Here is a 558,380-nt window from a genome sequence, read left to right as displayed (position 1 = left end):
TTCCACTCTATATATATATATATATATATATATATATTATATGTATATATAGATATATAAAATAAAATAAAATAAAAAATACAGATTGGCGGCATTTATGTTGGTGCAACAAGTTTTGGTATTAAGATTATATCTTTTGGTGAAATTAAAGACAATGTAACTTCTTACGTGAGGGACTGAAATGAAAAAACATGGACAACTAGCATATTGCGAATTTTAATTTTATTTTTTCTTTATTTGGGGGATTAATAAATAATAAATTTGGTAGCAGGAAAGTAAGTAGGTAGATTAATCTGAGAGTGAATGGATGGTAGAGGGGGAAAGCAATAAGTAGTTAATGAAGGATGCATATATTTTCAAAGCGGCCCCAAAATTAAATAGGTGATGTATTTATTGCAATTGTTATCTAAGCCACATGACTCCCATCCCTCTTCAGGTTGGCAACCTCCTCTCTCTCATCACCCGATCTTGAGGCTCTTATAAATGCATATATATATATATATATATATATATATATATATATATATATATATATATATATATATATATATATATATATATATATATATATATATATTGATCGTTTTATCTAAAAGCTTAAACTGTTAGTGAGGTAAGACAGAGGGGTTGAGGAACATTTCTGAAATCTCGAGACTTAAAATCATGGCTCCGGCCACTAGTAGTAATACACGTGTTACATTTTGAAGTCTTGCACGTGGAACTTTGTATATGGATGGTGGTTAGATTCGAGTACGCGTACCATGTTGACTGGCCACTTCATCTAAGGGTTTAGGGGCATACGATTAGATAAAAGTCCATATGTATGTATATAAGTTTTAATAGCTACGACCTGTCTTTTTAATCGACCTAAAGTTCTTCGTACATCATTTTGATGAAAATCCAACGCCGTAGCGACAACACACGTTCAATTATATTGTTACGAGGTTAGCTATATCGAGGTTAATTAAATGTATACATTGAATTTAACCACTAGTTTATGGCTAAATACACTAGCTTGTGACTTTGCTTACTTGAATTTAACTAGATTGATTTATCTACACATGTTGAGTGTAGATATTACACTCAATACGTTTACTTTACGTGGATCTTTTGTTTAGATTTAATTATATTTGTACTTTAATTGATTGATTTTGTGTTTTATAGGTGAAAAACGAGAAGTAGGTGTCCATGAAGGAAAAAAGATCAAAGAGAAAGGAAAAAAGTGCAAATAAGGAAACAAATCAAATTGGAAGAAGGAATCCCGCCACAGCTTTGACAGTGTCCACCATTTCGAGCATATCTCTCTCATACGAACTCCGAATTAGGTGATTTTGACGGCATTGGAAAGCTAATTTCAAGGGCTACAATTCTTATTTACACAATATTCCAATATTCAGACTCCAACATGGCACAAATCGACGAACAAATCCTGATGGGGGAAAGTGGCGGAAATTGATTCCTATTAGGTTTCCACTACTTCCTTATCAAGAAAAGCCTATAAAAGCAACAAGTCTCTACACCATAAGGACGAAATTTTACACCAAAAACGCGAAGAACGAAGATCAACGAAGACTCAAGCATAGTTTTTCTTATTTATTTTATTTATTCTATTTTGTTTATTAGAAGAATTACGAGTAGCTAAGCTTTTAATCTAGGATTTTGTTGGAACCCTATGTGGGGATGGTGAACCCGTTTTCTTGAGATTACGCAATTATGATTTTATGATTATTTCTTATACTTGTTATGATTGTTAGTGCATGAAATTGATCAATTTATGTGCTTTATCTGTGATTATTGGGATTGACTCAACAGAGCTATTTTGATAATTAGACGGTAAGTATAAGAACCTTCGAGTAGTTTTCACCGGATGAGTGTGTCAATTGCATGTGGTGTCGTAGGCATACAGATATCACCTTAGGTAGCCATTTACGAGACTTGTTAGTTAATGCTTTATTCATAATTTGTTTGCATAGACATATAGTGAACCGTTTATGAATAATAGACTCATAATACACGCGACAGCGGGTTATGAGTAAATTAGTGTCTTGGGTTAATAATCATGAATCATATATTTCATAATTGAGGGGTTTTGGGTGAGCAATTCTTGCATAGGGGGAAGATAAAATCCTAGGTCCGTTTTTATTGATATTTTCTCGTGTTTATTTGCTTTCATAATTAGTTTAAATATTTAGTTGATTAAATTTGACAACTTTGCGTAGGCTGGATAAAAATCATAATTGTTAGAATTTGGTACTTAGGATTAGATAATTTGAGTATTCCATGTGGGATCGACATCCGACTCTCACGAGTCCACTTTTACTACTTGTTTGCGATACGTGCACTTGCGTGTTAGGTATTTAGCCCCAACAGAAACATTTCTGAAATCTCGAGACTTAAAATCATGGCTCCGGCCACTAGTAGTAATACACGTGTTACATTTTGAAGTCTTGCACGTGGAACTTTGTATATGGATGGTGGTTAGATTCGAGTACGTACCATGTTGACTGACCACTTCATCTAAGGGTTTAGGGGCATACGATTAGATAAAAGTCCATATGTATATAAGTTTTAATAGCTACGACCTCTCTTTTTAATCGACTAAAGTTCTTCGTACATCATTTTGACGAAAATCCGACGCCATAGCGACAACACACGTTCAATTATACTGTTACGGGGTTAGCTATATCGAGGTTAATTAAATGTATACATTGAATTTAACCACTGGTTTATGGCTAAATACACTAGCTTGTGACTTTGCTTACTTGAATTTAACTAGATTGATTTATCGTTGATTCAGTTGATTTGAAGTTGTTGGCATGAGATTCTTGAGATTAATTTGAAGAATCGGGTTGCTTGGTGTAGAAAATAGTCATTGATTTTATTCCATGTTTTAAGTTAGAATGTTTTTATTCCATAAAGATGATCGGCATTTTGGAACAAGTGATAAAAGATCTCGGAAGAGGTTAATCCGTCCAAGGGGCGGATGTAAGAACTGTTGTGAAGATCAACAAGTTCGAGACGCGTGCAAGAACGGCGTAAAACATGAAGAGGGAGTCTTTGGTATTTTTATTAAATCTTATTATGAACAGTTAAATCCGAATTAGTGAAATCTTGTTTGCAGGTCCTCGTTAACGTAGGATGCATTTATATCCGAACTTCATCAATATCAACTCCATTAATATCGCGTGTGTTTTTATTTCTGATTTTACAAGTTAAATATTATAACACATAAAAGTCACTTGTAGATTTATATACACATAAATCAACAAAAGTAATAGATAGCCACTTGTCTTCTGCTTAAAAAAAAGGCAAATTATAGGCACTCCCTGAGTTATGGTTAAATTACGAAAACCCCTTCCTATTTGAGTAATTAATTACAGCTACCTCTCAATTATGTATTATCTTACGAAAAATCCCTCTAGAGATAAATTTATGGATGTTAAATCGGTAAAACCGAACTGAAATTTCGGTTTTGGTACGCCAACATTTCATACCGTTTACCGAACTGGATATACGATTTGGTTCGATAAATATACGAATTACATAAATTTTATGTAAAACTATTTAAAAGGAGGGGAGTGATTATAATTAACAAAACAAGAAAGTTTTTTTCATAATTTGACCATACATCATGAATAACCGTAATTTGCTCCTAAAAAATAGTCTTCATTTTTTTTTAATTTCTTCTTTACTTCTAATTCAATATATATACTATTCCATAACAAGGTGATGGTTTTCATTAATTCTACACTAGAACCTCGATAAATTAATACTCGATAATTTAATAATTTTACTTAAATAATAATTTTTCTGGTTCTGACGAGGTTTAAAAATACTTAATTATTAGTTCGTTAATTTAATATTTTACTAAATTAATAGAATTTTAATAGTCCGAATTGTATTAATTTATAGATGTTAATTGTATATCTTTTATATTTTTCATAGAATTATCAAAGTAGAAATTAAAGTATATATGTGCTATTAACTTCTTCTTTCCCAACTGGGATGCTACTTTGGTGGTAATTGTTCTCTTGGTTCAAATCAGCTGATGGCACTTCAATATTTCCCCACCACAAACAAAATTTATTTTAGGGATAATTAGTGAAAATCCCCAAATTCATTTACTTATATTAAGGTGGATATAACCTCATTTTCATTATTAGTGAAAACCCCCCACCTTATATTAATTTTTTTTTTAATTAATATTGTTTTTGACATTACTAATATACCTAATTTGCCCTATTATATCTAAAATAACCAAACCTATTTCACGTTCTCTCTATTTTCTTATTCTTCTCTCTCTTTTCTCTCTAGATATCGGCGCCTCCAACTCTCTTCCATCTGTGTTCTGCCACCGCCTCCAACCCTCTTCCATCTTTGCGCCACCATCGTTACTCTCTTCTCCCAACGGCGTTTCTCCCTCCACCAACGCGAAAAGAAGACGATCTTCACCCCTGGGATTCTCTCGTCAAGGACGGCGTTAGAGTTTTCGCTAGGGAGAAAGACGAGATTATGCAGCGGCGCTAGGGTTGATATTGCGTCTGAGATTTCAATACAGACCACCACCACATTGTTTCATTGTTGTTCTTGTTCTTCTTCGTCTCTGATTTTTTGGAACCCAATTCTCGAATCTTAATTTTCTTAATTGGAGTTTTTGGTTGAATTCTTATATAGAAGGCTAATTTGTGTTCAATCAATAGTATAATGGATGTTTGTTTTTGTTGAAATTGTGTGGTGTTATTTACAGATTTATAGATATTTTCGTACATCAATATAGTTGTTTTCGTACAGCAATATAGTTGTTTTCGTACAACAATATAGTTGTTTTCGTGCATCAATATAGTTGTTTTCGTGCAGCAATATAGTTGTTTTCGTACAACAATATAGTTGTTTTCATGCAGCAATATAGTTGTTTTTATTACTTTTTAGTTGAATGTAATAGTTGATTTGACAAATAGTTGATTTTGATAAATGAGAGTTGCTGGAGATATATAGTTGTTTTAATTATATTGTTTTAATAACAGTTGTTTTAATAATAGTTGTTTTATTGAAATATAGTTGTTTTAACTGAAGACAAAAAAATATAGTAAAAAATATAATAAAAAAGTTAAAAAAATAATTTTTTTTAATTTTTTTTTTTAAATAAGAAATAAATAAAAAAAACCGAAAATTAAAATTAAAATACAAAAAAATAAAAAAATAAAAGTGTATCAAAGTAGTGTATAATAGGTAGTAAATAGATGAAGGGTAAATTTGAGAATAAAAAAAGGATGGGTCTCTCACTAATAAAGGAAAATGAGCTAGATCTATCCTTATTAAAATAAAGCTAGAGGGGGTTCTCACTAATAGTCCCTTTATTTTAATTTGGAACTTGGAAGCCACACATTCTATGGTATCCATGTCAATTATGAATTTTCTTACACGTTAAATTTAGTGGAATCTTTTAAATTATATGGTATATTCTTCAGTTTGTACTTCTTGTTTTATTTCATTCGTGCTCTCCATTCTGAAATAAGATGACCACAAAATGTGTCCCTTGACTTGTAAATATCAGATTGTGCATCATAAAGTGCATTTTTGTACAAAACGAGTAGAAACTAGAGAACATTCCATAGAATCTAGAAGATTATGTTGAATTTGACACCGTAAGGGTGAATGTGTAAGAAGATTCTTGGTTGAGTGGTGGTTGTAATTACCCAAATATAAGAGTTTTTTTTTCTTCGTAATTTGAACTTACCTCGGGGGTTGACGGTAATTTACCCAAATTCTAAATATCAGTTAAATTACAGGAAAATATATATTTTTTCTTTTCCGTTTCTCAAAATGTTGGCCAATATAGAAAAAGAAAAATGATTTTGCTAGGTTAATTGTTCTGAAAATCTATTAAGAACTAAGAAATTAATAATTGATGGGTTATAACAATTTTTATTTTATTTGTTTACCTTTTATGATCAGATTTAATTTATCAATAAAAAGTTGTTGAGGGATGATATTGAAGCCAACTGAAACGACAGTGACTGTTTTGAAATTGTAGAATAAGTTAAGGGATTAAAAATGAATTTTTTTAATTTACAGTAATATACCGTGTCAAAATCCTCATTAATTATTGTGGTTCCTCAACCAATATTGCAGGTGTTGATCAATTAATGAAAATCTAAGTGTTGACTTTGTCTTTGTGGATATGTGTTTTCCAGAACACTACTCAAAATTTTACTGCATCCTAAATTTAAAGGCAAATTTCAAGTGATTAATTATTGCCTGAAAGGAATTTTCACATAAAATATTTTTTTGTTTAGACATTGATTAACATGTATAGCATAATTAACTTTAAGTATAGGGGCTCATGGATAAAACCCCAACTACTTCATTAATAAGGAGAGGTCCATCGTCACTTTTCTTATTAGACAAACGTCCCACTCACTCCTCTTCACCTTAGATCCAAATTACCTCCTCCTCACCAATGACTGCAGACGAGGCACCGCTGTCTGGACTCAAATACCTTCACCGGGAGTGAGGCACCACCGTCTGCACATAAAAAATATCCACCGCCGTCGAGTATTATGGACATCAAACACCTCCACCGCCGCGGAGACAGCATCGTCTGGACATCAAACACCTCCACCGACGTAATTGAAACAACCCTCCTCTCATATACTGGCGACCTCCTCCTCCAGTTGCGAATCCAGGATTTTTACCAAGGGTGTTCGAAATTGCGTAAAATAAAAAAATTAAATCACTATAAAAAAATAGTGGACCAAAAATTTACGAATTGCAAATTTTAGGAAAATTTTAGAAATATTTAAAGAGAAAAGAGGTGAAAATATTAACTATTTCAATGGTTTGAACCATTTTGAGAGAAAAAAGGTATTTGTGAATTGCAGAAAATCGAAACCGGGACCTCTTAAACTTTGAAAAAGCTCTTTACCACCTCAACCATTAGTTGTTTTAGTTAAATTATGTACAGCTTAGGTAGATCCGCCATTGTCCTTCTCTAAGGTCCCGACCAACATATTGCGTGGCAGAACTTCTCCCATCCGTTCTATACACTCCAGTTTTTCTGCCATCGATTTTTAGTATTGTTATGTACAGTTTACGTAATCGACTATAGTTGATTAATAAATCAACTATATTTTTTTATATGTATAGCTTAGGTGGATCCGCCATTGTCCTCTAAGGCCCCGTCCAACATATCGCGTGGCAGAACTTCTCCCATCCGTTCTATACACTCCAGTTTTTCTGCCATCGATTTTTAGTATTGTTATGTGACCGTTCGACTATAGTTGATTAATAAATCAACTATATTTTTTTATAGACGATTTATTGTTTTGAGATCTAATATACGCTTTAATATTTTAATCAACTAAACAACGTAGTCGATTTACGTTCAGTTTAATCCAAAATTTCGCGAAAAACACAAGGTAAACTAGAATTTCACGAAAAAACACAAGAGTGGATTTTTTACTAATTATTTCCAAATGATAGACCTATCTCAATCCAATTTCAAAATGAGAGATTTTTCTTACTAATTTTCCCTTAATATAATATATCTAATAGAGGATTATTAAACTTTTCGAAAGTATATAAGAATTCTTAAAAAAAAAAACCCGGCCCACTTGAGATCTATTCTACTTCACAAGCAAATCCTCGTTAGGAACAATTTTCAAAAATTAGAAACTAATTAGACCCTGTAATTTTAATTTATACTTCATACATTTCAAGGAAAAGAAAAAAAAGTTGTCTATATTATATATTACATTAAAATATAAATATTGCATTATATTAAATTCGAGGAGTACATAATATGAAAAATTTCATATGTTACGACACTATTACACATTAGATTAAAAAAAATCGACTTTACAGAAAAGATGAGGTATTTGATTGGTCAATCTGTCCCTCTCCAAGAAAGAGATGATACGGTTGGTGTGTGTTGTGGGTTTGTTGCTCCACTTTATAGGTGCATAAATAAATCACAAAATAATATAATGATAATTAAATAAAAATATATATAGGCTTAATTTCACTTTGCACCCTTGAAATATAGTTTTTTGACACTTTGTATCCTCGAAAAAAATTAATAGCACTTTGCACCTCCTAAACACAATAAATCATGCATATTGCATCCTAAATGAATTTTTAAAGCTAATGAATGTAATTTAATATTTTTAGAGGTATTTTTTTAAATGCTAAATGTCGGATTATTTTTTATATTTATTAATCCTTTTGAAACTACAATGTGAAAAGAATAAAAATATTTCTAATCTACATATTTAAAAAAAATAACAAAAATATTCTATAAAAATAAAAAGAACAAAAATAATCCTTCAACTATTTTGTTATTGTTGTAAAATGGCCTATTTATCTAGCTATTTGGTTTGTGTTTGTGGAAATACATAAGAACATAATAACGATAATGGAGAGCGAATGAGAGAATGCAAAGAACAAGAATCCGTAGAGAGAAAATTGTGGGTATCCATGGGGAGGGAGTTTTTCTCATTAATATAGGTGTAAGCCACCGGAAGTTACAAGGAGGAGTTACAAATGGAAGTTCCATGGAAGTTATTTCCTGCACACATCATGGGACTAAGGTGTGGGAAGTTTACACTAGTGGGAGGTTGAAAACCATCAAGTGGTTATGTTAGGAAACCACACATTCCATACTATTTACAACACTCCCCCTTGGGTTCCTATCAAACCACTATTGTGCTTTTTGTGTTGCCTCGTTAAAACCTTCCGAGTCATAAAACCCATTGGGAAAAAAACAATCTCGGTTAGGGAAAAGAGTACAACGCACAATCTTTTCAATCAACAAATGTTGCCTCATTAAAACCTTGTCGAGTAACTAAAACCCTGTGGGAAAAATAAACCTCGCACGAAGGAAAAAGAGTACAACAGGGCACTCGGGTATCTTCTGGATACTGAGTACCTACAGGGTACTCCCCCTCAAGTTAACTCCCCCTGATGTCTACAAGGGAGCGAGCTTGTATAATCTACGCAAGTCAAAAGCCTTAACATGAATTTTCATAGTGACTTTAGGCGAAGACTTAGTAAATAAGTTTGCGTAGTTAACTTAAATCATGATATGCTGGATCATTTCAGCTCTTATTGTTGTTGATTGAAGAAAACTTCAAAGCTATGTACATGGAGTTATCACTTTAATGAAGCCCGTCTTCATTTGATCAATACATACTGTATTACAGTAAAATACAATATCGTAGGATCTTTTGTGTTAGTCGATTCACAGGAATCTCGAACATGCATAATCATGGCTTCAGGCCAAGTGCATTCACTCACTATCTTGTGAAACAAACATCATGCATGATTTGATCTAGTGACAACCGATGTACATTTCATAGAATCCCAAGACATAGCTATTTTCCCAATACTTAACCATGGATTGGGAACGAGCCTTTTGTGGATATGACTTCTAGTCAATGCCAATATAAACCACAAGTTTCGCCTCATTCATTGATGCATAGAGTAAGGTGAGATAAGTCTATCATATAAATTTACCGAAAAATCTTAATCATATCGAGTACATGGAGTTAAGCATAATAATGCATATATTGCATTTACATATGGCACTTCTGGTGCTAACACTTCCTCGTCCTTCTCCATGGGACGAAATGAATCATTGGACCTATTCCACTTTCCAACTCCTATAGGTGTTACTCGATAATTTATCTTTATCCATAACATCTTCTGGATGTAATTCGATTGATGGACAAAAATTCAATTGACATGATAAATTTGAAGTCGGTAGGGACAAGAAATTAGTCTTCTTTAGATCTTTGATCTTGAACTCAAATTTTCAACAATTGAGTTTTTCTTACTTGACTTCTAGTCTAAATCAAGTTTATGTCCTTTATATAAATTGTAGTAATAGGAACAATCAAAACCAATTATTGTTCACATATTCTCTTCCGAGCAATTGTTCACTTAGGCAATTGTCTTATATTCTTCTAGAATATTTCTAGTCATAATTAAAGTGAACATCTCAGCCCAACTGAGTTTATGTTCCGTGATCTGGAACTAATTGCTTCGGGAAATCGAAGTCCTTCTGGAACTTTCATATAAATACTTGTATCTAGATTCTCATTAGATACTTTGTGACCACGTATTTAATAACATTCACCATGAAAGAGTATACCTCTTTAAAATCAATCTCAGTATTCTGAGGAATCTTTGAATTATGAGATGAGTCTTCGAGCTCCCAATCTCATTTGCCCATAAATCATTGTACTGTGAGATGAGTCTTCTGGCTCCAAATCTCGTTCGAGCTATGAGATGAGTCTTCTGGCTCCCAATCTCGTTTAAGCTATGAGATGAATCTTCAGGTTCCCAATCTCATTTGAGCTATGAGATGAATCTTCTGGTTCCCAATCTCATTTCATTGATTGAGCTATGAGATGAGTCTCCCGGCTCCCAATCTCGTTTAAGCTATGAGATGAATCTTCTAGTTCCCAATCTCATTTGAGCTATGAGATGAATCTTCTGGTTCACAATCTCATTTCATTCCTTGAGCTATGAGATGAGCTTAATGGCTCCCAATCTCCTTTGAGGTATGAGATGAGCTTTTTGGCTCCCAATCTCGTTTCTTTTCTTTGTGAGTACTCACTAATATCTCATGGGTGAAATTCAAGGAGTTGTAGGAACTACTGGTCTCTACACTCTCCATTTTATCAAGGAATAAAATTCAGCTTGGATTGATTTCGGCCATCATCCATTTGTTTACACTTATCAATTGATCGAGGTTTTTATCAATCACTCGTTAAAACATTCAGTAGCTACTGTGTAGGGAAGTTTATCATCGATGATCATTTCATCCCAATACCACATCTCGTTCATGCATGAATAACTAACCGAGCTTTTACTATTCACGGAATGGATATTAATGTCGAGGCGTCCCCCGACTTCGTCTGCAGGACGAATCCATAGTCCGGAATTATTTTATGAGATGGATCAAGTGGGATCCCATTTATACTAGTGCTAACCGGATTCAATTGTTGGACATTCATCCACTTCCGGGGGTGAGAAATCATTTGGTCCCATTGCGCTCCCCCTATCCTAGGAAGGGAGGCAAGACTAGTTAGCATGGATTGATGGCCTACCCGTAATTGTCCTTCTAGGACATCTGCCATTGCTGGCTTACTTGAGATCTCGTCACTTTTTCAAATCAGAGAATGAGTCTGGCATTATTCGTTCTACACGACTTCATATTGTTCTTTAGAAACATTAGTATGGACGTTCTTTTCATATTTCTAAGTCGTCCCATACGACTTGACGCCGTTCTTCGGGAACGTTACGATGCACATTACTTGCAAATCTATATTTTCATCCCGCACGACTTCACGTCGTTCTTCAGGAACATTAGTATGGATGATCTATTAATCTATGTATCAATTCTCTGATGTAGGGGATCTTGATGAGACACTGTGGGGTCGTCTCACACGACTTCACGCCGTTCTTCAGGAACGGTAGTGTGAACGTTCTTTCCTCCCCCTAACGGCGGGAAGACAGTCTCATCAAAGTGACAGTCCGCAATTTGAGCGGGTAAGAGATCGCCCATATTAGGTTTTACATTTTAGTTAAAGATGGTGATACATAGTCCACATATATCTCCTTGGATTACCTCCAAGAAATGAATTGAATCATTATATGTATGTGCGTATGCTGACATATAATCAAATTACTTGATTTCGAGCAATCGACAACTTATGCTTTTGGCATACAAATTGTGGTTTCACATAACCGTGTCGAAAAATTCCTCTAATTTTCCCAATGTACGCTTCTGGTCGTACATGTTAGAGATGATGCACATATATTCGATTTCTTGGCTTCAATGATTTCAACATAATAACCATTAACTCAAATATCTTTAAAGTTTAACAACGTTCTACTGGAACGTGGAGAAAAAAATTGAGCTACTTCAATGGGCAAAACTGTGCCATAAAATAACATAATGTAGACATTACCATAACCATCTATCAAAACTACATGTGCCTCATTTAGTTATCAAAGAGGTCTTCCTACAAATAGACATGAAATTAATAAAAATACGACTTATCTCTAAGGATAGTATGTGTAGTCGCACTATCTGCCAGACATTTATCCCCACATGTCATGTCTACAGAGTTATATAAATTTAATCATATATATTCAGTACTTCAGGTACTAAATAAATTCAACAAGCAAACACCACTGAATAACATAATAATTAACTTAGAACACATAGTGACATAAACATATGGTCCAGAGCATAAACTAAACATGATCCACATACGAATACAGTTCATAACATGAGCATATGAAATGCGATGATTGAAATTCTATACACTAATAGCTAGAGCATAAATGACCATAATGCATATTTCATGAAATCAACACTTCAATCATATCCCAACCTGGATCATTTGGTCAGATGTGCCCAAGTATGGGAGTTGAGTAACGGCCTCCACGAGATATTAACATCTACCAAATCAGTCGATGTTGGTGCATTATTATTTGCATACCCAACCCCAATGTTCCTCGCACTTCAGGTGCGCGACCAATTCTTAGATCCACTATATATAAAACATATATTTATGTTCTGATTTTGAGCTCTATTCGGATTTTAAAGGTCATATACAAATCGTTTATGAACATTTGCTCCTTGCTTCAGGCAAGCGTATTGTCTTTTGGTAATCAAAACGACTAGTCAGGGTATCCCATTCTTTATGAGGACCCTCGTTCGATGAATATTCCAAACGAAGGATTTCATCTAATTATCTCGTAATCAGAAACATAGTCTCAGCCTTCTGGGCTTTATTTACCTAATAAATTATACTCGAAAACAACCATTCTCAATTGCTCACTAAGCTTATGGATCTTAACATCCATTCTCCAACCAAAAAAAAACTTTCACCAAGTACATTAAGTTGGGTAAACTCGAGTTTGCTCATGTGTTTCATCTCAAATCAAATAGAATAATGAGTATTATTGTTTTATGGGAATGTAACCTCCATAAACAATTTCATGAATATTTTGCACATATTAGAACTTCCGGTCTAATAATTCATACACCACATGTTCATACACATTCATGGATTTCATACGATAAGCCATAACGACAAACAAAATATTGTTTGCCATTTTCATATCACAAAATTACATATGGCAAATATGGATCAATTGAATAAAATTCTCCATTAGAGATGGACCAAAATCTTCATGCAATTAAGACTTTGTAAATTGTCAAATATACAAAATATAACATGCTAAATAATATAAACAATATATAGCATGTAAAATCTCATATAAATTCAAGGAACTAATTCTGAAATTATTCCGGTAGATAATCATGAATTAACTAAACAGATCCATAATGTTATCAAGTATCAGCAGTGCATTAGATCATCTTAAAATCAAATGACCAAGTAATTGTAGCAAAATTTTCTAACAATTCATGCAATACAAATTCAACCAAGAAAACAAAATATTAATATGCCTACAATCACGTTCAGTAAGAAACATAAACAATTTCACATTCATCATCAAATATATTCTCCCCTCATTCTACAGTGCATATTTATTCATAAGCTTCTTAGTGCACTGTATTCTAAAATATTATGATAAAACATTCATAATACAATTTCATATCAAATCCTCGAAACATGAAATAAACCAGCAAGGTACTATAATCATTTGACAATATACAATCACACATTTATCGTTGCTATTCATTGAATCCGGAATGAATGCAAATGATAAAATAATTTGCTACACCACATACCAAAAACAATCATTGTGATATTTATACCATACTGTAACATAATTAAGCATGCTTCCAATAATTACGAATCACATCATATTTTGAAATTATCCACAGTATAGATGAAGTAATGACTTGAAGATAAATATGTACTTCATGCATTTAATGCCATTAAATAGATCTAGTGCATCTCTTCTGAAATCGAAATTGCAAGGGATTACGGCTTACTTGAAACGCTTAAACCCAAATGTTGAAGAATATATTGTATTCATCGAACAAGATTACCATTTCACGAACGAACTCGAATCACAAGTTCTTCAAGCATCCACGTGCCAAAAATGGTTCATTTTTCACGAGCACCTGAATCACAAATTCTTCAAGTATCCTAGTCCCACGAACGATTGTCTTTCCACAATCACAACGAGCATTTCGTGCTGATAACGTGTTGTAAAATGGCCTATTTATCTAGCTCTTTGGTTTGTGTTTGTGGAAATACATAAGAACATAATAACGATAATGGAGAGCGAATGAGAGAATGCAAAGAACAAGAATCCGTAGAGAGAAAATTGTGGGTATCCATGGGGAGGGAGTTTTTCTCATTAATATAGGTGTAAGCCACCGGAAGTTACAAGGAGGAGTTACAAATGGAAGTTCCATGGAAGTTATTTCCTGCACACATCATGGGACTAAGGTGTGGGAAGTTTACACTAGTGGGAGGTTGAAAACCATCAAGTGGTTATGTTAGGAAACCACACATTCCATACTATTTACAACAGTTATCAAGTTATTTGGGTTTTTTTAAAGATATATACAAATTATTTTCACTAATTACAATAAAAGATTCACCGATCTAGAATAATTAGTTTGAAAAGTTTATTTGTTTAGTAAGAAAATGTATTTTTCTCCCGCATGTTGGAAGTAGAAAAAATAACAATTTAATTTGTTATTTTACACCATAGAAATAAAAAACCGAAAAGAAATAAAATTACCCTCATTAAGTTTGAAATATTCAATTCATGGTGTATTGTGAATGATTTATTGTGTTTCGAGGGTACAAAGTGCCATTAGTTCTTTTCAAAGATGTAAAGTGTCAAAATGCTAATTTTAAGAGTACAAAGTAGAATTAAACTAATATATACTGAGAACAACTCATTACATGTAGAAGAAAAAAAATAATAACAAGAGCGTTATTAGTTGTCGGCATATTAGCCATTAATGCTTCCCTAGCTGCCAATCTCTAAGGAGAAGCATAACTTTAGGGTAAATAACACTTATCTCCCCAATGATTTGAATTTTCTGAATATGACCCTTATATTTTCAATATAGCACATGTTCTCCGTATTTTAACATAATTACATAATCCTCTCGTACTTTCAAAAAATTCTTTTTCTTAATAAACATAATTTATTTTCCAAGTAAACTACTTTTTAGAGGATCATGTGCACATAGCTCAAAATTATACATGTATATTAATTAAACATTGTGAAAATAAAATATTAAGGAGTTTGATAACAAGAGGTGGATAAATCCTCAATCCATTAAGTTGGAATCGAACAAACTTTCTTCGATTTCATTCAATTGGAAAAATTATATTTCACTCCAAATTATGTAAGTTCTGATTTTTTTTTCCGATTGTTTTATTTGTAATTGAGATGAATATGATTTTTTTTTTCGATCCAATTTTTATTTTAGAAAATATTGATCACATATAGACAGACATAGCACATTGTATAGCATTGCACAAGCGGTTGACTTTTTTATTACCCTTAATCTCGAGGGCCAAAATAATAAAGAATGTTGCAGAGGGAGGAGGTAGCTGGTAGTTCGATAATGATAATGAGTACTTCAAAAGTCAAACGGCCAACATAGAAATATTGGTCACATAAAGTCAACTGCCCCTCACTTATTCTTCTTGGGATTCTTGCATAAATGCATACCGCGTTATGATAATAGGAAAAAAAAAAAAAATTTAAAAAATACATCCTCTGTCAACCATCGTAAGTGGTGTAAATATGTCTGGTGCCCTTCGATAAATTCTCGAACTCGAGTTCACGAGCTCAATCACGAGCCGGTTATCAGTTTCCATGAGTTCGCTAGCCGGTTCATGAACTTATTAACTTTTATTTTTATTATAAATATAAATAATATACAATAATAAGTCCGCATACAAATTTAATAAAAAAAAATCATTTATTTTGTAAGTTTTTGTTTTGTAACCTAAGTAATATATAAAAAGAAATTAATAATATAAAAATAATTAAAAACAACTAAAGGAAAGAAAAAAACAAACAAAGATGAGCTTAGCTAGAGCTCGAATTCGACAAACTCGCTTGAGCTTGAAAAATCTACCGGGCTAAGGTCGAGTTCGACTCGTTGATACCCTTTATTAAACACTTGTAGACACTTGGATTCAAAAAAAAAATTACAAATGTTGTAGAAGTTTAATTCTGTAAACAAAATAGGTTATTCGGTAAATATGAAATACTTTTGATGTTTTTTTAATAAAATAGATATGTCAGCCAAAATTAGGAGTCGAGCCGTAAGATGCTGCGATGGGCTCCGCTCGTGGTGAGTATTGACAGCTTTTCATACTCCGAAAATAAAAACAAATGGTCTCTAGGGCCTTAAGATACTATAGAAAAATATCAAGTAGTGAAATGCATTACCATATCCCAAATGGATAGATCCATTAGAGTCATTAGACTAATTTAATTAATTAAAAATATTTAAAATTTGTAATTTAATAATTTAAATATTATTTACAAAATTGAAATTAAAGCCCGTAAACTGAATACAGGCCCACTGAAGAACTGACGGGCCTCACTGAGGCCCAAACGTCTCACTTCTTCCTTTGCAAATCGAAACTTTTCTTTCTTCCCCAAAAGAAACAAATCGAGAAGGAAGGGCGAAAATTGATCAAATCGACTGATTTAGGGTTTTGTGTTTTTTTCTGAAATCGAAGGGTGGAAGAGCTATGGGTTACGTGCTGCGAGTAAGATTGGCGTCGTTCTTCACCGGCGCCGCCGTAGCATCCGCCGGCGGTCTCTATTTTCTCCAGAAGGATTACAAGACTGCCCACCACGCTATCTCTCAACAGGTATTTTTTTCTGAAAGGAATTTCGATTTTGTTTTTTTTTAACTGGATTAATGCTTAGAAATGAAAATTGTTGGTGAGTTTGAAGTTGTGTGTAAATTACCCAGTCTGAAATTTATCGTAAATTGGTTTTGAATCTGTAGTCGATAGTCGATCGACATCATCAAATGGATGAAAATTAAGAAAAAAATGTTCAAGATATTGATACAGAGTACAGAATTTAAGATAAAGATATTAACATATTCAGCTAAATCAATGGAAGATGGATTATGAACAGTGTTTTACATACAATACACTGAATTAGATTTGGTTAGTATGATTTTTGCGTCACATTCGGGCGATAGATAATTAACCGTACATCGAAATTCTGTATTAATCGACCAAAGTTGCATCTCTCTGAAGAGCTGCAATAGGTTAATAGATCAAGAGCGGTTTTGCCTGCAAATTTGTTTTCACCGAATGTCGTATCAATTTTTTTTTTCAGTTTTCTCTCGGTGTATTGAATTAGTTTTCTTCCTATCTTTGTGTTTTATTACGTCTCGTATTTCTTATTTGCTCGTTAGGTAAAATCACTAGTAACAATTTCCGATGTATCATAAGGTATTTAGAGTCCTTCACTTTAGTTTGCACCTATTAGGTACCGAGTATACGATCTGAAAATTTGTTATATCATCTTTTCCTTACTCACACTCGACAGCTGGATTACGAATTGTCCCGTATAGAAATACAAACAAACATTACTGAATTCATTCTCTCAAAACACATTCATTTCTCTAAACGAATAAAAACTAACCAAACGTAGTTGGTTCCATAAATCTGTCTATAGACTGAAGGCATGTTTTATGACATTCTTATGCTGTCAAGTTCCATTTAAGTCCTTATATTTATTGAATTTCGTGAAACTGTAGAACAAGTACGATTCGTCACAGCCGATTTGAGGTCTTAAAAATGCGATAGCTATTTAATAGTTGGAATAATGATTTGAGATGATCCCATTATTAACACGGTTTCCCTTTTTTTTTTTTTTTTTTTTTAATTTATGAATAATATAGGTTAATAGCCTCTACGAGTCTCTGGAAGGACGTGTGTCGGCATTGGAGAAGTTGAAGAACGAAGCTGAGGCACCGAAGCAAGTGGAAGCTGCTGAATAGAAATGCTGGGCTTTACGTTTTTTTGTCTTTGTGAGATGTTGTAATTCTTTTCTTTTTGTCTGTTTTTAGGCTTTAGTTTCGTCAAACGGCTTTAATCAGTACTGACTACTGCGTTCGAACAGCCACGGTAAGATATGGGAAGCATGTGTGGTTATTAACCTAAGTTCGTTTGTGATGCTGGGAAATATGAAATAAATCGTGAATATGCAGTAACTCGGAATGCTTTTAGTTTGAGTTTGTTCTGCATAGCTTTTTGGTTAATACTTTTGATTTATTTTCACTGTACTCTGTTTCGCCTTTTTCGGTCCTAAAATTCTGGATTCCTCCGTCGGAAAATTTCAAACTTCGGATTTTTTTTTCCTTCCACTATATATCTGGATTAAATTTGATTTTTTTTAAAATAATTTTAAATCCATTTCTTCTAGAAGTATATATTTATAATAATTAATATTATTGTCTAGAATCGGTAGATAACAAAATGGAATGTTTGAATCGTATCGAGTCCTTTTAGAATGCTTTTCATTTTGTTCGAGTTTTTTGTCATTACGATTTTTGAAATCTTTTATCGAAGATTTTTTCATTCTCGATTTCCTACCGGACTCGAAGTATGTTTTCTTTTTAGGTATTTTTTTTTTAAAATCAATTGAAAACAGATTGTCATTGTAACTACAGGTGTTGTGCATGAGTGATGCATTTTAAAGGAGACGTGGCCTATGCATAGCTTACAATTTTCTAGATCAGTTTTCGGATTATTGGAGAAATATTACGGGAGGTATATAATTATGGATATGTGGTGTTATTAATTCATGGTAGATTATAAATATATCATTTTTAAAGCTAGATAAAAATTTAAAAAAGTTTGAACATTTGTTTCACTTATACACATGCTTTTATTAATAGTGTAAATATATCCAGTAATTCCTTTTGTCAAATGATTAATCACAAGTTTAGGGTGATAACTATCCACTAACACACATGCACATGAGTGTGCGTCATTATGTACAGAACCGGTTTAAGGATATTCATAAGAAAAAATAGTATTAATAGAAAAATACAGTTTTCAGCTCAAGTTTTGTTCAATTTCACATTTGGTCCCCATGTTCATAAAAAAATACATTTTGTCGCTCACGTTTCAAAAATTCAATACGTTTAGTCATTTCCGTCAATATTCTGTTAAAACTAACGGAACCAAGCGTGTTTCCATCACTACCGTAGCTTAGAAAATTACGATTAAATTGATGGAAATGACAAAAAATGTCAAATTATTGAAACATGATGGATCAAATGTATTTTTTTCTTGAATATGGGGGACTAAATGTGAAATTGAAAAAAACTGAAGGGGTGAAAACTGTAAATTTCCCAAAAAAAAATGAGACTGTAATTAGAGGCTAATAAGCTTCCTTAGTGACGATGGGGCACGCGCGTGGTCACCATTCTTTCGTTCCGATAAGAAAAACCAAAAAGGAAACACAAACACCCACCACACGCACGCCTATTTCAAAATGCACCCCAAAAAACAATCTACCATACAAAAAGGGCCGACAAAAGCTTCATCAAATCCCCTATTATTTCATAATAATTCATACTAATTAATAATGGTGGTTCTAAGCTTCCAAGCAATCAACTTCCACTCAGCAGCCAGCATCCAGAGAAATTACTATCAGAACAGCAGCATTGGCATCGGCGGCGGAGTCAGATGTGGGATAGCGGAGGAGTCGGGAGTGCCGGCGCCGATGGGGCAGAAGACGAAGTACAAGGACGGGATATTCGAGAAGGCGTTCATGACACTTTTCGCCAGGAAGATGGAGAAATTCGCGAGAGGCGGAGGAGAAGATGTTGGGAAGAAGAAGGGATGGTTGGATTATGATTACGAGGCGTTTGTTGAAGTGTCTAAGAGAGTCATGCAAGGAAGGACTCGTTTGCAGCAGCAGCAAGTTGTGCGTGAAGTTCTTATCTCCATGCTTCCTCCTGGTGCCCCTGCTCAGGTAATAAATTAAATCATGCAACTCTTAATAAGTCGCGCGCTGATTATAATTAGAGTTAGGGGTTATGGGTTCCTATTAAAAATTAAATAATGCAACTCTTAATAAGTCTCGTTGATTATAATTAAGGAAGTAAATATTAATTATTTTATATGGTCAAAACTACGAAAAATAATTTCCATCATATTTGGATAATTCAACTATGTATTGTCGAAGACGTTGACCCTTACGTTTAAATTTACCTACTGAATGAAGGGGGTTTTTGTAAGACAATACATAGTTGAAGGAAGTGATTGTAATTATCTAGATATAATGGGGTTTTTCGTAATTTGGAACTGCTTCAGGGGTGATAGTAATTTGTTATTTAAATTTTATAACGAAAATGAAGGGAAAAATAAAGAAAAAGAAAATTATAATAAATAATTTTATTCTTAATGCTGGCTATGGGGTTCGAACCCATGCGCACTTATGTGCAGAAGATCTTAAGTCTTCCCCCTTAACCTCTCGGGCAAACCAGCTTATTGGTTAATTAGGTAAAGTTACTATTGTTGTACAAATATTATCTTTGTAATCTAGTTTTTTTTTTTTTTTTGAATGCTTTGCAATCTAGTCCCAAAAAAAATAAAAATATAGACATATATTCAGAAGTGGAAGAGTATCTGATATAAGATGTGTTTTGTTGTGCAGTTCAGAAAATTGTTTCCACCGACAAGGTGGGCAGCAGAGTTCAATGCGGCACTAACAGTACCTTTCTTCCACTGGTTAGTTGGCCCTTCTGAGGTACATTTATTTACATACTCTCTACTTATAATTTCACTATCTTTTACTTGTAACTAAACATTTTGGTATTTATTAACATGATCTTCAATTATTTGTTCTTTTGGTCCCAAATCGGTAAAAACGTACTAAATTTTTAGTTTGATAACTTAATAATTCGCTAAATAATTAATAGAATTTTGCTAGTCCCAACTGTATTAATTTATAGAGGTTTAACAGATAATATGCAACAACAAAAATTCTTAAAAGTGACAGATATTATATATGGAACAGAGGGACTACAATTTCGCCACGTTTAGTTACTTTAATTTTCTTAATATTTTGTGCAAATACACGTCACTTATTTTGAAACAAAGAAAGATAATTAATAACCATGTCTTCATTGTAATTTTGCCAAACTCTTCGAAGCTTAGAAATCCTACCTTAAACTTAACTCTCGTTACACTCAATATACGAACCTTAATGTTTTGTCACTAAACGGATTATTTATTGTAGTGTAGTAATTCCGAAGTTCTATATGAAACTTTTTTTACTTGTGGTGTGTTGTGTCTATACCTGAAATATGAGCATTCAGTAGGTTGTGGAGATTGAAGTAAACGGAGTGAAGCAACGAAGTGGTGTTCTTATAAAGAAATGCAGGTATATATATATACATATTTCGTCACAAGATTTTTCTATGTACATGTATATGAAATTCACACAAATGTACTTATTTTCGTTTCTTCTTAGCTTCTAATTTACTATTTCTAAATGCTAATTGTTTTTTTTTCCGCGTTCGATGATCATATAGGTATCTGGAAAACAGTGGCTGTGTAGGAATGTGTGTCAACATGTGCAAAATACCAACACAAGATTTTTTCACCAATGAGTTTGGCCTTCCATTAACCATGACCCCAAGTATGTTAATTAAATTAAGTAAACTCGATTAACGCATGCATTTAGTCTTTTCTCGGTCATTAAGGTTTTTTTTTTTTTTTTTTTTTTTTTTTTTTTATTATTTCCAGATTTTGAAGATATGAGTTGTGAAATGGCGTACGGACAAGTTCCAGTGCGGTTTGAGGATGACCCTGCATCCAAACAACCTTGTCTCCCTGTTTTTTGTATGTCTCTTCATTTTCATTTTCATATGTATATATGCATGTTTACAATTATTTGCTGATTTTTTTTTTATTTTTTTTTCTAAATCTTGTGATATTTTGCAGGCCCGGTAGCGAATCCTAATTCCAGTTTATGTCCTAAATTGCAACCATGAGCTGATGAAATTAATGGAAAACTGAACCTGTGCACTGTAATTGAATTCTTTTGGTCGTTGCATATATATATAGATACATATAAATGTACAAATTTAAGGCGGTCCGATAATTACTCGATATTCTTTCAAGAGTATATCGTTCTTGAAACACTGGATAATTTCGCTTTGAGCCTTTTTTTTTAATGCTACATTTTACTTGTAAAAGCTGAATGAGGATTTGAAGCTGCGTTTTTGAAAATATAATTCTTGGCTATAAAGATTTAGTTTGTAATTAAAACTTTTCTGTTTGATCATTATAAATGGGACTATGTATGTTGGCTTCCATTTGCATTTTATAAAGTGTTGCTTATCATATAAATATGAGCACAAATTACGGTCGCCCCTTGAGATTTGCTCAAATTACGAAAACGCCATCATATTTGGTTGATTACAACCTCTCTCCTCAACTATGTATTATCTCACACATCTACCCTTGTCAAATTTACCTACTGAAAGAGGGGTTTTTTCATAAGACAATACATAGTTGAAGGGTAGTTATAATTATCAAAAAAAGAGAGGTTTTTTCGTAATTTAGGCTTATCTCAGGGTTTTGCCTTAAATATAATGTGTTTGAACTTTTTGAAGGGTTAAATATAAATTGCACCCCTGTACTATCATCAGCGTCGCATATACCTACAAAATGCGACAAAATGGCAAATCTTTAACACAATTAATTTATGTTGTGCAGTTACCTTTTTACCCTCACATTTATATGATACTATGAAATTTTGTTTGTTACAGTTTTTATGCTGAAATTAATGCAAAAGGGCTGTTGAATGGATTCATATTTACTTATTCTTTCTTAAAAAGTGGATATGAATCCATATTACCTCTTTACTCAATTTATATGGATCCAACGAGTTTACTTTGGGTTTGAACCATAAATCTATCCGAGTTAACCCATGTCACATTAGTATGTTATTGCCCAATTTGGGCAAAGCCCAATTATTTTTTGCTCAAAGATATTCCCAAATAGTATCATACCAATAGAGTTATTATCCACACTCGATAAACCACTGGCATTTTCCATATTAAATTGATTTCGAACTTGGTTTGTACCTTAACAGTACTCCTCTCGAACAGATGACCATATAGGTCGGACCACAAAGGACCACCGAGCCTCCCCTAATGGCTAACTCACTATCTTTATTCCAAACTGCGCGCCCAAACTTTTCTTTTAATAGTATAGATGCAAAATATGTAGAAATTTAAAGAGAAAATTGGTGAAAATATTAAAGAATTGGTAAATGTGTTAAAATTAAAGAACTTAAAAAGGAGTTACATATTTGAAGAATATCAATTATATCTTATTGGTAGTTAGAAATGTAGAAAACACTAAATCACACGTGTCAAAGGGGAAGATGGCGGCGACAGGGGAAAGGTGGAATGGAGGAGTGGAAGTTGGGTAGCCACTTGAAAATTCTAGTGCCGCCTTGGGGGCAAAGACCGTCTAACTTCTACCATGGTGGAGGTAGAAACGTCGATGGGGAAAGAGAGTAGACATAGAGAAGTAGAGATTAAGAGAACGGGTAGTTTGGCGGCTGCATCGGCGGTGGCAGTGGAGTGCGGCAGCGGGTGGAGGTGGAATCGCGGCAGCAATGGAAAAAATGGAGAAATAAAGAATGTCGAGTGGTGGAAATACAAGAAAGACGGAGAAGAGAAATATGTTTCACGTAATCACGAATCTTAAAAATATGGCATGTTAGGGCAAATAAGGTATATTGGTTATTAGTTTGTTAAATAAAAATATTAAATAAATAATTAAGAGGGTTTCACTAATAGAGCAAATGAAGTAGACTAATGTCCCGTTTGGTTGCCAAGATAAGATTAGCCAAGATAAGACTAAATAATCTAATAAAACCAATTATTTTGTTGGACCTTGGAAGGTCCAACAAAAAACATGCTTAAAATGCAAGATAAGCCATGATAACATAATATGCGGATCGATCCGGTAAGTTATTGAGGATAGTAAACATCTAACAAAATTCAATTATTTAGTTAATTATGGCTAATCTCCCCAACCAAATACGACCTAAACAGTGGCGGATGCAGATGTGGTCAAGGTGTGCGAGTCCACACCCTTGATTTAAAAAAAAAAACTATTTTTATATCTATCAAAATATGATATAAGGTTATATATATACTAATTCAATGTATATGGTCTGTGGTTTAAATGCTAAAGAGCTTCTTTAGCAGTTGCTAGGTGGTGCGGTGTTCCGACTTCCAATTAATTGTACTATTGTTCCTAATTGTTAACAACATACACATTTTGTACTAGCATTTTTAATTTATTAACCATTATTACCAAATTTATCTTTAAATCTTCTTAAAATCCTCTTAAAACTTTAAATGATAATTTTTAATTTCGAAGCTTTTATATATCTGTATTTTTATGTGTATACTATTTTGGAGGGAATAAAATTCAGGGCACTGTCCCCGACTCCATAATTCCGACTAATAACCCCTATTTTATTTAGTAAATAGTAGACACTATCACACTAATAGGAAAATGATCATGTTTTTTTCCCGATTGGGTGTTGTAGTTTAGAATCTTAATTTAAACCGTTTTTTTGAATGTAAATTTACAATAATTTTGTTCCATAGCAAAAGGTGTAACAAGAGTTTTACTACGAAATAAAAAGATAAAATATCTGTTTTTTTTTTAAGTGAGAGTAAGTTCGTAGATGCTAGAGTTGCAAATGCGTATTTGGTCTGTGAAGGAACCGAAACCGAAACCGAAACCGAATCTTCTGAGATTGGTAAGTTCATTTATTAATTAAACATATATGCAAAGAGAGAGAAAAAAATTAAGTATTCAACTTTAAGAGTGGTCCTATAAATTAGAGATGCACGAGGGATAATGACCAAGATTGTGATTTGCACTTTGGCATCAGAAATCTTTGTATGATTCTCAAAATTATTCTTAAAACATGCTAACTTAAATAAATTAATCTTAATCACATGCTCTAAAAATCCCAATGTTGAAGTAAAGGATTTCTTGAGTGAAGCTAACTAATGAAAGGGTCCCCAAAAGGGACAGAGAGGAAACCATCCATGTGGGAAAATTGCAGCAATCATTAGATACATTGGATAGACCACTTTCAGCTGGATAAGTGAGGATGGAGCCTTTTAGTAGCACCTACAAAAATAAATAATAAATAAATAAAAAGAATTAAACTAAAGGAGAGAAAATACAAGTGATGAAAGAAATATGCATTCAAATTCTAGAAAATATTTTCAATCTTTTTTCTTTGGCAACGAAGGAACTCGCGATCAACGTTATAGGTGCACTGGTTAATCCTACACTCTCGTATAATAATTTGCAAATTATACAAGAGACGTAAACCGTACTAAACTAAGCATGTATGAGAAGCTCGATCTAGCGACCAACGAGACATGTGCTCTAATTTCGGTATTATAATAGGATCATGTTTGACAAAAAGAATGTGATTATATGGTTGTATTGGATAAATAATCACATAGTACAAGTGAGTACTAATTATATTATATATTTATATTTATGTTTGACAGTAAATATTTTGACATTTTGATTTTTTTTATTTTTTATTTTTTAATTTGTCTCTTAAATTCTTAATAAGAATCTACCGCTAAGTGGGACCACGTGATGAGACGCATTTAACCAATATGTTTGACTGCACCTCTACAAATCCGGAAACAATAAAAGCAAGCATGTGAAACTTTATAACATGAAGTAATTAAATTCATCTCTCTTTCACTAAAATTGCACAGCCATGTGAAAGTTAAAAAACACCCCTAAAATAGGTAGTAGTAACCCCACTTGTTCCAATTCAAGTACCATTCCATGTAAATTCATAAATCTTTATCTGAAATGATTTGTGCAGGCCAAAATTAAACATTCAGGCACATTTTTTACCATTCTTCATAAAACAAAAAGTAAAAAAACTCAAAAACTCTCTCAACCTTTCGATTTTCTTTCGCAAAGCCCGTGCAAATCGTCAACAGATCGGAGGAAATTTTTCGGTTTTTACGATCCTCTTGTTATGTAGATTACGAATCCGAAAAAAAAACACGAAAAAAATCACACGTTGGCCTGCTCGTGTGAATTTACACGAGCGCATCCACTGTGCTCGTGTAAATCCACACGAGTAGGCCTTTTTATTATTAATTTTTTTTTAATTGCTCGTGTAAAAACACACGAGTGGTTGCAAAGTGCTCGTGTGAAATCACACGAGCAGTTTGCAACCACTCGTGTGTTTTTACACGAGCAAAGTGCTCGTGTTTTTTTTTTTTAATTGCTCGTGTTTTTTTTTTAATTGCTCGTGTAAAAACACACGAGTGGTTGCAAAGTGCTCGTGTGAAATCACACGAGCACTTTGCAACCACTCGTGTGTTTTTACACGAGCAGATTAATTTTGTTTTTTTTTTTTTTATATAATTTTTTTTTTTGAATTATAAGATGCTCGTGCAAAAACATGCGAGCATTTCAACAGTGCTCGTGTGAAATCAGATGAGCACTGTTGAAATGCTCGCATGTTTTTGCACGAGCACAACAATTTAATTTTTTTTTTTTTTTTTTAATTGGGTAGGAATAGTACAAAAGGTAAATAGTTATGGTAAAAAGGTAAAAAATCATGGTAAAAAAGTGCATGAATGTTTAATTTGGCCTGCGTATATCATTATCCTATTTAAATTAAAAAAAATAAAAAAAAAATAAAAGGGTCCAGAACATCTTCTTTGACGAATATGGTCACATTTTATAGGTTATCTTTCTTTTCAGCCAGCAAATTATTTTGCATATATGCATTGCAAAAACAAGATGCCAACTAATACCAGCCAAGCTTACACCATCCGCAATACATACACACACATATATATATATATATACAAGCACAAACTAACTAGAATAAATAACACACTTGTTGCATTTGGCCGCAAGTATGACCTAGTTGATACAGTAAAGACAACCGGTTCGGGACCAGGATTTTTCGATTGGGGGTCGGGCTGGATCTTTTTTAAGGGGGTTAGGGGGAATGCTCCCGATTTTTTTATTTGGATATTTGCATAAGATATTACACAATTAATATATGTTTTTACAAATTTTAATTAACACAATTAATAAAATAAATGCTATATCTATATATAATCATTAGAGCTTAAAATTACAAATTATAAAATGTATGTTTATTAAGTAAACATGTAAGATTGGTGAACATTATATACAATTTGTTTGGAATATTTATAAATTTAATTCCACGAAGACAACACAATATTTAACGATCTGAGATTTCGATCTTTCTTGCAACAACTTTCTAGGTCGAGTTCAGCTACCCGTAAGGAAAAATGACTGTTTTACACTTTACATTAGTCGTACTGAACTATTGCACGAGAGCAAAATTTATTTACTCTATTCACATATATGACTTTATATTTATTTGTACAAGAAAAAAAAATGGATTGGGAGAGGAAATTAGATGTTGACCAATCAAAGAAGTGAATTGACCATTACCCACCTTCCATTAAATTCCAAAGCAGAGGTGGAATCATGCATGTGATTTATCTAACTTTAATTTTCCCCCATTTCTTATCACCAAAATCTTTTTTTTTTTTTTCATCAAATGGACTTTCAATTAGGGGCCTACCCCCCTTTACAAAACACAAAGGCAAAAGCAAAAGAAAAACAATCATAATATTTAGTACCTAAAAAATAAATAAAGACCGTATCACAATATAATCAAGAAAGCAAGCTTGAATGGAAGAGATGATGATGGTGATGATGAAGATCAGAAGCCAAGAAACTTCCCCTAATAACAACACTCTCAACATTCCCAATGTTACCACCTTAACTTCTCCCACATGGAAATTGTATGAGAATCCATTCTTCACTACTACTCATCATAAACCAATTCTAAATAATATTAATATTAATACTAATACTAATCATCAGCTACTTCAAGATTATTCTACTACCGATCATAAAATCATTCACAGGCTACACCTCCCTATACCCGCCCGTAAAATCGCCGCCTCGTTCTTCGACCTAACCTTCGTCAAGCCCGCCGCTGTGTTGGAGTCCGACATGGATCCGACCCGCGGATCGCGTGTCAACCAACTGAAAGCCGAGCTCGAATGCGAACGCAAAGCACGTAAGAAAATGGAGTTGTTGAACAAAAAGCTGGCGAGAGAGATCTCTGAGGAGAGAAAAGGGAGAGAAGCGATCGAAAGAGTCTGCGAAGAGCTCGCTAAGGAAATCTCGGCTCATAAAGCAGAGTTTTTTAGGATGAAGAAGGAAATGGAGGAAGAGAGGAAAATGCTACGTACGGCTGAGGTCATCAGGGAAGAGCGCGTGCAGATGAAACTCGCGGAGGCGAAGTTCTTGTTGGAAGAGAAGTTTCGAGAATTGGAAACTAACGCGACGAATAGTTCCAAGAGAGAAGAAGAAAAGTTTAGTAGTAATAATGATCGGATGATTCATCAGACGTCGTCTTTTGGACAGAGGTTGAGGTTTGTTCTCGGCGAGAAACTGCCGCCGGTTTCGAATGTAGACTCGACAGTGGCGGCGGTGATGCGGCGGAGAAAGGGCGATGCGGAAGCTGAGAATCCTCATATCAGAAGGGGGATCAAAGGGTTTGTTGAGTTTCCGAAAGTGGTAAGAGCAATTGGATGCAGAAGTAGTAAGCATTTGGGGAGTAAATTGGAGTGTCAAAAGGCTCAGTTGAAGATATTGCTGAAGCAGAAAGGGCCTATGGTCAGATTTAATGGCATTATTGCAAGTTAAGATCATTTTTTCTTTTTCGAATTAATGCTGATTATGTTGTAATTAGTTAGTGTCTGTGATTCTATCTTGATTGGATTTGGTTAAATTTTTAGTGCATGGTGTTTCCAATTTTTCGTATCTTGAGGGAGTTTTGGGATTTTTTTTTGATGCAAATGGATCATAAGTATATATAGTGTTGTTAAATTGTTTCTGGTATTTGTGTTGGTTTGGAATTTGATATATGTAGACAGATTCTTGTTTTGGTTTATTAATAAAATAGACACGCTTATGTTTAGTTATGATAAAAGTTTATCGTTTGTTTATTTTACAAAAATATCATTCGCATTTGTTTATTTTACAACATAGATGTTTGTTACCAAATTTCAAAAAATTCAATCCTATTTTTTTTAGCCAATACGAAGATTATGATCAGTGACGAGTCCAGGAATGTGATACAGGGTGGGCTTAAATTTTTGAGGTACGGGAGCAGCGCCCCGGGAAAAAAATTAGGACATTTTTGTGACAAAATAAAAAAAAAAATAGGAAAAAAAAGAAGAAGAAAAAAGGGGCTTTTTTTGCATAATATTGAATTTTGGGTGGATTAATTAATAATAATTAGAGCTCTTTTGCATTAATTTGATTTTTTAGTGAAATAATTAATAAATATTGAGTGGATTTAATAAATATATAGGTATAATATGAGGAACATTTTGTAATTTAAGGGTCAGCTCGAGTCACCTTTGGGCTCGCCCCTAATTATGATTGTCAATATTAATGTACAATAACCATAAATATGCCCGGTTCATTCAACCCGGCAATATGAATGAACAACGATGTTCCTTTGTTCGAGTGTTTTGATTATGTTAATCCAACTCATATCACCATAGTCGTCCTTTTCGAAATCTCTCGCATACACATAACAATGATTTGATGTTTGAATACTCAAATGAATAGTATGATAATCAAGTAAACTTAGTATTATTTTATAAACATTATATTCTCATATTGTGTAATCAAGTAACTTTTGAATAATTAATTTATTTTGATGATAGATGAAAAGAGTGACCGAATAAAGAAAAAACAAAAAACAATACAGAGAAGCAAAATTAAAACTAGTGACCGTAGTTTTTTTTTCTTCATGAAGTGGGGCTCCTGCCTAAACCGTTAAGTCGGTAAATAACCAGAGATAGTATCTAAGAAATTATGTTCCTATCTTCTACATAAAAAACATGAGATTCATATGGAATTAGGCTTAGTACATTTGTTATGGCGCGTATAATTGTTATACAGTCAAAAGCTCCACAGCGCAAGATTGTAGTGACTCAATCAACTATATATGTTATATTATGGTTAGAAATGAAAAATGACCCAAGGTTGAGAACCGTTTATATCCGCGTATATATTCTCAACTAAAAATGATATTGAAATGTTAACTAATCTATTCTTGTTATGTAGTAGAACATACAATAATTATAGTTAGAATAGCCATATTTACAATAAAATCACAAAAGATATTTTAATCGACCTTAGAAATGTACAAATGAATATGGTCTCTACTTATAAGAAGCCCGGTTTCTTAGAGTACGGTCCAACTGTAATCAATCTAACCGTGTACAATTGCGAATTGGAAAATCCGTAGAGTAGAAAGTATAAACATATTTTTAAAAGTGTTCTTTCTAGAAACAACCTAGAAATTTTATAATTATTCAAGACTGATGATGCTAATATGTAGCTCATCTAGGGTGGTGTAGAAAACGAACTGGGAGAGCAAAGCAGATCAGTAGCTTGACAACTTGATGATCCTGAGGTACCTGCGATCATAGAACACATGAACTAAGCCGGGGGTTGATCCGGCGGAAACCCCTCCGACGCTCAAGTCAGACGTGCTGATCATAGAAATAGTCCAGAGAATACATGTTATAGTATTGCTCAGTTAATAGGACGTACCTTAATAAAATGAGTAAAACCTCTATTTATATGTCGTTTATTGGGTTGGGTTTGTTTTGTTGGGCCCAAGCCTTACTTGAAGGTGTTTGGGCCTCGGTGATATTAGTCTTCGATATTGGGCTCGTAGCCCAGTAGGTAAAGAAATTGTAGGCCCATTGGGTTGGCCCAATTAGGCATATCATTAAGCCCCCCACTCTCGAGTCGATGTGGGGGCCATGTTGTGATGGGTCTCAGATCGTGTCGAGAGTAAAAATTGTAGAAGTCGATTGTTGGTGTATGGCCTAATGGTATGTGAAAACGCGTTGGAGCGTGTGTCGGAGGGGCGTGAATGCGCGTTGGCGCATAGCGCGACAAGGTTGTCGCGATGTAAGTTAATTAAGGCGTCGGTTTTGTCCCGCGACGATGTAGTAGCGAATTATCTCCTCGTGGGAGTTGTCTTGTCGCGGGGTAATATTGTTGATCAAGTTATCTCCTCATGGGAGTTGTCTCGTGATAATGTAGTAGCACGGAGCTAGTATTCTCCTCGTGGGAGTTGTTATTTATCGACATTGTCAATGTTTTGACGCGTTGCTTGTATGTGTTTACATATAGCCTTGTGCGTGATGTACTTGAGGAGGGGATCAGGCTCTCAAGAGTTTTTTTTATGGGGATCGTGCCCCTTGTTAGACCTCGTGGGTCGTAAGTATGTTTGGACCGTGGCCACGTTTTAATGAAGGACCCATCGAAAACAAGTAGATAAATTTTGAGTAATCAAGCTGGCCAGGCTATATAGATTCTCATAATATCTCTAAGTGTTTCTAGGGTTGTAATCGTGCTAACTTGAGCTTGCGATTATGTAGTGCATTGCGAGCGAGTTGTCTCTTCAAGAGAGTTGTCTTGCAGCGAAGTTGTAGGAGCATTGGATGACGCGCGATTGAGGAGCGTGCGGATTGAGGTTGCCCTGAGCGAGTTGTCTCCTCGTGGGAGTTGTCTCGCAGCGAGTCTTATTATCGAGCGAGGTGGTTGTATGTGGGAGTTGCCTTGCAATGGATTTGTAGTATCGAGCGAGTTGGCTCCTCATGGGAGTTGTCTCGCTGCGGGTTGTGGTACCGAGCGAGTTGGCTCCTCGTGGGAGTTGTCTCGCTACGGGTTCGTAGTACCGAGCGAGTTGGCTCCTCGTGGGAGTTGCTTCGCTGCGGGTCGTAGTACCGAGCGAGTTGGCTCCTCGTGGGAGTTGCCTCGCTGCGGGTCGTAGGATGGAGCGAGTGGTCTCCTTGTAGGAGTTATCTCGCTGTGGGTTCGTAGACCCGAGGGAGCTGACTCCTCGTGGGAGTTACCTCGCAACATGTTATAGGATGGAGCGAGTGGTCTCCTCGTGGGAGTTGTCTCGCTGTGGTATTGAGATCCGAGGGAGTTGGCTCCTCGTGGGAGTTGTCTCGCAACGGGTGTGTAGGGCCGAGCGAGTTTGCTCCTCGTGGGAGTTGTCTCGCGGCGGGTTTGTCTCGCAAGCCCCCCACTCTCGATTCGATGTGGGAGCCTAGTCAAAAAAGGTATCGGATCGTGTCGAGAGTAGATTGGTGCTATAGTGTACCGTTATTCGCTGGCGTGGTGTGGAGAAATGATAATTTTTATTTGTCCGTAAGAGAGCGTACGCGAGTAAGTGAGGCGCGCTGGAGAGTTCGCGCAATTTGGTGGAGAATAGCAGGAGTTGTGCGCGCTCCAAAGTAGGAGGTAGCGCGCTGTGAGAACACGCGCGCATGGGGTCGCGCGTCTAGCGCTGTGTACGCGCTCCGCCCCTTTTTTTTTTTTTTTTTTTTTGATTTTTTTTGCCTCGGGAAGCGTGCCCGTGACTGCCTCGGGAATCGTGCTCGTGACTACCTCGGGAATTGTGCCCGCGTGCTGCCTCGGGAATCGTGCCCGTGGCTGCATCGGGAAGCGCGCCCGCGCACTGCCTCGGGAATCGTGCCCGTGGCTGCATCGGGAAGCGTGCCCGATTTTTTTTTGTGCATCGGGAAGCGTGCCCGCGCGCTGCCTCGGGAATTGTGCCCGATGACCCTTTTTTTGCATCGGGAAGCGTGCCCCGCGCGCGCCTCGGGAAGCGTGCTCGCGCGCGCCTCGGGAATCGTGCCCGCGCACTGCCTCGGGAATCGTGCCCGTGGTTGCCTCGGGAATCGTGACCGCGCGCTGCCTCGGGAATCGTGCCGCGCGCGCCTCGGGAAGCGTGCTTGCGCGCGCCTCGGGAATCGTGACCGATTTTTTTTTTTTGCATCGGGAAGCGTACCCGCGCGCTGTCTCGGGAATAGTGCACGTGGCTGCCTCGGGAATCGTGTCGTGCGCGCCTCGGGATTCGTGCCCGCCGCGTGCCTCGGGAATCGTGCCTATGACTGCCTCGGGAATCGTGCCCTTTTTTTTGCATCGGGAAGCGTGCTCGCGCACTGTCTCGGGAATCGTGCATGTGGCTGCCTCGAGAATCGTGCCGTGCGCGCCTCCCGAAGCGTGCCCGCGCGCGCCTCGGGAATCGTGCCTGTGGCTGCCTCGGGAATCGTGCCCGATTTTTTTTTTTTTTTTTTTTCTTCTTCTTATTATTCTTTTACTCTTTTTTTTTCCTTCTTCTTGTTCTTGTATTTTTTCATCTTCTTTCTTCATCTTCTCTTTTCTTCTATTTTTCTTTCTTCTCATCTTCTTCTTTTTTCTTCTTCTTTGATTTTTTTTTTTTTTCTTTTTTCTGCATCTTCTTCTTTTTTCTTCTTCTTTCTTTTCTTCTTCTGGGGTCTCGCGTGCGCGATTTTACCCCCTTTTTTTTTTTTTGTTTGATATTCACCCCTCGGGGATGTTATATTTTTTGAGTAGGGAGATTATCCTCGTTCCTTGAGATGGGATGTGCACCCCCTTGGGGATGTTCTATTTTTTGAGTAGGGAGATTATCCTCGTTCCTTGAGATGGGATGTGTACCCCCTTGGGGATGTTCTATTTTTTGAGTAGGGAGATTATCCTCGTTCCTTGAGATGAGATGTGTACCCCCTTGGGGATATTCTATTTTTTGAGTAGGGAGATTATACTCGTCTCTTGAGATGTGATGTGAACCCACTTAGGGTTGAAAGGTAAGGGTGATGCCCAACCTTAGGATGGGGATAACTGCCCACTGTAGGATGAGGCGCTCGAGACCTATGGTCTGAGGTGGATGCGCATGGTTGTGCCATTGGTTCGCGCGTGCGCGTCAGACCATTTTTTCTGTTTTTGAAGTAGGGACGTGAAACACTTGATGGGATGTGAAACCCCTTGGGGTTGAAAGGTAAGTGGATGTACCACCCTTGAGATGAGATGCCCAACTTTAGGATGGGATAGCCCCCCATTTAGGATGAGGCGATCACGAACCACTGGGGTGAGATGCCCAACCTTGGCGATATATGGTGCCACTGATTCAGTGGCAGCACGAGTTGAATCTTCCGTGATCATACGCTGAAGGTCTTCTTCGGTTATCTGAACCGTTCGAGAAGTAAGTAGAAATTGATCATGTTGAGGACCCAGTGGGGCCTCACGAGGAGGAGCGTTGGCTCCTGCTATGACGATGTATGGTGCCACTGCTTCAGTGGTAGCACAAGTTGAAGCTTCCGCGATTATACGCTGAAGGTCCTTATCGGTTATCTGAACCGTTAGAGGAGCAAGTAGAAGTTGATCTTGTTGAAGGTTCGGCGATCATATGCTGAAGGTCCTCTTCGGTTATCTGAACCGTTCGAGGGAGCGGAAGTAGACCTCCAGAGAGTCGATGACCCATGGCGAATGAAATATTTTGGGGGCACTGTGAACCCCCAGGGAGTCGATAACCCTTGGCGAACGAAATATTTTGGGGGCGATGTAAGCCCCTAGGGAGTCGATAACCCTTGGCGAGCGAAATATTTTGGGGGCAGGTGTAAGCCCCCAGGGAGTCGATGGCGGTGGTGCCATAGGTGGCTCCACATGTGGAGCACGTGCTGGTATCGCGTTGGGAGCATTTGCTCCCATCGTGGCGATATATTGGGTCACGGCCTCTGTGGCAGCGCAAGTTGAAGCTTCTGCTATCATGCGTTGAAGCGCATCCTCGGTTATTTGAATCATTCGAGGAGCAGGGAGTGGTGGATCGACGAGTGGTGGGTCCCGAGGGGGGATCACCTGAACCTCGCGAGGTGGATCCATGGAATGTGGAGGAGGTGGCAAGCCAGAGCCTCCACGAGGTGGGAGGTCGTTAGCTGTGTCATTTTCTCTCTGAGCAGACGCCTCAGGAGGATCTTGTTGGCTACGTGATCTGGTTTGCATCGTTCCCACAGACGGCGCCAAAATGATGATGCTAATATGTAGCTCACCTAGGGTGGTGTAGAAAACGAACTGGGAGAGCAAAGCAGATCAGTAGCTTGACAACTTGATGATCCTGAGGTACCTGCGATCATAGAACACATGAACTAAGCCGGGGGTTGATCCGGCGGAAACCCCTCCGACGCTCAAGTCAGACGTGCTGATCATAGAAATAGTCCAGAGAATACATGTTATAGTATTGCTCAGTTAATAGGACGTACCTTAATAAAATGAGTAAAACCTCTATTTATATGTCGTTTATTGGGTTGGGTTTGTTTTGTTGGGCCCAAGCCTTACTTGAAGGTGTTTGGGCCTCGGTGATATTAGTCTTCGATATTGGGCTCGTAGCCCAGTAGGTAAAGAAATTGTAGGCCCATTGGGTTGGCCCAATTAGGCATATCATAAAAACATTACTACATTTTTCTTGGCCAAAAAAATTATTTCACAGATAACAGGGGCCTCGTTAAAACCTTGTTCGAAAACTAATTCACTAATTAACACTAATATATTTACTATAAGCATATTTATAAGTTGGTAATTACATGAAATTAGTTAATATAATAATTTTATATGCTAATTATAAAATGGTGTTAATTACACCAAATCCTATTTTCACTTCTATATTTGATAGAAAAAATAGGATTTGGTGGAAAAAATGGTAAAATGGTGGATGGGTGGGAGATGAATATTTCTTCACCAAAACATTTGGTGAAAATATAGGATTTAGGGATATAGAGTTTGACCAGGATGGGAGGCTAAACTAAATCACTATTATTTTAGGTGTAATGGAGATTTAGAGATTTAGGTTGGGAGACTAAAAACACATAAATTAGATGATAAATATGGGATTTGGTGATGGGTGGGAGATGCTCTAAGGACCTCTCCGAAGTAAAACGAGTCTTCAAATATCATTTTAGGGGTCAAGTTAGAGACTTCAAATCTATAAAAAAAAGTCATCTCCAGCAAGGGGTTCCATAAAATTAATTTCATTTATTAATTTATAAATTATTTCATACTATAATTACATTTATGGTTTAGTTTTGTACATTAAAATTTCTACAGGTATTTTTCATTTGTATTATCTTAATTTTGTAATTTATGTCTCACCTATATTTTTTTCTCTTATTTTCAATAACACAAATAAATATTTCAGCTACAAAAATTTAAAATTTGATATTCTTAAAATTTTTTTAATTAATTTACCCTTAGGCAACTTCAAGTTAGAGTATGTATATTAAATCTCAAATATAAGAAAATATTTAAAAACTTTATTAATATTCTCTATTTTAAAGACTCTCTAGAATCTCTCCATTGGTGTTGATATTTTTACCAAAGTCTTTAAAATATTGAGACTTATTGAGTTTAAGGACTCTATTGAAGATGTCCTAAAACATACGATGCAAGATTTAAACTTATCCTTTTTTTTTATATATATATATATAATATATATGCAAAATTAATATTGGAATTATCAAATATTACTAAATGAAGTAAACCATCATATAAATCAAATGTAAATATTTGTTGTGGCACGTTCCAAGTAACTCAAATCGACTACACTCTCAAATGTTCAGAAGTGTTCGAGGAGGACGTTGTATGTGAAAAATAGGAAATATAGCAATTTTAAATGCACGATTCAAATTCTGGAATCTTTTTTAAAAGTTGAATTGTACACTAACACCAAATGGAAGTAAGATTAGATGATACAATCAAATTCAATACTAATGAATAAAAATATAGAAATAGGATATAACCACATGATCGGAATATTTTTTTACTAAAAAAAATAAATAATAAAGCACACTGAAATTCGAGAATAAGTAACTTCCTCAAATATTTCATTGTTCATCTTCGAAATAATTATCGGGATGAAAATCCCAATAATCAACATATGTTCCATTGACGAGTAAATGCATCATTACCACATGAGGTGGTTGTAGCATTTGATTTAAGCAATTTTCGCAAAGGACAAAGCATGTCATTTCTTTTTCCAAAGCGTTGGGAAGCGTTTTAGAACTTATTTTAATTTTAGGGCACGGACATCCCATAATGTATGGTTAAATTATAAAAAAAAAAAAAAAAAAAAAACCCTTTTATTTTGGTAATTACAACTGTCCTTTCCTTTTAAATATTTTTACATAAAATTTATGTAATTCGTTTATGAAACACGTGGAATGTGGAATTCCACAATTTGTTTTTTAACTCTCTTATTTTTAAACTAAATTTTAGTTATAGGCTAAGTAGTGCTTAGTGGATTAAGTATATGGCTTAGTGGGCTAAGTATATTATTTAGTGGGCTAAGTAGTACTTAGTGGGTTTAACTACTAAACTAACCCACTAACCCATGTTCTTGAGTGCTCTTGTAGTTGGTTTTCTTGCAGATCATGGGCTGAGGAGTGGAAGCTTGGAATGTCTATAAATACCGACTTCAAGACTCAAGGAAAGTTGAGGATTCTAAGAAATAAAAACCGAGAGCTGAAAAGAATACATGAGATTTTTAGTGTGTTTTTAGAATCTGTTTTACGTACTCCTCATGAGTACATTCTTTACGTACTCCTCACGAGTACATTCTTTGTAGTCTAGATTGTTTAGTATATAGTTTTTATATTTCTAGACTTGGTTGTAAGAATGATCAAGATAGATTCATTCATAAGAAAGAAGTTCTTTACGTACTCCTCACGACTACATTCTTTGAAATCTAGAGTTTTTAGTATTTATCTTTTTGTTTCTAAATTTGGTTGTAAGAATGATCAAGCTAGTGATTCATTCATAAGGAAGAAGTTTTTGTACTTCTTCTCTTTGTATTCTTGTAATACTGTTTTTAATATAAGTTTTTACGTCCTTTAAAGGGCAAGTTCACAAGTTTTTACTTGTGAACATTTTTAATCTGAGTATTGTTTTTATATTTCCGCTGCATGTTTATACAAGTGTCATAACACTTAATATAACACCTCTGTTTTAAACGAATTCGGGACCATAAATTCTTTCAATTGGTATCAGAGCCAACACTTGACGTATACTTAGTGTTTGTTCCTATTTCTTTTTCAGAAACGAATTCGTGATGGATACTCAGATGACTGCTTCTATGCGACCTCCTGTACTTGATGGCACAAACTACACCTACTAGAAAGTCAAGATGAGGGCGTACATCAAAGCCATTGATGAGAGAGCCTGGAGATCTATTATTACTGGATGGAAGCCACCAACTATAACAGATGCGGATGGGGATGTATTTCCAACACCAGATTACGGTGGACAGCAGACGATCTATCAAATGCCAATCAAAACTCAAAAGCGTTAAATGCAATTTTTAATTCAGTAGATTTAACAATGTTTAAATTGATCTCAGTGTGCACTTCTGCGAAGGATGCATGGGAGGTTCTTCAGTTACATTGTGAAGGTTTAGACAGTGTCAGAAGAACTAAGCTCAGATTACTCTCTTCCAAATTTGAGAGACTGAGGATTGAAGAAACTGCAACAATTTCTCAATACAATGAGAAATTGATTGATTTAGTTAATGAATTTCAATCCTTATGTGGTCCTTTGAGCAATAAGACACTGGTGAATAAGGTACTGAGAACTCTTCCAGAAAGATTCAGCATGACAGTTACTGCAATTGAGGAGGCCAAAGACACATCGTCTCTGCGTCTGGATGAATTAATTGGTAGCTTAAAGTCTAGAGAGATGAACTTTGAAGATCAGAGAAAGGAGAAAGGTAAGGCCATCTCAAATGCACTCCAGGCAGAACTAGAACATAAAGAAGTTGCTACGGAATATAATGATGATGCAGAGGAATGTCTCAACAATGTGGCATTTCAGATTCAGAAATTCAATAGGGCATACAGACGAAGTGGAATCAAGCCCAGACAGTTATTTCCAGATGGCTCTACACAAAATCGACAAACTTAGCCCCGGAACAGATCTATTCCACAGAGAACATTTTCTCAAACATCCTCTCAAAACACTTTAATAAATTCTCCATTTATTCGTTCAAATTCTGAACCACCTAACTTGGATCATATTGAATGCAGGGCTTGTTCAGGATTTGAACATTATGCTAATGAATGTGCAAATCCCTTGAGAAGAAGATGAATGAGCTTGATTTGTGCTGTCAGTGATGAGGAGGAAGAGCAACCTGAACAGACAGAGGAGCAGCAACCCACTAAACAGGCTCTTTCTGTCAGATATATCACTGAAAATTGTCCTGAAACAGAATCACATGGAGTTTCTCTAGATGCTGCAACACTTTCTGAAACACTTTCAGTAACTGAAATTTCTGAGTTAGATAATAATCATTATATATGCTTGAACTCTATTTCTTTGAATGCTGCAGAATACAGTAAAGAAGCAGTGGGAGATGAGGAAGAAATGTATAAGAAATTGTTCAGCGACTTGGAGAAGAAGACTCATGCTCTAGATGCAGCCAACAAGTAAAATTCTTCTCTTAAAGAAACAATCACTCATTTGGAGGTTAGAATCACCAAGAAGGATCTTGAACTGGCAAAAGTGAAAGATGAACTCAAAGAAATAACTCTAGCAATCAAGAGGATGAATACCGGCACAACTAAACTTGAAGAGATTGTGTCACTGGAGAAGTACAACAAAAATGAAGGTCTAGGGTTCAAAAAACAAGTGAAGAAACACAAGCCAGTAAAGAAGAAGAAAATTGTCTTTGTAAAAGAGAAGGGTTCAAATGGAAAGGAATGCAGAAATTCCACAATCACCACTCCAGAGTCCATAATAAGGAGATACATAGATACATTTGTCATTACTGTTTCTCACCAGGACATATCCATCCATTTTGTGAGAAACTAAGTAGTGACAAAGTGTTGTACATAATGAGTCACATCACTCCAGGGAACACCTCCAAGAAAAATGTAGAGTTTACCAAAAAAAAATGTAGAATATGGACTCCCAAAGGTAAACTTAAGTGCAAAGCAGTATACACTTCTTTAAATGCTAACATTTCAGGTTCATGGTACTTTGATAGTGGATGCTCTAGGCACATGACTGGAACTGAAGAATTTCTATCAAACTACCATACACTCAATGGTGGACGTGTAACCTATGGAGGAGGAGCTAAAGGCAAAGTGGTTGGACGTGGAACACTCAATATTGAAGGACTTCCAAAACTTTCAAATGTCTTACATGTTGAAGGATTGGGGTCAAATCTCATCAGTATTAGTCAATTGTGTGATGATGATCTACGTGTTCAATTTGATAAGTACTGTTGTTCTGTGTTTGATAATCAAAATCATTGTGTACTAACAGGTTCCAGGTTAATGGATAATTGTTATCAAACAGGTGACACCATCTCATGCAAAAGCTCAAGAGTAAGTAAAGTAGAGCTGTGGCACACAAATTTCAAAAATCTGAAGCTGCTCAACAAGTACAATGCCATAAGAGGAATTTCAGATCTCAAGATCAAGGACATCCCTATATGCGGAATGTGCCAGAAGGGAAAGCAAACTAGAGTGCCACACAAAGTGTTACAACACGTTGGTACCACCATTTGTTTTGAACTTGTACATATGGACCTTATGGGTCCTATAGAGGTAGAAAGTCTAGGTGGTAAAAAATATGTATTTGTGTGTGTTGATGATTTTTCGAGATATACTTGGGTGTATTTTTTAAGAGAAAAATCTGATCTAGAATACATGCATGTGTTTGGATGTGTTTGCTATGTCCTAAATGACAGAGATCATCTAGCTAAATTTGATTCAAAAAGTGATTTGAGTTTACTTGTGGGATACTCTAATAACAGTCATGCATACAGAGTATATAACTCAAGAACTCGAACCATTATTGAATCTGTAAATGTGGTATTTGATGATTTTGCTGATCTCCGCAGTAAAACAGCTGAAGATGAAGTAGATGACCTGATTGCTGAAGGAGAAACAACCGGTGGAGACACTACTGCCACAGGTGCTCCAGATATAAACAGTCCAGTGTTAAGAGAAGAGGGTGTTGAGCCAAGTGTTACCACATCTGACTCAATACTTCATACGGAGAACACAGAAGCTGAAACACAACCAACTCATGATGTCTGCAGAAAGGAACCATCCAGTAGAATCCAGAAAAATCACCCATCTACTCAAGTTATGGAAGATATCTTTGATGGGATAAGGACCAGAAGAAAAGAGAGGGTGAATTACAGAGATATGGTAAGATTTGCAAATTTATCTTCTGAATGTGCACTAACTGGAACTACTTGTTTTGTATCTTCAGTTGAACGAAAGAATATTGCAGAAGCACTGAAGGATGAGTTTTGGATCAATGCAATGCATGAAGAACTGAATCAGTTCATCGGGAATGATGTTTGGTACTTAGTTCCTAGACCAAGTCATGTTAATGTGATAGGAACTAAGTGGATCTTCAAGAACAAAACTGATGAAAAAGGTCCAGTTGTTAGAAATAAGGCTAGGTTAGTAGCACAAGGTTACACTCAGATATAAGGTATAGATTTTGATGAGACCTTTGCTCCAGTAGCTAGAATTGAATCTATTAGGTTACTTCTTGTTATAGCCTGTTTTCTTAAAATCAAACTGTATCAAATGGATATCAAAAGTGCATTTCTAAATGGTATTTTAAATGAAGAAGCATATGTAGAGCAGCCCAAGGGTTTTGAAGATTCTGCCAAGCCTAATCATGTGTTCAAACTTAAGAAGGCGTTGTATGGTCTTAAACAAGCTCCTAGAGCTTGGTATCAAAGACTCACTGACTTCTTACTTGAGATACAGTTTACTAGAGGAGAGGCAGACATAACTCTATTTGTTAAAGAACAAATAACCATATCATTACTGTTAAAAACTTGATACGCGTAAAACCTACGTATAAATTACCGCAAGTGTACAGTATCGCGTTTTGTAGAATAGTGAATTCCAGATATCGATCCACAGGGAATTAAGTTCCTAAATTTACCAAGTACCGTAATTATACTATCCTAAACTCTATCTAGACGATCAAGAATGGATGGGAGAAATAAAGCTAAACAGAAACAATAAATAAAAACAACGGTCCGCCAGTAAAAGCGAGGAATTCCGACGTGTGATGGCTTATAGGGTAAAATCCACCAGTGTACTATCGATAAAGATCTACAAATCCGAATCTAATGTCAGTTCAATATTCGCTAACCCAGACACTAAAATACCCTAACCCCCGTCTCCAGTGTAGTTAGAGTCTACCCACAGGTCCGACGTCTCCGTTCAGAACCTGATATTAAGAGAGCATTTAGGTCAAGTCCTTAAGGGCTACCCGAGGTGCATCACGTCTCCGTTTCCACACCCCGAGCTATGTTTTCCTAAAATCAAACAAGAAATCCTCTCTCGAGTTCATTCCCATTTACAATCAATTCAACTGTTGGCCAAACAATCGAAAGCATTTAATACAGGAAAACATAAACATAATCAAAGAACGACAAATAGATCACAAATCTGGAAATCAAAATCAATATATACAAGGTTTCATTTCCCTAAAAGAAAATGCTCAGTTCATTACAAACATAGCATCAAAATGAAGAACACGGGAAATTATAAACTAAACGTAAAGAAAAGCTTATGAAAAACCCGAGTCGAAACCCTCGTCGAAGCTTCCCGCGAAGAACTGGCGAGAACCGAAGAGAAAACCGAAGAAAAAGTTGAGAGATAATCGAGATATATTGTAAAATGAAAAAGAGACCTTCTATTTATAGTGAAAAATCAAAGAAAAATATCTAGACTCGATTTCTGTGCCCAGATCGCGATCTGGGCTTCTTGGATCGCGATCTGGCAACCTCGAAAACTGTCCACCGCCTTCCCAGATCGCGATCCAGGAAGTATGGATCGCGATCTGCCCCAACTTTTCGCTGCTACTGGAATTTGCCACCAGATCGCGATCCGGTGATTCTGGATCGCGATCTGGCCTCTGCATAAACTTCAAACACTTTTTTCACCCTTTTTCAGCCCGAATTCGACAATTGTGCATTTCACAAAAGTTGTAGCCCTTGAAGTTATCTTTCTAAATCCACTTGAATCAGCCCAATCGGAGGTCGTATACAAAAGTTATGCTTTAAATACCAAACACTGCCACAATCCGCGAGAATGCACTTTTGCACGTGTTTGGTTTGGTTCTCGGCTTCGCTTCCAAAATCGTCTCGAATCGGCAAAAATAGCTTATCTTTGCCTAAAATATAAATAAAACAAAAACAACATAATATATACAAATAAAGCCGAAAACTCGGACGAACGAAGACCAAAACTCGAAGAATTGATAAGTGAAAATCATGCAAAATGAACACTTATCAACAGATATATGTTGATGATATTGTTTTTGGTTCTACTTGTGCTAACCTCTTACAGTCTTTTGTAGATTCTATGTCTTGCACTTTTGAAATGAGCATGGTAGAAGAGTTGAATTACTTCATAGGACTCCAAATTAAACAGACAGGTGAAGGAATTTTTGTAAATCAAAAGAAGTATGCTCTCAATCTGGTCAAGAGGTTTGAGTTGGAGTCAGCCAAGCACATGAAAACTCCAATGGGATCAAGTCAAAAACTGTCCAAGGACGATGTTGCTGAGGATGTTGACAGCACCCTATACAGAAGCATGATTGGAAGCCTTCTGTATCTAACTGCAAGCAGACCTGACATTATGTTTAGTGTTTGTGTGTGTGCCAGGTACCAAACTAATCCCAAAGTCACTCATCTAAAAGTTGTGAAGAGGATTATTATGTATGTTTCAAGTACAGTAGACTTAGGTATTCAGTTTTTCAAAGACACTAATACTAATTTGATAGGTTTTAGTGATTCTGATTGGGCTGGGGATATTAGTGACAGAAAAAGCACATCAGGTGCATGTTTCTTTTTGGGGAATAATCTGGTTTCATGGTTTAGTAGAAAACAAAATTGTGTATCACTTTCAACAGTTGAATCAGAATATGTAGCTGCTGGAGGATATTGTGGTCAACTAATTTGGATGAAACAAATGTTGGGGGATTATGGGTTAACCAGTGACACCCTGACCATATATTGTGATAACTCAAGTGCTATTGATATTTCAAAAAATCCTGTTCAACACTCACGAACTAAACACATAGATATTAAACATCATTTTATTCGTGATATAGTTGAGAAAAATATAGTGTGCTTAAAGTACATTCCTACAGAAGATCAGTTAGCTGACATCTTTACAAAGGCATTAGATTATGAGAGGTTCTCTAAACTTAGAAAATCTCTCGGGATGTGTACTCAATAAACATGTCCTGAAACATGTTGCAGCACCTCATCAAATATCTTAAGCTGCAACATACTTTACTGAAGCTTAGCTTCCTTAAATAATGGCTTCACTGTGATATATTATTCTCTAAATAAGTAACTGGTAGTCTTTCAACTTGAAACGTGATCATGCTTCATGTAAACATTCAGAGAACAATCATAATCACATAAGTCAAACTCCTCTATCTGAATAGTCATATCTTAGTAACTCAGGAACTCTCAAACTGAACACTTGATCATGTTCCATGTGAATTGTTTGACTTGAAAATAAGAGTTTAAAATATATATATATATATATATATATATATATATGCCTGTTAGCCAATTTTTGTTCTCACACTATTAATAATTAAAAGATGTGTTTATTATTTATGTGTAAATTTTCGTGAGTGTTATTATTTTTATTTACTTCTATTATTATTATTATTGAATTATCACTATTTATATGGGTCATGGGGTACATGGGTTAGTCTTTTCTCTTCCACTAAGTCCACTCCTTATTGTGCCATGTGTCACGTTTTGTTTTAAACTGCCACATAAACTTTTATTCTCCTTAATCACACTTTCTCCAAGAAAAACGCACGCCACTTCTTCACCTTCTTCACTTCAAATTTTTTTCTGCAAAAATTTGGGCTTATAAATTTCTTGATTCTTTTTCGAAAATTAACCCTAAAAAAATCAAAAGCACAAGAAGCAATTTAATTTTTATTTCTCTCTACTGTACCATGGCATCTCCTCCTAGAAATCCTCTTCCGGTCGTTGATGATGTGCACAATGATGCTACAGCACCTGAACCAGCAGACCCTAATCCAGCCATCATCGTTCATCCTGTCAACCTTGAAGCCATGCCGATCAGCTTCATTGAGCCCGGCGACGAGCTGAATCCGATTGACCCAGATGTTTTCCAGAACCTGGGTCCCTCGTCCACTGCAGGAAAGTTTCCTACTCGCCGGTCTAAGCGCATGAATCCCTTCCCATATCTGATTGCTACTGGGTCACAACGCCGGAGGGGAGCAAACTCTCCCAGCAGAGGCGGTAGAGGTGGAAGAAGAGGCAGCAGAGGCGGTCGTACTCCAGTTAGATCAAACCCATCAAGAGGTCTCCATTTGGTTGATTAAGAAACAGATGATGAAGAAGGAGATCCTACATTTGCAGAACCAGAAGCCCAAGCTCTCTCCTCAAGCTCCACTGAGTCATCTTCCAAAGACTCGACTCCACCAGCATCAACTCAGGGGGAGACACTTCAGCCTAACATGGCAGCAACCTCTTCTCAACATCCTGTTTCCGAAGATGTTGCTGCACATGTTCCTGAAAATGCTGCTGCACCTACTGTCTCAGACAATGCCCCTCAGAGTGCTGCTGAGGATGCTGTTCCGTACCAAGATGAGGAAATGCTAGACTTTTCTGGGATGTCCTCTGCTGAGCATGTAGATATCCCCACTGTTGATGCCCAGGATTTTGCCACCACAGAAGAAACCTCACTGCCTAAACCCTCAGCTCCACGTGAAGATCCTCTGGAAACTCTGGCAGAGGCAGCTGTTCAAGTGGATGCACCACCTTCCCAGATTGAAGAGGAAGAGAAAAGTGATGACAGCTGGGAAGTGCCCCTTGCCTCTTTCCGCAAGAATTTGCCATTTTCAGAGTCAGACAGTGACTCTTCTGAGGATTCATCCCAGATGGAAGAAGATGCTGCTCCACTTGTTGCATCACCTGAGCCAGCATACATCCCAGATGAACTTGAAGACTCAGAAGAAGAGGAACCCTCAGAGGATGAAGAGCTAGACTTGGATGGGAATGATCTGTCAACTCCTTTTGAGGTAAACAATGCTTTCAGTCCTATTTTTTTTATTTTGAATCTGATTCAAACATGGGTCCTCAAATCATGAATTGCCAATTCATTGAGGAAAAGAAAATTTCCAAGGATGATTTTGATAGGCATAGGATCACTGCTTTTCTTGATCAAAGAAAAATCCTTAGTCTAGTTGAGATTGCCTGTCCTTATGATCCCTCTGTTGTGAAGAAATTTTATGCCAATTTACAAATCTTCTTTTTTAAAGAAAAAATCTCCAAACTTTGGAAAAGTTTTTGTGCGAAATTCTATTTTCTCCTTTTCTCCCAAAATTATCAACTCTCACTTACAAACTCCTACTGTGATTGATGAGGATAATTATGGTGATTTTACTGAGGTTTGTAAGACTCTTTCTGGCAATCGTCTAAAATCTTGGCCTGCTCACCCCAAAAAATTCAAAGTTTCTCAACTTACTGCATTTTACTCTGTCTTGTTCAGACTCACAGTGATGAATTGGATTCAATCAAAAAATGTCTCTGTGATTACTAAACCTCATGCAGTACTCATGTACAAATTGGGGATGGGGTTACCTGTTGATTTTGGCCAACTTTTCTTCAATAACATAGGTCATCTTGCCCAGAAAATTTCTTCCTCCACTCATCTTCCCTATCATTCTCTCATCTACTCCATTCTGCTTTCTCAAAATTTGGGCCAAGATGAATCAGAATATCTTCACACTCCACTTGGCATGGTAACTGTTTCTCAAAATTTTCTCAAAGCTCCTCATGTCCAAGATCTTCCCTGGAATGGAGATAATTTTCTCCCAACTGAATCAGGTAAAAATAATCTTGGTACTGAAGGTGTTGCTCCTCATGTTGACAACACTCCGGACATGCTTGTTTCTATTCCTCGAGATCTTTTGTTAAACAACTTACTCACTCCCTAGCTCAGATCACCTATCATCAGTCCATGGTGGAAATGCTTCAGAGAGCTCTTTCTGATCAAAAAGGGGGAGAACAAGCTAGTCATGAAGTTGAACCAGGAACTTCTCATCCTTTGGATGCCAGAGGCAGAGAGCATGGAGTTAATAAAGGAGAAGAAAAGAATGAGGGTGAAGCTGAAGGAGCAGAGGAAAGCAGTGGGTCCAGTGCTAGTGATAGAGGAACAGCAGCTGATACTGAGGAGACCTTGGATATTCTACTTTAAAGTTATTTTTATGAACAATATTTGTTTTTGTTCAGTTTGTTATTTTCCCTCTAAACTTTTATGCTAGGATTGCACTATTTTGTTATTTGCTATATTGGTTATCATATTCAGGGGGAGTTCAAGCAATGACTCAGGGGGAGTTAAGCTAAAATTTAGTTTTGATCAGAAAGTTAAAAAAGGGGGAGTTTGAAACACGTGGAATGTGGAATTCCACAATTTGTTTTTTAACTCTCTTATTTTTAAACTAAATTTTAGTTATATGCTAAGTAGTGCTTAGTGGATTAAGTATATGGCTTAGTGGGCTAAGTATATTACTTAGTGGGCTAAGCAGTGCTTAGTGGGTTTAACTACTAAACTAACCCACTAACCCATGTTCTTGAGTGCTCTTGTAGTTGGTTTTCTTGCAGATCATGGGCTGAGGAGTGGAAGCTTGGAATGTCTATAAATTCCGACTTCAAGACTCAAGGAAAGTTGAGGATTCTAAGAAATAAAAACCGATAGCTGAAAAGAATACATGAGATTTTTAGTGTGTTTTTAGAATCTGTTTTACGTACTCCTCATGAGTACATTCTTTACGTACTCCTCATGAGTACATTCTTTGTAGTCTAGATTGTTTAGTATATAGTTTTTATGTTTCTAGACTTGGTTGTAAGAATGATCAAGATAGTGATTCATTCATAAGAAAAAAGTTCTTTACGTACTCCTCACGAGTACATTCTTTGAAATCTAGTGTTTTTAGTATTTATCTTTTTGTTTCTAGATTTGGTTGTAAGAATGATCAAGCTAGTGATTCATTCATAAGGAAGAAGTTTTTGTACTTCTTCTCTTTGTATTCTTGTAATACTGTTTTTAATATAAGTTTTTACGTCCTTTAAAGGGCAAGTTCACAAGTTTTTACTTGTGAACATTTTTAATCTAAGTATTGTTTTTATATTTCTGCTGCATGTTTATACAAATGTCATAACACTTAATCTAACACATCTGTATTAAACAAATTCGGGACCATAAATTATTTCAAATATATATATATATATATATATATATATATATATATATATATATATATATATATATATATATATATATATATATTGCCTTAGCAATATATATATTGCCTTAGCACCTAAACTCAAAAAAACGAATGATCAATTTTGCACAATAAATAGCAAATATGTATTTATTTTATTTTTAGAAATAGCTCTTGTAACTTTATTTCTTTGGCTAAACTTTTTTCATTTGTAATTTAACATATATGTAACATGCACCACATGAAATATCAGATATGATCTAAAATGGTTGGAATTTGGATACCCTAAAATATAATAGGTCACAAAATCAATTAATCCCAAAGTGCCTTCCCAATTTAGGGCAGCCCTACAATTTTACATTTAAAAGAAAGAGAATGAGACGATCATAAATGAAAGGTCCCAAGAAAGAAAACAAAAAGCATGGAAGGGAATTAAAAGCCAAACCCCATGGAAATTTTGACAGCTGACGGTCCCCCCACAGTGGGCCTCCGTCTCATTACGACTCCCGATGCGTAGAGTAGCTAACGGCGTGCAGGATCGAAAGCGACGTCTTTTGACGGAGACCGTCAATCAAAAAAATATTATTAATTCATTGTTTTATTTAATCGGTAAATTACAAACACCCCTGAGGTATGGTCAAATTACAAAAACACCCCTATTGTTTGGATAATTACAAGAACCCCCTCAACTCCTCAAATTTAGTGGAATCTTCGAGATTATATGGAATATTATCACTTTGGTACCCGTTTTATCCCATTCAAACTCTACATTATGAAGCAAGATGATCATAATATGTGATGTTTAGCTTGTATATATCAGTTTGTGGTGCATCGGAAACTGTATTTTTACACAAAACGAGTACAAATTAGAGCACATTCCACAGAATCTAGATGATTATGTTGAATTTGGCACCATAAGGGTGGAGGTGTAAGAAAAAATCATAGTTGAGGGGGTAGATGTAATTATCCAAACAAGAGGGGGGTTTTTGTAATTTGACCATACCTCAGGGGTGTTTGTAATTTACCGTTATTTAATTTATTAAATATAAAAAAACAAATACAGTGAGAAATTACAGCTAAGAGGTGTTTTTTCTTATCTAGAGTGAGTTTTTACTACGAATGTGGTGTTCACGTTCACTGTGTGCGTGTGTAGAAAAGTAGTAAAAGTCAAAGTAAAGACTTCCACTGTACTTTGCTTTTCCGTAATGATAACACCTACTAGGCTACTACTCTAGCTATATCTTTGTAGGTAGATAACTTCACCCCCGTTGACTAATAATATTATGCATTTACTTTATTCACGCCAATTATATAATTAAGTTTGTATTTATTTATTTATTCATTTTTTTCAATTTTGGTGAAATTACAAGGAAGTATGTCTAAATTACGAAATCCCCTCTTTGGTTGCAAAATTACAATGTAGTCCTTGACTACTATATCAACGTCTAACAATTTTCATCTACTGCATCGACTCTACAAAAATGAAATCGATTGTAAACGTATTCGTTTAAATAACTCAGTTTTTACCCTTATAATTTTTGTGGTTGTAAATTAATATCCCATCTAGTACGTTTCAGGATTTCCGACTTCAACAAACATCCTTATATGAAATGCATGTGTCATGTTGCCTGGCTCGGAGATCGATCCGTCGCACTAGAGTATGTGTTGGCTAGTTCGACTAGTGGGATAGGCTTCGTTATTGGGCTTGCCTTAGTGGACCTTTATTAAGTCCGGATCAACCTTTTATGACTTCTTCAAAAATAACAAAGATATATATATATATATATATATATATATATATATATATATATATATATATATATATATATATATATATATATATATATATATATATATATAAAGATCACAATTAAACCCTCTTAAATGATGAAAATTATATTACAATGAATCTCCTCAAACACAACAATTAATATAAAATGATCATATTTTATTCAAAAAAATGTATTACAACCCCTTAGGGTAAACTTTAAAGTTTAAACACTAGGACGATACAAACAATAAATAAATTAAAAATATATAACAAAAATACTAAATTATATTGGTATTGGGAAGGTGATATAATACAACCACCACGGTATTGAATACTATCGATCCAATATCCGTATGAAATGGTAACCACTATATTTGATTCTCCAGTAAATATCAATGTGCGACCACTCGTCCAACAAACCCAATTGTATTTCATATATTACTCAAGACGGTGGGCAAATTGATTCTTAATAAAGTGAAAGATCCAAATTATGTATCGAACGTTTATTCTAATTGTCAAAAAACTCCTCTGATTATATATATTAGCAAAAATCGTCCCTGTAATTGCGATTTTATTAGTAAACTACGTCCTTTACAATGCAACATTTAGAGATTCTTTGCTAAAAAAAAATGCATCATAAGAGACTTTTTGTTAATATTAATATCATTAGAAAAATGGTAAATTACAACCACCTCTGAGGTACGGTCAAATTAAAAAAAAAAAAAAACCTCATATTTGAATAATTACAACTACCCCTCAACTATAAATCTTCTTACATGTGCACCCTTATGGTGTTAAATTCAACATAATCTTCTAGATTTCGTGGAATGTTCTCTAGTTTGTACACTTTTGGTGCAAAAATGCAGTTTCCGATGCACCACAATCTGATATATGCAAACCAAGAAACACATATTGTGATCATCTTGCTTCAAAATGTGGAGCTCGAATGGAATTAAACGCGTACAACATTGAGAATTTTCAATATAATCTAAAAGATTCTACTAAATTTGACACCGCAAATGTGGACATGTAAGAAAATTTATAATTGGGGTGGTTGTAACCAAACATGAGAGTTTTTTTTCTTCGTAATTTGACGATTATGTAATTTATCATTAGAAAAATAAAAAAAAAAGAATTGATTCCATGTCCAATTAAAATAATTTGAAGGACACTTAATCACACAGCATAGGGCATACGTGCGTGTATAGTATGTGTGGACCACGGTGCATAAAATGAAATGGTAACGTAACGGGGGGCGAATGTTGGAAGAATAGGAAACAAAATACCCAAAAACCACATTACACACATACATACATACATACATACATACTTCCAAATGGCGGCACCGTAATCCACCCCCACTATATATCACAGTAGTAAGAAGAAAAAAAGAAATAATAATTAGAGAAAAAAGACAGAAAATAATGAGGGATGGAACTGAAAGAAAATCATCGTCGTCGTCTTCTCCGGCACCGGATTGTGATGTCGGGTTGGGTTTGCGGCTGCAACCCCAACCCACTGAATCCTATGGCGGCGGCGGCGGAGCCTCTTTTTTCAGTAGCGCAAGCAACCAGTTTGCCTTTATGGGTGAAATCTACGAAGCTGCTGATAGAATGTTTTTACCGAGGGGTTATCACACCACTTCCTTGACATCTTCTGGTTTACACTTTCTCTCTCTACTTTCTCTCTCATCGATCTACCTATTTTTTTTTTTTTTTTTTGTTTAATATTTTAATTAATTAATTATTAATTAGGAGGGATGGGTGTGTGTGGAAAAGCTCTATTCACAAACACACAATGGCAAGAATTGGAGAGGCAGAAAATGGTGCACAAATACATAATGGCCTCAATTCCCGTACCTCCTCAGCTCCTCTTACCTACAAGTACTGCTGCCACGTCACCAACAACAGCAACAACAACAGCGGCCGCTACCTTGACGGGTCAGGATCTGGGTCGGTATCCGGGAAACGGGTCGGATCCGGAGCCGTGGAGGTGCAAGAGAACAGACGGAAAGAAGTGGAGGTGCTCGAGAGACGTGGCACCTAATCAGAAGTACTGTGAGCGCCACGCGCACAAGAGCAGACCCCGTTCAAGAAAGCATGTGGAAACCCCTTCCCACAACAACAACTACTCAGTGCACCACCACCACCACCAACAAAGGTCAACTCCTCTCTTCCCACCAACAATGGCTTCTTCCACTCCGTCGTCGTCGTCGTCGTTTGACCAAACCAGGTCTGTAAATATTATAATAATATTATTATTATAGAGATATTCATTTTTCTTGTTCTTATCCAAATTTGTTTTATGGTACTTGTATCAATTTTTGAGGGTGTGGGGGGTTTGTGGGGTCCACTCTTTATTTTTTTTTTTTTTGTTAGTATGCACGTAAATGAGATATTGATGATGATAATTATAATTATTATTATTTTTTTAATTTTTCTTTTTGTATTATTATTTTGATTTTTTTGATTTATATGTGAAGGTGCATTGAGTGGTTCATGAGAGGCGGCACCACTACACACCAAGAAAAGAATGTGTCCGTATTATACGAACACGGAAAACAACAACCTGCCGCTGCTAATACTGCTAGTTTTATGAGTTTAAATAATAATATTAATACTAATACTAATATTAATAAAAATAATGACAATAATAATAATAATCCGTACTACCCGAAATTGAGCAGTAACAAGACTCGGCATTTCATAGATGCTTGGGAGAAAGAAGGGATATTCGAGTCACCATCTTCGTCATCTTCTTCATGCAAGAAATTCTCCCCGTCGTCGCTCTCGCTATCAATGTCGGGTGATAATAATAATAATAATAATAATAATAGTAGTAATTATAACGATAATATTAATGATCATGAGAAACCACAGTGGATGATGAGTAGTAATATTAATCATGTTTCTTGGATGATGAACGAGTCTTGTTCTTCTTCGCCGCCGCCATTGCCACCGGGTGGGCCGTTGGGTGAGGCGCTGTGTTTGGGAGGAGGGAGTATTAATGCGCACCACCAAGGGTATTATGGGAACAAGAGCAATGCTAATAGCAGCAGCTGCAGTAAGAGCTCTTGTGAGGATGGCGACCTGGCACTCAATTTCATCGGCTGATCGATATTCTAATTTTCGATTAATTTATGTTTTTTTTTTTTTTTGGTTTGAAGTTTGAGGCAAGTGATGTGCAGCAAATGTGGCCTCATATTTCCCTTTTTCTTTTGTTTCTTTGTCTTTATTTTGGTTCATCATTTACTCCTCATAACAACTGCTTTCATTTGCGCTCTCTAGAGATGCTCTCTCTCTTTAACGTTTAAGAACAAAGATGGAATCTGTTTTTGGACATTGGTTTGTTCTATACTACACAACTTTATATGTTTTATATCCTTATGAGCCTATTTGAACTTAAAGATGGGTAGGAGAGAATACATAATACCTAATTATTACAAAGATATATATATTATTTATGGGTATAAATATAAATATATATAGGATTAGGGACTTACAGATCATTCACTAAGAACAAGAAAAGAACAATATGAATGGAAGGAACACACAAAAAGAAGTTATGATTGACACCCCTCAACAAATGAAGGGGCTTAGCTTTCTATTAACGGCTCAGTTTCTTTTATTGTCACGTTTTTTTTTTTCATCCAGAACCTACCCACTCAATTTCGTTAACGCTCACCCAGAATCTCCAGCTTCACTAGATTTGAATTCTCTCACTCTAGTTTCCCGCACTTGTAGGTTTATCTCACCTGTTCACTATGTAGATGAAAAAGAGAAGTCGTCTATAAGACGGAGAAGAAAAGCGGTACAACCATCGTCATAGATAAACGGGTGTTTCGTCGAGAAATGCCAATGTACGTGTATTCATTGCGGTGTGACGGTGTAGGATCTACACCTTCAAAACCTCACTCCAAACCCCACTCCTTTTAGACCGTTGGACAGTGCACCGGACGTCGGATCAATCTAGGACCGGCGATGGTGAAGTAACAAGCGGAAAATAATAAACGTGAGAGAGTTTTTTAGAAGAGAGTATAAGAGTATTTTTTATTGTTGTTGTTTTAAAACGTGTCTTTCCATATGAGTTTATGAGCTTTATATACAAGGGAGAGAATCTCCAATTAGTATCAATCGAAGATCTTAATTGATCTTCTGTATATGACTATTTTATTTATGTCAAGAAGCTCTCATTAGGCTTGTAGCGAGTAGCCGTCATGCCGCTTCTGCTAGGTGATACGAATCTCGTAAAACTTGTTATGAGACTCAAATACCTTACGTGGAAGCAAGATCGAAAAACATCCAAAAACAAAGATTCAAAATGGTGGAACCGCGACCCGTTGCTTATAAAGAAGCAAGAACCTTAATATGTGAAAACGCCAGAATCAATTGTGAATGATCGATTGATAAGTCGGGGTGAACACACAGAATCCTCCGGTATGTTCAAAAAGTTCTTGAAGAACCAAATGAGAATAATCTAAAAATTTCATCAACATTCGTCTCTTAAAATAAGCCAAATTGACAACCTATTTATAAGTGCTAAAAAAACTCATTTTTCACAAGAAAAATTACTCCTACCTAAACTATAATAAGCAAATTAATAAATTAGAAAATTCTAACCATTAAGAACTCTGACATAATAAATCCTAAATTAAAAATGTAACTCAATAAAATATATACTCCAAACATCAAGTCGACGACACGAATACTCTTCATAACTCGAGTAGGCACTTGCCTGTGCACGTGTGTTGACTTCAAGCTCGATTAAGACATTATTCTGCTTTGAAAATCTCTCCGCTCAAAACATGAAAGCTATAAAACTTTCAATTAGGTTTCCTCAGCAATTTAAATCACCTTATTTGGACGTCATATGAGAGAGTTATAAGCTGAATGGTGAACTCTGCTAGAATCATACGGGACTTTCGGGATGCATGAAATTTGACTTGTCCAGCGAATTTCCCTCTTCATTTTCTTCCAATTCCAAACCACGGACTCTTCAATCAACTCCCTTGTGTTGATTCTTATCATTCTGAACACGACCAACTTCATTAAACTCACACGATTTCTCTTCTTCCGATTCTTCGTATTGGAGCTAGTTAGGATCACATCACTAGGTCTTATGTAAAGTGGACCTGTAATACTTCTCAAGAAATCGCATTGGGCTTTATTCACCTATATGGGCTTGTTGATTTGTCATGTGCGAGCTCCTCAGTATGGGCCAGCTCGCTTGATGGGCTTCTCGCTTGCGGGCTCATCTTACGGACCGCATGTAGTGCGGCCTCCTATCTTAGGCCCAGCCAAATCAAGCTACATTGCGGTGGTATAAAATCACCGAATACTTTAAAAATTACACAATCTTAAAATTTATTTAAATCTAATATTTTTTTCACTATGCAAAATTGTTTTCTAATGTATAAATAGGTGTTGTTTTATGCATTATAAAAAATGCCATATTGTATGTAGTTAAATAGGTTGATCGTTAAACTGACTACGCAGGTAACAATTTTGAAGGACAAGGAAAATTTGTTACATAAGTCATAGTAGATTATACATGAATAAAAGAGTGAAGTTCCGGAGTTCGTGATTTTGAAAGAACCTATTTTATTTCAATTTTCAAAATTCCGATGTTTCTGAATTATTTTGAAACAAAAATAGAATTATTTTTTATTTCTAAATGTAATTTTTTTAAGTGCCAAGTCTCATTCAATATGTACCGAAATTGTATTTAACAATTTTAATTGTTTTTTTATGGATAAACTATTACTAGTAATTCACCCGTGCGATGCACGGAGGTTAATTCTAAGTACAATTTTTTAATGACTAAAACACGCCCGTGAGATAAATCAAACACCTTTTAAAATAAAAAAAAAGACGATAATGCGATGCATAAGGGTAATATAAAAAATGAAAAATATGTTTTAGATAAAATAATCGAACGAAAACTTTGAATAGTTGATCTACAATATGATATGATCCAATTTTTTTAAAAACAGTAGCAATTCCATTTGATTTAAGTAACGATGTAAAAATAATAATAAAAGAAAATATAAAATGCAAAAATTGTGATATAAAAAATAGGATATATTATCTGACCCAAATGGTACTACTACCTCATCCAATACACTTGGATCCTTAACAGAAACTTAATTATTAAAGTAGTGTTTCACAGTATATACTAATACTAATACTAATGCTAATGCTAATAATCATGCTAATACTACTAATACTAATACTAATAATAAAATTAATACTGATACTAATATTAACACTAATACTAACAATAATATTAACGCATTACTAACATTAATACTATTACCAATAATAATACTAACACATTACTAACACTACTACTAATACTAATACACATACTTATACACATACTAATAATGATACTAATATTTATACTAATACTAATACCAATACCAATATCAAACCTAATACTAATATTAATACTAATGTTAACAATAATACTAACACTAATACTAACACTAATACTAACACTAATACTAATACTAATACTAATACTAATACTAATACTAATACTAATACTAATAATAATAATAATAATAATACTAATAATACTAATAATAATAATAATACTAATAATAATAATAATAATAATAATAATAATAATAATAATAATAATAATAATAATGATAATAATAATAATAATAATAATAATAATAATAATAATAATAATAATAATAATAATAATAATAATAATAATAATAATAATAATAATAATAACAATAATAATAATAACAATAATAATAATAATAATAATAATAATAATAATAATAATAATAATAATAATAATAATAATAATAACAATAATAATAATAACAATAATAATAATAACAATAATAATAATAACAATAATAATAATAATAATAATAATAATAATAATAATAATAATAATAATAATAATAATAATAATAATAATAATAATAATAATAATAATAATAATAATAATAATAATAATAATAATAATAATAATAATAATAATTATTATTATTATAATAATAATAATAATTATTATTATTATTATTATTATTATTATTATTATTATTATTATTATTATTATTATTATTATTATTATTATTATTATTATTATTATTATTATTATTATTATTATTATTATTATTATTATACTAATGCAAATATTGATACATATACTCATATTAACACATATACTAATGATATAAATACTAATTGTAATGATACTCATACCGCCACTCATGCAATGCACATGCATTAAAACTAACCTCACCATACATGCAATGCACATGCATTAAATCGTAAAAATGATAGAATAATCTCAAATCGTGATTAAGGGATAAGAGTTTTATACTTGAAGTGTACATGATAATTAAGTAAATTACATGTTGATAAGAAAATAATCATTTAATATACATCGATCGTTAAACTTTTAGCCAAACCAAAAATGATAACCAAATCCGACGTTTCGAATGAATAAAGAAATTTGATAAGTGTCGATATTAGATTATTAGTTAATCATTAACAAATACAGATATGGAACAAATAAACACAATAATATTTTAAATAATAATTGACGAAAAATATAATATTTTTTGAAATCATGTCCAAAACTTTACGATAATTGATTATTCATAACCGAAAATTTTATATAATAATAGAGTTGGAAACTTATGCAAAATTGAATGTTTACGATGCATCTTGCATCGCCAAAAGAGAAATTTGCATACGACATAAAAGGTTTAAATTACAATGCTTGATATAAGTATAAACATTTGAAATTACCAAAATCCGACCTATGTGAAAAACACACTACAAAGCTCAATATAATGCATAAATATTTTGAATCACAGTTTGTCTACCACACTTTTCAATTGAATAATCTTCTTGTCAGGATATAGCATTGTCGATGTAAACCAACTCAATGTCGAGTTATTAATGATTAGCTTTGTTGTATATTACACACCTTGTCGAGATTCTGAAAAACAAAAGAATAAATGGAAAAAGAATAACAAAGATTAACACTAAAAAATGAACATCAAGAATAATAAAAATAATATAACAATGAAGAAAAAATATCAATAATAACATAAGAATAAAAATAATAACTAATGACTATTAATAACAATAAAGATAATAACGGAATATTATGATATTTACAAACCACAATAGTAGGGATGGCAATGGGGCGGGTTTTGCGATCTCCATCCCCGTCCCGCTTTGGAAATTCCCATCCCCGTCAAAAATCATCACGGGTATTAAAAGAATCTCCATACCCGCCCCATAAAATCCCCACGGATATCGGGGCGGGTAAAAATTCCCATCCATTTTTTTTTCCTTTTTTTCTCAATAAATAAATATGCAATCTACTTATAATTTAAAGGCTTGTTTCAATAAATAAACTAATATTTAATTATAATATTAATATTTAATTATATAATCGAAACCTAAAAATCCTCATTTATAGTTAATATTTAATATATTACTATTATTTAATTGTTTATATTTAATATAATAATTAATAAATATATATTATATATATAAATAATGTTGGGCGGGTAAGGGGACGGGTACGGGGCGGGTATAGGTAAACCCATCCCCGTATACCCAGTAAAAGAAAAATTCAATCCCCATACTCGCCCCATTTCTTTTCGGGGCGGGGCAGGGTGGGGATCCATCGGGGCGGGTCAAATTGCCATCCCTACACAATACGTATTTTACGAAAAATAAGAAAGACATAATGAAATGAAAATAAATTTAGAAGAATGAAAAAAAATAACAACAAATAATGAAAATTAATATCAAGAAAAAAGAAATAACATCGAACTCCAATTAATGTTCTTAGGATGAACAATAAAAATTCGATTGAGAAAAAAATAGGGGAATAAATCATGAAAACAAAGCAAACAAAAAAAAACCGATGGGTTATGAGCCGGCGATATAAAAATATGAGTGAAAATAATGGAGTATTTATAGTGTTTTTTAGATGTGGTGTAAAAAGATCTTTTCAGGTTTATACATGTTAGGCAATTAAATTATAAATTGACATTAACAATTTAACATAATTAGGGAATTAATAGCTCAAATTTATGGACTGATTGATGATTGATTGTAGTAAAAAATTAATCGAAAATCGTGATTGATATATTATATTGGAAATGTTGGTTATTAACATAATAATTCAAATTCTTAATTTAAAAAACCGGATATAAATTATTGGCTATAGAAAGTGATTTTTTGGTTATTGGTTATAGGAATCAATTATGTGTATAGATAAAAGATTTTGAAAACTTTCTTTTTTGAGTCATAAATTAAACTGTTAAAATGAAATAGAAAATAATTTATTTATTGATTTAGGTATAGCGTATACGTGGATATGCATATATTTAAAGAAACTGCATATATAAAATCAACACTTGGACAAAAAGGTATATACATAGTAATTAAAAGAAATTATGATGCTAAGTGAAAATTAAATGAAAATTGTGGGGTAAAAATTAGAAATGACAATCCTTAATTGTGGCTTTTGTCTTCATATATTATATAGATTCCCCTTAAAAAAACACATGTTTGTATCAATGTTGTTAGAACCGGACCGAACCGGCCGGTCGACCGGTTCGACCGTGACCCGACAATAAAACGGCCCGGTCTAACATGTAAAACCGGAAAAAATCAAAAACCGGGGTCAAATGACCAAAATCCGGTTCGACCGGGTAAAACCCGAGAACCACCGAGTCAATCAAGGAACCCGGTTTTCGGCCAAAACGTCTCGAATCACCGTTGAGTTGGTTATTTGTGGCTAGATTTGAGCGAACCTTCATATACTTAGTAGTAGGTGGCCGGATCTAATCATGAGTGGTCGAAGGATTGTCGGATATGATCATGGGTGATCGAATAGGGGTGACCGATTGCCGGATTTGAAGAATAAAAAATAAAAAAAATTGAATATAAGCAATAAAATATAGTAAAAAGTGAGTTGAAGTAAATAAAAGTGAAAATAATAACTCGAAGATTAAAAATATAAAGAAAATAATATTTTAAAAATATTAAAATTAATAAAATAATAGCATAATAAAAAAAATCAAAAACCCGGTTGAACCGGTTCGACCCTATAAACCCATGACCCAAATGGTCGTTCGGTTCTATAGCCGGTCCGGTTCTGAAAATATTGGTTTGTATTACTATTTACAACATAACAAAAGACGGAATTTGTGGATTGAAAATATTTTGTAATTCTGTAAAATTATACTATCCAAATCAAACATTAATCATTCACTTTCATTCTTCCATTATTATAATTTTCAATAACTATTAATGAGATTTAGTTAATTGAATCATCAATTATAATATTACCATTAATATAACCAATTAAAAACTAAAAATCTGAATCAATCATTTATTTTAGTTGGTAAAACAAATCCGGTCATTATGCAAATTATATCTTCCAAATTAATATAAAGAATAATTTTATACTTATAAAACATAATAATGTAATAAAAAAAAATATATAAAATTTATAAATTATTCATATATAATTTATTCACATAGATTAAAATATGTGCACAGTACCCATTTGTGTGTCAAAACATTATCTATATTTGCAAAACGAAACAAATAACTAAAAATAAGATAGATCAAACAAATTAAAGATTTTACACGAAACAAAGATTATGAATTAATAATACACCAAACATGACAAAAATAAAAGAAAAAGAAAGTAGACGATGATTGAATGTCGAGAGAATGTAAGAAAATCGTAATTCTCATTGAAACAGTATCAAGTGAATAAGGATACAAAATAAATTTTATAATATGGCATTTAATGGAATAGATTCTTTTAAATTGAATTAGTAGACAAACAACATAATGTATATGCGAAAGACTTTTATTAATTGCTTGCAATAATATATCATCTTAAAACTATTTACTATCAATAATTAGTGCGACAAATAGTTTCACATATTTTTGTAACCTATTAAAAAGAAGGGAAGATAAGCCTAGTAGTAAAACTACCACAATTTCACTATAATAATTTTGCAGTAAAACTTCCCTTGGATCCCATTTCTCTCACTTCTGCATAACCAAAAAAATAAAATAATATATCAAATTGTGTTAATAATGCAAATATGTAAATGAAAAAAAAAATCAAAACAAACTACAGAAAACTACATTATAAAATATTCATATCATAAGAAAATATTGAGTAATAAAATAAATAATTGTAAAGAAAAAATGTAAGCTAACCGTGTTGATGAATTATGTATGGTCGAAGTTGGATTCGTAAAAATAATCTGCAAGAAATACATAAAGTATATGACATGTTATTATTTAACTAAATACAAATATAAAATGGAATTGAAACATATAAAACAATTATGAATACATAAATATATAATACCAACACAAAATAAAAGAAGAGAAATGCACATATTTAAAATAATTCTGACAACATATTTTTAGTATCAGTATTGACTTCAACATATTTATGTATATATAAAATTAATTATGAATATAAAACTATGCATATATACTTATAATAATTTATAAGAAATGATAAAAAAAATATAATATGAAACTGTATAATACGAACATTCTGCACTTTGTAATCGAATGGTGGTAGAAAAAAATGAAATGAACATTGAGGGGTTTATATAGTATTGAAAATGAACTTAATTCTATGGAAAAATTAAAAATTCAAAATATTTATATATTAGTAAATGAAATCAAATCAAACAAATAAAGGAAACAACCCAAAAAAAATAATAATTTGTGGAAAAAAATATTGCAATATAAAAACATTAAATATGAAGATACGATTTTTATTTTTTACCATTCAATTTTGAATTAAAGTATAAATTAAATCAATCAAAGATGATATGATGGAATCTTGGAATATTAAAGATTCCTTTGTATTGGTGATTTGATATTTTATTTGAAATAATAATTAATAAATATAATGCATAATCCGTTTTATAGTTCGGACCATATTATATATTAAAGAGAGCAAATTTGGAACGGATCCCCCATTTATATTAGAAAAAAGGATTCCATTCATTGAGTGACACGTGGATATTTAATTAAGAAATGTGATTGTTTATGTTTCAGTATTTATAGGTATTTTAAATTAAAAAGTCTTTAATTAAGAATTGCAATCAACTACTGTAGGCGCATTAACTTTTTTCCATTATCTTTTCTTTTCTTTTTCTTTCTTTTCTAAATAAATTTTTTTTTTGTTATAACACATAATTAGTGGCATTTAAGTTTTAATTAATTTTTGAATTCTATTTTTTTTTCTAAAAACCCTAAGTTAAATTATTAAACCCTAGGGTTAAATTACTAAACCCACACATGTTAATCGGAGAGGCACCTAATGTTCTTCACCAGGAGTATGTTCCTAGAAACCTATTCGGAACATGTTTATTTTGGGTCTTTTTATTTAATAAACCCGAATAAAATATCATGTACGAGAATAATAAATTATAATAAAGAATTCATACACCCAAAATAATTTGCTCTCTAAAGAATAAACATACAATTTAAATAAATGTTAAATTCTTGAATTCAGATTTTAATAATATTATTTTTCTAATGTAAAGATTCAACACTATGTCGTTACAAATTCCAAGGAGTCTTAACCTAAATTAACCACGTAACTTGATAAATTAATTAAATTTTAAAATAAATTAATATTCCACGTGGCAAACTTTGAATGGTGTCTGCTTTTCTCAAATTAATAGGGCGTCCGTTTTGAATGTTATTCCTATATTAAATAGTGTTTTCCAAATATACAACCAACTACTGCATTTAGAATTAATCCACCGTGCATTGCATATTTATTAAATAATATAATTATTTTTAATTTTAAATATGGTATAATAAAAATTATATTAAAAAATAGTGTATATTTATTAAATACTTCAATTAAAAACTAAAACATTTTTTTATTATTATTTTTAATGGAATGGATATTCGAATATTCTAAAATATTGAAAATTAAAAAAAAAAAAAAAAAAAAAAAAAAACAACAACAACAACAACATATTCCTTTATTTTAATATTTTAGTATTTAAAAAAATATTTTTTTTATGAAAATTATTTGAATATTCGTAAAACAATTGAGTGTCATGAATTTATTTGAATAAATATATTTTGAAATACTGAAAATATAAATAAGATTTTTTTTATTTCGAATTTATAAAATATTAACTTTGAAAATAATATATATACATGTGGTAATTATTAAATGATTGTGTAAATGTAAAATAGGAAAAAACTTAAAAACATCCATAAATAAAAATGCCACCTAATCAATTGCAGAATCTACCTAATCAATTGAACTCCAACTAAGCAATTTTGACAAATGACATCATCATTTGCCACATGTCAATCATTGAGGGCATAGATCCTCTTTTTATATTATATATAGATTATCAAGCATAATAATTGTATTTTCGATTTTATGTTTAATAATTTAAAATAAAGTTTAATGACTTTCTATATATTAAAACAATGTTTTGTGGTGATATTTAATAATTAAGGAAAGAAGACAAAAAGTGAAAGAAATGAAAATAATGTGGGCAAAATTGAAGATGTAAAAATATTGACCGTGGTTGGCAAAAAATAAAAAAACATGAAATTCCTAAAGTGGATAAATTGTTTCATAATTTAAAATAAAGTTTAATGACATTCTATATATTAAAACAATGTTTTATAGTCCACAAATAAATAAAAGAAAAAATATTGGATCAAAATTTAAGATGCAAAAACTTTGATTGTGTAGTCTCCCTTTATATATTATATAGAGATATAGATACCTTATTTATAATATGAAATATACCGTATTTATAATTTGAAATACGATATAATAGAAATTGTTAAAATTTAAAATTTCAAGATATTGTATATTTATTAAATAGTATAATTATTTTTAATTTGAAATATGGTATAATAGAATAATTTGAAATACGGTATAAAAGAAGTTATATACAAAAAATATTGTATATTTATTAAATAGTACAATTAAAAAATAAAAAAAATTATAATTAGTTTTAATGGAATGGATATTTGAATATTCCAAAATATTTGAATATTGTATTCCTTTATTTTAATATTTTAATATTAAAAAATGTTTTTTTCTGAAAATTATTTGAATATTCGTAAAAAAATTGAGTATCATGAATTTTTTCAATAAATATATTTTGAAATACTGAAAATATAAATAAGATTTTTTATTTCGAATTTATAAAATATTAACTTTGGAAATAATATATATACATGTGGTAATTGTTTAAATGAGTGTATAAATGTTAAATAGGAAATAATTTAAATACATACCAAAATAAAATTGACAACTCACCAATTGAAGAATCCACCTCATCAATTGAACTCCAACTACGCAATTTTGATAAATGACATCATCATTTGCCACATGTCAATCATTGAGGGCATAGATCCTCTTTTTATATTATATATAGATGATTAATATTTTTTTGGTTACTCGTCATTAGCTAACTTTTTGTTATCGTGGGCTTTTGGATACATTCAATGGTTTGAATCCAATGTTTTTTAATAGTCCTCCTCATTGATGATTGGGCTAGCCCATACCAGCGACTGGCCCGAACAAAATTAGAAATTCAGTCAAATTGATTAAGAAATAATCCAACGGTTTCAAGAATATCTGGAGTATATATATATATATATATATATATATATATATATATATATATATATATATATATATATATATATATATATATATATATATATATATTTGAATTCTTTTTACTTTTTTTTTAATCTTTAGAGCAACTCCATGAGATTAGTAAATGGCACATTAAAACCCTTACCCACCATTTTGATACTACAAACTAAAAAAATTCCACTTGAATCAATTTATTTAATAAGAGTTGTATTTTGATGTTTCGTTAGCTACCTAAAATTATGGTTATATTATAGTACACCGGGTAGATCGATTTTTACCATTCATATACACACAAACACACAAACTAACATTGGTGTGTGTAGATAATGGTAAACAAAATATATCCGACCGGCGTAACATTCACCGGATGTAGCATAAAAAATAAGCGTTTAAAAGGTTGTATTATGACGTTTGCTGTGTGCTGATATGTTAACTTATAGCCGTTGTAATGTTTTGTTAGGGTGGATTTGCTTTATGTAGTGCACATGTTTTCCCCATTAGGAATTGTCAGATTTGCCTATAAGTTAATTAGAATTATCATTAGGTTAGTAGTAGTGGCCTAAAGGAATAATTCTTCGTCTACCATCATTAACCAATTTTTAGCCTACATTATCTTTCTTGATCTACATAAAACCTTTTTTTAATTCTTTTGTTTTGACAATATAATTTATTATTGGTGTGGTGTCATATTTATTTTAACTCACATGCATGTTAACGTTTCTAATGTCTCTAACTTTGTTTTACCAACTACGTGCACCCATTATTCAAAAAAAAAAAAGAAAAAGAAATCTACTCCCACTATTCCAAATTTAATTATTTAAAAAAGGGTAAATTACAAATACCCCCTGAGGTATGGTCAAATTACAAAAACACCCCTCTTGTTTGGATAATTACAACCACCCCTCAACTCCTCAAATTTAGTGGAATATTTGAGATTATATGGAATATTATCACTTTTGTACCCGTTTTATCCTATTCAAACTCTATAATATGAAGCAAGATGATCATAATATGTGATTTTTAGCTTGTATATATCAGTTTGTGGTGCATCAGAAACTGTATTTTTACACAAAACGAGTACAAACTAGAGCACATTTCACGGAATCTAGATGATTATGTTGAATTTGGCACCATAAGGGTGGAGGTGTAAGAAAAAATCATAGTTGAGGGGGGTAAATGTAATTATTCAAACAAGAGGGGTGTTTTTGTAATTTGATCATACCTCAGGGGGGTTTTTGTAATTTACCCTTTAAAAAAATATATATTTTCTGGGCCGTGAAAAAAAGGCATTTTCGCACAAATTTATTCAATTATCAATTATACCCTTTTAGATAGTCAAATTAAAGATCATTACTTCCTTAGATGAAAAGTTGTCCAAATCTACGTCTTAGATTATTACGTTTACACCGTTAACCCCTCAGTCATATTTTTTGATAAAAAATATTGATGAGATCATGAAAAAATTGTTACCCTTTTTTTTTGGACGAAAAAACCTTTATAATTTGGAAAATTCGGAATTAAAATTGATTTTTTTTCACAACTTTTATAAATTCGAAAAAATTGGAAATCGGAATAAAAAAAATCTCTTTCAAATTTGGGGTTTTTTTAAAATCCAAATTAGCGAAAATTAGAAATTTCGATCAAATTTCCATCTTTAGGTCAATCCCGTGGGTAAATTACCACATATTTCCGCCTAAGGTCAATGTTGTGAGAACATTGAGATTGATTACGGGGGCGTGCAAATCATAGAAGCCGCGAATAATAGTGAAAATTAAGAGTAAAAACTATTTAAAATAGGGTTTTGTAGATGCTATGGTCGATTAAATAAATTGAGTGATTCTACACTATTAATCTATACATAATTACAAAAACTCATATATATATATATATATATATATATATATATATATATATATGTGTACTTAGTGAATAATTATTTGTATAGATTTATGGTGTTAAATCATCAGGTTCAACATCTCATAAATATTTGAGTAATTTTTCATGTAATAATGTAAATGACATGCAATTTGAAGCAAACTTGATATATATATTTATAAATGTAGCGAGTGGATTATTAAGTACATAAAAATATTCTCCTTTAATGAATAAAATCCACCAAATACGAAATAGAAGAAGAATTTGTCTTGAGGTGGCATATCGGAACACACCAAACCACACCACATTCAAGCAATTAATGTAACGTAACAGAATTCGATTTCGTCCAATTGCAGCAGCCAAAAAGAAAAAAAAAAAACCATAACAAAATCTAAGCAATATCACACTTCTATTTTTAGCTCCAAATTAAATTACAAAATACACTTCTCAAATAAACAGTTATTCTTTTCTTCTTCTGCCTCCTACTGCCACGTCATCCCTAGTCCCATTGGCGACATTTTCCGGCGGCGGCAGCGGCGGCGGCGGGGGGAGGACTCACCTCAACCACCTTCTCAAATCGGTGGTGGAACACGGAGAAATCTCTCCGCCGATACTTTCTGTGTAGCACGAGTAATTCGACTGTTCCTCCATCCCTACGTACCCCGCTTGAACACTCTTAAAGCTAGGGCTTCTTAGATTCTGACTCAACCCGCTGTTGCACCCGAACCCGTAATTCACGCAATACGGTTCGGGTATCGGGTACGACAGTCGTTTCCGGGCCGACCCGCCCCGCTCCCTCTCCGGCGTCGACGGCCTCTGTCTCGGCGCGCTCTGCGACCGAATCCTAGCTTTCGCCGACTCAGTCGCCGCCATGTAATTAGGGATTGCGCCGCCGGAGGCGGCGACGGCGGATCCGTCGTTTCCGGCTGTGCTGTACCGCGAAACGCCGCCGCTGTTCAAGCGCTGTGCGGATGCACGCAGAGAAGGTGTGTTTGCAGTTGAATAGCTCTTTTCTTCCTTGAGGCACCGTGGGCTCGCCGGACGAGCCTGCGGCGTCGGCGGTCGTATTTTCGGCACGAGGCATGGAGTTGCTGGGGATTGAACTCCGGCGACGTTGTGGAATGATGATCTGTGGTGGTGAGGGGAGGCCGCCGTCGACTGTCTGTGGTGGATCGGGCTTTGGCAGCGAGATCTCCGGCCGTTCGCCGCCGAGTACGAAGATGTTTTCAGCGAGTCGACGTCGACGGTTTTAATGGAATCTCTTTTATGCTCTGTAGAAGCCCTACTGCTGCTCTCCCACTGCTTCGCCGCCATCCATTTATCCAGCCAATTCGCTCTGTTGTCCGATTCATATTCTTCTCCATCGTAAACGGTTCTCTCAGAATCCAATATCTTATTCTTCAAACAAATTTTTTTTTTTGCCAAGCACGTTAGGTGTTTGATAAAATGCCCAGCCGAAAAAAACAAAAATGAAGATAATTCAGTAGCTACTATACCTGCTGAGAGAAAGCAAAAGCCAGAGATTTTTCATGTGTCAATGCTGCTTCATTTCTTGCTTTCAAGATTGCTTCCAGCTCTTCGAGTGTACGAGGACAGTTCCTCCAATCATCGGTCATTGAGCTTCCATCTCTCGACTGTGTTACAACACAAACACACCATCATTAATTAAACATAGTTTCTTCTTTACTCAAAAAAAACAAGAAAGGAAAAAAAAAAAACTAACCCTTGATTTTCTGTCTCTGATGTCTTTAAGGTACTTGGATTCCCATAAGTTGGTGGTTTCTGCAAACATGGACTTTCTTCCTCGGCCGGAATCTTCGTGCGACAGCCTGGCACGTTGCTCGCGCATCTTCGCCTGCACTCGGAGCAAAGTCTGCATACATTTCATGGTCATAGTTGCTTGCTTTCTAACATTCTGCCCTCTTATTAGTGCCTGGAGTTTCACTATACCCTTGAGCGCAATCAGAGCTCTTCTTGCCTGCAATTACCTCCAAATTAAATAATCTATTAGAGATATTAATATTTAATGATACATTCCACTAACAGCTTAAACTTTTGGTTGAGATAGTCATTCGACATGGTATACACCCCGATAAGGTGCTACGGTTTTTGGTTTCAGGTGTATATTGAAAATTTTACTTACCAGATAGCCTCTGAAAGCTGTCTGAATGACTCTGGCGGCACAGTGCTGCCTGAATGAGGAGGGCTGCTGCGTCAGCCGGAATATCTCCACCGCCGCCTTCGCAGTCGCCACGGCGGCTTCCGCCGCCGCAGCAGTGGCGGCCGCCACCGCGATGGCGTGCATGTGCTCGGCCGGTGGGGGAGGAGTCCTCGGCGCAATGCCGTCGCTTTGCTCTTTTGCTGCTTCACCACTCAGCTGAGCATTGTTGTTGTTGTTGGTTGAGTGCTTCTTGAACAGCCATCTCCTCTTCTCAGTCTTCTGCACCAACCCAAAAAAAAAATATTAAAACACACACTCACACACATAACATATATACATACACATACATACGTACATGTATATATAATTAATTACCTTTTCATCATCATCTTCTTGGGGATGGTCAACTTTTCGTCTGGAGATCTTCTTATCAGAGTCTTTAGTGGGAGACCTGAAAGCTCTCTTGACTGCAGTTAACCAAGAAGTGCCACCCTTCTTTCCCATATTGAGGTTTTGATGAAAACTGAGAAAAAGCTTTGCTGCATATGTGTATGTATAGTATATATATATAATTGGCAAGATGCATATATAGAAGAATAGGGTGGTGGTGGGGGGGGGGGGGGGGGGGGGGGGGGGGGTGAAAGAAACAGTGGGAAAAGAGTGATCTTATTTTTCTATTGGTTGCTTATCTGTGCAGCAGCATCTAAGAGTATACAATTGCTTCGATTATATATCTGGTACAAGATGTAGGTATTTTGTAGTGGCATGGGAAATTTTTTTTTTTTTTAAAAAAAAGGGAAAAAAACTAATAGTGGGTGTTGTCAGAAATTGCCATCAAACTTTGCACATAAATATATGCATAGGAGATAAAGTTTATCTTAGAGAGAGAAAGAAGAGAGAGAGAGAGAGAGAGAGAGAGAGAGAGAGAGAGGTGTTGATGTGTTATTGAGCATAAGATTCCAAGTAACGGGTTAAAAATAGTTTTATGGGGTGTGTGAAATTGTGATTGATTGAATGTGGCAATTATGTTTTTCATAAATAATTGCTGAGTCAGTAGTACTGAGTGCGATCACGTGATATGTCATACAAATGTTGATGCTCGCCCTGGAAATGGAGGGAAACTGTTTATCAGATATTTAAGTTTCAATAAATTTCATGATTGGCCCTCATGAATAATGAATATGTTCCTATCCTAGTTGTAAATTCATTATTTAATTAATTAATTGGAATTTTTTGGAATATAACTTTTTTTTAGGAGGTGAATATTCTTGTATATATTGTTTATTCATCTTAACTTATCCATGATGAAAAGGGTTGTTAGTGCAAGTCATCCTACTCACCTTCAGATCTATGACACTAGGTAATACGTCACTACCGGTTAAGGTTCTCTATATTATGGATCTTTGAACCGGTGCTTAACCAGCGGGCAACGGTCGGGTTTCGTTTATATTTGTTTTTAGGGTAAATTACAAACACTCCTCTGAGCTATAGTCAATTTACAAAAAAAAATCCATCTTGTTTGAATAATTACATCTACCCCTTCAACTATGATTTTTTTCTTACACATCCACCCTTATGATGTCAAATTAAACATAATCATCTATATTTCGTGGAATATGCTCTAGTTTGTACTCGTTTTGTGTAAAAATACATTTTCTGATGCACCACAATCTGATATATACAAGCCAAAAAATACATATTATGATCATCTTGCTTCAAAATGTAGAGTTCGAATGTGATAAAACGGGTGTAAAAGTGATAATATTGCATAAAATCTCGAAGATTCCACTAAATTTGAGAAGTTGAGGGGTGGTTGTAATTATCAAAACAATAGGGGGGTTTTCGTAATTTGACCATACCTCAGGGGTGGTTGTAATTTACCCTTGTTTTTATGGTGGGTCTGTGAACCATCAAGATGGAACCTGTGTTTCAAGGGCCGGTTAAGGGTGGAGATCATTCGACCTGAAACTGGTGATTTTGACCCGAAACTAGACAGTGATCATGTCTATGTGTAAATATAGAAGGAAATTAGGGGTTATAAAGGTTTTTAAGAATACCATTGTATTTGAGTCGAAGTCGAAATTTCGATCTCAAGCAAAATTGTCCAAGAAAAGTCCGTGTTTAGACTCTCAAAAAATTCGCGTTTTTCATTTTATGAAAGTTTTATAAAATTAATATTGATTCATAAAATTGATTCCTTGCACCAAAATGCGAAATCGCTCGCTTCCAGAGCCCCATCCTTGGTCTGACAAGTATTTGACGGAATAATGTAAATTATAGTGACTCAACGGCCTAAAAACTGATTCCTAACTAAATGGGTGAAGGCAAGTGATGAAGTGTAATTGGTCTTTTGGTCTTTTGACAATGATTTATACCGGTGTGCAAGGACATAAAAGCAAAACAAAGAAAAATGGAAAAAATAAGGAAGCCTCGGATGAAGGACGAGAAAGCGAGACCAATTTGAAGCAAAATGACGAAACGATCAATAAACATGCACTAGCCTCGCTCCGCTCGAATTTCAGCGATTATTGTTTTTGCGATATCCTTAATGGCAAGTGCACTACACACTTACACCCAAGATTGCTTTTCCTTTTCTATTTTTTTTTTATTTTTGTATTTTACAAATATTATGTGATATTTTATATGACGTAAGACGATAATTTTTTTATATTTTTTTACTTCAAATATGTTATTGTACGAGCAGTTACGACAAATATGATATTTATTGAAAAGGGTTTGAGTTATTTCAGTACCTTCAAAACATACGAGTTTGATTCTCTTTTCGACATGTTTTTTTGTTGAACTCGGCATACTTAACATGCTCGGTGCGATTTTACCTTGTTTGTGTATGTTGCAGGTTATTGCACACAAAAAAAAACATAATCTACCAAGTATACAATTGTGGGTACAAGTTCCAACAAAAACTATATGATTTCATGCTAATGAGATAAGCAAATGAAGGCTTTAGTAAAACTTCGTTGGGACTGGGGTGGTAAACGAGCTGAGCCGCTAGTGACCTTGATGAGCTGGCTTGAGAAAAACTCAAACTTGAACTTGAGTTTTTCGAGCTCGAACTCGAGCTTGTTTTTAGTTGTTCGTGAATTTACGAGCCGGTTCGCGAGCCTTATTTTTATTTTTATTTTTGTTTTGTTTCTATATATTATGTTATTTAAACAATGTATAATGATATAAAATATCATAGATAGAAATAATATAAAAAGAGCATAAGTATTAAAAATATATATAACTACAGTTTATTATTTTATTTTGAATTTGTTTTATTATAATGTAAATATTTTTTAATAATAAAATTTAATAATTAAAAAAAAAATCAAAATGAGCTTGGGCTCGAGTTCGAGCCAAAAAAAACATAAATTGACAAGCTCGACAAAATAAACTCGAGCTCGAGCTTGCCAAAATTGGGGAGTTCGGCTTGTTCACACCCCTAGTTGGGACTTCCATATTTATTCCAATTCGATCTTAAATCTACACTCTCGTATAATAACTTGCAAACCATACAAATGACGCAAACCACACTAGGCTAATTATGTGTCACAAGCTCGACATATCTATTGTTGACAAAAAAAATTAATCTTAAATCAATTGATACAAACTCATTTGCTATAACCGCTAGGTCATACCTTACCCTACCTTGAGGGAGTATCCATCTATTTTGACATGGGGGTTGATGTTTATATTTCCACGTGATAACGGTACAGATTCCACAAGTGATTACCCCTAGAAAAATAAATGAAAAAATTGGAGATGATTATTCTCCTATAATTTAAAAATAATAAATAATAAGTAATTAAAAATAGTGGTCAGTTTCGAAGACCGTCAAAATTTATAATAATAATTAGTGAGTGCAGCAGAGAGCAGAGGAATCCCATTGTTGTTTTCTGGGTGACTGTAACAAGGACGTGTGAGAGAGTGGTGCTACTTTTTAAAAATGGACTGGTCAAACTTGTTTGCTTCTATATTTTTAGTTTCCCAACTTTATTTAAATTAACTTATTTAGATATATAGGCCAACGTCTTCTTGGAATTTAAACTTCTTTTAAATAAAATTAAAATAAAATTAAAATCAGACTGTATCTCCAATCGATATCTACTTATCTTTCTCTTATATAGATTGGTGAAAATAATATAGACATTGGACCAAGTGTTAACTGGATGAGTACATATACATTCATTCATGTATTATAATTTATCCATGTGTGAAGCTGTACAAGCATTGGATTTTTTAAATTAAATTTCTCTTTAAAACAATGGTAGTACTTTCTATCGCAATAGTAACTACACGAAATTATTGTGGTCGACAGTAAAATAAACTATATTAACAGAATAATATTGCTATATTGTTACAGTAATAATAACACAACAAAATAACTATATTACATGATTGAGTAATACGATAATATTATTATATTGACTGGTCAATAAAGGCAAACAAAATAAATGGCTAAATTTTTTTTTGATATTATTGTGATTGAGAGCACTATTACTAAAATTAGCAACGAGATTTGAAAATATAAAAGCAGCTCATCTTCTTTTACTTCTTTCATTTTGGACTCTGATGCATATTTTGATAGTGAAGGATTACACATTTGAAACATTAAACTTCATTTGTTTCAAGAAAAAAACTATGATTTTCGTCTTATTTTGCAACTATGGGTTTTTTTTGCTCTGCATGAATATTCTAGATTTTGGCTGCAAAGTTTTTTTTTTTTTTTCGAACACATTCAGCTGCAAAGTTCTGACATATGGGATTCATATATTGTTTGATAGCCTGAATCAACCCGAATCCCGAAAAAATACATGAGTCGAGCTTGAGCCAACCCGAACTCGGCTCACATGGCTCGAAGACCAACCCTCCTTAGAATTAGATCTAAAAATTATTCAAATTAGCATAAGCTTTTCATCTAACTTTCCAACGTGACATCTTGTAAAAAGACTCCAACTTACAAGATCTAAAAGACAAAGGCATCTTTTGGCTTTCCTGAGAATATAATTTAGGAAAAAGCTTTAAAAGATTGTATACTTTATACAACATGGCAAAATATTGCAAACAAGAGAAACGAACATTATATAAATAAAAGGGAAAACTTACCAACTTCCTTAACAGCATATAAATTTGGCGCGAACCCAGGATTTTGTCCTACTGTACTAAGGATATTGTATCTATCATTTTCTTCTTACCAGCCATAATTTACAAACTCTAATATAAGAAAAAAGAAATGTTGTTTGGGTATTCTTGCAAAAAAAAAATTAAAATTCTCACAGCAAATCGACAAGCATATTACAAATATATTAATTTGCTCAAAGAAAAAAAAAAAGTTCTTCAAGAATTCATATAATCCTAATCTTTAACCAGCCATATCTGCATCGGTAGAGTTCTCTTGTACATTCATTGAATTAATAGATGCAAAAAGATGCTCGATTCTGAGAGGAGAATGCCGAGCTGTGTACTGGAACATGATCTGAAACACAAAACCAACACAATATACCGATTTAATATGAGTGTAGAAACTATGTTTTAATATGAGTGTAGAAACCAACCACTAATTTTCAATCCTAATTCAGCTCAATAAGTATAACAAAAGAACGAAAAAAAAAACTTTGACACCACTACGGAGTCCAAATCTGTTCTCACTTACCTTTGAATAGCTGTCGGCAAAAGTTCGAGCTCGATTAGTTTTTCCAAGGTAGTGTAAATCAGCTCTCTCTAATTTCCCATCTGCAAAACACAGTCCCCCTTCGTTGATGGCAAACCGTAGGAGATTACTGGCCACAAGTCCCGTCTGAAAACCATTAATCTAAATATTATAATCAAAATTTGGTGTCTGGTTTTGTTTGTCGACGAAATGAGCATTGGCAGTGGTATACAAGATTTTAAATGTTGTCCGAGAGTCTTAAACAACTTACTTTTAGATCTAATAAGTTCTTTTAAGAAAATTAAGTACTCGTTGAATTAAACTCCAAAAAGATGTAATAAATGTAGCTGCTTGAACGATCTTTCGAATACGTTTAGCCAAAATGGCAAATACCCTCTCAGTCGAATATAGTTATCAAATTTGTAGAACTACAACTTTAGATTAGTTCACATCGAAATTTACGAAGCGAACAATACAATTTCATTTTCAGACAAACTCCAATTCTAAATGCTGGTTTAAGATTTCAAGGCGGGCCCCACAAGCCGCGTTCGGACAGTAAAAGAGAAATATGCAAAACCCAATTTCCGAACCATTGGATAAAAAAAAATTAAACAAATTAATTAGTGACCAAATCCTTATCCCACCTCCCCAACCAAAAGAGAAAAGACAAATTCTAAAAGATGGTATTTAAACCACTGAATAATCGGCATTTTAATTTTGTATTTTAAATTAAACAAATAAACGATCGAACCTTTTGTATGAAGTCCCTATCCAAGCAACCAAATATAACAATAGGATCATCTGAGGTAGCCAGTCTCCCATCATCAAGTAGCTCCAGCACTACCTGATAATTTAGCAAAGTGAATAAAAAAAAATCGAATTCACGGTGAGTTTACTTCTTTCGAATTACGGTCCGACTAATTTATATCACAATCTTCAAGAACTCGAAGCGAGTGAAATCATATGTACCTGTTGTTGATCTGGAACCTGTCCCTTACTATCGGTATCAAGAACATATTGACTACAATTTTCATCCTTCCAGACTAAAACGAGCGGGGTATTTCCCGATTGATAATGCGCATGCCTGAATGTATCAAAGAAAGTACAAATTTTAGAATAAATAAAATTGGAAGGGCTATATAGATTAATGCCCATGGACAAAACAAGTCGAAAGTAATCCCGTACTCGAGATCCTAGTCAGCACCATAGCAACTTTACACAGATTCTTGGAATGACTTTACGATAACACAGTATACAGTTCGGTTATAAGCACCAAAAACAACTATCGGGCATTTACGACTTGCTCGATAGTACAAAAAAACTCACTTATTGGAGAACAAGAGGCCATCCTTCACATACGGCACGGGTCCCGTATAGGCTGCATTTAAACCCGCCTGGTCGCAGTTGTATACGACGACAGTCTTGAAACTATATCTATGGTAAGGCGAGGGATCGTTACAAGCCCCCGTCTCGGCAAGCTTGCTGTTCAACCAGAAAAATCGAAACTCTGCGGTGCATTCGTACAGTGACATTCCCGCCCAGCACACCATGTCGATTACGTAGTAGGTTTGATCAGGCTGCGAGTTATTGCACAACGTGCAACACATTTCACCGTTACATCGTCGTCGTACATATTTCGATTAACAAAGACACAACGAGATTCGAAAAGAACTAGTACTACCTCATGAAATATGCAATCAAGAATACAGTAAGATTGGCCGGAGCGAGAACTGTTATTGGTCTTGGCACCGTTGGGTAAAGCAGAAGGAAACCGGTGCAATTGACTGCCGTTTCGTAATCTACTGACTGTTGTCCCGTTTGACGACACTACGAAACAACGTTTGCCAGCTGGCCTAGCACATACATACCTGTACAGATGATAACAAAAGGGGGCTGAATATTAGAAGCAAAGTTCTCATCTTTTTCAGTTAAATCTTTCAGCTAACTAATTTTTAGAGATGGTATGACATAATTTTGCCGAATTCACAAATAATTACAGAGTTAATTTGAATTCAACGAATCCAATTTAAGGAAATAATTAAGGAAAATGGAGGGTACCAATCGACGCTTAATCTGTCAGGGACATCAATCATCCACTCCGGTAGCATGAGCTGCTTGGCGAACCATAGTCGGGCTTCGGGCCCTCTTAGTCGGGCCGCTTGTCGGACATCGAAATCACGAGCGTGTTCTTCTTCGGGTTGGGGCTCAATTTCGAATTCTGGCTCGATGTCGGCGACGGCGTCGTTTTGAAGGGAGAGAATACTGTTGGCCAAACATCGGGCCTGGTGCTGGGCGTCGCGGCGGTGCTGGGACTGCCGTTGCAAGGTAAGCTCTCTCCGCCGCTGTTGGTCGGAGATTGCTGCCCGTTTGAATGGGCGGCGGAGGTCGTGGGGCGCCATCAAATTATATTATTATTATTTTTTTTTTTTTTTTTTTTGAACTCTGCGAGAATTTAGAGAAACAAAATTATACAGAAGTTATGGGGTCCGAGTTTGATATTTGTTAAAGTACAAGTCCTTTCCTGCAATTTGTTAGTCACCTACTCTACAATTAAATTTCTATGAATTAATACAGTCGGAACTGACAAAATTCTATTAATTTTTTAGAAATATTAAATTATCGAGATAACAATTTACTACGTTTTCACCGAGTCGGGACCGTAAGAAATTATTATTTAAACGAAGTTATTAATTTATCGAAGTTCTATTGTATTTCCATTTTTTTATTTATGAAAAAGAATTTGCTTCTCAAAGCAAGAAGATAATTGCAATGTTTGAATTCATTTTCGGAAATATTTTTATTTTATTTTGGAGAAATATGTTTTGACGGAATAATTGAAAAAAAAATGAATTTGTCGAGTTCGATCAAATGAATTTGGATTGCTAGGTGTTCGCGAAAAACCCACACGCACTGTACGTATAGTAACAAATAGTAATAGTGAACTCCTAAGAATCGGATGCAGAACACACAGAAAATAATTAAGCTCCCTAATCCGAAGTACCAAGTTCGTGAAATTTACGATTATTTATATATCCAGCCAAATCATTTGGTATTGATTATTAACACTAAAATTACAGAATTAGCTAACAAAATAGATTATACACAAAGGGTATCAACTAAAAACAAACTTAATTAGGAGTTTGTCTAACCTATGTGTTTATTGATCACCCAAAACCCCTCACATTACATCCAAATAATTTTGATTATTAACCTGAAATTCTTCATTACCTATAAATCGCTTATGCGCAAATTACAATACTAATATTCTAAATCAAATTATTGTATTACTTCGCAATTCAACTAATAATAAAACATTAAGCACAAATCTTAATTTTGATTACCAAAAATTCGCAAAAGCTAATTATAAAATGTCTAAATTAAGGGATTTGTTACAAATAAAAACCTAAATCTAAAACTTTAATTGAGAAATAAAATTAGTATTCTTAATTATCTCTAGTTATGCAACCTAACCTAGTGAGATTATTCAGAGTGAAAATACTTCATATAAATAAATATTGTTTTATGAATACAAACCAATTATTGACAATTAATTAAAAGATGTGTTTCCTTCACCTTATCGCTCTCTTTCATTTTTACGTAATCAATCGAAGAGCAAAAATGGTTCGACCTAGCTAAAATAGACAATATCATATCAATGTGAAATGTGAAGATCGTGTTATGTCTCTATGGGCCCCGGCCAAACATTTGTATGAAAATAATTTTAAAGAGCTTTAATAATTATATTTTCAAAATAATCTCTTAATTTGTGTTATTTTGATTTTAAGTAAAAAAAAAGAAAGAATATTTAATTTACCTATAATAATTAATATCTATGTTATTTCCTAAAAATGTAGTCTAGTTTATATTCAAGTACTGGCTCCACTAATAGTCTAATATATAAAGTATATATAAACACATGACACAAACATGTATAAATACATATTATATATATATATGTATATTTTGCATATATTGTTGGTGGTTTTCAATTTTCATGTATGCATGCCATGCACGTATCTTTAATTTTGTACACAAATGATGATGTAATAGACTTATAATATATAGAAACAACATCCTTAAATTAATCAACACAAAAGAAATATATATATCTCAATACACATGTATACGCGCGTATCTATGTTTTCTTGCTTTTTTTCTTCCTCAAACACATGATTTAATGATTATGACAACTAAAAAAAAAACCCCAAAAAGTTGTATATATATAAAATAATAAAATATTATACAGACAAGTGGCACATCGGGTCAGAAGACGATGATGACAACGATGATGATGACGGTCCAGCAAAGTTCCAAAGCCCCGTCTCGCAAGTCCTCGAACCATCATGACGGTCATCATTCGCTCTATCATCCGAACCACCATGCATCATATCGTGATTCATGATCAACGGTTCTCCATCATCGTCGTGGAATGAGAATTCCCCGTTGATGATGTCATCTTCGCCGTACCCGAAAAGTTGGTTAGGTGGCGGTGGTTGGCCGTTTAGCTGGGACGCCACTAGCCGGTCCATCGAGACCCAGTCACTATTTTGGTGGCGGTCGGAAAAAATAGGCATCATCATATGATGATGATCATCACCGATGTAGCTCGCGAGTGATGATGATGATGGCGGTTGATTAATATTATTGTTATTGTTGTTGTTATTGTTGCTGATGGTGGTGGTGGTGGGGTTAATATCCATTAATCCGGGGAGGTGGTGGTGGTGGTGGATAAAATTACCTGCGGGTGACGATTGATTTGGGGATCGGAAATGGGCGGTGTTTATTAATGATTCGTTCTCTTGCTTGCAAGAAGATGGCGACGGTGATCTCGCCATGTACATGAGTAGGTGATCGAGTACGCCGCCTTCGTTTCTTGGGAGGTTATTATTATTATTTGAGAGGGATGATGTCATCATGAGAGGGCTTTCTAGTGCCTTGTGGTAGTTTTTCTTCTTGAAAACTCGGCATACGACCCATCCTTCTTCCGCGCCGAGCGAGGACGAATCTCCGAGAATCGTTGAAGAAACCTATTTCAAACAAAATTCAAATTAATTAGTGATATGTTTTGTTAGCTAGTGACATATAATGTACTATAGCACATGGGATTTGTGTTTGATTTGATGAAAAGATTTCTAAATGCAATTATGATGAAAATTCATGTTATTCTTATTTATTATCATAAATTCATCCATACTCGAAACACGACGAAAAAAAGATTGCGACTCGTATTATTTATTTGTGTTTATGTTTTTTTTTAGTTGAAATGTCACAAAAAGTACATAATGAGTACTATGGGTATAATCAGCTAAGATACCCCGGGTTGCGTGTCAATTTTTAGTTGGTCAAGGGGCATATTTGGTGAAGGGACATTTGAACATAAACCACACAAAAATAAAAAATAAAAATTTAATTTAGATTAGATAAAATTACTAGAGTAATTATCTTAGTAATTCTAAAAAAAATTAAAATGTGAAGAAAAAAAAAAAGAATAATGAGAGAATATTACATTATTATTAGTGGATGAGTCGTCGTCGAGCCGGTATTCGTGCATGATCCAGTCCGATTTCTGTCCATGCGGTGCTCGCCCTCGGTAGAAAACGAGCGTCTTCCTCATTCCAATCCTCCTCAGGTTGCTATGTATCACTTTATCCCGGCCGGTCGCCTTCCAGAACCCGGCCGCCGTGGCCCGGTTCGTCCGAGTGCCCGTCGGATATTTCTTGTCCTTGTGGCTGAAAAAGTACCAGTCGTTCTGCGGCGCCGACCCTATCTTGCACGTCTCTGCACGTGCAACGCATTATTTAAATTAGACTCTATATATTCAATTCACACACAATAATAAAAAAAAAAATGTATTATTTTTTTGTTACCTTGAATGTCCCAAGGCTCGAGTTTGTTGAGGTCGACGTCGCGGATGACGTCGAGGTCGATTTTCTGGGACGCGACTTTCTTGGTGAGGTAGTAGTGGAGGAGCTCCTCCTCCGTGGGGTGGAAGCGGAATCCCGGCGGGACTTTAGAATGTCCGTTAACGGACAAGTTCATATCTTCCGGCATTGATTAATTAATCGTGTTTATTAGTGTTTTTTTTTTTTTTGTTTCTTCACCTTTGAGTGTGTGTGTGTGAAAAATGAGAAATGAGTGTTGGAGGAGATGATGAATTTATATGAAGGAAATGAATAAATGTGTGCATGGAAAAGTGAGATGGTAAAAGGAGGATTTGTTGTTTATTTAACAATAATACCAACCACCTAAAAATGAATAAGAGGGAGTGTGGGCCTAATATAATAGGTTATTATAGGTAGGCATATATTGCAGCCCCACTTCTTTTGGACTTGTGACACCCGACCTTAAAATCTCCAACAAAAGCTCCCTCTAAACCACTTCCCCATGCTCTCTCTCTCTCTCTCTCTCTCTCTCTCTCTCTCTCCTCTCTCTCTCTCTCACACACACACACTTACACATTTTGAAACAAATTAGATAATTTGAAACCACAATATACACGTGTCTGAGTGTAAAATTGAGTAGTTGATGGAGCCAATAATTTCAATCAAGGTGGGCTAGAAATATACTTTCAAGAGCAAGGTCTACGATATTTTATTTTATTTTTTCTATTTTTGTAATTCCTTTTAATTGAAAATAGTGTAAAATAAATATGTGTTTATAATATTTAATTAAACTAGCATAAAGTAAACTCTTTAAAGTTATTATATTCACTAATATGATCATGTGAATTACTTACGATTTGACTATGTATACGACTTACAAATAGCAGTTCGTTGTGAAAATACTCTATTAATAAGATTCGATAAATTAGTTCGTACTCGAGCTCGCGAGCTCAAACTTTTTAACTGGCCAAAATCGAGCTTATTCATCCTTGTTTTTAAGCTCGTGAGTCTGTTTGCGAGTTTTTTTTAAATATAATTTAATTTATTTTTATTATAAGTATAATTAATGCATATAAATAACATAAAATTTAATAGTAAAATTCATATAAATAATCAAAAAAAAAAATCACATTTCATCTTTTTATTTGGTATTTTTTTATCATAATTTTATAATAATAGTAATAAAAACTAAAAGAAATACACAAAATGAGCTTATGCTATAGCTCAAGCTCGACCAACTCAACTGTGCTCGAGCACAAAATATAAAACTCAATGAAATTGAGTTGGTCCAATTGGACTCCAGCTCGATCTCGAGCTCGCCAAAACAAACCGATTCGGCTTGTTTACATCCTAGGTAGCTCAACCCATGTACGCATGTATGATTAAATTCATAAGGTATATACTTTCAATTGCTGCATTTTGCACGTGCAGCCAATCATAATTCGTAACGACAATAGGGCCGACAAGGAAAATAAAGATAATTGGGTCCAGGGGCTATGGCTTTTAATTTTTATGGGAAAAAAGAATAATACCAAATTACACACAAAATTGCTCGTATTGTATTTGTACTTTGATTTGCCCTTGCCTCCGATCCTTAGTGATAATGTTTTTATTTTCAAACTAATTATTTTGGCCTTTGAAACTTTTTCTCCTTTTGCTGTCGTACGTCGTCGTCATATGTTGTCTCGCCCAAAGAGTCGGGCCCTTTTGAAGTTGTCGTGAATCGGTATATTTTAAACGAATTTTTTTATCGGGCTTGATATTTTATCGATATGGACCATTAATTAATCTTTTGATTGAGATGATCATTTAACAGATATATTGGCGAAGAGCGTGTTTTTTTATATCAATAAGATGCTAAAAGTTGAAATAATGAATGTTGTAGATCAACGATCACGATTAAGTAATTGTTTCTCGTGCAGAGATCATCTAAGGGCGTAAACTGCCAATTGACCAAAGTAGTTTTCAGAATTCAATTTCTTTTGTGATCAATCGGAGGAAATCGATTAATTCCCATTAATATACTGCGAGGAATTGCTGCATCCGTATCACCAGAACATGTATAGTAAAGTAGAGACTATACGTATAAATAAATTGCGCACGTTGAAAACAAAATTTTATGATATATATGAAGGAACCCAAATTAGTGTTACCAAATTGGATGTCATAACTAGAAATAACTGCAGGCCCGTTCCTAGGAATTCGGGGGCCCAAGGCGAGCTATGCAGATCATGAAAACGGGGGCTCCTAGCAAGGGTAACATTGTCTTTTTTTTTTTTTTGTTCGAAGTAATATAACATACTAGGTTAAAAATGTTGGGGGTACGGGGGCATTGCCCCGGTTTTTTTTTAGAGGTGTTGAATGTAAGTTTTACACTAAATTTATATTTTCTTATGAGGATTTTTATGGAATTTTATTGATTGAATAATGCTTCATGACTTGGTTATTGTATTTTACGTACAAATTGAAGAATTGGGAGTCTAGAGGATGGAACGGTAGAGAACAGGCAAGAAGGGACGACAACCAACCACATACCAAAATAGAACTGAGACGACCGTCTGGAGATTTCGGCTGATTCTCCGACGGCCGTCCCGAAAGGAAAAAAATCTAATAGAAGGTTGAGACTGCTGTCTGAGAATATGAACTAAATTTCGGACGACCGTTCGAAGTTCTTCGACTGTGCATTATAGGAATTTTAATTGCACAAGGAAGCTCCTATATAACCAAGTCTTAATTACACCTATATAAGATAACCTCAATTACAAAAATCTAGACGCAATCTTAGAACAAGAAAGAACGAGATAACGGAGAATCGAAGACAAAGACTTGACGAACCTTCATTATAGTTCTTCTTTTATTTTTTAATATATGTACTTATATATATATATATATATATATATATATATATATATATATATATATATATATATATATATATATATATATATATATATATATATATATATATATATATATATATTATCAATAAATACTAATGTATAAGGACTATTTTTCTAAAATCGGGGGCCCCTAAAATTCATAAAAAATCGGGGGCCCGAGGCGACCGCCTTTCTCGTCTTCCCTCAGAACCGGGCCTGAATAACTGTATATACATAGAAATAAATACATTAATGTGTTGATAATTGATCGGTACAATAAGAAGTAAATAATTATATCTTATATCTTCTTCATTTTTTCTTCTTTTTTTTTTAAATTTTTTTTAAGGAAATTAAAGTTGTATATATCTTAATCTAAGAGGCCTATTTATTCAAAAGTAATGATGGGTAATGGTATAATTACCAGATTGTTCATAATAACAAGATGATGACCTTCGGACAACTAATTAAAAATGGTTAGAGATACACAGAGATAAACAAAACCCAACTTTAAGATTGAGGGTATAGAAGAAATAGATTGGGATAGGCTAACTAGATGATGGGATTAATTAGTTGGTAAGATTGTTAATTTTGTCTTGACATTTTTTTCTTTTTTCATTACCACAACAAGTCTTTCTAGGTCTTCATCAATATCATTGTGTCATTTATTTATTTAATTTACCCTTTTTTTTTCCTTATGTTAGCTCATGCGTCTAATTAATGGTTAAAGATCAATTAAAAGTTTATAAATTCGCCATTTTTTTTATGTACCATGGTGAAACTATAAATGTGTTGTTTTTAAATGGTTATTACAACACGCGTTCGATGAACACAGCCCCACCTGTGTAGTACGGACACGGAAATAGTGATATGAGGAAACGGCATGTTCCGAAAATGGGGATACAGAAGCTTAAAGGAAACGTGTAAATATTAAAAATATAGGGGTATATTTATAAATATGTTATATAAACACATAAGTTTTTATTTTTATATAAACTATTTTTATATATTTTCACACAAACATATTCAGAATATATTTCACTACGAACTATCAATTTGCGATTGATCGGTAAATCATGTAAATAATTAGGAAACTGAAGAAAAAAAATTGAAATTTTTTGCTATTCAAACATGTCATTAACTTTTGACAAATTGCAAAATGGCCCATAAAGTGTTCGGCAGGTGTCATCGAGTATCGGACACAAAACGTGTCTGAAACGTTTAAAAATTTGATTCGCAGCATTTAAGTGGCATCGGCTGTTGTGCTGAGTTGACGGCCTTCCTGATTATTATTATTTAAAAAAAAAACTTGACTTAATACAATTAATAATAAATTTATGGGGGGTAAGTGTAGGTGAATGCACATTAGAGACATATAATGATGATGGTTATTCAATAACGAAAATAACATCACTAATGCATAAAAGAAAGGTAAAATGCCGTTATGAGGTCATTGGCCCTTTTCTTAATATAATGATTATTTTTCTTATCTTTAAAATTTCATAAATTCAATTATGAATTTAGCCAACAATTGACGAACCAACCACTCCCATCTTCACTAACCAGCACCACCACTCGGTGCCCCTTTCTTTCTTCTTTCTTCTTTCTTCCCTTCATTTTTTAATTGCATTCTATTTACTATTTACTATTTACTATTTACTATTTACTTTTATTATTATTTTAATTCATCACCTAGTGACTACATTAATTTCTCCCATATGTTTCATTTGATTTTTGCCCCACCCTCATCATTTTTCATTCCACCAAAAAATAAAAGAAAAAACAATTGTCTTTTAGTTTTTTTTTTTTTTTTTTTTTTTTTGATGAAATTTTCGGGTGATACGACTTTTTACAATTATTTTCTAAAAGGTATTTTAATTTCTCACAAACATCATAATCATTATTATGAATACACATAGAAATAAAAGCAAGCATACGTTCTTCGATATATTTTCTCGAAATATATTCTCTAGACGTTTCACATCGAACATCCTGGAAAAAAGTTCTAAGTCATCGATCCAATAATGTTTTTGAGTTTACTAATCAAGAAATTGACATAAAATTGTCATAAGATTTTTAAATTTGTCATCGAATTTTCTAACTCTTGCTATCCACAATTTTAAGTTTTCTTCATTTTAATTTCAATGTTTTTATTTATCATTAATTTCTAAAAAAAAATAGATTGGAATTCAAATTGTATATGAGATCTCAGTATCTTATCCAATTTAACTTTTTTCGATCTTTTTTTCTCAAAAGTCACGTTTATATAAAACACCAATGTACTTATATACATAACTTTATATTATAAATGGAGCATCAATATTTCGTTAGTGTCAGCAAAATTTTAGATGGTTGGGGTCTTTACGTCGTCTCGATAGCTACACAATCACATATTTTACAGTCGTTATACTGATACATGTTCAACCTTTTTTGTTTTATCAATGTTATACATGCTTTATTTTCAACTAATCTGTATGGCTTTTAATTCTTTTTTTAATTATTCAGGAAAGGAAAAAAAAAAATTTAAATCCCATCATTTTGACACCTAATAACAATTTATTCGACAAAAAAAAACCCTAAAATCCCGTTATTTTGACACGTAATAACAATTTATTCGAACACCAATTATGAATAGAGTAATCAATCCATCCTACTAGAAGAAGAGTTAATCCAAAAAAAAGAAGTGAATTCTCACTCAAGGCATTATATATTGTAGCGTCTGACGTCACTATAATTGCCTAATTGAGCATTTAAGGAGATGCTGACGTGGGGTGACGGCATACCATACATAAATAGTAAAATCAAACTAATTAAATATGAATTTGGTGTTCAAAAAATGAAATAAATTTTAATTAATGGATTTAATGTAGTAATTTGCATGAGAAGCAACCTCCAAAAATTCAACGCCTAATATCACTATTTCATCATCCCCCATTTCTACCTCTTATAGTTGTCGTGGACACATCAACTCTCTGGTTTTTTATGTGAATTTACTATTTTGCCCTCCAAAAAGAAAACAAACAAATAAAACTTTATTTTGTATTCTCAACTTCATATCATCATAATGCATATTAAATCATAGAGAATTTCATTTTCAAGGCCTATTTTTGTTAGTAATTTCTAGTTCAAAACATTCTATTTTCATATTCTTGGTTGCGGGGGATCGCACACACTACAAAATATAAAGGTGAATGAGAAAAAGACAACCCATTGATGTATGAAGAAATACTAGTTTAGATTTTTGTATCATACTAAGCACAATTTGCAATATTGAAAAACCCGCCCCCTTTTTGAAATTGCATTGAGATAGGTCAATTTCTTGAAAATAATTAGTGAAAACTCTCTCCTTATATTTTTTTTCGTGAAATTCTAGATTATCTTATGTTTTTTCGCGAAATTCTGGATTAAAGAGGACGTAAATCGACTACGATGTCTGTGTAGTTGATTTATTAATCGACTATAGTTGATTAAAATATTATGTCACATATTTAGACCTAAAAACAATAAATCGACTATAAAAAACATAGTTGATTTATTAATCCACTATAGTCGATTATGTAGCTATCACATAACAGTACTAAAACCGATGGCAGAAAAACTGGAGTGTATCGAACGGAGGGGAGAAGCTCTGCCACGTGATGTGTTGGTTGGAGCCGTATAAGAGGAAGTTGCCCGTATATGAAAGAAGGGTTGGAGCATATATGCATGCACCCCAAGATACCAACAAAATTCAATTCCGATAGTGGAGGTGTTTGATGTCCATACGGTGGTGCTTCGGTGGGGGTAGAGGTGTTTAGATGTACAGACTCCTCGACGACGGTAGATATTTTTGATGTGCAGGCGGTGGTGGTGCCTTGACACCAGTGGAGGTATTTGGTTTCCAGAAGATGGTGCATCGGCAGCGGTCGCCGGTGAGGAGGAGATGATTGGAATTTAGGGTGAAGAGAAGTGAGTATGACTTTTGTTTTAATAGAAAAAATGAATCGTATTTGAGATAATAATATTTAATAATACATTTCACTAAGAGCTTAAGCTGTTAGTTGAGGTGGTCATTCGACAGAATTTTCCCTATTATTGTAATGTTTACGGGGCCTATATCTAAGATCCCCTGAATCAAATCTTTAAAAAAAGATAATTAACCTAAAATTAGGATTAATCTTGTGTTTTTAAAATGAGGCGGCTGGATATAGTAATGCTAAAATCTTGACAATCAAAGGTCAAGATTATCGAGCCATTAAAGTTGTAAACTTTACGACAAAGTCAACGACAAAATATGTAGCTTTAATCTGATTAGGGTATACTAAATGATGCATATATGTGAAGTTAAGTACTGCAGCACAAGAATCTGCACAAAAGCAGCTTTGATAAAAAAAAAAAAGTGATTTACCCCTTAATTGCCTAATAAGTAGTGAATGTTTTATCAACGATTAGGGCTAATCAAGTGAAAAGATAAATTAACCTGTCTAGTTAGTAATTAGTAATTATCAATATAAGGATAAACCGACATGTTTGACTGTTCAAAAAAGAAATAAATTATCGTTATAATGTTTTTTTTATTATTATTAATATTTTAAAAAGGTGATGTTGAGAAATTGAGACGTTAAAATGTAGTGAAAAGGCCTCGTCAGACTTCTAATTGGGCTTTCAGTAATTACTAATTAGTTTATGGTGAGAAAATAAGCCCATTAACTATATGCGTAAGACCACCCAATAAAGCTCAAAATAGTGAAATACAACTAACATATCAAACAAATAATTAAATTATTAGAGCAAGCTCATTAGTTTACTTGCTAACAAATTCATTAAAACTCTTAACCCAAATGTGAGTTTTTATCTCATATACAAACTCATTAAGCCTTTAATTAATCCAACATTGAGATATTATATTTCATAATCAAATTAACAATAAATAACTCTTTACAGGCTCATTATTTTAGGATATATATACACGTAATATTCAGCATCGAAGAGTTTTTGCTGAAAACACTAATTTAGTTCATGTTTATTTAGCAAACATAGAAATTTGACTTACACCAACTAATTGATATCACATCGATATTGTTGGAGTTAACTTTTACACCGTAGTCAACTTGTTTATTTATTTATTGAAAGATGAGACCCAACTTGTTTATTTATTTATATATATTATATATTTTGTACCTAGAAACCCCGCTTGACTTTCTAGATATTGATCTCAAAGTCATTTTCTCAATTAATTTATACATATTTCAAAGAAAATTGATTATGCATGCATTATTATTATTTATTGATCACGAGTAAGAGGGCGTTTGACTAAACTTATTTTAAGAAGCTTATAAGCTCTTACGCCTGATAAAATGTCGAGAGTTGATAAGCTATATTTTATTTTAGAATTAATTTTTAGAATGTTTGGATAATGAGCTTATTTCTTATTTTTATTCATTATAAAATCTTAGATAAAAAGGTGGGGTAGAGGTATTTTCTTAAAAAGATTTTATTTGCTATCCAACAGCTTATTTTAAAAAAAAAAATTAAGATTTTTTTTTTAAATTACCAAACACTTTGGAAGAGCTTATAAGCTCTAAAACATCTTATAAGTTACTTTTAACATCTTATAAGCTTAGCCAACACCCTCTAACTAAGGCTATGTTTGACAGAATTAAGCATTGAACACTGAATGCTGAATATATGACTGAACGGTTAAGACCAGTGTCTGAATGTTGAATGCTGGATGTTTAAGTTTGTTTGATAATTAACTAAAAATTCATTGTATCTAAATAATATTATTTTACTATATTAGCCTTCATAATTATCGAACACAATTTTATTTACCAACAAAATTATTGATAGTATCTAAATAAAAAAAATGTAACTATGACTCTTGTAATTGTTATATTATTATATTTCTTTCAACAAAAACAAATACGTAAATATAAACTATATATTTCTGAAAAATATATAAGTAAAATTTCCGTTTCAATTTCATTAAAATACCTAAAGATAAAAGAAAAAATGGTGAGAAATTAAATTCCATGATACCATAGTAGAAGGAGAAATATGTGTGAACTTGTATATTTTCATTCTATAGCCCTCAATTTTTTTTAATATATAAATTTATTTACTAATTTAATTCTAAAAAATGTCTAAGTAAAAATAAATTATGTCATGTCATCAATTTACTTTGATAAAATAAATGGCTTGAGGTAAATCAATTCTAATTCTTGAAACACATATAAAAGTAAAATTATTGAACTTTATCCTACTCCAACATTAAAAATATATGACATTAAAATTGAGAAGAAGAAAAAAATGAATTCTTAATGAAATGATAAATTTGAGGGATATCATATTTTTTCTCAATGTAAATATTATAATCCAAATCAAAACTTACAAAAATATGGAAACTCCTTGAAATTTTTCTGCCACAAGCTATCTAAAAGAACTCTATTATTTTTTTTTTGTCTTTTTCATCAAACACTTATCTAGGTGGTTGAAAATATGGGTATTTGTGAAAATATCTTCATCAAATCTATTTAGATTTGTCACTGAATGAATAAGCTCTAAAAATTAACATGAATCGGCACAAGTTGGCTCCATTCAGATGATTGAATCAAACATGTTGAATTATAAATTACTGACCGAATAAGAGATTTAGGTCCATTAAGAGCTCATTCAGAGCAATCAAACAAGGAGATCATTGTCTATCACACTATGATATATGTTTAAGGCAAATAATTAATATGTTTATTTGACTAATCCACCAATCACTACCTTACAGATAGGATAATTAATTAATTAATCGAGTCGATAGGTCTTGTGACAGTTACGCCAATGAAAATTGGAAATATAAGGGCGGTCCATACATTTTTGTCACACCTTCTATGTTTATTAATAAGAAATTATTATATTTTATATGTACCTAAAAATTGACATTTAATGTTGACATTTTCATAGCAACCTCGATAACTATTCAAGAAATTCAAAATCGCAATCTTCTATATAGTGGGCCAAACGGAATCTACTAAGTCCTCGTTTGGTTGTATAATTTAGTTATAATTAACTAAATTATTGAATTTTATTTGATGTTCGGTAAATTTAATAACTTCTCGGGTCGATTCAAAAATATTATGCAATTATATTTTAATATGCGTTTTAAACTTGTAGGGGATTTTTTTGTTCGACCTTCCGGAGTCCGATGAAACAAGATTCCATCACTCAAATTTGGTAACAATAATCCACTATTTCGCACCCCACGCCACTTCTCATGCGCCCCAGTACAGTTGGGCGTATCCTACCCTAGTGCGCCTACATTAGACGCATCCCCACAACCCCTTTTGTGCACACTGCACACAGTGGACAATTCCCCCATTATTCTTAATTTCTTTTATTTTATTTTTCAGAGAGAATTAATTTCCTTTATTTAATTTTTTAAAATAACCCATTTTTCCTTGTCAATTTATAATTTTATGATATATTTTGTAGTTCCATAATATTATTTATGTTATATTGTATATGAAAAATAGAAAATAAACTAAAACCTTAGAATAAGATTAATTGGTTATAGAAGCTATTTGTTGTATATTTTTCAGTTTATAATTTTATGATATATTTTGTAGTTCCATAATATTATTTATGTCATATTTTATATGAAAAATATAAATAAACTAAAACCTTAGAATAAGATTAATTGGTATTAGAAGTTATTTGTTGTATATTTTTTCTTATCAGAAAATCTATGTTTCATGTTGTTTGTTCGTGCATGCGGTTTTATTTATTGCAATTTTGTTGAACTTTCATTTTGATTTTCTTGCACTTTGTTGCAAAAATTCAAAAGATATGGGAAAGTATTGCGAAAACTCCCATTATAAATTTATATAATTTCCGAAATTCCGACGAATTCGAAGCATTCCGAAATTTGAATGAATTTTGCATTCCGAACTTTATGTAACGACAATCTGCAGAAGGGAAAAAGAAAAGCTACAAAAGATGAAAGTATAAAACTTATTCTTTTACTTGTGAAAAAATTTAACAATTTTACAAAAATACAATTTTCGATCCATGTCGTACGATTTCCGCCCTTGTGAACGAGACAAATTCGACGTCCAAAAATCCACAAAGATAAATAAATTATTTAACGCGGAGCATCCAACCTGCAAATTAACAATAAATAAATAGTAAAAACAAAATTAAAATAAACATATTAAAGTTCCACTTGCATCAAATAGTTATAGAATACATTGACCAACTGGTCAACATTCAACGTATCCAGCAAATGTTCGTAGACTTATGCCACCAAATCATGGTGATTGAAGCTCTTATTCTTATAATTGGTCAATGATTATATAATTAATTAGATTAAAATCTTGCCATTTCATGTAAAATTTCAAATATTATTAGTCTCAATATATCAATTAACTAACAATTTATGACCCTAATCAATAGAAAAAACTTTAGGACTACCAATTATTTTTAATTCTACTTTCGACCCAAAATTTATTTTATTGTTAATACATTATTACTCGAGATAGATAGTTGTTATAAGTCTAGCTGGAAATAGATATGCCCATGGGCCGATCCGGTTCCAGTTTCGTTCTGGCCTCGAGCCAGAACCATCGGTTCCGGATACAACCTTCCGCTCGTATAACTGCCCGTTCGGATCACCGGTTTAATTTTTTTTTTTTTTTTTTTATTATATATATTTCTTGTAAGTAATTAAACAGTCACTCATTTCGGGTGACGGATCCACCGTAATTTTAGGTTGGAATCCAACCACTCTAATAAATATTTTGATTATTTTATGTATTAGCCTACTTAATTCATCTTAGCAAGGTACTCTTGTAGTGTTAGTACTTGATTACAAATTCAAAATTCAACAATTTTTTCATTTATAAGAAAATCTAATTAGTTTGAAACGGACTATATTTTAATTTATTTTATTTAATTAAAGTCATAAATATGTTCTTTATCTCGTGCTATTTAGTATTTATTTAAAGGGTAGCTTCTTCCCATGTACTTTGGTTGTGTATTACTTTACCCCTTCTACTCTCGATTGAATCGATTTGCTCCATTCACTTGAAAATTTGTCTAAATGTGGCATTCGCTGTTAGTTGTCAGACATCTGATCTTAACACCGTTTATTAAGTCACAAAAACTTCACCTCTCCCAATTTAAATAATTATTAAAAAAAAAGCAAAAAAATCAAATAATAAAAAATTCCGCAACCATAATTTATTTTTATTTTTATTCTTTTTTTAATAATTATGTAAACTATGAGGGGTGATTTTTTTGTAATTCTTAGAATTAGATCAAACGGTGTTAATGTCATATGTTTGAAACATAACGGCAAGGGAAAAAAATTCAAGTACAGTGGGACAAATTGATGCAAATGAGAGTAGAAGGGGGTTAATGATATCGAGCCAAAGTACAAGGAGAAAATTATAATTTACCATTATTTAAAATATATCTTTAAATTGAGTAAACCACGTAATCTTTGACTTTATATACTGCTGCATGTGATCGTGTCTTAATTTTTTTTCGTAATATTCGGGCTGGAGTCTTTTAACCTATCTGTACATAATTTCATAATAATCATACAATAATTATGATCGACAATATTTGGACTTATGTTCCTATTCACGACAATTCTCAATATATATATATATATATATATATATATATATATATATATATATATATATATATATATATATATATATATATATATATATATATATATATATATATATATATATATATATATATAAAATACTCCCTCCTTCCCTTAATATTTGTCACTTTTGCCATTTTTTCATATTTCAAATTATTTGTCATTTTACTATTCCAATAAATAATTAATTGCATTTTTTTCAATTTTGCCCTTTCTCACTCATAATTAATTGAAATATTATTATTTAAAAATCAATTAATGGCATGGGCATTTTAGTGATTTACTATACTTTTTGCTACTATCTATACATATTTATTGAGTTTCTTAATATGTGTGCAACTAACAAAAGTGACAAATAATGAGGGAATGAGGGACTAGTATCGTATATAGTTGGCTTCTTAAAAATTATACATAATTCTCATATATAGTTCGATTCTAATATAACAATGGCCTCGTTTGGTTGGGAAGATTAGCCATAATTAACTAAATAATTGAACTGTTCAATGTTAGAGATATTCCGTGAGTACGTAAAATATGTTTTTCGTTTTTGGACTTGTCTTTTCTATAATTGTGATGACAGTAGAATACCAAAAATTTTAGTGAATTCCGACAAACTATTGTTAGAAATTAAATAAATCAACAGTTGGGGCCTAACACATTGTACTGGACTTAAAATTAGACCACAAAATGGAATCAATAGTTTGGCGAGATGACATGCCTAATAACTAACATCATTGTTCTTCCACATAAATTAAAATTCAAAAAAAAAAAAAAACATGTTAAGTATTGAATTGCGTCGTGCTCAGCCTTCAAATCTGCCCCGTCGAATAACGTGTCGTAACCGAAAGGAGTCTCGAAGGGATTAATGCTTATAAATATGGCGTGAAATTTCTTGTCTATACTCGTTTTAAGGAGCCTCTTCCACTACTCTCTTTACTTTATAAGTTAGCTGCCGAATTATAATATTTAAAGATGTTGGAAGAAAATGTATTTTGAAATAATGATTTGAAAAACAAAGTGATTATTATCTGTTTTATGGTGAAGACAATTTTTTTACTATAGCAATCAATTTATAGTTATAAGAGAGAGAGAGAGAGAGAGAGAGAGAGAATTTTGCTTATTTTCTTTCTTTTTTTAGAGAAGTTTTTTCTAAATCTAAAAAATATAATGTTATTTCGGGGGAGAGTAAAAAAAATTGTAACTGAAAAGCCTATAACCCCTCCAACATTGTTTTTAAATTTCTATTAATTTATATATATATATATATATATATATATATATATATATATATATATATATATATATATGTATATATATATATATATATGTATATATATATAGGTAACAAAATATTGTGTACAATAACATTAACGGTTTTAATATATCTCACTCTTTTAAAAATTGTTTTTATTTCATATTATCATTTTACAATTCCGATATGCATTAATTACATATTTTTCAATTATACGCGTATCACTTCTCCAACACTCTTTCTGCATTAATTAATAAACATGGATATTTCGATCTATCTATATTTTTTCTTCTAAAATCAAGATATATTTATTGAGATTCTTGAGACTAAAACGGCACATATTCAGGAACGGAGCGAGTAATATTATACACTTCCAAACAAAATTGAGAAAATTATATATATAATAAAAGTCAAACTTAATGGTCACATCGAATAGATCGAAGGCCATCCACTGCTGACTCATATCTTAACACTTAATGCTTATAAATATGATCTGAAAATTGCTTCTCTAGACTCATTCAATACTTCACACACTACTACACACACTTTACACACACACTACACACACTTTACACACACTTTACACACACACTGCACACACTTTACACACACACACAAAATACACAAAAACAAGAAATGGGCAGTTTGGAAAGCTACAGTTACACCGGTGACTCCATTTCACATGACACCATCGGTAAAGTTATAACATGCAAAGGTAATATACATACATACAATAATTATTTTACTTTATTTTACCTATTTATTTATATTCTTTTTTTTTTTAATTGAAAATATTAGTGATTAATTATGCAAAGTAATATTATACGTTCACAGCGGCGGTGGCGTATGGTCCAGGGCAGCCTCTGGTGGTGGAAGAGATCCACGTGGATCCTCCGCAGAAAATGGAGGTTCGGATCCGGGTCCTTTTCACCTCCATTTGCCATACGGATCTTAGTGCTTGGCAAGGCGAGGTACTAACTTATCTACAAACATATATATATATATATATATATATATATATATATATATATATATATATATATATATATATATATATATATATATATATATTTTACAGATTATTACAAGTATCCTTTTTTTGTTTTTTATTTATTGTAATAAGATTTTTTGTTGTTAATTTGTTGAAGACTGAGGCTCATAGGGTGTACCCTCGAATATTTGGCCATGAAGCTTCTGGGTAAGAACTTTAATATATATATATATATATATATATATATATATATATATATATATATATATATATATATATATATATATATATATATATATATATATATATTTGTTGAATTGTAAGTAGTTTACAACTTTACATGATGTTACTTCAAAGAGTTTAATTATTCTATTTTGATTTAATGTTACAAATATTTGTATATTTTGTGATATTTTTTCATTAAAAACTCACATAATATATATATATATATATATATATATATATATATATATATATATATATATATATATATATATATATATAGCTCACTTAGACACTAAGGTGGTGTCTGCAAAAGCTTATAAAGCTTATTTATAAGCAAAATTTAGTGGTGGTGAGTTAAATGACTATTACCAGTTTATTTTCATAAGTTCGGGTGTTTGCAAATATACTCGAAAATTAGCTTAAATAGCAAAATACAGGTCTAGGGGTCCTTTTAGAAAAAGAAAAATTTTAAAGCAGCGTATTTTAAAATAAACGAAAACAAAAGTTAATTTTGAAAAGGATTAAAAATATATTATAAGCAAAGAAAATGTTTCTACAAACTTTTACAAACACCAACTAAATAAAATTGACTTGACTTGAGAAACAGTTGCATAATTTGCAACCGGTAGGTAGCTCATGCAATTTTTGTACCATATTGGGTTAAATTGCCGACAATTTTTTTTTTTTTTTGTAATTAAGGGAGAGGGACTTTTTTGTTAGTTATTTTTGTGAGAGAGGGCTAATAAGGCATTCAAGAAAAATACATAAATTAATAATGAACATAAAAAAACGATACCGTAGAAATTGGTGATGCCGGCTACTAATTAATTTAATTTTTTATTGAAATAGTTTGTTACGAACATAATTTGATTGTTTCAGTGTGGTGGAAAGCGTGGGAGAAGGGGTGAAGGACATGGAAACCGGGGACCACGTGGTCCCCATTTTCAACGGCGAGTGCCAAAATTGCGGCTACTGCAAATCGGAGAAAAGGACGACAAATTTGTGCGAGAATTTTCGAGTAAATCCGATGAAGAGCACTATGTATAACGACGGCAAGTGCAGGTTTCGGACCAAGGATGGGAAACCTATTTACCATTTTCTCAACACTTCGACTTTTAGCGAGTACACGGTCGTTGACTCGGCGTGCCTCGTAAAGATTGACCGAAATGCCCCCCTCCAGCAAATGACTCTTCTCAGCTGTGGGGTTTCTACGGGTAATTTAATTACCGTTTTGAATTTTGATCACCTTACTCTCTAGCTTAACATAAGTCGTGATCAATTAAATAAGGGGTTAATTGCAATTTAGCACTTAGCAGTACACACCCTAATGTTTACTCTAGTTGTCATATTTGCCCTCATTATAACTCCTCAGTTATATATATCAAACATTAAATCTCATAGAGTAATTAATAGAGATACAATAGTTAGAAGGGCAATTTCGTCTTATTATCTATATTTTCTTAAATTCAATATGTGTGTATATATTTATTTATTAGCTTTCTTAATATTTTATGTGTGAAGACTGAAGAACAAATTATTAGCTTTCTTAATTTAATAAATTAAATAAAAATAAAAATAAAAATTGAGATGATTAAGAAAAAGATGGTGTTGGTGTTGATCAGGTCTTGGAGCGGTGTGGAATACGGCTGACGTGGAGGCTGGGGCAACTGTAGCTGTTTTTGGCCTCGGAGCTGTGGGACTTGCCGTAAGTTTTTTATTCATTCTGCATAATTTTATATTTTTATATATTTTATTATCAATGATTCAAGAATTATTATTAGAAAACAAAAGAACAATTATTTATTTAAAAAAAAAAAAAAAAGCGAAATAATGTTGACAGCTGCAATTTGATTGAATTAATGTGAAGGTGGTTGAAGGGGCAAGAACCAGAGGAGCATCAAGAATTATTGGAGTTGACATTAATCCCGATAAAATTATTAAAGGTGTCAAATTAAATTAATTAATAAATAAACTCGATATTTAATTTAATTTAATTTATTATATTATTCATCAACTCGGAGTAATTAATTATCAATAAACTATGAAATTTTGTTTTAATAGGTAAAGCAATTGGGATCACGGACTTCATAAATCCCAAAGATTTGGACAAGCCACTGCACGAGGTCTGTAATTTTTTCTTAATATTAAGTGAAACTAATCTCTTTTATAAAAATAAAAAACAAAAAAAAAATAAATTGGACTGGGTTAAAGATATATTATATATTTTTTAATTATTAAGAAAATAATAAAAATGTGCAGAAAATAAGGGAAATGACAGAAGGAGGTGTGGATTATAGCTTCGAATGTGCTGGAAACTTGGAAGTTCTCCGTGAGTCCTTTTTATCCACCCATGATGTAAGTTCTCATTATTACCCCTATTATTTTATATAAATTTTACTTTAAATATATATTATATAATTTTTTTTAACGCATTCGACCCCGAGATTCAAATTTTTGTGGTATTATTGAAAAAAAATCCTTAACTATTAAAAGAGTTATAAGAATGTGCTTCAATAATTTGGTCAGGAGTATTACGAGGGACTTGATAGATACAGAAGAACACGACATTTTAATTAATAAATTAAAATTTAACGCTAACATTATCTTTTTCTTTAAAATATTTATTTTGCTAGAATATCGCATTATTAATCACCAGAATACGTGTTTATCAAATTCTGAGCATAATTGAGACTAATGTCTTCTACATACGCTCGTTTTTTCTGGATTTGGGAAGTTTTTCTACAAAAATCACCTAAAAACTCTTCAATCCAGGTAGAAACCTACAATTTCAATTTCAAGATGATCAATATATGGACACATTCTGAGTTTAGATAATTTTCCCAATTTAATTCTTAAAGTTAAAAAACCTAATTTATATTTAGAAATTCAGCAACACTAAATATAGTTAAATATAAATACAATAAGAGTGAAATGTAGAAATTTTATTTAGAGCAATAAAATTAAAGAGATGATAAATTAGTGGAATGTGAATAAAAGTTAAAATTAAGAAAAGTGGCATGTATTTACTAAAAGTCGTCATGTATTTATCATTTCAGATATTATTGTCGTGTGTGTATATATATATATATATATAAAATAATTAATTTACTATAAAATATATTGGAAACAGGGTTGGGGTTTGACAGTACTACTAGGGGTTCATCCAACACCAAGAATGCTACCTCTACACCCAATGGAACTTTTTGATGGCAGAAAAATTGTTGGTTCTGTTTTTGGTGATTTCAAAGGCAAATCTCAATTGCCTCTTTTTGCCGATCAATGCGTCAAAGGGGTAATAATTATAAATAAAAAAAAAAAAAAAAAATTCACACCAAAATGAATTATATACTAAATATTAATACAATTTAATTTTTTTTTTCAGATGGTAAAATTGGATGAATTTATCACACACGAGATGCCGTTTTCGAAGATCAACGAAGCTATGCAGTTACTTATTGATGGGAAATCTTTGAGATGCCTTCTTCACCTTTGAACATTTTATATAGTAATTTTATTTTTATTTAATAAATGCTAAGATTTGTTTGTTTGCTTTGTGTGATTAAAGAGATGGTTAGTTTGTACAAATATCACGAGTGTGAGGAAACTATAACAAGTTTATGCAATTTAATTCTTGAATATTCTAGTGATTAACAATAATCTTTGAACTATTATTTTTATATCAATCAAGAAAATTAAAAACATAAGCGATGTGAATCGAAATAGGCAATATAATCAAGTATCTGAAGAAACAAATAAGGCTTTTTTTTTTTTATATAAAAAAATAGAAATTCGACGGCGGTTAATGGTGATGGTGGTAAAATCGGGATCATTAGTCAAATTAGTTAATTAGTCAAATTGAGGGTTGGATGAAATTTTTGGGATTTTTAAAATGTTTTAAAATAATGGAGCTCCTATTGCAATTTTCTCTAAGAAAAATCTCAAATTCAGCTGTAATTCAACTGTTGACCGTCAAACAAACGGAGGGACTCGTTGTGTTCAAATATGGTAACATTTGAGTGTATTTTGTTGATGACGATTAATGAGGGGGACTAAAAGTGAAAAATGTGCCAACTTAAGGGACAAAAACTGCAATTATCCCTGTAATAAACTGTAAACCCATCGATAACTTTTTAAACATCATAGTTCTATCCAGATGCACACTAGGCATTGATAGTTTGATACATTAACAAAATAGGATCCAAATATACTTCTTACATAGATGAAGGTCAACTCTACAGGAAACACAAGTACTAGGTTAAAACATCTTTACAGAGAATATACCAGATTAACAAAATAAAGTTCTCCGAAAAGAAAGCATCTTTACATGGAATATACCACATCAACAAAGCAGCGACACATTAGATATACGAATCTCGATCAGTAAATACTACGTCAATGAGTTGAAGTACGAGGAGCTCTTGGTCGAACAGGCGTCTTTGATGGGCTTACCCTGAATATGCATATTAAATTAAAAGAAAACAAGGTTTCAATATAATCATTCTCTTCTATGATTTTCAGATATTACGAAAAAAAATTAAAGTAACACTTGATAGTTACCTCAAAAAGAAAATTAATAAATATATAAATAAACGAAAAAAGGTAATGAATTGGCAGACCTTATGGGAAGTGAACCCAAAACCACACCGCTACAATTGAGGGCAGCAATTGCACTATCAGCCTGCACAATTCGAATGGTAAGAGTTCAGCAAAATTGAATTCGAGCAATTAATGCGACATTGCTAAGTCTCGAAACTAATTTGAAGGATATTTCTTTTAGGACATGAGCAGATGCAAAAACCGAAGGACTATGACGAAGGAAGAATACGAAACACGCTAGTAAAGAGTGGCCTTAACATGGAAGTTACAAAGAATATAGCGAACGAGAAATAGCTAATACCATTGCAAATTCCACGAAAGCAATACGAGTAGAATGGTAATAATCTCCAAGCAGCCTCAAACGGTAAACCTTAATCAATACAATCAGTTGTAATAAATTAAAGTTGTTGGTTGGATAGATAAGAACGAACGAAAAAAATATAGTTGTACAAACATGTACCTCTCCACAAATAGTTTGAAAAAAGAGTCTGACATCTGCTTGAGAAACCTATGCAAAAGAAAAAAACGAGACGAATAATAACTCATTCAGTTAACTTTCGTGTTCATTACAAGGGATTGATTTCAAGAGAATATTGTAATACCTTCTTGTCAATATTTGTGACGTAAACTGTTCTAGCGCACATCTCACGTTCATCTTCAGTCTGATGTTGACACGTAAAACCAGAACCGAAAAATTTGTAGGAAAAAAATCAGACAAGTTTCTAGTATGTGTAATAAAACCATTACAGAGTAGAATTGGCAAGTTATAACACACCTGAGGCAAAAGGGTGGGGTTAACAGGTGCGATTGCAGTCTTGGATGGAAGCACCTTCACAGGGTAATATCCGAGCATTGTTCCTGACAGATTCAGTGATGCTCGTGCAGCTTCTGTGAAACCATGAAGATTTATTTAATACCCAGAAATAAAAAAATTAAATAAAAAATGCACATAAGACCAGAAAGATAGATCATTTGTTAAAATTACCTTCGTCGGTGAACTCCACGAAAGCAAAACGAAGAACAGAATTTGGGTCTCCACATACACGGCAATCAACAACCTTTCCATAAAATAAAACAAATGGGAACACAGTAAGATACCGTAAACCAGCAGAACACAAGATCATGCCCTTTTATACAAAGAGCAAACAATCACCTGTCCACAGCCGAGGAATAAAGCGGCCAGCTGCTCCTCTGTGATCTACTCCATTACAAGTAAAAGTAAATAAAGAACATATTATATCAAACACGAGTAATTTGAAGCTGAATAACAAACCCATTCGGGAATTCAAATCCTCAGGCAATTTTAGGTAGTGTTTGTATAGTTTTCCTGATCTTTCTCCAAAACCCCAAAATGAATTTACGGTGGTTAAGTTTTTCAAAAACTTTCAAAACAATTCCAACAAAATTATTTCCTTCTAAACACAATTTGACTGCTACATTTGTAAATGTATATCTTCACTGAAAAAAAAAACATTATTTTATTTTTCAAGTTCTTCATCTAAAATATTTTTTTCTCCAACACTTTTAGACACGATTTAACTTACTACGGGGTTTTCTATCTCCTCCCAAAATATAAACAACATTACTTTCATTCTCCCACACAAAACAAAAATGAAAATAAGCCCCAAAAATCTTCCCAATATTTGCTTAACTCTCATTCAAACTATTTCTCTGAGTAGCTACCGCTTAAAATTCATATCTTTATCCCAACTTCATAGCATAGTTAACGAAAGGAACTATGTCGAGCAACATACAATCAAAGCAACATAAACAAACAAAAAAAAAAACCATAGCTACCTGTTGATCAATGTCAGATACATAAACAGTTCTCCTAATAACATCTTCACGCTGGGCCACACCAGTTCTGCTGTTCACCCTTCTATAATCACTCTTCTTCTACACCCCAAAATTCCCAAATAAAAACAAAAATAAAAATAAATAAAATAAACCATCAACAAAACAATGAAATAAATCAAAGAACAAGGAAAAGAAACAGTTACCCCTCTACGGCCCTTGCTTCCATTGTTATTAGCAAATCCATTTAAATACATAAAATTAGCTTCGGCGAAATTCTCAGCAAAATATCCACCGTTGATCATGTTCGAAGCAACGGCATGCGAAGGAGGCACAAATTCCTGAGCCATAGGGTTTAGCTTCGAGAACAACTCCTCCAACTCCATCATCTCCCTCTTAAACCCTTCCTCCCCATCGTTCGATCGGCGATGATCGCTCTGCCCTCCGATAATCTGCTGCGGCTGAGATTGAAACTGGTGCATCATCATCATCATCATCGGCCGATCGCTCGCCTCCTGCGATGAACCATTCTCCACCACCGCCATCTTCAAAATTAAAAAAAAAAAAAAAAAATTTAGAGCAAAACCTCAAAATCAGCACTTTTAACAAACAGTAGAAATTCCAAAAATAAAATAAAATGAAAAGAGGTGATCAAACCGCAACCTTGAATTTTAAATTAATCCGAGCTGATTTTTACACAGATTGGAGATGAACAAAAAAAACACATACAGTGTGCGAATTTCTTCTGTGTGTGTGTGTGTGTGTGTGTGTGTGTGTGTGAATTTGGGGTTTTTTTTGGGGGTTTGGAAAAATTGAAGGGATTGGGATTTGGGATAGAGACAGAAGCAAATGCTGGGATAAAATCAACGCTTACGTTGTTTTTCTATGCTGTTTTTGGTCACTGTGAAAATCCACACTCGCAATTTCACGCCTTCCTTTTTCTAAGTAAAATTCTTAAATACTCTAATTTGTCTCGACTGATGGGCTACATTTTTTTTTGTTTTTACTTTTTTAGCCTTGAGCTTTTTGAATTGTAATGCTCAAAGTAGGAAAAGAGACAAGGGCATAATGGTAATAGATGTCAGTGTTACATGTATTGAGGTTGATTTGGACATTTTTGGTTGCCAAGTATAAAATTGAGATTATGCTATTTTTATGATAAAGATAATCCAATTGTGTAATCGGATTAGGGGAGGTTTTTAGTACACAATCTCAATTATAAGTCTTTTAGGTTTATGTATTATTTATTTTTTTAGTTTCTAATTAAAATCTTGAATGTTAATTCAATATATAAAATCTTAAACACATTACACACTTCCCAAGTTAGTGGCTCTCGAGAATTAAGATTTATATTTCAAGATATTATAAATCTAGCCATAAAGTGTATGCGTGCAATAAAAAGAAAAGGCAAATTACGATCACCAGAGGCTGACGTAAGATGAAATTACGAAAAAAAAAGTATGCGTGTTTAGGTAATTATAACTATCTTTCATAAATATGTATTGTTTTATATGTCCACTTTTGCAGTGTTAAATTTACATGTTGAATGAGGAAGTTTTTCGCAAGACAATACATAATTGATGGATTAATTGTAATAACTCCTAATAAAAAAGATTTTTTGTAACTTAATCTTTTCTATTACCTTAGAAGGATAATCGTAATTTACCCTAAAAAAAAAGGGCGTCTATGAATTATAATGACTCACTTCACATTTCTTTATGAAGTCAAACATAATATTATAGAAGAAAAATGTTAACTTTTAGGGATGATCTCACTTTATCGTCTATATTTTTTTATATTATTTAGGTCTTATGTAATAAATTAAAATTATTTTTAGGGTAAATTACATCCACACCCCTGTGGTATGTTTAAATAATTTTAAGGTCTCTATGGTATCGATAATTACACTCACCCACTTGAAACGTAGTTAGAAACTCTAATGGGATAATGCATTGGATACATTACTTCGATAGGGTTCTAATGGACTATTACTTTTAGCTAGTGGTGGAGATAACATAGAGTTATGATGAGTTGTGGGGTGACATGGCTCTCTCAATATTTCTTAAATCACCCATAACTATTTGTTGTCTCTACCACTTGCTGAAACCAATAATCCGTTAGAACTCTATCGTAATAACTTATCCAATGCATTATCTCATTAGAGTTTATAACTACGTTTCAAGGGGTGAGTGTAATTATCGATACCACAGGGACCTTAAAATTATTTAAGCATACCTCAGGGGTGTGGGTGTAATTTACCCTTATTTTTAATATATATTACAAAGCTACACTAATTTTTGTTTCATACCATAATTGGCCCATTTGTTTTATAATCAAGCAATTTGTTTAATAATTCATCAAATTTAAAAAGATTGATTATAATATTTATTATAATAATGCACCTTTCATCTGGTAACCTTAATTATTATATGTTGACAAATTTTAAAAATATAAAAACAATCACAACTTCTAGTACATTGTATGAAACATGAATACAAAATTAATACATATACAAGTCAACTATATCCTATCTAATCTCATCATCCCTATCAAAGAGGCACTTATTTTCCTTTTTTTTTTTCTTTTTTAAAAGCCCTTATATTATAATATTTTCTCTCTCTCTCTCTTTTTTTTATTAATCCAAATCAAAATTGAATCGTAGTCAGCGAACGTATTGCTCGAGTCATGAGTTTTGGCCCCAGAACCGTGTCTGACCCATGTATATAATATATACCTACGGGCAAGTTAAGCATTAGGTTTACGCGAATCATAGAAGCGATAATTATGATCTGGCAATTTGAATCACCATGTGAATTTTGAATTTTCGAAAGGTAAAACACAAATGTCGAACTAGCTCAAACCGACTATTCGAAGATAAATGATGTAGATTCCAAGTTCCAACCATTGGCCTATTGACTCTGATATGTGCACCGACGAATCTCCATTTGTGGTAAGGATACACGAAGGTTTAGCCTAAATAGTAATTGAGTTTTTTTTTCCACGACGAGGTTGATGGTTCAAATACTTTTGAGTGCGTTTATTGCAATAACTATTTATAAAAAGTCAATTATTCATCCCTCAAATTTGCATTGATTTCTTCACATTTGGTCCCCTATGTTCATAAAAAACACATTTAGTCCCTCATGTTTTAGAAAATCAACAATTTTAGCAATTTACATCAATTTTCCGTTAGTACTAACGGAATCACGATTGTGCCCTTCACGGCATTAACTGACGGACTAACAGTATATTAACTAAAATGGCTAAAAATGTTGATTTACAGAAATATGAGGGACTAAATATTTATAAACATAAGGACTAAATGTAAAATCGGTGCCAACTTAAGGGATGAACACTGAATTTTTTCATTATTTATTATATTTTTCAAGTTTAGGAAAGGATTGAGACTATTTGGGAGCCGTTTGGTTAACCCGGGAAGTATCGGGTCGGGACGCTCCGGAGGTTCCGAATCGGGTCAGGATATTTTGGTGCCACACTAAAGCTACCCGGGTCGGCACGTCACGGACGTGACTTCAATTCCTCAAACCCAATTTTACTACGCTCTGGGTTCCGCTCTCGTTCGCTCAAAGCGAAAACACTGAATCAGCAAATTCAACCACTTTTCTGCTTCAATCATCGCTTCCAGAGGTACGTTTTCTCTCTCGGCATAACGATTCTGGGTTTAATTTGTGCTATTAACGGAAGCCCATGGAAGAAACTCACCGGATTATTAAAAAAAAAGGTTATATACGTGAGAATTAGGGTTTGATTGGGAATTCGTAATTAGGTGTGGGGGTTTTAGGCAGCAATGAAAAGCCGGTCGCATCGGCTTCCGGTGTCGGAACCCCGCCACGACGACTGGGTTGACGGGTCATGGACGGTGGACTGCGTCTGCGGTGTTAATTTCGATGACGGCGAGGAGATGGTGGATTGCGACGAGTGCGGTGTGTGGGTGCACACGCGCTGCTCGCGTTACGTCAAGAGTGAGAAGTCCTTTTCTTGCGATAAATGCAAGAACAAAACCAGCGGCGGCGGTGGTGGTGGAGGGGGCGGCAGCGCCAGGAATGACAGCGAGGAGACAGAGGTGGCTGAGTTTCTAGTTGAGCTTCCCACCAAAACCCTCAGAATGGATACTCCTAATCCGGCGAGTGTTTCGTCGCGCAGGCCGTTTAGGCTGTGGACTGATATTCCAAAGGAGGAGAGGGTTCACGTGCAAGGGGTGCCTGGTGGCGACTCTGGTTTGTTCTCCGGTAGCGGAACGTCGTCGGTTTTCGGTTCCGGTTTGTGGAAAGGCAGCAGTTATGTTCCTAAAAAGTTCAAATTGAAGTATAGTGATTTTCCGTGTCTGAGTCGTGTAGGTGATGATGAAAACCAAGATAAGGAGATGGAAGAAAATGCCAATCAAGCTGATAATTGTGCTGGGGCGTTATTCTCTTTGTTGAAGGACAACGGGAATACCCTGCGTACTCCTCTAGTGGATTCTGTTGGTGTTAAAAGTGCTGTTGAAGATGGTGTGTGCAATGATTTAGTGTCTACGAGACGGAAGAATAAATTATGTGGTGAAAATACGGGTTTTGTGGGCCCTGTGGATGGCGTAAAGAAGGAAATTGGTTCGGTTACAATTGTGCTACACTCTGGAAAGCGGAGGAAAGATGATCTTGGAATATCCAAGGATCAAAAGAAAAAGAAAAAAATGAAGACTATTGAGGAAGAGGGTGGCCGTAAAAAGGTGACTGCTCATTCTTCTAAAGCAGGTGAATGGTTGCTTTGTTTATGATTATTATTATTATTGCATTACTTTCAACTTGATTGCATTCGTCAATATATGCTGGCCAATAAATATTGTTTATGTTCCGTTGAAACAACCAGCTTCGACATTCTCTAGTGATGCGAAACATTTGGAATATGCCGAGTCCGGCAAAGATGTTATGCGCGATCAACCATCGTATGGACTCGGTGAATGTGCTACCAACTCAGCTTCCACTGAACGTGGCAGAAATGATGTATTAAGTAGTGAAGTGTCAAGGGTAGGGAATGGAGGAGATCAAGGTCATATGGGATCTGAGAATTTTGCTAAAACCAGTAATGGCATGGAAGCATTAACCGAACTCAATGGTATCGGGAGGAATCTTGTAAAAGAAGAGGTACGTGTAGATATGTCAGTGACTTAATTTATTTTGAATAATGTCATTTGCATGATATGAAATTCATTTTAATGTCACTTCATACAAAACAGAGATGCCTCTGGCAAATTTTGTTTGTGATTTCATTATGTCTGCATTTGCGAATTGAAGCTGTGGTGTTGGCTGTTCGAGGACTTTATTTTGCTAATCACTATAGATTTTCTGGACTTGCTTGTAGTGGTGTCTCAGCCTACTTTTGTTATTGTGACTTTGAAGTCACCACAATCGTAGATGAGGATAGCCTAGGAAATTGTTTGTGATGTAGGTTATTGGAGTTCATTGCCAATTCATATCTTTTCACTTATTGTATTATTCTCTAGTATCTTTATCAGACAGCTGATTAAGCAATAGTTGATGTTGCTTACTCTTGTTACAGTTTGTATCTAGGATTCCTAATATGACACTTCTGAAAAGGTAAGCAATTGACAGTGGGGGGCATAAGGGTAAAGATATTTTTATCCAACCGAGTGCCATATCTTCTTTTCATCAATCTATTAGAGCATCTCCAACCATCCCACTTTTGAGAACATGATTATACCATTTGTGGACAAAAAATCCAACTCCAACAGAAAGGCTAAATTTAAGGTGGTCTGCTAAAGTCAAAGGTCGAGCTGCTATATATATACTAGCTACTGTTCACACCAGCTAAATGAAACTTCCGACTTTAAAAAATAATTTTGGGTTGTAAAAGAAATGAACTTCCAACTTCCACATATTTGTTTGTTCTCAAGATATGCTTATTATATTTGATTTCTGTTATTTAATTTATAAATTAATGATTTGCATATTGTTTATTGATATTGGCAATTTGGCAGTATAAGTTTCTGATTTCTATTTCTAATTAATTCTTCGGCAGATTGTATAATCTACAAGTACCTATAGTAATAGAAAAAATGAGAAGTAATTAAATATAATGAATGGAATAATATAGATGGTATGATTGGAGTAGAAAGTTAAAAAAACACTTGCTAAAACACCGTTCTCCACCTATAATATATATAGCATTTCTGTTTTTACCTTATAAATTGAAAATTTTATTTGTTTATATAGGTTCTTGGGGATACTCTTCAGACCTGTCAGGATGTTGGACGAGATACTAGAAGTGCAGAAATTGGCTCACATAATAAGGAACACACAGTTGTGGATTTGAGAATTGCTAGTCCAGATGCTAAAGAAAGTCGACCGGGCCAAAGTTCGGACATTGACGAGGACAACTCAAGGCCTAATAAGAAATTCAAAAGCGAGACTAATGCTCATGATAATGGACATCACCATATTGAGTCTTTATCTCTGAATGATGGGAAACCAGACACCATGAAAGCCAATACACAGTATCCCGAATTGTCTGTTAATATTTACGCTGAAGAAGGTAAAGTAATCGAGACATCAGTTCCGAGTTCAGAAGCAAGTGATCAAAAGGGGGTTGATGCTAGCAGGAGGCTAACTGTTGCTAGTTCTAGAACAGATAAATTTGATGAACCACCTGATAATCCCTCTCAATCGAAGCGAGAACCTTCTGGTTCAGAAGGTTCCATGGGAGCAAGGAGAAGGTCTTCAGGACTTAAACATAGTTCACAAGTGGCTGATGAATCGCCTAAATCTAATGGCACACCAAGAAGTCATTCAACAGCTTCTTATCAGCGTAAAGCAGTGGTTTCTGTGGTAAAAACTGCTTCAACTTCAGGCAGCATTATGTCCAAATCGTCCGACAAACGGGTGGATGCAACTGCCCCGAATCCTTCTATTAACAGTAGACAGAAGGAATTGTCTGAAAGCAGTGTGGGAACTATGGAAGAAAATGCTTCAGTTGACATGGTTGAGCGTGAAGAAAAATGTGGGAGGCCGAAGAAATTTGTCAAAGAACATCCAAAGCAGAACATTCTGTCAAAAATATCAGAGTCAACTAAACTGTCACATACATCAGATTCTAAAAGACCATCATCCGATTCAAAGGATTCCAAAATACAATTGGTGTCAAATGTGGAGTCTAATTGTGTTTCTGGTGAATGTGCTAGTCCACCACGAATAGAAAGTGCTTCAAGTGTCCAGAACAAAGCTGCACCTGGAAAAGGTGAAAAGTCAGGAAATGTGGCATCGATGAATGCTCCAACATCTTCAAATGCCCCTGCAATCTTGAGTGATGAAGAGGTAAAAATCAATAACGCGAAACTTTTCGTTCCATGTTTTAGTTATAATAAATTTATCTCTATACGCTATTCCACTTGCAGCTTGCTTTACTTTTACATCAAGAACTCAATAGTTCTCCAAGAGTTCCTAGGGTGCCACGCATGCGCCATGCTGGCAGTTTACCTCAGTTAAATGGTCCAAGTGCAACAAGCACGTTAATGAAGCGAACATCTAGTTGTGGAGGAAAAGACCATAACGTGGTATGCCTATTTTAGTTTTACCTGCTCAATTAGCTTTTTCTTACCATTTATTACTTAATTGAGGCGGTGAGTCTGATTATAACAAATTGATTAGGCTTCTAAGAGGAGAAGCAAGGATTTATTAGGAGAAGCTTCTCATGGTTCTCTGGATGTTGTCAATGAAGCTACAATAATGGAGAGAAAGCCTTCTTCACCAGATAACAGGAGGCGAGATTCTAGTCACAGGGTAGATTTGCTTTCAAGAAAGGAGGCAGATGGTGTGGTTAAAAGTGTGCGTTCTGTGAAGAAAACAAATGTCAGCTCCTCATCATCACCCAGTGAAGCCAATGGACATAGTTTGTTATCTAGCCGCCCCTCCTCAAGGAATATTTCTGATGATGATCCAAGGATGGCTGGTCGTCTAACAAAACGCACTCTACCTGGTTTGTACTCTTTCAGACAGAAAAGATTCTCTTAATTGCGCATGTAATACAGATTACTTGCACATGGTTCTGCCCTCACTGTTGGAGATGTTATGTTTTGTAGGTTTGATTGCTGAGATTATGAGTGAAGGAAAACGTATGACTTATGAAGAACTCTGTAATGCAGTTGTGCCGGTATGCTACTGTACAAGTTGTTTTGTTAATGTTGCATGATTTTTTTCAGTGATTTTTATTTATTTGATTGCCCTTTCCTTCTTAAATGACTTAAAAGTATTTTTTTCCCCTAGCATTGGCCTCATCTAAGGAAGCATAATGGAGAGCGTTATGCATATTCAAGCCACTCCCAGGCTGTACTCGATTGCCTGAGGAACCGAAGTGAATGGGCTCGTTTAGTTGATCGTGGTCCCAAGGTATTTTCGTGCAACCTTTCTGTATTCAATATTCCCCTCTCGTGAGTATTTTAAAATCAATCGGGTCTGAACTCGGAGTTTGTGTGAACTGTTATTATATTTATTTTTTTAGCATTTTCAGATTCTGATTACGAGCTTTTTAAAATTGATGTGGTAATGTGCCCCACATGAACTGAATGTTTATGTCTGAATAATAATTATGTTCCAGACAAGTGCAAGTAGAAAGCGGCGCAAACTTGATGGTGATTCCGTAAGTATAGATTCAGAGGATAACGACAACGAAGATAACAACAGAGTGAAAAATGCAAAGGATTCTGGGGGCAAGAGTTTCGAGTCACACCCGGAAAACGACTTCCCTAAAGGAAAACGAAAAGCCAGAAAGGGCAGGCGACTTGCTTTACAAGGCAAAGGTATTATCAGAAAACGGAGACGTAGGGCTGATGTTGTTAGTGATGATGAAAGTGACTCCTTTTCTACTTCCAGCGAAGAAGATAGTATGTCCAGTGAAGAAGAGATACAGAATGGCGGGACTTCTATAATTGGGAGCGAAGCCTCTGCCAGCTCGGACGAGGCTCGATAAATCTCTTCATATTTAATACCCCTTTTCTTTTTCTTTTTTCTCCTTTTCTTTTTTATTGCTAAATTTGCTGCAAAATGCGTCGTGATATGTCTTTTCTGTGCTCGATGCACATATGTAACATTAGTGTAAATACAGGTTTATAGTGTATTAGTGTGAGTTGGCGATTGCGATTAGTATCACTAGGGGTAGTTTTGTAATTAGATTCTTCAGTATAGAATTTACCTGTATTGCTTTCAGTTAGCGATTGCGATTTTTTGTTTGCTTTCGGAATCTGTATTGCCGATTTGTATGGAACTCTAACGAAAAAAGTAGCATCTGTTGAAAAGAGTATTCATTACTTGTAGTTTACTTTTGAATCTTATTTATTCTTGGTATGTTTGCTGATGGAACTTAACTTGTTGGCCTTGGAAAAGGTATCCAGTTGCTTTGAACAACTTCCCTTACTTTGTGGTGAGCATGACTTGTATATAGAGTTTCATATATTTAAGGGACAATTACACCTACATAATTACATATAAATCCCTTGTAATTCTTAAATATTGTTTAGTGTTCTTTTAACTATAAATTCATTAAAAAATATTATAAGAAACATTGCTAAAAATCGAACTTATTAGTATATAATTAGTTCGTTAGTTTAATTATACGTTTTCGGAATATTATAGATCGTTCGGTGTTTGTGACGCAGATTTCGACTTTACAAATTCTTTGAAACATTGTATGAAGTTTCTATAATTAAAAGGGTTAAATACACTTAACTTCTTCATACATGGAATATGTAACATTTACTTTAAATTTTCTAACATTTTTAACATCTAATACCAAAAGACATTCATATCTTAATAAACAATTGTGAGAAATACTACTACTACATACATATTTTTATATTATAATAATAGTAATTACAATTCATCAAAAATGTTTTGATTATATTTAATATTAATTACTAATTATTGCTATCTTTTTAACGGTTAATATGGTGTTTTACAAAATATGAAAAGTTGGTGGCTCCAACAATTTATAGATGACAATGAGTCGTTTTTGGGACGAGTTTGCATGTATGCAAACCCAAGCCAGACCCGTCAGATCGTTAAACTTTTAGACACAGAATAAATTTAATATTTATTTACTTTGATAATATTTTATTAACAAAACATTTCAAGTTTCAAATAGAATATATATTCTACAAATGTATGCATTTCATGTAAGTGAATAATATAAATGTGATTAATTATATTTAATTTCTACAATAAATAAAGTTTTGAAGGCATGAGCATTTAAACGTAGTTTATGAGTAATGAAATTCATGAAATGAAATGGGCAAGGGTGAAAGTTGCAACAGATATTCCGAATTCCAAAAAAATTCAGTTTTGAACAATATTTTTCATTCAAAATTCCGAAAGTTGCGATTTACGATTTTTTTTTCCAATATTTTTTTGGAACATAATTGGAATAAATATTAATTATCAATTTTTGACCCGATTTAATGTTTGAAAATTTCAATTATTTTCCCAAAATTACACTTGTGATACCAATATTACTATATTAGCATGCATTTCATACATGTTGCTGAAAAAAAAATGAAATTTTAGAATTCCAACAATTTCGAAACAAAATTTGTCAATTTTTAATAAGTATTTTCGTTCTAGTATGGATTTTTTTAACAGAATTGAAATTAAATTTTCACTTCAGAAAAACAAAAATGTATTCCGGGTCTTTATTCCGACCCGTTTCCGACCAAGATGATTTCCGGGTCTCACCAAACCCGTACCGATTGCCTTCCCAACTCAAGAGACGCTAATAGCCAACTGTAAACAAATGGTTGAAAAATTAAAAATCGTGGAAAAACAAACAATACATTTCTCTGTGCTTTCTCGAATTTTCTCTCACTAGATTTTCTCCCTCTACCACCGAAACATCAAATTCAACATTCTTCCTGCAATCTAGGGTTCCCCATCTCACTCCTCACGTACACATACATAGATTGTGTTGATGCACTTTTTCTGATTCATCACATTCACTGATCGTTGGTGAGTTTAATTAATGTCTTCAATTTTCCCCTTCAATTTTTTTTTTTGTTTTCTTCTTCTTTTTGATCTTATTCTGAAATTCAAACGGATGTTTGGATTCGCTGTACTGAGGATTGTATTTGTTGCCTAGGATTGAGTTTTCAGGGATAAACCATGACGATTCCAGATTCGTCGGGGTATTGTTATATGATGGAGAACGGATCGATAGAATTGCCATGCAAGCCGGAGGAAGAGAAGAGGATTGTTCAGGAGTTGACCGCCAAAGCTGAGGCTAATTTGCGCGAGGGAAATTTGTATTACGTCATCTCGAGCAGGTTTTTTTTTTTTTTTTTTTTTTTTCAAAATTGCTTCTGATAGTTGATTAAGTAGTCGATTCGACCTCTATTTTGTATCTTATCTTGATAGATCTTATTTAGATTGTTAAAAGATGGAGGAATAGTGTAATCTGTGTGCTCATTTGGTGGGGTATTTCTATGTTTCAACCATAGTTCTATTGAGAAGGGTATTCCATCTGCTTCCTGAGTTATGCTTGAGTTTTGAAATAGATTATTAACTCCGAGTTTTATGCATCTTTTGAATATATGAGCGCCTGGGTAGAATTTTCCGGTTAATTTTTCTTTAAGGATTGCATCTTAAATGTGCAATATAAGTCCATTTCATGTAACAGATCTATTGGATTTATGATTACACCTTTTTTCTTCCAATGCTAGCATATGGTTTAAATTTAGTCGGCGATTGGGATTTGGAAGTAACATGGTTACGATTGGAAATAGCGTTGATTCTTATTTCTTGCAATGTTAACTGCAAGCTACAAATTATATTTATATTTGTGACAAGAAACAGGTCAGTTCACTGAGTATTGTCGAGTCTAACATTTTGTTTGTTTTCGTGAGGGTACAGAAAGGCCTTACACTTCCTCTGGATTAGAAAAAAACAGTATTATATCCCTATTGCGGAATTCAAGGGTCAGGAGGGTAGGGAGGGGATGTAAATTTTAGTAAGGGAAGAGAGTCTATACTGGGAAAGTGCTGTATTTTACTTTCCTTGATCTTTCCCAGCTACATAACGAGTAGTCTTTTAGATTGAATTGCCACATAGTTCTCATGATATCCGTATCAATCATCAGTTGAAGGTTAAATCGGGATGTAAGATCTAATGAGAATCTCAGACATGCTAATTTTAAATTCTTGAATGATTTCTTGGTGTGAAATTTGAAGAGTGACCAAGGATTTTTGGACATAAAAACTTATCATGTTTTCTTAAAACTGTATAAATGGTTACTTTAGTTCATTATCATGTCGAGTAAGGCTTCTGTGACCCTAATTTTCTAATTTAGTAACTATTTTCAGATTGAAGGTGTTGCATTGCTGCCCAACTTCCAGTACTTTTTTATAGCATACTTGCAGCTGCATATTTATGTTACTATGCTACTTTTTTCAGGTGGTTCATAACCTGGCAAAGATATACTGGGAAGATAGAGGGTGATTATCCATTTGATGGCCATTCTATTGAATCTCAATTTACGATGCCATCTGTTATAGAAGATAGACCTGGACCTATTGATAACAATGATATAGTTGCAAACGGAATGGATAATGAAGATGATCTGCAGGTTCTAAGAACTTTGGAAGAAGAGAAAGATTATGCATTAGTTCCACAAGAAGTTTGGGATAAGCTCTTGAAGTGGTATTTGTTCTGACTGCAATCTCCTCTCACTTCCATTCTTCAACAGAGTACCACTGACATATCTAGAGAGGCGTTTCAATGGTTAAGAGGCCCATAGTCATCAGTTGTTTTGAAATCTAGTACACTTCTCATTTATCCTTATCATTGAAGAAAATAACGCAGAAAAAACATTTGCAGATGCCAACCTATTGCATGTCATTCTTTTGAGGGAAAATAAACATGTTTCTATTGGATGCTGCTTTCACTGAAAAAGGCTTAAATTCTATTTACGAGTCTGTGATGTATAGAATTGTATGTCTGTACTGCCTTGACATGCTCTAATTGTTGAATGATGTATGTCTTTTGTCCTCAGGTATAAAGGAGGGCCGGCATTGCCTCGAAAGATGATTTCTGTTGGGGATCAACAGAAGCAATTCATTGTGGAGGTCTTCCCTCTGTCTCTCAGGTTAATTGACTCTGGAGACCAGAGTGAAGTAATTATAAGACTAAGTAAAAAGGTCTCTCCCCCCATCATTTTGATACTTCTGATAATTTGTATTGCGAATGTATTCTCTGATGACATCCCATTAGTCCTGACACCATTATATTTTTTGATCATATATGCAGAAATATGGTTGATTTATTGTGCAAAGAGAAATAATCCATATTTCTTCATATCTAGTTTCGAAATATTTTCCTAACACATTCACCCTGATTTTGTGTTCAGGCTTCTTTACATGACCTCTACGAAAAGATTTGTCAACTCAAAGGTCTAGATCCGGAAAAGGTTTGCTCATAGAGTAATTATTTCATTATTGCCTCTGCCGATATGTTCAAATATAACGACTTCGTTTGTCTTTCCAAATTTATACAGACACGCATATGGGACTACTTCAATAAGCAGAAGCATACAATATTAAATTCTTCGAGTCAAACCCTAGAGGAGTCTAATTTGCAGATGGATCAAGATGTAAGCTTATGATACTTGCTAATACTATGAGAGAGATAACGATTTCTGCTCTTTGCAATAGTTCTATACGGCTGTCTACTACCTGCTAAAAGTGTGGGCTATTCGAAATGTATTAGTCTAATTGTGCATTGCACATCTTGAAAGATTTTTTTCTTTATATATTAGATGAAAAAATATGATAATTGCTTGAATGAGTGTGACAAGCAAAACATAGTAGAAGCCCAGTGCAGTTGATATGCTGAGAATTGTCTTATTATTTCTTCTACATTGTTAGCATCAATCTTAGTAGATAAGTCTAAGAGAAAAAACCCAATCAGAGGTTTAGATTTTACTTCAAAATTTCCTTCTTGAATCTATCGTTGTTCAGAAATACAAGTGCGAGAAGGCTTAGGCATGTATCCTATAAATTGCATTTCAGTGGATTTACTTCGATTTGTTGGAGAACAGTTTTTCAGGCTTGCTGTCTAAATTCATTCAATTGACTTTTCCTCTTTATAAGTTCTGTTAATTAGTTTAGCTTACAATCGAAACACCAAAGATCAATACTTCGTGGATTTATCGAGCTGTGTGATCACTGCTCAAAATTGCATTGCTGCATGACAAGATTTTTATGTGGGAATCTTTACATTTATTTGTTCTGTCGTAGTTTCGTTACATGTTTTCTGATTTCTGGAGGCCCTCTTTCTCTTTCTGTAGATTCTCGTTGAGGTGTCAACTGATGGATTTGGCAAGGATTATACTGGAAATGGCTTACAATTGGTTCCAATTGAGCCTTCAAGATCGACCTTTTCAATTGCTGGTGGCCCAAATATGTCCAATGGTTATTCAACTAGTAATAGCTCCAACCTATACCAGGAAAGTTCTTTAACTTCCACATATGCGGATATGGAGGACGGGTATGATGGTATGAAGCCTGTAACAGGAGGAGATAGGAGAGGTCTGGCAGGATTACAAAATCTGGGTAACACTTGCTTCATGAACAGTGCTCTTCAGTGTTTAGTTCATACGCCTCACCTTGCGCACTACTTCTTGCAAGACTACAGTGATGAAATCAACACACAGAATTCTTTAGGAATGCATGTAACTGCTCTGCCGTATCTTCGTTGCAAGATTTCTTTACTTGGTATATTGCAACGAGCGGATCGTAATGACTAATTTCACCTTGCAGGGTGAGCTTGCGCTTTCATTTGGTGAGTTACTGAGGAAACTTTGGTCATCTGGTCGAACTTCAGTGGCACCTCGTGCATTTAAGGGGAAACTTGCTCGTTTTGCTCCCCAGTTCAGTGGGTATAACCAGCACGATTCACAGGTTAGTTTTGGTTCGAATTTGGAAGGAAGATATTTATGTGATGTCTGTAGTGGGATAATACTTTTTCTCGCTCATGTTTTTTTAATAATTTATCGACATTTCATTTTTATATTGCACAATTAGCTACCAGAAACATACAATTTTTTATTCGGTTATAGGATACTTGAGAAAATTTGATATTGTGATAAAGACAGTAACTTAAATCCATGACGCAAACATGAGTAATAAGTTTTGGGTGCCTCTTGATATACTGTGGCTCTTCATGGTTGTTCTGATTTGTAGTTCTAAGAATGTAACATTGAATCCTTTTGGAAATTCTTAAAAAAATTATTTTTATACAGCTTTTCACCATGATATACTGGTTTTAACAAATGACCTTCTTTGTTGACCTGCTGGGTCTCTCAAAATTATCAATCTTTCTAAAAGAATGATATATAATTTTTCATTAGGAGCTCCTTGCCTTTTTACTTGATGGGCTGCATGAAGATTTGAATCGCGTTAAGCAGAAACCATATATGGAGATAAATGATTCTGATGGTCAGCCTGATGAGGAAGTTGCAGATGGGTTTTGGAGATATCACAAGGCGCGAAATGATTCCATAATTATAGATATTTGCCAGGTGAGTAACTAGGTCCTAGATAGATTTCGTTTTTGAATCATGTGGCTGCATTTTCCATTTATCCCTCTTATGATGGACTATTTTCACACTGACTGTTGCTTGATATTTTTTGTTCTGATAATAACTTTTTTTAAAATGCAACAAATATAATAGCATTCATACATGAGAAAATGTGAATTGTTTAATATGGAAAGACGTCATATTGAAAAAATGTATATGATCTCTTAGAATTAAAAATGCCAAACGAAGACATGTTAGACAGTAAAACACTCCTTCCGTTTTTGTGGCCAAAGGAGATTGATTTCCTCCCAGCCTTTGACTAGAAATGATAGTGGAAAGTTTAAGCAAATGTATGGATTTGATATTCGATAAATACCAGATAGTTTCATGACATCTTCAGGACCATATGGACTCAAAGGGGAATGGTGATTTCAGAAACTTGGTATGGTTTGATAATTGGTCGCGAGAACATGTATTTATTATGCTGGAACTCTGGAACTAAAAAGAGAAAAAAATAGTTAATTCCTATCTTAATATTAAATTTCCACTAACTACTATGAATGGTTTTCACACCAAGACAATGTATATTCTGAATATATTGCCATTGAATTTTTTTTTTTTTTTTTTTTTTTTTTTTTTTTTTTTTTATGCCCGTATATATTGCCCTTGATGGATTAAACAAAATCAGAACCGAAGAAATATTGTAAAAGTATATGGAGGTATTTATGACTTCTTGAATAGGGGGAATGCATTTTAATCTGGAAACCACTTCTAAGTTCTAATTAATTTTTAGAACACCAAGGATTCAGAGATAATGACAAAAATATTAAATTAGATAATCATGTTTGCCACAGAACAAGAAATTTTGAGAAAAAACATATCTTAAATTATCGGGGTATAAGAGTTTCTAATCAATACTCTATATTTCTTTCTTTGAAGCTATATTTTAACTCTTGACTTCTGCAACAGTAATTGCTACTATATTACAAAGTCTTCTTTTATTTAGCACCTATATGCACATTTTATTGATCTTAATTAATTGTTTTCAGGTAATAGTTTTTTCCGGAAAAAAAAGGGTCGTTTCATATACTTCTGAGCAGTACTAATTTTCTCTTAGTATATATTTCTGTGTCGTTTATCTAATGATTAATATTTGACAGGGTCAATACAAATCGACTCTGGTTTGCCCAGTTTGCGACAAGATATCTATAACATTTGATCCGTTCATGTACCTGTCGTTGCCTCTTCCTTCAACAGCTACTCGATCAATGACAGTAACAGTGTTTTATGGTGATGGAAGTAGCCTTCCTATGCCATTCACAGTTACTGTTCTAAAGCAAGGATGCTGCAAAGATCTTAACCAGGCTTTGGCTAATGCGTGCTGCTTAAGTAATGATGAATACTTGCTCCTTGCCGAGGTAGATATAGTTCGCTAATTTAATATGCCCTATTGATGGTAGAATGCTAGGAGTTTTGCATTTATCTTTTGGTACCACAGTTCATATGAAGCTGCCTTTAAATTTATAGGTCTACGAGCATCGGATATATCAGTACCTGGAAAATCCATCAGAGCCTCTGGCTACAATTAAAGATGATGAATGCATAGTTGCCTACAGACTCCCCAAGAGGGACACAGTATTAACGAGAATAGAGATATGCCATCGGTACCTGGACACGTGAGTTTTCCCTTTTTTTCAATGGCAGCTTACAGAATTTATTTGTCAAAATTGGAAAAAAACTTCAGCTATCTTGCAATCATATGGACCTGTTTGTTTCTTTTATACTAAACTTCCGATTGTCAATTGCTTTAGAGGACATAAGCTGTTAATGTAAGAATTAAAAAAAAAAAAAATCATCGAATTTTACTAAAATCAAGTGCTTCGGAGGGCAAAGCCATTATTCTTGATTATTTGGAAGGAAAAGCCACGGCAATACTATGTCAGTGGCTCTAGCCATTAATTTACAATACTCTTAACAAGAATAGAACAAATTGCTGATGACTTGTTAGAATTATTGAATGTATTCCCACGGAGTTTTACTTGATCATAACCTACTCATGTGTGTGTATATCTATATATATTTACACATAATGCACATTTATTTTCTTCAGTGAGAGGAAGCTTTTCTTGACGCCTTTAGTGACTGTCATGGAAGATCCACAATCTGGAGCTGATATCGATCTTGCTGTCAGCAAAGTGCTTGCTCCTCTAAGAAGGAAAGTGTTTTCCACTTCGAAAACAATTGACAGCAGCACAGAAACCGACTCACCTATGACTTCAACAGAAGATCAAATGAACATCGACAGCACCCAATTGGGAACTACAGTCCAATCAGAAGAGGAAACAGAAGCAGCAGGAATGTCGAGCAGGGACTTGTCTTTTCGGCTCTGTATCACTGATGACAAGGGTTATGCCTGCAGGCCTATAGACAAGGACTCGCCCATAAGACCTGGTCGATTATTAAAATTCATGATGGAATGGACTGAACAAGAGCATGAATTATACGATTCTAGCTATTTAAAGGATCTCCCCGAGGTTAAAAGATCTGGATTTCTTTCGAAAAAGACCAAACAAGAGTCAATCTCTCTGTTTTCGTGCTTGGATGCATTTCTCAAAGAGGAGCCTCTAGGACCCGATGACATGTGGTATGTATGGTTGACTAACTATATATATTGGCATGTTGAATTTTCTTAACTTCTATTATTACATTCTTAAACGTTTAATTACAGGTATTGCCCTCGGTGCAAGGAACATAGGCAGGCGAGTAAAAAATTGGATCTGTGGAGGCTGCCAGATGTACTCGTCTTCCACTTGAAAAGATTCTCCTACAGCAGATGGCTGAAAAACAAACTGGACACATATGTAGATTTTCCCGTCGAAAATCTCGATATAAGCAAATATGTGAAGAGTAAGGACGCATCCGAAGGGTCACATGTGTACGAGCTTTATGCCATCAGTAATCACTATGGTGGCCTTGGTGGTGGCCACTATTCGGCTTACTGCAAGGTACTCGATTTACTATTTTTTCCCGTTTGTGATTATAAATTGAGAAACTATGGTTTAACTGAAATTTGTTAAACATTTTTCTTGCAGTTAATTGATGACAATAAATGGTATCATTTTGACGATTCTCATGTTTCGCCTGTGAGTGAGTCGGAAATCAAGACATCTGCAGCTTATGTGCTGTTCTATAGACGGGTTAAACGTAATATAAATGGAACAGCAGGCGAGCAATCAGAACAATTAGTACATCATTAGTTCTTGAAATGGAGTTTTGTTTTGGTGAAAAAGCAACATAGATCGGGAGCTACGCTAAAAATTACTTGTGCCAAGGAAGAAGATCTGTGATATAATTTTTTGAAGGCTATAACTTCTTTTAGGTAAGTGTTCCTTTTTATATGTAATTGTTGGCTTACTTTTTGGTACAAGGATATAAGATGTGTAATATGTTGACCTTTTGTTTTTGAGGAATAAAACGTCTATGAGTGATACGAGGGTTTTTTTTTGGGGGGGGGAAGGGGCGGGGGGAAATAATGTTTTTTTTCCCTTGAACTATACATCGATTTGAACGATGAACAGATGATTTTTTCCTCACGTTTATCCTGAATTTGAATTTGATGCCATTTTTTGCTACTTTATGGCTGGAAAGCTTTGCACATTCATGCATATGTTTTCTAAAGGGGTAAAAATGTCTTTTTTATGTGAAATTTCGAAAATGCAATCTATGCTGTTATTTAGTCCTACAATATGCTCGTACAATGGTGATTGACTTTAATGTATGCAGAATATTCGACAGTACAACCTGAGCTTTCACTAAAGTCACGAAAACATGCATTTTAAGGGGAATTTTATAGCTTCCATTTGTGTGTTATGTGTGCAAGTTAACTAGGCATGATTTTCATGAACCATTTGTTGGCATGGTAAATAGCGTGAATTCATAGTAATATTAGATGCGTTGAGTTGAGTTGAGTTGAGTAAATTCTTCACCCTTTGTCATCCCGCGCAAAATAATTACAATTTTGCAAATAATATTAAAAAGTGGGTTGCTTCCACAATAATCAAATCAAAGAGCAGCGCCAATGCGGATTTGCAACATATACAATTGAATTTGTTACAACACACTAAATGTATTAATGCACTATAAAACTAGATTGTGTGCTTTTTGTAACATCAGCTGAATTTAGTACGAGTAATTGTCGAGAGGTAGATTGTATCCATATCAAATGGCCTACGAAACGAGATAGATTAGAATTTAGATAAATGAATAATTAAAACACCCCAACGTACATAATTACATATAATCCTAGGATCCAAGATTCCTCAAAAAACATATTATAAGTAAAAGCAGGAAAGAAGAAAACATAAATTATACTCTAGATACCTCTCCTAGTAGAATACATATTACTAAAGCAGTAACCAGACTGAAACATGTGCTTTCTTTCTTTATATCCGTAGACAAAAATACTACAGACAGAAAAGAAAGCATGACTCAGTGCCAGCCTAAAAGAGAAAAAGAAAAAAAGAACAATGGATCTTTCTCATATCTCTCAGCACTCAATAAAATAATTGAGCCAACCCTCTTACAATGAATGATTCCAAAGAAGAATTTGCATGAAATAAAAGATATCGAATCCAACCTTTTTCCTCGGGCTCTTGTATTCTTTCGTGATTCTTTGTAGATGAAAAATCCGTTTTCGAGTTCACAAACACAATTCAAAGTTGGGATACTAGTATTATTGCAGAAACCATCACGGATAAAATAGACAACGCCCCTTGCAAAGGAAGTCTCTCCTGTAATTTAAACCAAAAAAAAAACCCGACATTACAAAACGTTTATAATGAATGATTAAGCGTAATGAAGTTGCTATCGGTTAAAAGATACGCAATTTAGCAAGAGAAGTTAAGTATAAGGTATCTCTAAAGCAATTCTGCAAAGATTTGGGTGGTCCAATGCCTTTTGCCATATTTGGAGATCTGTTATAATTTTAACCATCAAACCATGTATGTGGGTCATGGAGTTCTTTATTGATTGATTTTATGCAAAAAAGAATACCAACAATTAGTAAGAAAATAATGACATGACATGAATATTACTTGTTAATCCACACTTTCTGTAATCCTTACATTAGTGGAGTCATAATTTTAAGTTCGGAAATGATTCTGAAGGGGGCCGTTAGTTCTATTGTACACAACATATTTCTATATAAATAAATAGAGATTTGAGAAATGATGGGGGTTCATGGCCCCCGACCCTATAATGGCTCCGCCACTACTCACATAATCATCCATCTAAAATATATCATGGAAGTGCAATTTGAATTGGAGTGCCTCTCGAAGTTTCTATTCCACACTTTCAAATTTGTGGCAAAATGGTAAATAGGGTCAATTAATTTTTATCTACTTCTTAATTAATGCAAAACAAGATTTTATATCTTTCTTTTTGGCCCTTTTAATTAATTAATAAATGAAATTCTCTTTTTCTTTTTCCCCTGTCCAAGAAAATTAGGCATTGGAAACTTGAAACTGTCAGTTAAAGCAATTTGTCCACAACAGTAACTAAAGGGTATATGTTTACTTTTTACCTAAACCCTAAAACCTGTGCTATCATGCGCCACTCCCAATCCTAATCCTACGCCTCTCCGATCTATCTCTGCCGCCGGTACACATTATTCACAAACAAATTGACCAAACTAACACAGAAATAGAGAAGGAAAGAAATACTGACCGCGTCATCGGCAGTAATGGATAAGTAGGCATCGGAAGATGTTCCGGTAACCGCCGGCGGCGGACCGGACGACGTCGCACCACTTCCCGAGCCACCGCCACCCGACCCCGTCGTGTTCGTGCTCAGCAAGCCTTTCGCATTAAACCCTAGATTATACACCGGAGTTCCGTCGGGCTTGAACAGGCCGAAATTCCTCTCGGACGTCGGGCCGGGCTTCTGATTCTCGTTGAACAGAGCGAAAACGTGAACATCCAAATCCAAATTCGGCCTCATCGGCGTCCCCTTCTTCTGAGAAATCAGCTTAATCAGGTTCCCGTTGTACTTTCTCGCATTCTCCGGCGTCGCCCCGGCCTCATCGGCGTCGCCTTTCGACGGCCACCCCGTTTCCGAGACCTGCAAACACACGTTTTTGTAGCCGAGCCTCTCGATTGCGGAGTAGGTGGCGTCGATTTGGGCGTGGAACATGTTGTCGTAGTGCAGCGCCGAGACCTGGTCCACCGACGCCGATCGCGACTCGAACAGGACGAAATCGAGCGGCACCTGCTTCGGATTCGCCTTGTACGCGAAGTAAGGGTACGCGTTGATCGAGAACGGAGAACCGACTTTGCAGTGGAAATCGAGTATGCACGCCAATTTCTGCTTCAGATCTGACCGGAAAGCCCCGGCGGAGGGCGGGTAGGAAACTTCTAGAATCGCCAAATTGTGTGAGGTGGTGACCGTGACTTGCTTATCTAGGTTGAGCGAAACTAGGGCGGAGTGGATTCCTTCCATGGCGGGGAGGAGGTCGGCGGAGAGGGCGGAGTCGTTTAGGGTTAGAACTTCGTTCCCGAGGGTAATGCAGGTAATTTTGGTCGCCGGTAAGTAGGGCTGGACGTTCGTTTTGACCCAGGCCTGAGCTTGCTTGGGGTCTCGGACTTTGGATAGGTATTCGTTTCCGACGCCGACGATGAACTCGACGCCGGAGTTGGCGAAGGCTTTGAGTACGCGGGGATCGGCGTCGTAGAGCTTGACGCGGGTGACGCCGATGGATTTGACGAGCGGCACGACTGCCTCCGGGTGGGGGAGGTTGTTCGCGATCTGGCCGTAGTTTATGCCGAAGGCGGACGCCGCCGTGAAGAATAACGACGCTACTGCAGCAACAATAATATTTGATAAAATTAACGTGACGTCATCAATTATCAACTTATTTTTTTTTTTTTTTAATTTAATTACCTGAAGAATTAAAGTAAGCAATATACCTGAAAAGAGGAGCAGTGGTGATAATGTGGAGGAGTGGCGGAGGAGGTGGCTGCAGCAGTTCATTGTGTATAAAAATGGCGGTGAGCTTTTAGAGAGAGAAAGAGGAGAGAGAGAGAGAGTGAGTGATATTTTACTTGTGTGTTCCAAGTGTTGAACCCTGTTTCTTTCTTTAAACCTCCTCTTTCTGTGTTTTTATTTTTTATTTATTGTTTTTATATGCCTAACTTGATATCAACTTTAAATTAACAACACATATAAGGTTAACAACTGAACATATATTTAAATTTACAAGATCGCATCGCACCATAGTTTATTAATACAGAGTAGTATTATTTAGCGATTCGTACTGTCAATCATTGCTGCATTACTTTTTCTACCATAACTTCATTCCAATTACAAACAAATGTTTCTTATCAACTATTATTACAATACTCCACCCCTTTCCGGACTATTAAATACTCCCTCCATCCCATATTAAATTTCGCTCTGGATTGTTGCGTATAATTAGCTAATTAAGAGAGATAAGGGCTAAAATTGATAAAAAAATAAAATATGGTTATGGATTGTTGCGTATAATTAACTAATTAAGAGGGATAAGGACTAAAATTGATAAAATTACAGTTAATGTTTTATTGAAACTCTAAAATGAACAATTATTATGGGACAAAAAAACCCCAAAACATATATAATATAGGACCGATGGAGTAACTGTTTTATGCTCTATTAATAACATGGGATTGGTTCTCAATGGAGTTGGGTAGAGTGAATATTTAGGGAATATGTGTGTTTATACTTTATATATATAAAGGGCTTATTTTACATACATTTATGTACCAAATAAACTAGGGATAAACTCAAGCTGGATTCTTCATTTGACATACCCCTTGAGAGGCGAAAGTACAATACTACCCTTATATGCAATTTTCGGCCAAATTGCATTCAACATTTCTGATTCTGCATTTAGCATTTTGAAGTTTTTCAGTTCAAAAAACGACACCGTTTTGAAAATTTTCAGTTCAAAAAATAAAAACCGAATTAATCGCTCATTTTTGGGTTTGTTTTGCTCACACCTAGTAACCCTAAACCCAACTTGAATTTAAAATCTCCGGATATATTGTTTGGGGGCTCTCTTTATATTCTTGAGAGTGGGGTCACTGGCTTGAGAATTGCGAGACTTTTACGAATCACTTCACATGGTTTCAATTTCCAATCGGCCAAACCCACCACCCAATAACCAGTAACCAATATATATATATATATATATTATATACTATATATGTACAGATATTTTTATATATTCTCAATACATTTATCTTTTTTCATCTGTATCTCTATATCCAATTGGTTGTGTAACAGTGAAAAAAGACGCTAGTGGTGGAAGATGATTATTGAGGATAACAATAAACAATTCTGCAGATTGGAAAATAAATTGAACCAATGTAAAAAGAGCCTCCAATTTCTTTGGACATCTTTTTTGTGATAATTTTCTTGTTGTATTTCATACTCCACTAGTAGTTTGTTGGTTGCTTGACATTCCAAAATCCTCTTGGATCCCTTCTCATTAAGGGTGGAGATTGGACGGAATGAGTCGAATTCTATTTTTAAAGTTTTTTCGGAAGTTACAACGGGTACCGATTAACTCCAAACAAATCGAAATGCAAAAGTCCATTCTAATTTCAGAATGGTGCAGAATTGGCGGAATTTCCGAAGGTTCCACATCACTTTATTCTTCTAAAATATCTTTTTTCTAACACCTTTAAACTGCTACAACATATTTTATTTCGTCTCAAAACATAAACAAATATTCCTTTCATTATCAAATTATTCCTTCAAAATATATTCCCCAAACTAAAATGGAAATAACTCCCGAAACAAATCCAAACATAACCATTATCTATTTTGGAAAACAATGGGAATATTCGAAACTAAAATTGGATCGTAAGAATTTCCAATAATTTTATATACAATTTTGTTTCCGCTCAAAAAAAAAAAAAAAGGAAATCGGAATGAAAAATACGGTTCCAAATTCTGACATTTTTAGATCATAATCGGCGAAACTCGGAAATTCCTTTCCAACTCCACCCCCACTTCTCATATTATATCATTAATATAAATAAATAAATATATATATATATATATATATATATATATATATATATATATTTTACACAATTGACATAGATTGCAAATATACAACTGTCCAAGGATGATACCTTGTCAACTCATCCATCTCCATGAATCTGAGTCGGACAAAATGGATGATCGAACAAAAAATACGTGTTCGAATCTGGTTCATTGTGTCGACGAAAACAAATCTCACACATCTTTTCTAATGATCGTTCTTGAATCCGAGTAGCTATGTTTGATTTTAAACCCTACTCACACATGACATAATGAATTCATTTATTTTTACTAGTAGCTGTGATGTGAAAAGAGACAAGTTGTGATATGTAGAGGGGAACTTGAGATAATTCTCTTTCCACAACATAACCACCATTTATAAACCTTCTGCCTGTATTTTAGCAGTAGCAGATGTTACTGTTACACTTACCTAGTATTAGACGAGGTCTGAATTGCACGAAAACACAAATCAGGGGGGAGTATAAAGTCAGTCCCAATCACCAATCCTTTTCGTTTCTCTTTTCACATCATAGAACCGAAAGAAAAAAAACACTAAGACGAGATGCTGATCAAAGAAACTACTGAAAAAATTCTCCCTATGTGGATAGATCAATTATAAAGTTCCTACATTTACTTCGTATAACCATGAACAATTATCATTTGACTATCAAATAAATTAAAATCACGTCAAGGGAATGATTTTTGCAAGATCAACGAACCAAAATAAACCGCGCGAAGAATACAACAAAGCATCTCAGAATTAAGCTCGGTACTGCTTTAAATCAACTAAAAGAACAATTTCGTATATAAGAGTTAACAATTAAGAAGCCAAGATACATAGATCTAAAGAAAAGGAGACAACACGAGTATTAACCTAAACAAAACTCAAGGGGTACCATGGAAAACTACCATCCTTGAGTTAAATAATCGTAAAAAGCCTACACTTTTACATAAGTTCATTATTCTCCTCAACATACACAACAAGAAGGCAAGATATCCATCACTTTGACTCAAAGTCAAGAGCCACAAAATAATCGATCCGAGCCATTCACATTCTCACCCAAAAAATAAACATGTATTACTTTCTTGAAGAAAAAAAATAGCCGAACATTTTGATTATTCACCTGTGGGCGGTGATCAGTGTCTCTATGAACTTCAACCCATCATACTTCGGAACGAATTTTCCCTTCTCCGAGGAGATTGGAGGTGAATTTACCGATTTTCCCTTCAAACAAGAAGATAAAGAGAATACATTATTAGGTCAAGCTTAAGAAGAAATCGAACTAACGGACAAAGCACAGAAACGATTGGAGGTACACAACGATTTAATTGCTATCGGAACATAAAATTTAGACCTAATTTCGAATAAAATAACAAAAAATTGGAATCAGAGAGTGCTCTTGAATAACAATTAAGACCAAATTACAGAACATTCATTCTTATTTAGCACAATTGAAAATTCTCCATTAACACAACAATCACAGAGCTTAGAGGTTAAAAGGAATTTCGATTACACATCACCAAATCATCGAAAAAAAAAATGCTATCTTTTCTGTATGCAATTTATGACACAATTGGCAAAATCACCAACTACATGGGGGCAAAAAGGTAATTACCTGATAAGTACAGGAATTGATTGAGATGTCACGGTCACCGGAAATGGAGGAAAAGGAAGTAACGGCGGCGGTGGAAGCGGCGACCACCGACGCGACGAGAGTCAAAGAGGCCTTCATCTCTCCGCCGTCCGATCGGGAAAATCTCGCAGAGTAACGGCAGATCTATACAAACGGAGCACCAAACGGAATGGGCGAAATCCGACGAACCTCCGTCGCCGGATCTCGACCTAGATTAATATTTACCCTTTCGCTTCGGCTGTTGCTTTGTTTTTGCCGCTTTTGGGGTTCTAATTACTAATTTATATGCGATTCTGCTTCGTGAAGTAACTCACACGCTTTCCTCGATTAAATTATATTTGCTGCCTCAAATTATGGCTCAATTACATTAAACCCCCTGAACTATATATTTCTTCACATTTTAACCCCAAAACAATATCTTTAGGGTAAATTACAACCACCCCTGAGGTATGGTTATATTACAAAACACCCATCTTGTTTGGGTAGTTACAACCACCCCTTAACTATAAATCTTCTTACACGTCCATCCTTGCGGTTTCAAATTTATTGGAATGTTCGAGATTATATGGAATATTATCGCTTTTGTACCTGTTTTATCCCATTCGAACTCCGCATTTTGAAGCAAGATGATCATAATATGTGTTTTTTGGCTTGTATATATCAGATTGTGGTGCATCAGAAACTGTATTTTTACACAAAACGAGTACAAACTAGAGCACATTCTATGAAATCTATTGAATTTGTCCCCATAGGAGTGGAGATGTAAAAAAAACATAGTTGATGGGTAGATGTAATTATCCAAACAAGAGGAGTTTTGTCGTAAATTGATCATACCTCGGGGTGTGTTTGCAATCTACCCTATTTTTTTTTTTCTTAAACAAGGAATAGCGTATTGGATATATTTTTATTCAATATTTCTATCGGATAGTAGAAAAAAGATAAATACGAAGACCATGTAAAATTGATCACGTCAACATAAATAAGATAATAAAATATATGTATAGTGGGTTGATCAAATTAATTCAATATAATAAAATTATGTAAAAGCATCAACTAGACACCACATATGAGATGTCATAGTTTCTTACGACACCAGCAAATTCCAAAGCATATAGTGTGCCAGATTATCCTTATTGGGAACGTATATTATTGTATTTTTTATAATATTTTTTAGTAAAGAAAATTCACAATTGAATTAACTATATAGGTGCATTGGATAAATCTATATTCTCGTATAATAGCTTGTAAATTAGGTAAAAAACATAAATTGCACTAAACTAAACACATGTGATAAGTTTTGTCTAGCGACTATCGTTAAGGAAATTCGAACTTGGGTCACTTAATACAAATTCTCTTGCTCCAACCATTAGGCCGTTTCTTGCGGAACGTGTATATTGTATTTACCTTCGATTGAGTGATGACAGTCTACACTAGGATTAAAATATTCTATAAAAATGAATTAGTTAATTAAAAATTCGAGTTTCAAATCCTTTTACGAAACAGTTTTTAGGTCGAGTTCGCCGTACATGGTTAGCTTAGTATTCTTTATATTCTTGTATAGTAAACATATATTCTCGTATAATAGCTTACAAATCATACGAGAAACGTACACCACATACACTAGTTTAATCATGTGTGACAAACTCGGTCTAGCAACCGTTTCGAAAGGGATTCAAACTTGAGTGAATTGATATAAATTCGTTTGCTCCAATCGCTGGGTCATTCGTGCGGGACTGCAGTAATCTAGTTTAATCTTGTTGATTATGGATGATGACTCAGTGGATCATTTGAACAATCGTTGTGATCTTCATAATAATTTAATGACAAATTAAGTATGTTAGGCTACCACCATTGAGCAGTTAATATTTTGATTAATTAATAGTTGATCGTCATCTTATCACCACATATTTATATTATTTATCTTCTTCAAATGAAAAATATAATTTTGAATTTTTCTCCTGACATTAGAAACAATAATGTATATAAACTACACGGTACTAGAAAATTTCATACCATTATTGACCAAACTACGGTACGCAACTATTCGATATATTCTTATTTTTCGTAATATTCAATTACTGTTCCCCTAAACATTTCGTTCGCTAAGGGTTATCGACTCCCTGGGGTTTATAGTGCCCCCAAAATATTTAGTTCGCCAAGGGTTATCCATTCCCTGGGGCTTACATCTGCCCCCAAAATATTTCGTTCGCCAAGGGTTATCGACTCCCTGGGGGTTTACAATGCCCCCAAAACATTTCGTTCGCCATGGGTTATCGACTCCATGGGGGCCTACCTCCGCCCCCCCTCGAACGGTTCAGATAACCGAAGAGGACCTTCAACGTATGATCGCCGAACCTTCAACAAGATCAACTTCTACTTGCTCCTCTAACGGTTCAGATAACCGATAAGGACCTTCAGCGTACGACCGCGAAAGTTTCAACTCGTGTTGCCACTGAAGCAATGGAACAACCGTGCACATCCACCTCAGACCATAGGTCTCGAGCGTCTCATTCTAAGTACGGGGCTATCCCATCCCAAGGTTGGCATCACCCTTACCTTTCAACCCCAAGTGGGTGGACATCCCATCTCAAGAGACAAGTATAATCTCCCTACTCAAAAAAAATAGAACATCCCCAAAGGGGTGAACATCAACCACCTAAAAATAAAAAAAAAATAAAAAAGGAGAAGAAAGAAAAAGAAGAAAGAAGAAGAAGATGAAGAAAAAAGAAAAAAGAAAAAGAAGAAGAAGAAGAAGAAGAAAAAAAAAGAAGATGAGAAGAAAGAAGAAGAAAAAAAGAAGAAGATGAAAAAAAAAAAAAAAGGGCAGCCAAGCCGACCGCGCGCCCCCTCTAAGCCGCGCGCGCGCCTCTGTTCAAAAAAAAAAAAAAAAAAAAAAAAAAAGAGAAGACACGTGCCAAAAGCGCGCGCGTGTCATCAGGAAAAAAAAAAGAAAAAGGAGAAGACACGCGCGTGCTGTGCACGCGCGCGTGACGCACACGAGCCTGACGCGCGCGCGTGTCATCAGAAGAAAAAAAAATGTTATAGAGAAGCGCGTGCTGACACGCGCCTGGGGGGCAGCAGCTGCGCGCGCCTTCCCAAGGCCACCTTGGAGCGCGCGCTCCCATCAGATTGCGCGCAACTTTTACTACTCTCCACCAAATTGCGCGTAGATTTTGACGCGCTTCACCAAATCGCACGAGAATTTCAACGCGCTCCACCAAATTGCGCGAGCTCTCCAACGCGCCTCACCAAATCGCGCACGCTCTCAAACGGATAAATAAAAATTATTATTTCTCCACACCACTCCAACAATTAACGGTACACCCACAACACCAATCTACTCTCGACACGATCCGGTATCCTTTTCGACTTGGCTCCCATGTCGAATCGAGAGTGGGGGGCTTGCGAGACAACTCCCACGAGGAGCAAACTCGATCGGTCCGACAACCCGCAACGAGACAACTCCCACGAGGAGACAACTCGCTCGGTTCTACAAAACCCACAGCGAGATAACTCCCACGAGGAGACGACTCGCTCCGTCCTACAACTCGTTGCGAGGCAACTCCCACGAGGAGCTAACTCCCTCTGTTATACGAACCCACATCGAGATAACTCCCACGAGGAGCAAACTCGCTCGGTCCTGCAAACTCGCTCGGTCCTACAAACCCGTTGCGAGGAAACTCCCACGAGGAGCCAACTTCATCGGTACTACTACTCGCAACGGAACAACTCCCACGAGGAGATAACTCGTTCGATCCTACAACCCGTTGCGAGGCAACTCCCACGAGGAGCCAACTCCCTCGGTTCTACAAACCCACAACGAGACAACTCGCTCGGTACTACGAACCCGCGGAGAGAAAACTTCCACGAGTAGACAACCCGCTCGGCATTACAAATCAGTTGCAAGGCAACTCCCACGAGGAGCCAACTCGCTCGGTACTTCGAATCCGTAGCGAGACAACTCCCACGAGGAGCCAACTCGCTCGGTACTACGAACCCGCAGCGAGACAACTCCCATGAGGAGCCAACTAGCTCGGTACCACAACCCGCAGCAAGACAACTCCCACGAGGAGCCACCTCGCTCGGTAATAAGACTCGATGCGAGACAACTCCAACGAGGAGACAACTCGCACAGAGCGACCTGAATCCGCATGCTCCCCAGTCGCGCGTCCAATGCTCCTATAACTTCGCTGCGAGACAACTCCCATGAGAAAACAACTCGCCCGAAATTCACTATATAATCGCAAGCTCAAGTTAGCACGATTACAACCCTAGAAACACTTAGAAATATTGTGGGAATCTATATAGCCTGGCCAGCTTGATTACTCAAATTTATCTACTTGTTTTCGATGGGTCCTTCATTAAAACGTGGCCACGGTCCAAACATACGTACGACCCACGAGGTCTAACAAGGGGCACGATCCCCATAAAAAAAATATTGAGAGCTTGATCCCCTCCTCAAATACATCATGCTCAAGGCTATATGTAAACACATACAAGCAACGCGTCAAAACATTGACAATGTCGATAAATAACAACTCCCACGAGGAGAATACTCGCTCCGTGCTACTACATTATCGCGAGACAACTCCCACGAGGAGCAAACTCGATCAACTCTACTACCCCACGACGAGACAACTCCCACGAGGAGATAACTTGATCCGAGCTACTACATCGTCGCGGGACAACACCGACGACTCAAGTGACTTACATCGCGACAACTTGGTCGCTACGCGCCAACGCACCTTCACGCCCCTCCGACACACGCTCCAACGCGTTTTCGCACACCATCGACTACTACAATTTTTACTCTCGACACGATCGAGAACCCATTCCGACATGGCCCGCACATCGACTCGAGAGTGGGGGGCTTAATGATATGCCTAATTGGGCCAACCCAATGGGCCTACAAATTATTTACCTACTGGGCCACAAGCCCAATATTGAAGACCACTATCACCGATGCCCAATCACCTTCAAGTAAGGTTTGGGCCCGAAAATCTCAACTAAGCTATAAATAAAGGTTTGAACTCATTCCTTAAGGTAAGTCCGATTAACTGAACAATACTACAATATGTATTATCTGGACTATTTCCACTATCCGCACGTCTGACTTGAGCATCGGAGGGGTTTCCGCCGGATCAACCCCCGGCCTAGTTCACGTGTTCTGTGATCGCAGGTATCTCAAGGTCATCAAGCTTGTGAGCCAGTGATCCACTCTGCTCTTTCAGCTCATCCTACTTCAACTATCTAAGGTGATCTATTTCTAGCATCATCAACTTTGTTTTTTATTGATGCCACATAGCATCAAATTGAAATATATACATGAAATAACTGAAGAACTCAATCAAGGAGAATACTAAAATGTAACAATTATAGACAATGTGATTCAAAACTCCTATAAATAATAAAACAAAAGTATTGAAAATAAACAAAATAATTAGATTACATTATGAATACTAAGGTAAAAGGAAGAAACAAAAATGACTAAAATAAATAAAAATAAAATTACACTATGGTATTATGATAGGTATAATATTATGATGCTATTGAAAATATAATTCTGGTCCCGTAAGTTATGATCACGCATCAATTGACTAGGTTCGAGTTGTGTTATCAACGGTCGCTAGATAGAGTTTGTCAGACATATTAACCTAGTATATATCACATATTATATATTTTGCAAACTATTATACGAGAGCGTATGAACATTATAATTTGTATAGTGATAACTATTAAATTGTTGTTTTTTTTGGGATATTTTTTTATTGGTAAAGTATAATTCAATATTTGGTAAAAAATAAAATCATACTAAAATAATTTCAATAATAATAAAATAACTTAAAAGGACAAAAATACAATTTAGTATATCCTTGTATATGCGGCCAGAGGCGCTGAAAGAAGATTTGTGGCTGAAAATAGAGGTGAGGTGTCCAATTTCCGACGACATTTTCGACCAATCAAATTGCGAGCTTTTGGTTTTATCTTAACGTTACGCTTTCGGTGCAGCATCTCTTTTCTTTGGTAGTATGATATATACATTTTTCAAATTAATAATTATAAATTAATCTATAAAATAATAATTATAAATTAATCCATAAAATAATAAAGTACTATGAACGGCCTCAATTAGGAGTCGGTATAAAGTAGTCCATCTGTTCCATAATAACTATCTCTTTTTAAAAATATTTTTGTTCCATATTATCTGTCACTTTCGATTTCCAATACTGCATTAAATGCATTTTTCCTGTTTTAACCTTATTAATGAAACTCTAATTATTATTTTTCTCTAATAAATCATTAAATAATAAAGGTCGTTTTAGTCATTTCTATATGATTTTTCTAAAATCAAGATATATTTATTGAGTTTCTTAATCTTTGTGAAAAGTGAAAAGAGACACTTATTTAGGAACGGATGGAGTATAAACTATGAATGCTTTTTAAATAAAAGTTTAAATTACAACCACCTCTTGAAGTATGATCAAATTGCAAATATTCCCTCCTTTTTTGAAAAATTACAACCAACCCCCTTAGGTATTTTGTTGTCCAACAAATTCCCCCCTATTAAAACGGTTCACTGAAATATTCGTACTTCTGAATACATAGTGAGCTAAACTATTACCAACGAATAAATCAATCTTAAGGGTGATTTAGTTAGTGAAGATAGAGAGCGCGTAGTCAACTAACTTGTATCCGGATTTTCTTGGAAATATTTTTTGATTGAATTTGTCACACATAACAGATATTAAGTGTGGTTTGTGAAATATTCCACCAGAGCAAGTGTTTAGCCAATAAGTTGTATAGTCATAGCTATACCCTGTTTAGTTTGAAATTTTAGGATACGTTTTTTGATTTAAGTTTGATATTAAGCAAACACTTAGTCGATTGGGCCGTTGACTTAGTTAAAAATTATATTTTTACAGTTCACCAAATATTAAGTAAATTAAATTATCATCGTTTGAGGTTCTGACCAATTACTCTTCATATTTCAAAACATTACAAATATTAAAGCTTGATGGGCCCAAGCCCAAAAGTCCATATCGACAAGTCCATTGAAGCACACAAACACATGTCAAGTTGGTTCAGGTTAATAATACAAAATCAAGTTGACGAAGGCCCAAGTTGGCTATAATCTAAATAGACAGGCCCAGGTTGGGCCAAGTTAAGAGACTCAGGCCAAGAGAATATGTTTATCCATATACCCGAAAACCTCCATAATTAAATGTACGGAATTCATAATTTCCAAGCAGCCTTTTGAACTTTCTGAATTCTTTCACTATCTTAAAATGACTTGAGCGACGGAGGGTTTTCTCTGGAACCAAGCCCCGACACTCTTAACGGTTTTTTGTGATCCAGGGAGTGCTCACGCGAGAAATCAAGATATATGGTTACGTGTGGTATCTTTTTTTCAAGTTGAAGTTTCACAAATTTGGAATGATAATTTGCAATTGGAGGACTCGTCAATGTGATCAAGGACTCTTCACAAATTTGAATTGACGCTCCTCCGAGATGGACTATTGACATTTTTCTGGACCGAGCATGATTGTCTACATCTTCTTTGAGGTTGAGCCTACATTCTCTATACCTACTTTTCAATGTCCAACTTCCTTTGAGGCTCTTTCCTTCAGTGTGGTGGGGGCAATATACTAATCAGGTGATCACTTAGTGATTCGGGCACTAAAAGGATACATGAGAGGTGGCCTCTAATATTTTCCTCACGAGATGCATTTTGAAGTGATACTTGTTTTTATTAATATGTTGTATACTATTGAATTGTGATATCAATATTAACTAACATGGAAAAATCTAACTTTGATATAGAAGAATTTGTCTAAATTGGCGCGAAAGGTTTGATAAAATAAAGTCATACTTGATAGACAAGTCTTAGGTTAGTTACATGAATTGTCAAATTATCCGACAAGCCCTTGAACAAGATACCTTTGCCTTAAGTTAATGTATCGATAATAAGAAGGGCCAACGTAACTCAGAAACTTGAGAATTAAGTCAAACATTATATACTATAATTTTATATTTGACTACGAAATTACTTCAAAGTCGTAAAAGGCCACTTCTATACGATCAGTATCAAACTGTGGTTGGTGGGGCCCACACGACGAGAACTGGTCATAGATTATCTGTTTCCAGGCAATACAAATTCAATTAATTTATTAATTAATAATTTTAATAGGCATCACCCCTAACATGTACTGTCTGAAGGAGAAATAATAATTAATTAATTAATTAATTAATAATATATAAAAAAAATAAAAAAAATACCACTATATAAATCATCTTAATGCCTTGGAATTTTTTCATCACACTTTTCTTCACCACACATTTATTAATTACTGCAAACAATCAAGAACATATATACATATACATACAAAGTGATATATATATCGATCATCATGAATTATTCACTATTCAGTTCGTTCGACGCCGTGTTGCCGGAGTTGCTGGGGTGCTCAGTCAGGGTACCTCCAGTACAGTCGGCCGCCGCCGATGACAAGAAGATAGACAGCCGCCGGAGCGAAAAGACGCCGCCGCAGTTAAAGAACCAAATTAAACCGTCGAAGGTCGCCGGAGCAGTGTCGTCGGGACCTCGGTTTGCGCCGGAGCTTGACGGACTGAACTGCTTTGAGACTTTGATATTCTGAATTTCTTTTGTGTTCACTGAATTTTGTCATTAATTATTCTTTTATTGCTTTTGTGTTCACTGAATTTTTTTTTTTAGTGATGATGTGGTTCTTGTGAACAAGATTTTGGTAATCTATGTGCAGTTAATTATAATATTTGTTTCCTTTTTTTTTCATCTCTGAAATTTGATCCATTTTTTGAATATTAGCTAAAACTATAAAATCCTCGTTTGGTCCGGGAGACTAGTCATTATTATCTGAATAATTGAATTTTTAATTTCACATTTGATATTCTCAATAATTCGTTGGATCGACTGGTAAATATTATATTATTATAATTTTTTTTTCGCCAAAAAGATTTTATTATTCCATTAAATATAGGCGAAAGGGAGTCTTGTTAAAACCTATGCTAATAAAAAAATCCGTGTCTAATCTAGCTAGACTATTACAATACAACCCCAGAATGGGTTAAAAAGTGAAATAAAAGAAACTATAAGTCCTAATTCTAGAAACCCAATAAAAGTTTGTATTATTATTGTTAGCCCCCGAGATGTGGGTTAATCTATAATTAATCTAGCATAGGAGGCCTGACCAAAGCACCCAACGCAACACTTTTGAAAATTACAAAATTGTCCCCAAAAAGGACTTAGCATAGGAGGCCTGACCAAAGCACCCAACGCAATACTTTTGAAAATTACGAAATTGTCCCCAAAAAGGACCAGAATGTAAATAAGTGCATTATTATATTATTATAACTTATTTTGCTTTTTAAGAAGCTTGTTTTTTTTGGATGCTCCACAACAAAATAATTGAATTTTCATGAAATTATTTAATTTTATTTTAACTAATTTTATCTTGTTTGGTCCCTGAAAAAATAATTTTTACTTATGTTCCTCTTCCCCTCGACTCTACTAATACATATTTTGGACATTCATTATTTGCTTCTATCCAATTATTTTAACATATCATTCCTTCCAATTTTATTTTATTTTTATTTCTTGTTAAAAAAATGAAAAAATGTTTTCATTTGAACCAATATTTTCTTCTAAGGTAAAGAATATATTAAATATTTATAAAATAATGGAAGTATTCTCTATTTTAACGTTTACATGTATGTAAATAAATTTTAAAATACATTGGAAACCAAACTTTCATCTTCTTCCATTTAGGATAATTTTTAATAGAACTGTAACTCTTATACACAAATTATATACATAATCTATATATATATATATATAAAGACAATCCATGGAATAATATGCTGCCACGTGGCATTTAGGGTTTCAAACCCTAGGGGCATTTTCTGTAATTATTATAGTCCTATGGAGTGATTTTGTAATTTTTTTTTACGGTTTTCCATATGCCCAATCTAAAAAACACCGTTTCATAAAAAAAAAAAAAAACTTATCTACACAACACATATCTCCTCAACTGCATCAACGCATCGTTCATAGAAATCTTTACAGAAAAATGAAGATTACAGAATTTTTTACAAAAAATTGAAGATTTCAAAATTCCGCCTGCAGATAAATCAACAAAATTGGTCCGGAAGTGGGAGTGGAGCAGCCGCTCATAGTTTGCGGTGGCAGCCTCTGTCGACGGTGCTCCAAATTTCAAGTAAGAGTTAAATTTCCGGAAATAACATAGGAAACACAAACTTTGGGAACGAAACAAAATTGTGGAATTTCCATCGGACATGATTTTTTCCATAAATTTGGGTTTTCTTTCTTCAAATCGGATGTCAAGATCCAAGGACCTAGCTATATTTGTGTATTATAATTTTGTAATAATAATTGTAATAATAACTGTAATTTTGTTGTAACTGAGTGAATTGGGATGAGAATAGAAAACTTGGGGAAGAAGAGAATAGAAAAGGAAAGATTTAGGGAAATTCTTCGATAATCCATTCCATGGTCCAAATAAGGTATAAATACCCCTCTAAGTCAGGGAATATTGTACCCTAGCCCAACAACAGTATTTTCAGGAAAAACTTAAAACAAAATGACATAACACAACGGGCTAAAAACAAACGGCCCAATTAAAAATAAAAGCAACATAAATGGGCTGCTAAATCCAATTCTTCAGCTGCGGCCCGTTCCATGTGATTCACCCGAAACGTCGTCGTTTCCACCTTCAATCCATTCCTTTGTCCCCGATTGCATCAAGACTTCACCTTTACCATTTCTAGGGTTCTTCACCTCTTCCAGCCCCCAATTCTCCTGAATACCATTCAACTGCTTCTTCTTCTCCTTACTCCTTAACCCACGTTGTTTCGTTGCTCCCCAGGATATAACATTACCCCCCCCTTGAGATGATTCTTGTCCCCAAGAATCCAAAACCTGGTCAGAAACGGAAGGCTCCAGTGGCTCAGCCATAGCTGCAGATGGAAGGTCGTTGATTGTGGCAGTGGACTTCACTGTGCGCTTCAGCAAGGATACATGGAAGACGTTATGGATCTTCGCACCTTCAGGTAACAGTAATTTGTAAGCTGCTTTGCCAATTTTGGCAATTACTGGATAGGGTCCGTAGTATTTGTTGGCCAGCTTTTGATTTGCCCGTGTGATGACTGAATTCTGCCGATAGGGTTGTAGTTTAAGATAAACTAAGTCTCCAACTTCAAAAGACCTTTCAACCCTATGTTTATCTGCATACCACTTCATCCGAGCTTGAGCTTGGGTGAGGTTTTTCCTTATTAACTCCCAGGCATCAATACGTTGTTGCACCAAATTTGAGACTTCAGGGTTGATAGTGTCTAAGTAGGGGCTTAAGGATAGGGAATTAGGGGAATACCCATACAGTGCTTGGAAAGGTGACATCTTGAGACTGGTATGATAATTAGTATTATACCAGTACTCAGCCAGAGAGAGCCACTTCATCCATCGATGAGGGTGCTGGCTAGTACAGCATCTGAGATAGTTCTCCAAGCACTGGTTCAATCTTTCTGTCTGGCCATCACTCTAAGGGTGGTATGCTGAGCTCATAGCTAGCTTAGTCCCTAGCAGCTTAAATAACTCCACCCAGAAATTGCTGGTGAAAACCTTATCTCTGTCTGTGACTAAACTAACTGGCTGCCCATGTAATTTAAAAATATTATCCAGAAATAGTTTAGCCACAGTAGCTGCACAAAAAGGGTGAGCTAATGGCAAAAAATGTGCATACTTGGTAAATCTATCAATAACCACCAAAATAACATTTTTACCCTCAGACTTAGGTAGACCTTCAATAAAATCCATAGAAACATGAGTCCAAGCTCCTGTAGGGATTTCCAGAGGTTCCAACAACCCTGGATAAGGAGTGTTCTCATGTTTGGCTTTGTGACAAACATCACACCTCTGCACCCGCTCTATAACCTTGGCCTTCATTCCAGGCCAATAAAAATTATTCTTCAGCCTCTGGTAAGTTCCCAGCATCCCAGAGTGGCCACCAACTGCAGAGTTATGGAAGAATTCTAATAATTTAACTCTAAGATCAGTATGTATGCCCACATAGATCTTTCCCTTAAACCTCAAAACTCCTTGTACTACCTTGTAGTCTTCATAAGCTGCCTCATCAATGGCCTTAGCTGCAGTGATCTTCATAACTTCAGCATCCCCCTTATAACTCTCCAGAATCTCCAGTAACCATTTGGGTTGTACTGTAGACATGGCATTAACAGTAGCTTGGTTATGTTCCTGTCTAGACAGGGCATCAGCCACTTTGTTTTCCACCCCCTTTTTGTACTGTATTTCATAGTCTAAGCCAATCAATTTAGCAATCCACCTCTGTTGAAGGGCAGTGGTGAATTTCTGCTCCACAATATATTTAATACTTTGCTGATCAGTTCTAATAATAAAATGGTGACCTTGTAAATAGTGCTTCCACTTCTGAACAGCAAGTAAGACTGCCATAAATTCCCTTTCATAAATAGATAATGCCTGATGAGTGGGACTCAAAGCCTTACTCAAAATGCAATGGGCCTAGAATCTTGCATCAATACTGCACCCAAACCAGTGGAGCTGGCATCAGTTTCCACCAAGAATGGTTTGGTGAAGTCAGGCAAGGCCAGAACTGGGGAGGTTGCCATCACTTCCTTGAGCTGAGCAAATGCTAGTTCAGATTCTTGAGTCCATTTAAAATTTCCCTTCTTCAACATATCAGTGAGGGGTCTGCTCAGGATCCCATACCCCTTTATAAACTTCCTGTAGTACCCTGTCAACCCTAGGAAACCTCTCAACCCTTTAACAGTAGTTGGTTTAGGCCAGTTCAACATGCTTTGAACCTTACTGGGATCAGTGGATACCCCTTGTGCACTGATAATATGGCCTAAGTACTCTATGCTAGTTTGCCCAAACTGGCACTTGGACTGCTTAGCATAAAGATGGTGGTCTCTTAGGATTTCCAAAGTGATGCCTAAGTGTTCTTTATGCTCTTCCAAGCTAGAACTGTACACCAATATATCATCAAAAAACACCAACAGAAACTTTCTCAAATATCTTGAAAACACTTGATTCATGAGTGATTGAAAAGTAGCTGGAGCATTACAGAGCCCAAATGGCATAACCAAAAACTCAAAGTGCCCATGGTGAGTTTTGAAGGCTGTTTTGTAAACATCTTCATCCTTCATTCTAATTTGAAAGTAACCAGACCTCAGGTCTATCTTTGAAAACCACTTAGCACCATAGAGCTCATCCAGAAGCTCATCAATAATGGGGATAGGGTAATCATGCTTAACTGTCATGGTGTTCAAGTACATGTAGTCCACACACATCCTCCAAGAATTGTCCTTCTTCTTAACCAATAACACAGGAGATGCAAAAGGACTTTGACTCTGCCTAATAATCCCACTCCCCAATAATTCTTCAACAATTTTCTCTATCTCATCCTTGGCAGAATGTGAATATCTGTAAGGGTATAGTTGTTTAGGCATAGCCTCAGGCTTAAGAATGATTTGATGCTCAACCCCCCTTATTGGTGGTAACCCTTGTGGCTCAACAAACAACTCAGCATATTCCTCGAATAACCCTTGAATGTTCTCAGGCACTTCCATGAGATCACTGTTGGTCTGAATGGTGCAGAACTGACCACTAGGGGCAGAGGAACCAACAGTTTCTCTGTTCATTTCAGAACATACAGTCAAAGGACTGCCATCACCATATTCTTCTTTGGCAGTAATTACTACTTTATGATCCCCTCTCCTGAGTTTCACAAACCTCCTCTTGTAGTCAAACTTCACAGGGCTGTTTTCCCACAACCAATCACACCCCAAAACAATGTGAAACCCCTTGAGAGTTAATAACCTCAAAGGAAAAGTGAATGGTTCCCCTTGCATCATCCATACCAATCCATTAACAATTTCCCTGCTAGTTGTCTTGGTTCCATTGGCCATAGCCACTGCCATAGGATTAGTGTTGTCAATATGGCAGTGGAGTTGACTAGCTAAAACCTCACTGATAAAGCTATGGGTGTTTCCTGTGTCAATAAGAATGTTAAGGGGGCCCCCTTCTGTCTCACCAACAACTTTAATGGTCTTCACACCACTGTTCCCTTCAATAGCATTCAGTGAAACCTCTCCATTACAATCAATCTCCTCTAAACTCTCTGCTCCAGCTATACTGAGCAGATGAGTTTCCTCTTCTTCATCAGTCATGATCATGTAAATTTGGCTAAACTTGCACTTGTGATTCTGACTATACTGTTCATCACAGTTAAAGCATAGGCCCTTCATTCTTCTGGCCTTCATTTCCTCTCTAGTAAGTAGTTTCCTTGGTGGTAATAGAGCAGGAGGAGTATAGTGAGGCTTAGTTAACTGGTTCTGATTTGGGTCAGGATTTGGCTGCAGTTTCCTTGGTAGACCCTGGTATGACATCATCTGTTTCATTCCTCCTTTAGCCCTCCTTGAAACAGCCTCCAGAGTAGCTTCCTGTTTTCTAGTCATTTCAATGGCATGTTGAAAAGATTTAGGTTCAAACAGATCAAAGAACTTCTGATTCTCTTCAGGCAGTCCACTGACAAAGAAGGTCAGAAAGAATTCATCATCATATGACCTAGTGTTGAACATCAACAAATAGGCCCTAAGTTCTTCAAACTTATCAATATAAGCCTCCAAAGAATTTGTAACTTTCAACTTGCCCATTTCAGCCAACACTTTAGCTTCTCTCAGATCTTCAAATCTAGCAGAAACTAACCCTACAAACTGATCCCAAGAATAAACCCTATTATTCTGTGAGATGTGTCCATACCAAATAGCTGCTCTACCCTCAAAATGCAAGGCAGCTAGAACTACCTTTTGAGTGTCAGGTATGTTAGAGACCAACTGAAAATACCCTTGACACTTAAACAACCAAGTTCTAGGGCTACTACCATCAAATCTGGGGAAATCAATCTTGGGGTTAGGGGTGTAATTACCAGAGAAAGGGTTTGAGTTTACCATTACTTCCTGCCCTCTATTATTTCTGTGTTCTGTTTGAGGTCTGGTGAAATGCTCTGGTTGTGCAGTGTATGGGGTTGGGATTGTGCCTGAGGTAGATCCTTCCCCCATAATTGATTTATCTCTGTTATACATTTCTATCCTTTCAGCTATTTTCCCCAGCTGAATCTGCATGATTTCGAAGGATTTCTTGGTTTCCTCATGGTTTAAACTGATTTGCTCTTGCAGGTTTGTTTCAACAGCCACCCGTTTGTCCATTTCCTCTTGCAGCTTCTGTTCCAGTAGCTTCCGGTGTGCCTCCAGTCTGGTGCCGTCCGCCATTAGATCAGCCCTTGCTCTGAGTACCAATTGTCAAGATCCAAGGACCTAGCTATATTTGTGTATTATAATTTTGTAATAATAATTGTAATAATAACTGTAATTTTGTTGTAACTGAGTGAATTGGGATGAGAATAGAAAGACTTGGGGAAGAAGAGAATAGAAAAGGAAAGATTTAGGGAAATTCTTCGATAATCCATTCCATGGTCCAAATAAGGTATAAATACCCCTCTAAGTCAGGGAATATTGTACCCTAGCCCAACAACAGTATTTTCAGCAAAAACTTAAAACAAAATGACATAACACAACGGGCTAAAAACAAACGGCCCAATTAAAAATAAAAGCAACATAAATGGGCTGCTAAATCCAATTCTTCAGCTGCGGCCCGTTCCATGTGATTCACGCGAAACGTCGTCGTTTCCACCTTCAATCCATTCCTTTGTCCCCGATTGCATCAAGACTTCACCTTTACCATTTCTAGGGTTCTTCACCTCTTCCAGCCCCCAATTCTCCTGAATACCATTCAACTGCTTCTTCTTCTCCTTACTCCTTAACCCACGTTGTTTCGTTGCTCCTCAGGATATAACATCGGAAATCTACATATTTCTGCAAAACCTTATTTATAATTGCATAATTTACCGATTCAATCCCCTTTTAAGATAGAATCTCCAGGTTATGGGGTAATGGGGTAAGACTTTATTGCCGTTTGAAGCTTATTTACCAGTGTTCAAAACCCTTAGGGCAGTTTTCAATTCAGGTTAGTTTTATCTCAGTCATAAAAATTAAAATTTAAGCATAAGAATTTTCTCTATAAACTTAATGTATACGTGTGTGTGTATATCTACAATACTCTGTTCTTGAAAGTGTCTCTTCATTTACTACGTAACAAACGTTCTGAGGCTTCATGTGAATGATATTGAGAAAGGAGGGCCGAGAGCTCCTCCGAGAAACAAGATGGCGCTTTACGAACAGCTCAGCATTCCGTCTCAGAGATACAGTCGTTCGATGCTTCCGTATACATCTAATAGTAATAGCCCTGCCAATTTGGTGTCTCCTTCGAGCCAGGTGAACATATCACTTTGCAAAAAAATTGTACTATCAATGCTGAAAAAACTCCACTGAGTTAATTATTTTCCGGATTTTTTTAGCAAAAAAAAAAAAAAATAGTTAATAATAAATAAACAAGAACAATTTCTACATCCACATACAGTATCGTGGAATTATAAATTTTATTTCTTTAAATAATAAATAATGAAAGTGGGATTTTTTTATGTTGACACTTTCAAAAGACAATCTATGTCAGAATATATTAACACGTGGCACTTTAGGGTTTCACAACCCTAGGGCAGTTTTTATAATTTTTTGATAATCTAAGGGCTATTTAAGAAAAAAATAAAACACGTTTGTATCCCCATCTCCTCCCAAACTGTTTTAATTTGTTTAGTAATGAGTTATGATTTTATTTGCTATAGTTTAGGTTTAAAAAGAAGGAGTATTCTGTTGAAGTGAGAAATTAAATTAGTATTTTGACATGTAATTTCAGTTAAATGCTATGTTTGAAATTTAATTAAGCTATGTGGAATCTGGACATAGTATGTTGAATTTACATTTCCATGAAAAGTTTGAGTGACCATTCACTATAGTGACGTCCAATACTTTTTCGATGTTTTTTATTGCTTTCTTTCAAGGTCCTTTTAATTTATCAATGTCTTTTATCTTTCTCACAGCTTAGCTTTATTATTTGGTATAACTGCAGGTTGTATAATTCATTTCAATTTTCTGACAATTGAACATACAAAAGCAGCAGGGAAAATCAAGTGTTTTCGGGTATGAATTTTTTAACTTCCGCATGTTTTTTAAAAGCAGTAGAGAAAAGCAATAGGGTTCTTATTTTCAATTATTTCTTCATATAAGATATGAAAGTGTGTGCACTAATGTGTTCCGTGCAATGCAATGTATATGTGTGTGATGTACTGTGTTTATGTTTGTGTTTCTATTTCGTAAGGGCAGATTTTAGAAATGCATCTCATTGGATTTTTTTTCTCATTTCTTTAAGCAGTCAGTCTGGATTTTAGCTTCATAATTTTTTTTACCGTATTTTAGAATTTTTTTACCGCATTTTAGAGTTAGTGGTAGTCTTTTTAAGTGTTTTGCTGCAGTTAGGTGATTCTTTTCCGCTCGCCACATTCATATCCGTAGTAGGATTGTTAAGTTGGCTTCAGTATGCTCTCTTATAGGTTCTTTAATTGATAGCCAAGAGTTTTGGTTATGCCATCTTATGTTTTGTTACTACCCTCCCCCTTTTCAACATACACAAACACACACTATTTTCCTTCAAATACTATTAGTTATATTTTGTGTTGCTTTTCTTGCAGATGATAACTATTAGTCGCTTTATCAAAATTCTCCCCCATATAAGGTTAGTGGATCGACCATGCACTAGATTTACGACTTTATGTTCTTCCGAAAATCTGGGTCTTATTATGATTATCGATCAATCCCGCTTTATGGTTTTTTCGGTCTCCAAAGGTTTTTAGATTTCAAATTTTTGTGGTTATTATGATTTCACTGTTTGCACCTGGGTGGGAACTATCGAATACAAAAAACAAGTTCTTATTTTGTTATAGAAATTTTAATTAAGGGAATGGAGAAATTCTTTTGTATTCTTAGTGAGGTTTATGCTCATTATACTAGATTATATTGACATTCATCTGGATATGAGTAAACTGCACCATTAGAAATTATTGATTACGATGAAGCCTATCAAATATAAATGTGCTTATATAGGAAATTTTGGGTACCAACGTTCCCTTACTTATGAATTTCGAATTATGTGGAAATTTACGTATTACAGTGCTTATGTATGAAATTTGGGTAACAAAAACCTCTTACTCACATATTTCAAATTATGTGGCTATTAGGTGTTATATTTATGCTTTATTTAATGATTTAACTATATTTACCATGCTTATGTATGTATGTGGATTTTTGTCATTATTTCAGTATCATAGTATTTTATATAGAATTTGAAGCAACAACTAGCAGAAGTCATTCAGGCTTACGAGGTTCGGACTAAAGTTATTAGGCAACAAAAAAGACGTGCAAATGAAGAGGAAATATCCCATCTTCTGATTCTGCCTTATTGTAAACATATGCTCAGCTATTTTAAGAGTTGGTCTATAGTTATGTCTTATTTTTAAACTTAATTTTTTAAATATTTGGATAATGAGCTTAAAAGCTATTGGTACGCATCATGAGATCCCATTATGTTTTATTTTTCTTAAACAATATTCTAAATGATTATGAATGGAATAAGGAGGTTGTAACATTTTGAGAAAAAAAGGGTACTAAGTGAAGAGAGAACCTCAAATGGATGGTTGTAATTGTCCAAACAAGGATCATTTTTTCTTAATCCAGCATTATCTTTAGGTTGTTTGTAATTATCTCAAATAAGAAGAATCTAATTTTGTTTACAGGTTATTTACATGTAATGGTTGATTTGAATTAAGCATTTGTTTTTATTTTGTTGTTATTGTGTTATTATTTGCACTGATGATGAAAGTACATTGAAGAAAAGTAGTTGTATTATTTGGTTATGACAATATTTTGTATTTTCAGTTGGAGATAATATAATTTGTTTTACTTCATATAACTATTATTTTAATGATCATTAACAAAATTCACTCGATAGATTATCCTTTTTTTTCCGGATAAAACTCCATGGGTTTTTCTAAAATTCTTAAAATTATTTTTTCCCACTCTATTCGATTATGTGCCATAATATAACATATCATTCTTCACTATATTCACCGTGCAACGCACGGGTGTATTACTAGTTAATTAAATAGTAAAAAAATATTTAAAAAAGTATTAAAAAAAAAAAAAAATTGGGTATAAGATCCCACCGAAGTGGGGTAGCCTTAACCGGATGTGTTGGTAACAGGTAAAGCCCGAAAGCTGTTCCCGTCCCTGTCGGGGGAGATGCCAACCGTCTCTCCTTTCTACGAACACACTCTCCGTTACCTACTTCTAAGCTATAAAAACAACCTCACATTACCTTACTTAACCGATGTGGGACAATTTCTCTCTCTTAACATAATCAATTCTTAAAAGCTCTCTCTCTCTCTGCATTCAACACAATTTACATACACCAAAACCACAGAAATTGATTCCAAAAGAGGCAGTTTTCATCATGTATATCATAGTCAAGAAACATCAACACATTTTCACGAACCATCGGGCAACAAAAACAATAACGAAAAAAGAAAATAGACACAGATTTGGATCTGTGTATATAATGTTATTTTCCATCAAGGAATTTCGCTACCGGAACTTACATACATCTATAATAAAATAAAAGTTGCCTCCGCGCCATCTTCGATCTCTTCCTTACATCATCCCCTAAACAAACGAATAAGGACAAACATGTATATATCCTTGGTAATCACAGCCTTTTACCCGTTTTGGCAAATCTTCTCGCGACTCCGAATATAACCGCCTTTGTAAGAAGCCCTCGATCGAGGGAGCAAGCGAGGGCAATTGCGCCGCCGACAACTAGAATCTTCTGGAAGCTCCTCCCCGACGGCTGCTTGTCGGGTGAAATTACGTTTTCGCCCTTGGATGGGCCAATTGCGGTGCTGCTCGTCTCTTGGGATTCTTTTTTTTCTTCTTCTTGTAGGGAGACGAGATTGGCTTTGGTGTTTATTTGGGCCATTGAAGCACTGGGCGAGAGCGGAATTTCCGATAATGCCCTTTGGTTTTGGTAGGCGCGCAAACCGGGGTCGATTTTCTTGACGGCGCCCCACATGCCTTGACGGATACCGAGTTTAGCTATTTCCCAAGGAATGCCCATGTCTTCGTGGTGGAAGAGTACAACCTCACACGCAGTCATTCGCCCGTCTCTCTTTGATTCCGCTGAAGTTTATTTTTAAAAAATATTATATAAAAATAAATAAATAAATAAGCAAGTTTATTGTCTATTGTGTATAACGGGAGTCGTGCTTTTATTTGACAACTCTGTGATAAACACTATAGAATGATGAAAAGTTTTGATATATATACCTGCGCGAATGAACCAACTAGAATAGTACAAATCGACTCTTCTTGGTTTGTTGCGACGAGGTACGGAGGAGGATGGAACACCCTACACCATAAACAAATATTAAATAACACTGAAACGATCATCTGAAGATATGCATACATGATTTACAGACATATAAGTAAATCAAGAATCGTATTCTAGCACAAAAGATGCATCTACTTGGTCAGTAAAACCTATTACTCGTGACCGACTACAGTTCAGCACAAATAAGAACATAAATATATTTACTACGGAACGAACCCCTTTAATTCTTGAATGACGACGCATAGAACATATATATGGAATGCACTCTGGTTTATTGCAACAAATTATATGGTCGAGAGTCGGATTTTTAGGGTTTTGACCGAAACTGCAACATCTAAGCAATACCAAACTCGCCTAATGCAGAGTAAGACGAGCATAACTATTATTTACGAAGAATCGAATGTTAGTAAGTCCAGCAATTGCATTAACATCTCCATGTAAAAAAATTATATTCATGCATGCTCAAACATTCCCACAATATTTCTAGGCACGAAGCAAACAAATTTAGCGAACATGCACGAAATTTTCCAAGATTAATATCTGTTTCAGTTCGCTAACCTTTGTAATACAGTAATAAGTTCGTTCGGATTCCCAAATTCGACGTCCGATGATGTATTCTCTGTCACTACAAAAAAAGGGAAACTACAACCGAAAAAAAAAGTAAGGGTCAATATCCCATCACACAAAAGGAAATTTTCTTTTTTTAATTTAGAAAAACAAAAAACGAAAAAAAAAAAGTTCATACCTTTCGTACCCACTGAACAACCATTTGGCCGGTAGCAGGACATTCCTCCAAAGTTTGGGCATGTAAAAGCATATCATCCCATTTCGATCTAAACTCATCGTCCCAAAAGAAATCCCTCAACATTTCCGGAGTGGCATCTTCGTAAATAGTTCTACTACGATATTGTGGGGGTCCAACCTGTATCAATATCGAACAAATCATTACGATTACGATGAATTTCTCAGCATTGCATACAATTACAAATTTACAATCCCCCCAAAAACCATGTAAAAAAATAAATAAAAATCAAGTCTTTCTAGCAAAGATTCAATTTTTATACAAAACTTAATTACCGGAGGATCTCTTCTCCAAGCTTGGTAGCTCATATTCGACGTTGACCGATCCATCATCTGAATCCAAGCGGGCCCGCCGTCTTTCTCTTCCACTAGCTTATGCAAATGCTTAAGATCATCCTCATTCACAAGATTCGATTTCTCATTCTCCGAATTCGACGAACTAATCACAATTCACAGATACAAATGCAGCTCATTATTACCAAAAAAACAGTCAACTATATCAACAAGTAAACCAGTTTCGAAAAAATTCAAGAAAGTTGAAATCTTTGCAGACGAAACTAACCTGCAATCGGAACCCGAATTAGTCGAAGACAAGGATGAATTGTTTGCATCTCCTTTACTAATTTTTGCAGCAGAATCAAGAAAATCCAATTTGAGATTAGCCCAATTAGGTTTCCACGCCCAACCCAACAAAACACCAACAAAAACAGCTACCCAAATGGGCGTAGTGAACACAATCAGCTCAAAAATCACATCTCCGAAATTGGGTCTTTGTAAAATCTCAAAAAAAGCAGAAACCAAAGCCATATGAACCGAAATAAAAATCAAGAAAACAAATAAATCAAAAAATCAAGAAAACCCTCGATTCAATCGGATAAAAAGATGCAGAATTTGAAAGCACAATCGAGGGTTTCAAGAAACAAGATTGAATCAGAGTATCAAAACCCCCCTCCCAAAGTAGAAAGAGGGGCGAAAATAAAAGAGAATGGATAAGAAAGGATTATTATAATTATATATGAAGCAAAGAGATTAAAGAATGGTTATTTATATTGAATTCTAAGTGGTGGGTTTTTTGCAGGATATAAAGTAAATAACAAAAATCCAAATACAGGATAAGGATGCGGCTGAGAGAAAGCGGTAGAAAAAATTGGAGTGTGGGCCCGGTTTAATTTCACTCCCATAGAAATTAACTGCTGCTGCTGCTGTATACATACATACACGAGCTTAAAAATTCAGATTAGTGGTGAAGAAGACAACCAAAAAAACCGACTTTGAAGAAACTAGAGAAAGTGATGGTTGCATGGAAAAAAGATTCAATCTTGCGGAGTGAATCGATCTGAAACTTTGGTTGGTGTTTATAGCAAAGGGATTTATTTTTGGTCGGCGTTTTCGTTTTTCACGTTTGGCACGCTTTGGATTTTGACTTTTTTTGGTTTGACTGTGTGTGTGTGTGTAGAAGAGCATTCACACATGGAGGAAATGGGGAATATTATATTTAGGGGTGATTAATTAAAATTTGTGTCAATTACGAATAATGGCTATTGTTTTATGGGCAAATGGCAAATAGGCCCATCACATGGGACTTAATTGCATTTTAGTACACAAAAAAAACAGTCTCTCAATTAAGCCCATCCCCATGTCTTTAGTGTAAAATACCCTCAATAATATAATTCTTAACAATTCCACCCATTATGCTCTAACTTCCTTAATATTACACATTGACCCCGGATTTAAACAAATATATCACATTAACCCCCAAAACTTTTTTTTTTCAGAAAATAATTTTTTTTCTGAACTGTTTTTTTTTCCGGCCAGATTCCGGCGTTGACCGGAACTCTATTATTTAATTTTTTAGTCAATTCAATTATATTTTTTAAACCCACTTATTTTTAGTTCGCTTACTCAAAACTCCATGTATATTCTATTTATTTTTTTAGTCTATTCAATTAATCATATATATATATCCTATTTTTTTTTTAATTTTTTAATCTATTTAATTATATTATTTAAGCCCACTTATTTCTAGTCCACTTACTCAAAGCCCCCCATGTATGACTTGCTCTCATCTTATATTTCTCAACTTCATTACGTTTCTTGAAAAAAAAAAAAAAACTTTGTTCTCTCCCACAGTCACACTAATAGCGGTTAAATTGCCACCCACCGACGATCGTTTTAGCATTTGACAACTTCTCAGTGTCAATTTGATAATCGACTTATATTCATTTTTCTTAAATTTTCATAGCAATTTAGCTTTCGCAATTCGTTTTGATATTATCTTGTGAAAGTGAAGGAAAAAAAATTCATATCAAATTTTCATCTAAAATTTCTTTTGTAGCAAATTTTTTTTCGGGGGCACTGCCCCCGAACCCTCGTGTGTTTAAGCCCCCCTCACCAAACTTTATGGCTTCGCCACTGGTTAGAACTCAATATTATCGAAATAGAAGTATTGTCCTCCTGAGTATAATGAATCATTAACTAAACTCATTATCATTTTAATAGTTTACTAGACTACTTTTTTTTACTTTACTAATTTGACCCATTTTGTGAATACTGTAATTCAATCAAAATCAGAAGCAAAAAAATAATCAAACACATAGAAGTTGTAGATTTTTTTGCGGCTTTCAAATTCATTTTGAGTCAATACATTTGAATTTCAAATGAGATACATATGGGCAACACGGCATACACTTTGACTCATAAGACTTTCTACAATTTATTACGTAATTACGGTTTACCACTAGTTTTAGGTCACCGTCCAGCAGTTTATTTTAGAATTTGTAAGATTTTTTATAAGAAAATTATCGAACACTTTGTAAGAGTTTATAAGCTCTTATAAATCTTATAAACTTTTTTTAATAGCTTATAAGCTTAGTCAAACAATCTTGCTGTTGTAGTTGAGCATGATCCACTAGTAGGCAATATATAGAGGCATCCATTCTAGTAACATGTACTACTTGAGGGAAAACAAATCATTTAACTAATTTGAATCAGTACCATTGGAGCATCTCCAAGAGATGCACCGTATACTAAATTTTAGCAAGTTTTACAACTATTGATAAAAAATAGAGTTTCAGCACTTGTTTTATATAACACAATACTTGGCATATTTTAAATTCCATTCAATCTTCAAATTTGAAAGACCAAAATGGTGAAATGGCAAAAATACAATAATTATGTATAGAAAAATATATAATGAGTAGTGTGTCAAAAGTGATGTGTAAAATATAAACGACTACTGTTGGAGTAAGTTAGAAAAAAATAGTGTGCTCAAACACTGTTCACTGTATATAATATGATACAAAGTGACAAATTTTAGAATAGGCTGTTGGAGTTGGTCTTTTTAATCTTCCTTCTATTTTACTCTCATCTTTTTACAAAGGATTAATTTTATTTCTCTCTCATGTACTAATACTAATAAATATTCTCATGTATTATGTAAATACTCAATTACCGGTGATGTATTATCAGAAAATGGCAATTTAGTTAACAACTGAACTCTCTCCCCACATAGCTTAGTTATTCAGTCAATCTATGCCTCATTTGGCTGGAGAGATTAGTTATGATTAACTAAATAAGTGAACTTTGTTTGATATTCAGTAAACCTAATAACTTCTCGGATCAACCCGAAAATATTATATTACCATACCTTATCATACATTTTAAGGAGTTTTTTTATCGAACCTTCCGGGGTCACAATTGGATTTTAGTTAGATTATTTACTCTTATATTGACTAATTCTATCTGGACAACCAAACGAGCCTTAATAAATAACGAAGCTCAGTTGGAAACACACATATATCATGTACTACATACACACTCTCGTTTGCTGAACTCTCTAACTAAGATATCCAGACCCAAAATTTTCCAGACCTTAGCAGCAATTTGTTACACAATAGTCTTTCTACAAATAACATCAAAACACTTTACTACATCAATAAATGCAAAGAGCACACTGTATATAATAAAGTTATAAAATTCGTAATCCAAGATACTACATGTTACACACGATATAAAATTGTAAATAGCCAACATATGATCCTACAGCTTATCGATAACTCTACATCCAGTACCAGCCCCCAAATTGAATAAGCTCGTGTTTTTTTTTTCTTTTTTTTTTTTTTTTTTGCAGAATAATTAGGAACAATTTTATACCTCGAGTATGTAATAATACGCAACAAATTGGAAGTCGATAAGCAGGTTAGTGCTCCATGAAAACCAGACATAACAACACCATCGCTACAAAAACAAATTACAAACGCATTTCTCTAAGAAAGAAAAAAAAAAAGAACGTTTCCCAGTTCAGTAAAGTACGTACATTCTTAGTCTTAGTCGCCAAATAGCCCCACCAGAAAGCAAGATCAAGAACCCGTGATCAGATAGCTGATTTCGAATACCTGTAATGCATAATCAAGAACATGCACTATATTTCCAATTAGAGGGAAAAAGAAAAAAGAAAAAACCCACATCTTATTTAGATGGCCCTGTGTTGTTATTAACACTGTTTCCTAAACCCATTTTCTGCCCAAGCAGTGCAAGCTGCTCCACGAACTCGTCTCCCGATAGAATCTCTGTGGTCCCATAAATGACGTGTTTGGCAGGTTGCTGTCGGTGAACGAGTTCTTGCAAGCTCCCGTACTCAACGTAATTCCCACCACCAACCATGAACACGATCGCTTCTTTAAACGGCCCTTTCATGTGGCTTTGACCGGCGGTTGACTTTGGCGCACGCGGATCGAATATGAGATAAGAGTCGATTTCCGGATTCGGTTTCCCCTCCATTAGTGCGTCAACTGTTCTAGTCAAAGCCAATTGGTGGTCGTTAGACAGCAAGTTCTTCATGCCAGCAGTTACAGCACCAATCGACTGTCCATACAGCTTTTCAGCCCAATCGACAATATTGCTCCTGCTTGCAGAACTGGCAGACGCTAAAGAAACGTTCAACGCTTTAATCTTCTTCACGTACTGAAACGCACTTGTGTCGACCTCGGATTCCCTTAGTGCAGTTTCCACCACCTCGATTTCAGAAGGAGGGATTGTTTCTGTCGAAATCAGATACATTATTGCGAAACGCAATTTGTCGATCTTAGTCCCTTTGCCTTTGAGCACACCGACAAGTTCAGCACGGTCAATCCCACCTCTGACCATCATGTCACTCTCCTTCTTGGCGAAAGAATCAAGCGACCTCTCTTTAATCTCACCCAACAAAGCGGTGGCAATATTAGTGTGCTTATCAATCACTTGCTTACGCTCGGTCAATTCAGGGAGAGAGTTCACAGCGTTCATCAGATGCTTTGTGTTGCCGATCAAATCGGTCCCGCTGAACTCAGCCTCGTCGCCACCTGTCCGCCTGTTCACCTCCTCCACGTCTTTCTTGTACTTATTCAACTGCGTCTCGATCTCCACAGCAACTTCCGGAAACTCCAGCGACCCGTTCGCGGTCCAAAACGGGTCTGAGCGGTCCAGTTCAAACGACTTCATCCCTCCCTTCTCTCCTTTCACGTTTAGTCTATTCAATCTCAAACCGAGCACATCATGAACGAGTGGCTTATACCTGAAGTCGTGCTGTATTGCCACAGACAGCTCGAAATTCCTATCAAACAAACACAAGATCGGCCTCTGAAAAGAGCTGGTAAAGTTGCCACCCTCTGTGAACAAATTATTCTTTGCCAATAAATGGTCACGCAATCTCTGATCCAGCAAAGAAGCCACCATCTCAGCGGGCCCACCACGGGGGCACCTAATAATGGGCACAACTGCAAGGGTTGCCAAAACACAGAACAACCCCCCGACAATCTTTTCGATAATTTCCTCAATCTCTTTGTCTCCCGCAGAGGGATCGTTTAACTGAACATAACAATTCTTATTGGCAAGTGAGAATAAGTTATCTTCTAGGGTCACAAATTCCAGATACTGATCGTGCACCTTCGATATCCTCTGAATTGAATCGGAGCTAATTGTTCCTTAACCACAAAAAAAGAGACGAATCTCAATATATTACCAAGGTTCGAATTCTAGGAATTTCATTTCTATGTCCTAATAAGATCCCTTAATTAGGTTTAGCAATTGAAATTCAGTGCTAAAATTAAAATCTTTCAAAGTCTAATTTAAAATTAAAAAAATTAGCCCTTGACTTCACCATAACAAATCAAGATCCAACTAAAAGGAGATCACAATTCGCACTTCTACCGCAATAGATCGAATCGAAAAACGGATAGAGAATTTTTTATGAATGTTACCGGAGGCAAGGTCCTCGAGGAGAGGCCTGGGTATGGAGGAGGAGAAATTGAGGTGGAAGGAGTCGTAGAGCGCTCTGGAGGCGTCTGAGATCACGCGCTGCACATTGGACGGCGTCGGCCGGAGGAAGTAAACGGCGGGGACGTCGTGTACGGGATTCCGATCCTTGTCGAGGAGGAAGTACAGTGTGATGCCATGCTTACGCAGGTCCTTGACGTGGATCAACGGCGAGAGTATGTCCTGGCAGAATCTGTCGTAGATCAGGATCTTGTACACCTCCTCGTTCGCCGTTCCGGTGGCGCTCCCCACCGCTTGGTTCAGATTCAGCATCCGGATTATGCACTCTGCAACAAATTTCAGAAACTCAGAAAAACAAAAAAAAAATTGATGCCATTGAGTAAAAGGAAAGCACAATTAGACGAAGGATTACCGGTATGCTTCTGACGGAGATTTAGCGCCGCCATTTCTGGAAGATTAAGATTACTGTATTTTCGCAGGCAGCTGTGAATCAATCGGGGATTAATTTTGGTGGTGTTGGGGAAGAAAGAGAGATCTGGATGATTTTGTGCTTTGTGTGAGAATGAGTTGTACTTCCTGCAGCTTGACTTGTACGAAGGTTTTCATAGGCCCGTCGACGTCATCATGGCCCAAATGGAGAGAGGGCCGAATCCACCGTGTCAATCATCTTCTTGATTTTCTTTTTGATTTATTTATTTATTTATTATTTTTTTTTTTAATATTGTTAATTCAAGATTGTCGATTTTATGCTACATGTCCATAGTGATGAGGGGGAATACGATGCTACACCCGGTGATTTTCACCGGGTAACTCTTTTATTAACATGTGTCCTTTTTAATTTATTTTATAATTATTTTTCTAAAAATCAATGGGTCATAACTGAAAATCACCGGGTGTAGCATCGATATTGCCTAGTGATAAGGGTGGGTCTTTTTATAATATATTAGAGCCTTCATAAATTAATAATCTCATTTAAATAATATGTTTTCTCGATTCTGACTCGAAGATAACGTGCTAAAAGATATTTTGTTAAATTAATATTTTGCTAAATTAATAGAATTTGGTTAATCATGACTATATTAATTTATAGAAGTTTAACTGTATATTGCCCTATCGAGTCATACTAGTTTTCTATTTTAATATTTCTATCGAATGGGTAGCGTACCAAAATATTTTGATAGTGCACTGATACTAAATATTATTATAAGGCCCGGTTGGTTAGCAAAAATAAGATTGACCAAGATAAAATTAAATAATCTAATGAAACCCAATTATTTTATTGGAGATCGCGACGTCGAATAAAAAAATTCACTAGAAGGTAAGATAAGCCATGATTATATAATTTTATGGCGGGATCGATCTGATAATTTATTGGGAATACCAAACATTAAATTAAGTCGAACTATTTAATTAATCATAGTTTATCTTAGCAACAAAACGGGACCTAAGCTTACTATCCTATTGTAGGGAAATATTAATAAATATAAGTGAAAAATTGTAGTTTAATAAGGATAAATTCCACTTTTTTCCTTGTACTTTGGCTCGATATCACTTTACCCCCTTCTACTTTCGATTGCATTTATTTGCCCCCATGCACTTGAAAACTTATCTCAATGTGGCTCTCGCTGTTAATTGTCAAACATTTGACCTAAACACCGTTTGGTGAAAACTCTGAAATTACAAAAACGTCATCCCTTCCAGTTTAAATAACTATTAAAAAACCCAAAAAAAAAAATAAATAATAAAAATTCAAGACAACGAGAAAGCATAGTCCACGATGGTAGCCGCAATTTATTGTTTATTATTTTTTTTTTATTTTTTTAATAATTGTTTAAACTGGGAGGGGTGACTTTTTTGTAATTTCAGAATTAGATCAAACGGTGTTAAGGTCAAAGGTCTGAAAACTAACGGCGAGGTTCACATTGAGATAAATTTTCAAGTACATAGGGATAAATCGATGCAATCGAGAATATAAGGGTATAAAGTAATATCAAACCAAAGTATAGGGGGCAAAGTGGAAGTTTTACGCTTTTAATAATGAATGCATATAAACCGTTTAGCGGTTGGGGTGATATTTTTCTCTCTTTGCTATACATATATACTGATATAAGTTCATTTATCCTTCTTCTTCTGTCTTCTATACTTCGTACATTCTCTCTCTACCTTCTCTCTATAAAAGGGAAAAGAAAAAGTGATAACTCTCTCTCTACATAGGCATAAGTTTTTGTTGTCATCATCTCTTCTATACTTCCCGTACATCTCTCTCAAAAGAAAAAAAAAAAGGTTCACGTAAGTTGAGGTTTTTGTAAGCGTAGGGTTTTTAATTTCTTGATGAATTATAATAATGATGAATATTGGTATTTTCTTTTGTAGTTTGTTTTTATAATTCGTGTATATATATATATATATATATATATATATATATATATATATATATATATATATATATATATATATATATATGTGTGTGTGTGTGTATTTGTTTATGGCAGTCGTCGTCGATATTCAAGAATGAAGAAGGGAAAGGAGGGTGGTGGTGACATGGAAAAGTTGAAGGAGCTAGTAAAAGAAGTATTCAAAGAACTCGGAGAAATAATTGCATCCAAGTTACTCTCTTTGATATTCGACCAAGATTCCGAAGGAACCACCACCACCGCCGCCGCCACCACGGATGTACAAGATAGTATGACTAGTAGTATAATCTCGGCAGCGGCCGCGACGGAGGAGGTGTCAACATCGAATTGTGGGAAGTGTTATATCCTTTTCGCAGCGGGTTTCGGAGTAGGTCAACTTGTGTACCACGTATACGGAGATGCAATCATGGGATATCTACAACCGAGTAGTACTACTGCAGCAGCACTGGACGTTAACCCGCGGCCGCATGATCGTCTCGTTATTAACAATCCTATAATTCCTGACCACCCGATACTTTTAACGGTATGTATAAATATTATTATTATTAATTAATGCATATATATTATTAGTTATTTAAATATATTATTTTATTTTCTCTGAATTAGGTTATATATATAGTACGTACTGTCACTGACTTGTTCCCTTAACAATGAACCGTGCGGCCTTAGCTCTTTTTCGCCCCTCGCAACAGCTAAGTCAGCCTCTCCCGAATGTGATGCGAATGCTAAGTGATGGAAACGAAGGAAGAACTTAAGAAGATAAAAGAGTTTGTAGGAAAGTACTTTTATTACTTAAGTGCTTGGATACATGTTGGATTTGTTGGATCTTTTGTTGGATTTGTTGGATGATTACAAATGAGGATCCTACCCCTATTTATACTAGGCCACCTCCTTAGTGGACGGTGGAGATCTATTTGATCTTACGGCTAGGAGTTGTTCACTAGAACACTCCAAAGAATTCTACAAAATATCTACAAGGGATGGTTCTAGAATATTTTCTAGAACGCTCCAAGAATCTCTACTTCTCTACACATTTGAGTCAACTTGGGCCTAACCCTATTTGGGTTAAGTTTTGGGCTTCCTTAACCTCCCAACCAAGGGAAACTGGCAAAGGGTTGGGCCAAAACTAGCGGGCCGTGACATCCTCCCCGCCTAATTCGACGACGTTCTCGTTGCCTCAAACAAGTGGAGATGATCTTGAAATTGCCACAATCCTTAGTCTCCCACGTTGCCTCGGACTCGGGTAATCTCTTCCATTTGATGAGGTATTGGATACTCGGTGGAACACCCCTACGTCGCTTCAGTTGTCGGTCGAGCACTTCCTCGATCTCCTTATCATATGACTTAGTCATGGTTGGTGGTGCTCGGTGTGACTCTCCTCGGCTCGGGTCTTCCTTGTCTTTGTGATACGGCTTCAACATACTCACATGGAAAACCGGGTGAATTTTCAAAGAACTTGGAAGTTCTAGTGCGGGAATGGTCCTTCGTACCTCCGCACAAGTTCCTTGTGCATGCTCCTCAACGCCTTGAACTGTTGGGGCAATAATTTCACCATCACTTGGGCCCCAACGTCGAATTCACGCGGTCGTCTTTTGTCGTCCGCCCATTTCTTCATTCGTCGCCTAGCCTTCTCAAGGCACGCCCGGGCTAAGTCGGCTTGTTCCTCCCACGACTTAGCCATCTTCAATGCTTCGGGACTCCTTTCATCGGTTGTCGTAGCCAAAGTGTGTAGCGTAAGCGACTGTTGTCCCGTTGCAAGCTCGAATGGACTCCTGCCCGTGGCTTCACTCCGCTGCAAGTTGTAATAAAATTGAGCCACGTCGAGGAGCTTCGCCCAATCTTTTTGATTGGCTCCCACGAGGTGCCGTAAGTAGCACTCGAGTAGGGCGTTCACCCTCTCCATTTGCCCGTTGGTTTGGGGGTGAAAACTCGTCGAGAAGCAAAGCTCGGACCCCAAAAGTTTGAAAAGCTCCGTCCACAACCGTCCCGTGAAGCGTGGGTCTCGATCACTTATGATGCTCCTCGGTAATCCCCAGTACTTGACGACGTTTTTGAAAAAGAACCAGGCTGCCTCCCCCGCGGTGCAATCCCTCGAGCAAGCTATGAACGTCCCATATTTTGAAAAACGATCTATCACCACCATGATAGACCCGGACCCCTCGGACGTCGGCAAGGCACTTATGAAGTCCATTGAGATTGACTCCCACGGTCGCTCGGGGATTGGGAGCGGCTCAAGTAACCTTGCCGGCTGCTTGTTCTCGAACTTGTCTTGTTGGCACACATGACAAGTCTTCACATATACATTGACATTGTCCCGCATGTGAGGCTAAAAGTAGGCCGTCTCGAGCAACGCCATTGTCCGCCTTTGGCCCGGATGCCCCGCACACTTGGTGTCGTGGCATTCCTTTATGAGGTATTTCCTCAAGCTGCCCCACTTAATTCGGAACGAAAAGTCGTTGTCCATTTGTGTAGAGAAGGCCGTCCTCTACCCAAAATTGCCTCGTCTTGCCCTCCTTGACGAGTCTCATTAGCTCCTTGGCCATTGGATCATGTTCAAGCCCTTCTCGGATCATGTCGGCCAAGTTCCCCCTGGTTAGGGGTGGGAATCGGACGGATCAGATCGAAAATGGGGATTTCGAAAAATTTCCGATTTTCTTTGGAACCGTAATATCGATTCCGATTCCGATTCCGATTTTTTCGGAATTCAAGAACAGAATCCGATTCCGATTTTTTCGGAGATTTCAAAAAAATGGATTTTTTCGAAAATTTTCATTTTCGGTATTTTTTTTTTCAAACTTTTCACAGATTTATTAAACAAACAACAAAAAATACACAGACAAACCCACATAAAATACATAAAACCCTAATTCTTTTCGATTTTTTCACAGATCTCAACATGTTGACAATTACCGATGAATACATCTCAAATATGTTAAAAAATGACTTCAAATTTGCTGAGATCTTGTGGTCGATCGAAATAAAAGATAAATATCCTAAAGGTTCTCAAGGAAAAAGAATGATCGATTGAGGAAACAACTGCACCAAGAGAGGATGGCGGCTTCACAGGGAGAGGCGGAGCTGCTGAGCGACGGCGACTTGACAAGGAGAAGCTGAGCGGCGGCCACTTGACAAAGAGAAGCTGAGCGGCGGTGTTAGAAATAACGAGAAGAAGAGAAGCAGCGTTGCAGGAAATGAAAAATTAGGTTAAGATTAGAAGATTTGGGTTACTTATAGTAATTGGCCAAAATCAAATGGGTCAAAATATTAATATATTGAAATAAAATTATGGCCCAGTCCTTATAGTGGCCTTAGACTATATGTAATATATAAAAACTAATTTTTAAATACATAAAAAAATCGGAAAATTTCGGAAATAATCGGAAAATTTAGGAATTATTTTTGAATCGGAATTCGGAAATTCCAAAAAAATTATATTAATTTTCGATTCCGATCCGATTTTTTTCGTAATTTTCGGAAATCGAAATTTCGGAAATCGGATTACAAAAAATCGTTCCAAAATCGGAAATATTCGGATCGGAATCGGCGGAAATCGGAAATTTCGTTCCGATTTCCACCCCTACCCCTGGTTGAGCTAATGGCTGCGAGTTCGGCCTTTTCTACTCAGTGTGTCGGCCACAACGTTTGACTTCCCCGGTTTGTACTCCAAGACGTAGTCGAACTCTGCTAGAAAGTCTTGCCACCGTGCTTGCTTTGGCGAGAGTTTCTTTTGCGTTTGGAAGTAGCTTGTGGCAACGTTGTCGATCTTGACCACGAACGGTGCTCCTAATAAGTAATGCCGCCACACTCGAAGGCAATGGATGATGGCGGTCATCTCTTTCTCTTGAACCGTATAACGCCGTTCCGTCTCGTTAAGCTTTCGGCTCTCGAAGGCGATCGGATGCCCCTCTTGCATCAAGACCCCTCCAATTGCAAAGTCGGAAGCGTCCGTGTAAAGTTCGAACGACTTCCCAAAATCCGGTAAGGCGAGGACCGGCTCTTGGCTCACCGCTGCCTTCAAGTCCTCGAACGCCCGTTGGCATGAGTCGGACCACTCCCGCGTCTTGTTCTTCTTGAGCAAGTCGGTTAGTGGTGCCGCTCGTGCCGAGTACCCTTTTATGAACCGCCGGTAGTAATTGATTAAACCAAGGAAAGAACGTAACTCGGTTACCTTCGTCGGCGGTTCCCACTCGGTGATAGCCTTGATTTTCGCTCCAGCCATTTGGAGTCGCCCGTGTCCGATGATATGCCCCAAGAGTTGGACCTCCTCCTTGGCAAACTCGCACTTCTCCTTCTTCACGAAGAGCTTGTTCTCCCGAAGTACTTGGAAGACGGTGCGAAGGTGGTTGGCATGTTCCTCCATGGTATCGCTATAAATGACGATATCGTCCAAGTAGACCACTACGAACCAATCCAAGTATGGATGGAAGATCTTGTTCTTGAGAGTGCGAAATATTGCCGGTGCGTTGGTTAACCTGAACGGCATGACAAGCCACTCGTAAGAACCGTATCGAGTGATACACATTGTCTTTGGCTTGTCCCATTCGGCAATGCGGACTTGGTAATAGCCCTTTTGTAAGTCCATATTTGTGTATATTTTGGCCTTACCAAGCCTATCGAATAGATCGGCTATCAAGAGAATGGGGTACTTATTCTTAACGGTTACCTTGTTTAGCGCCCATAAACCGAAAAAACCGAGCCAATATGCACCATCCCGACTTAAAACTGCATATACGGTAATTTTGTTTTGAAAAACCAAAAATATCGGTTTATGTATGGAGAATAAAAAAATTATCGAACCGATTTTTCGAACCGAACCGATTTATACAAAATGATGTCGTTTTGATATATAGTATAAATACTTACCCTAGCGTGCCTCTATCTTTCGAGCGCCTCCATGTGACATATTTTTCTCTTAGGGTGCATTTGGATGGAGGGATTTGGGGAGGGATTTGATTTCGGGAATGGCTTTGAAATGACTCCAATTTTGGAGTCATTTGAAATCCACCACTATTGCTCCAAAAACAACTAAAAATGAGGGGTGGGGATTTGAAATCCATCTCCAAATCCCTCAATCCAAACAAGTCCAAGGGATTTGTTATTATGGATTTGAAATCCCTCCCCCAAATTCCTCCATCCAAACGCACCCTTAATTAATTTTTGGTTGTGACTTGTGACATGTTTTTTATTAGTTAATTTTCGTTGTTATTTCTTAATTTTCTCAACTAAATATAATTAGAGTCCAATTATATCGGTTTTATGCCGAACCGATTCAAACAAATAGACGAACTCGAAACCGAAAATGAACTGAATTGAATTGTTAACGAAACCATTAACCGAAAACCGAAAAATCAATTAATACCAAACCGAAAAAAACGACACATTCGATTTTTAAAATATGAAAAACCGATATTATCGGTACATGTTTGGTTTATTGGAAAAAACGAGCTGCACCGACCCGTGCACACCCCTACGTCAAAGTAATTTTTTTGTAGATGACCCCATAAACCAAAAGAAGGTTATGTGCTGATATACGAGCACAACAACATCATTTGCAAAAGCTTGTAGCCGCAGAGCGATTAAGTGCTATTTACCCTAAATTTAATGGTACGAATTCATTCATGGAGAAAAATATAAAAATATAAAATAAATAATTGATAATTTTAATGGGCTTTCAGCCCATTTCACTATTAGTCCACAAGTGAAGTCTCATATTTTGGGCCTTTTTTCAAATCCCTGCCTAAAAAAACGCAATACGACGTCGTTTCGTTGTTGTCTGGATTACGTTTTAGTGTTATCCTCTTTGATAAGCCTTTTGAGCTCACTCCTGCAGAGATTCCACTGCTCCTCCAAAGAAAGAAAGAGAACACAATGGCTTCTTCATCTCTTTGCGCCTCTCCAATTTCAATTTCTTCTCGAAATTACAGTAATTTAAGGAAGAACAAAAATAGCGCGAACGAGGCAAAGCTTCCGTCCTCCTCTCTATTCTGCAGCTCTTCATCCCTAAGTTTGTCCTCGAAGCAAACAACCACCCTACAATTCTTCAACAACAACCGCGCGCCGCCGATTTCCTCCACGCCGCGCACACTCACCGTCATTTCCATGGCTCCCCCAAAACCCGGTGGAAAACCTAAAAAAGGTACATCCTTTTTTCATTTGTTAATTATTAATTAATTTTTAGTTATTCGTTGTTGGCATTCTATTTTGATGCGTGTGGATTTTTTTTCCGAAAAATTGGGGGCAGTTGTTGGGGTGGTGAAGTTGGCTCTGGAGGCCGGGAAGGCAACACCTGCGCCGCCGGTGGGGCCGGCGTTGGGTGCTAAGGGTGTGAATATAGCTGCATTTTGTAAGGACTACAATGCTCGGACTGCCGATAAGCCCGGTTACGTTATTCCCGTCGAAATTACTGTTTACGATGTGAGTTTACTTTTATTGCTCTTAATTAATTTTCGAATTCTTCGTCTGGATTTTGATTTAGATGAAGTTAGGGTTTATTTGTTTATTTATTTTTTTGTTGGGATTTATTTTCAGGATAGAAGCTTTACCTTTATATTGAAGACTCCACCTGCTTCGGTTTTGTTGCTGAAAGCTGCCGGTACTTTTCTCGTGCCTTTATATTTTGTACCTTCTCTTTCGTTATCGATGCAATGTGTACAAATGATACGAACAGGAGTACATAAAATTGATTTCGTAATACTTGCATAAAATATGCTACTTTTGGTATGTCGGGGTAAAGGTAAGTCAAGTTATAACGGTAAGTGCAATCATCGTTGAAATTGATAATGAGAACATTACGAATCAATTCACATGTTAAACTTGAATGTGTAATGTGTATAGAAGAGAAAACACTAGTGAGGAATGAACTGAAATAAACGTAGCATTAGCAAATGGGAAAAGTACACTTTTCGTCCCTTTAGTTTACCTCGATTTCGTTATTGGTCCTCATTGTTCACAAAAAATAGATTTAGTCCATCATGTTTCAAAAATTCAAAATTTTTAGTCATTTTCATCAATTTTCCGTTACTAATAACGGAATCAATTGTGTCCATCACTGCGTTAACTGAAGGACTGAGGGTAAATTGGCGGAAATTATCAGAAGTGTTAAATTATTGAAGCATGATGGACTAAATAGATTTTTTTGTGAACATGGGGACCAAATGTGAAATTGTGACAAACTTGAGGGATGAAAACTGTAAATTTCCCATTAGCAAATTTATCCAATTGCTGTGTTCATATATAACTATATAAGTATTAGATGAATATTCCCTTCCAAAACAGTATCACAGCATATTTTCCTCCTCTTCATCCATTCCAAGTTTCAGCAAAGGGTGCTTTAGTAAATTTGACACAGAGCTTTTCAGATGTTACCGTTACCACTGTATTACTAAGTTTACGAAAATATTACTACGTACATGGTTTTAGATTGTCATTTTTTTACGAGGTCAAGGTATCAATGTCTGTTATTTCTCTCTTCATATTGTCTCATTATGTGCCGATAATGTTATATTAGTTAAAAATCATGAACTACACGTCGTTATACTTCTTTTATAGTCAAGGATTCCTACAAAATTTCCCTATGATTTTTAATATTACAAGATTTTCGTTTGATATTAGAATTGTTCCTATTTCCTACTATTCTGCTCTTTTTTTTTTGATCAGCCTACTATTCTGCTCTACTATTTGCATTAACTCGAGTCTATAGTGAAGAAGGTATTGTCAATTTCAACAAAGTTTGAGCTTTTCAAGAAGTACTCCATTTTTTTCTTCGAACATGTTTATAGAATATAGGGCAAATTACGGCCACCTGAGGTAAGCTCAAATTACAAAAAATCGCCTCATGTTTGAATAATTACAACCACCCCCTCAACTATATGTATAGTCTTACGAAAAAAACCCTTTAGTGGGTAACTTTGACATCGTAAGGGTGGCTGTGTAAGACAATACATAGTTGAGGGTGGTTGTAATTACCCTAACATGAGGGGTTTTTCGTAACTTGAGCATACTTTAGAGGGTGGCCGTAATTTGCCTTAGAATATATAATAAATCATAATTTATATTATCCCTTTTCCCCTACATTTAGAAACTCAAGATATTGACACACTTTAAATTCAAGTTTATAATCAAATGCTTAAAAATGGCTAATTACTTTTCATCTATTACTTATTTAGGAGTGGAGAAAGGTTCTAAAGACCCTCAGTTGACCAAAGTTGGGAAGATCACGGTTGACCAGCTGCGAGTAATTGCGCAGGAAAAATTGCCGGATCTGAATTGTTCGAGTTTGGAGTCTGCAATGAGAATTATAGCAGGCACTGCAGCAAATATGGGAATCGACATTGACCCTCCGATACTCGAACGAAAAGTTAAAGTACTTATCTAGGTCTCTAAATTTTTTCCCCTCTTTTTTTTGTCTATTTAATTTATTGCATTTTGCCTTAAAAAAATTGAATGTAAGTAGTATCTGGAGTTGCTCCATTTCATGAAGAAGTTTATCCTGGCTCGGAATTTTTATTGCTGTAGAAAACCAAACATAAATCATTGAAGATGATTGGAGTGTAATCTATAAATTTAATCAAGTGCAGTTGGGGCCCATAAAAGTTTGAAAAGCTACAAATAGACCCCGAGGACTATTTGCAAACAAGCCCATGAGGACTTTTGATGAAAAAATGTATTTTTAGATGCTACAGTGAAATACATTGGGTGACCTTGAACCATAGATTTTCTCATAATAATACACACTCATGTGTATGTGTTTTTAGGACGTGGTTATTTATATAGATTTACGTTTCAAAACCTCACAGTGTGTTACAATAGCATAGGTTTCACGGTCTACAAATCGGTTTTCAATAATTTTATGTTATCAATTGTTTATCTTTAATGTTAACTTTTTTGAATGGATTGGCCCCTCCATTTAAAATTATTTACACATTTTAAAAATGATTTGTGAATTGAAATTAATCATATCAACTTTTTGTTTATTTCATTTTTACAATTTCTATTAACAATCCTTATTAAAACCCATAACTTGAATTTTTTTTGGGTAAATAGCACTTAACTCCCCTGTGGTTGCAAGCTTATGCAAATGATTCTCTTGTGCTCATAATATCAGCACATAACCCCTTGTGGTTTAAGGGTATATTCAGTTAGTTTTTCCATCAAACTTAAGCGCTTGTGTCAAACTTTAAGGGGGGTCATCTGCAAAAATGAAAGATGAAAATGTAAGGACAAGGGGTTCGCTTGCAAAAAAATATTTTAAAGTTTGACACAAGCGGTTAAGTTTGACGGAAAACTAACGGAAACTACTCCTAAACCACAAGGGGTTATGTACTGATATTACGAGCACAAAAACATCATCTGCAAATGCTTGTAAACACAGGGGGATTAAGTGGTATTTCATTTCTTAATTTTCTGGGTCCCAAATCGAGAAATCCTAATTCTGCCCCCGTTGCTGATAGTAACATTTATCCATATATATACCGTGCAAGAACCAACCCAAAAAAGAGAGATTTGCACCACTCTTGTCCGTTCATGCAACCGGCGCCCGGCTTGGGCGTTTGGTCAATATGTCCGAAAATTTTCAAAGCCCTACAAATCGATTTGTAGGGCTTTTAAACATGAAATTGGTTGCAAAATCGAGTTACCCATTGCATATAACACATGTAGGTGTTGAAATTACCTGAAAAAATCGAAGCCCAAGCCCTGAAATTGGTTGAATTCGATGTTTTTCGAAAAAAAAAAAATTTCTGAAAATTTTGGAATGGGGTGGTTTTGGAGAGAATTTCGAATTTTAGGGGTTTTAGAGAGATAAACTGTTTTTTGCTTTGAACGGTAAATAGCAATAGTTAAACCGTAAAGAGCATTTTCTTTAAAATATCAACTTTACATTTCGTCCGTCAATATTTTGCACCCCAGTTTGAATTTTCTGTTTCTTTCGCGGGTTAGTTAATGAGTGTGAATGTTGTTCTATTTTAATTTTTAATTTTCGGACAAATGACGTTTGTTTGTTGGTCTGTTTGATTTGTCGTTATCAATTATTGTAGCTTGGGATATGAGAAATCTACTCAGTGAAATAAATTATCACTCAACGGTTTCATATGTCATGTGTGGATGTGTGGATAGAGATGTATGTTATTGCTATAGCATGTACATAGTCATATATTTGTAAATGTTCATTCCTTAGTTACCTATACATATTGATTTAAGGGGCAATTTGTTAAATATTCTTGGGTACTAATATTTTTTTTTTTCTTTTATGATATGGAGGTTTTTGTAATTTGTTAAAAATTCTCTATTCTTCAGCCTCGCCTCCGTTGAATTAGTTGTACTCAGTTAGATCCATCCAACTCTGTTAAATATTCTTGGGTACTAATATTTTTTTTTTCTTTTATGATATGGAGGTTTTTGCAATTTGTTAAAAATTCTCTATTCTTCAGCCTCGCCTCCGTCGAATTAGTTGTACTCAGTTAGATCCATCCAACTCTACTGCACTATGTGAAATATGTTCATATGTCCTTGCTTTCCGTTGTTGTCATTGTCGAAACTTTGCCACACATGCATGCATACACACATAATCTCAATTCTCACACTTACATATACACATACTCAACCACACACCCCAAAATGTACAATTTTGGTTACACTTTTTTTCCTTCGCTGTAACCTAATGATCATGGGAACTAAAAATAAAGAATATGAAGAATTGTTTGGTGATGACATATGTTAATGTTGGTGGTGATGCAGGCACCAGAGATTTAAGTTTTTTTCTTCCGTTTATTAACTAAGTTATGTAACTAAGATATGCAAATAAACTTTCTAAGTTGTCTAATTAGCTCAAACTTCATGGTAAAATTAAATGAAATGCATGTTTTTTTTTGCTAAATTTTTGCTCATTTATGTAACTTTTAGATAAATTGTGTAGCTGCTGTGGGATGCATCTTCTTGTTTTAATTTTTTCTTCAGTGCTGTGCAAATCACCGTCACCATTACTGTTAGTTCTCCATAAACAATTTCGTTAGAGAGACTCGAAATCTAGCGTCTAGATCCAGATCGAGTTAGTAGACTACAAAGAAGCAAAATCCATTTATTCTTAAAGTTATAAAAAATATTTTTTAGGAGCTTTCATATAATTTCTCCTGAGATTTAATGTGTATGTTTTCACCACAATTTTTAATAATTCTATAGATCCTAACTATTTTAATAAGTGGAAGATGTAGTAAAATAGTTCTCAATTTGCATCATATTTGCATAAAAACACTGATTTTTGGGCTGAATGGTCCATATTGATGATTTATTACATTTGTTCTTCAATAAATTCACTCAAATAAGTAATAATTATGCTACAGTTTATTTTTTCTTTCCAGGAAAAAAACATGATCTTCACATTTTTTTGTTAGCTAGGGACAAGACATTGTTTTTTGTCAGAAAAACAATGGCCTGCTTGCCATATATTTATTATAATATACTTAATGGGATTAGGTAGTTACAGGAATAGCTAGTGGAAAATAAATATCATACATATTTATAAGCTATATATTTTATATAATTCTGTGTCTGAATTATTATTATTATTATTATTATTATTATTATTATTATTATTATTATTATTATTATTATTATTATTATTATTATTATTATTATTATTATTATTATTATTATTATTATTAATATTATTATTATTATTATTATTATTATTATTATAATAATAATAATAATAATAATTATTATTATTATTATTTCTTTTTTTTTTCTTTTTTTTTTGGGGGGTTCTTTCATAGGGGACAAAATGGAAGAAAGATATGTGGCATTGAATATTTGAATTGGTTCAGCTACCGCTTGAGAAAGGGCAGATGATCTCAATTATGTTTCTCAGGGCAAGTTGAACGTATAGAAATGAATCATATAAAGCCTAGTTTAATAAATTTAACTAATTTAGGTATATGTCCCGCAAATGATTGTCTAGTTTGCGAAATTCGACATCTTAATGTCGAGTTTTTAGGGGCCAAAAATTCGACATGTAAAGGTCAAATCGCGTCTGTGCCGAATTTATTTCAAAAATGATAACCTCACTAATAAAACGCATACATGCATATCTCTGTGGATTTTTCCACCGTTTTGATGTCTTTTGATACCATACTTGCCATTTTTGTAAGGTTTGTTGAGTTTTGAGGGTTTTGTATATTGAGGTTTTTTAGTTTTATGGAAGAGGAAGGAGAATTTTTTTTTGGTTAGTTTTGGAAGATGGAGAAGATGACATTTTGGTCTTGTAGTTTTGTGATTAATTTTTTTTTTTAGTTAATGGTATTGCATCAATTTTTTTTTTCTAGTAAATTACAAAAAACCCCTGAACTTAGGCTAAATAACGAAAACCACCCCCATTTATCCATAATAACCAAAATTTGCATCTGATTGACTGTTGATCGAGTTTTTTAACAGAAAATGTATACATTCTATTATACCTTCTGTTAAATAAGTGAGAAATAAAAGAAAATATCTAAAATTGTGTAAAGTCTATTCCCTGGAATAAAAAAAAATCCGTAAAAAACCACATTGTAAGGGGTTAGTGTAAGACGGAAACAAACTTCAGAGTGTTTTTTGGTAATAACGAATAGGTGGGGGTGTATTTCGTTATTTAACTTAAGTTCAGAGATTTTCGTAATTTACTATTTTTTACAAGTAGGAGTATTATAGTATTTGTACATTAAATTTTTTTTTTTTTTTTTGGTCTTGCACTAACTTAAACGCCAATTTATCACGTCTAAGCAATTGCTAGTAGTAGCCATAGACAAAATAAATGCTAATATAAAGCCACTCGTGGACCGAACATATTATTAATTATATAAGTTGTCGATTTTTGAGAGAATCGTGACGATATATTGGTCATCATTTTTTTCAAATTAATGCATGTTGAGTTGATAAGATATAAGAGAAATTCCTTAATATATCCATTTGTGCATATAATATATCAAAAAAAAAAAAGTATTTAAAAGCACAAAGTGGTTAAGAATATCAATATAATGTTTTATTCAATTAGTCTATGTTACACTTGACATGTATATTATATATTATCCACACTATCCACACACTCACATAACATAATTGTATTTAAATCAAAAGTGTAACACCACCTTTTGTATTCCAATTGTTGTGGCAACTATTATATATACATGATTATGTGTAAATTTACGATTTTACGTTTGCCACAATGTGTTTCACTGGTGATTGGACATCTCTAAAATATTGGATTTCGTGAATTCCGTTGAATATCTATAGTACTTACACTTACGTAATTGGAGAGAAAGCTATCAGAGAAAAACGTCAAAAGTATCTAAATTTAATTAGTTTACTACTTACATTCTTTATTTTTTAATAAAAAGAGTGTGTTTTTTGTAGATGTTACACCCAACGAAATCAGAAATACATCATGTGATTCTGCATCATTAATCCACATAGTAACACACATACCATGTGTATACACGTGTTCAGTGAGTGCTTATTTGTATATATATATATATATATATATATATATATATATATATATATATATATATATATATATATATATATATATATGATGCAAAATCACGCGGTTTTTCTCACTAGATGTAACATCTCATAGACTAGAATATATTATATTTTAAAGGGTAAATAGCACTTGACCCCATGTGGTTTCACTATTTTGCACTTAACCCCATGTAGTATCAATATAGGCGGATAACCCCTTTTGGTTTATGATGAGTAGCTTTTGGTAATTTCAGTAACCAAAAGAGGTAAATGTCTATTTTGCCCTTTTATTTATCTCATACTTGTATTGACTTAGGGATGGCAACGGGTCGGTTCTGGGCCGGGTTTGTCTAAACCCAAGACCCGCCCCAACCCGTTTTAGTTTAAACCCAGACCCGTCCCAACCCAGATCACCCTAACTAAACGAGTCTGACCCGCCAGACCCGTTAACATACAAAAAAATTAATATTTTTTTAATTTTCATAGCATTTTGCTTGTATATTTTTACGAAATAAGCTCAATACTAGAACACAATATTTTAAAAAATCTCTACAAGTGATATAACATGATCAATAAAATTAGAATTAATTATATTTAACTTCGATAATAAGCAAAATTCAAAATGCAAGACAATTAGCGGTGGTCGACAAGTGATAAATATTACTCACGAGAAATGAGATTCGAAAAATAAAACATTGAAAATAGGAGAAATGAGATTCGGAAAATAAAACGTGAAAATAGGTAAATGAGAAAAGACAAGATGGAAATTGATAGTCTAATGAATGAAATCCGAATATATATATATATATATATATATATATATATATATATATATATATATATATATATATATATATATATATATATATATATATATATATATACGGGTCGGTTCTGGGTCAGTTCCAATAAGACCCGTAACCCGACCCAGAACCATCCGGTTCTAGAAACTTAAATCCATTACCCGACCCAGACCCGCCCTAAATGGGTCGGTTCTGGGTCCAAGACCCGCCAAACCCGTACTCAATGTCATCCCTATGTATTGTTTAGGTTCACTTCACTTGATAAACATTTAGGGCTCACATTATTTTATTATATGAAAATAACATAATGAACAAAATTTCATGTGTGATTGCGGAGGATTATATCCGAGCAAAACCTGGTGATGACAACTCCAACATAAGTTTTTAATTTTAATATACGTTTGTTGAATCTTTTTGTTATACATATTTTACTTTATTTATTTATTTATTGTCATTGTTCATCTGAATGTCCAAAAGATTTATTGTATAAATGCGAAATTTTCATTTTTACTTTTATCATTATATTTTGGCGGTAAAATAAAAAGACTTTGTTTCGAACTAATTTTAAAAATGAAAGAAAACAATAATTTCTAATTACTGAAAGCAAGCCCAACACTTGTGCGTGCGTTAACATATCTTAGTAATTTATGTATTTTTCTTATTTTACTAAATCACATATTTTTTAAATTGGCTTACTAAAATTTGTTTAACTAGTAGTTTAAAGAAATGAGAAATGAGCATGGGGTTCATACAAGAAGGGCAACATGGGTATTTTTAGAAATTTATATTAGGAAAAACTCCACCACTTGCGAATTGGGCGAGTGAAATACACTCAACTATTGAATTTCTTACAAAAGCTACTTATCATAAACCACAAGGGGGTTATCAGTCTATATTGATACCATATGGGGGTTAAGTGCAAAATAGAGATACCACGTGAGGGTCAAGTGCTATTTACCCTATTTTAAAATCAGTCAAAAAAAAAAAAAAAAAAACATATGTTATATATTTTTAATTCGTCATGATAAATTAATAGTGGAAATCCAGGCTGTTCCAATTTATTACCACCTGTCCACCTGTCCTAATCCGGTTAAATTTCGCCCATTCCAATTTTCACCAAATTTATTTGCTTTTGGGGAAAAAAAATGGGTGGTGATATACGCAGGCCAAATTAAACATTCAGGCACTTTTTTACCATGATTTTTTACCTTTTTACCATAACTATTTACCTTTTGTACTATTCCTACCCAATTAAAAATAAAAAAAAAAAAAAAAAAAATTAAATTTTTGTGCTCGTGCAAAAACACACGAGCATTTCAACAGTGCTCATCTGATTTCACACGAGCACTGTTGAAATGCTCGCATGTTTTTGCACGAGCATCTTATAAATAAAAAAAAAAAAAAAAAAAAACTAATAATAATCTGCTCGTGTAAAAACACACGAGCGGTTGCAAACTGCTCGTGTGATTTCACACGAGCACTTTGCAACCACTCGTGTGTTTTTACACGAGCAATTAAAAAAAATAAAAAAAATAATAAAAATGCCTGCTCGTGTGGATTTACACGAGCACAGTGGATGCGCTCGTGTAAATTCACACGAGCAGGCCAACGTGTGATTTTTTTCGTTTTTTTTTTCCGGATTCGTAATCTACATAACAAGAGGATCGTAAAAACGTAAAAATTACCTCCGATCTGTTGACGATTTGCACGGGCTTTGCGAAAGAAAATCGAAAGGTTGAGAGAGTTTTGAGTTTTTTTACTTTTTGTTTTTTGAAAAATGGTAAAAAATGTGCCTGAATGTTTAATTTTGGCCTGCACAAATCATTTCAGAAAAAAAATAATAATTAAAAAAAAAAAAAAATTCCTTGTTCTCCTTCTTCCAGTAAGGAACCCTATTCACCAAATTGCCATCCTCTCGTCCCCTAATTCCATAAAAGCTCTACACACACACATATATATATATATATATATATATATATATATATATATATATATATATATATAGAGAGAGAGAGACCTATGCAGTGTGAATCATATATCTCATAAAGGTAGCCTTTTCTCGGATCTTCCTCTGGATTCTGCAAAGGTCCCCTTTTTCTTCTTTTCTTTCTTTTTTTAATTAATTAATTAATTTATTTATTATGTAGTACTTTTTGTCATCTACTTCTGTTCGTATGCGTGAATTTTGATTTTCGATTTTTGCTTTTGTCTAAGATTTAATTTTATGAGGTCGAATTTTCCAGCAATTAATGGGTTATTGAATTGATCTAGTTCGGGTTTCGGGTTCAGTTTTTACTTTTCCGCGGTTTTTTTGTTTTGTTTTGATTTGAATTGGTTTGAACTGCTTCGGTTCTACTCTTTTAATGTGTTCTTCACATATAAAAATTATTTGTTGCTGCAAAGTAATATAGTGTTATGTGTGTTGTGTTCCGTTTGGTGGTTTTGGTTATGTTTCTGTAGAACATTCACAGTAATTTAGTGGTGCAATTTCTGATTAATTTATCGAGGTTTAATTTGGTTTGAGTGTTTTGAGTATGAGTTGGATTATGATTTGTAACTGGCTATTGAATTTGTTTTACTCTCTGATTTCATTATCTCGGGTTATTTACCTGTTTTTATTGATGATGCGATGTAGTCGAATTCCCAAAAAGCATGATTCTTGTTCTTAGATCAATCGACTTATCTGGATTCCGACGCCAATTTCCAGATACTGATTGAAATCTGTTTTCATAGTATTAACAGATGGAGCCACATAGCTTGGACCATGGCCACGTCATCGAAGTCCACGCTGACATAACTGCTACAGAGAGGGGTTCAATCGTGAGCAAGGCATGCGAGGGCGCGACTTGCGGTTTCTCCGACGCCAAATCCACTTCCAAAGACGCCCAGGAAAGATCCGCCTCGATGAGGAAGCTCTTCATCGCGGTCGCGCTCTGCATAGTCTTCATGAGCGTCGAAGTCGTCGGCGGAATCAAAGCCAACAGCCTCGCGATACTCACCGACGCTGCCCACTTGCTGTCTGACGTGGCGTCCTTCGCCATCTCGCTCTTCTCCTTGTGGGCCGCAGGCTGGGAGGCCACCCCGCGCCAGTCTTACGGGTTTTTCAGGGTCGAGATATTAGGGGCACTAGTATCGATCCAACTCATATGGCTCCTCACGGGCATCCTCGTCTACGAAGCCATAGTCCGAATCGTAACTGAAACGGGCGAAGTACAAGGTTTCTTGATGTTCTTAGTGTCGGCTTTCGGTTTGTTGGTTAATATCGTCATGGCTGTCATGCTCGGACATGACCATGGCCATGCGCATGGGCATGGGCATGACCATGGGCATGGGCATGGGCATGGGCATGACCATGGGCATGGGCATGACCATGGACATGGGCATGACCATGACCATGGGCATGGGCATGGACATGACCATGGATCCGAGGACGACCACTTGCACACGCACGAAGTGACAGTTACTCGGCATGGGCAAGACCATAGCGAGCCTTTGTTAAGCGAGTCGAGAGCTGCAGAACAAAAGAAGAAGAAGCAAAGGAACATAAACGTGCAGGGGGCTTATCTACACGTGCTCGGAGATTCGATACAGAGCGTGGGGGTTATGATCGGCGGTGCAGTAATCTGGTACAAACCCGAGTGGAAAATTATCGATCTCATCTGCACGCTGATTTTCTCTGTGATTGTATTGCTCACCACAATCAGGATGATCCGGAACATTTTAGAAGTTTTGATGGAGAGCACGCCGAGAGAGATCGACGCCACCAGGCTCGAAAAGGGATTGTGCGAAATGGAGGAGGTTGTCGCGATTCACGAGCTGCATATTTGGGCTATTACCGTCGGGAAAGTGTTGCTTGCTTGCCATGTTAAAGTCAAGCCCGAAGCAGATGCTGACATGGTGCTCGATAAAGTCGTCGACTATATCAGGAGGGAGTACAACATCAGCCACGTCACCATCCAGATTGAACGAGAATAAGTCCCGTTTTGCGTCTTCGAAAAAAAATTGTTGGGCTTATTTTCTGACTTGAGTAGTTATTGTTTGTTATTATTGGATGCTTGTTTTTTTTTTTAATTCTTGATTTAGCTTTCTCTGAATGGATTTAAAATACATGATTTTGCTCGATTCTCGAATTACATATTACATATTACATATGTCTATTTGTGGAATTCGAGTAGCGAAAAGTCGAAGATGGAGGCCTGTTGTAGTTTTGTCGTGGAGAATCCGGATGCTTGTGCAAGAACATCGAACTCTGTGATTGTTCGTTCTTTGCCGTTAGGGTTCATGTTCATCATGATTAAATCGAACTGCAGTTTGCTTTGAACTTCCGCCCGGTTTTCTGGGATTTCCGGGACGACCAACTCTACTATTATTACCTTGCCGTTTTCTGGTAGTGCATTGTAGCAGTTTTTCAGTATTCTTACACAGTTGTCATCATCCCATGAATGAAGCATCCACTGTTTTATAAGATTTGTGTTAGAATAATTATTTACAGGCAAAAACAAAAAAAGAAAAAGAAAAAAAAGAACTGACCTTGAGATAGATTGCATCTCCCTTGGGAATACTTATGAACATGTCTCCTGAGATATACTCTATTCCTGCAAGAACATGTTACGATGTCAAATTTAACGGACCGAACCGAACCGAACTAAACAAAGATTTGGTACGTGCCGATTACCTAACCGGGAATTTGGTTCGGTATTCGATTTTTTTTTTATTATTATATATATATATATATATATATATATATATATATATATATATATATATATATATATATATATATATATATATATATATATATATATATATATTTGCATATGAACTATTAGAATTTAAACTAAAATCTATCAAACTTTTCAATATTTTAAATAAAATTTTGGGAATTCGGTTATTTACCGAACCGAACCACATATTTCGATTCGGTAGACGGCATGAAATTTCGGTGTACCGAGATTTTTGTACGGTTTTACCGAATGAATGCCCCTAAATTTACTTACAGGAAAAGTTTTTTCCGTAAGACAATACATAGTTGAGGCGAGTGGTTGTAATTACCCAAACATTAGTTTTTTTTTTTTTTTTTTGCAATTTGACCTTACCTCAGGGGTAACCGTAATTTGCGATTTATATTATTATGATTTGCATAAGAATTTGCCGGAGTTGATTTATAAAACAGTTATAGTTACCTGGATAAATAGATTTGTTGTTGTCAATGACAGAAGCTAAATCAAAGTTAATACCCTTGATATTCGGATATTTTCCGACTATCGTATTCAGAACACTACCATCGCCACCGCCGACATCGACAATAGACTCGAGCCCTTCAAATCCTCCGTAAGTATCCATCAATTTCTCCATAAACATAGAGTTGTAGTTACTCATCGAATTCTTGAAAAGCTGGAAATAACTCGGATTCTTCTTCACTACGTACTCGCTAGCATCCATTCCGTAAGCCCTGTTGAAGGGGGCCAACCCCCCCTCTATAACGGCATCCTTCATGTGGTGCCACGTGTCCATCATGACCTTGTCCTGGTTGAGTAGAAAAAGTGGGGCTAAGGAAACTCCGTTTGCATTGGCTACGAAGTATTTCGAGACGGGCCCTAACGAGTAGAGTTTTTGGGAGCCGTTTGAGACGGAGCATGTTAGAATGGAGTAGCTGGCGAGAAGGGCGAGCATTCGGTCCAGTAGGTTTGAAGCGGCGTGGGGGTTGTGGCAGTTGGGAATTTGAGATGCTATTTGGAAAGAGGAGAGCGGGCCGTGGGGCCCGGCCCGGTGGATGATTTCGAGTACGTCGAGCTCTATGCAGGCTTTGAGGGCCATCGGTAGTACCGAGGCGTTCACGAGGTGGATTGCGTACGAGGATTGGCCGTCGTCGTTTTGTGTTGGAGGATTCATGATTTTTCCTGTTTTTTTTTCGGCTCTCTTTGGTTGTTATTTGTTAGTTAATATATAGAAATGTTCATGGTTGAAACTCTGTCTCTCATTGGTTGAAAAAAAACAATAGAAAAATTAAGAAAAGAAAAAAGATTGGTTTGATTTTTCTAAACAAATGTAGAGAAGGAAAATTAGGATTTGGCCTTTGACTGGGATTTTGCTACGCAAATGATCACGTGTCCTACAATTGCAAGTAAAGTAGTGTAGGTTGAGAATAATTTTGAATTTTGTTATTATCGACTGTATTAATTAATAAATGTTTAACTGTAGTAAGTGCTCCTTATAAGTTGAATTTTGGATTGGAGACTTTAAAGTTTTTTTGTATAAAAGAACCCCTACACGCAGGGCCGTTCCTGAGAATTCGGGGGCCCTAGGCGAGACTTAAAGAACAACTTAAAACGGGGGCCTTATTTGACAAATCTCAAAAAACGATGGAATAAAAGATTAGGGGGTTCAGGGGCAGTGCCCCCGAAATATTTTTTGAAATGTATGAATATAAAATAACTTAAAATATGAAAAAAAAATAATCAAAATTAACAGAATGATTTGCTATTTTTTGAAATGTATGAATATAAAATAACTTAAAATATGAAAAAAAAAAAATAATCAAAATTAACAGAATGATTTGCTGGTTCACTTCCTCCGGTGACTTCATAAATATTTATAAAACTTAAATACTGTAATGGTGCAACTCCTTCAAGTAAGTCGTTGAAGAAGAAGAAAACAATTGAAGATGGTGTTGATACGTTTGAGATGTCAGATGATGGAGCAACACAAATGTCAAGCACCAAGGTGTCAATAATTTAAGTTCTCTATATACATCTTCATTTAAGATGAGATTCCAATAATAAAGCTTCCCAGAACAACATGAGAAGCACCCAAGTTGAAAAGGAAAAAATGAAAATAATTTGCTTAATGCTTCAATTGGTGGATTCACAAATAATAAATGAAGCAGGGTAAGAAGTTTCGTAAAATTAATAATTTTAAGATGCATGCGGTCGGATGTGATGATAGATAAAAAATTGTGGGTGTTTCTGCAATTTACGAAAGTTCTAACAGCAGGGAAGAGTTTTTTCAATAATTACAGTTTGACCCCGTTGTGGCTATAATGCAATTTCCGGAAGTTTCTCAGTCGGTATGAGTTTTTTCAATAATTACAGATTGACCCCGTTGTGGCTATGATGCAATTTCCGGAAGTTTCTCAGTCAGGGGAGTTTTTTCAAAAATTATAGATTGACCCCCGTTTAGAGTGTTTTTCTACTAAGTGAGAGAAAGATGGGGGTTGAAACCCATAGACTATTTAGATATTTTCATATTAGAACTTTAGCAGGGAAGATTTTTTTCAATAACTACAGTGTGATCCCCGTTATGGCTATGATGCAATTTCCGGAAGTTTCGTAAACTGGCAGGAGTTTCTTCAATAATTACAGTTTGACCCCGTTGTGGCTGTGATGCAATTTCCGGAAGTTTCTCAGTCAGGTGAGAGTTTTTTCAATAATTACAAATTGACCCCCGTTTTGAGAGTTTTCTGCTAAGCGAGAGAAAAATGGGGGATATATATAAAATATTAAGGAAGAAACGTAAAAACTTTACGGGATAGATAACATAAGTAGACGAAAAGTCTAAGACTCTTGAGTTACTTGAGTTAAAAACTTAAAAGGTAATCAAAATTATAGAATCCTTTTTAATATCAATCTCCTCTATAAAAGTCACGTTATTAATTGATTCACATCAGAATTCGGTTGTCAGGAAACAAAAAAATTCTCGATTGAAAAAAAACTTCTCCACCATCGAGTTTTTCACAAGTTAGTCGAGATCAAGTTTCAATTGAAAAAAAAAACTTCTCCATCATCGAGTTCTTCACAAATTAGGGGATATTGTGATTAACAGCTCCTAACGCGTTGAGCAGGCTTTGTTTGTTTGTTTGTTTTTTTTTTTTTTTTTTTTTTCCTTTTTTGAGCAGGCTTTTTATTTGTCAGACAATGGATCAAGCGTCATGTTCAATCGGAAAGGGCAAAAAAAGATTGTATCAATCTATATGCAGTATAGACGATATTGATGAATGCACAACTAATCGTCAATATGATATTTTCAGTGTTCTAAAAATCGGCTGAGGCGGCCGATTAATCGGTCTCCGAGGCGGAGGCGGTCCAAAACCTTTACGATTTTAGTGTAAAGGTTTGAAAAATCGATTTTTTGCCTGTGAGGCGGTCTTAGCGATCTGAGGCGGTTCGAGGCGGTCTGAGGCGGTCAAACTCGATGGAAAAAATCGGTCAAAAATTGGTTTTTTTTTTTTTTTTTATAATTCAAAATAAAAGTTGGATTTTAATAAAAGAAAAAGAGTTTATGCCTTATTTTGTTTATGTTAATTGTTATTGTTAAAAAACTAATGATGTATGCCAGGAATGTTCAAGAACAAATGTAAATTCAAAAAAATTGTTTTTTTATTTATATTTTATAAGAATATTTATTTATTATGATCTTATGATTATTAAACTTTTATTATATTATTAGGATATATATATGATGGAGATAGAACTATGTTTAAATATATTTTTTATATATGTTTGGAGTATTTATAAATAATATTTAGAAATATATTATATTAAATTTTAAAAACCGATTTATTTCCGATTAATCACCGCCGCACCGATTAATCGTGAGTCGGTGCCTGGCCGACTCGGACCCAATTACCGCTTTTTACAACCTTGGATATTTTAGGTAAAATTACTTACAGAGTTTCACTATTTTTAATTATTTTTCTTTTGTTAATACAATACAATATTTATTTTTTTAATTACAAAATTATTTTCTAAATTTATATGTTTGTATTTCAAGATTTTGAAGTTGATGGGATGGTGAAAATATGATTACACCAATTACAAATAATGAGACTTCACAAAACAATATACCAGATAAATTGTTTCTTATATTTAGTAGAATCATTTTTTTGCATATTCAATTGTTTAACAGACTTAAATTCAGTATTAATGCATCTGTTTTATTAAAAAGACGCAGTTGATATCGACCAAGAAGCTGAAGATCAGGATTTTGATGAACTCATGCCACTTTCAAATGACGGTATGATATAAAAATGTCTGTACTACATCGTCTATCATTAATTGTTATATTTGTTAATAATATATGTTATTAGAACAGCGGAATATTTGGACATTGGTGATCCAACTTGGGAATGCATTTATTGTGGTGCAATGATGTGGTACGATGAAAGACTACATAAGCACAGAAGTAAAACACAAAACCCAAAATTCTCATTATGTTGTAATCAAGGAATGATTGAACTCCCACTCCCACTGATCACAAATTGTCCCGAAATTCTTAATAATCTTTTCTTTGAGCGTGATGCCAAAAGTAAATATTTCATCGAAAATATTCGAGCATTCAACATGATGTTTTCATTTACATCACTGGGAGGAAAAATTGATTATACAGTAAAATGATGGAAATGCGGCACCAACATTCATTAAGTGCGGTGAAAACTATCACAGAATTGGAAGTTTAGTTCCAACAGAAGGTTCCACGCCAAAATTTGGCTAGTTATATATATTTGACACTCAGAACGAAGTGTTAAATAGGACCCATGTCGTAAGGTACACCATGAAGTCTTTAATCATAAAAGAATAAATTTACTAAATTATTACATTGTATTATATTTTAATGTGTACTATCTTATGTTATTAATAGAATGGAATCAGGCAGCAGCGCATTGCGAGATTCTATTGTTAATGATATCAAAGACATGCTAGATCAATGCAATCCTTACGCACAATCTTATCGGATGGTTAGAGATAGATTTGAAGATGCAAACTTCCATGATTTGAAACTACGACTTATTGGAAAAAGAGGTTTTGATGGAAGAACATATAATCTTCCTACTGCATATGAAGTAGCTGCACTCATAGTTGGTGATTTCGATTCAGCTGATGCCGATCGAGACATTATAGTGGAAACACAGTCTGGTTTATTACAACGTATATCTGCGTTAAGCCTTGCTTATCTTCCATTGCAATATCCTCTATTGTTTCCACGCGGAGAAGATGGCTATAGAGATGATATTTCCCTAAAAGATAACATCACTTCATCGTCCAAGGGAAGACACAAAGTTACAATGAGAGAATTATTTGCATATAGGATTCAACAAAGAAAGAGCGAGCATGGTATTATGTTAAGTTCGAGAAAATTATTCCAACAATTGTTGGTTGATGGTTTTAGCATTATTGAGGCATTCCGTTCGCTATATATCCAAACACATCAGAAACAATTGAGGGTTGAAATGTATAAAAGGCTGTCAGAAGCAATCAGACGAGGAGATTCGGATCCATCAACGACTGGAAAACGTATCATATTGCCTGCATCATTTACTAATGGAGCACGGTATATGATCCAAAATTATCAAGATGCAATGGCGATATGTGGATGGGCTGGGTATCCCGATTTGTTTGTTATATTCACGTGCAACCAAAAATGGATAGAAATAACAAGGATCCCACGAGATCAAAGTTTGAAATCTGAAGATAGACCCGATCTTATTTACCGAGTTTTTAAAATCAAACTCAATCATTTGATCAAGGAGATAAAAGGGGGACAAGTGTTCGGAAAAGTCAAATCAGGCATGTACCAAGTTTTATATGCATCAAATTAAAATCATTAATTCTTTTTTTCAAATTTATTCTATTAAAAAATATTTAAAACTAAAAAGAATTTCCAAAAGGAGTCAAATATTTATGGTGAAATCTTGAGATATATATTTATTATAAATTTGAGATGAACGATCAGTTATGATACTATTTGATGTTTAATTTTTCTTTGGCTCCTTTAGGTAGGGGAAAGGAAAATAGAATAGGGTTAACCTGATTATGGAATTGGATATTCAATAATTTGAATTTTCGTGATGTATGTGAAGGGTTCGTGGATTATTCCTGTTCCGTTTATTTTTTCGATTTCTTTTTTAATTTCCAGTATTTGTTCATGTGCACGCGTTGCAGTAGGGAGTTTCGTCGAAAGGAACTTGCTGATTTATTTATGATTTTTTTTTCTCTGCGGTTTTTGCATTTCAATAAAATTGTATTTGTTTTTTTTTAGTTAGGTAAATCTATTTAATTTTTATTGTCATCTTTTGTAAAACCGTCTGCACATCTCACATTATTTGTTGCCATTTTTTCACTCTACACATGTTCATACTTTCCAAAATTTCTCGACAGTTTTTTGTTCTTTTTATTTCCCTACAGTTTGACAAACATTTAGAGGTCTAAAAAACTCATGTTGTTATTAGATAAAGATACCCTATATTTTCTGAAATTTAAATTTTGATACTGATTTCTGTAATTTAAATAATACAGTCACATGTTCTATATAAGCATTCCCTTATACAAATATACTAATATGATTTATTCTTCTCACTATTATTATTTGGTTTTTGATGCAGTCATCTACACGGTCGAATTTAAAAAACGAGGGTTACCACATGCTCATATTTTAATTTTCTTGCATCCCGATAACAAATGTCAAAATTCAGAAGATATTGACAGAATTATATCTGCTGAAATTCCGGATGAAGATGAAGACCCTATACTTCATAGTTGTGTAAGTTCTCTCATGATTCATGGATCATGTGGTGTAATGAATCCAAATGCTCCCTGCATGCAAATGGAAGGTGTACGAAGCACTTCCCAAAACAATTTAGTGATGTAACAACGCATGATGATGATGGTTATCCATTGTACAGAAGGAAAGACAATGGAAGAGTTATTAAAAAGGGTAAAGATTTTCTTGATAATAGATATGTGGTTCCTCATAATCCATATTTGATGAAAATATATAAGGCACATATCAATGTTGAGTGGTGCAATCAATCGAGATCAATTAAGCACCTCTTCAAATATGTGAACAAAGGTAATGATCGTGTCACTGCGAGTTTTTATCAGGATTCGGCGAACAACAACCCGCAACACCAAGATGAAATAAAGGTATACTACGATTGTAGGTACCTATCACCATGTGAGGCAGTATGGAGGACTTTTTCATTTGATGTTCATTACAGAGAACCGGCTGTTGAACGTTTGCCAATTCACTTGCCTGATGAACAAGTTGTTGTTTTTGCTGATGATGAGCCTATAGAATGAATTATTGACAGGCGCTATATACACCAATCAAAGTTTTTGGCATGGATGATAGCAAACAAAAAATATTCTGAAGCAAAAACACTTATATATGCACAATTTCTTACGAAATTTGTTTGGAAACAACCTCGACATGAGTGGTCTCCACGAAAGAAAGGGTTTGCAGTTGGCAGAATTCATTTTTTACCTCCAGGAAGTGGCGAAATATATTATTTGAGAATCTTACTCAACATAGCTAAAGGTCCGTCTTCTTATGAGGAGTTAAGAACAATCAATAATGTTCCTTATCCTACGTTTAAAGATGTTTGCTATGCTATCGGTTTATTAGATGATGATAAAGAGTATATTGACGGAATTGGAGAAGCAAGTGAATGGGGGACCGGTAACTTTCTAAGAAGAATGTTCACAATTTTACTGTTGTCGAATCAAATTTCTAGACCATAAGTGGTTTGGAATGCAACATGGCATCACTTAAGTGATGATATCTTACACAGACAAAGATCAATACTTCAATTTCAAGGTAACTTTTTTTTTTTCCTTTGTAATAAAAATTACAAAACTTTGCTGTAGCATTGTTTAAAATATTATTTTCAATTTTTGTCAAATTTTGATATCCTATATATTTTTTAAAATATTATTTTCGGTTTTTAATCAGAATGTTTATCTCCTACATATTAGTTTCAACTTCTTATCCAATTTCCTAAATATTATTTTCCATGTTCATCAGATTTTAATATCCTTAATATTATTTTCGATTTTTATCAAATTTTTATCTCATAAATATTATTTTTAATGTTTATCAAATTTTTATCTCCTAAATATTATTTTCATTTTTTATCAAATTTTTAATTATCTCCTAAATATTATTTTAAATATTATTTTCAAATTTTATCAAATTTTATCTCCTAACCATTATTTTAAATATTATTTTCGATTATTATCAATTTTTTAATTTGTTTTTAATTAAAATTACACTTTGTCATTCTAATATATATTTTTTTGTATTACAGAGTTGCATCTTACCGAAGATGAGTTGAAAATTTTGCTCTAGCGGAGATAGAGAATATTTTGAGGAGCAATAGTAGGAGTTTTGGCTGAATTTCCAACAATGCCTTCCCCAGATATGTCTCTGCTGACACAGGTACAAAATAGAATTATCTTTGATGAGCTTAATTATGACAGAGTTGCATTAGCTGCTGAACATTCTAGAGTATTAACATGTCTTGCTGAAGAACAAAGGGCTATCTATGAGTAGGATCCATAACAAACAAGAGGGTCTCTTTTTCTTGTATGGATATGGTGGTACTGGTAAGACATTTGTTTGGAGAACACTCTCAGCAGCTCTAAGATCAAAAGGTGAAATTGTGTTGACGATTGCTTCGAGCGGGATAGCAGCCTTACTCATTTCTGGTGGAAGAACAGACACTCGAGGTTTGCGATCCCATTTAACCTTAATGAAGATTCTACTTGCAACATTGCAGTCGGGACCCCGTTATCTGAGTTAATAATCAAATCTAAACTCATTATTTGGGATGAAGCTCCAATGATGCACAAACATTGTTTTGAGGCTGTAGACAGATCTTTAAAGGATATATTAAGGGACATCGATCCACAGAGAGAATACACACCTTCCGGGGGAAAGTAGTTGTTTTGGACGGTGATTTTAGACAAATACTACCAGTTATACCAAAAGGATCAAGACAACAAGTTGTATCAGCCGCTCTTAATTCCTCATATTTATGGAGTGATTGTGAGGTTTTAACCTTAACTAGAAATATGAGGCTTCGTTCAGGAAATTCGAATTATGAAGAAATAAAGAGCTTCTCTGATTGGGTATTGAGCATAGGCAACGGTACTAATGGTGATCCTAATGATGGTGTCGTGGATATTGAAATTCCTGATGATCTACTAATAAAGTAGTCAAGTAACCCGTTGGCTTCTATTGTAGAAGAAATTTATCCATCATTTCTTACCAAATTGAATGATCATAATTATTTTGAAGAAAGAACGATACTGGCACCGACAAATGAGATCGTTGAAGTTGTAAACGATTACATGTTATCTTTGGTTCCCGATGAAGAGAAAACCTATTTGAATTTTGATAGCCCGTGCACAGCCAATAGCAGTTTTCATACTATTCAAAATGACATTCATACACCGGAATTTTTGAATTCTCTTACATCGTCAGGTATACCAAACCATAAATTGAAACTGAAGAAAGGTGTTCCAATAATGTTGTTGAGAAATATAGATCAGTCATCAGGATTGTGCAATGGCACAAGACTCTCAATTACTCGATTAGGAAATCGTGTTTTGGAAGCCCAAATTATCTCAGGTATTAACATTGGACATAAGGTTTTAATTCCAAGATTGACGTTAACACCATCAGATTAGAGAATTCCTTTCCACTTTCAACGCCGACAGTTTCCTATTTGCCTTTCCTTCGATATGACTATAAACAAAAGTCAGGGACAATCTCTCCAACATGTTGGTGTTTATCTTCCGAAACCCGTTTTTTTCACATGGCCAGCTATACGTTGTTGTTTCAAGGGTTACCAAGTGTAGTGGTTTGAAAATACTTATAACCGACAAAGAAGGCCATACTTCAAATATTACAATTAATATTTTTTACAAAGAAGTATTTCAAAATTTACGGTGAGTATTTACTAATTGCTCAATATTTTGAGGTATAGAGATCGATAGTTAAGTTTATCTATAGTTAAGTTAAGTTGCATCTTAGAGTTTTATTTTTCTCGCTTATTTATTAATTCAAAATTAATAATCACTAACTATGTTGGTGAAATTTGAATTTTTGACGATAGATTAGCATGTTAAACTGAGAGTCGTGATCAGTAGTAGCTTTTTTTTCAAAACATATAAAACTTATATTTTTTGTAATTAAAATATTTATTAATGGTGTTTGAATAAAAAGTTGGACTATATGAATAGTTTGTTTTGCCTTTAAAATAAGTAGCATGTTTGTTATTTTCCCAATATGTATGATCTCCTTCGTTTGTTGTTAATCTTTAGAAGAGTAGCAGGATTGAATAAATAATGTATTGTTTTCTATTTACAGTGGCAAATAGGAAATCAGTTGTTGACGACCCTATCATGAAAATCCACTGCTATCATCAAGCAAGGTATAATAGTTTTTAACTTTATTGTTGTTAATCTTTAGTTTCCTTGCAATTAGATATAAAACTTGCTATCTTGGCTTTATCTGAGGTCAACATAATGTATGTGCTTTAGTATTTCAAATTATTTGTGTTGTGATATTAATCATAAGTTTGGTAAGAACTATTATGTCTCTTGATTGTGGTTATTAAGTATCTAAGTGTATTACTATGTATATCATATATGCAGTTGTATGAACACTCAATGCAATACATTGTGATGGTAGTCAATTGGTGTAAGGGATGCAGTAAATAGTTTCTATGGTTGGACTTGCAATCATGGCATTTTTGTTCCTGCACGAGCTGACATATTATATTTCGATACACTGTACATCAGGTTCGTTTTGTTCGTTTACATAGTTTTTTTTTATTCTTACAGTAGCTTGTCATTATGGTTCTTAATATGGGATATAAAAACTTGGCAGATGTCAGTTGATTTAAAACGTGGAGAAACGCTTCCAATCCATATAAATATTACCTTCCCCTCTTTGCCTTGTGATGGTTAGTCTTTTTAACCTCTGTTTTTCATTATCTTTTCCTATACCACTCCTTCAGTCAAATCATTGGTTTGATGTGCTTCAGTGAAACTCTTATCTTCCTAGTGTAGTCACATTTTCCACGTCTTATTTTACTATGTGTGAATCTTTTCAGTTCTAAGCGTCGATGCAATATAATTGCTATGTCGGGGAAGCATGAAGTTGATCTTGACAAAAATATATGGAAGGTTAGGAGAAGGGCTTAGTTACGATGCAAGATGCAGAGATAGCCTTTTCCGATGATATGTTGTCGAAAAAATTTGCTTATTTTTTATTTTTTGTTTTGTGTAGTAAGTATACTTAGTTTACTATGTTCCGCTAATGAATTATTAATGAATGATTGTGATAAAATTTTCATCATACAAATACATCAAATGTTTGTGTATATATTTACAACATCAAAACATGCAATTTGTTGTCCCGTGCATCGCACGGGTACAATTACTAGTATTTATAAAACTTAAATACTCTAATGGATATTGATTCATATTTTAGGTATAAAAATAAATAATTAAGACATTATAAATTTATTATTTAGGGGCCCCAAAGTTAAGAAAATTGTAAAAATATTTATTGATATTTATTTTAAATCTATACTGATGTTCCAAAATATTATATATAATAAATTTTACAACATAAGTATTAATATATAAAGTGTATATAAAATAATTTGGGGGCCCCAAATTTTCGTAAAAATCCGGGGGCCCTAGGCGACCGCCTACTTCGCCTCCCCTCAGAACCGGCCCTGTCTACACGGATGATGTATGTGCATCGGTGAACTCCATTATTGTACAATTTTTTTATACAATATTTTGTATACAATTTCTTTTATATTTCTCCATGATAAATTTATATAGATTTAAGATTGTTAGCCTGGGTTTGGCAGCAATTGTCCATGTGGTGGAGGCCCGGGTATGGGCGGCCCACAATCGAATGCCGTATGCGCTTGTGTGTGTTGAATGCACTATAAGGCTAGGGTTTGCGCCTTTCCTAAGACCAATTGGTTGTAGTACAACTGGTAGCGCCTGAGGTCCTACAGAGAAGTATTATGGGCCAAGCCCTCCAACCCATCTAGAAGTATTATGGGCCAAGCCCCCCAACCCCATCTATGCTGACGAAATTCCTCATCCTCGATCGACAAGGGGTAGGGGTGAGAAAAAAAATTGAGAAACCGAAAACCGAAAAAATCGAGTCGATATGCACCGTCCCGACTTAAAACTGCATATACGGTAATTTTTTTTTTGAAAAAACCAAATATATTGGTTTGTGTATGGAGAATAAAAAAAATTACCGAAGCGAACCGATTCATACAAAACGGCATTTTTTTGATATATAGTGTAAATATTCACCTTTTTTCCCTAACGCGCCTCTGTCCTTCGAACGCCTCCATGTGACAAGTTTTTTATTAGTTTATTTTGGCATGTGACATGTTCTTTATTAGTTAATTTTGGGTTGTTATTTGTTAAATTTTCAAATAAATTTAATGCAAGTCCAAATTCACTGTTAATCAAATATCGGTTTTATGTCGAACCGATACATGAAACCAACCGGACCAGATTATTATTGAAAACCAAGACCCGAAATTTATTCTTAATGGTTACACGTGGCGTTGACCAATCAAATTACTGGTCTATATATATAAATCCCTCAAAACTATTTCATCTTACCACCTTCATACATCTTCTTGTTTTTTCTTTTCTTTTTTTCTACAGGTACCACTATTTTCTCAATAACTCAATCACTTTTTATAATTACTAATTTATCATTTGATTTATAATAAGCATGCATTTTGTTATTTATTATTATAATTGAGGAGGTTTTTGTTTGTTAATTAATTACTTTTATTTATTTGATCCAGGAGCAAAATGAGTGAGGAGAACAAAGCAGATTCGATGATGTCGTCGCCAACGAAGAGCGGTAGCGCTCCGCGGTTGAACGAGAGAATCCTCTCGTCTTTATCGAGGAGAGCTGTTGCTGCCCATTCTTGGCATGATCTTGAGATTGGTAATTACTTAATTAATCACAATTATCATCACTAATCCAATTATTATAAATCATGCATGTGTGTTTCTTGCAGGACCTGGAGCTCCGCAAATTATTAACGTTGTACGTTGTACTCTTTTTTTTCGTCATACGAATCAATCATAAATTAATAATATACAATAATTCAAAAAAAAATGCAATTATTATAATTCATTCTTTCAGGTGATTGAGATACCGAAAGGGAGCAAAGTGAAATACGAACTTGACAAGAAAACCGGTCTCATCAAGGTATGATATATATATATATATATTGTATAGATAATTGTATACTGTGATCTGATCTTTAAGGTTAAAATATATAAAAATAAATAATAATTATATGATCTGCCAGGTGGATCGTATATTGTATTCATCGGTCGTATATCCTCACAACTACGGCTTCATTCCTCGATCCCTTTGTGAAGACAACGACCCTATGGACGTTTTAGTCATCATGCAGGTATATGAAATTAATCAATTTTATAAATAAAAAAAGTTGTTATAATTAATTATGATGTAACAAAATTTGCCTTTCAAACAGGAACCTGTAGTTCCGGGCTGTTTTCTTCGAGCCAGGGCGATAGGTCTCATGCCAATGATCGATCAGGTAATTAATCATTAATTTATTACTGAGTTACTAAATCAAAATGAAATTAATCATCATTGCATAATCTTGAATATATGTTCAGGGAGAAAAAGATGACAAGATAATTGCGGTATGTGCAGACGACCCAGAGTACCGCCACTACACTGATATCAGCCAGCTCCCGCCTCATCGTCTCACTGAAATCCGACGCTTCTTTGAAGATTGTATCCTTTTAACTAAACCACTTTATTTATTCTTTGACTTTTTTTTTCCCTATATCAGTCAATATACTTTTTTTTTTCGATTTTTTGATTTTCTGAACGAGTATTTTAGATAAGAAGAACGAGAACAAAGAGGTGGCGGTGGACGACTTTTTACCTTCGTCGACAGCCTTGGAAGCAATCCAATACTCCATGTAACTTTCTTGAATTTCCCCTTTGCATTGTAAATAATTATCTGTGATAAATAGAACCCTAATTCTGTAAATTGTTGTACAGGGACCTCTATGCTGAGTACATCTTGCACAGTTTGAGAAAGTAAATACAGGCTGCCCCATTTTGGTCATTTTATCATACAACATCTGTGTTGTGAAATTCTTTTTATTTTTTATTTTAATCTTTTATTAGCTATTTATTTTGAAAGCTTATACCTAAAACAGAAATTGGCATTTTTCTTTTATTCATTTGATTGAATTAATTGACTTTTTTCACCTGTTTCAAACGCTACAATATCGAAAACAAAATCACAAAATGGAACTTTTAATCCATCATCAGAAGAGAAGTGTACAACTATTTGAGAGAACGGAATTCGAGTTTCAAGGGATATGTTGCCATCGGAGCACAAAATAAATAACATTAAAGTAAAATTATTCGGCATAGTGTCAATACAGCGAATGCTGCAATTTCCAATAATTTCTGAATATGGCTCTTAATTCGGAGTTTAATAAATAGAAAGCATACGGAACGAAAATGTGAAGAATAATACTCATACTTCAATTATGCACTGGCGATGAAACTAAACAAAAAGGGGAGGTAATAAGTCTTCAGCGCTGGTTAAAGAGGGCTCTGCCAATAATACCAGTGGCCTCGATGTAGCGCTCGATGCACCTCGATATGCAACTGCTTTCGCTCCCACTCAGACTGCTCCCAGGTTTTGTGATGCACTTCTCAAAGCACTTTCCTCGTACAGTCTGCAATTACATTTATTATTACAGGGCGCATGTAATAAGTACATTATATCAAGAATATAATATTAAAATGCACATAGAAGATATTTAGTTTATAATTGTCACCCTACAATTTTATTCCAAACAGAGCCCCGAAAAGAAATTAATGATCAAGTCTAGAATCGAGACATAGTGATAAAATAAAATAATAGAACTATGTTATGGATCAAACGAATTTGACAAAATGACGTTAACATCATGTTAGTTTGACAATGATCGTGTATAGCTCGAACATAATTTCTTAATATAGTTTTAGAAGTTGCCGAAGACAGATTTAAGTAATCATGAAACCTAAATTGGTTTGTGACCAAAGTATACTCTGAATTCGTCTGCAAATGATTATATTACAAAATTTGGATCTCAAGGCACTTAATATTTCACCATCCATTGCCCCCCCGTCAAATCTCATAGAAAAGCTAGCTACCTCTTCACGCATTGTTTTCGACCAAAACAAGCAATAATATTGAAAGCATTTCTGCTCCGTACCTTTATACGCTCTCTTAACATCATTACCAAAATAAAAAATAATAATCTAAGTAGATGGCCGAAAAACTCAAGGCTCATTGAATTTATTCACATCCCTTTGACTTTCCGCAGTCGGCTCTAATAAAACAAAGACGACAACTAGATATTGAATCCATTCAGCTACATTATTCGTATTACAATACGATGAACAATGACCTAAAATCTCGTATGATATTTAATGTTACTTGTTTTTATGAAGATTGATTGAACTCACACTCTATTTCTATTCCTACATGTTTAAACTGTGATATCTAAACAAACCAATCACAGTTATAGCTTAGTCAGTCGAAAAATCTCCTTAAAGCAGAGTATATTTCAATAACTTGCTTTAAATCGAAGAGCTACTTTTTGCAGAGTTACCAACCAAGAGAGAATTGATGGTTTTACAAACATTAAAGCACCTTTCAGTAGACCCGTAACTTTCTTTAAATCGGGGACTTGCCTTGTCCAAACTCATTTGGAACTAATTCATGGTTAGGTGCAAACAAAATTTTAGGTATTCGCCCAAGGGGGAAAAATAGGAATTAACTTCAATAGAGATTAGATTTACGAAAAAAGTCGCTTCCCATTTGCACATGAAAACCACAAAACCAAAATCAAACATGAAATACAGCCCTGTTTCCATATTCGAAAAAAACAAATATCACAAAGGCAGAGAGGCGGTGGTTAGTTCATCAGTGCAACGCCGATTTCATAATTTCTAATCTGAATCTGCCTTCGAGATAAACTAAATTCCATAAACCGGTCAAAATCCCCAAACAAATTAGGGTAAAATCTGACAAATACCAACCGATTTAAAGAACATATTCCATTTTGCTCAAAGTATATGACCATTTACCGACGAATATTACAACACAATATTCAGATACAAGAGGCGAGAATAATTTATAAAGAACAGAAATTGATTGATACCTCGAGAAATTCTTCGGCATAAGCTTGAGCGAGCTGAAGCTTGAGCTGATCCATCAAATCGTCCTGGGAGAATTTCGGTGAAGATCCGCTTGATGGTGACGAGAATGAATCCATCTTAATTTTCCCCTCTTTTTTTTCTCTTCCCCAAAACTATAAACCCTAATTCAATGTGTGCCGCTGCCCCTCTGCTAATTCGTCTCTAAAACCCTTGCCTTGTTAGTTACTCTCTTCTCGACCACCGCCTTCATTTATTTTCACTCAAGTTATTATTATTTTATTAATGTTTTTTTCTTTTTCGCCCTATTTTTTTAATTATAATTTTTCCCTATAGGTATATGATTATAAAAAATAAAATAAATCAATTAATTAAAGGCCACATTTGCTAATGAGGATCAATTTTTTTTCAAATAGTTCGAACATAGTTCTTATTTACCCAAAGTTCAAACAACCCGTCAATAACAAGAGTAAATATCTTGTTGCTTAAATTTCATCACTCAAACCCTAATTTTACTTCAATTTCATTTTTCTTCTGCAATGTTGTTGCTAATATTATTGTGTTAAACGGTCAACGTATCAGCATCGAAGATTTGAAGGTAATTTGTATCCCCAAGTACTTATATTTTGATTATTTCATGTTTGTTTCTTCAATTACATATTAAAAAATCCTAAAAATAGTATTGTAGGTCTTTCTTTTCGAACATACGTTGCGCTGCTTCCACACCCAAAATAGGAGTCCAACACTAATCTTCACTCGCATCTTTAGCGTGACAACCATTTGTCGACACTCGTTCTGGGCGTGAAATTGAGAAATGGACCACTGATTGAGGCGTGAAACAAGGGTATCCACAACCAGTTTGGGCGTCGCCACCTCGGCTTCACACCTAAACTAGGCCCGCTTTAAAAAAAAAATTTTATTATGTGTTTAGTTGTCATAGACTCATAATCTAGTCTATTTTAATTTGAAAAAAATCGATAAATATTAAAGATCAAGTTAATAGTAGATATTATTGTAAACATATAAAGAGCATATACTTGTCATTTCTTTTTTTGGACCCTTCTCGATTTTGATTGGCTTATAAAGCCCAACAAAACCAATCAATTAAAATGAGGCCCAGTCCAATTTCCAGTTATTTTACATCAAAGATTCATTCACAGTGTTCAATTAATATTTTTCCCTTTTCATTTTTTCTTCTTTTCATTTTTTTTTTTCAAGCCCTAGAAATGTTTTGCTCTAATTAAAATGTGTTTGAACATGCATTTCAAAAATAATAATGTAGGCCAAATGATGTATTTTACCAAGTGCAGGTTCTACAAAACGACCGAACTTCGGAATTCAGAGCTCCAAATTAACACGACTATGGTCTTTAATAAAACATTAATCCCGGGTCGGGTTTTCTCCATGCATATGTGATGCAGATGAGTCTTTAAGTGCATCAAGACGGAGGCATGGACCAAATCATATACATTAAGACAATAGTGATATATATTCTTAATTACATGAAAAGACACAACATCGCCACTACACGTGTGTGATCAAAGTGAGAAATAAAGACCTATCACACCAAATTAAAATTAAACTTATAATCGTGCAAAATTAGCATTTGCTTTTGTTTCTTTTAAAGTTAGTTATTTTAAACTATAGTTTTAAATGCACCTATGTAACTGTTCTAGTTAATTTTCCAGCAACAAAACATCCCACTTATCAACTTAATTCATAATTAGAAACTTCTGCTTTTAAATAAACTTTTGTAAATCTGATAGCATATTTTTGTCGATAATAATAAAATTAAAAAAAAAAAGAATTGGTACAAGTAGTGACCAAATATTATAGTATGTGGGTGTAGGTGGGCGGTGTGATAATATATATAAGGGAATTTGGCGGTAGCGGGTGAGCGTGGTCCAACGCCTACAAAGCCTACACCCAATTTCAATCAACTTGCAATTTCTAACATTGCCCATATTTAGAGTATCTATGCTATTTCACTTTGCTTTTTGTTTTTGTTTTCCTTCAAAAACTAATTTATCCAATTTTTCTTTTTTATTTAAATTCCATCTATTCAAATATAATATTTTCTTTACCCCAAGTATTCGAAGTTTGTATGATTAAATATTGAGATTGAACGATTAATTATCAGGCCGTGTATATTTTTCGTAGTTCTTCATATTAGGCAGGTTCTTGGTTATTTTATGTTGGCCAATGATGGGATGGTCATAGTTTGTTTGGGTCTGTTCGGAGTTGTCCGTTTGGCGCATGGTGCCACATTTTTTGCAGTCGTTATACTTGTTTCGCTCATCTTTAGTGCAACTATAAGTGACATCGGCTGTTGTGGTGAAGACAACCGACTCTCTCGATTTACCCAAGCATTATGTGATCCTTCCCATTCCTCTCTCTTCTCATTAGTTTCGGCTGCATGTTTTGTCCGTATTATTCTATTTTTGACAGGCTTTCATTTTTGGTAGCTGCTATTTTTAGCAATTTTTTGGATCGTAGCATATTATTTGAAACTCTTTATGTATGTATTCATTAATTTTTTATCTATAGACATGTTAGGGTTCCAGTCCAACCTCCACCCTCGTCGGATGATCGTTCTTCTAAAGAGAAAGAACAAAAATTATTATGTGTACACCTTAAATTCCAACATTGAAAGATATATTATATATTTGCTTCATTTTGGTATTTATATTCCTACTATTAACACTTTTATTTGAGTTTCATGCTGATCGATTCTTGTCATAGATAAATTATAATTTTCTAAATCTTCATAAACTAAACAAGCTATATGATTCAAAAATCTTAATTGTATAACCAAAAATTTTTGAAATTTGAAATGAAAAATATTATTTCAAAATTATAACTATCTGCGAAATCAGAAATTTCGTTCCAATTTACACCATATATTGTGACGATGGTTTAACACACCCCAATCGCATTTGGTGGTATAACATGGTAAGATGCAAATGACTTGAATCCCATCCCTAAGTCCTTGATTAATTAACAACATGTAGTAATTAATTATTAATTAATTAACAAAAAAATTAATTATATTTAGTTGTGATAAGACTAACGACCATGGGCTGGATCTTAGCTTGATGGCTCAAGGCAAGTTGGAGATTGGCCCTTATGGATGCAAGAGCTTCACTTGTCTTAATCACATGTTATCAGAATTTAATTGGTGAGGATAATCTTGTTTTATTCACTAAACATTATACTAATCACCCCGCTACCCAATCAAGAATAAATGGATTTTAATTTCATTTTGCCATTAATTAATTACATGCTGATCACTTTGTTAATTAATGCACGTGCTTACGTCACTTCACTCAGATTTGATGACGTCTCAGGGCATCTTTACCATTGACTAATTCATTTTCTTAATACATTTAATTATATATAGTGAAGACAACTATAATAAAATTTAGGGTTTTGAGATTGATTTATGTTATTATATTTATATATACCCTCCTGAAGCATGCTATTCTATTGTGTACTAGCTCCTTGCACTATAAAATATTAGATATAAATTCAAATTTATATTATTTATAAAAAAAAATTAATATAGAGACCTCTGATTTTTGTTTGATAGTCACTTGAAGATGAGTTGATGAATTTTTTTGAAACATAAATATAAAATAATTACTAGTCCAAATTCAACAAGGACATGCTTTTAGTTTAAATTTAATTTAAAGGGTAAATTACGGATACCCTTGAGGTAAGATTAAACGATTTACACATCCTTGTGGTACTGGTAATTACTAATATCCTTCTAAAACTAACAATCTGTTACAAATACCGAATGAATGAATTGTCTAAATTATCATTTTTTTATCAAACAACAACTAATTGTGGATAAATTACGGGTAACCCTCCGAGGTAAGACACAATATTAAATTTACCCATTGGGGGCAGATTTGGAAATTTAGAACGAATATTCTATAAAATATTTAAGATTCCATCATAACTCTGTAAGGTTGTAGTTGGGAAACCGAAAAATAACTTAAGGGGTTATTTATAATTATCGATACTACAAGGGCTTGTAAGTTGTTTAGTCTTACCTCAAAGGGGTGCTCGTAATTTACCATAACAGTGTGCCTCACTAGAGGGTGATCAATCGGGCCTAAACTAGACGAAACCGGCATTTCGTTTGAATTTTATGTTGTAAAATAGTATTAATAGATATCATATTAAATGTCATCTATACAGATTATATATGTGCATTAATTACTAATATTGTAGTTAATTTAATGAAATGGCAATAATTTTATTTTACAACCAAATTATTTGAAACCATCTATGCAGTAATGTTTCAATAAGTAATTATAGACAAACTAGGCATGTGTTAGACTTTATTTCATTTTTCCTCAATCTTTATGAATTTCGACTCAAGCTGGCCTATGAACTAGCTAGAAGCTATTTTTTTCATAAGTGTTGTTTTATATAATATATATTCACATTAACTAATTTACCCTTTATTTAATTTCTTTTCGCATTCTCTGATTTAATTAAATATCAAATAATTTCATTTAATTCACTTAATTAATAAGCGCATCTAATGAACATTATGACCCGAGAGATAACAAGATATGAAGCTAGCTAGCTAGACCATTAGTTAGTGAAATACAGTAAAAACTCGATAAATTAATAACCTCGTTTAATTAATAAAATTTGGTCGATCCGAACTGTATTAATTATCATATTTTCAAATTGCCCTAAATATCTAAACCAGTTGTTATAAGCCGCATGATTTCAGCAGAGAATACTAATAGGGAATCACATGGCAATTGGCATTAACTTTTCTCCTCTAACCAATTTCTTCACATTTTTTCCATTTGTGTTTGTTCTTTTCTATGAAAACTTTGATTTACTTATCATGATACAGATTCATTCATTTAATTATATTTATTAAAAAAATATATTAGATTGATGCACAATCTATGAAATTATACTTATAAATAGCCTCGTAAGCCTCCAAAGCCGGCTCGACAAAAGTTCGAGTTCAAGTTCAAAAAATATAAACTCGAGCTCATGAGTTTGAACTTTCTGACGATCCTCCTCTTGCACCTTTATTTATATGTATTTTTTTATATATGTGATGTTGTTAATAGTACTTACAACTAAAAAAATAAACTTGTTTAAATATTTTTAAAATTAGTTTAATTTGACTAGATAATAATACTTGGAATTCATTATACCTAATATGATTTATTATAAATATATAATAAAATATTATAATATTACTTCAAATTTAAAAATCAAAATTGTTTAGATGTTGAAAAGCTCGTAAGACGTCTCGTGGGCCTTAGTAGTGAGCATGGGTCTTAAAAAATTAGGGTCAAGCGAGCTAGATTCTAGTGAACTCGGCTCGAGCTCATAGATATTCACTTCAGCTCGAACGGGATCGACTCGAATTCGGTTCAAATTCGATTTACAAACACCTCTAAGAAAAAGTGTTGGCACATTTGCATCTTTTATAATTTGGCTTTAGTTTCGTCATATTCCTATTTTGTAAAATTAAAAATAAGATTTATTCATTAAAAAAAAAACAAAGAAAAAAAAAAAAAAAGAACATTTGCATATTTTTGAATTTGGCTTTATTCAGATATTGTACTTACTATATTATTCATTTGTACTCGCACCAAAGGCGAAATCTCTTGCCCCCAGGATCTCCATCATCTGACTCAACAAGTATTTGAAGGAGAAATGTAAATTATGGTGACTCAACGTCATGTTAGGATAGAAGACCTGGACCTGGTGCCCAGAAAAAAGAACCAATCCACATTGAAGTTGAAATTCATACGTTGCAGATGCCAGTACTCAATCCTAGAATCCTGCATTTATTCTCGCTTCTCTTAGGATGTGTTTGTATTGAAGAATTTGAAAGAAATTTAAACTCTAAACGTGCAAGATTTTTAAATGATGCCAAATAGAAAGAAACTTAAAATATCACTATAATTGCTAAAAACGAGGATTACATATTTGAAATTTCTTGTCAAATGACTAATCCAAACAAGATTAATGATTTGATATTATGAATTTAAATTTCACACTCAAATCCTTTGATCAAAATGCACCTAATTAAATTAATCTATATTACTATGTCCTCCTTCGTGGATTGTGGTCAACGAGGTTTATTTGATGGTCTAAGGCTGCGAATTCGGAAATCGGACGGAATTGATCGAAAATAATTTTTTTCAAAATTTTTTTAAATTTTTTCGGAAGTGAAAAATGGGTTCCAATTTCCGTTCCAAAAAAATTGAAATGCAAAAAGTTCATTCTGATTTCGGAATGTCTCGGAATTCGATTCCAAATTCGAATACTTACAGTTACGGATCGGAATTGCCGGGGAAGTGTCAGGATTCGAAAATTTCATTCCGATTTTCACCCCTAGGATCAATCAATGAGGAATAAAATATTGTATTTCATAAAAATAAAACACATATTTGTTGTAATATTTCAATTATCAAAACTAACTAAAAATCTTTCGTTTATGCCAAAATTCTAAAAATAGTTGGGCAGAAACAAGTTGAATACTTAATCCTGCACAAATCAATCACATTCAATGAACCTTAATAAAGCCACGTTTGCTATGCTTGATTTAGTATGATAGATATATACTCAAATCAAATCCAATAATTAATATTAATATACTTCATTATCGAAAATCTCTCTAAATAATGTTTGATAGAAATCTCTCTAAATAATGTTTGATAGTGAATCAAACATATAATTGACTTGATGTGGATAACTTAAACTTAATTTTCCCAATATTAACATCGATTCTTGCTACCAACGATTGATAGGTCGAGCTTGTCACACATGGTTAGCTTAGTGTGGTTTACGTTTCACGTATGGTTTGTAAGTTATTATACGAGAGTGTAAGTTTATGCAATACACATATATGGTTGGTTGCACATTCCTTCAATACCCAGAAAAAACAACACATTGAAATTAATTAATTATTGAATTACAATAATGTTATGATTTTATATTATAAATAAGGTCAAAATTAATAAAGAGGACATTCAATAGTTGAATACCATACTAGACTGATCTATGAGATGGTATACATATTTGGTGAAAAGCATCGGGTGGTTTTGCACCGTATATCTAATAATAATCGCACACGAAATACACATATACATGAGTATTTGTGTTATTATGTGCTGGTGCAAGATCATCCGATATTCACTGAGTATAGCATCTACAAAACCTACTAGTCCGGGGCAACCTATTGAACTAAAGTTTCTTTATTAATTTTCTTTTTTATTTTATTTTTTGTTTTGGACCACTTGAGGCATGTGATTGGATTTAGCTGAATTTGGAGGGGGTCCAAATTTTGTCTATTAAATTATTTTACTTTTTTAAATTAGGAATGTAATGATTGGAGGGTAAGGTGGCTGAATCTATTGCCTGATTTCTAAAATCATAGCATACACTATGGCAATGAGTTTAATGTGAATAATAGGAGTATTTGGTTGGATATTATTAAAAAATAATAATAATTTATGAGATATGTTAGATTCTATATTTGAAATAATTATAGATTGTTTAGTGAAAATGATAAAGATAGGTTAATTAATATAAGATCCAAAATGAAACATTAGGACAAAATCTTGGCGCAATCTCACCGACTTTCCTACGCTAAAACGAAACTTAAGAAATAGAAGCAATTGACCGAGGGCATGAATTACTCGAATATAACTTATATGAGATTTTATGTGGTTTAGTTTAAGTGTTTATATATTGCCTAACCATATCAAAAAAATATCACATACATATTTCATTAGTAGTATTATATATATAACTATCGTTTCTCTCCGTGCAATGCACGTGATGATAGCATTTCAAAATTGAAAAAAAAAAACAATTAGTTAAATAGGGTTAATTAGGTTAACGAGTGTACACCGAGAAGATAGAAAACGGAGCCGTTCTCTCGGATAACAAAGAAACTAGAATTTTAGTAGAGAGAAATAAGAATTAATTTTTTTTTACAAAAATGCCATCAGGATTGTTGCGCGTTTCTAAGACACGCACTACACACACATACACATATATATATATATATATATATATATATATATAAAATATATATATATTGAATGGAAGAAAAAAATGCTAACAAATGTTTTTTTTATATATTTTTTTATTATAATTTAGTGTTATAAAAAGTCAAGTACACTGAGTTATCATGACTAGAAAAGTATACACATCCATATATTTTATATGTATAGAAGAGATATTTGACCTAATGTCAACTTCACCTGTAGTATAAATTTGACCCGAAAATAAAGTGACAATGGAAGATCAAACATGTATTATGTGAAGTAGATGAAATCTAATTGTCACTAATAAACTATAGGGGAGTTAGGAGTGCTATTTAATTTAAATTTGTAATAATTAAAAAAAAAATGAATTGACAAAAATAAAAAATAAAATGTAATAAATGTAAAAGATAGATTGGAATGTAGGTGGTGAATTAGGGGCAGGCATGCTTTCTGGCCAACTTATAAGAGAGTTGTCAAAAACTTAAAATTGGCCTTTAACTAATGAATAATGATTCTACCAATGGTCCATTACCCCCCCTACTAGTCCACATCAACACACCCACACACATATTTTATACATTTAAAAATATTAAAAAAATAAATAAATTATAAACCTATATACTTATTATACTTAGTATATATGAGCTAGATTACCATTAACGGAGCCAGGATTTTAAGTTCGGATTGGCCGAATGCATTAAAAAAATTCTGAAGGGAGGTGAAGTGTGAAGGGGGCCGAAATATCAAAATCCGTATCTTCGAATTCCTTAGATCATATGTAGCTTCGACGATTATATATATAAATACACATTATATTTATAGGGTAAATTAAAACCGCCTGTCGGATGTGAAGATTAATTACAAAAAAACCTCTTTGTATGTTTTGAGAAATTAAATTCAGTCCCTACAGTTTGTAAATTATTTACATTCAGTCCCCTATAAAAGGGTGTTAATGTAACAAGACTATAAATTGCATATAGGTTGATACATAATTATGAAAAAATAAGGGTTTTTTTTTATCAAGAGATCATACCTCAGGGGCGATTGTAAAATATACCCAATATTTTATGCATGTATTTAACGGAGACCATGGTTGTGTATTATATATATATATATATATATATATATATATATATTGTCCACCTAAAAGAATATGCCAACTCTGGAGAGGGCAAAGTGGGAAAAAATAGTAATTTTAATGACTATATGATTATTAAAAATTGAAATTGCATGTCGAATTATAATAATTAAAATAAATAAATAAAAAACTTTGTTCTCTCTATTTTCGTATATATTTTAAATTGGGGATTTGGGGAAGGCTTTTTGGTCCCATGTGAAAAGATATTTCAGGCATTGTTCGCTTTTATTTCTCTTAATTAGATTTATGAATTATTTATTTTTTATTGGTCTAATTAATAAATGATTTTTATTATTTATTTTAATGCGCATTAAATAGTTTAGTTGGTTCGTAGAAATATATTTTGAATAATTTTGACAAGTCATATATATAGTACACATGCGGATATAAATCAACGATTTTTTTTTATTTTAATTCACACAATTATCATAATAAAAACAATCAAAATATTAAAGTATTTAGTTTTTTGGCTGTAGGCAAAAAGCACATTCAGAACCTGATCAGGTTGTGTAGTACTCTTCATGTTAATCTCATATGTATACACACACACAATATGTAGCACGAACACTGGAACGCGGACACGACGAAATGGGAAAACTCCATTTTTCAAATAGTTAGATACAAGAACATTGGAAAAATATGTAAATATTAAAAATATAAGGGTCTATCCGTAATTTCTAAAAAGTATTATAATATTTAACTTATATACTTATCGTCTGTTACATATTTGTATAAACAAGTTATATATGATTTACAAATTCCAACCCGAACTATCCACAGGATACATAAGATTTAAAAAAAAATTGAAGCGTTGGCAATTACGAGTCTTTATTTAAAACGAGTTTTGAATTTTTTTATCTTTTTTTGTGGAAACGCGTTTCTATGTTTTCATTATACCAGAAACGTCCCCAAATCTTTTAAATATTCATGGAAACAGCCCGAAAACATTTCCGACATGTATCATAGTTTTTCAGTTACCGAAACGTGAAAACACGTGCGTACATAAGTTTTCGTGCATCGTAGTATATTTACACACAAGGGTATGAGTAATATAACTCAGATGATCAAGTAATTAATTACTGGTAAGCATTTTGAGAGAATTAAAAATAAATATGATTAATAATCGAATAAAACTATATATGGTGGTATTATCTCTTTTAATATATTAATCGATTTGTACAGAATAAATCCACTTAAAAAAATTATGGTATATTACTGTTGAACGTGCATAAATAAGATGGTTTGAAGAACAATCACCTAATCTGCACCAAATAATAATAAATAAATATATAAATTAAATAAATAAATAAAAATCAAAAGGGCTTGTACGGACTAATTTTATATAACATGGGGCCCTCTACTTGTTGCTAAATTATTAATTAGAAGTCTCTTTTGTATTAACTAACTGGACACTAGCTAGTTTTTATGTATTATTGTTTATTATTATTATTATTAAAATTAAATGAAATTAAAGCCTAGCTCAATATGTAGCAGAAATAATACCGACCATAATATATGTATATATATATTTATTAATTAATACTAATGTATAAATTCAGCTTCCGACAAGTACCTAAATACCAAGTACTTAGTTAATTAATCTTACAATAATAATGCAGCAGCCCCCTGTCCCAATTGCTGCAGCATAATTACCATTAATACTACATCAAGCTCATGCTGTACAAAACAGCTGGCTTAAAAGATAAAAAAAAAAAAATTATAAATAAAATATTATGATAATTAATAACAATTATTAAATCAAGTGTATATATCTCTATATATGTAGTAGTAGTAGTACTAATTATCACAAAAAAATATTATAAAAAAAAATATAGGAGTACTACGTACTAGCTAGTTTGTGTACGTAGAAACTTGTGTCTAGTGGCTCTAGTATAAAATATATATTTTTTATTAAATAATCTATTAACTAAAAGCTCGTTTGACTAAGCTTCTTTTAAACAGTTGATAAGTTGTTATGTCTTATTTTAGAATTGATTTTTTAAAGTATTTGGATAATAATCTTATAAGCTATTTTTACTCGACATCTTAAAAAAAATCTTTAAAGCTATCGAACAAATAATTTTAGAATTTTTAAGATTTTTTTAAAAGAATTACTAAACACTTTGGAAGAACTTATAAGTTTTTTTAACATCGTATAAGCTTAGCCAAACACCATCTGATTTTTTTTTTTTTTAAACAAAACATTGTATTGACTGAATTTGTTATTTTTTTAGAATTAAAAAAGAATTTGTAATTGTAGTTCGAAACAAAATAAATATAGATTTATATAATAATGTAATATGAGATGATCCCAAAGTAAGAGTTCATGAATTGCAGTTTAATTAATTTGTTTGATATAAAATAAAAACAAACAATTATTTATTACATTTCAAAATATATATGTATGTATGTATGTATGTATATATATATAATAAATATATATATATATATAGTTAGAGAGAGACAAATGCATATGGGAATGGCGAAAAAGTGAGAGTATATAAAAAAATGTGTATGTATAGTAGTACCACAACCCAGGGCAGATGACAAGGACGAGCTCACATGAAACCATCCAGATAATTGGTGGGGCCCACACTCCCTCTCTCCTCCTATACGTATAAAAATACACTACACTGTGTGTGTGTGTGTGTGTGTATTTAAACAATTAATTCATTAATGGAAAAACAAATTATATTGGCTAACTTCAGAAGCTTCGTGGGATGCACCCCCACCAAGAAAAATAACCCCCCTCCCCACACACACACACACACACACATCTATACACACACAGATACATACCTACATGCACATATATATATTATATTACATACATATACACTCACTTTCTCTCTCTAGAATTCTCTCTTTCTCTCACCTCCTTTATCCTCTTTCTTCTTAATTCTTTGTACAATTGAGAAAGGTCGTCACTCATATCATCAAACGGGAGATTGAAGCTAGCGTATACACATCTGTCTTCTTCAATGAGGGGAATCTCTTCTGAAATTTCATCTCTTGATTTCGATTTTGATTTCTCATTTTTTTATAATCTTCTTCTCCAATTTCACTGTTAGAGAGATGATTGTAGTATCCTGTTAACCCTAGCTAGCTCAATTTAATATATCTTTTTTTTTTCATTTTCGTTATAGTAAGTAAATCGTGTAAGCACTGAGTTTGATTTGGGGATTGAAATCTGCAAATTAAATCTTCGGGTTTTTTTTTTTAATTTTGGTTGCTATCGAGTGTGAGTAGATCTGTCAGATTTTTTTCTGTTGATTTTGACTAGATTGCAGTAGTTTGTTGGGAACAAAGTATGAATTTCATGTCGGGTAGGGCAGGGTTTTACGAAGAGATTACCGGTTCCAGAGGAGGAGGTAATAATAATAATAATAATAATAGCAGACCCTCCGCCGCCGCCTTTCCTCTTTACAGCCACGAATCTCACGGCGGCGCTCCGCCGCCGGACTCCTCCTCCCCAACCACCAACACCGGCGAGGCCGGCGACGATTCCGATGACCACATGTTCTTCAGAAGAGGAGGGGGAGGGGACGGCGGAGGGAGCAGCGGCGGCGGCGCCGCCGCCGTGATTCAGAGGGAGCACATGTTCGACAAGGTGGTGACGCCGAGCGACGTGGGGAAGCTGAACCGGCTGGTGATACCGAAGCAGCACGCGGAGAAGTACTTCCCGCTGGACTCGTCGACGAACGAGAAGGGGCTGCTGCTGAACTTCGAGGACCGGAACGGTAAACCGTGGCGGTTCCGGTACTCGTACTGGAACAGCAGCCAGAGCTACGTCATGACCAAAGGCTGGAGCCGCTTCGTCAAGGAGAAGAAGCTCGACGCCGGCGACATCGTCTCCTTCCAGCGCGGCGCCGGCGATCTCGCCAAGGACCGCCTCTTCATCGACTGGCGGCGCCGCCCCGACGCCCCCGACCTCCTACTCCCCCCCGGCGGCCCCCACCACTACTCCTTCCACCGCTCCTCCCTCAACCCCTGGAACAACCACAACAACACCACCACAACAACCCCACTCTATCTCCATCCGCCGCCGCCGCCGTCAAGAGACTACTCACACTTCCTACAACCCAACTCCGCCGCCGCAGTTACGGTACACCACCAGTACCACCACCACCACCATCCACCGACAGGCTACGGCCCGTACGCATACAACAACGTCGTGAACGGAAACCCTTGCCCCCCCGGATCGGTAATGTATCTAAGATCAGCTCCGGGTGGCTCCTCAGCCGCCGGAGGCGGCGGCGGTGGAGGAGGGTTTTACACCCACCACCACCACCACCAACAACAACAACAACAACACCACGGCGGTGGAGGAGTAATGGTGGGGCCAGGAGGAGCAGCATCTTCGCAGAGGGGGCCCGATCAAGAAATGGTGTTCGATTCAGTGCCGGTGGTCCAAGGAAAAGCTGCAGCCAAACGGCTTAGGTTGTTCGGCGTGAACATGGACTGTCCCATCTCTGACTCCGATCACGACTCGTACGATATACTCTCCTCGACCACATTGCCACTCCACCACCACTACTTGCCGCCGCCGACGCCCACCATGGCGGCGTTCGACTCCTCATCCTCATCCTCAATCCCATCTCTCCAGTTTCTAAGGCCTAATAACTACACCGAAGACAACAAAGGCAAAGGATCCCTCGACCTCGATATCTAATCAATTCAACAAATCAAATCAAGAAAATTTCAAACTCGCGAGAGAGAGGTAAAATTAAAAAATTCCCCATAGTCGCCAACAACAACTCTCGCCCCCGACGCCTCTGAAGCTTGATCGATTATCGAGACCATCGAAATTTTTTTTTTTTCTTTTTTTTTTTTTAATTTTTGCCTCCGAGTTTTTGACTGTACAATCAATGATGACAGAATATTACATAAATAGATTATAGAGGATAGACACATTTGGTTATATCTATCATCACCGTTATTTTATGCTTTGATTTGCTTATATTTATATATAGTATATACTACAACTTTTTCTGCTGCAGGTTATATATGTATATATATAATCTTCCTATCTTATTATTATTTTTTAATTTATATAGTAAGCTGCAAATTAAGTGAGAGGACAGTAACAAATCATCCCTTTTTCGTTATCACTTTTGTTTTGATGAAATTAGTCAGGTTCGAAGCTAAGGGCACGCCGATCGGTACAATTAACCGGAGTTCGTTCGGATCTTTAGAAGGTATATTTCACTTATATCTATATCTTTTATTTATTTTATTTGATTGTAATAATATTTATCATCAATAAATAGTTTCCTGCCCTTAGCTTCCTTTTTTTTTTTTTGCTTTTCGGCCTTCTTTTTCTAAACTCTCGATCTCTCTTCGAAACCGGAAAACGCGTTAGTTCATTGCATATTCTTATTATCGAAGATACATACATATATAATTACTAAACTAGCCCTTTAATTAGGGTAGAAACTCTACGATTGATGATGTCGTTTCGTTTGGTTACGACTCCCTATTATATGTAAGTAAAGTAATCTTTTCGTTTCTTTGATACCGAAAATTTATTCATTTTCGGTACTGTCGAAAAAACCCTTGCAAATTTTTGTGCATACTAAATATATTAATTATTTGTATGCATGTATATATGTTATCCCTTGGCATATATAACCTACATTTTACCCTATATACACTTTTCCAGATTGAAAAGTAATATTATGTTTTGATCTTTCAGCTGATCCACCAATAAGCTTCCGACAAATGGCGCAGTAAGAAAAAATGACAAATGGTGCAGTAAGATAAAAAAAAGGTACACATCATAACTTTCCTTGAGATTTAATGACAACAATTCTTCATTGCATCAAAAAAAATTAATAATAATAATATTAGTAATAATTATGAGAAACCTAATACTGTGAATAAAATCTTGAGTTTGGTCCCTTCTGCTGAAAATGGTTCATCTCCACACATGCATGATTCTTAAATGGTCTATTATGCAGAAAATATGTCTGATATTATATATATATATATATATATATATATATATATATATATATATATACATTCATATATAAGTTTCATGTGCATGCTGTCAAGTCATTAGTGGTCCGATTATGTACAAAAATCGTATAAAGAATATAATAAATTTAGATATAAAAACAAATGAAATGTAGAAAGCGATGATACAGTTGAAAGAAAATGCATGCATTAGTGTATCAACACGAAGATCCCATTTCCGAAATTTTATTCTTTGATTCGGTAAAATAAAATCTATATTAAATCGAAATAATAATAATATGTTCCTTTGTAAGAGCTCGGATTTAAGAAACAAAACTAAAAAATATATAAAAACACTGTTAACAAAGTTTAGTAATTAATTGGTTGTGAAACAATAGAATTCCCCTAGTACATGTAAATAATTATCAAAAAAATAATTAAGCATCTATATATAATATGTATAGGCCTATGATCAATTCTAAAATTATTTTCCATTCTAAGTATATATATAGTCATAGTCATAATTAACACAACATAGTTACAAAGGTTATATATTAATGCATCAATATATTTTGTCACTGTGTTGCTATTTTTTTTTTTAATAATGAGTTAATGACAACTTATATATATTTTTCACTTAAGAGAGTATACTTATATATATATATATATTTTATATTAGCAACAAATAATTATATACTGTAACTTGATATCTTGTCAAGAGCATTCTTTACTTGATATTGGTTTTTTATTGTTTTTTTTTATTTTTTTTTTTAATTTGACAACTTTTAAAAACTATTTTAACATTATTTTTCTTATCGTGAAAGATTTTCCATTCGAAAGTCGAAACTCGTAGATTTTTTGTGTGTTTTATATAAAACAGTAGGTCATTATATATATATATATATATATATATATATATATATATATATATATATATATATATATATATATATATATATATATATATATATATATATATATATATATATATATATATATATATATATATATATATAGGTCAGGAGCAAAAACAGCCTGTAAAGTATGAGTTACATGCAAGAACAGTGAAAAAATCCTGCAAATTAAACTATATTATATACATATATTTTTATTTTATTTTATTAAGAAATAATATAATTAGTGATACAAGTTAATCCTGAATTTTTGGTACAGCAAATGATAGTTGTAACATGATCAGGCAGTTATTAGCTAGGGTATTTGTCAGTTGACCCTATATATTTACCATGCATGACTTCATCAGACAAATTGGATTAATTAATTGATGAAAGATAACATCAAAACATTCTCCTATCTGTTAGAAATTTAATCATCCATTTTTTAGCTAATTAATGCGAATATATTATATATATATATCGATTAACATGATCGAGTATTCGTTAAGTTCATGATCATCAATATATAACATTCCATATATTTTAATATTTTTTTTTTTGGTAAATTATCATTAGGACTCATGGTTTTGTTTGTTACGTAATCTTTCTTAATTTATCTATTGTTCGAGTATTTAATTTAACACGTTCAGTCGTCCTTCTGCAGCAGCAAGAATTTCGCAGGCAATTATATATAACGTACAAGAAAGGTTAGCAAGCACGAGTTTAATTAATTCAACATTGTCGACGTGGATGCAATTTAAGAATACATATATATATGAGCTTATATATCTCGATGCCCTCTCTTGCAATTTTTTTGGAAGCGATCAAAAATTTCAACTCGCTTAAGTGAATCTCCAAAACACGTCATTCGGAATTAATGTACAATTATATTTAAAAAATTGTAAAATTTTGAAATCGAGTAAGATGAAAATTGTATTAGCAAATCTTGCTTATATTTTATATATTTTATCACTCCACATATAGAAATAATTTAATTGACTGATCAATTAAAATTTCTCAATTATATAAATAATTTCTCAACATTCAATTAAAATTTCTCAACTATATAAATAAATAAATACTATGGGAAACAATTGTGACATCAGGTCCTTGGTGAATTTGTAAATTTTCGCAATTTTTTTATTCGATATATATATGTAACTAATTTATTTATTGGCTACTATAATTCGTTAGTTAATTCGACATTTCAGCCACAACGCATGAAGAAACATCATCCTCTCGGATACTAATTAATTACCATCATCGATCAACAAATTATCTAAAAATATAAATGAAAAATTGATTAATTGTGGAAGGCTGTTAATTATTCTGGTGTCATAATTTAAAACATGCTTGCAGCAATTCCCAGTATTATTACCTACTCTCTTTATTAATTACTGATCATCTCATATATTTATTAACAAAAAAGATGAATTTTATAGAAAGGTCCCCATCTAAAATTAAATTAAAGGAAACCCCTTTATTCATAATATATATATATATATATATATATATATAGTATATACATAAAAATATAGATACAACAAAGCAGCTAGCTAGGTAGCTAGGTTCCTCCTATAAAAATTGACAGCAGATTGAGTAGGCATAGGTAGTAGCTATAGTCGTAGGTTATGGTTTATTTTTGGGTAAATAATAATAAATAAAGAATGGAGAGGGAGCAGTAAGTAATTATGAATTAATTTGGGAGGTAGAGAGAAAAGAAAAAGTATATGTAGTGTAGGTGTAATAAGTTAATGATGGAGATGATTTAAATATAATGGCTGCTTCTGAGCAGACAATTTTAACGGAAAAGCCAATTTTAAATTCCCACAGCTTTTCAACTAGTTTACCAAACTGCCCACCTGACTCAATTACCCCCCCCCCCCCCCCCACCCCCCACCCCCCCACCACCCCCCCACCACCCCCTGTCTGAAAACTACTTATCCTCTTCCACTGTTCACTGTTCATCTTCAATATCATATTCATTTATATTAACTAATATTTATTTATATATATGTGTGTGTGTTTGTGTGTGTACTTACGTACCTTCTGGAGAAAAGAAAATCCATTTTTGTTATGTGCCCTAATTACCAATTGAGCGATTAATTGCTGGTTATATATAATGGATTTATAGTTTACGAGATTAGATTTTGCAAATTATGGAGATTTATAATATAATTTATCATTTATAGTTAGTGAAAAAAATACAAAATCTCAAGGACTTATTTGAAATATTTAAAAATATATAAGCCTTATAATTATTAATAGATTTAGGGTTTTCCTCAACTGCAGAGGAATTAGATTTGAATTGCACTTGAAAATATTTTCAACGGGTGACGGCGGGATTCGAACGTAGGGTAGGACCTTTTATTTGGTGTGACTCTGAAACGTCAATCGAAAGTTTAAGTTCTTAGTGAAATGTATTATTTAATATTAATATCTTACTAGTATAATAAGTCCATGCATGAAGGGGAAAAAAAAGTAGCAACCTTCAAAAACACGTTTTTTTTATTTTATTTATAATAATATTTGAAATGGTAATAACATTTGTAGGAAATGGAATTTCAATTCCACAAATTGATTTATTCTTGGAATATAATTTTAATTTCTATTATATGATTAGGCTTTTAAACATTTTTTTTGTAATTTATGGTAATTTTTCAATTTTATTTCGCTTTAATAAGATTTTACTTTTTTTTTTGGATTAGGTTATTTTTATTAAATTTATTTATAAATTGATTTATTAAACTTGTGAAGATAAGTAGAAATTGACAATGAACTTCTAAAATTAGCCGAAATTTTGCAAGAAACTTGTGGAATTTGTTGAAAACTCGCAGTGACATTCCGAAAAAATTGTTAGTGAACTAATAAAAAGAATCGGTACTGAACTTTCGAGAGTAAATTAAACTTTAATTCGGGTATACATACATAGCACGACCCACACTAGAACGGTCCCCGCACATTTCACATACGCACAATGCACTGTACACAAACGCACCCGCATTGTTCTCAAGGACTTTTAGCTAAACAAATGCGAGGTTATTAATTTTTATAAAAATTAGGACTTTTAGCTAATTTCAAAAGTTACGTACCCTTATCACAAACAAAATTATATACGGGTAATTTTTAAGTTTTAACTAATTATGAATTATTCGTATAAATATGCTAGAACATCTCAAATCGAGTTTGGTTGATCTCATTTAACATATATAACAAAATAAAATTGAATAAATAAAAAAAACCCTAAATTAAAGTAAATAAAGAAAATGGAATCTAGGGCAAACTTTACTATGTAATAGAATTTAGAAACGTGGCCAAAAGAAAACCCTACAACTGAGTTATGCTTTCTCTTCATATATAGGCCTAAAATAAAAATATGCTACTCTAAGATAGGCACACATATACATACATATATATAGCTTCTTGAGGATGTCATTATTATTGTACAACTACGTGATTATTAGACACAGGTCCACCTGTATCTATATATATATAAATATATATAACTACTTAATTCCCCAATATTTTTTTTTTAAATTTATTTATTTATAGCTGGACATATCAAGATTGGAATCTAACTTTTAAAGGAAAACACATTTTTTTCCCGAAAAAGATTTTTAACTATCATAAATTGTTATCCACTATAATTACCAACAATTTATATATATTTCGATTTTACATAAGTACGTGTATGTAGGGTATTTTTATATAATTTTGTACATATTGTATTTGCAAGCTAAAATTAAATTATGAAGAAATCTCTCTTGTTTGGATAAACAATCACCCCCGGCCCTCAACTAGGAATCTTTTTACATGTCCGCTCTTATGGTGCCAAATTCAACAAAATCTTCTAGATTCCGTGGAATGTTCTCTAGTTGGTGCTCGCTTTGTGCAGAAATGCAGTTCTGATGCACCACAATCTGATATCTATAATCCAATAGTCACATCTTATATCGTATGGGGTAATTAAACGTGTACAAATTGGAGAATATTACACGTAATCTAGAAGATTCCACTAAGTTTGACGCCGCAAGGATGGACGTGTAAAAAAGTTTATAATTTAAGGTGATGATTGTAATTACTTAAATAGGAAGGGGTTCTCGTAATTTGACATTAACTCAAGGGTGGCCATATGTACGTGATTGAATCTTGTAGGGACTCAGGTTTTATTTGAATCTAGCTGGTGGTGGCCATATATATATTATAATGATTTTTTTTTACAGGATATATATTTTTTATAAATTAATATATATGGGATCCATATATATCTGAGGTCACAGAATACTTTTTTTTTTCTTTTTTTTCTGAGTGTGTGTGTGTGTGTGTGTGTGTATTTGATGATGATGTAGTTGTTTATATAAAAGAAGACAAGTTTATATGGTGTGTTGAGTGGCATTACACTGAGGATTAAATTCCAAGGCACAAAAACCTTAATTTCGAATTGTCCCCACACTATACATACAAACAACTTACACAGCATTTGCTTTTAGGTTACAGGCCTAATATAAGTGTATGTAATCAATGACGACAACAATAAAATAAAGATATAATATTAATTATATATAATTATATATATAACCTCTTTTTTCTTTAAATTACAAAATTATACATGGACTGTTTCACTATATATTGTATTTCTTTTCACTAAAATTATAAATAAAAAAAAATAAAAAAATACATATATAGAGAGATAAGATTAGGGTTTTTGAACTTCAAATGAAATATGTATGTATATATATTAGATAAAAAAAAATATAAATATTGGTAATAATTTTGTTTGATTAGAAGATTTTGACAACCATGAAACGCGTGCAATAGAGATAGATTGAAAAAAAAACTTCAGAATCCCATTCCCATGGACCACGTACGTAATTGATAGATATATAGATAGATATATATATTGCGTGTGTGTGTGTGTGTGTGTGTGTGTGTGTGTGTGTGCTTTTTTTTCTTGATTTTTATGCTTGATTTTTATGCATCAAACTCTGGACCCCTCGATTCATCCCTTTCTTTAATTTCCTCCATATTTTTTATTTTCTATTTTTCTTAATTTATTTGGCGTTATCCACTGGAGACTTTTTCTACACACACACTCACACACAGTAGCAGTATATTATATATATATATCTCATTTATCAACTTGTCTATCTATATATTTTAACTTGCACTTTATGTAAGGATGAAATAGTGTGTAAAAAACATTTATCAGAGTGGGAAAGCATCAAATTATCGACTTGGTTGCATAGATATGGAGATTTTAGGGAAATGGGAAACTCAAGAAAAAAAAGGGTAAATAAATAAATAAATAAAATAAAAGGTTATTATAGTAAATAATAGAAGAAGAAGGATAATAAGAAGGTAAAAAGAAAAGGCTAGTATATAGGTACACGCTTTTAGTGTACCTTTTCTCGAGTGAATCAATTGATGTATGTATATATATTGTATGATTAGGGATGGTGCTACTCTTCTTGACTTTCTCAACCAAACTATGACTAGGGGCTTGTTTGACTTTTTTTTTTTTTTTTTTTTTTTTTTTTTAAATTATGTTTGAATTTGATTTCATAAAAATATCATGATAATTTTAATTTGTGTGTCTTTCTCTTGAGGTTTCAATTATAAGAAGGAATATATGATTGATTCTACTATTTTGGTAATCTAAATATAACTCTATAGTAATGGGACTACTAATTAAGTATTAACAGCCCTCTCAAACTCAAGGTAGGCGATCGGGCAACTTGAGATTGTTAATCAAATTATAATGCGGATGAGGCGTGTAGCGTCTACGAGTCGTGGCGCTTGAACGCGTGACAACTCAAATGATCGTTTGGTTTGCATCTATTGCATCAGTCGGCTAACGACGATTTTGATGTTACTTTGACCAGAATGTTGATATATTGGAATGTCGTGCAGACCCGCGAATGTAGGACAACAGTAATCTATGGTGTGTTTTTTTAGCAATCTAAGCGCATTGAAGAAAAAGATCACACTAACCATATATCATGATTAGTTGCGTATCATTTTCTTATGGAGGTATCAATTTATAAGAAGGAACAAACGAGTACGCATCGACTAAATGTATGTTTCATGTTTGGTACGTACGTTATGTTAAAGAATTGAGCTCAAACGAGCTACTATTAATGACCGATCTCAAAATGAGTATCGAATAATTTGATTCTTGGCTCCAAATACAAGTATTTTTAGTCCACAATTACACACATTCAAGAAACTTTCACCAAATGTATATTGTCTAAACTTTGAAGATTAGTTTGAATTAATGATGAATTTGAGCATTCAAAATGATTTTTATTTATACAATTTAAATGGTAAATAGGTTATTTCGGTACGAAATATATTAAATGATAATATTTTTGGTTTTGTGGATATCTGCTCCACAGAGTTGTCCTTAAATATCAAATTTCAGTATACGATGAGTTTAGAATTGATAATTGAATTACAAAAATAAATAATAATAATGGGAATAATCAATATTACATATAGAGATATATATATATATATATATGTATATGTGTATGTATAGATTAGTCATGTATATATAAATATATGCATTGCATTTAACAAGTACTGCAGAGCAAAGTAGTAAGTGGCAGCAGATCCCATAAATCAAACAAAGCAGCTGCAATAATAACGAATTTGTGTAGGGGTACTTATAGGGGGTGGGGTGAGGGGGCGGGGGCGGGGGGCGGGGGGCGGGGGGTGGGGGGGCGGTTGGGGGTGAAAGCAATGGGTCATGGGTGGTTTTGCACAACCTCCCAATACAGCCGTAAAGAGGACTTGTGCATTTCTCAAGCAACCAAATAAGTGGGACATACATTAGTGTGAATAGAATGAGTTGGTGGGATTATTTTTTTTTTATTTTTTTTTAGTTTTTTTATTAAGGGTCTTAAACTTTTAATTGGCATAGATAGCTTTATTTCTTATCTATAAAATCTATTAACTTCATTATTTTATTTTAAGGTACACAATTAATTACCACTTAAATAATCTAAATTAAATCATCTGCGATGCTGAGCTAAGTGTCGCAAGAGTTTCATTGGATCAACCACTGACCTAGTTCTTTGCGTGTGGGTTTGTGGAGGGAGCCACAGGTCTCCAATAGGGCGTCCCTAATTGTTCTTTACATCATAATCGTTTTATTTTATACACGCATAGGCCTCGTTCGTTTATATGAATAGAATTGATTTAGATCAAATTGGGTTGCATTAATTCTCAGGAGTGTAATCGGCATTTTTTTTTCGCAGTGGGTTTTTTACACGAAATCTTTACTTCTTCATAAATAATACATTCACAACTTTTAGTACACCATTACTCATCTAAGGGTAATTTTGTCATTAAAGATTAATATAAAGAAATGACACGTAAGTGACATTTTTCAGGAAATATTAACAAGAATAAAAAAGATTCCGTGAAACAAACGCCGGGGGATTTTGGTAATTATGGATAAGCGGGGGTATTTTTGTAATTTAACCTAAGTTCATGGGCTTTTTCATAATTTACCCTCAAATTAATGTACGTAAAAAGCTAATTAGTAATTAGATCTGAACCAAAACACAAAGCCCTAAATGCTTTCTGTGGACACCAATTAATAAATAAATTAATGACCCATCCCTCTTTATTTCCTTTTTGGGCTCTTCTTTCTCCTGCTTTTGTTTCTATTACCACTCTTTCTAACATTCTCTACTTGTATAATTCTTGGTAGGGGTGCACTGAAATACACCTAATTAATTATTTTATTATTTTATTATTATTATTATTATTATTATTATTATTATTATTATTATTATTATTATTATTATTATTATTTTAATTTATTGTTTAACCTTTTATTGAAAATGTATTTTTTTTAATAAATAATTTAAGCCCACCAAGATTATTCAGAAAATAATTTACAGTGAGAGCCAAGCGTTTGGAATAATTCATTGTCAAAAAAGAATAAATTCAAACAAACTATATGAATTTATTATTATTATTATTATTATGAATTTCAAAATTATCTTAATTTAATTTTTTAGATATATAAAAGTGTAAAACAAATTATATACATTCCTAAAATAGATTTTAATTTCAAAAAGAAAATGTAATGATGAGAGAGCAGAGCAAGTTTAGAGGTCCCCCAGTAGGAAGAGGGGGGCTGGGCTGGGGGCCAATTTGTTGTCTAGTTTTTGTCTTTGTTTATAAATGCCCCCCACCCCAAAAAAAATTAATCTTTACATAAAAATAAAAAAATAAATAAATAAATTATACAATCACATTCCACAAGATGACTACCATATTAAAGAGCAAATAATACATAAATATATTCAAGGGCTAAATACAGTTTCCACCCTTAAAGTATAGGGGTGGTAACACTTACCCCCTTAAAGTTACAAATGTAACACTTACCCCCTTCATTAATGAATTTTAAGGTAAAACTTTGACTTTGAATAATGTGGCATTTTTTCTTCCCAAATTGTCCTTATAGCCATTATATAAATAATGAATATGTAATAATAAAAAAATCGGCAACTTTGCAAAACTTAATTTTATTATTTTAATATTGTAAATTTACGAATGAAAAAAATTGAATTTTAGTTTCATTTTTGTTTTACCTTATGTTCATTTGTAGCTAACAAATTTTAATTATGATTTTATAGTTTATATAGTTATTTTATTTTAATGCGTATATGACTCTAATATAATCATCTCACTTTTTACTCTGAGAATCACAAAATGTATTCAAAAGTTAATAAGAAATTATAATTTAAACGTCTAAATATTTTAAAAAAGAATTATTGAAATTTAAGTAATTGAAATAAATTTTCAATCAATAATCAGTATAAAAAAAATTGGACGTTTAAGTCTTGAAAATATTTTTTTTTCTTGCAAATGTTTAACATATTTTATATATTTTTTAAAATATTGAGATTTTTATTTATATTAGGGTGTATAGTAATTAAAATGTGAAGTTAACATAAATCAAAATATTTTTTTAATAATAATTATATTTTATAAGATTTAGTTTTTGAAATATTATTGAAAATATATTATTATATATGCATCAATATAATAGCTAGAAGGATAATTTGGGAAGAAAAAATGCCACATCATTCAAAGTCAAAGTTTTATCATTAAATTCATTAATGAGGGGGTAAGTGTTACATTTGTAACTTTAAGGGGGTAAGTGTTACCAACCCTATACTTTAAGGGTGCAAACTGTATTTAGCCCTATATTCAATTTAGCGAAATATTAAATTATTAAATTAATGATTCAGCACATTGGTGCGGATTCATGAACTGATGAAAGTATAATTTAATCAAGATTATTAATCTATCGAGGTACGAAAGATTATCGATAAAAACCCAGGTCATATATTTCATATGTTAGCCCAATGCAGCGAGTGTAGATAAACCTAATGGATAATATAACTTTAGACCATAATTAATGAGAATATAATTTCACACCAAGTAGTCATAGGCCCAAATAAGAACCATGAATGGGCTATTTTCCTTTATTATGGCCCGAACTTATTTTTATTTATTATTTGACAAAATTAACTTAAGATGAATATTTTAGTTTTACATTTTTGCGAATGATTCAAGCAACAACATATTTAATTAAAATTGTAATGTTATTAATTTTATAAAATTTAACAAAAAATAAGTTATAATGAAAAACATATCTCACTCTGAGCGCCAAGCACCAGAACTTTGTGCATGAAATTGAGTCTTTAATATTTGAATCTGATTTAGCATATATGGCTCAATCACAAATTGATTGTATGGATTAAGCTTGAAGTGAGAAAAAACCAAGTAAGAATAAATTCATAAGCTCCGAGAGATCTGTAAAAATGAGTGCTAAAGAAGGATTTCTTCGATGGTCAGGTCAATTGGAATCGTAGGAAATAATATAAGTGTATTTAGAGAAATATTATAAGAATGTGTGTATTAAGAATACGTAATAGAGAGAGATAGTTGTCATTCCACTTGTGCTCCAAAACTGTATTTATCCTTGTCGAGAAGATGTTGTGGTGGACTCCCGGTTCTATCTTTGGTCAGATCACACGTGGGAGTAGTGTGGCCAGTGTTCTAAAAATCGGCCCCGATTAATCGGTCTCCGAGACGAGGCGGTCCAAAACCTTTACGATTTTAGTATAAAGGTTTAAAAAAATATGTTTTTACCTGTGAGGCGGTTTTAGGCGGTCCGAGGTGGTCCAACCTTTAAGGCGGGTCAAGCTTCGGCGGCAAAAATCGGTTTTTTTTTTTCAAAATAAAAGTTGGAATTTTAATTTAAAAAAATGAGTTTATGCTTTATTTTATTTATGTTAACTGTTATTGTTAAAGAACCTAATGATCTATGCCAATAATGTTGAAGAATAAATTTAAATTCAAAAAATTTGCCTTTTTATTTTTATTTTATAAGTATATTTATGTATTATGATCTTATTATTATTAAATTTTTATTACATGATGGAGATATAACTATGTTTAAATATCTCTTTATATATGTTTTGAGTATTTATAAATAATATCTAGAAATATATTATATTATATTTAAAAAATCGATTTTATTACCGATTAATCACCGCCGCACCGATTAATCGTGAGTCGGTGCCTGACCGCCTCCGACCCGATTACACTTTTTACAACCTTGAGTGCGACTACTACAAGTTGCGCTTGTTTGAGGGCGAGCTACCTTGCTCCCTGCGATCTAGATCAGTTCAAAATGGAGAGAGTTTGCTAGTGTGGTTGCTCATGGTTATGCCATAAGTGGACCCCTCCCCGATCCAGGTCGTGGTGCAGACTTTCCGTCATTGTTTATGACATTGGGCCGAATGTAGTCATATTCGTCGTCTATATCTACCCCATGTGGAGCCAGTGACACGCGTTATGGAGTGTTAGTGGGCAAGGTAAGATTGAGTTTAAATTGCCTGTAAAATTTGTATGGAATTCTTGATATTTATACACTAATTTATTATTTTAATTAAAATTAAGATTCAAATATTTAATTATTTTATGCTATTTTCTATAGATCGATACCCTAATTAGAAAATATTCGAGTGCGCTGCCCCCGAACCGTACAACTTTGTAGAATTCTCACCCCCAACCGAAGAGTCCTGTATAGACAATCACATACATATATGTACATATATACATATAGCTGGAAACTAAATAGGTTAAATTACAAAGTAGTGGTGTTATGGCTTGATTAATTAATTAGTTATATGTAATTAATTACTACTAGATTAGTTAACAATATATCATAATTAATTGATATAGACTTATAATAGCACATATATAATTAAAATGTTGTTACATAAGGCAGCAGGCGTTAACGTTGTCATCATTGAAGAGGTTGCTAACTTTGTCATCCCCACGGTGGGTGGGCGGAAGAGAGCCGTGGCGTTGGGCGGCGTTGTAGCCGTGCCGCCAGTAGTTGTAGCTCTCTTTGTAGTCGGTGGTGGTGTCTTTGAAGTAATTGTTGGCCGAAGTGAAGTAGAGCGGCGGCGTTGGATAAGGCCAGAACTCCGCCCTCTTCCCCGCCCTTCTCACCGCCTTCAACACCTTATTCCGGTCGACGTATCCCATCACCGTCACCTTCTCCATCTCCAACTCTACCTCCACCGAATCCACTCCTATATATATACATATTTCAATTGATTAATACAGTTATCTGTAAAACTAAAATGTTAAATGTCGTTTTGATTTTGAACGTGATTTTGATCATTTTCTAGTGTATTTTTTTTTTTTGCAAAATACAAATTAAATAGAGAAGCTGTAGTCATTTGAGTTACCTTTCTAATACAACTTGAATCAGGCTAGATTGAATGTCGGATGATAAAGTTATATATGAATTAGTTACGTTTTGAATGTTAGAAAACTCAAAACATTAATTAATTATTGGTGATAATATTTAATATCAATTTTCAAATTCGTAATCCATGCTTAGTTATAATAAATCATTTTTGTGTGTACACAACAAATATTATTAGTGAATTATTTGTAAATTTTTGAAGTGCGTAACTTAGGATCCATAATGAAAAAATTACTGAAATGTTAAATGTAGTTTCAATTTTACTGATACTGTTTTGATTTTTTGAACTTGATTTTTGATCATTTTCTAGTCTAATTTATGCAAACACGGTAGTTGTAGTCCTCTGAGTTATCTTTCTGATACAACTTGAATCGTGCTAGATTGAAGGTCAGATATTACATTTTGAATTTTAGAAAACTCAAAACATTATAAAGTTGTGGTCACAGTTCATTGATTCATTCATATCTTTCTAATCAAATATCGAATCTTCGTGATTCGAGTTGGATTAGAAAACTAGCTCAAAGAACTACAAATTCTATGTTTCGAATTTTGCCATATCGAGCCGAAAAAATGGTCAAAATCACGTCTGAAGTCGTAGCAAAGTAAAACATACCTCTAAGTTTGAGAATGGCATCTTTGACAAGTTTTTCACAGCCGGTGCAGCACATCCTCACTTTGAGCTCCACAGTCTGTAAATTAAATTAAAATTAATGTTTTAAAATTCAATAATTAATTAATCTTAATATTTGTAATCTTTCAAGTTGATGCTAATTTATTGTCCCTTCTGATATTAGTACCCTTTTGCACTATGTATTAAGAGTGGACCACCTTTTTAGTAAGCTAATTAATCGGGTTAACGTACAACGTAAAACTTTCCTATATTATCGAAAACTTGCACCAAATTCATTCTTGCTCGTTTATTCGGTAAAACTCGTCGTCTCTATTTTATTTTTTGTTTGTATAAAATCCACTCCCGTCCAATCGTATAATTAACAGATTTAATTATTAACGAAAGTAAGAGTCCGTGCAAAGAAAAATAAAACCGACGGCGATTTTACACAATTATAAAATAAACAAAAGTATAGGATTTGATGTAGGGGTTAATTAATTGTATGTTGTTTGCCTCCAATTTTAGAGATTAGGAAACTAATTAAGCATGACAAGATAGGGGGGCCATGCCATATTCTTTCACATCCACATCTATTATTCAATATATTATATTATACAAATAGAAGTCCTAAGCTTAAGAATGGGGATAAAAGAATCAAAGAAGTTGTTGAAGTTCATACCTAAAATCATATATATATATATATATATATATATATGCATGCAAGTTATAAGTTTTATTGGGAAAAATATAGACATAGGTGTGTGTGTGTGTAATTAGAGTATATGGTAGTATAATACCCAAAGAAAAAAAAAACACGGAGAGAGGTTGAGAAACCGTATGCGTTTAGCTCTTAAGAAAAACATGAAGTTGGAAATCAATAAATAGACGATGATGTTAGATCAACTACCAATTATCTGTACGTGTGTGCGTGTGTGTAAAAGTATTAGTAAACTGGCCTGGAGGGAAAGCGGTCGACTCTTAGGCATGTTAGTAGTAGTTTATGTTTGCGTTTTGGTGCCGTTATATGTGATCGATGTTGTAACCGAAAGAAACCTAGCGAAATAGTCTTTCGAGATGTTAAATTTATAAACTTTGCTGGATATATACATACACATATACATATATAAATGTGAAGAGAGAGAAATGGAGAGAGGATGAAGAAAACTAAAAACCTATCCAAGTTGAAGAAAATATTCCTCAAAAAGGCATCTCTCAACTTAATTCTTATGTTTCAATCTTAGCTTAATTGTCATCATATATTCCACACAAAGTAATTAATTAGCTTTGTTTAATGAAACTATTCCGATCCCTTCCCGATCGTTTTCTTTTTTCGTTTTCCTTTTATATAAATATGATTATTTAGGGTGGTGTGGGGATGTTTGTGTTTCTTGGCATATGGTAATATTCTTTTCCATCATCATCTTATTGCTTATAGCACAAGAACAAAACAAAAAAAAAAAAAAAAAAAAAGAATTACCCTTTTGGAAGGGAATATCTATTTATTAAAAATTAATGGTTGTGGTGTTTGATGAATATATAACAAAATGGCTGCTGACACTGAAATTCTTTTAAGATTCTTGAAAATAGATGAGATTAAGGAATTAAATATGAGTTTATAATGCAACGAAACTAATTCATATTCTCAAAAATATTCTTTTTTCTTTTTCCAATCTGACCATCTTTCACTATCATCATATTGTACCATTTAATCTGCAGTTTAATTTTGTCCATTCAGATATATTCTCACATCTCTGGTTATCAATGTATAACATCATATATATGATATAGATACGTCTTCCGATTTTCCTTAACCGTCGATTTTTTTGATTTTCTGATTTTTTTTTTTTAAATGAAATTCATGGCAAGGAACCTTTCACATGCAAAACCAGGCAAACAGGTCACGTGCTGTGCAGCATGCAGCAAATGCATATATATATATATATATGTACATATGTACATAAATATTCTTTTGTAGCATATTCTTGAAATTAGAGTGCCCCACAGGCTGCTACAGCAGAAAATATATATATATATTTAGCTGAGATGAAATTAAATGGACTAAAAGGCAGCAAAAATTTAGATACCATATTCCCAGCATAATTATTATTTTATTTTATATCAATACTTGCACACTAAGGCAACGCAAATGCAAATCATATATTATAAATTAAAATTTTGGAAAAAAAATTAAAATTTGGGAAAAAAAATGAAATTATCGTAAATGAAAATCGGGCCGTAAAGCAAAATATCCAATAATTGACTATGTATGCTTCCAAAAAATTCGGAAAATCGAAAATTAAAAGAGTGTGTATAGTACTCAAATATTGCAATGCTCAATACTACTAATTTACCGGTTATTACTTATTAATCAAACGACTTTCGATAAATCACTAGACAAATAAAAAATTATAAAAGAGTGTATAGTATACCACCTAATAATAACATTAACACCATAATTTACACATGTCAATTACCATGCAGAGCATCGAAAATTGGGACAGCGCCACATTCCGATAAAAACTAATGACAGGATTATTACCATGAATGCGCCGACAGCGTAATAACTCGAACCTTGACGAACAAACAATGATGTAAATGATGCCGCTTTTGCACTGCCACGTTTCGCAGCATCTGGTACTGGATCACATGTTTTAACAGTCTCCTTATTCTCATTGGGAAAGCTGCCTTCTAACTCCTGAGAATCGGACAAAAGATATCAGGACCAAAGATTTAAGAAAAATAAGACATCTTCCTCATTCAAGATTTCATGAATTATATGTTAGAATCCCAATTAAAGTCCCGAAATCCTAGGATTTTACGATTTTTTTTACCACCCGTTACCTTGTTAAATCCTAGTAGAATCCCGATCCAAGCAAAATCTTCAATATCAGGAGTAAAATGTAAAATCCTTAGATCCTTGAAATCAACGATTTAATTGCGATCTTAATGATTTTACATTTATTTTTTTCATCAAAGCAAGTGAAGCCCAAGTAAAGCCAAGCTATTTTCAGCCCTCCGCTGAACGTTTTATTCCATTTAAGTAACACAATAAATTCTAAAATTTGCGGAGGCGGGACCCTAGCACAAACAAGGAACAACAACGTAACGACCTAATCGAGTAATGAAGAACAACCAATAACTCGTGTTTTTATTTATGTTGAGAATATGTTTATATGTGTTGGAACATACTTCATTTATGTTGGGAGATGTTTTATCCATATCGAGACATATAACATTTGGCATGCAATACAGTTTTTACAAGATATGTTACCGTACTACAATTTTACAATAATCCCGATTTTGACTACTATATCTCACTGACGTTTAATTAAATGGAAATTAAACTGACCTGTGTAATAAGTGGTTCTGATTCTTGTTCTTCGCCCTTGAAATTTGCATAACAGACAGCGATTGGTCGACAATCATACAAAAGACGAAATCTCCTCGGAGCAGTCCCCTGTGCTATCCTGTTCACAATAACTGGTCGAACCCGCGGCCGATGAGTTCGGATCTTGATTCCAGTTTCACTAACAGGGGTAGTATCGTCTTTCACATGATACAAGTGACACAACGTCTGAACTGGTCTGTAGCATGTTCCCCCAACTATATCGATCGATGAATCAACTTCTTTAACCCCATACTGTAAATGGGTTTGACAACTAGATTGCTCAGCGTGTAAGAGATTCCCACATATTTGACCCTGTAGAGAATCAACGAGAATATTACGAACAACAGACAAGAAATGATTCAGACAGAACTACCATAACTGGATCGCCTCAAGGTAAAAGAAAAACACGCTAAATATCTTAAAACAGAAATTTAGCATCTAATCGTTGGAAAGCAGGTGAAGCCAGATCCTCTACAATAACGCATTTAAAAAAGACACGAGATACATACACAACGGATACAAGATATAATTTATCTATGAAGCTACCTCATAGATTGCAGACGTTGTCTGTTCTAAACCACCGGTGGGCCCGGGGACAGAGCTCTTATTTGTGACAGCAGACGTGTCACTGTTACTTGAATCTTCATAAGAGTAATTGCTATCATGGTTTTGAAGGCCTTCCAATAACTCTGACAGCGATGCATCCTGTTCAGATGTTCCATCTTGAAAATTCAATCCGTTTTGTCCATCGCCAAAGTCATCAGCAAATAAATCAGTATAACCGTTTGACTGCATGGCTCCTTCAGACATTAAAGCATCTCTCAACGGCTCGTAAACCTGATTAAATATGCAGAAAACAAACATCTTTGGATTTGAATTCCTTCACTATTTCAAATGGCAGAAGGAAAAAAAAAAAAAAGAGATTTTGTTAAACGAGAGTTGAAATATTCATCTCTAACCTCCATAGCTGTTTCTTCTCCTGATTGATCGACTCCCTCAGATGCACAGGTGTCAGTCAAATCAACCCACCACTTGTTTAAGTCCTCCGGCTCCTCGAGCATTTGCATGCGAACATCCAGCATCGCAGATTCTTGAAACAGATGTGATGATGAAGCATGTTCAACTTCATCGGTTTTCAAATAGTCTAGCTTCTCATCAGCCTTGTCGAATAAGCGACATAGGACATAGTCTCCCTGGAACACGGAGAGAATAATTGGCTTTAAAATAAGTGAAAGCAACTTGAAATGGAGGTTTTAAAACACAAGAGTGCAGAAACTGTGGCACAAAAGTGCAGAAGCTGTGGCACGAAAGTGCAGAAACTGTGGCACAAAAGTGCAGAAACTGTGGCATCATTACAACAACAGTTAGCAAATATTCCTTTTTTACAATCATTTATATTAATTTTAGTCTGGGAATGTGCGCAGTCAACACATATTGCAGTGACAGATGTGTGTGTGTGAGCGCGTGTGTGAGAGAGAGTAACTATTAACCTGTCCAGGGCCAGTGCCATCAAGATCTGGTCCAGTGGCACGATACTCGTGCATAATCCAATTCGTACGTTCACCCTTAGGAGCACGACCCCTGTGAAAAACAAGAGTCTTCTTCATGCCAATTAATTGGGAAGTGGAGCGACCTAAAGATGATGATTTATGAGATTTTATAGTACGATCTTTGCCCGTGGCTTTCCAGTAACCAGCCTCGGTGGCTCGATTAGAGCGATTCCCATTTGGATATTTTCTATCACGAGGACAGAAGAAGAACCATTCCTGGTCACCGGATTTTATCACAGAGAGCGCTACATAAGAACAAAACAAAGATTCATCAAGATTTAGTTTTTGCTTCTCATGCAAAACAACAAAACAAAAAGATGTCCATAATGAAGTTAGAGTTCAGTTTCGGGATTTAAAAATTCATTCCAATTACAAAAGCCCCGGAAATTTCAGAATTTCCGAAAAAAATCGGAAATCGCATAAGTTTTAAAATTTCAAAACTTATGACGAAATTTTCTGAAAATTTCATAATTTTTCAAAATAAACAACATCCACGTCGATAAATGTAAAACTAATAACTACTAAACTTCAGTTCAAAAAATATAAATATAAATAAACCACATCATAACATCCAATAAAACTTCTAAGTTCTAACAACAATTCAATATGTCAAAATCCTAAAACAACACTTAAATCAAATTACTGTTTCAAAAAAAAAAAACTTAAAATAAAGTATTATATAATATATATTATTTATAGGTGCATTTTTTGGGAAAAAATCAGATTTTTTCGGAAATTTGGTGCAAGGGGAATAGAATATCTCTTTTATACATAAATATCTTGTTAGAAAAAGGAAGTTATGTACTAAATGGTAACTTGTCACAAAATTTACTAATCAATAAAATTTGGTCATGGGTCTTTAGAGAACATTTCACCAATCATTTCATATGTTAATTGCAATATATGTTAGTCTTATACTAGAGGAAAGGTGCAAACTTAAGTCTTGGTACTTGCACTACTTAGTCTGTGTTTCAGAACATGTCTACATAACAATTTTGTTCTCCATGCAAACAAATATTGTTCATCAATAAAAAATTATTGTTCTGTTAAATAAAAGGTATATTCTGTATGTATGATTAACTTTAGGTGCGTAGAGGGGTCCAACAACGACGACTGCATGTGCCATTTAATGATCTCTCGAACTCATTTAAAAAGCCCGACGGTCTTAATTCGTATTCTTTTCTATCACAAACACTACCTCCGGTATCAATCCGTTAAAAATTAACATAAATATAATAATTGCAAGTATTTTAAGATGTAATTGAAAGATTAACAAAAAACAACTTTGAAAATGAAATAATAAATACAAGTAACAAAAGTTATTTTGTTAACAAAAAAGTCAGAAACTAGAAACGACCAAGGGCCGGTTCACCTCGAACCCAATCACTGGTTTGTGTTTAACGGTTGTTGAACCATAAACGTAACAGTAACCGTAACCGTTCATAACCCCTAGGGATTTTGAAACTCGTGAACATCGAGTAACAAGTAAATGGTCATGATTAAGTGGATATACCAGAACAATGGCACAAAAGTTACTGTTCCGGTCCCATTCCGCCCGATATATTGGGGGTCCCAGCGAACAATCTTTGTACTAGATCTTCTTTTTATGAATTAAAAAGGACAGCATGGAAATTCATATTTTTTTTCAAAACAATTACTATAACGTCAATTCTACTGGCGCTTACGGAATTTAACTTGTATGAATTAGAACGGCGTCTTCTGAATTTGAATCCATATCACTGTATGCTTTACGATATGCTGTTGAAAGCGCAAGCATATCATGCATGTATCGTTCCAATTCGTTTTAACAACGATTAACTACTCATCGAGATCCATTTTTTTTCCTACAACAGTCTTCAGATCTAGTAAAACTACGATGACAATGCAACATTTGATAAATAAAAAAATTAAAAGAAAAATCGAGGCTTCGAAATTGGGCAAAAATTGCAAGTAATTATTTGATGATTAAAAGGTGATGAGGTTTTCCAAATGAAATCTTCTTTCTATCAACTTCTGAGAAATGGAGTTTTGTGGAATATATTAATTTACATATATATATATATACACATGCATACATATATACGCAGAGAAAAACACAGAGATAGATGAATTGATGATGAAGAAGGGCGGGCATACATACCAGGAAGATCCCATGGCTCCCATTTACAGACATCAACCTCGGGGATGACGACGTCGACGTCGGAGTGACGGCCGTTAATCTTCAGCCTCAAATAATGGTTCACAAGCTCCTCGTCGGTCGGCCGGAATCTGAAACCCTTGGGCAAACTCTCCAATTTCATCGTGTTCCGCCGGCATGTACCCATCCACCACCGTCAACCAACAAAAAATTCCCCCAATTCGTTCGCCGTACGGAAATCAGCCAAATTCGAATTGCAAAACTTAAAGGAGAGAAAAAAGTGAGGGTAGAGAAACTTCTCGAAATCCACTCCGCCGCTCACCGCTTTCCACTTTTTCTCCAGTCGGTTGCTTTTTTTTTCTTTTTTTTCTTTTTCTGCACGTGGTTGTGGATTTTAATTTATAGCTCGGAAATGCCAAACGCCGCCACGCGCGGCGAGTGCAGATTAGGATCATCCCAAACTGGAGATTAGTGATGTAATTACTGTAATCTTCCATTAATATTGAGGTTGGCCAGAGAGAACAATTTCGAATGGAATTTCTCTCTTTTATCTGAGAGTTTAATTATCGAAATTGGCAGAATCTATAAAAACATAGAAAAGAAAATTTGTTTAGTAAAAAGCTTAACATTTATGGTATGGTTCGCCGGAACGTCGCGGTCCGTTGTCGTCGATACTGCTGTTCCGTCGGGTGGTTCGCGATCCGAACGAATAAATTTTAATTAAAATGCTAAATTAATTAATATTTATTTCGAATATGTTTTTAATACCACATTACAATACAATAATTGCAAAGTACTATTACAATTTATTTGGATTAATATTATGAAATTACATGCAATATTAATGCACGTATAATGTTGAGTTGGTTTAAAGTTCTCAAGATTTTATCTTTGAAAATTATTGGGCGATTGAGAATCAAATTGTCCGTATTGAGGCTCATTTGATGCATGAGATGATGATAGTACCCCCAAATCCTCAAAATTCGAAATCCACTATTGCCGGAAAATGCATAGTTGGGATCTTTATATATCGCGCTCTGCTTCTTGTAGATAAAGGCTCACATTATATGTTATGATCGGATCGTAGTAATCATCAAAATCACAACGTATGCCACTAGTATTGCCAGAACATCCATATTCGTGATCATGTTGTCCAACATCACTTGCACCATCAGGCAATGGATATCGGTATCTACCTTGGGAAGCAAATGAACTTTTTTGGTAATTATATCCTTTATCTTAATAGCTTGAATTATCATCAGTCAATCCATAACCGTATTGAGGCTACCTTCATCCTAAGCTCATACCTTGCATATGGTCATCCACATTCGGATATAGACATTTCATGAAGGTTCGAGTGAAGAGCATCGGCACTAGAATAATCTTGTAAGCCCGCTAAATACCACGTTGTTCTTCAATTCCTTGACGATATCCATGATTTGCGTCTTGAGTGCCATAAAAATTATCCATTCAGTGGGCCCAAGACGCCATATTGCATGCAATCATTGAAGATAAACATAGGGGTGCATGCTATTATTCCTTGTTTTTTTACTAAACTGATCCTCTTTCAGATTTTTTTGCCTTCTGCTCCGACCGTTTCAGCTATGACATGATCGTTTTATGGTCCCGTCTCACTCGTCCTGCCGTATCTCGATGTTCTGGCGTGTCGCAGTGTAAAAATTATTGTAATTGGGATTCAGAAAAGGAGGGCACTGTTACCATTCTATTCCGCAGACGTTCTAGCGAACCCTGTGTATAATAATATAATTCTAAAAAAAAAAGTATAACAACATTAATACATAAATATATATCCTTTTACAGTTGATACATAAAAGATGGAGCCTACGTAGCACGTAAACTTTAATTCATTAACGTATGCGCGTCTTGGATACGAAAACTTGAGGACACTTGTTGGAAACTTTATGGGCTATTTTGTAATTTCTGAAAGTTAGAAACAAGTTTGAATAGGAAAATTTTAAATATTTTTGTTATTCCCTAATTATTTACATGATTTGATGGTCAATTGCAAATTGATAGTTGATAAAATAATATTTATTTTGAATATGTTTGTATCGAAATATAGAAAAATAAATTATATATAAATAAAAACTTAGCTCCATCACAAAAACAAAGATAATGTGAAGTTTTCAAAAGGAACAATACCTCATTCAATTTACAGAAAATGCCCATCTAGCAAGATCACAGGTCGTAAAATTACTATTTCTAGAAACAAATTTAAACTTCTATTTTGGCGAAAGCGACACATAACGAATGTTAACTTTGGCCGTCCAATGAGCTTTCGAAGAATGGCCGTTAATGAACATGACCGCATTAAGGCAATCGACTTCAAAGATGACATGGCGAACTTTACCTTAATAGCAAAAAAATCAGCAACCGAAGGGCTTGATACAGTATCGTTTCATTGTGTACGCAAAGATAATTGACCTGCTTTAAGAGCTTCTGTTGATGAGCATTGGTTATTGATACTCTCTTTTTTTTTTACCCTAATGGTAGATTTTCTTTATCAACATGTATTAAAGACTAAAATACCCCTCGGAATTTAAGATATTCCAATTTCATCGATTTAACCGTAATTTCACTAATTGTTCAATTTTGACCCATAAATCCAATTCTAAAGTCAAACTAAATCAGAATGAGTCTTATGTTATAAAGGGAAGAAAAACAGTATGCTCACTATGTTCTTAGTGACAACCTTAAAAAAGTAAACAATATCACATTTCACAAACTGCAAATTTACAGATTTAGTACATCCTTTTAGGGAGAAGGCTTGAATTCTAGGATTTAAATGACATATATATTTCCTAGTAACATTCATTTTGAATCCAGAAATTTAAAAAAAATAATAATAACAAAAAAAATATAATTAGGACCAATTTACACAAGAAATGTCTCACTCGTTACGCATCGATAAAAAAATATTCACAGGTTTCAACTTACAAAGCAGGATGGTATCCGATATTGGCATTCGTTCCTACCCTTTGTACAGCTCTTCTTACATTCCATTCTTGACAAAACTCTAGGCCAAGCCTAAGAGCTGTTCCAAGTCCTAGCACAACAATTACTCCTGCCAAAAAAATAGCTTCGGTTTTATTACGACGAGGCACATTGAACTTCCGAGTCTATTAAAATTCAAACCTATTGTGTAAACAATAAATAAATAAAAAAATTACCAATAATAATGTTCACGGGGAGGGCCGAAACACCAAGGGTTACTGAAATCAGCACGTCCAACAAAAGACCCCCGATGAGAATTGAAAATGCCACCCAAAGAGGACTAAAACAACGCTGTTACAAATTAATGAATCAGTATTTAATTTGGTAATGGTTTTCTAACCAAGTTTTGTTAGAAGGAATTACGGCTTCTTTACCCTTTCACGTTCTTGAGCTCTAAAGGCTGGATCAACCCTCCAAACCCAGTAACTTGCCTGTCACACATAAAAAGTCGAATCGAATGCTCATTTAGCACAAACTTAGAACTTTTATCCTAATAAGGTTTTAAGCAATAGAGGCGAAATATTCATGTTCTTGAGTTTTCCATATCATAAGCTAAAGTATCCGATTAAATAGTGCCAAAACTTGCCTGGGGATCGGGGACTGCTACATTTGTAGCTATTTGCCTACATAAGAAATGTGAAGAGGCTCGTTATTATCCTGCGTGGATTAAGCTGAAATTATTCAGTAAAAAAGAAATCGGGCACTTAACTGGCATATCTCACATTTATTTGAGCCTCGACTATTAAACCATTTCATTATGCACGAATGATGTGCTTTTGCAAGACCACCTCGACATTGACATCCAAGATTGATCAAGACTTCTTCATTTTCTTCTTGGCATACCCTGCACAAGAGAAGTAGCATGGTAATCCCTTAAGAAGGTGTTCAACTTTACTCATCGGTATTTTCGAATGCCTATTGACGGCGGAAATAAAAATACACTGTTTCAGATAAAATACATCAAGTTACAATAAATTAAAAAATGAAGTTAAAATGAACTTGGTGAAAAAACACAAATAAATTATCTCAACTTTGCCCATGTGGGGAGATATACAAGGAAAGGGGAGACTGAATTTGAAGGCCAATACAAGTGTTTTGATAGACTCTGACCAAATTTGACCAGGAGAAAAAATCTTGAGTATGTTTTATGATATTTATTACATAGAAAATCCCAATGTGTTCCATCCGGTCATCAAAATTCTAATGCTCGACCTAGTTTATCAATTGGATTTCCAAAATCGAAGTAAGTGACTTTCCAAAATACATGCGTGAAGTCGTGATTGACAACTAATAAGATCTTAAAAGGTGCGTGGGTTACCTTGATGAAAAAAACTTTTTGAAATCTTGTTTTTGAAGCTTACTGGCTCTTTTCCAACAGCTCTTTGAACAGCTTATAGGATGTACTAACAAAAAAATAGGGTTTGGCAGATACCCTCTTAAGACTACTGCACCATCTACCAATACAAGAAAGAAATAAGTCTCGTGTAAAAAGCAAATGCGACGGATAAAGCTTCATGTCTGATATTTGGGACCTAAAACGCTCTCCTCTTTTTCCTATTCTTGTCTTCTACTTATAGCTCTACAGACCAAGGTCCTTCCTTAAAGCTGAATGAATTTGAGTTCACTGAATTTCACACAAATCCTATTGTTACGACAAACCAAAGCCACATCACAAAGTTCGGGCTGCCAACCATCCCCTGTATCCATCAGGTCAGGTCAGTTCATCAATCTGGTAAAAGTGAAATACTGAAATAGACATTCAATAATGCGGTTCCCCAAGTCCTCTCTCAGAGGTGTTTTGTACATATATTATATTCCCCAGTGGTAGGTCGGTAAAGTTCAAAACATGTACTGATTTAAGAATCATACAATCACGACGTGTGTCTTCTGCGTATCTCCTTTTACAGAATTTTAATTCCAGTGGCAATCAAAGAGTACACAAACAAAAGTATCTTCGACGTTTCTCAAAAGTATTAAATACACGCACTTGATCATCGTTTACTTTATCATTTGTGTTTGCACAATATGTCATTTTGAATCCCTTGTAAAGTACTCTGGAGAGGACACTTAAAGAATCGATGCTATATATACTAGGTGTTGCATGGAGAGTGGAATGCAGGATTATTACAAAACTCGGAATAAATATCGACATAAAAACATAGAATTAACTTGTCCTCGTGGATGCACGAACATTGCTAAAATGTTGATTAAGTCTTAGCATGACAGTATTGAAACATAAAGACACAATTCTTGAAAGTAAACACTGCACTCTTCAGACGAAAAGTTGTAAACAAAGAATTCTCGAAATTTACTCTTCGTCAACAAATACCCTTTCGTTCTCCTCACACCATTGCGAAAACTGAACCTAGTTACAAACCTATGTACTCCTCTCAACAATTTAATCACAAATTGTCATGCCTTGCAAATCGGTAACTGCAGAAAAATATGAACCATAGCATTTACAGAAAACCAAGCCCTCAAAATAAATCTCTTATTTGTGCATATCTTTTTCTAATTTTATCAACCTAATATCATACCAAATCCGCAGAAGCTATTTCCAGACATCCGGTCAGAAATTTTCAGCAACAAAGACGAATCACAGAAAAAAAAATACAACATAAAAAAAATTAAAAAAAATAAAAAATAAATCCTATTAGCGCAAGTCGGGGAAAAGGGGATATACCTGCATTCATCCTGAGAAGTCGCGAGTTGCGGCTCACTCTTGGAGCAGTCCACAACCACTTCAACAATTCTGTCAACGGATTGACCTACGGCCGCATTCTCCGCCAACACGCCGCCGCCGCCGTCGTCCGCCGCTCTCTCGCCTACCTGATTTTCGATATCAACATCGGAGAATTCACCAACCGTAGCAGCAGCACCGCCATTCCGCATCTACTTGAGCTTTGAAATTGACCGAGAATCAGCGCAGAAACTAGTTGAACGTTGATTGAATTCGCCCTAGGTAATGGAGAACTGAGAGCTTTATAGATTGAATTTTTGGAAGGAAATTGAAAAAGGGAGGAGGAGAGAGAAAGTAGGTAAAATCGAAGTAGATGAGAGTTTGTTGTAGGAATTTACATGCCACAGTCACTCACACAGTCGGGAAGAAAAGCATCTCTGGAGATTCCTTTTTGTTCTCTATCAATTTTAAGATTAACTTAGTATTATATATTCATTTAATTTATTTATTATAACAATTAATAATAAAATATATTACATAATTCATAATTGTGATAAAATTTAATAGTGATATTTACATCATAGTAACAACATTATTTATATATCTGATAATACAAACCCTATGGTAAAAATATATATATATATATAAAATATGAAATTGATTGTTAAATAAATGAAGTAATAATAAAATAAAATTTATATATTTTTGTTCAAAAAAAAGATGTTACTAACAAATAAAATGGATTAATAAAGAAAGTGCAAAACTATTGAGATAAGAAAGAATTAGAAAAATAGTGGAGGAAAAAAAAAGAAATTTACTAGATATGCTGATTGGTGCTTCAGAAGATCCATTCAGAGACCTACTGAACTTCGTATATCCCGATTTGTTGAGTAACATGTATGATCCAGATTATTTTCAAAGGAAGGAAATTCTTGCACCAACTAATGAATGCGTCGAGTCTGTGAACGATCACTTATATCTCTCATTCCAGGTGAGGAGAAGTTGTACATGAGCTCAAATAGTATGTATAGGGACGAGCAAACAACGGAAGATAATGCAGAAATCTATTCGACTGAATTCCTCAACACAATAAGATGCTCGGGAGTTTCTTCACATGTCTTGAAGTTCAAGGTCGGTGCACCAGTTATGCTAATAAGAAACATCGATCAAGCTAGAGAATTGTACAACGGGACCAAACTTCAAATTATTAGAACCGACATTCACGTTCTGAATTGCAAAATTCTATCCGGTAAAAATATCGGTCACATGGTGTTCATTCATTGGATGACTTTAATACTATCTAACTCCAGACTGCCAATTAAATTTCAGAGAAGATAATTTCTGTTGATTGTTTCTTTTGCAATGACGATCAATAAAAGCCAAGGCCAAACTCTTTCGCATGTTGATTTGTATCTTCCTAGGCCTGTCTTCACACATGGTCGACTATATGTTGCACTTTCCAGAGTTAAGAGCAGAGGTGGCATTAAGATATTCATCAAGTGGAATTCGGGTGAACTCACCAATGTTACTAGAAATATCGTATACAAGGAAGTAGTCATCGAATTTGAAGGTAGAAAATATTTTCATATTTATCACTTTTTCGTGTAACATGCCCTGATTTTTATTTTTTTAACACCTTATCTTTAGCAGGTCTATCTTCCCTATATTTTCCCCCGTGCGATGTTGTTTTCAGTTATGTCCCTAGGATACACAATTCAAATCTTATTATCTTTAAGATTTATGTTTGTCGATATACTAATATTTAATATTATTCTTATATTGTAACTATGAACAACATGATACTCATAACATATTTTTAATATTGTTGGTCGATGAAGTTTTGTATTTAAATTCAATGAGCGTAATAATTGATATATGCATAAATTTGTTTTACAGACATGAATTTTCAGTTGAAAATATGCCGCCCCGTGCATCGCACGGGTGAATACTAGTTATTTATATATCTGATAATACAAACCCTATGGTAAAAATATATATATATATATAAAATATGAAATTGATTGTTAAATAAATGAAGTAATAATAAAATAAAATTTATATATTTTTGTTCAAAAAAAAGATGTTACTAACAAATAAAATGGATTAATAAAGAAAGTGCAAAACTATTGAGATAAGAAAGAATTAGAAAAATAGTGGAGGAAAAAAAAAGAAATTTACTAGAGATAAAATTAAAATTAAAATAACTACAAAAATAACATTAGGATTACTCTAGGGTTGCAAGCGTTTATTCATTATATATATAAGTATTATCTAATAAAAATATTAAATGTAAACAACATTTAATAACAAAAGATATTACAAATAATTTTGAAAATATATTATGGTTTTTTGTTTCTCTTCTCATAATCCATCTTTTAGTGCTTGCGAGTATAATTTTTGTTTCTTTCGTTTTCTCGTAAGTTGTTTTGCAACGGATTTTCCGAGATCGAGCTTATCTTAATTGTTTATAAGCTCACCAGCTTTTTTTATGTTTTATCCTTATTATCAATATAATTAATATATATTTAATAACAAAAAATATATAAATAATTAATAAACTACAATTTAATTATATTTTTTTTTGGTAAAATTTAATTATAAATTTATAATAATAATATCCTAATAATAGTGATAAAAATAAAAACTTAAAAAACAATGGGGTGGAACAGCGAGATGAGAAAGAGAGAGAAAAAGATCCAATTTTAGGGTTGGGAATGAGCCGAGTCGAAATATCTCGAATGAGGTCCAAATGAAAGTGTTTATTAGAGTCTACGTTTAAGATCAAATGATAAAAAAAGCCTCACAAGTCACCGAGTGGGCTGTGTTGTTTAATTTGGGTTGAATGTATTGGGCCACTTCTTAAATTCTTGATTAATTCAGTTTGGACTCAAAATCCAACAAATCTCCACCTTGAACCAAAAATGGATAATCGAGATATTATTTTTTTTCCCTTTTATATATGGGTTTGTAATTGTGAAGAAAACAAAAGTCTATTACTCAGAATCATGCATTTCACACATAAAACAACATGTACGGTGCAGTCACAAAGACAACATAGCACTACATAGTTGCTAAGTGCCGCATTTCTACAAGATTTTTAAACAATTGAATTCCAGATCGACTATAATAAAAGACTACTATATATTTACTCAGAAATCCAATTTCAGAAATTTAATCTTTCAATCAAATTGCTTCTTTCAAAGCTTCAGTAACAGCAATATACACATAGTCAGTTATAGATAAGTAATAATATTCTGCAATGGAAATTTCCAACTTGTGCAAGAACCATATAGACTAAACACATAAGAGTGCACATATCATCAAAATCATAATTACAAAACTCAGTATCATTGTCAGTTCCAAGAGCCTTTATTTTCTTACATCTTTAATTCACAATTTTTGTTTTCCATACTTTAAACTTTTCAAAAACGTAATACTTTTATCGTTGAGTAGTCATCAATCACAAAAAGAAAATATCTTTAGTTTTTTTTTTTGTTCTTTTAATGGGTGGAGAGGGGTGATAGATACAATATAAAATGTTGTAAAGAAAATTTTGTACTCATATTAATATGTATGTACATTTGTGTCGGTTGAATTATAGATATGAATATTAATTCCAAGATGAAGAACCGACACTTGAACAAATAATAAATGGTTGTTGGAAAATCACAAATCATAATATATATATCAAGAGTCCATGCAATATTTTAGTCAAATACATCACCTACACGAGTGAGCCATTTTGGAATAAGCCGTCAATTTCTCTATAATGAGAACATAATTATATTCCATGCATGGGACCTCGATTTTCATGGCGGTGGTTTCTTCACGTTTTTTCTATTTTTCTTTTTTCAAATTGGAATGAAAATTATTCAAATATGTCATGTTATGTTAGTATATGTAATCTTATTTTAACAAAATTTATATGCAATTTGAAGGATAAAATAGTAATTTCACATTTGGTCGCCTCTTATAAAATTAATCTCCGACTGTGAAGGAGGCTATTAATTTAATTTTTTTTTCCAAATAATGATGTTTTTAATGAACGAATTTTAACATTATTTGTAGTGTGTTTTAGTAAGTACGGATCTCGTCAACTGAACATTTTATTAGCTACTACTCTTTAGAGGGTGTTTGGCTAAGCTTATAAGATGTTAAAAGGAGCTTATAAGATGTTTTAGAGCTTATAAGCTCTTCCAAAGTGTTTGGTATTTAAAAAAAAATATCTTAATGTTTTTTTAAATAAGCTGTTGGAGATCAAATAAGATCTTTTTAAAAAAGTACATCTACCCCACCTTTTTATTTAAGATCTTATAATGAGTAAAAAAAAAAGAAATAAACTCATTATCCAAACATTCTAAAAATTAATCATAAAAATAAGATGTAACAGCTTATCAACTCTTAAAACATCTTATTAGACGTAAGAACTTATCAGCTGTGTAAAATAAGCTTAGCCAAAGACCCTCTTACTCTTTAGTCAATACTCATTTTTGGCTATTGCGCATGTATTAAGAAAAATAATAAATGTGTATAGACTCGAAAAAAATATTAATAAAACATTACAGAAATTCCTCTCATTAATTATTTCACCGTTAATTTTGCTAAAATTGAGAAAAACACGATAAACATTTCAATCGAATTCTAAAGTGACAGACGACTATTTTAAAACAAAACAAAACAATCTCCAAAACGACAAATAAAACGAGAAGAAAAGAGTAATAGTAGTAACCGAACGGGGCCTACTAAATATTTTTTCCATTTAATTCTTTTTCTTTTTTTCTTTTTAGTAGTGTGATTGGAATGGGACCGTACATCTTTCTTGTTATAGCTAAATTGCGTTTTTAAATAACATTCCTCTTGGAGTACCTCTTTTAAAACCCATTTTTTCCAATCTGTTTTTCATTTCAAAGTGATTTACAGCTAAGCAGTAAGCAATTGCGATGGGTCTGGTGAAATTTCTCAGAGTCAAATTCCGGCGAAAACGACATTCCGCCGCCGACGATAAGATCTCCGCCGCCGCCGCCGTCGATACCACCACCACGAATTGCAAGCACGATGATCGGACTCAACGAATAGTAAATAGGCTGTCTTGGGATCAGATTCAGAGATTAATTACCATTGATTCGTCTCCGATTATCGGATATGGAGGATTCAGCACTGTTTATCTCGCCGGTCGATTCCAGGATTTTTCCACCACCGCCGCCGCCGCCGTTAAGATACAGAACTGCACCAGCCACCGGTTCCGCCAGGCGTACAAGATGGAACTGGAAATCCTGCTTCGCCTCCACCATCGATATATCGTCAAACTCATCGCTTATTGCGATCATCCAGGTACAGTAGAACAATTAATTTCAATCGAATCATTCAATTTTGTTTTTGATTTTTTTTTAATTATTTTTAATAATGTTGGATTTGAATAATTTGCAGAGGAAGGGGCATTGGTATTGGAATACGCACCCAACGGAAATCTGCAGCAGAGGCTCCATTCATCAAACACCTTACTCGCGTGGAGGCGGCGCGTGGCCATAGCATTCCAATTAGCTCAGGCGATCTGCTACCTCCACGACGGCTGCTCCCCGCACATCGTCCACGGCGACGTGAAATCGTCGAACGTGCTGCTCGACGAGAATCTCGACTGCAAGCTCTGCGATTTCGGATCGGCGAAGGTAGGGTTTTCGTCGGCGATCGATCCGCCGCCGCCGGCGGCGGATTCGAACGCGCGGCGGCCGTGGAGGTCGAATCGGACGGCGGTGGTGGGGTCGCCGGGGTACACGGATCCGGCGTACCTGAGGACGGGGCTCGCTTCGAAGAAGAACGACGTGTACGGATTCGGGGTGGTGGTTCTGGAACTGATAACTGGGGTTGAGGCTTTCAGCGCGGCGAGAGGGGAGAGGTTGACGGCGAGGGCGGAGCCGATGCTGAGAGACGCGGGGAAGGTGGCGGAGATGGTGGATCCGCGGCTCGCCGGCGGAGAGATCGACTTGGGAGAAGCTAGAGCGATGGCGGCGCTGTCGGCGAGATGCCTCTCCGATGCCCCCGGCGTTAGGCCCTCTGCATCTGAAATCTTGACCGTTATGAGAAACACGATTTACCATTTATGATTGTTGCTAATTTAGATTTTAGAACATCAAATTTTGAATTTTGGGGAAAATAGAGAGGCAATTGAAAATATTTTTTTTCAAAAAAGAAAAAAAGATTTATTTATTTTATATTGTATACAACTACCGTCGGATTTTTTTTTATTTACCGAATTACCCCGTAAATCGATTGTTTAACGAACTCCAACGGAATTTTTATATGGAGAATAGCAATGATAGATTATCGTATCGTACCGAATTTTTTCAGTACAAAATAATAGTAATTTCCCTATCGTAACAAAATATTATTAAAAAATAAAATGAATAGAATTATATTTATTTAATTAATCTTTACATAAAGAGTTTATGTAATAATTGCTTATTATATAAACTAATATTATTTATAATTTATTGGTGTGATGTGTTCATTAATTTTGATTTAATTGAATTTTTATATTATTATTTATTTTAGAAATAAGGTGTGTTAATAACCTACATTGAGAGTATTTATATTAACTACTAGTTTTTTTTCTATATTTAAAACATTTTTATGGCTAGAATTTGAAGAAATATTCTTGAAATTTTTCCAAATACTTGACTAACATAAATTGATAATAACTACCGAATTTTTTGTCTACTGGTAGGGCAATAATAATGGCTTTTGCCATAGTCTTTTTATTTTATTTTTATTTATTTATTTAGTCAAAGCCAATTCATATTACTTAAGTCTTCCATCCAAATTTTAATATGAAATGAAATAGTCTAAAATTTGTTACATTTTTTTTTCTTCCTACTATCTACAAATTCCAAATTGATATTTAATTTCTCATTGCAATATTAGTTTATTTTACATCTAGGTAGATCTTTATTATTTATTCACACACAAACACACATACATGTTGGTATGTGTCGAATGAACGATAACAATCTGAGTCGTGTATACAAAAGGAAAAAGAAAAATACATGAATCCAAAATCGTGCTTTAGAAGCACACACCATTTCACAAGCAACCTTTTGCTTCTTCTCCTAAAGTGTAAACCAAACTACACACACATTCTTGCATTGTTAAGTAAGAAAGGAACACTTTCTCTAATAGTAACCCTTTCCTCCCCCTACTTTAAAATCCAACTCAATTTCTTACTACCTCGTACCTAATTAAAATAAAATAAAATAAATACTTCCCTCCACCAAACATGGCATCTCTCAATGATGGCGAGCACCACAAGCAAAAGAGTCTCGACCAAGAGGTGAGAGAAATGATCTCGACTCTCACCAACCGCCTCGGCAGCATCCAACGCTCCCACCCCAAATCCTCGTCAGCATCGGGGGGCTCGGGCCCCCACGATGACGAGGACGACGACGGCGACAGAGGGGTCCGCATCATCACCCTGGCGGGGACCAACCTAGGGGCCACCATGCGCGGGGGCGAAACGGACGAGAACGGTACCGGGCCGGGCCAGCAAGGCCCGGCCCGGCCCGAGCAAGAGGAGGAGGACCTTGCCACATATGTGAACAGCAACTTCCAAGCCATCAACAATTCTATCATGTTCGGCGGGACCTACACCACGAACGACCCCGGCGTCCATTTGGACATCTCGGATTACTACCACCACCGGCAAAAGGATGATGATGATGTCATCAACAAAACTAATGGAAAGAAGGTGAGGAAGAACAACTACAACAAGCGGGGAGGGTCGATTAGCAACAAAAGCGACGACCGTTTGACCGAACGTTCGGACAAGAGTACGAGTGATGACGAAAAGAAGCCCTAAATCATGAATCCATATATCAACCTATATGAATAAGTGCTTATTAAGCTGGTTTTTTTTTTTTTTTTTTAATTTCTTATATATCTATATATATGTGTGTGCATGTTGTACCTTAATTTGGTGTGAATTTGATACTAGTTGCAATAATCTATGGTAATTGAGTTTTCTTGCTTGTATTGAAATATAATCAAAAATACTCATAACATATATTAATGTGAAGATAAGATTCCTTTTTAGCCTCGTTTGATTATCAATATAAGATTAATCAAATCTTATTAGCATTCGATTGTGTGATTGGATTATCGGAGATCCAATCCACAAGATAACTAGACATCATTTTTGTTTCCAAAAAATTGCGGGCCAATCGACCTGAAAAATTATTGAACTATCTGAATATTAAATAAGGTCTAATTATTTAATTAATCATAACTAATCGTACGACCCAAACGAAACGTTGGTTAAAGCCGGTTCCGGTTCAACCGATATTTTAAAATTGGCCGTAATTTATACGGATCTCGTAGAACAAGTATTGGCTAAAGCCGGTTCCGGTTCAACCGATATTTTTACGAGTTGAAACTCTTCTTCTAATTGGTCCTTCTTCTCTTGAGGAATTTCCTGGAGTTGTTCTTTGTCTTGCTTTTGTTGCATTTCTATATCTTTCCCCCATAGCAGAATGTACAATCCAAAGATAACAATAACTGATCCTAATAAACTGCAACACATGCCAAAAAAAAAAAAGAATAAATAAATACGTTCGATAGTATATAAAAAAAAAAAAAAAGCAAAAAATTCAATAGTGACCTTCCGAGATGAAGTTGCTCATGTAAAACCGGAACATCGAACATTGCCGCAAGTATCTGGACAAGAGGGCTGAATGCTGCAGTGAAGACCGGTCCTCGTTTCTTCACACACCACGACATTCCCACAAAGCACAATCCCGATCCCACAATCCCCTGCATCACGTACGTAAATGACGTCTCATTTTCTATTTGCATGTACTAATAATTAAACCAAAAAAAATCGGAAATCAGAATGAAATTTTTTATTTCCAAATCGTAATTTTTTTTTTTTATCATAATCGGCGAAATTCGGAAATTTCATTTTTTTGCTCACATATACAATGCAAAATGCATAATAAATATTGATATTATAAGTGCAATTTTTGGAACTTTCAGAATTCGGAATGAAAAACATTGTTCCAAAAAATATACTTACTGCATAGAGAACGACAAAAATGTCGGATTTCCTCTTCAAAATCCAGATCGAAAGCTCCCGATCAATGGAGGAGCTCAAAATGGCGGACTGTATAGCACTAAAGATGGCCATGATAGCGGTGCTAGAGTATTGGCACGGATATTTTTTCCCGATATTCGATTGAATCAGAAACCACGAAGACCAGCACAACGTTCCCGCAAATAGAGCCACCGAACCAATAACCCATCTTTGATCTCCTTCAACATGCTCAACGCGTGGGCCCGCGGATCGAGCAACGCTGCTCTCTGGGCCCGGAAAGTGAAACATAGGCACCCCTTTGTAAAAGGTTAGCAAGATTGCACCTCCAAGGCACACTAGTGCACCTACCACTTTGGCTCTCCCGCTACCGTATTTCACGTTTACCGTCTCTAAACTTCACAATCGAGGAATAACGATAATTAATTAGTCGGACAATTAAAAATTCTAAGTTTTGAAGAAAAGTAATGTTGCAGTGGCGGAGCCAGAATTTTATCTTTGCTGGGCAAAAATAGGCCCCAAAAAATAATAAAATCCCTATATTAAAAAGATTTTTGAGCAGTGATGGGGGCCACGGCCCCCAATGACTGTATGCCGGCTCCGCCACTAAAATGCAGCATAATAAGGTGAAATTTAAAACATGGGGATATATAGATACCGAAATGGTAGAGCCATTAGAAATGTGAAGACGGGGACCATGTTGAGGAAGGCGCATGAGAAAGTTGCGGAAGTGTACTCTATGCCGAGAAGGAAGAGATATTGTGTTACGGATGCCCTACAAAAAAATGAAAAAAATAAAATAAATAGCGTCCCACGAGTTCAAAAACTTCAATAGTTATAAAGAAATTAAATGTGCATCCGAAACTATATTTCGTTGGTCGCTCAAACCATACCCGAGAATCGCACTCACGAAGAGGTGACACAATAGGCTCAATGTGAGCTTCGGCCTATTTCCCCTGCAAGTACACGAACTTCATCAATTTATCAAGAAAAGTACATATACATATATATTTAGAGAGAGAGAGAGAGAGAGAGAGAGAGAGAGAGAGAGAGAGAGAGAGAGAGAGAGAGAGAGAGGAGAACGACCTTTCTAAAAAGAACGCTAACGGGGATAAAAAGAGTGCGGAAATCGACTGGCGATAAGTAATGAAGACCAAACGGTCGACCCCATCGTTGACGATCTTCTTGAGAAGTATATTGCTAATGGCAAATGCCATATCAATAGCTATCATAGCTATAACAGGGTACCACTTAGCAAAGCTCTTCATCTTAGATATATCATATATTTGTTATATACAAGACATCCTATATATATACATACAACACTACCTTCTATATATATATATATATATACATACATAGTCTTGTGTAACTAGTTCAATGCATATTCTCTTCTTTTTTCAACAAATAAAATCAAGAATGTTTTTTTTTTTTTTTAAATAATTTCATTGACCACTAATACTTTTCTCCTAAGCATCTCCTTTGTTCCTTGATCCCTTTTCTTTTTTCTTTTCAAAAAAAATATTTATCACGTGGGTTTAATATCATAATAATAAAAACATAATAAATAATTACAGAAATAATAATAACAATAATCTTAGGGCTAGTGTTAGCATCTACGAGTGGGGATGAAGGATAAATGGTTCACACGTACAGTCGAAGCATCCAATTCTCGTTTGAAATGATCGATAAAATATATAATCGGCATCTCATTTGTTTTTACAGTGCAGGTTGAGAACAACATGTCAAATCTTTATCTTCAACCTCACATTATATTCATTAATCCTCATGCCACTAGGTTTTTCTTTATAGCTAGGATATGATTATTAATTAATATTGTTTACGCCACTTTTTTAATTACTAGTTAATTAAGTATAAAGTGTTTTTATTATGTTAATTAATGAAAGCATCTGATATATATATATATATCATAAGTCAGCTGCAATGGAGATTGGAGCATATGTTATTATATATAGTTCATCAAGTTGGCAAATAAAGGTCTGTAAAAGCAGCTTAAACGAATCGAAAATTCGTTTTTTTGTTTTTAAGTATCTATGTTTATATTATATATCATGTGCTAAATAAATAAAGAAAAAGAAAACAGAGGAAGTGGCATTCAAAAAGACTACGCGAGAAAATATGAAGTTATGTTTGTTTCGATTTTTGACTATTTTTCGTTTCGTAGTTTTGGCAGCAGAATCGAGCCCGCTCGAGACCAGAGTGGACTGAGTTCCATCCTCAAATTTTGATTAAAAAAAGGAAAAAAAAAAGAAGAACATATTGTTATAACTTTAGTTCTTTCAAGCCTAATATTGATATCCTAAGCAAGTATTTATGAGTGGAAATCGAAACGGAATTTCTTAATTCTGGAGATGTTTTTCACTCAAATTTCATAATTTCCAATTTTTGTTTCTTTGTTTTTTTGAATGGAAAGAATAATATATGTTATTGGAAATTTTAATTTCCGATCCAATTTAATTTCAGGAAACAATCTCGAGTATTCCAAAATATAAATAAAATATCATATAATATTAAGATAATATTATAAATATATATATTCATCGTGTATATATCTCACTACGGCTATCTTTGACAGAATTAAGAATTAAGCGTTGAACACTGAATGTTGAATACAACAGTGATTATTGAATGTTTAAGTTTGTTTGATAACGTTAAAAAAATATAGTATCTAAATAATGCAATTTGATTATTTTAACCCTCATAATTGTTGAACATATATTTATTTACTAATTGAATTATCAATAATACCTAAATAAAACAGTTAACTACATACCTTTCAATTTAGGGGCTCTTTGATATAACCCCTCAATACTTCTTTTACTAGGGAAATGCCCAAACTATTTTACACCATTTGGTAAAAACTCACTCTAAATTTTAGCCACCCATTTTCCCATTTATGTCCCTCCACCTTACACACTACCACCCATGACCCATCACCCGTGTCTTTATCTTTTTTTTTTTTAATAATAATAATAATAATAATAATAATAATAATAATAATAATAATAATAATAATAATAATAATAATAATAATAATAATAATAATAATAATTATTATTATTATTATTATTATTATTATTATTATTATTATTATTATTATTATTATTATTATTATTATTTAATTTTTTTTTAATTTTTTTCGTTTTTTTAACTTTTTTTCTCTATCATGTATGTTAATCGACTATGAAGCATATTAAATCGACTATGATGAACTATAGTCGATTAAGGAACCGACAACTAAAAATAACAAATCACAACTACAAAAATGCAAACTCAACTATATTTTACAAAAACAAACAATATACAAACATTATAATTGATTTATACAATTGGAATAAATAAATAAAAAACAAAAATAAAAATAAAAAATTGGAGTCAATAAAGCATATTAATCGACTATGTTGTGAAACATAGTCGATTAAGAATCTGCTACTAAAAATAACAAATCACAACTGCAAAAAAATGCAAAATAAACTATATATTACAAATACAAAAAATATTACAAACATTACAAATTGTTTATACAATTGGAATCAATAAACAAAAAAAAAAAAAAAAAAGAGTCGATCAACTTTAATCGACTGCCAGAGCGCAGTCGATTAGCTTAATCGACTATGAACATGTACATAGTCGATTAACGTTTCAACCTGCGCGAAATTCTCTATATGCGCCGTCCTCCGCCCGATCCACTAACCCTAAATCTGTCTCCCCATCGTCACCACACCGCCGCTACAACACACCATCACCACCTTACTTTGATATTATGACGATTTTTTTTATTACAAATAAATAAATAAAATCACAACTCGCACCACCAACCAAAGCAGAACCATCACCCATTAAAATCCGATTCCGGCGATAAATTGGCAATTTTACCTCTTTTCGCCGCCGATGTAGCAATCGTGGCATTTGAATTCAGAATCACTATCAAAATCAATTATAATGTTTGATGGGTGCTTCCTCTTCTTTCTTTCTCCATCTTCCGGCGACGGCGGCGGCAGCGACGGAGAAGATTGCCGGAGAAAACAAAGAGAAAAAAAAAAAGGAAAACAAAGAAGAGAAAACAGAGACAAGAGAAAAAAGCTAGAAACGGAAAAACGGCCGAATGAAAAGTTAAATATAAGATTAGGGTTTTGAAAAAGTATAATAGACAACTAAGGGTACTTTTGGAAATTATGAAAATATTACATGGGTGGAATATTAGCTAAGGGGGTTTTCTTTAATTATTTTTTGAAGGGAGTGTTTCCTTAACTCATTTTCCTAGATGAGAAGGTTCTTGCTAATTATCCCTTCAATTTATTAGATTATATTTATTTAGACAAAAATAAAAGCTATAAATCTAAATTCTATAATTCTAACAAATATATTAAAACAAAATCAACATAATCTAAAAATTTCACTAAAAAACCCTAATCGATAAAAGAAGTGAATTTTTTTTTTAATATCAAACGTAGCCTAAATCTTGTGAATAAATAATACTCCCTCCGTTCCAATTTAAATGACGTTTTGGGTTGTTTCACACATATTAAGAAAATCAATAAATGTGTATCGATTATAGTAAAAAGCATAGGAAAATACTAATATATCCTTGATATTAATTGTTTTACAACTAACTAATTAGGAGTTATAAAGGGTAAAATTGAAAATAATGCAATTAATGATGCATTGAAAATCTAAAATGACAAATAATTTGGGACAAGAAAAACTCTCTAAAAAGACATATAATATGGGACAGAGGGAGTATACAAATGTTCGATTACAAAATGATTTTTTTTCTAATAAATTTTGAAGATTGGAATATTTCCAAAAAAATTATGAAAATCCCTCAATGTAATATAGTTACCGTCCATAAATATTTGTTTTAAATTGAAGAATATATAACCTTATTGCAAGTCCTTTTCCTTGAACTTTTGGCAAAAACTTTAGACAAATTTTCCCAATTATGTCTCCATTTGTCCAGTAATTATTCCCATTTAAGATAAAAAGGATGATTAATTGAGATGCCATAAGTGGTAGAACATTTATTATCAACAACTTTTTGTGTCTTATATGAGTAAGAGCATCTACCATCGGTCTTTATATCGTCATTTTTTAAAATCAAACTTAGGTGTTTTTAACAACTTTACAACCGTAATTATATATCTAAAATAATGGCGATTTAGTTTCAGCCACTCATGGTGGTCAACCTCCATATCACTATATACATAAATCTTATTTTTACCATCTATTTTTCATCTCCAATCCTTCCACCATTTTTCTATTTTTGATCAAATTCTATTTGGCTATATGCAAGACTAATTCCACTTGTGCAAGATCAAATTAAAAATTTTAATGTATAAATACTATACTACCCTTACTTGATAAAAAAGTAGAAAATTCCAAATGTGCAATACCAAAAACTCAAAAAAAAAAAAAAAAAAAAACCCTATCACAAAACCACAAGACCAACTCTCATCTTCTCCATCAAAACCTTTCTCCTTCCTCATCTACAAACCCACAAAACCTAAACATTCAAAATCATCAAAACTCAACAAATCTTACAAAGATGGTAAGTATGGGGTCAGAAAACATCAGAATAGAAGAATCTACGGTGGAAAAACCCAAGAAAATATGCATTTATGTGTTTTTTTAGCTAGAATATCGTTTTTCCAAAAAAAATTCCCGCGCAGACGCAGTCGACATGTACATGTCGAATTTTATAGGCAAAAATCGACATTGAGATGTCGATTTTTTTAGTACAAAATCGACACCTTAGTGTCGAAATTTAATTGTTAGCAAAGTAGTCCAAATATACTAAATTTCAACATTAAGGTGTCGAATTTATGGACATATATTCGACACCTTAATATCGAAATTTAGTTGTTTCATATTTAAAAAAAAAAAAAAAATCCCGCGCACACACAGTGGACATGTACATGTCGAATTTTATAGGTAAAATTCGACATTGAGATGTCGACTTTGGAGTAAAATATCGACATCTTAGTGTCAAAATTTAACTATTAGCAAATTAGTCCAAATATACTAAATTTCGACACTAAGGTGTCGAATTTATGGACATATATTCGACACCTTAATGTCGAAATTTAGTTGTTTCATATTTTTTTATTATTTGGTATTTGGTCTTGCATGAGCAAACAAAAGCCATTTAATTTATGGGCCGGTATATTTGTCATTTCATCTTAATAAAATTGAATCTTTTGGAATCTTTCTTTAATTTAGTCTTGCACAAGTGGAATTAGTATTGCATATAGCCGCAACCATTCTATTTTTGTTTTCAAATATAGAGGTAAAAATAGAATTTTATGTAATTAACATCATTTTACTAATTAACATATATATGAGGATTTTAACTAATTGCACGTAATTACCGACTTATTAGAATATATATTCCAAATAAATTAGTGTTAAATGTTAAATTAATAAATTAATTTTTGAAATATAAATATATTTTCTATTATTTCAGTGATATTAAAATTTCTCATTTCCACAATCCGTTGCCCAACCTCCGTCTTTTATCACCAGCCATTCCACCGCAGCGCCGCAATAATTTCCATTCACTATTATAGTTCCCATCACCGGCATGGCTCACCAAACTTAACAATGGTGAAAAGACAAGCTAATCATCTCACAATAAGTGTGCAGTAAAATCGTTGGTATATGCCAAGTGTGTCGTAAAACAAACTGTATGTACAGAGGTGAATCCAATAAACTTCTCAAGAGTATGCAAACATTTTCGGGTAATGGGAGATCGAGATTCTGCCGGAAAAACTAATTTGAACTAATGAGATTTCAGGAAAATTTTGCAGGAATCTGAAAGGATTCGGAAAATATTGGTGAAAATATTTGAGGATGGTAAATATTTATAACGTATGTTAAACTAGTTTATTGATTGATCGAGTTTATTATTAACAAGGGTCTACTTTACATACATGTATTTTGATCTATATTTAACGTTCATATAACTTTATCGAGGTAAGTGTTCTATATCTAGAAAATATTAATATCGGTAACTCCGCTATCTTATCCTAAGAGACACGTGTCTTCATTAATACACTAAACTATTAATTAAATATCACACAATTACTATTTTATTTATTACTAATCAATACACTTAATTTGTATTTACAACATATATACATTGTAAAATTAAAATATATTTTTTGATAATTACGATTGAGAGGGGTAAATACAATTTGCCCTTCAAACAATCAAAGGGTAAAAAAAGTGGTGTCAAAATGTAATTTCTGAAAAGTTAAGGACCTGCTTGTTACATAAATACGAGCCCAAACAATTGTTTAACTTTTGAAGGCCCAATAAGACAAAAAAGCCCACATGCATTCCCCGTTCATATATATATATATATAAAATATAATCAATAAATCAATATATATCTCATTATTTTATGCCCCACAAAGTAATTATCGATTTACAACTTCTCTTGCCCCTTTTCTTCGTCGAGCTCTCAGCTTTTTAATTACGCGACCCCGTATTCATCGTACGCAGTCGTCGTGCTGCCGCTGCTTGGTGGTGGATCCGCCGTCTTCCGTTAGCAGGTACGGCTGTGCCCGCATATGTGTAACCCTAGTTCTCTCTATTCGGTTTTATTTTGTCGTTTTAGTATCAGTTTTTTGCTATCGAATTGTTGCTTTCTATCAACGCAATTCAATCCCCAATGTCGGTACCTGTGTTTTATGTAATTCAATTTGCCGATTGACCTGTTGGAATGCGTGTTAGATATACTATAAACGACTGAAATTTTGTTTAGTTTGCGTTGTATTTTGGTTGCACTTTTTGTGATTGCGCTAATGAGTTTGTATTGTTATTTATTGATGTTCAGATTTGGATCGACAGAAACTCGCTACTGTTTTTGCGTTGCTGAGGAATCATGTTTGGAAGCAACCGTAAGTTCCGGCTAACCAACTTTTAGATTTTGACATTCGTTTAGTTATTCTGTATTGCCATTATTCGTTGCACTTGCATTTAATTTTCCTCTTAATTGCTCTGCTAATTATTCTGTATTCAATCTCACCTCCATTGATTTAATGTTTTGGTAACAGTGAAATTGAGTGCAGCGATTGTTATGGTGTATAATTTGTATATATGAAGGACATAGTACGCAAGTGTCTTCTTTACTAACGTTTTTCTTGTCATCTTACAGCTTTTGGGCAGTCGTCCAGCAGCCCATTCGGGTCTCAACAACCAGTTTTTGGTCAGACTAATAATGCTAATAGCAATCCATTTGCTCCGAAACCCTTTGGTAGCACGAGCCCTTTTGGTTCACAGACTGGGGGTTCCATTTTTGGCGGCATGTCTACTGGTGTATTTGGCGCTCAGTCTTCTTCTCCTTTAGGTTCCAGTTCTGTTTTCGGTGCTTCATCATCACCTGCTTTTGGAAGTTCAACACCGGCATTTGGAGCTTCACCTGGTTCTGCTTTTGGGAACTCATCTTCAGCATTTGGTGGTAAGTGCATCTGTAAATATGAATTAAATACGTTTTCACCACTAGTGTTTCTGCTTGTAGCCTCTAACTCCTGATGTAATATTTTAACCGTTCATATCTATTTGAGTACTAAATTTCTCTACGGTATCTTGTTATGTGATGGCCATATAGTCATGTTTTTTGTCAGAAAAAGGTGAGAAGTGGAGGGGGAGGTGGGTGGGTGGGGAGTGAAATTTCATAACCTTGTTTTGTGAAGAAGAGAACAGTTTTATGATTTAAAGTGGAGGGGTGCCCAACAGTTCATGACCTATGTTTCTCTTTCAATTAGAGGGGTCAAGAGGGATAGGAGAAGGTATAATTAAGTAACTAACATAAACTCCAATTGAGAATTTTAGCATACTAATTCTCACACACTTCTGGAGAATGGGATCTGTTTGCTATACCGATATCTCTACAATCAACAGAACCAGTGATGGAATATAGTGGTTTCACTGGAATAAGATCACATATGTATTCTATGAAATACTTATGGAATTTTGTTTATGAGTCTTTGGTATGTTCCACACACAAATAAATGCGAAAACGACGAAATGTGGAAACAGACACAATAACATTGCATATCCCAAAGTTAGGAAAAATGGGTCGTGTGTCAAAAAAAATATAAAAAATTAGGGATGTATTTATGAATATAATTTTTTGTTATTTTGTAAAATATAAATTTTAGAATATTTCCATATACACTTTGAAGAAATATTACTTATCAACTATGAATTTGCTTGGTTGTTCAATCATGTAAGGTATTAAGGAACCGACAACCAGCGATCTAAAAAAGCGTTTTTAGTGTAAAAAAATTGCCGTAATGGTCTGTGAAGTGGGTAGTGGAGCTTTTTCGCCGTTATTTGTTGATTTATTTTCGAAACATCTTTTTTGTCATTATTGCTCGACTATTCTCTTATTTCTCCCCGCTTGACCTCATAACTGTTTTGCTGAATTAATTATTTTGATCATACAGTTTTCATGGTTTTCTTGACTTCATTAATTTTGTTGGATATAGGTTCATCTGTGTTTGGGCAGAAGCCTAATTTTGGTGGTTTTGGATCTACTAATACTCAATCAAGTCCTTTTGGAAGTTCGACGCAACAATCACAACCAGCCTTTGGGAGCAATCTTTTTGGTTCAACGACCCCTTTTGGTGCTCCAAGTCAATCTGCATTTGGTTCATCAAGCACTACTGCATTTGGGGCACCAAGTACATCAGCTTTTGGTGGGACTAGTAGCGCTCCCTTTGGTTCTACAGCAAGCCCTACTTTTGGTAGCACGAGTGGTGGCTTCGGTGCGTCTACTTCTCCTTTTGGGTCTTCAACTCCAGCATTTGGCGCTTCTACGACACCTGCATTTGGTACCACAAGCGGCACACCCGCATTCGGTGTTACCCAAAGCGCTACTCCATTCGGTGCCACAACTGCTTCTCCATTTGGTGCCACAGCTGCTACTCCATTTGGTGCTTCAACCACTCCTGCTTTAAACTTTGGATCCAGTCCAGCATTTGGTCAATCAAGTTCTGCGTTTGGAAGCAGCCAGTTTGGTGCAACATCACCCTTTGGAGGTCAAAGTGCTTCTTTTGGTAAGGTTTTCTTGTCTTTGATGAGGTTCTGGAGTAAGTCTGTTCTAGCTGTGTTTGAACCTTGCATTTCAGCTAGGACACTGAAACAATCAGGACCGAGTACTTGATGTTCATTAAATATATTTTGAGCCTAGTTTCTATGCTCTCTTTCACAGAGATGTACCAATCATTTTGATAAGAAAGTTTTCTGGAAAGCCTCTAAGTACAGTTTCAGAAATTGTATATCCTCTATAACTGCTTTCTGTGCCCAGTATTGACATAATTCATTTGCAGGAGGGCAGACTACGACCCCAGCTTTTGGTAATCAGGGTTTGGGCCAGTCTACATTTGGAGCGCAACGAGGGGGAAGCAGAGTATCTCCGTACTCAGCAACACCTGAGACTGATGGTGCCAATGGGACACAGCCAGCTGGAAAATTAGAATCTATTTCAGCCATGTCGGTCTACAAAGATAAAAGCCACGAAGAACTTAGATGGGAGGACTACCAGCTAGGGGATAAAGGTGATCTGCTGGTTGAAATTTATAGACATCTTGAACTCGTAAAGAATATTCTACATAATATGCTGCTAACTCCTTTTCTGTACCAAACACAGGTGGGCCAGCTCCTGCCGGTCAGGCAACTGCTGCTGCTGGCTTTAATACTTCAGGCTTCGCATCGTCATCTACTCCTGCATTTGGACAGTCATCTGCAAATCTTTTGTCATCTTCAACATCTTCCAATCCATTTGCTCCCAAAACCCCAGTGTTTAATAGCACAGGGTTTGGACCTACACCCACTTCGACATTTGGGTCTTCACCTTTTGGGACATCAACTACATCTAACCTATTTGGTTCGACATCGTCAGCACCATCCTCAATATTTGGATCCACAACTCAAACATTTGGAGCGAATACTTCCCCGTCTCTTTTTAGCTCTTCCAGCACAGCTCCTTTTGGGTCACCTTCTGTTTTTGGCACCACATCAGGTCAGGGGACTGCATCTGCATTTAGTGGTGGCTTGGGTTTTGGCAACACTCAGTCCTCCCCATTATTCCAATCAACTACACCTACACTTGGGCAGACTACTTCTACTTTTGGACAGACTCCCTCTGGTTTCGGACAAACTGCACCAGCGTTTGGTCAGGCGAATTTATTTACTACACCATCAACTGGCTTCAGTGGAAATATGTTCTCCAGCACTCCATCAATGCCAAATAACAATAACACTTTGGGGTTTGGTCAAACAACTGTGAGTTACTCGTGAACTGAATTTCTCTTCTTATCCGTGCTTGTCATTTCCATAATGCACTTAAACAAACCTAGACAAGGCTTCACAACTTAGGTTAGGTTCACTTATTCAATAAATACTTCAGGATATTGAGTCTAATTGGGATACTAAAGATAACTGTACTGAACTTGAGCCATGGGATTGTGCATAGGTTAGGGAAGGATTTGAAGCTGGCATCTTTTTGTGCATGCCTGATTATTCATAAAAACATATAGACATACCCTGTCGGTTGGTAAGGAAATGTGATTGCTCCATAGTTCTGTTAAATGGATATGTGATGAGGACCTGAATGTTTATTTGCGAAAGCTATTGCAATATTTATAATTAAGCAAGCTGTGAGGATCTGGGAATCAATAATTGAGCTGGAGTTTCTATCATATGCTGTTGGCTTTCATGCATTCAGATACTGCAAGTGTGGAAGCATGATTTAAAGTGGCTAAGTAGACAAGTACATATAAACTAATTTAACCAGTTATCATTGGTTCTTGATGCATTTTTCTGTAAAATGATAGTTGGCCTGATTTTGGCAATTTGTTCTCTCTTGTTTCCGTTGCTTTTACCTCATAATTAATTACTATCTACTTTTTTTTGAAGCCCTCTACCACACCATTTCAATCTGCACAACCGGCTCAAGGTTCTGGTGGCTTCTTCAGCAATTTTGGTCAGACGCAAGCAGGTTAAGCAGCATTAAGCCTTTTTTTTATTACCCCTAACAATGCCAATTTGTTATTCCCTTATCTGTGGAAATCAGTCGGTTATTGTTTTGATTAACATGTGTATGTTTGCAGCTGCTACAAGTGGCTTTGGCGGCACCCCTGGCGGCACCCCTGGCATGTTTAGCAATAATACATTTGGACAACCGTATGTCAAGTTCTGGTTACTTTATTTTTCCAGTCTTACTTATTTTGTTATTTTGTTGTTTCGTGTCAATTGAACTCTTTCATATACATATTATGCTCCCCTAAATTATGATGTGCTCCTATTTTCGTCCTTCACTTCAATATTGATAACTGAGGTGGTTTGGCTCAAGGGTGTTTTGCTTTGAGCAGCTGCCGTTGACTTCTGAGCTATGTTCTGTTTCTCATCCAACATTTATCTACATGTATAACTGGAAATGTAGAGTCGAGCCTAACCACTCAATGTTCATGCATGCATTTATTTCTCATTTCCTTTTTCTTGAGCTTGAAATTGTTGCTTGATTGGACAGGCCAAGTACTCAGAACGCTGTGATTCCACAGCAAGCCCCAATAACAAACCCTTTTGGAACTTTGCCAGCAATGCCCCAGATGTCAATTGGTCGCACAGGCAATTCTCCTTCAATTCAGTATGGAATTTCGAGCTTGCCAGTAAGTATTCTTATATTTTGACTAAACAAGGAAATCTTGCATGATTTCTTTGACCTATGGTTCTTTCACAAAGACATTGTCTATCAGTCAAAGTAGTTCATTCATAAAGAATGTGTTTGATGACTGACATTTTCAAGCAGGTAGTTGAAAAACTAGCTCCTGTGAGGATATCATCTCTTTTGACGTCAAGACACCTCTCTCAAAGGCGTATTAGGCTACCTGTTAGACAATACCACCCTAAAACTGATGGTCCAAAGGTAATGATTAATCCTTATATTATAATCTATATACTGTCAAAGATGTTCTCATTGGAATAGCGTGTAAGGATGTTAATCCTTTTCTTCACTTAATTTTTTTACAATCAGGTGCCATTTTTTAATGATGATGAAGAAACACCTAGCACGCCAAAAGCGGATGCTCTTTTTGTTCCCAGAGAGAATCCAAGAGCTCTAGTAATTCGCCCATTGGAACAGTGGCATTCTAGATCCAGTGCAGAGAAAACGAAGGCCACCGATGCTCCTAAGCATGAAAATGGTAACTAATATATTTCTTCATCTTATTGCTGGATACAATGCTTCCTGGTTGTAATGGATTAGAAATAGTTTTTTTTGTGCTGATAGCACTGGCAGTTTCTTACGAAAATTTGCATTGCAAGTATCTATAATCTATACAGCAGAACTCTGTACCACTTGCCACCTGTTAGCTAATTATTTTATATTTTCTTCTAAAAGCGAGCGCAGATGTGATTATGATTTATGTGTTTATTTGAAGCAACATTGAATAAGTGTGAAGAGCTTTTCTTGTATTGTCCAACTAAGTGGAGGGATGATGCACGAATATCTTTGCCCATCTTGAGAATAGTGTTGAAGTAATGGAGTTCTAGTCACATACAATAGATTGTTTTTTGAACACAGACCCACAATAGATTAAACACGTAATGACTATATTGGATTTTCTTGGGATGATTGTTCCCTAGCTATTTCAATTTCCTCCATGTGTACACATTTTCTCCGAGTGTATTTTGGTGCTGGTTCTGCATGTTTGTAGATCAACTGAAATGCTGGCTCTAGGTTTTGTGTGGCGGTCCTTCACTTACTACATTCTACATATCCTTATGATTATTTCATTTCTGATCACAGGTAAAGTGCGTCGAGATGATTTTAACTCTACAAATGGGCACATGACCAAGGACAAAGATGGTGAGTGGTTCATTTATATGAAGTGCCGTTAGCATCCTGCAATGATTTCTTACATAAAATTTTGATAAATGGTTTAATAGTTCGTATGTTTTACGATTGTTTTGATAAATGGCGAGTCAAATGATCTTTTGTCTAGGGGGCTGAGGGGTCAAAAAAATCAAATTATTAACTTAAATTTGTTATGTATTATTTTATTCTCCATAAAATATAAAAAATATATATATATATATTAATATTAGAAAACATTTTGTAGTGGTGTTGGTTGGTATCTGAATGAGTAGTGGTGCTGATAACGGGACATTGTAGGACCGGTTCAATCATATCATCAGTTGAAAAATGGTCATCCTTTTCCATAGTAATCCAAAAAGGAAAAAAGAAACTGATATTTTATGCTGTTGTTTGTAACCGTTTCTCCTTCATGCAAAGTGTAATATTGAACATATGTTGTCTGTTTTGTGACTCAGCTGTCCCCACTGAAGATCACCCAGTGGCAAACGGCCACACTAAGGAACAAGATACATCTCATACAAAAGGGAACCAAAAAACAAACGGTTTCTCCACACCGGAAAAGGGAGACTCGTACATCACACTCACAGGCCATCGAGCAGGCGAAGCAGCAATCGTCTACGAGCACGGAGCAGACATTGAGGCACAGATGCCAAAGCTCCGCCACTCCGATTACTTCACAGAGCCACGAATTCAGGAGCTGGCGGCAAAGGAGAGAGGCGAGTCTGGCTTCTGCCGCCACGTGAAGGACTTTGTGGTCGGCAGACAAGGCTATGGCAGCATCAAGTTCTTTGGTGAAACAGATGTACGAAGGCTGGATCTCGAATCACTCGTACAGTTCAATAATCGAGAGGTGATAGTTTATATGGACGAGAGCAAGAAACCACCCGTTGGGCAAGGTCTTAATAAACCCGCTGAGGTGACGCTTCTTAATATAAAATGTTTCGATAAGAAGACTGGTCAACAGTACACTGAAGGGGCGAGAATTGAAAAGTACAAAGAGATGCTTAAGAGGAAAGCTGAAGATCAAGGGGCGGAGTTTGTTTCTTATGATCCAGTCAAAGGAGAATGGAAGTTCAGAGTCAACCATTTCAGCGTGTATAAGTTTGGAGACGAAGAAGATGATCTGAGTTAGGGGAATGTGTTGGTGATGTGGGTTTGAGTTTGCAACGTGTAAAAATTTTCAGCTGTTGGTGGGTTTACTTTGTTGATGTTTTTTTTTTTTTTTTTTTTTCTTTTATGGTTTCTTGGTTTGGATTGTTTTTGCTATTGTTATATAGTTGGACAATGTTTATACCTTTTTCGTAGTGCAAAATGTTGAAATATTGTCTTTGAATGGTTTTTTTTCTCGGCGTTTTTTGGTTACGTGAGAACTTTTCAATTGAATCGTTTTTCTTGCGTCTCTTGAACGTGAAGAAATGAATATTATAGTTAAAATGATTGTCTTAGTTGAGATGCCTGCACACGTATTATCTGCTACTAATTGGTTTCTCGGTTCTCGTTTAAAATTTAGCGGTGTTTCAAATCTACAGTCCAAAGCATGTGTATTGATTTTGAATTTGTGTGGCTCAAATATCCCACCTCAGATATGTGGTGTTTGGAATTTTGAATTCGTATGGTGCAAATGCACACGTCACTTACTAATAGGACCGGCAATTAAGACGGATCTAACCGAAGCCCGATGGCTCGGCACGATTATATTTTCACCGACCCTATTTTTTGTGAGCCGAGTCGAGTTTTAGTAAATGAGGCCTGGTATCCGAAATCCGAAAAAGTGCATGAGCCAAGCAAGCTTATACTAATGAGGTCCGATATTATGTGAGCTTAGTTACGAGGTCCAACAATATGTGAGCTTGAGCCAACACATAGCCTGATTGCCAACCCTACTTACTAATAACTCTTTTTTAGATAGTACGTGAACTTGAGCCAACACATAGCCTGATTGTCAGCCCTACTTAGAAATGGCAAAATAATTGCATAAAAGGTGTTAGTACTAAATACACAATATTTCATAGCCAAAAAATCCAACAATTTCAAAATGCTGCCAACTTTGTTAATGATGTCCTAACTACTACTTCCAGCTCGGATTTTTATTTGTTTAAAGTAATATTAACGTTACAAATGCCTCCACTGTTATCAGCAGGCACTTGTTCAAGAAAACCGAACTGTAAGAATCTACGTGTGGTTGCTTATATACATGTAATTTCCCCTCCAAAAAAATTAACCGATTTCTCTACAAAAATAACAACTCATCCAGCCAAAATAATAAAACACAAAAAAACACTTATTTCAGGAGCTCACGTGTATTGAGAAATGAATTCATCGGGCACCATCCAATCTCCGCTAGCCTGTAACACAACAAAAAGTGCAAGATGATTAATATTTTGAGTAAATTCCACTCAGGATCATTTTATTTCTTTGAAGGGTGAATTACGGATACCTCCTGAGGTAACACTAAATAACTTATAAACCTCTGTGGTATTGGTAATTACAAAATGAATGATTTGTCTAAATTACCCTTTTATTAAACAAATAAACTATGGGTAAACTACGGGTACCCTTGAGATAAGACAAAATATTACATTTACCTTCTTGTGGGTATATTACATTTACTCCCATGGGGGTAGATTTGGAAATTCATTCCCAATATTCCATGGAATCTTCAAGATTCCGTTACTCATGACTCCGTAAAGGTATAACTCCGTCAATGCGTAATTGTAAGACGGAGAAATAGCTCAGGAGGGTATTTGTTTAACAATACCACCTTTGTAAGTTATTTAGTCGGGGTGTCCGTAGTTCACCCTTTATTTAAAGTTTTGCAGGAAAAAAAACCAAAAAAAAAAAAGAAGAAAGAGGTAAATGAAAATTATGACAACTTACCTTACATAGTTACAATGAGAAGATGTCGGAGTTTAGCTTACGTTATAGCCTCCTAAAAAACAAGAGAAGCACTCAAGATGTTTCAAGGATTGAATAAACTCGAGCCACCCGTATTTAGAGCTATTAGAACAGATATACTCGTAAACAAGGCAAGCCAAAGCAACACCGATCCTGCAAAATTAGAGCCCTCATTAATAAATTGGATAAAACACGAAAATACTTTAAAACTAAACAACATTCAACAAAAAAATATAATAAAATAAAAAAAAAAATACCTCCAGTACGATCAGAATCAACCTCGGGAGGAGTTTTTTGCCCAGTCAATTCCGACGAATCAATACCAGGATCAACAGACTTCTTGTTCGATGTTTCGGATGCCACTATCTCTTTAAATTCCTCACTCACTAATAGAGCCGCTAGAAGATCCACAAAAGATTCCTTATTCGCATCGATCAAGTTATCTTGTGCACGCTCCTCGGATATTGCAGCACGTGATTCTTCAGAATCGGACGATTTATTTTCGGATTTTTTAATATCATCAGACACTTTTTTCGCCATCCTTTTTTCATCTTCTTCATCCTCAACGTATGCTTTGTAAGTCAATCGTAGTAATATTTCTCCGACAGATCCTTTGCCAAACGGGCTCCACCCCCCTTGGAGCACAACCGCCCTTTCTTCCGGGACGGTATCTTTTAAAGATCCAAGATCAACCTATAAATATAGTATTTTTTTTAAATTAGAAAATAAATAAAGAAACGAAAAATAGAAAGTGTAATTTTTCGGACAACGTTAAAGATACCTTACCTCTGCAGTACCTACTGTCAAGTCCGTGAACCCGAGTGAGTCCTTTACTTCAATTCGTAACTTTTCTTTCATCGGATTAGAAACTAACATGAAAAAATCCTGCGGGATATAAAAGAATAAATAAATATCAGGTATATTAATTACACATAAGATAACTGCAAAGCGGTTGAAGAACTAACTTGATTCCATATTGGTTGACCAGGTGGACCGATGACAGTAGTTTGACTGTTCCGCTTACTACGTATTACTTGATTTCCCAATTTTAAAACAACGTATGGATCTGTTTTGCCTGAAATTTGAAGAGCAGAAATTACGACGTAATATTAATTTGAGGAGATATTTACGTGGACCAAAAGAAGCAAACATTTGATACCGTAAAATATATAGGTGAGTTTTTGCGCGTCTAAAAGTGTGACCGATAATTCTCCAGCAAATTCATAATTTCCCTCTTGAATATCTCCGGATTTGGGATCGTTTGTAACGGGTCCACCAGCTTTTCCCTTCTGCTGAAAGTCTAGAACAATCTTTTTCGGACGCACAAAGAGCCTAGGTAAATCCTCGGTCAGAAGCTTCTGTAAGAACCTGGAAAGCAAAGTAAAATATTGCTTAGACTTCATTCTCGTCTATCACTAACTTTTTTTTTTCAAAATCAAAATTTAAATATAGGGTAAATTACAAATACCCCCCTGAGGTATGGTCAAATTACAAAAACACCCCTCTTGTTTGGATAATTACATCTACCCCCCTCAACTATGATTTTTTCTTAGACCTCCACCTTTATGGTGCCAAATTCAACATAGTCATCTTGATTCCGTGAAATGTGCTCTAGTTTGTACTCTTTTTGTGTAAAAAATACAGTTTCCGATGCACCACAAACTGATATATACAAGCTAAAAATCACATATTATGATCATCTTGCTTCATAATGTAGAGTTTGAATGGGGTAAAACGGGTACAAAAGTGATAATATTCCATATAATCTCGAAGATTCCACTAAATTTGATGAGTTGAGGGGGTGGTTGTAATTATCCAAACAAGAGGGGTGTTTTTGTAATTTGACCATACCTCAGGGGGGTGTTTGTAATTTACCCTTAAATATAATATTCAACTATCGGTTTAGAAATACCACTTACATTGAGAGAACAGGTATTGCTGAGCATATTTGCAGACGACCACAAGAAAGGGACAACATAAAACGGAAAAATTAGTACGGTTCTCCAAATATATCAATTCAAATAATTGCATGGTTACATAAATTATATTCGAACATTCTAAAACAAGAATCAAAGCCCACCACATTCTTTTCCTCGACACACCCGTCGCATTTCATAACTCGAGAAGTTAATTTAACAAGTTTCATGCTTTCGTGGCAACCAAGGACCAATACAGCATCTTCTCTCATTTAAAAATAAAAATTAAATTAAATTATATCTTCGATTTTAAAAAAAGTTTTTTAGGTAAGAAATTGAATCTATTACGGTATAACGTGACTTTTGTAACAAATTTCTCAGAAAAAAAATTTAAGATAAATTGAATGCAAAAAAAAAGTGAAAACGTAACATACCCATTAGATTGAACAAGCGAAATGGCGACAACTGGAACTTAATCTTTGGAAGAGAAACAAAAGCCCATGAAACAGAACCTATCCATGGATCTGTCGGTATCAGTCTCAATTTGACCCAAAGTTCACCATCAATATCAAAATCTCGTACACCCACTGGCAGAGAAATCGGAAATATGCCGAACTTAAGTGTCAAAAGTAGAAGCATACGTGCACCACCGGTGTATCGAATGCCTATTTGGTATCTAAGAAATGCAGAAAAAAATATTATTATTTACATAAAATACAACTCGACAAACATATACGCATAATGTACATAAACTGAGAACCTAATGCAACGGATTATTATTCTGTATCATTTATCGAGCTAAGTGTTTAGCAAGATTTTATGCTAATTAAATACCAAGTAAATCACACGATGCCACATAATCTTTATTCGAAAGAGTGAAAAGAAATGCTCACTGCAAGTCATTATTGCGACGAGAAGTTCTCCGCTCGATGCTTCTAATGGACAAAGGGTCATCACCCAAAGAGAACTGTTTGATTTCAACTCTCTCGACGTAATCGGGCTTCTTCAGATTATCAATAACCGGTTGCATCAAACCAATGATCCAATTCTCGATCCCGCCTCTGTAAACCTTCCAAAGCTTCCCCAAAACCATGTTCACCCACTCGACCGATTCCTTCCTCTGCAAATCCTTCTCAAGAAGCATGGACATGGTATTCGGAACCTGCATCCAACTCCTTGCCTTCGTCCTGCTGATAGTGATTGCATCCTTCTTTTTCGGGGTCCAGATTTTATCCCAAATTACACCTACGAAAAAGAAAACGACGAAAAGGCCCAATATTTTAGGGTTTATAGGTGGGGTTGGTATTAGATGGATGACTCCAAGCTGAGTTCGCAGCTTTTCGACAATGGGGTCTTGCCCGAAATTCGGGCTGTAGTAATTGCTGTCACTGTCGGCATTGATGCCGGATGAGGATGCGTGATTGCTATTGGTTTCCTCTTGGTTGGCGAATCGCTTCAAGATGATGTCTTTCGCGCCGCCTTGGGAGGCGGCGGCGGCGGCGGCGGTGGCGTCACGGCGGAGGTGGTGATTTACGTTGTCGATGCTTGATTGGGGTTGGAGGAGAGCCCATCTGACATTTTTGACGGTGGTTCTGTCTCTCCCCCGGCGGCGGAAACGGCGGCGGGGGAGAGGGGCGTCGCTGCAAGGGCAGAAGCAGAAAGGGGGCGACGGCGAAAGGGGCGGCGAGAAAATGTATTTCCTGTGTGGGAATTCGCGGATTAGGGCTGAAGTATATTGCGCCGATTGCAAAACCATTAAATCGTGGGGTGGGGGGGAATCCAGCACACAAGAAGCGGAATTACGGGGGAAACATTAATGGATAAATTGAGAGCAAATTGAGCTGCGATTTTTTGATTCAAAATTGCCGAAGAAGGAATTGAGTATGTATAAGAAGTAATTGAAGAAGAATGAGGGTGGCCGGTGGTGGGTGGGTGGCCGGTGAAAATGGGGGTGGCCGGTGGGGGTTGGGGAATGAAAATGGTGGTGTTGACGAATTTTGATTTTGGGAGGAAAAAAGATAGGCCAGTTAATAAAAGAATATTCTTTTTATTATTTTGTCATTTTATACTGCGGTTTGAGCGTTTGAAAATAAAAATATAAAATGTAATTTTTTTTTTTGTAAAATATTTTAGTAAATAAAATAAAATACATAATCATATAATACAGATTTCAACTAATTAATTGTAAAAATATTTTAAATTAAAAAACTGGTAACAATATTTTAAAAGGTTAACTTTTAAAAGGTAATTTTATTTATGTGGTGTTTGTTTGTAAGAACTTATTTAAAAGTAGATGTTATAGATTGTGAGTTAGGTGGTATTTGCAAAAGATTATTTAAAAGCATAGGCTAGTAATTCTGAGTTCAATTGACATTAAGTGATTAATTCTAAAAGTTAGGGGTGTTTGCAAAAAATCTAGAAAATCAATTTAAATAGAAAAAACAGGTTCATTAGTGTTTTAAAATTATAGCTTAAAGCTATTTATTTTAAGAGAAGCAAATGCAAAAGTTGTTTTTGCAAAGACCTAAAAATAAATTATGTGAGAAAAAAGTTCATAATCTATTTCACAAACAACATTTAAAGTTGGTTTCAAGTGTTTATTTCTAAAATTTGGAAGTGCTTGCAAATTTATTGGAAAAAGCAGGACAATGGGTGCTTAATAAATTATAACTTAAAGTTACTTATTTTAAAAAAAGCAAAAACAAAAGTTCATTTTGCAAACTTTTAAAAATAGATTATGAACAAAAAAAAACTCATAATTTATTTGTAAAAGTTTTTGCAAACACCACCTTAATCAGCGGTAGTTAAAAAATCTCGAAGATACCTTCAGAACAAAGAGAATTGAACTTTGTGGCAAGAGAGAGGGCTAAAAGCATTGCCATTGCATCTAACAAGAAAAGCAACAACTCAATTCTTGAATCGGAATTCATTTTTAGATTCCAATACCCAAAAAAATTAAACAACCAACTTTTTTTTAAAATTATTTTTGTACTTACCAAAAATAAAATTGATTTTTTTTGGAAGAGATCAATTTTGATCCGTTTCATCCAACATTTACTCATAGCCTGCTGGAACCAATCCTCTTGGGCTTGATGGGCCTAGCTATTATTTGTTTAATTTGGAAGTCGGCCCATCACACATATGGAGGGAGGGAGGGAGAGAGAGACTTCAATTTACAAATACCAAAATGACATTAAATTTTGAGCTGCCGATATTTAATATAAATCGGATTTCACTAATTTTTTAACATGTGACACTCTTAAGTCTAAACTCTTAATAAACCACGTTGATTATAATTAGGGTTAGAGGGGTCACGGATTATGCTGGGTTTTTTTTTTATTCTTTTTTTTTTTCAACTATTAGAATCCTAATTATATTTTTATTTAAACTATCCACGTGTCAATCATTCTATGGCATCCGATTTTCATATTGAAAACATGCCATCCGGTCTAAATTTGCACCATATCAAAATCACTAAAAGAGTTATCAAAGAGTTGACATATCCTTGCAAAATGTTCCTTCCCTAGGCCGGTGTGGGCGTTAAGTAGTTTCATCGAATATTCATCTTGACGAGGGGGTAATTTGGTAGATTAGTTCTTAAGTATGAAGTCCTTGGCGGAAAAAAAAAAAAAAAAACATGTATTCTAATTTATTGGGTATTATGTTCGTCTCCGAATAATTATATTTTTGAAGGTGAACAAGGGATACCGTGACAGTTATCGATTCCGTGCAGGGTTTCGGAGAAATGTTGCACATCCCATGTTCACAATGTCCTTCATGCAAGTGCAAATATAGGAGCTTACACATGTGCTACCCATTGGATGCCGCTGGAGATTGGTTTGAAATTGATTTTCATGCGACAAACTCTCGAGCCTACATCAACGAAAGCAAAAGTGGTGGAGATGGTCCTGAACAATGACTGGTGGAATAACATAGTTGTAGAATGAATAAAAATGTGACGAGAATAAAAATTTAGCATGTGATCGGAACTAGAATCAATGAAAACACAAAATAAATCCAATAAAACAAATTAAGATCTCATAATTACGAACCGGTGATATCCTATGTAGCACAGACACGACGAACAGCGGAAACGGACATGGGGAAACTCGATTTTCCAAAAAGTTGGATACAGAAACATGAGAAACGTGTAAATATTAAAATAAAGGGGTGCACTCGTAATTTCTAAAAAAAATTATAAAGTTATCGTCAATTATATATTTGTATCTACAAAGTAATAAATTATACATAATTTTCAAGTTCCAATCTGAATATTCATTCCATAAATTACATTCAGGGCTTATAAATTTATTTTAGTACGAAAGTAGTATCTGCGAAAAATATTAAAACACCACTAGAAGTGAAACAAAGACATAAGATTGAAGATTCTTTTATTTGAAATGCGTTTTTGGATTCTTTTTTCTTTTCTTTTTTTTTGTGGAAAAGCGTATTCGTTTTTTCATTATTATCATAAACATCCCCAAAAATTTTAAATATTTATAGAAACGGCCCTGAAATATTTCCAACGGGTGTAATGAAGTTTCAATTTCCGAAACATGTACGTCAAAGGTGATATCACAATCCTTGAGATTTGAATTAGACTTTGTTGGCAATCAAATTTTTGATAAAACAAAAAAAAAAAAAAAAAAAACAATTTGGAAGAACCGATTCACAAGTGAAATAGGAGATGATGAGTTAGCAAATCAAAAGTAAATTGGAAATAGAAATAGACAACCCCCAAAGAAGGTGTCTTTGTGGGGCCCTATCTTCACATGTTTCTAAAGTGTCTTCCAAATACAACCAAAATATATGAAAAGGAATCAAACCAAAACGAACAATATTAGGCTTCTTGACTTTCAGACGACCCGACCCAACCCGACCCGACCCGTCTCGTATATGAGACAAAACCCTTACCATTTCCAAAAAACAAAATCATTTTTTTCTTCAATCTCTCTTTTATTCATGTTTAAAAAAAAAACATATTCTACTTACAATAATTAGATTCCATTATGTTTGTTATAGTGCTTACTTAACTATTTAGTCGATTTAAGTGTGTTGCGTTACTCGCAGAAACTTGTTAAAAAGTAGAATTGTCAATTGAGTTGGGACTACCTAAAATCATAAGGCTGGACTTGATTTTAAGTGACTTGAACATAGTTAATTGTAGTGGAGCCAAGTTGTAGCCATTTTAATAAACTAAAAAGTTTTACGAGTCGAACTTGAGCTTATGTAATTTGTTATAAGTTCGACTTGAGCTTGATACCAAAATCCGAAAGAATATATGAGTTGAGTTTGAGTTTAGGACTATAAAATCCGATGGTACATTAAACTTGAACTTTTAATTGAACGGTTCAACTGTCACCCTTATTAATTTAATTTTTAGGTAAATTACAAAAAAGAAAACCCTCATGTTTGGAGAATTACAACCACCCCTCAATTATGAATCTTCTTACACGTTCACCCTTATCGTATCAAATTCAACAAAATCTTCTAGATTCCGTGGAATGTTCTCTAATTTTGTACTCGTTTTGTACAAAAACTCATTTTCTGATGCACCACAATCTGATATTTACAAGTCAAGCAACACATATCTTGTTTCCAAATGTGGAGCTTGAATGGGTAAAACTCGTACAAATTGAAGAATATTTCACATAATGTAGAAGAACCTACTAATTTAATACTACAAAAGTAGACATGTAAGAAAATTCAGATGAGAGTATAGTTTTCTCTATCCAAATAAGAAGGGTATTTTCGTAGTTTCTTCATATCTTAATTTTTAGAAAGAACACATTAAATTCGGTAGGGATATATTTCCCAATATTTACATATATTCGAATAAGTGGGCCCGGCTCTGAATAAAAAGTAGAATTGTCAATTGAGTTGGGACTACCTAAAATCATAAGGCTGGACTTGATTTTAAGTGACTTGAACATAGTTAATTGTAGTGGAGCCAAGTTGTAGCCATTTTAATAAACTAAAAAGTTTTACGAGTCGAACTTGAGCTTCTGTAATTTGTTATAAGTTCGACTTGAGCTTGATATGAATCCAAAATCCGAAAGAATATATGAGTTGAGTTTGAGTTTAGGAATATAAAATTCGATGGTACATTAAACTTGAACTTTTAGTTAAACGGTTCAATTGTCACCCTTATTAATTTATCTTTTTGGTAAATTATGGTTGGTAAGGTCAAATTACAAAAAAAAAAAATCATGTTTGAGGAATTACAACCACCAATCAAATTCAACAAAATCTTCTAAATTATATGGAATGTTCTCTAATTTTGTACTCGTTTTGTGCAAAAACTCAGTTTATGATGCCACCACAATCTGATATTTACAAGTCAAGAGACACATATTTTGTTTCAAAATGTGAAGTTGGAATGGGTAAAACTCATACACACTAAAAAATATTTCATATAATATAGAAATATTTCACTAAATTTGACACTACAAAAATAAACACATAAGAAGATTCATAATTGAGATGATCGTCGTAATTACGAAAACAAAAAGGATATTATTGTAATTTGATCTTCCTTGCCGTAATTTACCTTAATTTTTTGAAGGAACACATTAAATTCGGTAGGGATATATTTCCCAATATTTACATATATTCGAATAAGTGGGCCCAGCTCTGAATACAAGGCAAAAAAAAAAAAAAGAATAATAAATAATAATGAAAGAGACAGAGTGGGGCCCAGGTACAAGACAACTCTATCATCATTTTATCATCGTCCAAAATCAAAATCACTTTCCCCCATTTCTCTCTACATTCACTGCATACTCTTCCCTCCACCTTCACACATATATATATATATACATACAGTCATATATATATATATATATGCAATCAATATCAAATTCCTCGAATTCTCTCAACTGTTAGTTTCATTCAATGCGAAACACCTCGCCATGTCAGAACCCTGCAATCTTCAAGTTCACGTCAATGGCCGCCAAACTTTCTTCCTCTCTCAGGTCACAATACATACATACATACATATTTTCTGTATCTATAATGCTACTTTTCCATTTCTGTAACTGATTTTTTTTTGTGTACAGAGAATCATGTGCAAGTACTCAACCAAGTTGAGGAAGATAATCAAGCAGGAAAGACGGAGGACCCAGATCAAGGATCCGGGTATTCGGGTCGACGATTTCCCGGGCGGGCCGGACGGGTTCGAGCTCGTCTCCAGATTCTGCTACAACAACGGCGACACTCCGATCACCGTCTCCAACGTCTCCCTCCTCCACTGCTGCGCCGTGTTCCTCGGCATGACGGAGAAGGCAACCCCCGTTAACCTCCTCCACCAAACGGAAGTTTTCCTCGACGGAATATTCCACTGGCCGTGGAAGGATATTCTCACCTGCCTCAAGAACTGCGAGCCCTTCTTCCCCTGCGCCGAATCGTGCGGCCTTGTAGAGAAGCTCCTCTGCTCTCTCCTCACCAAAATCGCGCAGAATTCCGATGCGAATTCGCTCTCCGTTTCTTCGTCTTCGTCCTGCTCCTCTCCCGAAACAGCCCGAACTTTAAGCACACAAGGTGTTTGTTATAATGGCTCAATGTCATCGAGAAAAGCCGCCTCATCCGCCGCTTGGTGGTTTCAAGATTTGACGATTTTAAGCCCGAAAATAATCGAGCATTTCCTCCGTTCGCTAGGCGCCTACGGCGCCGAAAACAACAACCTAGTCCTCACAAGATTCCTGCTCCACTACCTCAAAACCGCAATCCAAAACAACAAGAATCTTTACACTCCGACCGAATACACCGGCCTAGCCGACACAGCCGTACACGGCGTCGTTCAAATGGGGAGCACCGCATTCTCTTGCAGAGGGCTATTTTGGGTGCTGAGGATCGTGTCGGGTTTCGGACTCAGCAGAGAGAAACGAGGTGCATTGGAGAGGCTGATAGGGGAAATGCTCGATCAAGCGACGCTGGACGATTTGTTAGTGTCCGGTGGAAGCAGTAACGGAGGGGCGTACGATGTGAATCTCGTCGTGAGATTGATCAGATTGTTCGCTCATTGCTACGGCGACGATGATGTGTCCTTGCATAGGATGAAGAGAGTCGGGGAATTGGTCGACATGTACTTGGGAGAAATCGGGCCCGACCCGAATCTTAAAATATCGAAGTTTCTCGGAGTTGCCGAGAGCCTGCCCGATTTCGCAAGGGATTCTTTCGATCATGTTTATAGAGCAATCGACATCTATCTTGAGGTAATAAAGATTTCATTATTATTTTTATTTTTTAGCAATATTATAATTAATTTATAACACACTTAAATTTGTGTATATATTCATCTGCATATAATCTTATCCATGTTGTTATCTTCTAACTATCTGCTATGGAGATAATGTATTGATGGTATGTGTTTGGGGGTGGGGGGTGGGGGTAGGGGGTAGGGGGGGGGGGGTGAGGGGGGTGGAAATAAATAGAAAGAAATAAGACATAAGACAAAGTATCTGTTTCTCCACTTGGGAATTTGCTAGCAAATTTGAGCTTTCTCATTTTCCAAGTGTATGTATGAAGTTAAAACTTGATACGACGGAAATTTACAGTTTTCACCCCTTAAGTTTGCAATAATTGTACATTTGGTCCTCCATGTTTACAGAAAAACACATTTGGTCCCTCATGTTTCAATAATTCGACACTTTTGGTCATTTCCGTCAATTTACCCTTAGTCCGTCAGTTACGGATAGTGATGGGCACACGTTTGATTCCGTTAGTTTGCACAGAAAATTGACGTAAATGATTAACAGTGTTTGAATTTTTGAAACGTGAGGGACCAAATATGTTTTTTCGTGAACATGGGGGACCAAATGTGAAATCGATTCAAACTTCAGGCATGAAAATTGTAATTTTCCCCTTGATGGAGTGTATTAATTTCTTGATTAACAATAATTAAACCATGTGGCAATAATTTATGTGAAAGAGAGTGTTTAGTACAAATGCATGTGTATTTTATTTGTCTGTTTCTTGTGTCTTTGTGTGCTGTGAATTAGTCACCTGTGAATGCTACAACTCTTGGACAGATACTAATTGTCATTTATCTAAAGTTTGGGATGCACATAATATTCGATTAGCCATGTTGTTTTACTTATTATTTTTATTAAAATACGGTTACCCTTGAGCTAAGGTCAAATTATGAAAAGGTCCCTCATGTTTGAGTAATTATACATAAACCCTTGTTATGTCAAACCCTTGTTGTCCAATTTGTACCTGTTTTACCCCATTCGAGCTCCACATTTTGTAACAAGATGATCATAAGATGTGTCTCTTGGCTTGTAAAGATCAGATTGTGGTGCATCATAAACTTCATTTTTGCACGAAACGAGTACAAACTAGAGACCATTTCATGGAATTTAGAAGATTATGTTGAAATTTGACACGTGTGGACGTGTAAGAGGATTCATAGTTAAGAGGGGTGGTTGTAACTACCCAAATAAGAGGGAGTTTTTTGTAATTTAACCTTACCTCAGACGGCGACTGTAATTTATCCAAAACAATAAAATAACATTCTTGCTACTTGTTACAGTTTTTGTCTGCATTATTTGCAACTCAAACATAATAATAAAATTTAAAAAAAAAATAGTCACGGGATTTTGTTTAGCATACTTCCCGCCAAAAATTAACACATTTTCTACATGTGTATGTATAGTTTCTTGATTTTTGATGAAAAAAAAAGAAGAGATTTATCTACTTTAATTTCTGATTGAACTTGAAACTTATAAACCCTTCTTCAAATTGCAGTCGCATCCATCTGTTTCGTTGGAGGGGCGATCGAAGCTATGTCGATGCTTGAACTACAAAAAGCTAAGCCTAGAAGCATGCAAAGACCTAGCGATGAACCCTCGGATACCTCCGAGAATCGCGGTTCAAGCACTGGCTTCTCAGCACCCCTCTGCAGCCACCTTAAAAACGGAGGAATTCGCGAGTGACAACGACGGTTCAATAGCCGGCAGCACTAGTTGTCACAAAATCGACGATTATCAGTTGGTTCTGTACAAGAACAACGAGAGCGACGACGGTAGAAGTAAATCGGAGGAGGGCGGAGAAGAGGAAGAAGAAATGAAAACGAACCTCGAGAGAATGCAGTGGAGGGTTGTCGAATTGGAGAAAGTGTGCAGAGAGATGAAGGGTCAGATGGCAAAAATGGTGAAGCTTTCGCCTCAGCAGAATAGACATCTGCCTAGAATGTGCTGACCAGAAAAAACGGTGCTGAATTACGACATCATACTTCGTTTCCTTGGCTTTGATCATTTTGCTATTTTTTTATTTTTTTTGAATAAGTTATCGGGGTTATCGGAGTGAACTTTTACTGGGAATTTGTAATTTTTGTTTGTAAAAAATGATAATAGATAGATATTAAAGATTGAGAATGTGGCCGGAGTCTATTGTAGCCGGTGCATAAGATTTAATAGCAATATTGTTCCAAGATACGACGACCTAATCTCGAGGCTCGAGCTATGAAGACTAGTGAATTTCGAGAACAAGAAACTCGTAAAATGTGTTTGAACTATCTTTACGACTGACTGTGCTACATATGGACTCCACTAGTTCGAGTTATAGTCCAACATAATAACACAAATAGCGACATGGAGTTGGCCAAGTGACGCAAATTCAGTGTACTCGGACTCGAGATAGAACCATGCGTTAAGATCGTTTTATCACCTTTTTGGTTGTGAACAACATCATAAGATTCACTATCAGATATTACTAATGGAGCTTAAAATATTACACGGGCGACGGCAATATGACGATTTCCTAGCTACTAAAAAGGTTTAAGGGGCTTAAATTCTCTGTCCAATAAAATAATGCAATGGGACCTTAGTGAAACATGCATTGACAATATTCTTAGTTTCTTACTACTAAAGACTCTATTTTCATGGGAAAAATTCAAAACAAAAAGTTTCTGAACAGAATCAAGAATCAAGAATCAAGAATCAAGAAAAAAGAGGTGTTGCAGATATACTTGCAGAAAGTTAAGATGTTTCCGATTAGGTAAGTAGATGGATATTAATGCTTTTTTTTTTTTTCTTTCAGCGAGGCGGAACCGTAAGTTACATTGACATACCAGAGTAGTTATAGACTGAAAACGCTGAAACACAACAGCATCAAAATGTGCTTAAACTCTCCTCCGGGAATCTTGTAAGTGAAAGAAAACTCGGGGTATAAAGCATTGCAGACATACCTACCGTCTTCCCACTCCCAAAATTCTAAGTCATCCCGTTCAACTTCAAACAAATCAAATTCCGTAAGTAGTACGTGCGCAAGTCATGCCACGCCATCAAAATGTCACCATCGTTGAAAACTTTTATAGGATTTTAAATAGTCCAATATTCATCATGGTCAACGAAAAAGTCGGAGATTTTCGTTAGAACAAATTCCTTTATCCAGGATTTCTCGTCTCCATAGTCCTTCATCGACCAGATAACGATTTCATCCACAGGCGTACTGTCGCATACACACAGGCAATCCTTCAAAACCACTAGGCTCACGAGAACTATAGAAAATCTTAACCACCTTATACTGGGCAGTCATTTTGCTCACCCCAAATCCATAAGCTACACTTGCAGAAAAGTAACAGTAGAAAATGCCATCTTGTGGAAGATCAATGTACTCACGGGTTATTGGATTGCATACGTAAAGAGAGTCAAAATGAAGTTCAGTGTTATGGTTTTTTTTAGGAATAAAAACAAACCATTGGATGAACCCTTCAGCTCGGATTGCTCGAATCCCGTGGAATCGAATTTGATGATTTGATTGTAGTGAAGATCGTGGCTTTCGAGATCGAGTTCATCTCGAATTCAAAAAAATTGTGATTTTTGAAGTCCGAATCGTAGCCGATAAATGAACAGTCCGGGACGGATTTGTATATTTCCGGTCTCGTTCTCACTCAATTAAGGGTGTATACGTCATTTTACTTTCAGAGTTACTTAGTGTTCTCAAATTAACAAAATTATCTTCCCAAATTAATGAAATTCGCATCCAAATTAGACAAAATTTGTTCTTTTCTCTCCATAATCATTGTAAATTTGTAATGTAGGGTGAAAAAATGTTAAATGACATTTAAATCCTTAAAAGATGAAATTACTCTTCCAGTTTACTCAAATCCGAAAGAGGTAAACCGGAAATACACATTTGGGGCATAATGCACCGAGTTGTATATTTCGAAGGAGGACAGTCTCGTTTTTGTATTTTGAGGGTGGAAAGTGCAAAAAATGCATTCTTTTAGGGGGTGAAGTGCAATTTGCCCTAAATTTAATATAAAAAGTATTAATATTCAAATTTTATACCGTTAGCCTATCATCTGGTTCTTTCATGTCTAAGTGCCCAAACCCCTCAATTCCAGAAAACTTGAACCTCGCAATACGTTTCTTGTCGCAGCAATTCCGCCACCACCGCAACAATTTCAGGGGCAAGAATTCTCCGCCGCCGGATCTGTTCAAACTGCGGCAAATTCACTCTCTCCTCGTCGTCTCTGGATTTTCCGGCCACTCTCCATTCCTCACAAGACTACTCCTTCACTGTGTGTCGCTTCCTTCCTTTCCTTCCGCCTACGCTTCCACCATTTTCAGCCGAATCCACCGCCCCAATGTCTTCACCTACAACGCCCTCATCGGGGGTTTCAGTTTCGACCCGGAAAAAGCCGCTTTCTTCTACGTCAAGATGCGCCAAGATGGCGTCTTTCCCAACATGCACACATTTCCTTTACTGCTCAAGTCCAAAACCCAGATACCCTTTCAGATATTTGCGCAGTCGATCAAGTTCGGGTTCGGTTCCGATCGATTCGTGCTAAACTCTTTGTTATCGGTTTGTGCCAATTGTGGGCTGATCGAGTATGCTCGCCAAGTGTTCGATGAAATGACGCACAGAGACGTCGTTGCCTATACTGCGTTAATGGACGGGTATGTGAGAAATGCTCGTGCTTCGCAAGCTCTGGACCTCTTTCTAGAGATGAAAGTAAATGGGGTGGGGGCGGATGGGGGTGCTGTTGTCACCGCTCTTTGTGCTGCCGGAACCTTGGGCTGCGTTTGGCTTGGAAAGTGGATACACGGGTTCTTTATCGAAACGGGTAGGGTCGTCCGAGATGTTTATGTAGGCAGTGCTCTCATTGACATGTATTCCAAATGCAATTGTAATGAAGATGCACTCAAAGTTTTTCGAAATATGCCTTACAGAAATGTCGTTTCTTGGAGTGCTTTACTATCTGGTTACGTGCAGCGCGATAGGTTTAAGGAAGCACTGCTTCTTTTCCAAGAAATGCTAGTTGAAAAAATCGAGCCAAGTGAAGCTACACTAGTAAGTGTCCTCACATCATGCGCTCACCTCGGCTCGTTGGATCAAGGCATGTGGGTCGATAAGTACATATACACACATAAAATAGAATTAAATTCACCACTCGGGACAGCTTTAATCGACATGTACGCCAAGTGTGGTTGCATTAAAGAAGCATTCTGCGTCTTCGAAAGTATGAATTCTGTGGATGTCTACCCATGGACAGCCTTAATCTTCGGACTAGCAATAAACGGACATGCTATAACCTGTCTAAATCTTTTCTCTCAGATGTTAAGCAGTGGAGTCAAACCGAATGGAGTCACTTTTATAGCCGTTTTAAGCGCTTGTTCACACGGGGGTCTTGTAAACGAGGGGAAGGAAATATTCAAACTAATGGGAAGTGTTTACGGTGTGATACCGACCGTTGATCACTACGGTTGTATGGTGGATATTCTTGGTAGGGCGGGGAGGTTGAGAGAGGCGGCGGAGTTGATCGGGGAGATGCCGATGGAAGCTAGTGGCGGCGTGTGGGGTGCTTTGTTCGGTGGTTGTGTGAATTATGGGGATTTGGAGATGGGGGAGATTGTGGGGAAGAGGTTGATCGAGATGGAGCCGAGGAGGAGTGGGGGGTATGTGGTTTTGGCGAACTTGTACTCGAGATTTGGGGATTGGGAAAAGGCGGCTAATGTGAGGAAGAAGATGAGTGGAGTTGGAGTGGAGAAGGTGAAGGGGTGTAGCTGGATTGAATCGAACGGTGTGATACGTGAGTTTGTTGCGTTCGAGAAATCGGATGCGGCTTCGGAAAGTGTGTATGGAGTCTTGGATAGTCTTACTGCTCAGATGCAGCAGAAGCTTCTTTTTGTTGTGGAAGAAGACAATTTCTTGGAAGTTTAGAGCTATTGATATATGAGTACTTTGGATGGGTATTTTGGTCAAGCATAAAAGATACTTCTTTGAAAGTTTGCTTACATAAAAGAAGGTGATGATGGGCGTTTGACTTTGACCACATGATTGTAAATTGTTTAGGCCCTTCTTTGATTAGTAAGATAACTCATGATTAATTAAATGATTAGGTTTTGGTTGATGTTTGGTTAATGCTATAACTTTGTGGATTTTCTTTAACATAATTCAAATCTAATTTTATTCTTTGAATAAAAATCTAGTAAAAATAAATGCAGCTATGAAAAGGTTTGAAGCATAAACAGATCTGTACTATCATCAGTGTCTCTTCTACATTCTTACTATAAAATAAGACAAAGTAGCCCTTTAACTTACTGGTCAATCCTAGGGGTGTAAACGAGCCGAGCTCGAGCCGAGCTCGCCTCTTTTGGCTGGCTCGAGCTCGAGCTCGAGTATATTTTGTCGAGCTCGAGCTCGAGCTCGAGCTCGCGAGCTCCTCTTTTTTTGGCTCGAGCTCGAGCTCGTGTCAGTTGTGTCGAGCTCGAGCCCATTGTCTTTTTTTTTTTTTTTTTTTTAAATATTTTTTTAATTATTATTTTATTATTAAAAATTATTTAAAAAAATAAAAAATAAAAACTAAATTGTAATTATATATATTTTTAATATTTGTATTTATTTCTATAATATTTTACATTATTATACATTATTTAAATAAAAATAACATATAAAAAATAAAAAAAATAATAATAAATCCGGCTCGCGAGCCGGCTCGCGAGCTCATGAACAACTGAAAACCGGCTCGAGCTCGGCTCATCAGAAAGCTCGAGCTCGCGAGCTCGAGCTCGAGCTCGAAAATCTCGAGTTCGAGTTCGAGCTTTTTACGAGCCGGCTCTTCGAGCTCACGAGTCGGCTCGGCGAGCCGGATTTAAATAAGAGCCGGCTCGGCGAGTTCGAGTCCTCAAATCTTTAACATCATTAGTTTATGTAGCATAGTTATCTTTTTACCGCTACATTTATATGATATAAATATGCATTTTTTCGATTTTATTACTTGACCAATTTTTTTAACTTAACTACTTAGTACTCTAGTGGATCGACAAGTGGTTCTAGAAAAAATGTGTTATGTAGTGTTTGGGCATAAGAGACGAAGTGCGTGAATTTTGTGAATTGAAGCATTTTTAATCGAGAATTTTTGGGATCAAATAAAATTTATAAAATTTCAAAAAGTTCAAAAGAATTTAAAAATATTATCTAGAATAAAACAAATTCATCATTCTTTTGGGCGAAATTTTTAGTCTAAGAACAAAATTGCCAAATTTTATAAATTTAAAAGGAAATTATAAATAATTTTCAGAATATAATTCTTTTTCAGAAAATTTAGGTAAATTGTTAGGTTTGTGGAAACAAAACTAGAGAAGAAATATGAAGAAGAAGAAGAAAATGGGAATAAATTAAGTACAAGAGAAAAAGAAAGAGACACCCATTTTATATACAACTAGAGGGATATTTTCATTCGAAATAGTCCATCATCTAGTGCAATAATCGATCAACTTTGAAAATGTACGAATTCTCTAACGTGACTTGACGCGAGAGGTGGATACGCGACACTAGTGATACTAGAAAGTTAAAAACTAGAACTGTTGAAGGGCAAAACTGGTATTTTGACACACAGCAAAAAATAACAATGGGCCAGGCCCATCTGCTCCAACAACGAATCACTCGAAGGAAATTTTCTGTTATCTGAATTTCTTATCTTCATTTCAAGTCAATACACAACCGAAACAAAAACAGCTCAGAACATCCTCCGCCACCAAACGCCGCCGCCGTCGCCGTCGATACAAAGTTGTTTCCTGAATGGCGGCTGCTGCAATTACTGGTGTAGGATTGTCGTGTCCGTCAAAATTGAGTCAAACTGCCGCCGGTCGCCGCCAAAAGCGGTGCGCTTCAGTCGTCCGGATGACTTTGCTCGATGAGAAGAAGAAAACGTACACACTCACGAAATCGGAAGAGGCTTTTGCCGCCGCCAAGGTATTGTGGTGATTATTTCATTAACAGATCGACAAAAAATATATTTCGTGTTCTCCAACCTTACGCAGTAAACCCTTGGAAGTGCATTTCGTTGCTCTTTTGCTTGTTTTCGATTCAGTAGATTTTTTTATTGAAATTGCCTCTGGCAGTTAAGTTGTGTAAGTATAATTGTTGAAATTTGAAGATGTTTCATTCCGATTACTGCGAGGGTGGGAATTGCAGCTCACATGGTGCAATATTGGGATAGGGGTTTTGATCAGTGGATGTGTTGTATTTTCTTATTGTAGTTTGTTATTGGATGATATAGGTGGTGAGATCATAGTTGAAAATGCAGGAAATGCAGATGTTTTGTAGGTGAACAACAGGCTAATTTGTGATTTCAGTGCATTTAATTATAAATAATTGCGATTTGGCTAATTCGTCTCACTCAATTTAGGTGCGATTTGTAGCATCGTCTTGTTGATTAGCTTTTTGTTATTTCTTCTGAAAGATGTCTTCTACTTGTCTATTGAGTTATTTGTTATATCTCTCTTATTGCCTTTGAAATTAATGTGATAGAAAAGTTGTACATATACTGAAATCAAAATGTGTTCTGCTTTTGTTTATAGGAACTGATGCCCGGAGGTGTAAATTCTCCGGTACGTGCTTTCAAGTCAGTTGGTGGTCAGCCTATTTTGGTTGATTCTGTGAAGGGCTCTCACATGTGGGATATTGATGGTAACGAGTACATTGACTATGTCGGATCATGGGGGCCAGCCATTATTGGCCATGCAGATGATGAGGTGTCCTTTACTTGCCTTTCGTATTCCTTTTCAAGAACCTTTTGAAAGCATCCGTTATAAAAAAAACATTTCTAAACAAAAATCAGTCTTGTCAAATCTGCAGGTACTTGCTGCCTTGTCAGAAACAATGAAGAAAGGAACCAGCTTCGGTGCACCTTGCCTCCTCGAAAACGTCTTGGCAGAAATGGTGATCTCCGCTGTTCCAAGTATCGAAATGGTTCGTTTCGTAAACTCAGGCACAGAAGCATGCATGGGTGTACTTCGATTAGCTCGTGCATACACAGGGCGCGAAAAAATCATCAAATTCGAAGGATGCTACCATGGCCATGCAGATGCATTCTTAGTCAAGGCGGGAAGTGGTGTTGCCACCCTCGGCCTCCCAGATTCCCCCGGAGTTCCCAAATCAGCCACCTCCAACACGCTGACATCACCTTACAACGATATCGCAACAGTCGAAAGCCTCTTCGAAGCGAACAAGGGAGAAATTTGTGCAGTCATACTCGAAGCAGTTGTAGGAAACGCTGGCTTCATCACACCAAAACCCGAATTTCTCAACGCACTGCGAAAAATCACCAAAGAACACGGGGCTCTTTTAATTTTCGATGAAGTTATGACAGGGTTCCGTCTCTCTTATGGTGGTGCTCAAGAGTACTTTAACATAACCCCCGATCTGACGACACTAGGAAAAATCATCGGCGGCGGTCTGCCGGTTGGTGCGTATGGAGGGAGGAGAGAGATTATGGAGATGGTTGCTCCGTCAGGGCCCATGTACCAGGCGGGGACACTGAGCGGAAACCCGTTGGCAATGACAGCTGGCATCCACACGCTGAAGAGGCTGCAACAGCCTGGCACTTACGAGTACTTGAACAAGATCACAGGTGAGCTTATCGAAGGACTTGTGGGGGCTGCAAAGAAAGCCGGACATGAATTCTCCGGTGGGTATATAAATGGTATGTTTGGTTTCTTTTTCACCGATGGACCGGTTTACAACTTCGAGGATGCGAAGAAGAGCGATACTGCGAAATTTGCGAGGTTTTACAGAGGTATGCTTGAGGAAGGTGTCTATTTGGCGCCTTCTCAGTTCGAGGCTGGTTTTACGAGCTTGGCGCATACTGATGAGGACATTCGAAAGACTATAGCTGCAGCTGAGAGGGTTTTCAAGACGCTTTAAATTATCCTTTTCCCGACGTTGTTCTTTTCACGGAATTTGTTGGTAACTTCCTTTTTAATTTTGTAGCCTACGTATTTTTAGAGGATTTTGTTGTATTGAGAGTAGTTCAGTTGTAACATGTTGGAATAATTATTTCACTATTTATGGTCTTGGTGTGGAGTTTTCAGTTTGTTTGGCTTATGTAATAATAGAGTCTGATTCAAGGCTGCGCTCTGATTGAAGAATGTTCGAAATACAACTAAAAATGAGCTATGGATTTGAAATTCTTCGTCATATGACTCGGTCGAAACGAAGTCGATTCATTTGTTATTATGGATTTGAAATATCTTCTTCAAATTCTCCCATCATAATGCATGTTTTGCTGAAAATCCAAACAGCCGAAAGGAGAAGGAAAATTTTTTTTTTTTCGCGCCCGAATGATTTTTTTAACAGTTACATGTCGTTCTCGTTCATAATCATATTATATGTATGAATCGATCTATTAACTTCACATTGATTTTACATTTTTTTCCACTGTAATGAAAAAGGGTTTAATTTAAATGCATGAAAGATAAGAGAGCACGAATTATATTATCTTGGACCTCGTTTGGTCGTCAAGATAAGATTATAAAAGATACAATTACGTAATCTTGTGAGAGCTCAAGATTAGAGCTAATTTTTTTCCTAATTGCACGTCGACCAGAAAAGTTTTTGGACCGACCAAACATTAAACAAGGTTAAATTATTTAATTAATCATGACTAATTTTACCATCCAAACCAAACCTTGATAGATATATCAAAGGATAATATGTTTTGTTTTCCCCTCTCTAATTAACTATATACCAGAAATATGTAATGTCAAAAAGTTCCTTGTACATCACACTACCAAAACTGCATCAGCTGACAATCCTTTGACATCACGAAATTCAGACAGTTTCCACTCCGCGAACAGTGAACAACGGCCCATCATTTGCATTAAGCAGGCTCCAATACGAACCTCCACTATCCACAAAACCACTATGCCATTTGATTCTGTAAGAGCCAATTGGAAAAGAAGAAACATCGAGCAAGCACGAAGTGAAACCTTGACCACGGTCATTATGTTCGAAACACACATATTCATTTACCACCGAACAAGAATCATTGGCCCGAGCTCTACAATGCAATCCATGGGCCTCCGTAGGGCCGACGACATATCTCAACAGCTTTTCGTTCAACTCCATCATATCATCGATTTTAGTCGATTGTGCTTCTTGCCCTTTACACTGTCTAATTACAGTTGATGACTGAGAATGTTGTACCGTACAATCAAGAATGCAGTACACTTTTTTCAGAGGACCTGGCATGCCAGCTGGCATGTTTTTTAATTGAAGACACAAATTGAGAGAGAGATGGGACCCTGGTGAAATGGACAGTCCGTGTACGAGTTGACCATCTTCGTTCGTCACAAATAGCTCAGAGGAGAGAGAAGGCCTGAAGGTGTATTTGACTGTCAGTATTCAAAATAATCATAGTACACACAGTATATGAGAACGGAGACTAAATTGAATGTTTAAAGCATGAACGACAACCTCGAAAAGTTGAAGGCATGGTTTTTCTAGTCTCCATAATCAATTAAAAAAAATATTTGTTATTCATTTTACCTTACTCGAAAGAAGTGATGAGGAGTGCGGAAAGGAATCAACATCACTTTTGAGATAACGTTCAACAGCAGTAGCGGACCACGATTTAGAATTTGAGATCCTGCATCGCCATCTTGATGTAACCTGGTTGCCTCATTTTGCAAGCTAAAAATCTCTCCAACAGAATACGTACAAAGCTTGTGCAAGACTATTGCCTCATGAGAAGCATAGGAACCTTCATTTCGAAATCTCGGCGAAAAACAGCCCTTGTAGTTGGGGATGGACTTCAGAAGAAGTAGGAGATTTTTCCTAGTTTCGCAGTCTATAGGCCTCACTCGCCCGACTAAATCTTCTATAAGCAAGGCATGTAAAGGCCCGTCTGAATTTCCAAATTTTCTATAATTTTCTAAGGAATGCAAGTTTGGAACTGGAAAACCAAAACCAGCAGTAAAAGCCATAAGTGAGCAACTCAATGCAAGTGCTGAAACATTCATCCCACTTTGTCGGTCCATTCCCATAGAAGATGCTGAGAGTAGATCCATTTCTCGAGCTAATTTCATCATCCGGCATGAGACTTCCATAGAAGAGAAAATTAAGGGATCGAGTGTCTGCAAAGAAGTGTGTCGAAGCAGAATACCTCCCTCTGGTTGTCCGCCAGACCCAGTGCCATCTTGAATAAATAAAATTTTATCCAGTAACTTCAACATGTCAACAACAGTACTCAAAACCTTAGCCCTGAAGGTCAAAAACCATCTTTGGAAGCTGAACGTATGGCCCATATCAAAGGCTGCAAGAATCTCGTCCTGAAGTGTATTGGAAGCTCTGAGAAGATTCTTGATGTAATTGCAATAGTTGGTCCTGAAGGCTGAAGTGCATCCCCTTTCACCTATATTACTTTCAGAAGGGACAATAGACATGCCTTCATCGGATAAAAGAAACAACTGAATCTGCTCCTCGGAGTTTGAGAACATAGCCAAAGATTTTACCCAGAAAGAGCAGGAATTAGATTGAACCACTGTAATAAGTTGTTTAAATATGAAAGCTGCTGTAGACCATGCCCCTTGACAGGCGGCAGTTTTTCCAGCCTTATAGGAGTACCAGTAACTGTTTCCTTCTAACATCTTCTTGGTGTAATCCAAAGTAAATTTATCAAGCTGGAGTATGGAATTAACAAAAGACAGACTCGTGTTTCTACTTGGTATTATCAATTCCTCTGCCGTATGCCGCATGCAGCTAAAGGTGGAAAGCAAGTGCAAGAAAAGAAAGTATCTAATGCCGGTGTAGCTACCAAAATAATTGCAGTTGCATACATTTTCTACTTGAAGTTTCAGTGCATCCAAAATTTGGCTGGTTTCAGCATCAACTTCTTCAAGGTTTAGCAAACAAGCAACCATAATTTTTGACACATAGAGCATGAGATTTGATAACAGCGGTTTACCATGGCTACCAAACTCTGCAGTCTCATGATTTGAGGAATCAGTTTTCTCTGTCTCCATTACTTTGTTCAGCATCTTCATCAGTCTATCTATAAATAAGCATATATTATTCAACATTAGGCATTGAAGGTACAAATGATTGTCAACCAGGTTAAATAAAATGTCGAGCAATCTTTTGACCTCAAGCTCTACAGCACTATCCGCCTGATAAATATCTACTTTTGGTGTAACCAGCGAAAGGATTTGATCTAAAACAAAAGAGATGACCTGTAACGCCAGGGTCCGACCCGTTCCACCTGATGCCATATCTAATCTTCCCAAAATCTTTGCAGAAATATCTGCTAGAACACTAACAGCTAAAAGTCTGGTTGACGGTGTAGATGATTGCAGAATATTTTTTACAACTGCCGATAGCTTGATAAAAAGCTCAGGAATCTCCATGCAAGGAATGATTGATAACTTGAATAGAAGGATCTGCAAAATGCCATAATGTGAGAAAATCTATGAAAAACAACGAGGTCGTAATTCAGTAATGCAAGCATGGAAGCACCTCATTCAAGATTCGCAAAGCTTCAAGATGCAGTGTTGGCTGAAGTTGAGATCTGTACAGTATGCCAAATAACTTGTCCATTGTGCCTGTAGTTGAAGGAAAATTACAATCTCCTCTTGATAATATGAAGCGGTGGCATCTTAATGATGTGGCTTGCACGTGCACAGATCTCTCATCACTTTGAAAAAATGTAAGCATTTCTATCTACACCCAAAAGTAAGAAAGTAAATGCGAAAATCAAGCAAAAATATATTGCAATGAAACAAGCAAAAAAGAAGAAGTTATATCTGTACCATAAGTCAGTATAGTCTACAGCAAATTTATCTCAAGGGGTAGCTAGATTTCAACTTTCTACATCTGACAAATTCTAGTTTTTCGCATTTCCAAGACTCCAACCATGACAATCATAATTGTGATCTGTTAGTAGTTTATTAAACAATGACATTAATTGAAGGAAGGATAATACAATCAAGTTTACAAAATCCTGCCAAGATATGAATCTCCACTATTTTCAGTATCCAAAAAAAACTTATTACTCCAGCATATATCTTCAAACATAATTATATTTCTTTACTTTTACTTAATCTGGGATGTCAATGTGTTGTCCTTTCCTTACTTAAACTTGAGGTTTCATCTCTCAGGTGTGAGGGAGTAACTTGCCTAATTTTGCCATCTAGGTATCATAAGTTATAAAAGCAAACAATGGTTTTAAATCAGCAAGATCAATAAGGTAAATAGGCACCTGACTAGGGATTAGAAGCATCCACCTAGAAGCAATTCTGGAAAGTGATATCAGCATCACAGCTGAGAAGTCATCTTCTGAAGAATCCATTAGAAGCTTTAAACCTGTCTATAACAAGTATAATCAAAGAATTGCAACATAGCATATAGAACAATGTGAACATAATTCAATCATCATATTGTTGCATCTTGCGCAAGGCACTTTATTTACAATAATTGTTAAGAAAATGAAATTTAATGGCTCCATGTTAGATTCCATATTTCTCTCGTATAATAACTTTTCTATTTTAAAAGACTAGCTTAATGGCCTCATTATGCTGTAATTCCTTGTGAGAAAGTTTCATGTCATGGCATATGGAGAAGGACTGCCTACTCTAGCCTTTTGTATTTATAGAGATGTGGAAAGATGTTGAACCTTATGTGCCTTATCTGCAAGCGAAAATGGACGCCACATTTTGGCAAATGCTCTCCCTCCAGCTAACTTTACGGCCTTTGTAATATCCCGTGATAAAACCATTGTCTTAAGCATCTCTAAGAAAACATTGGCAAAATCTTCTGACAGTTCAGACAAGCATCCTGCAGCAAACAAAGCAGCCTTTACCTGCGAACAGTTACAGAAGATTAGACAAAAAAAAAGTGAGAGCTAAATGGGATCAAATTTTGGTCAAGTTACTAATCAGTACGTGCAGAGCACAAACAGTTTTGTTCCATTTATTTCTTTTCATGTTACTTTTCTTATATTTTTTTCTTTTTCCTTACTTTTCAGGTTATCTTCTTCATGTTTATCTGATAACGCGCAAAAGCTCATGCACTCCTGTTCATATTTTTTATTTATTTATCTGCAAATACCAAAAAAAAATCAGATACTGGTTTTCACATGTCCTTTTTTTCAGTTTTTATTATATTTATTTCTTTTCATGTTACTTTTCTTATATTTTTTTCTTTTTTCCTTCCATTTTCAGGTTATCGTCTTCCTGTTTATCTGATCACCAGCAAAAGCTCATGCACTCCTGCTTAGACACACAATCACACGGTAAAGTATTCACAAAGCAAACACAGACATATTTGGACAACATGTATGAAATTAACTGACATATGTCTTCACATATTGCAGGACGAACCCTCAAACATGATCAGATTAAAGCAACATAGTTCAAGCATTATATTTCTAATAGTAATCATTTCTATTGTTCTTGACTTCTTGTATCGAAACATATCTGGACAATATGTATGAAATTACTTCTTATTTACTATCTACTTAAACTTTTCAGACACTAGCTATCATAATTTGGATCTGATTTGTCGATATATGTCATGCATGTAATGATTATATATCTAATACTTTGCCCATACATCTCTATATATGCATGGGATGAGCGAAAAAGTTTTTCTTTCTCTCAAACTATTTCCTTTTCTAAAATATGTCCTTGTTTATATATTCCAGAAAGTAAACTTAAGCAAAACTATCTAAAAATAACAAATAAATAACAGTTTTTCTTTTAATACATGAAATGGACAAAACAGGAAGTATACGCTGCATCCAGAGTTCACTGATTATATATTTAAATTCTTTAAGAAAGAACTGGTGTTTCATAACCTTACCTCAAGAACATCACTAGACACCAAACTTGACAGCACGATGTAACGTATATCTGCACAATCATTCGCGAAAGAAGCCCAGCAACCAAACAGCAACAAAGCCAGTGCTCTTTCTTCAACATCCCCTTTATCAAACACTTCCTTCACTCTGCTCAACAATTCCAAGTAATTCTCCAATTTAACCTTTTTAAAAATACCTCCCCCATCTCTTCTCATCCTCCTCTTCATTCTCAAGAAAAGCTTAACAACGCCACTCTTAATCTGCTTATCCCCTACCCTAAATGCATCCGCCAGACGCAAAAAAATCGCATTAAGGAACAGCTTATCCTCACCCTTGATTAAGCCGAACATTCTGTACTCCACAAACGTTAGCTCTGAGCCGGTGTTCCACCACTCGAGCTGCCTGCCGATTTCTTCAAGGGCTGCAATAGATTTACCTGACCAACAATCACAGCAACTAATATATCAAATATACATATACAGCATACAGAAAAATGATCAAAAAAAATAAAATAAAAATCAAGTGAAGTGTTATTTGTGTAGAATCACCTGGTTTTCGGGATCGGAGGTTTTTCTCAAGCTGAATACTCCAATCCATGGAGCAAGCTGCCGGAATTTTCTCCATTACTGCCACACAGCCCTAATTCTGAGAAACAGATTACTAGCAGTAAACAGCCAATCGTTACAATTGCTAACCGACAGCAAAAACGCCCAAACCCTTGTTATACAGGTCCAAAGAGCGAACAATCAAAAACCTCGTCTTGTCCCAAATTGACCGGCGACCTCGAAATTGGCGGCTCAGTCGCCGGATTATGGGCAATTGGCGACTTCAATTGGGAATTGGTTCTTCTTGGCATCGATTGTTGCGGCGTGCTGCGTAGAACGTGACGGCGTCGTTTCGTTAATGCTCGAGAATTGACGGCGTTACTTGGAACGTAGTAGTAGTAGCAGTAGAAACTTGTGTGTGACGGCGGAGTTCGGAAATAAACACCGTTTCCCTCCTGCAACTTCCTATGTACATTGATTGCTCTTTCAAATTTTATTCCCATCCTTTTATATATAATTAACTAATTATTTATTTACCAAATAAATAAATTATTTAATAATATTAACTTTATAAAATGTTATTATCTAGTAAAATTAATAGATACCTCAGCATGGTTAGAAATCGAACAAATTGAATTTGAATAAACAACCATTTTGAAATTTAAAAATGTTTTTTTTTTGGGAAGTAAAAAAATCAATTCCGATTCGAAAAAAATCAAAAATTAAAAGGTCACACTGTTTTTTGAATTCGTAGAATTTTGAAAATTGTTTTACTTAATATTTTCGAAACAATTTCCAAAATTTACAGTGTATTTCACCCGGTGTAGCATAGTATTTATACGTATAATTACGAAATCTTTTACATAAATAAATTTAAATTATATTATAAATATGTAATAATTAATACTATAAATATAATTTTTTGAAAAAGAAATGAGATCTAAAGAATAGTTTGGAAACTAAAATCAAATCTAAAAACAAGAATAGTAATTTTACATCAATATTTTTTTCATCCCAACAATCCAAAAGAATTAGAAATCCAAATGTAGAAAATCAAAATAAAAAATTAATTACACTTATAAACATAAATTATTCAAATTCAAACTTTACAAAGTTGTTCTTCTCTTGCAATGCTATTGCAGAAGATAGAGCAGCAGGCACGTCTTCAATGTTCATTTCAATGCTACGATCCGAATGCAGTACACAACGCCTCTGTTCCCAGCTTTGCTATTGTATCCAAGAATTGGTGGCATACATTTCCGCCCTATAAAATTCTGCAAAAAAAAAAAATATGAGATGCGTGATTTAAATATGTAACAAGAGACGTGTATACATTTACTGCACGTTTTACACACATCCATCCACATGTATATGTGTGTGATTGAGTGCAAATTATTTATGGTGAAATGCTATATTATTAAGGACATGCGTACCAAAATGTTTCGTGGTAATGGCCTACTTGTATATCCACTCGTTTGCACGACCCCCGGACTCGTCCATATCTATAAAGATGCTCACTGCCTGCAACAGCAAGCATGCAAAATGTATACTTTAACCCAAGAATGGAGCAATCTGAAAAATTCGGCTTGAATCGCAGTGCCTCAAAACATTTATTTTAGCAATCTTGGAAAGGATTTAAATATTAGCAACATATAATACTATGTATGTATTCCTAGTGTGCTAAAAGTCAATTAGGGCGCCTTGGGCTGGTTTACCTTTCCAATCCGAGGCCGTTCTTTCGACTTCTCAAGAGTGCTTCGGACATGCGAGACAGCTCCCCAACATCTTAAATTAGTTGCCACGTCATCGAGCCTCAAAATGTACTCTTCTTCGGTCAGTGGAAATGATCTCTAAGACAGCGCAAGCAAAACTTAGCTGAGATTGAGACGGCATGGAAATCAAAGTAGAATTATTTGATCCACCCAGTCACACCTTATACAGTAGTGATCGTCAGATTTTTGTTAATATCGAGGTGAATTATGCAGTAAGAATATATATTTGGTCAAAAACAGTGATGAATCGTTGAACTTCAGAATGCATAAACATCTCACAGAGTGTGACCTTGTGCGATTTTTTTTACTACGATCAATAATCATAACGTAATGTAATATTGACCAATGTAGAAAAGGAGTCACCTGCTCCATGTACTTCCACATGACATTCATAGCAAGGAGATTTCTGCCCATGAACTCCTGCATTACCAATTAGAAACTTGACTTATTATTTCGCAATAGCTAATAGAGTTTAGACTCTTAAATATTATATAAAACACACTTAAAAAAACGAAAAAACTGTTAACATAACTTGTAGTGCTGCAGCTTCTCATTTATATAGAACTGTTAAAATCGTCAATCAATACTAGTAAGATTTAACTTTTACACGATCTCTCAACTGTCAACACATATTTCAAATGTTTTAAAACTACAAAAGAGGGTAATTTGTATCCAAATTCGGTCAACACGTTAACAATATACTGTGTAAGGTCGTAAACTTTGTTCTGAAGTTCATTTGTTTCAATAGTTGATATTTGCATCAACTGAACATGCAAGCTTGGCAGTTGGCAGCATGGAGTAATGCTGTGCTAGAGGAAATTTAGCTTCCAATCGATACAATAATCATCAGGAAGGATTTGTTGTGTGAGTGTTCGAATCATAGCGTTACCAACTACGGACATAATATCTTACGGAAAGGGAAAAGAGAAACAGTGCACCTTCTTGATCAATTGAACATCATACGACCTCCCATATTTATTCCGTATAAGAGTTGCGAGATCTATCCCACTGAATCTGGAGTCATCCACCCCAACAATTTTTTCAAGATTTTCTCTTAGTTTGTCACTGTTAACCTGAAAATCCCGGAAATTAGCATGCAAAATAAAAGTGCCAAAGAAAATAAATCACGGTCAAGCACGAGGTGTAATAAACGTTAGACGACAATGAGGTAAAATTCCGAACTCCGAATACAAAAAAAATAAAAATCAAAATCACAATTCGTAGAGAAATACAGAAGACAAATGTATGCATTTCTCCAGCCATGAGTGTATGTACAATTTAGAGCAAACCGTTACTGTTCAACAATTTCACTCATAACCAGCCAGAATCAAACTCTTAATTCGACATTGAACAACATTTCTTACTAAAATATAAGCAATTAAATATGATTCAACAAACCAATTCAAACAACACTAAATCAGGCGAAATACACTGAGAAGAGAAACGGAGAAACTCAACTCACACGTTTAATTCTATTCTCTTCAGAATCTTCCCGGTTCGAACCGTCCTCGTCAGATTCATCATCTCCTTCAACGCCATCGTCCAATTTACCAGATAGAACGGGCCACGAAACCCTAAATCGCCTCTGTCTGCGAGCGCTGCTGAAGCGGGCACGGATTTGGGGGTCCGAATTTGAGCACCCGAAACAGAGGATTCTGCAATCGGATCCCTTGAGAGTAGAAGTAATATTAAAACCGTCGCCAACCGCCGGCGGCAGAGACGGAGGGTGTCTCGCCAGAATACTCGTCATCGGCGGAAGAGTTGAATTGTTCGGAGGTGTTTGATGGATGCTTCAGTCAGTACATCAGCGGAGAATGTACAGAAGAGGAAGCAAAATCAGAATCTAACGGCGGAGACGGAATAAATGAGGACCTCAGAAATGGTAATGAAGCCATAATGTAGTCATCGTAATTTCAAAGTTATTTTCCATATAATAAAGTGTAAATTACACTTACACCTCTAATGTATACTAAAATAATTTTAAGGTCCCTGTATTATTGTTAATTACAACCACACTCTTAAAACAATAATCGGAGCCAAGATTTCATGTCATCGGGACTGATATACACTATATTTGTTTACCGCGGGGCCGTTAATGCTACCATATACGAAAATTTTATAAAATAATAAGGATTTAAGAAATGCTAGGAGAATCATGTCAGCCCCTAACTCTATGTTGTCTCCACCAATGTCTGAAACTAGTAGTCTGTTAGAACCATAACGGAATAACTTATCCAAAATATTATTTCATTATAGTTTCTAACAATGTTTTAGGGGTTATTGTAATTACCGATACTATAAGGACTTCAAATATATTTTAGCATACCTCGAGGGTGTAGGTGTAATTTTCCCTGAATAAAAGGTAAATTACGTTTAGCCCCTGAGGTCGGGTCAAATTACGAAAAAAATCTTTCATGTTTGGATAATTACAATCATCCATTGATTATGAATCTTCTTACACGTTCATCCTTGTGGTGTCAAATTTAGTGGAATCTTTAAGATTATGTGGAATATTCTCCAGCTTGTACCCGTTTTATCTCATTCGAGCTCCACATTTTGAAACAGGGTGTTCGTAAGATGTGTCTCTTGCCTTGTAAATGTTAGATTGTGGTGCATTAGAAACTGCATTTTTGCATAAACGAGTATTAACTATAAAATATTCCATGGAATTAAAAAGATTCTGTTGAATTTGGCATCATAAGGGTGGACGTGTAATACGATTCATAACTGATGGAATGATTGTAATTACCGAAACAATAGGAGATTTTTCTTAATTTGACCATACATCAGGAGTGGCCGTTAATTTACCCTATATATATTACGACTATCACCTTGAAATTAAATATACTTAGAAAAAAGAAAATATTTAAGAAATTATAATTAAACTACTAATAATTGAAATTTGGGGATATCCAAAATTATTTCTAAAAACAAAAAGAAATATAAATAACCCACAAAATATGTTGAATTATGGAATCAGCAAAATGAGTTTTTGGTCCTGTAAGTTTACTAATTTGGAATTCTAGTCCTGTAACTTATAAAATTTGAGAATTTTGGTCCAATGACCTGTTAAAAGTTATAATAGGTAATTCAATGAAAATGAACCAAAAATAAAATTCAAACAAATAAGAAAATCAAAATTTCTAAACTATTGAAATTGGAAATGTATTGTAAATATAAATGACATCCACAATCACAATTAGTATAAAAACTGAACACATATTTACGAATTAACCAAATAAATAATAAAATACATTCAAAGTTATATTAAATTAAAATATGTGATTCTTTGATTTACATCTTAGTATTAAAGTTATTAACAATGTGTTACTAAAAATAAAAACTTTCAGAAATCAGAAATCGAAACTTTCAGAATTCTAAATTAGATATATCATATATTATTCCATAATAAAAAATAGGGAAAATGAGGGATAACCCCCTCATTACACAAAATAATAGAGTCCAGGCCCATTTTAATATTTACTATTTGTAAAGAAATCTAAAATTAACATTATGAATTGTGAGACCCCCCTCACGTGTTTAATATTCCAATTTTGTCCTTTCTTCCCCCATTCCTCCTCTCTCTCTCCCCCCTCTCTTCTCAACCGTCACATTTTGACGTGTTGTTCTTTTATTATTTTTCTTCTCTCTCCTCTCTCCTCTCTTCTTTTTATTCTCTCTCTTCCACATTTTTCTCTCTTCTCTCTCCTCTCTCCTCTATTCTCTTTCTTCTCTCTCTTCCACATTTTCCTCTCTTCTCTCTCCTCTCTCCTCTCTCTTCTACAATTTCCTCTCTTCTCTCTCCTCTATCTTCGACAATTTAATATCTTCTCTCTCCTCTCTCCTCTCTCTCTCTTCTCTCTCTCTCCTTTCTCTTCCATCATTTTCTCTGTTCTTCGTCTGTTTCATTTTCTTTAATTTCTCTATTTCTTCTCATTACTTTATCTTTTCTTCTACATTTCATTTTTTTGCCGTTGAAATCAATCTATTTTCTACTTCTATGAAATTCATGTTTTCACCGGAGATGAGATTTTTATCATGAGTATTCAATTTTATAACACCATAGTATCTTAAATTGAAAATAATATAGTGAATTAATGGAAAAATTATAGATGACTACCAATTTTTTTATAGTTGACATCGGAACAATTATAGTTGACTATCTAATTTTTGTAGTTACCTCTAGCAACAATATAGTTAACTACCATTTTTTTATAGTTGACATCGTAAAATTTATAGTTGACTTTGGAAAAAATATAGTAAACTATCCGATTTTATAGTTGACTCTGAGTGTAGATTACTACAATATTTCATGTTTTTCGACAACAATGATCTCCTCTTTGTTGTGGACTCTTGATAAAACAAATTTCATAGGAAACAAATATTTATGACTCAACAAATAGTGCGACCATAGATCTGTAGATCTAAAAAACAAGCTTGTTTACAAACTTCATTTTTGAGTAATCAACCATGGAAGAATTCTGAACCGTCGCATATGGTCGTCGTGTACTGTTGCATACCATTGATGTAGGAGACTTTGATTTGTCTTTTGGAGTCGCTGAGAAGATGTCAAAAATAGAAATTATGTGGTAAATGTACATAGATTAGGTTAATATATGTCGAGGGGAGCAATGGGTGTTGAAGAAATTATCTGTCTTCTTCTTGCTACCTTTTTTCACCATTGTTGCTGACCTGTATTTTTGCAGATTTGTTTTGCTATTTTCTTGGTACAAATATAGCTAACTAGCGAAAATTGGGGAGATAATATATTGACGTATTTTTGCAGATTTGTTTTGCTATTTTCTTGGCACAAATATAGCTAACTAGCGAAAATTGGGGAGATAATATATTGACGTTAACATATGCAGTTTTAGGGAAAATAGTAGGGGGGGTCATTGCTATTAGAAATTATGGGGTAGTTCAGTAATTGTTAATTGTGAGGGGGTTTGACCCATTAAAAATAATGTAAGGTGGTTAGTCCTAATATTTTTCCTAACAAGGGGTTATATCTTATTAACCCTAAAAAATATTTGTAACAAAATCAGAGAAATTCAAACATTCCGTTCCAATTTTCATTATTATAGACTTTTCTACCGTTTTAAATAATAATAAATAAATAAAGTAAAGAGAAAAAAAAAATCAGAATTTGGTTGTTCAGTTGAGTGCCACCAAGGTTGCTCTAAGATAAGGTTATAAATTGACCCTTCTTCATCTCCTTCTCTCTCTCACACTCTGTGTGTGTGTAGTGTTTGTAGAGAGAGAGAGAGATGGCTGGAGCTAGGCAATGGAATATTCCATATTCAACATCAGGAAAGATCAACAAATTCATTTCCATACCCATTGTATCTTCTTCCAAGAGAAATGATCTCCCAATGGTAATTCATTACTGCTAATTACACACACATACAATTAATCTTCTTAATTAATCACTTTCTGCATTTGCATATTAATCATTCATATTTGATGGAATACAATCAATTATATTTATAATATATAGTTTATTTATTTTTATAATCGTGGTCGTACGTACGAAAGGTACCGAAAAAGAAGAGTAAACCGCGTCTGATCACTATATCGCCATCGGCCGACGGTAAATGGCACGGAAAATGGGACTGCGACTATATGTTCTCGTTGCAAGAATTGCATTTGCATGATTTGTGTGACGATATTCAACAAGACACCTACGTTTCCCTCAACCTCTCCGTCCAGAAGGTGAAATTCGATTATATTTTCGTTCGTTTGTTCGTCGTCGCTCGTAATATTCCTTTTTTAGAGAATTGCGTTACAAAAAAACTCGTTGATTTTTTCTTTTCTTTCTTCGAATTGTTGAAAATATATAATGGCGTAGCATGCTGGACTTGGGCTGTCAGTTGAAGGAAGGATTAAAACATGCTTCACCACAAAATGCTGCAATTGCTTCTCCCCCTATTTAAGAGAGGTACATTTTTAAATTACACTTATACCCCCTAAGATATGCTAAAATAACTTTAAGGTCCCTCTAGTATCGGTACAATCACCCGCCTGAAACATTGTTAGAAACCCTAACGGAATAATGCATTGGATAAGTTATTCTGTTAGGGTTCTAACGGGCTCTCGTAACATTTCCTAAGTTCTCATTATTTTAATTTATATAAGATTTATAAATGTTCGACTATGGTAGCATTAACAGTCCCGCGGGAATCAAATATAGTGCATATTGGTACCCAGGACATGAAATTTTGGCTCCGGTAATTGTTTCAGGGGTGTGATTGTAATTACTAATATCACAATGACATTAAAGTTATTTTAGTATACCTCAGGGGTGTAGGTGTAAATTACCCCAAATATTATAGTTGCTTGCACTTTATAATTTAATAATTATTTTGTAATATATTATTGCTATTAACTAATACTAGAGATTAATTAAGATTTTGGATATCCATTCATATATATATTATCAGATCAATACAACATTTAAAGTTTGGATTCTGCCATCAATAAGATCAACTAGAAGTCCACCGGACCAACTGCCGGATATCGGCGGTGATGACCCTTCGGTAAGTACCCAATCGGTTTTTTTTTTTTTTTTTTGTTTCGAAAATAAAAACCTCATCCCAAAAACATCCGTGTGGTAACGCATACTGAGATTGCGTGCATAGTGTTGTTAAAACTGGATCGAACGCCAGTCCGATCTAGTTTAGTGCAAAAACCCGGAAAAAGCACAAAATCGGGACAAATCCGGTTGAATCAATAAAAATCGGAACCGGTCATATTATAACGAACAAATAGATGAAAATTGTTACTCTTCTCCATTGTTTTAAGCATCATTGATAATATTCAATAAAAAAATTATGTTAAATTATTAATTACATGTGTTTTCATTTGTGTATGTTTATATAACAATTTAATTAAATATTTATCAATGATATTTTAATTAATTTGCAGGTTATATATGTAAAACCAGGATCCGATGCTGATCTGGATTCACTAATACAAGATACCATTCGATTGGCCACTTCAGTGATAGTAATTAATTAAGGACAACCTATTTTTTTTATATTTAATATCACATTCTAACATTATATTTTTTTTTACACAATAAATAAAATCCTTAAAATTGCGTCTCCTATTTGCAGGAGACCTGCTCGGAATCTTGCGAGAAGTCTGAACCTAAATTGCACCGTAAGTATTATCTTATATATAAAAGTAATAAACTTTATGACAACTTAAGAAATCTAATGGCACTTTTGTAAATTGGAGAAAAATACTAGTTACGGGTCACCCTAATAAGAAAAATATTTTGTGTAAATTAGTCGAACAATTATGATTTTATTTTTATTTATATAACTAATGGTCGACTAAAAGTGAATGTGTTGCCAGATTTAGGTGCAAGGAATACAGCCTCCGTCGAGAAAAGGTGGTCGAAACTTTTGGAGCTAAAGAAGAAACACGACTTTACGGAAACGTGAAACTCGAGACCAAAAAAAGTGGCATCGAGTCTTCTGCGAAATTGATTAAAAGAACAAATGTTGGAAACAGAAAAAAAGAAAATAGTTATTGTGAACTAGTCTAGATAACATGTATGGGAAAAATACAGTTTTGTCCTTCAAGATTGCACAAATTTCACATTTGGTCACCCACGTTTACAAAAAACACATTTAGTCCTTTTATGTTTTAAAAATTCAACATTTTTAGTTTATTTGGTCAGTTTCCCGTTAAAACAAACGGAATAAGCGTGTTACCATCATTGTCTTGACTAAAGGAGTAATGGTAAATTGACGGAAATGACCAAAAATGTTAAATTATTGGAACACGAGGGACCAAATACATTTTTTGTAAACATGGGGGACCAAATGTGAAATTGGTGCAAACTTGAGGGGTGAAAACTGTAATTTCCCCTATCATATATCAACAATAATCAACATGTGTTAGAAATAGGAAAAAATACAATTTTCATCCCTCAATGTTGCACTAATTTGACATTTGGTCCCTCTTGTCCACAAAAAAACACATTACGTCCCTCATGTTTAAAAAATGCAACATTTTAGTTATTTTCGTCAATTTTCCACTAAACCTAACGGAATCAAGCATGTGCCCATCACTGTCTTAACTGACGGACGAACATTAAATTAACGGATATGACAAAAAGTGTTAAATTATTAAAACATAAATGATCAAATGTGTTTTTTATGAACATGAAGGACCAAATATGAAATCAATGCAAACTTGAGGGATGAAAACTAAAATTTCCCGTTAGAAATATATAAATATGACAACATCATACTCTTATTTCTCTCTTCTCTCTTCTCAATTCTCATACATATCTTACTAATTATTCACAAATCTTTCATCTTTTTAAAAAATATCTAGGTGCAATGGCAAATTGCTCCTTGTATTTACTACATTCGGAGTTAAAATTGGATTTTGAATGAATTTACTTGAAAATTTGGAAAATGATTTTATTATTGAAATTTCATACAAATAAGCAAAATTAAATTATTAATGATAAATTACAACCACCCCTGAGGTGTGGTTAAATTACGAAAAACCCCTCTTGTTTGGATAATTAAAAAAAAATCAACTATGAATCTACCCCTCAACTATGAATCTTCTTACACCTCCACCCTTATGGTGTCAAATTCAACATAATCATCTAAATTCCGTAGAATGTGCTCTAGTTTGCACTCATTCTGTGTAAAAATACAGTTTATGATGCACCATAATCTGATATATACAAGCCAAAAAACAGATCTTATGAACATCTTGCTTCAAAATGTGGGGCTCGAATGGAATAAAACGGGTACAAAAGTGATAATATTCCATATAATCAAGAAGATCCACTAAATTTGAAACTGCAAGGGTGGACGTGTAAGAAAATTCATAGTTGAGGGTTGTTGTAATTACCCAAACATGAGGGTTTTTTTTGTAATTTTACCATACCCAAGGGGTTGGTTGTAATTTACTCAATTATTAATAAACATAAAAGGGTAGCAAACCAAAGTGTGCGCCAGGCTGGCCATAGCAAATATTTTGCATGGACAAAACTACCCTTTCTTTTACTTTTTTATTATTAGAAAAAGGTGTAACTTTACGAAATGAATAAAATAAATAAAAAATTAATATCCCGATCCTCTCCTCCGTCTTCCTCCGAGCGTGACGAAGCTCCTCCGCGGGGAAACTCTGAACCACCGGTCACTTCCTGAAAATTTCCCTCCCGCCGCCGATTTCTGGTCACGTATCTGCCGATTAACCCTCCGGAATCCCATTTGTGTACATATGAACGACAATGTACAAATATAACGGTGAGGTAGAATTATCCGACAATTAGGGTTTCGTGGTCGTAGGAACACGCGGAGATGGCTCGCCAAATGACGACTTCCGCCTTCCACAAATCAAAAACCCTCGACAACAAATACGTACGCATTTCTAAAATTATCTCCCTGAGTTCAGTTTTATTGCCCCCTTTTATTTTTACTTTAATTGATTTTATTTTATTTTTGATGAAAAATAATAATATTGATTGCAGATGCTTGGAGATGAAATTGGGAAGGGGGCTTATGGAAGAGTGTACAAGGGCTTGGATTTGGAGAATGGAGATTTTGTTGCAATCAAGCAAGTCTCTCTAGAGAACATTGCCCAGGAGGATCTTAACACTATTATGGTCTGATTTTCATTAGTTAATGTGACTGAAACTTAGTCTTCTTTCTATTGTTTGCTTGTGATTTCCCGAATTCCGACTCACCACTTGTTTTTTTTCCTTGCATGACATCGATCATTTTCTGCTTATGGGAATATGACAGCAAGAGATCGATTTGCTAAAGGTAATTTTGGCGTGTTATATTTACCGGTACTGTGAAGTAAATATATCCGAAGAAATTAGTATAAAGTGTTAGCTGCGATAATGGTGGGTCTGTTTGATGTGTATATTAGGTAAACTTTGTAATTAGTGCTAATTAAAAAGTTTGATTTCAAAATAACATCATTCTTGTGGCTCAAACCCTTGATCACAAATAACAGAGTTTATGTGGGTCAAAAGTGTGTTCTTTTTAGGATTTATGAATGTCAATCTCGTGATTGTTCAAGACTTAATGCATGAAAAAAATAATGACCACATCTTTTCCATATTGTTGTTATGTTGGTATCACATTATGCTGTATGCTTTCAACTTTCTACTTTGGTCTTCATGCTGCAACATTTTAAAATGAGACTGCACTACTGTTAAATTGATTTCTGCTTTTATTCTTATTGATATGTGGCTTATCTCTTGCAGAATTTGAATCATAAGAACATTGTGAAATATCTTGGATCTTTGAAGACAAAAACTCATCTTCACATTATTCTTGAGTAAGTAAAGATTTTAACTACTTCCCTATTTTTTCAACTTACCTGGAAATTATTCTCATAATCCATTTTTTTCCCTTTTTTGAAGGTATGTTGAGAATGGTTCACTTGCAAATATTATTAAACCAAATAAGTTTGGACCTTTCCCAGAGTCTTTGGTAGCTGTCTATATAGCCCAGGTTTTTATAAGTTCTGACATTTTATCAGTTAGTTTCTGTTCATTTTGGTTATAAATATCTAGTACTATGCTGTAATCAGGTATTGGAAGGTTTAGTATATTTACATGAACAAGGTGTAATTCATCGAGATATCAAGGGGGCAAATATTTTGACAACAAAAGAGGTATACCAAATATTGTCAGGCTGCTTTCTGATCATTTTGCCAATGTCATTGTATTCTAGTTGTCTGGTTCCCTTTTATTGCTGTAATTTGTTTTAGAGAAGGTAGGGTTTTTTTTTTTTTTTTTTTTTTTTCTAATGCGAATAGAATGGCAATATAATGTGATTGCGGATTGCATGGACTCATATTTTATGGAGTTTTTTACTTGAACAAGTTCTCATGCTCTTTGTATGCGAATGCATCAATATGTGTTTTCTAGATCGTTTATGGCTTAACCAGTATTTCCTTCATCGAACTTAAACTTTCAGGGTCTCGTCAAACTTGCAGATTTCGGGGTTGCCACAAAACTTACTGAAGCAGATGTTAACACACATTCTGTTGTTGGAACACCTTACTGGATGGCGCCTGAGGTATTGCTCTTAATATTAGTATTTAGGGTCGATTTTCTTTTTCCATTTCGTGCGAAGTTCAAATTTCTTAGTCTTACATGTATTTGTTGGTATCACATGACTGAAAACAACAACTTGGTTGGGGAGTGTGTCTTAATAGTAAAGTTGCCAGACATTATGGGATAACAATTGTTGTTGGCATTAGGATTATGTCAGTTTGAGTGCTAAGTCTCATAGGAGGCTAAGTATCTGCAGTCCTAAAAAACATACATTGTATTTTTTATCAGGCTTAGGAGGTTAGGCTATGTCAGAAGTGAGTAATTGTAATATGATGTGTGCAATTAGAATTTTCCCAATGGGGGCCGAAAGTGGGAATATCATCATCTCTCAATGGTGGAAAATGCGTATCCATGGGTTGATGCCCTGGGCTCGAACGAAATGTGCTGAACGAATTATTTTCCCATCTCAAATCTAATTAGTTTAGCAGCTGAAGGATGAGGTAGTGATGTACTTTCAGTTTTGAACTTGATTGATGAATTAAATTTTTTGCGCTCAGTTGGTGAATACGGTTTTTGTGGTTATTGCACTTAACTTTGGTTTACGTTTTTCTTTCTGTATGTTTCCACATCTTATTGTGTTTTTCGTTAATGTTCTAGCCTAGCTTGTGTAGTCTATGTTGAGCAAGTTTGGGAGTGAGATTATAAATCTTTTCCGTCCTTTTAGAATGTTGCTATACTTCTTTGATGAAGTTTATTCGTTTGTCCCCATAGTGCCCTTAGATTGAGGTATAGAGATGTTGCAATACTTCTTATTTATAGAGTGAACGAGAAAGGACTGGAAGCAAGGAGTGGGATTGGATTAAAAAGAAATCTTACACCGGAAATAAACTTGAAGATAAAATGACAAGTACTTGAAGCTGACTATAACATAATATTTCTTCTGTATTAGCGACGTGCCTGAACCCTTCTATTATCTGTTCAATTCCGTCTTCTTTTGATGAATGCCAATGGAAAGAAATGCAGTTTCCCATGATGGAAAATACGTACTGTTGGGATTGCTTGGCTATTGATTATGCCTTTTTTCTTAAGTGTTATTTAGATCTTTTCCTTTGCTTATAAAAAGTACAGTAGTCCTCCCCTGATGCTCTCATGAAGCTTTATTTTTGTAATCATGCAAGTGAGCCTTATTTTTGTTTTTGTTGGGGAAGGGCAAAATGGTGGATATATAAAAAGGGTAACAGAGAGAGGATTACATCCCTTTAATGGAAGAACATAACCTTACAATCTTTACAGAGGGAAAATGAATTGAGCATGTCATAGAGAGTATAATAGTGAATACTATGATGCAATCTTCTTATTTTTTTGGTATCAGAAAAAAATTCTGTTAGGTTCTTTCGTTTATTCATATATCAGATACCATTCCATTACTTAATATTAGCTCTTTTGGGCCAGTAACAAATAGTCTAATGCTACTTTGCATTTCATTGTTACTCCTACATTCTTACTTCTTTTTTATTGTCAAACATGAAACTTTTATGCGATGCTCACAGTTTACTCCTGAGCTGTGGCATGATAAATTACATTTTCTGCCTTGTTGTACAATTGCAGGTCATTGAAATGTCAGGAGTTTGTGCCGCATCTGATATTTGGAGTGTTGGCTGCACCGTGATTGAACTTCTCACATGTGTTCCACCATACTATGACCTGCAGCCCATGCCTGCCCTGTTTAGGATTGTACAGGTAGAAATAAGGTCTGCGTTATCATACTTTTCATCATCATTATTCCTATCAAATTGATTTATAGTGGGTAGCTGATAACTGAAAGTGGATATTGAAACATTAGTAATAGGCACATATAGTGAATCTGGTAGCAGTAGTATTACTATTGCCTTTTTGAACTTGTCACTTCATTGCTTCTTATCCAGGATGAGCATCCTCCAATTCCAGATAGTCTATCTCCATCCATTACTGATTTCCTGCGCCAGTGTTTTAAGAAGGTCAGCTGGAAAATTAGGAGTGATATATTTGTGATATGTTTTTTCTTGCTTGACCTTTTTTTTTGGGTTTTTGTTGGACATGTCATCTTTGTTTTTCTTTAAATCAGATAGAGATCTATGGGGTTGTTTATTTCCCTTTGAACCTTTTAGTTTGCTCTTTAACAGTCCAGTTTGCCTTTGCAGGATGCTAGACAGAGGCCCGATGCTAAAACTTTACTTTCACACCCCTGGATTCAAAACTCAAGACGTGCTCTGCAGACTTCTCTACGTCATAGTGGAACACTAAAGTATATTCTACTGATCCTCTCTCTATTTCTCTGTCTCTCTTCCGGCTATTGTCTCTCTTATGGAATCTTACAATGTCTGCTAAGTTTAACGCATTATCTCTAAAAACAATCACAAAACAGCAGTTTCATTGTTAATATTTTTTTCCACCTGTTGAGATTGGTTGATCTGTGCTAAATTGTATTTTTTCTCTTCGTTTGGCGATCCATCGCTTCTGTTATCATGGAATGATGAGCTTAAGACCTAATAGTCCGTGTTAAGACATATTAGGTTCTGTACCGGGGCTTCATGATGTATTTATGACATATTCTGCTGTATTAGTGCTGAGTTTCTAATACATTGGAGAAAAGGTCTGCTGTTTGTCTTGTATCAATTGTCTGCTTCCCTGCCCGATTTGATAGAATTGATATTCTTGTGTATGTTGCATCTAAGTGTCGATGGCTCAATGGAAGAAACAAAACTCTGTATTTGTTCTGCATCGACGACCTATGCCTTATGTATAAGGAAGAAGAATTTTTTGGATTTGAAAAAAAAAAAGAAACAACTTTGCTGACAATTACATATTTTTTTGTCAGAAGAGTCCTCCAAGTATTTTGGTTTTGCATTAGATTCGTTTGTTTATTTTTTTTGACTATGCTATGAAAAAAAATAAAGAAGAGAGGATAGGCTCATTACATTCATAAAAAAAAGCTATGAGAATTTACCCGAAGTTATTGAGCGTGAGAGCCAAATGAATCGAAAGATTCATGTTTGGTTCGTTCATCAATGCACATGGGGTTCTTTTATAGGCAATGCTTCTTTTATTTTTCTTCTGTGGTGCCATTGGAGTATTTGACTAGTTAGCGTTATGATAAACAATCTTTGAGTATATGGATTCTCGTCATTTTACAGAAATATTGAGGAAGATGGACCCGGGAATGCTGAATTAAGTCGAGGAAAACTGCATAATGTGGAAACCTCTTCCACTGAGAAAGTAAAGTAATTGTTTTTCGGAACTTTCATGTTCTTAACCATGCTTTGCTATTATGACTTGATTACTTCATAACATTTTCCTGGGTTTTTCTTTTCTTTTCTTTTTGGATCATAACATTTTCCTGATTTTCTTGGGAACTTGTTCCGGGTTTCAGGAAGGTAAGCTGGAGGCCCTTTCTTCAGGGGTCACCAAGTCGTTTGAGGATGATAGTTCCAATCTGACCGAGGGAAGGTCAGATAACCTAGAGGCAGATGTTATTTCAGATCGAGATCCAACATATGAAAAGTCACCTATGCAAGTATTAGATAGTCATGAGGCGTCAATTTCTAATTCCACGGAGAACTTTAGTCAGCAGGACGAAGTGATATTAAATGATGTCGAACCTGATGAATCTAACAAAAAGAATGTTATGTCTAGAAAAGTTGAGAAAAAGGGAAGCACTGTTTCTACTGACCATAGTAAATTTAGTTTTGGTCAAAAGAGCCAAGATAGTAGCTCACAAAAGGTAACTTTTACTATTTAGCTTATTTATCTTAATATTAATACACATGGGATGTTTAGATGCTTGTTTAAATAGTGCAAGCTCATATCAATTATCATAGATTACACTGTAGCTTTGAATTTAAGAAGTTCGAGACAAGTTTTAGGTGTATATTATGCTTTATAGAAGAATTTAACTGTGTCAAGATTATCAAACTACTCCAATTTAGTATGCACATAAATCTCTCTTGCTCCCCCCCCCTCTCCCACACATACACAACCATAAGTCTCTGAAGTGATAGATTAACATGAGAAAATTTTACACATTCATTCTTATATTACCATTCCAGTACTTCCATTAATATCAAGTTTGTGAAATTTACAAGTGCAAGGAACAAATTGTCTGTCTCCTGTCCTGAATATTAAGATAAGACTGTGTTTGTTTGGATTTTGAATGAATAGTAAATTGTTTACGTGCAGTAGTTTCTAACCATCTAACTTTTCGACTAGCCCAGAACACTGACAATTATGTGATGTATTTATCTAGTTAGTATGTAGCAATCGGTAGTGCGGTAATTGGTGGTAAGGGTTATTTCTCTCAACCATGTCAGCTTGCTTAAATTGAAACTTGACTAAGATTTAGTCTAACTTGTTTATTTTTCTCCAGTGTTTGTATTTCCATTGACATGTTATATCATCATGCATATCAGTGTTGATGGATTTTTGTTTGCCATCTATGTAGTCTTTGAAGGAATCAATGAATTCCGGTGGAAATGAGCTTAGTAGATTCAGTGACCCCCCAGGTGATGCTAATTTGGACGACTTATTTCATCCTTTGGAGAACTTGGAGGACCGCGTAACTGAAGCCTCTACCTCTGCATCCTCTTCACATTTGATCCGGGACAATGCAATCCCTGACAGTGGAAAGAATGATCTAGCTACAAAATTAAGGGCCACAATTGCCCAGAAACAGATGGAGAATGAATCAGCACAGGCAAATGGTGACCTACTTCGTCTAATGATGGGTGTTTTGAAGGAAGATGTAATTGATATTGATACCCTGGTAAGCTTGAAAACTTAAAATCAATTCTTTACTTAATAAATGCCTCTAATATTTGTTTTATGCTTTGCTTGCTGATCAGGGATTTGAAGATAAATTGCCTGCAGAAAATCTTTTTCACCTTCAGGTAACTTCATACTTGTATGTACTTGCAGGATTGTTTTTTTATGTTGTCAATTATGGCTTCTCTTTTTACTTAAGTTATCACCCAACAAACTTTTAAAACTTACCCCAGAATAGTTCCACTTGTATGTTCCTCGAAAATGCTTTTTGGTTGCTTACATCTCACTTCTCTACAAGGGAAGGGAACTAAGTTTGATCAACACTAATTTTAATATGAACAAAACTATTAAACTCGCAGGCTGCCTTTTTTTTTTTTTGAGATAACTGGCGAGTATTTCACATGAAGATTTAAGATTTTGAGATACGTACCCATAACACTTGAAGAAACTTATCTGATATTTCTGAAGTGCCACGTTCTGTGGGATAAGCAAAGACTGCTGGTAGTTACTCTGCCAATCAACTAAACCACTTTTTTTAAAAAAAAATCTGATTCTTGGAGTCATTAAGGCTATTGCCCTGATGATTTCACGCTAAGAGATTAATAATTTGATCCAGTGTAATGGATATGGATTAATATCTATTTGTTCAGATGGAATTTAGTTTATTCATCCGATTCTGAGTTTGTGATGCCTATTCATATTCTGTTTTTAGTAATTATGTTTTTGTAAGTATAAAAAGAAGCAAATCCTGTTTTAAAACAGTTTGGTTTATGTGCCACAGGCGGTAGAATTTAGCAAATTAGTTTCATCTCTGAGGCCAGAGGAACCAGAAGATGTAATTGTCTCTTCTTGTCAGAAGTTGACTACGTTCTTTCATCAGCGACCGGAGCAGAAAATTGTTTTCATTACACAACATGGTTTGCTCCCTCTAATGGAACTACTCGAGGTTCCAAGACCTCGCGTATGTAATTTGCATGAAGTCAAATAATTTATTTACCTTCTTGTTTTATGTACATTTTGTTACTGTGTTCTCCTCTCAGAATTATGGATTAATTCCTTTTCAAAAATTCAGGTCACATGTTCAGTGCTTCAAGTTCTGAACAAAATAATCAAAGATAACACCGATTTTCAGGAGAATGCTTGTCTAGTTGGTCTTGTAAGTATTCTTAACGCCCTCTGTGTTTATGTGTTCATCTTCATTTGTTTATTTGGGGGAGGGGCGGATTTGGGGTTGGGGCGGGTGTGGGTGTAAGTGGGTGTTAATCATTAAGGCAATTGTGAAATGAATACAGCGATAAATAAAGTTCAAGTTATTATGAAAATTTGATGAGTAAATCCCCATCAACAGGTAGTTTTTTATCCCGAAAGATTAATAGAACCTACCTAGTTTTTTGTTCTTGAACTGCAAATAAAACACAAGAATTTTGAGTTTTAGGTATCAATTCATTTACTAAATACTAACTATTTATATGCATACAGTATGGCCATTGTCCTTGATGATTCTGATTTTTTAAAGGTTCCTATGAAAAAAATAAATCTTCTGATCTATGTTTGAAAAACTTGGGCTCCATTACTTGTTTGTATCAATTTAGTGAAAGTAGGAGTTTAACCCGATGATTTAGGATTTGATCTATTGACCCAAAACATTGAACATGATGTAATATAAAACAACTAACACTCTCTAGGAGTGGTGGTACCTGGTCTCACCTCTTACAGATGAGGCTAAGGTTTGAGTCCTACTCCCCTGCTTCCCTGTGTTTGAAGCTACAGTTTCATCTAGAAAATAAGTAATATGGAGCAGCAAAAAGAGTTATTTTCATCATTAAACCTCTAGGATGCACAAGTTTCCATCCAAAATCCAGTTACACTACATTTTCTTGACCACTATACTGCAAACTCGACGATGAAATCAAACTTAGCTTAGGGAAAAATGGAGGCAATCTTGTCAACTTTAGATGGGTTACAAATCACTACTTTTCTGACTTCTTCGGATAGTTTACCTGGATAAAAAAGTTTGTCACATGCATTATATGATGAAAAAAAAACTAATTTTGTCTCTCATGCAAGACACGATGAAAGAAAAGAGTTTAGTTTCGTCCCCTTTATGGTCCAGATTATTGTTTTTACTTCAATGTCCGTATTTTTTGGCAATTGTTGATTGTTGTGAAACCATCTGTTTCAGATTCCTGTTGTGATGGGCTTTGCCGTGCATGACCGTCCTCGGGAGGTCCGCATGGAAGCAGCATACTTCATACAGCAACTCTGCCAATCAAGGTAAAAATAGTTTCTCCTGCTGATTAGATTGTAGACCTAAATCATTTGATTCAGTTTACTTGATATATGCTTTGTTTCCTCCAGCTCGTTGACGTTGCAAATGTTTATTGCTTGTCGTGGTATACCCATCCTGGTGGGCTTTCTAGAGGCTGATTATGCGAAGTATAGGTCAGTAGTTTTCATCCGCATTAGACTATTGATTTTCTTTTCTTGTGATTATCCAGCTTTAAGAAGCCATTTATGTTTACTAGCTTCTTGTGGTAGTTCATAACTTATCCCAGAATTGATTGCAACATATAAAATTCATTTTGGATTAAGATTTCTGCTTTATGGATTCATTGACTAACTATTCTGACTGACTTAATTCCAGGGAAATGGTTCATATGGCTATTGATGGCATGTGGCAGGTTTTCAAACTTCAGAAGTCCACCTCTAGAAATGATTTTTGTCGTATAGCTGCCAAGAACGGGATATTACTTAGACTTATTAACACTCTTTACAGTTTGAACGAGGCAACTCGTCTAGCTGCTGTAACTTCAGGTGGGGGGTTCCCTCCTGATGGTTTGGCTCCTCGACCAAGATCCGATGCTCTGGATTCTAGCAGTCCTTCATTTGTGCAGATGGATTCTTCATTTTATGGGAGCGACCAGCCTGAGCACCTTAGACTTAAGCAAGGAGACCAGATATCACAAACCAGACTACAAGAACCGTCACGGACATCAATATCACTTTCGCCTGAACAAAGATTTGTCCCTTCCGATGTTGATAGGCCTCAATCAAGTACTGCTACATTGGAGGCTTCAGGTGCTTCAAGAGTGACCGATCAAAGAAGTGCAAATTCAGCAAGCAGGACATCCACGGATAAGGCTCCAAAATCAGCGGACATGACATCAAATGGATTCCCTACTCACACTGGTGGCCAGCAAGAGAATGTTAGACCCCTTCTAAGTTTACTGGATAAAGAACCTCCATCACGCCATTTCTCTGGTCAGCTCGAGTATGTACGGCATCTCACAGGGGTCGAGAAACATGAAAACATTTTGCCTCTTTTGCATGCATCTAATGACAAGAAAACGAATGGACTTGATTTTTTGATGGCTGAATTCGCAGGTGAACATAACTTTTTACCGAGCACAATTTCTCGAGAGGAAGTTGATATATTAAAAGTGAATCTTTCAGTTTTGAGTTTTATATTCAAGCACCAAGATATTACTAACCTAACAATTATTACTTTCTGCCAGAGGTTTCTGGACGAGGAAGGGAAAATTCTAATGTGGATTCATTGCCTAGAGGTTCACCTAAAGCAGCTAATAAGAAGTTAGGATCTCTGGCATCAAATGGAGGAATTGTTGCTACATCTGGACTTGCATCACAGAGGGCATCTGGTGTGCTTTCTGGTTCAGGAGTTTTAAATGCAAGACCAGGGAGTGCTACGTCATCTGGTCTTCTCTCGCATATGGTATCACCATGGAATGTTGATGTTGCTCGGGAATATCTGGAAAAGGTGGCAGACCTTCTATTTGAGTTTGCTGCAGCAGACACAGCAGTAAAGTCTTATATGTGTAGCCAAAGTCTGCTTAGTCGTCTATTTCAGATGTTCAATAAGATAGAGCCCCCAATTCTTTTGAAGGTACTGCAAAACTGTCTTTAACATTGTGTTATTTTTCATGGTCAAACTGTCTTACAGTTTTGTTTCTTTTAGCTATTGAAGTGTATAAATCATCTGTCAACCGATCCACATTGCTTAGAACATCTTCAGCGAGCCGATGCAATCAAGTATTTGATCCCCAACCTTGATCTTAAAGAAGGTGCCCTTGTGTCACAAATTCATCATGAGGTCAGATATTGAATTTTGTACTGTTACTCTTTCCTTTTTGGATGCATGTTTCGTATTTCTTCATGTTCTTGACATTTTGTTTCTTTTTTTTTCGGTTTTCAGGTCCTTAATGCACTATTCAACCTATGTAAGATTAACAAGAGGAGACAAGAGCAAGCGGCAGAAAATGGGATAATTCCCCACTTGATGCTTTTTGTCATGACAGATTCGCCTTTAAAACAGTATGCGCTACCTCTTCTATGTGATATGGCCCATGCATCACGAAACTCAAGGGAGCAATTACGAGCTCATGGGGGTCTGGATGTGTACCTCAGCCTTCTCGAAGATGACCTCTGGTCTGTGACCGCATTAGATTCTATTGCTGTATGCTTGGCCCACGATAATGAAAACAGGAAAGTAGAACAAGCTTTGCTTAGAAAGGAGGCTGTACAGAAACTGGTTAAGTTCTTCCAGTGCTGTCCTGAACAACACTTCTTGCACATATTAGAACCGTTCTTGAAAATTATCACGTAAGTTGCTTTCTGCTTTCGAGATGGGTTTTTTTATAAATTTTACATACGTATCAATGTGTGTGTATCGGGTAACTCTATGTCGTTGCAACTGACGATGCTGTATTTTGATGCAGGAAATCGTCTCGGATTAATACTACTTTAGCAGTTAACGGGTTGACACCACTGCTAATCTCTAGACTTGTTCATCCAGATGCAATAGCTCGCCTGAATTTACTTAAATTAATAAAGGTGGGTAAAGGAGTTTTCTTATATGCCACTCATAATATAAAATGTTTCTGGAATTTCAAATAGAAATCTAAGCGTTCGTGTTAGGACCAGATTTTTGACGAGTTTTCTTGTTGTTGGTTGAATTTGTCAGGCTGTGTACGAACATCACCCTCGACCAAAGCAACTGATTGTGGAAAATGATTTGCCTCAGAAGCTTCAGAATTTGATAGAGGAGAGAAGAGACGGACAGAGTTCCGGAGGACAAGTTTTGGTTAAGCAAATGGCAACTTCACTACTAAAAGCACTTCATATCAACACTGTACTATGAGATATATAAATCGCGATGTTCCCATCTATTCCTGTTATGTATATTTACTTCATATTTGTAAAAAGCTTCATTTTGTTCCCAATATTCCTTCCTTTTTGGTGTTGTTTTTTATGTTTTCACGTTGCCCGACATTTAATTTTTCATTTTCTATTTTTAAAACAAGATGTGAAAGTAGCTGTTTGATGGTGGCCATTGTTTCTTGCATTATTGAATCTTTTATTTTGAAATCTGCGGTGTTGATCCGTGGCCTTTATTTTGTATATTGACGACAATCCGGATCAAGTTGAATTATATAGTCATGTGAATGAATGTAAAAACATTATCTATACTTATTCTCTATTGAGTGTAAATATTCAACTACAGCAAATTCCTCAAATGTTTGGACAAAAAGATGGGGCAGCAGCTTCTCGATTCAATTTTCACATTTTTAATGATTCCAATTCTCGTAAATAACAACTCGAGAGGAGTTACAAAACGAATTCGATTCTTTTGAATCAAATATAGTAGTGCTCATATTCGAATAAAAGTACCCTTGTTTTAACATAACAGCACTTTTGTATTACTTTTTAGTAACAATTAAACAATACAAGGGGGTTTGGTGAATTACACAGGCTGGTGAATCTTCAATACACAGCTGAGCAAACATCATTACAGAGATTAATGCCACCAGACAACCAATTAAAAGTGCACTTGTAAAGATACCAACATCTTTTAACTAGGTTACTTACTGACTGTAATTTTAAAAAATAAATACATATAAACAAAAGATACGTATGAAAGATTCGTATTAGAATAATTGAGGGGTGGTGATTATAAATAACCAACCAATAGGGCTTTTTTTTGTAATTTTACCTTGCCGTTAAAAAATTGAGGATATGTAAGAATTAAGATAAAAAAGGCTAGACAGAAGTAGGGCAACCAAACTAACTTAAAATTACCATAAATCCATATATAATAAAAATTATCATAAATTTGCAACATAATAAATAGAAACTCTTAAAACAAAGAAAAAACAAAAAAAAAAAAGATTTGAAAGTCAACCTCAGCAAAAGTCTGGTAAAAACTAAAACAAACAGAAAGTAAAAGCAGAGTCCAAAACTTGTCGATTTTTAAGCACATCCTCCATTCTTCTTAATAGTGTGGGCAACTACTTACTCGTCACCAAATGTGGTCTTCTTTCCTGCACCAAGCATAGAGACAAGGCACAAACTAATTAAAAACGGAGAACAATTAAACCAAACAAAACTAAAATACAAGACCCTGTATATTACAACAAGTGACGATGAAGAAATATGGTTTTAAGGTAATAATAACGTTACCTGTTCCAGGTGTGAACAAATTGGGTCTGGTGCTAGAATTTCCTCTTCTACCTCTGTTATCGCCAAAACGACCCCTGCCTCGGCTGCCGCTGCCATAGTCACCCCTGCCAGCACTTCTCTGGCCAAAGTCATTCCTGCCACCTCTTCTACCTCTATCACCACCGCGACCGCGTCTATCACCACCGCGACCACCTCCGCCACTATCAAATCTAGGCTTGGCCTCATCAACTGTCAAGCTACCATTTCCAAATTCAGACCCGTTCAATTCCAATGCCTTGTTGAATGCATTATTGTCCTTAAAGTTGATATATGCTATCCTGTTTTTTCAAAACAAAAACCATGATAGATATCAAGATAAAAGCCGAATTTAAATTTAAAAAAACTGAAAAAAAAATAGAGTGATGAACAGAAAGACGCACCCTTTAACTCCACCTTCTGGATCTGTTGGGAGGGAGACTCTTGTAATTTCACCACAAGTACCAAAGTGCTCTTCCAAAGAGCTCCTAATCTGCAAATTCATATTATATAGGTGAGACTTCTTTTTTTTTTACTTATCTGACACCTGGCAGAAGCAAGGAAAATTAATGTGGAAAAACACATACCTGGTCTTCACCGTTTCTTGTGTCGAATCCCTTAACAAATAGCGTTGGACCTTGAGATTGAGATCTCGGGCCGCCACTGGAAAGTTGAAACATTTTTTTTGTTACTTGGACCGAAAATAATTGAAAAGAATTGAGGGAATTACATATCAAATAAGACTGCAGGCTTACGAGTTAGGGGTGTATGCTGGTCTCTCTCCTCTTTCTCTTGCAAAGTCGAGTCTCACCTCACGATTCAACAATTCTTGACCGTTCATTTGCTCAAATGCCTAGAAATATTTAAACATATCACATTAACTAGTGCATCTTTATATTACAGCTTTACTAATTCACACAAGTAAAAAACTTAACATGTCTGTGTAAGTTACCTTCTTTGCTGCTTCTGCGGAGGCAAACTCAACATGACCAAAGCCTCTGAATGATCCGTCTTCTTGGCTCATGGCAAAGCGAACATCAGTAACTTCCCCAGCAGGTTTGAAGAATTCCACACTGAAACATAGGAAAAATTGACGATTACTTATTTGGGAACTCAATGAAACAATTAACTATTTTAAGTCACTAGATACTCACATATTTGATTCCTCAACATTGAAGGATAGATTCCCAACAAAGAGAGTTGTGGGACCATTAGCGTTTGACTGGGGAGTAACGGGTGTCTTGGGCTGCATAACGAAAAACAGAGCATTGTAAGACATCTTCCAAATATGTTTAATGTACACAGCAGTTGCACCAAAATGAAGTTATACTTTTTAGTACAAGTAAACAAATCTATCATATCAAAAACAAAAGATCACTCACAGTCTTATTGAAGGGGGTAACATTTGCCTTGGTCCCTGCAGCATTGGTATCCTGTATCAACAATAAATACTACGAGTAAATCTACTAACCAAAACTGCGCAAGTGTAAGGCAACACATCAAGAACTTACGAGAGCAGCACTTACATTTTTCTTGGGAGTTTTTGCAACGGTTTCCTCTTCTTCCTCTGAAGATTCATCTTCTTCAGAAGATTCTTCCTCTGAGCTACTCTCCTTCTTTGGGGCAGTGGTTGCCTGTTCACATTGAAGTGAAAACTTGATTAACAAAAAAATAACTCAAAGGCAAAATTTCGGAAGTCCAAATACTATTGGAGTTCCAAGATGGCTGAATAAATATACAATTTGGCAAAACTTGATGAAATTCTAGAAACTCACCGGAGCTTTGATCTTTTTCTTCTCAGGCTCGTCATCATCGCTTTCCTCAGAACTGTCATCATCAGAGCTAGACTCGGCCTTTTTCTGAAATGGAAAGTAAAGAGTTAAAATAAATCTTCACTTTAAAAACACGTCAAGACAATTTGTAAAGGCCATTGTTAACATCAAAGAGACAAACAAGCAGTACCTGGCTCACTTCAGCACTGGGCCTTTTCAAAGCATTAGTTTTCGGGGCCTGCTCACAAGAAGGATTATAAAATATTCAATCCATGAAAACATATCATTATAAAGCATATAAAGACGTGCACTTACATCATCCTCATCTGATTCAGATGAGTCAGAATCATCACTCGACTCATCCTTCTTAGCAACTGCGGCTGAGTTGGTTTTAGCCGGAACTACCTCTTCATCAGAACTCTCATCATCGTCGCTGCTAGACTCGTCGTTCTTCTTGGCAGCAGCTGCAGGGGCCTTGGCAGCAGGGGCAGCCGCCTTGGTAGTTGCAGGGGCTTTCTCATCCTCACTGGATTCATCGTCAGAAGAATCATCACTTGACTCTTCTTTCTTCTTGGCTGGAACTGCAACAGCCTTCTTGGCCACTGGTGCAGCTTTCTTGGCCGGAGTTTCTTCCTCATCAGAACTGGTTTCTTCTTCAGAGGAAGATTCGTCCTTCTTGGACGCAGCTACTTTCCCATTCTTAGCTGCAGCTGCAGGTTTCTTAGCCACAGAAGCGTTTTCCTCCAATCCACTGCTTTCATCTTCCGAGTCAGATTCTACTTTACCGTTTTTGGCAGGCACAGCCTGACGACATACCACATGATAATTATCAAAAATCAGATAAAACAAATTTCACGAATCCAAAAAAACAATAAGAGTAGCAGAACAAATATCTATTTAACCCAGCAATTTTCTCAAAGATACTAAATTTTCACAAATGTTTAATCTCAAAATCAAACAACACACAGCTTATATGATTCTCGAAGTCAAACAAATAAATTGTATCACATAGGAACATAATAAACAAGGGCCACTGCATAATCCAACAAATTTCTGAAAGAGACTAAATTTCCCATGTTTATTGTGCAATTTATACCTCAACAGATAAATGTCCGACCATAAAAACAAACAACACAGTGCTTGTACGATTCTTGAAGTCAGCAAGACATATGGTATCAAATAAGAACATAATAAAATAGAACTAAAACTCCATACCTTGTCCTCCATCTCAGAATCTGAAGAAGAATCATCATCAGATGAGCTCTCAACTTTCTTCTTCACAACCTTCTTCTCATTCTTCACTGGAACCTTAATCTCCTCAACCTTCTGCTTCTTAGCAGAAGCTACTTCTTTCACAATAGCAACCTCCGCCTCTCTCTTTCCTGGTACACATGAAAATAAATCATACAAATCAGGTAAATAAAAAAAATCATCTTTCATAAAATTAACTCAAGGAAACAACCATATAACAGCAGGATTAAACCCCAGCAAACAAAAGTAAAATTAATTAAACCCAGAAACAACAAACCCCCAAACAAAAAAGGAACAGTGAAATCAGAAAAGGAAGGAACCCAAAACATCAATTAAAATCACTACATGAAACCGATACATGAAAAACAAATCGGAAAACTGTAAATTACCTTTCTTCAAGGGTTTAGCGGGAGGAGCAGCAACAACAGCAACTGCTTCGGCCTACGAAGAACAAAACAGAAAACGAAACATCAAACATAAATCATCTAACAGACAAAACAAAAGGAACGAACCCTAGCGAAGAAACAGAGCTTGTTTTCTCACCTTGGAGGCGGATTTCTTGGCGGTTTTACCCATTCAGAAAGATTTGATGAAAGAAAGAAAAAAAAAAGTTGAGAGAGAGAGAGAGAGAGAGAGAGAAGAGAGAGGGGGCGGTGGTATGAGTGAAGGGCAAAGTGAGATTATATAGAGAAGAATTCTGCTGCTGCCAAAACCCTAAAAAAAAGTAGTCTAGGGTTTATTGACGATCAGATATTTTCTCGCCCTTGTGCGATGCGAGTGTTGGGAGTTCGCCTCTTTATATTAGGGTTTCCCTTTTTACCCTTTTTTTTTTATTTTTTTATTTTCTTTATTTCCTATATTCTTTTTGTTTTTGGTATTTATTTTGTTGTTATGGAAAATAATCAACTAATTAGTGTGTCCGTTATGGAGGAAAAATTGGCTCACTTTTTATTTATTTATTATTTTTGACAATTTGGCTTAATTTTTTATATACACTTATTAGTTATTACATATTGACTTTAAAATAAAATAGAAAAATAGTTATTACATATATAACAAGAAAATTGTGATTTTTAGAAGCCTAATGTTTCTGAACTCAATTATTAGTCGTGACTCGTGACCTATGTAGCACGGAAACAACTTATTTATTAACGTATTCGTACTTTGGACACGTTTTATGTTCGACACTCGAGAATATATGTTGGACATCTTATGAGCTAATTATGGGAAATTGGAAACATGTGTGAATAGTAAATTTCCATTTATTTTTGTTTCCGTAATTATTTATATGATTTAATGATTAATTACAAATTGGTAGTTGATAATGATAGAGTTAACTGCAAAAAATCCCCTAAACTTTGGACGTTTTTGCACTTTACCCCCTGAACGGAAAAAAGTTGCACGAGCATACCTGAACTTACTAATTTTTAGCACCGATGTCAACATTGTCCAATTTTAGCCATTTTTTTCCCTGAATTGCACACGTGCAACTCACACGTGAAAATGAAGGGGTAATTTCGTAAACTCACAACATTTTTAGAAAAGAGAAAATAAAAAAGGAAAAATAAAAAAGAAAAAGAAAAAGAGAAATAAATGAAACAGGAAAGAGAAAACAGAAAAGGTCTGCATCTTCTTCCTCTCTCCAGGGGAGGGGAGGTTTCAGCTTTGCTCCGGCGCCGCATCACCATCACCACATCTGCTCCGCCGCCGCACCACCACCACCACCACCACATCTGCCGCCAACATTGCCACCTATACTACCGCCTAAGCCTCCACCGATTCCACCTTCAGTTCCTCCACTGCCACCTCCAACTCCACCACCACTTCCTCTACCAACACCACGTCCAAATGTCCAATTCATCCGTCAGTCCGCCTATACCCCAACAACTCCTCGCGACGCCGCCACGATCAATTTCTTCCCTAAAACCGCCACCACCACCAAATCCGCCGCCAGTCAGATTTAAGAGGACAAATCCCCGGACATTCAATTAGTGAAATTGGAATGAATCACCGCCAGATTATGTGAGGCTAGGCATCACCGCAAATCGACGGTGATATGGATGGTACAGAGGTTTTATGATCCGGTGAATGGGAGGTTTTGATTGGTGGGGTTGATTTAAGGGATTTTGATTTAAAGTGGCTGAGGTAAGAGAGAATATTGTTTTTGGGTACTGTGCTTCTTGGTCGGATTGAGCGTGTAGTCCTCTATTGCCGGTGGGCGGCGAAGTAGAGGCGGCGGAGGGCTGCGAAACAGAGTCGGCAGGCGGTAGAGGGTTGCGAAGTAGGAAAGCGGCGGAGGGCGGCGAATTACAGGCGGCGGAGGGCGACGAATTAGAGGTGCCCGGGGGGGGGGGGGGGGGGGGGGGGGGGAATCAGAGTCGGCGGGCGGCGGATGGCAGTGGGCTGAAGAAGGACGAAGAGTAATTTAGTTTTTGGTGGTGGTGACGTGAAGAAGATGAAATCTATTTTTATTTTCTTTTTCTTTTTCTTTTTCTTTTTTATGATTTATTTATATTTATTAAAAAAGGAAGAAAATAAGTGTAAGAGTAAAAGACCAGTTTATCCCTGCTCAAATCATGTGCTTCTCACGTGTTGTGGTTTCCGGTTGCTTTTTGCCAAAAATGGACAATTTTTGTTCCGGTGCTAAAAATTAGTAAGTTCAGGTATGCTCGTGCAACTTTTTTCCGTTCAGGGGGTAAAGTGCAAAAACGTCCAAAGTTTAGGGGATTTTTTGCAGTTAACCCATAATGATATTTACTTTGAATATATTGTATCGAAATATATAAATATATATATATATATATATATATATATAAATAAAAAAATTATGTATTTAAATAGCATATTTATAAGAGTAAAAAGCAGTTTGCCCCCTAAACTAAGGGTCGATTTGCACTTTACCCCCCAAACAAAAAAAATTTGCACGTTTTTACCTGAACTTGTTAATTCGTTGCACGGTGCCCCCTAAACTCAATTTTCCGGCAATTTTAACCGGAATATGAAAACATGTGCTTTGCACGTGAAACTTTTAGGGGTAAATTTGTCCCTTCACTTGCATCTTTAATATTAAATACAAATAAATATTAAAAAAAAAAAAAGAATAAATAAATAAAGGTAAAAAAGCTGTTCTTCAAGCTTTTCTTCCAAACCCGTCAATGGCGGCCGCCAAAGAACAGAAGCACAGCCTGCACCCATACATCGAACTCTCCAAACTCATTGCTCTAAAGGGCCACAAATCTCCTTCATTTCAACCCCAAGAAACATCGACCGCCTCCCCAAACTGCCTTCAATTTTCGCTTCCTCCATTAATTTCGTCAAAATCCCACTCCCGAAACTCGAATAACTCTCCGAAACACAGAGGCAACAATGGACATCAATGGCGGAGAAATGGACTATCTCAAGAAAACCATATATATATTTTACCATATATCGCAGCACATATTAAGCGAGTTAGCAGATGCAAATGTTAATTGCTATAAAACCATATCGATATTTGAGTAAAAAGCAGTTTTCTTGAGGGGGGAAAATCGAAGAGAAGATGAATGCTAAATTGGAAGAAGAGGAGCAAGATAACCACTACCACCAAGAGGAGAAAGAAGAAAAATTGATGAGAGTCGCCATCCTCCGCAACCCCCTCTCCGACCGCCGCATCGCCGCCTTCTCGCCCAATTCCTACCGTCTCCCAGCCTTGCCGTATTCTCACCGCCGCATATCCCTCTCAAAACCCTCAAAATCAATCACCGCTTGCTCCGTCAATCACCCAGAATCGAACCCGTACCCGGTTCGCCGTTCGAGACACGCTATCCGTTCGACCCGGACATTCGCGACAATCGGCGCCGTAGCCCTAGCCGCGTCGAAAGTCATCGCCCCCCACTGCGGAGGGCTGTTCACGCTGGCCGTGGAGGTGAAGGAGTCGGTGGCGAAATCAGCGGGGCCGGCGGTCTTCGCGGCGGTGAGGAGAAGCGAGCTGAACACGCCGCTGACGGTGGTGGCGGCGGGATGGCGAAGTGGCTGGACCTGTACAGCGGGATACTGACGGTGAGGTGCATGCTGAGCTGGTTCCCGAATATTTAGTGGGACAAGCAGCCCCTTTCCGCCATTAGGGATTTGGGGCTGTTTAGGGATGGGTTGGCTTTGTGAGGGTGGTGGTCGACGGGATGACAACTCCTTTTTTCTTTCTTTTTCTTTTTTTTTTTTTTTTTTTTTTAATGTTTATTTTTTAATGATTAAAATATAGAATGTTAGTGAATGGACAAATTTGCCCCTGAAAATCTCATGTGCAACACACGTGTTGTAATATTCCGGTCAAAATTGTCGGAATATTCCTTTTAGGAGGCACCGTGCAATGAATTAACGAGTTCAGGTAAGAACGTGCAATTTTTTTTTGTTTAGGGGGCAAAGTGCAAAACGGGCCATAGTTTAGGGGGTAAACTGCTTTTTACTCTATTTATAAATATACATCTATACTTTTAATATTTACACGTTTCCCCTAAGTTTCCGTACTCCCATTTTTGGGCGTATCACCGTTTTCGTGCTACATAGCCTGTAAATCTGTAACAGTGAGATTTTGTAGATGTTACATTCGATGAAATATATCAAATGATTCTACACCATTGATCTACACATAGTAATACACCCTCATGTTCATGTTTATATGTATAGATCTATTCTGTAAAATCACCCAATATATTTCATCGGGTTGTAGCATCATATAGACATTGGAAGATCAATAGTAAATTACATGATATATTATTATTTTTTTAATTGAGATTGACTTTTGAAAGCTGAAATATGATTAGCCTGGTGTGATTTACATCTGTCGTATGGTTTGCAAACTATTATAAGAGAGTGTAAGTTTACCCAGTGCACCACTTATATAGTTGGTTGCAGGTTCTCGTAAAATTTTGTAAGACTTATCATATAGTAAACCTTTTACGGAATTAATTATTAATGTTCTACTACGGTAAAATATGGTAATGATTATTATCTAACGATTTTCGGCAAATTTTCAAAACTTAACATGCTCTTACAAATCATTTATTTTTTCAAATGTTTACATCCAATAATAATAAACCATTGTCTTGAACCAAAATTGTGTAACGTAGCAGTTTGAAACAACAAATTTGACCGAACAAACTGCTAATTTCACAAAATCAAAATATAAACATATTAAACCATGAATAGGGTTTGAGACGATACGATTTCACTCAAAGTTCTCATAACTGTGAAGTTCAAACTAAATATACAATAGTAATTATATTCACATTCAATCCGACTCGGAATTTTAGGCCAATGTTTGGTAAGCGTTTGAACTTCCGTTTCTATTTTATTACGGGGAAAAATGTTTTCGGAGCAAAATAATTATAAAAAAAATGCCCTATTCTAAAATTTGTTGGCAGCTATTAATTGGCAATTGAAACCCATACACACAAAATTTAGAAGTAAAAAACATTGGCATGCTATATATATTATATATATATATATACTCGAAATATAAATATGAAACTCATGCCATATAAATTTATTTTAGTATTACAAAAATGCCGAAAAAAAATTGAGTTATTGAACACACACTATATATATAGTTATCAACATTCAACACAATAACTTGTTTAGGTAGTAGAAGTTGAAGTGTGAACCTTTGAATGACATTTACAACTGTAATAAAAATGTACACTGATTCAGCATTTGGAAAACTGGAACCCTCCTTCGAACCCCTGCCACATATATTCACATACAAACATTCATGAACGGTAAATGTAATCGGCCAAATCTAAATAAACGATCCTTTCTTCATCACCAAAGAGAATCCATGTGAAAAGTGGAATAAAGCGAAAACAAACCGTGGGGCTTTAGATTTTATTTCATGGTCCATATTACAGAAATGAAGCACAATGTTGTGATCGACTTACCAAGTTCAAGATGTTTTCATCCTAGGTACTTTAGCAAGACTCCGTCATTCCCAAGCACGAACCCTTGTCTGTCATTGACAAACCTGTATGCACCATACGAAGTTACTGGACTAAACAAGAGCAGTAGATAAGAAGAATGATAGTATCGATTCCTATTTGTGGTCATATTATCCATCTAACCATTTTTCCTCGTCTAACAATTTTTCTGATCCAATAGTTTCTTTCTTCCTTTAACCGGTAACAACTAGCTCAAATAAGATACTAAAATCAATATGCATTAAGTTGATATGATCTTGTGAATGGAACTCACTTTACAGCATATAGATTGGCAGCAATGTTGTCAGCAGCCTTATCTCTCGCCCAGGTCTTTCCACTGTTTGTAGTTTTTAACAGAATTCCACTGCCACCGGCAGCCCAAGCTTCCGCCTACAATCACATCACAGTCAGATGAACATGAGATGTCTATGATCTATTTGCAGTTGCGTATTGTTTCATAAGTACCGTAAACAATTAATAAGACATCAAGATGTAATTTTAGTGGTGTTTTTCATTAGTATAAGAGCACATCAAGATGCAGATCTTGAAGAATTTCTAACAAAGTACACTCATTACAAGTAGTGTCGTGCAATCACAGAGATCATCTCCGAGAAAATAAAAAATGCGTGTCCGAAGACCGAAGAGTAGCGTCTCTCGCTAAATGTGTTCTGTCAATTATTTGTTGGCAGAAGATTCGTGTTGGAGTTTCAGCTCAATCTCAGAAAATACCCAGTTATGGATCAAAAACTGTAAATAGCAAGTGGTTTATCAAGTTTGGTAGAAATAGTAAAGTGGGGAAACGTTAGGAAGTGGCTACAAACTTGGGTTAGATTATTGCAGTAATTAAAACTACAATCATCATAAAACCGTTCTCATTGGCCGATGATTTCTTCCCTTTCTTAAATGCTGAAAACAGGCAGTAAAAAATAACACCATGTATGAGATATGTGTACAGACCTGCGAGCGGTACCCAACATCAAGAATCCCAAATCCACGACTCTGTACAGGGATTTCCTCAAACTCCTCTGATATCTGAAAACAGTGGAGATTGCAAATCATTAAACTACAACGGTGATAATAAAGTCAACAGAATATCAATCAACATGATAAAACCCTGACGCGCATATGATGCTTAAAAACTCCAAAACTCACTTACCCCAGTGCCCTTGCTGAGGTAAAGTCCACCACCACGTACAAGAAGCCAAAGACCACCATCAGCTCTCCAGCCCATATTTTGGATTCTTCTTGCAACAGCCCTGTTATGTGGCTGCCAGTAAGCCTGATAAAGCGCAGCCATCAGAAACTTTTTTTCCGATCTTCTCAGGCACAGTTAATATAGGAATTTCAAGATAAATTCGAAAGTTAAGTGGCTGAGTTGCAACAATAAATTCTGCAGAAATACTTCGTCAAGTTATAGTTTCTATAAGTGAAGTAAAAAACAAAATGGGGAAATCTCACCTGACCTGGTTCCCATGTCAAGTAAAAGTTACCACGGCTTGAAACAGCAACGTAATTCCCTTCAGGTGAGCGATTTACATTGCTAAAGGTTCCTGTGTAGTAGCTCGCGCCACTGATACCACTGGAAACTGTTCTGGAACAGCATAGTGATATGAAAGTAATCGTCGTTTAGAATTAAACTTCCCAGTGCAAAAGTTTGAATCAATAATACATTACACAACTCGAAACTTTTCAATACACTATTGTTTTATGCAGAATATGCTCCTACATTCTTGAAAATAAACACTTTGGAACTTCTTATATTTTCCCCCTTTTCCCCCTTGCCTATATTTTGAGTGATGGTAATCCAAACACTAACCAAAACACACACACACACATGTTTATAGCTAGTCCCACTCTAGCTCAATCCTTTGTACACTATATTAAAGCTTACCCAATTTAATTAGCCCTCCCAACTCATTTGTGAAGTGTTCTAATAATTATATTTTAGATATTATATATTCTAATTAAAATCTGTAAACATTTACTTATTTTGTGTTTTTTTTATGAATAGCTCTCAAAAAAAAAATTCGAGGACACCTCATAAATCTTTAGCTCACCCTCATATCAAATCCTGGCTCTGCCACACACACACACACACACACACACACACACACACACACACACAGAGTGAATACAAGATCGACTGGTATTAGTTGTTACAATAAACAAGATGCGTGTATTTTCTGAAGCCCAGTAAAAATGTGGGACATAAGATGAAATTGATGATACAAGGAAGCATAAATACTGAGCTTAAAAAAATTAGTTTATGACTAGTCACAGAAGCCCCATACAGTTACGGTTGACTGTGAATTTGGCTTCAAAGGAGTTTATGATCGAAACCACACTAAAACTTCAACTCTAAAGGGGAGTCCTAACGTTTGCTGTGCGGATTTCGAAAGCTTAATGCATGTCATCAACTATGCTATTCTTTTTAGACTGAAAATGTGAATAACTAAGAAATGTGACAATGTAAACCTTTTCATAATTACCAAAGTAAATGCAGGAATTTAAAATATTAAAAAGGTTAGTTGATTCATCTCGCCTTGGTTTTTTTCTAGAGAAATACACAACATACTAAGTATATAAACTAGTAAACAGATCTCGAAGACTCACCTATTTAGAGTAGCGGAAACAGTCTCCTGAATTGCAGCCTTCCAGTTGTATCCCGCATTTGATGTTACGTATATTGCACCTTGATCAGTTACCATTTCTGCACCCTTATCTCCAGTTGCATTTATAAACACCTGAAACGATCAAAAGACATTTCCATCTTGCTTAAATTACTCGATGTATTTTCACTTTTCAGAGATCCTGACTATATACTTCTAATGTACAATGTCCAATTTCTTTTCGGTGAATACTTTATTACCAAAGAAGCAACTAATTTCAATTGAAAAAAGGAAGAAAAAGATGAACGACAGTACCATATCACCAGGAAGTTGCGAACTCAACGGAATACGTTTCCAGTTGTCTCCAGCATCAGCTGTGTACAGCAAGATAGCTGGTTTGCCGATAATCCAACCTTCTTTGCCTTTGAAGCTGATGGAGTTAAATCTATAGTTGAAATCTTCGTCCTCGGCAGATGGAATTGTACGAGGTGCCCAAGTGCTCCCTCCATCTTTAGTCTCCAAAAGTGTTTGTCTAGTTCCCAATAGAAAACCTGAAAAGCAACAAGATCAACCGAATTTTTGAACACAAATCTAATATTTAATATCTCAAACACTTGGTTATGAAATCAGTCCCAAAAAAAATAAAAAAATCAAGTACATTTATTCAAACACCTTTAAGGCTATTAATTACCTGAAGTACATTTTAAATCAAATAAACTAAATTATCCGCACTGCAGCTAAAATCAAGAAATACAGCATCAACAATTTGCAGTAACACAGAAGAATTAACAACGAAGACGAAGAAGGATTACCGTGAGAGGGGTCGTCGGGGACGAAAGCAATGTCGAGAAGGACAACGCCGGGGTCAATTGGGAGGTAAACCCTTTCCCACTCAGAGAGCACGTCTTCGCCGGCCAATGCCTTGCTTCCGAGGGTGGAGAGTGATATTGCGGCGGCGGCGTGGAGGCCTATCAGTTCGCGGCGGCCGATTGTGCTCTCGTGTAGCGGAGGAGGAGAGTCGCGAGCGGCGGAGGCGGAAGGAAGGAGCGAGCGGCGGCGGAGGTGAGGGTAGGAGTAAATTTTGGGAGACAGGTGCGTGGCTATGGAGGAAGAGGAGGAATGCGTGAGGGTGAGCTGCTGAAGAGACGCCATTGTTATCTTTCTATGTGCGTGTCAATCGCTCTCTCTCTCTCTCTCTCTAGATTGCACACACAGTGTATATAACGTCTTATCCAGAATTCGGTTGGTTTGCTTTTCTTTCCTTTTTCTTTAACTAATATTAGTATTTTATATTTACTTTTGTCATTTTTTTTGATTTAATATATATAAGGGTAAATTACAATAATCCCTGAGGTATAGTCAAATTACGAAAATTCCCTTCCTGTTTGGGTAATTACAACCACCCCTCAACTATAAATTTTCTTACACATCCACCATTCCGGTTTCAATTTTAGTGGAATCTTCGATATTATATGGAATATTATTACTTTTGTCCCGTTTTATCTATCCCATTCGAGCTCCACATTTTGAAGCAAGATGATCATAAGATGTGTTTTTTGGCTTGTATATATCAGATTATAGTGCATCAGAAACTGTATTTTTGCACAAAACGAGTACAAACTAGAACACATTCTACGGAATTTAGACGATTATGTTGAATTTGACACCATAAGGGTGGAGGTGTAAGAAGATTCATAGTTGGGGTAGATGTAATTATCCAAACAAGAAGGGTTTTTTTTGGTAAATTGACCATACATCCACTAATAGAAAAATGGCTTTTTACTACGATCATTAACTGTAGCAAAATGTATTAAATTCGTACTAAATTTTTTTTTGTTACGCATTTACTACGAATTTGTCCCGTAGCATATACGTGTGTTACAAAAGTTTGCTACGGTAAATGGCCGTACCAAATACTTTTTTGCTACGGAAAATCCTAGTATTTACTACGACTTCAAAATTGTTTCATAGTAAAAAACACCTTTTATTACGATTTTTTACCGTAGCAGAAAATTTCATAGTAATAAGTAAATTTTCTACTAGTGCTTAGGGGTGGTTATAATTTATCCAATATATAAAACTACTTTGTGAATTTTTTTTTTTACTATAAGAAACTAAAAATACATGAACTCTAAGATAAAACTCCTCAAACATTACATTAATACGGAGACGTCCGACCTCAATTTCACTTTTTGATAAAAATCCAATTTTTTAAAATTCCAGTTATACCCTTTCCCATCTATTAACTTTCCCGATTGCTTATTCAATTTAGCAAAATTCAAAAACCAAACCCCCGCCATTTCAATACATATCGCCAACATATCGATTGCGAATCTCCAAATCTGGAAACCACATTCTCCCAGCACGAAAGCCACCCCTTAGTTCTCTGCGTATGGACATCGCCATCATTGTCGTCTATGCAATAGTTGTCTTCTCCGGTCATTATCGTTCTTCCTACGATGTTGCAATAGCCGAACTAGGGCTCCGGTATTTTTTATCTTGAAAACAACGTCTTCGCCTACGCCTCAAGAATATACTTGAACGTAATGTCACGTTTGTTCAATTGTCCCGTTTAAAACTCGCAAATTTGTTAATAATTATCATTTGAGCATATAATTGGATTAATAATACTTGAGCATATCATTTTCGAGGTTGAATGCATCCGGGCCAGCCCAAATTCAAATTGGGCCCAAGGCAAAATAATAAAATTGGGCCCCTATATCATTTATATGATATTAAACTAAATATTTTGTCATGTTTTCTATTTTAAGGATAAAACGATATATTTTTATTCTTTTTAATCATCACCTTTACAAAATATATTAGGAAAGTGGTGTTACTAATTTCATGAAATAGTAGCCTTTAATTGCGAGCTTCTACTTTAATATCGAACTTGAGTAATGTTGAATTTTACTAACAAACTTCTTACTAATTTCTCTCTAGTGTTTTATTGTATCTATTTAATATGGTCGTCTTTTGACCGAACTTATTTTGTATATAAAATTGAGATTTCTTTTAATCAAAATAATTGTATATTAAATTGGCTAACAACTTGGGGCATAGACAAGTAGACAACTACCTAAAATGCCAAGTGGAGGGCGATAAGGGAAATCATAATAGCAGACAAAAGGAATAAACAAGTTTTGGGAGTAAAACGTGCGAGTAGGACTTATTAAAGAAATATTAGTAGGGAAATTGGTTAACAATCCCTCAACACAAATTTTATTAGCTATAAGTCCTTCGAAAAAATATTGTTAGCTAAAGATCCCTCTTCTTCACCTTCTTTCACGGCTTATGAGATCATACACCTGTGTATTTCAACATATGTAAGTTCTAGAAAACCTTCTTTCACCTTATTCGGTATTCGATTTTCTTTCATGGGAATACGCACACAAATCGCACCGTACGACAATTTCTTTTTTTGCCCAATTTTTCCCTAAAATTTACGAAGTTATATAACAATGAAAAACAACAAATGGGTAAATTTGTCAAATAGAAGCTTTCCCCTACAAATAATTTTATATAACAATGAGACTCCTGCTGTCAACTCAAACCCACCTCAAATTGAGCTTATTTGTCATTAGATCCAATAAAACCGATTCCCAATATTTTCTGAAGCACACTCGTAACCGGTTTATACTATGCTACACCGGGTAGATATTTACTATTAATGAGCACACAAATACACCCACACCCACACCCACACCCACATTAATGTGTGTAGATCTAACACTAAAATCGACCCAGTATAACCTTCACCAGATATAGCATAAAAATAAACCTCATAGACTGTCAAGACTTAATCTTCTCTCTCTTCTGTTGCACATGTGCTATATCAAGAAATATAAAATGGCAATTCAAACTTGCATTTACAGATATCTAATACAAATGTAAAGGGATCTGTTTCCTGTACAGCAAATTGCTAATTAATTTAAATAATACATAAAAAAAAAGGTGCATTTATTAAAATGACAACATGATGTAAAAGCAAAATGCAAAATGAATGTATATTTGATATATATAAATACATGTATAACCAATTTAAAAAAATTTCCCCATCACCAAAATGAACAGACCTTAAATCTAATATACATTTCCTATCAAGGTCCCATCCCATGATATAATGCATGTACATGCTCTCTAGTAATATTTCTAACATTAAAAAACAAAACCTGATGATGCTTTCTCACTCCCCCAAACCTCGTCAACTTCTTGGCATTAACTTCAACTCTCCCAAAGTCGAGAGTGAGTATCATTCGGCCAAGACTACAACGAACAAACTCTATCCAAATCGCCGTAGTAAAGTACTTTTTATTTCTCCGTGTACGTAGTACCCCTGCTATTTTTTTTTCTCTCACTTAATGAATGCTTCTGCAGATATTTAATAAAAAAAAAAAAGAAGAAACAAGTGATATGTAAAGAAGGATTAGAACTAATCAAGTGCGGCTTTGTTTCTTCGATTCGCGGGCCTAGGTAGGCCATCAAAGATTGGTCTAGTAATGGATGAAGTAGAAAGAGCCTGAAAATCTGTCTTCAAACCCCACATTGACGTGGGCCATATCGATGACGAAGCACCATTGTCTGGATCCTCCAAACACGATGTACTAGACGACTTTCTTACTCCATTGACACTGTTATCTGTTACTAAAGAAGAATCCCCCGAGCCTGTAGGAATTAGGTTCGGTTTTCCTGCTTCACCATTGACTGCTACAGTTCGGTTTCCTGACTTAGGTCTGAGAGCCAAGCCTTTACCTGTAATGGCTGAAATCGGAGTGGTGTTGTTTTCTTTCAGAAGCTTTTCTGGGGTGGGGGAAGAAAAAATGGCATCGGATTTTCGGTGCTGTTTCATCAACTTCTCAATCCATTTACTCGAGTCACTACTACTGTCAGCATCTTTATCGGTGAGATCGATGTTCTCCAGCATTAAACAATTAGCAGCGCTCTTCGATTTTCTGTGCTGACTCAGCGGTGGGTTGGAAATATGTGAAGATTCGACGAACGGGCCGTCCTCTAGATAATGCGCTCCTCCTTTACGGTACGACGACATTTCAAAACCTTCTGCTGCACCTTTTTGGTCTGCTGGTGGTTTAAGACCATAATACCCTTGCAAGGTGCTCATGGCGGGAGAGACTTTTTGTGCTGAGGAAGATTTCAGTTTCAGCGATGGGAATGAATCGAATAAATCGGAGTGCCTACGGTTTGATTCAATCTGCTGCGAATTGCTTGGCCTGCAAGTGGTTATAAAAATAAGCCACCTCGTAACCTCTTGATTGTTGTTATCCTTAATATAAGTTAATTTGTCTGACTTCCAAACCCAAGTTTCAACTAAAACAAAACTAGGAAAAGGCATCATCAATGTAGTCGACTACACATAAGCACATTAATGCACAGATTAACTAATGTAGCTACAATAAATAACGGCGGAAAATAAAAAAACAATAAAATCCATCTAATAGAAATGTTAGGTGACCATGAGTGCAATGACTCGTGTTAGGAAGCTCTATTACGCCAAAATAGTTTTTCAGTACACAGACTAAAGATTTTGTTCCATGGCGCCAATCATACAAGTACGACTGCTCAAATACAACGGGAAAAAATGGGAATTTTGATAAGGATAACATGTGCGATTAGAAAGAAATTACGAACAATCACAGTCAATTATCTGATTAATAATATGAGTTTTTGAACAAAATGGAACTTAAAATGCGGAAACAGAATTACCGTGGAGGAGTGCCGTGACCATTGCACAAGCTGGGGGAAGGAGGATGCCTCCCAGGCAGCGGTATTTGGATTGTCTTAAGAGCAAAAATTTGGAGATCCGTCACCAAACCATTTAATTTCTTTATATCTGCCACCTAATACACCCCAAAAACCAAAATTATAAACATAACCCAAATTCATACAAATTAAGCATATGCATATCAAAAGCCTTGAAATTTTGAAAGAAATTAATAGAAATGACACAGATAACAGAGGAGATAATGGAAATGAATACTGAAATCAATATGGAAAAATCAACAATCATTATATACAGAACAAAAAAAATACGAAAACCAATTGAAAAAAAATAAAAATAGATATACATCTATAATCCGTACCTCGACGCCGTATTTAATGGCGACGCCGGCGAGGGTATCGAATTTCGACACGGTGTGTAGAATGTAATTAACCCCACCATTAACGCCGGCGCCATTGGCGGCGTGAGGCGGAGACGAAATCGGCACTGATCTCGACGGAGACGATGATCTAACTGTTCCCGTGTGCGAAAATTCCCCTCCGTTGCCATTCATTTGCAAAAACCTCTCTCTCTCCATCCGGCGATTATTTTTTTTTTAAATTCTACCAGAAATGTTTGAATCTGTACATTCTGATACAAATGAAAGACCAAATCGGAATTACATATGTCCGATATTGCGAAATCAATCGCGAAATCTCGTCAATTTTTGTATACGATTGTAGGTAAGGGGGATTTTGCAGATCTGGGTGAGAGTTCTGTCGATGTGTGCTCGCCTCTCTCTCTCTCTCTCTCTCTCCTTTTCCTCTCTCTCTCTCTCATGTATAAATATGTCTATTATTTGTACGTATATACTTATATTCTATAAAATATAGATTAAATAAATAATATTTCATTGAATACAAAATAAAATGAATTTGTGTTTGTTAAGATTTTTGAAAAAAAAAAATCCTAAAATAACTTCTAAAGTTTCAATTTATTCATACATAATTTTACTGCTTCAATTAAAAGATTTGACTGCTCCAGAAAAATATTTTTCTAATTCTGTTTCTATGATACATTTTGTCAATACTTTTTAAACATGACTTGACCGATATAACTGTATTTTGACTCATCTCAAATTATAAAAAAAATTACTTTCATTTTTCAATTATGCCCTCAAAACACATTTTTTCAAATTAAAATGAAAATAATTTTCAAAACGAACCGAAACATTACCATAGTCTCCTAAATGTTACACCTAATATTTTTGTGAACTTCATATGATAATAGCATAAAATAAACGATAATAGTTACTGAAAAATGCCTTTTATATTTATTTATTTATTTATTTATTAGTATACCCTACTTGGAAAATATGGTTGTTTATCCACAAAAAAGAAGTGACAAAATGAAAAGATGGAAGTATTTAATATTTTGGAATATAATTAAAATTGGAAGTAAATAGAATAAATAAATGGAGAAGTAAATAGAAAAATAATAAAAATGTGGTTAAGAAAGTCAACAGTTTGAATGTTGCTTGGGAGTTAAATATTGGATGGTGTTTTGGCTTCTCGTACGCCCCCACCGACAACTTTCCGCGTTCTCACACCACGTTAACATATAATGAATCTCAATCGCATCTCTCTATATAATTAGGGATTGAAATCGAGCCCGCATGGATGTAGCTCAAATGGTTCCGGAGGTGGTAAGTTGGTGGTAGGTCAATCCTGGCAGCCGCTGTGGGAATTTCAACTCCAATGAGGATTGGTTCTTTGTGGGCACTAGGTCCGGATCCGCTACCTTAACGGGTCGTTGAGTTACCATGATTTACATTCCTCCATCAATCTATCGAAATTAAGAAAAAAAAAGGTAATTTCAATTCCTATCAGTTGCAATTCCTATCAGTTGCAAAAAATCGACGTTTCAGAAATGCAAATGAAAAAATTGGTATGTAATTTCAATTATATGATTTTCTCCTTCAAATATAATATAAAATATATAATACAATCATTTAAAATAAATCGGATTTATTTTTGAAAAGTAAAATGGAATAAGAATTGAAATCCTATGTATGCCAATTTCGATAAATCTAACAATAATATATATATATATATATATATATATATATATATATATATATATATATATATATATATATATATATATATATATATCAACTCTGGTGTATTATTGTTATTTATTACTGAGTTGCATACTTGCATTCAATGAGTTAATGAAATAATGAATGTTAAAATAGTGCCAGATAAAGAATACTTAAAGTTGACTTTGACAAAATTGGGTGGCGACAAGTTGACTAGCTGTATTATAGAGTAACATATATTACAGGTTTTAAATTAAATTTAATGAATAAAACTAATTACTGGTTTATTAAAAAATCAAATGTCACAAAAAATAACCTTTGGGAAAATTGCACATGCTTTACAATGATCAATCCCTTTCTACGCGACAAACTCTTCTCATCTTCTTCTGATCTTTAGATCAAATTGGGGTTACATTATTATTGTCAAAATCTCAAATAAAATTTGAGGTTAAAAAAAAAAAATCCAGATTGAATACATATGGAATTTTTTGAAGGAAAATCAAAATTGGATTTAAAATCAGAAGTCTCGAATTTTTTTTATACATAATATAAAGTCCTTTCCAACAAAATTAAGAAAAATCCAAATGAAAAAGTTATTACGAAGATATAAACTATCGCGTAAAATTATAAAATAATCCCTTCAAATAAGACACTAGTTCCGACCATCGGTTTCTCGGGCCGAAACCACCAGGTTCGATTTGAAGTTGAACATATGCGGCCAATACCAATACCAATTCCAATACACTGGGTGGTAAATCGGACTACAACCGCAAGTTAACTTTATCTTTTGATATTTTTAATGAAAAAAAAATCAAATAACTGAGCTCGCAATTCAACTCCATTGGTTTGAACCAACGCGTCGAACCACCGGTTCACAACCGTGGTTTAAATCATTTGATTTATTTAATAACTGACCCATGGATCATAACCCAATTTTGTTAGTCACGTCCTACATTAGAACCCCAATAAATTAACAACCTCGATTAAATAATAGTTTTTCTGATAAATTATTAACTCGATAATTTAACAATTCGCTAAATTAATAGAATTTCCCTAGTCTCGACTGTATTAATTTATCGAGGTTTAACTGTAGTTCCTACTAACTAACTATATCATGAAATAACTAAATAAGTAACTAATCAAATAAGAGAGTATATTGATATAGTAATATTTGGAGATTTACCTTAATATGCATGCGTGTTCATCTTTAATTAATCCAGATCTGGGAAAAATATGTGCGCCCACATATTTTTAGCATGCATACAAAATACCGACACCACCATCTTTCTTTTTCTTCTTTCCCTTTCCATTTCCCTTTCTTAAGTAATCTCATAAATATATCATGACTAAAAAAATAACTTATAAAACAAAAACAAAAATAAATAAATAAAATGACAAATTTTGCTCCAAAGTAGAAAAGAAAATCGGATTAAGATTGAAAGAATTCAAAAAAAAAAAAAAAAAAAAAAATCTTTTCATTTCCAGCTCTAATAAAAAAATATGGGTAAATAACATTTATAACCCCTATGGTTTGACATTTGTGCACATGACTCCCTTGTATTTTCAATATAGCACATGACCCCATTGTATTTTAGTATACGCATCTAAACCCCTTGTACTTTCAAAAATTCCTCTTCCTAGAGCATGATTATTTATCAAGTGAATTACCATAGGGGGGTTATGTGCTTATGTGAACAAAGTTCAAACTACAGGGGTTCATGTGCACAAAAGCTCAAACCACAGGGGGTTAAGTGTTATACCCAAAAAATATAATAAAAGATAAATAATAACTTAATATTATAAAATAGTTTTTTAAATAAAATTACTGGATTGAAAATCAAATTTCTTATACAATCAAAAAAAAAATTAACAAATCAAAATTCCAAAAATCAGAACGAATATTTTTGAAACTTCCCTTCCAATTTCCACCCTTGGGCCAGAATATAATATTCTCTAGGTACTTTTGCATGCAACAATTTGAACAAGTTCTCTTAAATTCAAACTAGTTATTGCAGCAAGCCAACGATGCAAAACACAAAATGCGCAACGGGGAAGTGGACTAAATTCAGCTCAAATTTCAAATTTCTTCGTTCAGAGAAATATAATAATACGATGATCATAAAAGAGATACTAAATCATAAACACATAAAGGCATTGTAAAATATAGAATGAACAAGTCCTAGAAGAAATTGGACCATGCATGCACCATAAGAGAAGGGCTTAAAGGTCATTTTTATGCAAGAAAAAAGTAGAGTAAAGATCAGAATGCACTACTCGTTAACCGAAAACAACAAAATCGAAAACCGAGATGTTTCAACATGCTGTTTCATTTGGTATGCATAGCAGAAAAAAGAACAAAAAAGTAGCACTGTATTAGCTTAGCTAATCCTGAAACTATAGATCCAGTAAATTTGGTTTTTTAAGATATATATATATATATATCATATAATTACAAGTTTCAGTATTAGCAAGCAAAAATGGCTTACATTTAGATGTATGTCTCCAGGGGGATGCATGTCAGGAAAAATTCTAATATAGACAATTCTGCAAAGGGTCTCTCCACAATTTCTCAAATTCCCACTCTGTTTCGATCTAAGACACGTTTTCTGCTGAAGCAATACCAGGGCCAATTCTCTATGCACCAAAGCTCATGACCTGAAAACAGTTAGAACATGAAAAAACAAGAAACGGTCCATTCAATTATAAGAAAAGTACGAAGTTTGACATAATTGATGTTTTTGGTGAAGTAGTGTCTTAAAAACGACATTTATGTGTATATATAAGCCTTTGACATATAAAATATTGAAAAGATGTATTTAGATGACACTAAATATACGAGGGTCCACATGTTTTACATGTGAAAAGAAGTGTGAGAAGAATAAAACTCTCCACTTGAACAAACGATATCCATCGCTATCTTAGACTGAAATTATTCTCCAAATTTCACCATTTTTAACTCTTAATTCCAATAGTCTCACTCACATTTTAATTCTACGACAGACCTTTTCCACCAAATCATTGTACATCATCATTGAGTAAGACTCCACTACATTGAACTGATTTCGCTTAAAAGGATGTGTAGATGATGAACTTTTTCGGAATGGCTGGCATAACTGAAATAAAGAAAGACCAAAAACTCACCATGGATCCTATACGTCTCGGAATAAGTTTACGATGGTCTCCAATTGATGGCAGGCATGTCTGGTCTGCCAGGCATCATCTGAATACCATGAACTGTGGAAAAAGATAGCCCAAAAGTTGGATCAAACACGAATCCCAATGCTAGTGGTAATCAAAGTCATGGATAACAAGCAGTTCATCTGCACCAGAAAGTCACCTGAAACTGGAGCGGTTGGCAGATTATTTGCTGCAGGAGGCTGAAAATTAATCCCATTTGTGGGAGGCCTTTCGAGAGGTGGCGCAAAATAACCTATTACAGAATTACAAATGCTCATGAGAATGGTTGTCCCTCCTTAAAACTTTAATTATATGTAGCTTTAGAAACAAGATCAAATTCGAAACCATTGATCACTGATAAAAGTTAATGCCACCAAAGTTCTATGACGGTTTTAGAGACTCTAGAAAAGAAAAAAAAAAAAACCAATGTAGCCTGGAGGCCCGGCTCTAAAATAGAGACTATACAATTCTCTGAATATCTTCCTAAATGTAGGATTATGTTTGTAGACTCTAGATTTAAAGTGGTCTCAAACTAAATTAATAAAAAAAAAATCCGTTGCTTTAAACCCTGTAAAACAATTAAAAAATATAAAAAAATCAGTTTTTATTTTTTATCTTAGTCGAAGAAAATATTAAAATATTAAGATAACGCAAATAACAAATAACAATCGAAAAGCGAAACAGCCATACATAAAAATAACTTATAATATACAGAAAATTAATTTTATAGAGACCTTCATTGGTGATGACTTTTTTCTAGAGACTCCATTGAGGATTGCCCTTATAAGTTATAATAATACAATCAAGTGCTTGAACAGTATAAGTGTTAATTAAAAATATCCATTAATATATGGCAAGAATAATTAAATTGAGATATACTGCTGAGATAGTCAAGACAAATTATCAAGCAAACTTAGATTAGAAATATGACGTTACTGGAAATTTGGTTGTGAATACTTGAAAACAAGGGAACTTTCTAAAACTCAATGAAGGGAACTATCAATCCATGATTTGAAGGAAATACTATAAGAATTAATCATATACTGGTTGTCTTCTACAGTACAACAACATATTTTGGTTCACACTTCACTAAAAAATCTTAGCAAATAAGCCAGTATATAGTGGCCCCAAGTGAGGTGGATTAATACTTATGATTCATACATATTTATCAACACGTGGAAGACCTACTGTAGTTCTTTGGAAGGAAAGCTTTTCAGTAGATAATATAATGCCGAGCTTTGGAGTCCCTGTATTCTTGTAAGCATTTCATATACTCTTCTTAATATTGCAACGCAAGCTATCTAAACAAATAAGATGTTCTGAAACTCTTTGACAATGACGTTCAATTTAACAAAATGTTGGTAAGATGACTCACTCACAGATACGACAGTTCATATAATCATATTGCGGATGCACCAACAGCAATGTGTACCTTCATGTGAATAAGGTGGAACTGGACATGATTTCCCTCCAGTCATCCACCCCATGCGAGGACCGTCAGCATTGAACTCATTCACTTCCATCCGCCGTTGCTCATCAGTAGCATATCTCCTTGGACCGTCAGAAACATTTGGCAATGGATAAGGGGGATACTGATGTTGCTGGACTGAGTTTGGATAGGAGAAATGATTAGGCATTCCTTGAGGGGGTTCAGGATGCAGAGGTCTTTGTGAAAAAGGTGCACCACCAGGCCTTAATGGTTGCCTCTGCTGCGAAGCTTGAGGATTTATATATGTTTCGCCTTGTCCATACTCCACCATTCTTGTTGCATTATAGACAACATGTTCACGTGCATTGCTGGCAGGAGCTGGAGAAAAGAAAGATTGCTGCGGAAATACTTCGCTTCTGACAGGTGCATCCATACGAGGCACATGAGTACTGGAAACCATATGGACATGTTGATTTACCTGGAAGCACAAGAGGTAACATTCTTCACACTCATGCAGTAGTTGTATCAACATAAACTAATAAACATGCATGATTGTTAAGCCTGAAGACTTACACTGTGGCTACCACCAATTTCATGAGGTAAAGGAGGTGGGTGAGCTAATGGTTGAGAAGTTGAAACTGTGGATGGAAGTGGAGGCATGTATTGGGACATCAATGCAGGCTGAGGTGGCAATGATTGCTGGGAAAGAAATGGAAGGGGGGCAAAAGGAGGTGGAGGATATATATGTTGCTGTGAGGAAGGTGGAGGTGGGGGTGGTGGGGGTGGCGGAGATGGAGATGATAAGGGTGGGGGTGGAGGAGGTGGGAGTGATGGAGGCGGTGAATCGGGTAGAGGTGGGGTTACAGGAGGAGAGCCAGGTGGTAATGGTGGAGAACCCTCAGGAGACGGCGTCAACTCAAATATGTTTGAAGCTGATTCAAAGATCCCATCTGAACTTGGCTCAATTGAAGCAACCTCAGAAGTGCCATTGGCAAACAATGGTCTTTCATCCTTTTGGTGTCCAGAAACATCTTCCATTTCGAGCTCACCGTCAACATCCTCTAATATGCAGTGGCGTCGGTCACTTGGAGTAACAGCATAGGTCTCAGGCTCCCTGCTTGCAGGGGTATGCTCGGACGGTGATGTAACTGCAACTTCCTTGAATAGCTTTATCCCAAAATTATCTTCATCTTCATCTTCTTCAAACAAATGAGATGACAGAAATCCAGGAATCTGAAATGAAGCATTGCTGAAACAAATAAAGAGAAAAGATACATTAGATCAAACAAAACATTCTAGAATTTAGAGTAAACCTAGATGATTTATGATCACGCAAACCACAAACTAACTACATGTGCATGCCTTCATACCCTTCACATGAACCAGTCCCCACAAAGTTGTAAGCAATATACTTCACTTCTAGAGAATCACATTTATGTGGGATAAATTAATATGATTAGGACTTTATATATCTGGAAACTAGAACAATCAGGGAAATGCAGATCAGAAGCAATGCCATCAATATTGACTAGTCCCAAACAAAATCACAAAAAAAAAAAAAAAAAAAAATCTAATACAGGACATTAACACGGCGCAGTAACGCTTAAATGAAGGATGGGATAGTAAGAAGTTTTTACGCCATTTTCAACACCAAGAGCTCCCTTTTTCTTGTTTAGTTTCAATATTTAGTGGGTGCAAGTTTTGGGAAAAACTTTGATGGTTTTGTTGTTAAGTGGAGCTTACAATCTCCCAAGTGCTACGTAAATGATCTAACATCATTAACTCAACATAAATTATCTTCAAACTGGAAGCAAATTGGCCAATGTAAATTATGGTAGAGAACATGCCTAGCGATCAAGGTATTTTGACCAACCACAATTGTGATATAATACTTCGCTGGTTACTGGCAATAATAATAAAGAAATAGAAAAATGAACAAACACCACATAAAAAAAAGCATCTCATGCAAAAGGCATATTTTGGAGAGATCAAATAAAAAAGAGTAAGTTCCTGACCTCCCGTACTCATCCACAAGCATGCCGTCCATTTCTCTGATAGGATCATCAATAGCCCTCTCAGCACGGGAAGGACGCCTTTGGGAAATCACAGCAGAAGTATCATTATTCACTACTCCCATCTCATCCACATACCGGCGAAGAACATGTTCTGGAAAGATTTTTCTCTCAAGCCACAACCTCAAGACCTAGGAAAAAAATATTGTAAATTGGTTAAGCAGCAATAATTCTATAGAGTCACTTTCACATACTTTATAGTCACCTTATGACATTGACGGCGATTTTCCTGAGCACTTGTCCCAGGCGGAGCAGCAGCACCAATAAGACGGGGCAAAGCTGCTTGAACTATGGGAATATAAGATACCCCTGCAATTCCTGAAGTATATATTTCAAGGAATCAGAAGATACCTCAACAAACAGATAAAGGGAAGGAGGGATCTTGTTTGCGTAACAAAATAAAGACAGCAACAGGAGAAGAAAGGATTAAGCTAAGATATACTAATGAAATGATGATTTTCAAGATTTCAAACACATCATATATATATATATATATATATATATATATATATATATATATATATATATATATATATATATATATATATAGACGGATAGAGAGAGAGGTCTTCTTTTTTAATGCTAACATCGTAGAGGTTATTTTGCACAATAGTATTATCATTCACAATTTCCATACCTTTCTGACTATGAGAGCACTGTGTTATAGAGTCAACAAGGAAAAACAGGTCCACTTTGCGATGAAAACTTGGTTCACTTTCCAACTTCTGGATTAAGAGTTCCACAACCTGCAATCAGGGTCGAATGCTGTCAGATTCTCTAAGAGGAAGGATATATTTCAGATGCTCATTCTGAGAAACAAAAGATGGTGATAAAATAATAGCAACATACACAAGGAAATCTGGAAGCAATCTTTGTTAAAAGTGAGACGATCCACATTGACTCGTGGAGACTAAGATGTTGAGCCAATCACTTATTACCAGTGGAGGCTAATCGTTTGTGCGCGCTACTTTTAGATTTTGAAGAAACATCAGTTCCTCATAGCGAAAGCTTTGGTAATAAAAAAAGGTTGTATAGACCTTACAGTATTAAGTTCCGGATTGCTTCTAATATCTGACAACACTAAAAATCACAATACACACCAAATAAGGTTTTCAACCATTTCTAGATGCAATGAATTAATTGTAGCAACCTAAGCACTATATTGTTGATCCTACATTAATTATGAGTCATGAAATAAAAAGCTAAAACCAATAACCATAGCCTAAGGAAGAACAATTCAGATTTCCGGAAGCAATTAATCCATCTCTCTACTCCCTTTCTCAGATCCCTGAAATTGCAACACCCTAATACTCACAAAACCGCACAAGAAAATACACTAGATTTACTTGGTATACCGATGACCCTAACCAGCTTGTGAATATGCTTTGTGGTGCATAACAAGAAACTTAACCTGAGAAACGACTCGAATTAGAAGAATTGCTGGAAAAAGATTGTTAGGTACCAATTACCTACCTCATTGGCAATCCCATACTTTGCACAATCAATTGCAAGACGAGTTGCACGGCCAATACTCTCCTTGGTCCTTGAAAGAGTTTCTATCATCCCTTCAAAGGAATCACGAGCAACAGCTGCGTCAGTACCCGCACTTAGAGAACTTCCGGTGGCCTGACGACCCGAACTAGCCCTCCTCTCCTCAAGATCTTCATTCTCATGTTCATTGATAGATGGAAAAGGGCGAATATCAGAGAAAGGGGAAGTGGGATGTAATCCTTGTACATCCAGTTGAAATGCATGGCTTGATTCAACTGCTAGTGTAACCGGGATAGTGTTTGGGCTCCGTTCTAGCATGTCACCATCAGGAGCCAATAGGGGAAGAGTAATTCCATAAGATTTATGCAAGTGTGCTTGTCTCTTTCTTGCCTGAGCAGCAGCAATAAGATGTTTCATAGACGTGACAGAGTCCGAAATTTTTATATCAACCGGAACACTTATTTTGGTGTCTTTACCAACGTCCAGCCTGACAAAGAAAGAATGGAGATTAAGCAAGAATAACGAAAAATAACTTCAATAACTTATCTCCTATTTATCAATAATTTCTAATTACCTTTGACCAAGTAAGTTAATGCTTTCATCCAGATTTCCAGCCAAAAGAACAGAATCATTGATCTGGGAGTCTGACTTTGGAGTACTTCTCCATTTCTCCACGGAGGAAGTTGGCTTACTTCTTTCAGTTAGCGGAGGATTAAGGCATGGAGTTGACCTATCAGAAGCTGCATCTAGGTTCCTGTTGGCTACTGGCTGAACTTTCTTCTGAGAAATACTACTAGGTGCTTTGCTGAACTGCTTCTTCTGTGGTTCTGATAATGATCTCGTAGCAGAACTAGATATAGGGGACCTTTTAGGCGAAACGACAACTGCTTTATCATGCATTAAGGAAAGTTTTTCAGAGTCCAACCGGGGTGGACTATGAGGTACATGTTCAACTGATAATTCTTTAGTCCTCTTCTCACCTTGTTCAACAATTGTTGATGAAACTTTCTTTGATGCTCGAGAAGATTGTACCTGTTCTTTCAATGCACCATCAACTATTCCTGAATTTCTCGAGAGCGGTTGATCATTTGCACGACTCTCGCCATGGGAAACATTTTTCTTTTTTGAATCTGGCAGGCGAGGAACAACAGGAACCTTTTGGGTAGATCCTCCATGAATTGGAGTTTTAGGCAATTCATCATCATCGTCATCACATAGGCGGACAGCTCTTCGCTTTGTTGGCTGTGTTACCGGGGATCGAATTTTGTTAGGATGTACTAAGCCATTTTTACGTGATGCAGTTCCCAATCTATTTTCAGAAATCAAGGTGGAACTAGAAATCCCGCCCGGTGCTCGGCTGGGGCGCTTCATTGGAGGGAGATCATCTTCATCTGTAGAATCTCTGGATTCGTGGGTATTTGTCTGCACCTTCAACTGCCGGTGATTCTCAGCCTTCCCACCTGATGTTAAATTTTTAGACTCTACTCTATCCATTTTGTCATCCAGATCTACAGGACTTCTAGACTCACTCTTTCTGCTAGTTTGAGCTCTTAGAATGCTAGCATCATCTGCATTATCAGCACCTTTTGGCATCTTTGGCAACGAGGCTTCATCTCTTCGAGAAGTTTGTTTTTGGTGATCATGTCGGATCTTCATCTTTTTCCTCGAGATAATTTCACTATGCTCCTCAGCCATTATTTCACTGTCCCCTTGAATATCATCTACTGCCTCAGAAGGCTTTTTCTCTTTCAGCAATTTTTTCCCCTTCCTTTCACTGCCAATACTTGCACCTGATTTTGAATTATCTGCAGATGACAATTTTATGTTGCCACCTAAAACATATGGTTTTTGCCCCCCATCACCAATATATTTAGGAGACTTAATTGAACCAATATCCCTGTGCATTGTACCCTCATGCTTCCTCTTTGTCCCCGTTACCAGCTTTGGTTGGTGTCCATTTGTCAATTCACCCTGGCCGGCATCAGGGTGCCTTTCCTTAACTTTGACACCACGGGAACCTTCCTCCTTGACAAAAGCCTGCTTGGACGGACTAGATCTTAATTCCGCTCCCTTCATTTGATTACTAGGATTTGTAGAAAGTTTGTTCTTCTTTCCCGAAGATAAATGTGGAGACAAGCCATGATTCATGACATCTGACAAGCAAGGTTTTACATCTTGACATTCCATCTCATCTTGTCTCTGTGAAGAATGCTCTAACTCAGAGCCCTGATCCGTCAACCCTTTGACCTCCAATTTGCAGCTTGGTCCTTCATTATCTATCCCATTGTTTATACTAACCTCTAAAGCTTCATCTACCAATGGATCAACTGAATGTGTCTCAGATGCAAGATTTTGTGCATTGTTATCATCTCTTACACCGCCTAAATTTTTACGCTGTAACACTTCGAATTCTTCACAGATTTCCTTCACAGCTTTGGCAAAGAACCTCACTGTCTTACCTTGGCAACGAGTAGTCAACTTGTTTTTGGATTCACTAGTAAATGCCTGGATATCCGCAGGGGCAACAAAAGCTCTGTTAAGAGAGAAAAAAATTAGATCATGTTAAACAAAAACTTTTCTTTCAGTTATAAATATTCTAACCCACAAATACAGCAGAGCTATTTCTCTCAAGTATTATGCCAATAGCACAATCAATGTAATAATTTCATATCTGAATTACTAAGTAAGGAGCAAACATCATGTCAATATACAACACTGGAACAAATACAAATCAGTCTCCGAAAAAAATAAATTACCAATAACAGCCACCTTCTGAAAGCACCTGCAGCTCATCGTCATTAAGAGGAAGGTAAATATGAACTCTAATAATATTAACTGCTCTATATGATCCATTTTCAAATAACTCTCAGAAATATCAAACAATGCACCCGTGTTGGTGGACGAGAGTGATAAAAAATTACTTGTTGAAGCATCCAGACATGCAAACAAAGCCCAAAATTACAGTGCGCATGAACACTTGTAGATCAAAACATATAACTAACATCAAGACGGCAGTGGAAACCTTCGGTGATTTATACTTATCAGCACGAAAAGACTCCTTCATAGCATAACAAATATACTGAATTAACTAGTAAGACATCTTCCCATTAGCTTACAGATGATGCTCTCAAATGTATCAAAATCAGACACCTATCTTTTTATATCCACTTAAAGGCCAATCATGTCACGGTATATTTTACAAAGAAGGATTATTTTACTAGTATAGGCATCAAAAGCATTTAACAAAACACAAAAACAACAGAAAATAACTGAATGATGACCAACTAAATGTGGAAATTTAAAAATATCTTTTCTGCCCAAAGCTTAATCCTTTCTATGTGTTTCTTTTTGCTCTAAGTCTCTTTAAATCCCCTGCTTATCCGTTTACCTACTAAGCATATAACTATTACTATATAAAAATATGTTCAGATATCAGTTAAAACCCATATATCAGCCAACCTATGCCATACTCAATTACTGAAAATTTTGATCACAGAAAATATGCTGAAGGTCCTTACATCATACCACTGGCCACTCCCATAAAAAAAAAAGAAGCAATTCTAATACATAGCTGAAGGCCCTGAGCCCCTTAATTCATACCACTTGCCACTTCCATCAACAAAGCAAGTCTACCACACAGAAGACGACCAGACGGTCAAAAATATAATATCAGTATCTTTAAATGAAAAATATTATTACTTCTCAAGTAATAGTAGTTTTACTCATGGTCCTTAGTAGGCAAAAGAGAATACTCTATCTTTGTAATCATCTCAGCAATCAAGACCTTCCAGGACATGCAAGGGAAAAAAATTAAACAAAAAAGTGCTTACATCTCTGCTGTACCGAAAAACTGGACGAAGTACTTTTTAGGATCAGGACTGCGCTCCCAATCTTCAGGTCTGCCAATCTAGAAGTAAGAAAATACAAAGTTAACCAAGCAACAAATAACTGATATTTGAAAATAACACAAATGTAAAAGATCCATCATACTAGAATCAGCGTAGTACAGATGACTAATGCTGATGTAAGCAAATTACAGAAGAGCATAAAAATGGGATGCAGAATGCTAACCAGTAATACAAGGATAAATGTCATGAATATATAATGGTTTGTTTATTTTCAAAATCATGCAGGAAATTCAATGATTTGCAATATAGATTTCAAAATCTGAAGCTACTGCATACAACAGAAAGAAACCATGAATCGAGAAAATCATATGCGTGGAAGGCAAATCATAAATGTTCAGAAAAAACATACGTGCTGAAGACTGATCATAAATGTGCAGGGAACGGATGACACGTGCCTAGAAATAGTCGCGATTGTGCAAAAGTACATAAACAATTGCTCATGGCAGCGTCAATGGACATAAATGCATAAACGATCACACCTAATTAACTACAGACAAGATTTCACACCACGTGTCCGTCTAAACCCTAATTCTAATGTCTCCATTGTCGCCTTTCTCCAATCCACACCCCCAAAGTTACTTCAACAAGTGCATCTTTTACCCCCATATATCCACACCCACATACCCAAAGCACCGACTTTTTGCCCCTTGTCTTACAGTCAAGAGCACAATTCTAAGATTCCTACAGCATAACCTACTTTCATAGGGTTAATTTCAATCAAAACCCAATAACTCAAGGCAACAACACAAAAATCGAATAGACCTTCAGTAAATGCAAGCCAAACAAATTCCCATCCCAAACAAAAAACCAGGAAAAAAAATCCGACAAGAGAAAATTCTTTTAACAACAGAATTCATCAAAACTGGGCGATAAAAAGAATGAAATAAGAGAATCAGGATAAAAATAAAAAAAATTGAAGTGAATCAGAATGTACCTTGGCGGGCCAAGCAGGAAAACCCTTGACCTTGGCGAGAACGAGATCCCCCAAACTCAACTCGCTCTTCGTTTTCACCCCTTTCGCTCCACGCTTCCGCCCCGGAGCCATGCCCTCCGAAGAAAAAAAAATTCACCAGTCTTTCTGCGCTCGTGCGGAACCGACAAAATGAGATGTAATTCGCAAATTAACAACCCTAGATGACAAAATTTACTGCGCCACCAAAACGGCGTCGGATTCCGGTTCTCCGCTGGGCAGTTCCTCCGTCGATCACATAAGAGAATATTTGTAAGCAACAGCTGAATAATTAAATGAATAGTTATGGTGGTGGTGGTGATGGATGAGAGAGAAGAGAAATATATACACACAGCAAGTACGAGGGATACGCAATTATATACATACAGGGGTATATATATATATGTATATATATGTACATACATACATGTGTATAGATACGTTTGTAAATTATAATTGGAGAATAAAAAAGTCAGACAAGAGACCCTTTGTGCTCGTGTTTTTATCTTGATTTTTTTTACGTTATTTCAGAAAAAATAAATTGCGCTTTCCTAAAAAATAAAAGGGTAAATTACGAAAACGCCCTGAATTTAGCCTAAATAATGAAAAATACGCCCATCTATTCGTAATTACCAAAAACCCTCTGAAGTTTGTTTCCGTCTTACACAAACCCCTTACTGTATGACTTTTAACGGTTTTTTTTTTTTAATTCCAGGGGAATAGACTTTACACAATTTCAGATATTTTCTTTTATTTATCACCTATTTAACAGAAGGTATAATAGATTGTACACATTTTATATTAAAAAACTCGATCAAGAGTTAATCAAATGGGGATTTTTATTATTATGGATATGTGGGGGTGTTTTATGTTATTTAGCCTAAGTTCAGGGGGATTTTCGTAATTACACAAAAAAATAAAGAAAAAATAAAAGCTTGTTATACCCGTGTACCAATAGAACCCGTAAAATTCCATCTCGGTAGAGACTCGTCTGTCACTTTCGTCGGCAACGTATTTTAATTTTACTATGAATAAGATTTGTTGATTTAGCTTCGAGGCTTATCTTATTATTTAAAATAAATAGAAGGGTAAATTACAAACCACCCCTGATGTAAGGTAAATTTAGTCATCTAAATTTCGTGGAATGGGCTCTAATTTCCACTCGTTTTATGTAAAAATACAGTTTCTGATGCACCACAATCTGATATATACAAGTTAAAAAACACATATTATGATCATCTTGCTTCAAGATGTAGAGTTCGAATGGGATAAAAAGGGTACAAAAGTGATAATATTCCATATAATCTTGAAGATTCCACTAAATTTGAAACCGTAAGGTTGGACATGTAAACAGATGTATAGTTGAAGGGTTGTTGTAATTAGCTAAACAAGAGGGACAGTTTTATAATTTGACCATATCTCAGGAGCTGTTGTAATTTACCCTAAATAAAAATTACTCAGTCCTGTGTAAGTAAAACACCATTAAACTCTTCAATCTTGTGCCTAAAGTTGTGGACCAAACAATTTCATAATATATTGTTATTTGAGGATATATTTAAGAGGAGTTTGTGATTATGATTTATGATTGGTCCATTTGATTTGGTACTAATGTAATTGATGAACGTGATTTGTAATAAACACATTTGATTTGAGTAATGATACTAAAGTTGAGATGAATATAATGTTATTTTTTTGCAACCCATGTTATAAAGGTGCACATATATAGTCACAATGAGAGACCGTTGGATCAATATAATTCAATGGTGGAGTTATATGTTGCAAGAAATGTATGTAATTAAGGTTAAATTCATTAAAAGCAATTTACTAATGTTTGACTATGTTGAACTTTAAATGTGTTTAATATGATGAGCATTTAATAAGTGGAGGTGTAAATGTATTTTCCCTATAATACTTTTTGGTAATAAAAGAGTTTGCAACTAGTCGTATAAATGTAATAAGTAAATCTTTACTACTGTGCAATAACCCGTAACTCTTAATTTTACTATAATATGTTAAACTGAAATAATTTGTGCAGGCACATATTAAACAGTCAGGCACATTTTTTACCATTCTTCAAAAAACAAAAAGTGAAAAAACTCAAAAACTCTCTCAACCTTTCGATTTTCTTTCGCAAAGCCCGTGCAAATCGTCAATAGATCGGAGGTAATTTTTACGTTTTTACGATCCTCTTGTTATGTAGATTACGAATCCGAAAAAAAAAACGAAAAAATCGGACTTTGGCCTGCTCGTGTGAATTTACACGAGCGCATCCACTGCGCTCGTGTAAATCCACACGAGCAGGCCTTGTTTAATTTTTTTTTTAATTTTTGTTTTTAATATTTTTTTTTAATTTTTTTTTAATTTTTTTAAACCTGTTCGTGTGAGTAAAATAAAAAAATTAATTTTTTTTTTAAAAAAATTATTGTTCTCGTGTGATTTCACACGAACAGAGGCGTTTTGCTCGTGTGATTTCACACGTGCAAAACGCCTCTGTTCGTGTGAAATCACACGAACAGATTAATTTTTCTTTTTTTTTTCGATTTTCCCATGTGAAATTTGACTAATAATAATTAGTTTTACAAACTCAACTAATAGTTCAACAATAATAATTAGTTTTACAAACTAATTATAATTAGTTTTACAAACTCAACTAATAATAAAATTTGACTAATAATAATTAGTTTTACAAACTCAACTAATAGTTCAACAATTATTAATTTACAAAATCAAGTAATTGTTCAACAAAATTACAATAATACAGTACTACCTATGCCTAGAAGTCAACGTCGTCCAAAAAGCAAGTCAATCCGCGTAAAAATCTCGTAGAGGTAGTAAATTGGGAGCTGCAAAATACCTCCACTGAGGATGGAGACGAGGAAGAGGGCATGAAACCGGTACTCGTATGATCATAAAATGATCGTTATGTAGCGACATAGGAATAATACGTGATAACGCGGGGTTCCCAACTAGTGGTAGATAAGTGATGCTACCATGTTCAGTGAATATTAATACCATTGCGTTGTATCTTGTAGCGATCGCCAACCCTATATCTGTTGACATCCATTTCGTCCGTGGCGTCGGTCCGCTCTCATGACTGCATGTCAAGATATAATCAGCGACTGTATTGCGACCCCTCTCATCCCCTACATCTATGTATACTTCCTGTTTTTATATTAATGTAGTTAGCAAATTATAAAACTAAAGAATAAAACTCAAAAACAAAAAATTAAAAAAATGTGTTGCTCGTGTGATTTCACACGAACAGAGACGTTCTGCTCGTGTGATTTCACACGAGCATACCTTCTCTGTTCGTGTGAAATCACACGAGTGGGTTAAAAAAAACAAATTTTTTAGAATTTTTTTAAAAAAAAATTAAATAGCTCGTGTGATTTTAAACGAGCAGGTGCCACCTGTTTGTGTAAAATCGCACGAGAGAATATTAAAAAAAAAAAAAAAAAATGTTAATGTGCTCGTGTGAATTTACGCGAGCACTTGCCAAGTGCTCGCGTAAATTCACACGAGCACATGAATAAAAAAAAATTCATCTCCTCGTGTGAATTTACACGAGCACTTGCCAAGTGCTCGCGTAAATTCACATGAGCAGATAAGGTTGTGGGAAAAAACGAAAAACTTACATTCGGGTCTAAGTTGTTTGGATCCATCGCAAAAATTGTTGAATATCTGAATTTTTTCACTTTGAATGTTGAGTTTTATATTTTATAGGATTGTGTATGAATAGTACAAAAGGTAAATAGTTATGGTAAAAAGGTAAAAAATCATGATAAAAAAGTGCCTGAATGTTTAATTTGGCTTGCGTATATTATTACCCTATGTTAAAGCTAGTAATTTGACATGTGCAATACACTGGAATTAACAGGAAGTAATGCAAATAAATTCAATTTATTTAAGAATTCATGTCTTTGAAATAAAGTCAACAAATTGAAAAAACATAACAATCGGCTAAAAAGTAGAAATAAGAATATATTGAACATTTTAATGGAAAATCTAATAAAATGATTGTTTTGCATGATTTTCACTTGTCAAATCTTTGAATTTTAATCTTCGTTTATCTGAGTTTTTGATTTTATTTGTATATATTATATTTTTCTTATTTTATTTTTGTTGTAAGTAAAGAGAAGCTATATTTGCTGTTTGCTGATATTGTTACTAATTATCAGAGGAACAATTTGGCCATTTACTTGTGTGTTTTTTTTGTTTTTTCCTTCTAATTTTGAATTTGATTATGACTTTTTAATTTAGCCCTTTACTTGTTTTTTTTTTCTTCTAATTTTGAATTTGATTATGACTTTTCACTTTGTTATGCCCGGGTGTCGAGATTTGGAAATCATACCCTAGGATCCCGAGATTGAAAAGACTTTCCGAAGTAGACGAGCCACGTGCAGCAACAGAGTGAACAAAATGGCAAATGAGCCAGAAAATCTCGAGCTACTCGTCTTTGAGTACGAAAGGGGGCGAGAGCAAGAACGCGAGCAACAGAGAGCGAACCCGCCACCTGAACAAACGATGAGGGAATACCAAACTCCAGCAGCGAACGAGAACTATTCGAGAATCAAAAAACCGACTATTGCATCGAATGCTCTCTAAAAAGGCTGCAGTTTCGTAGTTTCGAATGGTGGATGAAATTTGCGCAGGGAAGTTTGGATGTATTCAAATATATCAAATTTTGGCGATGCCACAGAAAAATCCACGAGCACGAAAACGAACTGAAAGATAAAAGGAGATTCGAAGATGAACCGGAAGAAATCAGAAGCCGAGAAAACGGTAATTCAAACAGCTATGAATCCGACCAGTTTGGTGCCGAACTTGTTCATCACCTTTCTTTAGTACGCAATAAACGTTGTCTCACTGCTTATGTGCAAGTAATTAGAGCACTCCAATTGTCTTTTTTTTAACATTTACGAAAAAACTAAAATTTTCGAATTTATATATATATAGATATAATCGAGCGGAAGTAGTTAGGAGCTTGGGGTGGATGGTTGACAATGAGCTCCCTGAAGAAATTGATGAGAAACTGAGAAAGAATATTTCAAAAATCACGTTGCAACTTTACAATCGTAGACGTCGGAGCTTTATATTCATTTGATTGTGGTGAATGAATTACGAAAAAAACATTTACATTGCAATATTAACTAAGAACATACGAGATATAATCTTTTATTTATTAAATCGACTTCATTTGATAGGGTACAGTTCTTTCGAAAGATTAGTACATAAAGCTGAGAGTTATAGAAGATATTGGTGAAGTAGCACTTAGTGATCAAGTTGTGGACAATGCCCACTTTCTTAGGAAACCGCGGTCGATCTTCCGTCGTCGACTTCGTGAGAGATTTAGCGGAGGAAAATAGAGGAATCGAGATGCAAAAAAAATACTAAATAAATAAATAGCATTTACCTTCCAATTGTCAAAATTAAATTTGAACGCGAATTGGCACCGGTGTTCGATTACTCCACCACCACACGTACGCCGCCATCCAGGGGTAGACCCAGTAAGAGACTGGGGCCAGCCCCCTGAAGATTTTTTTTTTTTTTTTTTTTTATTATTTTAGTATTTTAATTTGTTATTTATCTAGTAGTTTATAGACTTTCGCCTCAAGTCTTTATTTTTAGCCTTATTTTATGCACTTTTGGTTTAGAAATAATATTATTTTCTCACTGGTTCTGCCCCTGACGTCATCACCACTACAGTTTAAAATCTAGAAGGAGGGAGGAAGCGGTAGTGTAAAGATGATAGAAAAATATCTAAAATAGGGTGAAATGGAGAAGAGAAAAAATAGAACGGTTTGAAAGTGAGGTTGAGAAACGAGACGTGAGAAAGAGAGGGCCTAAGGTTATGTTGGTAAGAGTATTTTTGTCTTCTCGCACATTTCAAAAAAATTCAGTAATTTAAAATGAGAATTTTTTTTGCATAAAAAAACCATTAAAATCAATAGCATTTAGTTCAAAATATTTTTCATGTCAAAACAACAACGATTAGCAACCGGACTCCAATCTAACTGACCCACCTATAATAAAACTAATTAGAGAGCACAAGTTCTCACTTTCTATCAATTGATTGTTATTTTTTTTTTTTTGTTATGTTAAGAAATAATGGATTAATAATAGTAATTGGTGTATTTACATTTCATTAACCACAAACAAAATCAAGTTAGACTAACTAATTAATTTCGTGTCCAAAATATATAAACCCCAACACACACCTTTTCTAGCTAACCAACATATAGATTAATACACATACTTAGGTTAACTATTGCCACCAACTTCCCATCCTCCCAAAAAATAAATTAATAACGCCGTCAAAAAAAAAAAAAAAAAAAAAACAGTCAACCTAAAATAAAATCAAATTCCATATTTTGAGTAATTACAACCACTGATCAACTAAGTATTGTCATACATGTTATTCTTAAATTATCAATTACTTACTGAATGAGACATATTTTCATACAAAAATACATAATTGATGATTAATTATAATTATCCAAATAAGGATTTTTTCGTAATTTGACTTTATCTGAGGTCACGCAATTTGCCTTTTTTTAAAAGGAAAAAAAGCCAGATATAAGCTTTTAGCAAAAAAGAAGCTCACTTTCTGCTCACCAAATCAAACCAATGTACAAACTCATGCACGCCAAGAAATATACTCAACACGTATTAATTCCTTCCCCCCCTCCATTATCACACACACACACACACCAAATTCCCATTTCTTGAACTACTCCAATAATTCCTTACCTTCATTCCAATATCATGAATTCTTCTTCTTCTTCTTTGTCGTCGTCTTCATTGAATACGACATATCGGGCTCATAATAAAGCCCGACTTGCCGATTTCTTATCGGAAATTCAAATGCTGGAGCTTCTCGTGGCGGCCGTGGTCTTCGTCGTGATAAACTCTCTCCGGCAGAAGAAGCGCCGCGGCCTCCCGAACTGGCCCTTGGTCGGAATGCTGCCGTCGCTAGTTTTCGGGCTCAAGGAGAATATATACGAGTGGCTAACGGAGATTCTCCAGGGGCAAAATGGTACTTTCACATTCAGAGGCCCTTGGTTCACCAACCTCAACTGCGTTGTCACATCAGACCCTAGAAACCTCGAGTACCTTCTGAAGACGAATTTCCCCAATTTCCCCAAGGGCGCCTATTTTCGCGGCGCCGTTTCCGATCTCCTCGGCGACGGGATTTTCAGCGCCGACGGCGATGTGTGGCGGCGCCAGAGGAAGACGGCGAGCCTGGAGTTCCACTCGGCGAAGTTCCGCCGGATGACGGCCGATTCGCTCGTCGATTTGGTCCACGCGCGGCTCCTCCCGGTGCTGGAGGATTCGGTAAATAGGGCAAAATCGGCCGCCGCCTCGAGTAGTGCGATTGATTTGCAGGAGATTCTGCTCCGGCTGACCTTCGACAACGTCTGCACGATCGCGTTCGGCGTGGATCCGGGCTGCCTGAGCTCCGGCCTGCCGGAGATTCCGTTCGCCCGGGCGTTCGAGGACGCGACGGAGGCGACGATCGCGCGGTTCGTCACGCCGACGCTCGTGTGGAAGGCGATGAGGTTTTTCGGGATCGGGAGCGAAGGTGTGCTGAGGAAGTCGATTACGGAGGTCGACGATTTCGCGAGGGAGGTTATTCGGGCCAGGAAAATGGAGCTTTCGTCTGGTCGCGGCCCGGAGAAGATCGGGTCGGATCTTCTGACGGTGTTTATGGGGCTGAGTAGTGGGGAGGAGGAGGGGTTTTCGGAGAAGCTACTGAGGGATGTCTGCGTGAATTTTATCCTGGCGGGGAGGGATACTTCGTCGGTGGCGCTCAGCTGGTTTTTCTGGCTGCTGAGTGGGAATGCGGCGGTGGAGGAGAAGATTGTGGAGGAGATTTGTGGGATAGTGAGGGAGAGAGAAGAGGGCGGCGGCGGCGGTGAGTTTATTTTCAGGGCGGAGGAGGTGAAGAAGATGGAGTATTTGCACGCCGCCGTGTCGGAGGCGCTGAGGTTGTACCCTTCGGTTCCGGTTGATCATAAGGAGGTACGTACACTATATATATCATGGCTTTATTGCATGGATTTTTGTTTTCTTTTTTATTTTCTTTTTTAAACTTCACGAAAAATATATGTTTTATATTGGAATTATTTATTTATTTTTAAATTGTTATATATACTTTCTCGTAAATTATATAATTATATTATATGTACAATTTGATATAGTTAATTAATAAATTAATCTCACTTCTTCACAATAATTTTTTGGCTGTGTTTGGAAAAAAATTTAGAAAAGCAAAAGTTGGTGATTGTGAGTTAAGTTAATAGTAAATGTTTATTTTTTAAAAGTTGAGGGTATTAGCAAACTCGATAAAAAATTAATTACCAACAACTTATTTTAAGAGAAGTTGGTCTAGTTGTGTTTGTTTACGATTTAGATTCAAGTTGCTTATTTTTGAGAAATACTAGCAAAAGTTGGTACTGCAAATACTTTAAAATTAATTTTGAGCAAAAAAAAAAAGCTCACAATCACTTTTTAAAAGCTTATGTAATCACTACCTTAAGGTTTTTGATAATCTAAAGTTTGGAATATAATATAAAATTAATAAATATGTTTTGATTTAAAAAAAAAATTAATAACACTTCAACTAATTCACCTTTTTATTAATTATTCTCTCCACTTATGAGAATTGTGTTTACATGAAGTTACGAGGTTTTGGGGTTTGAGATAATTACATGTATTGATGTAATAGGATTAATTAGGTCAACTGCACAATTAATTAATTGGAGTTTTTGAGACTTTCTAGACTTCATTTGACTTCTAATAAGCAGAGCAATTTACAACGAATTTATACAACTGTATTAATTATTGCTATTGTAATTAGACATCAACAAACTAATTATAACAATAATCATAAATTAATAATTTTCCATGATGGATATATTTATACATATGATCATATAGGTACTAGAGGACGACGAATTCCCCGACGGAACAAAGCTAAAAAAAGGAACGAAAGTAGTGTACGCAATCTACGCAATGGGGAGGACGGAGAGTATATGGGGCAAAGACTACCGAGAGTTCAAGCCCGAGCGGTGGCTGCGAGACGGCCGGTTCATGAGCGAGTCCGCCTACAAGTTCACCGCGTTCAACGGCGGGCCCCGCCTCTGCTTGGGCAAAGATTTCGCCTACTACCAAATGAAGTTCGTTGCCGCCTCCATTCTGTACCGGTACAGGGTGGTGGTGGACGAGAACCACCCGGTGGTCCCGAAGATGGCCCTCACGATGTACATGAAGTACGGACTGAAAGTTGTGATTCGAAGACGCGATCCTTTATCTTGATATAGTAGATTAAATGTTTTTTTTTTTTGAAATTTGTGCTACATGTGAAAATAGATTGGATTTAATGGTTTGATTTATGATGCAAGTATTTAGTTACCACTATGTTTTTTATTAAGGTTTGTTATACAATAAATATTAATGAGATTTGAAGTTTGAGTAAGTGGAAGCCATGTTGAACAATAATACTTGAGCCATTAAGAATTTAACTATTACATCATATTTGTAAGTCATAAACTCTTATGTCCTAATGAGTTAATTCAAGAGTTCATAAACTATTACTTGAGCCATTATTTAAAATAACTCATAAACTCATATGATCTAATGAACAATAATACTTGAGCCATTATTTAAAATAACTCATAAACTCTTATGATCTAATGAGTTAATTCAAGAGGTCATAAACTATTACATCATATTTGTAAAAGTTTGAAATGTTTGGATAAGAAACTTATAAGTTGATTTTATACTGTTTCTAAGATCTTAAATAAAAAAAAATGGATTATATATGTACCTTTTTAAAAAATCTTATAATCTCTCTCAACGGTTTTTTTTTATTAATAATATTTTCGAAAAAAAAATGCACTGAAGACTTTGGAAGAACAGAACATATAAACTCTCAAACATCTTGTAATATATTTTTAACAACATATTCTATACAATTTACTATAAAAAATAAAAAAAATAGATATGAATAAAAATCAGTGTATAGCAAAGTAATAAATAACAAAATCAAGATAAAATATCACACAAAAATTAATAAATAAAATAAAATAAATAAGTGTGAAATTCCAGTGCACTAAATTCTAACACGATGATTCCTCTCAAGAAATCCCTCAAAAACCACCCTTCTCTTATCCTCCGGCGAATCAATAATTTCGGCATTTTTTGAAACAATTTTCCTTCGATCGAACTCGTAGAATCCATTACGATATTCCGCCCTAAAACGAGGGACGAAATAAAGCCACAAAGCCGCGCAGATAACGGCGCACAACTTACCCCAAATCAGCATCACTACCAACGTCACAGAAACAATCAACGCCCCAACCATCGAGTTTATTTCATCGCCGCCGCCGATCCGGATTTCAAAGTCCTTTTTATCATTGACTCGTCGCTTGATCGAGCCGACGGCATGAGGCGGCGCCGATTGGTTGATTATCGGAACAGGCGCCGTAGATCTGCTGATGTATTTAACGGCGGCGGCGGATGACTTTTCGGCGGCGTTGGTGTTTTTGTCTGTACTACTGTTCAACTCCTCCTCCACCTCCGCCTCCAGCGGCGGTTGTTGGGAGCATCCGAAACAAGAGTTGAAGAAGAAGGTGAAGAAGCTTAGTATGAATTCCTTGCTACTCATTCTTCTTCCCTTTCTGCTACGACGATTGGCAGCCATTGGAGGAGAGATACGAGGAGCTGCTTTTTTTATTTGCTCCAACACATTTGTGTGTGTGTGTTTTTTATTCTTACTTTCTCATTGGTGGAAGAATTGCACTTGAAAGTGTCTTGCAATCTTTGTGGTATGCATGTATGTTAATATATAAATATATATATATATATATATATATATATATATATATATATATATATTATTAGTGTGGATTTTTTGGTGATTAATTTTCTTTGTTTGTTAGTTAAGACTTTTTAGATTTGGGGTGGTTGGTTTCACCTTCTCCACTCTTTTGCCAAATTTTCCTTTCATTATTTTTTATTTTTTTTTAGGATAAATTACAATCAGCCTGAGGTATGGTTAAATTACGAAAAAACCTTTTATGTTTGAATAATTACATCTACCTTTCAACTATGAATCTTCTTACATCTCCACCCTTATGGTGTCAAATTCAACACAATCATCTAGATTTCGTGAAATGTTCTCTAATTTGTACTCGTTTTGTGCAAAAATACAGTTTCTGATGCACCAAAATCTGATATATATATACATATATACAAGCCAAAAAACACATCTCATGATCATCTAGCTTCAAAATGTGGAGCTCGAATGAGATAAAACTGGTCCAAAATTGAGAATATTCCTTATAATTTAGAAGATTCCACTAAATTTGAAACCGCAAGTGTGGACGTGTAAGAAGATTTATAGTTGAAGGTGCATGGTTGTAATTACCCAAACAGAAGGGAGATTTTTGTAATTTGACCACACCTTGGTTGTAATTTACCATTTTTTATTATTTATTTATCCTTATTTTTTATTTAAAATGCAAATCGTATTACAAATTGAGAAAGGATGGAAAGAAAGGATATAAGCCCTATACAATTATTTGTAAATGATATTTTTAATATGAGAAAAAGAACAGTAAAAAATGCTAATTAAACATTATTTGAAGGATGTTTTTGCAATTTAGGAACTTTATCTTATAACCTCAAACACCGCCTTCGGCACCAAGTATATATATACGTATACTCTCCTCCTTCAAACGTATAAAATACCAAGTTCAGAGAAAAAAAGGAAATCAAATCAAATCCATGGAAGACAGTTTCAGGGTGCGCGTGGATAAGACGTTCGGGACTTTGGGCGGAACTACGGCGTCGTCCGCCGGCGTAAGCCCTTCCCTGTGGTCCCTCACCGACGAAGAAATCGAAAGGCGGGAGTGGATTCTCAACAACAAGGAAGATGCTGAGGGCGGCGAATCTGGGCCGTCCGATCGGCTAATTCAGCTGGATTCGGATCTCATCAACGATTTGAGCGACTGCGAAGAAGACGAGCAGGAGGAGGCGGCGGAGGAAGAAGAAGAGGAGGACGATGCAATTGCTCCGAACAGTGTTGCTAGTGCTGAAACTGCTGTTGATGAATATCTGGATGTGAGATCCAATATCGGCCGCGACTGCACCCTTGACTATGAAGTATGTAATTCCTTAACTGCCACTGATTTTTTTTTGCTTCAGATTATATAAACCCTAAGAATATAAGGGGATGAACTTATGATATAATGTTGTTATAATGATTTTAATTATTTAGCTTGTCTGAATCATTGTTGGTTTGCTAGTGAATTAAGAGTTTTATGCTGTTCTAGTAGGAGAAAAATCAATCCGCAATTAAAAATTTGAAAATCGAGCAGTGATTGAAGCGTAGCAAATCTAGAATTGGTACCGAGTGAAAGTTTCTGGATTGCGTACATATATGTTCTCGATTACCAGTTGTCTATGGTGCTATCTTCACATTCTTATAGTGCAGCGGGATACAGTGAGGGATCACGACTAATATATAATTTGATTTTACCGTTCCCGTTAGATAATTTGGTTTTACAAAATCATACAATTTAGGGAACTTGTATCGGCATTTGGGCACATTTCACATATTTTGACATCCACTGCAATGCATTTGAAGAAGAGAGAAGACGAGCCGAGCCGACACTTGCATGATGTGCATAACCTATGTTGATGTATTATATATATAGCTAAACCATTGGCTCTTGTTGTTCAATGCTGTATCATCGTCTTACACAAATGCTGAATTTCTTTTGCTGGTTTTTTTTTTCGTTACGAGTACAAATTTGTGGTAGTTTCTATAACGCTATCTATCTCTCTCTCTCTCTGGTTTATGCAGGAAGAGGAAGATCAATATGACAAAGTGGCGGTTGGCAAAGAACAAGCAGGTGACCGCCTATATATGAGAGACGTGAAATCCGCTGATTATGGAATTTACGAAAATGACTACGAGGAGCTTCCCAACACATTACAGACTGTTTTCAAAGACCCTCGTGCGAATCACTCCGCAGCTAAAATCAGGCTGAAAGAAGATGCAGAGACTGCTGGCAATTTCGATACTCTACAACTCACCGATAATTCAGAAGCCATGAATGTTGTAAAGCCCGAAGAAGATATCAAAAGGGGAGAAACAACAGATGGCGGTGATAATCCTAAGCCGATTCTGAAAAAGAGAGAGAATCTGATAGACTCCAAGTCACAGAAACGTGTCAGATTTATCGTGGACCCCACAAACAGTGTTGAGGCTGGAGGTAGTAATTTGGAAGTTCCAAAACAGGCACCTGATCTTTCGTCACTACCTAGTGCTCCGAAGTATCTTCCTAGTGTTCCCGATTATCTTTTGAACCCTTCGAAATACACGCGCTATACATTCGATCCATCGGACGATATGGATGACCGGTCGAATCAAACAGCATTCATGGAGTTGTTCTTCAATCGCTCGAGTAAAGCCGCAGACACTGGTCCATCAATGGATGAAACCTCTGTTGAGATTCCGAAATCGATAGTGTTCACACCGAGAAGGAAACAAAGAGACGATTCGATGGAGCATGACTTAGGAGAAGGAGACAATACTAATCTTAAAAGGAACAAGGGCTTATCTGTTGTGATAGCAGCTGCAGAGGACATTGGAGAGAGTGAAGTGTCTGCTATGGAAGAAGACGAGAGATGTGAAGGAAGCAGCGGCTCTCAGAAGGCGGGTCGTAAATATCGGGCGAGGACCACCATTGTTGATGCTGAAGACACCTTGAATTGATTTTTATAGTTTTTTTCAGGTATGTGTTAGCAGTTAGTACCGTCTCTCTCCTTTCGTGGATGTAGTAATTGTGGGTGATTGTCAACTTCAGTTATTGATGTTTAAGTTGATTTGCTTAGAGGACTGTCTTTAAGTTAACTAACTCTACATGCAATGAGATATTACGACGATATGTTGAGATGACCGATGCTACTGCTGCTATTTCACCCCTCTCTTTTTTTTTGGTGAATTTGTGTTTCTTTAAGAATAGGAGGGTGTAGGATGTTCATCGAGAGAATTGAATAAGAGAGAAAAAAAAAAAAAAGCGGAACTCGATTGCTTGTGCAGATACAGTGCCAAAAACTGCTTCTTTAAACCATGAGAAATACGATCCGTTGATACATACTTCCGGCGTAGTGTTTGTACATTATAATTTATTTAACTTCACAAAAGCTAAAATAAGATATCTACTCTCTCTCTTTCACCTATTATAAATTGTAGCGGTACCTCTTGTTGAATGTATGTCGACAAGCAAAATTTTGGAAACCTCTTCTTCAAGCTAACAAAACCAAATTTAACTTTTTCATAAATCATTTGCCTGGTACGTAGATTTTAAAACTCTTGCCATCCTCCACAACTGAACTTTCCGAGCAGATCGAAGATGTCCTAATTTGTTGTGCTTAAAAGAGCAATTGCTGGTGCATTTCCATCAAGTGAGCTTCCAAAGGTGGCGGCAGCCTGCAAATGGACAAACAAGAAACTCAATTCTTTCGTATTTGGAGGGGAATAACTGTTGTTTCACCGTAATTAAATTTCAAATGAAGAGATATTTTCCAATCACAAGGAGCTCTATGTGTAAATATACCTAACCTAAGAAGAAGCAATGCAATATAGGTCAAGGGAAAAAGTGGACATTTCAAAAAGTCAAACTGTCAAATGGGGTTAAATGGGTTTATACTATGCTACACCGGGTAAATCTTTACCATTCATAAGCGCGCACACACACACACACACACATTGGCGTGTGTAGATCAACGGTAAAAATTCACCCGGTGTAACCGTCACCGGGTGTAGCATAAAAATAACTGAGTTAAATGTTAGCTGGAATCAAATTTACCTAATGAGAGGACAATGTACTATTGGTCAAGCGTAAAAGTGGAATTTTAAAAAACTAAAAGGTCAAATTTCGAGAGAGGTTTGTGCATTTTTTGTTTTAAACCCAAGGAGGTACAACAATTCATTTTACTTCTTTAGCAATACAATTTTCTTAAAAAGATTATTCCCGTAGTTTCCATTTGTCTTTCGTAATATTAGAAACTTGATATCATTCCATATTATTCAGATAGTTTTGGCATGAGTCAGAACTATACCTCTTCATAACTAGTACTCGAAAGGAAAAAAGGTTCTTTTTCTCGAATCCCGCCATTCTCTGCAACAATTCTTTCTAAGTCCTGTGCCAACAAAAGAAGATAGCTAAGTACCAGAAAATCATTAAAACTACAGATCACAATAGTAATGAAAAGACGGCCAAAAAATAGCATTTTATCGAGTGAGAAGTATAAGGTTTTGGTTGTGTTGAGATGAGATGCATACCTTTCCTGTCAAAATTTCATACTCGAGCAGTTCCTCCACAATTTTCTCCAGGACAAGATAATTTTTCTGAAGCACAACTTTTGCCTTGTCATATGCCAAGTTGTAAATCTGCAGATATTCAATTTAATAAGCTTTAAAATGGTGGCACCTTTAGAGCTAGAAATTCGTTAATCCAATTTTTCAATCTAAGAGACGGTCAGGAGGGAGAGAGGTGGGTGTATATTGCTCAAAAGAAAATGTAGAGGGCAAATTGTTTAAGCTTTTCTTTTTCGATATACAACTAAAATGTTTGTGTGTCTGTGTGGGTATGTGAGAGCACGTAGAATCACAAATATTATGCATAAGTCACGTACTTTTTCAACTTTAGCAGCCATCTCGTATTCGAAGTTGTCTCCCATACTCATAGCTGTCACCTGTACCAATAGTGAATACCACGATGCTTATGAATATCAATAAAAAGGAAACTAATTAAGCATAACAAACATATTAATATTCTTAGAACATATTAACAAGATGAATACCGCATTTCCGTGGTGGTAAATTGTTGGACTATCATCCGGACCCCACCCGTACTGAATAACCATCCTAGTAGCTATCTGTACCAAAGGAACAGCCAAAGTCAGATGAATGCAAAATAAGGTACAAAATAATAGAAAATGTAGCTACAACCTCTTGTGCTTCCTTCAACTCCGAAGACGAAAGAATGTTTTCTTCCCCAAATGGAAGCAGTAGTTGTGAGGCAACATAAGACCCAAAGCAGAACACAATCTTCTTTTCGAGATATGCTCTCGTCTCAACATTCCCATTAACGGAATCTTCACTCCTTGTCTTGGTGATCTTGGTGCATCCAATTCCCTGCAATATGAAGAGCCCAATTCCGGTAATTATTGTTGTGAAAGCGATTTGGTAAAGGTATCAGTTTAATAAAATATGATATTTATAAGAAGGGTCATCATTTGCGCAACTCTAAAATGATGGAAACTAAACCCTGACAGCAAAATTAATAGAAAGTGGAAACGAAAACTCTAATATGAAGAATTTTATCTGAAATGGATAAAACCCCACTGTAGTGGCTGAAAGAGCACAAAGGAGCATAGCAACAGTTTTACCGATCCAGACATACATAAAAACAAGTATGTAATAAAAGCTCAATAAGCAAAGAGAATGTAATTTTATATCGGTGATAATAAATTCTAAACATGATCAGAAGTGTATGAAGTAAAAGACATACCTCCCACGAAGAAGATTCAAGCCATAGATTATCAACAGCGTCAAAATTTGGTAACAGAAGAGCCATGAGACTACGACCAGCAGCCCAAACAGCATGGGGAAATTTTGTTTCCCTAGTCCACTATAAAATAATCAAATTAGAATTTAGTTCTATATTGTTTATGCGGTACCGAAAACAAAAAAGAGTGCTAACCATGGATGTAGTAGATTTACACAAAATTCGTTGACTAAAGTCTAATGGAATTAAATAGACAAAAATCTAAAGTGGTTCATGAAGACTCCTAGAAACGTCTTCTCTTGCATAGAAACGATATATCTTTTAACAACCTCAAACTAGGAGTCTCTGGTCCACTAACAATTCAATCAAGACAGAAACAGAACCACTTGCAGCCCCTTTGAGCTATCATTTTGCAATTTCTTAAACCAATCGAAACAATGCTTTCAAAAGGAGAATTTGTTGATTGACCTAATGAGATATTCCCTTGCACGGCTCGCGGTCGAGGTTTCTACAATGGAACTTGACGATATGCTTGAATGTAATGAGTAATAACGAGACTAACAAAAAGATGTGAACTAATCTATATCCAGCTTATAATATAATATTCTTGTAGTTGAGTATCTCCAGCTTCAAACTTCATTTTAACTTTTAAGGCCACCAAACTTTAACTTGGTACATGAACCCCAATTTAAAAGGCTTTCACCTCTGATATATGGTGGCATAGACAATAGAGATATCGCATTAAATTGGATAAGTTTCTTGGATACGCCATTTTTTACCCAATCGAGAAAAATGGAAATGCTTTTGGAATCACAAAACTGCGTTAGACCAGATTTCTGTATTATATAACTTTTCTTGCAAAGATATGGAGCTACTCAATAAGGTATCTTACGTCAATAGGTGGACTCAGTAGTTCTATGCCACCGTTCATTATTTGACCATATGGTTCCATTAGGTCAACAACATCCTGCAAATCCTCTTTCGTCAATGTCAGGCCAAGATGATTCACCAGCATCTTGCTTATCTGCTTCGAAGTTTTGGTTTTCCTCACCCAATTGGGGACTAAGTCACTGAAAGTCTGCATAACAGCAAAATAGATTCAAAATTCAGCAAAATAGATCGTATTTGGAAAACATAAATGGACCTTATCAGCCAATTGTCAAGATCATAAAATCAGGACGAGGGAAAGAAATATTCTTACTGCAAACCAACTGCAGTAGCTCATAAGTTCATCCATGTCAACAAACTTTCTTCTGAAGGCACTACCTTCTAAAGACAAGGGGACAAGTTTCAATTCTATAGGACGAAGAAGAGATGTTTTTTCAGCAACCTGCAAAGTTTAGATATGATGATAAAGATGATTGTTATCAGCTGGTAGAAACAAATTGGTGTTCAGAAAAGGTAAACGTGCAATAGCACAAATATGCCATACAGAGCAATTGCGAAGTAATTTTGATTACCTTTCTCCAATCGACAAAGTCAATAAGATTCTCATCCATTGTTTCTTTTGCAGAATTACGTAGGATTTTCTCTCTTTCTGTTTGAGTTGGCCGTTGAAGATGAAATATTCTATCCATTCTACCAGGACGCTGCAACGCCTCATCAATTTGTTTAAGATTTCGACTAGTAGCCATCAAAACCACCCCCTCTTGCTTCTCAAACCTATTAAGAATATAGCAAATGAGCAACAGGAACTTTGATATTATAACAGATATATGAAATTATTCTGTGTCCTGAACCGCTTCTCCATACAGTTACAATAGTTCACCATGCCTATCCTTCAATGCAATAGCCTATGAAGCAATTCCAAGGTGTAACGATTTCGGAGAAAGCACCCGAAAAAAGAAGGCAGTAGCCACGAAAAAATTTGAGGCATATAATCTTTCATTAGTCTAATCACAGAAAAGTCATCAGTCTATAGAGGATAAAGTGAGACCTTAATAGATCAAGTTTCATTGCATGAACAACACCCAAAAACAAAGGCAACACCACTAGCTGATCCAACCAAGGCACACAAATCATATGCCTCAGACTGACTAGTTTAGCTTAGAAAAACAAACTCTATAAATTCAAACTTGTGCATGGAGTCATGGTTTGCAAATCTATAAGGGATGGGCCAAAAAGTGCAGTCAGCTACTCACTTTATCCATGTAACAAAATTTGGAATAGTAAAATTACAAATTAAAAAGTCCTAATTAGTGGAATGCTGCATAATGATTGTACTCTGCAAACAGTTAATGGATATGTTAACCTGCGAAAGATTACAGGATACAACTTAATATAATATAACAAATAACACTAAAAAACATGCATTGAATTGCAATACAGAACTAAGACTCCGGTCGTGTAGAAAAGGTTCCGGGCCTATTAATTACTTAAGTCAGCACTCAGCACGGGTTATAATGCATTATACAACTAACAGAAAAGGAAAAATACCCATCAAGTTCCACCAGAAGTTGATTGATGAAAGACTCGTGATCTTGCTTTTTGGTGTGAATGAACTTGCCACGGACACCAGCAAAGAGGTCAAAATCCTCCACAAATATAATGACAGGAGCCTAGAAGAACGATGATCAATTAGGAGATTAATTGTCAACAACATTTAAGTCAAGTCTCCTATCTTAATAACACCATATTCGTCTGTGAACCAAATTTAGTGTTTTATTAACCTCCAGTATGGGACGGTTTAAGTTTCCTGGCAATTTGTGCTAAATTAGAAATAAAATGAATGAGTAGGAATAAAGAAGCAACCAGATCCCGTGCTGTTTGAAACAATTCTCTAACATTTGACGCACTTTGGCCCACCCAGAGACCAGCTTCCAGCTGTTGTGCTTTCACTTCAACTAAAGGAACCTTTGCTTCTGCTGCTATAGCCATTGCTAGGGATGTTTTACCTGTTCCTCTCTCGCCAACAATAAGAACACCCTGTGATGCATGAGTGTAAAAGTCAATGGCAAGTCATACGTTAGAAAGAAACTGCATTTGGATCGTATCTTAAGAAATGACATACCCGAGGTGCACGAGCTCCCATCTCTTTGAATGCGTTAGGATTTTGCAGAAATGCCACAACTTCATTAATTTCTTCCCTCATAGATTCAACACTGGCAAAGTCTTTCAATCGTATGGGAGGATTTTTTATCCTCTGAGATCAGTGATAAGAAAACGATTATAATTACGACAAAAGACTCAAAATATTGAGATAAATGAGTGTAGAGTGAAAACCTTCATATTATCAAAAGCAGTGCTTATTGGATCAACGCCATCCTTTTTCTTACGCTTTATTTTCCTAATTCGATATCTAAAATAATATTTCTGCAATACAACATAAAAGGTAATAAAACAACCAGTGAAGTGGTAAGTTAATTGCTTGCATCAACAATAAACATGAGGCAAGTTAATCTGAAAGAAAAAGGACATATTAGATGGGTGATAAATTAGTATCATTAAACACTCTTGATTTATTTGCAATTGCATTTAAATATTAGCAACTATAGCTGGCAGATAGAACTTTACCACTCTACGCAACTTCCTGAAGTTGGGATCTCTTCTTAAAGGCCCAAAACCAAGAGCTCTTGGAACTTTTCTCTTCATATACAGGAATACATGATATAGCACATATCCATATATGCCGGTTCTCACCAAAAACCAAAAATACCACTGAAACCCATCCCTTTTTCGTTTTATGAAATTAGTTTCAGCCTCGGACTGCCACTTCAAATACCAAGTTGAGCCGACAGATACGTCAGAATACTCTGGCCAAGCCATGCCCAAACTCATCCTAACCTACATGAATGGGAAGAAAAAATAGTGAAAAGGAATGCATCACAAGACCAAATTAGGAGAGTTGATACCTGGCTTGGTTATTAAAGCCAAAGTTCAAAACCTACCCCTCATATTTTCTCTGTTCTAACGGGATTTATATAATATTAAAAAAAACGAGAATGAAAGAGAATAGTGTGCCGCAAGAGAATAAAAGGAGAACCAAACAAATGGAAATAGCTTGCGTTTCAGAAATTGAATGAACATTTTTAGCAATTCTACTACTTACCTGATAAGGGATAAGAAACTCCACAACAGGGAAAACAATCATCATCATTATGTCATCATTAGTGTTCCTTATTCTTAAGAGGGTCCAGTTCTTTGCCTTCGAAACCAAAGAATTTCTCCAAAATCCAGTAAATAATCGACGACATAATGTCACCGTAACGAGAAACTGCTGACTGAAATTCAATTCTGAAAAGGGGATCCACATCAGCTGAACTGCAGTTGGGATACCAGCCGCAATCATTCTCAAATACAATGCATCAAAACCCCCAAAATCTTCAAACAACATCTCAAATTCCTGTTACAGAAACAATAACATTGTATAACTCAGTCGATAGAAGTTGCAGAAAAATATCGTTTTTTTGAAGAAGGAAAAACGACAACAACCTACTTTGACATCCACATAATATTCCTTGTCACTCCCCTTAAACTTGATGTACATGGCAGCCCAATCATGCCTAATTCGAGCATTTTCCACAAGTTTCTTGGATACAGCGTAGGGAACAGCTATCGGATCCAACTCCCACCTATTCCTTTGCTCATTATACCAAGTCCTTGATGCCACTCTATCCCGATCCCGAAGAATGCGTTCCTATAATTCGCATTTTTAAATGAGATATACGGAAGGAGCAAAAGAAACAGCACATTTCACATGCAAAGAAAGGCTAAACTTGAGCTAATCACAATGATTTCACAACTTATGCACATCCAATAAAGATTAATTAGATTTGTGATTCAACAGAAACACAAACATGGATGAGAAAAATTCGGCTACTCCATTAATTTTTTCTGGGGATATTACCTGTCTTTCAGCCACGTACTTTTTACCTAGATCAGGATCTTCCAGTAAACTTCTTTTGAAGTCCATCTTGGCATCCTCTCGCCATTTCTTCCAGGCACTAAATAAATTGCGGCTCACAGCTTTCGGGACTACTACCTCCTTCTTCCCAAACATCCACTTCAGCTCAATATCAGGATAACCCTTTACAACCTCATCTGGTGGTGTGATTTCGACAAAACGTCTTTCCTCACCATGTTTCTTCATAGTCTTTCTGATGTCAGCCTCCATGTTCTTTTGCAACTCTCTTGAATCTCTAAGTCTTTGTTGTATCCTATGTGCAAAAGCAGTTGAATCTTCAACGGATTGCGAATCCGTATCCTCACTTACCAGGACCCTCGGTAAGATTACTTGCTCCTGAAATTTCCTATTTGCATCCTGCAGTTCTTTCTGAAGCTCGCCTTTTGAGAGCTTGGTAAGAGGGGATTGTGGGGTACTGCAAGTTCATGAGACCAAAAGCAGTATAAACAGCAAAGTTGGATGAGATCATTCAGCTCAGGATTCTAAATTTGCGCACCATGCAGATAACTCAGCTCCTTTTCAAGAATTTAGAATTCAGGCAGACATTTCATGTTCTAAAAGAAAAATGTCGTCAAACTTAGATGAACAAATGAATGAAACATGATTCAGTCCTGCAACTCTAAAAGCCAATGCATTTAGACAATACGTCAGCAATGTAAATATAACAAAGTGAATTCGAGTGGAAATGAGAGTTACCAAAGGGAGAAACACAATTTTCGGCTTGATAATAATTTGAACTCAGACAATCAAACATAAAAAGAAAAGGAAACCATATTTAATGTTCAAGTTCATTCTTCTTACGAGAACTGCATCTCAGGTGTTCGTAACTTGTAAGCATCTAAATCATTTCAAAATTAAAATTAGGGGGTTCGGTTATTACCTTTCAGTCTTGCTCCTCCTCATTTCCTTAAGGAAGCTCTCGGCCAACGCCTCACACTCTCTCTCAATAAACAAAAGCTCCCTCACACCAATGCTCAATGCCATAGTTTCTTTCCTCTCAATCAAATCTTCAATTTCCCCAATCCTCTCCCATATTTCGTTATATTCATTCTCCAAACTCCTCCTTCCCTCCCTTAACCTCTCAATCTTAGCAACACCACCTTTCACTTTCTTCGCCAAATTCTCCTCCTCCCTCTTCGACTTAAATACTTTGTCCACGATTTCCTCCGAGCGGTTCATCAGCGTCTCTTTCTCTCCATTCAAAACCCTCAACTCAGCGTAAAGACCGTTCATTATCTCTTCTTGTAATGCCTCCTTAGTCGTTTTCACCTCTTGTAACCCCTCCTCGACATTCGTAGCGAAGTCTTCCTTCCCCTCAATTTTTGCAGCCTCGATTATCTTAAGCAGCTTCGAGACAACTGTCAACAACCTTCTGGTACAACTCGAGTACTCGTGCCCATTCTCCTCGGTTACAACTAATCTGCTCGCAGCCGCAGGAGGAGCGGCGGCGGCAGCCAAAGCCGGTCTCCGGAACCCGAAGAACGGAAAGCAAAATCCGAACACGATGCAGAGCAATGCATAAGCAACCGGCTTGGCAATGGCGAGTGCATTGTTTTCTTCGTCGCAGCGTTTGGGGTTGTTGGATAGGATTACCGGTCGGCTTTCAATTACCTTATCGTCATTAACAGAACAACGAACGGCGGCGGCCGCCGGAGCTCGAAGTGGGTGAAGGGGTGAGAATGATTTGAAAAGGAAAGTGGAATTGCCGGTGAATGGGGCGGCGGCGGTGGTGGTGGTGGTTCTGGGTTTGGGTTTGGCGCAGTGGCGAAGAGGGAAGCTGAAGAGTGAAGGGTTTTGAAGGGGAGGAGAGAGAGTAGAATACATATCACCACCATTCACCACATTTGTGCTTTGATTTTTGGAAGAAAGAGATAAAGTTCTCTCCCGGGGGTTTGGGGGTTTTTGAACCTGAATTTTGGGGACGAAGCCCAAATCCAAATTCTCAATTGCTGTAAATTATAAATTAATTAAATAAATAAAAAGAATTGCTATTTACGATGGACGGAAACTTCTACTCGCACGCGTTTCCACTTATCGGAAATGTTTCGGAAACTTTTCTAAAAAGAAAATGTTTTGGAAACCGAAACTCCATGACACATGTCCGAAACTTCTGGCGGCCATTTCCGTAAATATTTATAAGTTTCGAGAAGTTTAATTATATACTAAAATAACTTTATAATCCCTATGATATTGGTAATTACAAGTCATACCTCTGAAACAATTACCGAAGCTAAGATTCCATGTCCTAGTGACCGATATGCACTATGTTTGTTTTTTGTGGGGCTGTTAATGCTATCATATACGGAAATTTATAAATCTTATATAAAATAATATGAATTTAAGAAATGTTAGTATACTCATGTTAGCACCTAACTCTATGTTTTCTCCACCACTGTCTAAAACTAATAGTCCGCTAGAATCCTAACGGGATAACTTATCGAATGCATTATTCCGTTAGGGTTTCTAACAATGTTTTAGAGAAATGATTGTGATTACTAATACTTTAGGGACCTTAAAATTATTTTAGCATACTTCAGGGTATAAGAAAAATATAATCAAATTTATACGCCCCGAATGTCATTTCAAAAAAAATACAAATATATAATTGACGATAAATAACGTAACCATTATAATACTTTTTAATAACTATGAATGTACCCCTTATATTTTTTTTATTTATGCATTTCCCCCAAGTTTCAGTATCCAACAAGTTGGGAAATGGAGTTTACCCGTGTCACAAACTGTAAACAAGGGTACTAAATGCAATAATCTCTAAATTAAAATATGGGAACAAACAATTCAATAAGACCAAAATAATTCAGATAGAACATCGAAAAGGTTCCATTGGCAGAAGTTCATTAGTACATTTTTTTTTTTATATGTCTAGGTTTTTAATTATAGGAGCCAAACAGTACAAGCAATCGAATTATTGGCCGCTCCCATCTTTGTGCAAAATATATTCAATGAAAATCTGCTAGCTTTTCCCCGGAATCGAGACTTCAGCACTGCATACAGGACAAACCTACACAATTTGCCGAATCATGTCATTAAATATTTTCCTCTTTCTCGAACATTCAATGCACGTAAACGAATCTTCGAAAAAGCACAACATACTAATTAAATATCAATAGTGTGGCAAATATAAAAGAGCATCTAGGGGCAAGAGTTCGGAAACCCGAAACCAATTTCGAGCCCTGGATACAAATTTACGGATGTTTATGTGATTAATGTCAAGATCGTGATAACCAGAATTGCAAGAAGCAAGAAGCATACAGGTAAGTCTAACAAACTTTCGTTTGGCGAAAATTTACCTTGTTTATATTTAACCAATTGCTAATACACTCGGGATGGTATAAATGTTTGCAAGAGAGAACAGTCAAGTTATCGTCATCCTCATAGTCCAACCTGCATATAACACAGCTGAGGGAGAAGGATAAAATTTTTGTCAGCATTCCTTAAACGGAAGACGTAATATCGTTTCGGCACAAGTAGAGGGCCTCGTTCACTTACGAATCGCCGTTTCCTTCATGAGTGCCTTTTGAGTTATAGTTTACGGACGGCAATGAAGCAATTGCGTCTGCCGAAAGACCCCTACTCTCTGTTCCAATGACATCGCCCAGTGCAATCAACTCCTGTAACAGTAAATCAACTATATCAAATTGAAAATAAACCCCAAGAAGAAAGATGATAGAAGTACTGTGCAATCACTATTTTACCTCATACGACAATTCATCAGGATCGACCTCCTCCCATGCATCCTAATATTAAAAAATACATGAATCACAACAAACGGGGAGTGAGGAAATACAGACACTTAAAATGTAAGCTCATACAAGAATATACGGACAATCATTCCTTTGGCACACTCTTATTAACGCCATCTCAGATATGTTTAGATTTCAGTAGTTTACATACATTGATAATACATCTAAATCTTGGAGCAAATATGTTGTACAAGCCTGTAATACGACATTGATCAAGCTTAAGCGCCTCCTCACTAAAAACAACAGTATGGTGGTGCTAAAACGGGTTTTGCCAAGTTATATTTGTTCATGGCCTAAATTAGAGTAAATATATATTGGCAGGAATGCCAGGAATAAGCAAACAACAACTTCCAGAATCATTTAAATGTGTACGGCACTATAAAAAATTACAGGACCAAAACCAGAAAGATATGTCAAACACTACGGTGTCAGAGCGAAAATGATGTTGTTTAGTAATAAGGACATATATTAGCTTCATGACATATGCACAGACGAGATAAAAACCAAATCACGTCAGACATACCTGAGCATTACTACCATGCTCCTCTTCATCTTCATCATATTCACCATCATCATCATCATCATCATCATCATCTTCTTCTTCATCATCCTCCCCAACAACCACTACAGAATCGTTAAACGGCATTTCAATATCACATAGTTCTCATACATTGTCCAAAGGACAATAAACAAAGCAAAGAACTAAATTATGGTCAATTCAGACTCACTATCATTTATTCCAGCTAGGGCTAACAATCTAGCTGCCATTTCCCGTTCTTCAGCATCCTGCAAGGCTCTAGCATATGCCTCGTCACTCGAAAAAGCAGATGGATCTACTTCGTCGTTTTGACTATCACTTTCTACTCCTGCAGCACGGGCATGCACATCAAAAGCATCTTCTGCTTCATCATCCACCTCGACATCAGAACCATCATAATCCTCTTCACTGGCGTCATCATATGCATCAACCTCATCCTCATCCTCGTAGCTCTCAGCTTCCCAACTTCCGTAATCACTGCCTTCACCCATATCCATTCTCAACATCATATAAGCTCTTTCCTGTTCCAAAAAAACATATATTAAATTAAATTTATCAACAACAATAAATAACACTATGACATGTTTTCTGTTATAGTTAAGATCACAAATATATCAGTCATTTTCGTTTTATGCCCAGAGGTGAAGCTATATAATAAAGAAAACAACCACAACATGCGTAAGTGTATGTATTGGGTGCCTGAAATAATTAGCAAGGATTATCATTAATTCCTGATATAAAAACTGTAAGGAGAACATTGGCACATAAAGAAAAAAAAAAATTAGCATGTAACTTCAAGCTCAGAATCATCATTTTAAATGCAGATGTAGGAATGTTAATAACACATGCAAAGAGAAGATCAATAACCATTACCGACGAAGTGTCGCCCTATTACTGGATCTACAACTCTTTCACTAGCCCCCTTCTGAAGTTTAATATAGAAGGCCAACTGGGTAATCAATAATAACTCACACACCGTAAACCATTGGTAACTATTATGGTGATGATTATAGAATTGAGAGAGTTCGCAAAATGAGGACGAAATCACTCTTCTCATTCAGCACAAGCTTCTTTGGAAATTCACCGAGAGTTTTGTTTTAGATACTCTTCAAAAGCCTAAAACATACAAGAACTACGGAAATGATTAATGGCGTGTTCCCCACACGGCAAAAGGGGAATATTTCCAATGTCCGTCATTGGAGTCAATATCCCTAACTCATACATATTGGGCTTCCATAACTCTTTCGTGTCACTACTTTTATAAAGGGAATAACGTAGGAGCTAGAGAATGCAAGTGTTGTACCAACTTGGTTCCTCCCCAACTGTCTTCGAATGAGGATGAATGAGAACCATTTTCATATAGCCTAAAATAGCTGTCTTTGACGCAGGTTCATAAAAACATTAAGAGGCGAAAGAGAATGAGTGAATTCGTCCATATTTTGGGATATTCTCTTTGGTAACTACTAAAGATACCACAACAATGACCAAGGGTTTATTACTCTAGTAGACAGTAGTATCTACAGAAGTCATAGAACTTTGACCTTCTACCTTTAGAAGTATTATTGTCGCATTTGAAGGGGCTAGCAGAGAGTTGTAATTCCGATGGATAATCGACTACACCTTCACTTTTTAAAAAAGGTAATACCAATTTACCCAATCATTTGCATTTCAAAATACATTCTTAAATTTCCTACAGCAAAGAAAGAAAACAAAAATAGGAATGCCAAATACAATTCGACGAAATTCCAGCTGCAACTCTGAGAACTGCCCAAACCAACAAGGTTATCACCGCATGATTATAGAGAATCGAATGTTCGGACAAATAATTAAACCCAACTTCAAGGAGAATTCGAGCAGTTCAATTTCAAAACAGACATCTTTATAATTGAAATTGATAGTAACAAAACCCAAATACAAAAAAGAAAAATTCAAAAAAAAAAAAAAAAAAAAACCTGTTCTTGGAGGGTACGGGCAAGGGCAAGATCCGCATCGACTTGACTGAGGTTGGTAAACGGAGTTCTCCGTGGACGATTTGCGGCGGCGACGACGGCGGCGGCGGCGGCGGCACCGTCACCTTCGGTCGGTGGATTATTGGTAGGGTTTTGTTCATCGTCGGCGCGAACGGTGGTGTCGACGGCGTCGGCCTTGGAATTAGGGTCCGCCATCGCTACACAAGAAATTCGAATTCGCACAATCTTGAATTGCAGAAGTAATGGAGAACGGAAAATGGAATGCGGAGAGGAAGCGGAAGAGGAAGAGGATATTCGAATTTCGAAATTTGGGGAAGTAAAATAATTACCAATAATTTAGGAAAGAGAGACGTAGAAGTAAGCGGTGCTTGATAATAATGAACCCCCGAACTATAACTATTTGGCAATCACACCCCACAAACATTTAATATATGGCTTCCACACCCCTGAACTCTTGATCATTTGGCAATCATACCCTCTCCATCTACTTTTTAGTAATTGTTTTTCAGTGAAAAAACTTATATAATATTAAAGTAGAGAAAAATATATACAGTTAAACATCTTTAAATTAATAACAAAATTCTATTAATTTAACGAAATATTAAATAATCGAACTAATAATTTAATACGTTTTTACTAAATTGGGACCGGAAGAAAGTATTATTTAAGCGAGGTTATAATTTATCGAGTATTAAATATTAATTTATCGATGTTCTACTCACTGTATGTTTTATATTTATTATGTATCAAAATTAGAAGAGTCAAATTAAAATAAGTATCGTAAAAATATTTCAATATTTAAGTAAAAACTCCATTTTTATTTCGAATTTGAAAACTTATAATTAAAAATGAATTTTTCTTTTCACTCTATTTTTTTAATTTTTGTATTGAAAATTAATATTACTGCTTTAAAAGAATTGAAATTATATTTTATTTTATTTTATTCTCTACTTGGCCACCTCTTAATTGCATACTCTCTAAAAGCACATCCTACATTGTACTCAATAATTGCATGACACATAATTATGTTTCAATAAGACTCAAGTTTTATTTTGGAAAAATATATTTTGTGAAAATAATTTCAGAACGAAAGGATTGTTTGTTTTGTATTTTGTGATGAGACAAAATATTGTTGCAGTCAAATCATGTTTAAGGTGTTGGAAATTGGTAGTTTATAACAGAATTTGATTAATAATATGATGTATGTTTGATTTTTAATGAAGGCATGTTTGTAGTAGACAAATCTTTTTAACCTAACAGTCAAATCATTTGTGCAGTCAAATAGTAATTTTGGAATTATTTTCGGATTTTTTTTTAAAACTGAGCAAACACAAATTTATTTCGGGAATTAACTGTCACTTTAAAATTTTAAGATTGGAAATTTTTTATTTGTTCTATACCCCAATCATTAAAGATAACTTGATGAACAAATAAAGAGAGGGGTAATTTTGAAAAATAAGTTTTTTTTCCTTTCTAAAATCAAGAATATTTAATAACTTCCTTAATTGATATGTATTAACATATGTAGCACGGACACGAAAACGACGATACGAGGAAACGGGGAAATGGATATGTGGAAATGGCATGTTCTGAAAATGTGGATACGGGAAACTTGTGGCAAACGTGTAAATATTAAAAGAATAGGGGATATATTTATAGATATTCTGTATAAACATACATAAGTTTATATATATATATATATATATATATACACACAAACATATTCAAAATAAATTTTACGATCAACTATCGATTTGCAATTGATCACTAAATCATGTAAATAATTTGAGAAACAACAAAAATAAATTTGCTATTCAGTTTTTTTAGAAATTGCAAAAAAATGGCTCATAAGTTGTCCGTCAGGTGCCTTCGAATTTCCAAAACGTAAAAAAGTTCAGGTTTTCGTACTACATGAAGATTAACCTTAAACAACACTTATTTTTAAATGGATGAGTACTTATTTAATTAATTACATTTTATTTTACCAGCAAAACAAGTTAAAGTAATTTAGCCTCGGCGACAAGTATTTGTTCCGACTAAGTGCACTTAGGTGTTACCACCTTAATCAGTGACATCGGCTATAGTTTGAGTGTGGATGTTCGATGCGAGCTGATTAAAACCCGCTCCACGACCACCATTATTAATTAATTATGTTAAAATATAATATTTCAATTTTTTTTAATTAATTGAAGATACATGAATTTTTTTACATATAAACATATATACACACATTATAATTCATTCTTCTTCAAAGGATACATTAATAATATATATAAGAATCAAGCATTGTTTTTATGGTGGGGATTGGCAAGACCGGGTGCATCATCAGGAATATATTTACCCCAGAACCAGTGGCTCTTCCATACTCTGTTCATCTCTTCAATCGGCACATTCTTCGTTTCCGGTATGAAAAAGTACACGAACACGGTCATCACGAAAACCCATCCCCCGAAGAAGAAGAACAGCCCGAACTTCAAATGGCATAGCATCGATAGGAACAATTGCCCGATGATGAACGTGAAGAACATGTTCACCGACACGTTCATCGACTGTCCTGCTGATCTCGTTTCCAACGGGTGGATCTCACTCGGCACCAACCACCCTAGCGGCCCCCACGACCACGCGAACGCCGCCACGTAGATGCATATCAAGGCCAATGCCAGGTTCCCTTTCTCCTTGCTGAACGCTCCGTCTCCGGAAACTCCGAACACGGAAGCGATCAACGCTCCGGTGGCGATCTGGCAGACGAACATTTGGATACCGCCCTCCAGGAACAGGGCGCGTCGGCCGAACTTGTCGACGGTGAACACGGAGACGACGGTGGCGAAGACGTTGACGAGGCCGGACACCACGGCGGACATGAGTGCGGCGTCGTCACCAAACCCTAGGGTTTTGAAGAGGACCGGAGCGTAGAACATGATGACGTTGATACCGGTGAGCTGCTGGAAGAAGGGGATGAGTGCTGTTATCACAAGCTGCGGCCTGTACCTCGGCTCCATGATCGTCTTCCATGGATTCTCCACCAGCTTCGAAACCTCGCTCGCCTCCACCAGGTCGTCGTACTCCGCGTCCACCTCCGTCGTCCCCCTTATCTTCTGCAGCATCTCACGCGCCTCCTCCTTCATCCCTCTCTCGATCAGCGAGTTCGGCGTGTCGGGGAGGAACAGAGCTCCGACAGTCATTATCAGCGCCGGCACCGCGGCGAGACCCAACGACACCCTCCACCCGTTCTCCTTCATCTGCGCGGTCCCGTAGTTGACCAGGTTGGCCGCAAAGATGCCGATTGTGATCGCCATTTGGAACCCTATGTTCAGAGCTCCCCTGATCTTCGCCGGAGCCATCTCCGATAGGTATACGGGGACCGACTGGTTGGCGTACCCGATTCCAACACCGAGCAATATGCGGCCGATGATGAGCATCCATACGTTCATCGCGGCCCCGTTGAGTATTGCTCCAACCAGAAAGACCAGACCTCCGACGGTCATGGAGGCTTTCCGGCCGAGCTTTCTGGTGGTGGCGGCGGAGAAGAAGGAGGCGACCAATGCCGCCAGGTAAAGGGAGGAGGTGAAGAGGGTCAAGAGATGGTTCTCGAATTTACAGTACTGACTCTCGTGGCCTATCGGGTTCTTTTCCTTTGCGTAAACCGATGGGAAGAATTTCATCAGAAACTCATCCATCGATGTTACTCCTCCTATAAATTCATCAAATTTTCGTCCAATAAATTAAATGACACTAGCTAGTAGCTATACAGGGGTTGGCATTCGTATCCGGTTATTCGGGTTTTGACCCGAATATTCCAATTGGGTCGGGTTCGAGTAATATTTTTTCATGCCAAAAACCCGAATATCCCGACCCGAATGCCCAGCCACTAGCTATATCAAATGAATTTCAAATTGTGACATATATAAAAAATACGAAAATGAAATAACATCGATCACGTACCTGAAATACCAATGTCGTAACCGAAAATGAGTCCACCGGTAGCGGCCACAAGACAAGTGGCGATGACGAAAGGCGTAACACGTCCTTCATACTGCTTCCCACCACCGGAATCGATACCTACTCCAACCGCCATTTGATCGATCGAGCTTTATTTATCCCTATTCGATCGGGTAAATATGTACAAATTGTAACAAAAGAAAGATTTTCTATTTATTATTTATTTATTATATTTGAGAGTGAAAAGGTGAAAGAAAGAAATTTTTTGGATAAGTTATATACTATCCTTTTTATTTCTTTCTTTCTCTTTTATTATTTACTCTCTATAATTATTATTATGCTTGACAATTTAACTTGTTCTAGTGAGGGTATTTATACTCATAAAGAGGGTTGAAAATGGAGAGGAGATCCGTGTTTCTCGGCGTTTTATCATCTGTGGATTTAATTGCATGGGTTGAAGGGTAATTAACTTGTGTTCAGGCCTTCCCTTGGCAATTAATATTGTTCCAAAATGTAACGGAATTCCAAAAGTTCCAAATCTGAAATTGAAATTGGATCGGAAATTGAAATCTCATATTTCTTCCACTTCCAATTCCGATAAAACAAAATGGTAATAATAAGAATTTTGGAATTCAAAATGAAAAATATTGGTAATTAATCAAAGTCTTTATTAATGCCAAAATATTGGGATTTTTTTATAAATGGGAAATTCAAAATGCTCGGATCCAAATGAGGCAATGTCTACAATACCTGGATTTAATCAGATACAATTTGAAGGATTTTGTAGGTTCATCAGGATTTGACAGAAGAACTTTACAAGTTTCCAAAAATTGAAGATACAAATTATTTGTAGAAAGATATCAATTGGTAAAACTAGGGGTGTGCCCGGGCCATAAACGCGGGTTCTATCAAGACCCGCCCTCGTCCCGTCAAACAACGGTTCTTGATTTTAAAGAACGAAACTTGTCGGTTTTCAACGGAGAATAATTAGAAACTAAAACATAAAATGAATAACCTAAAATCTAAAATTGAAACCAAACATAAATAATGTAAATGTCAGGAGTAAATAAAAATTAATATGAAACTAAAAATAACTAATTCAGAATTTAAAAGAAAAAAATTAAATAAAATAAATATAGCATTTTCAAGCATAACCAACGCTATTCAGCTCCATTCAACACAATTTTCTTCCTTCTTTTTTTTTCATTCGTGTGTTAACCGTTGTATATATATGCTTTTTTTCCTACATTTTCTTAGAGATTTTCGTAATCTTTATAGCTATTACTTCCACAATTATAGTTTAGTTTATTTATGTATTTGATACACTAGAGATACTTTATTTATTCATTAATATTATTAATTTATTATACGACGTCGTTTTGTATGGCGGGGCGGGACGGGTTTCACGGGTATTAAAAAAAATAAACCCATCTTTCACCCAAATCCACGGTTCTTCACCATTTTAGGACCCAATCCTATAGATGGATGTATCCGTTCGGTCCCAACGGGACGGTTTTTCACGGGTTTGACGGGTGTAACGGGTTGATGGGCCCGACTTGCTCACCCCTAGGTAAAAGCAGTGATAAAGGAAAGACCGACGGTCCGGTCCGGGAGGGTGGTGCCGACTTCGTATTTTAATTATTTATTTTTTTAAATTTTTTTATGTGCGGGCTCATGTCAATTGAACCATGAGATGGTATTTTTAGTTTATGATTTTATAGGTGGTTTTTTGAAATAAAAGAATTAAAGAAAGTTGATGAGATGATATAGACACGGCCACGGCCTGGGTTGGACCCAAACCCGACCCGAATTTGGACCCAACCTGCCTCGGACCCGACCCAGACCCAAGTTTGCATGGGTCGGTTTCGGGTCTTGTATTTGTGGACCCGAAACCCGATGGGTCGACCCGAGGACCCAACCCGTCGGCCTAATTATATACGTAGTAAAACTTTTTTCGGCCCAGTATAAATTACCCCTATTATAAAAGACCTTGAATTTTGGGCATATTGTCTAGATAAAAAACATTAAATAATATAACAAAATTGAGACACAAAATGGAATGTAATTAATTAGGATTTATAATATACTTGTTCCACATTATCTCTAACTTTACATTTCTAATTCTGCATAAAATGTATATTTTCCTGTTTTAATCTTATTGAAGCATTTATGTATGATTTTACTAAAATCAAGCCGCATTATTGAGTTACTCAGTACCCACCCAGGGATGAAAAAAGACGATTATTTAGGAACGGATAATGTAGTGAATAATCGATCGTAAACTGAGATATATTGTTCCATGGTCCTTAATTTGCTGCCCGGCCAGAGAAAGGCGCGTGAACATTAATTTACCTATTTTCTTGGACCTGCATGCAAATCCAGTCATTGGACAGTCCATTTTCAATCTTGTTCGTTGTATAAATACCCTAATTTGTACAAGTTCAAAACTCAGGTCAGGCAGAATAATAGAGAGGAACAAATTCAAGGAAAAAAGAAATAAAAAAGGATAACAGGATCTCTCTCTCTCTCTCTCTCTAAAAATATAAGATAAATAAATTGAATAATAATAGCAGAGAGAGCTTCCTTATCCAAAAATATTTCTTTCATTCCTTTGTTTTGTACACTTTTTACCCTCTCGAAATCGTGATAAATAAAGCTTGATCGATATAATGGCGGTTGGGGTAGGTATCGATTCCGGCGGTGGGAAGCAGTATGAAGGCCGCGTTACGCCTTTCGTCATCGCCACTTGTCTTGTGGCCGCTACCGGTGGACTCATTTTTGGGTACGACATTGGTATTTCAGGTACGTGATCGATGTTATTTCATTTTCGTATTTTTTTATATATGTCACAATTTGAAATTCATGGCTTGGTATAGCTAAATGACAATAATTATTTGATGAATTTATAGGAGGAGTTACATCGATGGACGAGTTTCTGATGAAATTCTTCCCATCGGTTTACGCAAAGGAAAAGAACCCAATCGGCCACGAGAGTCAGTACTGTAAATTCGAGAACCATCTCTTGACACTCTTCACCTCCTCCCTTTACCTGGCGGCGTTGGTCGCCTCCTTCTTCTCCGCCGCCACCACCAGAAAGCTCGGCCGGAAAGCCTCCATGACCGTCGGGGGTCTGGTCTTTCTGGTCGGAGCAATTCTCAACGGGGCCGCGATGAATGTATGGATGCTCATCATCGGCCGCATACTGCTCGGTGTCGGCATCGGGTACGCCAACCAGTCGGTCCCCGTGTACCTATCGGAGATGGCTCCGGCGAAGATCAGGGGAGCTCTGAACATAGGGTTCCAAATGGCGATTACAATCGGCATCTTTTCCGCCAACCTTGTCAACTACGGGACCGCGCAGATGAAGGAGAACGGGTGGAGGGTGTCGTTGGGCCTCGCCGCGGTGCCGGCGCTGATAATGACCGTCGGAGCTCTGTTCCTCCCCGACACTCCGAACTCGTTGATCGAGAGAGGGATGAAGGAGGAGGCGCGTGAGATGCTGCAGAAGATAAGGGGGACGACGGAGGTGGACGCGGAGTACGACGACCTGGTGGAGGCGAGCGAGGTTTCGAAGCTGGTGGAGAATCCATGGAAAACGATCATGGAGCCGAGGTACAGGCCGCAGCTTGTGATCACAGCACTCATCCCCTTCTTCCAGCAGCTCACCGGTATCAACGTCATCATGTTCTACGCTCCGGTCCTCTTCAAAACCCTAGGGTTTGGTGACGACGCCGCACTCATGTCCGCCGTCGTCTCGGGCCTCGTCAACGTCTTCGCCACCGTCGTCTCCGTGTTCACCGTCGACAAGTTCGGGCGGCGTGCCCTGTTCTTGGAGGGCGGTATCCAGATGTTCGTGTGCCAGATCGCCACCGGAGCATTGATCGCTTCCGTGTTCGGAGTGTCCGGAGACGGAGCATTCAGCAAGGAGAAAGGGAACTTGGCATTGGCCTTGATATGCATCTACGTGGCGGCGTTCGCGTGGTCGTGGGGACCGCTAGGGTGGTTGGTGCCGAGTGAGATCCACCCGTTGGAAACGAGATCGGCAGGACAGTCGATGAACGTGTCGGTGAACATGTTCTTCACGTTCGTTATCGGGCAATTGTTCCTATCGATGCTATGCCATTTGAAGTTCGGGTTATTCTTCTTCTTCGGGGGATGGGTTTTCGTGATGACGGTGTTCGTGTACTTTTTCATACCGGAAACGAAGAATGTGCCGATTGAAGAGATGAACAGAGTATGGAAGAGCCATTGGTTCTGGGGTAAATATATTCCTGATGATGCACCCGGTCTTGCCAATCCCCACCATAACAACAATGCTTGATTCTTATATATATATTCATTGAAGAAGAATGGATAAGAATGTGAATATATGTATTATATTGCAAATAATTGTTATATAATAGTTTAGGGTGTAAAGAATTTGCTGGAAGAGATAGGATTTTTATGTAAAGCTTTGGTCAATTTTCATTTCTTGTAAATAAAAACTTAAAAAGATATAAATATATTTGATTCAATGTATTTTCCTCTCGCGAATTACAGTTTTCAATCCTCAAATTTGCACTGATTTCACATTTGTTTATCCATGTCCATAATAAACATATTTAGCCACACAAGTTACAATAATTTAACATTTTTGTCATTTGCGTTAATTCACTGTTAGTATGTATGTTAAGACGGTGATTGGTACATGATTGATTCCGTTAGTACTAACGAAAAATTGACATAAATAACTAAAAATATTGAATGTTTCAAACATGAATGATCAAATATTTTTTTTTTATAAAGATAGGGGAGCAAATGATAAATCAATACAAAATTGAGAGATGAAAACTGTAATTTTCACAATTTTTCTTGTTTCCTTGTTATTTTAAATTTTCAAGCATTTAAGGTGACTACGCAATACTTATTTGACTAAATAGTAGTATTTAGTTGTCCGTTTCAAGATAGTTCGAATCTTGCAAACCGACTTGATAATGGCAACCACACGAGGCCTTAGTTCGATTTATTTTATGAAACTTAATATTAGACTGCAGGTTTTCAAGTAAAGTTCGAGGCATTCCAGACTTTTTAGGGCATAAACGGTAAGTTAAGGGCTAAAAATCTTAAAAAGTAGGAAATATAATGTATGAAAATTTGTATAAGGACTTGTTAGTGAAACAAAATTAAGGATTAGGATCTAAATGTAATTAATTACCTTTTAAAGCTTCAACTTGACCATTCGTAAAATTCCTCGTTCGGGTGTCAAATTCTTCTTCTCCCCCCTTCGAATGATCCAATGCTTCAAAACTTTGCTCGACAAATGCAATTCATGGCCGCAGCTGAAGCAAATCCATGGCCTCCTCACAACTTCAGGCCTGTCGAGAAACGACCCATTCGCCTGGAAAATCATCTCCTTCGCCGCAACTTCTGCTTCCGCCGACATCGATTACGCCCACCGCCACTTCCGTCGCCTCCCCAGCCCAACGCTGTTCCACTACAACGCCGTCGTTAGGGGCTTTTCGAACAGCAAAAACCCAATTAAATGCGTACACGTGTTTGCGCAGATGTTGATGAACGGTGTCGTACCGGACTATCTCACGTACCCTTTTGTTGTGAAGGCTTCGGCCCGAATTTCGGACCCGAAACTTGGAGCGTGTGTTCACGGGCAGGTGTTGAGAAATGGGTTTGCTTCCGACGTTTTCATTTCTAATTCTTTGGTCCATATGTACGGCTCCACCGGTGAAGTGGGATGCGCGAGGAAGGTGTTCGACGAAATGGCGATGAGGAATTTGGTTTCTTGGAATTCGATGCTGGACGGGTACGCCAAATGCGGTGACGTGGTTTTGATGAGGGAAGTGTTCGACGTAATGCCGGAGAGAGATGTCGTCTCGTGGAGCGCGTTGGTTGATGGTTACGTCAAGGACGGGAACCACGCCGAGGCATTGGAGGTTTTCGCGAAAATGAAAGCCGTGGGTCCCATGGCGAACGAAGTAACCATGGTTAGTGCTCTATGTGCGTGTGCCCACTTGGGTGCACTCGATCAAGGGAGCTCAATTCACCGATACATAGTCGAAAAGGGATTGCCGTTAACCCTAATCTTGAGAACTTCCCTTGTAGATATGTACGCAAAATGCGGTGCAATTAACGAGGCCTTGCTCGTTTTCCGCGAGGCATCAATGAGAAAAACAGACGTGCTCATGTGGAACGCTATGGTTGGTGGCCTCGCCACCCATGGATTTACCTCTAAAGCACTAGAAGTTTTCGTTCAAATGCAGGATTTCAAGATCAAACCGGATGAGATCACTTACTTGTGTGTATTGAGTGCTTGCGCGCATGGAGGGCTTGTGAAGGATGCATGGAAACATTTCAAATCTATCACAAAAAACGGGATGGTTCCGAAAAACGAGCACTACGCCTGCATGGTTGATGTTCTTGCACGCGCGGGTCATTTAGCCGAAGCGTATAAGTTTGTGTCAGAAATGCCGATGGACCCCACTCCTTCTATGTTGGGTGCATTGTTTAACGGATGCATAAATCATAGAAAGCTAGATCTTGCAGAAATAGTCGGGAAGAAGCTAATTGAATTGGATCCTTTTCACGATGGTAGATATATCGGGCTATCGAATGTTTATGCGGTTATAAGGAAATGGGACGAAGCAAGAAGCACGAGAGAAAAGATGGAGTCGAGAGGAGTGAGGAAGTTTCCGGGGCATAGCTATGTGGAGGTTTCCGGAGATCTTCATAGATTTATTGCTCACGATAAGGCGCATCTACAATCGCGAGAAATGTATTCGATGTTGAATGTAATTGGAGAAGAGATGAAGTTTAGAATAGATCTTGAGGAACAAGAAATGTTATGTACTCCAATTGGAGTATGATCATCTCATATAGTTAGGGCTGTGCATGGATCGGTTTTAACCATCAACCAACCCATTTTCGACCCACAATTTATGATGGTTAATCAACCATCGACCGACCCATTTAAGTTGGGTCGATAATGTCAACCAACCCATGTATAGGTGGGTCGATAATGGTTTCTAATATGCTAAAAAGTTGGTTAGTCGGTTAATATCGGCCAACCAACTTTATTCATTAATTTATTATTTGTTAATTTTAATTAAAATATTTAATATTTTTAATTTCAAATTTCTATTTTATATCACATTTATTAAATTGTTTAATATTGACCAAAATCCCAAAAGCAATAAATCTAACTTAATTATCTAATTTGAACTATTTTAATTTTAAGACATACAATCTAAATATTTGGACGATTATTATTTGTTGAACTAGTTATGTTTAATTGCAATATATATGCACGTAATGTTTTGAATCTTTTATTTGAATATTATTGAACTAGTCGCATTTAATTTATAAAAGATATAACGTTGTAACAAGTAATAAAATATTAAAAAAAAATTAAAAAATATTTAGATGGATGACCCATCAACCAAACGACCAACCAACCCATTAAATTGGTTTTCAACCATCATCCAACCCATGTAAGTTGGGTCGATAACGGTTTCCAATATTTACCAAAGTTGGTTGGATGAGTTGGGTTGGTTTTATGCCTGGTTTTTAACCAAACCAACCAACGCACAGCCCTACATATAGTATATATTCATTTATTGAAGTTATGAACCATTTTTATTTTTTTTAAATCGAATTCATATTTCGTATTTCGAAACATTAATAATATATAGAAGTGCGAAAACTGATTCTTCCATAGATAGCTTCTGTGTGATGTTCAAATACAATAAACATTATTATTATAAAGCTGCAATAGTGGCAACTACAATCAAATATTGCAGTTACAGACTTTGGACCTATCGACAACTCAGGTAATATACAACATGAACAAATAACCGAATCTAATTTAAAGACGAGAGGATCTCAACTGCAATAAGGTATAGAAAAAGATCGATTTTTTTTTCTTCGGGAAATATTTCTCATGTTTAAACAGTTGAAAGGGACTCGAGAAGTTTGTCTACGTACTCTTTGAGTTTAACTTTGGTTATCGCACCCTCCCTTCTGCTCCCTGGAACTTCCTGCCCGTTTTGGAAGAGAATCAGCATCGGCAATCCGTATACCTTGTATTTCTCGATCAGCCTCGGGTTCGAATCGTGATCGACTTTCACAACCGTTAGTTTCTCTTCGTACTCCTGAAAGTTGCATTCACAAGAGAACAAGCATTCAGTTTCTTTAAAATCGAGCGAGATATTCAGAATGTTACGCATCGAACACGTACTAATTTCGTTCCAGATCTATTTCTCCAATTTGTATGACATATTATGGCATAAACTCTAAATGCAGTTGCAATAACTTTTCTTCATCCGAGTTGAGTTATTTGATTTCACTTAGTTGAATCACTGAGTCAGCTCAGTTGAACTGAAGATATAATAAATCTAAGGCTTTCCACCTCTAATTATGAGATCTAGTGATGGAATTTCATATAATTTTGCCCTAATTAATTAACTCAATGATGATCTTCTGTCTAAACCTAGTTCAAATTAAGACGAAATCAATCAGCCATCGACCATTGTTTAGGTGAAGTTAATTCATAGCAAAAAAAAGCTTTTCAATTTCATTATAAAAAAAAAAACAATTTCAGAGATTCAATTCCAATAATTGAAAGGGATATATTATAAATATACAGCTACTGAATCTCACCTGAGCGAGTGATTGAATCGCAGGAGCGATTAAACGGCAGGGGCCGCACCACGTGGCGACGAACTCGACGAGGACGGGGATTTCGGACTTCAAAACGACGCTGGGGAATAGGTTTTCGTCGACCTCCCGCACTGCGCCGGCGCAGTTAATCGGAGTTACAGACGACGGCGGCGGCGGATTCCTCCGGCTACGCAAGCAAACCTTGTTGCGGAAACTGAATTTCGAAGAGGAAGGTGAATAGGACGTAAGAGCATTGTGGATGATACTGGCCGGCGGGGAAGTAACTGCACGAACCGGAGGGAGCGGATTGGAGGAGGTGGGGGCGAAAGCGATACGCATGGTGGTGAAAGAGAGTGCGGAGGTGGTCGTTTCACGTTTGCCTAGACCTCTTCTCTCTCTCTCTCTCTCTCTCTCTATTGGGCGACGCTCATTTTTCTACTTATCTAATATTTTCCATATTTCTTTTTCTTTCTTTTTTTTTATTATTCCATATTTATTTTTCTTTTTTTGAGAAACCATATTCCATATTTATTTTTCAATAAATCAAACTATTTTTTTTTAAATAGGAGAAAATGCACTTCAACCCCTATAAATTTTCTACTTTCACACTTTCACCCCTAAAAATTCAAAAAAGGGATAACCCCTTTGAAATATTTTTTCCAAAAGCCAATTTTCAATGGGCATTGTGGACCATAAATAATATTTTAAAGCGGCAACTTGCAGAAAAATAATATTTTTAAAGGGAAATGTATAACAAAAATAATTTTTTGAAGGGGCAATGTGCAACAAAAACAATCAATTCCGGAGAATAATCTATCAGAAGTTTGCTATCGAGGCAATGCGCAACAAGAATAATATTTTGAAAGGGGACATTCTGTTTTTTAAATTTGAAGGGGGTAATATGCGAAAATTAGAATTTTATAAGGAGTTACGTGCAATTTTTCCAAAAAAAATGATTCATTGGCGTTTCTTCTAGTGCATGTGGCACCTCATGCATATAATTTTCAATATGTTAGAAATGGATACAGGTTGGATGCTATGCAGCACATACAGTGGCCGAGCCAGGAATTCGAGACAGAGTGGGCTTAACATTAATGGGGGATCGGGGGCAGCGCCCCCGATTTTTGTTTTGATTCATTCACATAAAAATATAGCACAAATTAACTACTAATTTATAAACTTAAACTAATATAAGCTATACTAAATTACTTGGGTGGGTGGGCTTAACATTGACGGGGGTTCGGGGGCTGCGTCCCCGATTTTTTTTTATTCATTAACATAAAATAGCATAAAATAACTACAAATTATAAACTTCAACTAATATAACATAAATTTTTTGATAGATAACCTAAACTAAGTTACTTGGGTGGGCTAAATTAAACTATTTGGGGCTAATTATATATAGATATAATATATAGTATAATTTTTTAAAAAATGAGAGTGGGCTGGAGCCCACCCTTGCCAAAGGGTGGCTCCGCCACTGAGCACAGACACGGAAAACGATGAAATGGGGAAACAGACAAGGTGCGATATGTCCCAAAAATAAAGAAACGTGTAGATATTAAAAGTATATGAGTATATTTATAAGGGCAAATGGCAAAAAGACCCATCACATGGGACTTAAATGCATTTTGGTCCACAAAAAAAACAGTCTCTCAATTAAGCCCATCCCCATGTCTTTAGTCTAAAATACCCTCAATAATATAATTCTTATCAATTCCACCCATTATACTCTAACTTCCTTAATATTACACATTGACCCCGAATTTAAACAAATATATCACATTAACCCCCAAAACTTTTTTTTTCAGAAAATAAATTTTTTTCTGAAATGTTTTTTTTCCGGCCAGATTCCGGCGTTGACTTTTTTTTTTTTTTTTATTGTTTTTCTTAGAAAAAAAATATTTTAATTTAATATTACTGTCTTGGATACTAAATTACTATCTCAGACAGTAATATTACTGTTTGGGACAGTAATATTATGAATATTATTTTTCCGAACAGTAATATTATTAATATTATTGTCTAAGACAGTTAAATTACTGTTGGAGACAGTAATTTAACATCCAATGCAGTAATATTAATTAAAATATTATTTTTAGGAAAAAAAAGAAAAAAAAAGAGTTAATTAACAGTTAAATTACTGTCTCCGACAGTTAAATAACTGCCGGAGACAGTAATTTAGCAACGAATACAGTAATATTAATTAAAAATATTTTTTTTAAGAATAAAAAAGTCAATTAACAGTTAAATTACTGTCTCCGACAGTTAAATAACTGCTAGAGACAGTAATTTAGCAACGAATACAGTAATATTAATTAAAATATTTTTGGAAAAAAAAAAACAAAATAGTCAATTAACAGTTAAATTACTGTCTCCGACAGTTAAATAACTGCCGGAGACAGTAATTTAGCAACCAAGACAGTAATATTAATTAAAATATTTTTTTTAAGAAAAAAAAAAAAAAAAAAAAAAAGTCAACGCCGGAGACCCGGCGGTCAACGGCAGTTGACCGGCTGGAAAAAAATGTCAGGAAAAAAAAAGTTTCAAAAAAAAAAAAAAAAAAAGTCAACGGCGGCGACCGGCGGTCTCCGGTGGTGGCGGGTCAAAATTGGGTCAAAATTGAAATTAGGGTTACAATTGGTTAATTGATGAAATTGGGCTAAATTGGGGTGTAAATCATGAAATTAGAGTTAAATTGGGTTTCAATGAATTTTGGGTAATTTTGGTATATATAAAAGTATTTTCCTTATTTGCAAATAAGTTTGAATGGGGTGGATTTATTTGAAAAACAAAAAAGTTGAATGTCCCTCTTTTAATTAAGTGCCCTTGTCATGGGTCTATTTGCCATTACTCCTATTTATGGGCAAATATGTTATATAGAAATATATAAGTTTTTATTTATATGTAAAATTATTTTTATATATTTCAATACAAATATAATCACAATAAATATAATTATCGACTATCACTTTACAATTAATCATTAAATCATGTAAATAATTAAGAAAACAACAAAAAAATTTAGAAATTTGCTATCCTATCATGTTTCTAACTTTTTATAAATTACAAAATGAACCGAAAGGTGCCAGGCATGCGTCCTCAAGTGTCTGACACGAACTGTGTCCGAAACGTGCAAACATTAGAAAATTGAAGTCTCCGTGCTACATAAATGCAGGAAAACACTTGGAAATTGAAGTTTTCGTGCTACACAAGTGGAATGTCATTCTCTTTTTACTCGTATCCCATGGTTGATAATTTATATTTTTTAAATAATATGATTGATAAAAATTGAAAATTTAAGAATTCTTCTTTCTTGAAGATAAATAATGGGAATTGTCTTTAAATATTTTTTGAGTTATCTAATTTATTACGCGTTAATCTAAATAAAAAGCAAAAATGATTTGGGGATAATTAATTACAATTATTAAAACACAAATGGGCTTAAGAAGAGAATTAGGTGTTTGACCCAAAATATTTAGAATAAACTCTTTGCCAAAAGTCTTCATATTTTATTTTATTTTCCGTCTTAGAGAAAAAAACAGAGTTGTGCTGTTAAACGAAAAAATGTCCTCCAGCGGCGGCGTCACGGTGGCGGACGGTGGTCCGCAGATGTACTTCTGCCATCAATGCGAGCGCACCGCCACAATTGCCCCCTCCCCGGGCGGCGAAATCCTTTGCCCCTCTTGTAACTCCGGTTTCGTCGAAGAATTCCAAAACCCTAGCCCTGATCCTAGAATACCCGACCCTTTCTACCCCGACCCGCTCTCCCTCCTCCTCTCCCAATTCCTCCCCCCCGCCTCCGCAAACCTCAACCCTAACCCTACGCGGAGGACGGCGCCGACCGGGGTGTCTGCGCACGGAGCCGACGCTTTCGACCCGATGTCGTACTTTATGAACTTTCTAGCCAACAGCCGCGCCAGCGGAATTGACTACCAGTTTGTGATCGAGGACAATCCGTCGGATTCCGGTTTTGCTCTGCCGGCGAATATTGGCGACTATTTTGTGGGGCCCGGATATGAGCAGTTGATTCAGCAGTTGGCGGATAATGATCCGAATCGGTACGGTACACCTCCTGCCGCCAAGTCTGCCGTTGAGGCGCTGCCGAGTATTACCGTTGACGAGGCGTTGATGAAATCCGACTTGGCTCAGTGCGCTGTGTGTAAGGATGACTTTGAGATGGGAACTGTGGTGAAGCAGATGCCTTGCAAGCACGTCTATCATGAAGAATGCATTATGCCTTGGCTCGAGCTGCATAACTCTTGCCCCGTGTGCCGATATGAGCTTCCGACCGATGATCCGGATTATGAAAGCGGTGGTAATTCCGGCGGCGGTGGAGTTTCTCGAGGGAATGGTGCTGGCGGTAGTAGTGGCGGCGGTGATGGTGGTCAGGCGGAGGGTTCAGATGGGGAGAGGGTGGTGGAGAGGAGGTTGACCATATCATTACCTTGGCTGTTTGGAGGGTTTGCTTCTGGATCAGGGTCTGATTCGGGTGGTGAGGGGGAAGAACACCATTATCGAGAACATCACTAAATGTGTTTAGGTACGCACTCGGAAAAAAATCTCGTTTTTGTCCTTTTCTTTACCTATTAGGGATTCTTGTGCATTAGATTAAATATTAGTTACGCTATTTCTCGTTTTGATTTGGTATGTGATATTAATGAATATTAATTATGACTGCCCCTTTCCTTTCTGTTTTGTCCAATGTATTATCTCAAACGGAATGTTTTGATTGTCTCTAAAGTGAGTTGATCTTTTGGTATGCAAAACTTTCTGAAATGACCGTAATGCCATCTTTTAGTTTCTTCAGAGCGTAAATTTAATCAGGTATTATGAATGAGCCTTAAACTTTTAATGCTTCGACTATCTTGTTATAACGGCTGTTTGATCAAGTTCCTGCAGATTTTTTGTTTTTGGCTGTATCTCAGTCATTATCTTTGTATAATGATTCAATCCCTAGAAGCATGAAGTAGGTTTTTCACTAGTTTCCTGCTAAGTTTTTCTTCGTACGTGGATTTATGCATCCCTCGACAAAATCATCAGTGATGTACTTCCTGGAAAAAAGGGGGAATTAATTTTGGAAGTATTTGATTGTACATATTACGGGTTCATATTGTTGACTTCCTGGGATTGTGATGTTATTAGTTTCCCATTCTTCTCCTATTATTCTTGTAGTTGTTTATGTAATTAAAAATTCTCTTCTCAGAATATCATGGTAGCAGAACTTTAAGCTCGTAAACATGGAAGAATTTCTTTTTCTTTTCTGGCGTAGGTTTCCAGAAATTTCCTTCATACATTATCGCCCTCTATCACAAGAAAAGCTATAACAACCTTCATTTCCGATGTTCTTTGTTTCATATCTTTTATCGGCCCATTTTCAAACCTATTTCTTGGACATGTCTGTCGTTTCATATTCATTCCTTATGTGAACATTTTTGTGCACATTAAATTTTGAGAATTCTTGGAGCTCGACCATTTTTGCCAAAAAAATTCGAACATTTTACCCCTGAAAAAAAGAAAATTTTCATGTTGTATGAAGAAGTGCTTATTTGGCGCCGAAGGAAACAGTTGAAACTCTGCATAGCAGATAAATTAATAAAATTTTAGTAAAAAGCCTCGTGGGGAAATTGAAGTTGCTCTGTTAAAGAGTTGCTCTGCTGTAAAACTTCAACTTGGACTTCTTTTTTGGTACTGATGCTCTGTTAAAGAGTTGCTCTGCTGTAAAACTTCAACTTGGACTTCTTTTTTGGTACTGATGCCGTAGAATTCCTGTCATATTACGTGGTTTGTGCATTAGGCTGAACCAAACACTACTGTTTGGCTCGTCTTTTTTTACTTTTTAACTTGCATAATAGCAACGTTCGAGTTAATCTTTGTGGTAACCTTAATAGCTTAGCCCATACTTACTCTTCCCATTGGAGGTTGTTACAGTGACTTGTATACAACAAACAGAATCCAGAAAGTTATTTGAAAATATCAAACGAATGTTGGAGCAAATAAAATTGATGGCCAAATAACAAGACGCGAAGACACAGGTTAACTTGTTCTTTATATTTAAAGAACGAAGTTGCAACACTTAAATACACGTGTCAAAGTTTAGCCCATCATCAATTGCAGATAATTTATTGATCTCAGTACGTCGAAGTTGAGATTTAAATAGAAAGTTATATTGAGATTATTGGTATGGGATGCGGGGATTTATCACCATACATGACTATATCGTTGCAGTTATTTGATAGGTTTACGCCTTTAGGACTGCTCGTTAAACTCTAGGATTTATTCAAGTCTCGTTGGTTTTTCTTATTGCATTCTTATTATTTCCTTGAAATTGTGTTGGAGCAAAGACACTATTTTGGTATGTGGTTATATAATGTCTGGATACTAATTTTTTTCATTTTTTTTGTTTTTCTTTTTTTTTTTTTTCCCGAAGCTTTTGCCTTGTGGAACAGTTACATCGGCGTAATGGAGGAATGCTTGTAACCAAGGACATATACAGGGTTTACTTGCATGAGAAAATCATAACCGTCGTTTTAAGCTTTTGAGCGAAAAGTCTGTTTCGATATTTTTCTTTTTTGTATAGTTGGTCTGTGTAATCATATCAAATATAGTACAGATTTTGGTTTTGGATGGCATTTTGCTACATTTTTTTCGCTTTTTAGTTGCTTAAAAAAACCAGTCACATTCGAATTCTGCAGCTGTGTTGGCCATTTGAGCTAATATAGACTTGGGTTTGTTTTTCAAGAGTTAGTAATTTTTTGATCTATTTTGATTCTCACCTATGATATATGTACGTATATATATAAAAATACATAATATAAAAATATTAATATTGCCAAAGTAAACATTTTGGAAAAACATGGTGTTTTCAAGTCGAAAATATATGCGCTTCCCTATGTTATTTTCGAGACTTTAATAAATTGATGAATACCTATTATACTTTGGTGAATTGTCAAGTCGAAAATATATGCGCTTCCCTATTTATTTTCGAGACTTTAATATATTGACGAATAACTATTATACTTTAGTGAATCGTCTGTCACTCAATGATGGTCGTCGGGCATTTTAAGATGGTGAATGTTACAAGTGTTCAATTTCAATATACCAAATACCACATTCAAATAAAGAAGCTCCCCTAATCGAGCTTTTTTTTTCACATGAAAATACCGAAATTGCATACAAAACATAGGGAAAAAGGAATCGGAGAAGAAAGCTCGTCTCTGCAGAATATGTTGAATCTCACTCGCACTGGCTAAACACATCAAAAAAATCAATCCATGTGTGCAGAGATTGATTACAGGACCATTTCAAACAATTGGACTTGAAAATCATATACCTTACTAAAACTACTGTGCAGGAGCCATCTGCTTCAATTTTGCTTGTAAAACTGCCCCAGCCTCGTCTGCTATACTTTTCTTTTTCGTCGCCACCTGCAATTGTCATCAAATGAATTTTCTTCAGATAATCTTTGTTGCCAATCGATCACTGAGCAAATTACAGTTAAACCTCTATAAATTAATACAGTGGGGAGTCGGGACCAGCCAAATTCTATTAATTTAGCGAAATATTTTTAACATGTTGCCTTCAAGTCGGGTCCGGGAAAACATATTATTTAAACGAGATTATTAATTTATCGAGGTTCTACTGTAGAAGCATCTCTTTCAGACAATCCTAGTTAGCGAATAGTTGGAAGGTAATTAGAAATTGAAACTACACTAGCATTATTAATTAAGATATTTTGAAATACTCTGCAGGAATACAAGATTGTTTTGGTAGGAATGTATATGTGAGACTGCACAGTACATATCGATCTATTTACAGAAGAAGTTTAACTGTATTCACCACAGAACCTCATGGGTAAATTCGATATATTATTCACCCGAGTTACATCAGAATAAGGTTTGTGAAAACATAAGTTTTATAAAATCTGAAAAGGTGAACGAGATATTACGAAAACATACCTCGAGAAGTTGGTCGTAATTGGACTTGAGCAGAGAAATTTTGCGCTCACAATAATCTTTACCTTCCACCATCGTTTTCTGCCCAGATCAAAGATAAGGAGTTAAATTAAGTCTTCAAACATAATTTTATTGGCGGACGAAACGTAGCATCAGCTTGCAAAAAAATGAAGGAAACACTCTCGAAGTAAAATTATTTCAGGGATGTGAATCCACAAATTGCAGGGGGTCAAAACAACACAGTTTGGGCCCCTGGCGTAGCGTTAAGACATCGAAATACCCCCTTCGACATTCAAAACATTCTATTATATCCTAGTTGTTTGAAAGATATTGTTTTGGACAAAGCTCAAAATTACGTTGTTTGATCTCTTAATGTATAACTCTGTCATCAATTACCCTCCTACTACATACAAAATTAAGCTTAACAAATGAGACAACGTTTTGTTACAATAATCGGAAAAATCAATCAATCATGAACACGAACATATGCTAGTAAAGTTGTTCTACTCGCATGCTAGAAAAGTTTTCCGTATACGTGAAAAATCAAATATATATTTTAACTAGTCGAGTTAATAAAGATCTTGACAGCAGTTCTCTTACATTGCCAAGAATCTGCAACAAACTTGATCGATAACCTCCCTACGCACTCGGCAAAAATCATGGTTCAAGTTGGATACGACTACAAATGCCGACATTAAGTGCATCAAGAAAAACCTAGTAGAACTTGGAGTAAGCAACTTTCAAAACTATAACAGTAATGGAGAAGAAAAAAAACCTTAAACGAGAACCAGAAAATGTTTATTACTCCCACTAATGTATATTTGTTTTCCAATACGTAGTCTTAAAAAAATTTATATCGTTGTTAAAGAAACACATACGAAAGGGATTCGAATCTTAGTGATTATAAATTTCTAAACATTGACTCAAAATTAAATTTGCATATATCCCAAAATACGTACAGAAATTGTATTTGTATCTATAACCAATCCAAGCAGTAACTCAAAGTTCAATTAGAATACAAAAAATCATTAAAAAAAAACAGAAAAAAAGGGGATCTTGATTTAATTCAAGTTAAAGGACGAGAACAAAACAAACCAACCTCAATAAAATAACCAGTGCCTACATCAACCAAGACCTTCTCTGAATCATCTAGAACCCCAGGCACGTAAAGCGACGCCGTTAAGGGCACAAGCATTTTCCTCCCTGATTTTTTTTTAATAAAAAATGAAAAATTGAAAAATTGCAAAATTGAAAAAAACAATCAGAATAGAATGGTTAGGTAGTGGAATTGACCTTGGGGGCGGAGGGAGAGGTCGTGGAGGGCGGTGGAGGCGAGCTCGAGGCGGACGGTGGCGGTGCGGATGTTGTTGAGGCTGTCCTGAAACAAATTGACTTCCATATCGGCTTGTTCTTTCAGCCCCTTCAGCTGCTCTACGCTCAGCTTCTCTATCTCTATTCGAGGTGACGCCGCCATTTTTGCTCTCTGCAGATTTTCTCCTCCTCGATCGGTTTTCCCTTTCGCTCAGTACTGATTTTTTATTTATATTATTTTCGTTATGGTGAATTAATTGAAATATAAAATAATATTAAAGTGAATTACTAGAAAATAATAAATTAACTTTGAAAGTAATAACAACGACTTGCCCTTATAGCTCAGTGGTAGAGCGTCAGTCTTGTAAACTGAAGGTCCGCAGTTCGATCCTGCGTGAGGGCATTTTATTTCTTCTATTCTTTTTTTTGTACGGCCAAATTATGACAAAAACCCTATTGTTTGCTTGATTAAGTCACCCCTCTTTTTAAATATTTTTACATAAAATATATGTAATTCAGATATTTACCGAACCAAATCCTATATTTAATTCAGTAAACGGTATTATGTTGGTGAACCGAAATTACGGTTCGATTTTACCAATTTAACATCCCTAAATTACCTCTGGAGTATTTTCGTAAGACAATACATAGTTGAGGTGGGTGGCCCCGTAATTTACCTTTATTTTATGACTAAATACACTTTACACCCCTGAAGTATAGCCTATGTAACACTTACGCCCATAAAATATCATTTGTGACACTTATCCTTTCAACATCAAATATTTTATATTTTAAAATTAATACATAACAAACATAACAATCTAATATTTTTTTTTTAGAACGAACAATCTAATAATTATTGGATCATAAGAATTGAAAAGTAACTAATTAAATTATTAAAAAAAAGATAAAAAGTAATATATATTGTATAATAATAAATGAAAATATATTTTAAGAAATTAATGAACTAAAATAAATTTAAATACTTAAGATTATTGTTATTTATGTATTGATTTCTTAAAATTTATCGAGATGAATATATTCGGATTAATTGGTCTAATAACAATTAGATGTCGTTTATTAAATATGCATCCACCAATAATAACTATTAGATGTTATTTATTAAATATGTACCCAACAGTACAAGATAATATTTTCTAATTTTTAGATATTGCATTTTTCAACAGATATTTTTAGTTGTATAATTTAATTATTTTTTAGTTATTATTTTAAATAAAAAAATAAAATTTTAAGATATTAATACAAGTTGTATTGAGCTTGAGGGGTAAGTGTTACAAATAATAATTCAGGATGTAACTGTTACAAATGGTATATATTAGGGTGTAAAGTGTAACTAACCCTTTATTTTATTTTCAAAAATAATGGTTTTTTTATTTTGACTACAAAAAAGTCGGACCTTTCATTTGACATGTTTCTGATATAAATTTGAGTCAACCTCAAACAAAAAAACTTAATTGTACGTGAAATTTATCATTTAGTATTAAAATTTCTAATATGAAGAATCTTGGCTCGTGCACATATAAGTATGTACACAATAGTTTACTTTTTTTAATCTCTAAATTTTAAGAGAATATAATTTGATATGTAATTAAATATATATATTTTTGACGAGATTCATTTAATATATATTAGAAAAGTATGATTACCTTGACTTTTCCATATTATTTAGTGTTAACTGTTCTTCTTATCCCATCAACATACCCAAATATTAATTTGGAAAATTTTCACTAAATCTATTTACATAATTACATAATTTGAATGAGCTATAAAAGCTACCACTTTGTGGAATGCTAATCCATAGCCTTTTCTCCAAGGGTGTCTTGGAGTATTAACAAAAAAACAAAGGGGAGGAAAGTTGAATAACGAAAAAAAATAAGAGTGATAGAGAGTTTACATACACCCATGAAGCATGATAGTGCCCCAATACTTGTGATATTTATACTTTCGACCCTAATATTTACAGGAAGCGTATCGGCAACCCCTTTTCCAATTTGCTACGCGGAATGCATAGTTTTGTGCGTGATATTCGAATCCGTAATTCCATGTGCATTGCAATGTTTGGTTAAGTGCTATCTTTTTAACGAGAGCGTGTCACAAAAAATGTACTATCAAAATCTTGGGTGTGCAATTAACAAATGCGCAAAATTTGGCAATGGTATAATTTCACTCTCTCCTTGTTCTTTAATTTCGCTCGATTCATATAATTTTACTTCTCTTAATCGACATCTTCTTAAAATATTTCATATTATAAGCAAATTATCGTGATTTTTGCAGATACGAAGAATGTGTTCGGCTGCATAACTGGCTGTGAGAAACTGACCATGCAAATTTAAAGAACAAACAAAATGAAGCTGAAAATTTTGAAAAATTGTAATAGAGTTAGCAGTATTATAGATTTTCTTTTTTATGAATTATAAAAATAATTATTACACAAGGCCAATGTATATATTAGACTATTAAAATCGACAGAATCTAATCCCAATCGAAAATTTTCTTTACAATTAAATAAAAAGGATGAAAAATCCCAATCAAAGCTATGAATCAGAGTTGTAAGAAAATGCACTTATTTCGAATCCGATTAAAGTTCTCAGTTTTATATTTCTATTTGAGCTAAATCTCCCACGCACGCCCTACAAACTCATGAATGCAATGTTTGAGAATGCGATAAACTTTTCCGTGACACAAAAATGTAAACAAAATAAAATGATGTCCTTAACTATAATAAAAATAGTTGTAAGGGTCTTCCTCAAATTACCCCAATAAATAGCACCCCACCATATTAAATGGACACGTGTCGTCTCCTTGTAATAGGCAGAGTTCGTAAATCACAGTCCGTCTTCTGCAATTCAATTTTGCACTCCCAATCTAGAGAGAGAAAAAAAAATGGAACCACCGCAAGACGACGACCACCGCCGCCGCTGCCACGAAGATCACTCGCCGCAATTCCCACCTCCGCCGTCATCCTGCGCAAAGTGCGGCGGCCCAACGTGTGCCCCAACTCCACCGCCGCCCTCATCCACCCCATCCTACATCCCAATCCGCTTCCCCGCCGTGAACCTCCCCACACCACCGGCCAACATCAAAGAGACGATTATCCGAACACCCGTTCCCCAATCGGAGAAAGTTGAACTCATCACTCCGCCGCACCAATTCACCGCCCCTTGCAAAAAAATCCGGTCCCAAGACGACGTCGCACGGTTCCACTCCTCCCCTTCCTTCCGCAACTTCCTCGGCTTCGTCGTCTCCTTATCGGAATCCATGAAATCGCGCAAGATCTCGTACCCCTGCCACATGTCCCCCGCGGCCGAAACCCTACTGTCGATTCTCCAGAAGCTGGTTGACTGCGTTGACGAAATTCCTCCGGCGCCGCAGTCTGCTCGGTACGGCAACGTTTCGTACCGCGTGTGGCACGAGCGCATGAGCGCCGATGCCGAGGGGTTTATGCTGATGCTGCTGCCGCCTCATCTCCGTGACGCCGCCGTGGAGCTTGTGCCCTATTTCACTGATAGCTTTGGGAACTCCTCCCGCATTGATTACGGTACACGAACACTATTTATTTCTCGGTTTATATATGGGGCGGTGTTTATATTATGTATTGGGTGACTGTTTTTTGAGTAGGATATTATCTATGAAGATTGATGTGCGTAAAGAAATGATTGTATTGTGTAGTGTTGGCAGTTTCGTTAGTAGGATATTGCCGATGAAGATAATGCACCTGAAAACGAGACGCGGTTATGGAAATCGGCACTAGAAATCACAGGCTTGTTTGAATAACTGAATCAATAAATTGACTTGTTTATGGGATTTTGCCACAAGATGCATAAGTTATAGTTTAAATTAATTGGTTTCTTTGTGGGATTTTGGCACAATATCCCCGTGATTTCTGTCGAAATAATTGAATAGATAAATGAAAGAAAACAGATGGATCTTATTAAAATATGAACGGTTAAATCGTTTAGCTGGTAACCGGCATGTTAGCATTTGTAGCTTGATCCCTTATCCGGCACCGAGTCATTCTTTTTGTTCAAGTCGTATATCTTACATTTTCATTCGTCTCATTTTAAATCACTATGTGATGTATTGATTTAATACATCGCTGTTTTTTGTTGTATTTTTGCCGATGTTGATGCTATTTTTTCTCTAGTTGACTGTTGGAAAAGGCGAGATAACATAAAAAATCAATTCAATGATCTTTTTCTTTCGGTTCCTCTCATCGTATAGGTACAGGGCACGAGACGAATTTTGCGGCGTGGTTGTATTGCCTAGCAAGATTGGATATTGTGAGAGAAGAGGATTACCAAGCCTTGGTGTCAAGAGTGTTTGTCAAGTACTTAGACTTGATGAGAAAATTACAGCTAACTTACTCCTTGGAGCCCGCAGGGTCCCACGGTGTGTGGGGACTCGACGACTACCATTTCTTGCCGTACGTATTCGGGTCGTCGCAATTGATCGACCACAAGTATATGAAGCCGAAATCCATTCATAATGAGGATATTTTGGAGAATTTCTCAAACGAATATTTGTATCTCACGTGTATTGCTTTCGTGAAGAAGGTGAAGAAGGGTTTGTTTGCTGAGCATTCGCCTATGTTGGATGACATCAGCGGTGTTCCGAATTGGAATAAGGTGAACAGTGGGCTATTGAAAATGTATAGAGTAGAAGTTATGGAGAAGGTTCCTATCATGCAGCATTTTCTGTTTGGCTCGATTATCAAATGGTACGCAGCATCTCTTTAACTTCTCTTATAGTTCAATAAGTTGATTATTATGCTGTGATTCATTTTTTCTTTCTCTTTCCCTTTTGCTGTTTCATTACTCTTCTTCTGCTCGTTTGTTTACTTTCTTGATTTTCTCTTGTTCTGAAACTTATCCATGAAAGATAAAGAGTGGGAATAGTTCACAGTTCTGTTGAATCGACATGTTGTATCATTTCCAAACGAAGCCTTCATAGTATATAATTGGTTAAGTGGAGTTTTATGCTCGTTGACTTGAACCAGATTTTCTATGCCGATTTTCTCCTGTCCTGTTTCGTTTTCTCTTAATTTTGTGATTTTTCGTTTATTGCTACCTTACATGGTTTCTTATGTCCTATGCGATGAAGCACTTGGCTCAAATTAAAGTGTAAAGATATCATCAATTTTACCTGAAATGGACTTTCTTTCGGCTAAAATCGGCGCATAACTCACAAAAGTTTCTTGGAAGTTATGTAGTGGTTTCTGAAAAGGATATGTACATTCTGTACGGATTTTTTGGTCCCTCACATTTTTGAAAATCGTCGAATCATAACTATATTGTACATGTTAAAGGCTTCTGCCAAAGGCCGTTGTTATTGAAATTTAAATGTTTGTTTCTTAACTGTATACATTCCATCACACATATTAGTTTTACGCATAATGATCACAAATAATGCCACTTGAGAGTTGTCTGCTATTTGCTAGAACTAGTCAACTATTTTTAGTTCGCTTGTTGCATATGATTTCTTGGATAAAACTGCAACGGGATTGGATTTCTCTCGATTATTACAACATTAGTATTTGTCTGAGACGTTCTCTTTCATTTTCTCCGAAAATTAATGTTGCTCATTAGTTCATGTTTTCATCCTATTTTCCTTGTGCAGGGTGGATTGAAAGGTCGGAGGCAGATCGTTTCTGAATTCATCTATGGACTGTATGTGATTCCGTACGAAACTTAAAATTACTATTATTTCTCTCATTTTTCTTCGTTCGTAATGCTTAACTTATTAGTACAACATTGTAGCCATAATTTGGTAAGAAGATAGCTATTAGAAGCTTACTGTCAAGAACTCAAAAACTATCGCAAGGCTTACGAAGTTATGTATTCGCCCTTTCCCAAGACGAGGCTTCATCTTCTATACAACCGCAATTACGATACGTATCTATAGATCTTTAAATGCGTGAGGACCATTTTTAGTCTATTGATGTTATTTCGTGAAATTCGAAACCTAGGTCGATACGGAACATCCCTTGCAACCTTAGTCAAAACAAAACAAAACACATGTTGCAGGATTGACAATTTGGTTGGCTCAACAAAAAGCTCTTATTAACAACCCTCTTGATTATTTAATATAACAAATCTTGGAAAAAAATGTTTGCTTTCTCATTGCAATAATTCCCAAAGGAAAGAAGAATCTACAAACACAATATAGTAAGCAACATAGATAGAGAGAGAGAGAGAGAGAGAGAGAGAGAGAGAGGAGAAAAAAAGGGAGTTGGTTCTCATCACTTCCAGTTGTTAGCAACAATGTCAGCAAGATCAACAACCCTCTGTGAGTAACCCCACTCGTTGTCGTACCAAGCGATGACCTTCACCATGTCGTCGCCCATGACCATGGTCAATGACGAGTCGACGGTCGACGAGACGTCGCTGCACCTGAAGTCCACTGACACGAGGGGCTCGTCGCACACGGCCAAGATCCCGCTGAGCTCGTTGTCTGCAGCCTCCCTGAAGGCGGCGTTCACCTCCTCGGCGAACGTCTTCTTCTCGACCTGGACGACGAGGTCGACCACCGAGACGTTGGGCGTGGGCACACGCAGAGCGATACCGTTGAGCTTACCCTTGAGCTGGGGGAGGACGAGCGCCACCGCCTTGGCCGCGCCGGTCGATGTGGGCACGATGTTGAGTGCCGCCGCCCGAGCACGCCTCAGGTCGCGGTGGCTGGCGTCCAGGAGCCTCTGGTCCCCGGTGTACGAGTGTGTGGTGGTCATGGTTCCCTTAATGATCCCTATATATACCACATTCAATATATTAGTCTCATCCCGTGATACTATACTACTCGAAAAATAACTAATAGGGTTTGATAAGTGTCGTTTCAATTTAAAAATATATCATTCCAATTTCAATCGTGATTCAGACCATTTTCGAGTCTGAATTTGGCACAACTCAAAATACACAATCTGTAGTTCTTTCACTTAAACTTTTTAATCCAACTTGAATCACTAGGGTTGGATGTCGTGTGAGAAACATATGCACGAATCATTGAACACCGTCAATAACTTAATGTTCAGAATTATCTGAAATTCAAAATGTAACTTCCTCAAAATGAAATCAAAATAAGATCCAAAACGCTTCCAAACATTGCCTTAATGTTCAGAATTATCTGAAATTCAAAACGTAACTCCTTCAAGTATAATTGTTTCACCCGACATCCAATCTAGCTGATTTAAGTTGGATTAGAAAGCTAACTCAAAGGAGTACAATTTATGTGTTTTGAATTTTGCCAAAGTCAAAATACATTCAAAGTCAAAACGCTACTAGTAAAATTAAAATGACATTTAACATTTCAGTAGCAAAATTTTACCGAATTTTTGGTCGAGGACTTTGACGAAAGGGGCAAGACAGTTGGTGGTGCAGGAGGCGTTGCTAATGATGTCGTCGGCGTGTGTGTAAGCATCGGCATTGACACCGACGACGTACGTGGGGATGTCGCCCTTTCCGGGAGCGGTGATGAGCACCTTCTTCGCCCCGGCTTGAATATGCTTCCCGGCCCCGTCTCTGTCCACAAACACTCCCGTACCCTCGATCACAAGATCAATCCCCATATCCCTTCAAAATCGTAAAAAAAAAATAAAAAATCGTAAAACACAATTAAGTTACTATATAATGCAATGTGCATAGCTCTCTTGTTCTATTTTTACCCCCAAGGGAGGTTGGAGGGGTTGCGGTCGGAGACGACTTGGATGATCTTGCCGTCGACGGAGATGGCGTCGGTGCCGACGGGTTTGACGACGGCGTCGAAGATGCCGAGGGTGGAGTCGTATTTAAGGAGGTGGGCCGCTTGCTTGACGCCGCCGGTGTCGTTGATGGCGATCACATCGAGTGGGGAGTCCTTCCTTCCGTGCCAGCACCTCAAGAAGTTCCTCCCGATTCTCCCGAATCCGTTGATCGCCACTTTTAGCTTCGCCTCCACCACTACCTTCTGGTTCTTCTCTCCCCCAACCTATACATACAGAGATAAGAGCATATATAAATAAACATTCTTGACACACACACACATGTATATATATATATATATATGAAGACTTACAAGAGAGGTCTGGAAAGAAACAAAAGAAACGAAGTCTGCATTGCTGTTGGCTCTCTTGCCGAATGGAAGAGCAGAAGAAGACGAGCTGCGAAGCCCACTAAACTCTGAGAATCCTTTGCTGCAGCCCACCTGCACCGTGAACACACAAACACACCACCATTATTAGTTATACATACATACATACATACATACACACAGACATATAGATACACAGATACACACACACACCTGCAGAGAGGAAAGAGCAGCATAAGCCATGGTGTAGAGCAATGGTGGAAAAAAACAGTGGGAGAGATATAGGAATAAAAGGGGTAATGGGGGTAGAAATTGTTTATGGTGTTGATTATTTTGGAGGGGGAATGGATCAGATTTTGGATCATATGTTAGCCTCTCTCTCTCATTTGTATGGTTGTGCTTCTCCTTGTCACACTGTTTCTGTGTGTCAGCATTTTTTTTTTCTTTCATTTTTTTCCTATTTATTTAGATATATTTTCATTATAGATTTTCATATCAATGCGAAAAACCCGAAAACAAAAAAAATCGAACCATTTTGAACCGTTCCGAACAGTGGCGGACCTATTGGGGGCCGAGGTGGTTGGCCCCCGATATTAAAAAAAATTAAAGGTAATATTTTATAAATAGCGTAAATTACAACCACCCTTGATGTATGGTCAATTTACGAAAAAATTCCTCTTGTTTAGATAATTACATCGACCTCCTCAACCTATGAATCTTCTTACACATCCATCCTTGTGGTGTCAAATTTAATATAACCATCTAGATTTCGTGGAATGTTCTCTAGTTCGTATTCGTTTTGTGTAAAAATACAGTTTATGATGCACCATGATCTGATATATACAAGCCAAAAAAACACATGTTATGATCATCTTGTTTCAAAATGTGGAGCTCGAATGGAATAAAACGGGTTCAAAATTGGGATTATTCCATATAATCTAGAAGATTTCACTAAATTTGAAACCGCAAGGGTGGACTTGTAAGAAGATTTATAGTTAAATGTGGTTGTAATTACTTTATAGTTAAGGGGTGGTTGTAATTACTTTATAGTTAAGGGGTGGTTGTAATTACTTTATAGTTAAGGGGTGGTAGTAATTACCCAAACATGAGAAGTTTTTTCGTAATTTGACTATACCTCAGAGGAGGTTGTAATTTATTCTAATTTATTTTTATTAAGGTGGTATTTGCACAAGCCTTTAGAAACATTTTTTTTTCTCCCTTTTTATGTTTATAATCCACCATCACCACCACCACCACCACTATTACAACAACAACTTACACAGATAAACGAAAAAAACTTATTTACATAGTTCATGTAAAAGATTAGCAAAAAACATAGGCTATGTTTGGTAAGCTTTTGGGCTTCTATTTCCATTTTATTCTGGAGAAAGATGTTTTGGGAGAAGAATTTGAAAATAAAATAAAGTTTGTTTGTGTTTTGAGAGGAGACAATTTGTACTGTAGCAAGTCAAATCATGTCTAAAATGTGTTGGAAAATGTTATTTTGAAAGAAGAATTTGAAGGATAAAGTGATTTTAGTTTGTAATTTAGTGAAGACAATGAAGTTCAAGTTAATTAGACAATTTTGAAAACTTATTTGCATAGCTTAATTAAAAAAAAGTGAATAAAAAAAAACTTAAATATCTGGTGTCCGCATCACCACCAATATTAGCATCTGCCATCACCAAATAAATTTTCATATTTTTTTCCTTTTTATGATTATTGGGTTACATCGGAGGGGAAGAAGAGTAACCAAAATCGCATATGTGTATGTAGGTGTGTAATGTATGTGCATGTGTGTGATTGTGTGATAGAGCTTCGACGATGGCAGTGGCAGGGGAAGGGATATATCAAATTTGACGAAGTACGACGAGGTTGGACGGATCAAACGGAGTGCAGTTGTTAAACGGATGAATGCGACACCGAAGAATAGAGAACTTTTAATAAATTGCCAAATTCCTACTGTGCTGATCTGAAAGGAAATTATACTACTGCCCGAAGATATTTAGCAAATTTCCCCATTATTATAAATACCTAACGTTTCTAAGACTACATAATATCCTTTGTATCAACAATTTGAACTATATTCATCATAAAAGTAAATAGTTAATACTTAAAAGATGATAATAAAGTATTTATTTCATTTACATACATTTGCCAAGTAAGTAATAAAAAGTAGAAGATAATATGATGTGATTCTTTAAGGTCAATATTCACAATGAATATGAGTCCAATTCATTCAAAACAATAAAAATGCAATCTTTAAAAAAAAAAAGAAAAAAAAAAAAATTGTTTCAAAATTCCTTTGGTGCCCAAAATTTGAAAAAAATCAAATGGAGGTTATAGCTACACAACACCCCCCCACCCCCCACCCCCACCCCCACCCACCCCCATCTGTGCCCACTGCATATTTGCCCAAAGCAAAGCAAAAGCTACTACACACTGCTTTTTCTTCTGCTTTCTTCACAGACAATTTGATTAATCACATTTTGTTGTCGGATTTAATCTCTGCTTTCTTCACCGCATGAACCAATTATCCCGCCCAATTTTCTTCTTCTTCTTCTTCTTCTCTCGAGTTCCGCCAGTGTTTGATTTCATCGCTGTTTGAATTGAAGTTGTCTGCGTTCTCTTACATTACTTCATAATTTAAAAAAAATAATTAATTTTCCACTTCATTATCATCCAATTGTCAAATTTGCTGCCCCTTTTCACGACAATTTGATCCACCACCGCGGGGCCTGCTACTTTATTTTCTGAGAAAATTAATTAATTTTTTTTCTTCCCCCAAGTTGAGAGATCTGTTGAAGCATCAGCAGCATTGTTTGAAATTTCGAAATTAATTTCGAAATTTTGATAACGCATTTTTAGTATTTATTTCGAGTAATTAAATGCGCTGCTGATTTGGTTAATTTTATGATATTATTTATTTTTTTAGTTTCCCCCCTCAATTTACAAGGAAGTAATTGTTAATGTAATTAGGTTTTTTTGGGTTGGGAATAGCTGCCAAGTGGGGTTTATGATTGTGATTTGTGAACGGTGTGAAGAGTCAGTCACTTGTTGATGTTTGGTAATAGTTTTAGTATGGTACATTCCACTGAGTTCGGCAGCTAATTCTGCGGGTCCGTCGAGCTAAAGTTCGATTTCCTTTTTAAAGGAAGAAAAAAGAAAGATCCACTTTTGATCCAATTATATTTCTGTTTGTTTGATTCATTTATTGAAGCAAAAAAAGAAAAGATAAGAAAATGTCGCAGAAGAAAGTTAAGGGCTCGCCTTCCCTTCAGTCGATCAAATCGTTGCCCGTGGATTTACGGTTTGTGGGTTCTTCCGGGAATAATAGGATGAATTTATCTGATAATGTATTGGATAGTGTTGAGTTATCAAGTGATTCTGCTGAAGGAAGGAGTGATATTGGTTTGGAAAATGATGAATCGCCTTATTATAATTTGGATATGCCGGCTAAGAATACTCCTACGCGGTCGATTAAACGATCCAATGTCGACTCTAAGTGGAGCGACACCACCCCTTACACTACAAAGAAGGTATAATCCTTGCCATGTTTTTTTTGTTCCATTATTTTATTAGTCAAGCACCGAGCGCTCAGAAATTCTCACAAGTCCGTCGTGTCGAACCTGTTAACTGAATCCTATGAGGAAAGAAAAAAATGGTCACTAGAAAATTTCAATTTGGAGATAAAAAGAAAGAGGATATTTGGAGTTCGATAGCATTACCGTTTGTGGATAACGTTTAAGTGAGATAATAAATATCTTCTGGGGCAGACTGTGTAGAAGAAACATGAAAAAACGGAGTGTTGTCTTACGTTATTGCATCATAACATGCATTAATATAAAAAATTAGTATTATGAAATCCTTGTATTACATCGCACTTTAATGAGTGAAATGATTCCGTGAACCATATATGCACTATAAAACTCGTTAGTTTATCTGATAGTAGCTTCAGATTATACCCTTTAACTAGTAGAATATCATGTAATTATCTTCGATATTATCATTTAACTGTTTAAGTTTATCTTTTTTAGAAGCTTCAGTCATGGTTTCAACTTCCTGATGGTAATTGGGAGCTGGCGACTATTCTTCAAACTTCTGGAAATGAGTCTTTAATATCTTTGGCCGACGAAAAAGTAAGCGTAAAATTTGGTTTCCGATATTTTTTTCTAAAGAAGTTGTTTCGCCTTTTCTAACCATTTTTATATTGTGTAGGTTTTGAAAGTGAATATGGAATCTCTGGTTCCTTCAAATCCCGATATACTCGATGGCGTGGATGATCTCATGCAACTAAGTTACTTAAACGAACCTTCAGTATTGTACAATCTCCAGTATAGGTACAATCAGGATATGATTTACGTAAGTTTACCACCTTCGTGTTGAAATTCGTCTTTAAAAAAATTATGTTTCTATTGAATTTTCGTCGTGCACGATTTTTCTCACTTTGCCCGTTCAATTTCAGACCAAAGCGGGCCCTGTTTTGGTTGCCGTTAATCCCTTTAAAAAAGTCTCGTTATATGGCGATGATTATATTGATGCTTATAAGTGCAAATCCATGGCGAGCCCACATGTGTATGCCATCACTGATGCAGCCATGCGTGAAATGATCCGAGGTAATTAGTTAAACTTAATTGCAATCAGCAACTAAGTCCTTTTCTGGCAATAATTCAACTGAGTGATTTGGTTTTTTTCATCCACAGATGAAGTGAATCAATCCATCATTATAAGGTTAGTTAAGCACTTATCTTGAATTTTTATATTCTTTTCGCTGCTTGCTCGTTTAAGTATTTGCTGCGAATTTCGTCGCACTGCATTATTTAGCAGCCAAACTTTATTTATCTGAGCCGATATACTTTATTAAAAAAAGAAAGAAAAGTTCTATTCAGTTTGACAAAGTGTGAGATTTGATTGCTTTTGCTTTGTCCAGTGGAGAAAGTGGAGCTGGAAAAACCGAGACGGCAAAAATAGCAATGCAATATTTGGCTGCCTTGGGAGGTGGCAGTGGAATTGAGTACGAGATACTGAAAACGAATCCCATTTTGGAAGCCTTTGGTAATGCCAAAACATTAAGAAACGACAACTCGAGTCGCTTTGTAAGTTGCTTGGCTTCTATAGCTCGATTCATCTTCTTGGTTTGCTTGCATGAGAAATCAAACACAGCCTGCATGTGAAAGTGAATAGCTCGATTCTTTTTTTTTTTTTTTTACCTGCAGGGAAAGCTGATTGAAATTCACTTTAGTGAAACTGGAAAAATATCGGGTGCCAGTATTCAAACTTGTAAGATATCATCCATATTTAAAGATCTCGATTTCAAATTAATGTATACAATTATGGAAATACGAAGACTGACTTCGAGTTATTTATTTTTGTGTTTTCTCATCCGATGCTCCTGTAGTCTTACTAGAGAAGGTATTTCTCGATCTACTTCTACTACATTAACATCATTTGCTTTTGATTCAACGACTCAATTCAGGATTTTTTTTGTTTTTCTTCTCTTTTTTAAACAGTCGAGAGTTGTTCAAAGTTCAGCAGGAGAAAGGTCATATCATATCTTTTATCAGCTTTGTGCTGGAGCTCCACCTCTTCTTAGAGGTATAATATTACAATATTTTTGTTGTATATATATATATATATATATATGTATGTATCTATATATGTATGTATATATATATATATGTATGTATGCATATATATATATATATATATATATATACATATATATATATATATACATATATATATATATACATCTATATATATATATACATGTATATATATACATCTCTATATATATATACATATATATATACATGTATATATATATATGTATATATATATACATACATATATATATATATATACATATATATATATATATACATACATATATATATATACATATATATATATATATATATATATATATATATATATATATATATATATATATATATATATATATACATACATATATATATATATACATATATATATATATATATATTATAAATCCATCAAAATATCTGCTGATAATCGGTTGTTTTCTACGTATTTTTTACGCAGAAAAATTGAACTTAAGGAATGCAGACGAGTTCAAGTATTTGAGCCAAAGTAACTGCTTTACAGTTTCTGGTGTTGACGATGCAGAACAGTTTCGTGTAGTAACGGTATTCATACTTACGGATTAAAATCACCATTATTCAACCTTAATCATTTTGTATGTTCTTATATTGCGAAACTTAACTAAGCTTAGCTATTATTAATCTTCTTCGTAAATTTAGGAAGCTCTGAATATTGTCCATGTTGCAAAAGAATCCCAAGATTCCGTATTTGCAATGTTAGCTGCAGTTCTGTGGCTCGGAAATGTCTCATTTACAGTGATCGATAGTGAAAATCACGTCGAACCAGTGGTGGATGAAGGTGAGTGTATTTTTTAATTTAAATGTGGTTTTGTATTTTTTTTTAATTTCAGTGATGATTGTAAAGTGGATAAATATATTAAATAATCCCACTATTTGCTTACATACATATAAAAGAAATTGTATCTTGTTTCCAGGTCTATTCAACGTTGCCACTCTGATTGAGTGCAACATTGAGGAACTAAAGCTAGCTTTATCGACTCGAAAAATGAGAGTAGGAAATGATACAATTGTTCAAAAACTTACCCTGCCTCAGGTTAGATATTGCTACTTATGTCTTTCGGATTTGTAAACTATATATGTGACAAAATGAGTAATTTTTTTTAAATAATATTTTCAGGCAATTGATACGAGAGATGCTTTGGCTAAATCGATTTATTCTTGTTTATTTGACTGGCTAGTCGAACGAATTAATAAATCATTAGCAGTTGGCAAAATCCGCACCGGAAGATCCATTAGTATTCTTGATATTTACGGTTTTGAATCGTTTGAGGTTTGTATTTCTGCAAACTTTGTCTTATATTCATTTTTGGCTTCTGCATTTGTGCTTATCTCGTTTTATTTCTTTTCTTCAGAGGAACAGTTTTGAGCAGTTCTGCATTAACTACGCCAATGAACGATTACAACAACACTTCAATCGTCACTTGTTCAAATTGGAGCAAGAGGTGACTAATTCATATCCCCGCTTTATTTAATGTTCATAATTTCTCGTAAAGATGATTGTTATAAATATGTATCATCACTTTTTTTTAAAGCTCTAATGTTTTGCCTTCTCCAGGAATACATTCAAGACGGCATTGACTGGACAAAGGTTGACTTTGAAGACAATCAAGATTGTCTTAATCTCTTCGAGAAGGTACAATAACTCAACTTTCTTGACATTGCTAATGACAAATGAACTGCATTCAGTTGACTCCTAACGTTCATTTTTTTTATTGGGTGGACGCTTAATTGTTTTATCTTTGAGCAGAAACCATTAGGTTTACAATCGTTGCTTGACGAGGAATCTACCTTTCCAAATGGCACGGATTTGAGCTTTGCCAATAAGCTCAAGCAACATTTGAACTCCAATCCTTGTTTTAGAGGAGAAAGAGGGAAAGCTTTTACCGTATCCCATTTTGCAGGAGAGGTATTCATTTTACTCGCATATTCCCTTATCTTATAATTTAAACAAAAAAAAAAAAAACGAAAAGAAAAGCGGATAGACAATTTTTTTATCATTGCTTATTTCATTTAAACTGTGCTTTTAGGGGTTGTACAGTGTTCAATATAAACTGGATCAAGAGTGGTTTTTTACTTATTTATTTAAACGTTTGTTTCCCATCTCAGGTTACATACGACACAACTGGATTTCTCGAAAAGAATCGGGATTTACTTCATTTAGATTCCATCCAACTTTTGTCTTCTTGCACATGCCCCCTTCCTCAAGCTTTTGCCTCCACTATGCTTACTCAATCCGAAAAGCCAGTAGTGGGTGCACTATATAAATCCGGTGGAGCGAATTCGCAAAAATTAAGCGTCACAACAAAATTCAAGGTACAATTAATTTAATCGTCATTTTTTTCGAACAAACATAATGACAATTTTTTTTGTTGTTGTTTCTTAGTATTAAATAATTGTTGTTTGGTTTAGGGCCAACTGTTCCAATTAATGAAACGCCTCGAAAACACAACACCGCATTTCATACGCTGTATAAAGCCGAACAACACTCAGTCACCTGGTAGCTACAGTCAAGAACTTGTGCTGCAACAATTACGGTGCTGTGGAGTCTTAGAAGTTGTTCGAATATCAAGATCCGGTTTTCCTACAAGAATGACGCATCAAAAGTTTGCCAAAAGGTTAATGTTTTTTATTTTAAATAATTCCACGGATATCATATCATATATCTCAATTGACTGGCATTTGACTTGCTTCGTTCATCAGGTATGGATTTCTTCTATTGGATCACGTTGCCTCACAGGATCCACTCAGTGTTTCAGTAGCGATTCTTCATCAGTTCAATATTTTACCGGAGATGTATCAAGTCGGCTATACAAAGTTGTTCTTTCGTACAGGACAGGTGAGTATAATTTCTACTCTCCCTTTTCTCTTCATCTGTTAATCGAGCGAATAAATAAATCAGGCGAAAACAATGTCTGTGTATTTAGCAACTCCGTTTTTCTTTCTAGCTATAGCGTGGGATTACGTTTATTTGTTAATTTGCGCATAAAAAACGTTTGTATACTTTGTTTTGCACAAGTAATCCAAAGTAAGACTTTTTAAGTATAAGAAGTACTACGTTGCAAATAATTATATGAAAGCCAATGATCGAAGCTTTCAAAGAGTCTTTAGCTGAAAATGTTTTTTTTTTTTTTTAATCTAAATTAATCATTTTAATAATCATTTTGTCAAAATTCTAAATTAATGCAGATTGGAGTACTCGAAGATACTAGAAACCGTACTCTCCATGGTATATTGCGCTTGCAAAGTTACTTTCGAGGTCATCAAGCTCGATGCCGTTTGAAAGAGATAAAAAGAGGGATTGTCACTCTTCAGTCATGTAAGTCTTTATCGAACACGTAATTCATATATATATATATATATATATATATATATATATATATATATATATATATATATATATATATATATATATACATATATGTATTTTTTTTTAATTTTATTAATATTGCTGAGTCATAAAAAACTTTTCGATGCAGTTTTTCGTGGGGAAAAGACTAGAAAAGAGTATTCCATCTTATTGAAGAGGCATAGAGCTGCTATACATATTCAGAAACGAATAAAAGCCAGGATTTGCAGGAATAAATTCAGAAGATTAAACGAGGCATCAACTGCTATACAATCAGGTATCCATAATTTATATTCTTCTGTAACAGATGGAACTTGGATAAAGCTTTATATCCATTCATTATTACTTATATCCTACATCAAATAAACTGCTTAGTTCGCAAGGGAATGACATTTTCTTAAAAAAAAAGGTGAGGAAAACTACCTGTAAAACGCTAGCAAGTTTTCTATCTTTCTTCACTTCCAATTTATTTCCGTCTCTAAAATACGATTAATTATGGAGTAGTTCACCTCCAAGGCAGAACCTCAACAAACACGTCTGCTGGTTAAAAGAAAATGATTTTCCACAAAATCGATTCCCTCGCTATTTTCTTTAGGAAACAATCCTACTAGAGATTTTCAAATTATTATTTCTTCATTTGCTTTTGCATTTTCGTTTCTTCTCATTTCAAAATCCATGAAGTGATTGAGCTTTCGTATTTATAGGTGAAAGTGGTATTGATAAATTCATCTTGCCCACCTTTTTTTTTTCGCTTTTTTCAGTTATTCGTGGCTGGTTGGTTAGAAGATGCTCGGGGGACATAGGATTGCTGCAATTTGGGGAAAGAAAGGTAAGAGTTAGCCCCTCTCTCTCTCTCTCTCTCTCTCTCTCTCTCTCTCTCTCATGGTATTTTGGATTGAATAACATCTCTCTCTCTCGCGCACACACAAAGCAGGGCACCGAGCCAGAAGAGGTGCTCGTAAAGTCAACATTCCTGGCCGAACTACAAAGACGAGTTCTGAGAGCAGAAGCTACCCTAAGAGAAAAAGAAGAAGAAAACGAAATCCTCAGCCAACGCCTCCAACAATACGAGAACCGCTGGTCAGAATACGAGCTCAAAATGAATTCAATGGAGCAAGTGTGGCAGAAGCAAATGAGGTCACTCCAATCCAGCCTGTCAATAGCTAAAAAGAGCCTCGCTTTTGAAAGCGACTACTCCCAGAGAAACTCGGACGCATCGGTCAACGAAAACGACGATCAAGAGTCAACTATCTGGGAGACTAAAGCCCACGAAATCAACGGTGTGAGATCGTCCACGAGCGCTGGTACAGGTGTCATCGGACGATTGGCTGAGGAGTTTGAGCAGAGGAGTCAAGTTTTCGGTGACGATGCCAAGTTCCTTGTGGAAGTGAAATCGGGTCAGGTCGAGGCGGGTTTGGATCCGGATAGCGAGCTTCGCAGGTTGAAACAGATGTTTGAAGGTAATTATTGCAAGAAAGATTCTCTTTTTAATATATAATAATTTAAAGGAGTAATTATTAATTAATTAGTGGTTCTGTAATTCGACTTAGGTTGGAAGAAAGATTATGGAGCAAGGCTTAGGGAAACGAAGGTGATTCTACATAAGCTTGGAAATGAAGAAGAGCCGACGAGAAAGAAATGGTGGGGCAGGAGGAACAGCACAAGGATGGGCTGAGTTTCTAATTAAAATCTTACGAGAAATCCGAAAAAAAAAAAAAAAAAAAATCACCGGAAAGTATATATAAAGTTCAAGTACCGATTATTATTGCAAAACAGGTAAATTCTTGTAGTAGTATATTGAATTGGTTTGTGAATTTTAAGTGTTTTAGCAGAAGGCGGTTAGCATTTTGTGCCTTGTGGCATTGCCTAAGTAAAAATATTGCGTGGAGTCGAAAAACGAGTGTGTTTAACGACGGTATTGTCTGTTTTTTTGCTTTCTTTTTCGGGCTTTGCCTGAGTTGAAAATAGTTTTGTAAAGTTACAGCTGCATCATTGTTTTTCAGAGCAAAAAAATTTGGTTCAATTCGTTTTGCATGTAATTGGTTCAATTCATAGAATTATTTATTTATTTATTATTAGTATTATTATTATTTTTTTTAATTTTTTTTAAGTCTTAACAATTTGAAAGGTTAGAAGCACGACTGAAAATGAAAACTGACCTTTTAAGTTAGCAAACTGAAATTTTATGGATTTGAAAATAGATTAAAATCAAATCATTTTGTTATCATGTGTTTGAACTATTTTCTAAATTCTAAATTCTAAGCATCCAAAAAGAAAAAAAGAATTATTTTCTAAATCCTCAGTATCCAAAAGGGATTAAGAAAATAATTAAAAAAATTAAAAAAAAAAAAACAAAAAAAAGAAAACTTGGATAGAAGGATATAATATGCGAATATTCTTCTTACTGAGAATGGATGGGTACGTTATGTATGTGTATGTTTGGAAACTAGTAAAGTCTTATCTGACAACTATATGTTTGGAATTTATCTGATTTATTACTTTGGAAATCCGGCATATACCATGGGACATTTGTTTTTTTTTTTTTTTTTTTTTTTTATTTAATTGGTGCTACCCTCGGTGGAGTACACCAATTAATTTTTAATTATTGATCTGGTGAAATAACTTCCCACTAAATAGAGATACATATGGTAATTATGTGATTACGTGCAGATTAACAATTAATAATTATCCGTTATATTTTATCGAGTGTAGCATCAAATAAAGCTATATGATCACAAGACGATGTTTAAAGGTTCGATGATTATGGGCAGTTTTTTTTTTCAAAGAAAAATAAACAAATCCAAAGATTTTATGCCACCTTAATGACTTTAATAGTTAATATTCAATATTAAATAGTTATTCCCCAATTACTCGTGAGATGAGTTGTATATTTTCAGTAGTTATATTAAATATTCTCGATAATTTTGATATTCAATTCACTAATTATTTTTTTATTTATTATATCATGTGATATAATTAGGTGGAGCGGAATAAATGTCAAGTCAATGTCCTCAAATACGGGAGTATATTACCAATTTCCACGTGGCGGGTCCCTACACCACACCTTTTCCTATTATTAAATCCTAAAAGGAAAAGAAAAGAAAAAGGAAACCGTAACTATATGCAATTACGTATCATCTTCTTAAAATTAAGCGTAAATTACGGCCATCCCATAAGTATGGTCAAATTACAAAAAAACCATTCATGTTTGGGTAATTACAACCATTCTCAACTATAAATCTTATTATACGTCCATCTTTGTGGTATCAAATTTATTGGAATCTTCTAGTTTAATTCTCAAGATTGTACCAATTTTATTTCATTATAGCCCCACATTTTGAAGCAAGATTATCATAAGATGTGTTTTTTGACTTGTAAATATCAGATTGTGGTGCATTAGAAGCTGTATTTTTGCACAAAACTAGTACAAACTAGAGAACATTCAAAAAAATCTAGAATATTACGTTGAATTTTACACCATAAGGGTGGACGTGTAAGAAAATTCATAGTTGAAGAGGGTAGTTGTATTTATACAAACAAGAGTGTTTTTTTCGTAATTTGACCATACATCGGGGGTGTGGTTGTAATTTACTCTAAAATTAAAATATTGAAATAAAACGTGGTTAATTAGGATAGCGAGTCTTAATTAACACACGCGCTTTATATTGTCTGCTTCAACGCGTTGAAGAACATATTATAATCAATCAAACAGCTTTTTTTTGACTCTTCCCTCTTCTCTCATACGAAGAAACTCTGCTTCGGTGGTCGGCGCTGTTTCGTTTCGGGCCGGGCTGTCATTCAAATTGACAGCCCATATATATATGTATGAATCCTTCTCCTCCAAATTTACAGGTGATTGATTCTTCTAACCCTTCCGCCATTGATTCTCGTTTTTCCGATTCTTCAATTTTTTGATTTGCCCCAAATTCATCATCGTCGATTTCACGCAGGCGGAGATTGAGGGTTTATACAACCGATTCGTCGCAATTCAGCGCCGATTGTTTGTTTCTGATTATTGTATGAAAATTATTTGAGGGGAAAAAAAATCATGGGTTCCTTGTCTGGATTTTTTCAAAGGCCGGTTCTTGCCGCCTCCGCCGTAGCAATAGCTTCTGTTTCCGCCGATTGTTGCCAAAAGCTACGCCCTAGTAAATCCCCAGACGCTTGTTCTTCATTGGAGCAATCAAACCCTTGTTCTTCTTCTTCCTATTCTTCTTCACATTTATTAAATGACATAAATTCTTCTTGGGTGTCTCGAATAACCACTTCCAAATTAGCCGAATTGTCTTTCGTTACAGGAATTCGCGTACCCATACCTAATTCCCACATACCAATCCCCAACACTAACAATGTTAATTATTCTTTAGTATCTTCTTCCCCTGTTCTACTCAACATATACCAATCAGCCGATTTGACGAAAAAATCCACGAAACCGGCCGCATATCCTTACAGTTTTCCTTCGCAGACGTTGGATGTTTCGTATAGATGGCATTTGCCCGATCCTAAGGCTGTCAATGTATCCGGGGTTTCTTCCGATTCTTCGTCGGCTAAATCTAGGACAGTGGTGGTTTTGCTAGGATGGTTAGGTGCTAAGCAGAAGCACCTCAATAGATACGCAGAGTGGTACAATTCGAGAGGGTTTCATGTTATTACATTCACGTTTCCGATGTCCGAGGTGCTTAGTTATAAAGTCGGCGGGAAAGCCGAGAAGGATGTGGAATTGCTTGTGGATCATCTTTCCGAGTGGTTGGAAGAGGAGCATGGCAAGAATTTGGTCTTTCATACGTTTAGTAATACGGGGTGGCTTACGTAAGTGTTTCCTCATCTTCGTACTTCACATGGAAAAAATAAAACAGAGTTTTTTTCTTGATGTATAGGTGGAACAGTATTTTTGATGTGGCTTTTGATTTGGTTTTATAGATATGGGGTTATTTTGGAGAAGTTTCAGAAGATGGATTCTGCTCTAACGGGAAGGATTAGAGGCTGCATTGTTGATTCTGCTCCTGTGGCAGTACCCGATCCACAGGTAATGGTTTGAAAATATTAACGATTGGAAATGTAACCGATATGTATATCATCTAGTGTAGAAAATATTGATCACTTAATCATTGTGGCCATTCAAATTCGTCGCAGTAATATCAGTTTATGTAATGCCGATGAATGCTTGTTTTTTTCTGTCTGCTTCTATCTCTAATACAAATAGCCAATGCATCCTTCAAAGCAGAGCAAGAAATTGTAAAAGAAGTATTTTTCGTGGGACTGTGCTTATAGATTTTTTCTCGATGTTTGAAGTTTGCTTGGGCTTGGCTCGTATTCATTTGTTATTGTCCTTTTTTCTATGGCCAATGTTGCCTGACTTGCCTTTGACGTGTTTCTAGGTTTTCGCCTCCGGATTTTCTGCTGCATTTCTGAAGAAGAATAGTGTTGCAACAAAGGGTTCTGTCATTAAACCAGATGCAGATTTAACAGTAGGAACCAGAACATCGATTGAAGTCAAACCTGCTTTGACCGAAGCAGCTCTTCTCCTCGTTCTCGAGAAATTTTTCGGAGTGGTTTTGAATCATCCTCCCATAAACAGGTAAATCATATTCCATAACCATTTTGAATTGTTAATTACATTATATAAAGACAATCACTGTGATCCTTAGGCAACATCTGAATTTTTTAAATTTCATTTTTTATTTATTTATGTTTAATCAGAATTGTTTTTTCTTTCTTTTCCCCCTCAAATTACAGGAGACTTACTGATGTGATGAGCGTATTATCATCCGAACAACCTAGCTGTCCACAACTGTACATCTATAGCTCGGCCGACAAAGTTATTCCGTCAGATTCTGTGGAATCTTTTATAGAGAAGCAACGGAAGAGTGGACACAAGGTCAGATCTTGCAACTTCGTTTCAACACCACATGTTGACCATTTCCGAAACGACCCGAAACTTTATTCTTCTCAGCTCACTCATTTTTTGGAGGATTGTGTGCTCACTAGCTGCAAAAAATCTTCCTGAGTATATACATTGCTAACCGGTCACTATTCTTTCTCTTGATTCTTTATGCGATTTTTTTTCGTCTAATATATTTATTTACATACATAGTTGAGTTCTCCGTACAAATGTACTTGTAGTTCTCAGTGTTATAGGATGGATTAATAAAAGAAATTCTTTGATTGAAGCTGGTGTTACATTACATCTTTTATCGTATATGCAATGCTTTCACGTATGAGACTATTTTGTACACTTAACGCGTCGACAAATGGAGTCGAATACACAAGCCTTAAAAAATGGTGTCTCGTACAATTTGGATTATATTTCAATTTAGGAATAACGAAATTTCACGAGGAAAAAAAGGAAAAAGTTTATTGAATTATTCTTGAGGACCGCTGCGTTAGTTTTTAATCTAATAAACTGATTTATCCGACTCAATTAAACTCGTTTTTTGAGTTAAGTAAACTCTTGCTTTGTGTAAATGTTTAATACACATGGTTTGGTACGTAGAGAGTGAACTTGTCATTACAAGAATCGTTTTTACAAATTTGTACGTAGTTCTTTAACACCATTCAACTCTTTACGACTAAGGTCTCATCGGTATTGAGGATGGATTGCCTGCTGGAGATACTTTAAGGTTGTCTGATGATTTAGAAATCCCATGAACCAGAAATCGAAACTGTCCTCCGTCTCTATTCGGACATACTTCTGTGTTGGTCTTTTCACATTCTCACTTTCAACCGCTCGTTTCATTTTTCTCAATGGAATCATCACCTGAGTTGATAACAATTTTCAGTTTCGATCTTTTTTGTCTCTCGATAGAGTATAGTCTCTTACGGAACGAAATTTACGTAATATAATAATACCTTGTAATGTGCTTTTAGAATCTTTCCAGTTTGAGACGAGAGTTTGATGGATCTCTCACTACAGAAAGCTACTCTTTCATTCGAAACAAATAGAAGGCCAGCTATTGGTCCAGCTGTTGTCGATAAATAGCACTGAGAAGCATTTAACAGTTTCTCGTGATCGTCTCTAATATCGAATTTCTGCTTAAACACTTTCTCCACTCCACCAACCTGAAGAATTCTCGCCCCAAGACTCAGTTTTCCTTTCACCGTTTCGCCAAACTTGGGTGCTAATCTCACTGCACGGTTCACAAATATTTTTCTACGTGTCACAATTTTGACTTTATGTATTCAATTTTGACTTTTGTTTTGTGTGAGTAACGACATACCGTGCTCTCGGATTCCTTGAGCGAAAACGTCCATGTTTTCACCGAGTTTGATCATCTTAGTAATTACTGAACTCACTTTACCTGCAATTCCATCGAAAAATCACATTGAGTTAAGATTCAAACTTCGAACAAATTATCAAGAATTCGTGGACTTTTTTTTTTTTTTTTATCACTGCGAATCAAGATTTACTAGAAGGGATTAATTACCGTGTCTGATGTTGGAGTAATGTCTGGGAGGAGAAGGCATAAGTTGGTATTGAGCAGAAGGATCGGTTAAAAGTGCTTTTGGAGAGCTTTTGAAGGAGAAAGCATATTCTTCTGAGCTGATCGGAAAACCGGTAAAATGTTTCTTATGCACGTTTTTCTTTCCGATTCTTGATTTGCTGTGTTTTAGCTCCATACTATTTGCTTCAGAATGTTTCGCCAACTAACAAGAAACTTGCTCTGATTCTGATCTTTGTTCGGCTTAATATATATATATATATATATATATATATATATATATATATATATATATATATATATATATATATAAAACATGTATATATATTTTCGTTTCCCTACTTCTGTGCTTTAACTTTCGATTCATGACTAAGATTTGTGTCACCAAGAACTAAAGGTGAATGCATCATAAAGTTGTTCTCTCTGCTTTTTTCGGTTCATCTCTAACGAACATGGGAATCGGATAATTACGACGAGTAGGTTTGCAATTGGACATGTGTCGATTCTGACTGTATAGTTGGTAATAACACTCTTTTTTTGAGGTGGCATTTCTGCTTTATGATGTAACCATCACTTGAAATGAACCAGCAAATGAAAGAAGAAAGAAAAATATGGGGTTTGCTTTTTTCATGTTTGTATACATTTTCTCATTCTTTGTTGTTCAGTTCAATCTTGGATAGGGTGAAAATAGTTATTTAAAAATTCAATCTTTATGACGTCAGTGGGGAACTGTGTGTAAGAAATATGAAAAGTGAAGAATGTGGTGTTTAATATTTTTTAAGGGTATATTACGGATACCCCTGAAGTAAGTTCAAATTACAAAAATCCCCCCTCATGTTTCGGTATTACAACCATCCTTAACTATGAATCTTCTTACATGTCTACATTTATGGTGTCAAATTCAACGGAATCTTCAAGATTTCGTGGAATGTACTTTAGTTTGTACTTGTTTTGTGCAAAAATGCAGTTTCTGTTGCAGCATAATCTAATATTTACAAGCCAATAGACATTTCTTATAAATTATTATCATTTTGTTCAAAATGTAGTTCGAATGGGGTATAACCAGTACAAATTGGAGAATATTCCGCATAATCTAAAAGATTTCATTAAATTTGACACCGCAATGGTGGACGTGTAAAAAGATTTATTGTTGATGGGTGGTTGTAATTACCCAAACAAGAAAAAAAAATTCGCAATTTAACCTTACCTTAGGGAAAAGACCGTAATTTACCCTTTTATTCATGAAAACTAAAGATGAAATGGAAATATACTATGAGGGGTTAAAATCATGGTTATCGAATCGAAAAATATCGGCGTATCGTTTTCCTCCGTGTATCGTATCGTATCGTTATCGTATCGTATCGTACGATATTTAACCGACTATTAAAAATAATAAAATATATATATCTACATAATAAAAATGCTATAAAAATGTAAAATTTAATATTTTAAAGTCAAACCACTCATTCCTTATTTCTTAAAAAAATAATCTATCATAAAATATATCATAAAACAGGACAGATGTCACAACTGCTCATAAAAATAACATCAACAAAGTTAAAATTTTGATCTCTAATTTGTAAAAAACTAATCTATCACTCATAATCTTCAAGATCAATGCAACTTAAATTTATTTCATCCACCAATTTCAAACGAGTGTCTTCATCCTCATGTTCATCATCTCTTCAACTTCATTAACTCCAACTTTGGCATTTTTCCTATTTTTTCTTATCAATATAAAACTTGGCGGGTAAATTTCTTGGATCTAATATATGTAAAAAAAATATTAAATAATATTGAAATTCGTTTTCAGGCCCTGATAATGTGAATATTTCGTTTTCTTCTTATTTTATTTTATTTTTTTATTTTTTAATATTTTGACTAATATCGTAAATATCGTATCGTACCGTGATATGGCGATACGATACGATATCTCGCGATATTTAACGGTATTTATGCATAACCGATACATATTATGAGTTGTATCGTTTTGATTGGGACCGTACCGTCTCGAGATATATATCGAGTTATCTCGCGAGTTGAACTACTATGGTTAAAATGTATATTTCCAGTATTAAAGCTCTTTTTCTGCAAATGTTTTGGTGGTCCGAGTGTATGCAGATGTGGCATGTTTGCTTTGTCATATAACCACAATTAAATTTTGAGGAAATATAAATGACATTTTTAAAGTGTTGCTTAGCAAGAAAGGAAACCGGAAATGCTTAAAAGAATAAATAAATTATTTTAATAAATATATATATTGATGTTTGTGGATTTATATTTTAAATGAAATTATGATAATATACCAAATGTAGTAAGTAGATAACGAACTTAACAGATTTCTTTGTTTTTAAAATAAAAAAAACATCATCTTGACGTGTAAAGGCTTTTTTCACATGTGACAATCTTGATTTTCTTTTCTGAAATGATTTGTGCAGGCCAAAATTAAACATTCAGGCACATTTTTTACCATTTTTCAAAAAACAAAAAGTAAAAAAACTCAAAACTCTCTCAACCTTTCGATTTTCTTTCGCAAAGCCCGTGCAAATCGTCAACAGATCGGAGGTAATTTTTACGTTTTTACGATCCTCTTGTTATGTAGATTACGAATCCGGAAAAAAAAAACGAAAAAAATCACACGTTGGCCTGCTCGTGTGAATTTACACGAGCGCATCCACTGTGCTCGTGTAAATCCACACGAGCAGGCATTTTTATTATTTTTTTTTATTTTTTTTAATTGCTCGTGTAAAAACACACGAGTGGTTGCAAAGTGCTCGTGTGAAATCACACGAGCAGTTTGCAACCGCTCGTGTGTTTTTACACGAGCAGATTATTATTAGTTTTTTTTTTTTTTTTTTTTGATTTATAAGATGCTCGTGCAAAAACATGCGAGCATTTCAACAGTGCTCGTGTGAAATCAGATGAGCACTGTTGAAATGCTCGTGTGTTTTTGCACGAGCACAAAAATTTAATTTTTTTTTTTTTTTTTTTTTTTTATTTTTAATTGGGTAGGAATAGTACAAAAGGTAAATAGTTATGGTAAAAAGGTAAAAAATCATGGTAAAAAAGTGCCTGAATGTTTAATTTGGCCTGCGTATATCACCACCCTTTTCTTTTTCTCCCCATTTATTCAGCACTGCTACAGTGGAAATTTCACATTTTTAAGGTTTAATTTAATGTGGGACATAAGATACATTCCTCTGACCCACATTTTTATAAGAGAATTTTAGTGGTGTGGCATTTCTGTAATTTTTTTGTGAATCTTTTATATTGTATTAAAATTACCAAATTAATTTATTTTTATTTTTTGTGTCATTGTAATTGGGAAAGTTGTGGCTTGCATGTGAGGAAGAAGATACTTTATGCATTCCAATCTTGCTAAGCAACCAACCCTTCTAAATATATAGAAAATTCAAATACATCTTTCTCTTTTTGTTCCAGCAAGAGATGACGTAATAGTTTGAGCAAATGAGTTTGTGTCAATCGACCCAAATTCGAATTCCTGAACTTGTGTCAATTGACCAAAATTCGAACCCCCTTGCCAACGATCACTAGGTCGAACTTGTCACACATGATTAACCTCGTGTTATTTGCGTCTCTCGTATAGTTTGCAAGTTATTATACGAGAGTGTAGATTTACCCAGTACACCTATATGATTGGTTGCAGGTTCCTTCGTTACCAAATAAAGAAAACAAAAAATAAAATAAAATAAAATAAATCTCTTTTTTTTCAATTGAAGGTGGTGGAGTGGTAGTTAGTAGTTACATCATAAAGCAAATAAAACAGCTCAACAAAGTAGTAATACCACATCTGCATACAGTCAGAATCACCAAAATATTTGAATGATTAAACATAATCTGCCCCAACTTTATCACATTAAGTAACCTTTAATTTAGAAACATGGTCTGTAGTCCAAAGAAGAAATAAATAAATAAATTAAAATTCAAAAAATTAAAGAATGATCAAGGGATAATAATATATGTCTGCCTCTTTTTCATAATCACCAGAAAAGAAAAAAGTAGGCAGCAAAACCAACTTTCTGATGCAATTTTGTTCGAAAAAGATTATTCAGAAACTCGTATATTCAACTTTCTTAGGCTCTGATGACCCGAAGCTGACTCATGCAGCTGAAAAGTTCAAACCCGAAAACCCCTTATAAATAGATTATTAAACCTGATAAGTTTTCATCAGAGCAAGTTTTCGGTTTTGAAGCATTTCTTCTAAGAGCACTCAACCAAAGCAAGCAACTACAATGGAACTACTGCACCACAGCAAATCAAGATTTGTTAAGAAAAACGCGCATAAGAAACATTTTACCGGTTTTCCAATCAGCTCGGCAGAGTATGCGTTCTCGATTAGAAGTTCTCCGAAAGCACTTTTACCTGATCCAACTTCTCAGTACCAACTTATGCCTTCTCCTTCAAGACATTACTCCAAAATCAGACACGGTAAGCACCTCATCGATCAAGATTCCACAGCTTCTTGATTGTTACAAATTCGAATATTATTAACTGACGTGATTTTCTGCGGGAAAAAAAAAATTTGCAGGTAAAGTGAGTTCGGTAATCACTAAGATGATCAAACTCGGAGAAAATATGGATGTTTTTGCTCAAGGAATTCGAGAGCATGGTAACTAATAACTTACGAAAATTTTACAAAATCTCAAATTATATATATATAGTGGCAATGTTTTGATATAGTTATGGTTCTTACAGTGAGATTGGGACCGAAGTTAAGCGAAACGGTGAGAGGAAAGTTGAGCCTGGGGGCAAGAATTCTTCAAGTCGGTGGAGTGGAGAAAGTTTTCAGACAGAAATTCAATGTTAGAGAAGACGAGAAACTGCTAAAGGCTTCTCAGTGCTATTTATCAACGACAGCTGGACCAATAGCTGGGCTTCTCTTTGTTTCGAGTGAAAGAGTTGCTTTCTGTAGTGAGAAATCCATCAAACTCTCCTCGCCAAATGGGAAGCGTCTGAAAGCACATTACAAGGTAATACTGAAATTCCGAATCACGTAATATTTTTCAATCGGCTAAGTTTATTTATGCAACAGATGAAAACTAGAAATCGTCTTGTATTTAACTTGTATATATATATGTATGTATGCAGGTGATGATCCCACTGAGAAAAATAACGAGAGCCGTCGAAAGTGAGAATGTGAAAAGACCAACACAGAAGTACGTGCAGATAGAGACGGAGGACAATTTCGATTTCTGGTTCATGGGATTTCTAAATCATCAGACAACCTTAAAGTATCTCCAGCAGGCAATCTATCAACAAGCCAGATGAGAATTTAGGCCAAAATCTACGGACTCGTAGATGTTAATTGAAAGAAGCTAGATACACACTCTCACAAAATTGTACAAAATTTATAAGAACTCTTGATCTCGTTTCATCGGGATGAGGAGTTCGCATTATGTCGAAAGAACAAACTTAGTTCTTTATATTTATCTTCTTTGGAGTAAAACCAAGTGCATTTACTATTGTGCCGGTCTTTTTTTAATCCTTGCCCCAAAAAAACGAGGCTTACACTAAACTAAGCATACCAATTATAATAATAGGTTAATCTAATATTTGGTTAAAACCAATTAATGGGTATGCTGAGAATATGCTATAATGGTAAAACAGAATATTGTGATTGCCTAAAAGCCATTAATAGGGATTGTCTCATTCTGAATATGGTTAATCATGTAAGATTTTCGTTTACTGTTTATGGATTTGCAATACTAAAAGTGAATTTCCTAATTATTCGAACTACATGAATATAAAACTAGGTTCACTTCCTGCATCATTCGAATCGAGTAGGTTCCGAACAATATCATAGAGAAGCATTCTTGAATCATGGGCTCTCCAAATTTCTTTTGTTTCGTAAACAAAATAATGTTGGTGTTTACGTTTGCATTTTCCTTTGGTTTATCTCAAAGCAAATTAGACAAGACTCTCTTCACCACACTCAGTGTCCTATGCGATACGACCCTACACCCAAACACTTGCTACGATAATCTCTCTCCTCTAATCGACTCCAAAAATAACTACGACACTCGCCTCTTTTACAACTTATCTGTCCAAGTGTCCATAAACGAGGTCTCGAGGGTCTACAAAAAATTCTCCACCGACGGGAAATTGGCTCAAATATTAGAAAATACCAACGAAAAGATTTTGCTGTCTGCGATGAAAAGTTGTCGTAATTTTCTTTCACTAGCATTGTACAATCTCAAAGGGTCATTACCTACAAGTACTAGTGTCCTAACAACGTACGAGACACGAACCGAGTTTCGAACATTACTAAGTGCTGCCGGTTCGGATCTGAATACGTGCATGGATGGCTTCGAATACGCACCGGATGAGGTAAGAAAAGTTGTAGCTGAAAATTTGGACAAATCTACTAAACTTGTTACTACTAGCCTTGCTATAATAAGCAAGATCGATGAGTACATGAGCTCACGAGAACCATCCTCAATGGTCGATAAAATAGAAAAGTCGAGTGAACTTACTAGTGATTCCGAGCCCACTTGGCTGTCATCCAAGTACTGGAAACTGCTGAAAGGGAGAAGGATCAAAGTCAATGCTGTGGTGGCAGAAGATGGTTCAGGGGACTACGAGACGATAACCGAAGCCATCAAAGCTGTGCCTGCAAGAAGTAAGAATAGATTTGTTATCTATGTCAAGGAAGGACTCTATCGTGAAAATGTGAATGTTGCAAAGGACAAATGGAATGTCTTAATGTATGGTGACGGAATGGACAAAACCGTTGTTTCGGGCAACCGCAGCAACAGTTTAGGAATCACAACCACAATGACTGCTACCTTTGGTAACTACAGTCACCATTTTTTTTCTTCTTACCAATAATTCATCTTTCTTGGTTTTGTTTTCTTACCGCACGTGTGTGTATCTCATATATGCAGCTGTCCACGGCAAGAGATTCATTGCCCGGGACATGGGATTTCACAACACTGCAGGGGCAGGCGGCGGTCAAGCCGTTGCCTTGCTTTCATCTGCTGATCAATCAGTTTTCCATCGATGCCTCTTCGATTCATACCAAGACACCCTTTTCACGCAATCCAAACGACAGTTTTATCGAGAGTGCAAGATATACGGAACTATGGACTTCATTTTCGGAGACGCGGCTGTTGTCATACAGAATTCCGAGATACTTGTGAAGAAGTCACCCTCTCAGAAAACGGCCGTCATCACTGCTCAAGGAAAAGACATGCCGTATTCAAAAACGGGTATTTCGATACAGAAATGTACTATTATGCCTGCTGAGAATCTTCGTGGAGTTAAAACTTACCTGGGTAGGCCTTGGAAGAATTACTCCACCACCGTTGTTATGGAGAGCCATTTGGGGAGCTTTATTGATCCCAAGGGATGGCTGCCTTGGAATAACGATGTCCGTGCCCCTGATACCATATCTTACATTGAATACAATAATGTGGGTCCCGGTGCATCGACTGCAGAGAGAGTTACATGGAAAGGGTTGAGTGTTAACGACACTCAATCTGATGCAGGAAAGTTCACTGTTAGATCGTTTATTGATGGAGACAATTGGCTCCCGTCGACTGGTGTTCCATATCAGGCAGACTTGTGATCATACATTTGTAGTACCGAACACCTAGTGTATTACATATTTTTAAGTTTTACAGTACCTTCGTAGTGTAGGTGTAGTATGAAGATTGAAATGGAAAGATGAACAGAGAATTATGCGACTTTTGGGAGTCGTTGAACCCCCAAATCGATCTTACAATAAAACAGAAATAGACTTTTTGGTTGTTAATTTAGCAGTAGAACTGTCTTTGCACATTGTTAGAACTATAGGATTTGATCGCGTGAACTATTTTCTCCATTTTCATTCCACGGCTACCTTTCACCAAAACAACATCACCACATTGCAAGTACTCTAAAATGTCGGATGCAAGGCTTTCAGAATCGTAAGCATGTAGCATATTTATCTCCTGCCCCACCTGTAAATTATTAGCTGCTGCCAGAAACCTCTTGCCAACTAGTGCGACCAAATCAACACGAGTATCCAGACAATGCTGTAAAATCAGTTCATGTAACTTGATCTCGGTCGGACCAAGTTCAAGCATGTCCCCAAGAATAGCAACTCTTTTACCGTAGCAGTGAATATCACTTAGTGATTCGAGTGCATGTTTTGTACTGACAGGGCTTGCATTGTAGACATCGTTTATTATGTTAATACCGTTTGTAGTAACTTGAAACTCAGACCTCCCTGGGACAGGAATGAACCTGGACAAGGATTTTCCGACTAGAGCAAGAGGAACTCCCAAGGAAGTTGCAACAGCCGCAGCTGCACAAGCATTTAGAGCCAAATGCAGGCCTGGACTTGGAATGACAAATTTGACCCTGAAAATCATGTTGGTGAATTCAATTATGTAGGCAAGGAACAGTTAATGCAAATGGATAACAGTCAGCAAGAATATCTAGTTAGAGTGAAGAGACGTATTAAAACATAAAGGCAGTTGAAGGGATACAAGAGCAATTAAAAGGAAAATCCAAATTGTTATATAAGACGAGCAAAATTGCTATTGTCAAGAAAAATAGTTTCTGCAAGACAACTCAGAAAAGGGTATTTGTTTCAATAACTAGTTATCACATATCAATAAACTGTAAGTTGCCTATAAGGACTTCTCAAAAAGAATTTGCATCTTTACTTATTTCACCAATTGCAGTTTCAATAGCCAAATGCCTTGCCAACCTGTGCTATAAGTGAATATTAGTTGCTGAAATGGCCGGAGAAAAAAACTTACGTTTCTTCATTAGTTTCCAAAACGGTCTCTACTTTAAGACCACCATCTATACTCTGCATTGAAACTAGCCGAACATCAGAGCCTTGTCTCCTTCCAAATAGCACCTGGAAGAAAGTTATTTCGAACAATTAACTTGGTCCACGGCAAGACACTAAGGTGGCTATAAAGATTTGCCAAACAAGATATTTACATAAATATAATTACGAACACACTTATCAAACTCAGCACATACGAAACACAATTTAAATACGAAAGAACATCTAATTTATCTCAATTTATTTTTTACCAAAACTAGACTACAGCACTGACCTTCTTGACACCAGCAGGAACAGCAAGGTCCATAACAAGAGGATCATCGGCATTCAAAACACAAACATCCCCCATTGTTGCATCTCTCAAAATCTCCCCTTTTGCAATCGAGATCTCCTCCAAGCTCGCAAAATTCTCCAAATGTGCAGCTCCCACATTCAAAATCACCCTTACATTAGGCCTGCAAATAACAGCAAGCTCCAAGATTTCTCCTCTCTTGCTCATACCCATCTCCAAAACCCCAAACCCAACATTCCCCGGCATCCCGAGAAGAGACAACGAAACCCCGATATCGTTATTCCAGTTTCCGGGGCTCTGGTAAACTGACCCAATGCTCTCCAGAGCCAAAGCTACCATAGCTCTCGTGGTGGTCTTCCCCACACTACCCGTCAAACCAATCAAGAAGCCACTAAACCTTTTCCTTGCAAACATTGCCAATCTTTTCAGCGACTCTGTGGTGCTGCCATCAACTTGGACAAAACCCTTATCCCAGTTTTCGCAGACGCGGTTGCCGATGACTCCAACAACCCCTTTGGCGGATAATTGAGGGGTTATGAAGGTGTGTGCATCAAAGCTTTGACCGACAAGGGGAACAAACCATTGACCCGGATGAATGGACCGAGTATCGGTGGAGACTGAACCAGGTGGGGCCCATCTGACGATTCTTCCATTAACAGCCTCTGCTATTTCAGGGGCAGTCCAAACTGGTGAATTTAACGGACCCAAAATTATCATGATTTCTCTCCGTTAAGCATTTGACTACCAAAAGCTACTCATCCCAGCAGTAAATTTCTTCTTGAACAGCAGCATTCAGTAACATTTCACTTGTGCTGTGGCAATAACCGGATAATTATACATCTGCATAGATCTTCTACAGGTAACATTTTACAAAACATAGACAACTTCTTCTCAAGGGAAGGCACGGTTAATTATATTTTAGAACCACCGTGAAAATGCAGAACCTTCTTGCTTTATCAATACGGTCTAATGGATCAACATCATCGCCTTTTAAATTTTCACATAACAATTATATATACATACATAACTATTTTTAGTTATACTTAAGGCATCTCAATTTTGTTGTTGCTTTTTTTTTTCAGCAATGTCTATGCAACAACATTTGCCATGTTATAATCCAAAGAATCTCCTTCGACCATATAAACCGAGAGTTCGACTAAGATCCCTCCGAAAGACATGCTGTATCATTCAAGAATTCTCTTATCCTAATTCATAAGGCGAATGTGTGGGAGATAAATGTTTACAAGAAATCGGACAACAACTTCGGATACCATTTTTCTAAAAAAAAAATATATCATTTTTGAAAAAAGCAGAATATTATTTTTGAAGTATTACCCACAAAAATTCTATATCATCAGCGCCGCCATTTCATATGCTCAAGTATCAGAATTTCAGTGGTGTGAGTTACATTACAACTAATTAATTTTTTTTATTATACACATTAAATCTCGTAGAAATCAGAAAGCCTACGCATGTAAATCAAGAGTTAAGGGCGAAGATTTCACATACCTGGAAGAGAGACGAGCGGGATTGTCGTTACTTGTATTCAGTGAAGAACCCTAATTTGAAGCTATTTCAATTTTCAGCAGAGAAGAGGGAAAATTGATTTCATCAAACACTCGCCCTCTTCAAAAATCAAACTTTAATTTGGCATAAATTGCTTTCCGCACCCCCAATATATGGAAAATTCGGCAGTGCACCCCAAATATTAAACAAGGGCATCTTGCACCCACAAATTAAAATTAAAATGGCGATTTGCACCCTAAGGTTGAAAAGCACCTATTTTTACTACTATACAAGATTAAATTAGTTTCATCAACCTATAGAGGATAAAATGAAATTATATTTAAATGAAATTCTAGTTTTTCATAGGACCCGCAACTTGGATCTGGTTCCGTGGATCCGATCAGATTCGCTTCGATCCATATGGATCGTGTTTGCATTAAATCTAGTTAGAATGAACTAGATTGGACCAAGTTGATAACTTTTAAAAATTGAATCCACTTTTGTATCTATTGGAAGTCTAACAAAAAATGGAGTGTACTAGAGTGTGTGAGAGAAAAGTGTGTTGGGTTTTGTATTTGCGTATGTTGAAAAAGGTGTCGGAGTGTGTTTGTGTGTGTGTCAAAAGCGTGTGTGAGTGTGTGTAAATGTGTATATCAAAATTTTGTGTGAGTGTGTTTATGTGTGTGTCAAAGCGGTGTGTGTGAATAAAAAGTGTGTTGGAGTGTGTGAAGGTGAATAAGTATAAGTGTGAAAGTTGAGTATAATGAAATTTAAATCACATAAGTTGAGATATTAAACCATATAAGTGGAGATATATCAATTGAGATATTGAACCTTATAAGTTGAGATATTAAACCTCATAGGTTGAGATAAAGATGCAATGAATTCGTATGGGTCCGATCTGGATCGGTCCGGATCAGATTTGGATCGGTGCATGTCCGATCCACTTTATATCCATTCATATATGTTGATTTTGGACTAAGTTCTTTTTTATCCAATTCACATGGATCCGGAATATCATCGTCATCTTTACTGGTTTTGTAATTACTTATGAGTGGTAATCTTGTAATTATTATTGAGTGACAGTTCTGTAATTACTAATTGTGTGGCAATGTTGAGTGACAGTTTTGTAATTATGGATCAATGGTACTTTATTAAATATTTGATGAGTGACAATCATATAATTACTTGGTGACTAAATGTTCTATAACTACTCGGTGAGTGATACTTCGCAAATTACTGTTGAATGTGAGTTCTGTAAATTTGTTATCGAGTGGTAGTTCTATAATTACTTGTTGAATGATAGTTCTATAATAACGATAATGAGTCGCATTTCTATAATAACTTGACGAGTGGTAATTCAGTAATTACTTAGTACGTCATAATTGTATTGATAATGTAGTTCCAACAAACATTCAACTTAGCAATTGCTAAAGAATACTATTACAAATTTAGAATTGCACAAGTCAACTCTATTCAACGTAAAGTCAACTCTTTCATCACAACATTTATTAGCTAATAAAAAACTGAGGCTTAATTTAGAGCATCAAAGGTACTTTACAATTTGCACCATAATTTTTAAAAAAATGCCTATAAACCCCAACAAAAACCAGAATAATCTCAAGATCCTAAAAATAACCGCTACATCGCCACAAATTACCTATACATACGCAGTTCTTTCTTTTAAAACTACAACTTATTTCGAAAATTCGATAGGAAATAAATGTAAACTGAAATTAACCGACACCAAAATCACCTATGCGCGGACGTATGCGGCATAGGGTAAGCCATAGGCGCCATATTCATCGGTGCACCGGGGACCACTCCTCCGTGGACAGGCGCACCGTAAACCGGCGTACCCACGGCCGAAACGAGGGGCCCACCTATCGGTTGACCGATACTCGGCGGGCCGTAGATGCTGACTCCTTGGTGTGTGTGTGGGCCCACTGCAACTGCAACTGGCTGTTTGTTGGATTTGATAGACGAACCTCCAATTGCGGCGGCAGAAGACGAAGAACCGTTTTGTGGTGGCGGTGTTGTCGTTGTCTGGCCTGTGATTGGTCCTTGAGGAACCGAAATCTCACCGCCCGTGACACTAGTAATGTCGTGGATGCTCGATCTTCTTCTGTCTTTGTTCATTGAGTTCAAACGGATGAAGTACTTTTGCGCGTGGCTCGCCACTTGTGTCGGGGTCCTCGTCACCACGAAATTACGGGAAATGCTTCTCCAATCGCCTTTTCCGTATTTGTCCAAACCCAGAAGAAACAACCTTTAAAAAAAAAAAAAGCACATAGTAAGTAAGATGTGACGACAATCGATGTCGGCCTTGTTTAGATAATATAATCAAGATCCGTCAAATGTTTAGGGTTTGGAACTTAATCGAGCATATGAAAGATAATTAGATACAAGAAAAAAATTGTACAATTATGAACCCGAAACATAAGATAATCGCATATTACATGATGAAATAGTAGGCACCGATTCTCTAGAAAATAACAAAATTATTTCGATAAAATAGACGAGCTTACCACATACTTGAATAAGATAGCGCTCGACAATCAATTATCTCTACAAGATATTATAATCCTTTGTACATAATTTCGTAATCGTTTTTTGTCCATCACTTACTTCATGCACATGTAGTCGTCGTTCGTCTATGAAATTACTCGTAGCACGAAATCTCAACAACATCTCAAGCTATTTTCCAATCTGCGGTCCACTAGATATTGCTATGCACATATACACACAGAAACAAGAAGATACGACTCAAGCCAGTCAACCAATCTTCACTAATTTACACCTAATTTTCACTAATTTACACCTAATTTCCAAATTGAATAATTTCAGACCAATCGTTGAGGGCAAATACCGAAAACAGCAATAAAAAGTTACTAATCCAAATCGAGATTATACGAGGATATTTTATGCACACGCATATCAAGAACAAATCATCGGTCAAATCTTCAACACACTTGCCACCAAAAAAAAAAGCCTACTCTGTAGCTTAAGCAGATTAAAGCAGACTCGACAAATATAACCGAATCTACCTACGCAATTTGTTCCTTCGGAAGAGGAAAGACGTGCTAGAAAAATACTCGAGTATATAATTCAGTGGACCATTATTCTCGAGCAGTATCAAACGAGCAACTCCAAGACAAAAATAAAGCAATTCGAAAAAATGTACAATTTATAAAGGTAAAAAGATACGAATTTATTAGGACATAATACGAGATTAAATCATAGTACCAACCAAGTACAAGAATGATTTATTACCTGAATTCACTCCAGTCTCTTATGATAATTAGATCTTAATCGTAATAACTTTTACCGGACGAAAAAACACGAAACATTTGTGAGAAAAAAACTAGGTATCATCAATGAAAGAGTCCTCAAATCCAATTGAATTTAATTTACACCTAATTTTCAAACTAATAATTTCAGACCAATCATTGAGGACAAATACTGAAAACAGCAATAAAAAAGTTATCAATCCAACTTACGATGACATTTTTATGCACACAGACACATCGATACCAAATCCTCGGTCGAATCTTAATACAGTTACCAGCGGAAAACCCGACTCCATCCACAGAGAAAATAAAGCAATTTGGAAAAAAAAGAATATTATACAAACCAAAAAGAAAAAAGCAGTACATTATTATATGTGTTAATTAACGTATTGGGACCACCATAATCGAGATTACCATGTCTGTAATATATAATAAAATCAGGACATAAAATACGAGATTAAAAAGACAAGAATGATTATTATTATTACCTGTGTTCATCCTCTGTCCAAGCAATTCCCTTTCGCCGCTCCTGATCCGACCTGGAAGATTTGCCTCCATGATTCGATTCGCCGTTCGAGTGTCCGAAATTGCTGCCTTTTTTACCGGTTACTTCGTCGCCGGCGTGACTATTCGAACCATCCGAAGACGAGTTGTAACACGGCACCTCTATAAAACCGGATTCTATTCGGTTCACATCATCGACCAAGAGTTCGTAGTGGTGCTTAACATCCTCGGCAGATTTTCCAGCCACCTGCGCCGCGATTTTCTCCCATCTATCGGAAGTATCCTCGGGGTAGGTTACTATCGCTTTCTCGAATTGCTTATCTTGCTCCCTACTCCACTCGGAGCTACTCGATTCATCTTCCGCCGGCATCTAGGTTTTCGGTCTTGTATTCAAAATCGAAAAAGAACCCAACTCAAGTAATTCACAGAGGCATTGTTTAGAATCCGGAATTATGGGATCTGGGATTTTTATTCCACGAAATCGAAAAGGCCAAAATGAAGAAAGCAAAGGGGGAAATGAATACTAAAGTTATAATTCAAGAAGAGAAAAAAGTCGAATTCTTGTGAAATGCTGAACCTATTGGATGAACAACAACGAAACGAAAGAGAGAAATTCAATTGGTACAGACAGTAATTAATTCAAGCAAGTGAGAGAATTTGAAGTGTGAAAAAGACCACCATGGTTTCAAGCAAAGAGAGAAAAGCCCAGAAGTCTATAATGGATAATAACACTAATCAAAGTCGCCATCTCTTTCTCTCTCTCTTCTTTCTCTCTCATCAATCAATCATCCCAAGAAAAAAAATCCCCAATAACAAAAAGAAAAAGAAAAACCCTTATTTTGCTAACCACCAGTTTTGACAGCAAAAGGCCCACAAGAAAAAGAAAAAAAAAATACCTAACAATTTACAGTCTAATTCTGTGTGACCACACAGTTAAAAAAAAAATGGTCGAAGAATCAATCACACGCCCTAAATCGAACTACAATTTCTTTTTACTTGTGTAGTGGCGTAAATGTAAAAAAGGGGGAAACTTTTTCTTACACCTGTAATCAGATAGAAATAAAAAAGGGATTTAAACAGAGAAGAAGAACACCCATCTTCAACAAATATGGAAAGGGCGAATCTTTTTGTAACTATTCAAGAATCGACCAAGAAATTTTTCTAGTTATATACTCTTCTTGACCTGCGGTTCAAAGTTCAACCACCATTTTCAGGGTTCCACATTTCTTAATGATTATATATGTTAGATTTAAGTGGCGGTTAGGGCTATTATTATTGTTTTTTTTTTAGTAAAGGGCTATTATTATTGTTAATAATTTAAACAATTCATCCAATCAAGTTCGTGCATTTGTTTTCTAAGGCAACTAGTACTACACCCGTGCGATGCACGGAGTAGCATTTCTAAAGGTAATTAATAAAAGATTTAAATACGTCATCAATAAAAGTAGTAATAAAAATATGAAATAAAATTTATTAGGAAAATTAAATTGACAAAGGGATGTATTAATTTAAATCGTCAAAATATAAATTGATCGTTAAAGAAATGAAGTATATTGAATAAAGCAAAAATTAATAAACTTGCCATACATGTATTCTACAACTTCAACAATTGACGACATTATTATTTCGTTCTTTAACAAAAATGACTGATATATACATATATAAAATATCAATACTGAAAAATACATTTCATTTATATACATTTTGTAGCAATATAAAATTGCCTAAATACGAACATCCATAAATCAATGTTTACAGTTGTATACCTGTAGTTGTAATCATAAGATACAACAATTATAAACTAACATTGTCGTGATTGTAGTAAAAAGACTTTAGTAATCGTAAGAAAATTTATATTATCATGTCCTCCCATTTTAAAAGTTTACAAATTTGAGCACTGATGCTTGGCCTCTGGAGTCGCTTGTCGAAGTCAAAATTTGGACACTTGCTGCCTCTTGCTCTTTTTCCCTCTTGCCAATGTACCCGCAACAAAATCAAGATTGACATCCGGGGAAGCCCTGACAAAGTGTTCAACGGGTGAGTTAGGCTTTTTAAGTTTATCAAGATTCTAAGTCATAATAAGATTTAACGCATGACTTGAATCACACTAAATAGAAACAAATATATTCTAATGCAATTACTTGTTCAACCTTAAAGAAAACTAAAATAAAAATTTGTAAGATAAAATTACTAATTGCATATTATAGCTTTTCAAATGTCAAACATTTGTAAAACCATGAATTAAAATCAAACCCATATTTGTGAAAATCTTAATTGATTCCCAAAATTTGGTTCTAATGTATATGACATAACCAAAAATACTAATATGAAAAGCATCAAAATATTGCCCATCTACAAAGGAAAATGGCGTCATCTAAAGATTGTGAATATTTAGCCTTGTACATAATCCCTGAGCAATCAATTTGTACCTGATCCTGGTCCATGTTCGTAGCCCTTGAGCGAATCCCGATTCCCGTTTTTGGAGAAGACCTTATTTGCTGAGATGGAGACTGAAATAGGGTTCAACATATTTTGATCAAGAAATAAAATTCCATCAACAAAAACGTATGACTGTAGCAATTAAAACGTTAAAAAAATATTTGAATATTAAAATTGACAAATTCGAACATTATGAAGAATCAATATCAAGGTATGGTCGATCTACTAACCTTATATGGGGGAGAATTTTGGTAAGGCGGCCAATAGTTATCATCTGCAAGAAAAGCAACACAATATATAACTAATAGTATTTGAAGGAAAATAGTGTGTTTGTGTATGTTGAAAACGGGGAGGGTAGTAACAAAACATAAGATGGCATAACCAAAACACTTGGCTATCAATTAAAGAACCTATAAGACAGCATACTGAAGCCAACTTAACAATCCTACCACGGATATGAATGTGGTCGACGGAATAGAATCACCTAACTGCAGCAAAACACTTAAAAAGGACTAACACTAACTCTAAAATGCGATAAGAAAAAATTCTGAAATACGATAAAAAAAAATTATTAATCTAAAATCCAGAATTACTAACTGCTTAAAGAAATGAGAAAAAAAATCCAATGAGATGCATTTATAAAATCTGCCCTTACGAAATACAAACACAAACACAGCACATCACACACATTTACATTGCATAGCACGGAACACATTAGCGCACACACTTTCATATCTTATATGATGAAAGAATTGAAAATAAGATCCATATTGCTTTTCCCTACTGCTTTTAAAAAACACACTATAGTTCAAAAATTCATACCCGAAAAAACTTGCTTTTTCCTACTGCTTTTGTATGTTCCAATTGTCAGACAGTTGAAATGTATAGAACCTGCAGTTATACAAAATAATAAATCTAAGTTGTGAAAAAGATAAAAAGACATTGATAAATTAAAAAGACCTCGAAAGAAAGCAATAAAAAACACCGGAAAAGTATTGGACGTCACTATAGTAAAATGGTCACTCAAAGTTTTCATTGAAATGTAAATTCGACATAGCTTAATTAAATTTCAAACATAGCATTTAACTGAAATTACATGTCAAAATAGTAATTTAATTTCTTGCTTCAACAGAATACTATTGCTTTTTAAAGCTAAACTATAGCAAATCATTAGTAAACAAATGAAAACAAAAACCTTAGATAAACCCAATTTATTTTATTACAAATTGCAATTATCCGTCGTGTCTGTGAGGAACACTTTTTATGCAGCAAAACTATATATTGAAAATTATTGCACTAAAAAAGGGTTGGTAATGCTGCAATATTTGAAACAATTATATTCATAAAAAATAGAGAAAATAGCAAAGAAATATAAGGGGGTCATCGTGTAGTGTAATTATTTCGAGATACGGAAAAACTGAATATAAAACTTAGATACCAAGAGTACAAAAATTGTTCCTAAACTGCACCAGGAAAAATGTATGCTTATTTATATATAAGAGTATATATATTCATATATACACTGTATGTGGATGTAGAAATTGTTCTTGTTTATTTATTATTACTACTCTAATTTTTTTTGGTAAAAAAATCAAGGAAATAATTAATATAACACATTTTCTACCAAAATTTTAATTCAGTGGAGCTTTTTCAGCATTGATAGTACTAATTCTTTGGAATGTGATGTGTTCACCTGGCTCGAAGGAGGCACCAAATTGGCAGGGCTATTACTATTAGCAGTAAACGGAAGCATCAAACGACTGTATCTCTAAGACGGAAAATCACAACCCATCTTTCAGCTACCGAAAATCACTATTCTCTATCTTGATCATTCAAAATTGAACCACACATGCAACTGTAAGACATCAGTCGGTCGACCACCAATACCATCATATCTAGATAAACTTACATGCTGTTTGGCATCAAGGAATCAACATCTAGGATTGTAATCCGAAATACATGGAAGCTCCTGTATATCATGACTAACATATAAATTCTCCAAGAAATAAAAAGCCCCATTAACTACATAAATAAAAACAGGGGAAGAAGTTATTAAGGTTGTGTAAAAAAAAACCTAAAAACAGGGGGAAAAAAAGAAAATAAATGAAAACGACTCAAAGCAAATGACGGAAAAACGTCTAGGGAAACCAACAACCCCATAACCCCATAACCTGGAGATTGTATCTTATAAGGGGATTAAATCGGTAAATTATGCAATTATAAATAATGTTTTGAAGGTTTTGCAGAAATAAAACCCATTTTTTTATTGAAAAAATTTCAGTTCGATGGAAATTCCACAATTTTGTTTCGTTCCCAAAATTTGTGTTTCTCTCTGTCTTTCCCAAAAAATTTAAATCTTACTTGAAATTTGGAGCACCACCGGCAGAGGCTTCCACCGGCAAACAATGAGCGGCTGCTCCACTAACCCTCCCGGACCAATTTTGTTGATTTATCTGCCGGCGAAATTTTGAAATCTTCAATTTTCTGTAAATATTTCTGTGAACGATGTGTTTGTGCAGTTGAGAAGATGTGTATTGTGCAGATAAGGTTTTTTTTTTTTTTTTTTTTTAATATGAAACGGTGTTTTTTTAGAACCGTAAAAGAATTATTACAAAAACACTCCTTAGGTCTGTAAAATTACAGAAAAGGCCCTAAGGTTGCCTAGGGTTTGAAACCCTAAGAAGTGCCACGTGTCAAAATATGAGGCAAGGTATTGTCTTTTTATATATATATAGATGTGTGGTAATGATTCTATTTTGTTTTCGTTATTCCCCAAAACAAAATTATATTTATTATACTTTTAAAATAATTTTCTTAAAATAATATCAAAAGTTTATCTGTCCTTCAGATATGATGTGACTGCTACAGTAAAATGATGTGACTGCTATAGTATAAAATGTCTTCACTAAAATATAAATAAATATCACTTCATCTTTTAATTTTTTTCTTCTAAAATACATTTTTCTAACACTTTTAAACATGATGTGACTGCTACAGTGTATTTTGTCTCCTTCCAAAATATAAACAAACATTATTTTCATTCTCAAATTATTCCCCCACAACATATTTCCTCAAAATGAAATCAAAATAAGTTCCAAAACGCTTCCAAACATTGCCCAAGTTTCTCAAAATGGTGTTTGAGATTTAATTTAATTGTCGGACGAGAAACGTAACCCACACTACAGTGTCGAGTTCAGAAATTTAGTATACGGTAGATTTAAATTTTTGGGGTATAGGGTTAGCGCCCTCGAAATTTTTTTAGAATTTTTTTTGATAAAATTGGAAAATAGGAAAAGAAAAGAAAAAAAACAAATTTTAGAGTGTTTTTGGCTTAATTTGAGGTTTGGGTGGGATAATTAATAAAATTTGGGACTTTTTTATATTAATTTGCATTTTGAGAGCAACTCCAATGGAAGTATCAAATTGATTATCGAACCCATAAACCACCTTTTTGATATCTCAAAATTAAAAATTTCTACTCCAATGGGTAAGTATCTTGATACTACCTCTTTGTATGTAAAAATACATCCTGGAAATTGAGTTATCAAAAAAATAACCACATAAACATCCAATCACAAAATGACACGTGGCAATTACAAATAAAACCACTAAAAACCTTCCGATTGATTATTAATTTTAATAACTATGGTTGGAGGATAAACTATAAATGGATATTAAAATATTATCTGAAGTATCAAATGAGTATTTGATAATCCAATTTTGATATTTAGCATTGGAGTTGGTCTAAGTGGGCTAATTAATAAAAAATAGGGCTTCTTTTGCATTAGTTGAAATTTAGCTGAGCTAATTAATAAAATTTAGGTAGGTTAAATAGATATATAGTATAATATAATATAGGATGGAAATTGTAAGTTGAGGGTGGGCTTGAGTCCACCCTTACCTAATGGTGACACGCCCCTGCACACTACGCTAGGCTAGTGTAGCTCGACATAACGACCCTCAATCTAGCTACCGTTGATAAGGGACGAACCTGAGTCAATTGATATAAGTTCACTTGCTACATTGGTCATCCCTGAGGACAAGTAGATAATTATTATTACGGGATTGAGTTAAAGTTGAGACTCGTGTCTTTTTACCTAATGGAATATAAAAGATTATTTATTGGGTTTAACATATAAGAAATCCAAGAATTTTACTAGCATGAATTACACAATTAAAAATTGTTATCTAATAAAATTAGTTTATGTTTATTTGTAAGTTGTGATCAATGATTAAGAAAAATACAATTCTCAAACTATGAAATTATTATTATAATAATTTGTACTAAAAAAAATGTGTATTTTGAACAAAATTGGATGAAGACTTCATTCAATTTAAAAACAATGATGGTCAGACAATTGTACTCCGACGCTCAACTGTTTTAAAGTATGGGTAATAAAAAATTAATTTAAAAATAAATCACACCTTCTTAGGAGTGAATTCACATATTTTTAATAGAAAATTAATATGGCACAAGAAATATTAAGTTTCTTCTCATGCACTTTTTTTTTTTTTTTTTTTACTAAGGTTGTGTTTAATGATTCTTAATGAACTTCTTAATGGCCATATTGTTGATTGAATAAACACATTAATCATTAATTGCGCTTGGTGACTACATCTAAATTAATTTATCAATATTTTGACCATTCATCCCATAATTGTGTGTTAATTCAGTAAGTAGCATATTGAATGGAATTTGACCATTTTATCATTAAAATATTCATTGCACCATGTCTCAAATACAATATTTATTTACTTTTATTTTTTTACTAATTAAATGGACCATTTAAAAAATGTTTTTTTTCACAATTCAACTAATTATACTTCCTTCACTCCATTTTTCTAGAGATTTTTTTTTTCATTTCAAAATAATTATCACTTTAGGATTCCAATAAAATATTTATTGTGTTTTTTCAACTATGCCCTTATTATTATTAAGAGAATTAATGGTTAAACATTTAATAAAAGTGGTTTTTTAGTCATTTATTATGATTTTTCTAGAATTCATCAATTCAAGCACATTTATTAATTTTCTTAAAATGTGTGAATTAGCCCAAAAAGACAATTAAAATGGAATGGAGGGAATAACGTATTAGTTCAACAATTCATAACATTGTAATAGAAACATATTCTGACATTATTTATATTCGGTTATCAAACGTACTTAATTGTTCATCATTCAGATTCAGATACCTCTTTTAGCCATTCAGAAATAGATTCCGCATTCAACGCCTAATGCAAAAACATAACCTAAGAATACAATTAATCACGAATAAATTAAAAAACAAAAATTAAATCTAAATTGACCTATGTAATTGATTTTGAATTAGGGAATTATATTATATTGATGAAGAAATACGAAATGATTGAGTCCCTATTTCCTACCAACACCCTCTTAAACTCCAAGAAAGTGACATCAACAAACTTACAAAACTGTATTGTGTAAGAAAAGAAATTATTATACTTCTTTTCACTCCACTTTATTAAATACTTTTTACAAGTTATTTTCCCCTTTTTTTTTTTACTTTTTACGTAGAGCCCAAAAAATACACGTGAATTAAGAATCAGGACTTAATAATATTTATAAAAAAAACAGTAAAACAAAAAAAAGAAGAAAGTCAGAAACAATGAGTGTTAATTTTGCTATAGCAGCCAAAGCAAAGATATCACAAATGTCTAGTCTCTCTCGCTCATAACGGAATTTATTTGATTTTTTTTTTATTTACTTTTAAAATCGGATATTACTACGATTTGTTGATTACAATCAGCAGTCGAGATAAATCGGGTCATGTGAGTCGAACTTGGATTGATTCAAGCTTACATATCATCGGGCTTTATTACCATATGCTCAAACTGACACATCATTGTGCCTCATTACAATAGGCTCAAACTCGGTTCATATACTTTTTTCAGTTTTCGATTTTGTATCGGGCTTACATCGAGCAATATATAAAATTACATGCTTTACAACTTTACGACTAACAAGTCAAAAAAAAAAAAAAAGCCTTAGGAGCCGAAGAGCAAAATCTAGAATATTCATGATCTGTTTTTTTAACGAAATTAAATTTAAGGGCAAATTACGACCACCCCTGAGGTATGGCCAAATTACGAAAAAAACCCTATTGTTTGGATAATTACAATCACCCCCTCATTTTAAATATTTTTACATAAAATTTATGTAATTCGGTTATTTACCGACCCAAATCTTATATTTAGTTCGGTAAATGGTATAAAATATCGGCGCACCAAGAATTTGGTTTGGTCTTACTGATTTAACATCCCTAACCTTACCTTTAGAAGGGTATTTTCGTAAGATATTACATAGTTGAGAAGGGTGACTGTAATTACCCAAATAGAAGGAGAATTTTCATAATTTGACCATACGTCAGGGGTGGCGTAATTTGCCCTAAATTTAAGGATGATTGAGTTACGAAAAAGGACAAGCCTATAGTCTACCAAACATGATCTATAATCTATAGTCTATACACTTTAATAATCACAAGAATGTGTACACTCGCCGCTGCGCGTATAATAAATATAACAATCTCCTACCATTTTCCTTTTTTTTTTTTTTGTTTTTTTGTTTTTACAATTTACCAGAAGCAGCAAAAATTCAATACAAGAAGTTTGCAATGGGGGCCAAAAAATAGATGATAAATCTGAGGGGGCGGGGGGTGGGGGGCGGTTGTCCTGCAAGAAATTTGTTGGATGATGGTGATGGGTTATCTGAAAAATCAGCAGACCACTAAAAGCAAGTGCAACGACTGCACAATACACACACAGCACATAGTTTGTGTGGGTGTGGGTCCTACGAGTAGTGACGGAGCCAGTATAGAGTCGGGGGTCATGCCCCCCTCGACAACATTTCCCAAATCACTATGATTTTATATTTATATAATATAAAAAAACAATCGTCTATAACAGCATTAACGGTTCCCACTATAAAATTATTTTAATGCATTAGGCATCGGGGCTTAAAATCCTGGCTCCGCTAATACTTACAGGAATATGGATTTTGATTTGAAGTGGAAATTCGGACGAATCTGATCGAAAAATATATAGTCTTGGAAAAATTTCAAGTTTTCTTGGACGTTCAATATCATATTTTCAATTTCAATTTTGAAAATTCTCGAAAATCGAAATGCATTCAAATCTTAGAAGCTATTAATACTATAAATATGTTTCTGAAGATATAAATCAAGTTTTGTAAAGAACGGTTCGAAAACCAAAATTTGAAAACATATTGAAAAAATTTATTTCAAAATCGACGGAATTTGAAAATTTCGTTCCGATTTCCACCTCTACATGTTGACATGGTGTTATTATGAGGTCATGTTGAATTTGATGGGAGAAATCAAAAGGTCCCCCACCCCCACCCCCACCCCCACCCCCCATGTAGGCCACATACAAGTGGGTAATGAATTGGCTCATCAAATTGTTTCAATTTAAATAGTTTTCTCCACTTAAATATCTATTGCTCACGGGCTAAGTCACGTGAATGTATTTATTAACTTTTTTTAAATAAATTTATACATGAATAAAGGAGACTGTCACATGTATTTTTCTCTCTTTGCAACTTTTTAATTAATAAATTAAAAAAAAAAAAAAAAATCAGTTGTTTTAAGAGCTCATAAGCTATTATGTTTGAATAATAAGCTTATAAGTTGTTTTTACTCATTATATAAGTTTAATGAGCTTAAATAGATCTTAAATAAAAAATGGGATACAGTTGCCTGTAGAAAATATTTTAAAATATTCTTAAAAAAAATTAGCAAACACTTTTAATTCTTCTTTACTCATTATATAATTCTTTTTTTGTAGACAGATATAACAACATTGCCTCCTGTACGATATCCCAGTATTAAATTATCCTATCCATAGTACCAGATTTGGACAGACTGATTATTTTAATTGTAAGTAGGCAATGATAGTCAAATAATTACTAGTTAAAATAACTACTTGAATGATGATTTTTCGATACCAAGAAAGATTCGACAAACACGAAAACAGATGGGTTGAATGAATCCGTCACTTACAACTGAGGCTAATTTATGACAATAAAAAGACCGGAAAAAATAAATTAAAATATCGCGTCCGTTCACACATTTGAATACATGTCGAAAAAAAAAAAAAAGCGCGCATCTATCGAATAAGTAACTATCTTTGTTGGAAACCGATTTATCCAGTTTGAGAACTCAAATAGAAAGCTTTACTTTTGCTCCTCAAGAAGATGCGTTGACCAGTTCTATCTGAGATGTCAAGGGTTGACTTGGCAGGGGCTGCATCGTAAATTCAAAAGAAATCAACGAGCGTCCGAAATAATTGCAGTTGATAGTTAAGGATGGTGGGAACAAATGACAAGGCATCAAAAGAGTGATGTGCATAACAAACAATAACTGTTTTTTGTGTATGATGGCCTTTTTTATATGTTCGATTCGAAAACCACTCAGATTATTTAAACAAATTTGTTACATGAAAATTAAAATCCGAAACTTAGGACATAGAAAATGGAAAAAGGTAAACTAGAAAGGCAAAACGCTACACAAATCTCGTAGATTCTCTTATTTCATGCATATTTAGAGAGGTGTTATAGGCTGGTTTCAACAATAATCAACAATATCAAAAATTAATTTTTATATTTATTTTCCTTCTAGTAACAGATATAGATCCATTTCGATGACATAAGAATATGCTATTTGAGAAGTAAAGAGTTATGCTATTTCATAGTGAGTCGAGTTCCTTACCGCAGCAAGTTCTTGTTCATGTTTTGGGATAAAAGCTGTATCCACCTTTCCGTTTTTGAAGTCCTATGGCATAACAAAGAGATATATATATACATATCAATTCTGACGACGAGAGTACCAATTTTCATAAACTGTAAAAACGTACCTCAATTTCAAGGATAAGTTTATGGTATTCAATTGTTGTTGGAACACCTAGCCAAAAAGAGAATAACTTCATACAGAGATTCATAGACAAAGTATTGGAGAATTTACGGGAGGACAATATAAAATGCTGCAAGATTCAGAGTCGTTTTCTAAGACTGCACATAGTAAATTATCCCTTGCTTTGAGTTTAAACGAGAGATAGCAACTGAAGACACGCTGTGAAAACATACTCTTGCTTTTTTCGTAACTTTTAAATGTTAATGATGAGACGAAATCAAAGCCAAAAGATATTTACCTGTAATGGTGGTTTCATTAAGAGCCCTCTTCATGCGCTGGATTGCCCTTTCTCTAGTTGGAGCCCAGACAATAAGCTAAAATTGCAAATTTGCAATATGTATTAGGATATCTAGAAGCTAATTTGTTCGATTTAAAAAGAAAAAACGGATTAAACAACTTTTTTTTTAATTCAAATGTTGTTACAAAAAGAGTTGGCCAACCTTTCCAAGTAGTGAATCATAACTTGGTGGAACTACATAATCTGGATAAACATGGCTATCCATTCGCACAAACGGACCTCCAGCTGGCAAGTAAGCAGTTATTCTTCCTGTTCAATTAAACACGAAAGGAATTGGCATGTAAGATTCAAACCACCATATGAGACGATGTGGCCTAGCCCACAAATCATTTCATTCATTTGTGTTCAGGTGTTTTAATATTTTAATATACTCGGCATCCTTTTTGTTGCAACATCGACAATTTAGGGGAATTTAAATAAGAATTTTAACTCGAGAAAATTGATTCAATCATGTTGCAGGAACTACAAAAAAGCATGCACAAAAGAATTCCACAATCATATAGGCATGCATATACTACGAAATATACCTGGTCCAGGTCTGAAATTTTTGAAAGCATCTTCTGCATTAATACGGCATTCAATTGAATGTCCACTGAGCACAATATCTTCCTGTAGACAACAAATGTTAAATTAACTCGAGTTCAGTTTCAAAATATTTGAAGACCATGATAAATGTACCTGTGCGTAACGAAGTTTCTCTCCTCTAGCCACACGAATCTGCTCCTCAATTAGGTCAACTGAGGATATCATTTCTGTAACTGGATGCTCGACCTGTCATACAGTTGAATAAAGAACCATTACTTAAACATGCCAAGGATGAACAAGTGGTTATTCTAGTATATTATCCAAGCCCTATCTTTTCTTTTCACCTGGATCCTAGTGTTCATCTCCATGAAGTAAAAGGAACCTCTTTCGTCCAAAAGGAACTCGACTGTACCAACACCTATGTAACCTATGGAGGCTGCCGCTGCTACTGCTGCATCACCCATGGCTTTCCGCAACTCCGGTGTTAATGCAGGAGAAGGTGCTTCTTCTAGCAACTTCTGGTTTCTTCTCTGCAGACGAGATTTTTTTATGAATCAGTAACTATACTAGGGCTTATACCAAGAATTAGGGTTTCACAAAACGGAAATATTATGACATGTATACCTGAATACTACAATCACGCTCTCCAAAGTGCACGACATTCCCAAATTTGTCGGCCAAAACCTGTAGAATGGCATACAGTGCAGGCGTCAAAGACTATAAGATGAGAACTGATATGGCTCAGAATAAGTAGTACCAAATAAAGACAAGTTTTTAAAAATATAAATGAAAAGTCAAAGTAAGGATTAGAGTAGCATAATACGAAGATGCTTGTAACATTAATAATTATCACGTGAGGCTTTGCTTTATAACTACAAGGTGAATAGACTCCGTGAGGCTTTGCTTCGGAATTCGGAATCTAATATTTTTGGACTCCACTTCGTTAACATTGCATGAAGCACAATATTGAAACTGAACTTTGTTAAAAGTATAAGCTTATCTTAGTACCTGAAATTCAATATGCCTTGGGTTCTGGATATACTTCTCCAGGTAAACACCATCATTACCAAATGCAGCTGCAGCCTCACTCTTAGCTTGCTGTACCCGAGAAAATTTTAAAATCAAAGCCAATCACTCAAACCAGATGAACTTCAAGAGATAAATTTTGAAGAAGTAAAATTTCAGATATCAACACGCATGTCGTTGTTTTGAAACAGCTTTATGGATTATTTAACTCGAATTATAGCAGGTGTGATCAACACCAAAGGATCAATGATGTTAGCAGTGTATATACATCTAGAAAACATGAACTTTTGGCATGGTATAAATGTTCACATTTATAATTTCAGAAAAAGTTCAGCAACTAAGCACTCTGCTAACGGAACAAATAATTTCTCCATTATCATGAAAAACTACATACAAAAGTGATTTTTCAAAAAAACAATAAAAATAATAATTATAATAAGAAAAGAAAAGAAAAGCCATGCTTCAAATAGAAGCTGGGAAAATATACTTTCAAATATATTTCAGAACACCAACTCTTCACATGATTGGATTTGCAAATAATGTAAGCGAGAGATCTGATAACAGACTTCATGTTGAAGGTGATACTCGTCGTACGCTCACAATTAAAGAAAATTATAACTACAAGAAAGAGGGTTTCCAAATAATATTGCAACATTAAAAACTCTTGAGAGGTGAGGTGATTACAAGAACATGTCATAATGGAGAAATTACTTGAAAATGAGGTTTACGAAAAAGTGAAATACCTGCAACAACTTTACAAACTCATCAGGTTCTTTAGCAAGGCGCATTCCACGTCCTCCTCCACCGGCGGTTGCCTTCAAAAATATGATAGAGATGTAATGTAACTTGTAAGTCAAAACAACTTAATCTACAAAGTCCCTAATAGCAAGAATGCTGCATGCATGTGTGACTTGTTTGTATGCAATTCCATGTCAAGGATGAATTTAGTGAATGCGGGTATGGGCAACTTGTCATATGCACTTGTAAACAAATTTTGGGAGCATAAGAATTCAAGATATGGACAATGGCGTCTAGTAGGAGACATTAGCACGACACTTTGTTATGAATTAGCATATGAACCGCTTTGCTTACTCTTTTCAGCGGTTCACTAGAAAAATACTTCCAAACAAAACTATAAGCTGTAGGCTCTTCACATGAAGTAGGTAATTAAGTCGCTAAACTTAATCATGAACGAACAGAGAATCTGGAAATATCTAATAGTTGATGTTATTCGTAAAAGGGGATTTTATGGTCGAGAGGGGTACGACTACATGCAGAGATATTAGAGAAAGAATTTGAAACCATAATATTACTCTTGCTAGGAACAGCAAATGCTCACCAGTGAATGCCACAATATGTCACCCCTAATCTCACAGAAACATCGCCTCTTCTTATATTAAAAATACCTAGAGAATCTAAATCTTCTTTCACCACTATTGCACTAAAACTTCTGCTAGCAAAAAGTACACTGCAATTTCATATAATCTTGCATGGAATATGCGAGATACGTTAAATGTGGTAAACTTACCTTGATCATGACAGGATAACCAATCTCATTCGCAAGTCTAATTCCTTCTTCATTACTCTGCAATGGCAAGAATCATTTAACACATGAAAAAATAAACTCTCAAGAGTAAAAAAGATTGACATCCGATTTACCAGGGTGGGGTAATACATGAAGCAACAATCTTGACAAAAGGTAATACCTGTAGTAATCCATCACTTCCAGGGACAGTTGGAACTCCAGCATTCTTCATTGTATCCCTAGCAGTAGATTTGTCACCCATGACTCTAATGCTGTCAGGCTGTAATTTTTTTCAAAGTCATGATCTACATGATGTCTGGGTAATGTCCAAATGATATCGAGAAATCCACAATGAAGAGCCATTTCCCATTTGGAAGGAAAAAATAACATCAAAGGAAGAACATACTACTTATTTTCCAATTGAACGTGCCAGTGCGACCCAAAAAATTAGAGCTGGGAGGATACATGTATACAGAAATATGAAATATCCCATTTGATAAGCCCTCTATCAACCCTGTACCCCTACCACCACCAAAAGATATACATATACACATGTATCTATCTATATATGTGTGTCTAATTACATCTGATGATCTGATTGATGGTTTTCAGCACCCAGATAAAGGATGTTAGAATTTTGTCAACTACCACTTCATCTGAAAACTTTACAGGGAAAGTTAAAAAATTCAGTGCAATCCAAAATGGTAATCATGCACAGCACAGGATCTTTTTCAACAGCAATTTACAAGCATGGACAAGCAGTGACAAAACCTCCAACTGGAAACTTTGTGAGGAGATGCTAGATAGCACCATCTCATCTATTTACTATCATTGCCACAATAGCAGTGTCACTTGTTTGTTTTACATGTTTATCATATGCTAGCTTCATGCAGTCATAAATGCACCAATCCAACTAGAATATGTGTCAATTATTTGGCTACAGAGCTGGTCGGCTTTGCTAGCAGAGCAGATATTTCAAGGTTTAAGGCTACATCGCATAAAATTGAGTTGATACAAATACTCCTCTCTACGTACTTACATTTGGTCCAATAAAGTTGATTCCATGCTCTCTGCACATCTCAACAAAAACAGCATTCTCAGAAAGGAAACCATATCCAGGATGCAGCATAGTACACCCACGGCTGATGGCAGCAGATAAGACATTCGGAATCACCAAGTAACTGTAAGAAAACCAAAAAAAATGATTAACATCTACTTCTATTGCCCTATTAATCAACATGATTAGGTTTTTCAGTGACTCTTTAAGTTTTACAAGTCATCACACTAAAGCTAAAGTACATTTTCAAGCTAGCATGTAATAATGTTCAGTTCTTACTGATTCAGGAAACCAAAAATTGATATGATTGTTTAAGAATATATAGACATTCAAGCTGGCTTACGATTGACTGCTTGGTGCTTCTCCAATGCAGACAGATTCATCAGCGAGTTTAACATGAAGCGCATCTTTATCTATTGTTGAGTAAACCGCTACACAAGGGATCCCCATCTCATGGGCAGTACGAATCACACGAACAGCAATCTCTCCTCTGTTAGCCACCAGAATTTTATCATCACGACATGTAACAGTAAGAGCTCCCCCATGCTTGCCAGATTTGCGACCAACTCGAGAAGCCTGAACCCTTTGTCGGGGGAAGTTAACTCTATTTCCTGCAATGAAGCTGCACTGGGAGCTCCTAATTCCTGATGTTCTCCCCATGAATAAACCCTTCAACAGATAATACAAAAAAAATAGAAAATATTAATTCTTCGGCCAAGTTTATACTAATTAACAAAACTAGAAGCAACAGCCCAAAAAGTGAATGATTCTCCACACAGTATGAAACATTACTGCAAAAACTAAACCAATTTCGTACATATAGACACTTGAATTAGACCTGATAAATCATCATAAAAAAATTAATTATTTTTCAGTGGTTTTAAAATGGTCCTTCAAAATTGAATTCATCACTCCACAATCCACATGCATTCCCCGAACATCATAATTTGCAACGGAAACGATAAAAAGAAAACCGGCGGAGAAATAAAATAAAAGTAAAGCTGATCGACTCACAGGAGTTGAGCGAATAGAGTTGCTGCGAAAAGTCATGGTAGCGGAGTCCATTTTCAGATCAATTAAACCCACCTGAAATAACAAACCACCAGTAAACAAACAAATAAATAAAATAAACAAACTCATTATCGAGAAATCATCATAGAAACCAAAAATCAAAAAACAACAACAACAATGCGGTGATAAATCTACACCGAGAGTATTAGATCTGCTAAATGCTAAGAAAACAAATACCTCAAAAATGAGTGTTGAATTGAAATCCTGATCGATGAGGTTCTTCTGCGGAGAGATAGAGGGGAGAGAGAGAATGTAGAGAGAGGAGAGAGAGAGTGGGTGGGGGAAGATTTGAAGAAGGGGGGTGTCGATGAAAACGAGGGAGAGTTGTTTGTCAGTTTGAGTGAGTTGGGTTTGGGAGTGTGTTACTGTATAGAGAGAGAGAGAGAGAGAGAGAGAGAGAGAGATTGAATGATCCGCCAAAAGGGTTTGGTTTTTGTGCATATCTTTTCTACACTCGCTTTAGGGAAGTGTAGCGCGTGGATTTCATTTTCTTTCTTCATTCTTTTTTATTAGGGTAAATTACAAACACCCCCTGAGGTATGGTCAAATTACAAAAACACCCCTCTTGTTTGGATAATTACAACCACCCCTCAGCTCCTCAAATTTAGTGGAATCTTCGAGATTATATGAAATATTATCACTTTTGTACCCATTTTATACCATTCAAACTCTACATTATGAAGCAAGATGATCATAATATGTGATTTTTAGCTTGTGTATATCAGTTTGTGGTGCATCGGAAACTGTATTTTTACACAAAACGAGTACAAACTAGAGCACATTCCACGTCCACGGAATCTAGATGATTATGTTGAATTTGGCACAATAAGGGTGGAGGTGTAAGAAAAAATCATAGTTGAGGGGGGTAGATGTAATTATACAAACAAGAGGGGGTTTTTTGTAATTTGACCATACATCAGGGGGGTGTTTGTAATTTACCCTTTTTATTATTGTTAATTGTTTTTGTTTTTATTATTATTATTTATTTATTGTCGATTTCGACTTGAATATTTTCGAATTCGGAACAATATTATTTATTATGCATTCCGAATTTATTTTTCATATTTTTTGTGATATAATTGGAATACGTATTAGATTCTGAACTCCAATCTAATTTTAATTTTCAAAAAAATTGATTTTTTTTCTGGATTATTACATATAAGATATCGTTGTTATTTTGTATTTTATATTATATGTGTCTAACAATTTTAAATTTTGAAACAAATTTTTCATAGCCAATTGAGAACACGCTTAATATTATATGCCAGACATAATTGCACATTTGCTTATACTGTATTAAAACAAGTTGCTTTAAGCTAAAACTCCGAAAACATCGCTAAACCAACTTCTCTTAAAATAAGTTGCAGAAAATTGATGTTTTCGTTACTAAGTAACTTGATGTTATTTTTCTTCGAGAAAATAGGAAAAATAGTAAAAAGAAAAAAGAAAAAGGAAATAAAAAATTGATTGACTGCAGAGTTAAAGCCCAACTCAGCTACCCAAACGATGTATATGGGCCATTCCCAAAATTTTCAAATAGTTCGTACAAGTAAATTGAGATTGTTATGGCCCATGTTTAACAATGTAATATGTAAATATAATTTAATAATGGGCAAATTGATGCCACCCCATGAATTATAGTCAAATTACGAAAATTCCATTATTGTTTTGGTAATTACAACCATCCTTAACTATGTATTATTTTACGAAAAAAATCCTCTAGAAGTAAATTTAGGGATGTTAAATCGGTGAAATCGAAATGAAATTTCGGTACGCCCGAATCATACCGTTTACCAAACTGAATATACGATTTGGTTCGGTAAATGACTGAATTACATATTTTTTATGTAAAAATATCTAAAAGTAGGGGTGTTTTAATTACTCAAACAAGATGGCGTTTTTTCGTAATTTAGCCATACCTCAGGGGTGGCTGTAATTTGTCCTTCAATAATTTATAACATATCAAATTAAGCAAAAATCAGAACTACCCCTCAATTATGAATCTTCTTGCACGTTCATCCTTATGGTGTCAAATTCAACAGAATTTTATAGGTTCCGTGAAATGTTCTCTAGTTTGTACTCGTTTTCTGTAAAAATGCAGTTTTTGATGCACCACAATCTGATTTTCACAACTCACAAGTCAAGAAACGCATTTTATGATCATTTTGATTCAAAATGTGGGGCTCGAATTGGGTAAAATGGGTACAAATTGGAGAATATTCCACATCATTTAGAATATTCCACTAAATTTGACACCACAATAATGGACGTGCAAGAAAATTCATAGTTGATGATAATTATAATTACCCAAAAATAAAGGGCTTTTTCGTAATTTGACCGACCTCAGAGGGTTGGCCGCAATTTACCCTAATATTAAACACAATAAACATTATAAATGTTAAGACTTATTATACAAATATGTAAAGATAGAACACCATAAAATTCAATTTTCAAATATATCATCATTTAAATTACTAGTTTATTAATTAAATAAGTAGTATAAAATACAAATAAAATATGAAAAAATTACAGTTTTCACCCCTCAAGTTTGCACCGATTTTATATTTGGCCTCCTATGTCAAAAAAAAATACATTTAGTTCCTCATATTTCAATAATTTAACGTTTTTTGTTATTTTCGTCAATTAACAAAAAATTGATCGGAAACGATTAAAAGTGTTGAATTTTTGAAACATGATGGACCAAATGTGTTTTTTTGAACAAGAGAGACTAAACGTGAAATCGGTGCTAATGTGAGGGACTAAAACTGTATTTTTTCCCAATAAAATATACAAATCAAAATTGGAGTTCTCCTCCTACTTTCATCCTCTTTCTTTTACTGCAATTTTATATTTTTGAAAATAATTTACAATCCAAGTTCCAAACAATACCAGATCTACCCCACTTCTCCCCCACCACCTCCACTCCAGCCCCTGTCTCTCTCTCTCTCTCTCTTCAGATGTTGTTTATATGGATGTATATATACATAGAGAGAGAAGAATCATAATTCATATCACAGTTCTAAACAGATTAGTGGGACACATGTTTCTGCCGAGAAGAATTCTGAATCTTGTACCTTCGGTTTGATCAGGTAGGAAATGGGCAGAATCTCACTGATCATCTACGTCGCAGTAGCCGTCTCCGTCCTGCTCCTCATCTCCCGCTCCGCCGACAAGAGGTCCGCCGGCAACCGCAATCGCCACCGCCGCCTCAAAATCCGCTCCAACTTCACCTTCTCCACCACCCCCCTCCTCTCCTCCGACCCGCACCGCCCCGCCTCCGCCGCCTCATTCGCCTTCGACCCCCTGGTCGCCGACATCGAGCGGAGGCGCGAGGACAAGGAATGGGAGCACCACTACTTCCAGAACCACCGCACCGAGTCCAAGTCCGAGTCGACTCAGTCGACTCAGCCCGAGCCCGAGTGGGAGGATTTCATGGACGCCGAGGACTACCTGAACGACGAGGAGAAGTTCAACGTCACCAACAGGCTGGTGGTCCTGTTCCCCAAGATTGACGTTGACCCGGTTGATGGGTATGTGAGTGAGACCGAGTTGATTCAGTGGAATTTGAAGCAAAGCCAAAAGGAGGTTCTGCATAGAACCGAGAGAGAAATTGAAGTTCATGATAAAAACAAAGATGGGTTTGTCTCTTTCTCTGAGTATGACCCCCCCACCTGGGTCAAGGATTCGGGTAAATTCTCCGTAATTTCTCGCTTTTTCGATTTGATGGATATTGTTATGGGTATTGATCATGTTAAATCTTGGACTTTTTTACTGTTTTGAATTGATTATTCTGGCTTATTTTGTTCGTTTGTTATTGATTCTGATCTTGTTGCATCAACATTTTGTGATTATCGTAAGTTTCGGTAACTAGTATTAAAGCCAGATATAAGCTAATCGAACCTCTCTAATGGCAATCCGTAGAACTAGTCCTTTGCAAATTCGGAAACACGAGAGTCGCACTATAATGTAATGCATTGTTCTTGATTTTTGATTTTATTGTTTTGTTTAGGTAAAGACTCATTTGGATATGAAATGGGGTGGTGGAAAGAGGAGCATTTTAATGCATCCGATGCGGATGGAGACGGCCGTTTAAATATCACGGAGTTTAATGAGTGAGTTTCTTGATCAGCTAAGAAAGTTGAAATTTTCAGGACAAAAATTACCCTTTTTTTCTCTACTCTTTGTTTGTGTGCTTTCAGTGTTCGTCATCAACTACTCAATTTAATATTGTTTTTTCCTTTTCTTGTTTATAGTTTTCTACATCCAGCTGACACCAACAATCCCAAGTTGCTTCTGTGGTTGTGCAAGGAAGAAATACGGTACTTTACTTCAGTATAATTCAGTTTCATCGAAAATTTTGGATTAATATTTGTTGTTAGTCCGACTTTGACCTTGCTGTGGGGTTGATTAAACTATACAATGAAATTCTCTACCCCCCCCCCCCCCTCAAACAAAGGAGAATGAAAGAAATAAACAAGAATAAAGCACCATGCCTATCACACATCATTTCGTCTTTTGAATCGTTTAATGTGTAATGAAATTTAGTATCTTAAAATAGCTGAAATTTCCTGATATGTAGAACGAATATTTTTTTAGTATATAATCTTATCTTTTGAGTCTGCTTTCGTGGAAGAGTTTCCATTTCTATATGGCTAAAAAACTTCTTTCATCGGCATGCATTATATGCATATATAGGATCGGTATTACTCTTTCATATATTCCTTCTTTCGTAGAAGTTGCTTAGATACTAAGTACTTGGAGTTCTTGCTGAGTTGAAGTTATATTGTCCACGTCACTGTTTTTTAAGGAATATGCCGTTTGGTGATTTGTTCCGACTTTTACTAGAAGTGTCACTGCAAGTTGAAACACGAGTTTCAAGTACTAAAAATTAAAATACTTAAATGATGACGGACCTCTTCACTAAGTTTTGAGATTTTTTGAAAGTTGTATTTCGTTTTTTTTAACATGATAAAGAAATTATTGTTGTTATTATGTCTGTCAATCTTTGCGCTGTTAACTCTAAGAGTACAATCTTCAACAAATATACCGAGTAATTCCGAAAAATGGCCAAATTTTCGGTCTGAAATAACGGCTTTCGATTTGGTTCCTGAGGTGTTTGGTGAAATCCCTGCTTCTATTGGTTTATTTTGTGCTGTTGTTGTATTTCGGTAATTCCGATTTCTTCTGTGGAAGAAAAGGAAATTTGTAATGATACGAACAACCAGCAGTCCAACACTAGTTCACCACGGTTGAAAACGAACAAAATTTTCGAATCGTGGCATCTCGATTCGATTTCTTATATTTATTAAACAATTCTTTTTTTCTTATTTCTTATATATTGCTGATTTATAGTGAAGCAAGTTTTAATAATTTTTTCGATCATCTGTATGTGCTATTAGGAGAGTTAAATTTTAATTTAGCTAATCAATTTTTTTTCGAGCAGGGAACGAGATAGTGACAAAGATGGTAAGATCAACTTCAAAGAGTTTTTCCACGGGCTGTTTGACTTGGTCAGAAATTACGACGAAGAGAGCCACAACTCTTCTACCCACGAGGCAGATAACCCCGAAGAGGCCCCCGCTAAAATTTTATTCGCCCACCTCGACAAAGATGGTGACGGGTAATAAAATGAAATAATTATTTCTGTTGCTTAAATTGATTGATAAGTGGGGATAAAATGCTTTAATTAACGGGAAAATTAACGTTAAATATTATTTTATATTGTAGATATTTGTCGGACGTAGAAATTCTCCCCATTATTGGAAAAGTTCATCCATCCGAGCGTTATTACGCAAAACAGCAGACAGATTACATCATGCAGCAGGTATAGTAAACGTTTTTATGCACATTTTAGAGGCACAGTGATGTCAGCAATGATGTCATCGAGGAAGATTTCGAAAGTATTTGCAGATTAAATGAACGAAATTTACAACCCAAAATTGCCTAAAAACTACTCCCTCGTCGCTTTAGAGATTTTTTTTTTGGTTTCATATTATCTGTCACTTTTTAAATGCACTTTTTTTTTTATTCCTGTTTTACCCTTATTAATCCAACTCTATGAAGCATTAACTCTCTCTTATCGTCTCATTAAATGGTGAAGGTTATATTAGTCTTTTAATTGTGTGTGGCCTAAATTTTCACCCGTATTTAATAACTTTCTTAATGTGTGTAAATACCTTAAACGACACATTATGGAACTGAGGGAGTAATAAGCTTGATTAATGATCTTTTTTTTTGGGCAAATTACGGCCTACCCCCGAAGGTAAGACCAAATTACGAAAAAACACCTCCTGTTTTGGTAGTAATTACAACCAACCCTCAACTATGTATTGTCTTACACTTCCGCCCTTACTTACACGTCCGCCCTTACGATGTCAAATTTACCTACTAAATGAGGGGTTTTTTCGTAAGAAAATACATAGTTTAGGGGTGGTTGTAATTACCCAAACAAGAAGGGTTTTTTCGTAATTTCACCTTACCTCAAGGCGGTGGCCGTAATTTGCCCCCCCCCCCTTTTTTTTTTTTTTTTTTCTGCTTGCGATGAATCGACTCGATTGAAGTTTGAAAACGCGTGATTTATTGCAGGCTGATACGGATAAGGACGGGCGTTTGAGCTTGACTGAAATGGTAGATAATCCGTATGTTTTCTACAGCGCTGTATTTGACGAGGGTGAAGATGATGACTACGGATACCACGACGAATTTCGTTAGATTCTTTTTTTCTCAATAGGGGCAGGTCAGGAAACTAATTCTGTGATTCGCTCAGAAATTATCTAAAAAAAAACAAAAAAAAAAAAGTTATATTTATTCTTCTGTACTCGTCACCCTCGTGCAACTGATGCACGTTTTTGCTCGATTAGTAGCAATTCATCTCGGATTTTCGTGTTAGTTCTTGTATGATGATGCATGCTTAAAACTCTTTTAATTTGTGTAATGCAGATTATAGGCTTTTTTGGCAGTTCAAGTGGTGAATATCTGACAGAGTTATTTTTATTATTACATTCTTTGTTTTTAGTCTTTTATTATATTTTCTTGTTTATCTATCTTATGTTGTACCACTGATTGTAAGCTGAATTTTCAAGAAAATCTTGATTTGAAATTCTTGGTGAGATTGGCTCCTTTGGTTATTTATTTATTTATATGTTATAAGTGTAATTTTTTAAAAAAGTTCAAAATATTTCAAAAATTAAAATTGGATAGAAAATCGAAATCTAATATACTATATTTTTATTATGTTTCAATAATATTTGGAGAAAATTGGATATCGAAACTTTCATAATTTCGATATGAAAAATATATTAAATAAAAAAGTATTAGGATATGAAAATTTGGAATTCGAAAATTTTGTTCCAATTTCTTTGTAAGAATGAGATTATTCTACAAAATGTTGAAATTAGGAGTGTAAATCGGACGGATTGGATATGAATTAGCCATTTCGAAAAAAAATCTATTTTTTTAAGTGAAAAATTAGATTCAATCTTGTTCCAAAAACATCGAAAAAATAAAATCGGAAATTGGAACGAAAAAACTTGTTCCAAAATTGGAAAATTTCAGATGGGGATCATATATAATACATAATAATTTTGGTATTTTAAGTGTAACGTTCGGGAAAAAAAAAAAAACGGAATTTTCAGAATAGAAATTTAATAAAAAATCGGAATCTCATATATATTCTAATTCCGATCTAAATAATTTCGGAAGTCAGAATTTTGGAATTCAAATTGAAAATATTGTTCCAAAATTAGAAAATTTTCGGTTCAAAATCGACCGGATTCGAAAATTTGGTTCCAATTTCCACTACCATTTGTGATTACTCCAATTTTGTGCAACTCACCAAGTATTTATTTCTTCATTACATAAAAAAAAAAAAAAAAAAAAAAAAGAAATTAGGGAAACAAAGATAGAATGTTGTGCTTGTGCAGACATTTCCCATTCCCTCTCAAAACAAACAACCAAATGATAACACTAAACCCCACCACCTCGAACTTGTTGAATCTCCACCCATTTCACCCAACTCCGGCAACCCACAAGCACCACCTTCCGCCGCAAACTCGCCGCTCAGTTATCGCATGTGTTAGTGGCGGAGGCGGCGGTTCAGGCTTTTTATCAGCAATTGGGCGGGCAATTGAGGAAGAGGAGTACAGAAAGGCTAGGGCTGAGGTCAACCGGAAAGGGGTCGGCTTAGACGGCTACTCCGTCGAAGGGCTGTCAATCGGCGGCCACGAAACTTGTGTTATCGTGCCGGAATTGAAGACCGCTTTCGATATTGGGAGGTGCCCTTCCAGAGCTGTCCAGCAGAATTTTCTCTTCATCACACATGCTCACCTCGATCACATTGTATGCTTGTTTATTTCTTTTTTCACCATCTCCCTTTTTTTTTCTCAGTTTTTACTTGCATTTTTCGACCCCCTCTTTGTGTTCGATAAAATGCTGCAGTGTGTCTGAATGGGTAATTTTTTACTTTTTTTAGTATTTGGAAAGTGAATATGACTATTTGTATGGTGATGCTTTGGTTTGTCTTGAGTTAATGCTAACCAATCAGTAAATTTGGACTAAAAAACGTACATTTGCTTAATAAGTTCGGAATTCAACTCGTATTATTTCGTTACTAACTTCAATACCTATTTTACTTTGTGCCCGACATAATATCATCTGCCATAACCGATCGTATTTTCTTGGAAATTCCCGAAATAAGATCCGTTGCACTCGTGGAATCTTGTGAGCGCGTCTTGTGATTGTTTCTGTATCTTACGGAAATGATATCATTTGGTGTCACACGTTTGATATTGTTCATTTGTTGTAGATTTTATTTCTTTTTATTCTGTTCCACTCCCACATGACATTGCTCGGTGGTACTCGGAAATAAAATTTGCATTGAGTTTTTGCTGTCTATTGATTTTAGGGTGGACTGCCGATGTATATAGCTACTCGTGGTCTATACAACTTAAAACCACCTACAGTCTTTGTGCCTCCATGCATAAAGGAGGATGTCGAACGACTAATCGATATTCATAGGGTCATGGGTCGGGTGGAGCTGAACGTTGATTTGGTACCCCTGGATGTAGGTAATTAATTTTATTTTTTTCGCTCGATGTTTCGTTAACCGTTTTGTATCTATCATTCGATATAAACTAGTAATTTTTTTTATTCAGGTGAAACATATGAAATGCGGAATGATATTGTTGTACGGCCATTTGAAACGCACCATGTTATACCCAGCCAGGTGCACTGCTCCGTCGTTTACATGTTTTCTTGTTTACGTAATAGCCTATTCCGTAAAATGATTAGATTCACGAGTTAGGTAGAAAACACTTGAACTGATTGATAGAATTATTTATTTATTTATTTATTTATTATTTGCAGGGTTATGTGATTTACTCTGTAAGAAAGAAACTGAGAAAACAATACACGCATTTAAAAGGGAAACAAATCGAGAAACTTAAGAAGTCTGGAGTTGAGGTTTGTTGTCCTTGCATACAATGCACACCTCTTATTTATTTAGTTCATGTATCTATTCGAAGTGTGAAAAACTTATTCTTTGTTGCTCGTTCGTTTTTTCAGATTACAGATACTATCTTATCACCCGAGGTGGCCTTCACCGGAGATACAACGTCGGACTTTTTCCTTGACCCACGAAGTGCTGATGCCTTGCGGGCGAAAATTCTAATTACCGAAGTAATTATATTCTTTTTAGCATCTAATTTTGTCAACCTTACTATATACAAATGCACGATTTTGTTTTTCTTTTTTCGATCATTTTTTATATTCTTTTGACAGGCAACATTTTTGGACGAGAGTGTCAGTGTTGAGCACGCGCGAGAACATGGTCATACCCATTTATCCGAGGTATTTGAATTTGTTAAAAAAATAACTGCTGTGGGTCTCTTTGAGCTCCGATGTAAGTCATGTCGTATTCATGTGATTTTCTGGATTTTTTTTTACTCCCTTTTGGAAAGAGAGGCTCGTATTATTTTGACACAAGAAATCTCCAGTGTTAAAATTTTGGGATATCTTCGTCTGGACTTTTGATTTCTTGGAATTGCAGATTATGGAACACGCACAATGGATTCGGAACCAAACTGTAGTGCTGACTCATTTCTCGTCTCGCTATCATATCGAGGTAAATACTCTCTCTCTCTCTCTCTCTCTCTCTCTCTCTCTCTCTCTCACACACACACACACACACACACACACACACACACACACACACAAACACAAAAACAAAAACACACACGGTACTAAGTAATCCGTAGCTCAAGTTGATGGGAGTATGTAGAAGAAACTCTGACATAGACTTGGAAGAAATTTGTATACGATTATGAACGTTCATATTATTGAAAAATCTTCGTCAATGTTATATACAAGATGACGATAAAAGCTTCTTAGGCAATATCCGGTTAGGAGAAAAAGAATTACCGTTGTTATCATTATTTTCGCAGGTGGACTTTGTTCTCTCACTGCTGACATTCTCTTGGTGTTTGCAGGACATTCGGCAAGCCGTATCAAAACTGCAGTCGAAGGTGTCGGCTAAAGTTATTGGTTTAACTGAGGGATTTAAATCATTGTACAATACATAACTCAAATCTTCTGTAAAAAACTTGGTTTAGTCAATATCATTTTTCTTAGGATGCACTGTTTCTTTTATTGCATGACATATATCACCTAGTTCCTAGCAGTAGGGGTGTAAATGAACCGAGCCGGTTCGACGAAAGTTCGAACTCGAGCTCATTTTTAGTTATTCATGAGCACGCGAGCCAGTTCGCTAGTTCTTTTTTTTTTATAACTTTTTTTAATATAAAATAAATTTATATAAATAATTAAAAAACAAGTTACGGGACATTTTTTGTTTCAAAAATTTTTATTATAATTTATAATAATATTAATAAAAAATACATAAAATGGCTCGAGCTCGACAAGCTCCGCTCGTTCGAGCTCATAAAAACAATACTCCATGAGCTGGAGAAATTAAATAAATTTAAAAAAAAAAAAGAAAATTGGCAAACAACAATATCGAACATTTTTTGTGATTAACTATATTTGATCACTTCCTTTTCTTCTTCTTTCCCTTGACGTCATCATCGTCGTCATCACTACAATCATCATCGTCATCACTACAATAATAATCGTTATCATCATCATCATCGGACGGCTGAGAAGGATCGAGTCTGGCAGCATCAATTGCCCACTTCATCACCTTCTCAACTTCATCCTCGCTCTCTTCTTCTTCTTCCGCCGCCGGCTGATTGGCCGGAGCATCGCCACTCAAATTGCTTTTGCTTTCGCTCTTGTTGTGGGACGGAATTGTGTTCTTCAGGGCCGTAAATCTGGCGAACAGATCGTCGTCCGACGCGCCGTCGACTCTACTGGCCCCGGGGTCTACTTTCGCCGGTACCGATTTCGTACGATCGTCGACTTTTGGTGGCTTTTGGGGTTTTCTTAGGGCGAGGAAGCGGCGGTCCAGATCTGGATCGATGGCGGCGGCAGAGGAGCCTCGTGCCATGTGCGAGTTGAGATTGAGTTTCAGGAGCATATCGTCCTGCGCCGCCCGGAGTAGCTGCTCCACCTCATCGTCGTCGGCGGCTTTTTTCTTCCCTGAATTGCTCATCCGATGCTTTCAAATGATTTTTAGTGTAAAATTCAAAATCAAATATCCGATTTTGGAACGAATTTTTGTAATCTGAATTCCGAAATTCTGATTTTCGAATTTTGAATGATTCTGTAATTTTCGGATATTTAAAAATTATTTTATATATATACATAATAATAATAAGGGCTGTATAATTTTCTCTCATTGGGCTGGGCCGAAATTTATTTGTAAAGTATTGGCCTTTCTTAACCGAAACCAACAATTGAAGATGGCGGGCAGACTGCTCAATCGAATCGAATACGACGCCGTATCTTCCTTCTTCTCGACAGGCTTTCTGCTCAATCGATTCTTCTTCATCGTTGGCATATCTCGTACGGTATTTTTCGTTGATTTCAATCAATTTAGAAGACCTAAGCAATTTAGATTTCAATGTATTTGGAGATGTTTTCCTCACTAATTTAGGGTTTCCTTCCGAAAAAAAAAAAATTAAAAAAAAAAAAAAAAAAAAAAATTCGATTTTTTCTGAAATTTCCGAAAAAATCAGAATCGAAATTTGATTTCTGAATGAAGAAGGATATTTGTATGAAATGTATAATTTTGCTGTTAAATTTCTATTTTGTTTATCTAACAAAGAAAAAATTTCAGTTCCAACAAAAGCTCTTCAAATCAGTCAATGATGTTTTATTATTACGGTGGTTTTGTTTATGGAAGGACTGGATGTGTCGTCTATGGTTTGCCGTCGGGCTCGACCGATGAGTCCCTTCGTCGCGCCTTTTCTCCGTTCGGAGTAGTCGTAAGAGCGATGGTCTGTATGTATTTATGTTTAAGTCTTTAAGATATCAGTTTATTTGTTAGGTAAAAATATGTGAACTTTTTGTTTTTTTGTTTTTTGTGGTGTTGATTTTTTCAGATTGCATTCAATCGTCGCACCAATCAGGATATTGGTACGGTGGTATTTGAGGACGACGCATCGGCGAGGGAAGCTGTCAAGAGGATGAACTTAGAGGAGATTGACGGTCACCAAATCACCGTTAAAGAGTCTCGGTTTCCCGAGTTCCCCCGCACCGATCCTCTCAGTCCTGAAGATTATGCTCTTTTAGGACGACTTGGATGTGTCGTCTACGGTTTGCCGTCGGGCACGACTGATGAGTCTCTTCGTCGCGCCTTTTCTCCGTTCGGAAAAGTCGTCAGAGCGATGGTCCGTCTGTTTGTCTAAGATAATCAGAGTTTATTTGTTAGGTTAAAACATGTGAAATCTGGATTTAAATTCGATTAGATGTGCATTAATTTTTTGTTTTTTTGTTTTTTGTGTTGTTGATTTTTTTCAGATTGGGCTCACTCGTCCCACCAATCAGAATATTGGTACGGTGGTGTTTGAGGACGAGACATCGGCGAGGGAAGCTGTCGAGAGGATGAACTTAGCGGAAATTGACGGTCACCAAATCACCGTTAAAGAGTCTCGGTTTCCCGAGTTTCCCCCCGGCAGTAGCCCCCGTCCCGATTATCAGAGGGCTTCTACTTCTGCTTCTGATTCTGGTGATTTTGGACCACTTGGATGTGTCGTCGATGGTTTGGGGTCGGGCGCCACTGATGAGTCCTTTACGCGCGCATTTTCTCAGTTCGGAGATGTCATCCATGCGAGGGTATGTTTGTCGAAGATGTCTAGGTTATTTGCTTTTTGTTCGTAAAAAAATATGTGATGTCGGGATTTAAATTGATTAGATCTGCATTAATTAATCTTTTGTTTTTCAGATTGGGAGGGATGCTGGTTGTGGAAAGAAACTTGGTATGGTGGTGTATGAGGATGAGCGATCGGCGAGGGAAGCTGTCGAGAGGATGAACGGAAAAGAGATTGACGGCTACCGTATCACCGTTAAAGAGTCTCGGTATCCTCAGTTTCGCCGCCGTGCGGTGGTTGAATAGGGTGTAGTTGGTTATATTTTTACCTATCTTTATGAATAGATGTTTGTTTAAAGTAGAAATTGAACTTGAATTTTATAATTTCATGTATATTCTAATCTATTTTCATAGAACTTGAATGCTCAAATTTCATGGATATTTGAATCTATTTCTCCATGCCATGTTAAAAAGATCGGTTTTTCTTTAAAGATAAAAGAATATTTGATATACAAAAGTTATTAGATATCAGAAAAAAAAAAAAAAAAAAAGGTAAATCAAGATTATTCGGCAATCGTTTCTTTCATTTTAGATATATCTGGTAATCATGACTATATGAAGTATCAAACTAAAAAATAAAAATATCTCTCTGAATAATGAGGTAGTAAAAATATAACCACTTTTTTAACCTCTCACTATTTGATATGTGGCATTTAATAATATAATTATTCATATATTTAAACTTTGATAACTCATTTAATACTTGTGGCTGAAGTGAATTTTTTTCTATAAGTATCAAAGCTATATCAAATATCAAATGAATATTTAATGCTCCATTTTGATAACTCTCCATTGGAGTTGCTCTGTACATGTACTAAAATGAATTTAATATACGGTAAATGAATTATACCCTAGTTTTGAAAATATATATGAGGAGATCTAAAGAATTTTTGCACCATAATAAAAAAAATCCAAATCCTGATATTAATTTGTGAGATCCCCTGAACAACTTAAAGTACTTATTTTGCGACACCAAGAGATGATTAAGGGTGTACACGGATTCGAAGTCATTGTCGAGTCCTCCGCCACCGAAATTAAAAAAAAATCAAATTTAAAATTTTAAAAAGTTCAAATAATAAAAAAAAATACAAAAGAGTGTAAATATAGAAATAATACTAAAATAAACATTTATATTTTTTATTAACTAAATCCATAAAAAAGATAAATGCTGGTCTAAAAATACTAAATACAGTTGGTCATAATGCTGAATGCATTTGGCAAAAATACTGAATGCAGTTGGGCGAAAATTGCACATAAGGGCACAATGGTATTTTTACCTCTCCAGGTGGTATCTCAAAAAAAGAATTTAGGGGTGGACATATCCCTATTTATTTTTCATACTAGGGGTGTATATCAAACGGACCTTTAATATAATGCATAGCTGTTAATTGAGCTCTAATTGAGCATTTAAATTACACAAATGATATATCTACCTAAAAAAAAAGGGTTTGTTTATGCTTATGGGTTTTTGTACATAATTCCAAGACCATCAATTTTTATTATTCGAAGTTTAGGGCTATCTCTTTCGTCAATAAACTTATTCCTTTAACATGTTTTATTACTAAATGCATACTTAATGTATATGACAAATTATTCCCACCCCTTTAAATTCAATTATTAATTATAACCTCATTTTAATTTCAATTTCATCAATTTTGACTACAAAAATTCTATTTTGACCTTTTTTTTTTTCCGCCGCCAGTGTCCAACGTAAACAAATGGATTGACTTAGCTTGGAAGAAGACTGTCTCCCTGTGATTCAAGCTCTTCGTGCAGGAAGCGGAGAGTCTCTCCATTATGGTGCCATTATTTTTAAATGTAATAGCTGATCAAATATGATTATTTAATTGTATAGAACTCAAATATGTATCATGATTTTATCATGGAGATGGGAAAATTTCAGCTCAAGTATTTAAAAAAATATTCTTAGTGGCAAGTGGTGGTACAACAAATATTGCCAATATAGCCAACTTCTGACATCTCCAAACTCTCTTGCATTACACAATAGCAGAACTCACCCTATGCTATCAAAGTCTCAACTACTGGAGAGTAGTAGCTCTCACCGTAACATGCCGACACTTTCAATGTTCGGAAAAGATAAAACGAACTACATAAAAATTAAGACATAAATCAAGATTGTACAAAACCTCACTAAACTATGAGACTCTTGTCTCAAAACACAATCATCAACTTCACTCAACAAATAACAAGTCGATATTTCGAGTTAAGTAAAAAAGCAGTGAGACGGATTCGCATCCACCGACCAAGCAACTGTTGAATGGCAGTAAGTAAGCAGGTTGTCCGTCGGCTAAGGTTTTTTCTTTTTTTAAGTTAAAGATAAAGAATCGGTCAGTATTTCCATATAGCATGAATTTACACAGTTTCTGCCACCACTTTGAAGCGCGTAGTTCCAAAATCTGCAGTCCCTTAAACGCAATATGACATAGTCATGAAACTTCTTGAAGTGCTAGATTCAGCTCATGTGCAGACTTGGCAATCGAGCCTCCTTTTCTGCAATATGTAACAAAGTTAACTGAATTAACGATTTGCACAACGAGCTTAAGTAGAGCATTTTTCATAAGAAAAATTAGTGCAGGAAGGGAGCGTTTTACTTTCTCAAGTTCCGTATAGCAAAGATTGCAATGCTCAAGCCTTGAGACAACAGGACGTGAAAGCAGATCTTCCATAATTAGATGATTTGACGAAACAGTGATAATGGAAATAACGATAGTAGTTGTGATAATAATTGCAAATATAATTTTGCTGACAAGTATATTCAAGGGAAGAAACAACCGAACCTTTGCTCCGCGCCTCAATGTCTGCACCGACAGATGATGGCGCGCGCAGATAATGAAGAATATATTACAGAGCCAAATTAGCAGTGCGATATCTTGATGCCTGCATATAAATAAATAAATAAATAGTTCATTAGAGGTTTAACAAGATCAACTGAAGTGGTCACATATTTTTGAACCACTGGACAAAACGACAACTGCGTGAAAGATAAAATCACCAAGAAATGGCACCAATAATTCATCTTGTATATCAAAAAAGGATCCTGCTTTTGCTAAGAGACAGATTGGTTGAGGAGCCTCTGAAGAAGAAGAGGATGCAGAATCAGAAGTGCTAAAATATCAAGTAGATAGTCTACTTACCTATCCATATCACTTTCTATAAGTCCTGACAGACGTTACAATCGAGAGTCTTTGAAAGGTGAAACAAATGCAGAATATAAGAAAAACGTGAATTTGAGTAGTTTCGAAATAAAATAGTTTAAACTTTAAACAGAACCTTAACCAAGATTTTTATGAAAAATCAAGGGAGACCAAAAGAGAACTTGTAAAATAAACTCAAATCTGTAATTTTGCTTAATTGACCCCACAAAGCTGTCACTAAATATATATATTTTCTCTATTTTATTCTTCCTAGACAATCACAAAACACTTGGTTGACACTTTTCCCATTGATATCATCTAAACAACCATAATGATCTTTTATACAACAATTGGAGTACCTCATTCAACACAATTGACAGCACTAAGTGGTGTACCACGGCCTACGATCATCAGTAGCCAAAGCATTTACCACAAGTACCCGACCCGAGTATGGATTTACCACTACCAGACTGTGAAAGACGTTCGTTATAGCATATATATAAAGGAATCAGAACAACTACGTACCACTCGGAAAGTGTAGGGAAATGCAGCAGAATGATGTGGATTGTGACTCCAAGAATAATATAATATGCAATGAAATACCTGTAGTTTGCTTAAACGAGAATACATTGAGCCAACAAATTGATCATGCAGTTCCATCAAGTCAACAATAGAGTATCCTCGTCACTAGCGAAGACTGACTCGTTTTCATCAGTTGAAGAAAAGATTCTCTGTTATGATAGATATGAATAAAAAACACTTGAGTTATTTATATATAATATGGATCGTACGGACAAGCATATAAATGTAATTTAAATCCCAGAAGCTTCCCTGCATGAACATTCATATCTGATAGCCTGGACCAACCCACATCAACAGTATCGTGACTTCTGATGGGCTCCCATGAGAAAACCTGTAACAATACAACACATAAACCCGACCGTTGTTTAATATATTAATTACGTAATGACTTCAACATATAGAGCCTACTTTCAAGTTCTCATGCAAGCCACAAAGCCAGTCATCATCAAATTTTGCATTGGTTTAGAAGATGCTGGAAAATCGTCAGTTTGTAAGTTGATGTCATAGCCATTGACCGAGCAAATGGAGAAAAGGTGAGTGGCTCTGGTGATTTCCTCGGCAATCCGTAAGTTAGAAAATATATGTTAATACAAGTTCCCATCCACTTGGGAAGCATCAAAGTCGAATGGCGTAGTGCCTCCTGCATTTTGCAACATATAAATAAAATCATAATTATAATTAAATCTCTAAAATAATGTGAAAGTAAGCTATCACAAAATAATTGACACAAGTGCTGATCAGATGGAACTATATATGGTTAAAGCCAAAGAATTGTGTTCCTCGATATCAGATGCATCGTCCTGAGTGATAATCATATTCAAACCCTGTTGAAAAAAAAAATATCCCATCAATAAAATTTGGAAAAAGAAAAATGCAATCCCAAAATATAAAGAATAAAAAACTCAATAGCAGATCATCCAAGTCATGATAGGACAACTTTGTCCGAAGGTGGTCAACCATTCAGGGGTATTCCGGGGATACATTCACATAATCATCTATATCACAAGCAAACAGAAAACAATAAAAATGACAATGCATAAGCAAAAACACTTGGAACCAAAAAAAAAAAATATCACCATAAATGCTTTGAAGATCTGGAACCATAATCCATTCACATTTTAAGGCTCTCTTTCAGCACCTGAAAATACAAAAAGGTTGACCCGGAAAAATGAAATCAAAGATTTAAGAATAGATTAAAATGAAATCCTCATGATTAAGCAATTAAAGAGATTACATACCAAGGCTATTACAACTAAAGAGTAGACAAATTAGCAGAATCTTAAAATAAAAGATTACACACGACTAAATTTGTTCGTTCTAAATACTATTACACTATATACTAATGCATAAGAAAGCCGAGCAACGCAGCAACAGCCAATCCACACTGCACGCGAGTCGCATTCTCGCCTATGGCTAGCCTGGGATCGTTATAGAACCAATAGATGGCTCTAAGACGATCCCGTGCTAAAACCACGGTGCCAGTAGATACCGCATGGAGGGCATGTAAGTCAGCAGGAATCAAATGATCCGGCGGGCTAGTGTTCACATTGTAGTTGTTGTTGTCGAAGACAACGTTCTGAACTGCCGGAGGCTGAGGAAACGGATGTCCCGGAAATTCCTTCACTACCGGGACACAAGGAACGTGGGGTAGGGATAGATTGTTCATTTTATTCACGATCCTTGCATTTTCGGCGTTTATCTTTGCCAGCTGGTTCGGGTTCGGGTTCGGGTTGTGGTTGTTGTTTTGCCCAAAATTGACCGTTGCCATGATGGTGTGATATCTCCTAATGGCGGCAAGATGCTCAGCCGGGCCTAAAAGCGTATAACCACTCAAAGTTTGTGCCCGATCAATGCTTACCAGCCTCCTGTGCTCATTCAACATTTGTTCCTCAGTTGGAGCTCCAAAGACGGCTTCAACGGCGGGAACGTTGACTGCAAGACCCATTTCGGTCACGTAACCCTCGCCTGGTGCAGCTGGAGCAATTTGATTCGCCATGACGTGCGGCGGAGTGAGTGTGAAACGCCGCGGTGAAAAGAAGACAAACGACGGTGAAAATAAGACAACAACGGCGTTTGTGAGAAGTGAAGGGTTAAAGGGTTAGGGTTTAGACTATTGGGTCGGGTCCAATAAATAAGACTGCATAATTAAATGCCAAGTAAAAATTACTCTCTTTTTTTAGAAGAAAATAGAAAACGTACTAATTTGTTAGTTAACGTTTTGAAATTCAAAAATTCCAGGAATATAGTATAGCAAAAGAAATACTGCAAATAGAAGTTTAGCCATTTTTTTAATTGTATTATTTATGAGAAATCCAAAATTAGCAATTGTTCGAATAATCAGCATGTGATTTTAGTTAGTAAAATTCATGGTCATCGAATCAGAAAATATTGGCGTATCGTTTTTATCCGTGTATGTACACGGTATCGTATCGTTATCGTACCGTAAAGTATTTAACCAACTATTAAAAATATTAAACTATATATGTATTTACGTAATAAAAATGTATAATTTTATATTTTAAAGTCAAACCACCCATTCCTAATTTCTAAAAAAAAAAATTAATCTATCAAATAGGATAAAAATCACAACTGCTCATAAAAATAACATCAACCAAGTTTCAAATTTTGATCCCTGCACTCATAATTTTCAAGATCAATGTCACTTCAATTTTTTTCATCCAGCAATTTCAAACGAGTGTCTTCATCCTCATGTTCATCAATTTCTTCAGCTTCATCAAGTCCAACTTTGAGTTTTTCCTATTTTCTCTTATCAATATCAAACTTGGCATGTAAATTTCTTATATCTAATAAATACAAAAAAACATTAAATAATATTGAAATTCGTTTTCAGGCCTTGATAATGTGAATATTTTGTTTCCGTCTTTTTTCTTTTTTAACTTTGACTAATATCATAGATATTGTATCATATCGTGATATAACGATACGATATGATATCTCGCAATATTTAACAGTATTTATGCATATAACCCATACATACTACGAGTGTTGTATCTTTTCGCGAGTTTAACTACTATGGTAAAATTAAACAATTATTTATATGGGTGAATGACAAAAAGGTCAATCCCAAGGGACTTAAATGCACATTGATCCACAAAAAAAAAACAGTATTTCAAATACACCCATCACCATGCATTTGGTCAAAAATACCCTTCATAATATTTTATTTTTTGAAGAAATGCCTTTGGTCAAAAATGCCTTTGTAAAAAGCTAATCTTATCACTCATAATCTTGAAGATCAATGTCACTTAATTTTTTTTCATCCATCAATTTCAAACGAGTGTCTTCATCCTCATGTTTATCAATCTCTTCAACTTCATCAACTCCAATATTGGATTTTTCCTATTTTCTCTTATCAATATCAAACTTGGCGTGTAAATTTCTTGGATATAATATATGTAAGAAAAAAATTAAATAATATTGAAATTCGTTTTCAGGCCCTGATAATGTGAATATTTCGTTTCCTTTTTTTTCTTTTTTTTTTCTTGATAATTTTTTTTACTAATATCGTAAATATTGTATCGTATCGTGATATGGCGATACGATACGATATCTCGCGATATTTATGCATATCCGACACATAATAAGAGTTGTATCTTTTTGATTGGGACTGTACCGTCTCGCGATATATATCGCGGTATCTCGCGAGTTTAACTAGTATTTGTCCATGACCCATTAGTTGGATATCGGAACCCATTTTCCGATTCCGGTCTATTTTGATCCGGATATATCCGATTTTGGAACGAATTTTTGTAATCTGAATTCCAAAATTTCGGAAATATAAGAAACAGTTTTTGCTATCCTTTTGCACACACTTGATGATTTATTGTTATAATGTCCAAGTTTCAATCTCTACTATTTGTGTCATCTTGAAAAATTGTTTAATCACCTGTTAATTTGTTGTCTTAAGTTACTATTCACTCAATTAATTGAGCAAATTTCTGTATTAGAAGGGTTAATCTAGAAACTGTAATCTTGTTTATATATGTAATTATTTGCTCGGTGATGGAGTTTGAGTGACTAAGTTAATTAATCCGTTGATAGGCAGTGGCGAACATGAAGAGTTGATGGTGCTAAACAGAGATTTGTGCGAACTCCGCCGATGAAAGCACTCCGCTTAGTTAACGCTGATATTCAGAAGTGATTAGCTCTTCTTGTTTTATCAACTAATTATAGAACTGTTATTACATGAAGTTCAATTACTATTCAATGTGTTTTCACATTCCGGTATACCCTCTGTAACACTTACCCCCTTAGAGTATCATTTGTAACATTTACCCCCTCAAGCACAATTTAATTTGTATTTTAAATTTTAATACCTTAAAAATTTATTTTTATTGAAAGGAATAACTAAAAAGAATAATTAAATTATACAACTAAAAATATCTATTGAAAAATACAATATTTTAAAATTTAAAAATATTATATTGCGTTGGATAAATTTTCAATAAATAACATCTAATTGTTATTGGACCAATTAATCAAAAATACTCTATCGACAATTTTTTAAGAAATCAGTACATAACTAATAGAAATCTTAAGTATTTAAATTTATTTTAGTTTATTAATTTTTTTAAATATACTTTCATTCATTATTACCCAATACATATTATTTTTTAATTTTTTTTTCAATAATTAATTTTAGTTATTTTTCAATTTTCTATGAACCGTTAATTATTAGATTGTTATGTTTATTATTTTTTTAAATTTAAAATATAAAATAATTGATGTTGAGGGGGTAAGTGTTACAAATGATACTTTAAGGGGTAAGTGTTACATGAACTATACTTCAGGGGTGCAAAGTGTATTAAGCCCTTTTATATATATACATACTAGTAAGGCCAGTATAATTTTCTCCAAAAATTGAAGAGCTTAATCGATTCCGGCCAGCCGCTCTGCGACGCCGTATTTATTAGTCTTCTTCTTCGTTGGCATATCTCGTACGGTATTTTTCGATTCTGTCAATCAATTACAATGGAGATGTTTTCCTCAGTATCTTGCTTCGCTGTTTTTTGTGATTACGGTGTTGTAGTATTTCGACTTTTTAGGGTTTCCTTCCGAAAAAAAGAAAAAAGAAAAAAAAATCCGATTTTCTGAAATTTCAGATTTATTTTCGGATTTTTGTATGAAAGGTATATGTTGCTGTTAATTTGTATTTTGTTTATCTAACAAAGAATTTTTATTTTTTTTCCAGTTCCAACAAAAGCTGTTAAAATCAGTCAATGGCGTTTTATTACGGTGGTGTTGGTTATGGAAGGACTGGATGTGTCGTCTTTGGTTTGCCGTCGGTCTCGACTAATGAGTCCCTTCGTTGCGCCTTTTCTCCGTTCGGAAAACTCGTCAGAGCGATTGTATGTTTAAGATATCACTTTATTTGTTGCTAGGTAAAAATATGTGAAATCTGGACATTAATTTTTTGTTTTTGTTTTTTGTGTTGTTGATTTTTTCAGATTGCGATCAATCCTCCCACCAATCAGTATTTTGGTTACGTGGTGTTTGAGGACGAGCCATCGGCGAGGGAAGCTGTCAAGAGGATGAACGGAAAGAAGATTGACGGTCACCAAATCACCGTTAAAGAGTATCGGTTTCCCGAGTTTCCCCCTACCGATCCCCTCAGTCCTGAAGTTTATGCTAGTTTAGGACGACTCGGATGTGTTGTCTTTGGTTTGCCGTCGGGCACGACTAATGAGTCCCTTCGTCGCGCCTTTTCTCCGTTCGGAAAACTCGTCAGAGCGATTGTCCGTTTGTTTGTCTAAGATAATCATAGTTTATTTGCTAGGTTAAAAATATGTGAAAAATCTGGATTTAAATTTGATTATATGTGCATTAATTTTTTGTTTTTGTTTTTTATGTTGTTGATTTTTTCAGATTGCGATCAATCCTCCCACAAATCAGTATCTTGGTACCGTGGTGTTTGAGGACGAGCCATCGGCGAGGGAAGCTGTCAAGAGGATGAACGGAAAGAAGATTGACGGTCACCAAATCATCGTTAAAGAGTATCGGTTTCCCGAGTTTCCCGTCGGCAGTAATCCCGGTCTCGATTATCAGAAAGCTTCTGCTTCTGCTTCTGATTCTGCTTCTGATGATATGGGACCACTTGGATGTGTCGTCGATGGTTTGGGGTCGGGCGCCACTGATGAGTCCTTTACGCGCGCATTTTCTCAGTTCGGAGATGTCATCCATGCGAAGGTATGTTTGTCGAAGATGTCTAGGTTATTTGCTTTTCGTTCGTAAAAAAATATGTGATATCGGGATTTAAATTGATTAGATCTGCATTAATTTTTCTGTTTTTCAGATTGCAAGGGATTTTGGTTGTGGAAAGAAAATTGGTATGGTGGTGTATGAGGATGAGCGATCGGCGAGGGAAGCTGTCGAGAGGATGAACGGAAAGGAGATTGACGGCTACCGTATCACCGTTAAAGAGTCTCGGTATCCTCAGTTTCGCCGCCGTGCGGTGGCTGAATAGGTTTGGTATGGGATAGTAGCGGATGTGGTTGGTCTATAAAGTTTTAGTTTTTTTTTTTTTTTTTTTTTTTTTTTTGTTTTTTGTTTTTATGGTTATTGGTTGTTGTTTTATTTTTACCTATCTTTATGAATTGATGTTTATTTAAAGTAGAAATTTGAACTTGAATGGTATAATTTCATGTATATTCTAATCTATTTCATAGAATTTGAATGCTCAATTTTTATGGATATTCTAATATCTTTCGTCAGTAAATCCATCCCTTTTAACATGTTTTTAAAAATATATTTATCAACTCCATGGAAACATTAAAAATCGAACATAATTTTTATGGGAAATTTAAGATAGATTTATCCTAAAGTAATGGACTTTTACAAATAAGTCCATGACTTGCTACTACTTGTACAAAAAAGTGACTTATTCGACCCTACACCTGGTGATAAACACTGGGTGGTTCTTCTGTTTCTCTTTTGTATTTTGTAATATATCCCCCCACTAGAGTAAACCTGTAGGGATTTTAGAAAAAAATACAAAAAAAGACACGTGGGTATAGGATCGAAGGAATCTAAAAAAGTTCAGAAAATGTTCAGACATGTTCAAAAGACCAAAGTACCCTTCAATTTTTAATATATATATTAGTTTTACCCATGCTAGTATCTCACAATTGCGATATACGAGGATATTTTTTCACATTTATTTTTTTCTCCGGAGGAGGTACTCAATTAAAAGGTTCAAACGTTAATATTATATAGAAAGTAGTACAAAATTAAACAACACAAACATTCCATTTGATATAAGTAAAGAATTAAACAAAAATAAGTGATAAAAAAATCGAAATGATAAAGGTATCTTATATAGGGAAACAAAAAAGGACATTTCAACCATCTAGCCTAATGAATTCAAACTTTTAGTTGAAAATACTTTGATCAAAATGGTGTTGAATAATAATTGCATTTACATCGCCTACAACAAATCCAATTACTTTGCGAGTGACGTGCACATTTTGTAATTTCCATATGCAATAAGTAACACATTGGTACATTAGTCCAAAGAAAGTCCAGGTAGGATTATACAATTATTTTTCGTTTAGGGAGCAAAGTGCAAAAAGGACAAAATTACGGGGGCCGAAATGCACTTAACCCTATTTTTAATATTTTTTTTTAAGTCTTTGCTTAAATTTTGCATTAGTACCGAGTTCAATTTCGTGCCCAAATCTAAAGAGTGTACTTATTCGTAATTACGAATCTACCCCTTCTTCCCTCTGGAGTGTGTTGAGTGAGGGAAGCAAATGTTCCAACCGACGAGCGGCAGTAATGGCGGCGGCGGTGGAGGAGGTGGCACATACAGCAATGGCGTCCACCACGAAGGTGGTGGTAGTGGCGGCGGTGGCGTGTCTGGGCGTCGATTTCGTCGGGGCGGCCGCGGCAAGTCGCGTGACCATGCCGGCGGCACCAATTCTAGGGTTTATCAGCAACCGCAGCAGGAGGCGGAGAGCCCTCCCCCACCTTGTACGGACTTCGACGTCGCGTATTTTCACTCTTACGCGCACCTTGGCATTCACGAAGAAATGATCAAGGTAGAGTAGTTTTCTGCACAAACTGTGTTAATGGATACTTGAATCTTCATAAATTCAGAAATTTTAGTTTCTGTTGACTACTTTTTGAATATTGAGTGGCATTGAACTGTATGCCGCGAGTACTAATGAATTTCTCTGAACAGTTGTTTGTGTTTGTTGCTTTGATTTTATTGGCATTTTATAGATGTCGGTGATCTATATCTATGTAATTTGTTTTGATGTATAATTTGATTTAATGTTGATAAAAGTGAATTTGAAAAATAGAATTTAAAATTCAACCGAGAAATAACAAAAAAGGTCATTACAGTAATATATATATATATATATATATATATATATATTTTATCATAATAGGTTTAACAAAGAAAAAAAATTATGTGTATGTATATGTAATTTACTAATTTTATAAAAAGGGTATTTAGGATTAGGTGGCAAAGTGAAATATCATGCAAAGTTTTTACGCATAGTGCTACGATTCTAAGATGTGTGATCAAGTTAGGGAACCTTGGTGGAATTACCCCCGACGGTGATTTGATGTGGCAAAATGTAAAACCTGGTACGTCAGATGACATTGATGAAAGACAGCTCAGAAGTTATAAGAGTAAAAAATGTTTTAGTTTGGATGGGTTAGAGTTTTTTCCATCTAATAATGCATGTAGGCAGTAGGTAGCACGAATGGTGGATTGTACGGATATATACACGAGTGCGTGCGTGCGTGTGTGTTTGTTCATTGGGCTAATGGTGAATTGGATCATAATAAACTTCCTACGTGTTCAAACATGGGTTGTAACTTTTTTGATTTTTGATTTTTTGATATTGTGGGCGAAGTTGCTTCGGCTGCATCTTGGGAATGTTTATCTAGTTGAAATAATTAGACCAGTTGTATTTTTTGCGGAGACTCGGATAGGGTTAGACAATGAGATGCCATGTTACATGCTAAGGATTTGGAGAACTAGTTTTGGTGGACAAAAGCTATTTATAACCATTTCCGCAGATTTTCATGGTGGAACTTCTCATTTTTTTTTTACTAGTGGGATGAATGCTGAGTGTGACAATAGACTACTTCATGTTTCGGTTTTGAATGAAACCAAACAATTGCTTGGAATAACTTATCACAGCCATATAAAGACGATTACCTGCTACCTGAAAGTATAATATCTCAAGGATGTTAGAAGACTATAGAAAGTGAATTTACGTATTAGCTTCTATGTTTTTGTATGTCAGTAGCAATACTCTCTGCAAAACATTGATTCTTGTGTCTTTCCTTCTGTTGTTAGGATGTTTCATGATGTAATTTTAGGGGTTTGAATTTTTTTCAGCCTACTCGTAACAGTCTTTATCTTTTCATTTATGCTTCGGGTGCATCATATATTGCTTTATTCTATTCAGATCTTTAAGCTTTGGAACTGTATACGAACATGAATTTTGATCTATGCAGGATCGAGTGCGTACGGAAACTTATAGAAATGCAATCCTCCACCATCAAGATCGAATTGCGGGAAAAGTGAGTATATGATAGACTATCAATATTATATTTCATCTTTAGTTACATTGTTTATCATAGGTCTTAACCCAATTACGACTCTTCGTAGCCATGAATTTATGCACATTGAAAATATTATGTGACATTCACTGATAGAGAAACGATAAAAATGAAGAATGTAAGGTCTTCTTGACCTACTTGCCACGGTGTTCATTGAAAATGCTGTTACTAACCAAAATTGTTGAGTAAATTGATTCGCTAATAGTGCATCTCCGGATTTTGAGCATCGGTTTTGTGTTTCAGGTTGTGGTCGATGTTGGCTGTGGCACTGGCATTCTCTCTATATTTTGTGCTCAAGCTGGGGCCAAGAGGGTAAGATGCTCTGACTGTTGATTAACCCTTTTAAGTTAGACGGGATAGTGTATTGATATTTTTCCTAGTATGTATAATTTTTTCACTAGAAATAGTTATCACTTTCAAGTTGCTGTAGAATTTTGCTGTATAACATACTACGGATACAGAAGATGCTGAGGGTGTACCATAATCGTAGAAATTCAATGTAATAGTTAGGCTTTCCAGTTTGCATTACAATTAATGACGTCTCACTTCACTTTTAGGAGGTAATTTTACAATCCATTTGATATGGTAGGTCTGCTATAGCCCTAGAGTAATAAGTCACAAATTTGATTATGATCCACATCAATGGAGGTTATGTTCTCTTGGATTGCACACTATTTAGTAGACACAACTTGCACTTTTATTCATATATTTTTCTCTGTTCTTCTCTAACTGTGCATTTCTGCTTAAAATCACCGATTTAACACCTCAATCATTTTAGGTATATTGAACAGATTAATCTGAACATGACTGGTTGGCCTTATTGAATATTAGATCATAGGAAAGTGTGAAATCAAATTTAAAGCGTTGTACTTCGATGTTTAATTCTCAAGGATAATTATCTTATGCGACTTAAGTGTTAGTAGTTTGTGATGGTCTTATCTTAATAGCTTCGTCAAGAAACTTCGATTATTCCTGATTTCTGCTTAGAGTTTTTAGTTTTTGTAGCTTATATTGATCTTCTTCACTTTTGCTACTAGGTATATGCAGTGGATGCCAGTGATATTGCAGTTCAGGTGCTTTATTAACTTGATTTTTTTTGTACATGGAACTATTTCATTGAGTAAGCATGATTTTGTCTTTCACGTCAATTGAAAATGCTTTGTGATAATTTACGGTTCTGAAATCTTCGTGGTCTGTGGGGGAGTATTTCATTGATGAAAGCATTGTGTGATATATTCCAAAAAAACTATTGCAAAATTTAGCTTCTTCAATCCTAACTCGTGCAATAATATAGTTCTGTTAGCGAGGACAAATTTCAATTCCGTGTAATAGAAAGAAAAAAAAAGCACATAAAACTAGCCAATGGTGAATTTGTGATACTCCACATTTTAAATGCAAAATATAGCAGAAAATCGCATGTAACATGTATCTTGTGCTAATTCTCTGTCCTATTATTGTTCTTAGCAAATACTGTTTCAATACAGTTCTGATAGATGTCGGCCTTTTGTAAATGTCGTACCAGGCAAATGAAGTAATCAAGGCAAACAACTTATCCGAGACAATCATTGTATTGCATGGGCGAGTTGAGGTAGGTCACTTCACAAAAAACTCTATATCTAATTTCGTGATTAATTCGTTACTTCTGTTCTTTGTTGTTACTTCTAAGATTTAGTCATTGAAATGAGAATATGTATTGTTCCTGACTTTTTTCCATCATCGTTGATTTGTGAATTAAACAATCTTCACAACTGAATCAATCTGTAACAACTTAAAACTCAGTTCACTGGCTATACATGTATCAACAGGTATTTGAGCAAAGTTAATTATACCAGAGCACATTTTTGCAAGCCAAAGCAAGGAAAGAAGATGCAAATTTTTATCTATAAATAAATCCCTCCACCTAATGCCACTATCTAGTCTCCAAGCAAAGGACATTGGTCGGGTTTTAGGCAAATAGATGTGAAGTAGAACTTTAATTGGAGATAGAGAACTGACTTTAATCTTGAGGTTTGATTTGTGCTTGATTTTTTTTTTTTCTGGTTAAAATCTAATCACAAATAGGAAAGTAGGGGTGGGGCAGGATTCAAAGCTAGGCCTTGACCCTAATAATGAAGTACCAACTCTCCTAATGAAGGTCGGTACGAGAATCGTTATAGCCTATGAATCATAGTTTTCGGTTATATGTAATCATTTTCTGAAGGACTTCTCGTATAGTAATTTGACATTTTGACTGCAATAGTTTGTGAATGATAATGGGGTTAAAGAAGTATTCTAGCAATTGACTCATATAATTCTTACTATGACGATAGCGCGTGTTTCAGTACTTCAAAGCATAAGTTCCGTGATTTTCACTTGTATTCATAGCAGGAGCGTTAACCATGTTGGTCGTTGCAGGATGTTGAAATCGATGAAAAGGTTGATGTCATAGTATCTGAATGGATGGGTTACATGCTTCTTTACGAGGTGATATTTTTGTATTTCCAGCTGTAATATTGCATGTTTTGCAATGTGCCTAACTTTATTTTGTTCAGACCATTATGGATTAATATACACCTAAGTTTCAGATTCTAGTTTTTCCTCTTCTTTTGGTCTCTCTGTCTGAATTTAGAGTTTTTGTTCGAGTTTTTCTCTTAGAGCATGCTGGGGAGTGTTATAACTGCCAGAGACCGGTGGTTGAAACCTGGGGGTCTTATGCTTCCATCATTTGCCACGGTATAACCTAGTTACTTGTATCTCGCATCACCATATAATGCTTAATATCACTTTCTACTTTGCTGATTTTGTTGCGTTTGTAATTTGTCTCCCATGGCTGCAAAGTAAATCACTATCTCGGCACACTATTGGCAAAATCACTTAAAAAATGCACAATTTCCCGTGATACGATACTAGCCTTAGCATCTGGCGATGACCAGTCAGTGGATACAACTAAATCGTTTTTTACGTTTTGCAGTTATACATGGCACCTGTCTCTCGTCCCGACAGATATAGTGAAAGCATTGATTTCTGGCGCAATGTCTATGGAATTGATAGTGAGTATTTTTTTTCAATATTCCTGCTATCTCAACATTCAGTTCTTTGCAGCTGAAAAGCATTCTTTTAATTCTCATAGAAAAATATCTTGTTAATATAGCTTCTCGACAAATGTCTAAAGGCCTTTTCCTGTCCGGAGAATTCCGTACTAAAATTTGAAACTATTGTTGTACGAACATGAACGTATTTTTCTTGTACTTTTTATAGATTAGAGTTAGAGGAATTCATCTGTTTCACACCTTAGGTAATCCATTATTCAATGCATAGTTGGATTACAACAGTCGCCGATGAAAAGTATAAACTTTGATTAATACAATATTACTTAATAACTTCCCTTGCAATATGCGTTAAATGACTATTAAAATCAGTTATTATCCCTTTGAATTTTTTACCATCAAAAAGCAACAAATGGAAATTGAGATATTGTTATCTGCAGTGTCGAGTATGATGCCTTTAGCAAAGCAGTGTGCATTTGAAGAGCCTTCTGTTGAGACTATCAGTGGTGAAAATGTGCTGACGTGGCCTCATGTGGTGAGTCCTCCATAAATTGTTGTCTTTATTAGTACAGCGATTCTATGCATAGCCGTTTCTTTCTGTATAACTTGTCCTTGTGATTTCTGCAACTTAATCTTAATGTTGGTTTCAGATAAAGCATGTCGACTGTTCCACTGTTACAATTCACGAGCTAGAGTCTGTTTCAACAAAGTTTAAATTTGAATCGATGATGCGAGGTAAAATACCAACCGACGTTCCATTATCCATCCTTCTCAAGATCCCTCTTACTAACTGGAATCGTAGAATGTATATATGTTTAATTAAGCCCGTATTTTGTTTGTTGATTTCCAGCACCATTTCACGGATTTGCGTTTTGGTTTGACGTGGAGTTTGGTGTGCCTCCAATACACTCTTCAAACAACAATGCAGCTTCTGCATATGTTGATGCTCCAAATAATCATGTCACAGAAACGAGTCAGAGAAGGAAGCGTTCGAATCCTAATGAAGCCCTCGTACTATCTACTGCACCTGAGGATCCTCCAACACACTGGCAACAGGTATATACTCTCCCTCTCGTTTCTATTAATCTTCGAAATAATGCCGAGCAGAAATGTGGAGAAGCTTTAGCTTGAATTTCCTCAGACCATTTACTCGGTTTGACTAGGAGTTGGCTCTTTGTTTTTTTTTTAATTCATCACCTCTCGTGTAAGTGCTTGTTGGTGACCAATTTGCCTTCTACATTTGTTACGATTGAAAATCTTCATTGCTATGATACATTGCAGAAGTAAAAAAATAGCTCGTTCGATACTAATTCTTGGATAGTTTTTAGTGAATAATGGATTTTGTGTTTGTTGAGAAAATCCCGTGTAGCTGCATTCTTACAACCTCTAGCAGGTGGTCTTAACTAGATTTCAATACATTCCAGCCACTTGAATTTTTTTTTCACGTAACCAATTTTCTTGCTACTCACGAAGCAATTTTCTCATGGGTTTTGCAGACAATTATCTACTTCTACGATCCAATAGAGGTGGAGCAAGATCAGGTTATTGAAGGCTCCCTAGTATTATCACAAAGCAAGGAACACGCTCGATTCATGAATATTCATCTAGAGTACGCGTAAGTGAAAAAACCTCTCGTCGCTGTTTTCTGCATAATGATTTTACTACTTCGGGCACCTTTGTATTTTTTTTTTTTTAATTCATAATTTTCACCTTCGTTCAGATCCGGTGGTCGTTGTTTTGTCAAAGAATCAGTGATGCGATGAATCAGGCTGTGGAAGGTTTTCAAAGTAGGAAGCTTAGTGACCCGACTGAACTGGGATGACGTGGCATCTGTTCAAAAGGCGTTTTTGCCCCTTGTGATTCTTGGTATGTTTCTGAAGGCAGGCTTTTCGGAATTGTATGATAGGTTTGTTTGAACAATTGGAGATAGGATCTGTCAAGTGTCGATTTTTCTAAGTTGTGGCTGAGCTGTATTATGAGTAGAATAATTGCAGATATTTCTGCCGAGGGAACACAAGTTGTAGTTTTCATTGATGATTCTATATTTGAATTTTTTTCTCGGTTTAAATTTTTTCTTCGAGCTTGATTTGATTAACAATCAAGTTGAGCTTGATCGGATTTTAATCGAGCCAAATGCTACCGATCTCTAGTGCTTTATTTTACTTTTTTTTTTTTTGTAATTAAAACAAAAATACGTGTTCAAAATTAGTTTGTTACGCCAAAAACTAAGCTAAAACGAGTTATTAGCAATCGAACAAAGTTTCGATTAATTTGTATTTAATTTTAAATGCTAACAAGCAGAACACAAACTAGACTTGATTACTTTTTTTATTTATTATAATATATATTTAATTATTATTTTTTATAGGAGGTATTTTAACTTTTAAGATCTGCAGTTCTTATTCATTCTTTTTGTACAAATTAATTAGTAAATAACTTAATTTCAATAAAAAGAAGGCAAATATTTCAAATTTTCACGGAATCCCAACCGCTCAGTAGAAAAAAGAAGCGCCATAATCCGACGGCCAATACACCGCCCAAATCATCAATCCCGCCCTCTCAAAACCACGAAATTTCAATTTGTTTGGCGCCAAACTCAAACAGAGCTTCAATATTTTTCAAAATTTGCCTCTTAAAAATTTGTGCCATAAAATTTTCCAATTCCCCTCTTTTCTCCAGTAGTATAAATCCGTATACGAGTTCGTCTAAACCCTCAATTCTTCTTCTTCTCCAAATCCCTATTCTCTCTTTTATTAATTAAGAAAAAGAAAAAAAAAAAACCAGATCTGAAAATGGCGCGCGGAGATGGAGCTTCATCAAACGCGTCGAGGTTGAGGAAGAGGGTGGAGGTAGACACCGATTCTTCCGCGACGACGATGGCTCTCAAACGCGCCAGAGACGGCAGCGCGTTTGCCAAATGGTACCCAATTTTTCCCCCTTCTGTTTTTTTTTTTATAATTAAAATGTATAAATAAATAAATAAATAATATTCCATTTGAATAGAATTTGATATGAGCACTGATCTGCGGTTTTGGGTTATTCATCTATTTATTTTATTTTGAGTCAATTATTCTGATTTAAAAATGAATTGATTTTTCAGTGAAGAATGCAACAAAGATGTGCCAGTGGCTTTGATTAGCTTCCACAACTGTAGCCTCGATGCCAAAATTAAGATGAATCTCGGTATTTATATCTCTGTGTGTGTGTGCGTGTGTGTCTATATGTATGTATATATATATATATATAAATATACTTAATTTATTTTAAATATATTTACAGAGTCACAGGTTGTGGAAATGGCAAGTGAAGCCAAGAAGAAGCCAGCACCACAAAAGTAATTTCCACACCCTTCAAAAACAATTCTTACATTTCTTTTTAATAACTTTTTATCTTGATTTTTGATTTTGAATATTTATGATCAAGCAGAAGGAAGGCTAACCAGACACAATCTACATCAGCGAAAAAGACAAAGAAGGCCAAGGATCCAAACGCACCGAAGCGCCCCGCAACCGCTTTCTTCATATTCATGTACACCTTAAAACCATGTGCTCGAAATGTTTCATTTGATGAATTGTGTTAATTAACAAATCTTGAATGATTTTTTTTCTATACAGGGAGGATTTTAGGAAGTCGTTTAAGGAGGCTAATCCCGACAATAAACGTGGTTCGGAGGTAATAATATTAATTGAAGTTTGAACCTACTTTTGAATGGTTCTTGATTGTACAATGATTGTGTTCTTGATTTTCATGGGAATTGGTTTAATTGTTTAATTGTTTATTTATTTATTGTGTTGTGATTGTGAAGGTTGCGAAAGAGGGTGGTGAGAAATGGAAATCGTTGACCGAGGAGGAGAGGCAGGTGTATAGAGATAGAGCTGCTGAGCGTAAAGCAGAGTACGAAAAGACCTTGGAGTTAAACGAAGCTGAAGATGAACAAGTATGTTCGGTTTTTTTTTTCAATTGTAGTTTTTATTAAACAATGTTGGTTAATAAGTAGATTCTAATTTGTTTTAATGATTAGGATGCTGATGTGTCACCGGACAAGGAAGACGACAAAGCAGAGGAGATCAATGATTTGTCAGATGATGAAACTAAGGATGAAATCGAAGATGATGATTCGATGGCTAAGAAAGAAATCAAGGAGGAGATTGAAGAGGATGATGAATAGGGAATTTTGATGGTTCTTATTAGGGTTTGGTTTTGAAGGTTTTCTTGTAAATTTTGACTTTTGTCTCACTTAACTAGGTTTTCTTGAATCTGTTATTCCATTTTGAAGACTATGTTTTAAGTATTGCAAGGTTTTGGCAAATCCATTGTTATATTAAGTTTTCATTTGTTAAATGCAATGGAGAATGTTGGATTAGTAGTTATGACAAGGGCTCATAAACGAGTTGAGTCGGCTTGTGAACTCGAGGAGTTGACTTGGCAAATGCTCGATTATAGTTGTTTGAGTGGCTTGCAAGCTGGCTCATGAGCTTTTTACTTTATATATTATACAATAAAATAATAATATTTATTTCAACTCGTCGAACTTGAGCATTCCAAAATAGACGAGCTCGTCTCGTTCACATCTTTAGTTATGACAACAAGTTTCATTGAATGGTATCTAATGAAGTGAGTGTTGTACAAAGTACAAACTAACAATTGCAAAAAAAAAAGAAAAAAAAAATGACAAAGCAAAATGGAAAAAAGAAAAAGAAGATGCTCATGTGGCATGAGCATATGTAATGCATACACGTGTCAGCATATCACTGGCCCATATTTCTACCCTTGCAAGGTGGCAAAGGTTTGCCACATAAGCACAAATTGTGTGCATAAGCTACCTTTGGGAACACATTAAATGGCCTCCCTTGTGGAATCTCTCCACACAATCTATTTGCTCTAAAGCTTGCATGTCTTAATGCTTCAATCCCAAGCAAGCTCGCCGGTATTTTCCCGCCGAGCTTGTTAATCGACAAATCGAGCCATTGCAGCTTCGATAACAATCCCAAACCGGTTGGTATAGTACCCGTTAGCCCGTTTCTCGAAACGTCGAATCTCTCCAATTTCGCCAAGTTCGAGATCGAGCTCGGTATTTGTCCCGTGATCTTGTTGTTCCCGAAATTGAGCACTCGTAGATTCAATCCGATTCCGAAACCGGGAATTTCGCCCGATATTAAGTTGTTCGAGATATCGACGGCCTCCATGAACTTGATCTTCCTACCGCTCAACACACTCGTGAGAGAGCCGGATAGACGATTTGAGTGGAGGTCGAGTGTTGAAATCTGATCGGGCAGTCTGATTGATGACACATCATCGTTGAGTAGATTGTTCGAAATTTTGGCGCTCTGTAAATTCGACATATGTTCCAAGAAACTCGAAACCCCGCTTGTGAAGAAGTTTCCGGAAAGGTCTAATGTGGTCAAAGACTCGGGCTTTGTGAAATTCGGGAGGGCCCCACGAAGCTTACACCCTGCTAAATGCACGTCGGAGAGTTCTCGATTCTTGATCCAGCTAGGAACTGCTCCCAAATCGAGACTATTGTAAGAAAGATCGATCGACAAAAGCGAACGGAGCCCAATTCCGAAAGCCGCCTCGGGGAAAGGATTCGTAAGCGAATTCCTCGAAAGATTGAGATTCCACAAGCTCGGCAAATGCGCAATGGACTCCGGAATTTGACCCGAGAGCTTGTTCGAACTCAATCTCAACACAGAAACAGACTTCAAGTTCCCAATTTGGACCGGAATTTTTCCGGTGAGCTGATTCTGATCGATCGAGAGCTCGGAAACTCGGACGAGGCCGAATAAAGAAACCGGTATCTGCCCCGAAAACCGGTTCTTGGTGAGAACAAGAGACGTCAAGTTCGGAAAATGCCCGAAAAAATCGGGGATTGGACCGGAGAATGAGTTGTAGCTAAGATCAAGAAACTGAAGGGATTTGAGGGCGATTAGGGTTTGTGGGATTGGACCCGACAAGAAATTCTTGGACAGAATCAATTGATTCAGGTACCTTAAATTCCCCAAAGATTCAGGTATTTGTCCAGTCAGATGATTCCCACTTAAAGAAACTGTCTGAATGTTCACCAGGTGGCCTAAGCTTGAAGGGATGCTTCCCTGTAATGAATTGTCGTCAAGAACTAGGTGCGTGAGGCGCGTGAGGGTTGAGATGGTTTCCGGGATTTTTCCGGCGAGTCTTTTCATCCCGGTTATGATCATCGTCTCCAAGAAGTGGAGGTTTCCCAGAGAAGGGGAGAGAGTGCCCTTCATGAAACCGCCGCCGCCGCCGGAAGATGGGTTCTGCAGGATGAGGCTGGTGACTCTTCCGGCGGCGCCGCCGCCGCACTCGACACCCTCCCAGCCGCCGGAGCAGCAGTTGGCGCCTGTCCAGGTGGAGAGGATTCCGGTGGTGTCCTTTGAAATTCCGGCCTTGAAATTGAGCAGGGCTGCTCTGTCCGCCGCCGAGCAGAGCGGCGGCGGGGTTTCTGATTGGGTGGTGGTGGAGGGGAAAATCAAGACGGTGGTGGCGATCAGAGAAAAAATGAGAAACTGCATTTTTTTTTTGTGGGAAAAAAAAAAGATTGAATTTTTATTTCAAGAATGGAGAAATAATAAAATTCAAGAAAGTATTTTTATTATTATTAAATGAAATGAAAATGAAATAAATAAATAAATAATTAATTAATATATAATAGGGAAAAAAAAAGGTGTTTGTTTGGTTACTTTGACAACAAGGTATAATGATGGGGAAAAAAGATAGTGGGAAAATTCAAAGTGTAGGAAAATTGGATGATGTGTGTCTGTAAACTTTGTCTCCCCATTTTATAGCAGCCTGGAAAATAATATTTGGTAATAATAATAATATTAGTATTGATGGTAAATTTTTATTTTTTAATAAAATAAATAAAAGAAAATTGAAGATGCTCACATGTAAATTTTATGACCGTTTGATTCACGAGGAATCTGAATGGTAATTTGAACGTTGGAGCGCACTATATTCAAATTTCTATTAAGCCTTCACCTTTTCTTTTTTTACAAAATTCAACTTCGTGGGAATTTTTTGTAAGATTTTTTTTTTGTTATGTGGTCCATAAATTAGGATATACAGTAGAATCTCGATAAATTTATACTCGATAAATTAATAACTTCGCTTAAAAGATAATTTCTTTCATACTGTATTCATTCGATAAAAAAATCATACTAAATTATTAGTTCGATAATTTAATATTTCGTTAAATTAATAGAATTGTGTTAGTTAATATTATATTAATTTATAGATGTTATATTGATTTTGGACCATATGCAAACAATATAAGATAAGTGTTGTTAATTAATTGATTGGTCTAATTTAAAGTTTGGTTAGTTCAATAATTTTTCAAGTTTGGCCGCAATCATGAAAATAATGTGAGTTTTGGTTTATTTTGATTTATTGGAGAATTGGTATTTGACTTCCTATTAGGGGTGCTCATTCGGTCGATAAATCTAATTAAAAATTTTGTATGTGCCAAATACTGAATCGAAAATTCAGTTTGATATTCGGTAAAAAAAATTCGGAATACCGGTATTCGATACAGTATATGGTATTGATGCCCAGTATGCCGTACTGTACCGAATATCAAAATATTTATTAAATATTTGTTTCTTCTCTTATTTAAATTCGTAAGGTTAAAAATAATTTAAAAAAAATTGAATTAATTCCTTCAAAAATATTAAGTTGTTAATAAGGTGAATCATTTAATATTTAATATTTATATCTCTATATATAATCATGCCAACATGAAAATTTGATTTATGGCTTCTTAATTTAAATATTTGTTTCTTACCAAACACTTTGTCCAAACACCACTTGCATTAATTTAAATAATCTCTTAGATTTTTTTTATTAAAACGAAAAAGGTTGCTTTTGAGGGTCAACATTTAATATGTACTGGGCCGTCTACATTTTTCTTTTCTGGGGTTTTCATGATAATTATATAAAGTTTAGTGCTACAAAGCAAATTAACAGCTCTGTGCCATACTTTTTTTTTGGGTAAAGATTATAAGAAATATTACATAGAAAATAATACATTTTTTTTACACAAGATGAAAAAATTATTTATATATGAACCACAAAATTAAAATACAATCTAGCTAGCTTTTGTCTTTTACACAAGACAAAAAAATATTACACACGAGCCCTTATTTGTAAAAATAGGGGCATCAAATTTTAATTTGGCATATCGGGCAAGTACGGTTGCCTTACCACACGCCTCATACTATTACCATGACCGAAATTTCGGTACAATCAAATTCAATACGATTATCCTGCCAAAATGTTTGGTATATTGAAGTTCGGTACACGATGAATTAAGTGCGTATTCCAATTATTTATCAATGCAATTCAAGGCATAAATAAACATACTTTAAATGCCACAAAAATAGGATTTAATGCATAAATATTTTTGACATACTAACTAGTCAACTAATTTAGTTAATAATAATTAATTTGGATACTAAGAATTTATTATCTTCTCTCTTTGAATTTAATAAAATAATTATAAAATAAATAAGTATTTTTAAAAAATATTTTGGTAAGGTAGATTAATATTATATAATGATATTGTATATAATTCCCCTACCAAATACTTATTTGTAGTTGTGATTGACAAAAAAAACAATTGTTTTATGAAAAGATAATATTTAAATATAATTTAATAATGTTAAACATGTGATATTACTATGATAAAGTTAGACCATAGGTTATAATATAATTAATATATATAATGAATATAATTAATTGATATTCCAAAAGTGCAAGTGAGCTGTGTTGAGTTGTACTATTTCCCTATCAACTACCAAAAACCCATACTAATGATTACTTTTAATTAATGATTAGTAACAAATCCATTATCCCCATTTTGGAAAGTTCTTCTCAATGCTCATCTTCTATGAGCATAGTTGTTTCATACCTAAATTGAAAAGGACTATCTTATTGCATTTCTTTTAACCTTTTTTTTTCATTTTATTACTAGAATTTTATAACATTTTTTTGATTTCTTAACAAAGTTGTAATTACACGGCTCGATGTTTGAGATCGGATTTGTTTCGATGAAACTTCCTTCGCTAGTTGATGAAGCTAAGTATGTGCGTCGTCCATTAGTGGAGCCAGAATTTTAAGTTCGGGCGAACTGAATGCATTAAAAAAAATTCTAGAAGGGTTGCTAATGCTATTATACACCAACTTCTATATAAAATAATAGATATTTGAGAAATATTAGGGGGTCATGGCCTTCTGTGGCGTTATGCTGACTCTGCCAATGCGAAGTCTAACAATTCGAATACAATTTATCTTGTCGAGTTTGGTGTTTAGATTAAATTCGTCCCACATAATTTGTTCTAGATTGATTTACACCTCTCGTGTTGTTTGCAGACTATTGTTCTGAAAAGAAAAATGTTAAAATTATTGTGAATTAAGAACATAGTTTTGAAAATTTGCTTTTTTCCTTTTAAAATGATAAAATCCAAAGCACTCTATGAGTAAGAAGAAGATGAAGAACTCTTAATAAATAAATATTTATGTGGTCATGTAGAAAAGTAAAGGGGGTGTTTGGATAATTTGGTCCTAGTACAAAATAGGTAGGGGCAATTATTTTTAATATTTAATAATAGTGGGATAATTTGGTCCTACTCCAGTTCATTTTAAAACAAAAAATTAATATGAAATAGTTGGCAATCATTAATTAAATTACATAGCTACATGAGGGGGGCCTTCACTATAATATAACTTCAACTCTCTTCAACCATTGGTGTTTTTTTTTTAATTTATAGAAATTGGTAAAATTTGAGATAATTTGATTATTTTTAATTATTGGGGTGTGTGCAAAATATTTTAAAAAGTGGCTTTAACTACTAACTTTGGTGGTATTTACAAAAACTTTTAGTAACATATTCAGACTTTTTTCTAACTTATAATTTGTTTTTAGGTGTTGGAAAATTAGTTTTTGCTTTTGTTTTTCTTGGAATAAATTTCTTTAAATTATACTCCCTCTTTTCTATAATATCTGTCTCTTTTGAGAATTTTTTTGTTTCATATTATCTGTCACTTTACAATTCCAATGCTGCATTAATTGCTTATTTTTCAATTTTACCCTTATTAACTCTATAGCACTCTTCATGCATTAATTAATAAACAAGGGTATTTTTGGTCCATTAATATCTATTTTCCTAAAATCAAGACATATTTATTGAGATTCTTAAGATTTGTGCCAAGGTGAAAAATGACACCTATTTAGGAACTGATGGAGTAATTTGAAAAGCATCTCTGAATTTTCTTTTTTTTTATTAATTTGATTTTCCAACATATTTGCAGACATGACTAAATACTAACTTAACTTATAATTACTAATTTCTATTTTTAAATTAGTTTTTGCAAACACCACCTTAATATAAGTTGTAATGATATTTGAAAATAAACTTCAATTTTTCAGTTTGTTTTAGTGACATATCTATAAAATGTTCTAATAAAATGGAATTAAGTAAAAATAATAAGGCGAAATGAAACATATCAAAATTGTGTTTTTCCCCACATAGTTTCCTTAATTTATAATTTCTAATTTCTATTCAGATGACTCGAACTCATGATTAAATCGATCGTAGATGATTTTTTTAATTAGTAGTTGGCTTCCTTTTATTTTATTTTAATTTATTCTTTTGACTTCCATAAAAAATGTATCAATTTATCCATTATTAGTTACCTAGATATAGTACAGAAACAACACACGTTTACAAGTGACATTCATTAATTAATTATGATATTAATAGTGCAATAATTAGAGAGAAAATATTGGTATGAAATTTTAAAATTTAGAAACAAAAAGAGTAAATCGGCTATACGAGATGCCACGCCGATGAAATATATCGGGTGATTTTAAACCGTATATCTATATAATTAACCACTCACCAAACATATATATACATGGGTATGTGTATTATTGCGTGTAGATCTATTGTTTAAAATCAACTGATGTATTTCACCGAGTAAATTGCATGCGTGTTGAAATAAATTTATCGAGATATTTCCTTCTTGTAAAAAAATTAAACAATATTAATAGTATCTGAAAATACTCGAATGTATGGGCGGCCCAATACATATGGACTATGGTTAGGCCCAAAATATATGAATTAGTGTAGCCCTTTCCAAATTAAAATAATATTTAATATTTTGTGTAAAATGGAAAAAAAAAACTATATAGAAAGTTCAATTTTTATTAAATAAAATTAAGGGTAAATTACACCTCCCTCCCTCAAGTTATGTGCAATGACAATTAGATCCTTTGATTTGGAAATTTTGCAACAATTGACTATTTTAAAATTCTAATTATCTAAAACCAATTCTAATTACCATTGATGTCTAATTACATATACATTTCTCGTGTTTATGGCCGAATCGTTTAAACCAACTGGTCGAACCGTGTAACATATTAGTTTTAATTTTACGTGCATTTTTTTTAAATGTTAAAATAACACAAGTCTGTCTATTGAACGGGCTAGCCAGAATCGTGAACCAGCTAGGTCAAACAGTGAAATCGTCGAGATGTCACCAATTCGAAATATTGAGTTTCAATGGCGGTCAAGGATCGAGATATTTCGACCTGCGAATCGGGCCAACCCGAACCATGAACATGTCTAAATGTAATAAGTGATGGCAACTAAATTTTAAATTACATATTCATATCAAAATTTGATTTTCACAATAGGCAATTAATTGAGCCTTTGACTATTTTATTTAATATTTGGAAAGTGGAAAAAATGGAGTAGGAAATAGAAGAGAGAAATTAATGTTGAAATGTAATGTAAGGAAAGTATTAATAAAAAGAAATAAATTAATTTAATTTAAATATGGGATCGCCCTCTGAAAATCTCGAATTTTACAGAAATCGAAGAGAAGACGAACAACAACAAATATGCACTCCATCGGGTACAGAGCCAACGCTCTGCTGGCATTCGCCGTCACCATTCTCGCCTTGATGTGCGGCATCGCTTCTTTCTCCGATAACTTCAATTCGCCGTCGCCCTCCGCCGAAGTTCAAGTAAATCCCTTTTTTTTTTTTTAATTACAGTCTCGTTTTCAGTTAAATTGGGGGTTTTGAACTTTTCTCTGTGGGGTTTTAGGTTTTGAACATCAATCGGTTCCGGAAGAAAATCAATGGTGATGATGAGGTACGAAATTGGTTGCCCTAATTTTCTTTCTTCAATTGAAGTGGTTGTGGGGTAAAATTTAGTTTAAAAAAAAATCCCCAATTTGCGAATTTGTGTTGCCTGTTGCAAGTATTGTGATTTTGTTAGAATCAATTCAATTTCAATGGAGATAGGTGAATAAATTCTATAACTGATTAAAAAAAAATCTTCTTTTTTATTGTAAATGCATAAAGGGTGTTATAAGGGTATAAAACCCTAGATGAAATTGAAGCTTGATCAATGGACATTTTCCTGTTTCAACAGTAATGGACCACAAAAACACCATGAATTTTGCGTAAACTGAATTATGGTTCTCGATAACGATATAAATATGGTCAATACAATAAATATATTAGAAACATTTATTTCCTTGTAAAACAGTTCTTGGCAGTTAATCTGCCTTAGTTTGTGGGAGCTTGGGAGATGATAATAGTATCAGCCATCTGAGTTTGACTCTTATCGATGTGTAGTTAGTTTTGTTAGCCACTGTACCAACTGACTCGAATTTCTAATTCCATGGGTCTTGGTAATTTTGAAATGCATGGCCGATGGATATAATTATATAAATCCTACAAGTTTATGGAGAGTCATTGTTAACTTCTGAAATATCATGTTTCACTCACCGACATGGCTATATGCTCTTGTTCTTGATTTTAAGCAATAACTTCTTGAATGTAAAGGATAACATCTTTCGCTCAAAATTGGATCTTATGAAAAATCTATCTCTCTCTCTCTCTCTCTCTCTCTCTCTCTCTCTCTCTCTCTCTCTCTCTCTCTCTCTCTCTCTCTCTCTCACACACACACACACACACACACACACACACACACACACATTTGATAAGTGACGAGTTGAACTAGAAATGAAGCAATTTGAAAAGTCACACAATATTAACAGAGATTTCTGGTCTACGTTTGTATCTTCCATTTTCAGAAAAAAGGAAAAAAAAATATATGTTCCATTTGTTACCCACTAATTTTAGCCGTGGTTGAATCAATTAGCTGGATATTAGTTCCTCTCAAACTTATATGTGTAGTATAAAGTTGTTACTCCATAATGTCCAAGAACGAGACTTTCCTGATATGCAACATAGTGCTTCGAACTGCTGGATTTCTTTAATAAGGATTTTTTCTATATGTGCAGGTCAGCCTGACTTTGGACATATCAGCAAACTTGGAGACGCTATTTACTTGGAATACAAAGCAGGTTTGTCCAATTAAACGTTTTTTCGTACTATGTGATCATCATCTGTGTATATTCCCTTGACTTCATCATTCATATGCTCTGGTGGTTTAGAGAGAGAGAGTCTTTCTTGTCTTGTTTTAGTAAACCTACTACGGACTTCTATAACTTTTATTTTGAATTGTGTATCTTAGTTCATTAGTTTTATTGAATATGAAAACATATATTTCTATTTGAATCATTTCTTGTTATGTTAAAGTTCATTTTATTCTGACAAAATCCCACATTATATTTTGCAGGTCTTTGTATTTTTAGCAGCAGAATATGAAACCCCAAAGAACGCGCTCAATCAGGTACTAATTCACGAACCTCCATTTTGTGGCTATTGTTTTTTCCTACTTTATTTTCAACATTTAGCAATAAATGTTAGGACAATTATGTTATAAATCTTCTCAAACATATTTTTGGATGCATACTTCTCTTTCTTACGACTGCCCCATGTTTCGTTTTCGTGGTTTATTTCACAAACATATATATCTTAAAATGATTCAAATGCACCCTTTTGGCAGATCTCGTTGTGGGATAGTATCATACCCTCCAAAGAGCAAGCAAAACTTAGGATCGACACAACTAACAAGTACCGTTTTATTGATCAAGTGAGTGATTTTTCTCTGAAGCACATCTGCTTATGTCGATTTTAGCAGACAATTTTATTAATTTCCATTATATATATATCATTGTAGGGAAGCAATCTTCGTGGCAAAGACTTTAATTTGACATTGCATTGGCATGTCATGCCAAAGACCGGAAAAATGCTTGCAGACAAATTGGTACTGAGTGGCTTTCGTTTGCCCGAGGCCTATAGGTAAAAGATTTGCCTTTTATGACAGACATATATACTACAACTTTTAAGTCTTCCCTTTGTTGGAGGTACAAATAGTCGAGCTTATCTTTTTTTATCATGCCAGAGAAATATTTATGTGACCCTTCACTATTTAATATTAGAAAAATCAAGATTGAGTTTATACATTTTTTATTTGGATATTTATTTATTCCCCCTTCATCAACCGAAATTTGTTATTGTTAACCCTAACTGCCATACGCATATACATATGGATGCATATAGGAGATATCATAACACGTGTACGATTAGATATCATTTGGCGAGCTTGAATTAGGGACAGCTATTCGATTTTTTGTTTCTTAAAACAATGGAATTCTTACCTCGTATCTGTTTTTGTGAGAACATATCGAGATAATTTTATTTTGTTACACAATGTGTGGGTCGATAAGCAATTCCACATTAAATATGATTCCACAAAATCCAATTCCGAAGAGTAACATGACCTTACGGTAGTGGTTAGTGGGACTCGTATTTGGACCCATATCCTGGATTTGGGTCGGGTTAGGGTTAGAACACCTAAAAAATAGAGTACAAATTCTTGAAGTGTTTGATCATGGAAGCGAAGTGGAGAGGGCAGATTGGTAATTTTAGCAGTTATTTGATAGTGGGCTATATTAGATATGCCCATGAGTTCGATTATGTCACGGACTCGAATTGAAACTTGCAAGTCGTCAAAGGGTTAACGAAGAATCGCAACACGCTTGTATATATACAAGCTGGTTAAGGATTATGTTATATTCAACCCGTTTTTACTATTCTTGTATGATGTTTTTGAGGAATTATTAGCTTAAAGTCCCTCAAAATTATTTTTACAGCTTAAAGTCGAGGCGAATATTTTGAATTTGCCTAAAGTCCGTCGGGTAACTTAGAGGGAGAGCTTAGGTAATAATATACAACTTAGACTGAAAATAGGCGGTTTAGACGGGTGAGGACTTTGTTTGTGGAGCGCATCTATTCGTGTAGTGCTTTTAGATACAGTAGGTCTAAACTCCAGTCTAAGCTGCTCGAAAGAACTTTAAACAAAAATGGGAAATGGAAATTAAAAGTGAAAAATTATCCGGTGAAGTTCACCGTGTGTAACATGAATAGTCTACCAACCGAAACCGATTCATGATCGTAAGCGTAGAGCTACGGCCGACTATCCGTGGCATGTGTAGAGACTTAGACTAATAACAATAAAAAATTGTTTTTTACTTGATTTTTTGCTCAACATGTCAAAAAACCCCATTTATTTTTCCATGTAATAAAAAAATACCCATTTATTTTGACTTGAAAATAAAAAATACGAGCTGGTTTTTTTCAAACAAAGAACAAGGCATTAATTAATTAAATAAAATGAATTGGAAAGTGTCAACTTACCAACTGGTTGAGTCACAATTCTTGACTGACTATATTTATGCGATGTACTTTATAAATATATTATATATTATAATTTATATTTTATATTTTATACAGTTGTATATATATATAATACTTTGATTTTCCAACTAAAAATAAGTATTCAAAATCTAGTCTTTGAAATGCCTCCAATTATTTCTTGTTTTTTTGTGAATAGTCAAAGCTTTTCTAGATTTGAGACTTTCTTACAACTAATTAACATATTGATTAGTAGACAATATACAAAATAGACTCTTGTCAATATTGTTGACTTTCAGATTTGTTGAATGTCAACTCCACCCCCATTCAGGACCACCCCCACCCCCACCACCCACCCCCATTTGAGGAAAGACAAATATGAAGCAATAGCAACTCTAACAAGAATTTACAATATATCATCAATTACGAAATATATAGTTTTCATTCCTCAAGTTTGCATCAATTTGACATTTGACCCCCTATATTCACAAAAACTACATTTGGTCCCTCATTTTTGAAAAACTCAACACTATCCGTTAGTAACAACGGAATCAAGCGTGTGCCTATGACTACCTTAACTCACGAACTAACGGTAAATTGACGGAAATGATAAAAAAATATTAATTATTGAATTACGAGGGACCAAATGTATTTATTGTGAACACGGGGATCAAATGTGTAATTGACGCAATTATCACCATTCAAAAGTACAAGATTTCCCGCATAAATATAATTTGTAAGAAAATCAGGCCAAGTACAAGTAAAACTAACACAGCCCTTGTTTTTATTTCTTTTCTTTTTTGATGTGGATACTGTGTGAGATTTTCTATAACTTAATAAAACCAAATATACATTTCATTTTCTGATTCAAGGGAGAAAAGGGAGATGACATACTTGCTTATTCCTCCATAATCTGAACAATTATATACAGCATATATCCAGTATACATTTCGTATCGAACAACTAAAAACCCGGGAAATAAAAAAAATTGCCCTTTCGAAAACCGAGAGCCCACATTAGGACAACTCGTCTTCGGGCACCGAACCAACTTTGTCTAGCCAAGAAACCAACTCCTGCGTAAAAGGCCTCATCTTCGGATTCTCACTTAAACAAACGCAAGCAATCTCGAGAACACTCACCATTTCCTCAGCATTTCGTTTCTCGTACAAAAACGGATCGAAAACTTCGGTTTCTCTCTCCTCTCTCCTCATTTCCCTCACCCAAGCAATCAAATCCCGATTCTCTCTCTTCCTGCACATATCCATCGGCCTCTTTCCGGTCAAAAGCTCCAAAAGCACAACCCCAAAACTATACACATCCCCTTTGTAAGTAGCCACCGACGCCTGTCCATACTCCGGCGGAATATACCCTAAAGTCCCCACAAGATCCGTTGACACATGCGTATCGTAAGGAAGAATCAGCCTCGCAAGTCCAAAATCTGCCAAGTGAGCTTCGAATTTCTCATTCAATAGAATATTGCTCGATTTAATATCCCGATGAAGAATATGAGGCTCGCACGATTGGTGCAAGTAAGCTAGCCCTCTTGCCGCCCCTTTGGCTATAGTCAGCCTGGTCTCCCAATCCAAAGAGGTGGGGCCGTCTACTTTCTCGTGCAGCCAATAATCGAGGCTCCCGTTTTCCATGTATGTGTACAACAAAAGCCTGTCTTTTTTGTACTTGCAATAACCTTGGAGGCGTACGAGGTTTGGGTGTTGTGCTCTAGAGAGTGTCTCGATTTCCGCTCGGAATTCCCTCTCGATCTGAAAGTGTTCGCCGGAGAGCCGCTTGATGGCCAGCTTTCTGCCGTCGGAGAGCACCGCCTTGTAGACCAAACCGAACCCACCGCAGCCGATGATGTTTGATTGGTCGAAATTGGTAGTTGCCTTCAAAAGATCGTCGAGAAAGATCTCTTTTTTACTAGTACTACTAATGTTGATGTCCTTGTCCTTGTTCTGACATAGAATAACCACGCTCGAGGTTTCCTCGAAATAATAGTCCGTTTTACTACTAGTACGAGAATATTCCATTTCCGGGTCGACACCTCTTCGCCTACACGAGCACACGACGATTAGATATACAATAGCGAGAATGACAATAGTGCCCCCACCGATTCCAACACCCATTGCTATAGCAGTTGTTTTTTTCTTCGATCCATCGGATGGTATATGAGGGACTTTATTATTGCTTCGTGCACAAGGAGGAAGGCCGTGGTCCCCACATAGACCATGGTTACCTTCGAAGCTCGAGTTGGAAAAAGTCTGAAACTGTCCTCCGGTTGGAATAGCACCCGAGAGGGCATTATGGGCAACGTTAAAATCCGAAAGAAAGGTGAGCTTGCTCAAAGAAGATGGTATAGTTCCATTGAGGTTATTAAACGACAAATCGAGAGTCTCTAAGCTCCTCATACCGGATAATCCACTCGGAATAGAACCGGTTAGATTATTGCATTTTAAATCCAACACATGCAACTCCTTAAGGTTGCCGAATTCCGGCCAAATTTCTCCTGTAAGAAAATTGTTTCCGAGTTCTAATGTGGGAGGAAAGCTCACAACTTGCCTGTACTGAAATCCGCTTCGGTTCCTTCTCACGAAGAATGGGAAATCAGGAGAGGGATCCTCCATCGATACATTCCCGTTTATAAGGCTCTGCATTTGAGTGAGTTCTTTCGGAATGTTCCCTGTTAAAGAGTTATTGGATAAATCCAAATAAAACAAAGACGGCAAATCTCCGAACCAAGACGGTACGGAACCTTCCAGACGGTTCCAGGACAGATCCAACAGTTTCAAGTTCTTGCAGTTGTTCAGCCACTGTGGTATATTCCCCGTGAGCCTGCAATTAGCGATAACAAGTGTCTTGAGCTCGTTAAACTCGAGATTAACAAGATGATCGGGCATTGCTTCGTCGCGAAAGTTCAATGTAAGAACTAATGTTGTCAGATTTCTGCAGTGCTGCAAGATTTCCAAGGCTGATCCGATATTTGAGATGCTCGAATTCGAGAGAGAAATGTAGGAGAGGCTACTGAAATTTTTGAAACTCTCGGGGACTTGCCCTGAGAAATTAATCCTCGCGAAATTTATTGTTCTCAGCCTAGAACATTCCGGAAGATTCTTCGGAATCTCGCCGCGAAAGTCGTTGGTCGCTAAATTGAGCGAAACGAGATTCACCATTGCAGAGCAGTTGAGATCGATTGTGCCGCTCAAAGAATTGTTTCTTAAACTCAAAGAAACGAGGGTCGGCGAATTCGCTAATGTCGTCGGTATTTTACCGACGAAACGATTCGATTGAGCTGAGAAGAATCTCAAATGCGGAAATCTGTCGAAAATGTCGGGGAGATTTCCGGATAGTTCGTTTAACGATAAATCGATGTGGGTAAGATTAGAGAGGTTACCGATGAGATGACCGGAGAGGTGGCCGGAGAATTGGTTGTCTTGCAGAGACAATTTTTTCAAATTTCGGAGGTGAAACAGATCTTCAGGGAAACCGCCATGGATGAAATTTGCGGAGAGGTCGAGTTCCTCCAGTGAAGAAGCACAATCACCAATTCCAAGAGGAAGGATTCCACTGAAGAGATTGTCGGCGAAATTAATAACCTTAATCACGGTCGAGTTTTTGCAAATCCAAACAGGGGCAGCGCCGGTGATTGAATTGTCGGAAATGTTGAAAGCTCTGATCGACGGCAGGTTAGCGGCGGCGGTGGTGGTGTTATCGAATTGGCCGGAGACATCGTTGTTGCTCAAATCGAAGGTCTCCAACAATGGCAGATGCAGAAGCGAGTGAGGGATTGCGCCTCTGAGGAAGTTGTGCGACAGGTTTAGGGTTTTGAGCTCGCCCAAATTACCTAACGAATCGGATATGTTGCCGGCGAGCCTTCTCCTCGCGAGGTCCAGCTCGATAACCCGACCCGAATTGCTGCAGGTGACGCCGACCCATTTACAGCAGTCGGAGCCGCCGCCCCACCCGTCGACCCGACCCGAATCGAGGTGGCGAGCGAAAGCCTCCAGAGAAGAGGAATCTTCTGTGGAGCATGTGAAATTCTGTGCTCGGCAGGAGAATCCGAGAAAGACGGCGATGAAAACTGTACGGATGAACAACAACAACACAGTCATCTCACGAAGGAATTAGGGATTAGAGTTTCGCGAGATCAAAAATTTGATCTTGTTCTCATTTGTTTGTTTAAAGTGTTTTGATCAAAGAACACGCGCAAAAGTGAATGGTGGAAGAGAGAGAAAGAAGAGAGAGAAAGTGAGGAGAGAGAGAGAGAGTGGAACTGTGAATGTAGGTGGGGGGAATTGATAATAGTTTTGACTTCAAAAAAAGGCCAACTTCTTTTTTTATTATTAGGGTAAATTACAACCAGCCCTTGAGGTATGATAAAATTACGAAAATCTCTCTTATGTTTGGGTAATTACAACAATCCCCCTCAACTATAAATGTTTTTACACGTCCACCCTTGCAGTTTCAAATTTAGTGGAATTTGAATGATTATATGGAATATTATCACTTTTGTACCCGTTTTGTTCGAGTTCCATTTACCCTTATTATTATATTGTTTTTTTCTTTTTCTGGGGTCCAAAAGAGGCGGCGGCGGTTGCCTTTTTCTTTCTCAATCAAGAATTTTGTAGAGAGAGAAAGTAGAGAGAGAGAGAGAGGGGCGTTGGGAAACTGGTGTTTTTAAAACAAAGGCATTAAATTCCTGGGAGCACAACAGCTGCTGCTGCTGCTGCCATTGTAGTAGTGGGAACATGCAGGAAGTTGGTCTTCATTCATTACGCCAAAAAATCAAATAACAAAATAGGTTGTCTATTTGGGGGTATTACTAAATTACGGTTTTGCCCCTGTTAAATTTTAGTATATTTTAGGCTGACTTTTATTTGCTGAGGTTGGTAGTAACCGAACCGTGTTATTTAGAGGTGCGAGTCGGGATGGGAATTTAGCGATATAAATTTAACCGAGCAAGAAATATAAAGAATTTTCATTAACATTATCAAATTTATTCGGCCATCATTCTGCAGTGCATACTTATCCATAAGCTTGTGCAGTGTACTTTATTTGAAACTCTTAAACCCGATTATCACGAAGAATATATTGTGTTCTCCGAACAAGATCACCATTTCATGAACGAACTCGAATCATAAGTTCTTCAAGCATCCACATACCACAAGCGGTTGGTTTTCCACGACCACCGAAATTGTAAAGTTTTTGGGCATCTTCGCTCCACGAACGATCGTCTTTCAACGATCACAACGAGCACTTTGTGTTGATAACGTGTTGTAAAATGTTCTATTTACTCATTCTTTTTAGTTTGGTGATCGTGAAAAATGTAGTATTACTTACACTATTATCTCCCGTGTATGTAATATTTCTATAAAATGTTTTAACATTTTAATTTTTTTTAAGTAGAGAAATATCGAACTTTATAGATGTAAGTTGTATCTAATTTATTTTTCCTCACTATTTTCTCTAAAAAACAATCGCATTCTTGGATAGGGTTTTGTAGAACTTACACCTGGTGAAATATATCATATAATTTTACACTGTAAATCTACATATACCAATGTGTATATGTACTTAGTGAATAATTATTTCTTGTAAATCTACTATTTAAAGCCAGATCATATATTTTACCGGTTGTAGGATCTCATAAGCCGATATGATGGTCAACTGCTCGTGGGAACTCAAAAGTGTTAAAAAGTCTACTTCAACGGTTTGAAACTGTTCACATTACTAAATTTGTCTTTGTGCAGATTTTTGGATTTACTTGGATTTTAAATTTTTATCAACACTTCATCTTAATAAAAACTTTTTTGTCCTATAATATTAAATTTCAGAATCACAAAATTGGCATAAAAGATGCTTTCCATTTGCAATTGACATGATGATATTTAAAAAAAAACAAAAATAAGTAAATAAATAGGTATGAATTATGCACCAAACTAACCTCCAACACTAGTTTATGTTCCGAAAATTTACATAATAATCATTAAAAAAAAAAAGGCGGACAGCTAACGTTAGATATCAGTGCATTATCTGGTTCATCGTTTTCTTTTTTTTTTTGATTTTTCATTTTTTTCTTCTTCTTCCAACTGATAAATGATATGAACATTATTGCCATCTACTGTTCACCCTTCCAAAAAAACGACATTTCTGGAGAATAACGTTAAGACGTAATAAAAGCTTGAAAACCTGATTTCGATTGAGACTAAGTAGTTAAGAATAGTCAATCAGCATCTTGGCTCCTGCTTCAATGGTGTCACGTTTGATGCGCTAAACATCATGGGCTGCAAAAAAATAACAACAATGCAATAATTCGACATTAAGAATGGATTATGGATCATGATAAAAATAGATAATAACTTAAGATCTGGTGTAACATCGCCAAACAAGGAGTGCAAAACAATTTGTCATTCGTTTTTTGCAGGGTAAAAGACAGATTAAATCATAATTAACTAGCTGCAGCATTTGCAGCACGGGATTTCATTGTCCTCGATTTAATTCATATGTGCTCTTCGTTTTTCCTCTTATCTTTCAGTTGTTGGTGTCCAATTCTGAAAGCTCTAACAGGAAAATAAGTTCATTCACGGACTTTTAAAAAAATTCCGGTTTCTCTTCAATATGAGAACACAATTATGTTACCGAAAAGAAACTAATTATCTGAGATTTTCGAAGTGCGTGGGATTTAATATTTGACAAAAATTGCAACTGCACGGTACCTGAAACGAGAGTGGAAAAATACTACTAGCAAGTTCCTCATGTAAGAGCACAGGAAGAGGAGGCATTCGGCTCATAATTCCAGGCATCTTTCTCATGCTGCAGGCGTAAAACCGAAAAAACTTCACTAAGATACAATTAGCACCAAAAATCATGTTAACGAGATTAGTAAGAGGAACTTACTCATTCAAAATTGTAATTATGTTATTCCTTGTTCGGAAAAGGAGATCCAGGTTTTGCTGCAACTGTAACGAGAGTTTGAACATCAGAGGAGACAAATATATGCTAACTTAAAAGGTAAAAAAGAGAACAGTAATGATAATGTAGAAGAGATAATACCTCTCCCCTAAATAGGTAAAAGCTAATCTGCTAATTACTAACTTGTTTCTGAATTTGTTGACTTTTCATTTTCCATATGCCTTGGGATTTAAGAATGATCAGAGATAGTCTCATTTTTTTACAGTTACAGTTACATGGTTACTAGTCAACTAACTTCTACTTGCCTGCAATTAGATAGGTGATTGATAAGATAATTCGTACTTGTAGTTATTCAGAATTAGCACAGTTAATTAGATTAGTCGTCAATGAAGAAGATTAGCAGCTGACGATAAAAAAAATGTCGATTTAATCAAGCCATCATGTTCAGTGATTATAGAGCACTACTCATCCTAAACACAATAAGTCTGCTTTTCTGATAAACTGCCTTTGTCGCTTACTATAAGAAAATTATTAAGCTATAATTACAGAAAGCAAGTTCCAAATTCCGCGAGAGCAAAGGGGTTTGGGCATTACCTTGAGAGTTGAAAGATTTATTGAAATTTGACCAAAAGCCTGATTATTTTCTTCCAACAGATGTCGAGCTTTGCCACTCAATACTGGAAGACATATACAAATATTTTCTGGTGTCAGTGTACATCACCTTGAAGCTAATAAATGAACATCCAACATTTTAGTACCACAATAACAAGTGCATTTAGAAGTGATTCATAAACAAAAATATCATGCAATTCTTTCGTCGAGGTTTAGAGACCCTAATTACCATCTCCTCAGTATATAGATAGACCACTAATATTTTTTTATCTCGACAATCAATCTAGCTGCAATGCATTTCAGAAGGTAACCTTAACTCTTAAGTTTCACAATGCTTTGTAAATGGAGTGAAAAGTCGACTGGCTAACCTATGAACTGTCAGTGTACAATTTTGGTACCTTGCTTAACTAATTTGGGGAAAGTGCTCCCTGTTAAAATCAAGATCTCATAAAACACTTGGACAATGAACTGTCATAACGGTGCACAATTATGGTCTTTGTTACATTACAAGAATGCTTCATTTAGCACGTATATGATGCCTCGCATGCAGGTAAATTTCTAGGATATTTTATATAAGAATGGTTAAGGCAAAGGGAACATCTAACAGTCCACTTGGCCAGAGTTTCTAACTTCATTTAACAGAAACAAACTTACATGTGAACGCAGTCAGGTAACAAATGACTTCAGTAACAATTACCATGCAATATCTATAAGACTATAACTTTGCAATAAAAAGAAAAGTATAACGCTCAATTGAAAGAAAATATAAACAGAGAGGGTCTCAAAACAACACATACAGTTTGAACAAGGAATCAATCTCATCCATATGGTCACCTTTTGGGACGGAAGAAATTTTGTTTAGTAACAATAGCAAATGAGACAAACCTCCCGAAAGCATGCAATCAGTCTGATCATGATGGTTTGTTGTTGAACAATATGGATCCACATTTACTGATGAAGCTGGAGACATGTTATTCTTCAAAGATAACTCCATTTGTTCCTGTGAAAGGTTAACTTTAGAATACCAATTCTTTCGGCAGAGTGAACTGATTTATTGTATTAACGGAAACTAAGTTTTAGACTGCACATTCACTAATATACTTGAACAGCTTTTCTTTTTTTGACTATGTCACAACATATTACATCACAGCCATCACCAGGGTCGATACCGCAAAGTTAGTTCAAAGTATTATAAACAAAACAAAGAATATTACCTTTTGATCCCTCATTTGCTTCCCAAAGCGCTGGTCCTCCTGTTTTCTCCTCTTTCTCTGAAAGACAACATCAATAATTAGGCACTATACACAACTCAAAAAAATGAGGACACATCCTTGTAAATACTTCAGGTAGAAAGTTAACGAGCATGTAAAGTCAGACATCTAAAGATAAAAAAAAATTACATTAACTGAGTTAAGAGAATATTATGATTAGCCACAATCTTTACAAGGACCTTGAACTTACTGTCATGTATCTACATCGAAGAGCAACATCTCGTACGGTTTTTTCACGAAGTGAGGAAGCGATCTTAATGTACCTCAAAACATTAGGTTCATTGGCATATCTGCAGATTTCGAAAGGGAATCAACCAGATGAAATCAACCAGATGAAATTGGGTTTTGTTTATTAGGAAACTAATAGAATACATTTATGTAAATGCAACATATGCTCCATATGAGAACAGTCCCGATATTACCACTAACAACACATTGAAAAGAAGCCGCCGTGAGACAGAAGAAAATATAAAAAGCGGAAATACATAATAAACTAAGCCGTTATAAGATGTGAATCATCCGAGCCACGGAATAAAATGGGAAGCTGATTGCCTGATACAGATGTATTAGACTGGAACCTAGATTATGAATGGGAAACAAATGCACCCAAGAGTACTGAATTCAAACACCAACTAAGGCTTATATTATCAATTAAGATTTCACTGCACAAGTATTTCTACACAGATTATCCAGAAATTTTGAAAATACGATAACGCTTTGATTTTCTCATCTGCCATTACCAAGTTTAGCCCTAAATGCAGAAATTTTCCTAATTCTTTCCGTAACAAGGAAGAAAATACCTACTTGGTAAGCCCCTCCTCCAACTTGTACTGTTCATCGATCGACCAATCCGCAGCCAGGCCTGTATCGTGCTTCATTCCGGGAACCAAATCGACTACAAGCGTCGACGAAGAAGAATCCACAGAGTTCTGACGCGCACCGACAGACGAGAAAACCATACCTCTCCTCCGAGGAGGCGGCCCGTCAATTCCGCTCAAATTCCAGCTTCCCATGGAGTTCCTGTAACAATTCGCCGTCGAAATCAATTCACAACCACCGGAGCCGCCGCCGCCGCTGCTGCTCCTCGCCGCTCCGGCGGAATTGAACAGTACGCCCTGCTGGCGGTGGTGAAACTCGGCGCTGGACTCACTCGCCATGTGTTTGTGTAAATGATTCAGCCAAGCATGAAAAATTACAGCCTTTGATTTGATTTATAAAAAAAAAAAAAAAAAAATTAAATAGAAAATCAGGTCTGCCAAAAAGGTTTTCTTCTCTGCAACTCCTCACATTTCAGGTTGAACCGTTGAAGAATCGGAAAAGTGAATTTCCATATTTGTAGTGAGAGAAACAAATAATTTACCACCTCTTTGTACGAAACTACTTTCTTCTTACTTTGGGTAAATTTTATTTTTACGCAACCCTCCATAAATTTATACAGTCGAAACTAATAAAATTTATTAATTTAGTGAAGTATTAACTAATAATTTAATACGTTTTCATTGAGTCGTGATCGAGAGAAATTATTATTTAAGTAAAATTATTAATTTAATTTACCTCAGTAAATTAATACAGTCGAAACTAATAAAAAATTATTAATTTAGCGAAACATTAAATTATCGAACTAATAAATCTAATACATTTTCATCGAATCGAAATCGAGAGAAATTATTATTTAAGGGATATTATTAATTTGTCGAGATTCTACTGTGATGATTTTTTTTTATTTAACCCTATATATTTTTTTTTCCTGGTGGTGAAAACTAATTGTAGTTTCATTCTAAAACAATTATTAATAAAAATAATGGAAGTTGGAATGAAATATTCCGAAATCGAAAGTTTTCAAATTGGAAATCTATGGAATACAACATTATGTATTAATATTAATATTGATAATATAAATTTAATTTAAAAGAAAATGTAACTTTGAAAAATGTTTTGTCAGAAAACATCGGAAAATTAATATTCTGTATGATAAATATTGTTTCAAACTTAAAAATTCAAATCGAAATCGACAGAAATTGAAAATTCGTTCCATTATATACAAAAAATGATATACATATTGAAGATAAATATATTTGGTATACTAGTGGCTGCATTACGAATCCCAATAAGCATTTGATGCTAGGGTGGCAAAACTGTGCACCCCCCATATATTTGGATTCTTTCCGAGCAGGCCCCTCAAATCAGAGAAAATTACATAACAACCCCAATAATGCAAGGAGAGTTGGTAAATAAGGGCTTTAAAGGCGTTCCCACCAACCCTACGAGAAAAATAAAAAGAAAAATAATAATAAATAAATCTTATTTTATAGTTATATTGATAAAGCCTAAATGACTCTAACAACAATAATAAAATGGAAATGGATCTTAGGGAGAAAGAGAAGCTCAAGACGAAGAAAAACCCGATCGAGAAAGAGCTAACTGCCCTAGAAGACCTGCAAAAAGGAGTGATAGAAACGTTTTTCCGATGTCAGCACTACAACGATCAAATCAGTCGAGTAGAGTGAAAAACAGCATACTATTTCTACATTACTACTAATTGATACTAAAACAAATGGTGGAGCTAAATAAAGTTACAACTATTTTGTAGTAAAATCGAAGACACACAAGAAAGAAAAAAATCACACACACACAAACACACAATATTGACATTGAAATTGCCTTGTCTCGAGGATTGAGGATTGAAGTGTCTTACTCAACTTTAATGAACCACAACAAACAAAAAATTAAATAATACAAGCCACACTCTTTCATCTGCCATTTTCAGCCAAACAAACAATTACCTCGGAATTTTCCACGGTTTCCCATCCTCGGGGTATTTGATGCTACATCGGGTGTTTTTTAACTCTTGATTTGCACATAATTACACGCACCCATGTGTACGTATGCTTAGTGAGCAGTTATTACCTTCATCAACGGTTAAAAAGCATCCGTATATATCACCCGATGTAGCATCTAACCCCCCTATATCCTCCTACTACGGGAGCCACTATAGGACCAGGGGTCATGGCCCCCAACATTTCTCAAATCCCTATTGTTTTATATAAAGATTTAAAACAAATCGTGTACAATTGCATCATCGAACGCCCACATGAATTTGTTTATTGCATTCGCGTTCCCAAACTTATAATCCTAACTCGTTCCAGTAGATGGCACCATAAAACATAACTTGCAACTTCTACCAAAAAAGCATTCATCTTTGAATAGATTCTCTTGAGGAAATAAGCACGGGAAAAGCAATGATGCCAAACAATTATTATTCATCATCTCATGTTACAATCCTTCTCTCAAGGCAAATACAAGCGTCGCGAGTATCGAGAGTAGCTGCTACAATGGTACGAACGAAGAAAAAAAATCATCGAGCCAGAAAAAGGGTTCAGATACTCCACAATAAAATCAAAAAAAAAGTTTTTCTAATTGTACACGATAACACTAACTTGACCATCTCTACTCCTGATATCAAAATTAGCAGAGTATATGAAAAACTAGCCAAATCCAAAAGAAAATTACCCGCAAATACAAAAAAACGAATTAGCTGAGCAAGATCCATAGTTTTCTGACCATTTTACCCCTCTAGTACATGACACCCATTTTCTTTGCAAATTCGTCCCCATCGTCTTCTTCATCAGGGTATTCCCCTTCGTCTTCTCCATTCTCACCATCATACAATTCATAATCCTCTCCATCCACATGCTCATAATCGGACTCACCTTCCCTCGGCTCGTACACTTCAGCCTCGAGATTCACCCCATCCTCAACGAGTATACCTTCTTCGGCTGGACTGCTCTCTTCCTTGTCAATCTTATCTGCTGCTTCTTCCACATTCTTATCATCGGTAATAATACCTTCCTCTTCAGCAATTCCACTTCTTTCACCTCTCTTACGCTTCAGAATCTCTTGTAGAGGCTTAGGCCCCTCAAACGAAACGCCGCCTCCACCAATTTGTTGATGCTCAACATCAAGAATAGAATGTTTTCTCTTGCCAAGTGACTGTTGATCGCTCAAATGCCGTCGACTAGGTTCGGCATTTTTCCTGTTCTTTAACTCAGCAAGACTCTTTGGTGGAGCAAAATCGGCCTTATTATTGTCACCTGCAAAATCTCTTCTCATGTGCTGGCCTGTATAATTATTCCTCCCACCGTTATTAAAAGCTTCTCCGACCCTCGACTGTATCTTGTCTCGAATCCCTGCCTTGTAAGGGGAGATACTTGCCCTCACTGGTGACCTTCTACTACGGTCACCCCCCCTAACCATATCCCTTTCGTTCGGAGATATTGATCTTCCAGGCATTCTAATTCTTCCTCGAAGACGACTGCTGAGAGAATTCTCATTCAAGGAATAATGTTTTTCGTCTCTATGAGAAGAACCATGGTAGCTTCGATCTCTAACTTCCATGTCACGGGCGTGTTCGTGGCTAATGACTGATCTTAAACCGTTTTGTCTCTTCTGCTTTGCCAAACGGTGCCTTAGATCTAATTCATCCACTTGACTGACATTATCACGCCTGGCGTGTGGCCTCCTTTCCTGATAAGACCCTCCCGACATCCTCTCGGACGAAGCCCTACGCGGATCCCAACCGTACTGCCCCTTGTGGTGGTCATGCGAGTTATAACCAACAGGGTCCTGATATCTGTCATCATCAAGAGCAGCAATCGCGTTGTAATCGATAGAGTGACCCATATCATATTCATTCCTGGATTCGTGTTCTCTCGGCATTCCATATCTATCTTCACCAGGATAGTAATCGGAATCTCTTCCCTCGTCATCTACGAGAACATCGAATCCAGGAGAGGGCTCTCTCGAAACTTCTTCTGCTTCCTTACTGTTCATGCTTTCAGGTTCGTCCAAAAGGCGAGGTGGCTGAACACGATTGGACCAGCTAACTGGAGTTCCGTTAGAAACAGGAGGAGTAGTTCTGTATCTAGGGAAATCATTATGGCTTGATGTTTGTGGTGCCCTCCTGTTTACAGAAAATTCATTTCTAGGAGGAGCTTCCACCTCAACGGTTGGATTCGCCCGTGTGGAGTCCTTGACAGGTTTAGGTACACTCGCAGGTAGGACCACCTTCTTCTCTTGCACAGGCTTTTCGACTCCGCTAAAAGCTTTCTTCAGAGTTGCAGGCTCGGCAGCAGATGATGTTCCTGGCACTGTTGAGGCTTTGTTATTCAAGGAATTTGGCACGTGGAGAAAGTGACACCAATCACCTTTTACACAGTGCCCTTTCTGGAAAAATATGCAAGGCACTCCTTGTTTGGCAGATGCATGAGGAGTGACATGTGGGGTAGGTGTTATCGCAGGCTGTGTTGCAGGCACATGTGTTACAGGCGCATGCGTTACAGGCACAGAGGGTCCAGCAGATGTTGCTGTTTGGGTTCCCGGCAATCCATCAAAAGGCTAAAGAGCGCCAAAAAAAAAAGTTAAGTTAACCAATACATAATGATGAGTAGTATATCATATCAGTAAATACATTCTAAATTTAAACTTGGGCTCATTAAGCACACAAGTCGTAACAGAAACAATAGTATGATTACTATCTACATCAGATGAAGGATATATGACTAACCGGATGTCGGAAACTACATCTTGGGTTTAAGCAGTTACCATGCACCCAGAACCAACAGTCCCTTGGGTTTATCCTTGCAACGTCACTATGGCGATACTCGCACTCACTTCCCTGTAGGAAAGAACCCAAAAAACATAAATATCATTGAGAAACAAGATACTATACCACGAAAAACAAATTTCAGGATGATAAACTGAGAAGACAAGTTCCTTGGAACTACAGTAAACCTTACCAAGGTATTAAACACATCGAATTCATTAATGTATCAGAATTTAAAGTGATGAAACATCATTGAATGAGCAATTATACCATAAGCAGAGCATGATAATTATTTGTTTCAACAGAATACTTTCCCAAAAGGAGCAATTGCCATAAAGTGAAGCAATTTCAAATTAGAGAATCGAATAAATTTACAATGATAGACTGAATGAGTCGTTGATTCCCATCATGTCAATATCAAATTTTCACCACAACAATGGCAAAATCATATGAAATCAAAAGACTCAAAAAGTATAGACAAACTACAATCTCTTTTCTTTACATTCATAAATCCACAAGTTAGTGCGCGTTGTAGAATAACTTGTAATGTGTTTGTCCTGGAAGTTCAGTTTTATTTGCTAGGCTTAACAACATACAATCAAATCATTTGCAACCTTGTCTCTTAAAAAATTAGTTGACTAAATCATTGTCCGAATTCTGACATCAAGATTACCTTTCAAATGACATTTCTTAGATTCATGATACTCTTCTTGTACCAAAAAAGGTAACTAATTATCAGAAAAGAAAAAAGAATGAATAACCATATTTTAGAATTTACATGGATAAAACCAAACAGCCTTGTTTCGAGTCAAGAAGTTGTTCCCGGAACATATACACATATGACATACGAATTAGGAACATACACATATGACATACGAATTCAAAACAACTCGTTCAACAGCAAACTCCGATACAGATAGAAACACAAGCGCAAAAATTAGGAAACAACAAACACAGGAAAGGTAAATCAAAACACGGACAAATTAAATTTTGTAATACACTACAAGTACAATTAATCAACAACAACAACAACACTAAAAGATCTCCCAAAAAAAATTAAGTAGTCGTTAAGCAACTCCAAAAATCGATTAAAACCCTGAGCAAGAAAGATCTAATCCACAGATAAATTAAAGCACCAAAACATGTCATATGCGGAAACTGAAATCATATATTCAAACAAATCTGATACGGAAAAAAAGAATTGCTACATAACCGCAAGCACAAAACAAATACACACACGTATCATAAAAAGGAAAGAAAAAAAAAAGGACCTTTTTGCAAGTTAAAGGCGAAGCAAGAAAGTAAACGCAATCCATGCTACTCTTGAGCGCTTCCTCTTCGGCGGAGAGAGGCTGAGACTGGGAGGGAGGAGGTGGAGCGCCCGCCATTATTAGATCCTTAAAGCAGCTTGAAAGATTCAACTCCGAAAATTAAAATTAAAAAAAAAAAAAAGATTTGGGATCTAGGGTTTTAATTATTATTATTATCGAGGCGGCTAACTCTCAGGTAGGTCGGCTTGCTCTTAACACCGCTTCTCCCCCTTTTGCCACATCAAATACGAATTGCCGGATACGATAAACTCCGACGAGCGTGAGAGAGAGTGCGAGCGAGCTCTAGAGAGAGAAAGAATGGTAGAGAGAGAGAGAGGAAGATGATGAGTTAGAGAGAGAGAGAGAGGGGTTAGAGAGAGAAACGACAGCAACTATATGAGTGTGTGTACTATATAATATCAGATCTGCTTTGCCCCTTCTATCCTCTTTTTTCTTTTTTCTTTTATTTATGATGAGAAACTTTGTTATCAACCATATATAAATAAATAAATAATTTCCATGATTTCTTTTGCAAATTTAAAATGTTTACGTTATTGAATATATTGTTTGTTAAAAAAGAAAAATAAATTAAATAGAAAATAAAAATAATAGAAAAGGTATATATTATTTATTTTTTTAAAAGCCTAATAACCTTAATCGAAAGATTCAAAGTTTTTTTTTTAGACGGGACGATGAAACTCGAAGAATTTATGAGCTTTGTTGAAGTGCGACGTCGGTTTTTCTGAGAACTTCAGATATGTTTCACATGCAAGATACGATTCAAGCCAATTGAAGTATTTTTCGTCGACTTTTGTGTTGTTCAATTTGGAAGAAGCAATTAAGACGTTTTACTGATTCCATTAAAAGAATTTGGCTAGCAGTTGATTTGAGGGGGTAAATATAAGTTCAATAACGAGATAAGATATTTCGTAAATTGACCTTACTTCAAGATTGTAATTGAGTAATCACAACTTAAAACACGACAAAACACGACCCAGTTAATTAAATTACTGAAGTTTACTCGAAGTTATATCTTTTATAACGGAGTTTGATGAGAGGCATATGTTCGAAACTATTTGGATACGTATGCCGTGTGGACACTTACTTAAAAACAATGTTTTGGCATAATAGTAAAATTTGTATTATTCGATAACTATTATAAATATTTTAAACGAATAGGAAAACCAATAAGTTCGATATATAATGAAGCTGAAGAACGTAAATTGAGATCAATAATTATTGTTGTATCCATCATTTTGCATTCGCAAAATAGTAAAGTAAATGCTCTCTTCGTTTCATATTATCTGTCTTTGAAATTGAAGAACGTAATTTGAGATCAATAATTCTTGTTGTATCCATCATTCGCAAAATAGTAAAAAAATAAATGCTCTCTTTCTTTCATATTATATGTCTTTTAAGGTTTCTGCACGAACATTAAGAAACTATATTAATAAAGATACATGAATTTTAACAAAAATACACTTAATGGACTACAATACCCTTTCTGATTATTTCTCTATGTAACAATTATATCTCCATTATTTAATTACATGATGACAAAATTGAGAAAAATGTAACAAATGCATCACTGAAACTCTAGATCGGTCGCGACAATGTTAAAGACAGCAATTTATGACGATGCAGAGGACTTCGCTTAAATAATAATTTCTCTCGGTCCCGACTCAGTGAAAATGTATAAAATTATTAGTTCGACAATTTAATATTTCGCTAAATCAATAGAATTTCACTTATTCCGAATGTATTAATTTATAGAGGTTTATCTGCATTGTCTTCTATCAATAGATGTTGTTCTACAAACAAAAGGGCTTCTAAGAAAAATTCTACAATCCTTCCTTAATACAAATTAAATGAAAAATTACACTTCAAAATTTGTTGCCAACAAAAATGAGCACAAGGACCTATATCTCTAGACCTACGAAAAATCGACTATTTTTATGTACCGATGTTGTATAGCAGGAAAACACTTCCAAAAAAAGAGGGGCAAAAATGGAAATATCATAAATATTTGCGTCGCAGATAATATACATAGGCATGTGCATGCTCACACAGCCTTTTTAACCACTTTTTTTGCGCTTTGGGCGTCGAATCGTCGTTACATCGCCCTGCTTTGGGCGTCCAACCTGAGTTACATCGCCCTGTAGTAGTATCAAAGCTTTCTCGAAGGTTACCTCATTCGCATTCATATTATGTGAAACCATTAAACGAAGCACAAAGAAGAAGGTTTTGTGTTTTAGTTGTCAAAAAAGAAAATAAATTATAAAGTCAAAACACAATACGAATAATACGAGTGATAAAATACGAAACGGACTTTGTTAACCTTGGGTACCGCAGCATTCGTGCGTCCGTGATTAATGCTAAATCCATCATCTCTAATCCTTAGAACTACTGGTTTGTCATCATCTGGATGCTTACCCTGATTTGTAGGGAAAAACAAAATTAGGATAAAAACATATACGGATATAAAAAACCCGGGATAATGCATTGGAAATATACCGGATACTCTAGTAATTCCAGGGCTCGCATCTTCAAATGTGATGGATTCTGGATTCTTGATCTAGCATAAAAGAGCACGAATGTTGGATTAAGTGAAGTGAGAAATGAATTTATTGCAAGCAGCATAATTCCTTTTATAATCTGAGAGAGAGAGAGAGAGAGAGAGAGAGAGAGAGAGAGAGAGGCACTAAAAAACCACATACTTTCAGCGTAACTCGCTTAGGTACGTGCCCCTTTCTGTCGTCACCGAGCTGCACATAGGAGCTGTACGGGCCACACTTCAAAATAACATAAGAAAGGTGGTGCAATAAACCAACATAAACAAACATTAAAAAAAAAAACCCGAATGGTCGGTGACGTAAAAAACAGTAATTACAATACAATCCACGAATAGTATATTATCAGACGAAAACCTTCTCATTCGATCCTGGTTTAAGACCAAGCAACTTCGGCTCCTCCGCAGCAATGTTCTTTTCATTTTCAGGGATGTTTTGGTCATCCTCTTCGCCGTAGAGCGTTTTAGCAATGTACCTTGCAAATGATATATCATATATATATATATATCAACAAGACCATGACAACCATAGAGAATAAAATTAAGTCGCTCGACAAATTGTACACTCACTTGCAATTCGGGTGTTGATCACAGCCAATAAAGTAACCTACACCGAACCTACTAACTTTGAAAACCAATGTCCCTTCATTACAGCTTGGGCAAGTTTTATTCCCATCTTGAAGAGAAGCGAATAAGAAACTGCCAAATGTTTTACCCAACACCTTCTCCACCTGATGGATACTTACCCCGCTAGCACACTCGCAATGCTTGCTAAATCTAGTCCAATAATCTTTCATAAGGCCTTTCCATTCGGTTATTCCAGAAGAAACATTATCGAGTTCAGTCTCCATGTCAGCAGTGAAACTATAATCCGTCACCTCGGAAAAATAATGAGCGAGGAAAGCGGACACCATACGCCCACGAAATTCTGGATGCAGTGTACTGCTTTTGACCGTTACGTAATTTCTATCTTTCAGCACCTTAATAGTGGTTGCATACGTAGAAGGTCTTCCTATACCGAGTTCCTCCAACTTTTTTACCAACGACCCCTCGGAGTAGCGGGTTGGAGGCTGCGTCGAGTGTTGACTGAGCTCTATTTTGGTCAGCGACAATGGCTGCCCGCATTTCAATGCACTCAAGACCTCATGCGCTTCCTCACTACGATGGTTCTCTTCATCCTCGTAAACAGCTTGAAAGCCTTCAAATTCTACTCTCGAGCATGAAGAACGGAAAACAATGGACAGGTTAGCATTCGCGATATCGCATTGTATGTGCTCGATTATAGCAGGTTCCATTTGACATGCAACCGTACGATTCCATATGAGAGTGTATAACTTCAGTGAGTCTTCATCGAGCACCCCAGCAAGCATTGATGGTAGTGTTCGGATATCGGTGGGCCTAATAGCTTCATGAGCCTCCTCAGCATTTTTCACTTTTTTAAAATAATTGCGTTTATTCTTTTCTGCAAAATTTTGGCCCAACTTCTCCACGACGAAGGATTGAATTTCCTTAGTGGCTTCATCCGATAAGTGCAGTCCATCGGTTCTCATGTAAGTTATTAAACCAGCAGCCTTGCCATCGGAGAATTCGACTCCCTCGAAAAGCTTCTGTGCAACTTTCATTGTGTGCGATGCTGCAAACTTCAATTTGTCTGCAGCATCTTGCTGAAGAGACGATGTTATATACGGTATCGGTGGATTTCTCCGACTTTTGCTGGTTTTAGAACTGGTCACCTCAAACTTGGACATGTTAATCTTTTCTTCGATATATTTTGCCTCGTTACTAGAGCTAATTGACAACTGGTTCAGTCTTTTGCAGTCGAAATGAGTCAAATATGAGGCGATAGAACTATTTTTTTACCGAATTTGGATCGTTATTCTGGAACTGAACGTCAATAGACCAATATACCTGAGGTTTGAATTCGTCGATTTCCTTTTCTCTATCACACATAAGAGATAAAGCAGCAGACTGGACACGCCCAGCGGACTGGCATCCGGGTAATTTTCTCAATAATAAAGGGGAAACATTGAACCCAATCAGGTAATCGAGATTGACGTGGACTTGCGATAGAGATTTGGTCAGCGACAATGGCTGCCCGCATTTCAATGCACTCAAGTCCACGTCAATCTCGCGTGAGGCCCGCAGAGCATTTTTAATGGATGATTCGGTTATTTCGTTAAAAACAACACTTGCAACAGGAACATCCTCTCGCAAAGCATCCTGTTGCTTCAACATTTCGAGTATGTGCCAAGCAACAGCCTCTCCTTCACGATCGGGGTCCGATGCAAGAATCAGATTTTCTGCTCTGGAACATTGGAGAAGAGAGATGAGACAATAAACAGAGTACCAACTCGCAAACAAAATCAAGAAAGTGAAATCTAAGTTGAATCTAAAACTTAAAAACCGAGTTAAAATATATCCATATTTTAACTGCATACCCACACAGAGCAACCTTAATACTCTTGAGATGAGACCACACAGCGGAAGGAACTTCCCACACCATACTAAAATCTTTTTCAGGTCGTACAGATCCCGATCTTGCAGCCAAATCTCTAACATGGCCGTAACTCGGTACAACCTCGTACATTTCACCAAGATATGCTTGAATCACTTTTGCCTTTGTGGCAGATTCCACCACTACGACAGATTTAGCAACAGGTGGATACAACTGATTCCAAACTTTTTGGCCTTGAGGCTTAGTTTTATCGATCACCCGTGAATCTTTTGGCTCTGTAAGTTCCTCGTTAGATTTCGGAGAAGAATGTGATTTTGTTTTCGATTTTCCCTTTTTAGTTGAGCTCCTTGCATTGTTCTGGACAATCTCGGTTGAAATATTGCTATCAACCAATTCTGTTGTATTTGAAGTCGAATTAACCTGCATCGCAGTTAGTTAAAATGGTAATAAGTCCGTAACTAAAATTTCAATTAGGCTAGAAGATAGGCAGCTTCTAACCTCTAACGAAATCGGAGTTTTTTGGCTTTTGTTATTCCTAGTCTCCTTCGCTTGAGAAATCTTTCCGGGGTTATTTGGCATGTCTGATGTGTCAACAGAACCAGCACCGGACGACTGATTTTGCATTTTCTTGCTCCTAGATTGCTGCTTCGATTTCGCTTTGCCTTTTGGTATGTGTACATTTTTTTTTCTGACTAAGGATGTCTCATTATCCTCGTTAACTATTTTGAATAAATTGTTCATCTCACTGCTCCGACTTTCTGTCGTAACAATATTAATTTCGGCAATTGCGATTGGCATCTGAGAAAATGATCTGCTACTACTACTACAATAATTTGAGCACATTCCACCACTTAATAATCCGTAATAAGAAGCATTTACGGGCACTTTAAACGCAGAAAAAGAGGGATGCGTATTAGCAAAACTTCTTAGTGGATGAATCTTCTTTTCTGGCTTGTTTCCGAGAGGAAAATTAACAGATTTCTCAACATTTGCAGATAAACACTTTAAAAACATCCGATGATAATTTCTCAATGATCGATTCTGCAACTAAACAGACACAAACGAAAACTAATAAACACAAAATTTAACAACAAAACTACACAGACACAAAAATAATCTTTCGCGACGAGTCTACACCATATAAGAAACAGTAAATTTGTTGATCCACGGCAATAACGGAAACATCGATAAACCCCAAACAGAGTATCAGTCTAAACATGCACTTAAAAAGCAAGTTAGTTACACATTCACAATCAAATCGAACAAAACGACCTCCACGAAAGATCTTCGTGTTTTCATTCCACATTTATCATTTCAGAAAAAAAATTAATTAACAACAGAGTATTAATATACATATATATATCAGGTCATATATATAGAAATTTCTCACAATGAAATGGTTTTGATCAACAACAAAATTGAACTCTGACCTGAAAAACTCGGCCATGTGACCTCGCCATGCCGATAACCTTTTCTCCCACTGCATGCTTGATCAGTACCTGTCGTTCCAAGGTGAACAAAATTCACCTCAAAAGTTCAATTTTAAACACTTTTCGTCCATTCCGTCACCTGTTGGCTGTTCACATCTAACGGAAGATGCTATTTTAGTATCGAAATTAAAATTTTGAAATTTTTTTGGGGCTGAAAAATAATTGGAAATGAGAATGCTCGTCCCATGCATGCAAATACCGCGCGCTTTGCACCCTCCGCATACATGTCACGCTAGCTTCGTTTATGGTACATCATATTCTCTGATCACATACTTCGACGTAATCAATTTTTCTTCGGTATTACTAGTTGATATTGCAGCTCAAAAGCTTACACTTGTAAGATTAACAACTAACAACTTTAGGCAATCTTCTTTGGACGAGCTCAAGAACTCGAAACAATGAGTCACCGAGTCTAGCTGGAGTGAACTCTGTCACATATAACCAGGGTCTAGTTCCTCCTAATTTGGAATCTTTTTTCTTATAAAGAATCTTTTTATAGTGGGTCTTTCAATATTGTATCCGTTTCTATTATGTTTGACTATTCTATAATAATATTGTTTCGTTATTCTGTCTGGTTGAATCCCGATTTTTCTCTACTCTTCTATTCCAACAACCATACAAGTTTGCCTAATTTAGACTCAGCTAAGAGGAATGAGCGATGAAATGACTCGAAAACTTGGTGATGCGGCACCTTATTATGCACACTGCCGTTTTGTATTGGTCTAATTTATACTTCGATGGGCGATAAGAAGAGAGGATTAAAATTCTACATGATTGCAACACTTTTGAATCCAACGGATGCTTACTTGTGGAAAAATCCCGTCACACGATCAATGTAAGATGCTATGTTACTCGTATTTCAATCTCTCTTTATTTTCATTTGCAAAATTTGCATAGAAACAAGATACACGACAAATCCCCTGAACTTAGGCTAAATTACAAAAGTACTCTACTTATTCATAATCACATAAAAAACCTGACGTTTGTTTGAACAATTTCAATATAGGGTAATACTGACTTTAAACAATTTCAGATTTTTTTCTTGAACTCTTCACATATTTAACAGAAGAGTTTATTAGACTTCATACATTCTTTGTAAAAAAACTTGGTCAACAGCTAGTCGGAGGAGGATTACGGATATATGTGTTTTACGTTATTCAACCTAAGTTCAAGGATGTTTTCATAATTTACCCTTTGTGTTCGTAAAGCAATAATAGCAGATCCAACAGATATCGGATTTTGGTTTCGTCGAGCTTTATAAGGTCGACTGTTTTCGACGCACTCTGCAAAAATGTCTCGACATATATAGCTGGAATAACCTCTCGTTTCTTCCTAGAAAACTAAATAAACTGATTTAACAGTTAAACAACATACTACACTCGAAGTTTACACACACACGCACACATCGACATGGATGTGTGTTTTCGACATATCCAGTGTACTTCACTTCATCCTCCTACCTGAACATCTAATAGACCAATGATCTAGCATCATCAAATCTTGAAATTTGATTTAATAGTGAGCAAAAAAAATAACACACACACACACACACACACACACACACACACACATATATATATATATATGTATATATACATATATATATTTATATGAAAAATAATCCCTACTCAGATATTCAAGTGCTCCTCCCTAGGCAAGCTCTGCACAGTATCCGACCACCGCCCCGGAGAATGATCGCTACTAGTATTCGAAGACAAGTGATTCCCCTCCGCCCTAGCTTCTCCGATCATCCTCAGAACCTCCCTAACCGGCGGCCGATTCTCCGGCGAAAGGTTCACGCACTCCATCGCGATATTCAAAAGCGCACCGACTTTCTCCTCCGAAACGGGCTCGTCGCTCGACCCGGTTTCCTCGTCGCGGACGGATCTCACCCATTTAGGTATATCCGGCCCGTGTTCCTGGACCAAATCTTGGAACGGGGTTTTTCCGGTTAGGAGCTCCAGTAGGAGGACTCCGAAGCTGTAGACGTCGGCTTGTTGGGTTAGCGGCCTGCGCGGGTCCCGGCATTCGGGTGCCCGGTAGAAGAGGGAGGAGGCCCCACTGGATTCTTCTTGTGGGTCCGGGTTTCTAAACGGGCTTAGCCCGTAATCGGTTAGGCAGGACTCGAATTCGGGCCCTAAGAGGACGTTTGTGGACTTGAGGTTGCCGTGTGTTAGGCCCGGGTTTTGATGGATGTAGAGCAACCCTGTGGCTAAGTCCTGTGCTATTTTCAGACAGGATGTCCAGTGGAGCGGCTTTGATCCGCCTGTCGTTCTTGATCCTGCACATGCAGTTAAGAAAAAACCGCGTCGTAAGAGTAAATTACAAAAATACCCCTGACTTTAGCTAAATTGCGAAAACCCTCACTTATCCGTTATTTGCATTTAGTACCCCTGTGTTATACTGAATTGCTAAAAAACCTCGTGTTATAACTTATAAATATTAGCAAAAAGAACCCCTGTGATGCATTTTTTTCGGCACACAATCCCCTAAATGGTACATCTTTTCAGGGGTAGTTTGTTAATAAAATTGAATCATACAACCGATTTTGCTAATAATTATAACACGGGAAGTTTTGGGACAATTAGAGTAAATGCAGGGGGGGTGCTAAATGCAATAAAGCCGTAATTTCAGTTCAACGACTTCACTCAAGTTACCTCATTTACGAGTAATCATAAAAGCTAAAACCTCTTCCTATCCGCAAAACGAAAACGACGCCAACGAAAAATTCTATTGTGAATATCAAATCCGAACTATTCATTTTAGTTCCGATTTTAAGGTTTGTGTCTCTTGTTTAATGAGTTAGATCAAAAGTACATTTTACTCGAATGAATAAATCTCTTAACATATGAAGCTAACCGATCCTATCTAAGCAAAATATATAAACCTCGATGATTCTATTATCTAATCTTTTTTTCACAAAATAAAATTGCAGTCTTCTAGAGTTTTTCATGCCAATGTTATATAATTGAATCATGCAAAAGAAAAAAAAAAAAAAATCAAAAGAAACGGCATACGTACCATGCACGAGCGAGAAAAGGCTCCCATTAGGGAAATAATCGTACACGAGCAAGCGCTCCTCCTTCGCCTGAAAATAAGCCCTTAGCGGAACCAAATTAGGATGCCTTAATCCACCGACAATCTCAATGTGCCGCCTAAACTCCTCCATCGTCGGGTACCTAGCATCTTTCAACCTTTTCACAGTTACGATATAACCCGACTCCATCACCGCCTTGTAAGTGCTCCCTACAGTTCCCCTCCCTAAAGTTTCTGCCGATGCCTTCAACAAATCCTCCAAGCTGTAATTCATTCGTTCATCACCGGGTCCCACAAACACCAATTTCCCGAGCCCTTCGCCCCCTTCATCCCAAGAAAACCCCCCTCGTTTATTACCCCCGCCGCCCTCTTCTTCACCACCACTACCTACCCCCCTACTGCCGCCGCTAGCAACTCCGCTAGCGGGGGTCCTTTCCTCCACCACCACCTTTTTCTTTTTTTTAACCGCCTTTCTCGAAAGCATCAAGAGGGCTATAATAATCACACACAACAATGCAAACCCAACAACACTTAAAACAATAATCAATATCAGTTTTTTCTTGTTTTTCTTATGATGTCCTGTTTCTGTTTCCGTTTCCGGACACTGTTTTCGAATTTGTTTGCCGCATAAATCGATGTTAGAAACGAACGAGGATTCGTTGAACTTAAGCAACTGTGGAGTCGAAGGGATTTTTCCGGACAGTGCATTGTTCGACAAATTCAAGAATCTCAAGCTAGTTTGGTTAAAAGGCGGGATAGCACCGGTTAACCGATTGTCTTGCAAATAAAGCATGTACAATCTGCTCAAACTGACGAACGAAGGAGGGATGGGTCCCGCAATTCCGTTACCGGACAAAACCACGACTTTGAGGCGGTGCATGGAGGAGAGGCTGGCCGGAATCTCGCCGGAGAAGTTGTTGTCGTTGAGGAAGAGTGATTTAAGGTTGGCTAGGCCGGAGAGCGGCGGGATTTCGCCGGAGAGCGAGTTCTGCTTGAAGCTCAAAACTCGGAGTTGGTCCAAAAGATTGAGGCTTTGACCGTCCAACGTGCCGGTCAAGTTGAAACCCTCCACCACCAGCTTTGTGACTCTGCCATTGAGGCAGTGTTTGACACCTTGCCAGGTGCAAACATGGCTTCCCGTTGACCATTGAAGCTTGGTCAAAGGGTCAATTGAAGCCCTTAGAGATAACAGAGCCTCTGCATCTCCTGATTTTGCTTGCGGGAGTGTGGTCAACACTAACAAGAATGATGAAAACAAGAAAAACAAAAATGCAGCATCCATTGATGAACTCCCAAAAATAATTAAAATTAAAATTAAAAACAAGAACTTAAAAAAATGGAATCTTGAAGGTAAAAATATGAGCTTGAAATTAGAGTGTATCTAAAGATTTCTTCTTGATTTGGTTCCCATAATTAGCAAAGACTCAATCTTTTGTTAAAATTTAGAAACCCTCTTCATCAACAACTAATAAATTAGAATTAAAAAAAAAAAAAAGAAAAAAAAAAGAGAAACCCTAGACTTTGACTAGATTAAATTTGCTTTACCAGAGAGTTTTCATCAAGAAATAGTACTACTAAAGCAAAGAGACAATAAATGGAAGCTCATCTACTCACTGAGCATTGCACTAATGGTGGTTCGCCCCCTTTTCTGTGAGCTCTCTCTCTCTCTCTCTCTCTCTATTGTTTCTCTCTCTAGAAAAATAAAGAAAAGGTGGGTAATTGGGCATTTCTTGAAATATTTGCAGAGGGACACATGGCTGAAGGCTGGAGATTCACATGCAATGCAAGCCCACTTCCTATTTCAGTTTCTCAAATCTTGAAAAAACATTCAAGACAACTCCAACCAATCAGAACACACCTTTTGCAAAGCTTGCCCTAAATGCTGCTACTATAAGATTTTCTTTCTTATAAGCAGGAAAGAGCGAGTACTGTTGAATAAAACTACATAATAATTCATCCATTATATTAACGTGACAGTTCACATGAGAGAGAGAGAGAGAGGAGAGAGAGAGAGAGATTTTAGTTACCAATAAACAAGAAAGTAGTGAAGAAATTGAAAATTGACAGCAGAAAATGCAATAAATGAATTTAGGTAAGGGGACACGGGGTTTCAGTACCTTTTTTATTGACATGACTAAGCATTTAAGATTGTCTTGAAAAGCATGAAAATTTGTTGTAAGTAATACTATGATCATAATTCATACATACATATATTATGAGAATTTGCACCTCCACTCATTTTCATGCTAGCTACTTATGAGTTATCACAACTCAACCGTGTGATTTTTATTTTTTATTTAGCTACTAGTCGTTATTAAAGTTAAGGGCAAATTACGGTAATTACCCCTGATGTATGACCAAATTACGAAAAATCCTTTTTGTTTGGATAATTACAGCCAACCCCCTTATTTTAAATTTTTCTACATAAAATTTATGTAATTCGGTTATTTACCGAACCAAGTCGTATATTTAGTTCGGTATACGGTATGACATGTTGGTGTACCGAAATTTCAGTTCGGTTTTATTGAATTAACATCCATAAATTTGCCTATGGAGGGGTCTTTTCGTAAGATAATACATAGTTGAGGGGTTGCTGTAATTACCCAAACATGAGGAAATTTTTTATAATTTAACAATAAATCATGGGTGGTCGTAATTTACCCTTAAAGTTATAAAGATTTTAAAATGTATGATCTTATTTTTTTTATTTTTTATTTTTAAGATTAATAAATAATATAACTACTTTTTAAATAGACTACACATGACATACATATACATGATGTTGATATATTACTAATAAATGTTACTAATATTTTATTGATAGAATGTCAAAGACATGTGATTTATTATTGGTCTATGTTTAGCACAATCAAACAACTTTCCTGCGAGTTAAAAAAGGAAAAAAAACATCTTGATGCGGTATCCATCGTAATAATATTTCATAGGGTAAATTACAAACACCCCCTGAGGTATGGTCAAATTACAAAAACCCCCCTCTTGTTTGGATAATTACATCTACCTCCCTCAACTATGATTTTTTCTTAGACCTCCACCTTTATGGTGCCAAATTCAACATAGTCATCTAGATTCCGTGAAATGTGCTCTAATTTGTACTCTTTTTGTGTAAAAAATACAGTTTTCGATGCACCACAAACTGATATATACAAGCTAAAAATCACATATTATGATCATCTTGCTTCATAATGTAGAGTTTGAATGGGATAAAACGGGTACAAAAGTGATAATATTCCATATAATCTCGAAGATTCCACTAAATTTGATGAGTTGAGGGGGGTGGTTGTAATTATCCAAACAAGAGGGGTGTTTTTGTAATTTGACCATACCTCAGGGGGGTGTTTGTAATTTACCCTATTTCATATATTAGATGACTTATTGGTTTGAGCAAGTGAGTCTGTGGTAATTGTTAATTGACCCAACTTCCCAAGTCTAAATCTTATTACCAACGATTGGTAGGTTGAGTTTGTCACACATGGTTAGCCTAATATGACCTGGGTTCGAATCTCATTGTCAACGGTCGCTAGGTCGAGCTAGACACGGCCATGGCCCGGTTCGGGCTGGTTCCGAGCCGATTCATTCCGGTTCGCGGTTCACTTTTTTCGGAACCGGAACCGGCCCGTACTATGCACGGTTTGGCGGGCCGGGTCGGCCCGGCGGTTCACTCCGGTTCCGGGTCGGCCCGTCGGTTCACTCCGGTTCCGGGTTGACCCGCAAATTTATATTTATATATATATATATTTTAAAAAAATACTTAATAGATAAATAAATTAAAATAATTACTTTTAAATAGGAAAAAGACAAAAGAAAATAAATAAAAGGACTTTAACTTAATTTTATAGGAAAACATGCTGTGTGAGGGTATTTATAAGAAAAAATAGGGAGGAGGGGGCAATTCATAGAACCGGACCCGTTCTGGAGACGACGGGTTCCGAGCCGGTTCACCGGTCAACAGTTTGGGCCGGTTCCGGACACCGGCCCATGGCCGTGTCTAGGTCGAACTTGTCATACATGGTTAACTAGTGTGATTTAAGTCGGGATAACATTTTCGGGAATTTTTTTTTTTTTTTGGAAGTGACAAATTAATTCTAATTTCGTTCCAAAAGAATATAAAAAATCGAAAATAAGAATTTTGGAAATTGCATGAAAAAACTTGTTCCAAAATTGAATTTTTTGAAATTCATAATAGTCCAATTTCTAAGATAACCTAATATACAAAATACTTATAAACCTCGTTCGATGACGTAAGTGCAATGTTTTAAATGATTTTTTTGTAATTATTTTTAAAAATTGAAACCGGATCGAAAATCAAAATCTCAAAATTATTTCAATTCAATTAAAAAAAAATCTAAAAAAAAAATCAGAAATTGAAAATTTGAAATTCCAATTGTAACTATTTTTCCAAAATTGAAAAAAAAATTGAATAAAAATTAGCGGAAATCGAAAATTTCATTTTAGTTTCCTGGATACTAGTGGATAGTCATTATTTATAAAATGGGCTTTACTCAATGGTTTTATTTTTATATTATTATTATAATAATGGGCCAGCCCAAAAGTTTATCAACTGAACTTCCGTAAATGCCCCTTCGCTATTGCATTATCATCTAATCGGATTTCCCCCTTTTCCCTGCAAAAAAATTCAATTCCCCAGCGACTGAAATAAAAAAGCCCTAGAATCGAAAAATGATGAGGAGCTTGTTATCTCGGAATCTATGGCGCGAAATCGGCGCCTCCATATCCCCGAATGCAAGAGCTTCTTCTGCTGTTGGCGGCGGCGGCGTCGGCGGCTGTGGAAGAAGGTACTACGGGCTGATTCCGATGGTGATCGAGCACTCCTCGAGAGGGGAGCGTGCTTACGATATATTCTCGAGGCTGCTGAAGGAGAGGATCATCTGCATCAACGGTCCGATTTCCGATGATACTGCTCACGTTGTCGTTGCGCAGCTACTCTTTCTCGAGTCGGAGAATCCGTCGAAGCCCATTCACATGTATCTCAATTCTCCCGGCGGCGCTGTTACTGCTGGTATTTTTTATTTTTTTTAATTCATCCCCCCATTATATTTTTTTCTTGTTTTGTTGTCTTGATTTAATTTTGTAATGTGTTTATGTAACGGTTGAAGGAGATCCAAGGATGGATTGCGTGGACAAATTGTTCGGGTTTTTTCAGGAATTGAAGTGTTAGATGGAATTATATTTAGTTCGTATTCAAATTTTAAATAGATTATTAGCTCAAGTCTAGCTCTGTGAGCATAATTTATGTGTCCAAAATTTAAAGACTGGTTTTTTTTTTTTTTGCATGTATGTTCTCTATCAAAGAATTTCAGAAATTATTTAATGAAGTGCTGAAAACTCTTTCTGCACAAGAATGTAATACTCGACAAGAAACCTGAAATAAAGAAAAAACCCGTTCACTCTGTGTACAATATGACATGTTTGTGAGCTTTATTTGGTTGTTTGAAGTTTCGCCGTATTTTGCTCACTTTCATTATTACTGCATGTTTTATTTTGGAATTAAAGGGAACTTTGCGGATGTATCTAGTGAATTGATATACTTTTTTATCGATGTCACACATTCCAGTTTTGGCATGGTGATTTAAAACCTTGTTATCGACTAACAGAAGTTCTGCTCATTATTTAAATCATAAAAATAGATAATTTTGAAAATTTCCAGCTTTAGTTGAGCATGTGAATAACTGAAGAAAAGCACTCTCCCCAGTTCCCACTAAAAGTTATTTTGTAGCCTAGTTTTTTGGGTAATGAAGATACTGATATGATTTCTTACAACTAAGTTTTAAGATTTTTCTTTGCCTTTTCTTTAATTTTCATCAGGAATTATGTAATTCCTGATAGGCAATCAAAATATAAATTCTATGTATGTTTGACATCTCAATTTCCCATTCTTGAGATTTTATTAAATTTTGGGAGAGAGAGTGTCAAGTTTTTCTAGTTCTTTTTTAAGAATTTCTTGAAGTGTAAATGCGCTACATTCTAGATTTGTCTTTTGTTGTTATTTAACTGAATACTCGTTTGCAGGCCTTGCTATCTACGACACGATGCAGTATATCCGCTCCCCAATTAACACTATATGTTTAGGTCAAGCTGCATCAATGGCTTCTCTCCTATTGGCTGCTGGTGCAAAGGGAGAGAGGCGGTCCCTCCCAAATGCTACGATTATGATTCATCAGCCTTCGGGTGGGTACAGTGGGCAGGCTAAGGATATAAGTATCCACACTAAAGAGATTATTCGTATTTGGGACTCACTGAATGGGCTTTACTGTAAGCACACCGGGCAGTCTCTTGAAGTAATTGAGAAGAATATGGATCGTGATTATTTCATGACTCCTCAAGAGGCAAAGGAATTTGGGATTATAGATGAAATCATGGACGAGAGACCAATGGCCCTTGTGACTGATGCTGTCGCAGATGAAGCCAAAGATAAAGGTTCAAAGTAGAATATTCAATGTAAGAACTCTCGTTTCTACCTATTTTTGGCTTAACTTTATGTCTTTTATCTAGTTCGTAATACAAATGAATAAAAAAGGTACTCTATCTGCCTATTATATCCTACCTTTGAAAGCATGATTGTTTTCTGTTTTTTGTCCTTTCGTTTTACGTAATATGCATCTAACCCCTGTCACTAAGTTAAAATATAAATTAGCTATGGTCAATTAGGCAAAATATGATTGATGTCACAATTAAGGGCTTCGATATACTAACTATGCTCTTCATGTTCCTATCATTACTTTAATACCATTCCTCTTTGTTTCCTTTTCAAGAAAGTTGTGTGATTCAGCTTTTTTCTCTTCGCCGAAATTTGTCAATTTTGATCCTTGAAGGTTTGAAATAATTTTAATGTTAATATATTAAATTCTCAAACAATATATAAATAATTTACTAAACTCACACGAATCACTTGCAAACACACATGTCACTTGCATACAGTTGTCCAGATTTTATTATTTTGAGACTTTTTTTTCTGTCGTCTACTTTCGTTGATTTGGCCTTCCATGATTTCTGTATTTGGTATAATAAGATGTTTGTTGTCACTTCATGTTTTGGGAGAGATGTTTTCTATTTAATAATCAGCCTCCGAAAATTCTGATAAACTACATCCATCTAATTCAATGTCTGACTGTTCGCTTAACAAAACACTTAACATGTGAAATTGGCCTGTAAGTGCTAATAATCTCACATGAAAAGGATCATCACTACGTGTTAGTTTTCTCCTCTGTTTTATGTTTTCACAAGTTTTTCGTCGTTTTTTCTCGCCGTTTTACCGGTGGTTGTTAATATTTACAAGCAACTAATGGAAACTCGTGTTTTACATTTGGATACAGTTAATCTTGCAGTTGCCCGGGGTTTCACTACGAACCCGTGTTCTGAAGGTGGAGCTGAAATACATGAAGCAATTTTTCGGCTTTTAATCTTGCAGTTGATCTCTAGTCATCATATAACTATCGGTTGAAACACGAGAAACACTTTTCGCCTTGTCTCTGTTCTTCAATTTTTCATTCAAGCAAAAAACTATTATGCGAGCTTTGAACGTGAAGCAATTTTTTGGGTTTTAACATAATAATATTGCTGGAGATACTGAGAGGAGTTGTAGTCTCGGGGAAAATTCGGAAATAAGGAGAAAATCGAAAAAAGAGGCGAAGTTCAGAAACAAGATTTACTATTAGCATTTGCTTAACAAATCCAAAATCAATCAACAGTTTATCATATTCTGATTAACAACATATATAGTCTTCCTTATAGAAATCTATTATGATGTTTGTTTTATTTATAAATTGAAAAATAAAAATAAAAAAACTGAATGTGCTTGTAAATTCATTAAAACTTTTATGGTTTTATTTATTGTATTAGTTAAAGTAAATATTGTTTTGTGACGATTCTATTTTTCTTTGAGAGTTTCAAGTAAATCGTTACAAGCAGTGTTTCGAAATCCGAACCAGCCGGTTGAATCGTTAAACCACGAACCATTGCCTACTCTGGTTCGGTTTGACTGGTTGTAGTATCAGAACTCGAGTGAAAATCAGGATTTGGTTTTTTGGCCTAAAATTGTGTTTTTTCAATAAAAATAAAATGGCCAAAATGACGTTTTTTATTGCCCAGTTGAACAAAAAATCAACAATTTTTTTTTTAAATTGGAAGAAATGTTATTTTTTGTTATAATTTCTATAATATTTGAAATGATTCGGTGTGATATGTGTGTTTTGATATGTTGTGTGTAAAAGAAAATAAGTTTGATTTATATTTTTAATGTGTGTGAAAGAATATATGTTTTATTTACGAAATTTAGGGTTTCATTAGAGGGTGAAAAATCTTAGGTATTCAGCCAGCTTCCATGGACAGAATATCCGATTTGCCGGAAGGAATCTTGCAGAGAATACTGTATTTTCTGTCCCAAGAAGAGGTTGTTCGAACATCTGTCTTGTCCAAATCATGGCGCTACATGTTAAGTGTATATTTTTACACTTTATCGTATCTTTTTATTTGAGCTTTTGGTGTGTTTTCACGATAATTGGTGCTTAAAAAGTTGATTTATTGTATTTTAGGTACAAATTGAAGAATTGGAAAAGTATGGGGTCAAAACTGCAATTTTGGAGAAAATATGGGCCAAAAGTGAAAAAAGCAGAATTCTGGAGAATAGACCGCGCGGCCGTGCGGATTTTAGGCATAAATCTCACACGGCCGTCCGGATGGGCGAGTTGGCGCAGTGAAGGAATCTTAATTGTACAAGGAAACTGCCTTCTTCCCCAAGTTTTTCACCCTATATAAGACCAAGCCAAGCACACAATTAGGGAGCCCTTTTTACGAAATTTCAAGAGCCTCAAAGCAATAAAAAAGACGAAGAATTCGAAGACTCCAAGCAAATATTTATCGTCTATGATTTATTTTATTTGCGTTTTTGATTTAATCATGAGTAGCTAAACTACTTATTTCTAGGATTTTATTTGGAACCCTATGTGGGATTTATGAACCCTTTTCTATGATTTTATGCAAGTTTTAATTCCGGATTATTTCTTCTACTTGTTTTATTAAGTGCATGAACTTGATCAACTTATGTGCTTTTATGTTATTGTTAATCGCATGAATCGGAAGATCGGGTTAATAATTAGAACTGTGGTAGAAGAGCCTTTGTGGTATTAACATAGGAATATAGTTAATCTCTTAGGTAGCCATTATTGAGATTTGTGCTTAATGCTGTGTTCTAGAATTAATTGCATAGGAATATAGTAATTGAATCTAGAGTATTAGAATCGTAATACACGCGGAAGCGGGTTATGATTATTTTAGCATCTCAGGTTAATAATCCGGGTTAATTGCTTGCATAATTGAAGGAATTGGGGGATTAATAATCACATAGGGGGAAGAATAAAATCCTAGGCTTGTTTTATCTGATTAAATCTTCGTTTTAATTGCTTTCTTGTTTTTGTCGTTTTAATTGCTTTAGTTTAATTTAGTTTATTAATCATCTTTCGACTGTGTAGGGTACGGTGGGCTTGATAATAATTGGTAGAATTTAGCGTCTAGGGTTAGATAATTAAATTTTCCCTGTGGGTTCGATATCCGGACTTAATTGTCCACTATATTACTTGTACGATACGTGCACTTGCGTGTAGGTTTTCGGCCAACAAGTTTTTGGCGCCGTTGCCGGGGAAAATTTTAATTATTTATTTTATTCTAGCTCTAGATTTGAACAATTTTCACGATTCACCCATTTAATTTTTGTTTTATTTTATTTTTGTTTTAGGTACGGTGTATGCCTAGGAGACTCGATCTTGCTAGAGAACCGTTTGATCCCGAAATCGAACGCACTTTTCGAGCCGCTAGGAGACTTCAACGCGAAAATAATAGAATGGAGGACGAAGAACGCAGACGCGCAGAGGGTAATTTACTCAATGCCAACGGAAACCAAGTCCAAGACCCACCCCTTCAACTTCCATTACAGCCAGCAGCTAGGCCACGGGCACTTCAAGACTACATAATCCCGACTCATGACGGATTCCGCCCGAGCATCCAATATCCACCCATTGAGGCGCACAATTTTGAGATCAAGCAAGGCCTCTTGACGATGCTCCAAAATAACGGGTTATTTAGTGGATTGGCAGGTGAAGATCCCCATCTTCACATTGTCAATTTTCTAGATACCTGTAACTCCCACCGTCAAAACGGCGTTTCCCAAGAGGCGCTTCAATTAATTCTCTTCAAGCACTCCCTACAAGGAAGAGCTCGCCAATGGTTGATGTCCCAAGCCCCCCACTCTATCTCGTCGTGGTCTCAACTCCTCAACCTCTTCATGACAGTTTACAGCTCACCCGAGAAGGACGAGAGAATCCGACGAGAAATTCACAATTTTGTCCAAGAGCAAGGCGAGCAATTATACGAGGCATGGGAGAGATTTAAAACTCTTTTGCGGCAGTGTCCAACACATGGAGTCGAACAATGGCGGCAAATCCACATCTTCTATCAAGGGATTAATGAGAATGCACGAACGGTCTTAGATGCATCAACCGGGGGAAATTTTATGAGTCAATCGATACCGGATGCTTTCATCATGTTGGATCAAATTGCTCAAAATCGGTTTGCCAAGTCAAGCGAGAGGACGGTTAGTGGAGCTAAGAAAATTCCCGGAGTGTTGGAGTTAGATGCAATTACGGCCCTTCAAGCTCAAGTGACCCAAATTGCTCAACAAAATCAACTCCTACTACAACACATCAAAGCAAGTCCACCACAAAAAGTCCAAGCAATCGATTCTCCATGTTGTGAAATTTGCGGTGGAAATCACTACACGCTCCAATGCCAACAAGATGTGGAGTCGCTCAACTACGTCAACAATGCGCCTCGCCAATTCCAAAATCAAGGGTGGAGATCACAAGGGCAATATGGAGGAAATCAACAAGGCCAAGGATATCAAAGACCTCAAGGCCAATTCCAAAATCAAGCCCCTCCTCAACAAAGCTATCAAGGCAACAATCCACCGGCCCAAAAATCAAGCACGGATGAGATATTGGCCCAATTCATGACCGCTACCCAAGCCTCGTTGCGAAATTTGGAGAACCAAGTCGCTCAATTAGCTTTGAATCGAGAGAACCGCCCGCAAGGAGCATTGCCGTCAAACACGGAGGACCCAAGAAAAAGACAAAACGAGCAAGTACAAGCGGTGAGTTTACGTAACGGACGACAATTGGAAGAAGCCCCTAGAAAAGAGACAAATAGTGGAAAAACAAAGGCAACCGACGCAGCGGAAGAGGGCACAAACGTTCCGAGCGAAACTTTGAAGGCAACGGTCACACCGGCTCCACCCATTCCATACCCGCAAAGGTTCCAACCGCCAAAGTTGAATGCCGAATACCAAAGCTTTGTTGACAAGATGAAGGAAATCCGTATCAACATCCCTCTCATCGAAGCACTCCAACAAATGCCAAAGTGGGTGAAGTTTGTCAAAGAACTCGTAACAAAGGGACGAAAATTGCAAGGAAACGAGATGATTCAACTCACCGAACAGTGTAGTGCAATCCTTACGAGACCTCTCCCTCAAAAACTAGGCGACCCAGGTAAGTTTACTATCCCTTGTACAATAGGAGATAAATTTTTTCGATCACTCATTGATTTAGGGGCTAGCATCAACCTTATGCCTTTTTCTACATATAAGAGTCTTGGGTTGGGTGAAATTGAACCAACGGCTATAACACTCCAATTAGCCGATAGGTCTCTAGTCTACCCAAAGGGGGTTTTAGAAGATGTCTTAGTGAAGGTTGACGAATTTATTCTTCCTGCTGATTTTGTGATTCTTGATATGGATGAAGATAGAGAAATTCCAATTATTTTGGGAAGGCCGTTTTTAGCTACTTCACGTACTGTTATTGATTGTGCTAGTGGGGATCTCACCATGACGGTGCATGACCAAACTATTAAATTTAATGTTTTTAATGCAATTAAGCGGCCGCACAATTCTAATGAGTGTTTCTCTATCGATTTAGTGGAGTCTTGTTCTTTTGAAAATTTTGATTCGTTACACTTGGATTCTTTGGAGGCATCTTTGGTTGTAGGTAACGACTGTGGAGATGAAAGAGTGGAGGAGCAAATTTGTTGGTTAGATTCCGGTGATTTTCTCACCCGGCAAAAGTTTGAAAGTTTGGATTTGGCCACCCTTACCACCCCCAAGGCATTCAAAACATCATTGGAGGAACCACCGCAGCTTGAGATGAAAGAATTACCCGGACACCTCAAATATGCCTACCTCGGTAAGAATGACACTTTGCCGGTAATTATCTCACAATCTCTATCTACTTTGCAGGAACAAAGGTTATTGGACGTACTGCGGGAACACAAGACGGCGCTTGGATGGAAAATTGCGGATATCAAGGGAATTAGCCCTTCATTATGTATGCACAAAATCATCTTAGATGATCAACAACATCCGTCAGTCGAACACCAAAGGCGTCTCAACCCCATCATGAAAGAGGTAGTCAAGAAGGAAATTCTCAAGTGGCTCGACGCAGGTATTATTTATCCGATTTCTTATAGCGCATGGGTAAGCCCCGTTCAATGTGTTCCTAAGAAAGGAGGTATGACAGTTATCCGTAATGCAAATAATGAATTAATTCCATCTAGAACCACAACGGGTTGGCGAATTTGCATGGACTATAGGAAATTAAATAAAGCCACTAAAAAGGATCACTTTCCTTTACCTTTTATTGATCAAATGCTTGATAGATTGGCAGGTAAAGAATTTTATTGTTTTTTAGATGGATATTCGGGATATAATCAAATAGCCATTGCACCGGATGATCAACACAAAACCACATTTACATGCCCTTATGGTACTTTTGCATTTAGACGCATGCCTTTTGGTTTATGTAATGCACCCGCTACTTTTCAGCGGTGCATGATGGCTATTTTCACCGATATGGTAGAGAACGGTTTAGAAGTATTTATGGATGACTTCTCTATTTTCGGTGATACCTTTGACACTTGTCTTTGCATGTTGGCTAAGGTTTTGCGCAGGTGTGAAGAAACCAACTTGGTGCTAAATTGGGAGAAGTGCCACTTCATGGTGCACGAAGGAATTGTGCTTGGGCATAAAATCTCGCGAGAAGGCTTGGAAGTGGACAAAGCAAAAATCTCCACAATTGAAAATCTTCCGCCACCTATTTCGGTCAAAGGCATTAGGAGTTTTCTTGGACATGCGGGTTTTTATCGGCGTTTTATCAAAGATTTTTCAAAAGTTGCCAAGCCCCTTTGTAACCTACTCGAGAAGGAGACAAAATTCAATTTTGATGGTGAGTGTCTTCAAGCTTTCAACGAGCTTAAGCAAAGGTTAGTATCGGCTCCTATTATTTGTGTACCAAATTGGGATGAACCGTTTGAGCTTATGTGCGATGCTAGTGATTTTGCGGTTGGCGCCGTTTTAGGTCAAAGGAAAGAGAAAATTTTTCGATCAATCTATTATGCTTGTAAAACTCTTAATGATGCACAATTAAATTACACCACTACGGAAAAAGAGTTATTAGCTGTTGTTTTTGCTTTTGAAAAATTTCGATCTTACTTGTTAGGACCCAAAGTTGTTGTTTTTACTGATCACGCTGCCCTCAAATATTTGTTTACTAAAAAGGATGCAAAACCTAGACTAATTAGGTGGGTTTTAATGTTGCAAGAATTTGATATTGAAATTCGTGATCGAAAGGGTAGTGAAAATCAAATCGCCGATCATCTATCTCGACTTGAGATAGATGTAGACGAAAGCGATAGAATTTGCATTAATGAAAATTTTCCTGATGAACAGTTGCTTGCTTTTGATAATAAGGTTCCTTGGTTTGCTGATTATGTAAATTATTTGGTTAGTCAAGTGCTTCCACCGAATCTCAATTATCATCAAAAGAGGAAATTTTTGCATGATGTTAAATTTTATTTTTGGGAAAAGCCTTTACTTTTTAGACAATGCAGTGATTTGTTGGTGCGAAGATGTGTCCCGGAACATGAGCAGCAAGACATACTCTTTCACTGCCATGGTTCGGATTATGGAGGACATTATGGAGGCGAAAGAACAGCACGTAAGGTTCTTCAATCAGGTTTTTTTTGGCCCACTCTTTTTAAAGATTCGTATAAATTTGCTATTACTTGTGATCGGTGCCAACGCACGGGCAATATTTCGGCTCGCCATGAACTCCCATTGAACACGATGATCGAAGTCGAGCCTTTTGATGTTTGGGGTATTGACTTTATGGGACCTTTTGTCCCTTCATTCAATAACCAATACATCTTAGTGGCCGTCGATTACGTTACTAAGTGGGTAGAGGCCATAGCCACCCCTACTAATGATGCATCTGTAGTGTGTGCTTTCTTGAAGAAACAGATTTTCACTAGGTTTGGGGCACCACGGGCAATTATCAGTGATGGTGGATCGCATTTCGTGAATAAGCAATTTGACAACTTGATGGGCATATATGGTGTAAAGCACAAGGTTGCACTCGCGTATCATCCACAAACGAATGGGCAAGCCGAAGTTACGAACCGTGAAATCAAGAATATCTTGGAAAAAGTGGTAGGCCCAACAAGAAAGGATTGGTCGAAAAAACTCGATGATGCACTATGGGCATATCGTACAGCTTTTAAAACGCCATTGGGAATGACCCCTTACCGTGCGGTGTTCGGTAAAGCATGCCACTTACCGTTGGAGTTGGAGCATTGTTCTTATTGGGCGCTAAAAAAGATGAATTTCGATTACAAAGAATGCAAGGAAAGAAGGTTATTGCAACTCAACGAGTTGGACGAATTACGAGAGCAAGCGTACGAGAGCAATTGGTTATACAAAGGAAAAGTCAAAAGGTGGCACGACAACAACATCTTGCACCGCCAATTTCAAAAAGGGCAAGAAGTTCTCTTGTTCAATTCACGGCTCCGGTTATTCCCGGGAAAGCTTAAATCAAGATGGTCGGGGCCGTTCATCGTTCAACAAGTCTTTCCACATGGAGCTATAGAAATCAAGGACCGTGAATCGGAACGAGTATTCAAAGTAAATGGAAATCGACTCAAACACTATTGGGGAGATGGTGGCGAACGTCAAGTGGCCTTGATCACCTTTGCTTAACGAGAAAGAAGCTACGTCCGGCTGAAGACTTTAAACTTAGCGCTTCTCGGGAGGCAACCCGAGCTTTATTGTTTTTCGTATTTTTATTTAATTTTTCGTTTCGTTTTTAATATCATAAGCATGCATTCTAATTTATTATTTGAATTTTATTTTTCAGGGTCGAAAAAGTGATAAATAAGAAGTTTCAGGGGCACTAATCAGAAGTTTGTAATTTTCAGGGGCCCAATTGCAATTATTCACACGGCCGTGCAAGAAAAGGGCGTAAAACTCACACGGCCGTGTGAGATTTCGGGAAGCTACTGTATAAAATCGTGAAATGGCACGGCCGTGCGAAAAAGACCTAGAATCTCACACGGCCGTCCGAATTTTGGAGCAGCATCTGCCCAATTTCGAGAAACGGTGCGGCCGTCCCAGAACTAGGCCAAAACACGGGACGGCCGTCCCATGGGCAGCAGTGAAGCAGAACGCTCGGACGGCCGTCCGAGAAAGAGGGCAAAACGCGGGACGGCCGTCCGAGGCTATTACTGGGCGTTTTAAATTCTAAAAATTCGATTTTGCCCCCATTTCTTCCTAAAACCTTCTCTTTCATCCTCACAACCTCCCACACACAATTTTCGAATGGAGGCTAGAGCATCGAGCCAACTTCTTCAAAATCTCATCTTTCAAGGCACGCCCGAGTGCATCGAGCCCGACTAAATCAGGTGTTTTCTATCCTTAAACTTTGTGCTAATTTCGTTGAGGGCAACGAAAATTATAAGTTTGGGGGTGAAAAACATGTTTTTTTTGTGCTTAATTGTTTTAGTTTGCATGCATTAGGTTTTATTCGTTTTTATTGTTTTTCTCGTTTTTCCGGAATATAAAAGAAAAAAAAAAAAAAAAAAAAAAAAAAAAAAAAAAAATTGCTTGAGTTGAATGCATCGATGATTTGTGATGATGAGAGATGATCAATGTTTGATGATGAAATTGCTTGTTTTGTGTGATAAGGATTTGATGTTTGTTTAGCTTTCGATTCAACGGGACTTAGAAGCAAATTATTGCTAGGAATCACATTTTGTGCATTGATTTGGTTGAATGTTTTGTATTTTAAATTTGGAATTAATTTGTGCTATATCATGCTATGTTCGGTTTTAGAACTCACCCTAGGAAATTTATGATACGAAGTATTGAGTAGTGAGTGATTTGGGATATGATTTGGGCCTTCTTTGAACCGTTTGAGCCTTTCAAGCCGACCTTTTTATCGAAATTATCCTTAGAACCTTGATTTGAGCCTCGGAGAAAAGGTGTTCTTTCTTTTAGCCAATGTGTAAGGTAGAATAGGTGGAGATTCTTGAAAATTACCCCTTGGAAGTTCAGTCGAAATTTTTCTTAAGGTCCTTCTTCTTCTTCGAAAAAAAAAAAAAAAAAAAAAAAAAAAAAAAAAGAAGACAAATATCTATGCTTCTATATATATATATAAAAAAAAAATAAATAAATAAAAAAAAAAAAAAAAAAAAAAAAAAAAAAAAAGAGAAGAAGAAGAGACTAGAAGGGAGAAATAAGGACTAGTTGTTGAATTATTTTTGAAAACTCGATCCATTGCCTCAAAAGCAAAAGTGGAGACTTTTGAACTTTTGAGAATCGAGTTTATTAAAGTCCGTATAGGTGAATTCATTGTTTCAAACGCCTGTCTTTCAAATTTTGGCGTAATCACCTAAATTCAAGAAGAATAGCCACACATACCCATATTTCCTACCTCGAACCAAAGAGCCTAACAATTGAAAGCCACAAAGCCCCAATGATCCCAATAGCTTAATGTTCGATATTAGTAGAGTAGAATAATTTGGTGAATATTTGGAGTCAAGCATATGCATGTAAGTATAAATTTTCTCTATTTTTAACTTGCAAATATGGGATACTTGAAGCAATTGTATGATTTGTGGTTTTTTGTAATGGTGAGTGACTAAGTGTTGTTGAATTTTGAGCTTGCGAATGTCTAAGGAATTGTCATTATAATTACAAGTTCTGAAAACGTGAAGTTGATCATTGATCTATGTGATGAGATGTTATCGTTGAGTTATTTGCTTATTGGTAGATTTTTGCTTGAGGACAAGCAAAAGTTCAAGTTTGGGGGTGTGTTAAGTGTATATTTTTACACTTTATCGTATCTTTTTATTTGAGCTTTTGGTGTGTTTTCACGATAATTGGTGCTTAAAAAGTTGATTTATTGTATTTTAGGTACAAATTGAAGAATTGGAAAAGTATGGGGTCAAAACTGCAATTTTGGAGAAAATATGGGCCAAAAGTGAAAAAAGCAGAATTCTGGAGAATAGACCGCGCGGCCGTGCGGATTTTAGGCATAAATCTCACACGGCCGTCCGGATGGGCGAGTTGGCGCAGTGAAGGAATCTTAATTGTACAAGGAAACTGCCTTCTTCCCCAAGTTTTTCACCCTATATAAGACCAAGCCAAGCACACAATTAGGGAGCCCTTTTTACGAAATTTCAAGAGCCTCAAAGCAATAAAAAAGACGAAGAATTCGAAGACTCCAAGCAAATATTTATCGTCTATGATTTATTTTATTTGCGTTTTTGATTTAATCATGAGTAGCTAAACTACTTATTTCTAGGATTTTATTTGGAACCCTATGTGGGATTTATGAACCCTTTTCTATGATTTTATGAAAGTTTTAATTCCGGATTATTTCTTCTACTTGTTTTATTAAGTGCATGAACTTGATCAACTTATGTGCTTTTATGTTATTGTTAATCGCATGAATCGGAAGATCGGGTTAATAATTAGAACTGTGGTAGAAGAGCCTTTGTGGTATTAACATAGGAATATAGTTAATCTCTTAGGTAGCCATTATTGAGATTTGTGCTTAATGCTGTGTTCTAGAATTAATTGCATAGGAATATAGTAATTGAATCTAGAGTATTAGAATCGTAATACACGCGGAAGCGGGTTATGATTATTTTAGCATCTCAGGTTAATAATCCGGGTTAATTGCTTGCATAATTGAAGGAATTGGGGGATTAATAATCACATAGGGGGAAGAATAAAATCCTAGGCTTGTTTTATCTGATTAAATCTTCGTTTTAATTGCTTTCTTGTTTTTGTCGTTTTAATTGCTTTAGTTTAATTTAGTTTATTAATCATCTTTCGACTGTGTAGGGTGGGCTTGATAATAATTGGTAGAATTTAGCGTCTAGGGTTAGATAATTAAATTTTCCCTGTGGGTTCGATATCCGGACTTAATTGTCCACTATATTACTTGTACGATACGTGCACTTGCGTGTAGGTTTTCGGCCAACACTACACGTGGTGTACTCGCACCAATCTTGATTTTTCAGACGCCACCTTCAAAGGGCAAAAACAAGAATTTCTATCGGTTGTGGACAATACTTTGCAACAGTATTGTGATCAAAGGCTGTGCTTGGATGAATTCCACCTTCGTATATCGCTACACGATCGGGAACACGAATCGGTTTCGCTTCTCGAGAAATGGATGCCAATGCTCACAACTATGGGCGTAAAGGAGTCTCGTCTTTCTATTCGTTCGGAATACGGTTCTATCGATCATCTGCCCTCCGTAGTTTTCGAAGCCGAATCACTCAGACATTTGAGTTTGAAAAAAATTGTGTTGGACGAAAATGCTATTGGAAAGATAGCACTCTGCAAGAATCTACGATCACTTCATCTCCTAGATGTCGCGGTCGACGACAACATTTTTCAGACAATGATCGCAGGCTTCCCGTTGATTGAAACTCTGTGCGTTGATGGATTAGGTATTGGGCTAAGAACAATTAAGATGAACGATCTTCGCAATCTCAAGTACTTTACTTTTAAGGAAGTATTATTTAGTACCGATGAACTTTGTCGGATCGAAATCCATCCCTTATCTCTCGAAACCATCAACGTTAGTTACGGCAATGTTTGGTTCCACAAAGAAGCCAACTTTCGTAATCTCGACGATTTACGTCTGCTAGGCGTGCGATCGTCGTTGGACAGCTTGTCGTTTTGTAAATTCCCGAGGCTCAAAAGCTTGGCTCTTTTGTATTGCGACGAACCGAAAGAATCCCGGATATTTATTGACGCCCCGAACATGCTCTATTTTGAATACAGAGGAGACTTTGTCCCGTCGGTTTCGTTTGCGACAAATTCCGTGCGGGAGTGGAAGTCGGAGATACACGTAACATATATTATTACGCCTACTGCAAATGACGGCGGCACTTCTTTGTGGTTCCTCAAGCTAGACGAACTGCTCAAGTCGTTAAGCCGATCGAAAATTTCTCTGAGTATATATCATAAACCACGCTCCATATTCAAAGTGGACATAATTCAAGAAAAGATTAATACGGTACACGACTACGGCCGTAACAAGCCGGTTTTTGTGGAGAACTTGAACTTGAGTTTCCCTTTATCTTATTTTTCGACTCTCGTAAATGGTGCATTTAGTATTTGTCGTCCAAGGAAAATCGGTAACTACCTTGGGGAATGGGAGGTAGAATTCGTCGGGTATATGTGGAAGATTCTGATGGAGAGAGAAAGTGGAAACGAAAACGAGCTCACACGGTTGTTGTTTCGAGATTTGGAGGGAGCAAACTTGGAAATTAAGGGGAAGTACGACGAAAAAGAAGAAGCGTGGCGTAAAGCACCTTTGTCGGAATATCTTGTGAACCATAGAGAAAGTCGATGTCGCTTCGTACTGAAATGGAGAGAAACTATGTGAGAGGACAAATTGCACTTCGCCCCCTAGAAATTTTTAAAAAGTACATTCCTCCTTGCAAAATATATTTTTCTTGCACTTTGCCCGAAGTCAAACTTCCGGCGTGTTTTTTCTTTTTTACCGGGATTGACTAAAGTCCGTCCACTCAAAAGTAGTATACAAAACCGAAACCGAAACAACTACTTTAATTTTTTTATTTTTTTTAATTGTGGGTAAAAACATAGTATACTGCGATTTTTGCAGGGATTATTTCATTCGACTCCTCAACTTCTAGAACGTTGGAATATGAAAAAGTAAAGATCCATAAGCAAGAAAAACGAATATGAAACGAACGGAGTTCGTTAGAATATCGTTTGCTAAGTGACCATATATTTTGCTTTCTTTGCCTCGTAAATAGTTGGTTGTTTCTATTAGTTGGTGTCGAGTTTTTCTACACGAAAGTTTATGCGCAGGGATGGTATCGAAATCGGAAAACTTTTCTCTGCAACTATATATAATGAGATGTGTGAATTGTTTTCTCATGAGCTTTCATCAAGCTAATAGAAAGCTTTTGCCTGCAGCACATATACAATTGGAATAACTTAAAACATTTTTCAAATCCATAATAAAAAGAAAAAAGTAAAAAACACATGAAAAATGTTAATACAAGTTTTTCCAATTTGAAAGGGTTTGTAAAAATTGACCAATGGAAATTCAAGAAATTGGTGCAAGTATTGTTCCAAGGACATTCAGAGATTTTGATTTTTTTTTTTTTTTTTAAGAAGAATATGAACTTCACCCCCTAGAAATTTTCAATTTTCTGATTTCCCCCTTCAATTGCACTTTGTTCCAGATCAGAGTTGCCATTTATCGGGACACTTTAAGTGCATTTGAGTCATTTCATTATTCCCATCCAAATCCTAGTATGCTTATATTTTCTAAGGGGAAATGTGGGATAACCCCCTAGTTTTGAAAATATATATGAATAGGTCCTAAGAATTTTTTTTCCCTAGTCAAAAACCCAAATTCTAAACTTAATTTGATAGACCTCCATAGACAAATTGAAATACCTATTTTACCCTTTAGTTACAATTTAAAACCCTAGATATCTCAACTCTCGTTCCCTTCTCTCTTCATCCTCCACCGCCGTTTATCCTGTCTCCTCTCAAATTTCAGTATCTTTCACTTCTCTCTCTCTCTCTCTCTCTCTCTCTCTCTATCTCTCTCTCTCTCTTCCATCTCTCTCTTCCCCCTCTGTACAAATTCCAGAAAGAAAAAAAAACTTGAAACTTTTCAGCAATGGCGGCCATTGGTAGTTGGATCTGATTTGTCTCAAGCTCCATCAGCCACGCCCAAAGCCTGCTCCAACAACAACACCAGTGGCGGCGCCGCCCACGCCGGTGGCGGGAGCACCAAGTCCAGCACCATCAGCCACCATTACGCCGCCCGCATCATCTCCGCCGTCTGATTCCCCCACCGCTTCTCCCCCTGCTCCTCCCACTTCTCACCGCCACACCGCCGCCCACCATCGCCCACCGCCACACCGCCGCCCACCACCGCCCACCGCTCACCGCCGCCACCGTCACCGGTAAACTTAATTTCTGCATCAGTTTAAGATTCTCCAATAGCAGAAGAAAAAGCTTCTTCTTTGAAGGGTTCCTAATTAATTGGGTTTGTTCTTGTTTTCTATTTGCTGATTCGATTTGTTAACTTAATTGATTTGAATATTCCATGAATCAGGTGATAAAATCTTCAACTTCCTTTTTGCATATTTGTTTTGCTTGTGCTAATTGTGAGCCTTGTGCTGAATATTAGGTTTTTAGGTTGAAAGGCATTCTCTGTATCAAAGTTATCATTTATTTTTTATTTTTTAATGAGATTCTAGATCTTTAAATATTAGGTTCCACTGAAGTTAAATAGTTAGATTCTACTCTATGTTTTTTATGTTTTTAGGTTGAATTGCTCTATTCTTTGTTATACTGAAGCTAAACTGCATCTTTCACACGATTCATAGGTAACAACTGAAAATTTCTGATACGGTTTTAAAGATATGTGTTAGATCCACAAACCTAAAATGTTGATACTGCAAAGTTACTATACATACCTATTTTTAAGAAGAAATTCTTCTGTGTGTGGATGGAACTGTATGTTAATCGATATTTGTCGGTCGACGATAATTTAGTAACATATAGTAACATGTAGTAACATATGCACGTGATTGCGTATTTCGATTTATATTTATTGGTTATGAGTTGATTTATAATATAAATATTTAAATTGAACCTGTTTTTTTTTTTCCACAGGTTTTGGTGTTTGAACATCTTCTATGCACTAAGCTTTTGCCGAGAGGACATGTATTGTTAGTCAGTTCGAAACTGTTACCGATTAGATCGAAATTACTATCGTGTTGAAAAGTAGGATTTGAAGCCATAAATACAAACTATATTGTATACTCTTATAGTTACATGTGGTCATATACACGTAGTCATGTAGTCATGTAGTCATATATAATCATATGTAGTCATATACAAGTAGTCATATATAGTCATATGTTGTCATATAGATGTAGTCATATATAGTCACATGTAGTAATAAATAGTCACATGTAGTCATGTACATGTAGTCGTATATAATCATATGTAGTCATATGCAAGTAGTCATATATAGTCACATGTTGTCATATAGATGTAGTCATATATAGTCACATGTAGTAATATATAGTTATATATTAGATATGTGGTTTTTCCTGATGTATAGTGATGTTGGTGTTTTTCTAATTCTTTTGTTGGGTACTAATTGATTTATAATATCAAGTTCCAAATTGTGAATTTTGTTGATGTAGACGAAGTTTTTTTTTATATATAATCAACCGTCTATATAATCGTCCGACCGTAATTTTGGTGTAAAAAACAGTTCATGACTACATATAATTATACTAGTATACTATAGTCATTTATAGTCAATTTCTGTACGGGAAACATATCGAGTAAATAATTTAAAAACTAATATAAGAAAAATCAGAAAAAAAATATAATTAAAAAAAAATTAAAAAAAATAATTAAAAGAAAAGTTAAAGAAAATTAAAAAAATAAAAATAATACAAAAAGGTATATATATAAAAAAATAATAAAAAAACATTTATATTTTTTTATTAAAAAAATATAAAGGTGGTAAATGCAGGTCAAAAATGCTAAAATGCAGTTGGTGGAAATGCTGCATGCAGTTGGTGGAAATGCTGAATGCAGTTGGGTGGAAATTGAACATAAGGGCCCAATGGTACTTTTACCTCTCAAGGGGATTATCTCAAAGAAAGAATTTTAGAGGTGGACCTAGCCCTATATAAGTTGCTTATAAGGGGTGTATATCAAATGGGCCCATTTTCTAATATACGAAAACAACCCATTTCGCTATTTTCAGAAAAAAAAAAACAAAAATAGATTTTTTTTTTCCCAAAACGAACTGGTGCGTATTATAGTCCCAAAATTGTGAAAATCTTAAAAAAAAAAAAAAAAAAAAACAGTTTAATTAAAATGTCGACGAGACTTTACAGCTGTACCGCAATCAAGATAGTAATATTAATTAAAATAACTTTTTTGAGAAAAAACAAAATTTCAAAAAAAAAAAGGTCAGTTAACAGTTAAATTACTGTTTCCGACTGTTAATAACTGTTGGAGACAGTAATTTAGCAGTCAAGACAGTAATATTAATTAAAATATTTATTTTAAGAAAAAAAGTCAATTAACAGTTAAATTACTGTCTCCGACAGTTAAATAACTGCTGGAGACAGTAATGTAGCAGCCAAAACAGTAATATTAATTAAAATATTTATTTTAAGAAAAAAAGTCAATTAACAGTTAAATTACTCTCTCCGGCAGTTACATGACTGATGGATACAGTAATTTAGCAGTCAAGACAGTAATATTAATTAAAATATATTTTTTAAGGAAAAAAAAGTCAATTAACAGTTAAATTACTGTATCTGACAGTTAAATAACTGCTGGAGTCAGTAATTTAGCAGCCAAGACAGTAATATTAATTAAAATATTTTTTTAAGAAAACACAAAATAAAAAAAAATAAAAAATAAAAATAAATAAAAAAGTCAACACCGAAGACCCGGCGGTCAAAGGCATTGACCGGCCGGAAAAAAAAAATCAGAAAAAAGAAGAAGTCAAAGGTGGCCAACCGGTGGTCTCCGGTGGTGGCGGATCAAAATTGAAATTATGGTCAAAATTGGTTAATAGGTGAAATTTGGTTAAATTAGGGTGTAAATCATGAAATTGGAGTTTGAATTGGGTTTCAAGGAAATTTGGGTAATTTTGATATATATAAAAGAGTTTTATTTATTTGCAAATAAGTTTGAATGAACTGGAAATATTTGAAACACGAAAAAATTGATGTTCCTTTTTTAATTGAGTGTCTTTGTCATAGATCTCGTTGCCATTGACGGGTAAAAAAATTACGAATCTTAAAACAAAGGAAATTACGTCGGCCAAATCATAGAATTCTACCTTCTGTAGAGTTGTAAGCAATAGAAATTACTATTCCTGCTCAAATTTGAACTGACCGACACGCTTACGGAATTGTTATAAGAAGCTTATTGCAAACCTAATAATAAAAACACGTTCGTTATTTATTTACTGCATCAAATTTAATTTTATTCGGCACACAAAATCGTTTAGGGTTTATCAGATTAGAGGCATGAAAAAAGCAAACCGGGAAGACGCAGCTAGTTCCAACTCCATGGACATGATATCTGAGTTGCCGAAACACATCTTGCATAGAATACTTTATTTCCTGTCCCAAAAGGAAGCTGTTCGAACATCTGTCTTGTCGAAATCATGGCGTACTATTTGGCGCACTCGCCCCAATCTTGATCTTGATTTTTCAGACCCCACATTTAGACACAGTACACGAGAATTTCTATTCGTTGTCGACAATACTTTACAGCTGTACCGCGATCGGACGCTGCGGTTAGAGGAGTTTCGTCTCTCTATATGTACGGACCATTATGAATCTGTTTCACTTCTCCAAAAATGGATCCCATTGCTCACATCTATGGGCGTAAAGGAGTTTCGTCTCTCTATTAGTTCCAAAACGTCCGATCCGGGGCGTCTGGATTTGCCATCTGTAGTTTTCGAAGCCGTCGAATCACTCAAACATTTGCGCGTGGAAAGATTTTTATTCGACGAAAAGGCTATTGAAAAGATAACACTCTGCAAGAATCTAAGATCACTTCATCTCGTAGATGTCGCGGTCGACGATAGTATTTTTCAGCAGATGATCGCAAGGTGCCCTTTGATTGAAACCCTATGCGTCGAAGGATTAGGTATAGGGTTAAGAACAATCAACACGAATGATCTTCGCAATCTCGAGGAATTTACTTTTACGGAAAGATTAGGATTATGCAGCAGACACTTTCCGGTGGAACTTTGTAGCATCGAAATCTACCCCGTATCTCTTCGAACCATCAACATTAATTACGGAAATATTATGTTCCGCAAAGAAGCCAACTTTCTTAATCTCAATGATTTATTTCTGCAAGGCGTGAAATCGTCGTTGGACAACTTGTCGTTTGGTAAATTCCCGAGGCTCAGACGCTTGACCCTTTTGCATTGTGATGGATTGAAAGAATCCCGGGTATTTATCGACGCCCCGAACATACTCTATTTCGAATACAAAGGAGACTTTGTTCCGACGGTTTCGTTTGCAACGAATTCCTTCCGGGATTGGAAGTCGGAGATACACATACAGCATATAAACGACGGTTCTCCCTCGTGGTTCCTCAAGCTAAATAAACTGCTCAAGTCGTTAAGCCAATCGAAAATTTCTCTGAGTATATATAAGCATCCCAATGATGAAAAGGACATAATTCAAGAAAACATTGATCCGGTACACGACAAACCCGTTTTGGTGGAGAGCTTGAACTTGGCTTGTGGTTTATCCTCGTTTCCGGAACTTGTAAACGGTGTATTTAGTATTTGTCGTCCAAGAAGCATCGGTAACTGCCTCAAAGCATGGCATGACGAATTCGCCGAGTCGGAGTATTCATGGAGGGGATGGGAGGTAGAATTCGTCGGGTATATGTGGAAGGTTCTGATGGAGAGAGAAAGTGGAAGCAAAGACGAGCCCTCACGGTTGTTGCTTCGAGATTTGGAAGAAGCGAGCTTGGAAATTATTATGAAAAGTATTTACAGAGATGAAAAAGAAGACGAATGGTATCGAGCACCTTTGTCGGAGTGTCTTCTAAACCTTAGAAGAAGTTATTGTCGCTTCGCACTGAAATGGAGAGATACTATGTGAATGTGAGTCCTCTAAGCCTCGTAAAATTATCGAGTATACTCGTTCTTTAGCGTTTTATTTTATTGTTGGTGAAAACATAGCATACTTGTGATTTCTTTTGCAGGGATTGTTTCGTTTGAATCGACGAAAACAGCTGCCTTGTATGAAGAAGAAAAAAAAAAGATTTTATAAGCTATCCAACAACTTATTTCTTCAATTTTTAAGATCTGTTTGAAAAAAATACCAAACATTTCGGAAGAGGTTATAAGCTCTTAAACATGTTATAAGCTATTTTTAACAGCTTATAAACTTCGCCAACACGACAATGTTATGAGCTGCATCTTTTTCGGTAGCTTTTTTTTTTTTAAATCTCTATATCTTGAGGTTTGTTCCACCTTGATTGTTGAGAGAATACAATCGGAAAACTGGATTTACAAATGGTTACGGCCTCGTATTTTCATTGTACAAATCTCTCTGCTTAGCGCTTTTAGTAACCAATCTGAAAATGGTGTGTACTGTATATATTGACAAGCAGTTTATGCTTCTTTTGTATCTTATTAACTCGACTCCGTTATATATATTGCGAACAGAGAGTGGAAACCAAAATCAATTCAGAAAGTTCTTTGAAGGAGATTTGCTGGAAGTAAGCTTGGAGATATACGACAACAATCGAGAAGAATGGCGCTCAACAAGTTTGTCAGAATTGCTAAACTATCAATAAAGGGAATGTATTCTTACATGTTTTCTTGGTACTTACTATACTAGGAAGATGCACGTGCGTTATACGTGTCTAGTTATATATTTTGTTTTTTTTAATATTGCATTTGGTACGTTTATTTAAATTTAAAATATTAGAAATCAACCATGGGATTAATTTTGCTTTAAAAGTTTCTAAACAAAAATTAATTATGATCAAGTCAAATTATGGAAATAATTTTATTGTAGGTAAAAACGTAGCATACTTGCGATTTTTTCAGGGATTGTTTCACTTGACTCCACAACTTCTGGAATATGTCGGAAATTGTAAGCGTGGAAACAGATTAAGTCCAAGACGCGACTATCAAACCTTCACAATCACATGGGTGCAAATGGAAGTTACATATGCAATAGGCAAAAAATTATGTAATTTGCGTACAAGAAAAGTAAAGATCCGTAAGCAAGAAGAGTACGAAATGGACGGAGTTTGAATATCTTTGCGTCGTACATAGTTAGTAGTTTCAATTAGTTTGTGTAGAGTTTTGCTACGCGAAAGTTTACGAAGGCATGTTATTGAAATCGGAAAAACATCTCCGCGTCTTTTAGATTGAAATGTGATGCTAATGACATGTCTGAATTGTTCTCTCATGAGCTTTCATCAAGGCAATAAATAGTACAAACACTTGAAAAATGTTAATACAAGTTTTTCCAAGTTGAAAGGGTTGCAATTAATTAAGGGGATCCAAAAATTGATCAATGGAAATTCAAGAAAATGGTGCACGTAGTGGAGTGTGTGTTCAACAAGGTTAGAAAATTCAGAGACTATGAAACTAGCAAACTTAAATAACCTGCAAGAATTTGAAAGTATGGAAATTTCAAGGTACTTGCAAGGATTGAATATTTCAATTCGTCTTAGGATGGGGTGGTGCGCATTCGACTCTCTTGAAGAGGCCCAAGAGTTAGCATGGAGGGAGGAATATTATCACAAGCGAAATAGTTCTTCTAGACAAACCGAAGATGTGCCGCCCGTTATCAAAGTTAAGGAGGCACAAGATACTTCGTTCGCTATTCAACCTCCAAATTTGGTGGAGGATCATGACGTAGGAGTTGGCGAATTTGAAGAGGAAATTGTCGTAAAGGTTAAAAGTAGCGTAGCTATTATTAACGATAACGTTAATGAAATCAAAGTGAGCATCGACGAAATTGAAGGGACAGTCAACGAGCTTGAAGCGAGCATCAACAGAGGTGAAGAGAGCGACAATAGGGTAGAAGACAATGTTAGCAAGCTTGAAGAAGAAGTCGATGAGTTTAAAGAGGGTGTTAAAAGTAAATTTGAGGAAGAGATTGAAGTTGTAGAATTTGTTTAAGAAGAGGAAGGTGCACACGAAGAGAAGATGCAAGTGGATTGCGTTGAGGTATGTAATCTAATTGTAGATAGTGTTTACAGTGAAGTTCTCGTATCGGAGAAATTGGTGGAGCCATTGGGATTTTCGATTAAGAAGCCAATTTATCCAACGCCTTGTTTGGAGGAAGATTTTGTAAGCGAGATTTTTGTGTCGGGAACATTGGTGGAGCACTTGAAGTTGTTTGCAAAGAAATATGCATCGCTATATTTTGATCATAGCTCGAGGTCGAGCTCTTTTTAAGAAGAGGAGATTGATAAGGAACGTCAAATTGGATTCAAATTGCAACTATTTAATTCGGAGAAGAGTTATTAATGGGCATCGGTGGAGATATCGAAAGAAATTATGGAAAAATATGGGTTTTCAACGAACTCAAATTATATTTGAATACCAAACGAACTATATCTCAAGTGAAACGGTGTAAGGAACAGAACTCATGAGCATAGCTCATGAATTACGTCAAATTTCAGCAATCCGACGTCGTTTAGACTCTTAAAAGTTCGTTTTTGCTATTTTAGGTAAGTTTTAGAAAATTAATATCAAATCATAGAAAAATCGTATTAGGATTCCGTAAATTGGGTTGTTCCGAAAATTATGAGATCTACTAGAATTATGATTTAACTCGTTTTTGCCGTTTTTGGTAATTTTTAGTATTTTCTTAGTTTAATTAGGGTTGTCAGTTTTTTAGTATAAATAGCTGCCTTAGGAGTTTATTTTGAGAAGAATTTCGAATTTTAATAAAAATTTAGAGTTTTCTCTATTTTTCTGGTGGATTCCAGGGTTTTCGGTGGATTCCGAATGATATTTTGTTCTATAGGATTAATTCGTAGAAATTAATTCTTTACTGTGCTTTTGTTCTGCGTCATTTTCCCCATAACGAATGATGGATTCCGAATGATATTTTGTTCTATAGGATTAATTCGTAGAAATTAATTCTTTACTGTGCTTTTGTTCTGCGTCATTTTCCCCATAACGAATATTGCGTATTGTAGTCCCAAAAATGTGAGAATCTTCAAAAAAAATTCTTCACTTAGTAGTTATTACGGTGATCCATCCCTAAATTAACGTAATTGTCCTTCAATTGGACAGATTCATGGCAATTTCGGCGAAAAATATGCAGGAAGTTGTAATTTGGGCAAAGTGCAATCGGAACAAAATTTTGAGGAGAAAATCTCATTTTTTAATTTGTGGGGGTGAGAGTGAAAAATTGAATATTTCTAGAAAGCGAAGTGCATGTGATCTCTTTTTCTTTTTCTTTTTTTTTTTTTTTTTTTTTTTTTTTTTTTTTTTTTTTTTTCTTAACGTGTAATTTGTTAATTCATTGTGATTATTTTAGTATTTATTAATGTATATTTAAGGGTAAATTCCACTTTTTCCCTTTCTACTTTGGATCGATACCACTTTACTTTTTACTACTCTCGATTGCATCGATTTGACCTATGCACTGAAAAATTATTTTAATGTGGTCCTCGACTTGAAAAATTGTTTCAATGTGGCCCTCGCTGTTAGTTTTCAGACCTTTGACCGTAACACCGGTAGGCTAAAGTCTGAAAAATCAGTTTAAGTAATTATAAAAAAAAATTAAAAATAAATTAAAATATATTGTAGTTACAGTCGTGGTGGACTATACTTTCTAGTTGTCTTGAATTATTATAATTTTTTTCTTTGTTTTTTCTTGGGCTAAATACACTTTGCACCCTGAAGTATAGCTCATGTAACACTTACCCCCTTAAAGTATCATTTGTAACACTTACCCCCTCCACATCAATTATTTTATATTTTAAAATTTAAAAAACAATAAACATAACAATCTGATAATTAACGGTTCATAGAAAATTGAAAAGTAACTAAAATTAATTATTGAAAAAAAATTAAAAAGTAATATATATTGGGTAATATATAATGAATGAAAATATATTTAAAAAAGTTAATGAACTAAAATAAATTTAAATACTTAAGATTTCTATTAGTTATGTATTGATTTCTTAAAATTTATCGATAGAGTATTTTTGATTAATTGGTCCAACAACAATTAGATGTTATTTATTGAATAAGTATCCAACGCAAGATAATATTTTTAAATTTTGAAATATTTTATTTTTCAACAAATATTTTTAGTTGTATAATTTAATTATTCTTTTAGTTATTCCTTTCAATAAAATATTTTTTTTAAGGTGTTAAAATTTAAAATACAAATTAAATTGTGCTTGAGGGGGTAAGTGTTACAAATGATACTTTAAGGGGGTAAGTGTTACGGATGGTATACTTTAGGGGTGCAAACTGTATTTAACCGTTTTTTCTTTAATAATTATTTAAATTCATCGTGGAAAGTGGAATTCACTACGATAGTCGATACCTTCATGGAAAGGGGGTTTACTTATTTGATGGGTCGTCAAATTCATCCACAAAATTGTTTTTAGATCTATTGAATCTTGATCCAAACTCCATGGACAGGATCTCGGAGTTGCCAAAGGAAATCTTGCACAATATACTTTACTTCCTCTCCCAAAAGGAAGTTGTCCGAACATCTGTCTTGTCCAAACCATGGCGCAACATCTGGCGCACTCGCCCCAATCTTGATCTTGACTTTTCAGACCCCACACTCAAAAATAAAACACAAGAATTTCTAACCGTCGTGGACGAGAATCTACAGCGATACCACCGCGGCGGCGGCGATCAGACGATGTGCTTGAAAGAATTCCACCTCTCTATACAGCTGCACCGTAGTAGGAAAGAGCACCATCATGATCAATCTGTTTCACTTCTCGTAAAATGTAAGCTGTGCCGTAGGAGGAGGAAGATGGACCATTATGAATCTGTTTCGCTTCTCGAAAAATGGATCCCGTTGCTCACATCTATGGGCGTAACGGAGTTTCGTCTCTCTATTTGTTCCTCACCGTACCGCCGGGGGTATGTACATTTGCCATCTGTAGTTTTCGAAGCCGAATCGCTCAAACATTTGCGGCTGGAAAGCTTCGTATTCGGCGAAAAGGCTACTGAAAAGATTGCACTCTGCAAGAATCTAAGATCACTTCATCTCGTAGATGTCGCCGTCGATGACGATATTTTTCAGAAGATAATCGCGAGCTGCCCTTTGATTGAAACCCTGTGCGTCAGTGGATTTTGTATAGGGCTCAGAACAATGAAGATGAATGATCTTCGCAATCTCAAGGACTTTACTTTTACGGAAGTATTAGGATTGTATGGCGGAGGAGACGAGTTGTCGGAGGAGTTTTGTAGCATCGAAATCCATCCCTTATCTCTCGAAACCGTCAACATTAGTTACGCCAATGTTTGGTTCCACAAAGAAGCCAACTTTCTTGATCTCAACGATTTATGTCTGCGAGGAGTGCGATCGTCACTGGACAGCTTGTCGTTTTGTAAATTCCCAAGGCTCAAACGCTTGACTCTTTTGTACTGTGATGGACTGAAAGAATCCCGGATACTTATCGATGCCGCGAACATACTCTATTTTGAATACGGAGGAGACTTTGTCCCGTCGGTTTCTTTTGTAACAAATTCAACGGAGTGGAGGTCAGAGATACACATACAGCATAAAAAGGATGGTTCGTCTTCGTGGTTCCACAAGCTGAATGAATTGCTCAAGTCATTAAGCCAGTCCAAAATTTCTCTAAGTATATATCAATATCCCTATTGCGAGGAGGACATAATTCAAGAAAACATTGATCCGGTACACGACAAACCCGTTTCGGTGGAGAGCTTGCACTTGGGGTGTTGTTTATCTTCCTTTCCAGCTCTTGTAAATGGTGCATTTAGTATTTGTCGTCCAAGAAGCATCGGTAGCTGCCTCAAGGCACGGCATGAAGTAGAATTCTTCGAGTCGGAGTATGCAAGGCGGGGATGGGAGGAAGAACTCGTCGAGTATATGTGGAAGATTCTAATGGAGAGAGAGAGTGGAAACAAAGACGAGCCCTCGCGGTTGTTGTTTCAAGATTTGGAAGAAGCGAGCTTGGAAATTAAGGGGAAGTACGACGAAGAAGAAGAGTGGCGTAAAGCACCTTTGTCGCCATATCTTGTGAACCATAGAGAAAATCGATGTCGCTTCGTACTGAAATGGAGAGAAACTATGTGAGTCCTCTAAGCCTCGTGAAATTAACGAGTATACTTGTTTCTTTAATTTTTCTTTTCTTAAATTTTATTGTGGGTAAAAACGTAGCATACTTGTTAAGCAAACAGCCTCGTAAACTCGACTCCTATATATATATATATATATATATATATATATGTGACAACAATCGAGAATGATGAACACTCTAACACGCTTGTCGGAATCACTACTAAACTCTTTTTGTTACAGCAATCGAGATTTAGTACAATAAAAATCTCTCGTTGTTTATAATATTGAAATATCGAAGTAATTTGATGCATTTATCGTTTTAGTAGAACATTTGGTGATATTTACTTAATTCTTACTTCGAGCCTCTTATTTCTTGGAATTGTCTTCAATCCTAGTTATATATTTTCTTTGAATTGATTGTTCATGTTAGTTACTTTTTTATTTTCAAAGTTACATATTTTCTTTTGCAACTGAGTTCGAGTTTTAATTGCTCATATATTATTGATTATGTTGTTGTTTGGCGCTATTAAGAAAATAGAATTCATAGAGTTTAATTGCTCGTATATTATTAATTTATCTTTAATTAAATCATAAATCTATATCTATACTTCTTATAAAAGGAGGAATCCTTTGGTGGTTTCTTCCATTTTTTTAAGAGACAAAAATATCCTTTGACAAGTTCAAACTTTGAAGGACAATTGAGTAATATAAACAGATGGTTAATTATTATAAATTAATATTAACTTATGACATTAATAAATAAATAAATAATTAGTTTAATTTATTTATAAAAATAAATTGTAATCTTTCATTGAATAAGTTTTCCATAATTTAGGAATACTCAGTTATTGATAAGGAAAAACTATATGATTCCTATTGATTGTTCAACTAATTTCTAATATATTTATTAATAGGGAAAATTTGACAAAACCCCCTCATTACACAAGTGTCATTACAATGAGTCCAATTTTGTTTTACATTTTTAAGATAAATCCAAAACAATTTTTATTAATTAAAAACACTTAATTATTACTATTATACCCCTAATTAAGAAATAATTTATATTTAATTTTGATACTAAAAGATATATAATATCTTTTTCATTAAATAGTTCTAATAATTAGGAAGTTAGTTATTGATTTAATTACCGTATTATCTCCTCCTATCCAACTCTCTCTCTCCTCTCTCGTCTCTCTCCTCTCTCTCCCTACGTGTTATCACTCTAATCACCTCTGTTATGAGTACACCTTGTAAGTATAATTAATATATATATATATATATATATATATAATATATTAATCGGTCGTTTGTATTGGGGTTTGGATATGTTGCAGTCACATTGGGGAAGTGGAGACGCTAGGTATTCAATATTGTTCGATATTGTTTGATTCAATGGATTATCGAATCCGAACATCTCAATCAGGAGTTATCTCGAGAGAACTGTAGATGTATGAACATGTTTGTTTTGCTTGGACGTTATGTTGTTTATCTGAGCAAAAAAAAAAACCGAATTTGTAATTATAAAGAGTGGTTTACATGTTTAGTTTGTTATACAGAGTGGTTTTCGTTTTTACATACTTGTTATACATAGTAGGGGTGTGCACGGGCCATAAACCCGCGGGTTCTATCAAAACCCGCCCTCGTCCCGTCAAACAACGGTTCTTGATTTTGAAGAACCAAACTTGTGGGTTTTTAACGTGTTTACGATAGGCGGGTCCATGACGGGTTTGTAGTAGGACCCTATCTTTATGGGTCGAAACCTGTTATCGTCTAAACTATTTTTTTTTAATATAATTTATTAGTTTTACGGGAGAATAATTAGAAACTAAAATGAATAACCTAAAATCTTAAATTGAAACCAAACATAAATAATGTAAATTAAATGTGAAGAGTAAAAAAAATTAATATAAAACTAAAAATAACTAATTCATAACTTAAAAGACAAAATTTAAATAAAATAAATATAGCATTTTCAAGCATAACCAACGCTATTCAGCTCCATTCAACACCATTTTCTTCCTTTTTTTTTCTGCCGTGTGTTGACAGTTGTATATATATGCTTTTTTTCCTACATTTTCTTAGAGATTTTCATAATCTTTATAGCTATTACTTCCACAATTATAGTTTAGTTTATTTATGTATTTGATACACTAGAGATACTTTATTTATTCATTAATATGTAAACAAAACGACGTCGTTTTGTATGGCGGGGCGAGACGGGTTTCACGGGTATTAAAAAAATTTGAACCCGTCTAAGACCCAAACCCACGGTTCATCACCATTTTAGGACCCAATCCTATGGATGGATCTATCCGTCCGATCCCAACGGGGCGGTTTTTCACGGGTTTGACGGGTGTAGCGGGTTGATGGGTCCGACTTGCTCACCCCTAATACATAGTGGTTCTCATGTTTATATAGTTGTTTATACAGAGTGGTTTTCATTATTATATAGTTGTTTATACAGAGTGGTTTTCATGTTTATATAGCTGTTTATACAGATTGATTTTCATGTTTATATAATTGTTTATATAGAGTGATTTTCATGTTTATATAGCTGTTTATATAAAGTGGTTTTCATGTATCTTCGATTTTCTCCTTCCTAAAACATGCTTATTTCAAATTGATTACACTAATTTAATAGTGGATTACGTTAATATTAATGTGGATTATGCTTATTTCATAGTAATTTTTACTTTAATTTCATAGTGTTTTTAGAAAAAATTATTGATTTTCGATGAGTATGTAGTGGATTTCAATTTTTTAAATATGAACCATTTAAAAAACTTAAATAAAAAAAAAAAGAAAAAAAAATGTTTTAAATTGAAATAAAAAAAACCATTAAAAAAATAAAAAATAAAATGGAAAAAGCATAAACTCAAAATGACGTGAGATAGGGAAAGGCGTGAGATATGGGGATTTGTATATTTTAATTTTTTTTTTATGATTTTTCATAATAATATAATATGGTAACTTTTACTAATAGTTTAAATTTTAAATCGAAATAAAGAAAACTATTAAACAAAATAAAAAAGATAAGGAAAAAAAAAACTGAATTGGCGTGATGAGGGGAATAATTTTTGGAGAAGATTTAGGTGTAGATTATGGGTATAATTTTTTTTAAAATTAAATAATTGTACTGATTAATAAATAGTGGGGGCACATATGGTTTTTTAGGCTCATTGGATTTATCTCAAATATCATTTATAAATAAATGATTTATCAAGAATTAAAATCCGAATAAAGGGTGTTTGGCATATTGCCCCTTATTAATATCTAATTATAAGCAACTTTATTGAGTTGGGAATTTGTATAGTTTCAAGTAGAGTTGGGACTGATCAGTTGGTTTTTAACTACCAACTGACCCATTACCGATCATATATTTAGGTGGGTAATCAATTTTTGACCGATCCATTGGATCGGGTCGAAAATTTCAACCAATCCATTTATAATGGGTCGGTTGATGGTTTCTAATATTATCAAAAGTTGGTTGACCGATAATTATCAGTCATCCAACTATATTATTAAAAATATAAAATAAAGACTGTGTTTTCTTAAGTGGTTATTGAAATTATCAAAATAATTAGAATTTTAAATTTTAAAAACAATTGACGAAGGAAAAAAAATTGACATAAATTTTCCACCAGTTTCTTCATGCGCAAGCTTAAACAAAAAAGCCACAAAACTCCACTAAATCTCTTGTGCATGTTTGAAATTACTTTAAATTTCCTAATTAATTTTTTTGTTAAATTGTTATTCATTATTTTGAATCGATAAATGATGATCGCACCGTGGTATTACGCAGAATGTGGATATTTTTATTTTAAAATTTGAATATTTTTTAAGTGAACTAGGTTGCGGGTATAAACCATCAACCGACCCATTCCGAAACCAAATATTCGGTTGCCAACCATCAACCGACCCACAAAGGTTGGTTCGGCAACGGTTTTCAAATTTGAGTACAAATGGTTTGACGGATGGGTCGGTTTTTAGGCTGGTAATCGACCGACCCAACCTAGTTCCAGCCCTAGTCTCAAGTCTTTAATGTACATTCTACCCCAAACAATTTTTGTTTGAATAAAATGGCATAAACCACAAATAACATATGTTTTTGTAATCTATTTCATGCTCTAGATATACAAAAATAAGGTTACACCATGATCAACCACGGCACCACCACCTACGACCATAAAAATGGTGGAGAATCAGACAGGAACCACCGGTGGCTAGATAGCATCTTACGTCGATTTTTCAAGAGATAGCTCTTCGCATTTTGCGGACATATTCAGAGATTTTGATTTTCTTTTTTTGTTTTTTAGAAGAATATGAACTTCGCCCCCTAGATATTTTCAATTTTCTGATTTCCCCCTTTAATTGCACTTTGTTCCAGATCAGAGTTGCCATTTATCCGGACACTTTAAGTGCATTTGAGTCATTTTATTATTCCCATCCAAATTCTAATATCCTTATATTTTCTAATATACGAAAAACACAACCCATTTCGATATTTTAGAAAAAAGAAAACAAAAATAGACATTTTTTTCCAAAAACTAATTGGTGCGTATTATAGTCCCAAATTGTGCAAATCTTCAGAAGAAAAAATAAATTCTTCACCTAGAAACTATTACGGTGATCCATCCATCAATTAACGCAGTTACCTTTCAATTAGACGGATTCATGGCAATTCCGACAAAAAGACAAGCAGGAAATAGTAATTTGGGCAAAGTTCAAGTGGAACAAAATTTTGAAGGGAAAAAAATCTCTTTTTTGAATTTATAGGTACTAAAGTGCAAACATTTAAAATTTCTAGGGGGTAAAGTACATTTACACCTTTTTTTCACATGTAATTTGTTAATTCATTATGACTACAATAGGGTTTTTTTTTTCTTCTTGTTTTTACTTGCGCCGACAAATTCATTAGGTTGAAAGATTTCACTGCTGCAAAATTGTTTTAGGTCTATTGAATATTCAGCCAAACTCCATGGACAGGATATCCGAATTGCCGAAAGACATCTTGCAGAGAATACTTTATTTCCTCTCCCAAAAGGAATCTATCCGAACATCTGTCTTGTCGAAATCATGGCGTACTATTTGGCGCACGCGCCCCAATCTTGATCTTGATTTTTCAGACCCCACATTAAGAGACACGACACGAGAATTTATATCCGTTGTCGACAAGACTTTACAGCTGTACCGCGATCAGACGCTGCGGTTAGAGGAGTTTCGCCTCTCTATACCGCTGCACTGTGGGGCCCATTGTAAATCTGTTTCGCTTCTCGTAAAATGGATCCCATTGCTCACATCTATGGGTGTAAAGGAGTTTTTTCTCTCTATTCGTTCCGTGCCGTACGATCCGGGGTGTCTTGATTTGCCATCCGTAGTTTTTGAAGCCGCCGAATCACTCAAACATTTGCGCGTGGAAAGATTTGTATTCGACGAAAAGGCTGAAAAGATAGCACTCTGCAAGCATCTAAGATCACTTCATCTCGTAAATGTGTCCGTTGACGACCGTATTTTTCAAACGATAATCTCGGGCTGCCCTTTGATTGAAACCCTGTGTATCGACGGAACAAATATAGGGCTAAGAACAATTAAGATGAGTGATCTTCGCAATCTCAAGGATTTCACGTTTATCGAAGTTGTATTTGGTGGTGGAGATCAACTTTGTAGCATCGAAATCGATCCCTTATCTCTCGAAACCATCAAGATTAGTGCCGCTAATATTACGTTCCGCAGAGGAGCGGATTTTCGTAATCTCAAAGATTTATATATGTGTGGTGTGAAATCGTCATTGGACAACTTGTCGTTTAGTAAATTACCGAGTCTCAAAAGGTTGACTCTTTCGAATTGTGATGGACTGAAAGAATCCCGGATATTTATCGATGCCCCGAACGTACTCTATTTTGAATACGAAGGGGACTTTGTCCCATCAGTCTCTATTGTAACAAATTCGAGGGAGTGGAAGTCGGAGATACACTTACAACATAAAAACGACGGTTCTTCTTTGTGGTTCCTCAAGCTAAGTGAACTGCTCAAGTCGTTAAGCCAATCAAAAATTTCTCTGAGCATATATAAACATCCCTATTGCAAAGATGACGTAATTCAAGAAAACGTTAATCGGCCACCGGTACACGACAAACCTGTTTTGGTGGAGACGTTCAACTTGGTTTGTCCTTTATCTCATTTCCCGACTCTTGTAAATGGTGTATTTAGTATTTGTCGTCCGGGAAACATCGGTAACCGCCTCAAGGGATGGGAGGTAGACTACGATGCGTATATTTGGAGGGGACGCGAGGTAAAATTTGTCGGGTATATGTGGAAGATTCTTATGGAGAGAGAGAGTGGAAACGAAGATGATGAGCCCTCACGGTTGTTCTTACGAGATTTGGAAGAAGCAAGCTTGGAGATTAAGAGAAAGAGAGGGAACTACCCAGACGAAGACGAATGGCATCGAGCACCTTTGTCCGAATATCTTCTAAACATTGAAAAAAATAACTGTCGCTTCGTACTGAAATGGAGAGAAACTATGTGAGTCCTCTAAATCTCGTAAAATTATCATGCATACTGTAGAACCTCGATAAATTAATAACCTCGATTAAATAATAGTTTCTCTCGGTCCCGACTCGGTGAAAACGTATTAAATTATTAACTCGATAATTTAATAATTTGCTAAATTAATAGAATTTCTCTAGTCCCGACTGTATTAATTTATAGAGATTTAACTGCA

The 558,380-nt window shown here is 35.3% G+C and overlaps 78 protein-coding genes, 2 long non-coding RNA genes, 3 other non-coding genes and 4 pseudogenes across 132 annotated transcripts in view; 43 read left to right on the top strand and 44 right to left on the bottom strand.

The window, feature by feature from the left end:
* LOC105970653 (putative lysophospholipase BODYGUARD 1) overlaps positions 1-9 on the bottom strand; it is a 3,840-nt gene extending 3,831 nt beyond the window's left edge. The window contains exon 1 of the mRNA XM_088818656.1: positions 1-9. This exon is cut by the window's left edge and continues 905 nt beyond it. The gene's annotated coding sequence lies outside the window, so the exon portion shown is untranslated.
* A 16,614-nt stretch (positions 10-16,623) lies between these two features.
* On the top strand, positions 16,624-18,280 carry LOC105970651 (ABC transporter A family protein). The gene is made up of 2 exons (XM_012995485.2): positions 16,624-16,847; positions 17,897-18,280. Exons 1-2 carry the CDS (start codon positions 16,725-16,727, stop codon positions 17,993-17,995), a joined length of 222 nt encoding a protein of 73 aa, XP_012850939.1. The 5' UTR covers positions 16,624-16,724; the 3' UTR covers positions 17,996-18,280.
* Positions 18,281-19,417: 1,137 nt separating this feature from the next.
* On the top strand, positions 19,418-22,164 carry LOC105970654 (beta-carotene isomerase D27). Its single transcript, XM_012995489.2, has 6 exons — positions 19,418-19,980; positions 20,665-20,757; positions 21,332-21,393; positions 21,545-21,651; positions 21,759-21,854; positions 21,957-22,164. The coding sequence occupies exons 1-6, from the start codon at positions 19,591-19,593 to the stop codon at positions 22,004-22,006; spliced, it is 798 nt and encodes a 265-aa protein (XP_012850943.2). The 5' UTR covers positions 19,418-19,590; the 3' UTR covers positions 22,007-22,164.
* Positions 20,413-20,495, bottom strand: TRNAL-UAA (transfer RNA leucine (anticodon UAA)). Its single transcript has one exon. It is a non-coding gene; the product is annotated as a tRNA-Leu (tRNA).
* Positions 22,165-27,615: 5,451 nt separating the features above from the next.
* On the top strand, positions 27,616-29,088 carry BLT (branchless trichome). Its single transcript, XM_088818655.1, has one exon. The coding sequence runs from the start codon at positions 27,777-27,779 to the stop codon at positions 28,800-28,802; it is 1,026 nt and encodes a 341-aa protein (XP_088674781.1). The 5' UTR covers positions 27,616-27,776; the 3' UTR covers positions 28,803-29,088.
* Positions 29,089-51,473: 22,385 nt separating this feature from the next.
* LOC105970648 (uncharacterized) lies at positions 51,474-53,418 on the top strand. Its single transcript, XM_088818654.1, has 2 exons — positions 51,474-52,311; positions 52,562-53,418. Exons 1-2 carry the CDS (start codon positions 51,839-51,841, stop codon positions 53,190-53,192), a joined length of 1,104 nt encoding a protein of 367 aa, XP_088674780.1. The 5' UTR covers positions 51,474-51,838; the 3' UTR covers positions 53,193-53,418.
* A 13,540-nt stretch (positions 53,419-66,958) lies between these two features.
* On the bottom strand, positions 66,959-69,773 carry LOC105970649 (protein IQ-DOMAIN 18). Its single transcript, XM_088818653.1, has 5 exons — positions 69,188-69,773; positions 68,795-69,091; positions 68,375-68,629; positions 68,148-68,285; positions 66,959-68,049 (listed from the first exon to the last, which is right to left on the bottom strand). The coding sequence occupies exons 1-5, from the start codon at positions 69,314-69,316 to the stop codon at positions 67,207-67,209; spliced, it is 1,662 nt and encodes a 553-aa protein (XP_088674779.1). The 5' UTR covers positions 69,317-69,773; the 3' UTR covers positions 66,959-67,206.
* Positions 69,774-73,873: 4,100 nt separating this feature from the next.
* LOC105970655 (snurportin-1 protein) lies at positions 73,874-76,932 on the bottom strand. Of its 2 annotated transcripts, none has more exons than XM_088818652.1 (7): positions 76,524-76,932; positions 76,147-76,333; positions 75,792-76,042; positions 75,435-75,549; positions 75,217-75,309; positions 74,469-74,627; positions 73,874-74,291 (listed from the first exon to the last, which is right to left on the bottom strand). In XM_088818652.1, the coding sequence occupies exons 1-7, from the start codon at positions 76,862-76,864 to the stop codon at positions 74,178-74,180; spliced, it is 1,260 nt and encodes a 419-aa protein (XP_088674778.1). In that variant the 5' UTR covers positions 76,865-76,932; the 3' UTR covers positions 73,874-74,177. The 2 variants fall into 2 exon arrangements, with proteins under 2 accessions (XP_088674778.1, XP_012850944.2); XM_012995490.2 differs by having other exon boundaries at positions 74,469-74,612.
* A 1,572-nt stretch (positions 76,933-78,504) lies between these two features.
* LOC105950847 (NAC domain-containing protein 12) lies at positions 78,505-80,660 on the bottom strand. Its single transcript, XM_012974215.2, has 3 exons — positions 80,333-80,660; positions 79,972-80,243; positions 78,505-79,492 (listed from the first exon to the last, which is right to left on the bottom strand). Exons 1-3 carry the CDS (start codon positions 80,514-80,516, stop codon positions 78,704-78,706), a joined length of 1,245 nt encoding a protein of 414 aa, XP_012829669.2. The 5' UTR covers positions 80,517-80,660; the 3' UTR covers positions 78,505-78,703.
* Positions 80,661-94,546: 13,886 nt separating this feature from the next.
* LOC105960042 (GroES-like zinc-binding alcohol dehydrogenase family protein) lies at positions 94,547-98,973 on the top strand. The gene is made up of 10 exons (XM_088818648.1): positions 94,547-94,836; positions 94,956-95,092; positions 95,270-95,319; positions 96,217-96,551; positions 96,960-97,042; positions 97,205-97,280; positions 97,399-97,460; positions 97,597-97,692; positions 98,468-98,629; positions 98,720-98,973. The coding sequence occupies exons 1-10, from the start codon at positions 94,758-94,760 to the stop codon at positions 98,828-98,830; spliced, it is 1,191 nt and encodes a 396-aa protein (XP_088674774.1). The 5' UTR covers positions 94,547-94,757; the 3' UTR covers positions 98,831-98,973.
* A 456-nt stretch (positions 98,974-99,429) lies between these two features.
* LOC105959998 (polyadenylate-binding protein-interacting protein 11) lies at positions 99,430-102,656 on the bottom strand. 2 transcript variants are annotated; one of them, XM_088818649.1, is made up of 11 exons: positions 102,391-102,656; positions 101,934-102,272; positions 101,731-101,829; positions 101,087-101,131; positions 100,919-100,991; positions 100,709-100,821; positions 100,536-100,595; positions 100,394-100,441; positions 100,235-100,303; positions 99,954-100,015; positions 99,430-99,787 (listed from the first exon to the last, which is right to left on the bottom strand). In XM_088818649.1, the coding sequence occupies exons 2-11, from the start codon at positions 102,270-102,272 to the stop codon at positions 99,730-99,732; spliced, it is 966 nt and encodes a 321-aa protein (XP_088674775.1). In that variant the 5' UTR covers positions 102,391-102,656; the 3' UTR covers positions 99,430-99,729. The 2 variants fall into 2 exon arrangements, with proteins under 2 accessions (XP_088674775.1, XP_088674776.1); XM_088818650.1 differs by having other exon boundaries at positions 101,731-101,826.
* A 2,579-nt stretch (positions 102,657-105,235) lies between these two features.
* Positions 105,236-111,057, top strand: LOC105960040 (RING/FYVE/PHD zinc finger superfamily protein). The gene is made up of 9 exons (XM_088818647.1): positions 105,236-105,375; positions 105,515-106,481; positions 106,597-106,871; positions 107,961-109,058; positions 109,139-109,297; positions 109,392-109,719; positions 109,823-109,893; positions 110,007-110,129; positions 110,338-111,057. The coding sequence occupies exons 2-9, from the start codon at positions 105,536-105,538 to the stop codon at positions 110,707-110,709; spliced, it is 3,372 nt and encodes a 1,123-aa protein (XP_088674773.1). The 5' UTR covers positions 105,236-105,375; positions 105,515-105,535; the 3' UTR covers positions 110,710-111,057.
* A 1,311-nt stretch (positions 111,058-112,368) lies between these two features.
* Positions 112,369-120,790, top strand: LOC105960039 (ubiquitin carboxyl-terminal hydrolase 9). The gene is made up of 14 exons (XM_012984210.2): positions 112,369-112,736; positions 112,867-113,050; positions 114,177-114,422; positions 114,775-114,919; positions 115,129-115,188; positions 115,276-115,371; positions 116,068-116,451; positions 116,540-116,680; positions 117,130-117,300; positions 118,461-118,718; positions 118,828-118,976; positions 119,411-119,944; positions 120,029-120,305; positions 120,393-120,790. The coding sequence occupies exons 2-14, from the start codon at positions 112,890-112,892 to the stop codon at positions 120,555-120,557; spliced, it is 2,787 nt and encodes a 928-aa protein (XP_012839664.2). The 5' UTR covers positions 112,369-112,736; positions 112,867-112,889; the 3' UTR covers positions 120,558-120,790.
* A 760-nt stretch (positions 120,791-121,550) lies between these two features.
* LOC105960038 (Glycosyl hydrolase superfamily protein) lies at positions 121,551-124,950 on the bottom strand. 2 transcript variants are annotated; one of them, XM_012984208.2, is made up of 3 exons: positions 124,263-124,950; positions 123,025-124,154; positions 121,551-122,090 (listed from the first exon to the last, which is right to left on the bottom strand). In XM_012984208.2, the coding sequence occupies exons 1-3, from the start codon at positions 124,324-124,326 to the stop codon at positions 122,013-122,015; spliced, it is 1,272 nt and encodes a 423-aa protein (XP_012839662.2). In that variant the 5' UTR covers positions 124,327-124,950; the 3' UTR covers positions 121,551-122,012. The 2 variants fall into 2 exon arrangements, with proteins under 2 accessions (XP_012839662.2, XP_012839663.2); XM_012984209.2 differs by having other exon boundaries at positions 123,025-124,151; positions 124,263-124,544.
* A 2,210-nt stretch (positions 124,951-127,160) lies between these two features.
* Positions 127,161-128,256, bottom strand: LOC105959997 (uncharacterized). Its single transcript, XM_088818651.1, has 2 exons — positions 128,001-128,256; positions 127,161-127,609 (listed from the first exon to the last, which is right to left on the bottom strand). The coding sequence occupies exons 1-2, from the start codon at positions 128,115-128,117 to the stop codon at positions 127,505-127,507; spliced, it is 222 nt and encodes a 73-aa protein (XP_088674777.1). The 5' UTR covers positions 128,118-128,256; the 3' UTR covers positions 127,161-127,504.
* Positions 128,257-144,130: 15,874 nt separating this feature from the next.
* LOC105970018 (uncharacterized) lies at positions 144,131-146,828 on the top strand. Of its 2 annotated transcripts, XR_016031377.1 has the most exons (4): positions 144,131-144,443; positions 145,135-145,205; positions 145,754-145,797; positions 146,382-146,828. It is a non-coding gene; the product is annotated as an uncharacterized LOC105970018 (long non-coding RNA). The 2 variants fall into 2 exon arrangements; XR_016031376.1 differs by lacking the exon at positions 146,382-146,828 and having other exon boundaries at positions 145,754-146,362.
* A 430-nt stretch (positions 146,829-147,258) lies between these two features.
* Positions 147,259-147,389, bottom strand: LOC148770458 (U6atac minor spliceosomal RNA). Its single transcript, XR_016031488.1, has one exon. It is a non-coding gene; the product is annotated as a U6atac minor spliceosomal RNA (small nuclear RNA).
* A 154-nt stretch (positions 147,390-147,543) lies between these two features.
* Positions 147,544-150,811, bottom strand: LOC105960037 (uncharacterized). Its single transcript, XM_012984207.2, has 6 exons — positions 149,867-150,811; positions 149,581-149,743; positions 149,249-149,425; positions 149,062-149,145; positions 148,440-148,521; positions 147,544-148,292 (listed from the first exon to the last, which is right to left on the bottom strand). Exons 1-6 carry the CDS (start codon positions 150,109-150,111, stop codon positions 147,823-147,825), a joined length of 1,221 nt encoding a protein of 406 aa, XP_012839661.2. The 5' UTR covers positions 150,112-150,811; the 3' UTR covers positions 147,544-147,822.
* Positions 150,812-153,483: 2,672 nt separating this feature from the next.
* On the bottom strand, positions 153,484-156,292 carry ATSLY1 (Sec1/munc18-like (SM) proteins superfamily). Of its 2 annotated transcripts, XR_016031378.1 has the most exons (4): positions 155,969-156,130; positions 155,541-155,882; positions 153,620-155,264; positions 153,484-153,540 (listed from the first exon to the last, which is right to left on the bottom strand). XR_016031378.1 is itself a non-coding variant. In XM_012984206.2 (3 exons), the coding sequence occupies exons 1-3, from the start codon at positions 156,000-156,002 to the stop codon at positions 153,772-153,774; spliced, it is 1,869 nt and encodes a 622-aa protein (XP_012839660.2). In that variant the 5' UTR covers positions 156,003-156,292; the 3' UTR covers positions 153,484-153,771. The 2 variants fall into 2 exon arrangements, 1 of the variants encoding a protein (XP_012839660.2); XM_012984206.2 differs by having other exon boundaries at positions 153,484-155,264; positions 155,969-156,292.
* A 7,440-nt stretch (positions 156,293-163,732) lies between these two features.
* Positions 163,733-166,561, top strand: PRPL11 (plastid ribosomal protein l11). Its single transcript, XM_012984205.2, has 4 exons — positions 163,733-164,106; positions 164,212-164,384; positions 164,499-164,562; positions 166,136-166,561. The coding sequence occupies exons 1-4, from the start codon at positions 163,839-163,841 to the stop codon at positions 166,342-166,344; spliced, it is 714 nt and encodes a 237-aa protein (XP_012839659.2). The 5' UTR covers positions 163,733-163,838; the 3' UTR covers positions 166,345-166,561.
* Positions 166,562-173,366: 6,805 nt separating this feature from the next.
* On the top strand, positions 173,367-176,392 carry LOC105959996 (metal tolerance protein 1-like). 3 transcript variants are annotated; one of them, XM_088818642.1, is made up of 3 exons: positions 173,367-173,416; positions 174,098-174,353; positions 175,001-176,392. In XM_088818642.1, exon 3 carries the CDS (start codon positions 175,010-175,012, stop codon positions 176,240-176,242), a length of 1,233 nt encoding a protein of 410 aa, XP_088674768.1. In that variant the 5' UTR covers positions 173,367-173,416; positions 174,098-174,353; positions 175,001-175,009; the 3' UTR covers positions 176,243-176,392. The 3 variants fall into 3 exon arrangements, with proteins under 3 accessions (XP_088674768.1, XP_088674769.1, XP_088674770.1); XM_088818643.1 differs by having other exon boundaries at positions 173,371-173,416; positions 175,010-176,392; XM_088818644.1 differs by lacking the exon at positions 173,367-173,416 and having other exon boundaries at positions 174,241-174,315; positions 175,010-176,392.
* On the bottom strand, positions 175,757-178,184 carry LOC105948694 (caffeic acid 3-O-methyltransferase). 2 transcript variants are annotated; one of them, XM_088818645.1, is made up of 3 exons: positions 177,451-178,184; positions 176,798-176,862; positions 175,757-176,721 (listed from the first exon to the last, which is right to left on the bottom strand). In XM_088818645.1, the coding sequence occupies exons 1-3, from the start codon at positions 178,157-178,159 to the stop codon at positions 176,422-176,424; spliced, it is 1,074 nt and encodes a 357-aa protein (XP_088674771.1). In that variant the 5' UTR covers positions 178,160-178,184; the 3' UTR covers positions 175,757-176,421. The 2 variants fall into 2 exon arrangements, with proteins under 2 accessions (XP_088674771.1, XP_088674772.1); XM_088818646.1 differs by having other exon boundaries at positions 177,505-178,184.
* A 3,720-nt stretch (positions 178,185-181,904) lies between these two features.
* On the top strand, positions 181,905-186,997 carry LOC105948693 (uncharacterized; annotated as a pseudogene).
* Positions 186,998-189,715: 2,718 nt separating this feature from the next.
* LOC105959983 (soluble inorganic pyrophosphatase 1) lies at positions 189,716-191,367 on the top strand. The gene is made up of 9 exons (XM_088818640.1): positions 189,716-189,759; positions 189,906-190,051; positions 190,125-190,153; positions 190,253-190,318; positions 190,422-190,529; positions 190,611-190,676; positions 190,759-190,879; positions 190,989-191,070; positions 191,153-191,367. Exons 2-9 carry the CDS (start codon positions 189,913-189,915, stop codon positions 191,193-191,195), a joined length of 654 nt encoding a protein of 217 aa, XP_088674766.1. The 5' UTR covers positions 189,716-189,759; positions 189,906-189,912; the 3' UTR covers positions 191,196-191,367.
* Positions 191,368-191,469: 102 nt separating this feature from the next.
* TIM13 (translocase of the inner mitochondrial membrane 13) lies at positions 191,470-193,526 on the bottom strand. The gene is made up of 2 exons (XM_012984204.2): positions 193,318-193,526; positions 191,470-191,844 (listed from the first exon to the last, which is right to left on the bottom strand). Exons 1-2 carry the CDS (start codon positions 193,429-193,431, stop codon positions 191,698-191,700), a joined length of 261 nt encoding a protein of 86 aa, XP_012839658.2. The 5' UTR covers positions 193,432-193,526; the 3' UTR covers positions 191,470-191,697.
* Positions 193,527-205,332: 11,806 nt separating this feature from the next.
* On the top strand, positions 205,333-207,450 carry LOC148770457 (uncharacterized). The gene has a single exon (XM_088818639.1). It carries the CDS (start codon positions 205,809-205,811, stop codon positions 207,168-207,170), a length of 1,362 nt encoding a protein of 453 aa, XP_088674765.1. The 5' UTR covers positions 205,333-205,808; the 3' UTR covers positions 207,171-207,450.
* Positions 207,451-220,398: 12,948 nt separating this feature from the next.
* Positions 220,399-222,887, bottom strand: LOC105959995 (heavy metal-associated isoprenylated plant protein 30). Its single transcript, XM_012984158.2, has 3 exons — positions 222,725-222,887; positions 221,772-221,847; positions 220,399-220,979 (listed from the first exon to the last, which is right to left on the bottom strand). Exons 1-3 carry the CDS (start codon positions 222,752-222,754, stop codon positions 220,657-220,659), a joined length of 429 nt encoding a protein of 142 aa, XP_012839612.2. The 5' UTR covers positions 222,755-222,887; the 3' UTR covers positions 220,399-220,656.
* Positions 222,888-224,003: 1,116 nt separating this feature from the next.
* Positions 224,004-229,208, bottom strand: LOC105960033 (protein NTM1-like 9). Its single transcript, XM_012984202.2, has 6 exons — positions 228,847-229,208; positions 226,647-226,951; positions 226,116-226,349; positions 225,703-225,993; positions 225,118-225,468; positions 224,004-224,463 (listed from the first exon to the last, which is right to left on the bottom strand). Exons 1-6 carry the CDS (start codon positions 229,028-229,030, stop codon positions 224,239-224,241), a joined length of 1,590 nt encoding a protein of 529 aa, XP_012839656.1. The 5' UTR covers positions 229,031-229,208; the 3' UTR covers positions 224,004-224,238.
* Positions 229,209-231,561: 2,353 nt separating this feature from the next.
* LOC105958595 (RING/U-box superfamily protein) lies at positions 231,562-234,971 on the bottom strand. The gene is made up of 6 exons (XM_012982594.2): positions 234,542-234,971; positions 232,568-232,702; positions 232,445-232,481; positions 232,233-232,289; positions 232,035-232,149; positions 231,562-231,928 (listed from the first exon to the last, which is right to left on the bottom strand). The coding sequence occupies exons 1-6, from the start codon at positions 234,748-234,750 to the stop codon at positions 231,798-231,800; spliced, it is 684 nt and encodes a 227-aa protein (XP_012838048.2). The 5' UTR covers positions 234,751-234,971; the 3' UTR covers positions 231,562-231,797.
* A 4,391-nt stretch (positions 234,972-239,362) lies between these two features.
* LOC105959982 (putative receptor-like protein kinase At4g10390) lies at positions 239,363-240,834 on the top strand. Its single transcript, XM_088818629.1, has 2 exons — positions 239,363-239,869; positions 239,966-240,834. The coding sequence occupies exons 1-2, from the start codon at positions 239,479-239,481 to the stop codon at positions 240,637-240,639; spliced, it is 1,065 nt and encodes a 354-aa protein (XP_088674755.1). The 5' UTR covers positions 239,363-239,478; the 3' UTR covers positions 240,640-240,834.
* A 915-nt stretch (positions 240,835-241,749) lies between these two features.
* On the top strand, positions 241,750-242,531 carry LOC105959981 (uncharacterized). Its single transcript, XM_088818638.1, has one exon. It carries the CDS (start codon positions 241,809-241,811, stop codon positions 242,385-242,387), a length of 579 nt encoding a protein of 192 aa, XP_088674764.1. The 5' UTR covers positions 241,750-241,808; the 3' UTR covers positions 242,388-242,531.
* A 176-nt stretch (positions 242,532-242,707) lies between these two features.
* LOC105959993 (WAT1-related protein At3g30340) lies at positions 242,708-244,931 on the bottom strand. Its single transcript, XM_012984156.2, has 6 exons — positions 244,701-244,931; positions 244,508-244,570; positions 244,273-244,389; positions 243,600-244,011; positions 243,186-243,337; positions 242,708-243,096 (listed from the first exon to the last, which is right to left on the bottom strand). Exons 1-6 carry the CDS (start codon positions 244,880-244,882, stop codon positions 242,889-242,891), a joined length of 1,134 nt encoding a protein of 377 aa, XP_012839610.2. The 5' UTR covers positions 244,883-244,931; the 3' UTR covers positions 242,708-242,888.
* Positions 244,631-296,409, top strand: LOC105973849 (E3 ubiquitin-protein ligase, putative (DUF177)). Of its 2 annotated transcripts, XM_088818634.1 has the most exons (8): positions 244,631-244,654; positions 294,002-294,108; positions 294,269-294,445; positions 294,582-294,671; positions 295,174-295,269; positions 295,658-295,738; positions 295,849-295,894; positions 296,093-296,409. In XM_088818634.1, coding segments are annotated over exons 1-8 (687 nt in total). In that variant the 5' UTR covers positions 244,631-244,653; the 3' UTR covers positions 296,182-296,409. The 2 variants fall into 2 exon arrangements, with proteins under 2 accessions (XP_088674760.1, XP_088674761.1); XM_088818635.1 differs by lacking the exons at positions 244,631-244,654; positions 295,174-295,269 and having other exon boundaries at positions 293,958-294,108.
* Positions 251,015-258,853, top strand: LOC105960032 (Nucleoporin autopeptidase). 2 transcript variants are annotated; one of them, XM_012984200.2, is made up of 13 exons: positions 251,015-251,188; positions 251,473-251,536; positions 251,794-252,096; positions 253,130-253,699; positions 253,973-254,200; positions 254,293-254,927; positions 255,561-255,642; positions 255,755-255,827; positions 256,174-256,312; positions 256,450-256,569; positions 256,678-256,846; positions 257,452-257,511; positions 257,976-258,853. In XM_012984200.2, the coding sequence occupies exons 2-13, from the start codon at positions 251,521-251,523 to the stop codon at positions 258,650-258,652; spliced, it is 3,072 nt and encodes a 1,023-aa protein (XP_012839654.2). In that variant the 5' UTR covers positions 251,015-251,188; positions 251,473-251,520; the 3' UTR covers positions 258,653-258,853. The 2 variants fall into 2 exon arrangements, with proteins under 2 accessions (XP_012839654.2, XP_012839655.2); XM_012984201.2 differs by having other exon boundaries at positions 251,018-251,188; positions 256,453-256,569.
* On the bottom strand, positions 259,525-264,360 carry NTMC2T5.2 (Calcium-dependent lipid-binding (CaLB domain) family protein). Its single transcript, XM_012984142.2, has 9 exons — positions 263,225-264,360; positions 262,766-263,007; positions 262,335-262,353; positions 261,575-261,783; positions 261,381-261,490; positions 261,202-261,300; positions 260,673-261,108; positions 260,398-260,568; positions 259,525-259,865 (listed from the first exon to the last, which is right to left on the bottom strand). Exons 1-8 carry the CDS (start codon positions 264,085-264,087, stop codon positions 260,480-260,482), a joined length of 2,067 nt encoding a protein of 688 aa, XP_012839596.2. The 5' UTR covers positions 264,088-264,360; the 3' UTR covers positions 259,525-259,865; positions 260,398-260,479.
* On the top strand, positions 269,096-272,712 carry LOC105959979 (Phototropic-responsive NPH3 family protein). Its single transcript, XM_088818633.1, has 3 exons — positions 269,096-269,305; positions 269,390-270,544; positions 272,079-272,712. Exons 1-3 carry the CDS (start codon positions 269,243-269,245, stop codon positions 272,529-272,531), a joined length of 1,671 nt encoding a protein of 556 aa, XP_088674759.1. The 5' UTR covers positions 269,096-269,242; the 3' UTR covers positions 272,532-272,712.
* On the bottom strand, positions 273,592-274,124 carry LOC105973850 (uncharacterized; annotated as a pseudogene).
* LOC105959992 (Pentatricopeptide repeat (PPR) superfamily protein) lies at positions 274,629-276,690 on the top strand. The gene has a single exon (XM_012984155.2). The coding sequence runs from the start codon at positions 274,650-274,652 to the stop codon at positions 276,498-276,500; it is 1,851 nt and encodes a 616-aa protein (XP_012839609.2). The 5' UTR covers positions 274,629-274,649; the 3' UTR covers positions 276,501-276,690.
* LOC105960030 (glutamate-1-semialdehyde 2,1-aminomutase, chloroplastic-like) lies at positions 278,116-280,662 on the top strand. Its single transcript, XM_012984199.2, has 3 exons — positions 278,116-278,534; positions 279,143-279,316; positions 279,420-280,662. The coding sequence occupies exons 1-3, from the start codon at positions 278,361-278,363 to the stop codon at positions 280,485-280,487; spliced, it is 1,416 nt and encodes a 471-aa protein (XP_012839653.2). The 5' UTR covers positions 278,116-278,360; the 3' UTR covers positions 280,488-280,662.
* Positions 281,231-287,446, bottom strand: EMB1895 (ARM repeat superfamily protein). The gene is made up of 7 exons (XM_012984197.2): positions 286,965-287,446; positions 286,419-286,852; positions 285,232-285,417; positions 284,818-284,925; positions 284,076-284,279; positions 282,111-283,999; positions 281,231-281,940 (listed from the first exon to the last, which is right to left on the bottom strand). Exons 1-7 carry the CDS (start codon positions 287,038-287,040, stop codon positions 281,394-281,396), a joined length of 3,444 nt encoding a protein of 1,147 aa, XP_012839651.2. The 5' UTR covers positions 287,041-287,446; the 3' UTR covers positions 281,231-281,393.
* On the bottom strand, positions 287,913-290,640 carry LOC105960028 (uncharacterized). Of its 3 annotated transcripts, none has more exons than XR_016031375.1 (6): positions 290,196-290,625; positions 289,672-289,806; positions 289,097-289,153; positions 288,677-288,836; positions 288,395-288,482; positions 287,913-288,235 (listed from the first exon to the last, which is right to left on the bottom strand). XR_016031375.1 is itself a non-coding variant. In XM_088818636.1 (6 exons), exons 1-5 carry the CDS (start codon positions 290,481-290,483, stop codon positions 288,417-288,419), a joined length of 681 nt encoding a protein of 226 aa, XP_088674762.1. In that variant the 5' UTR covers positions 290,484-290,640; the 3' UTR covers positions 287,913-288,235; positions 288,395-288,416. The 3 variants fall into 3 exon arrangements, 2 of the variants coding, with proteins under 2 accessions (XP_088674762.1, XP_088674763.1); XM_088818636.1 differs by having other exon boundaries at positions 288,677-288,811; positions 290,196-290,640; XM_088818637.1 differs by having other exon boundaries at positions 288,101-288,225; positions 288,677-288,811.
* Positions 296,410-297,720: 1,311 nt separating the features above from the next.
* Positions 297,721-309,962, top strand: LOC105959977 (MAP3K epsilon protein kinase 1). Of its 3 annotated transcripts, XM_088818630.1 has the most exons (24): positions 297,810-298,128; positions 298,239-298,373; positions 298,513-298,533; positions 298,983-299,056; positions 299,142-299,232; positions 299,312-299,395; positions 299,701-299,802; positions 301,389-301,520; positions 301,706-301,777; positions 301,961-302,064; positions 302,954-303,035; positions 303,190-303,540; positions 304,258-304,578; positions 304,658-304,702; positions 305,359-305,538; positions 305,650-305,733; positions 306,760-306,851; positions 306,936-307,019; positions 307,222-307,961; positions 308,093-308,481; positions 308,554-308,688; positions 308,791-309,197; positions 309,314-309,428; positions 309,559-309,962. In XM_088818630.1, exons 1-24 carry the CDS (start codon positions 298,069-298,071, stop codon positions 309,733-309,735), a joined length of 4,077 nt encoding a protein of 1,358 aa, XP_088674756.1. In that variant the 5' UTR covers positions 297,810-298,068; the 3' UTR covers positions 309,736-309,962. The 3 variants fall into 3 exon arrangements, with proteins under 3 accessions (XP_088674757.1, XP_088674758.1, XP_088674756.1); XM_088818631.1 differs by lacking the exon at positions 298,513-298,533 and having other exon boundaries at positions 297,721-298,128; positions 298,239-298,394; XM_088818632.1 differs by lacking the exon at positions 298,513-298,533 and having other exon boundaries at positions 297,805-298,128; positions 298,239-298,394; positions 299,720-299,802.
* Positions 309,963-310,645: 683 nt separating this feature from the next.
* NUC-L1 (nucleolin like 1) lies at positions 310,646-314,895 on the bottom strand. Its single transcript, XM_012984194.2, has 15 exons — positions 314,636-314,895; positions 314,482-314,533; positions 314,057-314,223; positions 313,157-313,645; positions 313,032-313,079; positions 312,845-312,928; positions 312,596-312,703; positions 312,452-312,502; positions 312,224-312,315; positions 312,022-312,142; positions 311,825-311,922; positions 311,657-311,732; positions 311,474-311,562; positions 311,055-311,371; positions 310,646-310,915 (listed from the first exon to the last, which is right to left on the bottom strand). Exons 1-15 carry the CDS (start codon positions 314,666-314,668, stop codon positions 310,887-310,889), a joined length of 1,854 nt encoding a protein of 617 aa, XP_012839648.2. The 5' UTR covers positions 314,669-314,895; the 3' UTR covers positions 310,646-310,886.
* A 4,691-nt stretch (positions 314,896-319,586) lies between these two features.
* Positions 319,587-323,944, bottom strand: HCF136 (photosystem II stability/assembly factor, chloroplast (HCF136)). Of its 3 annotated transcripts, none has more exons than XM_088818626.1 (9): positions 323,462-323,944; positions 322,965-323,200; positions 322,654-322,784; positions 321,499-321,631; positions 321,197-321,319; positions 320,998-321,072; positions 320,315-320,430; positions 320,005-320,087; positions 319,587-319,809 (listed from the first exon to the last, which is right to left on the bottom strand). In XM_088818626.1, the coding sequence occupies exons 1-8, from the start codon at positions 323,799-323,801 to the stop codon at positions 320,021-320,023; spliced, it is 1,221 nt and encodes a 406-aa protein (XP_088674752.1). In that variant the 5' UTR covers positions 323,802-323,944; the 3' UTR covers positions 319,587-319,809; positions 320,005-320,020. The 3 variants fall into 3 exon arrangements, with proteins under 3 accessions (XP_088674752.1, XP_088674754.1, XP_088674753.1); XM_088818628.1 differs by having other exon boundaries at positions 319,587-319,883; positions 323,462-323,909; XM_088818627.1 differs by having other exon boundaries at positions 319,780-319,865; positions 323,462-323,909.
* A 2,687-nt stretch (positions 323,945-326,631) lies between these two features.
* LOC105960024 (uncharacterized) lies at positions 326,632-329,253 on the bottom strand. Its single transcript, XM_012984191.2, has 3 exons — positions 328,748-329,253; positions 328,371-328,504; positions 326,632-327,877 (listed from the first exon to the last, which is right to left on the bottom strand). Exons 1-3 carry the CDS (start codon positions 328,961-328,963, stop codon positions 327,082-327,084), a joined length of 1,146 nt encoding a protein of 381 aa, XP_012839645.2. The 5' UTR covers positions 328,964-329,253; the 3' UTR covers positions 326,632-327,081.
* A 585-nt stretch (positions 329,254-329,838) lies between these two features.
* Positions 329,839-343,966, bottom strand: HUA2 (Tudor/PWWP/MBT domain-containing protein). 6 transcript variants are annotated; one of them, XR_016031373.1, is made up of 14 exons: positions 343,478-343,966; positions 342,466-342,542; positions 339,210-341,168; positions 338,618-339,122; positions 337,782-337,890; positions 337,350-337,462; positions 337,088-337,275; positions 335,646-336,321; positions 335,076-335,550; positions 333,804-333,896; positions 333,608-333,700; positions 332,953-333,121; positions 331,650-331,824; positions 329,839-330,210 (listed from the first exon to the last, which is right to left on the bottom strand). XR_016031373.1 is itself a non-coding variant. In XM_012984190.2 (12 exons), exons 1-11 carry the CDS (start codon positions 343,586-343,588, stop codon positions 333,636-333,638), a joined length of 4,371 nt encoding a protein of 1,456 aa, XP_012839644.2. In that variant the 5' UTR covers positions 343,589-343,966; the 3' UTR covers positions 332,776-333,121; positions 333,608-333,635. The 6 variants fall into 6 exon arrangements, 2 of the variants coding, with proteins under 2 accessions (XP_012839644.2, XP_088674751.1); XR_016031371.1 differs by having other exon boundaries at positions 331,650-331,812; XR_016031372.1 differs by having other exon boundaries at positions 331,650-331,784.
* A 6,135-nt stretch (positions 343,967-350,101) lies between these two features.
* Positions 350,102-352,970, top strand: LOC105959990 (cytochrome P450 86B1). Its single transcript, XM_012984152.2, has 2 exons — positions 350,102-351,514; positions 352,433-352,970. Exons 1-2 carry the CDS (start codon positions 350,258-350,260, stop codon positions 352,808-352,810), a joined length of 1,635 nt encoding a protein of 544 aa, XP_012839606.2. The 5' UTR covers positions 350,102-350,257; the 3' UTR covers positions 352,811-352,970.
* Positions 352,971-355,209: 2,239 nt separating this feature from the next.
* LOC105960022 (midasin-like protein) lies at positions 355,210-357,484 on the top strand. Its single transcript, XM_012984189.2, has 2 exons — positions 355,210-355,660; positions 356,364-357,484. Exons 1-2 carry the CDS (start codon positions 355,283-355,285, stop codon positions 357,276-357,278), a joined length of 1,293 nt encoding a protein of 430 aa, XP_012839643.1. The 5' UTR covers positions 355,210-355,282; the 3' UTR covers positions 357,279-357,484.
* Positions 357,485-357,597: 113 nt separating this feature from the next.
* On the bottom strand, positions 357,598-366,946 carry EMB2458 (FtsH extracellular protease family). The gene is made up of 19 exons (XM_012984188.2): positions 365,862-366,946; positions 364,925-365,396; positions 364,514-364,714; positions 364,127-364,420; positions 363,592-363,861; positions 363,301-363,390; positions 363,089-363,220; positions 362,830-363,003; positions 362,515-362,636; positions 361,539-361,740; positions 361,280-361,408; positions 360,971-361,156; positions 360,082-360,201; positions 359,520-359,705; positions 359,372-359,446; positions 359,204-359,263; positions 358,851-358,958; positions 358,628-358,708; positions 357,598-357,995 (listed from the first exon to the last, which is right to left on the bottom strand). Exons 1-19 carry the CDS (start codon positions 366,803-366,805, stop codon positions 357,924-357,926), a joined length of 3,918 nt encoding a protein of 1,305 aa, XP_012839642.2. The 5' UTR covers positions 366,806-366,946; the 3' UTR covers positions 357,598-357,923.
* Positions 366,947-367,779: 833 nt separating this feature from the next.
* On the bottom strand, positions 367,780-371,605 carry LOC105960019 (RING/U-box superfamily protein). The gene is made up of 7 exons (XM_012984187.2): positions 371,236-371,605; positions 369,474-369,804; positions 369,269-369,369; positions 368,698-368,739; positions 368,492-368,613; positions 368,293-368,401; positions 367,780-368,003 (listed from the first exon to the last, which is right to left on the bottom strand). The coding sequence occupies exons 1-7, from the start codon at positions 371,446-371,448 to the stop codon at positions 367,956-367,958; spliced, it is 966 nt and encodes a 321-aa protein (XP_012839641.2). The 5' UTR covers positions 371,449-371,605; the 3' UTR covers positions 367,780-367,955.
* A 1,796-nt stretch (positions 371,606-373,401) lies between these two features.
* On the bottom strand, positions 373,402-375,395 carry LOC105960018 (sugar transport protein 10). The gene is made up of 2 exons (XM_088818624.1): positions 375,196-375,395; positions 373,402-374,944 (listed from the first exon to the last, which is right to left on the bottom strand). The coding sequence occupies exons 1-2, from the start codon at positions 375,326-375,328 to the stop codon at positions 373,533-373,535; spliced, it is 1,545 nt and encodes a 514-aa protein (XP_088674750.1). The 5' UTR covers positions 375,329-375,395; the 3' UTR covers positions 373,402-373,532.
* Positions 375,396-377,752: 2,357 nt separating this feature from the next.
* On the top strand, positions 377,753-379,725 carry LOC105960017 (sugar transport protein 10-like). The gene is made up of 2 exons (XM_012984185.2): positions 377,753-377,994; positions 378,102-379,725. The coding sequence occupies exons 1-2, from the start codon at positions 377,862-377,864 to the stop codon at positions 379,511-379,513; spliced, it is 1,545 nt and encodes a 514-aa protein (XP_012839639.2). The 5' UTR covers positions 377,753-377,861; the 3' UTR covers positions 379,514-379,725.
* Positions 379,726-380,367: 642 nt separating this feature from the next.
* On the top strand, positions 380,368-382,321 carry LOC105959975 (Pentatricopeptide repeat (PPR) superfamily protein). The gene has a single exon (XM_012984138.2). The coding sequence runs from the start codon at positions 380,460-380,462 to the stop codon at positions 382,047-382,049; it is 1,590 nt and encodes a 529-aa protein (XP_012839592.2). The 5' UTR covers positions 380,368-380,459; the 3' UTR covers positions 382,050-382,321.
* A 556-nt stretch (positions 382,322-382,877) lies between these two features.
* Positions 382,878-384,293, bottom strand: THX (thioredoxin X). The gene is made up of 2 exons (XM_012991892.2): positions 383,842-384,293; positions 382,878-383,333 (listed from the first exon to the last, which is right to left on the bottom strand). Exons 1-2 carry the CDS (start codon positions 384,178-384,180, stop codon positions 383,127-383,129), a joined length of 546 nt encoding a protein of 181 aa, XP_012847346.2. The 5' UTR covers positions 384,181-384,293; the 3' UTR covers positions 382,878-383,126.
* A 3,029-nt stretch (positions 384,294-387,322) lies between these two features.
* On the top strand, positions 387,323-390,582 carry LOC105959974 (RING/U-box superfamily protein). 2 transcript variants are annotated; one of them, XM_012984137.2, is made up of 2 exons: positions 387,323-388,384; positions 390,272-390,582. In XM_012984137.2, exon 1 carries the CDS (start codon positions 387,409-387,411, stop codon positions 388,372-388,374), a length of 966 nt encoding a protein of 321 aa, XP_012839591.2. In that variant the 5' UTR covers positions 387,323-387,408; the 3' UTR covers positions 388,375-388,384; positions 390,272-390,582. The 2 variants fall into 2 exon arrangements, with proteins under 2 accessions (XP_012839591.2, XP_088674749.1); XM_088818623.1 differs by having other exon boundaries at positions 387,343-388,384; positions 390,291-390,531.
* Positions 390,583-390,954: 372 nt separating this feature from the next.
* On the bottom strand, positions 390,955-393,340 carry PFD5 (prefoldin 5). Of its 2 annotated transcripts, XM_012984183.2 has the most exons (5): positions 393,090-393,338; positions 392,896-392,999; positions 391,800-391,877; positions 391,175-391,268; positions 390,955-391,090 (listed from the first exon to the last, which is right to left on the bottom strand). In XM_012984183.2, exons 1-4 carry the CDS (start codon positions 393,268-393,270, stop codon positions 391,185-391,187), a joined length of 447 nt encoding a protein of 148 aa, XP_012839637.1. In that variant the 5' UTR covers positions 393,271-393,338; the 3' UTR covers positions 390,955-391,090; positions 391,175-391,184. The 2 variants fall into 2 exon arrangements, with proteins under 2 accessions (XP_012839637.1, XP_012839636.1); XM_012984182.2 differs by having other exon boundaries at positions 390,955-391,268; positions 393,090-393,340.
* Positions 393,341-393,438: 98 nt separating this feature from the next.
* On the top strand, positions 393,439-393,510 carry TRNAT-UGU (transfer RNA threonine (anticodon UGU)). Its single transcript has one exon. It is a non-coding gene; the product is annotated as a tRNA-Thr (tRNA).
* Positions 393,511-395,924: 2,414 nt separating this feature from the next.
* LOC105960014 (phosphotyrosyl phosphatase activator (PTPA) family protein) lies at positions 395,925-399,324 on the top strand. 2 transcript variants are annotated; one of them, XM_012984181.2, is made up of 3 exons: positions 395,925-396,666; positions 397,350-397,845; positions 398,745-399,324. In XM_012984181.2, the coding sequence occupies exons 1-3, from the start codon at positions 396,012-396,014 to the stop codon at positions 398,752-398,754; spliced, it is 1,161 nt and encodes a 386-aa protein (XP_012839635.2). In that variant the 5' UTR covers positions 395,925-396,011; the 3' UTR covers positions 398,755-399,324. The 2 variants fall into 2 exon arrangements, with proteins under 2 accessions (XP_012839635.2, XP_088674748.1); XM_088818622.1 differs by lacking the exon at positions 398,745-399,324 and adding an exon at positions 398,229-398,445.
* On the bottom strand, positions 399,223-401,432 carry LOC105960013 (glyceraldehyde-3-phosphate dehydrogenase A, chloroplastic). The gene is made up of 5 exons (XM_012984179.2): positions 401,400-401,432; positions 401,172-401,300; positions 400,783-401,084; positions 400,446-400,690; positions 399,223-399,869 (listed from the first exon to the last, which is right to left on the bottom strand). The coding sequence occupies exons 1-5, from the start codon at positions 401,427-401,429 to the stop codon at positions 399,367-399,369; spliced, it is 1,209 nt and encodes a 402-aa protein (XP_012839633.2). The 5' UTR covers positions 401,430-401,432; the 3' UTR covers positions 399,223-399,366.
* Positions 401,433-403,627: 2,195 nt separating this feature from the next.
* LOC105960012 (myosin-1) lies at positions 403,628-412,200 on the top strand. Its single transcript, XM_012984178.2, has 24 exons — positions 403,628-404,725; positions 405,224-405,325; positions 405,405-405,548; positions 405,652-405,802; positions 405,890-405,917; positions 406,117-406,282; positions 406,403-406,466; positions 406,585-406,598; positions 406,697-406,781; positions 407,253-407,356; positions 407,471-407,609; positions 407,746-407,864; positions 407,949-408,101; positions 408,184-408,273; positions 408,387-408,464; positions 408,579-408,737; positions 408,938-409,144; positions 409,241-409,446; positions 409,532-409,667; positions 410,018-410,147; positions 410,308-410,454; positions 410,939-411,006; positions 411,112-411,637; positions 411,728-412,200. Exons 1-24 carry the CDS (start codon positions 404,429-404,431, stop codon positions 411,850-411,852), a joined length of 3,438 nt encoding a protein of 1,145 aa, XP_012839632.2. The 5' UTR covers positions 403,628-404,428; the 3' UTR covers positions 411,853-412,200.
* Positions 412,201-413,830: 1,630 nt separating this feature from the next.
* On the top strand, positions 413,831-416,347 carry LOC105960010 (alpha/beta-Hydrolases superfamily protein). Of its 2 annotated transcripts, XM_012984177.2 has the most exons (5): positions 413,831-414,029; positions 414,128-414,986; positions 415,098-415,203; positions 415,556-415,755; positions 415,914-416,347. In XM_012984177.2, the coding sequence occupies exons 2-5, from the start codon at positions 414,226-414,228 to the stop codon at positions 416,182-416,184; spliced, it is 1,338 nt and encodes a 445-aa protein (XP_012839631.2). In that variant the 5' UTR covers positions 413,831-414,029; positions 414,128-414,225; the 3' UTR covers positions 416,185-416,347. The 2 variants fall into 2 exon arrangements, with proteins under 2 accessions (XP_012839631.2, XP_012839630.2); XM_012984176.2 differs by having other exon boundaries at positions 413,869-414,986.
* Positions 416,348-416,658: 311 nt separating this feature from the next.
* LOC105959989 (putative GEM-like protein 8) lies at positions 416,659-417,870 on the bottom strand. Its single transcript, XM_012984151.2, has 4 exons — positions 417,602-417,870; positions 417,395-417,475; positions 417,027-417,304; positions 416,659-416,934 (listed from the first exon to the last, which is right to left on the bottom strand). The coding sequence occupies exons 1-4, from the start codon at positions 417,792-417,794 to the stop codon at positions 416,755-416,757; spliced, it is 732 nt and encodes a 243-aa protein (XP_012839605.2). The 5' UTR covers positions 417,795-417,870; the 3' UTR covers positions 416,659-416,754.
* Positions 417,871-421,410: 3,540 nt separating this feature from the next.
* On the bottom strand, positions 421,411-428,533 carry LOC105960008 (uncharacterized). 2 transcript variants are annotated; one of them, XM_088818620.1, is made up of 8 exons: positions 428,221-428,533; positions 426,694-427,523; positions 426,385-426,488; positions 424,908-425,980; positions 424,494-424,809; positions 424,111-424,247; positions 422,331-422,589; positions 421,411-422,141 (listed from the first exon to the last, which is right to left on the bottom strand). In XM_088818620.1, the coding sequence occupies exons 2-4, from the start codon at positions 427,426-427,428 to the stop codon at positions 425,392-425,394; spliced, it is 1,428 nt and encodes a 475-aa protein (XP_088674746.1). In that variant the 5' UTR covers positions 427,429-427,523; positions 428,221-428,533; the 3' UTR covers positions 421,411-422,141; positions 422,331-422,589; positions 424,111-424,247; positions 424,494-424,809; positions 424,908-425,391. The 2 variants fall into 2 exon arrangements, with proteins under 2 accessions (XP_088674746.1, XP_088674747.1); XM_088818621.1 differs by having other exon boundaries at positions 427,888-428,360.
* LOC105960009 (putative GEM-like protein 8) lies at positions 421,870-423,083 on the top strand. Its single transcript, XM_012984175.2, has 4 exons — positions 421,870-422,065; positions 422,166-422,246; positions 422,333-422,607; positions 422,726-423,083. The coding sequence occupies exons 1-4, from the start codon at positions 421,870-421,872 to the stop codon at positions 422,903-422,905; spliced, it is 732 nt and encodes a 243-aa protein (XP_012839629.2). The 3' UTR covers positions 422,906-423,083.
* Positions 423,935-425,228, top strand: LOC105959972 (putative pectinesterase/pectinesterase inhibitor 46 pseudogene; annotated as a pseudogene).
* Positions 428,534-429,724: 1,191 nt separating the features above from the next.
* On the bottom strand, positions 429,725-433,256 carry LOC105960007 (Duplicated homeodomain-like superfamily protein). Its single transcript, XM_012984173.2, has 2 exons — positions 431,996-433,256; positions 429,725-430,486 (listed from the first exon to the last, which is right to left on the bottom strand). Exons 1-2 carry the CDS (start codon positions 432,379-432,381, stop codon positions 429,970-429,972), a joined length of 903 nt encoding a protein of 300 aa, XP_012839627.2. The 5' UTR covers positions 432,382-433,256; the 3' UTR covers positions 429,725-429,969.
* A 492-nt stretch (positions 433,257-433,748) lies between these two features.
* Positions 433,749-437,042, bottom strand: LOC148770455 (uncharacterized). Of its 2 annotated transcripts, none has more exons than XR_016031368.1 (6): positions 436,812-437,042; positions 436,144-436,419; positions 435,273-435,341; positions 434,681-434,724; positions 434,441-434,509; positions 433,749-434,029 (listed from the first exon to the last, which is right to left on the bottom strand). It is a non-coding gene; the product is annotated as an uncharacterized LOC148770455 (long non-coding RNA). The 2 variants fall into 2 exon arrangements; XR_016031367.1 differs by having other exon boundaries at positions 434,441-434,521; positions 436,812-437,040.
* Positions 437,043-442,402: 5,360 nt separating this feature from the next.
* On the bottom strand, positions 442,403-449,333 carry CAC2 (acetyl Co-enzyme a carboxylase biotin carboxylase subunit). Its single transcript, XM_012984172.2, has 17 exons — positions 449,075-449,333; positions 448,841-448,912; positions 448,170-448,495; positions 447,809-447,950; positions 446,951-447,049; positions 446,773-446,829; positions 445,988-446,059; positions 445,227-445,316; positions 444,843-444,902; positions 444,563-444,748; positions 444,372-444,464; positions 444,221-444,302; positions 443,836-443,942; positions 443,634-443,709; positions 443,340-443,386; positions 443,195-443,257; positions 442,403-442,729 (listed from the first exon to the last, which is right to left on the bottom strand). The coding sequence occupies exons 2-17, from the start codon at positions 448,889-448,891 to the stop codon at positions 442,673-442,675; spliced, it is 1,608 nt and encodes a 535-aa protein (XP_012839626.1). The 5' UTR covers positions 448,892-448,912; positions 449,075-449,333; the 3' UTR covers positions 442,403-442,672.
* A 2,351-nt stretch (positions 449,334-451,684) lies between these two features.
* On the top strand, positions 451,685-456,006 carry LOC105960005 (Calcium-binding EF hand family protein). Of its 2 annotated transcripts, XM_012984171.2 has the most exons (7): positions 451,714-452,585; positions 452,907-453,009; positions 453,151-453,216; positions 454,341-454,517; positions 454,625-454,721; positions 455,483-455,633; positions 455,837-456,006. In XM_012984171.2, the coding sequence occupies exons 1-6, from the start codon at positions 451,994-451,996 to the stop codon at positions 455,606-455,608; spliced, it is 1,161 nt and encodes a 386-aa protein (XP_012839625.2). In that variant the 5' UTR covers positions 451,714-451,993; the 3' UTR covers positions 455,609-455,633; positions 455,837-456,006. The 2 variants fall into 2 exon arrangements, with proteins under 2 accessions (XP_012839624.2, XP_012839625.2); XM_012984170.2 differs by having other exon boundaries at positions 451,685-452,585; positions 455,483-456,006.
* Positions 456,007-456,598: 592 nt separating this feature from the next.
* Positions 456,599-459,529, top strand: CPZ (Metallo-hydrolase/oxidoreductase superfamily protein). Its single transcript, XM_012984134.2, has 8 exons — positions 456,599-457,234; positions 457,800-457,962; positions 458,050-458,120; positions 458,261-458,356; positions 458,459-458,572; positions 458,675-458,743; positions 458,943-459,017; positions 459,382-459,529. Exons 1-8 carry the CDS (start codon positions 456,803-456,805, stop codon positions 459,472-459,474), a joined length of 1,113 nt encoding a protein of 370 aa, XP_012839588.2. The 5' UTR covers positions 456,599-456,802; the 3' UTR covers positions 459,475-459,529.
* Positions 459,530-459,764: 235 nt separating this feature from the next.
* On the bottom strand, positions 459,765-460,611 carry LOC148770454 (uncharacterized). The gene has a single exon (XM_088818619.1). The coding sequence runs from the start codon at positions 460,500-460,502 to the stop codon at positions 459,939-459,941; it is 564 nt and encodes a 187-aa protein (XP_088674745.1). The 5' UTR covers positions 460,503-460,611; the 3' UTR covers positions 459,765-459,938.
* Positions 460,612-460,750: 139 nt separating this feature from the next.
* LOC105960004 (polyadenylate-binding protein, cytoplasmic and nuclear) lies at positions 460,751-462,540 on the top strand. The gene is made up of 5 exons (XM_088818618.1): positions 460,751-460,860; positions 461,196-461,289; positions 461,395-461,682; positions 461,813-462,127; positions 462,237-462,540. The coding sequence occupies exons 2-5, from the start codon at positions 461,287-461,289 to the stop codon at positions 462,405-462,407; spliced, it is 777 nt and encodes a 258-aa protein (XP_088674744.1). The 5' UTR covers positions 460,751-460,860; positions 461,196-461,286; the 3' UTR covers positions 462,408-462,540.
* Positions 462,541-464,101: 1,561 nt separating this feature from the next.
* On the bottom strand, positions 464,102-468,008 carry LOC148770453 (uncharacterized). 18 transcript variants are annotated; one of them, XM_088818610.1, is made up of 8 exons: positions 467,137-468,008; positions 466,307-467,036; positions 465,920-466,229; positions 465,676-465,786; positions 465,175-465,255; positions 464,960-465,059; positions 464,774-464,813; positions 464,102-464,672 (listed from the first exon to the last, which is right to left on the bottom strand). In XM_088818610.1, exon 1 carries the CDS (start codon positions 467,892-467,894, stop codon positions 467,238-467,240), a length of 657 nt encoding a protein of 218 aa, XP_088674736.1. In that variant the 5' UTR covers positions 467,895-468,008; the 3' UTR covers positions 464,102-464,672; positions 464,774-464,813; positions 464,960-465,059; positions 465,175-465,255; positions 465,676-465,786; positions 465,920-466,229; positions 466,307-467,036; positions 467,137-467,237. The 18 variants fall into 18 exon arrangements, with proteins under 18 accessions (XP_088674736.1, XP_088674731.1, XP_088674739.1 ...); XM_088818605.1 differs by having other exon boundaries at positions 465,676-466,229; XM_088818613.1 differs by lacking the exon at positions 465,175-465,255.
* A 2,687-nt stretch (positions 468,009-470,695) lies between these two features.
* On the top strand, positions 470,696-472,586 carry LOC105959987 (polyadenylate-binding protein 4). 3 transcript variants are annotated; one of them, XM_012984150.2, is made up of 5 exons: positions 470,696-470,861; positions 471,111-471,267; positions 471,367-471,654; positions 471,785-472,105; positions 472,212-472,586. In XM_012984150.2, exons 2-5 carry the CDS (start codon positions 471,139-471,141, stop codon positions 472,380-472,382), a joined length of 909 nt encoding a protein of 302 aa, XP_012839604.1. In that variant the 5' UTR covers positions 470,696-470,861; positions 471,111-471,138; the 3' UTR covers positions 472,383-472,586. The 3 variants fall into 3 exon arrangements, with proteins under 3 accessions (XP_012839604.1, XP_012839603.1, XP_088674742.1); XM_012984149.2 differs by having other exon boundaries at positions 470,745-470,856; XM_088818616.1 differs by having other exon boundaries at positions 470,752-470,861; positions 471,367-471,642.
* A 962-nt stretch (positions 472,587-473,548) lies between these two features.
* On the top strand, positions 473,549-480,658 carry PRMT6 (protein arginine methyltransferase 6). 2 transcript variants are annotated; one of them, XM_088818596.1, is made up of 14 exons: positions 473,561-473,955; positions 475,394-475,459; positions 475,742-475,810; positions 476,536-476,571; positions 477,021-477,086; positions 477,893-477,961; positions 478,133-478,210; positions 478,449-478,527; positions 478,965-479,059; positions 479,175-479,259; positions 479,375-479,580; positions 480,021-480,139; positions 480,245-480,302; positions 480,409-480,592. In XM_088818596.1, exons 1-13 carry the CDS (start codon positions 473,668-473,670, stop codon positions 480,285-480,287), a joined length of 1,299 nt encoding a protein of 432 aa, XP_088674722.1. In that variant the 5' UTR covers positions 473,561-473,667; the 3' UTR covers positions 480,288-480,302; positions 480,409-480,592. The 2 variants fall into 2 exon arrangements, with proteins under 2 accessions (XP_012839620.2, XP_088674722.1); XM_012984166.2 differs by having other exon boundaries at positions 473,549-473,955; positions 480,245-480,658.
* A 448-nt stretch (positions 480,659-481,106) lies between these two features.
* On the top strand, positions 481,107-482,894 carry LOC105960001 (high mobility group B protein 7). The gene is made up of 7 exons (XM_012984164.2): positions 481,107-481,444; positions 481,625-481,707; positions 481,804-481,858; positions 481,951-482,052; positions 482,139-482,196; positions 482,330-482,461; positions 482,546-482,894. The coding sequence occupies exons 1-7, from the start codon at positions 481,317-481,319 to the stop codon at positions 482,690-482,692; spliced, it is 705 nt and encodes a 234-aa protein (XP_012839618.2). The 5' UTR covers positions 481,107-481,316; the 3' UTR covers positions 482,693-482,894.
* A 124-nt stretch (positions 482,895-483,018) lies between these two features.
* On the bottom strand, positions 483,019-485,289 carry LOC105960000 (Leucine-rich repeat (LRR) family protein). The gene has a single exon (XM_012984163.2). The coding sequence runs from the start codon at positions 485,052-485,054 to the stop codon at positions 483,273-483,275; it is 1,782 nt and encodes a 593-aa protein (XP_012839617.2). The 5' UTR covers positions 485,055-485,289; the 3' UTR covers positions 483,019-483,272.
* A 5,078-nt stretch (positions 485,290-490,367) lies between these two features.
* On the top strand, positions 490,368-492,962 carry LOC105960002 (signal peptidase complex subunit 3A). The gene is made up of 6 exons (XM_088818595.1): positions 490,368-490,567; positions 490,650-490,697; positions 491,857-491,919; positions 492,195-492,248; positions 492,465-492,551; positions 492,639-492,962. Exons 1-6 carry the CDS (start codon positions 490,442-490,444, stop codon positions 492,762-492,764), a joined length of 504 nt encoding a protein of 167 aa, XP_088674721.1. The 5' UTR covers positions 490,368-490,441; the 3' UTR covers positions 492,765-492,962.
* A 2,015-nt stretch (positions 492,963-494,977) lies between these two features.
* PSKR1 (phytosulfokin receptor 1) lies at positions 494,978-498,439 on the bottom strand. Its single transcript, XM_012990759.2, has one exon. It carries the CDS (start codon positions 498,259-498,261, stop codon positions 495,172-495,174), a length of 3,090 nt encoding a protein of 1,029 aa, XP_012846213.2. The 5' UTR covers positions 498,262-498,439; the 3' UTR covers positions 494,978-495,171.
* A 1,619-nt stretch (positions 498,440-500,058) lies between these two features.
* Positions 500,059-504,343, bottom strand: LOC105966205 (uncharacterized). The gene is made up of 8 exons (XM_088818594.1): positions 503,749-504,343; positions 503,135-503,234; positions 502,888-502,944; positions 502,559-502,673; positions 501,656-501,738; positions 501,047-501,108; positions 500,866-500,962; positions 500,059-500,433 (listed from the first exon to the last, which is right to left on the bottom strand). The coding sequence occupies exons 1-8, from the start codon at positions 504,099-504,101 to the stop codon at positions 500,377-500,379; spliced, it is 924 nt and encodes a 307-aa protein (XP_088674720.1). The 5' UTR covers positions 504,102-504,343; the 3' UTR covers positions 500,059-500,376.
* A 1,841-nt stretch (positions 504,344-506,184) lies between these two features.
* LOC105966011 (CCCH-type zinc finger family protein) lies at positions 506,185-510,332 on the bottom strand. The gene is made up of 3 exons (XM_012990553.2): positions 509,818-510,332; positions 508,508-508,618; positions 506,185-508,338 (listed from the first exon to the last, which is right to left on the bottom strand). The coding sequence occupies exons 1-3, from the start codon at positions 509,932-509,934 to the stop codon at positions 506,518-506,520; spliced, it is 2,049 nt and encodes a 682-aa protein (XP_012846007.2). The 5' UTR covers positions 509,935-510,332; the 3' UTR covers positions 506,185-506,517.
* A 2,404-nt stretch (positions 510,333-512,736) lies between these two features.
* On the bottom strand, positions 512,737-515,970 carry LOC105959967 (uncharacterized; annotated as a pseudogene). The gene is made up of 5 exons (XR_016031366.1): positions 515,379-515,970; positions 514,864-515,300; positions 514,537-514,730; positions 512,996-514,485; positions 512,737-512,901 (listed from the first exon to the last, which is right to left on the bottom strand). The product of XR_016031366.1 is annotated as an uncharacterized LOC105959967 (transcript).
* A 1,706-nt stretch (positions 515,971-517,676) lies between these two features.
* On the bottom strand, positions 517,677-521,636 carry LOC105966170 (inactive leucine-rich repeat receptor-like serine/threonine-protein kinase At1g60630). Its single transcript, XM_012990733.2, has 2 exons — positions 519,392-521,636; positions 517,677-518,651 (listed from the first exon to the last, which is right to left on the bottom strand). The coding sequence occupies exons 1-2, from the start codon at positions 520,686-520,688 to the stop codon at positions 517,999-518,001; spliced, it is 1,950 nt and encodes a 649-aa protein (XP_012846187.2). The 5' UTR covers positions 520,689-521,636; the 3' UTR covers positions 517,677-517,998.
* A 2,381-nt stretch (positions 521,637-524,017) lies between these two features.
* Positions 524,018-527,007, top strand: NCLPP7 (nuclear-encoded CLP protease P7). The gene is made up of 3 exons (XM_012990751.2): positions 524,018-524,444; positions 525,455-525,883; positions 526,759-527,007. Exons 1-2 carry the CDS (start codon positions 524,105-524,107, stop codon positions 525,871-525,873), a joined length of 759 nt encoding a protein of 252 aa, XP_012846205.2. The 5' UTR covers positions 524,018-524,104; the 3' UTR covers positions 525,874-525,883; positions 526,759-527,007.
* Positions 527,008-543,868: 16,861 nt separating this feature from the next.
* LOC105966238 (uncharacterized) lies at positions 543,869-545,651 on the top strand. Its single transcript, XM_088818236.1, has 2 exons — positions 543,869-545,502; positions 545,604-545,651. Exon 1 carries the CDS (start codon positions 543,899-543,901, stop codon positions 545,498-545,500), a length of 1,602 nt encoding a protein of 533 aa, XP_088674362.1. The 5' UTR covers positions 543,869-543,898; the 3' UTR covers positions 545,501-545,502; positions 545,604-545,651.
* A 4,373-nt stretch (positions 545,652-550,024) lies between these two features.
* On the top strand, positions 550,025-551,671 carry LOC148770452 (putative F-box/FBD/LRR-repeat protein At3g49030). The gene has a single exon (XM_088818316.1). It carries the CDS (start codon positions 550,025-550,027, stop codon positions 551,669-551,671), a length of 1,647 nt encoding a protein of 548 aa, XP_088674442.1.
* A 4,759-nt stretch (positions 551,672-556,430) lies between these two features.
* LOC105952483 (F-box/LRR-repeat protein At3g26922) overlaps positions 556,431-558,380 on the top strand; it is a 2,823-nt gene continuing 873 nt past the window's right edge. Inside the window, exon 1 of the mRNA XM_012976046.2 lies at positions 556,431-558,181. Coding sequence (XP_012831500.2) covers positions 556,635-558,181 — 1,547 coding nt within the window. The 5' untranslated portion in view covers positions 556,431-556,634. The remainder of the gene's footprint in view (positions 558,182-558,380) is intronic.

The sequence above is a fragment of the Erythranthe guttata genome, chromosome 5, assembly GCF_056151865.1.
Source record: "Erythranthe guttata isolate IM_541 chromosome 5, IM_541, whole genome shotgun sequence".
Taxonomy (NCBI): Eukaryota; Viridiplantae; Streptophyta; class Magnoliopsida; order Lamiales; family Phrymaceae; genus Erythranthe; species Erythranthe guttata.
Note: the sequence above shows the minus strand (reverse complement) of the source record. Positions and strands in the feature narration are given on the sequence as shown.

What these genes read in the sequence shown, in the direction of transcription:
- LOC105959975 (XM_012984138.2), top strand. Translation starts at nt 380,460, where the DNA reads ATGATCCAATGCTTCAAAACTTTGCTCGACAAATGCAATTCATGGCCG.
- LOC105960040 (XM_088818647.1), top strand. Translation starts at nt 105,536, where the DNA reads ATGAAAAGCCGGTCGCATCGGCTTCCGGTGTCGGAACCCCGCCACGAC. An exon ending in TGCTCATTCTTCTAAAGCAG is followed by an intron (nt 106,482 to 106,596) that starts GTGAATGGTTGC and finishes TGAAACAACCAG; the next exon opens with CTTCGACATTCTCTAGTGAT. An exon ending in GGAATCTTGTAAAAGAAGAG is followed by an intron (nt 106,872 to 107,960) that starts GTACGTGTAGAT and finishes TTGTTTATATAG; the next exon opens with GTTCTTGGGGATACTCTTCA.
- LOC105960008 (XM_088818620.1), bottom strand. Translation starts at nt 427,428, where the DNA reads ATGATAATTTTGGGTCCGTTAAATTCACCAGTTTGGACTGCCCCTGAA. An exon ending in TTCCTGCTGGTGTCAAGAAG is followed by an intron (nt 426,489 to 426,693) that starts GTCAGTGCTGTA and finishes ACTTTCTTCCAG; the next exon opens with GTGCTATTTGGAAGGAGACA. An exon ending in TTGGAAACTAATGAAGAAAC is followed by an intron (nt 425,981 to 426,384) that starts GTAAGTTTTTTT and finishes CATGATTTTCAG; the next exon opens with GGTCAAATTTGTCATTCCAA.
- BLT (XM_088818655.1), top strand. Translation starts at nt 27,777, where the DNA reads ATGGAAGAGATGATGATGGTGATGATGAAGATCAGAAGCCAAGAAACT.
- LOC105959997 (XM_088818651.1), bottom strand. Translation starts at nt 128,117, where the DNA reads ATGAAGGCCTCTTTGACTCTCGTCGCGTCGGTGGTCGCCGCTTCCACC. An exon ending in TCAATTCCTGTACTTATCAG is followed by an intron (nt 127,610 to 128,000) that starts GTAATTACCTTT and finishes TCTTGTTTGAAG; the next exon opens with GGAAAATCGGTAAATTCACC.
- HCF136 (XM_088818626.1), bottom strand. Translation starts at nt 323,801, where the DNA reads ATGGCGTCTCTTCAGCAGCTCACCCTCACGCATTCCTCCTCTTCCTCC. An exon ending in ACCTCAGCAAGGGCACTGGG is followed by an intron (nt 321,073 to 321,196) that starts GTAAGTGAGTTT and finishes CACTGTTTTCAG; the next exon opens with ATATCAGAGGAGTTTGAGGA. An exon ending in ATGTTGGGTACCGCTCGCAG is followed by an intron (nt 320,431 to 320,997) that starts GTCTGTACACAT and finishes ATGTGATTGTAG; the next exon opens with GCGGAAGCTTGGGCTGCCGG.
- EMB1895 (XM_012984197.2), bottom strand. Translation starts at nt 287,040, where the DNA reads ATGGAGAAAATTCCGGCAGCTTGCTCCATGGATTGGAGTATTCAGCTT. An exon ending in TGTCTAGTGATGTTCTTGAG is followed by an intron (nt 285,418 to 286,418) that starts GTAAGGTTATGA and finishes AACTGTTCGCAG; the next exon opens with GTAAAGGCTGCTTTGTTTGC. An exon ending in CTTTGCGAATCTTGAATGAG is followed by an intron (nt 284,000 to 284,075) that starts GTGCTTCCATGC and finishes GGCATTTTGCAG; the next exon opens with ATCCTTCTATTCAAGTTATC.
- LOC105959996 (XM_088818642.1), top strand. Translation starts at nt 175,010, where the DNA reads ATGGAGCCACATAGCTTGGACCATGGCCACGTCATCGAAGTCCACGCT.
- LOC105950847 (XM_012974215.2), bottom strand. Translation starts at nt 80,516, where the DNA reads ATGCCGGAAGATATGAACTTGTCCGTTAACGGACATTCTAAAGTCCCG. An exon ending in CGAGCCTTGGGACATTCAAG is followed by an intron (nt 80,244 to 80,332) that starts GTAACAAAAAAA and finishes TTGCACGTGCAG; the next exon opens with AGACGTGCAAGATAGGGTCG. An exon ending in ACTCATCCACTAATAATAAT is followed by an intron (nt 79,493 to 79,971) that starts GTAATATTCTCT and finishes TGTTTGAAATAG; the next exon opens with GTTTCTTCAACGATTCTCGG.
- LOC105959987 (XM_012984150.2), top strand. Translation starts at nt 471,139, where the DNA reads ATGGCGTTTTATTACGGTGGTGTTGGTTATGGAAGGACTGGATGTGTC. An exon ending in GAAAACTCGTCAGAGCGATT is followed by an intron (nt 471,655 to 471,784) that starts GTCCGTTTGTTT and finishes TGATTTTTTCAG; the next exon opens with ATTGCGATCAATCCTCCCAC. An exon ending in GAGATGTCATCCATGCGAAG is followed by an intron (nt 472,106 to 472,211) that starts GTATGTTTGTCG and finishes TCTGTTTTTCAG; the next exon opens with ATTGCAAGGGATTTTGGTTG.
- LOC105960001 (XM_012984164.2), top strand. Translation starts at nt 481,317, where the DNA reads ATGGCGCGCGGAGATGGAGCTTCATCAAACGCGTCGAGGTTGAGGAAG. An exon ending in AAGAAGCCAGCACCACAAAA is followed by an intron (nt 481,859 to 481,950) that starts GTAATTTCCACA and finishes ATGATCAAGCAG; the next exon opens with AAGGAAGGCTAACCAGACAC. An exon ending in ACAATAAACGTGGTTCGGAG is followed by an intron (nt 482,197 to 482,329) that starts GTAATAATATTA and finishes GTGATTGTGAAG; the next exon opens with GTTGCGAAAGAGGGTGGTGA.
- LOC105960005 (XM_012984170.2), top strand. Translation starts at nt 451,994, where the DNA reads ATGGGCAGAATCTCACTGATCATCTACGTCGCAGTAGCCGTCTCCGTC. An exon ending in CACCTGGGTCAAGGATTCGG is followed by an intron (nt 452,586 to 452,906) that starts GTAAATTCTCCG and finishes TGTTTTGTTTAG; the next exon opens with GTAAAGACTCATTTGGATAT. An exon ending in AATATCACGGAGTTTAATGA is followed by an intron (nt 453,010 to 453,150) that starts GTGAGTTTCTTG and finishes TCTTGTTTATAG; the next exon opens with TTTTCTACATCCAGCTGACA.
- LOC105970655 (XM_088818652.1), bottom strand. Translation starts at nt 76,864, where the DNA reads ATGGCGCCCCACGACCTCCGCCGCCCATTCAAACGGGCAGCAATCTCC. An exon ending in TTGATTGCATATTTCATGAG is followed by an intron (nt 76,043 to 76,146) that starts GTAGTACTAGTT and finishes AATAACTCGCAG; the next exon opens with CCTGATCAAACCTACTACGT. An exon ending in AGGTTCCAGATCAACAACAG is followed by an intron (nt 75,310 to 75,434) that starts GTACATATGATT and finishes CTAAATTATCAG; the next exon opens with GTAGTGCTGGAGCTACTTGA.
- LOC105959974 (XM_012984137.2), top strand. Translation starts at nt 387,409, where the DNA reads ATGTCCTCCAGCGGCGGCGTCACGGTGGCGGACGGTGGTCCGCAGATG.
- LOC105966011 (XM_012990553.2), bottom strand. Translation starts at nt 509,934, where the DNA reads ATGGCGGGCGCTCCACCTCCTCCCTCCCAGTCTCAGCCTCTCTCCGCC. An exon ending in CGCCTTTAACTTGCAAAAAG is followed by an intron (nt 508,619 to 509,817) that starts GTCCTTTTTTTT and finishes TCTTTCCTACAG; the next exon opens with GGAAGTGAGTGCGAGTATCG. An exon ending in GATGTAGTTTCCGACATCCG is followed by an intron (nt 508,339 to 508,507) that starts GTTAGTCATATA and finishes GGCGCTCTTTAG; the next exon opens with CCTTTTGATGGATTGCCGGG.
- LOC105959995 (XM_012984158.2), bottom strand. Translation starts at nt 222,754, where the DNA reads ATGCCTAAGAGTCGACCGCTTTCCCTCCAG. An exon ending in GTCGACCGCTTTCCCTCCAG is followed by an intron (nt 221,848 to 222,724) that starts GCCAGTTTACTA and finishes TTTAATTTACAG; the next exon opens with ACTGTGGAGCTCAAAGTGAG. An exon ending in TGCCATTCTCAAACTTAGAG is followed by an intron (nt 220,980 to 221,771) that starts GTATGTTTTACT and finishes GTATATATATAG; the next exon opens with GAGTGGATTCGGTGGAGGTA.
- HUA2 (XM_012984190.2), bottom strand. Translation starts at nt 343,588, where the DNA reads ATGGCTCCGGGGCGGAAGCGTGGAGCGAAAGGGGTGAAAACGAAGAGC. An exon ending in AGTATGGGATTGCCAATGAG is followed by an intron (nt 337,891 to 338,617) that starts GTAGGTAATTGG and finishes CCCTGATTGCAG; the next exon opens with GTTGTGGAACTCTTAATCCA. An exon ending in TCCACCTTATTCACATGAAG is followed by an intron (nt 333,897 to 335,075) that starts GTACACATTGCT and finishes ATTCTGTAATAG; the next exon opens with GTTATTTTGCGCCACCTCTC.
- ATSLY1 (XM_012984206.2), bottom strand. Translation starts at nt 156,002, where the DNA reads ATGGCGGCGCTAAATCTCCGTCAGAAGCATACCG. An exon ending in TCTCCGTCAGAAGCATACCG is followed by an intron (nt 155,883 to 155,968) that starts GTAATCCTTCGT and finishes AATTTGTTGCAG; the next exon opens with AGTGCATAATCCGGATGCTG. An exon ending in CCTCGAGGACCTTGCCTCCG is followed by an intron (nt 155,265 to 155,540) that starts GTAACATTCATA and finishes TTTGTGGTTAAG; the next exon opens with GAACAATTAGCTCCGATTCA.
- LOC105960037 (XM_012984207.2), bottom strand. Translation starts at nt 150,111, where the DNA reads ATGGCTTTGGTTTCTGCTTTTTTTGAGATTTTACAAAGACCCAATTTC. An exon ending in AATTCGGGTTCCGATTGCAG is followed by an intron (nt 149,744 to 149,866) that starts GTTAGTTTCGTC and finishes AATTGTGATTAG; the next exon opens with TTCGTCGAATTCGGAGAATG. An exon ending in TAGTTGGTTCATTCGCGCAG is followed by an intron (nt 148,293 to 148,439) that starts GTATATATATCA and finishes AATAAACTTCAG; the next exon opens with CGGAATCAAAGAGAGACGGG.
- LOC105960038 (XM_012984208.2), bottom strand. Translation starts at nt 124,326, where the DNA reads ATGAACTGCTGCAGCCACCTCCTCCGCCACTCCTCCACATTATCACCA. An exon ending in ACCACTGCTCCTCTTTTCAG is followed by an intron (nt 124,155 to 124,262) that starts GTATATTGCTTA and finishes TTGTTGCTGCAG; the next exon opens with TAGCGTCGTTATTCTTCACG. An exon ending in CCATTACTGCCGATGACGCG is followed by an intron (nt 122,091 to 123,024) that starts GTCAGTATTTCT and finishes TTTAAATTACAG; the next exon opens with GAGAGACTTCCTTTGCAAGG.
- LOC148770454 (XM_088818619.1), bottom strand. Translation starts at nt 460,502, where the DNA reads ATGAGCAATTCAGGGAAGAAAAAAGCCGCCGACGACGATGAGGTGGAG.
- LOC105970654 (XM_012995489.2), top strand. Translation starts at nt 19,591, where the DNA reads ATGGTGGTTCTAAGCTTCCAAGCAATCAACTTCCACTCAGCAGCCAGC. An exon ending in GGTTAGTTGGCCCTTCTGAG is followed by an intron (nt 20,758 to 21,331) that starts GTACATTTATTT and finishes AGCATTCAGTAG; the next exon opens with GTTGTGGAGATTGAAGTAAA. An exon ending in ACCTTGTCTCCCTGTTTTTT is followed by an intron (nt 21,855 to 21,956) that starts GTATGTCTCTTC and finishes GATATTTTGCAG; the next exon opens with GCCCGGTAGCGAATCCTAAT.
- LOC105960002 (XM_088818595.1), top strand. Translation starts at nt 490,442, where the DNA reads ATGCACTCCATCGGGTACAGAGCCAACGCTCTGCTGGCATTCGCCGTC. An exon ending in CGCCCTCCGCCGAAGTTCAA is followed by an intron (nt 490,568 to 490,649) that starts GTAAATCCCTTT and finishes GTGGGGTTTTAG; the next exon opens with GTTTTGAACATCAATCGGTT. An exon ending in AGTACCGTTTTATTGATCAA is followed by an intron (nt 492,552 to 492,638) that starts GTGAGTGATTTT and finishes ATATCATTGTAG; the next exon opens with GGAAGCAATCTTCGTGGCAA.
- LOC105959989 (XM_012984151.2), bottom strand. Translation starts at nt 417,794, where the DNA reads ATGGAGCTAAAACACAGCAAATCAAGAATCGGAAAGAAAAACGTGCAT. An exon ending in TTACTCCAACATCAGACACG is followed by an intron (nt 417,476 to 417,601) that starts GTAATTAATCCC and finishes ATGGAATTGCAG; the next exon opens with GTAAAGTGAGTTCAGTAATT. An exon ending in TCAAGGAATCCGAGAGCACG is followed by an intron (nt 417,305 to 417,394) that starts GTATGTCGTTAC and finishes TGAACCGTGCAG; the next exon opens with TGAGATTAGCACCCAAGTTT.
- NUC-L1 (XM_012984194.2), bottom strand. Translation starts at nt 314,668, where the DNA reads ATGGGTAAAACCGCCAAGAAATCCGCCTCCAAG. An exon ending in AGAAAAAGATCAAAGCTCCG is followed by an intron (nt 312,704 to 312,844) that starts GTGAGTTTCTAG and finishes CAATGTGAACAG; the next exon opens with GCAACCACTGCCCCAAAGAA. An exon ending in CCAGCATACACCCCTAACTC is followed by an intron (nt 311,733 to 311,824) that starts GTAAGCCTGCAG and finishes TCAACTTTCCAG; the next exon opens with TGGCGGCCCGAGATCTCAAT.
- PFD5 (XM_012984182.2), bottom strand. Translation starts at nt 393,270, where the DNA reads ATGGCGGCGTCACCTCGAATAGAGATAGAGAAGCTGAGCGTAGAGCAG. An exon ending in CCTCTCCCTCCGCCCCCAAG is followed by an intron (nt 393,000 to 393,089) that starts GTCAATTCCACT and finishes AAAAAAAATCAG; the next exon opens with GGAGGAAAATGCTTGTGCCC. An exon ending in GCACTGGTTATTTTATTGAG is followed by an intron (nt 391,878 to 392,895) that starts GTTGGTTTGTTT and finishes TGATCTGGGCAG; the next exon opens with AAAACGATGGTGGAAGGTAA.
- LOC105970651 (XM_012995485.2), top strand. Translation starts at nt 16,725, where the DNA reads ATGGGTTACGTGCTGCGAGTAAGATTGGCGTCGTTCTTCACCGGCGCC. An exon ending in ACCACGCTATCTCTCAACAG is followed by an intron (nt 16,848 to 17,896) that starts GTATTTTTTTCT and finishes TGAATAATATAG; the next exon opens with GTTAATAGCCTCTACGAGTC.
- LOC105959982 (XM_088818629.1), top strand. Translation starts at nt 239,479, where the DNA reads ATGGGTCTGGTGAAATTTCTCAGAGTCAAATTCCGGCGAAAACGACAT. An exon ending in CGCTTATTGCGATCATCCAG is followed by an intron (nt 239,870 to 239,965) that starts GTACAGTAGAAC and finishes AATAATTTGCAG; the next exon opens with AGGAAGGGGCATTGGTATTG.
- LOC105959981 (XM_088818638.1), top strand. Translation starts at nt 241,809, where the DNA reads ATGGCATCTCTCAATGATGGCGAGCACCACAAGCAAAAGAGTCTCGAC.
- LOC105960000 (XM_012984163.2), bottom strand. Translation starts at nt 485,054, where the DNA reads ATGCAGTTTCTCATTTTTTCTCTGATCGCCACCACCGTCTTGATTTTC.
- CPZ (XM_012984134.2), top strand. Translation starts at nt 456,803, where the DNA reads ATGTTGTGCTTGTGCAGACATTTCCCATTCCCTCTCAAAACAAACAAC. An exon ending in ATGCTCACCTCGATCACATT is followed by an intron (nt 457,235 to 457,799) that starts GTATGCTTGTTT and finishes TATTGATTTTAG; the next exon opens with GGTGGACTGCCGATGTATAT. An exon ending in CGAAAATTCTAATTACCGAA is followed by an intron (nt 458,573 to 458,674) that starts GTAATTATATTC and finishes TTCTTTTGACAG; the next exon opens with GCAACATTTTTGGACGAGAG.
- LOC105959998 (XM_088818649.1), bottom strand. Translation starts at nt 102,272, where the DNA reads ATGGCGGTGGTGGAGAATGGTTCATCGCAGGAGGCGAGCGATCGGCCG. An exon ending in TTCAAACTATTTGTGGAGAG is followed by an intron (nt 100,304 to 100,393) that starts GTACATGTTTGT and finishes GTATTGATTAAG; the next exon opens with GTTTACCGTTTGAGGCTGCT. An exon ending in TTGGGTTCACTTCCCATAAG is followed by an intron (nt 99,788 to 99,953) that starts GTCTGCCAATTC and finishes ATGCATATTCAG; the next exon opens with GGTAAGCCCATCAAAGACGC.
- LOC105966238 (XM_088818236.1), top strand. Translation starts at nt 543,899, where the DNA reads ATGAAAAAAGCAAACCGGGAAGACGCAGCTAGTTCCAACTCCATGGAC.
- LOC105958595 (XM_012982594.2), bottom strand. Translation starts at nt 234,750, where the DNA reads ATGCGGAATGGCGGTGCTGCTGCTACGGTTGGTGAATTCTCCGATGTT. An exon ending in AATAAATGTGAGATATGCCA is followed by an intron (nt 232,482 to 232,567) that starts GTTAAGTGCCCG and finishes TTTCTTATGTAG; the next exon opens with GCAAATAGCTACAAATGTAG. An exon ending in CCCCGTGAACATTATTATTG is followed by an intron (nt 231,929 to 232,034) that starts GTAATTTTTTTA and finishes TTTTTTTGGCAG; the next exon opens with GAGTAATTGTTGTGCTAGGA.
- LOC105959977 (XM_088818630.1), top strand. Translation starts at nt 298,069, where the DNA reads ATGGCTCGCCAAATGACGACTTCCGCCTTCCACAAATCAAAAACCCTC. An exon ending in AAGAGATCGATTTGCTAAAG is followed by an intron (nt 298,534 to 298,982) that starts GTAATTTTGGCG and finishes TATCTCTTGCAG; the next exon opens with AATTTGAATCATAAGAACAT. An exon ending in CCGTTCTTGAAAATTATCAC is followed by an intron (nt 309,198 to 309,313) that starts GTAAGTTGCTTT and finishes ATTTTGATGCAG; the next exon opens with GAAATCGTCTCGGATTAATA.
- LOC105960010 (XM_012984177.2), top strand. Translation starts at nt 414,226, where the DNA reads ATGGGTTCCTTGTCTGGATTTTTTCAAAGGCCGGTTCTTGCCGCCTCC. An exon ending in AGTAATACGGGGTGGCTTAC is followed by an intron (nt 414,987 to 415,097) that starts GTAAGTGTTTCC and finishes TTGGTTTTATAG; the next exon opens with ATATGGGGTTATTTTGGAGA. An exon ending in TGGCAGTACCCGATCCACAG is followed by an intron (nt 415,204 to 415,555) that starts GTAATGGTTTGA and finishes ACGTGTTTCTAG; the next exon opens with GTTTTCGCCTCCGGATTTTC.
- PRMT6 (XM_012984166.2), top strand. Translation starts at nt 473,668, where the DNA reads ATGTTCCAACCGACGAGCGGCAGTAATGGCGGCGGCGGTGGAGGAGGT. An exon ending in AAGATCGAATTGCGGGAAAA is followed by an intron (nt 475,460 to 475,741) that starts GTGAGTATATGA and finishes TTTGTGTTTCAG; the next exon opens with GTTGTGGTCGATGTTGGCTG. An exon ending in ATTTGAATCGATGATGCGAG is followed by an intron (nt 479,260 to 479,374) that starts GTAAAATACCAA and finishes GTTGATTTCCAG; the next exon opens with CACCATTTCACGGATTTGCG.
- LOC148770453 (XM_088818597.1), bottom strand. Translation starts at nt 467,894, where the DNA reads ATGGCGAATCAAATTGCTCCAGCTGCACCAGGCGAGGGTTACGTGACC.
- LOC105960022 (XM_012984189.2), top strand. Translation starts at nt 355,283, where the DNA reads ATGGAAGACAGTTTCAGGGTGCGCGTGGATAAGACGTTCGGGACTTTG. An exon ending in ACTGCACCCTTGACTATGAA is followed by an intron (nt 355,661 to 356,363) that starts GTATGTAATTCC and finishes TGGTTTATGCAG; the next exon opens with GAAGAGGAAGATCAATATGA.
- LOC148770452 (XM_088818316.1), top strand. Translation starts at nt 550,025, where the DNA reads ATGGACAGGATCTCGGAGTTGCCAAAGGAAATCTTGCACAATATACTT.
- LOC105960018 (XM_088818624.1), bottom strand. Translation starts at nt 375,328, where the DNA reads ATGGCGGTTGGAGTAGGTATCGATTCCGGTGGTGGGAAGCAGTATGAA. An exon ending in TTACGACATTGGTATTTCAG is followed by an intron (nt 374,945 to 375,195) that starts GTACGTGATCGA and finishes ATGAATTTATAG; the next exon opens with GAGGAGTAACATCGATGGAT.
- CAC2 (XM_012984172.2), bottom strand. Translation starts at nt 448,891, where the DNA reads ATGGACTCCGCTACCATGACTTTTCGCAGCAACTCTATTCGCTCAACT. An exon ending in GTTATCCTGTCATGATCAAG is followed by an intron (nt 446,060 to 446,772) that starts GTAAGTTTACCA and finishes ATATTTTTGAAG; the next exon opens with GCAACCGCCGGTGGAGGAGG. An exon ending in AGTTTGTAAAGTTGTTGCAG is followed by an intron (nt 445,317 to 445,987) that starts GTATTTCACTTT and finishes TCTCGGGTACAG; the next exon opens with CAAGCTAAGAGTGAGGCTGC.
- LOC105960019 (XM_012984187.2), bottom strand. Translation starts at nt 371,448, where the DNA reads ATGGCGGACCCTAATTCCAAGGCCGACGCCGTCGACACCACCGTTCGC. An exon ending in CTGATGAATTGTCGTATGAG is followed by an intron (nt 368,614 to 368,697) that starts GTAAAATAGTGA and finishes TTACTGTTACAG; the next exon opens with GAGTTGATTGCACTGGGCGA. An exon ending in ATTGGTTAAATATAAACAAG is followed by an intron (nt 368,004 to 368,292) that starts GTAAATTTTCGC and finishes CAAATTGTGTAG; the next exon opens with GTTTGTCCTGTATGCAGTGC.
- LOC105948694 (XM_088818645.1), bottom strand. Translation starts at nt 178,159, where the DNA reads ATGAATCCTCCAACACAAAACGACGACGGCCAATCCTCGTACGCAATC. An exon ending in CAACAAATCTATTTATCCAG is followed by an intron (nt 176,863 to 177,450) that starts GTAACTATAACT and finishes ATGTTCTTGCAG; the next exon opens with GAATAGAGTATATCTCAGGA. An exon ending in GAGATGCAATCTATCTCAAG is followed by an intron (nt 176,722 to 176,797) that starts GTCAGTTCTTTT and finishes CTTATAAAACAG; the next exon opens with TGGATGCTTCATTCATGGGA.
- LOC105960013 (XM_012984179.2), bottom strand. Translation starts at nt 401,429, where the DNA reads ATGGCTTATGCTGCTCTTTCCTCTCTGCAG. An exon ending in CTGCTCTTTCCTCTCTGCAG is followed by an intron (nt 401,301 to 401,399) that starts GTGTGTGTGTGT and finishes TTCACGGTGCAG; the next exon opens with GTGGGCTGCAGCAAAGGATT. An exon ending in TTTCTTTCCAGACCTCTCTT is followed by an intron (nt 401,085 to 401,171) that starts GTAAGTCTTCAT and finishes CTGTATGTATAG; the next exon opens with GTTGGGGGAGAGAAGAACCA.
- LOC105960039 (XM_012984210.2), top strand. Translation starts at nt 112,890, where the DNA reads ATGACGATTCCAGATTCGTCGGGGTATTGTTATATGATGGAGAACGGA. An exon ending in TATTACGTCATCTCGAGCAG is followed by an intron (nt 113,051 to 114,176) that starts GTTTTTTTTTTT and finishes TACTTTTTTCAG; the next exon opens with GTGGTTCATAACCTGGCAAA. An exon ending in ATAACCAGCACGATTCACAG is followed by an intron (nt 116,681 to 117,129) that starts GTTAGTTTTGGT and finishes ATTTTTCATTAG; the next exon opens with GAGCTCCTTGCCTTTTTACT.
- LOC105959979 (XM_088818633.1), top strand. Translation starts at nt 269,243, where the DNA reads ATGTCAGAACCCTGCAATCTTCAAGTTCACGTCAATGGCCGCCAAACT. An exon ending in AAACTTTCTTCCTCTCTCAG is followed by an intron (nt 269,306 to 269,389) that starts GTCACAATACAT and finishes TTTTGTGTACAG; the next exon opens with AGAATCATGTGCAAGTACTC. An exon ending in CAATCGACATCTATCTTGAG is followed by an intron (nt 270,545 to 272,078) that starts GTAATAAAGATT and finishes TTCAAATTGCAG; the next exon opens with TCGCATCCATCTGTTTCGTT.
- LOC105970649 (XM_088818653.1), bottom strand. Translation starts at nt 69,316, where the DNA reads ATGGGAAAGAAGGGTGGCACTTCTTGGTTAACTGCAGTCAAGAGAGCT. An exon ending in AAGAAGATGATGATGAAAAG is followed by an intron (nt 69,092 to 69,187) that starts GTAATTAATTAT and finishes GGGTTGGTGCAG; the next exon opens with AAGACTGAGAAGAGGAGATG. An exon ending in CTTTTGCTTTCTCTCAGCAG is followed by an intron (nt 68,050 to 68,147) that starts GTATAGTAGCTA and finishes ATTTGTTTGAAG; the next exon opens with AATAAGATATTGGATTCTGA.
- EMB2458 (XM_012984188.2), bottom strand. Translation starts at nt 366,805, where the DNA reads ATGTATTCTACTCTCTCTCCTCCCCTTCAAAACCCTTCACTCTTCAGC. An exon ending in TTCAAACAGCACGGGATCTG is followed by an intron (nt 362,637 to 362,829) that starts GTTGCTTCTTTA and finishes TCGTTCTTCTAG; the next exon opens with GCTCCTGTCATTATATTTGT. An exon ending in CTTCTGGTGGAACTTGATGG is followed by an intron (nt 361,741 to 362,514) that starts GTATTTTTCCTT and finishes TATTCTTAATAG; the next exon opens with GTTTGAGAAGCAAGAGGGGG.
- TIM13 (XM_012984204.2), bottom strand. Translation starts at nt 193,431, where the DNA reads ATGGATTCATTCTCGTCACCATCAAGCGGATCTTCACCGAAATTCTCC. An exon ending in ATGCCGAAGAATTTCTCGAG is followed by an intron (nt 191,845 to 193,317) that starts GTATCAATCAAT and finishes ATGTAATTGCAG; the next exon opens with ACTGTACGAGGAAAGTGCTT.
- LOC105966170 (XM_012990733.2), bottom strand. Translation starts at nt 520,688, where the DNA reads ATGGATGCTGCATTTTTGTTTTTCTTGTTTTCATCATTCTTGTTAGTG. An exon ending in CCTTTTCTCGCTCGTGCATG is followed by an intron (nt 518,652 to 519,391) that starts GTACGTATGCCG and finishes CTGCATGTGCAG; the next exon opens with GATCAAGAACGACAGGCGGA.
- LOC105970648 (XM_088818654.1), top strand. Translation starts at nt 51,839, where the DNA reads ATGGGTGTGTGTGGAAAAGCTCTATTCACAAACACACAATGGCAAGAA. An exon ending in TCGTCGTTTGACCAAACCAG is followed by an intron (nt 52,312 to 52,561) that starts GTCTGTAAATAT and finishes TTATATGTGAAG; the next exon opens with GTGCATTGAGTGGTTCATGA.
- LOC105960012 (XM_012984178.2), top strand. Translation starts at nt 404,429, where the DNA reads ATGTCGCAGAAGAAAGTTAAGGGCTCGCCTTCCCTTCAGTCGATCAAA. An exon ending in AACAGTTTCGTGTAGTAACG is followed by an intron (nt 407,357 to 407,470) that starts GTATTCATACTT and finishes TCGTAAATTTAG; the next exon opens with GAAGCTCTGAATATTGTCCA. An exon ending in GTTGAAACAGATGTTTGAAG is followed by an intron (nt 411,638 to 411,727) that starts GTAATTATTGCA and finishes AATTCGACTTAG; the next exon opens with GTTGGAAGAAAGATTATGGA.
- LOC105960007 (XM_012984173.2), bottom strand. Translation starts at nt 432,381, where the DNA reads ATGCCGGCGGAAGATGAATCGAGTAGCTCCGAGTGGAGTAGGGAGCAA. An exon ending in TGGACAGAGGATGAACACAG is followed by an intron (nt 430,487 to 431,995) that starts GTAATAATAATA and finishes TTTTTTTTAAAG; the next exon opens with GTTGTTTCTTCTGGGTTTGG.
- LOC105960009 (XM_012984175.2), top strand. Translation starts at nt 421,870, where the DNA reads ATGGAACTACTGCACCACAGCAAATCAAGATTTGTTAAGAAAAACGCG. An exon ending in TTACTCCAAAATCAGACACG is followed by an intron (nt 422,066 to 422,165) that starts GTAAGCACCTCA and finishes AAAAATTTGCAG; the next exon opens with GTAAAGTGAGTTCGGTAATC. An exon ending in GTCTGAAAGCACATTACAAG is followed by an intron (nt 422,608 to 422,725) that starts GTAATACTGAAA and finishes GTATGTATGCAG; the next exon opens with GTGATGATCCCACTGAGAAA.
- LOC105973849 (XM_088818634.1), top strand. An exon ending in AGAGAAATGATCTCCCAATG is followed by an intron (nt 294,109 to 294,268) that starts GTAATTCATTAC and finishes TACGTACGAAAG; the next exon opens with GTACCGAAAAAGAAGAGTAA. An exon ending in TCGGCGGTGATGACCCTTCG is followed by an intron (nt 295,270 to 295,657) that starts GTAAGTACCCAA and finishes ATTAATTTGCAG; the next exon opens with GTTATATATGTAAAACCAGG.
- LOC105960017 (XM_012984185.2), top strand. Translation starts at nt 377,862, where the DNA reads ATGGCGGTTGGGGTAGGTATCGATTCCGGCGGTGGGAAGCAGTATGAA. An exon ending in GTACGACATTGGTATTTCAG is followed by an intron (nt 377,995 to 378,101) that starts GTACGTGATCGA and finishes ATGAATTTATAG; the next exon opens with GAGGAGTTACATCGATGGAC.
- LOC105960032 (XM_012984200.2), top strand. An exon ending in CTCATCTTCAGCATTTGGTG is followed by an intron (nt 252,097 to 253,129) that starts GTAAGTGCATCT and finishes TGTTGGATATAG; the next exon opens with GTTCATCTGTGTTTGGGCAG. An exon ending in CTAAAACTGATGGTCCAAAG is followed by an intron (nt 256,570 to 256,677) that starts GTAATGATTAAT and finishes TTTTACAATCAG; the next exon opens with GTGCCATTTTTTAATGATGA.
- LOC105959993 (XM_012984156.2), bottom strand. Translation starts at nt 244,882, where the DNA reads ATGAAGAGCTTTGCTAAGTGGTACCCTGTTATAGCTATGATAGCTATT. An exon ending in TTAGCGTTCTTTTTAGAAAG is followed by an intron (nt 244,571 to 244,700) that starts GTCGTTCTCCTC and finishes GTGTACTTGCAG; the next exon opens with GGGAAATAGGCCGAAGCTCA. An exon ending in CTAATGGCTCTACCATTTCG is followed by an intron (nt 244,012 to 244,272) that starts GTATCTATATAT and finishes TCGATTGTGAAG; the next exon opens with TTTAGAGACGGTAAACGTGA.
- LOC105960014 (XM_088818622.1), top strand. Translation starts at nt 396,012, where the DNA reads ATGGAACCACCGCAAGACGACGACCACCGCCGCCGCTGCCACGAAGAT. An exon ending in CTCCTCCCGCATTGATTACG is followed by an intron (nt 396,667 to 397,349) that starts GTACACGAACAC and finishes CTCATCGTATAG; the next exon opens with GTACAGGGCACGAGACGAAT. An exon ending in TTTGGCTCGATTATCAAATG is followed by an intron (nt 397,846 to 398,228) that starts GTACGCAGCATC and finishes TATGCGATGAAG; the next exon opens with CACTTGGCTCAAATTAAAGT.
- PSKR1 (XM_012990759.2), bottom strand. Translation starts at nt 498,261, where the DNA reads ATGACTGTGTTGTTGTTGTTCATCCGTACAGTTTTCATCGCCGTCTTT.
- LOC105959983 (XM_088818640.1), top strand. Translation starts at nt 189,913, where the DNA reads ATGAGTGAGGAGAACAAAGCAGATTCGATGATGTCGTCGCCAACGAAG. An exon ending in ACGTTTTAGTCATCATGCAG is followed by an intron (nt 190,530 to 190,610) that starts GTATATGAAATT and finishes CCTTTCAAACAG; the next exon opens with GAACCTGTAGTTCCGGGCTG. An exon ending in TCATGCCAATGATCGATCAG is followed by an intron (nt 190,677 to 190,758) that starts GTAATTAATCAT and finishes ATATATGTTCAG; the next exon opens with GGAGAAAAAGATGACAAGAT.
- NTMC2T5.2 (XM_012984142.2), bottom strand. Translation starts at nt 264,087, where the DNA reads ATGGTTTTGCAATCGGCGCAATATACTTCAGCCCTAATCCGCGAATTC. An exon ending in ACTCACCTATATATTTTACG is followed by an intron (nt 261,491 to 261,574) that starts GTATCAAATGTT and finishes TTCAAATTTCAG; the next exon opens with GCAAAACAGATCCATACGTT. An exon ending in TGACAGTAGGTACTGCAGAG is followed by an intron (nt 261,109 to 261,201) that starts GTAAGGTATCTT and finishes CTATATTTATAG; the next exon opens with GTTGATCTTGGATCTTTAAA.
- LOC105959990 (XM_012984152.2), top strand. Translation starts at nt 350,258, where the DNA reads ATGAATTCTTCTTCTTCTTCTTTGTCGTCGTCTTCATTGAATACGACA. An exon ending in TTCCGGTTGATCATAAGGAG is followed by an intron (nt 351,515 to 352,432) that starts GTACGTACACTA and finishes ATGATCATATAG; the next exon opens with GTACTAGAGGACGACGAATT.
- LOC105960004 (XM_088818618.1), top strand. An exon ending in GAAAAGTCGTCAGAGCGATG is followed by an intron (nt 461,683 to 461,812) that starts GTCCGTCTGTTT and finishes GATTTTTTTCAG; the next exon opens with ATTGGGCTCACTCGTCCCAC. An exon ending in GAGATGTCATCCATGCGAGG is followed by an intron (nt 462,128 to 462,236) that starts GTATGTTTGTCG and finishes TTTGTTTTTCAG; the next exon opens with ATTGGGAGGGATGCTGGTTG.
- LOC148770457 (XM_088818639.1), top strand. Translation starts at nt 205,809, where the DNA reads ATGAATTTCATGTCGGGTAGGGCAGGGTTTTACGAAGAGATTACCGGT.
- LOC105960030 (XM_012984199.2), top strand. Translation starts at nt 278,361, where the DNA reads ATGGCGGCTGCTGCAATTACTGGTGTAGGATTGTCGTGTCCGTCAAAA. An exon ending in AGGCTTTTGCCGCCGCCAAG is followed by an intron (nt 278,535 to 279,142) that starts GTATTGTGGTGA and finishes TTTTGTTTATAG; the next exon opens with GAACTGATGCCCGGAGGTGT. An exon ending in TTGGCCATGCAGATGATGAG is followed by an intron (nt 279,317 to 279,419) that starts GTGTCCTTTACT and finishes TCAAATCTGCAG; the next exon opens with GTACTTGCTGCCTTGTCAGA.
- LOC105960033 (XM_012984202.2), bottom strand. Translation starts at nt 229,030, where the DNA reads ATGGGTACATGCCGGCGGAACACGATGAAATTGGAGAGTTTGCCCAAG. An exon ending in ATGGCACTGGCCCTGGACAG is followed by an intron (nt 226,350 to 226,646) that starts GTTAATAGTTAC and finishes TCCGTGTTCCAG; the next exon opens with GGAGACTATGTCCTATGTCG. An exon ending in CAGAACCACTTATTACACAG is followed by an intron (nt 224,464 to 225,117) that starts GTCAGTTTAATT and finishes TCCGATTCTCAG; the next exon opens with GAGTTAGAAGGCAGCTTTCC.
- LOC105960024 (XM_012984191.2), bottom strand. Translation starts at nt 328,963, where the DNA reads ATGGAGAGAGAGAGGTTTTTGCAAATGAATGGCAACGGAGGGGAATTT. An exon ending in CCATTAAATACGGCGTCGAG is followed by an intron (nt 328,505 to 328,747) that starts GTACGGATTATA and finishes GGGGTGTATTAG; the next exon opens with GTGGCAGATATAAAGAAATT. An exon ending in GGTCACGGCACTCCTCCACG is followed by an intron (nt 327,878 to 328,370) that starts GTAATTCTGTTT and finishes AACCACTTGCAG; the next exon opens with GCCAAGCAATTCGCAGCAGA.
- LOC105960028 (XM_088818636.1), bottom strand. Translation starts at nt 290,483, where the DNA reads ATGACGAGTATTCTGGCGAGACACCCTCCGTCTCTGCCGCCGGCGGTT. An exon ending in TGTGGAAGTACATGGAGCAG is followed by an intron (nt 288,812 to 289,096) that starts GTGACTCCTTTT and finishes GCGCTGTCTTAG; the next exon opens with AGATCATTTCCACTGACCGA. An exon ending in AACGGCCTCGGATTGGAAAG is followed by an intron (nt 288,483 to 288,676) that starts GTAAACCAGCCC and finishes TTGCTGTTGCAG; the next exon opens with GCAGTGAGCATCTTTATAGA.
- PRPL11 (XM_012984205.2), top strand. Translation starts at nt 163,839, where the DNA reads ATGGCTTCTTCATCTCTTTGCGCCTCTCCAATTTCAATTTCTTCTCGA. An exon ending in CGGTGGAAAACCTAAAAAAG is followed by an intron (nt 164,107 to 164,211) that starts GTACATCCTTTT and finishes AATTGGGGGCAG; the next exon opens with TTGTTGGGGTGGTGAAGTTG. An exon ending in TTTGTTGCTGAAAGCTGCCG is followed by an intron (nt 164,563 to 166,135) that starts GTACTTTTCTCG and finishes TTACTTATTTAG; the next exon opens with GAGTGGAGAAAGGTTCTAAA.
- LOC105966205 (XM_088818594.1), bottom strand. Translation starts at nt 504,101, where the DNA reads ATGGCGAGTGAGTCCAGCGCCGAGTTTCACCACCGCCAGCAGGGCGTA. An exon ending in TTGGAGGAGGGGCTTACCAA is followed by an intron (nt 503,235 to 503,748) that starts GTAGGTATTTTC and finishes CGAAATCTGCAG; the next exon opens with ATATGCCAATGAACCTAATG. An exon ending in TTTTTCCACTCTCGTTTCAG is followed by an intron (nt 500,434 to 500,865) that starts GTACCGTGCAGT and finishes ATTTTTTTGCAG; the next exon opens with CCCATGATGTTTAGCGCATC.
- NCLPP7 (XM_012990751.2), top strand. Translation starts at nt 524,105, where the DNA reads ATGATGAGGAGCTTGTTATCTCGGAATCTATGGCGCGAAATCGGCGCC. An exon ending in CGGCGGCGCTGTTACTGCTG is followed by an intron (nt 524,445 to 525,454) that starts GTATTTTTTATT and finishes ACTCGTTTGCAG; the next exon opens with GCCTTGCTATCTACGACACG.
- LOC105959992 (XM_012984155.2), top strand. Translation starts at nt 274,650, where the DNA reads ATGTCTAAGTGCCCAAACCCCTCAATTCCAGAAAACTTGAACCTCGCA.
- THX (XM_012991892.2), bottom strand. Translation starts at nt 384,180, where the DNA reads ATGCGTATCGCTTTCGCCCCCACCTCCTCCAATCCGCTCCCTCCGGTT. An exon ending in CGATTCAATCACTCGCTCAG is followed by an intron (nt 383,334 to 383,841) that starts GTGAGATTCAGT and finishes TGCAACTTTCAG; the next exon opens with GAGTACGAAGAGAAACTAAC.
- LOC105960042 (XM_088818648.1), top strand. Translation starts at nt 94,758, where the DNA reads ATGGGCAGTTTGGAAAGCTACAGTTACACCGGTGACTCCATTTCACAT. An exon ending in TTTGGCCATGAAGCTTCTGG is followed by an intron (nt 95,320 to 96,216) that starts GTAAGAACTTTA and finishes TGATTGTTTCAG; the next exon opens with TGTGGTGGAAAGCGTGGGAG. An exon ending in CCGATCAATGCGTCAAAGGG is followed by an intron (nt 98,630 to 98,719) that starts GTAATAATTATA and finishes TTTTTTTTTCAG; the next exon opens with ATGGTAAAATTGGATGAATT.